The 487,587-nt window shown below is 42.3% G+C and overlaps 3 protein-coding genes and 1 long non-coding RNA gene across 10 annotated transcripts in view; 3 read left to right on the forward strand and 1 right to left on the reverse strand.

Moving 5' to 3' along the window:
- Positions 1–138,416, forward strand: part of srfa (serum response factor a) — a 161,922-nt gene extending 23,506 nt beyond the window's left edge. Inside the window, exons 2-8 of one of the 4 annotated variants that reach the window (XM_034184333.1) lie at positions 18,250–18,516; positions 99,285–99,525; positions 112,267–112,431; positions 121,702–121,809; positions 125,383–125,580; positions 133,675–133,776; positions 137,988–138,416. In XM_034184333.1, the coding sequence (XP_034040224.1) occupies positions 18,250–18,516; positions 99,285–99,525; positions 112,267–112,431; positions 121,702–121,809; positions 125,383–125,580; positions 133,675–133,776; positions 137,988–138,025 (1,119 nt within the window). In that variant the 3' untranslated portion in view covers positions 138,026–138,416. The remainder of the gene's footprint in view (positions 1–18,249; positions 18,517–99,284; positions 99,526–112,266; positions 112,432–121,701; positions 121,810–125,382; positions 125,581–133,674; positions 133,777–137,987) is intronic. The other 3 variants (XM_034184332.1, XM_034184331.1, XM_034184334.1) reach the window with 3 other exon arrangements.
- Positions 117,091–117,451, forward strand: LOC117522910. The gene is made up of 2 exons (XR_004564367.1): positions 117,091–117,194; positions 117,401–117,451. It is a non-coding gene; the product is annotated as an uncharacterized LOC117522910 (long non-coding RNA).
- Positions 138,417–143,790: 5,374 nt separating the features above from the next.
- fam160b1 (family with sequence similarity 160 member B1) lies at positions 143,791–173,281 on the reverse strand. Of its 2 annotated transcripts, none has more exons than XM_034184329.1 (17): positions 172,985–173,281; positions 170,744–170,822; positions 163,782–163,951; positions 163,572–163,676; positions 163,360–163,482; positions 155,155–155,364; positions 154,856–155,052; positions 153,449–153,563; positions 153,278–153,354; positions 152,998–153,205; positions 148,740–148,903; positions 147,711–147,857; positions 147,543–147,633; positions 147,316–147,459; positions 145,273–145,413; positions 145,082–145,185; positions 143,791–145,009 (listed from the first exon to the last, which is right to left on the reverse strand). In XM_034184329.1, the coding sequence occupies exons 1-17, from the start codon at positions 173,027–173,029 to the stop codon at positions 144,898–144,900; spliced, it is 2,232 nt and encodes a 743-aa protein (XP_034040220.1). In that variant the 5' UTR covers positions 173,030–173,281; the 3' UTR covers positions 143,791–144,897. The 2 variants fall into 2 exon arrangements, with proteins under 2 accessions (XP_034040220.1, XP_034040221.1); XM_034184330.1 differs by having other exon boundaries at positions 143,792–145,009; positions 152,998–153,190; positions 172,985–173,280.
- A 35,805-nt stretch (positions 173,282–209,086) lies between these two features.
- On the forward strand, positions 209,087–479,982 carry ablim1a (actin binding LIM protein 1a). Of its 3 annotated transcripts, XM_034184185.1 has the most exons (25): positions 209,087–209,282; positions 300,414–300,551; positions 333,700–333,883; positions 342,832–342,941; positions 356,497–356,623; positions 356,726–356,819; positions 373,131–373,218; positions 404,894–404,958; positions 411,350–411,427; positions 413,222–413,380; positions 416,675–416,719; positions 418,436–418,471; positions 419,653–419,782; positions 420,302–420,421; positions 423,420–423,524; positions 433,438–433,485; positions 434,048–434,224; positions 440,774–440,853; positions 441,015–441,138; positions 442,384–442,445; positions 446,461–446,521; positions 446,725–446,732; positions 447,226–447,300; positions 474,164–474,244; positions 479,057–479,982. In XM_034184185.1, the coding sequence occupies exons 1-25, from the start codon at positions 209,192–209,194 to the stop codon at positions 479,168–479,170; spliced, it is 2,400 nt and encodes a 799-aa protein (XP_034040076.1). In that variant the 5' UTR covers positions 209,087–209,191; the 3' UTR covers positions 479,171–479,982. The 3 variants fall into 3 exon arrangements, with proteins under 3 accessions (XP_034040076.1, XP_034040074.1, XP_034040075.1); XM_034184183.1 differs by lacking the exons at positions 209,087–209,282; positions 300,414–300,551; positions 333,700–333,883; ... (3 more) ...; positions 373,131–373,218; positions 434,048–434,224 and adding exons at positions 386,516–386,541; positions 402,844–402,931 and having other exon boundaries at positions 440,768–440,853; XM_034184184.1 differs by lacking the exons at positions 209,087–209,282; positions 300,414–300,551; positions 333,700–333,883; ... (5 more) ...; positions 423,420–423,524; positions 434,048–434,224 and adding exons at positions 386,516–386,541; positions 402,844–402,931 and having other exon boundaries at positions 440,768–440,853.
- Positions 479,983–487,587: the final 7,605 nt, after the last annotated feature.

Here is a 487,587-nt window from a genome sequence, read left to right on the forward strand (position 1 = left end):
TTGAGTTTCACAACCCATTGAGAATGATTCCCCACGTCCTCCAATAAGCTTCACACCCCCATCCGACCCAAATCGGTCCTGTGCTGCAATCGGTCTGTCAGCTCTATCACCCTCTCTATTCTGGGAGCCTTATCTCATGCTGTTTGGCTTCTTCTGTGCTGTGCATCATTGTTCACTATAGGGATATTTTTAGCTTTCTCCTTCTTGGCTTCATTTCTCCAGAGGTTCATTTTTTGGAAGTACTAATATTTCTCTCCTGGTCAACATTGGTGTAACGTGGTTGGGATGTGTGCAGTTCTGTCCCAGTTTGATTAATAGTGTCTGCCTGTTTTAAAGGTAAGTTAAGCTGGGCAGACACTGTACGATATTTTAAATCATTGTAATTGGCTCCAGCTCAAACTATACGACAAAACCACACGGTGGAAAAGTTCAGCGCACACGATTTATGTTCTCACACTGTACGGCCCGATGCTCTGATGCGATCTGACTACTCACATTGTACGTTCAAAAACCACACGTTGGACTCATGTTTCCAGAAGCTTTATTTATTTTTTTTTTCAAACTTTATTTACACTTCTTATTTTTACAAAAACTTACGGAGTCTGCCTGGGGACATTGTGGTTAATTTATTTATTTATTTTGGCTCAGATTCTGCGTTCCCTCGCAATAGTTTCTGCGTTCCCTCGCAATAACCTAATATCATATTAAAGCTCATGCCTATCAGAGCACACAGTGAGTGGAATCAGGTGGAGGGAGACTGAACGCATATGCACACACACACACACGCATAGTATTGCGAGAGAATGCAATAATCTGGGCCCAAAAAAAATTAACCACCATGTCCCCAGGCGGGCTCCGTAAAAACTCGATGGGAGACATCAAAGTTGAAAAAAAAAAAAAAAGACAGTAAAAAATGAAATGAAAATGAAATGAAAAATAAGGTGGAAAAAAAGAAAGAAAAGCTGCTCTCCCAAAGAGATGATCACTGTTTATGCTCTCTCCGGTGTTTGCACATGCGCAGTGCGAGAGACACTTGTAGTGCTGCTTCAGCAGCGGGATACCCTCATGACGGCCGACCAGAATATCAAACAGGTTTGATTTTCATTTGACCATACGATTGCCGATCGGGAGGTGGTCGTGAGATGTTAAACGCAGCTCGTTACTCCATGTATACTACACGATGCAGGATGCACAATTAAGCTGAAACTTGGCACGATCCAAAAAATTCTCGCACAATGAAAAATCGTCTGAAAAAGGGCCAAAACTCGCACAGTGTAAGCCCAGCTTTAGAAAGGGAACCTGAAGCTTGTAAAATGAGCTTCAAACTAAGGTACTGAAGGCATGGACTTTAACACATAGTCAAAGTTGCAATGAGATGACACTCTTTGATCCAATCATTCATTAGAACTTAAGGTCCGCTAATATCCTCAGTCACACTCGGTCAAGTTTTGACATCTGCAAAAAACTGAGAGGACGCACATGGAACTTATTTGAAACACAGTAGACACTGTTAAGGTCATGACATTCTCCATGGACTTGTAGGATGTGGTCAAACTTTGGACATGTTAAAAAATATGCAGTGAGGAAGTGGTCCCATCAGGATGCAGTCAGAACTAAGTAAGGGTGTATTAGTTCTCTGGTGTCAAAGGGTAGTTTCTCAATTTTTTCCATACCTTCATTAATTTTCCGTTAAAGGTACTTGCAATTTGCACCTGTTTAGAAAGTGCCTCCTGAAGAGGAAATCCCTGTATGTTAAGTTGCGCCCGGTAGGGCTGCAGCTATCGATTATTTTTGTAATCGAGTATTCTATTGATTATTCTGGCAATTAATTGAGTAATCGGATAAAAAGTACTTTTGCGTTTTTAAACAACATCAATAGTCCAGGGCTCTCCCTAAGCAATGGCACAGTGTCCCTGTGCCAAAGTCGTGACATTTTGCTGAAATGGCGATGGGATGTGGCTTTCTGTTCTGTTTTTTTTTTTTCTCCAACTTGTAAAATGTAACCATTTAGAATTTTATTTTATTTTTTTAAGGTTGGTGGACTGGATCCCTATGCATTTTTTTTTTTATCCCTGTCTCTCTGTGATTCAGCAGATGCATTTCAGCAGGAGGTTGAACATGCAAGCCTCGCAGTTCCTGTTTTTTTTTTTTTAAAGTAGACTTGCATTGAAATAAATGTGGTCAGATCTCAGAAAGAAGTAGCTGATATGTATTTATAAGACCCTTATGAATGCAGTGAAGTAAATCTGCAAGCCCAAATTTGTAATTCAGCAGAGAAATCTTAATTTAAAAATGACAAAATTTGGCCCTCCACGAAAACTGTTTGTACATCTGGGACATTGCCGTGACGTGAGGGAGAAGACAGAGTGCTAGCGCCTTCAGTCCGATCCCGCGTTGAAATTGATTTTATCTGTTAGTAATGTTACTGTTATACACATCCTGGTTTCAACATCCAAAAGTAAGCTGCAATGAACGCAAGATACAGCTCTGCATGCTCAGATCAGCGGCGACATCAACAGCGGGCGACATTCTTCCCCGACCCTTACACCTTGCTCTCACTGCCTCCGATGCGCTTACCAAGTCTGCGGGCTTGGTAAACACTGCAGCGGGCCACTCACACCGCCCCCGTGTCTGCTGTGCAGAGCTGCGGCCAACTCTGGCACCACCTCCCTGTCTACTGAATGGAGGTGCGGCCAGCTTGGCAACAAGTCCAGAGACTATGCTCACTGTTTTGATGCAGAGCGCTCTGGCCGCCTGCAAGGACAGACTTCTTGCGGAAAAATCCGCAGCGCCGCACGGTCTCGGTAATTGCAGCCGCAGAGCTCCGTGGCCACTGAGAGAGGTTTATATCTTTTTAATGACTTGGATTCTCTGCGGGTCCTGTATCCGTACCCCGCAACGGTAACAACGGGGGCTAAAAACAGTAGATTTTCAATGTAACACCACTCAATCAAATGGGCGTATGAAAAAAGTCCCCAAAAATAATTTTCAAGCAAAAATAAAAGAAATGTATACTCACCAAACGTACCGCAAGACAATATGAAGTTTTAAAAAAAGTCGATTCTTCCGTATAAGACAATAAAAAGGTGCTTTTGTAAGAGATGCACACTGACGTAAATCCACAAATTACAGTTGGCGTGCGCAATGCATGCTGGGATAGGGTCTTCTGTCTTGCCCCTCGGCAACGTCCCGGATGTGCTGATGGTTTTGCGGAGGGCCAAATTTTAGCTGTGAATTTGTCATTTTTTTTAAATGAAGATTTCTCCGTTGAATGACAGATCTGGGCTTGCAGATTTACTTTACTACATTCAGAAGGATCTTATGTGTAAATATAAGTCATTTTTTTGGTCCAAAGATCTGACTGCATTTATTTCAATGCAGGTCTACTTTAAGTTACCGTGTTTGTGAAGCATTGTGTGTTGCTCAGAAAAAGCAAAACATGAGGTGTGAGTCTGAACAGCAGCCGGCCTCGACTGTGGGTACCCGGCCGTTGGGTCAATAGTCACTCACCATGTCGAGCAGACCGTGTGTTTTTTAATAAAGGACAAACACACTGCTTCGCTTTCAATGTGCAGTAAGTCTATTTCAGATGATCAGTGTTGACCCTCTTTCTCTTAAAAGGCTTTCTTTTACTCTGTCGCATTGGAAAGTGGTATCGTTAAGGGCTAAATTATTAACTGTTACACATCCTGAGTGCATGCTCTAGTCTTCTTCTGTTGTTTTTCTGGGGACATCACAGCGCCACGAACAGGCCTGGCATATGTACTACAACGTTTAAATGAAGCTTTGAGGCACAGAATTTGCCTTGATCATTTTTTGTAATCGAATTATTCGAGTAATCGTTTCAGCCCTAGCGCCCGGGTATAGGTGACACTGAAGTATGTTTTTCTATGTTATCAGCTTTTTAATTTAGGATTGTTGTGGTGTATTTTTTTTATTGCCATTTTATTCACTTATTATTAGACTTCATTTTTTAGTGCTTTGATTCCCAGTGAATGTGATTATTTTCTTTCTCACCCATGTGAGAAAAAAAATAATCACATTCACTGGGAATCAAAGCACTAAACATATTTGTCAAGAACACTATATAAACACTATATAAAAGATATCATTCAGATTTAAAGCTGAAAGTATGAAATGTATTTTCAGAAGTTCTTCAAATCTTTAGTGAATATACATTTTTATTAATGTGGATGAGCTGTTTTGTTAATATAAATGGTTTTTTTTCCCAAGGTCACAAAAGTAGTGTAATATATGAAGATTTGAAAACTATGTATAATAAATTAAAACACAAAATATGTGCCATGCAGTGCAGCAACATCACTCACTGGGACCTGGAATGTTCCAAATATATTTGTAAAATAATATTGCTTACCTGTCTGTAGTGCAGCGGATAAGTTCAATTTTTCACTAGAACACTTCAATTAATGATGCAAGCAAAAAAATTGGCACAGATATTCCCCATAGTGTACTTTCACTGGGTACCCAGTCAAAATTTCAACATGGCCGCTATTTTTCAAGATGGCCGCCAGTCGACTTTCCATATCGCAAGTCTCGCAACTTTTGTCATGTTTCTAAGCATTTGTATTGGTTTTATTTGCTTAATCTACACCCCCAAGCAAATATATGCTGTATATTTGTATACTCATTAATATAGTGTATATAGATTTACAAGTATACACAAATATGGCAGCCATATTTCCGATCAGAACACATGAATGATTTACAAGGCTCTTGGCCATGTTTTTATGTCATGCAGAAGTGTTCATTTCATTAAATATGTCACACACAATTCAGTTTGGTGTGAAGTTGCTGATTTTGTATTATAATATATTTAAAAGAGTGAAAGTCAATGCACAACCAGGGCACACTGGTGACTTCACTGCTGTTCAACTCAGCATGGGGTTCAGTGTCAGCTAATCTTGCTTTACTAATGCCATACTTAGTATTACTAACACCAAAATGGTATGCTAGCGCTAGTTGTAGTGTAGTTTAACATAGAATAGTGTCCCAAATGCTGTCTAGCAGCCCCAAATCAATTAGCTAGTAGAAAGTAGTTAGTAGATTTAGTTAGACAGCCGCACCTGAATTGACAGGGTGTGCCGAGCCAAGGGTGAGGGGGCTATACATGGGTTACCCATGTACTTACCCAGATGGTGTACAGATCACACGGGACTTAAATGACATTGGATGAATGATTGGGCTAGGTGTAGGGTAACTGAACCTAGTTGTATCCCATACATCAATGTGCATACTTGACAAAGGTGGTAAAAGGATAGCCCCTCGGCCTTCGTCAAGTGCTCAAAATGGCAAGTTCTTTCCCAAGCAGAAAGGAAACTGACTGGAGCAAATCCTTTCTTTGTCAAGACAATAAAAAGGAAGCTCTTATTTCACCCTTAGCCTCTGTGCATCATGATCCAGAGCAGGATGGATATGTGATGATTGCAAGAAATGTGTCATTGTTCCAGGAAATCGGTGAAATGCCAATCACCTTTGACCCAGCAAGGCTGGATGAAGGCAGTGGCATAGAGGCAACATTGAGAGAAAACATGGCAAAATACCACAGAAAATGTAGACTCATGTTCAGCAATTACAAACTAGATCGTAAGCGAAAACCTACAAGGCAAAAACCTACTACCGGTAGTGACCACCTGGAAAAGGAAGCAAAGTTGCCCCGTATGAGTCCTGATAAGGAAGCATGCATTTTCTGTGACAGCAAGGAACCTGTGAGGGATCTTCGACAGGTGATGACAGTGCATCTCAATAGGAGACTGCATGAGTGCACCACCACACTCAATGATGGTAAGCTTCTAGCAATACTAAGTGCAGGTGATGCGATTGCACAAGAGCTAAAATACCATCGTAGGTGCCTCACCAGTTTGTACAATAGGGAGAGGTCCTGCCTCAGCAGTCTCAAGAAAGGACAGTCTAATGATGATCCAGATGTTTCTCCACTGGTTTTGTCAGAGCTTGTCTATCACTACAGTACAGATCAACAAATATACATCTGAATGGCAATGCATTTGCCTCCAATTCACTTCCAATACTGAGTCTGAGTCTATATTTGTAGGTACATTTTTATTTCTATATATATCTAGAAACACATATGAAAGAGGAATTTGCATACACAAACACGCACACACACACACATACTAGGTCTGTTAGAAAAGTATCGTACATTTTTATTTTTTTCAAAAACTATATGGATTTGATTCATATGTTTTTACATCAGCCAAGCTTGAACCTTTGTGCACATGCGTGAGTTTTTCCACGCCTGTCGGTTGCGTCATTCGCCGGTGGGCAGGCTTTGAGTGAGCACTGGTCCACCCCTCTCGTCATTTTTTCATTGCGAGGAAATGGCGGAATGATTTGGGCTTTTTTCCATCAGAATTTTTTCAGAAACTGTTAGAGAAGCTGGACAAGTTGGGACATGCCTATCTCGGCTTTCAGTGCTTACCAGTCGAGTGAGTATAAGAGAAATTATGGAGAGCTGGGCTTGTCCTCTGGCACTCCGAAACGGAGGTGTTCCTTTGTCTCGCTTCATCAGCGAATCGGTCGTGACGCGCGAAGCCTCCGCGCGGCTTTCCATGACAAAATCTCTTGTTAAAAGTGAAATCTGCCGGAAAATGGCTGATGTCCAGCTCTTGTGATAACCAGAGAAATTGCATACGACGGTCCCGGCTCCACACAGCCATCCGTTTACAAATGTGGTGGTTTCTGCCTCTCGATGGCGGCTCGGAGCGTGGCGCGCCGTGCGCCATTGTGGGCCATCCTTAAAGCTGTAGTAACACTCCTTATTCTCTGTGAAGCCCGTAAAATTTTCACCGAAAGCCAGATAAATTTTTCGAATGGTTTCCAGCTGCCTGTCTCTAACAGTTTCTGAAAAAATTCTGATGGAAAAAAGCCCAAATCATTCCGCCATTTCCTCGCAATGAAACAGCGACGAGAGGGGTGGAGCAGTGCTCACTCAAATCCTGCCCACAGGCGAATGACGCAGCCGACAAGCGTGGAAAAACTCACGCATGCGCACGAAGGTTCAAGCTTGGCTGACGTAAAAACATATGAATCAAATCCATATAGTTTTTGAAAAAAATGAAAAGGTACGATACTTTTCTAACAGACCTCGTATATGCATGATTTAAGGTATACATATACATGTATATATGATGTGTCCATATAATTTATATTTTTTATTCTGATAAAACCTTATAATGTGAGATATGCAGATACATCAGAAATTTTCAGATTTATAGCTCGAAATCATAATTGCTAAAAAGACGATTTTGCCCCGGCAATTTGAACGATATGCTTTTCAAAAATATCTCTTATACTGTTGATGATTTTAACTATTATACAAGCCCAAAAACACACTTTAGCTAAGAAATGGTGCATTTGTTTCATCCATTGTGTGCAGAAATCATCATAAATTAGTATAGCCGGTGGCTGTCTTGAAAAATGGCAGCCATCTTGAAATTTTTTGTGGGTACCCAAACTTTTTGAAAGAGAAGGTTCTGCTGAGCTATTGTGCAAAATTTCTTGCTTGCATCATTAACTGAAGTGTTCCTTTGCTTATCTGCTGCATCACTGGTGGATGTTCAGTTAATTCCTTTTGGATGAATAAAGTCAATTTGTGATGGAAACTGACGTCAAAATCTCTATTGCTGCCTTGGAAAAAATTACTTCACTGATCCTGATATTTCGCTTCATGAATTTTCCATAACTATTTTCTATTTTTTGTAGCTACTTTTGTCTGTAAGACTAAATAAACATTTACAAAGTGTTTGGGTAGACAGCACCATAATTTTTGAGTTCCTGAGCATTTACTGGCATGTTTCAGTGAGGATCTGCCACTCTTGCATGGAGTTTTTCCAATGGATTTTGGGTAATTTAGGGGCACTGAATCCAAATCTGGTATTAGTTTTTGCCAATCACATCTTGTTTTTGAGATATGAAAACATGTTTCTCGTATCAAGCATTGAAGCAAAAGCTGCAGTCTTACAAACCTGGTTATGCTTTTGAAGCTTCTTTTGTGCATTATTAGTGGTGTTAAACTCATGAGTGAATGAGCCACTTTTGGGTAATCATCAACAAGGAACATGCAGATTGGCAGGGGGGGGGGAGGGATGTGATAGAGGAAATCTGAGCTCAGATTTGGATTCAGCACCCCAAAATGACCATAAATCCATGCAATAATTTTTTTTTTTGACCAGTGTAATTATTCCAATACCAGAGCTTTGTTTGCTTTATTATTATTATTATTATTATTATTATTATTATTATTGTTGATTTTATGAGGATATTTTGTATCCCCAGTTACAGTTTCATGATGAAGTGGTATAGAGGAGGATTCTCTTAAAAAGACCTAAAGCTAAATTTTGCCAAAATGTACATCAAAGATACAAGCTTATATTTGATGTTTTAGTGAAAGAATTAGGTACTTTTATTTATTTTTTGATGGTTTCTTTTGGCATTTTGGGAATGCACTCCATCAGAATAGTACTTGTACACAATTTTTGGGGCACCCCTGTGGAAAAACAATCATCACTTTATAAAGAAACGACCGTGCTCTTTCTCCAAGAGCTTAGCTCTTTAGAAGCTGTAACACACGCAAATGTAAAAGAAGAAATAAATATACATGATTATGTAAGCAATTAAGTCCCTTTGGCTACTCCCTTGTTTGCACTCGGGGTGCCACAGCAAATCTGAGGTGGATCATGTTGAATTGGCACAAGTTTTACACCGGATGCCCTTCCTGGCGCAACTCCAAATTACATGGAGAAATGTGGCAGGGGTGGGATTTGAACTGGAACCTTCCGCACTGAAACAAAGCACACTAACCACTTGGCTACCACATGTAAAACGGGGCCATTGTTGGGTCAGTGGCTGAAGTTTCATCTGTCGAACACCAGATGGCAGACCCGCTCCGAGTACATTAGGGTGCCTTTGAACCACTTTTTAGGATGAAGCACATTTCCACATTTCCAAAAGTACTTAATTTATTCATATTTGGAGTCAGTCTGCGTCAGTCTTGTAAATGGTCATAGCCTTCCTCCCGGCTCATTTTGTGTTTCTGGTCTTCTGGTTAAAAAACCTTGTGCTGATTAAGTTCGCTGATTGTAGGTCACTTCTGCCCCTTGGTACAACTGCTTTGCAAACATTGCACATTGCTGTCTTGCTTTGCTGTGTTTTTAGTATAAAATATTTCCAACCAGTGGACATGTCCTCAGCCAGCAAGATGTTTCGGCAGAAACACACAGACATGGTTCTGGATCAGACATCTCCGCAAGTTGTATTGGAAATTCATGGTCCGTGAATTACGTTGATATTGGAACCCTATACAGATATTGGATTGGCTCAGTGTCATCCCTAGCACTGACAGACCTGCATGCGTGCATGGAGAATATTTGAGCATGTATTTATAATGGGGAATTCACTTTTGCACAAGGGCCTTTTTTTTTTTCTAAATATGGACTTAGTGTGCCATATCATGCCACCAATTATAATACCGCTCTAAAGTATGATTTTAAAAAATGTCACATTGTGATATTAATAGATGTGTTTCTATTGCAGCTTAAGGGAGTAGCAAGGTGGATGGAGTAGGTGTGTTTGGCAAGCTGTCTGATCTTTTTCTCAGATGTTTAACTGTGCTTTTGTATGATTGTCAGTGTTTCACCTCTTTTTTTTTTTTTTTTTTTTTTTTTTTTTTAAACACCAAGCACTACGGCCTCCTTCATATTTCTGGCAGGTTTTGGTCTTATTAGATAGACAAATGATTTAATTTATTTACGTTTATCTCAGTTCCACCCAGAGATGTCCCAAGCAAATTGTTACCTTAAAGCTGTGCAGGCTTTCATATTTTTACCCGAGGCCATCAAATATGGCAATCGGTATTATTGCAAAGGCTTTTCATCCATCCATCCATCTGTCCATCTGTGCTCAGCATAAGTCCAGTCCTATTACTGCCAGGGTCTTCAAATTTTCAAATTGAAAGGGAACATTCTTGAGACACAGACCTTGTACAAGGTCTCAGTGAGTCAATAAGAAAACCTGTAAAGCTTACTTTTGATACTCAGAAAATTCACAAGAGGTATTGATAAGGGAATTGATATGGAATCGGGTCGATAAGCAGAATCAATAATGGCATTGATAACGATAAAAACATATCAATACCCATCCCTACTGATGACACATCTGGAGTCATTTACAAGACATTTTGCAGATGTTAGTGTGCATACTGACTTCCGCTAACTTTCTATGGCGTTAAATTTGTCTCATTAATACCTGCAAATGCACAGAGGGTGATCTACAAATATTCCTTGATTTGCATAACTTCCGTTCTTAAAATGTAAATATTGTTTATGATTGATTTGATTGATAGAGGGGCTTTATTGAACATGTACACATTGTATGTAAGACAGCAGGATTTTAATAATTAAACTGCACATTATAAAGAACACAACAGCCAAGGGTGTTTTAGCATTGTGTTATAGAGTAATTTTCTTTGGCACCACAATAATTTTATTTATTAGACTTTAAATAGGGGATTCATAATGTAACATTGCCAATATGATCAAAATTTGTTTTGTCTAGGAAATATGAATAAATACTTCTCCTGACTGGAAGAATTTCAAACAAAGAGATGGCCTTGAACTACTTATGTTAGTGACCCATACAGTCTGATAGTGAAATCATAGATCACGTGGGGGCTTTGCACAACTGGCACAAGAGGGATGCTGGGAAGCACACGGCGACAACCAATCAGAGTACAAAGACATGGTAACGTCTGCTGGCTGCACATTCAAACAAAATAATCCAAGATGGTGGAAAATGCTTCGAAACATCTTATTTCTCTCATTTTGGAAAAGTTATCGAGAAATAAACACTTCTAAATCTAAAAATGCTGTTTTTGTAACCAGGTGACACCTCTGAAGTGATTGACAAGACATCTTATGGGTGTTTGGGTGCACATCCCTGTGCACGTGCATCATGCGAGGTCAAAGGTAACTTCCTGTAATTTTGAAACCTCATGGATCTGCACATGCTATCCTCTCAAAGATGGCGTTAAAAGGAAAATAAAATATTCCTTATGGAATTCCCCCAGATAAATATGTTCTCTTCATTAAACGTAGCTGTAATTTTACAAGACCTTTCTAAAGCCCCAGTGATCACACGGCATACAGTGATTCCTGATTGAAGGGGAAAAAAGTGGAAAAAAAAAATCACAAATTATTGAGAAAAGGTAGACGAATTAGCTTTTGACTTTTCCCATCACCGAATAGCCTGTGAATCAAGAGCGCAAAAGGGACGAAAGAGGAACAAAACGAAACAGAAGCTAATGCTGATCTCCACGCTTTAAACGAAACGTGCCTGGAGCCACTGCTGTAGCAGTGTGTGTCTGCACCTCTGCATTCTAGGACTCTGCACTGGGATGGAGCTCAGATCAATCAATCAATCAATCAATTTTATTTATATAGCACCAAATCACAACAAACAGTTGCCCCAAGGCGCTTTATATTGTAAGGCAAGGCCATACAATAATTACGTAAAAACCCCAACGGTCAAAACGACCCCCTGTGAGCAAGCACTTGGCGACAGTGGGAAGGAAAAACTCCCTTTTAACAGGAAGAAACCTCCAGCAGAACCAGGCTCAGGGAGGGGCAGTCTTCTGCTGGGACTGGTTGAGGCTGAGGGAGAGAACCAGGAAAAAGACATGCTGTGGAGGGGAGCAGAGATCAATCACTGCTCTGGTTCCTCGTCCAGAACAAAAGAGGGATCATCTCCTTCATCATAATCCTCACTGTCGCTGATGGTACACTGTGCGCTTCATCTTGCTCCAATAAAAAAAAAAAAAACAAAAACGCTTGCTCAACGTTCATAAGACGCCTCAGTTTTACAAAAAAAAAAAAAAAACACACCACACATGCTAAAAAAAGAGAGAGTGTGAGAAAGAGAGAGAACATAAACACGCAGTCTGCCTCAGCTCTGCAGCTGTGTGTCAGTCGCATGTGCGTGGGTTTGATTACGAGTTCTGATCACGTACAGGCACTGTGTTCGTGGCTCAGACACACACAGGAATACGCTTCACCTTCTCTCCAGCTGATTCACTCTGGATGAATGCATTCAGTGTTTGGATGTGTTGCTGCCACATCACACGCAGCAGCAGAAGCCCCATACCGCACACACCGGCACCGCCACGGAGGAGCTGCAACTCCTCCACAAAAGCTCACAACCAGGCTTCTGTACTGTATAAAAAACATTCAGCTGGTCAAACGAAGTCAAACTAAACGTTACAAAAACAAAAACTAAGCAAACGATAAAAAACCATCAAGAACGACAGCAAAACGCAATAGGGATGAATTGAGGTTTTCGGTGGCATTTGTTTAAAATTTTCAACAGTTTTAACATCCTGATGAGGTGCCAGGTGCAGGAATGAAGCTGCGTGAAGGTTAAATGATGTCAATGAAAGTCCAGATTTCTTGTTTCATTTGGGCCTTTTTGCCCTTCGTTAAGTGCTGCGTGACTGAGCCATAAAGTAAACGCACATTACAATGCTTTGTTTTCAGTAGAAACTAAATTATGTCAGTTTTGTGAAATGTGGTTGGCTCTATAGCTTTAAAGATACTATATGTAGTTTTTTTGAACACGGCAGCAAATGCTACCGTTAGGGCTGAAACAATTACTTCAGTAACTCTAATAATTTGATTACAAAAAATGTTCAAGGCAAACTCTGCCTCGAAGCCCCGTTTAACGTTGTAGTACATATGCCAGGCCTGTGTGTGGCGCTGCAGTGTCCCAGAAAAAAAACCCCAGAAGACTAGAGCATGCGCATATGCCGTCTCATGCAGGGACCCAGCCCACCAGCATTTATTTATTAAAAAATAAATAAATAAATAACTTGGTTCAATTTTACAAGTTGGAGGAAAAAAAGCAAAACAGAAAGCCACATCCCATCGCTATTTCAGCAAAATGTGAAGACTTTGGCGCAGCAACATTGTGCCATTGGTTAGGGCCCCTTCACACAGTATGAATATGTACAATTCAGGGCCACTCACGGTGAAACAGCTCGTATGAGCGAACTACAAAACATTATGCTGTCGGGCAGTTGTGCACGATCCCGGGGCGACAGTTTGTGCTTGCGACAGTGTCTTTCGAGCCGCTGATGTGGATGAAAATAAAATAAAACCAGCTGTGCAGTTAGTAAATATCACTGGGCAGATATAAATAGTACATGAAATGGGACGCATTACAGAAGCCTGCGGTTAAATAAAAAGAATGAAATGCCATGGGATTCGAACCTGCACACTCTGATTACCAGACAGAAACTTTACCACTAATCACTGTCTTGTAATAGGAATGTGAAATCAACACATCAAACAGAAATGTATTTTCTAAAAAAAAAAAAAAAAAAAAGAAGAAAAAAGCGCTGTGATAACTGACCAAATGGCATTTGGTACAGTGTATTTCTGCTGATATGTGACTGAAAGTGGCGTATCTGTCATACTGTTGGTTTGTCCTAGTACTGCAACTCGCCGCTCACAGCCTGACACGCGTGTCCTGTCAGACGTGACATTCAGATCGCCTGCTGTGTGTCCGCATTGAACTGATGGTCTGTTTCTCCAGCCCATCGCAAAAGTGATATGTTTTTATGTATTTCCACACAAGCACACACACACACACACACACACACACACACACACACACACACACACACACACACACACACACACACACACACACACACACACACACACGCGCGTTGGGATGGGTATCGAGAACCAGTTCCTTTCAGGTATCGTTAAGAAATGATTCTATCCACAGACATCAATAACCTTTTTGCTTAACGATTGCCTTATTGGTCCTTCAGAGTGGCCGTTGTTTTTGGGGATGTTTGTCAGGAAAATGATAATTTCTCTACATTGATTACAGACTCTGCAACGGGTCTGTAATCAACTTTTCTGCAGTGCAGCTTTGCTTTGAACCTTGAACCAGTCGAAGCAGTGGTTCTGCTTCGATCTGCGAATCATTGATTCATTGTTTTATTTCGCTTTATCTTAATTGTTCCCCGCTAAACCCCAAAGAGCATATGTCTGTGAGAAATATTTACCTTCTTTATGTTAAACCGGCCTGTTATGTTCTTCTGAAACAGTTGATTGATGTATTTTATAACTTAAAAACGGGACCGATGCTAACGCGTTAGTATGTCTATGGCGTTTTCCATGTTAAAATTAGCATTAAGCTGGTCGTGTCTCAGTCAGCACATTTGTGTGCATTTTTTTTCTGTATAATAATTATACAGACTAATAATCATGCTCAACGTTTGTTGTCGTAAAGGAGTCAAATTATATTTTTTAAATTTATTTTTATTAATTATTAATAATAGCAACAACAATAATAGTAATAATAACTCATAATGACTAATAATGCTACAATACAATTTTAGAGAAATAGACTAAAAGAACCTGATGAAACAAAACACAACAGAAAAGATAAAACCAACTAACAATGAAAATAAATAAATACATATAGAAATAAATAATGCTGCCACCCGCTGACAATCTGGCCCTCACTGTGAGTACAGAAGAGGTCAGGAGGGTGCTCCGGGGTGTGAACCCGTCGAAGGCTGCTGGTCCCGATGGTGTCCAGGGGAGGGTACTGAGGGACTGTGCAGACCAGCTGGCAGGGATTTTTACTACCATTTTTAACCTGTCGCTGGCTGCCTGCACAGTCCCAAGCTGCCTAAAATCTGCCACTATTGTGCCCATCCCCAAGAGACAGTCGGTCAGCAGTCTGAATGATTACAGACCTGTGGCTCTCACTTCAACTGTGATGTAGTGCTTTGAGAGGCTGGTGCTGAGGCACACAAAATCCTTACTGCCTCCCAGCCTTGATCAGCACCAATTCGCATACAGAGCCAACTACAGATTTTATTTATTTTTAAGAATGCTTTGGAAAACCTTCCTGCTGACCAAAATACCAGGATTGTAATTGACCCATGGAGAGTCTGATCAATCTTTAAGAAGGTGTCCACAAAAAAATCCACCGGTCCAGACGGTATCTCTGCAATGCTCATAAAAGCATGTGCAGAAGAACTGGCCCCTGCTTGGTGTCCTGTATTCCAGCAGTCTGTAGACCTTCATACTGTACCAACTCTCTGGAAAAGATCCATTATTGTTCCAATTGCCAAAAAATCATGTTCATCTGAAAACAACTATAAGCCAATAGCTTTAACATCTGTTGTAAGCAAGTGCTTTGAAAAGATTATGCTATCTTTTCTCAAGACGGACGTCAATCCTGTACTCGACCCATTCCAGTTTGCTTATAGGCAGGGTAGAGGCACTGATGATGCCATCAACAGCTTAACCTACCTTTCACTTAAGCACTTGGAAGATCCTACTGCATATGCACAGATTTTACTGGTTGATTTCAGTTCAGCCTTTAAAACATTACAACCATACCTGTTGCTGTCTAAGCTAAAAGAAATGAATGTCAACCCATTTTTAATTAGATGGTACCATTCTTTTTTAACTAATAGACTACAACAAGTCAGAGTTAACCGAGTTCTTTCGGTACTCAAACCATCAAGCACATGCAGGTGTACCACAAGGCTGTGTTAGTTCTCCTGTCCTCTTCACTCTCTATACCAATAACTGTACAAATAACTGCTGTAATAACTTTGTTTTTAAATTTTCTGATGACACAGCCATTTTGAGCCTACTGCACAAAGATTCAAGTCCAACAAAGTATTTCTCTGAAGTGAAACACTTTGTGCAGTGGTGTGATGACAACCACTTGGTTTTAAATGCTAACAAAACCAAGGAAATGGTTCTGGACCCAAGGACTGTTGGGGACCATACTCCTGTGGTCATACATGGTACTCCTATTGACAAGGTCAGCTCATACAAGTACTTGGGGCTGCACATAGACAACACTCTCAGCTGGACTGTACATGTGGATAGTCTGTGTTCTCGACTCCATCAGAGACTCTACTTCCTCCGCAGACTTCGTTTGTATGGAGTCAATCAAAAAATAATGTTGTTTTACCAGGCAGTTCTAGAGAGCCTAGTCAGATATGGCATGGCTGCCTGGTACGGCAACCTCTCTGTGCAACTTAAAACAAAACTTAACAGACAAATTGACAATGCAATGAAGATAATTGGAACGAAACAATATCAGTCCCTCAGTTCACTCTACGAAGAGTCTGTTCTGAAAGTAGCTCGGAGGATACTGACAGATTCAGCTCATGTCCTCCATACAGAGTACACTCTCCTTCCCTCTGGGAGAAGGTATAGAGTCCCTCGGGGCAGACTGAATAGACTCAAAAACTCATTCGTCCCCATGTCTATTAAATTGCTAAACAATAATGTCTAAAACTGGAATTGTGCAACACTTATGGTGTTTCTCTTGATTTCCTGTCATGTTCATTTGTTATAGATGTGGCTGTGTTTCTATTTGTATTTGCTTGTTTTCGTTTTGTAAAGGCACTTAGCAAGTTTCCCTAAGGGGATAATAAAGTGTATCGTATCGTATCGTTTATTTATGTCCAGAGATCAAGGATCCAGTGACCAATTTAAAATGTTGTTGACATAAAATACCTGTAAAGTCTACTTTTAGTACACAGAAAATTCACAAGAGGTATCGATAAGGAATCAGATGGATAAGCGGAATCAATAATACCCATCCCTACACACACGTGTGTCCGTCAAAACATGGGACGTGTGCTGCAGCTGTGGTGGAACTGGAGATGTCTTCAACAGCTGTGGGCAGCCAGCCACGCTCCCTGTTCTGTCAGCACACAGACCAAAATGTCAATCTCTGATCAGATGAGAGATGCCTCTCCTGGGGGACCACACACACACACACACACACACGCGTTGTGGGTGGAGCTGACACTCTGGCACGTCAAGTGTACTTGGCAACTTCACAGTCGTGGGGCAATTAAACAAATTTCACATCCAGTTCGACAGTGATTGTCTGCAGACTGTTGTCATGTTAATAGTGCGAATGGCCACACATTTTCTAAGTGCCATGCGAGCGGTGTTAGATATGCGTTCATGTCACCTGGAATTTGGCCAACACCTGCCGTGAGAGGGTTCGATGGGCTCACACAGCGCACACTCTGTCTTACAGCCGCTGGTGTGTGCAACTAGTTGTAGCAACAGGTGTACAAGGCAGCTATGATTTTGCACGATTCCTGCTTCATGTGCACTTTATGCGCAAATCAACCAAATTGACCCTTAGGGAGAGCCCTGAACCATTGATGTTTCAAAACGCATTACTAGATTAATCACAAGAATACTCGATTACTAAAATAATCGTTAGCTGCAGCCCTAGCTACCATATCTATCCAATATTAATGTGTTATTAACATTTTGAATACTATTTATAACATATAAAATAAGCTGTAATTTTGCCACGTTACAAACACATATCAGTAATAATGCTTGGATTTCAGTAGAAACAAAATTTCCTGTTTTGTGAAATTTGAAAGATCATACAGCTTTAATATTTGAAGTTTTTTAAAAGCTTATTTCACTTAAATAAATTACTTTTAAAAATCTGTTTATTTTAAAACTGTTGCCAAGTTCAACTTATGTCCAGTTGTGTGTGTGTGTGTGTTTTTTTTTTTTTTTTTTTTTTTTTTTTTTTTTTTTTATGAAGTGTGAAGAATTATGTACCAAAGCTTTTAATGTCTCCTTCATATAATTGTCAGCTGATCTTAATTCTAGTCGGCCGGAGATGCCAACAAAGCCTGCACACGTAACGTAAATGTCTTAATTTTCAAATAAGTGTTTTCTATCTCGATGGCTTGTTAAATCATTTTGCAGGAAGTTTTGAAAATTTTGTGTCTGTGTTCTCATTCTCAGTGTGTACAAACAGACTTTTTATAAAGCTGAACCCGGGTACATGTCATCTTGTAACTCAGACAGGTTTGGGGGCGTCATCGACCGGAAGGTGCCTCTCAAAAATCTGAATTTTTAGGGGGACTGTTCGGTCTGCGACGGTGCTCTTCATGGGTCACGATGAAGCTTGCTGCTGTAGATTATACCTTACTGAGATCTTGCACGTGTTGGGCTCAGCAGTCCAGGTTACCGTCAATGTTGTCCTTGCTCTCTTTTGTACGGACATCTGAGACAATCAGATGTGATAAATCTGCACAAATAGACCAGGCCAGAGAGGGAACTCTATACAGTTCCACAGCTTTGAGTAAATTGTACTTACAAAGTTGTTTTTCTTTTGTTTCTTTCCCAGGCTTATGAACTTTCTACACTAACAGGAACCCAGGTTCTGCTGCTTGTGGCCAGTGAAACAGGTCACGTCTACACATTTGCCACTCGCAAACTCCAACCCATGATCACCAGCGAAACAGGAAAAGCTCTTATCCAAACGTGCCTTAACTCGCCAGACTCACCGCCACGCACTGACCCCTCCATGGACCAGCGCATGAGCGCCACAGGCTTTGAGGAAACGGACCTAACCTACCAGGTGTCTGAGTCTGAGAGCCTAGGCGACACTAAGGTGAGAAGTGAAAGGTGTTAATGCTAGCGGAGGGGCTTTAACACCTGACTGCTGGTGTCAAATGTTCTGGAATGACGAATTCTGGGACTGGGAAATGCGAGGTCGCTCATTTTGGGCTTATGGTTTGTTCTGCACACAAAGTCCTTTTGAATTCAGGAAAAGTGTCTTAAATTTTTGAAAGAGCTTTGGGTTCAGTGCGAACTCGATAAGCTGTGGAATATTATTGTGTGTTGTTTTTAACCTTTGTGACCTTGTCAAAGAAAACCTTGCAACTGTGCTCTAGATAAACCACTGCTGGTCTGGGTTGTGTTAGCGTGAGAGACATGCTGCCTGCTGTACAGCGCACTGAGCTGTTTACCTTTCATTTTAGGGGTTGAGCTGTTGTGGGTGATGTACTTGAGCCAAGATACGTAGATCCAGTGTGATTATGGGGCCATTACGGTTTGTGCAGTGCTTGTTTGATGTTGGAACAGCAAGTCCAATACCTTTGTTTTTGTTGTTCACTGAAGATGTTTAAGATCAAAAGATGAACATGAGAGGAGTTCAGAATTTCATCTTTTATTTCCTGGTATTTACATTTAGACGTGTTAAATAACATATCACCTTTGTATTAGACCACAACATGTTTAGGTGAGCAAAAGTAAAGTGAAAAAATCATGTTAAAGTCAATAACATGTATTATTATTATTATTATTATTATTATTATTATTATATAGCTATGATAGTATGTGCGCTCTGATTTCTGGTTTGATATTTTCCCATCTCAGACCATTACCTTGGCAATTGGTCCAGATCGCATATTGGATTTGTGACTTAACATTTGACATTTTCTGTCATCGAATTGGAGGAATTAACAGCAAACGACTTCAGAGTGGACATACGAAATGAAGACCAGTAAGATGGTTTCTTAATATCACACAGCGTCAAAAGCCAAGTTGATGTGCCGCTCTGCTGGCAGCGCGCATTGCTGCTTGTCAGGCCACCACGGTCAAAGATCAACCCCATATAACTTTTGCCGCTGTGCGCTGTGATGTGGCTTCGCGCTATCCAATAGAAACGAGTCATCAGGCCAAAGCATGGAAGACTGCAGTGCAGAAATGTCGCTGAACTGCTCATTTGTACACAGCAGTTTTCTGAAGAAAATCCTTACAAATGTTTTTGTTTTTTGCCTCAAGATTAATTTCTGACTACTGTAAAAACAAAACAAAAATGTTTCTTACACTTGTAATTAAAATAGTAAAAAAAAAAAAAAAAAAAAAGAAGATTCTTTAGAAATCTTTGTTCATCTGTAAATTAAAACCATAACTTACCTGTTGTTTCACGAGATGATTTCTTGATTAACATTATAAGAAATCTTGGACATTTACTCACTCAGTCATCTTCAAACACTTACTCCAATGAAGGGTTGCAGGGAACTGGAGCCTATCCCAGCAGTCATAGTGTGAGGTGGAGTACACCCTGAACAGGATGCCAGTCTGAATCCAGTTTTTGAATTGTTCAAAAATTTCATCCTGATTCTTGAAATCGTTGATCGTATGTGCTAACCTCGGGGTGTTTGTGGTCTTAACAGTTTCATTCATGTTCAAACTTATTTATTTATAGCGACTCCAGCTTGAAACTTGTTTGATTGTGCTTCATTGGTGTAAAGATTTGAAGCCTGAGCAGCGTTTGTTGCGGTTTTTGTTCAAAGTTGAACAGCTCGATCACGTTGAGGGTGCAGCTCATTTTATTCATTTTCCGGCAGTTGCCAGGTCTGTACTTTATAAGCCAGTTTGTCAGGAAACAAGCCGGATTGAGTAGTTTCCTCCCATTTTTGCACTTGCTTGCATTGTGGGTGATCGTAGTAGAACAGCACTCTAAAAAGTAATTCAGTGGCTTTGTATATGTCACAGTAACAAACAACTATACTGACTTCATAAAATCTGTGAAACACATTCCATTAATTCTTTGAGTTGGATATATCAAATGAAATGCCTAAAAAAAATTTAACAGTTAATTTTGTATTAACATTTATTAGTTGAGTTTATATCTATTGAAATGAATTGGCATTATATTTTATGAAATGGTTAAATGAATGGTAAATTTCGTTCAAAATATTTGTAAAGGACTAATATACTTAATATTTTTACCTAGATTAACCAAGATCATCAAGTATATTTAAATGATTTCACAGCTTGTTTTTTTATGAACCCTCTGGGGTCCGAGGGCATTTTTTTGGACAGTTCACTTGCCTGGCATAAATGTCTTATTGCTGTTAACAGCTCTCACTGCATCCCACAATGAAGTTTTATGTGTCTCTTTTTTCAGGACAACCTGTGCTTTCAGAATATATATGTTTTTGTTGTGTTTTGTACGTGTAATAAAGGTTTACAATCAAAAATAAGCAAGGAAAAAATAAAGCAAAAAATAATTTTCCACACACATTTATTCAAAACACAGAGTAAACTATAATAAACAACTGTTTTGACACTTTATAAAGGTAATTTGAGGTCTTGTGTGAAAGACTGTACAACAAAAAGGTTCAAACAATAAACACAAATGCACATTTTGAACAATATATACAAAATGGTCTGTGCATTATTATTATTATTTTATTATTTTTTTTTTTTTGGCTTCATCTCAAAGCAATTTCTGTCAGCTACAAAGTTTCTGTGTAGGCTCTCAATTGTCCAGGTGGTATCCATAGTAGAGAAGCTTGAATCTTCGACTGGTCTTGACTGCTCGCGTCAAGTAACCCAGTCCAGTCGAAGATTCAAGCTTCTCTACTATGGTCTGCTACAAAGGTTACAACACTAACTTCTACTTCTACTCTGTTTTGGACTGTTCTGTGCTGCTCCTAAAGCATCTTTTACGTGAGATTGTCATCAGAGGCTCTCCGTCCGCTTTCACTGATTGCTGTGCGTAATGGCGCAGGGCTCACTGAGTATGTACTAATAGTATTGTACTCATCGGAGCACCCAGGGGGCTATTCAAATGGGTCAACTAGTAACATATCACTCCTGAAAACAATCTTTGGCTTTTCACGAGAGGTAAATCTGCCCTACAATTGGGTTTTGTAAAACCATGTGACGGTGAACCAATTCTGATTGGACACTCACATTGCGCACGTCATTACACAGTTTCTATGAGGAGTACAAAGATGGCCGATGGCTGGCTCGAAAGTCTGCGGAGTTAACCTTTAAGCAAAAAAAAAAAGTAAGTTTTCATCTCATATCATTCAAAAGTTATTTACAATTTAGTATTTTATTTATTTTATTTGGTTCATTTGGCAGGGACCATGTACAAAAGCATTAATCAATAAAACATTAAAAAGATGCGTTGTACCAGACTATAGCTCTGAGGTAATTTCCATCTGCAGTCCCTGTGACATACAAAACACGTCATAAAACAATGCAGTCTATATACACATTAATACAGTCTATGTACATACACAATAGCAAAAACATTTAAAACACATTCTATATTAATCAACCATTAAAAAACACTATATCACCTGAGTCTACATAAATATATAAACTACACACCCCGCACCCCCCATCCCCTCCCCATCAGTTCATTAATGGCGACATGTCTGAGTCATCATTAAATGTTTTTTTAAATCGATGCTAAACGTTGTGTAGTCTTTACATAGTTTTAACTCTGTTGGTAATTTATTCCATTCAGTTATAGTTTTAAAGGAAAAAGCTGATTGGCCGAGTGCAGTCTTTCTTTTGGGGATGCCACACTGACCCTGGCATGTGGACCTTGTTGTTCTGGTCATCATTTCATCATAGAAAACATTTTCAGCGGTGGAGGAGCCATATTATTAATAATTTTGAACAACAGACGTAAGTTTGAAAATACAACCATGTTTTCAGAAGTCATCATTTTATGTTTGCCAAGTATTTTGCAATGATGATATAGTCGTGATTTTCTATCAGTAATTTTAAGTGCCTGTTTATGGATTGATTCCAGTGGTTTCATTGTTGTCTTATTTGCTTGTGACCAACATGAAATACCAAAAGTTAAGTAAAGCTTGGTCTTAGCCGTCGTATACGACGGCGTTGGCTAAAGAGGGTTAACAAATAGCCCTGTGACATTTATGCTATAAAAAACAGTGGCACTTTGTCATTTTAGACAAAACAAAGTTTGTGTAAAATAAAACCTCACTAACTGCATTAACAACAGTCATTCTTTTGTCTGAAACCTTCCCTTCTTTGTATAACAGCCAGATCAGAACACTCAATTTCAATTTATTTCCATGTATATAGAGCCAAATCACAACAAAGTTGCCTCAAGTTGCTTCACACAAGTAAGGTCTACAGGAGTGGAGACTCTGGAGTTGTCAAAAATTTGACTTGAGTATTTTCATAGTCTGTAGAAATTTGAAACATATCTACTGTATGTACAGTATAATCCATTGCAAGTCTTAATCCTTGACAATCGCAAACAAAGATGATCCCATGTCTCACTGATGCCATTATGATATCTATCGACTCTCCAAAGATCACTCCATTGTGTATGAAGTCAAGGTCAGTAAAACTACAGAACTGCCGTTTGTCTTGGCTGGCAACCACCTACACAAACAACCAGTTCATTCCCAGCTCTCAGAATTAACCATCTATTTCTTGCAACCAGGTGTCTCCTTGGCCTTCTTATATGGAGAAAAACATGGCCCAAATGTTGTAGCTCATGTTTCCTCAGTGTCAGGGTTGAATTTAATGCTGTCTGTCCCTCTCGCCGAAAATGCAACTAATAGAAAACTGAAGTGGATTTTTTATACATGTAACATCCTGGGAATGCAGAATGAATTTCACGTGAAGTTCCCCAGTATCTGTTCACTTACAGCAGTCTCCTCACTGCAGAGCACTCCACTGAGTTTAGCGTAATCATGGGAGTTTTGCTGCATTTTTATTTGTATTCCCCCCCCCCCCGGCTGCTTACAGGGAGAATGTTTCAGTCAGAGCGAATGTAAAGAGATGTGGAGTGCAACAGGCAGAGATTGACTGTCTTCACTTGAACAAAAGTGTTCATCAGACAAACAAAATGTTCTTGAATCTGTAAAACACAAATCAACATGGACACACAACAGCAGTTTCTTCTGTCTGACTGGTTTGTAGCAGTTAGGTATTTTTGATTTGTAGACGATATGTGCGTGTGTGTGTGTGTGTGTGTGTGTGTGTGTGAGAAAGTCTAGGTATGGCCAGCGTAAGAGTGAAATGGTAGGCGTGGTGTTGCACCTTGCTTTCTTAAACAGAACTATGGGCTCTTGTAGTTGTGGAGCTCTGAAATGAAGATGATTCAGTCACGTGCTGGACGCTGAGGTTCCCTCCGCCGTTTAGTTGGCTCAGACAGCCCTTTGAAGACTGACACTTCCACGCCTCTTTGCCCAGGTGCTGTTTCTGCTAACACATACCGCGTGCACCGTCAAGGATGAGAGGTCAACCATTTGCGTGTGAAGCCGCTCTGGTGTCGACGCTGCTCATTGATAAAATGAGGTTCTGTCTGTTGCCATATATGGTCCGGTTTCCCTGCCTGCTCTCTTGGCTGGGGCCCCTCACATTCCTTATAAGCTGCAGCTGTCTCTGCAGTCCTGTGATTTCTCTTCCCCCCCTCGCTTATTTAGTGATATGGAGGGAGCTATGGATGCAGATATGAGTGGGTGGAATGGAAACGTTTGAGTGATACTTCATGTGATGTCTATTTAGGTGGCTGGCAGTGACCCTTGACCTGAAGCAGTTATGACTGTGGGAGAGCAGAATGAAGACCACTCACAGAGGAAAATGCAAATTAACACTCACCAATTCATGTGCTGATCAGCACTGTTATGGTTACCACATTTCAGGCAGATACTCTGAGGAACTTTTTTTTTTTATGGTGCTCCTGTGTGCGTCTCTGCTGAGTCTGGATACTATACATACATACATACATACAGGACAGTCTAAACACTTCATGCTTCATGATGTCTGGTAGGGGAAGTCACAGTTTTGGAGAAGAAGCAAAGGTATTTGCTGAAGCTGAGATAAAGTCACGTGGCAGTAAAATACTATTGTTAACTTTATGTTGTCAATAAAAGAGGCAGAACCAGAAATATTCTGAAGAATGAGTCCTGTCCATTGGCCAGCATAGAAAAATAATCTGTCAGGCACAAGAAGCTTCTCTTCCATATAAAGAGTGGATGTATGTATGTTCACCTGTAATCTAATGTAATGTGTAATATATTTGATGTAATAATAATAATAATAATATGTAATAAAATTTGAAATGTCAGGTCATATGTAATTTGTGTGGACTAAGTACTTGTAGACCTCCGTGTGTCCGCAGTGTTCAGATATTTGTGGTCCTTCCTTACAACTTTACTTCCTCCTTTTCAAGCTGCAATATCCAAATACTTATCTCCTATTGTGCCTCAGGTTTCACTCAGTGCTCTTTGATGCTATTGATTGCTTTGCTCAAATACATTTAATCTTTGTTTAATCAGCGTCCATGTGACAAATGCACGCCCCGGGAGTAACGTACATTTCAGAGTGTTGCGGAAATGCAAGCAAATAACAGCTGCACGCTGGTGCGATAAGCCACAACTTACATATGATCACCTGCTGGAGTCAGTGGTTGCAAAGAAAATCTGCAGCCTCTTGACCCTTTCTGGAATGTCTTTGGACACCACTGGTCTAGAAAAAAACAAAGATTCTGTGAAGGGTAAAATATCAGAAAGGACAGCTATATCCATCCAATATTAATGTGTTTTTAACATTTTAAATGTGATTTATAGCTAATATATAACAACAAACGACATGAAATCTATCTATAAAGCAAGAAATGTCTGTGTGTGGGTATGTGGCTCGCATATCTCTATTTGTCAGATTGACCTCAGCTTTTGGATATGGCTTGGGCGTGGCACGAGGATTTGCATCCTTTATTATGAACATTTTTGGGATAAATTTTCAAAACCTTTATTTTGAGCATTTTGTGCTCTCCGTGGCGTCTCTGTCCTGCAAAACCTCCATTTGTATATGGATTTCTGTCAAAATGTGTTTCCATGTTCCATTTATTTCATCATATAAAATCTAACTAACATAGTGTGTGTGTGTGTGTGTGTGTGTGTATATATATATATATATATATATATATATGTGGCTTCATTTGACACGAAACATGCTCCTCTCAAAACGTGGCCCTGTGGATAAAATCAGGCGCACCCTTCTTCTATGGTGTTTAAAGGCAGCCAGCAAACTTATTGTTGCATTGCTGCCACCTGCTGCATCAGTCCATTATAGCAGTATTAAATCCTCTCTGAGTCGGGTGTCTTAAAAGTATTTAAAAAGCTAACACTTCCCCCTCTCACTTGACCTTATGGCTAAAATATTTCATACAGAAACTTCTTTCAGGCCTTAAAATTGATTTCCTTCAGTTTTTACTCTTTAACCCCCTACTACCTGCCTCATTTTGGCTTGTCAGTATCTCACAAATAAAATGTGAAATTTCCCATCGATGGGATATACAGGCTTAGAAGGGGTTAATAGATAAACCATTCAAAACTGACGACATGTAGTTTGTCTTGGTTTCTTTGCAAGTGTTAATGTTAATAACAGTAAGTCCCTTCGGCTGCTCCCTTGTTTGCACTCAGGGTCACCACAGCAAATCCAAGGTGGATCTGCATGTTGAATTGGCACAGGTTTTACGCCGGATGCCCTTCCTGACGCAACTCCACAGTGTTAATGTTAATAAGTGTTAATGTTAATAACACCTTTTAGAAATTGATTTACTGAGGAAAATGGTGACGTGTTCAATACAATGTTCAATTGACATTCTTTTCAAGAAAGGTCTGTCTGTATCCCATTATTGAGTTTTGCAACTGTCAAAATATGAAGTCAACTGAGTAATTGATATGTATGACAAGGAGGGCACTGTCTGTCCTTGTATCCTCAGAGACAGTGTGTTCACTACTGGTAACCTGGACAACATTAATCGTAATCTGTTATCTAGTTCAAGTCTTGATTCCTTCTGTGGTACAGCAATATCCATCACACAACATATTAAGAATGACAATCCTGGTGGTGTTAGGATCTGTCAAAAGATTCCTGAAGACAGGGAACAGCAAAAGTTGAAATCTATAAAGTCATTACCAAAGTCATACACTAATGTACCACGAATATTGCTCCTTGGCAACATCGTTCCAGCAGTAACTGAAAAACAAATGATTCCTGCCTCTGTGGATGAAGACCAAATGCAAATGCCTTGATTCAAAAAGGTGAGGACACTTTTGGCAAATGAAAACTTCAGATATTTTGTGCAAGGATAAATTATGGTCAGCCTACTTTGCCAGCTTACAGGTTTCTGTGCCAAAGCTCCCTGCAATTATCGCTCTGCTTCCATTGTTTTGAGATGTTGCACACTCACCCGCTATGGTCAAGCATGGAATAGATATCGTCCGACAGATCACAGCTCGATGCAGTCCTTACCAAATACCTGTGCTTACTGTTGAGCAACCATTATTTGCTATCACCAAAAGAATTCAGTGGAAATGGCCTGAACAATGATGGGGGGGTCATAGAAATGGTCATATTGAAATTCATTGGGAACTGGCCAGATGGACGTGACTGGACCTATGTGATGACTTCAGCCAGTGTTACAACTGAGGGGCGTGCTGCTGTTCTACAGAAAGGTTCACACATATCCAGAGGTCAATGGGCTCATCAAATAACAGCAGCAGCTCTGTTCATCCTACTTTAGAGGTCGTTATGTCTTTGTGTTTTATTGGATTCCTTGACCTCAAAAACACAGGTATAGCCATCAAGATCATTGAAATCGGGGCACTTAGAGCAATTTTATGGATGAAAACATGTTTTGTGGTGGCCATTTTAAATTCCTGCAATTTTTGAAATCTGCAAACCCCCCCAAATTTTCGTGCTTCTTTCCTGAAGCACACAACTCGACCAAAAAATGTTACATATCCGCCCCACTACTATACTAATACTGGCACACACATCTTAGATGATGTTTGGAGAATTAACCACACAAAAGCCATATTATTACAGATATTTAGGGATGAGTATTGATAAGATTTTATCAGTTCTGCTTATCGATCCAATTCTTTATTGATTCCCTTATCAATACCTCTTGCGAATTTTCTGTGTACTAAAAGTAGGATTTACAGATTTTCTATGTCAAGATTTTATTGAGTCTCAGGGTTAGAGAAATAATTTTGAGCCTACTGGTCAGGACCAGTAGCACTAATTTTGTTACTGGTCCTCCTGGTCCAATGTAGTGGCCCCGGGTAGTTGGAAACTCAGAGCCTTCGACAGCGAGCCTCAGCATAGCATTAATATCACGTCATACACATGTATTCAATCAATATTGTATTTTTAATCTATAGCATGATGGAACGTTTTAATTTTGTGTTGAATGTATGTAAAGTTAAAAACATTTTTCACATAATCCTCTGCTTTTATGTGAATGCACCTTATACTTTGCTTTTCTGTAATTCTGGCATTGTACAACCCCAGTTCCAGTTGGGACGTTGTGTAAAATGTAAATAAAAAAATTTTTAAAAAGTACAATTTGCAAATCCTCTTATATTCATATTACATTCATATTCAATTGAATACACCACAAAGACAAGATATTTAATGTTCAAACTGATAAACTTTATTGTTTTTGTACAAATATTTGCTCATTTTGAAATGGATGCCTCCAACACGTTACAAAAAAGCTGGGACAGTAGTATGTTTACCACTGTGTTACATCAACTTTCCTTCTAACAACACTCAGTAAGTGTTTGGGAACTGAGGACACTAATTGTTGAAGCTTTGTAGGTGGAATTCTTTCCCATTCTTGCTTGATGTACGACTTTAGTTGTTCAACAGTCTCCGTTATCATATTTTGCGCTTCATAATGTGCCACACGTTTTCAATGGGCGACAGGTCTGGACTGCAGGCAGGTCAGTCTACTACCTGCACTCTTTTACTACAAAGCCACACTGTTGTAACACGTGCAGAATGTGGCTTGGCATTGTCTTGCTGAAATAAGCAGGGACGTCCCTGAAAAAGACGTTGCTTGGATGGCAGCATGTGTTGCTCCAAAACGTGGATGTACCTTTCAGCATTGATGGTGCCATCACAGATGTGTAAGTTGTCCATGCCATGGGCACTAACACACCCCCATACCATCACAGATGCTGGCTTTTAAAACTTTGCACTGGTAACAACCTGGATGGTCTTTTTCCTCTTTTGTCCGGAGTACACAACGTCCATGATTTCCAAAAACAATTTGAAATGTGGACTCATCAGACCACAGCACACTTTCCACTTTGTGTCTGTCCATTTCCAATGAGCTCGGGCCCAGAGAAAGTGGCAGCGTTTCTGGATGTTGTTGATGTATGGCTTTCACTTTGCATGGTAGAATTTGTTGATGTTGGATTTAATGCAGTGCTGCCTGAGGGATTGAAGGTCACGGGCATTCAGTGTTGGTTTTCCGCCTTGCCGCTTACATGTAGAAAGTTCTACAGATTCTCTGAATTTTCTGATTATATTATGGACTGTAGATGATGGTTGTTGGACTATTTTTTTCATGCGGGTTTTCACCAAGTGGTGATCCTCGCCCCATCTTTGCTTGTGAACGGCTGAGACTTTTGGGGATGCTCCTTTTATACCCAGTCATGAGTATACTCAGTTCCCAAATGCTTATTGAGTGTTGTTAGAAGGAAAGGTGATGCAACACAGTGGTAAACATACCACTATCCCAGATTTTTTGAAATGTGTTGCAGGCATATCTTGTCTTTGTGGTGTATTCAATTGAATATAGGTTGAAGAGGATTTGAAAATCATTGTATTCTGTTTTTATTTACATTTTACACAACGCCCCAACTTCATTGGAATTGGGTTGTACATGTCTTATGCAGCCCAAACAGCCTTTACTCTTGTTACTTAATCCACTTGTCTGTTCTTGCTACGTGAGCTTTATAATATATAACATTTTTAGGCAACAGTTATATGTATTGCTTCCCAGACTGTTAGAGCCTGACCGATATATTGGCCGGCCGATATTATTGGCTAATATAAGACCTTTTCAAAGTACTCACTATCGTCCGAAATATTACGCCGATAATTTCTCATAAACAAAACAGTTACTGAAATAATGTTTGTGTTGGCAATGTAAAATGTCCTTGCACCGTTTGTCCAGTAGATGGAGCTCTGACTCCATTCAACTGAGAGCTGCTTACACCCCTGCTTAAATGTGTTCATCACCGGCCCCCGTAGTTCACCGTCACACTGCACTGATCGGCTGATAAAAGCATACAAGTAAGTTTATAAGGATCTATATCCTTATCCTGAACCTATATCTAAGTTGTAGCAACAAGAGGTACAAGATCAGATGTATTTCACAACTCTTTTTAAGGATATGTATCTGCTAATTTCACAAAGGTTTAATTCTTCATTGCATTTTTTGAACTTGAAAATTCTTCTCTGTTATAAAGTTAATCAATATGAGGACAAAGCTTCAGCTTTTAGCTCATACCTTTTTTGTTAAGGGTCCAAAAAATATTTTATTCATATATATATATAAAAAAAAAATTGTCTGATTTATCGGCTATCGGCAAATCAGCCGATTTATCGATTATCTGCATTTTTTTTATCCAAATATCGTTTTCAGCATCGGCCTCAAAAAATCCATATCGGTCGGGCTCTACAGACTATAGTATGATGAAAATTTTATGAATGGGTCAGGGGTCTTCAACCTTTCCTGTCAAAAGAGCCAGTTTTGTCCCGTCTTCCACAAATAAAATTCTTCTAGAGCCACAACACATATTTGACCTGTTAAAAGGAATGAATAAAGATAACACAGTTTGTGTTTTTCTACAACCTGGCAAAAATTATGGAATCACCGGCCTCGGAGGATGTTCATTCAGTTGTTTAATTTTGTAGAAAAAAAGCAGATCACATATATGACACAAAACTAAAGTCATTTCAAATGGCAACTTTCTGGCTTTAAGAAACACTATAAGAAATCAGGAAAAAAAATTGTGGCAGTCAGTAACGGCTACTTTTTTAGACCAAGCAGAGGGAAAAAAATATGGAATCACTCAATTCTGAGGAAAAAATTATGGAATCATGAAAAACAAAAGAACGCTCCAACACATCACTAGTATTTTGTTGCACCACCTCTGGCTTTTATAACAGCTTGCAATCTCTGAGGCATGGACTTAATGAGTGACAAACAGTACTCTTCATCAATCTGGCTCCAACTTTCTCTGATTGCTGTTGCCACATCAGCTTTGCAGGTTGGAGCCTTGTCATGGACCATTTTCTTCAACTTCCACCAAAGATTTTTAATTGGATTAAGATCCGGACTATTTGCAGGCCATGACATTGACCCTATGTGTCTTTTTGCAAGGGATGTTTTCAGTTTTTGCTCTATGGCAAGATGCATTATCATCTTGAAAAATGATTTCATCATCCCCAAACATCCTTTCAATTGATGGGATAAGAAAAGTGTCCAAAATATCAATGTAAATGTGTGCATTTATTGATGATGTAATGACAGCCATCTCCCCAGTGCCTTTACCTGACATGCAGCCCCATATCATCGACTGTGGAAATTTACATGTTCTCTTTTGGCAGTCATCTTTATAAATCTCATTGGAACGGCACCAAACAAAAGTTCCAGCATCATCACCTTGCCCAATGCAGATTCAAGATTCATCACTGAATATGACTTTCATCCAGTCATCCACAGTCCACGATTGCTTTTCCTTTGCCCATTGTAACCTTGTTTTTTTCTGTTTAGGTGTTAATGATGGCTTTCGTTTAGCTTTTCTGTATGTAATTCCCATTTCCTTTAGGCGGTTTCTTACAGTTCGGTCACAGACACGTTGACTCCAGTTTCCTCCCATTCGTTCCTCATTTGTTTTGTTGTGCATTTTCGATTTTTGACACATATTGCTTTGTTTTCTGTCTTGACGCTTTGATGTCTTCCTTGGTCTACCAGTATGTTTGCCTTTTACAACCTTCCCATGTTGTTTGTATTTGGTCCAGAGTTTAGACACAGCTGACTGTGAACAACCAACATCTTTTGCAACATTGCGTGATGATTTACCCTCTTAAGAGTTTGATAATCCTCTCCTTTGTTTCAATTGACATCTCTTGTGTTGGAGCCATGATTCATGTCAGTCCACTTGGTGCAACAGCTCTCGAAGGTGTGATGACTCCTTTTTAGATGCAGACTAACGAGCAGATCTGATTTGATGCAGGTGTTAGTTTGGGGATGAAAATTTACAGGGGGATTCCATAATTTATTTCCTCAGAATTGAGGTGATTCCATATTTTTTCCCCTCTGCTTGGTCTAAGAAAGTAACCGTTACTGGACTGCCACAATTTTTTTTTCCTGATTTCTTATAGTGTTTCTTAAAGCCAGAAAGTTGCCATTTGAAATGACTTTAGTTTTGTGTCATGTCTGTGATCTGCTTTTTTCTACAAAATTAAACAACTGATATGAACATCCTCCGATGCCGGTGATTCCATAATTATTGCCAGGGGTTGTATATTATACCGTATTTTCCGGACTATAAGTCGCACTTTTTTACATGTTTGGCCTGGGGTGCGACCTATACTCTGGTGCGACTTATAAATGAAAAATATACCGGTAGGATCTCAATTAATTTACTGTAACAAAACAATTTTTCGTGACAGTCAATCTATGTTTTAAAACGGCCACCGGAAAAGGAAATGCAATGCATCATGGGCACTGTAGTATGGTGGCTGTCCTACAGGTCACGCTGGTCGCGATAACCAATCAGAGAACAGAACGTTGGACACGTATTCCTCACCTCACCCACAGCGTGAGAAGCTGTCGAACACGGTGCTTGCTGTTATTCCAGCATGGCGAACAAAACAGCTTCAGCCCTTGGATATCAATGTGAGCAGAGTGTTTAAGTTGACGCTGAGAGCTGCGTGGGAGCACTGGGTGAGCGACGGCGGAGGATTAGCGTGTGCAGTTGGAAGGAGCTGGCGTCTGATTGTGAAAAGCGTTTGAAGCAGACGAACATGGTGTTTATTCCGGGACAGCTAACAAAACAGCTTCAGCCCTTGGATATCAGTGTGAGCAGAGTTGACGCTGAGAGCTGCATGGGAGCACTGAGCGACGGCGGAGGATTAGCGTCTGCACTTGGAAGGAGCTGGATCGACACCGCTGGGCAGTCATGAGCTGCGCAGGTAGGTGCTGCATGGTTCGGCTCGCAATGTGGTCCGCAAAATACAAACACATATCCGTAGGTAAAATGCAGCTCACGAGAGGGCACTCGAGGCTTGTGTGACTGTTCCTGCGACTTCTGACTACCATAGAAAATAAAATTTCAACGTTACTGATAACTTACAAGACAACGGATAAGGCCTGAAAAAATGCCACCAAAAAGAAAATCATACTCTGCAGATTACAAGTTACGACTGGTTAAATATGCATCCGAAAACGGTAGCGGTCACAATATTATCATCTGAACTTTTCATGTTAAGTTAACATACCTGTATGTCCATGGGACTTATAGTCCGGTGCGACTTATTTATGGTTTATTTTTCTTTATAATGGATAAAGTGGCTGGGTGCGACCTTATAGTCCTGAAAATACGGGTAGTTCACCTATATACGTTTTTAAACGTTAATTTGTTTTGTTTTTTATAAACTCCAATCAGAAAAGTTTGGATGATATGTAGAATGTGGTGGAGTGACATTTAGTTTCAATACTGCAGATTGTATGAAACCAACATATTTCATGTTTTGTGAGGTCAGCTTTATTTTATTTAATATATATCCATTCCTACATTTAAGCTGTGCAGCATTTTCCAAGAAAAAAAAAAGGTTGGGACAGGGCAGTTTAATCTAAATGTAAGAATTAATCATTTTTACAGACAGTTTTCTTGAGAAATGTCAGGGGATGAAAACATGAACATTTCCAAGTCAATGAATATTTCTTAGACTTCATTTACATCAATCATTCAGATATACAAACATTGTGGTACTTTATGGTAAATCTGTGTCAAGTAGGCTGTTCTCAAAAACTAAATGTCCATGCTGGAAGGAGACAAGTGAGGGAAGCCACCAAGACACAACTCTGGAAGAATTTTGGACGTCTGTGGTTTGTGAGTGGAGAAATTGGGATTAATGCAACATTTTATTTTAATCTTCATTTTACATATAGTACCAACTTTTTCTGATTGTGGTTGTTTCTGTTGCATTTCTGAAATTACAGGACTGCTATAAAGAAAGTGTTAACATTTTTTTTTTTTAAACTTTGTAGAACAAACGCAAACACAAAACTCTTATAAGGAAGGAAAAAAACACACGGACGTGTGCAGGAAAAACTTTAATATAAATTGAACAGAACAATGGAGGCTGATTTGACTCCCCATGTTTTTTGAAAATATGAGGTAACTTACTTTGAAATAAGTAAAAAAAAAATATAGCTGCAGCCTAATAACTTTGAAAAATAACATAAATGAGCAGATTGGATATTTATTCTGACTGGAGTACATTTTAGTGTAATGATGGAATTCATCCTGGTTTTTTATCCTCAGTCACTTTTTGTGCTTGAGCATAGCAGATTTTTAACTAGTCATCGATCTAGCAGGGGAAAAGCTCTACTAGACATAGGTCAGAACTTACTGGTCCATGTCCTTGGACCAGTGGATTTCTCTACCCAATTTTAAGTAAATAAATATGAATTGCTCACTGGATCCTATACCTCTGGACATAAATAAAAAGTAATAAAATCTGTACATGGTCACTGGATCCTTGATCTCTGCGACATAAATAGAAATAAAATCTTAGTTTTGTCAAGAGCATTTCCTTTCAGATATTAATGAGACAAATGTAACTCCATAGCCTCGAGCTGAGCTCTTGCAACCGGCTGTGCTGCAAGTCGACATCAATGTAGTTCATAAAGAACGAAGGATTGGGAGAAAAACAAAACAGTTTTGGTCAGTTGTACGAGGTCTGTGAGAAAAGTATCCGACCTTATTATTTTTTTTAAAAAACATATGGATTTGAATCACGTGTGACTACATCAGCCAAGCTTGAACCCTCGTGGACATGTAAGAGTTTTTTTCACGCCTGTCGGTGGGTGACGTCATTCGCCTGTGAGCACGCCTTGTGGAAGGAGTGGTCCAGCCCCCTCATCGGAATTCCTTTGTCTGAGAAGTTGCTGAGAGACTGGCGCTGTGCTTGATCAAACTTTTTTCAAAAACAAAAATTTTTTTTCAAAAAGAAAGTTCTCTGTTCTCTCACAACATCCTGGGTCAACAGAGGCTTAAATTTGGAAGTTTTCAGCTTGAAGCAGGATGACGACGTCGCCTCGGAGCGCTGCGCGACGTCCCACTCCGTGGGAAGTCCTTACAGCGATAGAAACAATCCAAAATCTCTCATCAGCCGTTAAGTTTCACCGAAAACCAGCTTATTTTTTCAAACCGTGTCCACTTCGATGTGTCTCACAGGTTTAGAAAAAATTTTGATCAAACAAAGCGCCAGTCTCTCAGCAACTTCTCAGACAAAGGAATTCCGACGAGGGGCTGGATGACTCCTCCCACAAGGAGTGCTCACAGGCGAATGACGTCACTGACAGGCGTGGAAAAACTCACGCATGAGCATGAGGGTTCAAGCATGTCTGACATAAAAACATATGAATGAAATCCATATAGTTTTTGAAAAAAATAAAAAGGACCTATACTTTATTGACAGACCTCGTAAGTGTGATTGCTGGCTGCAGTGTTGGAACAGTGGTGTTTAAAAAAAACAAACAAAAAAACCCACCAATTGCATATGAGTGATCAGGAAACGGGGTCAGGATCTGTTCCAGAAGAGATCAAAAGAATGACAGTGGCACAATGAATGAATGTCATCAGGTGTAATTTGAGTGTTGGATCATTCTCTTGTCCATCGCCGAAGGCTGAGTGACATCAATATATGGCACCGGTGGGGCCGGTGTATGTGGCCTGCGCCCCGCCTCCCTTCCGCCGGTGGCTTGGGGTTGGGCCACACATACACACACACGCGTGCACACACACACACCACATTCACTCATGCACTACATACCTTCTGTCTTGCAAGAATAAATTGCATATATGTATATTAATGTTCATAAATGGTTCTGCCAGTGTGGCATTTACCATTACTATATACGCAGACGGGGGAAGAAAAAAAATATGGCACCGCCATCGTGAATTCACGCCCCCCATGTGTCCACACACACACACACAAAAAAATTTAATTATACTGGATATATCATAACCTTATATTTTTGCTCACCTGAGGGATTTTCACAAAGATCAAGGCCTTGTGCTTAGTTTTCCTCTGCGTGGAGATACACACAGATGCAATGGGCCTTCTAGAGCCCTACGCGGGTACTGCAGCAGAATGTCCCAGAGGGACAACACTGTGCTGCTGGTTGCCTGCTGGATGTGATGTTGTGAAGAAGTGTGCAATTTAATATTGCACACAGGACACAAAAAAATTATCTGAGATATCTGAAAGAGGTCTCCTGCCTGGCATTCTGTGGACGTGTTGAGGACTCATCCTGATCCCCCCCAAATGGTGGAGGAGCAGCTCGGCTGAATGCTGCCCGTTGACGGCAGATGAGCAACATCATAGATGGTGGGCTGTTAATCAACCCGTTGGGGTAAATTGAATGACAAAAATAAATGGTACAGGATTTTCTAGACGACAAGTTGTTGTTGTGTGTGTGTGTGTGTGTGTTTTTTTTTTTTTTTTTTTACTAGTTTAAGGTGTCTTGTGTCTGGTATTCTAAAGCAACTTGTATGTCAAAAATAGACAAAAAAAAAAAAAAATCACAGTTCAGTACATTTTCAAACATGACATGTTACAAAATGTTTCTTGAATTTTTGTGAAAGATGTGAATTATACTCCGTTACGACTTGTATCTTATGGGGTTTTGCAGACTCTGTCATTTAAAGGAAATAATTAGCTGACTCTAACATCCCCCTGACTGGGGATGTTGTCGGGCGGTGGAAGGAATACTTCGAGGATCTCCACAATCCCATCGTCACGTCTTCCGAAGAGGAGGTGGGGACTGGGGACTCGGAGGCGGACTCGTCCATTACCCAGGCCGAAGTCACCGAGGTGGTTAGAAAGCTCCTCGGTGGCAAGGCTCCTGGGGTGGATGGAGTCCGTCCTGAGTGCCTTGGGTCTCTGGATGTTGTGGGACTGTCTTGGCTGACACGCCTCTGCAACATCGCGTGGCGATCGGGGACAGTGCCTCTGGATTGGCAGACTGGGGTGGTGGTCCCTCTGTTTAAGAAGGGGGATCGGAGGGTGTGTTCCATCTATAGGGGGATCACACTCCTCAGCCTCCCCGGTAAGGTCAATTCCAGAGTACTGGAGAGGAGAATTCGACCGATGGTCGAACCTCAGATTCAGGAGGAGCAGTGTGGTTTTCGTCCTGGTCACGGCACGCTGGACCAGCTCTACACGCTCCATCGGGTGCTCGAGGGTTCATGGGAGTTCGCCCAACCAGTCCACATGTGTTTTGTGGATCTGGAGAAGGCGTTTGATCGTGTCCCTCGGGGCACCCTGTGGGGGGTGCTCCGGGAGTATGGGGTCCGGGGTCCTTTGCTAAGGGCTATCCGGTCCCTGTACAACCACAGCAGGAGCTTGGTTCGCATTGCCGGTAGTAAGTCAAACCTGTTTCCAGTGCATGTTGGCCTCTGCCAGGGCTGCCCTTTGTCACCGGTTCTGTTCATTATTTTTATGGACAGAATTTTTAGGCGCAGCCAGGGTGTAGAGGGGGTCTGGTTTGGGAACCACAGAATCTCGTCTCTGCTGTTTGGGAGGTCTGGGAGGTCTGGGCGGCTTTGCTTGAGCTGCTGCCCCCGCAACCCAACTCTGGATAAAGCAGAAGAAAATGGATGGATGGATGATTAGCACTTCAAAAGGCATTAAATAATGTTCAGTGTTCGTTCAAAGCAACCTATGCTTATAAGTTTCTTTGTTTGTTTGTTATGGAGTAAAGTCATAGCTGCAGGACCTGAGGTTCAGTCTCAGGACCTTCATGATCCTTGGTGCAGTGATGATTCAATAAAGGAAGTAGATCTAAATCTCATCTCCCGTAACCTTCATCAACATGGTTCAGCTCAACACATTACATGTCATCGTAAACCTCATGTTTGTAATCTGCTGGTTTGGAGGGACCTGTCAGTAACAGTGTGATTATAGTTACTGTCGAAGTGTCATGTTTCACCAGATAACTTGGAGAACAGAAAGCATGTGTTCATCTTTTCCTTGCGTAGATTGTTTAAGGCATCTGTGGAGCCTCTATTATTAGGCATGCACAGAGTACAGGTGTTTTCATGATTTTCAAGCTATTTTTGTTAGGGAATGGCAAAACCCACAAATACTGTTTGTTGCCACAGCATCCCCCCCGACACACACACACACACACACACACATTCCTTCTCTCTCCTGCTGCTCTGGCAGTTGGAACTGTTGTTGGTTGTTGTAATTATGTTGACATTTATTCGCTGCTCTAATCACATTTTATTTGCCAGCAAATGACTCTTGACAGGAAAGTACTGAACACCAACCACCAGGTTTGATGACGAGGAATAACAAGTCATGTTTTTCACTGTGTCGATTGCTGTCTCGATCACTGTATATATAAACAGTTTTCTGTTGCCTTCTTGCACTCTTTTATTCTATTAAAATCCCTTTACATGCGAATGGGAACCAGACTGCCATTACCAGCTTACAAAACACAAAACTTCCTCTCAAGTACAGCTCCATTTCAGCCAATCTGAATGTGTCTAATAAAAAGCCTCCCTTGATTTCCATGAAGTCCCATTATTGAATTTGAGTTGTTTTCACCAACTATTTCTCCACGAAGATCACAATCTGTGTGGAATATGGCCAAAATAATTGAGAGAAATGATGAATGCCCCATCCGAGAGATCAATACAGGTATCATCAGCCGTGTTTAGTAGACTTGGCTCTAACGAAGCCTTGAGTAGGACAGAATGCACTCGAGTTTAGGAGAATTTTATACGTAAGGTAGTATCTCAGTGGGGCGAGATGAGTGGAGACGAACAAAATCACACCAAAACAAGCAACAACTTCTTCATGAGGAATCTTACTGAATTGGTCCTCCCAACACGTTCACACATTGTGGCGAGCTGTCAGCTGAATGCCGTTTGGAGAGGCAGCGAAAATACGTTCACAAATCTCGAGCAGTCCACACACATTGCACAAGAGACACTTGCATACTATCCAGCACAGACATGAAGGTGGAGCTGCAGGTGGAAGGATTTGTGCAGGAATACCGCCTGACACTCTGATTTGTTTTATTTCATTTCATTTATATAGCATCAAATCACAACAAAGTTTCCTCAAGGCACTTCACACAAGTAAGGTCCAACCTTACCAACCCCTAGAGCAGGGCTCTTCAACTCCAGTCCTCAAGGGCCGGTGTCCTGCAGCTTTTAGATGTGTCTCTGCTTCATCACACCTGAGTCAACTAATGAGGTCATGAGCAGCACTCTGGAGAACTGGACTGCATACTGAGGAGGTAATTCAGACATTTGATTCAGGTGTGTTGGACCAGGGACACATCTAAAGGGTGCAGAACAGCAGCCCTCGAGGACTACAGTTGAAGACCCCTGCCTTACAGCAAGCACAACGGTGACAGTGGTAAGGAAGAACTCCCTCTGATTTGAGGAAGAAACCTCAAGCAGTCCAGACCCAAAGGGATGACCCTCTGCTTGGGCCATCCTACCTTCACATTTGACAATACAAATGTACAGGAAATTTTGGGAGTCCATACTGGTGTCCAGGATGGGGGGCTTGCAGAAGAAGACACCTACTCCAACTTCTGGATGGAGTCGCACATCAGAGAGAGGGGAAAAAAAAAAACGGAATCAGCCGGCAGAAAGACGACAAATACAGTATAATTTGTCAGCATTAAGCAACAAGAAAAACAAAAGAAATACTAAGGTGATTGCCAGCCACTAGCCCTAAGCTTCACTAAAAGACCCAGACTTACTTGTTCATGTAAATGGGGAATCTTCTTCACAGACTAAAGTTAATTATGGAGTTCCACAAGGTTTTGTGCTAGGACCAATTTTATTCACTTTATACATGCTTCCCTTAGGCAATATTATTAGACGGTATTGTTTAAATTTTCATTGTTACGCAGATGATACCCAGCTTTATCTATCCATGAAGCCAGAGGACACACACCAATTAGCTAAACTGCAGGATTGTCTTACAGACATAAAGACATGGATGACCTCTAATTTCCTGCTTTTAAACTCAGATAAAACTGAAGTTATTGTACTTGGCCCCACAAATCTTAGAAACATGGTGTCTAATCAGATCCTTACTCTGGATGGCATTACCCTGACCTCTAGTAATACTGTGAGAAATCTTGGAGTCATTTTTGATCAGGATATGTCATTCAAAGCGCATATTAAACAAATATGTAGGACTGCTTTTTTGCATTTACGCAATATCTCTAAAATTAGAAAGGTCTTGTCTCAGAGTGATGCTGAAAAACTAATTCATGCATTTATTTCCTCTAGGCTGGACTATTGTAATTCATTATTATCAGGTTGTCCTAAAAGTTCCCTAAAAAGCCTTCAGTTAATTCAAAATGCTGCAGCTAGAGTACTAACGGGGACTAGAAGGAGAGAGTATATCTCACCCATATTGGCCTCTCTTCATTGGCTTCCTGTTAACTCTAGAATAGAATTTAAAATTCTTCTTCTTACTTATAAGGTTTTGAATAATCAGGTCCCATCTTATCTTAGGGACCATGTAGTACCATATCACCCCAATAGAGCGCTTCGCTCTCAGACTGCAGGCTTACTTGTAGTTCCTAGGGTTTGTAAGAGTAGAATGGGAGGCAGAGCCTTCAGCTTTCAGGCTCCTCTCCTGTGGAACCAGCTCCCAATTCAGATCAGGGAGACAGACACCCTCTCTACTTTTAAGATTAGGCTTAAAACTTTCCTTTTTGCTAAAGCTTATAGTTAGGGCTGTATCAGGTGACCCTGAACCATCCCTTAGTTATGCTGCTATAGACGTAGACTGCTGGGGGGTTCCCACGATGCACTGTTTCTTTCTCTTTTGCTCTGTATGCACCACTCTGCATTTAATCATTAGTGATCGATCTCTGCTCCCCTCCACAGCATGTATTTTTCCTGGTTCTCTCCCTCAGCCCCAACCAGTCCCAGCAGAAGACTGCCCCTCCCTGAGCCTGGTTCTGCTGGAGGTTTCTTCCTGTTAAAAGGGAGTTTTTCCTTCCCACTGTAGCCAAGTGCTTGCTCACAGGGGGTCGTTTTGACCGTTGGGGTTTTACATAATTATTGTATGGCCTTGCAGTATAAGGCGCCTTGGGGCAACTGTTTGTTGTGATTTGGCGCTATATAAAAAAAAATTGATTGATTGATTGACTTGAGATAAACTTGAGGCCACAGCCCATTCTGTTTACTAATGAAATGAATTTAAAATGATAGGAAGCATAGTACCATACTATGCCAGCATGCTAGCATACGAAAGGGGAAATAAGTGCGTCTTAAGCCTGGACTTGAAAGTCTCTACAGAATCTGTTTTACTGACGCAGAGAGATCATTCCAGAGAACAGGAGCACGATAAGAGAAAGCTCTGTGACCCGCAAACTTTTTATTCACTCTAGGGATACGAAGTAGTCCTGCACCCTGAGTATGCAGAGCCCGGGCCAGTATGTAGGGTTTAATTGGGTCAGCTAGGTAGGGAGGTGCCAGTCCGTGAACAGTTTTATAGGTTAATAGCAGAACCTTAAAATCTGATCTCACAGGGACAGGAAGCCAGTGAAGGGATGCCAAAATGAGTGTAATGTGGTCAAACTTTCTGCTTCCTGTCAAAAGTCTGGCAGCAGCATTTTAAATCAATTGGAGACCCCTAATGCTGGACTGTCGTAAAGCAGAAAATAGAACATTGCAGTAGTCCAATCAAGAAGAGACAAATGCATAGATCAGGATGGGATGAATCTTCACTATATTTCGCAGGTGGAAGAAAGCAGTACCAGAACCAGAACCGTAGTGGTGTCTGAGTCCACTGCAAGCAGAAGATCATTCACCATTTTAGTGAGCGCTGTCTCTGTGGAATGATATTTTCTAAAAGCAGACTGCAGTGGCTCAAAAAGATTATTCTCAGTAAGGTGGTCCACGAGCTGCTGTGAAACCACTTTTCCTTAAATTTTATAGCAAAATGATAGATTTGATATCTACCTATAATTTTTCAATGTACTTGGGTCAAGATTAAAATTTTTTTAAGTAATGGTTTAATCATTGCAGATGTGAAACATTTAGGAACAGATCCAGAGGTTAATGACAGATTAATATTTTCCAGCACAGTAAACATGATGAAATGTCTAAATGCTGTTTAACTCAAGGTCCAAATACAAAAGTTCCTCAGGAGTCTCATGAGCTGTGCTGCACTCCACACCTCCATTGAAGATCTGGCCCCTCGTTTCCATCCAATATGCACGGCCGGGGCCTCTGTTTACAGCTCCAGGATTGCCTCACTGTCTACGCAGTACATCACACCAGGTACTGTGAGTCTGTCACCGTGGATCTCCACCACTACAGTTATTTTTCTCCTCCTTTCCCTCCCCTTTTTTCTCCCTTCTTTAAACCCCAATTCACTTAAAACTAAAATTGCATTCCAGTCACCAATTTAGCAGAATTCCACTCCTGGTACCAATTGTGTAGCCAGTTGAGCTTCTGCGCCACAACAGAGAAGCTCCCTCACTGTCCACTTCTAAAACTCGTCTTAAAACCTATTTTTACTCCCTGGCTTTTAACCCAGCATGAGACTCTACAGTAGTGTTCAGAATAATAGTAGTGCTATGTGACTAAAAAGATTAATCCAGGTTTTGAGTATATTTCTTATTGTTACACAGGAAACAAGGTACCAGTAGATTCAGTAGATTCTTACAAATCCAGCAAGACCAAGCATTCATGATATGCACACTCTTAAGGCTATGAAATTGGGCTATTAGTAAAAAAAAAAAAGTAGAAAAGGGGGTGTTCACAATAATAGTAGTGTGGCATTCAGTCAGTAAGTTCGTCAATTTTGTGGAACAAACAGGTGTAAATCAGGTGTCCCCTATTTAAGGATGAAGCCAGCACCTGTTGAACATGCTTTTCTCTTTGAAAGCCTGAGGAAAATGGGATGTTCAAGACATTGTTCAGAAAAACAGCCTAGTTTGATTAAAAAGTTGATTGGAGAGGGGAAAACTTATACGCAGGTGCAAAAAATTATAGGCTGTTCATCTACAATGATCTCCAATGCTTTAAAATGGACAAAAACCAGAGACACGTGGAAGAAAATGGAGAACAACCATCAAAATGGATAGAGGAATAACCAGAATAGCAAAGGTTCACCCATTGATCAGCTCCAGGATGATCAAAGACAGTCTGGAGTTACCTGTAAGTGCTGTGACAGTTAGAAGACGCCTGTGTGAAGCTAATTTATTTGCAAGAATCCCCCGTAAAGTCCCTCTGTTAAATAAAAGACGTGCAGAAGAGGTTACAATTTGCCAAAGAACACATCAACTGGCCTAAAGAGAAATGGAGGAATATTTTGTGGACTGATGAGAGTAAAATTGTTCTTTTTGGGTCCAAGGGCTGCAGACAGTTTGTGAGACGACCCCCAAACTCTGAATTCAAGCCACAGTTCACAGTGAAGACAGTGAACCATGGTGGTGCAAGCACCTACTATGGTGTTGGGCCTATATATCGCATACCAGGTATCATGGATCAGTTTGGATATGTCAAAATACTTGAAGAGGTCATGTTGCCTTATGCTGAAGAGGACATAGCCTTGAAATGGGTGTTTCAACAAGAGAATGACCCCAAGCACACTAGTAAATGAGCAAAATCTTGGTTCCAAACCAACAAAATTAATGCTTCGCAGATGTGAAGAAATCATGAAAAACTGTGGTTATACAACTAAATACTAGTTTAGTGATTCACAGGACTGCTAAAAGAGCCGTTTGAACATAATAGTTTTGAGTTTGTAGCGTCAACAGCAGATGCTACTATTATTGTGAACACCCCCTTTTCTACTTTTTTTTTTTTAACTAATAGCCCAATTTCATAGCCTTAAGAGTGTGCATATCATGAATGCTTGGTCTTGTTGGATTTGTGAGAATCTACTGAATCTACTGGTACCTTGTTTCCCATGTAACAATAAGAAATACGAGGTCTGTCAATAAAGTACGTCGTGAGAGAACAGAGAAGTTTCAGAAGAAGTCGGTTTCAGCATTTTATCCGGATATTCCACTGTTAAAGGAGATTTTTTTATTGGAAGACGTGCGGACGGGTCCGCGCGTCGGGACGCAGCCGACGCGGTGCGGCGGCACAGGAAAAACACCTCCGTGTTGATAACCATTTGTAAAATCCAGGTGGCTTTTGATGGCTTTCAGTGGAGTGAGTGTATGAGAAATTGTTTAACAGCAGGACATGTTCCAACTTGTCCTTAAGGCTTCCAACAGAGGTGTTTTTCCTGTGGCGGAGCGTCGCGGCGGCTGCGAGCCGACGCGCGGACCCGTCCGCACGTCTTTCATTAAAAAAATCTCTAACAGTGGAATATCCGGATAAAATGCTGAAACCGACTTCTTCTGAAACTTCTCTGTTCTCTCACGACGTCCTGGATCAATAGAGCCTGAAATGTGGAGGTTTTCAGCTTGAACAGGCTGACGACGGCGGCTGAGAGCGCTGCACGACGTCTCGCACCGTGAAAAGTCCTTAAAGCGACAGTATCACCTCAAAATCTCTCATCAGCCGTTAAAATTTTCACTGAAAACCAGCTTAATTTTTCAAACCGTGTCCACTTCGATGTGTCTCACAGGTTTAGAAAAAATTTTGATCAAACAACGCGCCAGTCTCTCAGCAACTTCTCAGACAAAGGAATTCCTACGAGGGGCTGGACGACTCCTCCCACAAGGAGTGCTCACAGGCGAATGACGTCACCGACAGGCGTGGAAAAACTCACGCATGCGCACGAGGGTTCAAGCATGTCTGACGTAAAAACATATGAATGAAATCCATATAGTTTTTGAAAAAAATAAAAAGGACCTATACTTTGACAGCCCTCGTATACTCAAAACCTGGATTAATCTTTTTAGTCACATAGCACTACTATTATTCTGAACACTACTGTATTTTAATTCTTAATTGTATTTATTTGTTGGTTACTCTTGTTATTTTTCTGTTTTTTAACTTGTTTTTTTGTTATGTGTTATGTACAGCAGATAGTGCTACATAAATAAAGTTGAGCATGATATTTTCCACCTGGCTATATACGAGGTCTGTTAGAAAACTATCCGACCTTTTTATTTTTTTAAAAAAACTTTATGGATTTGAATCATGTGTGCTTGCATCAGCAAAGCTTGAACCTTCGTGCGCCTGTTAGTTGCGTCATTCGCCTGTGAGCACGCTTTGAGTGAGCAGTGGTCCACCCTCCTCGTCTGATTTTTATTGTGAGGAAAATGTCTGAACAATTTGGAGCTTTGCTGAATCAAATTTTTCCAGAAACTGTGAGAGACAGCCAGGTGGAAACCATTCGGAAGATTCAGACGGCTTCAGGACGATTCTATGGGGATCACACGATTAGGAGTTGTTACACCGGTTTTAAAGACAGCACACAATGGCGGAGGGCGCGCCGCACTCACGAGCGCGGATCGACAGGCTGAAACGATAAGATAATTTCCAAAACTGAAGCCTGTGTGATCCGGGACGTCGGTCTGACACACAGAAATGGCAGAAGAGGTGGACATAACCACTTTTTCGGCACATTCCACTGTTACAGGATAGTTTTTTGTCATGAAAAGAGCGGAGGAAATTCGCGCGTCGGGACGGAGCCGCTCATGGCGTGGACAAAAAGCAATGCCATGATGAAGCCTCACAGGACATGTTGTGGCGATGTGGCATGTACAGCCGTCCACAATTTCTCGGATAGTCACACGACTGAAAAGCCACCCGGAAAGCCGTCTGAATCTTCCGAATGGTGCAAGAGCTGAGCATGTTACAACATGTCCTGTGAGACAAACACGGAGGGTGCTTTTGTCCCGCGCCTTAGTGGCTCCGTGGCGAATTCCTCCGCTCCTCTTTCCATGACAAAAACTCCTGTAACAGTGGAATGTGCCGAAAAAGTGGTATGTCCACTTCTTCTGCCATTTCTGTAGTAGCCAGACGACGTCCCGGATCAACACAGGGTTTGGAATGATCTGGTCGTTTCAGCCTGTCGATCGCCCGCTCGGAGTACGGCGCGCACTCCGCCATTGTGCGCCGTCTTTAAACCGGTTGTATGCTCCTTAATCTGTGTAATCCCCATAGATCGTCCCTGAAAGCCATCTGAATCTTCCGAATGGTTTCCACCTGGCTGTCTCTCACAGTTGCTGGAAAAATTTGATGCAGCAAAGCTCCAAATCGTTCAGACATTTTCGTCACAATAAAAATCCGACGAGGAGGGTGGACCAGTGCTCACTCAAAGGGTGCTCACAGGTGAATGACGCAACCGACAGGCGTGAAAAAACTCACGCATGCGCACGAAGGTTCAAGCTTGGCTGATGCAAGTGCACATGATTCAAATCCATATAGTTTTTGCAAAAAATAAAAAGGTCGGATAGTTTTCTAACAGACCTCGTTAGAGGTGCACCGATCAGGATTTTTTAGGCCGATCACCGATCACTGAAATTTTGATCTGCCGATACCGATCAAGGCCGATACCGATCAAGTACATATTTGGATCATGCCCAAAATAAGAATATAGGTCTAATGTATAGGACTATTTTTACCTTAAAACCTAATGATGAAAACAAAAAACAGGCATTCAAATAAAGACACTAGAATAAACTGCCAACTTTTGTTTTATTACACTTTGTTCTACCAGCAAGCTTTTTTTTCCATGTTTTATGTTGCTCAGTTTACAGCCTGCAGAACGTTGAGAATGTAAAATACAGCCCTCATTCTATGGGGTTAAAATTGTCTCATTAATATTTGTAAATGCAAACAGGGTGATCTACAAATAATCATTGATTTGCAGATGTGTTCAGATATCCACAAATGCAAATTTCATATTTGTAACTTGTAAATTGGTCTTTGCAAATAATGTATTTGCAAATATAAAACTTAATTTGCAAAAAAAAAATTACATTTGTAAAACTGGAAATTGTATATGTGAATTGAGTTTTCAGCATTTGTGGATCACCAATTACATGCATTCATCGCTTTCCTCTGTGATGTAATTTTGAGACATTCTTTTCGCGAAATCCACAGATCCACAAACAAATCAATCAATTAATTCAATCAATTTTTTTTTTCGAACTTAGTTGTCAATTCCAGTATCATGGCAGTTCACAATATAAGCAAATCAAATGAACAAAGCTTCTTTGTACTCTCTGTACCTCTACACTCATATGAAAAATAAACAAAATCAAAATGCCTGCTGATTCACACATACACACTCACGCACACTGGATATCCACTAGATGGCAGTGTGGTTCCATTCACTACACAGCAGTCTATTTAGATCTCTGAGCCATTTGACTCATTTTGACTTCTGATATGAGCTGGACGGACATGGACTACATTAATCACATCAAATCAGTTTTATTTATACAGCGCCAAATCACAACAACAGTTGCCCCAAGGCGCTTTATATTGCAAGGCAAAAGCCATACAATAATCACAGAAAAACCCCAACGGTCAAAACGACCCCCTATGAGCAAGCACTTGGCGACAGTGGGAAGGAAAACTCCCTTTTAACAGGAAGAAACCTCCAGCAGAACCAGGCTCAGGGAGGGGCAGTCTTCTGCTGGGACTGGTTGGGGCTGAGGGGAGAGAATCAGGAAAAAGACATGCTGTGGAGGGGAGCAGAGATCAATCACTAATGGTTAAAAGCAGAGTGGTGCATACAGAGCAAAAAGAGAAAGAAACACATGGGAAACCCCGCAGCAGTCTAAGTCTATAGCAGCATAACTAAGGAATGGTTCAGGGTCACCTGATCCAGCCCTAACTATAAGCTTAGCAAAAAGGAAGTTTTAAGCCTAATCTTAAAAGTAGAGAGGGTGTCTGTCTCCCTGATCCGTAGTGGAGTTGGTTCCACAGGAGAGGAGCCTGAAAGCTTGAAGGCTCTGCCTCCCATTCTACTCTTAAAAAACCCTAGGAACTACAAGTAAGCCTGCAGTCTGAGAGCGAAGCGCTCTATTGGGGTGATATGGTACTACGAGGTCCCTAAGATAAGAATGGGACCTGATTATTCAAAAACCTTACAGTAAGAAGAAGAATGATGATGGCGACTGCTCTCACTTGTCCGTCCAGCTCATATCAGAAGTCAAAATGAGTTTACGTCACAGAGGAAGGCGTGTCATGCAGGACCAAGCGCTCCCTGCGCGCTGCCTGCACTGTTGTGATCAGTCCTTTGATCGGCGCATTTTGCCGATCACCGATCAACGATCAAGGCCTGATCGGCCGATAATGATCAGTGCCCAGATCGATCGGTTGCAACCTCTAGACCTCGGTGTGTGTGGTGTGTGTGTGTGTGTGTATATATATATATATATAATATATATATATATATAATTTTTTTTTTTTTCCCCAAAATTGATGCATAATCATACACATTTCTTCACCCTGTTGACCTTCTGCTTTGGTAGCGTGATGACATTTTAATGCTGTGCTGTGTGACTAAGTGATGTATTTTTTCATTAGCCTTAATTAGTTTCCTTGAGCCCCTTGGAATAAATGATACCAACAGCATTACCAGTCAAATTCACACACCCAAGGCTTCATCAACGATACCTGACTGAATACTTACCCCAATCACCTGGTGTCTAATTTGTGTTAAGTGTGTGTGTGTGGGGGGGTGCTTCTTAGGGACTGTGGCCTTCTTAGGGACTGTGGCTAAAAGCAGAAAAACCACAGGACGGTTACAAGGTTTTATCTGCTCTGAGGTCCTCAAAGTTAGAAGTGAACGTGACCTAAAGTCATAATTCCCCACTTACTCTACATTTGATAGTAATTTAAATATGTTTTTCTTTGTATAATTCATTCATTGTCTGTACCCACTTATTCCACTTAAGGGTCATGGCAGGCTGGAACCCATCCCAGCAATCATAGGGTGAGAGGTGGGGTACACTTTGGACAGTCTGCCAGTCTCTCGCAGGGTTGACAGTCTTATTCACTCTCTCACTCACTGCTACCTTCAAAGTGGATCTCCATGGAGGGAAGTCACGCAAACATGAGGAGAGTATGCAAACTGCACACGGAAAGGACCAGGTCTGAACTGACCCCTGACCTGGGACCTTCTTCCTTTGAGGCCTCGTTTGCGGTCACATTCTAATAATGGTAAAATTGCTGGAGCCGTGGAAAACTGTATTGGCTCCTTGGATTTATTTGGATTTGTTGACGTTCATGCATATGATGTACGTAACATGTTAAGTGTTGTCAGGTGTTGTCAGACTGCACTCTACTGGCGGTTGGCTCTCACTGCGGTATTGTATCACTTCCTGTTCAGGAGCACAGCGGTGTTTTGCTGTATCTGTTAGCTGTTTAATCTGCTTAGTTAGATTGATCTAGATAACTAGATAACGATTTATTTCACAGTGTAATCTTCACGTGCCTTAACTAAAGCACCCTCTCTGCTGAATCACCTCTAAATTATTTTCACATTCTTCACTTCGTGTGTTTTTAGGAATCCACTAGCTTAGCGCAGCTACTAGCTCTTAGCCGATTTAGCATGGCGGCTTCTCCTGTCTCTCCCGCACTTTTCTGCGCTGGGTGTGAAATGTTTAGTTATTCCTCTGCCTCCTTTAGCAGTAACGTACTTGTAATAAGTGTAGCTTGTTCGTAGCTTTGGAGGCCAGGCTGGGCGAATTGGAGACTCGGCTCCGCACCTTGGAAAATCCTACAGCTATCCAGGCCCCTGTCGTTGGTGCAGACCAAGGTAGCTTAGCCACCGTTAGCTGTCCCCCAGCAGATCCCGAGCAGCCGGGAAAGCAGGCCTGCTGGGTGACTGTGAGGAAGAAGCATAGTTCTAAACTGAAGCCCCCTGTACACCACCAACCCGTTCACATCTCTAACCATTTTTCCCCACTTCGTGACACACCCGCCAAGGATCAAACTCTGGTTATTGGCGACTCTGTTTTGAGAAATGTGAAGTTAGCACCACCAGCAGCCATAGTCAAATGTCTTCCGGGGGCCAGAGCAGGCGACATTGAAGGAAATTTGAAACTGCTGGCTAAGGCTAAGCGTAAATTTGGTAAGATTGTAATTCACGTCGGCAGTAATGACACCTGGTTACGCCAATCGGAGGTCACTAAAATTAATATTGAATTGGTATGTAACTTTGCAAAAACAATGTCGGACTCTGTAGTTTTCTCTGGGCTCCTCCCCAATCGGACCGGGAGTGACATGTTTAGCCGCATGTTCTCCTTGAATTGCTGGCTGTCTGAGTGGTGTCCAAAAAATGAGGTGGGCTTCATAGATAATTGGCAAAACTTCTGGGGAAAACCTGGTCGTGTTAGGAGAGACGGCATCCATCCCACTTTGGATGGAGCAGCTCTCATCTCTAGAAATCTGGCCAATTTCATTAAACCCTCCAAATCGTGACTATCCAGGGTTGGGACCAGGAAGCAGAGTTGTAGTCTTACACACATCTCTGCAGCTTCTCTCCCCCCTGCCATCCCCCCAATACCCCATCCCCGTAGAGACAGTGCCTGCTCCCAGACCACCAATAACCAGCAAAAATCTATTTAAGCATAAAAATTCAAAAAGAAAAAATAATATAGCACCTTCAACTGCACCACAGACTAAAACAGTTAAATATGGTCTATTAAACATTAGGTCTCTCTCTTCTAAGTCCCTGTTAGTAAATAATATAATAATTGATCAACATATTGATTCATTCTGCCTTACAGAAACCTGGTTACAGCAGGATGAATATGTTAGTTTAAATGAGTCAACACCCCCGAGTCACACTAGCTGTCAAAATACTCGAGGAGGAGGAGTAGCAGCAATCTTCCACTCCAGCTTATTAATTAATCAAAGACCCAGACAGAGCTTTAATTCATTTGAAAGCTTGACTCTTAGTCTTGTCCATCCAAATTGGAAGTCTCAAAAACCAGTTTTACTTGTTATCTATCGTCCACCTGGTCGTTACTGTGAGTTTCTTTGTGATTTTTCAGACCTTTTGTCTGACTTAGTGCTTAACTCAGATAAGATAATTATAGTGGGTGATTTTAACTTCCACATAGATGCTGTGAATGACAGTCACTGCATTTAATCTATTATTACACTCAGTAGGCTTCGCTCAAAATGTAAATGAACCCTCCCACCACCTTAGCCACACTTCAGATCTTGTTCTGACATATGGCATAGAAATTGAAGACTTAACAGTATTCCCTGAAAACCCCTTTTTGTCTGATCATTTCTTAATAACATTTACATTTACTTTAATGGACTACCCAGCAGTGGGGAATAAGTTTCATTACAGTAGAAGTCTTTCTGAAAGCACTGTCACTAGGATTAAGGATATGATTCCTTCTTTGTTATGTTCTTCAATGCCATATACCAACACAGTGCAGAGTAGCTACCTAAACTCTGTGAGTGAGATAGATTATCCCGTCAATAGCTTTACATCCTCATTGAGCATAACTTTGGATGCTGTAGCTCCTCTGAAAAAGAGAGCCTTAAATCAGAAGTGCCTGACTCCGTGGTATAACCCACAAACTCGCACCGTAAAGCAGATAACCCGTAAGCTAGAGAGGAAATGGCGTCTCACTAATTTAGATGATCTTCATTTAGCCTGGAAAAAGAGTCTGTTGCTCTATAAAAAAGCCCTCCGTAAAGCTAGGACATCTTACTATTCATCACTAATTGAAGAAAATAAGAACAACCCCAGGTTTCTGTTCAGCACTGTAGCCAGGCTGACAAAGAGTCAGAGCTCTATTGAGCTGAGTATTCCTTTAACTTTAACTAGTAATGACTTCATGACTTTCTTTGCAAATAAAATTTTAACTATTAGAGAAAAAATTATGTCATACTGCTTTCAGTAATGCTGGTATTTGGTTAGACTCTTTCTCTCCGATTGTTCTGTCTGAGTTACTTTCTTTAGTCACTTCCTCCAAACCATCAACATGTCTGTTAGACCCCATTCCTACCAGGCTGCTCAAGGAAGCCCTACCGTTAATTAATGCTTCGATCTTAAATATGATCAATCTATCTTTATTAGTTGGCTATGTACCACATGCTTTTAAGGTGGCAGTAATTAAACCATTACTTAAAAAGCCATCACTTGACCCAGCTATCTTAGCTAATTATAGGCCAATCTCCAACCTTCCTTTTCTCTCAGAAATTCTTGAAAGGGTAGTTGTAAAACAGCTAACTGATCATCTGCAGAGGAATGGTCTATTTGAAGAGTTTCAGTCAGGTTTCAGAATTCCTCATAGTACAGAAACAGCATTAGTGAAGATTGCAAATGATCTTCTTATGGCCTCAGACAGTGGACTCATCTCTGTGCTCATCCTGTTAGACCTCAGTGCAGCTTTTGATACTGTTGACCATAAAATTTTATTACAGAGATTAGAGCATGCCATAGGTATTAAAGGCACTGCGCTGCAGTGGTTTGAATCATATTTATCTAATACAACCCCTGGCAAAAATTATGGAATCACCGGCCTCGGAGGATGTTCATTCAGTTGTTTAATTTTGTAGAAAAAAAGCAGATCACAGACATAACACAAAACTAAAGTCATTTCAAATGGCAACTTTCTGGCTTTAAGAAACACTATAAGAAATCAGGAAAATTGTGGCAGTCAGTAACGGTTACTTTTTTAGACCAAGCAGAGGGAAAAAAATATGAAATCACTCAATTCTGAGGAAAAAAATTATGGAATCATGAAAAACAAAAGAACGCTCCAACACATCACTAGTATTTTGTTGCACCTCCTCTGGCTTTTATAACAGCTTGCAGTCTCTGAGGCATGGACTTAATGAGTGACAAACAGTACTCTTCCTCAATCTGGCTCCAACTTTCTCTGATTTTTGTTACAAGATCAGCTTTGCAGGTTGGAGCCTTGTCATGGACCATTTTCTTCAACTTCCACCAAAGATTTTCAATTGGATTATGATCCGGACTATTTGCAGGCCATGACATTGACCCTATGTGTCTTTTTGCAAGGAATGTTTTTACAGTTTTTGCTCTATGGCAAGATGCATTATCATCTTGAAAAATGATTTCATCATCCCCAAACATCCTTTCAATTGATGGGATAAGAAAAGTGTCCAAAATATCAACGTAAACTTGTGCATTTATTGATGATGTAATGACAGCCATCTCCCCAGTGCCTTTACCTGACATGCAGCCCCATATCATCAATGACTGTGGAAATTTACATGTTCTCTTTTGGCAGTCATCTTTATAAATCTCATTGGAACGGCACCAAACAAAAGTTCCAGCATCATCACCTTGCCCAATGCAGATTCGAGATTCATCACTGAATATGACTTTCATCCAGTCATCCACAGTCCATGATTGCTTTTCCTTTGCCCATTGTAACCTTGTTTTTTTTCTGTTTAGGTGTTAATGATGGCTTTTGTTTAGCTTTTCTGTATGTAAATCCCATTTCCTTTAGGTGGTTTCTTACAGTTCGGTCACAGACGTTGACTCCAGTTTCCTCCTATTCGTTCCTCATTTGTTTTGTTGTGCATTTTCGATTTTTGAGACATTGCTTTAAGTTTTCTGTATTGACGCTTTGATGTCTTCCTTGGTCTACCAGTATGTTTGCCTTTAACCACCTTCCCATGTTTGTATTTGGTCCAGAGTTTATACACAACTGACTGTGAACAACCAACATCTTTTGCAACATTGCGTGATGATTTACCCTCTTTTAGGAGTTTGATAATCCTCTCCTTTGTTTCAATTGACATCTCTCGTGTTGGAGCCATGATTCATGTCAGTCCACTTGGTGCAACAGCTCTCCAAGGTGTGATCACTCCTTTTTAGATGCAGACTAATGAGCAGATCTGATTTGATGCAGGTGTTAGTTTTGGGGATGAAAATTTACAGGGTGATTCCATAATTTATTCCTCAGAATTGAGGAATTTTTTCCCCTCTGCTTGGACTAAAAAAGTAACCGTTACTGACTGCCACAATTTTTTTTCCTGATTTCTTATAATGTTTCTTAAAGCCAGATAGTTGCCATTTGAAATGACTTTAGTTTTGTGTCATGTCTGTGATCTGCTTTTTTTTCTACAAAATTAAACAACTGAATGAACATCCTCCGAGGCCGGTGATTCCATAATTTTTGCCAGGGGTTGTAGATTACAATTTGTTCATGTACCGGTAAATGGGGAGTCTTCTTCACAGACTAAGGTTAATAATGGAGTTCCACAAGGTTCTGTGCTAGGACCGATTTTATTCACTTTGTACATGCTTCCCTTAGGCAGTATTATTAGAAAGCACTGCTTAAATTTTCATTGTTACGCAGATGATACCCAGCTTTATCTATCCATGAAGCCAGAGGACACACACCAATTAGTTAAACTGCAGGAATGTCTTTCAGACATAAAGACATGGATGACCTCTAATTTCCTGCTTTTAAATTCAGATAAAACTGAAGTTATTGTACTTGGCCCCACAAATCTTAGAAACATGGTGTCTAACCAGATCCTTATTCTGGATGGCATTACCCTGACCTCCAGTAATACTGTGAGAAATCTTGGAGTCATTTTTGATCAGGATATGTCCTTCAATGCGCATATTAAGCAAATATGTAGGACTGCTTTTTTTGCATTTGTGCAGTATCTCTAAAATTAGAAAGGTCTTGTCTCAGAGTGATGCTGAAAAACTAATTCATGCATTTATTTCTTAAGCTTAAAACTTTCCTTTTTGAAAAAGCTTATAGGGCTGGATCAGGTGACCCTGAACCATCCCTTAGTTATGCTGCTATAGACTTAGACTGCTGGGGGGTTTCCCATGATGCACCCAGTGTTTCTTTTTATTCACCTCTTTTTGCTCTGTAAACACCACTCTGCTTTTAATCATTAGTGATTGATCTTTGCTCCCCTCCACAGCATGTCTTTTTCCTGATTCTCTCCCCTCAGCCCCAGCCATTCCCAGCAGAAGACTGCCCCTCCCTGAGCCTGGTTCTGCTGGAGGTTTCTTCCTGTTAAAAGGGAGTTTTCCTTCCCACTTTCGCCAAGTGCTTGCTCATAGGGGGTCGTTTTGACCGTTGGGGTTTTTCTGTAATTATTGTATGGCTTTTGCCTTACAATATAAAGCACCTTGGTGCGACTGTTTGTTGTGATTTGGCGTTATATAAATAAAATTTATTTGATTTGATTTAAGTGGACAGGGAATGGGAGGAGCTACAGGTATAGCTACATTAGAGACTTTTATATTGCGAGAATTATAAATTATTTTTGATTTGTTGTGGCGCTATGGAGTTACAAATGGGACAGGCAGGCCTTCACTGTTTAAGTACAAAGTGAATAAAACCTTGCGTAACTGTGCCACTATCTCCCTGCAGCATGGGTGGCGTCAGTAGGGTCCAGGATGGTGCAGGTTTTCCTTGCAACCAGTTACCTCAGCAGGTGGTTTTACTGATGAGCTCCTGTCCTCAACTTAAAGTCCTAATCAACTGTGAAATCGCCCTTTGAGGTGATCAGTAACAAGGAAATCCTGCTTGGATTTGGGCCTTCGTGGCACACTGTTGCTCACCTCTGCCCTACAGTGACATCTACAGGGAATGAAGGAAATTGATACATTATAGAAAAAAAAATCACCTGTATTGATTTTCTATATTTTATTTTCTCTAGTGTCTGGAATGAAGCAGGATGGGTCTCCAGCTCTGTGCAGGCCTTTCTTGACACGTTGGGAGCTGTGTGTGAACAGCTGTCATATATTTTTGTGCAGCATTTGTCTGTTGTTACACAGCCACAGGGAGGTGTCAAAATCAAATCATTGAGATAACTGAGTTAATTCACTGTTATCACAAGGCTCCCCTCAGACCGGGTGTGTGGAGAGGGGGCGCAGGTTGGAGACGTGGAGCAGACCTGATTCTAATGGTGCCTGAAAGGAGAGCAGTGTGATATCTGCTTTGGTGCAGGGGGAGGAAAGTAACTTTATGACACACACACACACACACACACACACACACACACACACACACACACACACACACACACACACACACACACACACACACACACACACACACCCAACCTCCAATTTTACAGCAACCAACTGGACAGGTCAGCCGTCATTGGCTACACCTCCTCCACTTGGACTGCCTTGCCTTTTTTAGCAGTCCCAAATGGAGAAGCAAATTCCATGTTGCTGGCAGGGTGACAGACTGAGAGATGGGAGCCAGCAAATGGGAGATTAGGAAAGGGCCAGCCACCAGTGAGCTTTACAGTGGGCTCCCCAGCCAACACTGGAGTTGTCACCTTCACTCTGGAAAGATTCATCTATAAAAAAAAAAACAAAAACCACACAATTTCTCATATTAGCTATGAAGTAAGTATGTTAGTTTATAGAATAGTCTTTATTGTCATTGGGGGGGGGGGGGTGTACAATGAAATTGGGGGTGCTCCTGTAGAGGTACTGTACACTACAAAAGAAGCATGACATCTTTCTTATACACCACAGAAATTGTTTAAATATGAAATATGTACTCTCTCTGTGTGTGTGTGTGTGTGTGTGTGTGTGTGTGTGTGTGTGTGTGTGTGTGTGTGTGTGTGTGTGTGTGTGTGTGTGTGAATGTAAACATTTAGGGCAGTGGTTGTGAACACTGGAGAGGGCAGTGGAGGTAGATTGGTGTGGTTGCTGTCTGGGTAGGGTGGGGTGGGGGGGTGCTTATGGGAGTCCGTCTGTGGGTGTGTGTGTGTATGTATCCATGGGTGCTTACAGTATGTATGGCCCAGGGGAAGAAGCTGTTTATGAGCCTGCTGGTGTGGGACTTTGTTGAACTGTAGCATCTCCTGGAGGGCAACAGGTCAAACAGGGTAGGCACGGTATGAGGCCTGTGATGGCTTTGGTTTTCCTAAGGCTGCAGGATGTGGTGATGTTTTCCAGGCTTGGCAGAGTGCAGCTGATGATCTTTAGTGTAGTGTTTATGACCCTCTGCACCACCTTTCTGTCCTTGGCTGTGGATCCTCCATACCACACACCCAGGCAGTATGAATGTACTCTCCACCAAGGAGTGATAGGCCAGCAGCAGCTTCATGTCCAGGTTGTTCTTCCTGAGGACACGCAGGAAGTGTAGCCGCTGCTAAACCTTCTTAATCAGAGCTCTGTAGATCTCCACATTTCATCAAATTTTATTTGAAACCACAATGCAGTCTTGTAGAATTACTGTATGTAACAATAAAAGGCTATAATTTAAACAAGTAATAATCTAATATAATCTGACCACAACATGCGTATTTTCACAACTGTTGCATGCTGTTTAAGGGGCAGCAGGCTTCACAGTGCTTCCATAAAACCTGTTGGAGCTCTGGTATTGTGTTGTGTGATTAATCTGCACATTTTAGAATGGACTTTGATTGTGTCCAGTTTAAGGCACATCTGTGGAATAATCATGCTGTTTAATCTGCATATTGACGCGCCACACCAGCAGGTGGATCAGTTGGCAAATGTGAAGTGCTCAGTAACGAGGATTGTAACACATATGTCAACAATATCTGACAAGAATAAGCCTTTTGTGGGCATAAAAGAAATATGGAGAAACGGGTGTGAAATCTAAAGTGTTCATATCTTTAAAGATACTAAGGGTAGTACGTATACTTTAATAATAATACTTTAATGTTGTAGAATTCTGTAGTTCGTCACACAGACCTCTTTGAGGAGCTGTACACGCTTATCAAGAGTATTTATTGCTTATGCCAACATCACCCTCTCATTTGCAAGAAACTCATTCATTAACTGTTGCGTTTTGATACTTTGTTATACAGTAAACCTGTGCATTTGCCGCAGCAAGTTTTCTTTTGTAAAGATGTTAAAAAAAAAAAATTTAGTTGGCAATTTTATTAAAAAAAATTTTTATTTTTGTGGCATAAGTGTTGTGACCAGTGAGTTGACTAGTGAAATGACTGGTAAATGTGGAGTTTCTTAGGAAACTTTAACAAATATAAACTACAATTCTTTATCAACAAAATACATATGATTCAAACAATAAAGTGAGAGGACCTGTATATACAGTTGTTTTTTATATTCAGGCTTCACCGATATCACTGACATTTACTGATTTTTTATTTATTTATTTTTTTTATTTTTATTTTTTTTATTGTGCATGTATGGCCGTTAAAGAAGTATTTTTGTGTGTGAAGTCTGAGTTACGTTCACTCAATTCTCAGTCATCCTGGTTGCTGTTTTCTAGACATTTAATTTAAAGCAGCTGGAGTTCTTGTTTGGTTTAAAAGATGTTTTGTTCCCCTTCCAAGTACCTTTTTCATTTATGCTTTATGTTCATCTAATTGTCTATTTGTCAACAACCCCAAATCACAAAAAAGGTGACATGGAAACTGAAGAACTTGCACTGATCCTTACATTTACTTTGACCTCAGTTTCAGCTCATTTGTTAATATACATCCATCCCTGCATTTCAAGCATGCAACACCTTCCAAAAAAGTTTGGATGAATCAATTTCATGCTCATTATGAAGTTAAATAAACTTAAATAATGATATTAGCGATTTGCATAATTCTCCCTCTAATGTTTATAACCTTAAAAGATTCAAGGACTCTGGAGGAATTTTAATGCGTAAAGGAAAAGGGTACAAGGTAAAGCTGAACACCCATGATGTCCCATCTCTGCGTCAAGACCAGCTATTCATCCATAGCCGATATAACCACATGGACAAGGGATTATATGAAAGTAAATATTTGTCTAAATGGGAACGCATGTACACTTGTTGTGAGAACTTGTTGAACAAAAATCTGAAGTTGTTTGTTCAGACTTTCACTTGCATTAGATATTCACACTTGTGTAAAATTAATTTGAAGTCAGGGAGGAAAAAAAACAACTTGTGGGGAGGTGATGGTCTTGTGCTTAAGCATTGGGCTTCAGACCAGAGGATGTGTGTTTAAAACCCAGCCAGACCGGAACATCACTAAGGGCCCTTGGGAAAGGTCCTTAATCCCCAGTTGCTCCTGGTGTGTAATGAGTGCTTTGCATGGCAGCACCCTGACATCAGTGTGTGAGTGTGACTGTGTGAATGGGTGAATGCGAGGCATCATTGTAAAGTGCATTGAGCTTCTGATGCAGATGGAAAAAGTGCTATATATTTAACATTTATTTGTAGAAGAAAATATGAACTTTATATTTTTAATTAATTTATATCAAGTTGTAGAGATTTACTTTCAGTTTGAGTCTAAGGAAGATCATTTTCAAAATTTTTATAGTGAGAAGGCTGATTTACTTTTTGTATTTGAAATGCCATAAACAAATTAAAATGCGTGAAATACCAAGGGGCTGAATACTTTTACAACCCACTGTATTTCCACTGATGAACTTATCCTATCTGCTCAAAGTGATGTTAATCAATGAAATCACCTGCTGGAGTCAGTGGCTGCAAAGAAAACCTGCATCCTCTTGGCCCTTTCTGGAATACAAATGCTCTCCTCAAGACCACATCTTTTCCGGGACGCCCATGTGTTTTTGATAGAGTGCAGGACTGCACTCTGAACATGTTAGAAAGGCATGGCATGAAGTTTTTCACAGTGAAATCGGGTATGTTCTGGTGTTGGGTCGGGTTGTGGAAACCAGTGACTTGGGTGGTTTTCTTGGCAAGGAAAGGTTTACTGACCTTGACTTTGACGACGATGCTGTCATCTTTGTGGAATCAATGGATACGCTGATCGCAGCACTTGAGAATCTGGGTTTGAGATTGTCTGAGATCAAGGCAAAAATTCAGGCTTTTAACATCTTCCTGGACTCAGCTATTAGAAGTGTATTTGTATTTGGTGAAAGAGTTGAACTTGTAGAGGCATTTACCGATATCTGCAGTGACATATATGTCTCTGGGTCCTTGGCCTTTGAGATTGAGAGGCAACTAGGAAGAGCTCTCGTATTCATGAGGTTGCTGGACAGAGGTGTTTGACAATGCAGATATCTTTAGAGGCAAACAAAGGTCCAAGTCTTAAAGGGTTGTGGTGCTGCCTGTCTTACTGTATGGATGTGAGACTTGTGACGACTGGATGTTTATCGTATTGAGGCTTTTCGAAGGATCCTTGGGTACCACTGGAATGACTTTGTATCACATGAGCGGTTACTAAGAAAGACCAGTATGAGGAGTATCACTTGCATTCTGAGGGAGTGTTGGCTTTGACATTTTGTCCATGTGGCCCTTTTTCTCTGTGCAGGATCCAGGACACGTGCTTGAGTGGTGAATAGGAGTGTCGGAAAAAATCGATTCATGTCCGAATCGCGATTCTTATTTATTATGATTCTGAATCGATCCAAAATGTCCAAGAATCGATTTTTTAAAAGCATTTTTTAAACATAATCTTGCTTACTCGCTGCGTGTACTGTTTGTCAGGCAACGGCTTCCGTACTACAGCGTCCCCGCGAGGGGGGGGGGGGGGGGTCCGGTGTGCTTCAAACATTCGTGCGCTGCCGAGTTCAGTGGCTGTAGCTTAGCATGGCGGACGAAGAGCTAATTCAGCCAGCACCGTCTTTGCTGAAGGCAAATGTTTGGGCGCATTTTGGATTTTATTATTTGCTGCGTAAGAAGGAGCTTGACATGACTTATGTAGTGTGCAGAATCTGCAAAATGAAAGTCAAGTACTTCGGAAGCACTTCAGATCCGCAAGCCCACATGCTACGCTATCACCCGGAGCTAAAAGAGCGGAGCAGCGGTCTCTGCCGACTACTGACCAGCGCTTCGCTAAACTGCCAGCCAACTCCGAATGAGCAAAGCAGATAAGTAAATTTACATCTAGAATCACTTGATTAACCTTGTAAAGGTGCATTTTCTTAAACATAAACATTTTTTAAGTAATATAAGTATTTCTCAGGGCTCTTTGAATCGAAAATCGATTCTGAATCGAATCGTCACCCCAAGAATCGGAATCGAATTGAATCGTGAGTTGTTGTACGATTCACATCCCTAGTGGTGAAGTCCCCAGTAGCTGGAGAACACTAAGGGGACACCCATGTTTTACCTGGCTAATAGATTATTATTTTACAGATGTGGGAATGGACTAGTTGTTTGCCTGGGTATCTGGGTGTTTGCCATCCAGGACCCAGGGTGGTTCCGTGGTGTCGTGGATGCGGCAAAGCTCTGCACCAGAGCATACTTCCAGACTTGACTTGCTGCAGAAGAATAGGCTATGGGTACTGGACTGGCTTCCTCCCATGTCCAAAGATTTGCAGGCTTGATGAACAAGAAACTGTCAGTTGAACATAGGTGTGTGCGAGTGTGGGTGAATTTGTCTGTGTGTGGCGCTGTGAAAACTGATGACCTGTTCAGGTTGAATGCTGCTTCTCGCCCTATGACTGCTGGGATGCTCTAGCACTACTGTGACCCTTGATTGGAGAAAGCAGGTGTAAAATCTGAATGAATAAGTTAATTCCGATGTAGTCGTGGGAAAATCACACTCTGAGTGGAACTTAAAGCAGCTGCGTGTGCACGTCACCCAACAGTGAATGCAGGTGGTTAAAAATGGCCTCATTCTGCACTTGTTGCCCACTCAGCACACTTCTGGATCCAGTGAACTGAGCATTCCGCCTCAAATCTGTACGCAGCTGAGCTGATTGAGTGTCCAGCGCTCGTGGAAAATGTCGAATTTCTGACTTTTTTTCCAAGCGTCTGCTCATCCCAACCACTGCCCTGAATGGATTTAGATCAGAGGGAACGACTGTGTATCCTGAAAAGGTTCTAAAAAATATATATTGTTACCTTCTCACCAGACAATGTAGACATCCTTAACCTTTGTATAAAAGAATTTAAAGTTCTGAACTTAGAAAAGCTTTGCTCCATTTCTTATTTTTATACTTTTCATGATTTTGACACAAGTTATTTTTACTCAATGATGCTTGAAGGGGGGGTGGGCCAATGCATGGGTCCTATATTGCGTCTATGGATAATATTGTGATTGGCAGAATGCACATTTCAATAAAATGTCTGATTTCATCACACACACACACACACACACACACAAATCTCAAATAACTCACCTGTTTGTGTCAGTGTATTTGTCCTGTGCAAATTCTTTTTTCATTAATTCGATGTGTTCCCTGTCAGCTGATGTCTGGCGAGTCCATTGGAAAGTTGTGTACATGCTCCAAAATTTGGGCAGACATCAGACAGAACTTTCCAGATGATTGGCCATTTGTTTTGTTTTGCAGAAGTTTCCCAGTTCAAACCCCACCCCTGCCACATTTTTCCATGTGATGTGAAGTTGCGTCAGGAAAGGCATCCTGCATAAAACTTGTGCCAATTCAACATGCAGATCCACCTTGGTCTGCTGTGGCGACTCAAGTGCAAACAAGGGAACAGCCGAGGGGACTTACTTTTGTTCGTAGCTTGCCAGTAGACATGTAATCAATGTTATGCTGCTTTCTCATGTCGGCAGCAGAAAAACTGTCAGAGCAGAATTGTCTTTAAAATTCACAAAGCTAGCCATTGTCCCAGAACTCTTCCTGTTTTCTTGCACAAGAATTTTTCAAAATAAGAGCACAGTTGAGCATAAACTTCAATTCCACTATCAGTGCACACTGACGTTGTCACGGGTAAGCAGTGGCGGACACAGTTCCGCTAACTGCTAATTATCGAAGCTAATGTTTTCATTATTGGATTAGCTTTTCAGGTAACTTTGAAAACCATCATTGGACCAATTATAAGTTTTGGTCTGATAATTTTTAGACCGCTAACATATTTTTGCAGGGGTAGTGAACAAAGCTTAACAGTTACAAACATTTATTAAGTGTAAAATCAGTTGAGTGCCTACCTGTTAAATGTTTTGTAGTAGATGTGCAGTTCTATTCTCTGCAAACAGAGAAGAGCTGGTTCTAGAAAAAAATGCCCTATCCTCTGCCAACAGAGGAGAACTAGTCACAGAAAAGAAAAAAAGCTCATTTCTTTTGACCCCATACTGATACGCTGGCAATAGGTTTTTTTTTTTTTTAATCTTTGCTACAGCCTTACTTTAAAGCCAAAAGAAACAAGGCATCAGGCCAAAACACAGAACAGTATATATGTGTCAGGAACATCAGAACTGCTAATTTATATACAGCAGTTTATTCAAGAAAATTCATGTTTTTTTCTTACATTAAATAACTTGTAATTAAAATTGTTTTAAGTTAAAAAAGAAAGAAGATTCTTTAGAAATATTTGATGTTTGTCTGTAAATTAAAACCACGATGATTGATTCCTTCATTTAATGTTAAAATAAGGCAAAGGTTTTTTTGAAATAATAAAATAGTTGCTGTTTGAAGAGCCTTTGTTTTATTTAGAAGCGTAGCAGCAGGTGTGAGTTTGCAGAGATGACAGGTGAGCTGGACTCGCAGCACATTTAACCAGATGAATGTCTCCCCTGCAGCTTCAACCTGAAATTGGTGGCATTTTTGGAAACACTTTCCTCACATTTTGAAACAGAGATGTTCTCTTCTTCTGTCTAGACATCAAATTTTGGTATATTTATTTAGACTAACAAAGAAGGTCTTTTATAAGCCCATAATGCAAAAGCTTTGGGGGGAGCGAAGCCTTAACATCCTCTGAACCCCTGGCTTTTTAAGGTGATTTTTTTCATCCCATTACGCTGAGAAAAAAATCCTGTTGAGAACCCTGGTCTCTGTTTATTCCTTTATTTTCTCGTCCCAGTGTTAATTCTCGACCTGTTGTTAATTAATTGAATTGTATTTAAGCTGCACTTGTATGTTTAGTCCCTGCCAGTCGATTACATTTCCCAGTATCATCACGTTACTTTCAACTAATCGTCTCGTGCCTGGCGCTCTGTCTGTCTGCACCTGGTTATCGCTGTCAGTAAGTTTATACCTCACTCTGTTTTGGATAGTTGTTTTTTGGTAACACCACCTCTTGATTCACACCTAGACTGTGTGGTTTTTGATTCTTTGTCACATGGGATTCTCCTGTCACTATTGTATTATCACTGTCACCTTGGAACATTAACACCATGTTTTTTTGCACTTAACCCTTTGTGTCCTGGCTGCCGTGCACTGTGGGGTCTGATCTGTGCTCCGAGTGGTTCAAACCATAACATTGCATCATAAAAAGTGTTGTACAGAAGATGACCTCTTCAGGTAAGTTTCTTTAAAGTCCTGGCAGCCTGTTGGTAATTCACATACCTCTCATAAACAAGATGTTTGTAAGAGGAGTAGGAAGGGACACGACACTGCTGGAAGGTTTTTGGCAGCATCCCAGATGTTTGTCAGCTCTCACCTCTGATCTGAAGTAAAGCTGTACACTGCGATGGTGGAAGTTTACGATACACACCGCCTAGACTGCGAGCACTGTTTATAGAATTGCCTGCAGAGCAGGAGACACATGGACAGACAAACAAAGTGGTAGGTTAGTGTAAGTTTGCTATTTAGGTCACAGGGATAGTGGAACACTCAGACTACTGCAAAGTCAAAACCTTGAAGAAATGAATTTATGCTCTTTAAAACTTAAAAATTGAGGGTGTTTTGGACCTGAACACGGGAACACGATGACCTTTTATTTTAATGTCTCACAGAAACGTTTCAGATCTTTAAAGTAATTTTCGAACACCATGGGTGAGGTGCTCAGAGTCTGATAGTGTCCTGCTGTCTCAGCTGACATAAAAAGGGTTAATTCTTCCTCAGCAGTGCTCAGGTTTCCCACCAGCTGTCTGTAGCTTCAGCTGTTTGTCCTCTCACCCCATAGTGTCTCCTGTCCCAAACTCGTGGAACCGTCTGCCTTTCATTGTGGCTAATCAATGCTACTTGGGTCTCAACCATGACTGTAACACTGCCACTGGTATTTCTGTCAGCCTTCTTCTGTCAGCCTTCTCACACATCTTCACTCTGTTACAGTACGTTTACAGATGGGGACAAAATTATGAAATGTCATGTTTTCTTCAAACTTTTCCCAAGTGCTTTATTAACAGGGCTAGGAATTTTCAACACAGCATTTCTAATCATCCTAATTTTATTTTGGATGCTTACATTGTTCTTTATCTTTGTAATGCTCAAAGCTCATAGAACCCTGTTGAAACTGAGGGTTATTGTCCAATGTGCACACACTTCAGTAAGGATTTGAGCCGTCACTGAGAAAGCATTAAAAGAAATCAGTTTAAACTTTGCAAAAAGAATTGTTGATGCTCACAAAGCAGGACATTTCTGCATTTCCGACTCTCAGGAACTGGAGTGGGAAGTATCAAGAAATTCAAAGAGAGCCACTCGGTACAGAACAAGGCTGGCAGAAGAGGTAAGAAATGAGAGATTTCAAAGACTCTGGAAAGAAAACTAGTGACCCCCAGAACAACTGCCAGGACACAAGTAAATGACTTAGCCAAGTTGGGAATTATAGCCTCAAAGAAGACTATCACTTTTTTACCCTTTTTTTTTTTTTTTTTTACTCTTTTAAACATGAAAATAAGGTGTTTTAAACTTAAACAAATATCTGCATGTAGAAGAAGTAAAAATGCACTAAAGATTTCTTGAAATAATGTCTTGAAATTAGCTGAGAAAAGTCATTTTGATCTATACTTTACCACGATTAGGGCCCCTTCACATATAGTGCGAATTTGGTTGATTTGAAGTGCGCATGAAGCAGGAATCATGTGCAAAACGTGTAAAATCATAGTTGCCTTGTACACCTGCTGCTACAACTATTTGTGCACACCAGTGGCTGAAAGACAGAGTGTGCGCTGTGCGAGCCCATCGATCCCTCTTGTGGCAGGTGTCAAGCAAAGTCCAGGTGACACACACGAACATCTAACACTGCTCGTTTGGCACTTAGAAAATGTGTGGCCATTCGCACACGACAACAGTCAGCAGACAGTCACTGTCGAGCTGGATGTGAAATTGGTCTAAGTGCCCCACGAGTGTGAAGTTACACATGTTCCTGTGTTTTGACAGACGCGCATGTTTGCTTCTGTGGAAATACATAAAAATGGACCATCAGTCCGTTCAGACACGCAGCAGGGGATCTGAATGTAATGTCTGACAAGACACACGTGTCGGGCTGTGAGCGGCGCGCCGCAGGACCAGGACAACCCATCAGTATGACAAATACGCCACTTTCAGTCACGTATCATATGGCATACCAAATGCCGTTTGGTTTGGTTATCACAGAGCTTTTTTTCCCTTTAGAAAATACGTTTATCCGCTTGCTGATTTTAGCCATTTCATGCTCCTGTTACAAGATAGTGATTGTAGCACCGTGGTAAAGTTTCTGTCTGGTAACCAGAGCGTAGAGGTTCAAATCCCAAGAGTGGCATTTTTTCTTTTTATTTAACCAGGGTTATTTAACCACAGAGTTCTGTATTGCTTCCCCTTTTATGTATTATTTATATCAACCCAGTGATATTCACTAATTATACAGCTGTTTATTTTCCTCCACATCAGCAGCGTGATGTGGTGCACCTCGTCCCATGGAACACACTGTGAGCTGCTACAGCTGTTCGCACTGTTTTCCTGCTTGAAAGACACTGTCGCGTGCATGTACGTCGCACTGGCATTATACATGCCTGCCTGCTGGCGCGATGTTTCGTGGGGCTCATACAAGTTCTACCACTGTGAGTCCCCTGAGTTGTACGTATTCACACTGTGTGAAGGGACCCTTAGGAAATGTTACTTATTTACAAAACAACACAGTGTCTCTAAAAAGTTATTTCATCTCAGATATAACTCAAAACAAGATATTTAAAGGAAGGTAACGCATCTTAGGTCCAACTAAAAAAGGAGGAAAAAAAGCCCATTTTTATCCCTCCAGTATGAAATACGGTGGGATATAGCGATCAGCGTGTCCGTCTGCCCACCCGTCCATTTTTGTTTGTTAGTGCGATATCTCAAGAACCAGGGGCCTGTACTACGAAGCGGGGTTACTGGCTTATCAGGGTAACTTCGGGAGTAAGTTGATGACGTGTGGAGTAACTTCCTGGTTAACCCGTACTATGAAAGGTGGATAGGTTTTGATCGAGGTATGCTGCCATGGCAATTTATGCTGTGTGCCAAACCTGCTCCGAGCAGGTTATGTTCTCGGTTAGCTTGAGGTTTTCGCTTAACCACTCCATTTATAAGTACCATCCAGCCACCTTCAATCAATCAATCAATCAATTTTTTTATATAGCGCCAAATCACAACAAACAGTTGCCCCAAGGCGCTTTATATTGTAAGGCAAGGCCATACAATAATTATGTAAAACCCCAACGGTCAAAACGACCCCCTGTGAGCAAGCACTTGGCTACAGTGGGAAGGAAAAACTCCCTTTTAACAGGAAGAAACCTCCAGCAGAACCAGGCTCAGGGAGGGGCAGTCTTCTGCTGGGACTGGTTGGGGCTGAGGGAGAGAACCAGGAAAAAGACATGCTGTGGAGGGGAGCAGAGATCGATCACTAATGATTAAATGCAGAGTGGTGCACTTCAATCACTCTGAAGACAATGCCGGCCTACCTGGATGATCCGTTTGATATTGGGGCACAAATTGTGAGGGGCTCTCTTCGCAGAGCGAGGGTTTTTAAGGACCGCCAGAATTCGCTGACATACCCGGACGATATTCTCTATGAAAGATATAGATTCTCAGCCGAGGGAATTCGTTATCTTTGTCAGCTGATCGGTCCAGAAGTCTGTAACATCACCCATCGTACACTGTAAAAAAGACTGTTGTTTTTACAGGAAAACACTGGCAGCTGTGGTTACCAGGGAATTCCTGTAAAAAATACAGCAGTTAAATGTACAAAAAAAGAGAGCTCTTGTTTGTAGATTTAACAGTTCCTTTAATGTGAGTCAGCCGTGGTTCATTCACTGTAAATCCATATACATATTATGTCTGTAATGTTATCTACTGTGCTGCTGTATGTTTCACAGGAATTCCCTGGTAACCACAGCTGCCAGCGTTTTCCTGTAAAAACAAGTTATTTTTTACAGTGTAGCAATGCCCCGACAATCGAGCAGATAATGTGCCTTAATTGTGCCTATTTTGCCAGTGGACAATTTATGTATTCCATCGGTGATGCTGAACATCTGAGCAAGAATACTGTATGTCGTATGATTCGCAAGGTAGTACTTGCTCTATCTAAACTGTTGGATGCATTTGTCGTTTTCCCTGGCCATTTATCCGCAGTGCAAATCAAAGAAGGGTTTTATGCAATCATGGGTAATCACTAATATCAAAATAGGTCTAATGCATGTCCATTAATTAGGCGAAGTGGGGCTTATCAAGCTATGAATATAAACCTACCGTTTTGAAGGATGTTTTTATATTTCATCTTCACCTGCTGCCAGGTGCGTTTGGCACTGCTATTGCTGAAATATTGACAGGATTAGGAATAGCAATCATACAGTCAAGGTAGCCTATTTAGGAAACATTAAATTAACCTAACATTTATTAGTAGGCCTATGCCCACTTCTGAATCATGTTGCATCTGGGTGTAATTAATGAAAGGTCATTTTTTTTTTTTTTTTTTTTTACACATATTAGACATTCCACAGGTTAATCATCTGTAAGAGATTTGGAGAACAATTGAATTGTACGTACGCATTTACCCGATCAGCAATACGTTGCGAACAAGCCTGTCTTGCTTTATTGGCAGACGATGTGTTCGATTTCCCCTTAACATTGATTTAAATTCCTCGTAGCTCCGCATAATAATCATGCATTCTTCTTCGGTAAAGTAAGGTGACAGCGCCATCATTGAAAAATGGTGACGTACGCTGCAACCCGCCCCTTTTATGTGAATGCGCACAAACTCCAGTTAGGTTAACACAGGTTCAACAAATCAACATCTTATTCAGCGTCGTAGTACTGATTAACACCACTTGAGAAAACCAGGTTTTGTCAACCCCGGTTTAAGAGGTTGACCCTGGGTTACATCTGAGTAAGTTAACCCCTCTTCGTAGTACAGGCCCCAGTTGACCAATTTCATTCATATTTAGTGTAAGGGTGTACTTAGGTGATCTCCTTCACCAGTCAATTACAGTGACCTTGGGGTCGATTTCAAGGTCACAGTGAGATATTCAAGATATTGACGTTGCCACCCTTGGTAGTGCAATATTTCAAGAACCAGTTGACCAAATTCATTCATATTTCACATAAATGTATACTTTGGTGATCCCCCGATACTTTGTACTACTGATTTGTGGGAACTGGGGGAATATGTCGTCTCCTGATGACTCTTAAGTACAACAAAGCTGTTGAATGTGCAGAATGTGGTGCAGGTGTGGCAGAACGGACTGTGGATATTGCTGAGGTTCAATGAGATGTGATATGGGAGCATACAGAGAAGATGCTGGTGTGTAATTGTGCTACACCGTTGCAGTTTAAAATCTTACATTGTCTGTAAATCTCACCCAGTAAAAGACATGAAATGAATCCCCAGCTTTCACCTTTGTGCTGAATGTGTAAAATCTCAGATGGGACTTGTACTTGGTCCTGTCCTAAAATTCAGCTGCACAAGATGGATATTTTGCAAGATATGAGAATACTGTAATATTGGATGTGGCCTTCCACATGAATCCACTGTCTCTGCTTCTGGGTCGTCCAAGTCGAGATATGATCATTTATGCTAGCTCTGGTCCACTGTATGATGTACTCTCATTTGGTGAAAGGAAGAATACTTTTATATTATGGATAAATGATAAACATCCCACTAAAGCAAACTGGCATAATCATGGAGTGTTTTAACTTTTCGATATTTGACCCATTTCACTCTTCAAAGGGACAGTTTACGAGTCTTTCCCAATATTTCCAGTTTTTGATCTCTACAGTGGCATCAGTACTTCGGAGGATTACATTGAACCACTGTTTCCATGTATGTCTGCCATCTTCTTTGAATTTTCCTGGGACAAGGTTTACAAGGTTAATCAAGTGATTCTAGATGTAAATTTACTTATCTGCTTTGCTCGTTCAGATCTGGCTGGCAGTTTAGCGAAGCGCTGGTCAGTAGTTGGCAGATAACGCTGCTCCCCTCTTTTAGCTACGGGTGATAGCGTAGCATGTGGGCTTGTGGATTTGAAATGTTTCCGAAGTACTTGACTTTCATTTTGCAGATTCTGCACACTATAAGTCATGTCAAGCTCCTTCTTATGCAGCAAATAATAAAATCCAAAATGCGCCCAAACATTTGCCTTCAGCAAAGATGGTGCTGGCTGAATTAGCTCTTTGTCCACCATGCTAAGCTACAGCCACTGAACTCTGCAGCGCATGAGTGTTTGAAGCACGCTGGACCACCCCCCCCTCGCGGGGACGCTGTAGTACGGAAGCCGTTGCCTGACAAACAGTACACGCAGTGAGTAAGCAAGATTATGTTTAAAAAATGCTTTTAAAAAATCAATTCTTGGACATTTTGGATCGATTCAGAATCATAATAAATAAGAATCGCGATTCGGACGTGAATCGATTTTTTTCCGACACCCCTAGTGTTTATGTATCATTTTAGCAATGATCAAGTTTTGCAAGATTATGGTTGGGCAACAAGCAAATAACTCATCAGTTTAATTGGAAATATGCTGTATTTTCCTTGGAATAATTGACTTAAATGAAAGCTGTTGAGACAACCGAATGTCTTCAAGTGGCTGAAGGCTGAAGGCCGGGTTAGACCCCAGATCCCCAGCCATGTTTGTAATGGGCAGACACAGCGTGACCGTTATCTTTCACTGTGTGCCCCAGACACAAGTGTACAGGTGCAGCATATGGTGTGGGTTTATCTGTGTGCAGTGACAGTGCAAAAAAATAAATCTTAAAAGTGTGGGCATATTTTGGAGTTTCAAGCATGCTGGTGAAAAGTTAGTTGAAAATGGAAACTGTATTCAGAACGCACAGGAAAAAAACAAAAACAAACCCTGCAGCTCAGCACAGTTTGAGAACGGTGCCATCCCACTAATAATATGATCATTTTGGTCATGGCAAACAGGATATCACATTTTCATCAATTGGCTCTCTAATCACAGCCAGATGTAACAAAACCAAATGTGCCTCTAGCAGTGTGGCACGATTCCCAGTGGGGCAGCGCAGTCTCGTTTGAACTCCTGTGTGATATTGCTTGATTTGTCCACTTCCGTGGACAGTCTGCCAGTGTGCAACACAAACACAGCATCACTTCACATGGAAACATATATATATATATATAGATATAGATATATATAGATATATATAGATATAGATATCGGTTTAGGTGTGTAGGAATCTATGTGTATATGTGGCAAAGGGTATTACTGGTTGTGGGGAAGAAGGGGTAGGGATAAATAAGCTGATGCTTCACCCTACCCCTTTTCGGACATGTTGGCTACACAGTAGGAACTTTTTTGTTGTTGTCTTTACTGATCTATCTTGTAATTGTTGTTGTATCAAATGTTCGAAATAAACAGTTTTCATTCAGTCATTCATTCAAACATGGTGTACCGTTTTGTTTTCAGCTGCAACCACCGAAGCAGTTGCGAAAAGTGCATTTTTTTTTGGTTCGGATGACGGAGTGACTTAACAGTTATCGTTACCAACACAGGAAAAGCCTTTCAAATGGTGCACCATATAACCATGCACCCCCAGTGCCATCACTGACTAGGTCTCTCAGTATATACAGTTGTGCTCAAAAGTTTACATACCCTGGCAGAATTTATTTATTGGCCATTTTTCAGAGGCTATGAATAACGCAGACTTTTTTTCCCACTCACGGTTAGTGGTTGGGTGAAGCCATTTATTGTGAAACAAACAGTGTTTCCTCTTTTTAAATCATAATGACAACAGAAACTACCCAATTGACCCTGAGTAAAAGTTTACACCCCCCTGTTCTTAATACCGTGTGTTGCCCCCTTTAACATCAGTGACAGCTTGGGGTCTTTTGTGGTTGTTGTGGACGAGGCTCTCTGATGGTGAAGCTGCCACTGAATATGTCTTGAACTTTATTTACATCACTTATGAAGAAATACAAACATTATGACACTCTGTGGTAAATCTAGATGGAGTAGACAGTTCTCAAAAACTGAGTGACTGTGCAAGAAGAAGAGTGAGGAAAGCCACCAAGACACTCAGACAACCCAGAAGAAGTTACAGGCTTATGTGGCTGTGATTGGAGAAACTGTGTGCAGTGCATATTTTGCATTTTGTATCACCCATTCTAATCCAGTTACATTTTTTCCACAAATCTGATTAATTAATCGTGAGATTTCAAACCATAAAATATTGAGTAGACGCTGGTAATATATTCAACCGTTTCACATTTCATGTATAACTCTGCGCCCTGACCGCATTCCTGCGCAGGTGTCAATAATTGCGCTGTCAGCTGAGAGCGACTGAAACTAGTGCAGCGACAACTATACCGAAATGCGTGGATTTAATGGATTTAACTGGATTGACTGATGGAGTTAACTCAATGCAGCTGATGAGATGGAGAAATCTGTGGGTCTGCTCACAGAATTTCCAGTTTGCCATGAAGACATTGTTGCTACAGTAAGCTTTGACGAGCCAACCACTCTCTTTCACAACAATTCGCCGACCGAATTTCTTACAGAGAAATAAACCATGCAAACGATGGAATTGGATTAGAATGGGAATAAGCCTGTTGTGTCTGATTTGTGGACATTCATACTGGATTACGGCTGCAAATATCCTTTTTACTGGCGACGCATTAGCGGAACAGGTAAAACTCAATTCGCAACTGTAAAATCCAGCATTAACAGCCACAAATCATCAGACACATCAGGGTTATTCCCCAAGTATACAGCTTCATGGTGAAGTGGTATAGAGGAGGATTTTCTTATAGGACATATCACACCAAAATCATATCATTTAAGAATTAGGGTGTTGGTGGCCACCTGATGATCCACTGGGATTACTTTGTGCACTTCTTTGACCAGCATTCGCAGCAAACAGCTACGAAGATGTCCAAAAACAAAGTACTCATGAGTACTCGGTGTTTCCGACCGGTGACGTAGCTATTAGAAGCGTCCCAGCGTGCGCTTCAATAGATTGTAGCTGCTAACGTTAAGAACTGAGGCTCAGATTAATTACAAAGTTAACATAAGTGTGATGTTGCGTTATGACTCGTTTTTAAGTGAAAACTGTTCATTTTGATGCAGTCATGGTAAAAGCAGCAGCCCTGAGAAGATTCAATGCAGCCGGCAGCCATGAGTCATAAATGCAGCCTGTCAATAACCATCTCTGCTCCAGGTTTAGCTTTGGGCACGATTAATTATGAGTGCTGTTGTCAATAAAATCTAAAAAATAAAAAAATACATCTGCCAGGGAAAACCATTGTGGAGACGTTCACAGAGGCAGGAGCCTCTCATCAGCTCCACACACACACACACACACACACACACACACACACACACACACACACACACACACACACACACACACACACACACACACACACACACACACACACACACACTCCAGCTTCAAATTCACAAAGTAAAAAAAGAAAAAAAAAAAAAGAAGCTTGCCACAAAACACAAAAGGGGTAAAATCCTGAACATGCCAGTGTCATTTCTCCCAGTTCTTTACGTAATTTACTGCGCCTTACAAAGAACCAAATCGATATATTCCTCATTTTGAATTTATTGAAAATCACATTAAAAATCAGGCCTGGGTCTTCACAGACGGAGTCCATCTTGTGAAAAGACAACAAAGATGGCTCGCACAACACTTTAATACAGCGTGGGCGTTACAGTGGGTGTGGTTTACTCTATATGTTACTGGCTCTCACAGATAGGGGGAGCCATCCCTGTATCTGAAACTTGCACATTCGTGAAACTTAACTCTTATGTTTAAATTTTAAATCGGATCTCAGAGACTTCCAAACAGAGAACAAAGCCCAATACTTGATCACTAACATAAAATGTTGGCTCTCACTGCGGTATTGTATCACTTCCTGTTCCGGAGCACAGCGGTGTTTTGCTGTATCTGTTAGCTGTTTAATCTGCGCAGTTAGATTGATCTAGATAACGATTTGTTTCACAGTGTAATCTTCACATGCCTTAACTAAAGCACTCCCTCTGCTGAATCACCTCTAAATTATTTACACATTATTCACTTCGTGTGTTTTTAGGAATCCGCTAGCTTAGCGCAGCTACTAGCTCTTAGCCGATTTAGCATGGCGGCTTCTCCTGTCTCTCCCGCACTTTTCTGCTCTGGGTGTGAAATGTTTAGTTATTCCTCGGCCTCCTTTAGCAGTAATGGTACTTGTAATAAGTGTAGCTTATTCATAGCTTTGGAGGCCAGGCTGGGCGAATTGGAGACTCGGCTCCGCACCTTGGAAAATCCTACAGCTAGCCAGGCCCCTGTAGTCGGTGCGGACCAAGGTAGCTTAGCCGCCGTTAGTTCCCCTCCGGCAGATCCCGAGCAGCCGGGAAAGCAGGCCGACTGGGTGACTGTGAGGAGGAAGCGTAGTCCTAAACAGAAGCCCTGTGTACACCGCCAACCCATTCACATTTCTAACCGTTTTTCCCCACTCGGCGACACACCCGCCGAGGATCAAACTCTGGTTATTGGCGACTCTGTTTTGAGAAATGTGAAGATAGCGACACCAGCAACCATAGTCAATTGTCTTCCGGGGGCCAGAGCAGGCGACATTGAAGGAAATTTGAAACTGCTGGCTAAGGCTAAGCGTAAATTTGGTAAGATTGTAATTCACGTCGGCAGTAATGACACCCGGTTATGCCAATCGGAGGTCACTAAAATTAACATTGAATCGGTGTGTAACTTTGCAAAAACAATGTCGGACTCTGTAGTTTTCTCTGGGCCCCTCCCCAATCGGACCAGGAGTGACATGTTTAGCCGCATGTTCTCCTTGAATTGCTGGCTGTCTGAGTGGTGTCCAAAAAATGAGGTGGGCTTCATAGATAATTGGCAAAGCTTCTGGGGAAAACCTGGTCTTGTTAGGAGAGACGGCATCCATCCCACTTTGGATGGAGCAGCTCTCATTTCTAGAAATCTGGCCAATTTTCTTACGCTTGTAGCACGGGCCGAGGCGGAGGATTAGCAGCAATCTTCCATTCCAGCTTATTAATTAATCAAAAACACAGACAGAGCTTATATTTTTAATTTGTTAATTTCTTCACTGATTTCCTCGAACTATCTGCCAAGCTAGAAAATTGCTGCATCCTAGTAAGAGCAGAATACTACTGGAATGAATTTAAATAAGAAAAGTTATTTTTTTTTCTCACCAAAATGGATGCTACACTTTTCGTAAGGGTGGTGTTGGGGGGCAATTTTGGGTTACAGCTTTTTATTTTTTTTGTTTTTCACCACTTTCATTCCTGAATATGTCAATCGAGAGTCACTTTTGTGCAGATTAGACTCCTGTCTTGTTGCAAGAAAGAAACAATAATCAGTCGTCCTCCATTCTGTTCACACAGCTCTAAACACTGCGTGGCTCTCTGCTGAGTCATGTTAGAATGATCGAGTCCAGTCAGAATCTGACGTGCAGCAGCCTGCACGTCAGAGGTATGGAGCTCAGAGGTATGGAAAGATATTCATGCCAAAATGTCTGAAAGGAAATGCTTTTGACAAAAACTACAGATTTTATTTTATTTATGTCCAGAGATGAAGGATCCAGTGACCAATTTCATATTTATTTACTTTAATGCCACGTTCACACCGGACGCCACGCGGGCGACAGCGGGGAGAGGTTGCTATGAAAGGACGCGTTGTGGCGCCACAAAAGTTAAAGCCACGCAATGCGACGCGTGCATGCAAATAAAGTGATTTTGAGCGATTGCCGCGTTTGTGGCACGATATCGCGTTGCATCGCGGAGATGTTTGGAGTTTATACTTGATGTGGACATGTCCTGTCTCTGGCAATCAGCCTGTGAGCAGGACTTATGTCCCTTTGTCCTTTATTTAACACAATTATGACTGAGTTGGAGAGGAGAGCGATGAACTGCAGCAGCAGCCAGGTTTTTTTTCACATGTTCGCTCGCGCAAACGAATCGTCCGTGAAGATCATTTTATTAACTGCACAGATGTATAATAAAACAAATGGTGACTGGTTTATAACACAGTTATGACAAAGTTGGAGGGGAGAGCGAGCAGCAGCACCGCAGCCGCAGCCAGTTTTTTTTTTTTCACGTGCGCATGTGAACGAATCGTCCGTGAAGATAATTTTATTAACTACACAGATGTATAATAAAACAAATGGTGACTGGTTTATAACAGTTATGACAGAGTTAGAGAGGAGAGTGAGGAACTGCAGCAGCAGCCAGTTTTTTTCTTTGTTCACATGTGCACGCGTGAACGGGACAGGAGGTCCTCAAACTGGGTCCTGGAGAGGCGGAAGTACCGCTGAAAGCGGCCGTCATCCAGACGCATCTCCTGCAGCAAATGATGAATTTGTGGCATCCGGTGTGAACGCAGTTCAAGCAGAGCGACACACCGGGTGATGGTGGCACATCCATCGCCAGGCGAGGGATGCGAATTTGTGGCGTCCCTTGGCGTCCGGTGTGAGCGCGGCGTAAGACTCGATAAAATGTTGTTGACATAGAAAACCTGTAAAGCCTACTTTTAGTACACAGAAAATTCACAAGAGGTATTGATAAGGAATTGGATCGATAAGCAGAATCGACAGTATCAATGTTGATAAAATCTTATCGATACCCATCCCTAAGCAGCACTCAACACATTAACATAATTCAGAAAAAAGCCTGGTGAAAATCATTAATCATTATACAGGTTTTGCTGGGTCTGTCAACAAAATTTAAAAACTGGTATGTAGGCTGAATTTTACACTTTCAGCAAACATTCAAACTGAAACTGAAAGTGTGAGGAATTTGATAGGAAGACCGATTAATTCGTATCCGCGTCAAATAATTCCAGGTGAATGATCTGACATGGAAGCAACCCGGAATTGACGTTCCACGACCAAATCTTGTTTATTTTATTTTATTTTTTTGCCGCAACCAAATCAAGTGTTCCCCAGTGGGTCACTTCATGAAAAGGGGTCACCATTACACAAGCCAACATTATTGTAGAAACAGAACAGCCCTATGTGCAAGGAAAAATATAAAATGATTGTCTCTCTCTCTATATATATATTGAGTAAATAACTGTGATAACATAGAGCACATAATTATCTTGGAATTTTTCTTTTTTTTAGTTTTTATCTGAAAAGGGGGACACCAAACCCCACCAAATTTGTGACATACAGCACCTTAGTATTATTTTGGTAAAAATAAACAGAAATCACTTAAACTAATTTATCTGATCTGAATTTACTTCTGATTTGATGGGCGCACGGTAAAATTAATTTCCCCTAGAGACCAGTGTCTTAATCACTCGGTATGGCTGCAGAGAGCATGTCAAAAATGTGGTGTCGAATGTAACCGGAGTGCCCTGGTCTGTTACATTTAAAAACCATGTTGCTAAACTACTACTTTATTCAGTAAATAAAACTCCAGCACCACTTTTGAGAACCTTAAACCCATGGGGAGAACAAATTTAGCTGAACAATAAAGTAGCAGTCATTATTCGTTTTGTTTGTTTCACGCTTGAGTCTTAATATAGCCTCCAAAAATAGCACTCTGGGGCTTTCCCGCAAGCCCATCAAAAAAAAAAAAAAGAAAAAAGTATAACATGGCTTATCTCAATAGTTGGATTTTATGTATTCCCCATGGACCATCTATTCATATCCTACAGTCTGTAACACCTTGCTAGGAAATTAAAAATTGACCCTCATGTCACATATTGGTGAGCCCTTTTCATGAAATGAGCCCAGTGCTATTTTAGATGACATCCTTCCGTTCTAGGGGTCCTTCGGCCTCACTGTTTGGTATAAATACAAGTGCAAAAAACCAATGTGGAACTCAAAGGTGAGAGAAAGCACCAAAGGCAAAACTAACATGAACGACACAAATAAAAACATAACCAATAATACTGAAGCTCACAGAAAAGCAAAATTGCACAATAAACCAAATCAATGTGACAGTGTAAACTAGGGAAGAAAGAGACACAGGCAAGGGACAGTTCACAAAGATAGACACAGACAACACTAGGAACAGCCACCAGGGGGAGGCAGAAAGACCCTAAATTTGATATCGACCAAGGACAGAAACAAGGAGGAGGCAGAGGGTAAGACTGGCAGACAGGGATCAACACAAAGACACCAATAAAGAGGCAAGATAATGACACCATAAACAAGGACTCTGTGCAAAGCATGCCCACAACAATTATTATTATTATTATTATTATTTTTCCTTTACATGAGGGACTGTAACTTCAGTTTACGAACCAGTGAAGCGGGAGATATTAATGGCCCAGTCCACGCCAGAGAACTGTTGGCTGCCCCACAAAAAAGGCGCGTCAATGAGGAACAAATAAAAACTGTCCAGTGTGAAATGGTGTGCTGTTCTCATGTCTTGACCTAGAACAATAGACAAGAGTCCTACTTCACAACTTTAATCAGTCACGATTGATATCTTTAAATGGCTTTGACGAACGTCGACAAATAAATCCTCAAAAAAAATAAAAAATAAATAAATAAAATTGTGAAATGACGCCGCAGTATAGTGGCGCTGTGTAGCAGTATAACGGCGCGGTACTGTTATTCCATTGTCTGGGGAGAACTCTGGTCATGTCAGAATTGATTTGTCTAGTAATCACCATGTCATACAGAGCTGTCAGTATGGGAAAAGCTGTAATTCAGCATAGACGCGCAAGTCATAGTGAACCACCGTTTGTGTTGGAATCTGTTCACTTTTCCTGTTTGATTTTAGTCAACAGAACAGCTGCCAGTTCCTCTCTGTGCTCCGCCTCTTTCAGCCTCCCAGCTGCTGTTTAACTAAAAAGGTGAAGGACCTTGGACTGTGGCAGTGAGGCTGATCTGTACTGGAACGCAATTCAGAGCAGCAAATAACAGAAGGACCAGAAGATTCATAATTAATGGCAACAGCTTTGACTAATAATCCTACTGAGGCTGATTAAAATCATTACAAGAAGCTCCTAATCTGTTTAGGTAATTCAGTTAATCCATTTGTGTAAAATCTGAAGATATGATCAGCGATGTGACTTGGCTGAAGACCAGCAGCTGTTGGTTGTTGCGTCAGGTCTGCTTTCATCTTTGCATGGTAAGAAGGGTCTTACCATGCAAAGCATTGTAAATCCTCTACCTCTCACCCATGTAATGAGTCACTTATTAAAACTAACATGGGTGATACACAGGTATGCCAAAAGGGGTTGGTTTAAACATGAGGTGAACTAGTTGTAAGATGGTGCATCACAGAGGAGTGCAGAGTCCTACCATATGAGATGAACCAGTTGTTGTCGTAGCACGGACCTACAACAGGGGGCGCTAAAGAACGGACAATGAATAAGCCAAAAAGTAACAATTTAATGTTGTGACAACACACAACTAAACACACAAAATTTGTAAAGTCAATTAACACCAGGTGACGTGTGGGCAGGCTCGAAGATAGAAGACCCCCGACGAGAGAGAAGCCGCGTCCCACACGGCTTCCACCACCAACGGTCTGAAGAACACCGGAGCCGCCAAGTCCCGCGTCCCCAGGTGGCCTCTGTCTTCGGCTGCCGACCCTGGTACTGCTGGCAGAAAGCAGAGACAAGATGAATGAGTGTGAGTCCGCACACTCAGTAGTCCACAGTCTGTACACAGTTAGGAGGGAGCACCTCCACCTCCAATCACACACTCGTGCAGCTCCTGATTAACCACTTATCTGGTTTGGGGTGTGAGGCGAAGCCGTCACTGTCACACCAAACGCCAATTCCACAGACAAGGCAAAACACCAGGAAAACGGCTGCAACAGAAGTTCAGATTAGGACACAACGTATTAGTCAGCAGAGAAATTACCTCTTGGTAGTCGATTTCTCGGCGGGGAGGTGGAGTTGCAGTCCGGCTTATGTATTGGTGTAGATGAGTGACAGCTGGTGCGATGAGTGACAGCTGTCACTTCCTCTGGGTCTGGCGCCCTCTCGTGCTTGGAGCCCGCACTCCAAGCAGGGCGCCCTCTGGTGGTGGTGGGCCAGCAGTACCTCCTCTTCAGCGGCCCACATAACACCAGTGGAGGAACGTGGGCAGAGTTCTGGGTTTGTTACCAGTCTAGCCTGGGTAAACTTATGTGGAGACTTGAATGTAGAATTATCCAGACAAAGTGAGGATTCCAGCCCTTTGTGTTTGGAATGATTAATAAGATTATTGGCCATGCATATGAAATCAAAAAGATGTTCCCAGTTCAGGGATTCAAATTAAGTTTATGAGGTCTATTAGAAAAGTATCTGACCTTATTTTTTTCAAAAACCATATGGATTTGAATCATGTGTGATTGCGTCAGACAAGCTTGAACCCTCGTGCGCATGTGAGTTTTTCCACGCCTGTCAGTTGCGTCATTCGCCTGTGAGCAGGGTTTGAGTGAGGAGTGGTCCACCCCTCTCGTCGTTGTTTCATTGCCAGGAAATGGCGGAATGATTTGGGCTTTTTTTCCATCAGAATCTTTTCAGAAACTGTTAGACTGCCAGCTGGAAACCATTAGAAAAATTTATCTGGCTTTCGGTGAAAATGTTACGGGCTTGGTAGAGAATAAGGCGTGTTACTGTTGCTTTAAGGACGGCCCCCAGCGGCTGTGGGGCGCGCCGCGCTCCGAAGCCGCCATTGACAGGCTGAACGACCATTTCATTTCTAAACGGATGGCTGTCTGGATCCGTGACCATCGTGTGCCATTTCTCTGGTTATCACAAGAGCTGGACATCAACCATTTTCCGGCAGATTTCACTTTTAACGAGCTTTTGTCATGGAAAGCCGAGCGGAGGCTTCGCGCTTCACGATGGATTCGCTACTGGAGCGAGACAAAACCACCTCCATTTTGGTCTCACAGGACGGCTTTGAGATGGCGTTCAGACAGCTGTCGGTGGTTTTTCCATCGAGTGATTATCCGAGAAATTGTGGATGTGCCTGGACAGGCCAGAACATGTCCCGTGAGGCTTCATCACGGCATTGCTTTGCGCCATGCGGCACCGCCCGTCTGTCTCAATGTGCCGAAAAAGTGCTGATGTCCACGTCTCTTCACAATTCTTGTGCTAGTCAGACGATGTCCCGGATAAAACACAGCGTCCAGTTTGGAAATGAAGGGCACATTCCACTGTTACAGGAGTTTTTGTCATGGAAAGAGGAGCGGAGGCTTCACGCGTCGCGGCGGTGCCGCATGGCGCAAAGCAACGCCGTGATGAAGCCTCACGGGACATGTTCTGGCATGTCCAGGCACATCCACAATTTCTCGGATAATCACTCAATGGAAAAACCACCGACAGCTGGGGGCCGTCCTTAAAGCGACACTAACACTCCTTATCCTCTACCAAGCCCGTAACATTTTCACCGAAAGCCAGATAAATTTTTCTAATGGTTTCCAGCTGCCTGTCTCTAACAGTTTCTGAAAAAATTCTGATGGAAAAAAAGCCCAAATCATTCCGCCATTTCCTGGCAATGAAACGACGACGAGAGGGGTGGACCAGTCCTCACTGAAAGCCTGCTCACAGGCGAATGACGCAACCGACAGCCGTGGAAAAACTCACGCATGCGCACAAGGGTTCAAGCTTGTCTGACGCAATCACACGTGATTCAAATGCATATGGTTTTTGAAAAAAAATAATAAGGTCGGATACTTTTCTAATAGACCTCGTATTTTCAGGTATTTAGTAGATTATGGGCCCAATATGAGAAATTCAAAATATTGGCTTCATTCTCCAAATAGTTTTCCTTCCAGATGTATTGGGAAAGGAGGGCATGGCACTTGCCTATTTTATTTATTTTTTTGTCAACTTTAAATAGCCATATGTGTTATACAAATAATGAATGTTTGAGTGCAGTGGTAGGAATATTTTATTGAGCTGAAACATGGAACACTCTGACTCCATGTTGTAAAGTTGGTCATATTTTTGGACTTTTCTGCCACACGTATTTGATCCATGATCAAATTGTGATCAGCGTGTGGACTGCAATGATCCTGCAATAAAATATGACTGGAGAGGAAGGAGTGAAAATGTAAAAATGACCAATCACACAGCCCTTGTGGCCTCTGTTGTTTTGACTGGGCTACGGAGAGTTTGCAGCCACACAGAGGGCTCTGATCTAAAGCAGTTGTCTTTTTTTTGCCACACCCAGGGATATGTGTGAAACTTAACACCGTATTACAGTGCAAGACAGCAAGCAGCATTTTGTTAATTACCGGCCTTGAATAAAGGCCTGCCTTGTTTAGATGCTGGTTCTGAGCATGCTTGCGTGCATTTGTGTGTTTGGCTTAGATTACGCAAAAACCGGGGAGGGCCGACATATGCCGTTTGGTATACTTATGTGTTTTGATTCAAGGACGAATGCTGCAAAAACAGAAAGTTGATGGGACAAATATTTTTGGAGAAATTGGCAATTTTAGCTAACCAGTAAACAGTGGATGTTGTGCTGCAATGCACCATGAGAGTTCGGGAGTTCAGAACTTTGAGGTTTTAAATGTTATTGTGGTTCATGTTAGTTTAACAGTGTTGTTAATGTTTCTGTGTAGGCTCTCAGTTGTCCATGTGGTTTCATAGTAGAGAAGCTTGAATCTTCGACTGGACTGGGTTGCTTGACTAGACAATTATTGCTTTTGTTGCTATTGTTGCTTGACAATAGGTGCTAATTAGAGCTATTGTTTAGTCACTAGCCTATAGCAGTCTGCCTCTCGGTAGGAGGGGTCTGGTTAGGTTTAAAACTCCAGCTTTTGTGTCTTCTGATTATTCTTCTCTACAACAGTCAAGACAGAAGTCAGACCACCAGAGCAAGAATTTTAGCTGAGGAAGCTTCTGCGATTTGAAGCGAAACTTCCTCGCGTCAAGCAACCCAGTCCAGTCGAAGATTCAAGCTTCTCTACTAAGTGTTGTTAATGTTATTGATTTATTACATTTTTATAGCTGAACTGCTTTAGTCAGTTTTAGTTAAGTCATGTTACTGTTACCATGAGTGAGTTAAGTTTTATGTTGCCGGTTTCATGAGTGAAAGCTGAAGTAGTGTGTTTGATACTTTCTGCCACTGTCTCTGTTTCCGCCTGTCTAAAATTAGAAGAACCAGAGAGCTGACATTTGTTGTTTGGTATGCTTGTGTATTTTGGGTCAAGGATGGACACTGCCAAAATTGAACATAGGACTAATATTTTTGGAGAAGCTATGGATATTAATAAATACTGATCAATGGATGTTGCTACCTTCAAAATGGTAAACTTTATTGTTTTTGTGCAATATTTACTCATTTTGAAATGGACGCCTGCAACACGTTTCAAAAAAGCTGGGACAGTTGTATGTTTACCACTGTGTTACATCACCTTTCCTTCTAACAACACTCAATAAGCGTTTGGGAACTGAGGACACTAATTGTGAGTGTCAAGGTTGGGTATAAAATCTGTCCGCCCTGCCTTCACTGTGCATGCGTCACGAGCGTTTCACCGATTATCACCTCCTTTCTGCTTAAAACTGCACTCCAGTCATCATCTGTCTCAGCGATGGATATCTGAAGCTTTTGTACAACAATCATTTCCACATAAATTCAGCATTATTTCATAATTAAAGATGGAGGAAGTGATCAGAGCACAACATGAGCTGCTAGCTGCTGTGTTCACTGCACCACCGACATTTCAAAGTGTCAGTAGTGACTAACTGATTATCACCTCATTTCTGCTTCAAATTGACTTTGGAATGATTTAAGGGGAGGTGATGGTCTAGTGGTTAAGGTGTTGGGCTTGAGACCAGAAGATTCTTGGTTTAAATCCCAGCCTGACTGGAAAATCACTAAGGGCCCTTGGGCAAGGTCTTTAATCCCCTATTGCTCCCGGTGTGTAGTGAGTGCCTTGTATGGCAGCACCCTCACATCGGGGTGAATGTGAGGCACTATTTGTAAAACACTTTGAGCATCTGATGCAGATGGAAAAGCGCTATATAAATGCAGTCTATTTACCATTTCAGAGGTTTTATTATTGGCTAATAATAACATTATTCTCTTTGATCGCACTGGGTGAAAATAGTCTGTCTCAGATGAGCTGCTGTGGTCCCAAATGATGCATGCGCTGTGGAGGCAGGGCGGACCAGTTTTTAAGGGGGGGGGACCGTTAGGTCTACGACATCGGGTTAGGTGGGGGGTGATAGCTTTGTTGGTGAAGATGAAGTTTTCATTTCAGTCTCCGAATCAAGCCAATTACCCTGGGGTGGATAGTTGGCTAGTAAAGCTCTAAGTAAAGTGTTCAAGTTAGCAGCTGTCTTGATTTTTGGTCATTCATTTGACTTGGTGGAATTTCATACAGGAATATTTTGTCTCATGTGGAGAAACCATGTACGTTTAAGTTTTTGCCCTTAGTTTTAGTATTGCTGTGGTCACTCATTCAGTTGTCTGGGAATATTTTGTCACTAGTGGTTTGTCTTGATCCCTGCACTGTAGGGCTGGGTGATATGACTTAATGACATGATATAAATTGAATCCCTTCACAGTCACATTATATATCGCAGTATAAACTAAGTGTAAAATTATAATGGAAGTGTTTCTGAATGGGTCATATAGTCCCTTAGCAAAGCTAAATTGATTAAAATAAACAAACAAATGATTAAAAACAACAACAAAAAACAAAAAGATATAATTCATTTTGAGCACCTGATTCTCTGACTTATTAGACATTTATTTTTGTGCATTGGAATGATCTCATTTTGCCATTCCTGCCTCTGTCAAACAGGAGGCAGTGTTAGTTTGTCTCCTTTTGGTGGCATTTTGTCCAGAAAGTCCTCAGAGACCCCACCACGTGGGTTGATGATCCTGATTGGCTTATGTCATGGGGTTCCACCAATGATAAAGTGGAAGGCATGTTGGTTTTTTTTTTGGTTTTTTTCTGTGCTCTCCTTCCCTGAGACACTCTCAGCTCAGCTGAATGAGGAAATGTGAAACTGTTTACTGCGGCTTTCTGCAAATACGTGCACCAAATAGGACCATAAAATTCACAAAAAAAAAATTGCAGAAATTATGACTCATAATTCAGGTTATCGTAGGCCTATTAACATAATTTAAAACTGGTATAGAGCTTGAAGCACGCACTTTTAAAATGCATTGAAATGGAGCGTGAGTCTGTTGAATTTAATCGGAGAACCGCTTAATTCGGTCATGTGAATTTTATTTGACCGAATTCAGTCCAGAGGGTTACAGTAGCTTATAATTTTACACTCTTACAAGGAGAAGTTTTAATCTATCGAGGTGGAGATGGAGCCTGTGACCAAAGCACTGACTGCAGCCTTTTACAGTTGTTCAGAGTCACTGAAGAAGATACGGTGACGCCATCAACAAGCATTACCACGATTGGTCGGTGTCGGCATTCAGTACCTCCATGAATACTGGATGCACATTGAAACACAAAATTATCAGCAACACATGTGCCGTTTAATGTGTTATGGTGAACCCCCTGATCAGTCTTAATTGTGCAGAAAGTGTCCTGCTGGTTTTGGATGTGTTTTACTGTCCTGCCCATTGGTTCTGGTTCAGCCCACTCACTGCACATCCTGCTTGGCTGGTCACATTATGGGCTGTGTGATGCTGCGACATTCCTCTTCTGTCAGTATCTACTGAAATCTAAGCCATCTTTAATAGAGATGTCATGTTACATAGCCAGTTGTCATAGTAACACAACAAAATATGAGAGCAGAAATAGTTTGTTATTCTTCAGCAGAGTCAGAACAAGCGCTGAGTAATCAGAGGAGGGTAGACAACATGTTCTTGCATGTCATGTGACTTGCATGCCGTTTTCTTTTTGGTGGTTCTCAAAACATTTCTACAAACTGCCATTTTTGCGATGCTACAGAATGAAAAATTAGCTCTGTATTCCATTTTTGAAATTTACTACTGCATCTGGGGTGCCCAAATAGGGTGTATTCCAAATTTGAGCTTTATATCTGCATTTTTAGCTGATATAATGCCTTTTAAAAATTAAAGAAAGTTCAAAATGCTTTTGTGAGTGAAAAATAGGATTGTGGGTACCCTGATTAAAAAAATTATATCTAAAAAAAAACACTTGAAATTAAGCAGAAATGTTTTGCATGTGTTCATCAGACATATGTGGGTACTTGAAAAAAAATCATGAGAATCCGAGTCGGTGACCCGGGAGGCACCTGATGATTTCACACGGAATGACCCTAGATTTGATATTGACCTATAGTTTTTCAATACATTATGGTCAAGATCAGATTTCTTAAGTAATGGTTTAATCACTGCAGATTTGAAACATTATGACCAGATCCAGAAGTTAATGAGAGATTAATAATTTCCAGCAGTCGGCCCAAGAGTGGGCCACAGGTCCTTAAACAGTTTTGTTGGTGTCGGATCAAATAAGCAGCTTGTACTTTTTGTCGACGTTGCGAGTTTTGTCGGCACACCCTGTGAGATACTATCAAATTCTGTAAATCTAGGTAATACCTCAGTGACGGCACCCACCTCAATAGCAGAGTGTAGTGGCTGGGTTAAGGCATGCTGGGATATATTTAACCTAATGATGGTAAAATGGAAAGCCGTTTTACTTCAACCACCATTTGTGCCAAAAAACAGAGGTGTTCTGACTAATGTCAGAAAGCAGACTCAAAGCAAACAGACACACTGAGGTGACGGCAAAGTGCAGCACTGCTGAGGATCAGCTGCTGGTTCCATGCCATCACTTTCTGCAATACCACAGAAGATGCCTGCACAGTCTGGCTCAAAACAACAGATCGCCCTCAGATCACACAGTCTAAATCAGGGGTTGGCAACGAGGGCTGAGACACTGCAGGTTTTCCTTGCAACCAATCACCTCAGCAGGTGGGTTGGTAATGAGCTTCTCCCCTGAACATTTTAACACCTGATTGTCAATTAAATCACCTGTTGAGGTGATTCGTAGCAAGTAAAACCTTCAGTGTCCCGGCCCTTCATGGCACACAATGACCCACCCTGGTCTAAATGCTAATACAGCAAATCACACATTTCAGCTCCTGGCACCATTCTAGCTGTTATTACATTTTACTAGTGCAGTGCCTGTAGGAAGTTTTTTTACTTTTATTGGGGGAGGGCAAAATCACTTGCACTGCAAATTAATACAGACCAGGATTCAGTTTTGTGGTGGCATATAAAATTAAAATGACATTGAACAAAGAAAGATTTCAGTTAATACATTTGGTTGCATTTGATGATTAATTTCACACAGTTCAAGGTTATTATCATAAACTATCTAAAGTGGTAGGAGTTGGCAAAAGAGTGTAACATTCCCTAGTGTGTTTTTTAAAGATAAACACAAACTAATTCCATGCTTCCATAAATTCAAATGAAACACAATATTTGTTATTGAATTAAGTGTTGAAGCTTAAAGAATAGTGCAAGAATACAGACGTTATTAGTGTGTGTGTGTGTGTGTGTGTGTGTGTGTGTGTGTGTGTGTGTGTGTGTGTGTGTGTGTGTGTGTGTGTGTGTGTGTGTGTGTGTGTGTGTGTGTGTGTTGGCGGTGGTTAAAAACAAACTTCTTCAAAACAAAGGTTTTGAAAATTAATTGCAAAAAACTCAGAATAAATGATTGATTTGATAATAACCACTTTTTAATATCATTTGGGTCTATGTTTTGATTGATATACTCGTATTATTACTTGAATATAGTATTTCATTTTGTTTTAAAAATATCAGTTTTCTTATCAATCATATGAAAATAAAAGGGTTCCTATTAAACAGGTTATTGGAGACTCAGACAAATTTAAACAGAACATTTAGAATATTTGAAGCACGGTACCTCACCTCCTGAACACAGTTTATTTAAACTTGAGCTCACAGCAAATATAAGATTTTATTCAGCTTGTGTACTTACTGAAATGTTGTACAAATTGTGGGAAATTTGTTGGTGTTAGCAAAAAATGATTTTAGCTAACGTCTCCTCAGTGTTGTCAAGTTAAACACTGATCAAAATAAATGTTTCAAAATAAAAGTTTGAAAATGAATTCCCCCAATTGTAATAGTAAAGGAAGGCCCATCATTGTACTATGTGCATGCCATATCTGAAAGCTGAGGCCGATCTGACAAATAATCAGAGATATGCGAGCCACATACTCGCACTCACACAGATGCGTCTTGCTTTATAGATAGATGCCGCCATCAGTGCAGGGTTCTCGGCAAGATTTTTCTCAGCATAATGGGATGGAAAAATCACCTTAAGAAGCCGGGGGTTCGGGGATTGCTTAGGCTTCGACCCCGCTGAATCTTTTGCTTTATCGACTTATAAAGGGCCTTCTCTGGTGTTTTTTTTGTTTGTTTTTTTTTACTTCAAAATGTAATCAGAAATTAATCTTGAAGTAAAAAAAAAATTTGTAAGGATTTTCTATAGTAAACTGCTGTGCTGCTAAATTAGCTCCTGTTCGGTGAAACATATTTCTATACTCTTCCATGTTTTGGTCTGATGCCTTGTTTCTTTTGGCTTTAAAGTAAGGCAGTAACAAAGACTAAAATTTATAAAAAAAAATTTAAATTGATAAAAATTTGGCCCTCAAAATGCCCTTTGAAATCCCTTTGAAACAGTGTTTCAAAGGGATATAAATGTAAAATGTTCAATAGTCGCACCTGGTGCGCTGCTGCACGGCTGTGCTCACCCTGGAGCGCTGAGACTGTGACACCGGGAAACGTTCTCCCTGACTGAACGGAGGATGTCTCATTTTGCGGTCGGGGTCATGCTGATCCAGGCTTTAATCCTTATTTTTTTGCCTCTTTATTTAGTTCACCACCATCGGCCCCAGCTCTGTTTTATTAGTTATTTACCATGTGTTTATTCTGTTTTATTTTGCTTTGTCTCTTTGTTTCATTGTTTCATTTCTACTTGAGCCAAATGTTGTCTAGTTCCGTTCTTGTTTTGTTCAGCCAGTTTGTGTTTTCATTGTTGATCACTTGTTCATTTTGTTCTCATTTTGTTTTCTGTTGTGCTTTAATATCGGGTTTTGTTTATCACTTAGTCTCTGTCTTATTTTTTTGGTCTGCTTTGTCATATTTGTTTTCTTTGTCAGATACTGTTCAGTTCGTCTCAGTATTTATTTTCTTATTTTCTTATCAGTTTTCATGTCGGTTCTTCTCATCCTTTTGCTCATGTCTGGTTGTAGTTCATAGTAATATTGTATTCTGCCCTCGGTTTCTGTTTGCTCCTAGTTTCCCGTTTCCCTCACACCCCTCTGATTATATTCTCACTCCACTGCACCTGCCATTATGCCTTTGTCCCTCACTTTGATTCAGTCTGTTTAGTATTTCCATCTACTCACACTCTTAGCACCTGTTCACGCATCTTTGTATCTTACCTCACTCCACCTTGTGTTGTCCCTCCTCACCTTCTTGCACCATGCATTATCTTTGTTCACTAGCCACGCCCCCTTTCTAGATCTTTTCTCACGTGCTCCTCGTTAACGCCACCTGTTCCTCATCTCACAGTCACCTTTCAGTCACAATTTTGCCAAGCCGTGTTCCAATTTTTGCTCTGTTCTCCTTGACTATGCCTCTTGCCTCTCCCCAGATGTCTGTTTGCTCGTGCCACAGAACCCTGCTTGTCCATGACTGCATCTCAGCCTAACCCTGCTTGTACCTCTGCCTTGCTGACCGATCACATGTGTACTGTACCAGCCTCTGGTACAGTACACACCTAATGGCCCAGTCACACGGCACTTAACGAAGGGCAATGAAGCCCTAATGAAACAAGAAATTTGGACTTTCGTTGACTTTTGTTGGCATCATTTAACCTTCGTTCAGCTTCGCTGCTGCAGCTGGCGCTTTGTCAGGATTTTTAAACTGTCGAATAATTTGAACAAAGGGCAACGAAAACCTCAATTCGTCCATGTTTCGTTTTGCTGTTGTTCTCGATGTTTTTTAAACGTTTGTGAGTGCTGCTGCTGACACTGCATTCTTGTACTCTTGGAAATTACAGGGCAAACTCAGCCTGCTTGCTTGGATTTTTTTTTTTTTATCTGGGTGGGGGGTCAGCTTCAGTGGGCTCAGGCACCTTATATAGGGAAGAATTAATCTTTTGTGTGGATACAATTAATTATTTTGCCACATGCAACTGCTGAATTTGAAACAACAGTAATTTCTGACGATACATGAACGCAGCGTCGGCAACAGCAGCGGCTCCGGAGTGCGCTTAGTTTTTATTAAATATAACAATATGAGTGTAGGACTGACAATCCAGCCCTTATGTACATGTGGCAACAGGAAGAGAATTCAAATGATTATATAAAGAGCTGTTCTGGAAGGCAGAATTCACATTGTGGATCAGCTGCAGCTGGTTGAAATAACCACACATGGTGAGTCAGTGCGCACATGGACTGATTAATTGACTGCTCCGATATATTTAGTCATCTTTAAACTTATATTGATTCCCCATTTTGATAGTTTTCTGTTATATATATATATATATATATATATATATATATATATATATATATATATATATATATATAACAGATCAGGGGATTACAGTCTGAGGGGGAAATTTAATTTAAAGCATCAGTGGGCACGAACAACATTAAAAGGTTTATGTATTTCTGTCTGTGGGGTGAGGATGTGGAACAGATTGGGAGTGGGGCTCAAGCAATGTCCAAGCATGAACCAGTTCAAACAGCGGTACAAAAATATGTTTTTTTCTAGGTATAGGGAGGAGGAAGGGTAATGAGGGTTAGGGTGTTTTTGTTTTTTGCTTCGGCTTGTAAATATGTAGTATTTTGTATGTAAGTAGGTATGTGTAGGTGTATATTTATGTTTGTGTATATATATGTATATGTGTGTATATGTGTATATATGTGTATGTATGTTGATGTGTATATATATATATATATATATATATATATATATATATATATATATATATTGATATCGGTTTAGGTGTGTAGGAATCTATGTGTATATGTGGCAAAGGGTATTACTGGTTGTGGGGAAGAAGGGGTAGGGATAAATAAGCTGATGCTTCACCCTACCCCTTTTCGGATATGTTGGGTACACAGTAGGAACTTTTTTGTTGTTGTCTTTACTGATCTATCTTGTAATTGTTGTTGTATCAAATGTTCGAAATAAACAGTTTTCATTCATTCATTCATTCATTCATATATATATATATATATATATATATATATATATATATGGCTTAGTAACGCAATACAGTGATACAGCAGTGACCACGGCACACCAGTTTTTTTTTTTTTTTTTTTTTTTTTTTAATTGGAGCAAGAGGGAGCGCGCAGCGTGTCGTCAGACAGTGAGGATTCTGATGATGGAGATGATCCCTCTTTTGTTCTGGACGAGGAACCAGAGCAGGTGGTCCACTGACGTGCACACAGATCTCCACAGCTTCTGTTTGCAGTTTCTCCAGGACTCAGTTGCTATGAGCTCCGTCCCAGCTCCGAGTCCTGGAACTCAGAGATGCAGACACACACTGCTCCAGCTGTGGCTCCAGGCGTGTTTTGTTAAAGCGTCATGATCGTTAGCTTCAGTTTTGTTTAGTTCTGCTTTCGTCCCTTTTGCACTCTTGATTCACAGACTATTCAGTGATAAATGCTCTTTTCGTCAACGAATTGTGCCTTTTTTTAACTTTTTTCCCTTCGTTCAAGAATCATCGTATGCTGTGTTACTGGGCCATAAGCCTAGTCTGGTAGTCTGTATTGTGGGTCCAGCCACTCCTGGTGCCGGGCTGCTGTCCTACCTGACAGTTTGTCTGTTTCGTTACAGTTGGAAAGAGGTATCATTTGATTTAAAACGGTGATTTGCTTTGAAGTTATTGATTGCAGAATTATCCGTCTTTCCACCTTTTACTTGCTAGAGAGCCGCAGCAAATCCCACAACACACACGGACACAGAGCGGAGGATATTATCATCATTATTTTCATGAGGGACATTAACTTTAGTTTAGGAACCAGAGAAGCAGGAGATATTAATGTTCCAGTCCACGGCAGAAATCTATGTCATTGGCTGCCCCACAAAAAAGGCACGTTAATGACGAACACATAAAAGCAGTCTAAGTGGACTATTCTTGCAGAAAAAGAGTCCCGTTTAGAGACTTTAATCAGCAGAAAAGGCAGAAATGGCTTTGATACAGGCTGATGAATAAATTGTGGATGCGCTGCTTCTACATCAGAACCAGTGGCGCCACAATCAACATAGAGAAATGATTATTTTCCCATTACACACCCTCAATAACAATGTAACGGCCCAACTGCAGTGTGATCTTTATTAGAACAGCGTAACGGACCGTGATGCAGTGATGTTGGTGGGTATGTTTTCACCCCGTCTGCATCTCTGTAAACATTTGGTTTCTGCACAATAACTACAGAACACCTTGTCTGATTGAAACCGTTTCTTGGTGACATACTGGGGAGCACTAGATGAAGGTTCCTTTTGAAAACAGACATCATATGTGATCCCATATGAAATCCTTTTGAAAATGGTCAGTGCACCGCTTATCACCTCTACTATAAAACCATACCCCAGCTTAACATACAAGCCATGCTTTGTGTTGCTCTTGTTTTATCTTTAAGTTGTCTACAAACAAAGTGGTCAGGTCTGGGGCCATATGCTGGTACCACAGATCACTACATTCTACGGGAACTGCCCTGGGTCCTGGATCGCAGCTGCCAAGCCAAACATAGGGTCCATCCCCGCCTCCCAAAAGTGGCCATCTGTCACAGTCTGGTGATACATGGGCATCCCCTGGGCCTTTTTCCAGTTGCTGTGGTCCTCAACAGTCAGGCACCTAGAGTGTGCCTACAGAATAAGGGTGCAAAGGTACACCTCACTCACAGTTCACAGCTAAGGTACATTCCTTTCAATTTTCTGCATGCAGGTATGGAATAAAAAACTTGAAATGCTCCACAGTTGACTGGAGGATCATTGCTTTCCACATTCTAGTCAAATGTTTTTGCATTACTTTTTGCAAAATGTCATTAAACCAAAGAGATGATCATGACAATGTTTTTATTATTATTATTATTATTGTATATAGCCCACTGTTTAGTACATGTAAGATATTGTGGGGGTTTTTTTTCACAGTTTGTTGTTACACCCCTACTACATAATCATGCTGCATGGGCAAAATGTCACCTGTCTTTTACTTGCAATGCAAGTGATAATACTCATCCAAGAAGCCAGTAATTCCAGTGGTACCAAGGATCAGCCTTAGGTTAAAAGTAGCTCTTAGTGGCATCATTCTGAGAAAAATCTTAAGGCTTGACACTTGCACGAATTTGATCCCCGCTTTGTCCCGCTTGGTGCTCTACTTTCTTGCTTGACGCCACTAATTGATATAAAATAATAATTTTGTAGCCGATGACGCATTTGCTCTTAGAACTTGGCTGATGAAACCATCTCTCATCGCTCCCAGAATCAGAGAAATTATCTACAGCTAGAGTTGCCTCATGCTTGTCGTGTGATGGAGAATGCATTTGGATTCTTATCTCGAAGGTAATTATTTATAATATATATTATAATCGATCTGTAAAATGGTTGCATTTTCATTCCTTCTTATGCATCAGATAATGTATGTGTAAAGCTATGTTTATTGTAGATGTAGCATCTCATCATAAACTCATTCAGATGCCATGCACGCAATGACACAGTATTTTTGAATAGGTTATACAGTATTCATGACTAGTTCACATGAAACGGCATGAAATTAATACATGCCAGAAATTTTGAACATCTAAAAATTTTCTTTGCACACTTGCGGGCAGCCACGCACAGTTTACTAACTAGGAGCGCATTTGTATTTTTTCTCTTTCTCTTTTTGTGTCAACCAATCAAAGCTCTTAGAAGACTGCGTCATACCTAGCAATGGGGTCAACCCTACGTCCTCACAAATCCCTTGCTTGAAGTTGCTCTCAGACACTTCCTGGATCACTCTTAGGCTAAGATTCTTTGCTAGGGATCTTCAGGTTCAGGTAACTTTATTTGTACCCGTACGTAGATTTGACTTGCAGCAAACAGAAAAGGGCGTCCATGTTAATCAGGCACAACAATAACAATGAAAACACTGAAGATATGCAAAACAAAAGTATAACACAGACACAACCAGGCACTTACAAGCTTACTAAACCACTAAAACAAGCACCAAGAAAAACTACTAAAAGATGGCCAGCACAAAAATTGATGTGCAAAAGGCAAATAAATAAATCAATAGATGAATATATAAATATAAATATGTGCAAACCCTGCTAAGATTTATTCAAATGCACAATTGCCGCTGGAACAAAACTACTCCTGTAGCGTTTTGTCCTACACCTTGGGACTTTGAACCTACAGCCAGAAGGTAGGAGCTGGAATTCATTAGCCAGAGGGTGGGAGTCATCAGTTGTGATGCAGCTGGATATCCGCTGTAATTGTTTGGTGTACAGGGACTCTAAACTCAGCTGCGACTCACCAATCAGCCGACTGGACCATTTAATAATCTGACCCAGTCTGTTCCTGTCCTTCAGTGTCAGACTGCCAAACCATGCCACCAAAGAAAAAGATAAAACAGATTCAATAAAAACACGATAAAATAGCGTTAACATGGTTTGGCTGATGTGGACGTAGGACAGTTTCCTGAGGCAGAACAAGCGCTGGTGAACCTTCCTGCCCACCGCCTCAGTTTACCTCAAACTTCAGCGACAAATCCCACCCCTGCCACATTTCTCCATGTAACGTGGAGTTGTGTCAGGAAGGGCATCCGGCATAAAACTTGTGCCAATTCAACATGCAGATCCACCTTGGATTTGCTGTGGCAACCCCGAGTGCAAACAAGGGAGCAGCCAAAGGGTCTTACTAGTCCCAAGGTATTTATAAGTTTGCACAATTTCAACTGGGTGACCATTGATTATTGTGTTGTCAGTTGTGCTAGCATGCTTCCTAAAATCAATGACCATATCTTTGGTTTTTAATGTATTGAGCTGAAGATATGCAGCTCTGCCCCTTCTTATACTGTTCAGACCAATTCAGTTTATTGTCCACAACTACACCCAAATATCTGTTGTTCTGGACAACCTCAGTAATCTCCACCTGCAAACAGGCTGACAGGGCGACTTTGATCTCCTAAAATCAACCACCATCTCCTTAGTCTTGGTGGTGTTCAGGAGGAAGCTGTTCTAAACTCTCCAATCACTGAAGGTTTCACCAAGGTCCCTGTATTCCGCCTCCTGTCCACTTTGCACACATGCCAGCACAGCTGTATCATCTGAATACTTCTGGATGTGGCAAGACTCGTGAAGTCAGATGTGTATAATGTGAAAAGGAACGATCCAAAACAGTCCCCCGTGGGGCCCCCGTGCTACTCTCCATTGACTCTGAAACACCAGCCCTCAACCTAACAAACTGTGGTCTTGATGTGAGATGGTCCATAATCCAAGAAGTTAAGGAGGGGGCCACACCCATACTTTCAAGATTCTCTCGCAGTGTGGGGGGGGCTGTATTGTATTAAACAAATGGAAAAGTCAAAAAAACGTAATCCTCACATAGGAACCAGATTTCTTCAAATAGGCATGTACCTGGTGCAACAGATAGAGTACAGCATCCTCCACTCCCATGTGTTCCTGGTATGCAAACTGAAGGGCACTGTGGCATTGGCGGAGGTGGTTTATCCAGGCCCGCGGCATCAGTGGAGGCGGTTCATCCAGGCCCGCGGCATCGGTGAGGGCGATATATTCAGGCCCGCGGCATTGGCTACATCCAAGGCTAGCAGCGGCTACATCCGCGGCTAGCGTCGGCTACATCCGGGGCTGGCGGCGGCGGCGACATCTGAGGCTGGAGGCGATTACATCTGAGGCTGCCTACGGCTACATCCGTGGCTAGCGGTAGCTACGACCGTGGCTGGGGACGGCTGTGAACAAGGTTGGCAACGGGGAGGGTTGGTGTGCGGCTACCGGACCTGTGGTGGTGGAGGCTACTGGTGAGAATTGTTTTTGTAATCAATAGTGGCCATACTGAGCCACGATAGTCGGCATGACACCACCCAGGAAAACAGATAAACTCGAGGAAGATATAGAGGCGATAAAGACCTCATTAAACCGTATATCAAAAGACATGTCTAATTTAGACAAACTGATGGTGGAGATTAAAGAACTCCAAAATCTGGTTAAAGAGAAGGACAAGATCATTAAGAAACTTGAGCAACGTGTAGATGAACTTGAACAATTCACTAGAAAAGATGATGTTATAATATCTGGACGAGAAACAAAACATCGGACATATGCAAGGGTGGTGGATTCTGGTGGAGCTAGTGGGGAGGATGCACCACCTGAAGAACGACAATCATTGGAACAACAAGTTACAAACTTTTTATATCAAAAAGGTGTTGTCATCCATCAAGACACAATATCAGACTGTTATACTATTCCAACTAAAGATAGAAAAAATAAACTATCTAACATTGTTATACGATTTACAAGCAGAAAATTAAGACAGGAAAAGAATTTGAAAGGAACGAGTGTCTATATAAATGAGCATCTAACAAAAAAAAATGCAGATATTGCTAGGGAAGCAAGACTACTAAGAAAACAGAAACATATTCTTGCTACATGGGTCTGGAATTGTAGGGTGTGGATTAGAGTAAAAGAAGGAACAAACGGTATACAAATCAAAAACATGGAGGACCTTACGAAATACAGACCTGAATAGACAATCAAATATGACGTCTGTTGGTAATTGGACCAACAAAAAATCAGATCAAACATGGAAACAGATGATAAAATATATGACATAGACACTAATATTGATGAAAGTATATTTGACTTAAAAACGATTGGTTGTGAGTATTATACAGTAGAACAGCTGAATAGTGAAAAAATTGCAGAAGATACCCTGTCACTCATACATATAAACAGCTGAAGCTTGTATTGTAAAATGTCACAAATAAAAGATTATTTAAATCAGTTTAAAAATAGATTTAGTATTGTTGCAATCACTGACTCTTGGCTTAAAGATGATCTCATGGATGAAGTTCAGATGGAGAGATATGAGCTGTATTTTGTAAACAGAAGATATAAAAAAGGCAGTGGTATTGCTCTGTATACAAAAACAGATCTGATGTGTACAATTGTTGAAGAAATGACAATTATGAATGAAGGGGTAAAAGAAAGGGTAAAAGAAACAAAATTTTTAGGAGTCATGATTGATGAAGATCTTACATGGAAGTCACACATAAATTACATAAAAGGAAAAATAGCGAAAGCCATTGCTGTTTTGCATAAAGTTAAATATTCATTAAATAGTTATGGTTTATTAACATTGTACAATTCATTAATTGTCCCATATTTAACTTATTGTGTAGAAATCTGGGGATCAACATATACAACCTATATACAATCTTTATTTTGCAGAAAAGAGCTTTAAAAGTGATTAGTAACAGTGGTTTTAGAGATCCATCTAATCCATTGTTAAGTATAGGGTACTTAAATTTCATGATTTAGTCGATTTGAAAATATTACAAACAATGTACCAAGTTAATAAAAATACTTTACCAACAAACATTCAAAATATGTTTGAAAAAAGACTAAGTAGTTATAAATTGAAAGGAATAGAAGTCTTTAAAAAACCAAGATTTAGAACCAAAGTAAAGGAAAGGAGTATTGCAGTAAATGGTGTCAAATCTTAATAACAAGAACAATCTTAAGAACAATCTTAATAAAGAAATTAAAGAATTAAGGTCACTTAAATTATTTAAAAAATGTATTAAATTAGATGTATTAAGTAAGTATGAAACTATGAAATAAGTCAGTGGGCTGCAAGAAAGTAAAAAAAGAAAGGTAAACTTAATAATGTTTGGAGTGTCTTAAGTTTAAATGTAACCTGTCAGAGATGTAATTTATTAATTAATGGTCATAATTATGAAATGGATCAGTGGTATGTGACAAGTTAAAGAAATGCAATCTGTTAAATAATGTTGACTATGATGCTGGATATTGAAAGATTGTATTGTTAAAAGGGGCAGAAATCATAAGACTTGTTCTTCTTTCTGCTCCTTTTCATTCTGGTATTGTGGTGCTTTGTTTTTGCTTTTCTGTTTTTCTTTTAAATGAATGAAATAAATATTAAAGAAAGGGGATCTAATTCCTGTGTTACCTGTGGCATTATGTAACGGAGGAGAAGTCTTTCCAGTGATTTCATAACGTGTGACGTTAATGCCACTGGCCTGTAGTCTTTTATCTCCGCTGGATGCCCCATTTTGGGCACTGCTACAAGATGACATGTTTTCCACATCACTGGGACTCTGCCCGTGAAAATCGTCGACTAACGTTAGATGGCTAATCTTAGTCGGCAAAGTAAGTTTAGTAGACTAAAAGATTAGACTACTTTCTGAAATCGGGTCTGTTTCCAGTGACAGTAATCTGTTCATCGGTCGCATCCACCATCACTGTTTTAGAATGCTGCGCAACGCAACAATGTTTAAAGGAAAGCTTGTTGTGTGCTCGTGGCCACAGCAAAACGATTTTCATTATATGTCAACATCGGTTATTGTTGAAAATTAATTTAGTGTATTCAGTGTCAGGAGTTAGTGCGGAAAAAAAGTCCAAAGTGAAATCAGCATCAACAACCAGTCTGTTCAGTGGGTTGAGCAGGTAACCGAATAATGTTGTAGTTATGGTGGTTGAGTGGTTGATGTCTGGAATGTGGTGACGTAGGTGAGGTGGAACACAAATTACAACATTTGAACATGTCAAGAAAACATAACCTTCATGCAGTGTGTCCTCGGATCAAATGGTCTACGTGCTCAGTCAGGTGTTAAGTGCACTTCTTGGTGTTTTAGCTCTGAATGCTGCAGCTGGAGAAGAGCCACAGTCTGATTTGTGTGTGCGTGCATGCACGCGCATGCACAGAGTCTGTTAAGACATTCTGGTTTCTATTAGCCATCCATCCCTGAAAATACTGCAGGTACGTGGCACAAGTGTTTGCTCTGGCCTCAGTTTATCATCATCATCTGCTCAGAGTAAAACTACATTATTGCTGCTGGCTTTTTTTATCCCCCAGTATGAAATACAGGCTGATACAGCAATCGCCCTTATCTGTCCATCCGCCTGTCCGTCCGTCCGTCTGTCTGTCTGTCCGCCCGTCTTTGCTTTTTAGCACAATATCTCAAGAGCCAGTTGACCAATTTCATTCATATTTAGCATAAGGGTGTACTTGTGTAATCTCCTGACACCAGTCAATTACAGTGACCTTTGGTTCCATTTCAAGGTCACAGCGAAATATTCAAGATATTGTCATTTACACCCTTGTTAGCATGACATCTGAAGAACCAGGTGAATGATTTCATTCATATTTAACATAAAGGTGTACTTGGGTGATTCCCCAACACAAGTCGATTACGGTGACCTTGGTCTTAATTTCAAGGTCACAGCAAGCTTTTCATGATATTGTCCTTGCCACCCTTGTAGCATGATATCTCAAGAATCACTTGAGCAATTTCATTCATATGTAGCATAAAGGTGTTCTTGGGTGACACTTTCTGTTACTGATTTGTGGGCACCGGGGGGATACGTCATCACCTGATGACTTTTGTTTCTTGTGTCTCTCTTTTGATGGATTTTGTGTTTTGGTTTTGGTATGGTGCTGTGGAGCCCGTTTGAAATACCAGAATTCAGTCCTAATTCTTTCACTGTTTGGTGCTCCTCCTTTAGGACACGGTGAAGCCGGCATTCACAGTGGCGAGCCTGCCCGGCTCGACCAGCAGCACACAGTCCACAGTGCCCACGACCTCCACTGCCATGCAGGTGAGCGGCGGGGCCTCGTTTCCCATCACCAACTACCTGACGCCTGTCTCAGCCAGCAGCAACATCAGTGCAAATGGTACCGTTCTCAAATCCGCTGGTGCCTCCACAGGGGTCATGCAGTTGCCAGGCGGCTTTACTTTTATGCCAGGTATGTGGGTCATAAGACCCGGCGTGTTTCTGTTACACTTCTCTTTACTTTGTGCTCTGATCATTTGTGACACTGGCACAGGTAAGCAAATAGAAACACACACATCCAAAACAGGAGCAGCCTAAATGTTGAAACCCCCAAATAAGAGTAGCCAGAAGATTTTGTTTTTCCTCCCTGAGCATGTGGACAATAGAAAATCAAGGTGTTGACTCGCATGCAGGCTTTTCTCAGAGCTAACAAAATCTATTGTGTGCTCAGTTTTATTTTCCACACAAACACCCAGTAATGATGTCTATCATGCAGGGTGTTACTTTCTATTTCAAGTCTCTCTTTTTCCTAGGCAGTTGTGCACAATGTAGACATTTTGCATATGCACACAAACTAGTCAAACATGGGAAACATATGTTTGTGCAACCAGTAGCGTTTTGATTGGTGAATAAAAGCGGTACCGTTGCATTCCATATTTTCCGGACGATATGTTGTAATGGAGTATTTATTGAATTTGTCCAATAATATGTCATGAAGAGGGGGAAAAAGCATACAATTTGCATTGAGCTATACATTGCATTTATTTTTGAAATGTGGTGCTTCTGCTTCTTGAAATTTCAAGCAAAATGAATTTAATTGGTACCTCATTTATTTGTAATGTAGACACTGCTTTAGGCACAAGCTAATGGGTGAATGTAATTGTATGAGGCACAGAGCACTTGAGAGTAAAATGCTTTTTGTCATGACTGAATAGAAGAAAATGTCAATGCAGAGCTAAATATGTTCACATTTACCTTACAAAAATGTCTATACACTTTTTTTTAAACTATACTTGTTTAGAACAATTATACGGATATCCTTACCTTACCTTAGCCTAGCTGTTCTTCAGTGTTGCAGTTCTGGCTATCCCACAATGTGCAAACAAGTTGAGTGCTGTGTAGTATGAACGTTATGTCCTATCTTTATTTAAGAGTGTCGTTTTTCTGTTTGAGAGCATGATTTATTAATTTTGACCAGACCAGAATGTCCTCCTCTTTCAGATCTTCATTTTACAGAGGTTGACATCCACCATTGATAACTGATCAGAAGATTGAAGAAGAAGAAGAAAAAAAGATATCCAGTGAACACAGTTTCACACTAGACATTTTGTTTACCGATGACAAAAACACCAGAAAGTCATGAAGATTCACCTAAAGCCTCCGGCCATTATGTTTTCTATCAGTCTGTACAACCTCTCATGGAAACTTTGTGTTTTATCCAGAAAAAAGTATTGGCACCCACTCTGGGTTGTACTATATTGTGCCATCAGCGATACTCCCGGGGTAAAAATGAATACTGCGATATTCTGAATTGGTGGCGTCACACTGTAGATGTAAGTTGGATGAGATGTTCTGCTTTTAAAAGCACAGATTTGGATCAAACCACAGTTATATGTTGTAACAGTTGCTACCCAACTGCTGAAATGAAGAAGTCAGTGGCATCTGGGCAAAAACCCTTGGCTGAATTCTGGCATTTGTGTTGAATAACAACGAAGTGGTGACATCTTGTTCTTCCGGCACTGGGAGTTCACTTTCCTGGGCTTTCTGAAAGGAGGGCTGTCAATCAAATCTTGCTCTTCAGAAACAACCAATTACAGCAGAGCCAATACCAATCCTGGTTCCCTACCTCATTGTGCCAAAGGTTTTGAATGAGAGAACAGAAATCCACCTCGCATGAGCAGAAATAAACCTTGATTTTTGAGTGGTTATTTGGCGCGCTGGTCACATATTCCTCCTCGCTTGCAGCACTTTTTTCCTTGCTTGGGGAGCATTTTCCTCTGAGTGCACCGCACATGCAGCGATAATTTGCACACTTGCGGTTCATATCTACATGTGTGAAATAACAGAGTACGCCTGAATACATGTTTTATCGCACAAGTGTTTTTTTGGCACTAATGTGTTGCCATACACTTGAAGAATTCGGGGTTTTCACGTATCCCATAAACCCTTGCATGCCAGAGAGTCGCTGCAGTCAAAACAACATAGAGAATCCACACGATGACAATTGTAAATGAATATTATACTACAAAAATGTCATTTTTTTATGCTTTTCATCACATTAATAAGAGACTGCTGCATGATACCCTGAAAACTTGCTAAAACAATTAGAACAAAAAAATCTGTGTCTGCTACGTTTAATCTGCGTGGAATTTAATAAGCGCAAACCGAATTTCAGACATATTATATATATTAGTCTGGAACAAAGAAGACAAACAGTGTTTTGAACAATAATCAAAATGTTAAAGCGCAAACTTCACTTTCCCTCAGAACGACATGATCAGGAAGCGAGCGAAGCTCACAGCAGCTCCCATTGAAAATAACGGAGAGACAGACTGTGATTCTCGCATGTTTACATAAAACAAACGCAATAACGTCTATGAACCCAGAGAATATATTCATGAGAGTTTTAGGAACAATATAAAAATAGTTTTATGTTGCAATGTTAATTGTGTTGTCTGTGTGCAGCGGTTAAAGCGAAGCGTGATCAGAGGGTATCAATGCAGTTCTCAATGTTACTGAGATCTCGCAGTGCGGCAACCTCTCCGAGGTTTTGCGGGATTTGAAACCTGAAAAGCCTCAATAAGCACATTAGTCAATATGAACAGATCTGAAATATCTGACAGGAGAGCTTACAGTGGTAACTTTTTTGACCCAATTTTTCTGACTGACCAACCTATCCCCCCCAACTAAAATGCAGTACTGGAGCCTAGACCATAGAAAGTGCCCAAGTGTTAAGAACCAAAGCTTCCAAAACTAGACTTTTTTTGCCACAATGTTAACGTGTTATACTGAATTGATAATGATAAAAGATAAAGTACATCAAAATACCACTGTCCCAGGGATGCTAGCTGGAAGGCCACTTAGGAACACCAGGAGCTGGGCACGTTTCTCAACATAGAACTAGAGTTGCATCAGGAAGGGCATCTGGCATAAAACTTGTGGTAAGTACTAATGCGGCTCTCTACCAGATCTTCTGTGGCGACCGAAAGCAAAAAATAAGATGAAAGGGAAATGCATTATCAGTGTAAAAAGGATTATGAAGTACTGTATTAGTCTGTATTAGTTTAATTAGGTAAAATTTGGTACTTTGATTCTTATAACCCCCCTTGGTCTTTTGCTGTTCCCAGAATGCACTGTGGCGCCAGCAGAGTTCCGGCGTCTCAGCACATGCAAATAATGGCTAGCGAGGATGTGGATGGCATTGATTTAGCAAGTTCCCGGGCGATTATGATGATGGCACATTCTCCCAAGTTGAAAGTTATCTAGAGAAGGTGCAGCACCTGGGATGGACTTCTGCTGTGCCCCAGTGTTTGTCTTAATGTTTGTCATACTTCACAAGATTTTACATTGTGCAGTGAACCGGAACTCTGCTGAAACTGACCTCTCACGTGAGTCACAGACCATGAGATGGCGCGAGATTCACAACTGCGAAACAGCGAATAGCATTTTAGCAAATAACATGTTCAATTTAGATGGGAGAAGTCCTGATCAAATCAAATCAATTTTATTTATCTAGCGCCAAATCACAACAAACAGTTGCCCCAAGGCGCTTTATATTGTAAGGCAAAGCCATACAATAATTACAGAAAAACCCCAACAGTCAAAATGACCCCCTGTGAGCAAGCACTTGGCGACAGTGGGAAGGAAAAACTCCCTTTTAACAGGAAGAAACCTCCAGCAGAACCAGGCTCAGGGAGGGGCAGTCTTCTGCTGGGACTGGTTGGGGCTGAGGGAGAGAATCAGGAAAAAGACAATACCAATACTGTAAGGGTTTATACTGATACTTCAGTGACAATACTGATAAGGGTTTATTGTATTATCTGTACAAGTCAGTCAGTTATTGTTTCTCTGCTAAGCAGGCTTTGAGAATGTCTTTTGGTCAGTTTCTAAAAATGTAATTTATCATTACTGATTCTTCAAAATGTAAACGAGTTGAAGGGTGTTGGTGTGTCTGCTGACCTGACCAACATGGAAACGGGGCATCATCATCGAGGGAGGATCCATCTCTCACCAAGCTGTTCATTTCACACATCCTTCACAGCCAGTCAGCAGCACGCTACGCTGCTGAGTTTCACCAAAAAAAGCACCAGGTACCAGGCCTGTCCAGCAGGCTCTGATTTAGGATCAGCCATTCTGTCACTTTGCACACGGACCTGACATAGATCAGTCTTTAACTAGGATTTGGGTCTGTCCTGAGGTCATGACCTTGTGAGGAGATTAATTAAAATGAATGAATGATCCCAATCAGAAGTTGTATATGTGTTGCTGTTGCAAATATGTTTGATAAAACTACATGTGCTCCAATTTACCCCCCCCCCCCCAATAACATTAAATCAATGTCGTTGTCATCCATCATTCCCTTTAAAGCCCCTTTCACACCGGGGCTGCTCCTATTTGCTTCCTGTTGCGTCAGGTGTGTGCAGCAGGGGGCAGAGAGGAGGTGAGAACGCAGCCTGCAGGTTCTCTGCACAGAGAAGTCAGAGTGCACAGTTTGGCTGCAGACAGACTGTGCACTCTGACTTCTCTTCTACTTGTTGTTGTGCTGAGCTGCAGGTCTGCGCTCTGAGTTCTGTTATAGTTTATCTTTCCTCCTTTGACAGCGAGATGCCCATGCGTGCGTGTACGAACTGTCCGTGAGCAACTGTGGAGATGTCTGGAGTTATACTTGATGTGAACATGTCCTGTCTCTGGCAATCAGTCTGTGAGCAGGACTTATGTCCTTTTTTGTCCTTTTTTTTTTTTAACTGTGATGAGAGAGTTTGAGGAGAGAAAGGAACTAACTGTCTGCAGACTTTTTTTTTCTTTTAATTGTTCACATGTGCGTGCGTGAACAAACCATCTGTGAGTGGCCTGGAGATTGTCCGGACTTTTTACTGGATGTCTCTGGCAATCAGTCTGTGAGCAGGACTTTTAAGGATTTTATTTAAACACATTTGTGAGAGAAGAAGCTGCAGCTGGTTCACAGTGCCTCTCTTCACCAGACAGCTCCACACAGAGAGGAGCAGCAGCTGCAATCAGCATTTTTTTTTCCTGTGGTCTTTTTTTAAGCGTGTAGTTTTTACTGCATTGAGTACACGGTATAAAAACGATCCTGCGTGATTTACACTTCAGGAACAATGGAACACGGCAGGAATCATAAATTGGTGTCGGGTAACGTTGTCTTGTGAGTGTGGGGCTTCATCATGCTGAGTACTGTCAGGTTGCTCTGACTTGCGCTGAAACCACTTAATTCTGCGTTGAGCAGAGGACGAAAAAAAAATTAAACATGTTTATTTTTTGTTTGCGCCCCTTGCGCTGTTGTGGCACTGAGCTGCATCGTCTCAGCACTAGGTTGCTTCCATGTGGCATCGTCATAACGACGCACGACGCAACCAGGAAAGGGGCTTAAGATACAAAATGTGCTGGAATCTGGTGCTCTTCTCTTTAGAAAGGGGGCAGGAGTGAGAAGTGTTCTGGCAGAAGAAAGGATAAAAGCATTAAAGTGCAGTTTTGAAACTTGTTAGAGCAGCCAACAAAGCTCCCTGAGGTGATGCAGTGAAGCTGCAAGGTGAAGCTTTATATTTTCCATTAAGGTTTAATTTTACTTGTTTAATTCTTAGTTTACCTTCATTGTGTGTAAAAGGTATATGGTGGTGTTATGAATCCACTTGAGGTGTATCTGAATACAAATACAAATTCTAGAAATACCCTGCACTAGGTCTTTAGACGAGGTGATTAGTGGTACAATTTGATGCTGGCTCAATATAACGATGCAGCAACACTGCACCTGACCACATCTCATTGTAAGACCTACATGCCCATGGACGCTCAAGTGAGTGCAACTGCAATTCTTATGCGGGTGCTGAGTGTTGGGAAGGTGTCGTAGCACGGACCCACAACAGGGGGCGCAAATGAACGGACAATGAGTAAGCCAAAAGGTAACAATTTAATGTTGTGATATTACACAACGAAACGTGTCTTAATGTTCACAGTCAATAAACACCAGGTGACGTGTGGGCAGGCTCGAAGATAGAAGACGCCCGACGAGAGAGAAGCCGCGTCCCACACGGCCTCCACCACCAACGGCCTGAAGAACACCGGAGCCGCCAAGTCCCGAGTCCCCAGGTGGCCTCTGTCTTCGGCTGTCGACCCTGGTACTGCTGGCAGAAAACAGAAAGATAATGTGTGAGTGTGAGTCCGCACACTCAGTAATTAACAGTCCAGACACCGTTAGGAGGGAGCACCTCCACCTCCAAATCACACACACTCGTGCAGCTCCTGATCAACCACTTGTCTGGGACGGGGTGCGAGGTGAAGCCGTCACTGTCACACCAAAACGCCAATCCTCCAGACAAGGAAACACTTCAGGAAAACGGCTGCAACAGAAGTTCAGTTGGTTACACAATGTGTCAGTCAGCAGAGAAATTACCTTAGTACTGGTAGTCGATTTCTCGGCGGGAGGTGGAGTTGCAGTCCGGCTTATATGGTGGTGTAGATGAGTGACAGCTGGAGTAATGAGTGACAGCTGTCACCTCCTCTGGGTCTGGCGCCCTCTTGTGCTTGGAACCCGCACTCCAAGCAGGGCGCCCTCTGGTGGTAGTGGGCCAGCAGTACCTCCTCTTCAGCAGCCCACACAACAGCTGAGCATGGAAATGGCAACTGCATCAGTTGGAAAGTAGCATTGATACTCTTGTTGCATTACACTGGGTATAAAATAGTACCTGTAAATTCTGACTCTCCTTACTGGAGCACATTTCATATAGAAAACCCTGTGTTGTCTCAGGTCCCCAGGTTCTTCTTGTGTTCCTTGTTGGATTTGTCATGTCTGAGTTGAAGATGATGCTCACTTACAGGTCCTGTGTGCAGTTTGACTGACAGCTGGAGGGCAGACAGACAGTAACCTCTCTGCTTTTTCTCCTACTCCCACCTGCTGTCCAACTCTTCCTGTGACCTTCAGTCACTCCTCCTCACTGTCTTTCCATCCCCCCCCCCCCCCCCCCCCCCCCCCCCACTCACCACCTGTCTGGCACATGGCGTCAGTGCCAGGTGGAACATCACACCCTCCCCAGCTGACAGATTGAACAGGCCGCCCTCCCTCATGCAGCAAATGTCTGCAGAGCTGAGCACCACATGTGAGCGAGGAACCCAAAATAAAACGTGGGCCATTTGTTTGAAACACACTTTGGCAAATTGACTGTTGACAGTGCAGCATTTAAGTCAAATTTAGAGCCAATTTGCATTGCATATTTACAGTCTACTGTCACACAGCAGGAGCACCGGGGGGGGTTGCTCCCAGCCATGTGTCTGTCTGTCTGTCTTTGTGTGAATAGATAACTCAGTTTTCCAGTGATTTGGCCCAAACCTGGTGAAATGACAAGGACAAAGTGATCTGAGTTTGTGAAAAATCTGTTGGAAGTTGAGGTCACAGGTCAAAGTCAACATCTGTGCTCGGTGCTGATGAATAGGGGACATTTCAAAAAACTGTTGTAAGGAATTTCTGAAAAATATGCCAGTGATTGGTACTAAACACAAATAACAAGTCATGCCACTTTTCTGTTGGTGACATCATCTTTGTCCTTGGATGTCATTGAAAGGTCACACTTGAGGTCATAACCATGGCTCAGCCAGTTGCTGGTTGTAGTGGTTTGAAAGTTTCTCCTCTAGGTTTGTTCTTTTTGTGCAAAGCTTTTATCTGCCTATGGTTAGACCATTACAGATGGTGAAAAGCAGCTTGACTGGCAGTATTTATAAATGCAAAATGTCAGGTGAGGTTAGAAGTTCACCGGTCTGTCCTCGTAGAATATTCGCTTTTTGGCTTTGATAGCTTTCAACACCATTGTCTTGTCCATGTTGCTCAGAAATTTCACAATCATTGTTCTGGGGGGAGCATTTGGGTAGCTTCTCGGACCAACACGGTGGGTTCTCTCCAAGGTTAGCTTAGAGCCTGATAAAGCAACTCCCAGAGCCTCCGGGATCCAAGTTTCAAGGAAAGCGCAGGCGTCTTCACTCTCCGCTTTCTCTGGCAGATTAACCAAACTTGAATTAGATCTTCTAGATCTGGCCTCCAGGTCCACGACTTTGTCCTCCATCTTCTTGTTTTTGTTTTTGTTGTGTTTGTTCTTTGTCTGCAGTTCAGCAATAATGTCATCAGTACTACAGATGCGAATCTCTGCATTCTTAACTCGTTCCATACACTCGCCGACCTCTTCCCTCATTCCTTCAATTGTAGCCAGCACTCCATCAAATCTGCTAGAAAAGTCAGTTTTTAAGTCTCTCATTACTTCAAGAATCAGCGCATTTTGGGTATCTTCATCTTCTGCGTTTTCAGCATTTTTCTCTGCCATTGCAGTAGCTTTAGCTTCTCCCGTTTGTTTAGCTGAGCCAAAATCAGTTTTAGGCTGGGAGGATTTACCACATCCTTTGCCCTGTTTACCTAATGTAGACGACATTGTGGTGTTCTCAGCAATGTTGTTGTTCACCTTTTAGTAACAGAAAAAGTGTTTTGTAGAGGGATTTTTGTGAGGTTTTGCGGAGGAGAGAAACACACGTCCACCCTAGCATGCCGCCATACCGGAAGTTCAACAATATTTTATTTATGTTTTAACACCGTCTGCAGGAGGGCATGCGTGCGTGCATACCTGAGCTTTTAACAAGAGCGGAAGTTGGCTTTGAGTTAGCGGAAGTTAGGGTGCATGCTGACATCCGCGCGAGATGTCTTGTAAATCACTTCAGATGCGTTATCAGATTACAAAAAGTGTTTTCAGTTTTAGAAATGTTTATTTCTCACTAGCTTTTACATAATATATGACAGAGGTTATATTTACACACAAACAAGGCATGATTAGCAGCTAGCTAGACCAGCCAGTGACATCACCACGCTAACGTCCATAAAAGTTCTTGTAAATCACTCAGGTGTTATCAGGCTCAAAAAAACATTTTCAGTTTTAGAAGTGTTTATTTCTCGCTACATTTTACATAATATATGTTATGTTATATGTTATAATTTACACATAAATGAACCAGTTATGGAGCGCCAGAGAGACCAGCCAGTGACATCACAGTGCTGCTCTACTCCGATTGGCTGTCACCCCACCCCCCCCACCCCCAAAAAAAGGGGCTTTTTGAACTTGCCCAAGGTCTGTGTCCTAATAATGCTCCCTGTGAATTTGAAGACTCTGGCAGTAATAGGACTGGATACAGACAGACAGACAAAGCCTTCGCAATACCCAATGGGCATATTTGATGGTCTCTGGTAATAAGTTAATTGTCTTGTTGTGGCACAAATGCCAATGTTTTCTGTTTCAGGCTGAGAAGCAAAACACAGGCGGACTTCTTTTAAAGTGCTAAATTTCTTCAGCCACTACAAGGAACTAATGTATTTTCAGATGTCGTTTTCTAAAATCAGGACACTTTATGTGGATAAATTTTCATCAAGCTGTGATGATGAATCCCACTGAAATGAACAAGTATACATACTTGGAGTGTGAGTAAATATTTTAATATTTGTAACAGTCTGAACTGTTCACATGAGGACTGCAGCTTTCTGTTGTTGAGCCAATCAATGGACGTATTTTGATTTATGAGTAACTAACAAGAAACATGTGTCAACAATCGCATAACTTACCTACAACTTATGGAGTATAAGACATAAGCTGACATATGTCTAAAATATTGTGCATGCCCAAATTTTTTTGACATACTCGCCACATTACGATGTATACCAGCTTATACAAAACTTACCCATAACTTTTTAGATATATGTCAGCGTATTTAATCTGGTCAGCATATGCTGACTAAGTCGTCGAGATGCGACAGGAGTGTCAGACTCAGACCTATGCTACCACGGCCCTGTTAGCAATGGCTGCTAATTGTTGTGAAGGACTGAACATTTTATTACAAATATGTAGAATAATATGGTTTGCTGTACGGTTTTTTTCTCTGTGACTTTTTATTCTGAAGTGACTTGTATATGAAGAAATACTACATTAATCATCTTTGGCCACAAGATGGCAGCATCTGCATGCATGACAGGCTGCTCCTGTATGCTGATGAGGTACAGTGGTCCCTCGCTATAATGCGGTTCACCTTTCGCGGCCTCGCAGTGTTGCTGATTTTTTTGGTCGAATTTTGCATGGTTTTTTTATACAGCGCATTGTGTTCTGCGTCCTCATCAAGCAGGCCGGTCGCGGCACCGGTCAGCATAACCGCGAAGGGAGAGCACACGCATTGTGTTCTGTGTGTCTGTTTATAATCTTCTTGCCCAAAAGAAAAAAGAGCGCCAACAACTACCCATAACTGTTCTTCACTCGGAAAAAGACACTTGCACCGAGGTGTCACTCAGTGGAAAAAGACGCGACAGCGGAGCGGCGCCACGACAAAGAGACACGGTCAGAGGAACTGTGAAATACTGGTGAGTCACTATTAATAATTTCTTATGTGTCCAACCTCGTAGGTTGATCGTTAAAATTAAATTTGTTAGTTCTAAAAGCCATCATAATTATTTATAGGAAAACGTTCTATTTTTATTTCTCAAACAAATGTTTGGGCCTGAAAACTGGTTTTGATCTTTGGTTTCATTCTATAATACTGGACTTATTTTTCTACTAAGTGTGTCTGTTTATAATCTTCTCGCACAGAAGAAAAAGAGTGTTTACACAGGAGAGAAAAGTGAGAAAATGTTAATGCCTGTTTGAGAAAAGTGTATAGTGAGGGGGTGAGGGGTTTTACAGCCTTAAAACATCTATAATAATTGTAAAAAATAACGCTGACTACTTCACGGATTTCGCCTATTGCGGGTTATTTTTAGAACGTAACTCACGCGATAAACGAGGAACCACTGTATTGTGATTTCAAACTGAGGAGCAGAAAGTGGCAATAATGCACCTTTCAGCTGGATTCTGACTGCTGTAAAACAAGAAGAAGTAGGAGCACCTCTGATTGAGAGGAAAATACATTCTTTGTTTTAGAGTACTAGTGAATTTAATGCTCTCAAACTGAAAGACCACACTGTGGAATAAAATGGAAATATAACATTTATTCTACCTGGCACAACCTTTGTTTGGACAGTCGGTGACAACAAGAACAGCCAGCTAGGCTAAGCTGAGTCTGTTATCTTTTAAAAGTGTTTTGCAAAGTAATTTCCAAACATTTTACATTGCATGTTTACCTCACCTATGATCTGTCAGTTCAGTCGTGACGAGAAGTAGCTTGCTCAGGTTTTGTGCCTCATACATTAACATTAACTTGCTTGTTTGCTTCTGATCACTAATGAAGTGTTGGTCTTCTAAATAATAATTTTCAGAATAAATTAATTTTGTTTCTTGTTACCTGAAGCTGTAGCACCACATTTCAAAAGTAAATGCGACTTATAGACTGGTGCATGTGACTTTTTTCAAACCTCTTTATCACAATTTTTTGGGCAGGTGCAAGTAATTCACCAGTGTGACTTATAGTCCCAAAAATATGACAAGCAACTAAGCGGTATGTTTCTGTAGTGAAAAGTAATGTTTTGGTTTTAAAATGTTTAATATTTCAGGCTCATTTCAGTCTCTTGTTCACGGGTACTGGCGAGAAAAATGTTCTGTGACTGAGCATGTTCACTGGTATCCCAGTTGTGACACACAAATGTCATAAATAAATAAGTTAGTGTGCTTGTCCAACGACATGTCGGTAAGTTTGGGGTGTTGCTGTACTCCAACCCGAGTCATCTCCTCAGCTCTTGTATTCAGTGGTATGTTTGGGGGAAAAGCTCCATAAACAAGGACTCCCAACTTTTAGCTCTACCTGAAACAAAAACACATCCGTCACAGAGGAACTGCTAAAGTCTGCCTGGTTTCTACTTGTTGTTGCCATCATCCTACATCACACATTTGTTTATGTTCCATGAATTTGTCATTTTCCCAGCAGCCACCATGGTTGCAGAAGTGTAGAGGTGTTGGTTACAACCTCAAAATAAATCAGTACCTTTCTCAAATGCATTCAATAAAAAGTCAACATTTTGTTCCCCCAATAAAGAGGGTTTGTTGCACCAGTGTTATAAAATCACCTTTATCTTTGTGTACCTAATATATTGGCAAGTGAATGCCCGTGTAAACAGACTTTTACTCAGTTCAAAATCATTTTCAGCTCATCCTGTTTGTGTGGATCATTTTCACCGTTTGGAACTTCCAAAGAGCAGAAACATGTTGATTGCCGTCTGCTCTGTGTCAATTGTATATTTAAGGAACAATTTAAACTAAATGTTTAAATAAAGTTTTGTCACCTCCGGCTGCGTGTTTGATTCATTTGATGATTCTGGTTTTGTATTTCTGCTCTAGACTGGTGGTACTTGACAGCAGGAAGGTTCAGGGTTTGGGTTTTAGGGCCACCCACACCTGTTGTCCTTGTAGACCTGACATCCTGTTATAAAAACGTGCCATGTCAGGGTGTGCTGACCCTGCCCATCTTCTCACAGTTCATCTGTCGCCTGTATTGCATTCAGCCACCAGGTGTCAGCAGAGACACTTACAGTGAACCTGCATTAGTTCCAGGAGCTTTTGCATGCACAGGGGTGAGCTGCATGCCGGGAGCGATTTGGGATTCACTGCTTTGCTCAAGAGTACTTTTACACACAGACAGATGAAGCCAGGGTTCAAACCTGCTGCACTGAGCTGTTTGCACACGCTTTGTGTTTTTTCTTTTACACATATGTAAGTGCTTTCACATGCATGTGTTTTCCTCCTCTGTGCCCCTCCAGCAGGCACACCTCTGCCCCCCGGCACCCCCGCCATTCCTCTGAGCCAGCTGCCGCAGCACTCCCTGGCCCTCCAGGGGCAGCACGGTCCGGCCCTGGCCACCAGCCCGCAGCCACAGCAGGGACAGCAGGCTGTGTTCCGCTTCCCTGCTGCTGTCTCCCTCACAGGTGACCTGCTCTGCTTCAGTCTGTGCACGCTGTGTCTGCTAACACTAACGCTGCTCCTGCTGAAACACTAAAAGTACTCCATGTGCTCTCACGTACCTCTGCTGCTGTGCTTTGCTGCCTTTTGTGTTTCACACGCCAGAAAAGTGCACAATGGCTGCAGCTTTTCAGCATCAATCTGTCAAAGATTTTTCCATCTGGTATTGAAAATGTTTGGAAATTGAGAAAAAAATCTCACATTTAAACAGTGCCAACGATGTCGTCTACAACATGTTATCGGTATGGTTGTCAAAATAATGCACTCATTTCGATTAATTAATTAACTGCAGCACCTATAATGCTTCAAAATTGTTAAATGTAAATTAGTCCTACTTTGATCCACTCATTATTCTGTCCAGGATAGTTTTGTAAATATCAGCAACAAGCCAGAATTTTATTTACAACCCCAATTCCAATGAAGTTGGGACGTTGTAGGTATGTACAGTAGTGTTCAGAATAATAGTATAGTGGTCCCTCGCTATAACGCGGTTCACCTTTTGCGGCCTCGCAGTTTCGCGAATTTTTTTAGAGCAATTTTGCATCCTTTTTTTTTAATGGCGCATTGTGTTCTGCGTCCTTATCAGGCGGGCCGGTCGCGGCACCGCGATGGCTCTCACTGCCTTGCTCACAGGGGGTCGTTTTGACCGTTGGGGTTTTTCTGTAATTATTGTATGGCTTTTGCCTTGCAATATAAAGCGCCTTGGGGCAACTGTTGTGATTTGGCGCTATATAAATAAAATTGATTTGATTTGATTTAAAACATCTATAATAATTGCAAAAAATAGCGCTGACTACTTCGCGGATTTCGCTTATCGCGGGTTATTTTTAGAACGTAACTCCCGCGATAAACGAGGGACCACTGTAGTGCTATGTGACTAAAAACATTAATCCAGGTTTTGAGTATATTTCTTATTGTTACATGGGAAACAAGGTACCAGTAGATTCAGTAGATTCTCACAAATCCAACAAGACCAAGCATTCATGATATGCGCACTGTTGAGGCTATGAAATTGGGCTATTAGTAAAAAAAAAAAGTAGAAAAGGGGGTGTTCACAATAATAGTAGTGTGGCATTCAGTCAGTGAGTTCGTCAATTTTGTGGAACAATCAGGTGTGAATCAGGTGTCCCCTATTTAAGGATGAAGCCAGCACATGGGAAAATGGGACATTCAAGACATTGTTCAGAAGAACAGCGTAGTTTGATTAAAAAGTTCATTGGAGAGGGGAAAACTTATACGCAGGTGCAAAAAATTATAGGCTGTTCATCTACAATGATCTCCAAAGCTTTAAAATGGACAAAAAAACCAGAGACGTGTGGAAGAAAATGGAAAACAACCATCAAAATGGATAGAAAAATAACCAGAATGACAAAGGCTCACCCATTGATCAGCTCCAGGTTGATCAAAGACAGTCTGGAGTTACCTGTAAGTGCTGTGACAGTTAGAAGACGCCTGTGTGAAGCTAATTTATTTGCAAGAATCCCCCGCAAAGTCCCTCTGTTAAATAAAAGACGTGCAGAAGAGGTTACAATTTGCCAAAGAACACATCAACTGGCCTAAAGAGAAATGGAGGAATATTTTGTGGACTGATGAGAGTAAAATTGTTCTTTTTGGGTCCAAGGCCGCAGACAGTTTGTGAGACGACCCCCAAACTCTGAATTCAAGCCACAGTTCACAGTGAAGACAGTGAAGCATGGTGGTACAAGCATCATGATATGGGCATGTTTCTCCTACTATGGTGTTGGGCCTATATATCACATACCAGGTATCATGGATCAGTTTAGATATGTCAAAATACTTGAAGAGGTCATGTTGCCTTATGCTGAAGAGGACATGCCCTTGAAATGGGTGTTTCAACAAGACAATGACCCCAAGCACACTAGTAAACAAGCAAAATCTTGGTTCCAAACCAACAAAATTAATGCCTCACAGATGTGAAGAAATCATGAAAAACTGTGGTTATACAACTAAATACTCGTTTAGTGATTCACAGGATTGCTAAAAAAGCAGTTTGAACATAATAGTTTTGAGTTTGTAGCGTCAACAGCAGATGCTACTATTATTGTGAACACCCCCTTTCCTAGTTTTTTTTTTAACTAATAGCCCAATTTCATAGCCTGAAGAGTGTGCATATCATGAATGCTTGTTCTTGTTGGATTTGTGAGAATCTACTGAATCTACTGGTACCTTGTTTCCCATGTAACAATAAGAAATATACTCAAAACCTGGATTAATCTTTTTAGTCACATAGCACTACTATTATTCTGAACACTACTGTATGTACGTATGTGGCACCGTTTGCATTCGGATTGAACTGCCACAGTAATTAAGCAATCAACGCCAAACTTTGTATGGGGATTGGTGATGTGTTGCAGGCATCCATTTCAAAATGAGGAAATATTTGCACAAAAACAAAGTTTATCAGTTTGAACATTAAATATCTTGTCTTTGTGGTGTATTCAATTGAATATATCAATCAATCAATTCAATCAATTTTATTTATATAGTGCCAAATCACAACAAACAGTTGCCCCAAGGCGCTTTAAATATAGGTTGAAGAGGATTTGCAAATCATTGTATTCTGTTTTTATTTCCATTTTACACAACATCGCAACTTCATTGGAATTGGGGTTGTATTTATTTTAATAGTGCCAATGAAAAATTATGCTGAATATCATCAATTTGTTAATCAAGTGATTCCAGCACAGCTGAAGAGCTTGTTGATGTTTCCTGCTATTCACCTCAACATGTAATTCAAATTCCTGTTAATTTTTTTTTTTTCTTAGAAAAGTAAGTTTCCTTAATAACAGTTATGCATAAGCTACCAGACGTTTTGTGCTGAAACACTCATATGTTTGAACAAGTGTTAATTAGATGCAGCCACACAGAGCTCTAAAAGGTGTAAAACTGTTTGATTTATAATGGTTTTCATTCAGGATTTAATGTTCAGTGAGCAGATTTGAAAATAAAATTATTTCAGACCCAATAACATAACAAAAGGAGTCAAATTGTGCCAAATCACGTGATCTACTGTGCATCTGGAAAGTATTCACAGCGCTTCACTTGTTCCACATTTTATGTTACAGCCGTATTCCAAAATGGATGAAATTCTTTTTTTCCCTCAAAAAAATTCTACACATAAAACCCCAGAATGACAATGTGAAAAAAGTGTTTTTGAGACTTTTGCAAATTTATTCAAAGTTATAAAAGGCAGGAATGGTGGCCAAGTGGTTAGTGTCCTTGGTTTCAGAGAAGGTTCCTGCTTCAAACACCACCCCTGCCACATTTCTCCAGGTAATGTGGAGTTGTGTCAGTGGAAACAGTGATCAGGGGAGGCCTTAGTCAGGGAAGTGACCAAGAACCCGATGGTCACTGTGAGAGCTCCAGCATTCCTCTGTGGAGAGGAGAACCTTCCAGATGGACAACCAGCTCTGCAGCAATCCATCAGTCATGCCTGTATGGTAGAGTGGCCAGACAGAAGACACTCCTTAATAAAAGGCACATAGCAGTCCGCCTGGCGTTTGGGGAAAGGCACCTGAAGGACTCTGACCATGAGAAACAAAATTCTCTGGTCCGATAAGACAACGATTGAACTCTTTGGGGTGAATGCCAGGCATCATGTTTGGAGGAAACCAGGCACCATCCCTACAGTGAAGCATGGTGGTGGCAGCATCATGATGTGGGGATGTTTTTCAGGGACAGGAACTGGGAGATTAGTGAGGATTGAGGGAAAGATGAATGTAGCAATGTACAGTAACATCCTGGATGAAAACCTGCTCCAGAGCGCTCTTGATCTCAGACTGGGGTGACGGTTCATCTTTCAGCAGGACAGTGACCCTAAACACACAGCCAAGATATCAAAGGAGTGGCTTCAGGACAACTCTGTGAATGTCCTTGCGTGGCCCAGCCAGAGCCCAGCCATGAATCTGATTGAACATCTCTGGACAGATCTGAAAATGGCTGTGCACTGACGCGCCCCATCCAACCTGATGGCGCATGAGAGGTGCTGCAAAGAGGAATGGACAAAACTGCCCAAAGATAGGTGCACCAAGCTTGTGACATCATATTCAAGAAGACTTGAGGTTGTAATTGTTGCCAAACGTGTATCAACAAAGTATTGAGCAAAGGATGTGAATACTTCTGTACATGTTATTTCTTAGTTTTTAATTTTTTATAAATTTGCAAAAAATAATAAAAACAAAGTCTTGTTGTTATGATGGGTATTGTGCATAGAATTTTGAGGGGAAAAATTAATTTACTCGATATTGGAATAAGGCTGTAACATAACAAAATGTAGAAAAAGTGAAGTCCTGTGAATACTTCCAGATGCACAGTACATTTGACATTTTCACATTTGATATTTACTGTTCAACATCTCCAGAATCCCAAAATTGTGTTTCAGACACTTTCCTGATTTAAGCAGAAGTTCTGACTGACCAAGTGACCTATGTAATAGACATACCCTGTTGGCCTCAAAACATGAACCTGCTGCAAATCGTGAATTATCCGCAAACTGTGAATTGCAAAACGTGGATACTGAAAAGCTATCTTGCAAAACGTGAATTTCTACACGATTTGTCTTAGGTTTTGGACGAATTCATGATTCATGATCTTACATTTTGCGTTCCTCCAGGAACACCTTAGGGGAAAATCCACACTTGGTGTCCGGTCAAAGTGTGCTATCATCGACTAACCTTAGCCTGCTTCTTGCACCCCTCCAGACATCCAGGTTTCTCTCTCACAGCCCCACCGACCCATCAGGCACACAGAGACTCGGCCCAGCTGTGTGAATGTCAGTCTGGGGGCTGACATGCATGCACGGAATTTCATTCATCCAGGAACACTTTCGGGGAAAATCCACACTTTGTGTCCGATCACAGTGCACTGTTGTCACTTACAAATCAGGCGATTTGCATCCCCCCTCCAGACTCCCAGCTTTCCCTCCCACAGCACCGCTGACCACCAGGGTCGGATGATAATGATGATGATAATAACATAAATAATAACAATGTGGATCCTTGTCATTGGATTGGCGCTTTGTATATCACGTGACATGGATTATTTGTCCCATGTGCTGCGTTGCATTTAGTGTGCAAATTTGGTTCCATACGTTTTGTACCATTGCACACTGCGAACCCCACCCATGCACACACTAGTGGGGCGGTGTTTAGCTAAACAAGGTGGAGTTTGTTTGGCTGATGGATGACAATTTGAAAAAGCTAATTTCTCTCTCTCTCTCACACTCTCTCACTAATCTATTATGGTATAAGCCATCTGGAGGCATGAAGATGGACAAACAGGATGAACACTTGCACAAATTTCTGACATGATTTTTTGCTGGACTGAGGAAATACATGGTCTTTTTTTTGTTTGTTTGTTTGTCTTTTTGGAAGTACACAAAGTCAGTACACAGCATCACGGACTACATTGTTAGCATTATTTTTGAACTATCTGACTGTTTTTCCAAGAACAATTTTGGACTCCTATTTAAAGTTCGTGTTGTCAGTCAAAGCACCAGTGATGCACACCAAAATGTAAGTCCATTTTCTGTTGTTTATAAATTAATAGAATATCAAATAAGGAACTATCTTAGCCATTATATAAAACAAATAATAAATGTTTTCACATTCTTTCAATGGTGAAAGACAAAACGTTCCATTCAACGAGGCAAAGCAGAGTTGAATAGAATGTTCCGTCTTTCATCTCATGAAATATTCATACCATTGAACTCAAACATTCATTATTTGTATATTACTCGTATATAGGTGTACAGTGTGACTTTTTTTTCTAAAACATATACATATATTAGCTGTACGTGTAACAATCCATAGGTCTTTTGGCTGTACCTAATGATAATGAATGTTGAATTAAAAATGGATAGTTGTATTATTTAAATACATACTCATATCATTGGTTTGAGGCATTATATTTATTAATTATATTGAGCGTGTCACTCAGTTATTTTGAGTGAAATGCTTTACATAAAGTGCATTTTATCCATCCATACATCCATCCATTTTCTTCCGCTTTATCCGGAGTCGGGTCGCGGGGGCAGCAGCTCAAGCAAAGCCGCTGATAATGTTCTGTCAATAACACTGGTTCAAAAAAATGTTGCATGGACTTTAAGAACTGATTTAGAGTAATTTTGGGGTGGTGAATCTGAATCTAAGCTCAGATTTCTACCAGTTAATATGTCTTTTTAAATAAAGTTTTGAAAACAAAAACGTGGGAGGCAAAAAAAAGTGAGTAAAACCACCTTAAAATGTTTAGAACCACAAATAAACTTTATTCTTGGTTTGTTTTATTTATTTTTCCATTACAATTGGCCATCACTTATTAAAATAAAATAACTTCTCAGTGCCAGGGCTTCTCAAAGTCTGGGGACTATTTAATCACAGCACAGCAAACGAGGTCAGTAGACTGAGCGAGTCAGAGTGAGGAAGATTGTAGATATCCCTCCGCTCAGTGCTTTCAGGCTGCTGCAGGCAGCGCTGCAGAGGAGGGGGAGACCCTCTGCCGCTGACAACAGAGACTTTCACTTTCAGTCGCCAAACATCAGAAAAGTCTCCAGTAACGCCAGGAAAAGTAGCTAGATTTTTTTGCTAGTCGCTTTTGAGAAAATAAGTCGTCAAGAGGGTTTGGAAAGTCGCCAGATTTAGCGAGAAAGTCGCTAAGTTGGCAACACTGAATGTAAACACATGCAACGTGAACTCACCCATGAACAGCCCTGTACCGAACCGAACGTCTGATACTGAAACGGTTCAATACAAATACATGTACGGTTACACCCTTACTGAGTACAGTTTGAGTGATCGCAGGAAATCAACAGAGTTGTTTTGACATCTTAGAAGTTGTATTGATTTGAGATGTCTTGAATTATTATACAAATAATGAATGTTTATGAGTTCAATGGTACAAATATTTTATGAGGTGAAAGCGTAGCATTCAACAAGGCGAAGCAGAGTTGGTTTGTTCCGGCTTTCATCGAATTAAAAAATTTGTTTCATTGAAAGAATGTAAAAACATTCATTATTTGTTTTATATAATGGCTAAAATAGATCCTTGTCATTTGATACTTTATTAATTTGTAAAAAACAGAAAAGGGACTTACATTTTGGCGTTCCACTGCTGCTGAAGTCCAAATTGTGATGTGTAGTCCAGTGATGCTGTGCGCTGACTTCAGACTTCCATTAAAAAGAAAAAAAACAGATTTTGTGTAGTTACTCAGTCCAGCCAAAAATCACATCAGCTTTTCATCTGAACAGCTCTTAAAGCATCCAGATGGCTTACAGCGGAGTCTATTTATCAGGGCTGTGAAAATTTCATCATGGGCGGGGTGGGGGTGGGGTGGGGGTGTTAGTGTTGTACTCTTTAATCGTGATCGTTACTTTTTTTAAATGCTCATCACAAAGCATTCTTTTTGTACGACATCATGCAATTTTTATAAGTCCGCGGACACTGATCTGTGTGTTACAGATACATATTAGTTTCCTCGGATCCACAGAGTTTCGAGGAGAATAAATGCCACTCAAAGCCTGGCTGTTACGACAGTTGTCGTAAAGCGGGGCTGGTTGGTTGCTGGAGTGACGCTGTGTGGCTCCTGTGCGAAGCTTAGGTAAACGTAGCATGTGGACATCGCACACTTTTACAACTTTCAAGTTTTTAAAAGAATTTTGCAGCATGTCTGTGTCACGGAGCGACATCAGACAGAGCGAAGATGGCGAGAAAGAGGGTTTGAAAAAGTCTGATAAGGACAAGAATCCGTGGAATTGTCACTGGCTTCATTAACACACCTGAAAGATAAACAGGAAAAGTGAACTGGTAAGAATTTTTTTCCTCTCTCTGGAAAATAAACATTGTGCTGTTCAAACAGGATTTCAGAAAAGATTATGTGCCTTTTTTTTCTTTCATTAATCTAGACTTTCTTTCATTGAACAAAAAGACATTGTGGCTTTGAATGAATTTAGGTTCCATAAATTTACACAACAATGTAAATTAGTTTTTATTAATGTAGATTTTTTTCATGGGAAAAAAGACACTGGCTTACAGGAATTTACACAAGAATGTGTGGCTTTTTTACTATAAGGTATGTTATTGATATTTTACCCTAATTTTAAAAATATTCTACAAGCTTTAGCTGTGGTTTTTGACATGGTTTAACAGTCTTTTCAGGCTTCATGAATTTCATGTAGTTTAATTGTTCTGAGTTAATGCATAATTTGGTTTACAGTTAAAAGGAAAATCATTCCAGGTCCTACTTCCACGACATATTGTGTTATTTCAACATGATCATTGATGGTTCAAATGAAAGGCTGAATCTAGGATCATTTAAATATGCACTAATTTTGAGATTTGTTCTTCCAGGAGATGTTGAAAATGTATCAGTAGATGAAAATTTAATTTATTTCTGGGCCCCCACAAGGCCCTAGACCACGGCTCCTGGGGAGCTGCGCCCCCCAGACCCCCTGCGAATTTTCCTCAGATTTTACAATTTTCATTTCACAGCCCTGTTTGTATGTGTGTGTGTGTTACAAGAATTAGCAGCGTCAGTGAGCTCAATCAAATCATGTCGTTGTCCCCCAAGCGCACGTGCACACATGCAACCGGTTTTTAGTTCATTTTATTTAGCTCAGTCATCCACTAATTCTTGAGATGAAGCCACTGTTTGATGTGTTATGGTGCTTTCACGTCAGCAGATAGTAAACCGGATGTTTTCAATGAGAGGTTGACTGAAAATTCCACCACCTCTGGCTGTGACAACTGCAACCGCACGCCACGACAGCACGTCACCAGAAGTAAAACATTTTCTACTTTTGCCAGTTACTGCAGCAACAATGACAAACCGGATGTTTTTATTTTTATCAATGGAAAAACAGAGCAACAAATGGATTATTTAAATGCAGAGACTTGCCTGGTTTTAAACAGGTAAACCTGAATAATTTGCGTGATATTACAGAGGAATAAATCTATAATCCCACACAAAGTTAAGTTTTTAAGATGTCATCAGAGCCAGGGCTTCTCATTTTAATTATGACGTAAATTGTTGTAAAAAGTACGGTGCCTCATATCAGTTAGCTTGCCACTGTAGAGGACAAGAATTCTGCTATAACAACCTGCTGTGATGGTTTTTCTCCCACCAATAGGTGAACGCAGCATTAGTCCCGCCTACTGTTCAGCAGTGCGTAGGTGGTGTGAGCACTTATTGTAGCATCTGTTTGACTTGTGTGTGTCTCCAGGAGCCGGAGTTCCCCAGCAGCTCCAGGCCATCCAAGTCCACCCCAACACCCAGTCCACCTCCACCAGTGATGGCCCAGACATCTCCCATAGTGCCGCCAACTCCAGTGGTAGGTCACCTGGCCCCTGCAGTCTGCTGTCATCTCTCGTAGAGAGAACCAGACCTGAAGATGTTTATACACACTGTTCCTCCAATGAGCAACCAGAACTGTGATGAGTTTTAAAAAGTCTGTATTAAATAAAGCTGATTTTGTATGCCCCACATCTGTGTACATTAAATGCAAGACATTATGACTATATAACTCTTTAGAACTTTTAAACAAGTGAATCATTTGCTTCAGAAAATTATTCTCTGTATTGGAATTCTTAAAATGTTGCAAAGGCACCATCAAATAGACAAATGTGTGTAATTACAACTCAGTTTGTGTAGAAATTATATATGGTTGCATTCTCAATAATGTATTTAATGAACAGTCATGATGTTTCATTTATGAGTGGACCTTTTCATGCTTAAATATTGATTCATGCATTCATTCATTCATTCATTCATTTTCTACTGTATGTCCGGGTCATGGTGGCAGCAGATGAAGTAGCTCAGCCCATACCTATTCTTGGCTAAGTCCTCTAACTCTTCCCAGAGGATCCCAAGGGCTTTTTATGTTTTGTGACACCTGCATAACAGATGAAATAGGGGATTGCATGTTGGGGTGTAATTCGGTAAGGACCTTGTGTGCCTCCTGGTCACTTACAGTAACCATGAAGGCCCAACAGGAACCCTGAACATGACGGCTAACGGCGCTCTGGTGAAACAAGAAGTCATCAACGGTGGGTCAGGCGGAGGAGGACTTGTTACCCAACAGCTGTGAAGGCGGATGAAGGCTGCCACACGTCTTCAGACCCCAGTCGTCTAGGACAGTGGTTTTCAAACTATGATGTGCGCCCCCTTGGGAGGCAGAGTTCTTCAGGGGGTGCAAGGGATGGGTATCGAGAACCAGTTCTTTCCGAGAATTGTTAAGCAATGATTCAGTCCACTGACATCAGCATGTTGTGGTATGGTTTTTGATATTATTTTTACTGTGAAGCACTTTGGGCAGCTGCTGTTGTTGTAAATGTGCTATATAAATAAAATTGACATTGACATCAATAGACTTTTTGTTTAACAATTCCCTTATCAGCCCTTCGGAGTAGCCGTTATTTTTGTGGGTGCTTCATCAGGAAAATGATCATTTCTTTACGTTGATTGCAGACTGCAGCAGCTGTTCTTGAAGCTTGAATCAACAAAGCAGTGCTCCGACCCCACTCTCTGTTGATCTGTTTTGCTCTATACGCAAACTGGTGGGGGTCAAAACTGTGGAGCAGGAGTGATGTAATGTGACTCCTAACCAGTTTCTCAAAGCATTTCATCACCCCACTGGGGTGAGTGCAACTGGCCGGTAGTCATTAAGGCTGGAGATGTGAGGTTTCTTGGGCAGGGGGTCAGACGTGACGGGACAATGGACTGGGTCAGGGACTTGTTAAAAAACCTGGTGAAGACTCCAGCCAGCTGGTCTACGCAGTCCTTTAACACCCGCCCTGAGACGCCATCAGGTCCAGCAGCCTTTCTCGGGTTGACGGTCCACAGTGTGCGCCTGACCTCATGCTCCTGACCTCATGCTCCTGATCTCATGCTCCTCCACTATGAGGATAGAGCAGCTGTGGACTGTGGGGTGTAGTGTAGCTGCCTCTGGTGGCTCCACCTCAAAGCGGGCAAAGAAGAGGTTCAGCTTTTCTCCTAGTGAGATGCTGGACTCCCTGCCACACCTGCCTGTTGTTATTGCTGTCCAGGTGGTACTCAATTTTCCTCCTGTAGTTCGACTTGGCCTCTTTGATGCCTCTCTTCAGGTCAGCTTGGGCCGAGCTGTAGAGACCCCTGTTGCCAGACCTGAAAGCGGTGTTCCTCTCCGTCAGCAGCTGCTGGACCTCTCGGGTCATCCAGGGCTTCTGGTTGGGATAGACCCAGATGCATTTATCCACTGTGACATTGTCTGTGCAGTTTTTATTGTAGAACAGAACACTGTCTGCAAACACCCCCAGATCTGTATATTCGAAAACATCCCAGTTGGTCCTGTCAAAGCAGTCCTGGAGCTGCTGAGAGGCACCCTCCGGCCAGGTCTTTACAGTCTTTGTGGTGGTAAGAGCAGTTTTTCAGAGGGGGGCATATGCAGGGATTAAAAGCACAGACATGTGGTCAGACGGGCCCAGGTGTGGTAGTGGTCTAGCCCTGTAGCCCAGCGTAGACCTTGTCCAGTGTGTTAGCTCCTCTCGTAGCACACTTAACATGCTGATGGCACTTGAGGAGCACTGCCTTCAAGTCCGCATGGTTAAGTCCCCTGCTATGATGTGCACAGCATCAGGATATGTGCTCTGCTGACTGCTAATGCTGCCATGTAAATACCCGGTAGCCGAGTTAGCATTAGCATCCGGTGGTATGTAGGCAGCAGTAATCATGACCACTGTGAACACTCTCGGGAGATAAATGGGCCTGCATTTAACAGTCACATACTCCAGGTCTGGGCAGCAGTGACTGTCTTCAGTTACTGTATTTGTACACCAGTTGTTATTGACATACACACAGAGCCCCCCCCCCCCCCCCCCCCCCTTTGCTCTTACCAGAGTCCGTTGTCCTGTCAAGACGCTGTGTGGTGTGGCCTGCTAGCTCGATAGCAGAGTCCGGGATGGATGAATGAAGCCAGGTCTCTGTGATCAGCAGAATGCACGCATCCTTCACAATGTTGCTGGTCGCCATCTGTAGCCTCAGTTCATCCATCTTATTAGTGAGGGATCTGACGTTCATGAGAAAGAGGCTGGGGAGTGGTGGTCTGTGTGGCTGCCTCCATAGCCTAGCTAGCACACCGGCCAGGCAACCTTGCTTCTGCCTTCTCTCACAGCGCCGCCTTCGCCTCCTCCCAGCCGGAATGGTAATCCACAGAGAGCCGGGGCTCCTTGCTATAGCCACTGGGGTGTTGTATGAGCAGCGATACTTGGCTGTAACACTCTGCCCGTAACAAACTCCTATCTTAAGGAGATCGTGCCGGCTGTAGATGTTGTTCGCCCAACAGGATGTACACAGGACAAAAAAACAACACGTACGCAAAAAGCCAAACAAAGCACTGAGCTGCTGCAACTGTGTGCGTCGCTGTCTTTGCCATCTGTTACAAACCAAATGGATTATCTCTGCAAAGGAGAAGGGGGAACATGGATTTTTCAAGACGAATTTTTGTCCTCTGCTCTTGTTGATGTGTAGAAGTGTAGTCCACAGTTGAAAGAAGACCCTGGGAGAGGAGAAACAAAAACTTATATTTGGGTAAACATGATATTAAGGAAAATAACTTTCTAATTTAATCAATATTGAAGTATTTATTGTCAAACACACAAGGCACGGGGGATACATGTGTTTGACACAGAGTGCCATGGGGACATGTAGTCTGATGTTTCTGTGCGTGTTGCAGGTCCATGTTCTTGATCAGAGGTTTGCATGAAATGCGTTGGTAGCAGCTTTAATGTGGCGCAATGTTTGGAATTAACCGCAACTGCCCTGAAACCTTGAAATAGTGGGTGCTTCTCTCTGTAGGTGTTTAGCGCCACCTGTTGGACAGCAGCTCCAGACGTCTCTCATCCTCAGTGTTTCTCTGCTTTCCTTCTAGCAACAGTGAGTCTCCCAGCAACCATCGTCACCTCATCAGTGCCGACGTCTGTGGCGGGTCACATGATGTACCCCAGCCCCCACACAGTGATGTACGCGTCCACACCGGCACTAACTGATGGGGGGCTCGCTGTGCTCAACGCCTTCTCACAGGGCACGTCAGCCATGCAGGTGTCACATGCTCAGGCTCATGACGCAGGTACGACTCCCATCAGCACAGGGTGGACAAACGGGCATTTATTTTTCTTATATTTAAATGGCCATAAGGAGCCACGTGGGTGGATTTAATCTCTATTATTAAAACCACAGAATCTGTGTCCACATGTAGGAGTGTCTGTGCAGGTCTGTTTACGTACGTAAATCTGTTGTGTTTAACACAGTGTAACTGTCACTGCCCACTTACTTCCACACCTCCTGTATGTTGGTAGAGATGTTAAGCAAAGCTTCCACCAGAGGGAGCTGCAGACAGACACGGTGACGAACAATGAAGTCAAGAAACCTCCAGCCATGTTTAATATTGAACATCTTTGAACAGTGGGTCTTTGGGTCTTGCATTTCTCACAAGAACAGAATGACTGTGCATGAAAGAGACAAGTGAGGGAAGCCACCAAAACCATAATGAAAACTGAAAGTGTCAGTTTTTCGTATCTGGGTTTCCATTACACATATGTACAAAAGTATAGTGATATTTTCAGTTCAAGTCAATTTATTTACATATTGCCAAATCACAACACAAGACTCCCCAAAGCGCTTCACAAGAGTGAGGTTGAACCTAACAGATAAAGCAATTTGACGAGCATGATACGAGTAAAACCCGTCAATATCTGTGCTCGTGCTGAAGGAAAATCCTGACTGGCTAACTGACTGTCTTCACGCTCTGTGATTGGCCAGTCACTCACACCACCCGCCCCTCCCTACACAGCATTAGCCCCACCTACTGTTCAGCGGTGTGTAGGTGGTGTGAGCACTCATTGTAGCATCTGTTTGACCTGTGTGTGTGTGTGCACCCAGACCTCACTCTGGTACACACACAGACAGAAACTGATCTCTCTCTGTGTGCTTGGCGTGATTCTTCCTCACGTTGCTCTCTCAGTAGTCCTTAAGTTTTCTTCAATTCGCCTCTATTTTGGTTTGTATGGTATTTAAAGTTACTTGGTGAACTTTTTTCGTAACATACGCGGTGCATTTGACAAGACAGAGCTGAAAACAGCTCGTGTTGTGTCGGTCACCACCTCCACTCTGGTTGTTTTTTTGTTTTGTTTTTTAACCGTTTGCTTGCTCTTCATTTGGTTGGGTGATCTAAAGTCAGTTGGAAAACTTTGCTCGTACAGAATGTGGTGCTTTTGAGAAGAATACAGTGAACAAGGCTGACATATTATTTCCCTGTTTACCATCACTGGATGTTTGCATGAATCACCAAGTTCACTCAGATCATTAAAAAATAAAGTCTTAGAACAATCTCTCTCTCTCTCTCTCTCTCTCTCTCTCTCTCTCTCTCTCTCTCTCTCTCTCTCTCTCAGTCACACACACATGCACACAGACACGTGCACAGACACATTAATCAACATTAACTTTGTGTGAGGAAAAATGGCAAGAATCTTAGGTAGTAAAAATTAATAAATAATTGAAAAAAATCAGTTTGATCATAAAATTAAAAATGATAATAATAATAATGTGTTGAGTATGACAACTCTTGTTCATGTATACTTAGTTCATAATTTCCTACTACATTGAATGTCGTTTCTGAGGCTGTTCTGTAAATATTCATTCATACACTTAAGAATATTTAGGTTCTGAGTTCATAAAAAACTTGTTCTGTAAATAGTTCATTTACTATTGTGATCAAAATCATTGATTTGAATCTCAATTTTGAGGCTGTTATGTAAATAGTTCTCAAATAAACAATAAATATGGCAACTTCTGATCAGTCCATATCAATTTCAGGCTTAAAATAATGTACTGATTTAAGCCCATTTCCAGTTAAACCACGTCCACTCCCAGTACAGCTACAGATAGATAATTTTGATGGTTGAACACATACAGATGGTGGTGTACTCGTTCATCCCTAGTAAACACCCTCAGGCATTTGTTTGTGTGTTTATTTATTTTTTGAATGGAGGAAGATCGTCTCAGTTTTCAGAATGTCAATTAAAAATAGTTGCGATATGACTACGTTTTCATTGACTTGCATTTCTACACAAAGTATGGAATTTATCAACTTGGACTAGGAAATGTGTGTAAATGTAGGAACAGGTCTGACCGTGCATACATGGGGCAGCTAGTGGTAAAACAGGGAAACTGCAAGAGAATACAACCTTATCCACAAACATTCTCTATTTCCTCAGATTGAGTACAACATTAGTCTACTTAGAGACTTGTTTTTATGAATCTGGTGCTCTTTTTCAATATTTTCTAATATACACATGAAGCCTGAAATGTGTCCTTATCGCTGCTGGAAGAGCAGGAAAAATGACATTCCTGAAAAAAACAAAATCAAGAAGTTTGCGTCCGTTCACAGCAAGAGATGACAAAAAATAAACACTAAAGTGAGACACGACACTAAGTGGTGACAGCACCTCTACATGTACACTTGAACCAAACACTCACATGTTCCTTCTGAGTTTAGACATCACAGTCACTTATGGATGTAACTTTAACAACATCACTGCAAGAACCACACTGAAACTTTCCAAATAACATGTAACAATGGCCATTAAAAAAAAAAAAGGTTTGACACACTACGTGTGTATCTGACGTGTTATTAACTGGAATTGAATGTGTGAGTTCCGACTCACTCCCACATGGCATCATTTTACATGTAAACGCTGCCACTCACATTTACTGCAGCTGTTGCTATGGGTCAGTCTGGAAACCAACATCTCACCATCTGGTTTATTTGTATAAATCACAATGTATGCATTAAACTTGTTATTTAGATCAGATTCAGAATCAAATTTATTTCCAAGTAAGTTTGCACATACAAGGAATTTGATGTGTTGTTATTGGTGCATAAACAATAAGAAAAAAAGAAAAAAAAAACTTCTAGAAGAAGTAAGAGTCAAATAGACAAACTATAGTCACTGTTAAATAAAGAAAACGTAATGGAATGGGACAGTGCAGAAACAGGTGATTTTCCTTAAGTCTTCCTCACAGCTCCTCCAATTTGTACTTCATGGTAGTGGTGTGTGTGTGTGTGTGTGGTAGGGGGAGGAGTGTTGGGCTTGAGACCAGAGGATCCTCGGTTCAAATCCCAGCCTGACAGGCAAATCATTAAGGGCCCTTGGGCAAGATCCTTAATCCGCTAGTTGCTCCCGGTGTGCAGTTGTGTAGTGTGTAGTTGGCGCCTTGCATGGCAGCAGCCTGACATCGCAGTGAATGTGGGGCATTGATGTGTAAAGCGCTTTGGGCATCTGATGCAGATAGAAAAGAGCCATATAAATGCAGTCCATTTAAGTGTTGGGGGGGGGGGGGGGGGCTGGCATTATTTATGAGTCTAGCTGCGGCTGAAAAGAAGCTGTTTTTGTGTCTTTGGATTTTAGTCCTAATGGACCTCAGCCGTCTGCCAGAGACGAGGGTGACAAAACGTTTGTGTCCTGGGTGGGAGGGGTCGGTTGCTATCTTTCTCGCTTGCCTCAGGACCCTTGAGGTGCACAGGTCCTGTAGGGATGGCAGACTGCAGTCGATCACCTTCTCTGCTGCGTGAATGATACTTTGCAGTCTGCTCCTGTCTTTAGCAGTGACAGCAACGTACCATACGGTGATGGAGGAGGAGTTGATGGAGTCAATGATGGCAGTGTAGAAGTTCACCATTATTGTTTTTGGCAGGTGGAACTTCCTCAGATGCCGCAGAAAGTACATCCTCTGTTGTGCTCTCTTGATGAGAGAGCTGACGTTCAGCTCCCACTTGAGGTCCTGAGTGATGGTGATCCCCACGTAGCGAATGGATTCCATAATGGCAACTGGGGAGTCACACAGGGTGATGGGGCGGCCAGGACTGGGTTCTTTCGGAAGTCAACAACCATCTCCACCGTCTTGAGGGCGCTGAGCTCCAGATTGTTCAGGACACCAGGTGGTCGATCTCCCATCTGTAGGCAGACTCGTCCCCATCAGAAATGAGAACGATAAGGGTCGTATCATCTGCAAACGTCAGGAGCTTCACAGACTGGTGACTGGAGGTGCAGCTGTTAGTGTACAGGGAGTAGAGTAGAGGAGAAAGAACGCAGACTTGGAGGGATTGGGTACTGATTGACCCTGTGCTGGAGACGTGCCCTCCCAGCTTCTTATGCTGCCTCCTGTTGGACAGGAAGTCAGTGATCCACCTGCAGGTGGAGTCGGGCACACCAAGCTGAGAGAGCTTGTCCTGCAGCAGGGCTGGGATGGTCGTACTGAAAACAGAGCTTAAGTCCACAAACAGAATCCTGGTGTAGGTTCCTGGGGAGTCCAGATGCTGGAGGTTGAAGTGGAGGGCCGAGTTGACAGCGTTGTCTACCAACCTGTTGGCTCTGTAGGTGAACTGCAGGAGAACCAGGTGAGGGTCAGAGACACGATACGATACACTTTATTGTCCCTTCTGGGAAATTTGTCTTGGACTCCAAGAGCTGCACAAGTAAAAAGTAAAACTGCCATGACATAATTACATGACTCATGCATATTACATAACTTAATACACACACCAGTCATACATATTGCACATCCCTAAAACACATATCCAAATTGCACATACCCCTATTACACAGCAGTCTCACATAAATAATTCATGCATATTGCACATATCCCTAAAAACACATACCCCTATTGCACAGCCATCTCCCACATATGGTTAAGGAAAATACTGACAGTGAATAAATAACACTAAAATACAATGCCACCATGTCATTAACACACAATCCTACTACCTGTCCCAGGAACCACTATTTAAGACTCTAATTGCCTACCAGATGGTAGGAGTTCATACTCAGGATAGAGGATGTGGGAAGGATCTGACAAAGCTCGCTGTGCTTGTTTGAGAACAGACCGTTCATAAATGGACTGCAGGGAAGAGTTTCCCGTCCTCCCTACAACTTTCATAGCAGTCTTCACCAGACAAGCAAGCCTAGATTTTAACTGGACAGAGATTACCGTACCAAGATGACATCCCATACCGGATAATGCTTTCCAAAACAGCCTGATAAAACAGAAACAAGATGTTCTGATCAACCCCAAACACCTTGAGTCTGCGCAGAAAATATAACCTCTGCTGTAAACGAGAGCATAAGTTATTGACGTGTTTCCCAGCGGAACTGGTTATCTAAGTAAACGCCTAGATACCTGTAAAAGCTGACCTGATTGATTTCTTCATCATGGATTACCAGAGGGGTATGATCACCAATAGAACGAGGGTCAATTATCATCTCCTTAGTTTTCTTTACATTTATAGTAAGAAAATTAGCATCACACCAGTGGACAAAACACTGCACTTCCTTAAAGTACAGTGATGGATCTGAGTCTTTATGAAGCAGACTGAGGATGGCAGTATCATCAGAAAACTTAAAAACATGATTTCCATGAAAGTGGCTAATGCAATCATTAGTATAGAGAGTAAAAAGGTCAGATAAACTGACACAACCCTGAGGTACGCCAGTACTGATGTTTTTAGGGTCAGAGATAGTGTTATTAACTCTGACATTTTGAATTCTATCTAATCAATCTGATCAATAAATAAATCGTGCGTAAGCTCTTGGGTCTTCAAGGTGTTTTAGTGACAGGTGGGTGATACCATTAATGGCATCATCTGTACCCCGCCCTCTCCTATATATAAGTTAAAGCTACCGGTCTAAAATCATTGTTAATCGTTGGGCAGGGTTTTTTGGGGACTGGAACAATAATTGACTTTTTCCAGAGTAAAGGAACTGTGTGCTGATCTACAGACTGCTGGCAGACCGGGCACCAGGTTGGTGTGAGCTCCTCTGCAAAAGTCTTTAAAAGAAAAGCTGAGATGCCATCTGGGCCAGCAGACGTATTTTTCTGAACCCTACTAAAAAGTAACTTAATTTTGCCTGGATCAGCTACTAACCTGGGGCGCAAATCAGTAGGTGAAATGGAATTTAAAATGTTAGCACGATCCAAAGAAAAATCTTGAGTCTCAAATCTCAAATAAGTCATTGAGCTCATTCGCTTTTTCCTGATCATCTGTTACAAAGCTTTTCCTTTTTGTTACCATATTAGCTGCCACTTTCATTGAATCCCAAAGTTTTTTAGAGTCCATTGAGGCAAAATTCTTCTCAATATTGTCCTTGTGCCTCTTCCTTGCGCCTCTTCCTTGCATGCCTTAGCATCTGGTTCAGTTCTTTTTGCAGTTTTTAACCCCATCTGGTCTTGATTATTAAAAGCCATTTTTTTTTTACAGTTAATACAGTCTTTAACTTCTTTGGTTATGTAAGGCTTGTTGTTTGGATACATAATAATATCCTTTCTGGTAGCCACACAATCAGTACAAAACTGTATGTAGTCTTTTATAGTATCCGTGGCCTCATCAATGTCCAGAGTATGAAAAATGTCAAAATCTGTGCAGAGGAAAGATCCCTTTAAAGCCTCTGTGTTATCACTTGACCAAACAGACACTGTCCTGATCTGTGGCTTGCTGCTCTTCAAGACAGTCTTGTAAGTTGGGATCAGATGTATTATGTTATGATCTGAATTAGACAGAGGAGGCTTTGCTCTGGCCCTGTAGACATTCTTAATATTGCCATAACATTTATCTAAAATCTTATCATCCCGAGTGGCACAATCAACATATTGATCAAATCCAGGGAGGGACAGTTCTAATTTACAACTATTAAAATCACCAAGTATAAAAACAGGAGCACCAGGCGTACGTTGCAATTGAAGGTGAACAAAGTCTGCAATTTGAGCTGCAGCTCGGGCCGCGTTTCCACTTGGGGGAACATAAACAGCAAAAATTAAAATATTACCATGGCCTTGAGGTGTGTGAGGACAAGGCACTTGAAGGTCTTTTTGTATGTGCACATTTATAAATGAGGCCTGAGGACCCTCAAGACTTGAACATTTGTCCATCTGCAAAGACATTTGTATCAAACGACATTCTGAGAGCAGCAGCTCCAAAAGCTGTCAGGGTTCGGTTGTGGAAGAACTTCAAAATTCCGTGAAGGTTGTTGATGTTTACTGTTGTAAATCCTTTAATTCACTTTTTTTTTTTTTTTACTTTATTGTCATTTCAAAGACAATAACAATAACATTGTCCTGAGACTGGGCATCACATAAAAATACATACAATTAAAAATCAAAAACAAAGGTGTAGGCTTATGCTCTATTTAAGAAAGTCAATAATAGGCCCCCATCTTCTGTCGAAGACCGAAGCCTTTAAATGAAGTTGAGCTGTCAACCGCTCCATCATATACATATGTTTGATTTTTTTGAGTCCATTGTTCAACTGTGGGAGATTCTGGTTTCAACCAATAAATTGTGATCATTTTTCTTGCGGTCATCAAAACAAGGTGAAGCAGAAATTTTTGATCCTGAGAAAAGTTGTCTGGAAAAACATCCAATAAGAAAATAATAGGGTCCAGAGAGATGATCACTTTCATTAAATTCTCCACATTGCTTTTAATATTTTTCCAGCAGTTCTGTATATTGGGACAGTCCCAGAAGATGTGAGTTTGGTCACCCACAAATCCACAATTTCTCCAGCACTTATCATTGATATTTACTTTGACGTGGAAGGACTTCAGTGGTGTTCTGAAAAATCTAATTTTCATCTTCCAATCAAACTCCTTCCAACTTTGACTGCCCACTCCCCTATGGCAACCAGAGCAAATATCCCTCCAAACAGCATCCTCTAAAATGACATTTAGCTCCATTTCCCATTGCTGTTTTATGTGTTGCCCTTTAATTCACTTTGTGTGAGAGCTCGTAGAAAGAGTCTGGACTTAAAGTTCAATCAGATAAAACCTGGTACGGCAGTTATTTTCCCCAGATTGAGCGTCAGTCTTTTTAACAGTAATGTCCTCTTTTCCATTCAACCTTAAAACTGACTGGTGACATAGACTGTTATTCCTGTTTTCTCCAGTCACACTCACAGGTGGCTTCCCTCACTCAACTGTCACTCAATTTGTTAATGAGCCAGTTTAGGTGAACTCCAAGGCATCTTCAGCCCGTTGATGTTCTTGTCTGTGTTCTGTGACGTGTGTGAAACCATCAAACTGATGATTTAGTCATTTTATTGCGTATTTTTCTCTATGATCATGTAACTTCCTGCTGTGTAATTTCGCGGCTGTTCTCCTGCTTTGGTTTGCAGGTGCTGTTCCTCAAGTGTTCCTCACAGCTCCTCCAGGCACCGTTCAGATCCCCGTCTCAGCGGTCCAGCTGCACCCAGTACGGCAAGATCTGCATTTTACAAGTGAAACTCTCAAATTGCTTTTGCACCCAGCATGCCACGTGAGCACTCTAACCGCACTGGCATGCTGAGGCTCTGGGTCTGAACCCACCCTTCTGGATCAGTGTGGATGATGGTCTTCTTTCACTTGTGATTAGTAGCAGTACACACAGCCAACTAAACACACTGACGTAGCTGTGCATGAACATCCTGTGTGATGTGGTTTATGTTCTGTGGTGGTGTTTTTGGATGTGGTCCAGCTGTTCAGAGTCTGATTTATGGTAAGAAGGTCCACAGTTCAAGCCCACCCTTGCCCATCCAGACCGGACCTGCTGTGGTGACCGTGTGGACGGTAACAGCCCAAAGGTGGTCTATGAAACCATGAAGCCTGTTCCACACCTGGAGCTGGCAGGGAAAAGGATGCTGAGGATGGAGCCACCAGGCAGGAGGAGAAGAGGAGGTTTATGGATGTCCTCAGGGAGGACATGCAGGAGGTTGGTGTGACAGAGGAAGATACGAAGGGCAGGGTGAAATGGAAGCGATTGACCTGCTGTGGCGCCAACTAACGGGAGCAGCCGAAAGTAGAGGAAGAATCAGCCTGCCAACAGCGGGGATTCGACATTCACACTTCAGTTACTGTCACGTAGGATTTGTTCAAACACATTAAGAATTCTGTCTGTGGAATCGTCGTGGAGTTCGTATCCACGTTTCTCCTCTGTGGCACGCAACAGTTTACTCAGAAAATTGGGCCTAAAAATCGGTTGGGGGTCTTGGGGCTGCCCCAGTGGGGCCCCATTAAGATCATGGAATCTGAGTGTATTTGAGAGCAGTTATTTTTATGAATCTAGTGGGGTTTTTTTAGTATTTATTTTTCATTAATCACTGCTGGATGGAAACGTTTTCTCTAAAGAAGAGGGGAAAAACTGCAGTATCTTCTGAAACAGAGCCCCAAAGAGATACAAGTATTATCCCAGATATTTTGCACATTAAAGTAGTACCAACATACAGTACCGGTCAAAAGTCTGGACGGATTTTCCCATTCAAATGGTGGAATCATCAGCCAGAGTACTGTACGTTCCAGAATTTTTACTAGTTTGAGAGGTTCTGTGATTTATATACTGAAAATCACACATTTGTTATTAATAATAATAATAATGATTATATAACAGCTGAGTGGATTCTTGTCATTTGATTGGTGCTTTGTATGTCACATGACATGGATTAATTCATCCCATTTGTGTTGCATTGCATTCAGAGTGCGGCTTGGTTCCATTTAGAGTGCAAATCTGGTTCCATACGTTTGGTACCATTGCACTCTCACGTGCACACGCAAGCACGCACGTCCTCATGCACACGCGCACGTCCTCACGCGCACATACACGTGCACCAGGTTGCGTGTATGCACGCGACTCTCCTGAGACATAATTTGAGCTAACTGACACTGCTAATTCTTGTAAGATATATACATGCACACACAACAAATCCACTGTGCTGTCTGTTAGCAGGAAGAGAAAGAAAACCTGGATTCATTTCTAGTGGGGGTTTTTTCCACTGCACATGTACACAGCTTGACTGAGCCGGTTGCGTGTGCGGGACAGCAACAGGACTTGATTGAGTTAACTGTCACTACCACACACACACACACACACACACACACACAAAAATTCACTCCGCTGTAAGCCTCTGGATGCATGAAGAGCTGCTCACATAAAACGCTGATGTGATTTTTGGCTGGACTGAGGAACTACACAGTCTTTTTTTTTGTTTTTTTTTTTTTATGGAAGTCTGAAGTCAGTGCACAGCATCACTGGACTACACGTCACAGTGGAACACCATAAATGTAAGTCCCTTTTCTGTTTACAAATTAATAAAATATCAAATGACATTGATCTATTTTAGCCGTTATATAAAACAAATAATGAATGTTTTTACATTCTTTCAATGGAACGAATATCTCGTTGAATGGTATGTTCCAGCTTCCACCTCATGAAATATTCGTACCATTGAACTCATAAACATTCATTATTTGTATACTATAAAAGCCAGAGGTGGTGCAACAAAGTACTAGTGATGTGTTGGAGCGTTCTTTTGTTTTTCATGATTCCATATTTTTTTTCTCAGAATTGAGTGATTCCATATTTTTTTCCTCTGCTTGGTCTAAAAAAGTAACCGTCATGTCTGTGATCTGCTTTTTTTCTACAAAATTAAACAACTGAATGAACATCCTCCGAGGCCGGTGATTCCATAATTTTTGCCAGGGGTTGTATTTACATAGGACCTGTGAATCAAAGCACTAAACAAAATAAACTCTAAAATAATAATAAAAGAATAAATGTCAGTAATAAGACGTGCACAACAACAATACACAAAGATCCCAGCATAATACAGAAACACTGTGCGACTTAGTGAGACAAATATTTGATCCGCTGTCGATTTTGCAAGTTTTCCCACCTACAAAGAAGGCAGAGGTCTGTAATTTTTATTGTAGGTACACATATAGATGTGTAGATGTAGATCACTAATTTCTCCAAAAAGATCTATCATCTGTCTGTTTTTGCAGCATTTATCCTTGACCCAAAATACATAAACATGCCAAATGGCAAATGTCAGCTTTTCCCAGTTTCTCTGTGATTGAAGCCGCACGCACGCACAGAAGCTACTTGGCTATTCTAATACAGAACAGGGGGGAGGAGTCGGACACCGTTATGTTTTACTGTGTGAGAGTTGTGATTTTTGTTCTAATAAGGAGAACGTTTAGACTTGGTCTGTTGGTGGCCTCATGGGTATTGACCTAAACTGAGGCCACCAACATCTGCAGTTCCTGACATGTGCTTCAGGATTCTTCTCTGAGCTTTCTGCTGTTTGTGGAATGTAGTCATCCAGCCAATCCAGGGAGGAATTAGCACTGTTCCCCGTTTTCTCCAGATAGATAGGGTAGTTAGTTTTAAAACCTTTGTTTGCACTGGTAGCTGATGGGAGCTGACCAGTACAACCAGTCTGATCTCTTGGTCCACTGACATTGTCATGGATTCAGGGTTTTGCTCAAAGGTGGTGAACATAAGGATGGTGCTGTTCTTGAACCTTCCCCATCAGATTGATCCATGTGGATGGAGAATCAAACCAGTGAGCCTCTGTTTTCCTGAGTCTTTGATCGATTTTTTAGCAAACCGATGAAGACCCTGAGTCTTCGAGTGCCCCTTCCAGTAGAAAAGCACCAAGTGGCCACAGGGTCTGTTTCTATGACAACAATATACAGGTAGTAATTAGCTATCTAGATACCCTATCTGCGTGTTTGAATGCCCAGGGCGTTCTGCTTGAACGCCCTGTGTTGTGGTAGATGCGTGGGGGCTGTTGCGATGTGCAGATACAGTGCAACATAAAAGCATGTCGAATGACCATAACAAGCGGCCTTCTCTGAAAAAATACGCTGAGTGTAGTTTGTTTTTTTTTTTGGGGGGGGGGGGGGGGGGGGGGGCTGCATGTGGCTGCATACCCCCCCATTTGCATGTAGATTGGCGGATTCATCTGATCTGTGTGGTGTGACTGCAAACAAATATGCCCTATCACTGCTCATGCGTCGTTTGGGACCACAGCAGCACATCTGAGTCTGACTCTCTACACCCAAAGCGATCAAAGGGAATAATGTGATTATTAACCATCAGATGACAAAGTAAAACTTCTTAAATCATTCTAAAGTCAGTTTTAAGCAGAAACAAGGCTGTCTGAAGCAGAAAACAAAGCGATAATTGGCGAGTCGTTACTGGCGGTCTGAAACGATGCAGGCGCCGCAGCAGCTGCTGTTTTCTGTCGCTGATATTGATGATGGAAGGCAAAGGCAGGCCTGACCGATTCTTAGGGGGGACCGTTCGGTTGGTGACACCGGCCTTTACAACAGGACCCACCTGAGACACGGAAACAATCAGGTGGTTTTGTTTTTGGTGTTCCGTTGTTTTTGGAGGTGATTCTCGCAGGGAGCACGTGGTGAGTTTAGACGACCTTCAGTTCCCAGATACATAAGTCCAGTTCGGGAGGATCCCTCACCTTCATGTGCTCCTACACAGAACGCCGGCCTGCTGAGTTCTGCTTGTAGTTATTGTTGTACAGCTGAGAACATTTGTTTCTGGATTCATATGAAGCAGCATCTTTATTTTTTTTTTTTCCCTGCATGCAGTGTTGTATGATGTGATGGCTTGTGATTGGTTGGCGCTGTATAATTTTGCGTTACTGTGTTGTAGATGGTGATTGGTCAGCAGTCGAGCGGCAGCAGCAGTAACCTGACGGAGCTGCAGGTGGTGAACCTGGACCCAGCACAGAACTCCAAGAGTGACTGACAGACGGCTGGACCTGTTCAGGACCCACAGACAGATGGACGGACTATTTATTGATGCCTTCTTAGGGTTTCACAGCTGAATGTGACTTGATGTATAAACACACACAAATGCATCACTACATCAGAACTAGTTTTCTACGCTGTTAACTTGTGTGTGTGGTTTAGAGTGGGGACAGAAACACACACACACGCACGCTGCCTGAGCTTCACACCAGCCAGAGACGCTTGTCTGAATGTTCCTGTGTGAGCGGGACGTGCACACGCTCGTGCATTAGTGAACATATCTGAGCTTTGTAAATGGGCGGCCAGATGACGCAGAAACACATTTGTAAATGGTAAATGGACTGCATTTATATAGCGCTTTTCCATCTGAATCAGACGCTCAAAGCGCTTTACAATAATGCCTCACATTCACCCCGATGTCAGGGTGCTGCCATACACGGTGCTCACTGCACACCGGGAGCAATAGGGGATTAAAGGCCTTGCCCAAGGGCCCTTAGTGATTTTCCAGTCAGGTGGGGATTTGAACCCATGATCTTCTGGACTCAAGCCCAACACTTTAGCCACCAGACCATCACCTCCCCTGAAAATGTACAGAATTATTTTGATAAGTTGTATTTTTAGCCTGGTTTAGTTTCTGTGATGGCATGCTTTTTTTTGTTTTGTTTTTTAAGTAATCTTTTTTTTTTTTAATACAGGGAATTGAATCACGTTAAAAAGATTGACATGGATACGTGAACATGCTGTACGTTGAAGTGCTGTTTCTGCAGAATGCTGGATATTTTTCTACACGTTTGTCAGCTCGTCCCTGAGAAAATATTTATTTACGCTTTTACTGTTGGTGTTCCAGGTGCAGTGCCTGACGGTACGTTGTGTGTTTATTGCAGCAGTCACATTTTAGTTTGTGGTCAGTAATCACACAAAGAATGGGCTGAGAACTAAACTGCAGGGTGGCTGGTGGCGTTTGTTGCCAATGAGCCAGTCATCGGTCCGAGCCGCTTTAAACGCAAACTCTCAGGTCAACAGTGCAGCACTTTTTTTCCTCTGCTGTTTATTTAGATGGATAAATTGTCTGCAGTTACTCTGGAGGTGATGACACAGCGGACAGGCAAGCGGAAACAAAAGATCAGGTCGTCAAACTGATTATGAAAGAAACTGTTCAGAAGATGAATTTGATCCAGGATCCAGAACATGGACTTCGACACATGGAGTGCTGTCCACGTGGATCTGCTCCCAAAAGCAGCAGCTTCAGGGTTCCGGTGGACTCTAGCTGACCTGCTGGTTTGAATCCTTAAGTCTGATTAGGATAAAACAATTCACCGGTCAACACCTCATAGGAATAAAAACGCTGTCAGAGCAGATGTTGTCATTCTGGGTTTATTCCTGGTATCTCAAGTGCCAAATACCTTTTCCTGAATCGTGAACAAATTTTAGGTGTAATTTGTTCTTCAGGTGCGGCTCCGCCTGGACTTCATATTCCTGTGCTGATGCAGTACAGCTGCTGTAGTGCTCCAGTAGTACTGAGCAGCATCATGGGTTTTTATTTGTGAGAGTGGTAAAAGTTAACAGTGTTTGCAAAAAAAAAAGTTGTATACTGAGACGTAAAATAAGTTAATATTAAAACAAATTATTTTACCAAGAAAAATGTATCCAGACAGGTTTTAATTTACCTCATTTATGTGGTAACTAAGACTCTAAATATCAGATTTTATTTTTTGTGGGGGTTTTTTCCGTTCTGACAGTAACGGCTTTTTGTGCCCTGCAGTTTGTCTGACAGGCTGCTACAGCTGAAGAATGTTTGAAGGGAGGTTGTTCTTTCTCTACCGCAGTGCCTCTTTAACGCAGCAGCCCTGATCCCTGCGTGTTCCCCCCCCGGCACATCATGACTCTGGCGGCACAGACTTCAGAGGTTTGTCTGTATCATTTACTGGTCCTGTGCAGTGAGGCCGTTTGCATCGACGTAATCAGGGGGGAGGTGTTTGCTCAAAATGCCGCGTTTAGTGGAAAACATTGTGGTTTGTCATGAAATGAAAAATGGTTATTTTGTTGTACAGACAATTTTATAATAAAAACATGAAGTGGTTGTGAGGAGTTTTGTTTTTTTTTTTTATTAGGATGGAAAACCACGTTCTTGTCAAAAACGCAGGACGTTTGCATTTGAACAGCAGCGATGGAAACCATGAAGCACAGGCTGTGCACGGATGAGTCTGCTTGCTACAGACAGAAGGTGCACAGACTGTGTGCGCGCTTCTGTATGAAGCCGAAGTCGTCCGTGTGCCTTTTGTACACGGCGTGCACCTATGACAGTCTGTGCACCTTATGTATGAAATGGTTCAGAGTCCCAAAGTAGCACAAAAAGACATTCATGAGCAGGCGCTCAGGTCCCCCACCTGAGCTCAGTGTCCCGCACGCTTTGAGAGCGTCTGGACGAACCGCGTGGAACGAGGAGCAGCAGCCAGACTGAGAAACAAACCACTTAATCACTGCTTTTTGTTAGCTTAGCCTTTTTTTCCTGTTCAAGGCTGCCGAGTACAAATACCAAATAAATAGTTAGTTGGTTGTTGCCACGGTAACCCAGCTTGCCTACAGTGAAGCAAATAAGTATTTCATCCACTGACGATTTTGCAAGTTTTCCCACGAATGCAGAGGTCTGTCATTTTTACCGTAGGTACGCTTCACCTGTGGGAAACAATAAAAAAAAAAAATATATATATATATAATAAAAAAAAATCAGAATAATTTACGTTTTTTAAGTAATTTGCATTTTATTGCATGAAATAAGTATTTGAGCCCCTACCAACCAGCAAGAATTCTGGCTCTCACAGACCTGTTAATTTTTCTTTAAGAAGTCCTCTTATTCTGCACTCTTTACCTGTATTAACTGCACCTGTTTGAACTTGTTACCTGTATAAATCCAGATACATACTCTGGATGGCATTACCCTGACCTCTAGTAATACTGTGAGAAATCTTGGAGTCATTTTTGATCAGGATATGTCATTCAAAACGCATATTAAATATGTAGGACTGCTTTTTTGCATTTACGCAATATCTCTAAAATCAGAAAGGTCTTGTCTCAGAGTGATGCTGAAAAACTAATTCATGCATTTATTTCCTCTAGGCTGGACTATTGTAATTCATTATTATCAGGTTGTCCTAAAAGTTCCCTGAAAAGCCTTCAGTTAATTCAAAATGCTGCAGCTAGAGTACTGACGGGGACTAGAAGGAGAGAGCATATCTCACCCATATTGGCCTCTCTTCATTGGCTTCCTGTTAATTCTAGAATAGAATTTAAAATTCTTCTTCTTACTTATAAGGTTTTGAATAATCAGGTCCCATCTTATCTTAGGGACCTCATAGTACCATATCACCCCAATAGAGCGCTTCGCTCTCAGACTGTAGGCTTACTTGTAGTTCCTAGGGTTTGTAAGAGTAGAATGGGAGGCAGAGCCTTCAGCTTTCAGGCTCCTCTCCTGTGGAACCAGCTCCCAATTCAGATCAGGGAGACAGACACCCTCTCTACTTTAAGATTAGGCTTAAAACTTTCCTTTTTGCTAAAGCTTATAGTTAGGGCTGGATCAGGTGACCCTGAACCATCCCTTAGTTATGCTGCTATAGACGTAGACTGCTGGGGGGTTGCCATGATGCACTGTTTCTTTCTCTTTTTGCTCTGTATGCACCACTCTGCATTTAATCATTAGTGATCGATCTCTGCTCCCCTCCACAGCATGTCTTTTTCCTGGTTCTCTCCCTCAGCCCCAACCAGTCCCAGCAGAAGACTGCCCCTCCCTGAGCCTGGTTCTGCTGGAGGTTTCTTCCTGTTAAAAGGGAGTTTTTCCTTCCCACTGTAGCCAAGTGCTTGCTCACAGGGGGTCGTTTTGACCGTTGGGGTTTTACATAATTATTGTATGGCCTTGCCTTACAATATAAAGCGCCTTGGGGCAACTGTTTGTTGTGGTTTGGCGCTATATAAAAAAAATTGATTGATCTTATCTTAGGGACCTCATAGTACCATATCACCCCAATAGAGCGCTTCGCTCTCAGACTGCAGGCTTACTTGTAGTTCCTAGGGTTTGTAAGAGTAGAATGGGAGGCAGACACCCTCTCTATTTTTAAGATTAGGCTTAAAACTTTCCTTTTTGCTAAAGCTTATAGCTAGGACTGGATCAGGTGACCCTGAACCATCCCTTAGTTATGCTGCTATAGACTTAGACTACTGGGGGGGTTCCCATGATGCACTGAGTGTTTCTTTCTCTTTTTGCTCTGTATGCAATCATTAGTGATTGATCTCTGCTCCCCTCCACAGCATGTCTTTTTCCTGGTTCTCTCCCTCAACCCCAACCAGTCCCAGCAGAAGACTGCCCCTCCCTGAGCCTGGTTCTGCTGGAGGTTTCTTCCTGTTAAAAGGGAGTTTTTCCTTCCCACTGTCGCCAAGTGCTTGCTCACAGGGGGTCATTTTGACCGTTGGGGTTTTTACGTAATTATTGTATGGCTTTGCCTTACAATATAAAGCGCCTTGGGGCAACTGTTTGTTGTGATTTGGTGCTATATAAATAAAATTGATTGATTGATAAATGACACCTGTCCACACACCCCAACCTCATGGTCAAGACCAAAGAGCTAGCTAAGGACACCAGGGACAAAATTGTAGACCTGCACAAGGCTGGGATGGACTACAGGAAAACAGGCAAGCAGCTTGGTGAGAAGACAACTGTTGGTGTAATTATTAGAAAATGGAAGAAACACAAGATGACTGTCAATCTTCCTCAGTCTGGGGCTCCCTGTAAGATCTCACTTTGTGGGGTAAGGATGATTCTGAGAAAGCCCAGAACTACACAGGAGGACCTGGTCAATGACCTGAAGAGAGCTGGGACCACAGTCACAAAGGTTACATTAGTAACACATGATGCTGTCATGGTTTAAAATCCAGCAGGGCAGCAAGGTCCCCCTGCTCAAGCCAGCACATGTCCAGGCCCGTTTGAAGTTCACCAGTGACCATCTGGATGATCCAGAGGAGGTATGGGAGGTCATGTGGCCAAATGAAACCAGAATAGAGCTTTTTGGAATCAACTCTACTTACCATGTTTAGAGGATGAGAACAACCCCAAGAAAACCATCCCAACCGTGAAGCATGGGGGTGGAAATATACTCTGGGGGTGGGCTTCTGCAAAGGGGACAAGATGACTCCACCGTATTGAAGGGAGGATGGATTTTGGCAAACAACCTCCTTCCCTCAGTAAGAGCATTGAAGATGGGTCATGGCTTGGTCTTCCAGCATGACAATGACCCCAAACACACAGCCAGCGCAACTAAGGAGGGGCTACATAAGAAGCATTTCAAGGTCCTGGAGTGGCCTGGCCAGTCTCCAGACCTGAACTCAATAGAAAATCTTTGGAGGGAGCTGAAACTGTAAACCTGAAAGATTTGGAGAAGAGCTGTACGGAGGAGTGGACCAAAATGTGTGCAAACTTGGTCAAGAACTACAGGAAACTTCTGACCTCTGTAACTGCAAACAAATGTTTCTCTACCAAATATTAAGGTCTGTTTTTCCAATTGGATCAAATACTTATTTCATGCAATAAAATGCAAATTAATTATTTAAAAATCAGTGGAAGTGTACCTACAATAAAAATTACAGACCTCTCCATTATTTGTAGGTGGGAAAACCTGCAAAACTGACAGTGGATCAAATACTTATTTGCTTCACTGTAAGGTTTTGTTTGTGTTAAAGGGATTGTTCAGGGCTTTAAGTCTGCTGAAAAAGAGACGCAGAGAACAGGAGCACAGGCATGTTGATTACATGCAACAAAGTCAAAATGTGATGGGAAGAACCAACAGCTTTAAACCCCCAAAACCCAACGTGGCCACAGCAGGTAGTATACGTGTCACTGTACAACAAACATCAGAGACAGAATTTTAAAATGTACATTTAAAAAAAGTTGTCAACGTTAAAATATTTTTGGTTTATTAAACATTTGCAGGGGTCAGGGCCAGAGCCCCCCACCTTTTCTTTTTTTTAAATATGTTCTCATTAAAGAGGACAAAGACTATGTGCAAATCTGACTCCAGATGTGCAGAGCAGGTGTATATGAAAAACATAAATAAAAATACATGATGCAGTTTTAACACTCCAGCTTGTTTCCATCGCGGATCCCGACGTTACATCAGAGCTGCGATTTACAACTTCGGAATCAGCAGTGTGGTTTATTCGTCATGGTAACGAGCTCTTGGCAGACAGTCTGGTACAGTTTGGATGATGGTGTGCACAAGCAGAGGGGGGGGGGGACCATATCCTGGATCAGTGACCACTGGTGTGTGTGCGCAACAGTGCGCTTAGAAAGAAGCACAAATGAGTCGCCGGTCTTTCCACAGGCATTTGTAGAAAATGTAACAAGTGCAGCTGCGTGAGGTGTGTCTGCAAATCCAACACAAAGTGATGACGGTCGAAATCTTTGGGTGGAAAGTCAACAGAGCTAAAAGGTGGGTCAATAAATAAGGGGGTGTGGCTTTAAAAGTGTGCAGAAATAGCTCCATGTTTATGTAACCACACACAGCGAGCGAGCGCGTCCTCAGATGCACAACATGACAGGATGAACTGAAAGGTGGGATTCCACACTAAGGCATTAACAAATAAATAAAGGTGCGCCCGCCGTCACTGGGCTGTGGTCGAGCAGGAGGTGCTCCCCTCTCCGGACTGACTGCTCTGACCTGCCTGTCAGGCTGGTTCTGGTGTATGGGACCCTGTGGCACCACCTTTCCGAGCCCAGTTCTGGTGGGACCGGTGTGGCCGAGGCAGCGGGATCCACAGCAGGGCGATCATGGCGAGGCAGCGGCAGCTGAGTGGTATTTGACGAAGGCGATGGCGGCCAACTCCTTACAGAACTCCTCCAGCACGATCACCCCCTCCAGCAGGGTCACATGGTCAATGCTAGGAGGAGAACACACTGTGAGAACAGTGCCCCCTAAAGGCCACATGGGAACTGCACCCTGAGACACCTACTTGACGCACTCTGGTTCCAGACGCAGTAACCTCTTCCTGACCAGCAGCAGTTTGGCCGTGAAGTCTGTGATGCACTGAATCCTCAACATCAGATCCCCGACCACCTGAGACACAGGAACAGGACAAACAGGAACAATTACAACAGGGTACTGACAGTTTGAGCGTGTTGGTCACTGGTCTGTAAGCCTCACCCTGACGACCACAGAGAACAAAGACCTGCAGCCAGGAGCCAGGCTGATATATGGATCCAACAGGTACTCGTGCACGTGGGGGTGCGGCAACAATGACAGCTTGGACAACACCGCCGTCACCTGCAGGTTGACATCGTACGGCTGGAAGACGGACACCATCAAAGACAAAAGGATCATAAACCGTGAGTGATGCTGCTGCACTTAGACAACTTTTTAAAAACACTCTATGCTTCATTTAACAACGAATCAATGCAAAACAAACCTGAACAAAGATCCAGGGATTAAATAATTAAAAAAACAAAAAAAAAATCTGAATTTTTTTTTCACGGCTAAATCGTAAGCCGTTCACCATCTACATTTTTATAGAAACCCTGTTGCGCTCGCGTCCTACAGTTCAAGGTAAAACAAGGTGGAGATGGTGAAGAAAACGGCAAACTGTTCTCCAACAGAACAAGATTATATTTCACTCTCTAACCATTGCTGCTCATTTGTAACGCAGCATCATATTATAGAAAACACATTATTTAAATACTTCAAGATAAACACATTTTAAGGGAACAGAGTTGGACCTAGGTAAAAAAGAAAGAAAAAAAAGTTGTATATAAAAGTTTGGGTATCCCTGATGATTTCCATGATTTTCTTTTATAAATCATTGGTTGTTTGGATCAGCAATTTCAGTTAAATATATAACAGACAAACAGTGATATTTGAGAAGTGAAACGAGGTTTATAGGATTTACAGAAAGTGCAATAATTCTTTAAACAAAATTAGGCAGGTGCATAAATCTGGGCACCCCAACAGAAAAAAAATACATCAATATTTAGCAGATCCTCCTTATGCAGAAATAACAGCCTCTAAATGCTTCCTATAGCTTCCAATGAGGGTCTGGATTCTGATTGAAGGTATTTTTGACCATTCTTCTTTACAAAACATCTCAGGTTTGTTGGTTTCCGAACATGGACAGCCCGCTTAAAATTACACCACAGATTTTCAATAATATTCAGGTCTGGGGACTGAGATGGCCATTCCAGAACATTGTACTTGTTCCTCTGCATGAATGCCTTAGTAGATTTTGAGCAGTGTTTAGAGTCACTGTCTTGTTGGAAAAATCCAGCCCCAGCGCAACTTCAACTTTGTCAATGATTCATGAACATTTTTCTCAAGAATCTGCTGAAACTGACTGGAATCCATGTGACCCTCAACTTTAACAAGATTCCCAAGTACCTGCACTGGCCACACAGCATGATGGAACCACCTCCAAATTTTACTGTAGGTAGCAAGTGTTTTTCTTAGAATGCTGTGTTCTTTTTCAGTCATGCATACTGCCCCTTGTTGTGTCCAAATAACTCAATTTTAGTTTCATCAATCCACAGCACCTTATTCCAAAATTAAGCTGGCTTGTCCAAATGTGCTTTAGCAAACCTCAAGTGACTGTTTGTGGCGTGTACGCAGAAAAGGCTTCCTCTGCATTACAGCATCTCCATGTGCAAAGTGCACTGTATAGTTGGACAATGCACAGTGACACTATCTGCAGCAAGATCATGTTGTAGGTCTTTGGAGAGAGGTCTGTGGGTTGACTGACTGTTCTCACCATCCTTCGCTTCAGCTTATGAGATTTTTCTTGGCCTGCCACTTTGGGCTTTAACTAGTACTGTGCCTGTGGTCTTCCATTTCCTCACTATGTTCCTCAAAATGGAAACTGACAGCTGAAATCTGTGAGATAGCTTTTTGTATCCTTCCCCTAAACCATGATGATGAACAATCTTTGTTTTCAGGTCATTTGAGAGTTGTTTAGAGGCTCCTATGTTGCCACTCATTAGAAGATATGCAAAGAGAGGAAACATTTGCAAATGGCCACCTTAAATACTCTCTCATGATTGGATTCACCTGTGTAAGGAGGTCAAGAATCAATGAGCTTACCAAAACAATTTTGTGTTCCAATAATTAGTGCTAAATCTATTCAAATAAATAAAATGACAATAACTTGCGAAAACCATGCCTTAAACTGCCAACACCATCAGGCCTGTGTGGGGTTAAACTAACCTGATCTAGGATGCGGCCCATCCTGTCAAAGAGTACTTTGAGAAAGTGGCCCTCGTAGAATGGGAAGTCCAGGTTGCACCTGTCCAAAGGCTTTGGGTTCCCCCTCCAGTCCCAGCGCTGGCACACTCCACAGTAGTCCCTGAACTGAAATCAAGTCATCACCACTCACCATCTGTTTTCTCAAACCTGCATTCAGAAAGCAAAATGCTGATGTTCTCAGAGCTTACTTGTCTGTGAGCATCTCTGAGGTAGGTGTCGTAGCCCATGCCTTCAACGTGGTACGACGACTTCGCCTCGTCTGGCACCAAACACAGGAAACTACGGACAACACCACAACCATGCTTAGACATAAAGGCTGAAGGCCACAGAAACCGTACCGGCAGTAGGCTGCACACCTGTTGACAATCTTATGGACCTCAGTCTTCCCGTCAGCCTTCGAGTGGTCTGGACTCGGTTGGGGGGAGGAGCTAACCCAATTAGAACCAGACAGCCTGCTGTCTGGAGAAAGGTCATCACCAAAGAGTGGATCCTCCTCAAGATCTCTGCAGGGAAACAAAGCTTCTGTTTTGTAGAACCACCACCAGAGTCCTTCCTGACCAACAAACACTGACTTTAACAACCAACCAAGAACCAAAGTCTGGAATCACCAAATCAGGACTAAATTGAAGCCCATTTTTACTTTTTGATGAGCTGACTCATGCCTTTAATCCTGTGGATTAAAGTCATGATGTTTTAGGTCTGTGAGCTTCTAAAAGTTGGCATCACATCTGGTGATGGAGAAGCTTCTCTCTCACTGCTTGTTCTAAATTCAGCTTCTCCTCACACACAAAAAGCTGCACCGTTAATATATGTGTGTTTGAGACGTCAGCACAGCTGTCTGTTTTTGAGGGAATGTCGAGATGTCCTTGTTAAAATGTAACACATCAGTCTCCCCCTTTTCCTGTCATATCAATGTCAGAAAGTGGTGTTGCACCGGAAAATTAGTTGTTTGTTTATGACAAATTAAAGCAGTGTTGGATGTTTTTTTGAATGCATATATTATATGGTGTAAGAGAGATGATGTCTGATGATGATGATGTAGTGTTTCTTAAAGCCAGAAAGTTGCCATTTGAAATGACTTTAGTTTTGTGTCATGTCTGTGATCTGCTTTTTTTCTACAAAATTAAACAACTGAATGAACATCCTCTGAGGCCGGTGATTCCATAATTATTGTCAGGGGTTGTAATCAAACAAGCGCCGTTCCAGTCTGACAGTCCGCTGTCATTAGCAGCTGACAACCATCACTTTGCTTCAATCAAACACACAAAGTGTCGCACATCTGAAACACACGTACACTTGATGCATTCGCTTTATTTTGACTGCCCTGAGCACCACCAACGTAGAGCTGTGGGCTCAGGAGGTCAAAGGGCACAAGCACGCCTTACATAGCATCGTGAGGCTGGCCGTTCTCCAGTGGCTCCCGCTCCTCCTGCGGCTTGTTCTCCAGGTAGTTCCTCTCCTCCAGGCCGCGCAGCACCAGGCTGTGCAGGATGTGTGGGTCAGGCTTCTGGATCAGCTGCTCGAACAGACGCAGGGTCATGATGCTGATCTGTGCACGAGATGGACAAAGGAATGTTTTAAAAGACCAGTGTTTCGTTTGACCACATGCAACTAACTTGTCATCACTTATAAGCTTCGAGTCAACAGTGCAAACGGTCACTTCAGAAACAAAAAATAAGAAAATGGCAGCGTGCACAGACTGTCTATGTTTTAGTGTCACGTCTTTTACTCGTCTCTGCTCCAGATCCATTTGTCCGCTTACTTTCTTAACAGTCCATCAGTGTGGCACGACAAAAATAACTCCACAAATGATGAAACCATGTCCTCGGAGGAGCTGCACACACACGAGTCTTCAGCCAGAGGGTGAATGGTGCCCATCAGCTCACAGCACCAATTATTTCCCACATCTGTCAGTGTGTGCACTTTTACTTGGGAAACGAAGACCAATTTGTGCAACTCAGAACTGATATCACTTTTCCTGAAGCACTGTCTGAGGTACCGTCCTGCAAATCCTGCAAACTTTCTATTTCAAAACTTGTTCCATCTTTAGACCGCGAGACGTCACTTTGACAGTTGCCAAATCTGTGCTACAACCCGCAAAACCAAGAACACAAACCACATTTAGCCGCACTGCAGACAGTTCTCAGAGCTCATTTTACTGTGTGTGTGATCTAGTTCATTTAACACTGTGATAAGACAGCTTTAATTACAAAAACCTGCACAGAGCACCACAACACCACCTGCCAGAACCAGGGATCAGTGAGCAAGTTCACAAATAACCACCCCCGCCTATTATGTTGAAAGATATAGCATGTTATTTGTCTGATCATCATTTGGATGATAATTATAGCTTGGAGTTATGGGGTAAAAACAGCAAAAATGGTGAGAAAGGTCAATTTTAATTTAAATAGGGGTCAAAATTAAAGTTGCTCCAATTTTGTTAAAAAAAAAAAAAGTGATGCAAATTATTGGTTGTGCTGATGTGGTTCCAAAAAGTAATACTTTGCATACTTGTCACATTAGGGGGCAACATACACCAACCGGCCACTTTATTAGATACACCTGTTTCATATGTTTGTCATCACATAACTAATCAGCGAGTCACATGGCTGCAACTCGATGCATTTAAGCACCTACATGTGACGAAGACGAATTGCTGAAGTTCAAACCAAGAGTCAGAGGGGGGAAAGGGGGATTTAAGAGACTTTGATCACGGCATGGTTGTTTGTGTCAGATGGGCTGGTCCAAGTATTTCAGAAACTGCTGATCTACTGCGACTTCCACACACAACCATCTCTAAGGTTTACAGTAGGGATGGGACAACTAGTCATAATCGTCGACTATGACTAGCCAACTATTTTTTATTAGTCAACGAGTCAAAAGCATTTATTAAATTCATTTAACCCTGACAAGAACAGACCTGCTGGAGCTGCCACCACTCCCTTCATTCAGTGACGAAAGTGTGTGAACCTTGGCAGGTGAATTAGCTCAAACGCGTCTTCTACACCTAGTAAATGAATGCAAGTATCGTCTTCATGCTAATGCTGTTTTTTGTATTTGTGATTCTGTGCTTATATTTATTCAAATAAACATCACATTTGAGTTTCACCATGAGGATTTGAAACTGGCTTAATTCATTCAATGTCAAATTTAGCTGTTGACTAGTAAATGACTAATGGTAACAGACTAGTCGACTAATGATTTTCATTAGTCATCCCAACCCTAGTTTACAGAGAATGGTCCAAAAAAGAGAAGGTATTCAGTGAGTGGCAGTTGTGCGGAGGAAAATGCCTTGTTGGCGTCAGAGGAGGAGGGGCAGACTGGTTGAATGGGTGACTGCATAATGGTATCATGTCAATCTGGACCAACATCTCTGAGGACTGTTTCCAACACCTTGCTGAATCTATGCCACCAAGGCAGTTCTGAAGGCAAAAAGGGGGTCCAACTAGATACTAGCAAGGTGTACATAATAAAGTGTCCGGTGAGTGTATGTCATAGAAGCCAGTGGACACTGATCTTGTCTGACCTTTACTTTGGAGACCAAACATTCAACACTGTCAAAACAATCACATTTATTAACCCTAATTCTTCAAAAAAGGCAATTTTTTTTTTTTAAACAGATTACTGTTTTGGGTAAGAAGGTCTCTTCTTGAGGAACCTTAACAGTTTTCTGGAATACAGGGTAGGTGGGAGGTGATAACTTTGTTGGTTAAGAGGAAGTTTTTATTTCACTCTCTGAATCAACCCCGCCCTGGGGTGGGTAACTGGCTAATATTTCACAATTTATAAGGTATAAGTTATGGGACTTAGAGAATTTATCATGCAGCGCAGAGTGCACAGTTTGTGTAAAAATGCTGTACAGTAGTGTTCAGAATAATAGTAGTGCTATGTGACTAAAAAGATTAATCCAGGTTTTGAGTATATTTCTTACTGTTACATGGGAAACAAGGTACCAGTAGATTCTCACAAATCCAACAAGACCAAGCATTCATGATATGGACACTCTTAAGGCTATGAAATTGGGCTATTAGTAAAAAAAAGTAGAAAAGGGGGTGTTCACAATAATAGTAGTGTGGCATTCAGTCAGTGAGTTTGTCAATTTTGTGGAACAAACAGGTGTGAATCAGGTATCCCCTATTTAAGGATGAAGCCAGCACCTGTTGAACATGCTTTTCTCTTTAAAAGCCTGAGGAAAATGGGATGTTCAAGACATTGTTCAGAAGAACAGCATACCTTGATTAAAACATTGATTGGAGTGGGGAAAACCTATACGCAGGTGCAAAAAATTATAGGCTGTTCATCTACAATGATCTCCAATGCTTTAAAATGGACAAAAACACCAGAGACACGTGGAAGAAAACAGAAAACAAGTATCAAAATGGATAGAAGAATAACCAGAATGGCAAAGGCTCACCCATTGATCAGCTGCAGGATGATCAAAGAGTCTGGAGTTACCTGTAAGTGCTGTGACAGTTGGAAGACGCCTGTGTGAAGCTAATTTATTTGCAAGAATCCCCCGCAAAGTCCCTCTGTTAAATAAAAGACGTGCAGAAGAGGTTACAATTTGCGAAAGAACACATCAACTGGCCTAAAGTGAAATGGAGGAATATTTTGTGGACTAATGAGCGTAAAACTGTTCTTTTTTGGGTCCAAGGGCCACAGACAGTTTGTGAGACAACCCCCAAACTCTGAATTCAAGCCACAGTTCACAGTGAAGACAGTGAAGCATGGTGGTGCAAGCATCATGATATGGGCATGTTTCTCCTACTATGGTGTTGGGCCTATATATCGCATACCAGGTATCATGGATCAGTTTGGATATGTCAAAATACTTGAAGAGGTCATGTTGCCTTATGCTGAAGAGGACATAGCCTTGAAATGGGTGTTTCAACAAGACAATGACCCCAAGCACACTAGTAAACCAGAAAAATCTTGGTTCCAAACCAGCAAAATTAATGCCTCGCAGATGTGAAGAAATCATGGAAAACTGTGGTTATACAACTGAATACTAGTTTAAAAAAGAAGTTTGAACATAATAGTTTTGAGTTTGTAGCGTCAACAGCAGATGCTACTATTATTATTACACCCCCTTTTCTACGTTTTTTTTTTTGTTTTGTTTTGTTTTTTTACTAATAGCCCAATTTCATAGCCTTAAGAGTGTGTATATCATGAATGCTTGGTCTTGTTGGATTTGTGTACCTTGTTGTGTGTGTATCTTGTTTCCCATGTAACAATAAGAAATATACTCAAAACCTGGATTAATCTTTTTAGTCACATAGCACTACTATTATTCTGAACATTACTGTATGTTCCAATAATAAAAAATTATCCATGTCTTCAGAAAAAATGAGCAGGCTGGACTTCCACATAGGGTTTTCTTCTGTCCCATGCACGTTTGTTGCAACAGGTGAGTGCAATCAATAGGGAGAGGAAAAAAAAAAAGAGAAGAATTAAATTTATGACTGACACTGAATGCGTCACAGGAACTCTCTATAACACATTCAGTGTCTCTCACCCCCACATACTCCTGGAGTGTGGACATGCAAATTTTCTCACTAAGCTTACCCACACCTGCCAAACCCGCACATCACTACTATGCACCCTCTGGTGGAGGTTACACTAAAAGCACTACAGGATAAGAACCTCGTCTGATAGGTGATCACAGTGTCCAATCAGTCTGTGCCTGAGAGGATTCTGAGTGATGGTCGCTGGACTCTCAGGCGCCTTCTCTTCCCCCAGCAGAAAGTAAACCACCTCCTGCAGCAAAGCCTCTGACGTCACCTGCCGGATGATCCTGTTCAGCAGGGCTGTGGACGTCAGGATGCCGACCTCTGACCTGCCCATACATACACCAGTTCTCAAACATAACGCTGACAAGTCAAAACTGGATGTTCATCAGAGGGTGATATGAGATTCTTCTTACGTCTGCATGAGCTGTGGTTCCATAACGGACTCGAAGAATCTGTGTCTCACCGCTTTGGCCATCACTGCAGCCGCAGACTGCAATCCAGGAAAGGAAGAAAACACAGACCTGCATCAGTTCAAGAGCAGAAGACGAAACCTGCAAGCTGCAGGTGAGAGTTTTACTAAGAACCTTCTGAGCCTCCTTGATGAGCTGGTCACAATAATCCAGCCAGGATAGGAAGGAGATGAGAGCCCTCTTTCCTTTAAAGACAGCAGCATCCTCCTTCAGGTTATACACATCCAACCTGAAAAACAGAGAAAGAGGGCAACAAAGTAAGAAAAAAATTCATCCAGGAAAATATGGCAAAGAAGGCTTCACGGTGTACTTTTGATCAAGTTGGCTATGTTCTACAGTGGTCCCTCACTATAACGCAGTTCACCTTTCGCGGCCTTGCAGTTTCGCGGATTTTTTTAGTCCAATTTTGCATGCTTTTTTTTTTTTTTTTTTCCGCGCATTGTGAGAAAGTCACTCGGGAGGAGCTCGGAGTCGAGCCGCTGCTCCTCCACGTTGAAAGGAGTCAGTTGTGGTGGCTCGGGCATCTTTTCCGGATGCCCCCTGGACGCCTCGCTGGAGAGGTGTTCCGCGCACGTCCCATTGGGGGGAGGCTCCGGGAAAGACCCAGGACACGCTGGAGGGACTATATCTCTCGGCTGGCTTGGGAACGCCTTGGGGTTCCCCCGGAGGAGCTGGGGGAGGTGTGTGTGGATCGGGAGGTCTGGGCGGCTTTGCTTGAGCTGCTGCCCCCGCGACCTGACTCTGGATAAAGCGGAAGAAGATGGATGGATGGATGGATGGATGGATGAGAAAAGTGTATAAAGTGTGTAGTGAGGGGTTTTACAGCCTTAAAACGTCTATAATAATTGCGAAAATAATTGCAGGTTATTTTTTGTACGTAACTCCCGCGATACACGTGGGACCACTGTACATACAAACCTGCCTATACTCAACTCATTCCGTCTGTCACACTGCGATGAGCACAACTTTGTGAACATAAAGGTGCCTTGACAACTGCACAAATTTGATCCATGCACTGCAGCGCAATTCTTCGTACCATTGCATCCCGCTGGACGCCACACTATATCAAATAATCATTTCGTCGCCAATGAGGCATTTGCCCTCAGAATGTGACTGATGAAACCAGTCTCTCATTGCTTCCAGAATCACAGAGAAATTATCTATAGCTGCAGGTTGTCTTGTGCACATCATTTGATGGAGAACACATTTGGAATCTTGTCTCAAAGGTAATTATTTATAATATATGTATTGTAATGGATGGGTAAAACAGTTACATTTTCCTTCCTTCTTATGAGTTAATGTTTAGTTCTGTTCTAAACATCTGAATATACGTTCTGAATATTTCAAAATTTTCTTTGCGCCCTGGCCACGCACAGTTTACGACGAGTTTACTCAATGGCAAGCAAGATTTTGTGCCAGTGTGAGGATCAAATTCATGCAAGTGCCCAGGTGCCTTAACCGCCAGACGGGACAATAGTACCAATGTACTAAGGTGGTAATGTAGTAAAGATGAGCATTTACCCCCAGTTGACTGACTCAACCGTCTCGATGTCCAGTGGGTCCATGGACTGTGGCAGGGCCTTGTAGAAGGCCACCAGTCTGTCAGTCAGAAGCTCACAGAGTTCAGTGTTCTCAGTCAGACACTTGGCAGCTGCAGGCTCTGGTAAACTGACCAGCAGCATCAAACCTTCACACGCCTTCACCACGATCCTGCCATCCTGGATACAAACAAGGTCATTAATACCAGGATTCTGCTCAAACACAACCACAGCTTTGACTTCAAATGAACCAGAGTTAAAGTGCATAAAGATGACTCTCACGGGGCTCTTGGTGAGGTTGAGTAAAGAGGTGACCAGGTTGTAGTTGCTGCTGCTGTTGCCAGTTGGACCTGGGCTGGAGGTGGCGGCTGCAGCCCGGGGCTCCTCTGGATGCTCCTCTTCATGTGGCTGGCCTGTGTCTGGGGCCGACACAGTCTCCTTCAACACCTCAGTCCGTCCAGGGCTCTTTGACTCTGACCTCTTTGTCTTATTCTACAATTGAAAACAAGAAATATTACTTCTCTATAAACTAAAAATAAAAAGGGTCACATCACGCACAATCATGTTTGAAATCTTCCTGTTTTTATATATATATATATATATATATATATATATATATATATATATATATATATATATATATATATATATATATATATATATATATATATAAAATATATAGTTTAGGTTTCTTGTTAAAAATCACAGATTGTGGGAAGCAAACACAGATGAAACCTACAACCAACAAATAAACATTAAAGGTGCAATAAATAACTGTTCTGCCAATACTAGATGTCACTCAAGCTTAAATTTTCATGGTCAAAAGAAAGCTTCCCTCCTCGGCCACTCCTCTCTGTATCGATTTTCTATTGCGATAATTGGGTTTTGCGCAAAACCAGAGGTAATAGCATTATAATATTTTGGTTGGTGGGGTGCCGCAGGATTTTGTAAATATAAAAAGGGTGCCGCAGCTCAAAAAAGGTTGAAAATCACTGCTATAACAGTCTGCCGCGTGGATTAGTATGCGGCATCATTGCTATTTCATAAAAACACATCTGTTTGGGATTGTTCCTGTTTTTTAAAATAACACAACTGATTGTGTCTTAGCATGAATAAAAATAACATTTGACACCTACCATTCATTCATAGTCACAAATATCACTTTCAGTTCTCAACAACACTGATTTGGGTTTAAATTTGATTCTATAAACAGGAAAAGGGAATAACAGATTTTCCGCCCAGTGCTGAGGTCAGCATTTCTGGGCTACTTACTAAATTGACTTCTACGAGCATGTTAAATGTTCATCTTTGTTTTTATTCAACAGGAATATTTCACATCCATGTAACATAATAAGCCATAAAATGTATATTTTGCATCCTTCATCAAGTTTGCATGTAGACCCGCTTGAAGTAAATTCATCCCAAAGACAGATTTTGATTTGTATGAAATAACTTATCACATCAACTGACAACAAATTCATGGAGAATATTGCTACCTGTGCTATCAACATTGTAGTGGAAAGCTGACCAACATTCAATGTCCTAAGTTTGCATCAAGCAGAGGGTATGAAATTTCCTCAAAAGAAGAAATTCAACACAGCAAGGCCTGGTATAACTCCAGGTGTCAAAGGGAGACCCACCGAGCCAACACAGGATGGCTTGGTGTCATAAACCCCCACCCTTTCCAGGATTTAAGATTCTCTAAAGTGCATTCCTCACAAGAGTCTGAATCCCTTATCAAGATCCCAAACCAGATGTGCCAGCTCCTCTCTCATAAAAAAAAAAAACAGACCACAGAAAGACATATCTGCCCCCCAAAAGTCCTAGAAATATGTCTTTACAACCAGATTCAAGTAAAATCATCTCACTGAAGAATTGCCATCAACTTGTTGATCACAGTCCAGTTTTTCTGGTCAAAATAGACCCCGCTTTGACAGAGTTCACATTTTGTGATGAAATCCAAAACCCAGTCGATTCCAGTCCATGGAACCAGAGTGACCCCTGTTGGACGAACTGGGGAAGGGCATGTGACCAACTCGTGCAGTGTTAAAGTGTAACCACATTTTAAAAAGTACATTTTATTAACAGAAAAAAGAAAAGAAAAGAAACAACACGTGACCATTTTGTACTTTGATTATAGACTGTAGGAAGTTTATCAAGTGTGTTTTTCATATAATTGTGTTGTGTGGTATCTCAACGGAAAACCTTGTTTACGAGAGTTTGCAATACAGGACTTGCTTGGTTTGTAAGCGGGGATTTAGGAATAACAGATTTATTAGAAAACTAGACAACGGAACGAAGAAGAAAACTACAGTACCCAGAATTCTTGGGGGTGGAGCTTTTAACCTTTAAAAGCAGGCTCCCCTGGGGGGATCGCGCCTTCTCTTCTCTTTGCTTGCGCTTCGCTCTTACTTTCTCTTACGTGCCGACCTCTTCTTGGGTCCAGACACCGCCTCAGCCGTTAACATTTATGACTCTTTGTCTACAACCACGTGCTGTTTAAAACTTATTTCTTGTTTGTGCGCGCCAACAAGAAATTACTTTTTCCTTTTTCTACAAATAACTTTTTCAACTTTCGTAAAGTTAAATGCGCAGGCGCATTTAACTTCCTTTGACGATTTTTCAAATTAAAACCTTTTTCTTCTTAAACTCCAAATTCTTCTTGTGAACATTTTTCTCATAAAGTCGACTATTTTTGTATTGAGTTTTTGATATGACCCGGCTTTCACAGACGACGACAAGAGATGAATTTTTGATTTATTTGATAGAGAATAAAGACGCTCAAACATTTATTCTGACGAGCCCAGACTACAAGCGCTGCAGAGATAAAAACACCCGGGTCAGACGTCAACAGCGATTTGAACCGCAGCCACAAGTCACAGCATAACAACGGAAAGCATCCCCGGTAACCAACGAAACCAGGCAGATTGAGCATCAGAGTCTCTTTGTCAAGGTCCCTGAACCAGCTGTGTGACGGACGGATCATCGACTGAAAAAGAGACGATTCCAGCACCTGACCTACGGAGACCAATCTGCACAGCGCCTCCAAAGTAAGACCGGGCTAGTGTCAGAAAAAACAAACAAACAAAAAAAAACAGAGTGGCTTTATTTAACCTCTTGCAGCCTACCATATACCGCCGGCGGGATATACGCATTTTTATTTAGTTTACGAGTTATAAGTTGGTCTAAATCTTTCCCAATACCTGCTCACCATACATCATTCTTTTCATCTCTTTCTCAAGAAAACGATCATATCACTCAAAATATGACACAAACATCCCACAAAATACAACAGACAAGTTTGTGTGAGGAGTACCGCATAGAAAAAAACATTCTACTTACATCTAACGACGTGTAGAATCTCCGTAATGCGTCCTTTCCGCTCATATTTGGCGTCAAAACACTCGTTAGATCCGGTAGAATCACAATGTATAATCCTTTCTTCCATAAAAATGCTCCCTGTGCAGATATAATCCTTCAAAACATGTTTTTCTTCCGTTAAAAAAAATCGAAAAAAAGTTTTTATGTACTTTCTGGAATGAAAAAGAGGCTCTTGTCCGTACATGGCCGGCATGTGTTTGGTATGCCCGTGTGCGTTAGATTCTTGTGTACAAACCACCGCAATCATCTTAAGTCTACGTGAAAACAGTAGACTTCTCCACCCCTTTGAGTAAAACAAGCGCTCCTGTTGCTGAACGGCATTGCGCATGCTTCGTCTTTCTTTTGTCATATGACATGACTTCATATTACGGTCTACGTCAAAATGATTGACACCATCCTATAGCCAATAAGCAGAGGTTTCCATCGATAGGCAGGTCTTGGGGGTCCGTCACTCTGTAGACCTTTAAACAGCGTGCGTAAAGTGGATCACACCAACTGTTATCGGCGCGCGCACAGCGATCGGACTTTACGCACAGTTATATTTCCATTGCTTTGGGAAATTTTGTTTCTAATCATGCCTAAAGCCAAGCAAAAAACCAAGCATGCTTTGCCTGAGGCAGTAGCAGTGTTGTCTGAGTCCTCAGCATCTGAGGACAGCTATTTTGACTCTGAAGAGGAGGAATTATTCTGGGAAGGAAAAGATCCTCTTTTGGACCGGTGAGTAATATAACCATTACAATTATTTATGTATTTAGGAATTATTATTACAATGATTTAGATGTTGATTGATATACTAAATATAAATTAAATATTTTAAAATATTTATTACCATGGTAATAATAATATTATGTATGTAATGTTATGTTTATGATGTTATATATGGAATGTTATGTATGTATGTATGTACAAAAAATTATATTTTGCTAATAACTAATAAGATTGTTTTGTCTTCTATCCTTATAGTACAGCCACAATGGAGGACACCTTGGATCCAGACTGGAACCCTCAATCCACATCTTCCCCCGCTGCTTCAAAAGAAGTCAAACCTCCAGCAAAAATACAAAAGGGCATTGTGCATGGCAGAGGCAAGAAGAAAAGGAGTCGTCAGACGAGTAGGCGAGTCAGCCTTGCCACAATAGCCACTTGGAATGATGTTGACGACCCAGACATCACACCCACTCAGATACCTTTTTGTCCTTCTAGAGTGCCTGGTGCTTGTGGTACAATTCGTACAAATCGTGTGGGATTTCCCAAGACTGCCCAGAACAATTTGTCAAAGAATGACCCTCGTGGGAGCATCAGGTGGGTGCGTGATCAAGATTTACTCTTTGTAAAGTGGAAGGACACCCGGGAGGTAGTGATGTGTTCCACCATACACCCTGCATTCATTGGAGACACCATCCCACGCCGGATGAAACATGAGGGCCAGTGGAGACTGCACAACGTGAACATCCCGGTTCCAGTCAAGGAGTACAATAAGTACATGGGTGGTGTTGACCTCTCAGATGCCCTCATTGGATATTATTCAGTACTCCATAAAACAAAAAGTGGTACAAGACATTGTTTTTATCACTTTCTGGACATTGCTATTGTTAATGCCTTCATTTTGTATAAAGAATCACACCCAGATATCACCCAAAGAGCATTCAGGGAAGAACCTATGGTTCAACTGGCAGCGTGCGGCAGCCCATCTACTTCAAGTAGCCGCACACCTGCTCCAGCACGAGAGGGGATGCACTTGCCAGTGTTCATCACAGAGGGGCAGGATGTTCCCAAATCTGCAGCAGCCACTGCTGGCAGACTGTGGTGCAAGAACTGCAACAAAAAGACTCCTATGATGTGTAAAACCTGCAAGATCCCTCTGTGTATACAACCAACAAGAAACTGTTTCCACGATTGGCATATCAAACATTGAGTCTAAATGTTCACCAATTCCATTTTGTAAATAGTTAGATTTTTTTTGTTGTTTTTTTGACATGTGCCTTTTTATACAATTCTCTTCACAATTTTATGTTTCCATTTTTTATATTGTTTTTTTTTTATACTGCACTACTGTTTTTATATCGAAAGGTTGTTATATTTCATTTATGTAAGATGGATACGTTTTATCTGACTTATGGTTGATCTTTTGTGACTTACTTGCATTTGATCTTTGTCTATTTCATTTGCCATTTCAAATATACAAAATAAAGATTTCATTATCATTCTAATTTTGTATTATTTGGTTGTAATTCATGAAATTCCAGTTGCACCACTAAAATATGAAAGTCTGAAAAAACATTGTCTAGATTATTTTTATAGCTATCTGAATGATAAAAAAAACATTTTTTATGATGAAATGAGTGGTAAAATGCATGTACCAAAGTTGGCACATTTCGCTAAGATTTGGCACACTTGTGCCGAATGGAGCCATTTCATATAAAAACACCTACAGTATCAACATACTTTGTCCCAAAGACATAAAACCTGTCACACTTGTTGTTAACATCATGAATAACAAGTGTTGTGAATTTCAAATGCATAGTATAATGTAAACTCAACCAATGACATGAATAAAGTAGTTTTTTATTTTCGAGAGAAAAAAAAGCAAAACTTTGTCAAATTTAAGCTGCTATTGTTTGATTTGTGTAATAGGTAAAGTGTTATGCTGGATATCACAAGAAACTACAAGAACTGTACTTTAAAATGAGGCATATTGCAATACTGTGAGGTGTAAGATGTTATTTTTATGAGCTTTGGCACTTGGGTAGGTCCAACTTTTGTGCACAAGCTGAAAATAGGTGGGTGTTAAAAGGTTAACTCTATCCAACAGTACTAACCTTCTCTCACATTAATAAATACCAAAGTAAATTCCTTGCTGATTAGGACAAACTTCATTCCTAAACTCCCACTACTAAACCAAATTATCTGAAAGTCATATAATCATTGCTCATTGAATTTCGTCATCATCAAATTGCTTACTGTGATATGGTCCTATTATTTGACTCCTGCCTGAGTTAAATAAATATCTTAAACGTGTGAAGTTGTCTGTGATTTAGTATAGTTTTACAGAGGGTGTCCGATCTGACCTGCAGAACGCACGACTGAAAGATTGAGACTGAGTAATTAAATTGAGACTAATTAATGAATGAATGTTTAAATTAAAGTACCTACGCTTCAAATAGGTGGTGCCCTTCTTCGAGGTAAAATTATCCACAAGTGATAATTTCAAATATCCTAAAACACATATTATATTCTTCCTGATCCTGCTACAGCATGATGAAAGAATTACTGGGATGTTAGTCTTTTGGTATAAATGAAGATTAAAAAAGTCTGCGTTTTAGTCCTCCTCTAACCACGACCATGAATGAATGAATGAATGTATTGCTGATGGAACTGTCACACTTTAAAATCATCTCCTCACTGCAGAACAGCATTTCCATTGATGACTTACTTTGTTGTTTCAGCACGACGCAGTCGTTTTAACAACAGCACAAACTTCTGGGTGAAATCTGTAATGACTTCTTTCATTGCTGCCACCTGTCCAATCGCCGGCTCACCATAAATGGGAATGTGTTTCATTTATTTTTCAGTCTCAGATGTTTGGGGTGAAAATGTGAAAACATGAGACTTCATATTCTCTATAGTGTCTCATCAGCAGGGATAGGTATTGACAAGATTTTATCAATATCAATATCGATTCTGCTTACAGATTCCCTTATCAATACCGCTTGTGAATTTTCTGTGTACTAAAAGTAGGTTTTACAGGTTTTCTATGTCAACAATATTTTATTGAGTCTTAAAGTAAATAAATATGAAATTGGTCACTGGATCCTTAAACTCTGGACATAAATAGAAATAAACAAAATCTGTAGTTTTTGTCAAAAGCATTTTCTTTCAGACATTATTGGCACGAATGTCTTTCCATATGTCTGAGCTGAACTCTTGCAGTACTAGGGGAGCTACAACCACTACCTTTGCACCCTCCCACCCAGGACTAAACCAAACCAAGTTTTTTAGGTTCCTTAGATGACCCCAAAACACAATCAGGATGTTCCTAAAAATAAAAACTGGCCTCAAGCCAGTTATCCAAGATGGCTGCCAAAATAGGTTTTTTCCTCAATAAAACACCTTTAAACAACTTCCTACTATGTATTTTAATAAGGGTGTATTAGCGGCCATTTAGAATCTTAAACCCATGAATGAATTTATTTTAGGCACAAATGAGTTTGCTGTGACCTGCAATGGTCTTCTCACTGAATCTCTGTCCGTTGAATCTTCACAGACGATTTGTTCGCGCGTGCACACACGTGAACAACATGTGAACAACATGTGCACTTCCTCATTTTCTCCCCTCAAACTCTGTCATAATTGTGTTAAATAAAAGACAAAAAGAACACAAGTCCTGCTCACAGGCTGATTGCCAGAGACAGGACATGTCCACATCAAGTATAAAACTCCAGACAGACATCTCCACATCACTACATATTCACAACGCGTCCTTCCATAGGGATTACATGGCAACCTGTCGCCTCCGCTGCATTATATCCAGATCCAAAAGCCGGAAATCCGGCTCAGGCCAGAAAAATACCAGGCCTGTTTAAAGGTGTTTTACTGAAAAACCCTATTTTGGCAGACATCTTGGATAACTGGCTTGAGGCCAGTTTTTATTTTTGGGAATATCCTGATTGTGTTTTGGGGGCATCTAAGGAGCCTAAAAAAGTTGATTTGGTTTAGTCCAAGGTAGTGGTCGTAGCTCAACCTTTACAGACCCACTGCAGGGTCTGTAATCAATGTAGAGAAATGATCACTTTCCCGACAAAACAATGGTCGCTCTGAAGGACTGATAAGGGAATCGTTAAGCAAAAAGGCTATTGATGTCGGTAGATTTAATAAATTCTTAACAATACCTGAAAAGAACCGGTTCTCGATACGTGACCCTACTCATCAGGGATGTTCCCAATCAATTTTACAAACAATACATTATTCCGTGCATGAAATCCAACTTGGACTGCTGTAGAAAACTAAAAGATCCTGGAAAATGTCACCACGGATAGAAAAACATAAAGAAAACTACGGGAATTCCGGCAAGACTTGCATCACTGCTACATGGTTATAGCTACCTACCTCAAGGAAGAAGTTGACAAGGTACGGGTCCTGCTTCAGTTTGGCACATACAATACAAAGGAACTGGATCTCTTCATTCTCTGTCGGGGCAGCCAGCACCTCTCCACACAGACGGATCAGTTTCTGACAGGGACAAGTGGGCGTGGGGAAGATAACCTGTCACTTAGACACTGTGACAGAGACAACTGAGCCCAGAAGGTGACGTTTCCCACCTGTACGGGTCTGTGGACATTGATGTGTGGCAGAAGAGGCTGACGAATGTGAGCAAGCAGCTTCGTATAGAAGGTCAGCACCTGCTGCTTCATCCCTGGAGGACACTGACAGAAAAACAAACATGGTCAAATCCCAAATCACAATGTCACATATGACACTTTGTATATACACAAGTTATTTTTGGAGGTACAAAAGCATGATTTTCTTACATCTGCCTTCCCTAAGGTGTAGAGAGTTTCCAGGATCTTGTGATGTAGCAGGTACTCCATGCACGGTCCAGTTTCTCCAGACTCCCTCTCCTCTTCCTCCTGAGTCAGGATGTCCAGCATCTGTTCCAGGTGGGAAGGAATGTTGGTGTCTGTAACAGGAGCTTTGTCGTCTAAATGGGGGGAGATGAAAACTTCAGACACTGATGTGTAGTTTGCACTAAAATGTGCTTTAAGGATAACAGCAGAAAACAATATGGCACTGAGAGCAATTAATGACAGAATGAATGACTGTGGCTGACACAGTGAATGACTACTTGAAGGTGAAAATAGGGTTAAAAAAAAAAAAGAGGATGCGCCATCTATCACACATCAATCACCAGGTGAGGTGCACACATTCTGTTATTGCAGAGGTTACAGCAGTAAGAAGAAAATGGCAAAACTGGACCATTAATAAATACAAAAAACAAGCTACTTAAACTGTGCATCCCTCGGTTTGTCACTTAACATATTGCAGAACCCGGCTGAGATGGATTTTTTGTGGGTAAATACATAGCAGGTAGTAAAAATGACAGCTATGTAAATAAAAAAGGCAATGATTCAAAACATTTCATTGCCAACCCTTATCAAAAAGAAATGTAACTGAGTCTTGACATTTTACACTTTAAACATTAACTTTATTACAAATAACTATAAAGATAACCAAAAACCAACCAATGTACCTCACGCTGCCTTCACTTGGACGGACAGTGGCCAAGCTGAACTAGGCAGCATTTGCACAAGATAGATTTCTTGTCTAATTGGCCCTGCATAGCAACCACTGGTCACTGTAAAACACCACTGTCAGTAGACCATGCAGCTCATCTCACACTTCCCTATCCTCAGCCACGTCCTTTAATTCTTCCTGGAGAATCCTGAGGCATTCCTGAGCCAGGTGGGAAATATAATTCCTCAAACACGTCCTGGGTCAACCTCGGGTCTCCTCCCAGCTGGACGTGCCTGGAAGACATCCCAGGGAGACGACCAGTGGACATCCTCACCAGATGCCTAAACAGGCTCCTTTTGATGCGAAGAAGCAATGACTCTACTCTGAGTACTACCCAGATATTCTAGCTTCTCACACCAGACAGTTACCCGCAGGCAATGCAAATAAATATTTATGCTTATATCAGCATATATTTTCTGATATAATCTTGCACCTCTGGACAAAACTGAGTAAGTGCTTTCAGCTGAACCGCAATACACACACACACACACACACACATAATTAAATAAAAAGTCTAAGTCAAACAAAGCAATGTTAGCCAAAAAAGCAGCTCCATGAATTGATCATTTATCATTATTGACAGGCGGTATGTTGTCTTGACCAGTGAAAAGGTTCCAAATTGTATTTTCTCTTCACAATTTGTTAATGCCACCATACATGTTCCTGGTTTGTTAAATGCTAATTTGTACATCTCCGCTGCTTTTGATTGTTGCAAAGAAAAGAATTATGGGTACTCAAACAACGAGGGGGCTTCTCGTGCATGTCGTGGTTCAAGCCTGCTGTGATGCTACAGAGCTGAATCATGACAACATAAAAAAAGAAAACTTGAAGGTCCAATCTCAACAGGTAGACTCATTCACAGTCTGTGAGACCTCCTCCGCCATGGGAGCCAGAAACAACAGTCTGGTGACAAACATGCCTTCTGACCATAAAGCCTGGGTCCCAGTGAATAAGCCATAAATAATGAGCCATGCATGGTGTGTCAGGGATTATTCAAACAATGACCCACGTTTTCATCTATCACATATAGGGATGGGTATCGAGAACCGGTTCCTTTTGGGTATCATTAAGAAATGATTCGATCCAGCGACATCAATAAGCTTTGTACTTAACAATTCTGTTAGCGGTCCTTCAGAGTGGCCGTTGTTTTGGGGGATGTTTGTCAGGAAAATTATACTTTCTCTACATTGATTACATTCCCTGCAGCGGGTCTGTAATCAACTTTTCTGCAGCGTGGCTTTGCTTTGAACCTTGAACCAATCAAACCAGTGGTTCGCAGATTGAAGCAATGCTTCGATCTATTGCTTCGTTTATTCTTTCTTTCTTTCACTTAATTTTCCCCCGCTAAAACCCTAAAGAGCATACATCTGTGAGTATTATTTACCTTTTCTATGTTAAACCGACCTGTTATGGTCTTCTGAAACAGTTGATAGATGTATTTTATAACTTAAAAACGGTGCTAACGCGTTAGTATGTCTATGGCATTTTTAATGTTAAAAGTTAGCATTAAGCAGTTGCAGCTGTCATCACGTTCGGGTGCATTTGTTTTCAAATTGTAATATTTCTTAAATTAATTTTGTTTATATATTAATAATCTAATGATTATTATATACAATATATACTTATTATACACAATTTTAGAGAAAGACACAGAGAACCTGAATAGAAACACAACAGAAAATATAAAAGCAACTAACAATGAACATAAATAAATACATACATACAGAAATAAATAAGTGTTTCCTGTGAACACCTAGTGACTCTTACACTTCCATTTCATCCCTGTCTTATTTAAGTTTAATGAGTTTGTTTCGGTCAAACATATTTTCAATGTGTTAATTTCTTCAGTGATATCCTCCAGAACTATCTGCCAAGCTAGAAACTGCTGCATCCTAGTAAGAGCAGAATACTAATGGAATGAATCTGAATAAGTTTTTTTTTTTTCCTCGCGTAAATGGATGCACTCACTGCAGTTTATTGTCTGGAATAGCCCCAGATTGCATTTCAGAGCTTCTAGAATTCAAACATTTTCGTGCAGGTGGTGTTGGGGGGTATTTTGGGTTTCAGCTTTTTTGTTTTTCACCACTTTCATCCCTGAATATGTCAATCGTGAGTCACTTTTATGCAGATTAAGTTACTAACTGGGACTCCTGTCTTGCTGTGAGAAAGAAACGAGAATCATCCTCCGTTCTGTTCACACAGCTCCAAACGTTGCGTGGCTCTCTGCCGAGTCAAGTTAGAATGATAGAATCCAGTCTGAATTAATAACTTCAAAGTGAAACACCGTTTTGTTTATTTTTATTTATGTCCAGAGATCAAGGATACAGTGACCAATTTCATATTTATTTACTTTAAGACTCAATGAAATACATAGAAAACCTGTAAAGCCTACTTTTAGTACAAAATTCACGACATATCGATAAGGGAATTGATAAGGAATCGGATCAATAAGCAGAATCGATAATTCAAGATTCAAGAGTTTTATTGTCATATGTACAGCAGAAACAGGCAGTTACACTATACAATGAAATTCTTACTTTGCTATTCCTCCATTCACCAATATAATCTTAAAAAGGAAGAGAGGAAAAGGCGAAGTGTTTAAAATAAAAAAAAAAAAAAAACACTTAAGTTATTGTGCAAATATGTAATAGTAATGATAATGGCATCGATATCAATAAAATCTTATCAATACCCATCCCTAATCACATATCTATGAAGGTGCCTCTCTGTACCCCGCATGTGCCATGTAGCAGCCTCTAGTGAGCCACAACCGACCTGTCATTAAGCCTCGAATGGCTCGCATCAGCCACGCTAAGCCACATAGTGCCATGATAGCGCCATGATAATGCAATGTTGGCGCATGTTTAGGCATGAGTTTGGTCCAAACCTCCAGCCCTCCCACACCTGGTCCATTTAAAGTGTGGGTTTTCAATTCACAGATTCACAGCAGCATTTAAAGATGTCACGTTTTTTTTAAATGCAGTCCAAAAATAGATGCTCCAGTAAAGACCCGCGGCTGGCTTTATTTCTTCTGCGGCTTTAAACACAAACATCGTGATCCCACTTTTAACTTTGTGTTTATCCATTTATTTTGCGCGCACTGCTGTTCTCCATTCCTGGACAGTCACCTCTGTGCTCTTTCTTATTGGCTTAAATTCCATCTGTGGCTTGCTGGCTTTATTTTTTTCCCTGGCTTTAAACACAGTAATTTTCACACCATGATCCCACTTTTAACTTTGCGTTCGTCCATTTATTTCTGCAAAATCGCTCTTTTGCGCGCGGTGCCGTTCTACATACAGAATGAGGTGGCCTCTTTAATTATATACACCTGTGGATCACTCTCAAAAAAAAAAGTTTATTTCTTCCGCAGCTTACAAGTCACCGTGATACAACTTTTAACTTTGTGTTATGTCTTCAAAATCAGTCTTTTGCGCTCTCTCCTACTGTGTTGCTGCACAGCTCTGCACTGATTTTAGCAGCTTCACTGGAGTTATTTCTTCCGCAGCTTTAAACACACATCCACTTTCACACAGTCATCCAAATTTTAACTTTGTGTTCGTCCAATATTGATTGAAAAATCACTCTTTTGTGAGCTGACGTTCTGCCTAAATGCTCCTTTGGGGCATGATGAGTCACTGCGTCAGCGCGCACACACAGCGGAGCTCATGTAATCCATTAACAAGATATTAAATCAACTACAGACATACCGTAACAGCTAGGAACTGTTATATCAAGCTATAAAAACATTAAAATAGTTACCTTAAGCTGTTCAAAATACATTCCACATGGAGCAGGAAAGAGAGAAAAAAAGCGTCCAGATGAAACAGTCCTCTGTGATTCCAGAAGTGATTAGAGGTGTTTTCAGCATCCAAGGTTTGGCAGAAAATGATTAATCCGCCACAAAATAATTATTTTATATACAGCATCCAGCACACAGAGCAGGTGGAATTGTGTGCGCAAGAGGGCAGCCGCTCCAAAACAGCCTCTCAGGTCCTGCGTAGCTGCCAGGCGCACGGATAATGGGCTTTTAGCAGCCTCGTAAGCACCACGCACATGCCTCTAAGTTGTCGTAGTAACTCATACACAAACTGCGCCACGCTGTTGTTGCTAAATTTTGAACATCTTGAAATTGATAATGCCTTTAAGAGCCACTATTCTCCCACGATAGTTGAAGAAACCCTCTTGTAGCAAAAAAACATGCTGCGTGGCTCATTATTCATCTTTCATTATTCGGTGGGACCCAGGCTTAATAACCAAAGTGCACCACAGTCTACAGCAAACAGCGATACAGTTACGCAATAGTTATGACCCTTCTTCAACAATAACTGTAGGTACGAGGTTTGTGAGAAAAGTATCCGACCTTAGTATTTTTTTAAAAAACCATATGGCTTTGAATCACGTGTGATTACATCAGCCAAGCTTGAACCCTCGTGCGCATGCGTGAGTTTTTTTCACGCCTGTCGGTGACGTCATTCGCCTGTGAGCACGCCTTGTGGAAGGAGTGGTCCAGCCCCCTCGTCAGAATTCCTTTGTCTGAGAAGTTGCTAAGAGACTGGCGCTGTGCTTGATCAAAATTTTTTCAAAAACTGTGAGGCACATCCAAGTGGACACCATTCGAGAAATTCAGTTGGTTTTCGGTGAAAATTTTAACGGCTGATGAGAGATTTTGGATTGTTTCTATCGCTGTAAGGACTTCCCACGGAGCGGGACGTCGCGCAGCGCTCCGAGGCGACGTCGTCATCCTGTGTCAAGCTGAAAACCTCCAAATTTAAGCCTCTGTTGACCCAGGACGTCGTGAGAGAACAGAGAACTTTCAGAAGAGGTCGGAATCAGCAGTTTATCCGGACATTCCACTGTTCAAGGAGATTTTTTTAATGAAAGACGTGCGGACGGATTGGCGCGTCGGCTCGCAGCCGCCACAGGAAAAACACCTCCGTTGGAAGCCTTAAGGACAAGCTGGAACATGCCCTGCTGTTAAACAATTTCTCAGATACTCACTCAACTGAAAGCCACCAAAAGCCGCCTGGATTTTACAAATGGTTATCAACACGGAGGTGTTTTTCCAATGGCGAGCGCGTCGCGCCGGCTGCGAGCCGATGCGCCAATCCATCCGCACGTCTTTCATTAAAAAAAATCTCCTTTAACAGTGGAATGTCTGAATAAACTGCTGATTCCGACCTCTTCTGAAAGTTCTCTGTTTCCACACGACGTCCTGGGTCAACAGAGGCTTAAATTTGGAGGTTTTCAGCTTGAAACAGGATAACGACGTCGCCTCGGAGCGCTGCGCGATGTCCCGCTCCGTGGGAAGTCCTTACAGCGATAGAAACAATCCAAAATCTCTCATTAGCCGTTAAAATTTACACTGAAAACCAGCTGAATTTCTCGAATGGTGTCCACTCAGATGTGCCTCACAGTTTTTGAAAAAATTCTGATCAAGCACAGCCCCAGTCTCTCAGCAACTTCTCAGACAATGAAAATCCGACGAGGGGGCTGGACCACTCCTTCCACAAGGCGTGCTCACAGGCGAATGACGTCACCGACAGGCGTGAAAAAACTCACGCATGCGCACGAGGGTTCAAGCTTGGCTGATGTAATCACACGTGATTCAAATCCATATAGTTTTTAAAAAAATAAAACTGTCGGTTTCTTTTCTAATAGACCTCGTATTCTGAGTTGTTTTCATTTAAAGTTATATGGTATCTGATGAATTCCTGCTTTTTCTACAGCCAAATTTACTTTCTCATTCAAGTCCTGTGTTTCTGTGAGAATGTCTTACTGGCTACTTGATCAAGACTAGCTAACTAGCTCCTGGCTTGTTCTACGGTGCACTTTTTGGTCCAGTATGTGGCACTGTCCCACTGGAAAACAAAAGGTGAGCAGAGACAGGACCAACATGCTGCAGCACAGCAATAAAAACACTAAAGAAGCCCCAGTTTCAATGTAAACAAAAATTAATCAATAAAAATACTAGTATGTCACCAACAATATTACCATTTACTCTCGGTATGTTCCTCAAAAAAATAAATGTCAAATATCCAGTCCAGTGGACACTTGATAGTTAAGACAGAGAAGAGTCATGCAGTCATCACCAAACATCACTCATGCACTTCCATGATCAGCAGAAAAAAGTAACACTCAACAGTCCATCTCTTTTCATGACCAAAACAATGTAGCAGCTTACATTTCAGCCATTCCTTACCAGATGTTTCAATGTAATAATGTGTAATGGCCTTCCAGTGATAAACAAAGTCTTCCTGCAAGGGCAGTGAAGGGGCCAGCTGAAAAGATAAAAACAGCAAACAACCAATGTCTCATTTATTTACAAAGCACATAAAACACACACACAACCAACCAACGTCTGTGCTGTATGAGATGTTCAAACTTTAATGCACTTTTTTCATGAATAACTCATGAATACTTATCATTGGTTATTTTGGAAAAAAGATGTTTATTGACCTGTATTTAAATAAGTTTCTCCAAAAAGTATAAAAAGTACCATTTACAATTTTGTTCTCATTTCAAGAATATCTGAAATTTGTGTGTGTGGATTTCTGAGTTGGTTCTCTTAAGATGCATGGATTTTATTACTGGATGTAAATTTATTATTAAAATTATTGTAATCAAGAGTAATTTTCATGCTGAGATTTTATCAGACCTTCCACATTAGCTTTAATATATCTGAGGTGGAACACAACATCAATATATAGAAAGTTAAGGGCAGAAATATTTTTCATCATGTTAAAATGTAATTTTTTTTGTATATTCCCCATTTTCGCAGTGGCAGGTGGACTCACCGTGTGCACCTCATAAAGCCGCCATTACATTGAATGTCTAATATAAATAATTAAAAAAAAATCTCTGTGATTTTGTTGTGTGAGTGATAGAGAGACTGCACTCCAGCGTATGAATTTCATGGCTGCCATGGCCCCACTCTGACTGGAACACCTTGAAAATGTTTCATACACCCGTGTTCCGAGTCCAATTTCCAGCTACTTTGTGTCTGTGTACTTATGTGAACGTCACACGACATCACATAATTTGAAGCATAGGTTGCAGTGTGATGCTTTGAATCAAAGTTTTACAGACCCGTCCAACATCCTCGTGTTCCAAATATGTTGTGAAGCTGACCTATTCCCAAATGGGACCAGGACCACACTGGAATTGCGCTACTGTACAAGACACCTCAGAGTGCTCAAAGCTGTGGTCCAAGTTTTGTTCAAATTTCCAAATGTTTTATGCATTTTACAACAATTATACCCAAACCTAGACCCTTATTGTAATCCTAACACAAAACAATCTGCAAAGTTGCTAGACAGCTTAGACACGTTTAAACCCTTGTTCCAGCTCCAAACGTGCTTTCAGAAATGGCAATCATATTTGTGTGTGCATTCCACTTTTACCCAGTTCACACTAGGCTGTTGAACTTGATTTGCTTCAACTGCGTGGTGGAGAGCAACCAGTGGATTAACACACAGCGCCGTGACTATTTTTAAGAATACACAAACACACTGCTTCACTTTAAATATGCAGTCAGATTTCAGATGATCAGTGTGAACCATCTTTCTTTTAAAAGGCTTCATTTTCCATGTGAACCAAAAGGCTGGACCAAATTTTTATCAATACAAATGCATGTAGTGTTACACCCGTATAACCTGGTGAGTTATACGATGATAGCAGCGATTGTTCTTCAACTGTCATGTTAATAACCTGGCAGAGATGAACTAACTTATCTATTCCTTCACTGCATTTTAGAGGGTATATATGTCTAGGTTGTTTAAAAAAAATGTGTGTGTGGCTGCAACACGGACAATGATGCATTTTGGGATTGTGCTGCTGTCCTTAGAACCATCTCTGGTTGTGAACTGAAACCTTCCGGTTTTCATCAAGCCCTCACATCGCTAGTGTGAAACCATCAATAGAGTGTTCCAATAAATATAAAGGACCTGTTTCCTTCAAAAGGTCTGACATTACGCTACACGTAAAGACAGTGACGACGACGACAACAACAACAACGAGCAGTGGATGAAATAGCAAAACCTGCTGCTTTTGTTGTCGATTTGTTCGCTGTGACATTAATATTAACGTTTGCGCAACATGACAGAAGTCTGTCCTAACATTTCAACACACCTCCTGATACAGACTGGAAGGAAGAAAAAAACAGACTGTTAGCGTTAGCCTAGCATACACTAAGGCTAACGCTAGCGGCTAACGAGTTTACCTTGCTGAGCAGGTGAGCTGGTTCAGGTAACAAATGTTAAGCACTGACACAGACACGTCTCTAATTATGGAAAACCAAATGTGACAAAATGCCATCATCAACCAAGGCTAATATGCTAATGTTAGCATGCTAGTTAGCGTCCTGTCTCTAATACTGACGGCAGGTAACAAACAAAAGCAGCACACAAGACCAACACATGATCATCTGGCATTACAAACTCACTGCTTCCACTGCGTGCTGGAGAATGGAGGTGAATTTTGAGAACATTTTGTTCTTCGACTGGACAAGTTTTTCCCGAGAAGACCGAGAGAATTCCTCTATCTTCTTCTTCCTGTTGCTGCCGCCGCGATCCAGAGTGGAGGTTTCATATAACGACCCTTGTAACAAAAGAACAGATACAGGTAATAAAATCGTAAATGGTTCCGGACGGGAGGAATCCTCGGGCCTGTGTTAAAGCGCTGTAAACAACAAGAACGTCTACTGAGCCAACGTAACGTGGCACTTCACCGGCCGCTAAAACCCGCCTACGACACACCAGAGCCGCTACAATACATGAGACACGATAGCACCGCCACAAAACACTACCGCTTACAACCGCCAGGTGCCGCTGGATCACAAGAGAAAGGCGTTTGTTGCGGTCAGTGCAAATGAAAGACAAAAGCGTTTTAGGTTCATTTGAACAATGACCTGCATAATTTTAGGTTTCAAATCAGAAGTGCGAGTTGTAAAATGCAACGCATACATTTTCCTTAAAGTGGCCACACATTAAAAAAGGTAATTGTTCTGGAGTTTCCGCCAACTTTATGAGGTTTTAGCTCAGGTTCAGATCAGCAGTCATCCCAGACCGGACAAAACACATATCGGGCGACGTGCACGGAATTCCACCGGTGGCTTCAAGTGATGATATGAACAGACATGACCATGGAGTAGTTGTGAAATAAGTAGGTTGCCGTGTTCCAAGGCACGCCCTGTTTCTGGAAGTCACGCAGGCTGTCCATCGCGCAGTCCAGCCAAAACGCACACCGAATGTGCCCCTGCGTTTAATCCGGATCGATGTGAGCCTAAAACACATCACATCTGGACGGAGAAGCACAGAATCTACTTACCGGGCATGTCTGCTGGAGGTGAGTGTCTGCCGCAGAATTCTTCACACCAGTACGTGCAGAGAGGGGGAGAAAAGTGAGTTTTTGAAGGAGGGGATCTGTGCTGGAGGATGGATGCAGCGGAGAAGAAGAGCCTGGTGTTTATGGACATTCAGGCTGTGTGTTTCTGAAAGTGGGTTCCACAACTTTGTGTTCAACACCTTTAGAAATACAACCAATCACGGTTGCAAGATTACACTGCTGCAAAATCAAAACAGCTGGAGAAGTGGCTGCATTATATGGTATGTTTTCAGAATTATCATCTGAGAACCTGCCTTTCATTCCTTAAAGAAGTCGCAGTTTTCTTTAATTATTTATTGAAATAGTACTTCTGAGCACTGAAAAAGATCCTGTGCAAAATAAAACGCTTCCCTGAAGCTAGAGGTGGGCGATACCGTGAATTTTGGTATTGATCCGATACCAAGTAAGTACAGGCCCAGTATCGCCGATACTGATACTTTTTCACATTTAAGCTTCATAGATCCAAAGGATCCATAAGACCTATGATAGAATTTCGCCAAACATTGTACGTGACAACAAAATACTTTATCACAAACAACATTTTTGTTTAAAAAATATCACTCAACATAACTTAAAACAAAATCTCCTCAGGTAGAGGGCTGACAAACCACAATACAAGGGTGCGCTGCTCTGTGTTGTGTGACACAGCGCAGCTCTTACAGAGAGTAGACTTTGATGAATCTGCATGTGCAGCAGTCAGTGCATGCAGAAGAGAAAAAAAGCTTGAGTATTGATCTTTTACATGAGGATCATTCAATATCAATACCAGCGTTGGTATCGATATTATCGATATTAGGATCGATCCGCCCACCTCTACCTGAAGCAGTTAAGGTAGAGATTTAATAGGAACAGTGGCTCCAATCAATCAATCAATCAATTTTATTTATATAGCGCCAAATCACAACAAACAGTTGCCCCAAGGCGCTTTATATTGTAAGGCAAGGCCATACAATAATTACGTAAAAACCCCAACGGTCAAATGCCTTGAGCACCTTCCATGGTACTCCATCCGGGCCTGAAGCCTTCCTGGGGTTCACAGCCCGGAGCACTCGTCTCACGTCCTCAGCCGCTAGAGTAAGTGGGGGGGAACTGGAGGCTGGAATGGGTTGTAGTGGGGGTTGGGGTGTTGTGGTTGACTGCTGTGCCTGAGACTCAAACCGGGCATAGAAGCTGTTCAGCTCCTCTGCTAGTGCCTGATCTGAGTTCCCTGGTGTCGCAGCACAGCCTCTGTAATTGGTGATCGACTTGTATGCCCTGCCACACCTATCGGGGGTTATTAAGCTGGTCCTCTATCCTGCTCTTATGCTCCGCTTTGGCGGTCTTGATGCCTCTCCTCAGGTCAGCACGGGTGGTGTTGTATAGTGCTCTGTCTCCCGATCTGAAGGCTGTGTCCCAGTCCCGGAGGAGTGTGCAGACCTGGCTAGTCATCCATGGTATTTGGTTTGGAAACACCAGAATGTTCTTTTCCACAGTAACCATTTCAATGCAGTACTTTATGTAGGACATTACTGTGTCTGTGAATGTAGCCAGGTCTTCATGGTAAAAGGCTTCCCACTGTGTCTGGTCAAAGCAGTCCTGCAGTCGGGCGAGGGCAGCATCAGGCCAGGTGTTAATGGTCAGCCGTAAGCGGGTGTAAGCGGGGGTGAGAAACAGGGAGAGGTGATCTGACTGGCCCAGGTGGGGGAGGGGTATGGCTCTGTATGCTCTCTTGATGTTGGTATAAACATGGTCCAGAGTGTTTTCCACTCTTGTAGGGCATTCCATGTGTTGGTGAAATTTTGGTAAAACAGTTTTAAGATTTGCCTTATTAAAGTCACCCGCAATGATGTGAACGCCATTTGGATAGGCATTCTGTTGTTTGTTTATGGCGTTTAACAGCAGGGAAAGAGCTATGTTTACATTAGCATCCGGTGGAATGTAGACTGCCGTGATGACCACAGCAGCTAGCTCTCTAGGCAGGTAGAATGGTCTGCATCTCACTGACATAAACTCTACGTCAGGAGAACAGTGTCTGACCAGAACAGTACTATTTTTGCACCAACCTTCATGTATATAGATGCAGTGGCCCCCACCTCTGTTTTTCCCTGAGTCGCTGTTCTTGTCCCATCTGTGTAGCGTGCGGCCTGCTAGCTGCGCTGAAGCATCGGGGTTTGTGCATGTAGCCATGTCTCTGTGATTATAAGTGCGCAGCACTCCTGAATGTAGCGATTCCCAGCCAGCTGTAGTTCCAAATTGTCCGTTTTGTGTACTAAGGATCTGGCATTTGAGAGAAAAGGCTTGGCAGCGGTGGTTTGAGTGGCTGTTTCCTTAGTTTATGCAGCAGTCCAGCCCTGCAGCCCCGTTTTTGCTTTCTCTCGTGACACCGCCTGCGTCGCTTGCCGGCCCCGATAACAATCCATGGAGATCCCGCTGGTCTCGCTATCTCGTCTGGGATGTTGTGAGTTTGCTGAAAGTTGCTGCAGATGGTAGTTTTCTGTTGAAAACCGATGTTTATTAAGTCCACCCGGTCGTACTGTTTGTAAAAGTCCATAAGTGACGTACAAGATTCCAAAACAACACACAAAAGACACAAAAAGGTGCACAAATAGGGAGAGCTGTAAGCCACTGTGTCTGCGCGCTGCGCCATCTTGGAAGAAATGCATGTAAAGGCATGTAAAATAACATCCATGAACTCCTGGAAATAATGTATTCTTACTTTTTCCAATGTAACAAATCCATCTCTGTGTCCAGGCAGGCTGTTAAAAACAGTGTCAGATGTCCTCATGTTCATGTCCACAGCTTCAGTAAACCAGCATCCACACAAACAGCGTGTCACCACACTTTAGGTCCCAAAATCCGACACACTGAAAAAGTTAAGAATTTCGGGGTGAAGCGGGTCATTTCCTCTCCGTAAATCCAAGCCATCACTTTTGAACAACAGCTCAGAAGCTTCGTTTTCGGATGGAGCGGGTTCACAGTAAAATCACCAGTGTTAATTTAACACTGTCAGTGTTAGTTTTACATTGATGATTTTACTGTGTTTGTTTTCCTCTGTCTGTCAATGCCTGGGGTGTTTCTGTTTTGCTAATAAGGACATCACACACTGAAAAATGCTGAGAATTGCTTAGTGAGACATTTTCCAGAAATGCACCTGCCATCGCTCAGAGTGAGAGGAATAAAATACATCGGCGATCACTAATTTATAGCACATATGGAGAGACACTTACAGTCATGAGTACTTTTATGTTGTTTTATTAACTGGGACATTAAAAAATGTGAGACATGTCCTTTAAACATCTTCATTTTGTTGAAAATGTTTAAATTGGCTTGAGGAAAAAAAAATGTGGTTTCTATGGTGCAAAGCATTTAAAAGTCAGATGGCGTCTGTTTAAGGGAATAATCCAGTTTAAACTTGGTTTACAACAGTTCGAAAATAGTTCAAAACCAGGTAAGTCAGATTAGAGAGATTTTTCATCTCATCTTGATAAATGAGTAAGGGAGCTGGTAATCAAAATAGCTCACACTTTTTTAATTGATTGCCCGATCAGTTAATTAAGTCAGACCTTGATTTAATGAGACATCTCTGGCTGTTTGATAACAGGAGCTTAACAGCACTGGAGTCACGAAGATATGAAACAGCAAATATGTGGATCTGCAAACGAAGCTAGGAATCGATTGGCACTGTTGCTTGATAAATGATAAATGTTTCTCGCTGAGCTACAGAGTGATGCATCAACTAACTGTTTCCGCGTCGGAGCACATGTGTTGTTATTTTTTATTGCTGAGCATAAGCAGATACCTGCAAAATGGTGCAGGGGGGAACGTGTTTCTGCTGTCCTGGTTTTGAGCTCTGGGGCAGAAGAGATAAACGGCCTCCAGCTGTTCCTGCTATATGATCACATAGTGCAATATTAACGTGACCTCAAGGCTGGAATATTACGGCTGCAGTGTGATTCAGCATTACAGGTCTGATCCTGTTACAGGGGAAAACAAAACTCTGTTTTCTGTGTAGGATCAAAGGTGTCATGTCCTTTGAAATGAGCCACTGCACCATAGCTTCCAACGAACATGCTGCTGTTTGATATCAGCGGAGGCCACATCTGACAGTTTGACAGCACCCCGTGTTGCACGGACCTGATTAAAACCTGTGTAAGCAGCCAGGCGCAGTCATCTCTGTGTTAGTGAGGCATTACTGGTTTCTATCAGTGTTGATGGGCTGGACACAAATGTAGGACGCAGATACACAGCTCAGTGAGATAAGATGTTTACTCTGTAAACGAGGCTGGGGTCGGTAAACAGATAGGCAGTCCAAAAAGAGCAACAGTAACAAATACATCAGGCTACGGCGTGTTCGAAGGTACACAGGCAGGTAGTCAAAAAACACGATGAGGCAAACGAAGCAAGGCAAGGAATACACGAACAGAGCTGGAAAAGAGGCACAAGGCGCTACAGTCTGGCGAGGGACTAAGGCACAATGGAGAGCTTAAATACACCCAGGTGATGAGGTGCAGATAGAGAACAGGTGTGCGTGGAACACACCAGAAGGAGGGCGTGGCCAGACAGAGGGAAACACCCACCACCAAGAGTCCGCAGAGACAGACAGGAAAGACAGACCCAAACAGAACAAAAACCCCACAACAGAATAAACAAAAGTAACTGAAGAACACAGAGCCAAGAAATAAAAGCTGACAAGACCCAAATCCTGACAGTACCCCCCCTCAAAGGCCGGCCCCCGACGGCCCAGGCGCGGCAGGATGAGAGGCATGAAAATCCCTAATGAGAGAGGGGTCCAGGACAAAGCGGGAGGGAATCCATGACTGCTCCTTGGGGCCATACCCCTCCCAGTCCACCAAATACTGAAACCTGCGGCCCCTCCGACGCGAAGCCAGAAGCCGACGCACAGAGAAGACCGCCCCCCCCCCCCCCCCCACAAACCGGGCGGGAGGCGGGGGAACGGCCGGAGAGACAAAGGGCTGGACCTAAAGGGTTTGACATGATTGACATGAAAGGTGGGGTGAACATGCATAGAACCAGGTAAACAAAGACGGACAGAAACAGGTTAATGACCTTGGACACGGGGAAGGGACCAACGTACCTGGGAGCCAGTTTCCGAGGAACACCCTGTAGCAGCAAATGCCGGGTGGAGAGCCAGAACCTTCTGACCAGGTGTGTAGACGGGAGCCGAGGACCGTTTACAAGTCCACTGCAGCTTTGGTATTGTGCCGAGGAATGGCATAGGGCATGACGTGCCCACTCCAAGTTCGTTAGCACCTACAATCAGACTTAGGGCAGACAGGACCGGGGACCGAAGGGTGGAGGGAGAAAACAAAGAGGGAGGATGACAAAACACCACATGAAAAGGGGAAAACCAGAAGAAGCAGAGTGCAGACTGTTGTGATCTAACTCGATCCAAGGCAGTTGGGATGACCAGGTAGAGGGATGCTGAGAACACAATTTTCAAAGACCCTTTTCCAATTCCTGATTAAATCTTTCGGTCTGACCGTTGCTTGGGATGATAGCCGGATGTGAGACTGGAGGTGGCCCCGAGTAAGCAATAGAACTCCCTCCAGAACCTGGACACAAATTGCGGGCCACCGGTCAGAGACGATAGTCCTGGGGAAAACCGTGGAGATGAAATACATGAGTTAACATAATTTCAGCAGTTCCTTTGGCAGTAGGCAACTGGGCAATTGGCACAAAATGACACATCTTGGATAATCTGTCTACAACAGTCAAAATCACAGTGGTTGCCACGTGAGGGGGGAAGACCAGATACAAAGTCCATTGTGATGTGAGTCCAAGGCTGTTTGGGAAACGGGCAGAGGTAGTAACGAGCCCGCAGGTGGGCGTGATGAAGGACTTATGCATAGCACATGTTTGACAGGCATTTACATATTCCGTAACATCTGCAACCATATGCCGCCACCAAAAACGTTGTTGCACGACATGAACCGTCTTTTTGATTCCAGGGTGACACGAAAACAGGCTATTGTGAGCCCACTTGATAACCCCCGCCCCCCCCCCCCCCCCCCCCCGTCAGGTACAAATAACTTGTCCGGAGGACAATTAGAAGGCACGCAAACATTGCAGAGGGCTTCCTTTACCCGTGATTCCACCTCCCACGTAATGGCTGAGATAAAACATGATGCTGGGAGAATATTGCCGGGGTCAGAAGGTGTATCGGCTTTATCGTTTTGCCTGGACAAGGCATCAGGCTTCCCGTTTTTTGAACCGGGTTGGTACGAGATAACAAAGTTGAATCGACTGAAAAAGATTGCCCACCGGGGCCTGATGAGCATTTAAGCGCTTCGCAGTGCGAAGATAAGCGAGGTTTTTATGACCCGTGTACACTAGAAATGGCAATTGTGTCCCCTCGAGCCAGTGACGCCATTCCTCCAAGGCCACTTTTACCGCCAGCAGTTCGCGGCCGACAATGGAGTAATTTCGGTCTGCCGCTGACAACTTACGGGACAGATAGGCACATGGATGCAACTTCTTATCTTTAGGACTATTTGCGACAGAATTGCTCCCACACCGATATCGGAAGCATCGACCTCGACCCACGAACTGCCGTGCAGGGTCAGGAAGGTGTAGCACCGGGGCAGCGGTGAAGCGTTGCTTTAAGACCCGGAATGCCCTCGTCACATTCAGGCGTCCACTTGAACGCCTGTAGGGACGAGGTTGTCATTATGGAGAGGTGCTGCGGATGGTACTGAAGTTCCTGATAAATTTTCGATAAAAGTTAGCAATCCCAAGAATCTTTGTACATCCTTTCGATTGCTTGGAACTGCCACACTCACGCACTGCCGCCACCTTGTTTGGGTCCATTCGAATCTCTCCCCTCAGAGACGACGATTCCCAAAAACGATACAGTAGTCCTGTGGAATTCGCACTTTTCCACCTTGACAAAGAGGTTGCTCTGTAATAGGGTCTGCAGGACCGAACGGACATGCTGAGTATGCATGTGGAGATTGGGAGAGAATATCAGGATGTCATCCAGGTAAACAAAAACAATTTGTTTAAGTATTCTCGTAAAACGTCATTTACCAAATTTTGGAAGACTGCTGGGGCATTTGTGAGCCCAAAAGGGCATCACCAGGTAGTCCGTGCCCAGTTGGGGTGTAAAAAGCAGTCTTCCATTCATCTCCCTGCTTAATCCTGACCAAATGGTAGGCATTACGAAGATCTAATTTTGTGAACACTTTAGGCGCCCTCTAACAGCTCAAAAGCAGATGAAATCGGTGGCAGAGGATAGCGATTTTTAACGGTGATATCATTTAACCTCCGATAGTCAATGCAAGGGACGAAGTGACTTATCCTTCTTTTCAACGAAGAAGAACCCGGCTTCCAGAGGGGATGACGATGGACGAATCAATCCAGCATCCAGTGACTCCTGGATGTATGAATTCATCGCTGCTCGTATCGGGACCTGAAAGAGAAAACACTTTTCTCCGGGGAGGAGTCACCCCAGGGAGAAGATCGATGGCACAGTCGTACTCCCGATGCGGAGGTAGAGACAAGCCTTAGCTTTGCTAAAGACGAGCGCATAAATCATGGTAAAAACCTGGTACGCCCTCTAGATCAGAGTTACAAATATTGGTTGGAACCTCGGGTGCAGACAGGCAAGACTTTCGCAAGAAGATCCCCATGCTTCAGCTTTACCCTGAGTCCAGTCTAGACTAGTTTATGGCTTGCATCCAAGGGTGCCCCAGAATCACAGAGTGAGTCAGTTATCATACATGAAAACTAATTTGTTCAGAATGATTGCCAGAAATGATCATGCAAAACAGTTGGGTGCGGTACTCAATTTGACCTAATTCATGGCCATTCCACCGCATGGACCACCAATGGGCGTGAAAGCTGATAAAATTTCAGTTGGGAGGGACCTGGTCAACAGAGGTGACATGAGATTAGAATCAGTCCCAGAATCATGAATACAGGACATTTCTATGGTGGTATGGTCGGATGAGAAAGGTGGCAATTAAATCATTCTGAGAGGACGTATGAATTGTAACTCATGACTCACCTGCACAACCTTCTCGGTCTATCGCCGCACGGGAGCACCCTTTACTGGGACAGAGGGTTGCAACATGACCTGACTGACCACAATAAAAACCAAAGTCCTTCCGCTCGACGCCCGCTCGTGCTGCCGCCCCAGGGAGAGGCGTGTCTGTCCTACTCGCATGGGCTTCTCTGCAGAGCTGGGGCAGAGTGGTTGCTACCAGAGTGGCCGGCAGAGGATGATCGATCCGACATGAGAAGACTTGCTGGGCGTAATGAAGGCTGTCTCGGTGGGGAAGGTCAGACAGACGGCGATCAGTCCGGATAGCCAGTGCTATCAAGAATCAAGGTCGTCGGCAGGTTTATCACCACCAGCTGGTCTTGAATGATGTCACTCAAACCCCGGAAGAAGACATCTTGGAGCGCCGCCTGTTTCCATTCGTTTTTTTCGAGGCGGACGATGCGAAAATCGATGGCGTAATCTGCCACCCACGCGACTGCCTTGCTTTAAACCTCATCAACGAACGCCCCGCCTCACGCCCCGGCGAGGTGTGCTGGAAGACCTTCTCTAGAGCGTGAGTGAAGGCCACCAGGGAGAGCAAGATAGCGAACCGCGGCTTCCACTCTGTCGTGGCCTACGCTGCAGCCCTGCCGGTCAGGTGAGTAATGACGAATGCTATCTGCTCCCTATCGGACGGAAACATTGACGCCATTAATTCAAAATAAAGTTCACATTGTGTAATGAAAGGCTTGACATCCCCGGACTCTCCAGAAAAACGCTCAGGCCGGGAGAATTGATTACAAAAACACGGGTACAGGAGCCGGCGGGGCTAACGACGGTCCCGGAAGTGGGTGCATCGGCGAGAGCCGTACTAGTCATAGCCTGATGCTTAATGGTAGAGAGTAGTTGCTTCCATCTGAGAGCTCACTGAGGCCATGAAGAAGCCTGCTGCTTAGCTAACTCACTAATCCCAGAGTTCAGAACGCTAGCTGGTCCTCTTGCAGAGCGAGCTGCCGACTGTGGTGGCGTACCGCCAGCTGGAAGACGTCTGGGGCTGCTGTGTCTATTGTTGGCCAGATTGTACTATCAGGTTTGACGGGACACAAATGCAGGACGCAGGTACACAGCTCAGTGGAGATAAGATGTTTACTCTGTAAACAGGCTGGGGTCGGTAACACAGATAGGCAGTCCAAAAAGAGCACAGTAACAAATACATCAGGCTAGGCATGGTCGAGGTACACAGGCAGGTAGTCAAAAAACATGATGAGGCAAACGAAGCAAGGCAAGGAAATACACGAACAGAGCTGGAAAGAGGCACAAGGCGCTACAGTCTGGCGAGGGAGTAAGGCACAATGGAGAGCTTAAATACACCCAGGGTGATGAGGTGCAGATAGAGAACAGGTGTGCGTGGAACACACCAGAAGGAGGGCGTGGGCCAGAACAGAGGGAAACACCCACGACCAAGAGCCAGCAGAGACAGACAGGAAAGACAGATCCAAACAGAACAAAAACCCCACAACAGAATAAACAAAAGTAACTGAAGAACACAGAGCCAAGAAATAAAAGCTGGCAAGACCCAAATCCTAACAGTTTCACAGTGTTACACACATACATGTGTTATTATTGCAGTGTTACACACATACGTGTTATTATCTCAGTGTTACACACATGTGTTATTATTGCAGTGTTACATACATGTGTTATTGTCTCAGTGTTACACACATACGTGTTATTATTCCAGTGTTACACACATACATGTGTTATTATCTCAGTGTTACACACATTCATGCATTATTATTGCAGTGTTACACACATACATGTTATTATCTCAGTGTTACACATATACACGTGTAATTATTACAATGTTATTATCTCATTGTTTCACACATACGTGCATTATTATTGCAGTGTTACACATATGTGTTATTATCTCAGTGTTAACACATACACATATAATTATTACAGTGTTACACACCATAAATGTGTTATTATCTTAGTGTTACACCATACATGTTATTATTACAGTGTTACACGCATGCATGTGTTATTATCTCAGTGTTACGCACATACATCTGTTATTGTTACAATGTTACACACATACATGTTATTATCACAGTGTTACACACATACATGTGTTATTGTTACAGTGTTACACACTTACATGTGTTATATCAGTGTTACACACATAATGTGTTATTGTTACAGTGTTACACACATACATTTGTCATTATTACAGAGTTACACACCATAACATGTGTTATTATTTCAGTGTTACATACATACATGTGTTTTTATCACAGTGTTACACATCATACATGTAACTAAGCCACATGGGGTTTGCAGCCTGTACATTCTGAGTGTTGGTCCCAAGCCCGGAAAAATGAGGAGGGTTACGTCAGAACCCTTCCTGACGTAACCAGTGTAAATTCATTCAGTGTAAAATTTGCCAAAAAATTAAAGATGGAGAGTACAAATCGAATTTCCATACTGGATCAGTCGAGGCCCTGGTTAACAACAACCGCCACAGGTGCCGTTGCCCAACACGGTGCTGGCAGAAATTGGGCTACTGCAAGGTGAAGAAGAAGAGGGGGAGAACTTGTCCACAGACAGCTGGAGAAAAGGAAAACTAGAAGGGTGGAAGTGACAGGTGGGACTTTGAATGTTGGTAGTATGATTGGTAAAGGGAGAAAGCTGGCTGACATGATGGAGAGGAGAAAGGTCGACATATTGTTTGAGCAAGAGATCAAGTGGAAGGGAAGTAAGAGCAGGAGCATCGGCGATGGGTTCAAGTTGTATCATGGTGAGGATAGGAAGAGAAATTGTGTTGGGGTCATTTTAAATAAAGAGTATGTTAAGAGTGGGCAGCACGGTGGTTTAGTGGTTAGCACTGTTGCCTCACAATGAGAAGGTCATAGGTTCGATACCCAACTGTAGCCTTTCTGTGTGGAGTTTGTGTGTTCTCCCTGTGTTTGCGTGGGTTCTCTCCGGGTGCTCCGGCTTCCTCCTACAACCAAAGACACGCGGATTGGAAACTTTAAATTGTCTGTAGGTGTGCATGTGGGTGTGAATGTGTTTGTTTGTCTATATGTAGCCACCCTATGACTTCTGGGATTGGCTCCAGCCCCCCCCCCCAAACCCTTAATTGGACTAAGCAGTTGAAGATGAGTGGAAGATGAGAGGGTGTCTGACAGGATGATGAGTGTGAAGTTGGAAATCAAAGGGGTGATGATGAATATCATCAGTACATATGCCCCAAAGATAGGTTGCAAGAAGGAGAAAAAAGATTTCTGGAGTGAGTTAGATGAGGTGTTAGAGAGTGTGCACAAGCATGAAAGTGTGGTGATTGGAGCAGACTTCAATGGGCATGTTGGTGAAGGGAACAGAGGTGATGAGGAAGTAATGGGTAGATAATGGTATCAAGGACAGGAATGTGGACGGGCAGATGGTAGTTGATTTTGCAAAAACGATGGAAATGGCTGTGGTGACTACCCAAAAGAAAAGGGAGGTACACAGGGTGACATATAAGAGTGGAAGAAGGTGCACACAGGTGGACTACATTCTGTGTATTAGATGCAAGCTAACAGAAATTAGAGGCTGTAAGGTGGTGGCAGGAGAGAGTGTAGCTAGACACCACAGGATGGTGGTTTGTAGGATGACTTTAGAGGTGACAAAGAAGAAGAGAGTCAGAGCTCAACAAAGGATCAGCTGGTGGAAGCTGAAAGAGGAAGACTGTTGTGTGAATTTCAGTGAGCAGGGGAGAGAGGCATCTGGACAACTGGAAGAGTACTGCAGATGTGGTGAGGGAGACAGCTGGGAAAGTCCTGGGTGTGACTTCTGAACAGCGGAAGGAAGACAAGGAGACTTGGTGGTGGAACAAAGATGTCCAACAAAGATGTCCATAAGGAGAAAGAGGTTTGCAAAAAAGAATTGGGATAGACAGAGCGATGAAAAAAGTAGACAGCAGTACAAGGAGATGCAGTGTAAGATGAAAAGAGAAGTGACAAAGCTAAGGAAAATATAGCAGTTTAAAAGAGTTACAGCACTTTATATGATCACACCTGATCACAGTTGACTAGTGCTTTAAAAGTTTAAATCATTGCAGCGCTTCTGTGTGATCAGAGCATGACACCGGCATCCTCTGAGAAATGCACCTTCAGCAGAAAAACCACAGAGTGACTTGCTTTAAAATGTTACATTTCCAGCCACGACAAAGAATTCATTATTTTCAGATGTCATTTTCCAAAATCAGGAGCTTTGTGTGCATACATGTCCGTCAGACTGTGATGTGACTTGGACTAAAGGTAATATTTACTCTGTGTGTGAATGAAACAGTCTTTCCGCATGAGGACTACGGGTTTATCATGGTGTTACACACATACATCTGCTGTTATCACAGTGTTATACACCATACATTTTATTACTTGTGTGAAGCGCTTTGAGGCAACTTTGTTGTGATTTGGAGCTATATAAATGAAATGAAAAATGAAATGAAATTGCCACAGTGTTACACACCATCCCTGTGTTATTACCATATTAGATCTACTCTATGACAGAATCGGTTGTCAGTTAACCCAGGAATTGTAGAAACAATCCCTAACAACTTTGGTTTGTATGTCATTCCTAATTTCCAGTCACAGTTATTACTTTCACATCCACCTCTCTTCTTCTTTGTCTTTTGGCTGTTCCCGTTAAGGGTCGCCACAGCAGATCAATTGCTTCCATCTCACCCTGTCATCTGTACCTTGCTCTGTCACACCAACCACCTGCATGTCCTCCCTCAGCACATCCATAAACCTCCTCTTTGGCCTCCCTCTTTTCCTCCTGCCTGGTGGCTCCATCCTCAGCATCCTTCTAGCTATATACCCTGGGTCCCTCCTCTGCACATGTCCAAACCATCTCAATCTCACCTCTCTGACTTTGTCTCCAAACCGTCCCACCTGAGCTGTCCCTTTGATATGTTCATTCCTAATCTTGTCCATTCTCGTCACTTCCAAAGAGAATCTCAACATCTTCAGCTCTGCCACCTCCAGCTCTGCCTCCTTTCTTTTTGTTAGTGCCACCGTCTCCAAGCCGTACAACATAGCTGGTCTCACAACTGTCTTGTAAACTTTCCCCTTCACTCTTGCTGATATTCTTCGGTCACAGATCACTCCTGCCACCTTTCTCCATCCACTCCACCCTGCCTGCACTCTCTTCTTCACCTCTCTACCACACTCTCCATTACTTTGAACAGTTGACCCCAAATATTTAAACTCATCTACTTTCACCACTTCTACTCCTTGTAACTGCACTATTCCACTGGGCTCCCTCTCATTCACACACGTGTACTCAGTCTTGCTTCTACTGACTTTCATTCCCCTTCTCTCCAAAGCATATCTCCACCTCTCCAGACTAGACTCAACTTGCTCTCTACTCTCACTACAGATCACAATGTCATCTGCAAACATCATAGTCCATGGGAACTCCTGTCTGATCTAATCCGTCAACCTGTCCATCACCACTGCAAACAAGAAAGGACTCAGAGCTGATCCTTGGTGTAATCCCACCTCCACCTTGAATTAGTCTGTCATTCCAACTGCGCATCTCACCGCTGTCACACCATTCTTGTAAATGTCCTCTGCCACTCCAGACCTCCTCATACAATACCACAGCTCTTCTCTTGGCACCCTATCATAAGCTTTTTCTAAGTCCACAAACACACAATGTAACTCTTTCTAGCCTTCTCTGTACTTCTCTAACAGTATTCTCAGAGCAAACATTGCATCTGTAGTGCTTTTTCTCGGCATGAAACCATATTGCTGCTCACAGATCTTCACCTGTTTTCTAAGCCTAGCTTCTACTACTCTTTCCCATAACTTTATGCTGTGGCTGATCAACTTTATGCCTCTGTAGTTACTGCAGCTCTGCACATCACCCTTGTTCTTGAAAATAGGAACCAGCACACTTCGTCTCCACTCCTCAGGCATCATCTCACTTTCCAAGATTTGATTAAACAAGCTGGTTAGAAACTCCACTGCCATCTCTCCTAGACATTTCCATGCCTCCACTGGAATGTCATCTGGACCAACTGTCTTTCCACTCTTCATCCTCTTCATAGCAGCCCTCACTTCTTCCTTACTAATTTCTTGTACTTCCTGATTTACTCTCACCACATCATCCAGCCTTTCCTTCGCTCATTTTCTTCATTCATAAGCTCTTCAAAATATTTCCTCCACCTTCTCAGCACACACTCCTCACTTGTCAGCACATTACCATGTGCATCTTTTACCACCTTAACCTGCTGCACATCCTTTCCAGCTCTGTCCCTTTGTCTGGCCAATCGTTACAAGTCCTTTTCTCCTTCCTTACTTTTCAACTTCTTGTATAGCTCGCAATATGCCTTTTCCTTCACTTTTGCCACTTCTCTTTTCGCCTTACGCCGCATCTCCTTGTACTCCTGTCTACTTTCTTCATCTCTCCGACTATCCCAAAACTTTTTCGCCAACCTCTTTATCCTTATGCTTTCCTGGACCTCTTCATTCCACCACCAAGTCTCCTTGTCTTCCTTCCACTGTCCAGATATCATACCCAGTACTGTCCTAGCTGTCTTCCTCACCACATCTGCAGTACTTTTCCAGTTGTCCAAAATTGCTTCCCCTCCAACCAGTGCTTCTCTCACCTGCTCACTAAATTTCACACAACAGTCTTCCTCCTTCAGCTTCAACCATCTGATCCTTTGTTGAGCTCTCACTCTCTTCTTCTTCTTTACCTCTAAAGTCATCCTACAAACAACCATCCTATGCTGTCTAACAACACTCTCTCCTGCCACCACCTTACAGTCTCTGATTTCTTTTAGCTTGCATCTCCTATAAAGAATGTAGTCCACCTGTGTGCACCTTCCTCCACTCTTATATGTTACCCTGTGCTCCTCCCTTTTCTTAAAGTAGGTATTCACCACAGCCATTTCCATCCTTTTTGCAAAATCAACTACCATCTGTCCTTCCCCATTCCTATCCTTGATACCATATCTTCCCATTACTTCCTCATCACCTCTGTTCCCTTCACCAACATGCCCATTGAATTCCGCTCCTATCACCACTCTTTCATGTTTGGGCATGCTCTCCACCACCTCATCTAATACACTCCAGAAATTGTCTTTCTCCTTCATCTCACAACCTACCTGTGGGGCATATGCACTGATGATATTCATCATCACCCCTTCAATTTCCAACTTCACACTCATCACCCTGTCAGACACTCGCTTAACCTCCAACACCTTACTGTGGATGGCATTACCCTGACCTCTAGTAATACTGTGAGAAATCTTGGAGTCATTTTTGATCAGGATATGTCATTCAAAGCGCATATAAACAAATATGTAGGACTGCTTTTTTGCATTTACGCAATATCTCTAAAATCAGAAAGGTCTTGTCTCAGAGTGATGCTGAAAAACTAATTCATGCATTTATTTCCTCTAGGCTGGACTATTGTAATTCATTATTATCAGGTTGTCCTAAAAGTTCCCTAAAAAGCCTTCAGTTAATTCAAAATGCTGCAGCTAGAGTACTGACGGGGACTAGAAGGAGAGAGCATATCTCACCCATATTGGCTTCTCTTCATTGGCTTCCTGTTAATTCTAGAATAGAATTTAAAATTCTTCTTCTTACTTATAAGGTTTTGAATAATCAGGTCCCATCTTATCTTAGGGACCTCGTAGTACCATATCACCCCAATAGAGCGCTTCGCTCTCAGACTGCAGGCTTACTTGTAGTTCCTAGGGTTTGTAAGAGTAGAATGGGAGGCAGAGCCTTCAGCTTTCAGGCTCCTCTCCTGTGGAACCAGCTCCCAATTCAGATCAGGGAGACAGACACCCTCTCTACTTTAAGATTAGGCTTAAAACTTTCCTTTTTGCTAAAGCTTATAGTTAGGGCTGGATCAGGTGACCCTGAACCATCCCTTAGTTATGCTGCTATAGACGTAGACTGCTGGGGGGTTCCCATGATGCACTGTTTCTTTCTCTTTTTGCTCTGTGTGCACCACTCTGCATTTAATCATTAGTGATCGATCTCTGCTCCCCTCCACAGCATGTCTTTTTCCTGGTTCTCTCCCTCAGCCCCAACCAGTCCCAGCAGAAGACTGCCCCTCCCTGAGCCTGGTTCTGCTGGAGGTTTCTTCCTGTTAAAAGGGAGTTTTTTCCTTCCCACTGTAGCCAAGTGCTTGCTCACAGGGGGTCGTTTTGACCGTTGGGGTTTTACATAATTATTGTATGGCCTTGCCTTACAATATAAAGCGCCTTGGAGCAACTGTTTGTTGTGATTTGGCGCTATATAAAAAAATTGATTGAATTGAATTGAATTGAACACACTTTTAACATACTCTTCCTTTAAAATGACCCCAACACCATTTCTCTTCCTGTCCTCACCATGGTACAACAACTTGTACCCACCGCCGATGCTCCTGCTCTTACTTCCCTTCCACTTGGTCTCTAGCACACACAATATGTCTACCTTTCTCCTCTCCATCATATCAGCCAGCTCTCTCCCTTTACCAGTCATACTATCAACATCCAGAGTCCCCACTCTCATTTCCACCCGTCGAGTTTTCTTCTTCTCCTGCTGTTTGTGGAAACATTCTCCTCCTCTTCTTCGTCATCTTCACCCAGCAGTAGCCCAATTTCCACCGACACCCTGTTGGGCAACAGCACCGGTGGCGGACGTTGTTAACCCGGGCCTCGACTGATCCGGTATGGGAATTCGATTCTTAGTCTGCATAGTTGAGTTTGCTTGCTTTACGCTGGATGCCCTTCCTGACGCAACCCTCCTCATTTATCCGGGCTTGGGACTGGCACTCAGAATGTACTGGCTGCACACCCCATGTGGCTGAGTTACTTTCACTTCCACCTCTCAAGTTCTTTAAATCACGAGGGTGTCTATGCTTGTTTGTGTGCCCATGGGGGGTGTTGGTCTTAAAATAAAATGGGGTCATAAAGGAGTGGTGGTGCATCAGTACCAATAGGCAAGAGAAAGTGATTGTGTGCATTTCTGGTATTTGCACTGGACAATATTCCGGTACACCTTACATGGGGCAGGTCATGACGCACACACACTCTGCTTGTACACACAACAAAACTGATTTGAAAATGAATATTAAATGAAATTAAAGACTAATGGGGGTATATATATAAAAAAAAAATTGCCTTATCGCTTTAGTGCATCACCTCAGGGAGCTTTGGTGGCTGCTCTCCTCTCACTTCTATGTGTTGCGCGCAGATCTGCTAACTTGCCAGAAACCCTTTCAAATGTGTTTGCTGTTTGAATAGTAGTGGGCCAGCAGCTGGTGCACCCTGGCTATTAAAGGGAATAATAAATGACAATCTGATGGGTTAGTTTCATTTTATGCACAAAACTTACCCATGCCTAGTTAAGTAGTTAAGTAAATAAATATATCCACTTTGTGTCCTGTGAATTACTTTCTCTTCAGATTACATCCTGTGTAAATAACAAAGTGGCATTGGACACGCCTAGATGCATTTGTGCTATGCACTTCAGACTGTGCATTATAGATTGACAAGATAGGGCCCTAAGTTTTTTTTAGACAAGACACTGAATAAAAGCTCAGCATATCAGTGTGTGTGTGTGTGTGTGTGAGAGAGAGAGAGAGAGAGAGAGAGAGAGAGAGAGAGAGAGAGAGAGAGTGTGTGTGTGTGTGTTTCATTGTAAGTCTTTCTGGATAAAAAATGTTTTCATAAATATTTATTTTCAAGTTTTAAACTAAATAGTTTGCAAAAACTGTTGAGAATTATTTAGAAAATATTTAAGCTTATCTGGAGAAGTAAGGCTTGGAGCCATGCATAGTTTACAGGAATACAACCCCTGGCAATAATTATGGAATCACCGGCCTCGGAGGATGTTAATTCAGTTGTTTAATTTTGTAGAAAAAAAGCAGATCACAGACATGACACAAAAATAAAGTCATTTCAAATGGCAACTTTCTGGCTTTAAGAAACACTATAAGAAATCAAGAAAAAAAAATTGTGGCAGTCAGTAACGGTTACTTTTTTAGACCAAGCAGAGGGAAAAAAATATGGACTCACTCAATTCTGAGGAATAATTTATGGAATCACCCTGTAAATTTTCATCCCCAAACTAACACCTGCATCAAATCAGATCTGCTCGTTAGTCTGCATCTAAAAAGGAGTGATCACACCTTGGAGAGCTGTTGCACCAAGTGGACTGACATGAATCATGCCTCCAACACGAGAGATGTCAATTGAAACAAAGGAGAGGATTATCAAACTCTTAAAAGAGGGTAAATCATCACGCAGTGTTGCAAAAGATGTTGGTTGTTCACAGTCAGCTGTGTCTAAACTCTGGGAAGGCAAACATACTGGTAGATCAAGGAAGACATCAAAGCGTCAAGACAGAAAACTTAAAGCAATATTTCTCAAAAATCAAAAATGCACAACAAAACAAATGAGGAAGGAATGGGAGGAAACTGGAGTCAACGTCTGTGACCGAACTGTAAGAAACCGCCTAAAGGAAATGGGAATTACATACAGAAAAGCTAAACGAAAGCCATCATTAACACCTAAACAGAAAAAAACAAGGTTACAATGGGCTAAGGAAAAGCAATCGTGGACTGTGGATGACTGGATGAAAGTCATATTCAGTGATGAATCTCGAATCTGCATTGGGCAAGGTGATGATGCTGGAACTTTTGTTTGGTGCCGTTCCGATGAGATTTATAAAGATGACTGCCTGAAGAGAACATGTAAATTTCCACAGTCATTGATGATATGGTGCTGCATGTCAGGTAAAGGCACTGGGGAGATGGCTGTCATTACATCATCAATAAATGCACAAGTTTACGTTGATATTTTGGACACTTTTCTTATCCCATCAGTTGGAAGGATGTTTGAGGATGATGAAATCATTTTTCAAGATGATAATGCATCTTGCCATAGAGCAAAAACTGTGAAAACATTCCTTGCAAAAAGACACATAGGGTCAATGTCATGGCCTGCAAATAGTCCGGATCTTAATCCAATTGAAAATCTTTGGTGGAAGTTGAAGTTGAAGAAAATGGTCCATGACAAGGCTCCAACCTGCAAAGCTGATCTGGCAACAGCAATCAGAGAAAGTTGGAGCCAGATTGATGAAGAGTACTGTTTGTCACTCATTAAGTCCATGACTCAGAGACTGCAAGCTGTTATAAAAGCCAGAGGTGGTGCAACAAAATATTAGTGATGTGTTGGAGCGTTCTTTTGTTTTTCATGATTCCATAATTTTTTCCTCAGAATTGAGTGATTCCATATTTTTTTCCCTCTGCTTGGTCTAAAAAAGTAACCGTTACTGACTGCCACAATTTTTTTTTCCTGATTTCTTTTACGAGGGCTGTCCGTAAAGTATAGGTCCTTTTTATTTTTTTCTAAAACTATATGGATTTCATTCATATGTTTTTACGTCAGACATGCTTGAACCCTCGTGCACATGCGTGAGTTTTTCCATGCCTGTCGGTGACGTCATTCGCCTGTGAGCACTCCTTGTGGGAGGAGTCGTCCAGCCCCTCGTCGGAATTCCTTTGTCTGAGAAGTTGCTGAGAGACTGGCGCGTTGTTTGATCAAAATTTTTTCTAAACCTGTGAGACACATCGAAGTGGACACGGTTCGAAAAATTAAGCTGGTTTTCAGTGCAGCTTCGGCTCGCAGCCGCCGCGACGCTCCGCCACAGGAAAAACACCTCTGTTGGAAGCCTTGAGGACAAGTTGGAACATCTCCAGCTGATAAACAATTTCTCATATACTCACTCCACTGAAAGCCATCAAAAGCCTGGATTTTACAAATGGTTATCAACACAGAGGTGTTTTTCCTGTGCCGCCGCGCCGCGTCGGCTGTGTCCCGACGCGCGGACCCGTCCGCACGTCTTTCATTAAAAAAATCTCCTTTAACAGTGGAATATCCGGATAAAATGCTGAAACCGACTTCTTCTGAAACTTCTCTGTTCTCTCACGACGTCCTGGATCAATAGAGCCTGAAATGTGGAGGTTTTAAGCTTGAAACAGGCTGACGACGGCGCCTGAGAGCGCTGCGCGACGTCTCGCACCGTGAAAAGTCCTTAAAGCGACAGAATCACCTCAAAATCTCTCATCAGCTGTTAAAATTTTCACCGAAAACCAGCTTAATTTTTCGAACCATGTCCACTTCGATGTGTCTCACAGGTTTAGAAAAAATTTTGATCAAACAAAGCACCAGTCTCTCAGCAACTTCTCAGACAAAGGAATTCCGACGAGGGGCTGGACGACTCCTCCCACAAGGAGTGCTCACAGGCGAATGACGTCACCGACAGGCGTGGAAAAACTCACGCATGCGCACGAGGGTTCAAGCATGTCTGACGTAAAAACATATGAATGAAATCCATATAGTTTTTGAAAAAAGCCAGAAAGTTGTCATTTGAAATGACTTTAGTTTTGTGTCATGTCTGTGATCTGCTTTTTTTCTACAAAATTAAACAACTGAATGAACATCCTCCAAGGCCGGTGATTCCATAATTTTTGCCAGGGGTTTATATACACTCACCGGCACTTTATTAGGTACACCTGTTCAATTGCTTGTTAACGGAACTATTTCATCAGCCAGTGACATTGCAGCAACTCAATGCATTTCGGCATCTTGACGTGGTGAAGACAGGTTGCTAAAGTTCAAACCAAGCATCAGAGTGGGGAAGAAAGGGGATTTATGCACACCCATCTACAGAAGTTTACAGAGAATGGTCTGAAAAAAACAAGATATCCATTGAGCTGCAGTTGTGTGGACTAAAATACCTTGTTGATGTCAGAGGAGAATGGGCAGACTGGTTGAAGGGGCGAATGTGTGATGCCATCATGTCTCTGAGGCCTGTTTCCAACACCTTGTTGAATCTATGCCACGAAGAATTAAGGCAGTTCTGAAGTCAAAAGTGGTCCAAGCCTGTACCAGCAAGTTCTGCCTCATAAAGTTGCTGGTGAGTGTAGTTCCATTAGTTCACAGGTGTATTTTCACCCTCCCAATATGGCGATGGTGGTGTTGTTACTGTCTGACATAGAATTATGTGTATGCCAAAGTGTTTTCTATTGTTAGAAATTCATTAATACCAGTTGTGTGCTGATATTACAAAGTAAACCAAAAATTGTTGAGGATGCCTGAAAGCTTATTTCCAGCTAAAAACACTGAAATGACCTATATCCAAAAGATGTAACTATTTGTCACATAATTACCTCCGCCAAGGTGGTTATGTTTTCGGTTGAGTTTGTTTGTTTGTTTGTCTGTCTGTCTGTCTGTTTGTCAGCAGGATAACTCAAAAAGTTTTGAACGGGTTTTGATGAAATTTTGTGGAGTGGTTGGAAATGACAAGAGGAACAAGTGATTAAATTTGAGTCCAGGAATTTTTTAAAGGATTCTTTACCATTGCGGGATTGGGGGGATTTTGACATTCTAGTTTCTAACTCCACAAAAACAAGGCAGAAAGGCTTGAAAAAAAATTAGGGTGCAACATAGTTAAATGTTGTATCAAACAACAAAGTTTGGTGATGATCGGATCCGGATTCCGGATCTGGTGATCCAGAATATGCAAAAATATAGGGAAAATAGAAAATGTGTCAGTGTGAGGTGACAAATGAAACTAGAGATGCACAACTAACACCAAATTGTAGCTGAATCTGTACTGATTCAGTAAGGTGTCATCAGATTTGATGGAGCTTCAAATGTTATGGAGCTAGATCCAGAAGAAAACCGCCATTACCGAAAAATTGTTTTTATACAATAACTTTTGAACTAATAAAGACATAAAAGTGATTCCAAGTTCTAGTGGTATGTTTTCATGGTCAAGGATGTCAAATATAAAGGAAAGAAAAGTGTATGTATCATAGTTTTGGTTGTAACACTGAATTGTTGAATAGACCCTGAACCATCCCTTAGTTATGCTGCTATAGACGTAGACTGCTGGGGGGTTCCCATGATGCACTGTTTCTTTCTCTTTTTGCTCTGTATGCACCACTCTGCATTTAATCATTAGTGATTGATCTCTGCTCCCCTCCACAGCATGTCTTTTTCCTGGTTCTCTCCCTCAGCCCCAACCAGTCCCAGCAGAAGACTGCCCCTCCCTGAGCCTGGTTCTGCTGGAGGTTTCTTCCTGTTAAAAGGGAGTTTTTCCTTCCCACTGTAGCCAAGTGCTTGCTCACAGGGGGTCGTTTTGACCGTTGGGGTTTTACATAATTATTGTATGGCCTTGCCTTACAATATAAAGCGCCTTGGGGCAACTGTTTGTTGTGATTTGGCGCTATATAAATAAAATTGATTTGATTTGATATATTTGCAGTTTAGTTGAATAATAAATTGAATTTTGTCTCTTATTTGTTTTTGTCTATAAGCACATGCAATATCAATATCAGTGCTCAGATGACAGTAGCTTCTGGGAAAGGTGCAAGTTGCAATAAACTGTGATGCCAAGCGCTAAGGATACATGCTATCCAGTCACAGCAGATGAAACTTTTTTACTCGCAATCATCATTCTTAGACTTTTTTTAGGTTCAATGATTCCATGGCGTGTAGATGTTATGGCGTCAGTGACCCCATGGCCTTGGCGGAGGTTAGCACTCTCCGAGTGCTTCTAGTTCCTCTCTGCGACCAGAACCAAATTCTACTGTATTTGCAGACCATAAATTATGTAATTTTGCTCTTTAGTATTTATAAAGATATTAATCTTGAGTGTGAAATTAAACATTATAACTGAAAAAGAATAGTGGACTCGTCCACTATTTGATGATGCTCTGTTGTGCATCCGTGTGTGCAGAGTGTTATCAGGCTGGATGGTCAGGAATTGCAGGACACAAACGCACCGCTCAAACAAACAGCTCTTGTTTTTAGAAGGCTTTACTGTTGTGGATAGCAGAGGTCAGTACACAAGTAAGCAGTCCAGAAAAAACAGCAATACAAAAATCATCAGGCAATCAGACATGGCCGAAGCAACAGGCTGGAGGTCAGGTACACACAAAGAGGCAGGCAGGACTATGGAACGCAGTACAGAGCTGGGATGAAGGCACGTGGCACAACAAACTGGAGAGGGACAAACACACCCAGAGAGCTTATATAACCCCAGGTGGTAATCAGCAAATCAGGAATAGGTGTGCATGGAAAACACCAGAACCAGGGTGTGGACAGAGAGAGAGAGAAAGACCCATCACCAAGATCCAACAGAGAGACAAGAGAGACACAGCTGACCCCGGACAGCCCAGGCACAGCAGGATCGGAGGCATGAAACTCATGGATAAGGGCAGGATCAAGGATGGAGCAGGAGGGAATCCATGGCCGCTCTTCAGCGCCATAACCCTCCCAGTTGACCAAATACTGAACCCCACGACCACAGCGGCGAGAGTCCAGGAGCTGCCACACGGTGAAAACGGGGCCCCCATCCACACACCGGGAGGAACGTGGGGGAATGGCCGGAAAACACGAGCTGGAACAAACAGGCTTGACATGGCTAACATAAAAGCTAGGATGGATGCGCATATACCTTGGGAGACGGAGGCTCACCCGTAAGTCGTGTTTTGGCTGTATGGTGGCACCTCTGACTTGACAATTGGCTTATCATGTGACCAGAATGTCCACAGTAAAAACAAAGTCTGCTTTCTCTGCGTCGCGGCCTCTAGGCGGAAGAAAGAGTAGTGGGACCCAATTGCATTGGCTTCTCAGTGCTGCGGTGTGGAGAATCCATGCTGACATGGTTGGAGAAGGACGAGTGGATAGGAGGTATTTCGGAGTGTTGGCCAGGAAGCCGGGCATCACGGTAAGGAAGGTCCTGTAGATGTCAGTCGGTTTGTATGGCGAGAGGGATGAGCTAGTCAAGGTCTTCGGGCAAATCAACGGCCACCAGCTGGTCCTGGATGTTTTCGGAGAGACCCTGGAAAAAGATGTCGTGGAGCACCATGGGATTCTAATCGCTCTTGGCTGCCACAATGCGGAAATCCACAGCATTTTTTCATTTCATTTTTTTATATACTTCTGTTAGTTAGTTAACTGTTGCTTATAGCTGTTGTGAATTTTAGCTTAGTACTTTACTCTTGTGTTAATCTTAGGAGTGGTTTATTCTTTTATTTATTTTTTTTTTTTACTGTTCCTACATGCCTAATACTCCTGCTACTCTTTCAGTGTAACTGCTGTGAATCTTAATTCATTTATTTGCATCTGTGTGAGCCTTAGGAGTGGTTAGCTTATCCATTATTGGTTGGCCCGTGCTTGCTTGGCTACATTCTTGAATTTCTTAGTGCACAAAGTACACTACCTACTTTACACACTCCATAAATCCTGCGTGATGTTGGAAGATAGGGTGGCTCTCTTAGAGAGCCATGTCCGTAAGTTAGAGCAGCTTCTTAGCCTAGTGGAGTTAGATGTTACAGGCACTCCAGATGAGGTTAGTGCTGGGTCGGCTCGCGAGCCCATTAGCATCAGCTTAGAAATGCCAGCTGTGGAGGACGGCTTTCGTACTGTGGCTAGGCGGAGGAAGCCCCGTAGAGCTTGGTGCCCGGCTCTGGCACCCTGATCACACTCGCCACTGCGAACTGTGAATCAGTTCTCCCCCTTGGATTTGCCTGATGTGAATTCTGTGAGCCCACAAGTGACTTCCACTCCTGTCTCCAGGCCGAAACACCGGACTTTAGTGATAGGGGATTCTATCACCCGCAAAGTCAGGTTTCAGGTTAAATTTATTCCTGGGGCCAGAGCTCCCGACATTGCATCCCATCTTAGGGTGCTGACGCTGCAGAAGGGAAGACAGACGAAGGAACATGACATGAGATATAGTCACATAGTTATTCACGTCGGCACCAATGATATCAGGATGAAGCACTGAGAGGTCACAAAAATGAACATAGAGAGGACTTGTGACCTTGCCAGAAAGACGTGTCGGCATCGATTAATAGTATATGGTCCCCCTCCCCTCCCTGGGTACTGATGAGGCGTTTAGCAGGCTGACATCGTTAAATAGGTGGCTGACGCAGTTTTGTAGACAGCAAGACTTTAGCTTTATTGATAACTGGCCTTCATTGTGGGGCTTCATTCTGGCTTGCTGATGCTGGACGGCCTCCACCCTACTGGGGAAGGCGCCGCCATCTTGTCTGCGAACACAGATAGAGCTCTACAGTGAGGGTAACATTAGGAATCTACAGCAGGCCACGGAGCAGGTGATTAGAGACCCTGCAAGGCTTATGACAAATGTGGGTGTGGAATCCATTAGCTTAGCGGGGAAATTAGTGCAGAAAATCCACTATGGTGATAGTGCAGTTTATCTGCCAGGGAGGGAAATTCAACAAGTTGAGACTGTGGCCTGCTTCCGTAGAAGTGTCCATAAAAATCCTAGAAGGATATGCTTTCCAAACTTAATACCCATTACTGTATTGGATGATGCTGAAATTGAGGATGGCCCAGTGGTTGTTCCAGCAATAGCAAAGATTTCGTGTCTCCTACCTATAACGCACGTGGAATGTCTCCAACCTAAACCTACTTCTATGCATCTTATATATGCTACTCTGGAACCACCCCTAAACCCAAACAGTTCAACTGTCAACCCCACTGAGGTCCTTAGACTGGGTCTCATTAACATAAGATCACTGTCCTCAAAATCATTGTTGATCAATGATCTAATTATCGATCATCACTTAAATATGATTGGGTTATGTGAAACCTGGCCTAAACCTACAGCTGTCCTCCCCTTGAATGAGGCCTGCCCACTAGCATATACATTTAGTCACGTCCCTTGTGATGTGAAGCAAGGCGGGGGTGTTGCTCTTATTTATAAATCTAGGTTTAGCTTATTAGCTGTTGGGGGTCACAAATATAACTCATTTGAGCATCTGATTCTCCGCTCTGCTCAGGATATTACGCATTGCCAAGGTCAGAAGAATAAAAATCAGCCGTATTACTTTGTCACTGTATATATAGGCCTCCTGGCCCATATTCTGAATTCTTAGATGAATTTGGTGCGTTCATCTCTAACTTGTCAACTTGTGCAGATAACATTCTGATTACTGTCGGCTTTAACATTCATATAAATAAGCCTTCTGATCCCCTCTACAAATCACTTATGGAAATTGTGGATGCATTAGGATTTCAGTAATGCATTCGGGATTCGACGCACATAAGTGGAAATACCCCGGATTTGGTTCTCGCACGTGGTATTGCTGTCACGAATATTGACATCATGCCTCTTACATCAGTGGTCTCTGATCACTCACTTATTAAGTTTACAGTTTCGCTGTTGTATCGAGTGGAACAACAACCTTATATATAATTACAGTGATGCATCAACTCCTCAACTAAGACTGAACTCGAAGCTAGACTGCCTGATGTCTTAGCTTCACATTTGACAAATACCCAGTCAGTAGACAGACTTGTGGATAGTTTAAACTCAGTGCTCAAAACTACACTCGACATGATTGCACCACCTGTGTTAAAACCGCGCTCCCCCAAATCACAGTCACCTTGGTTCAGTGATTACCTGCGTGATCTCAAGCATAAAGCAAGAGGTCCAGAACGGAAATGGCATTGCTCAGAATTAGAAGTATTCCACTTTGTGTCATGATGCTATCTTAGACTATAAGTATGCATTATTGGCTACAAAGCGAACCTACTACTCTGATTTGATCAACACAAACAAGCATAACTCAAAGTTATTGTTCGACACGGTGGCAACACTTATTCATGGACAACCACCTGTAGTTCGCTGTCCTTTTACAGCACAAGACTTCCTGGATTACTTTGAGAAGAAAATAGAAGACATTAGGTTAAACATATCCCGGCATGCCTTAACCCAGCCACTACACCATACTATTGAGGTGGGCGCCACTACTGAGGCATTACCTAGATTTACAGAATTTGATAGTATGTCACTAGGCATGCTGACGAAACTCATAATGTCAACAAAAAGCACAACCTGTTTATTTGATCCTATACCAACAAAACTGTTTAAGGACCTGTGGCCCACTCTTGGGCCAACTGTGCTGGAAATGATTAATCTTTCTTTAACTTCTGGATCTGTTCCTAAATGTTTCAAACTTGCAGTGATTAAACCATTACTTAATAAACCTAATCTTGACCCTAGTGTATTGAAAAACTATCGGCCGATATCAAATCTGTCATTTTGCTCTAAAATTCTGGAAAAAGTGGTGTCACAGCAGTTCGTAGACTATCTTACTGAGAATAATCTCTTTGAGCAACTGCAGTCTGCTTTTAGAAAATATCATTCCACAGAGACGACTCTCACTAAAGTGGTGAATGATCTTCTGCTTACAATGGACTCGGACACCACTACGGTTCTGGTGCTGTTTGATCTCAGTGCTGCATTTGATACCGTGGATCATCATATTCTACTTGATAGGCTGGAAAATCATTTTGGGATTACTGGGAGTGCCCTTGCATGGCTGATGTCATACTTGACCAGTCGTTCTCACTGTGTTTTGTACAGTAACACTCCCTCTAACCTTAGTGACATGAAATTTGGGGTTCCACGGGGGTCTGTCTTAGGTCCCCTGCTTTTCTCCCTTTATATAGCACTCCTTGGGCACATATTGCGGCGTTTTGGGATTACCTTTCACTGCTATGCAGATGATACTCAGTTATACATGCCAATAACTGCTGGTAAATTCATTCACATAAAATCCTTAGAAGATTGCCTTGCAGCAGTGAGAAGTTGGATGTCTAGAAACTTCCTATTTTTAAACTGTGATAAGACTGAAATGATGGTTCTTGGTCCAGTGAGACATAGGCATCAATTTGACCACTTAACGCTCAGCCTCGGCTTGTGTGTCATACATCACACTGACAAAGTGAGGAACCTTGGGGTAATTTTTGATCCTTCGTTGTCCTTTGGCCTCCACATTAGAAATATTACTAGGACTGCTTTCTTCCATCTGCGAAATATAGCGAAGATTCGTCCCATCCTGTCTATGGCTGATGCTGAGACCCTGATCCATGCGTTTATCTCTTCTAGATTGGACTACTGCAATGTTCTATTTTCTGGTTTACCGCAGTCTAGCATTAGGGCTCTCCAGTTGGTTCAAAATGCTGCAGCCAGACTTTTGACACGAAACAGAAAGTACAACCGCATTACACCCATTTTGACATCCCTTCACTGGCTTCCTGTCCCAGTGAGATCAGATTTTAAGGTTCTACTACTAACCTATAAAATTATTCATGGACTGGCACCTCCCTACCTAGCTGACCTAATTAAACCTTATGTACTGGCTGGGCTTTACGTTCTCAGGGTGCAGGACTACTTTGTGTCCCTAGGGTCAATAAGAAGTCTGCGGGTCACACAGCTTTCTCTTATCATGTCCCTGTTCAGTGGAATGATCTCCCTGCGTCAATAAAACAGTCAGATTCTGTGGAGACTTTCAAATCCAGACTTAAGATGCACTTCTTTTCCCTTTCATATGGCTAGCATACTGGTACAGTTTTGTTTTATGCTTTTTACTCTTTTAATTAGTTTTATTAGTAAACGGAGCATGTCGCAGCCTCAGCTTTACCTAAATTCTGTGTCTTTTAGTGAAGCTTAGGGCTAGTGGCCGACGATCACCTTAGTATTTCTTCTGTTTTTCTTGTTGATTAATGCTGGCAAATTATACAGTATTTTTTTGTCTTTCTGATGCCTGATTCTGTTTTTTCTCTGTTTAAGGTGCAGCTCCATCCAGAGATGGGAGTTGTATTTGTGTTGGCGACCCTTCTGTCCTGTGCACCAACAGCATTTCTTGTATATTTGTCCGTGAATTGTTCTGTGAATTCTTCTTAATTTTTGTTTGTAGCATGGCCCAAGCAGAGGGTCACCCCTTTGATGTTGTGAAAGTGTAGTGACACGGACCCACAACAGGGGGTGCAAATGAACGGTCAATAGATGAGCCAAAAAGTAACAATTTAATGTTGTGAAGGTGCACAACGAACATACAGACAATCTCAGAATATGATTACAGTCAATCCACAAAGGTGACGTGTGGGCAGGCTCGAGGATAGAAGACGTCTGTCCCGAGAAGAGCCGGAACCACACGATTTCTGCCGCCACCGAACCTGGTGAATACTGGAGCCGCCAAGTCCCGAATTCCCAGGTGATCACCGTCCCCGACTGTCGGATCTGGTACTGCTGGCGAAGAACAAAGACAGTCAAGTGTGGGTGTGTGTACACCCCGTAACAACAACGGTGGGAATGCCACCTCCACCTCTCACTCAATATTCTGCAGAGTACCGCAGTGATTCCTCAGGGGAAAAGAGTGCCGTCCAGCACTCACTCAGCTTCCACAGACAGAGGGACCGGTACTCCTGCAAACACTCACAATATACAGATTATATTGTAAAACACAAACGGCTGAGTCTATTACCTCCAAAGAAGTACGATATCTCAGCAATGAGGTGGAGATGATGTCTGGGTTTTATGGAGTGCGATGATGAAGAATGAGTGACAGCTGTCAGGAATTAATGAGTGACAGCTGTCACTCCCGGCTGTGTCCGTGGCGGCAGCGCCCTCTCGTGCCTGAAGCCCGCACTTCAGGCAGGGCGCCCTCTGGTGGTGGGCCAGCAGTACCTCCTCTTCTGGCGGCCCACACAACATTTGAGTCTTGTCTGCTTGAGGTTTCTTCCTCAGAGGGAGTTTTTCCTTCCCACTGTTGCTCTGGGAGTTGGTAAGGTTAGACCTTACCGGTGTGAAGTGCCTTGAGGCAACTCTGTTGTGATTTGGCGCTATATAAATGAAAATAAATTGAAAAATCGAAAATCATAGTCAGTGACTCGGTGTCCACCCTTACTTAGCCTCATCAGGGTACTGGCTGCTTCTGGCCCCGGAGTGGTTTGTTGGAAAACTGATTGCAGTGCCGCTGTGAATGCCGGAAGACAGGCACAGGTGGCAGATCGGCAACCCCACTGAGCTGTTCCCCAAAGCACGACCAGTCAGGTGAGTTATTGCGTAAGCTGTCTTCGCCTTGTCAGATGGGAACTTACATGACATGAGCTCAAAGTTTAACTCACACTGAGTAATAAAAGGTCTGATGTCACCAGACTCACCTGAGAAGCATTCAGTCAGAGACAGCAGATTGCAGTAGTCCAGTTCAGGTACGGAAGCTGGTGCGGCTGTTGACGGCCCCAGTGGAGGCACACTGGTTCTGCTGGTGGCTGGAACAGTAGAAGCCTCATGATCTAGCCAAGACAGTAATTGTCCCATCTGGGCGCTCACCAACTCCATGAATGAGTCCTGGCATTTAGCGAGGTTACTAAACCTGGAAGAGAGAGCGGTGAGGTGGTCTTGTTGCTGTGTGAGCTGCTTACTGTGGTGTTGTACCGCCAGCTGGAATGGGTTAGAGCCGGTTGTGTCCATCATTGCCAGTATGTCCTATCAGGCTGGAAGGCCAGGAATTGAAGGACACAAATGCACAGCTCAAACAAACAGTTCTGGTTTTAGTAAGGCTTTACTGTTGTGGATAGCAGAGATCGGTACACGAGTAAGCAAATCACAGTAATACTGCTTCTTACACAATCGCATAATGTTTGTTGATTTATTTTTATATGTCTTATATTTTCTATCGGCTTCATTAGTTCTAAATTTTAAAAACTGTTTATACAATAAATTTTTCTTTTTACATGCATTCAGGAGTCCCTTTGTTACCCAAGGTTTATCAGTCCTTTGTGTATCTTTGTGTATATTTGTGCACCAAACAGTTTCTGTTTCGTGCACGCTGTCCACTGATGATTAAAAAGCTACAAAAACTGGCAAGTGATCACTGACATCGGAAATAAGTATTCCACCTGTTATATTCCCTACAATGGCATTTATTAATATGTTGTCAATGAGTGTTGATGTATTCATAGTTATGGTTGGATGTGTGATCACAGGATATAGACCCATACAAAACACAGAGTTTATTAATTCAGTTATTTGTAATTGACCATAAGGGTTTAAAAAATCTATATTAAGCTGCTGACGGGCCTCGAAGGCGGGCTGACGAGCGCTAACGGCGGTGTTCAGCAGCAGCAGGCGCGCAGCTGATGGGCCTTGAAGGCAGGCTGACGAGTGCTGGTGGTCAGGGTGATTCACAAATATAAGCACGGTGGTAAAATCAGAAGTATGCATGTATCATGAATGTGGTGATTTCTTTTTTTTATGCATGCAAATCCTTGGACCTACAAAGGCCACACTAGTGCAGATCGACTTTCATGTGTATGCCGAGTAGCTGGCTCTTGCGCGATATGTGTGTCAAAAATGAAAATCACACATCATATAAGCTTATAGTTTATAGTTAGGGCTGGATCAGGTGACCCTGAACCATCCCTTAGTTATGCTGCTATAGACGTAGACTGCTGGGGGGTTCCCATGATGCACTGTTTTTCTCTTTTTGCTCTGTATGCACCACTCTGCATTTAATCATTAGTGATCGATCTCTGCTCCCCTCCACAGCATGTCTTTTTCCTGGTTCTCTCCCTCAGCCCCAACCAGTCCCAGCAGAAGACTGCCCCTCCCTGAGCCTGGTTCTGCTGGAGGTTTCGTCCTGTTAAAAGGGAGTTTTTCCTTCCCACTGTAGCCAAGTGCTTGCTCACAGGGGGTCGTTTTGACCGTTGGGGTTTTACATAATTATTGTATGGCCTTGCCTTGCAGTATAAGGCGCCTTGGGGCAATTGTTTGTTGTGATTTGGCGCTATATAAAAAAATTGATTGATTGATTGATTGATTGATAAAAACACCGCATTTATAAAGCGAGCAATACAAATATGATCCAACTGTTCCTCTGTAGATGACCCATGGTCACAGACATAAGTCATGAAATGGCATGAATGAGAAGCAGTTCGCTCGTCTCATTCATGTCCACATCTGCTGACGCGTCTCCAACTGGCCGCACACACGTGTCTTGTGGACCATGTGCCGCAGGACACCGCGTCATGTGGAACAGAGCTCACATGGGTGACGTGACAGTGAGATCGCCTGCTGTGTGTTCTGATCTGACGGTCCGTTTCAACCTGGGAGCAGCCTGTTCATGTGTGAGCCGTGCCTGCACTCGCTTGCTGCAGCGCATCGCCACAGTGATATATGTTATTTATGTCCACTTGATAACAGCAAACAGACACACGCGCGTCACAGTGGGCAGTTGTTTGTCCATGTCTGTCCAAACACAGTACGTGGTGTCCAGCTGGAATGTCCAGATCCACAGATGGGAGGACACACCTCCTGTCATCTCAGCGCACACACCAAAGCCACACCCGTGTGGGACTTTGACAAATTTCTCTGTGAGTATGAAGGTGATTGTCTGCAGTCTGTTATCGTGCCAAGAGTGCGACTGGCCACACATTTTCTAAGTGCCATGCAAGCGGTGTTAGTTGTTCGTGCGTGTCACCTGGAATTTGGCTGGCACCTGCTGCGAGAGGGTGCGATGGGTTCGCACAGGTACCGGCTGGTTTTTATTTTTTATTTATACTTTGTCTTTCAGGCACTTGTGTGCGCAAATAGCTGTATCAACAGGTGCACGAGGCCTTGGAGGGAGGGACGACATTACACGGTTTGCACACGATTCCTGCATCATGCGCACTAAGTGTGCACTTCGTTCAAACTTCGCACTATGTGCGAAGGGGCCCTAACGAAAGTAATATTTAAATGTGAACATTGAAAACAAAACACTCCCGTCCTATGCAAAAAAATCACACATTCATCACAAACAACCTACAAGTTGCGTAGTAATTTTAAAATCCAACATAAAGTACTCACATACACACATAAGATTAACCTTTAAGGCCATCATGCGTAAAATATCTACAACTGCTGTTTGCGAGCCTTGGCTTCAGCAAAGGCAACCACAATATCCTCCATGTCCAAAGACCAGCAAATATCACGCTCAGTCGACGCAAGTGCCAGTCCTGTGAGAATGTCAAATGGCCAGGTGGCTACATAGTCTGGAAAAATGTGGAGAGATGAATTTGTCTCATTGATCTCAAGTGCCAAGTCATCTGCATCAATCACTTACCACTGTCTTGTTTGTTCTTTTCTTCTTCTACCTTTCTCTTCTTTCTTTTCTGGCTTCCCGACAGATAACTTCGCTTCATGATTGCTGAAGATTTATATTTTGCCGGTATCCCGAGTCCCATTGAAATGAACTAGTACCCATCGAGATGATTCCCGTAACAGTGTCGTTGCACTTTCCTGCATTGACTGTCACAGAATTTAAAGAGGTGCTCACACAGTTTGTTGTTGCATAAAATTCATAACCAGTCATCGTCTGGGGGCCCCAAGACAGGTTGGGTCCCAGGCAATTGATTAGTTTGCTTGCCTTGTTGCAACAGGCCTGGATGTATGCTCCTATCCTCACCTATGGTCATGAGCTTTGGGTAATGGCTGAAAGAATAAGATCGCGGATACAAGCGGCAGAAATGAGATTCCTCTGTCGGGTATTTGGGTTTACACTCCTGGACAAGGTGAGAAGCTCAACTATTCGGGAGAGTAGAGCCACTGCATCTTCACATCGAAAGGAGGAGGAGGTGGTCCGGGCACCTGGTGAGGATGCCCCTTGGTCACCTCTCTAAGAAGGTCTTCCAGGCATGTCCAACCATGAAGATGCCCCAGGGAAGACCTAGGACACGCTGAAGAGATTATATTTCCCAGCTGGCTTGGGAAAATCTTGGGATCCCCCGGGAAGAGTTACAGGACTTGGCCAAGGATAGGGAAACATTGAGGAGCTGCTTGCTTTGCTGCCACCTTGACCCAGACCTGGATAAGTAGTCAAAAATGAATGAATGAAAGTCACCCATTATTAGGGATGGGTATTGATAAGATTTTATCGATATCGATGCCATTATCGATTCTGCTTATCGATCCGATTCCTTATCGATTCCCTTATCGATACCTCTTGTGAATTTTGTACTAAAAGTAGGCTTTATGGGTTTTCTATGTATTTCATTGAGTCTTAAAGTAAATAAATATGAAATTGGTCACTGTATCCTTGATCTCTGGACATAAATAAAAATAAGCAAAACGGTGTTTTGCTTTGAAGTTATTAATTCCGACTGGACTCTATCATTCTAACTTGACTCGGCAGAGAGCCGCGCAGCGTTTGGAGCTGTGTGAACAGAATGGAGGACGATTCTTGTTTCTTTCTCACAACAAGACAGGAGTCCCAGTTATACAGTCCCAGTATATACATTGATAAAACACCCGATCAAAGCTTCGCCTGTTAGCTTTAACTTGTCTTAGTAACTCTGAGATAGGGGTGTGTTTGGGTTTCCTTCATCCCACCAACGCCAGGCATGGACTTCCCCACATTCCACATTTTTACCCATTTGTATTTGGGTAGGAACTCAGAGTAAGCACTGTCATCATATCAACACCCAGAGCCTCACAATTTGAGCTTGAAATCCATTGCTCAAACATTCTGTGGGTGACGCCATGGAGGGTTTGTCCAGTATTTACTATAATGTGTTTGGAGATTCTACACAGGCATTTGCAGCTCTTTTAACAGTAAGATAAAAACTGATTTAAACTGGAAATGCTTGTGCTGTGCACTGTGCTCTGACGTGGACATGGACTGAGTGAGTTTTCCTTGTGGAATGTGTTTTTATGTCTAAGAACAGGGTGTTATGTATCTTAAGCAGTCGGCTCAAGACCAGATTCCCCACCCAGCTAGAATATCACAAAGGTCCTTTGGGCAAGGACCTTAATCCTTAAATTGCTCCCAGCGTGCATCCGTGTATGGCAGCGCAATAACAACGATGAATGTGAGGCACATTGCAAAAAGCTTTGGATAAAAGCAGTTTCTAAATGCAGAATTGTTATCTTAATGACGTATTATGAACCAGTGTAACAGTTTTATCTTTATTATTTTTAAGCCATTGGCTGTGGGTTTGTGGTTTCCTCTTGTGTTTCACAAACCCTAAACCTGCAGCCTGTTTTCATTTTCCTGGCATACAGACAGAGGAAGTCATTCCCTGCTCTGATTTGTTTTCTGCGGTGCCCTGCCCTTTGCTCGTGTGCGGTTGGCACACTGTGCATGCCGTACCTGTTACACTGCAGTGTGAGTTGGAGGTATGGCTTCATTCTGTAGTAACCCAATCTGATGCATCTTCCTGATCTGACCGCTGGAGAGGTCTGCTCATGCTCCAACAGCACAGCTCTCCTGCATCAGCACTCTTCTCTGTCTGTGTGTGTGCTGGCATATGAGTGTGTGCGCATGCATACGTCCTGCCATAAAGCCTGAATAATTGATGTGGAGGGGAAGGAGTGAAAGCAGTGTCTGACGGGACAGAGCGTGTGGGAGTGTGTCGAGATGGGGGAGAGGAACACGGTGAGGCAGCAGCCTGGCTATGATGGAATCTGCAACTACGCCCAAAAAATCACCTCCTGCTTTGGACTCGATGGTAAGACACGCGATGAACAGGGGGGGAGGTGCAGCCTACAGTGTCTGTGGTGTTGATTTTATTTTTTAATGTCCTGAGCCAGCTGTCCTTTTCTGGCTTTTTGTGCCTCTGTTGTTGTGTAAAAACGCCGTACGACAATAGAGCGGCGGAACAGCACATCCTCATGTTTACGCTCAGGACCATGTGTTTTCACGTGTGGGTGGGAGAGTACTATCTAGACCCAGTCTCACTGTCATTTCTCTTGGACTAAATCCCAGATTAATGAATCATGTGTTTGTGCAGAGTCCTAAAAGTTACTCGGATTAGTAAAAATCTGATATGAAAACTGTTTAAACTCAGTCAGCATCCTGTCTCTCTGCAAAGAGGAAGTCAGTGACCCCCTCCAAAGAAACCATGTTTGTCTGCACCTGTGTATGGTTTTATTAGCAGGATTGCTCAAAAACAGCTTTTCTCCGTTTTGGAAAAGTCTTGGCATGTACCCTGTAAAATGTAGTGAACGAGTTTGTCCTTACCAGATAATCAGGATAATTAAATATCAGTAAATGCTATCATCTTGTAACACGCCACATTAAAAGGACATATATTGCAGACTAACTCATTCAATTTTCGTGAGATTTGAAGCTCCAGATCTATTCAAAAAGCAGCTTTGATTGGTGTATGTAATATCCCTGAGACGTGTCTTCCACCTGCTGGATGGTGAGTGAATGCTCGTGTTGTCAGTGAGAGATACGGACAGAAGACTGACCTGTCACAGGTCACGTGCGTGCTGATGCACAGTGTCACTTTTTTGTTTGTGGTCTGTTTTGTTCTCCCTCTGTGTTATGTTGTCCCAAGCCATGAACTGGTTTCCCTGTTTCGTATTTGTGGCACTGGGTTCTTCTCAGGGTTTAGTGTTCTCTCATTCCTTCTGCATCCTCCCTTGCGTTATTGTATTTTCATCCATTTCTTCTATGTTCTATCTCTCTTGTCTTTCAACAGCATCTCTGGTTATGAAGTTTTCACTGGAACACCCAGAGCAATGTACGGGTGTCTCTTTATGTTACTTTCGGTTTGATGTGCTTGTTTTCTTCCGCGTGCCTGCTACGTTTTCCTCTGCACTTTTTTGTCCACCCCCCCCCATTTTCTCTTTGTGGTCATAGTTTAATATTTACTTTTTTCGTGTTTCTGGCTTTTGTTATTATTTATGGTTTCCTTGTGCCACTCTTTCTGTTTTTTGATTTATCAAGCTCCTGTGACTGCAGTCTTCCACCTTTAGATGAGCGTCTTTAGAATGCGTCTCTTTTCATGTCTCCTATGCAAGATCATTGTAGTTCCATCCTGCTTTTTTGCGTTCTCCTCACATTCACAGTGTTTCTAGTGGGTATTATTTTCAGTGTTACAAGTCAGTATCTGTAGCACTCCTTTGGTGATTCTTCAGTTTGACCTCTGCTGCATACCTCGACATCAGTTTAACATCTCAATGACACAGTTGCTATTTTTGGACTGCTGTTGTGATACTACCATTTTAACTGTATGTTAACAACACCTCATGCCGTGCCCTTGAAAGGTTTTCCTCTGATATCTTTTTCCTGAGTACTAAACTCATTGTTGGGTAACACTTTTGTGATCAGACATTCAGCCTTTTTTGTTGACTGCATTCCTGTGTTTTATACTTAAAGGGGAACAGAAACACTTTTTGAGAATTTGCTGTTCCTGTTATTCATACACTTGCAGAATGTTTGAGTGCAGTGTCGATAATATTACTTGAATCAAATTTGTCACTAAAATGACATGTAAATGTCCATTGGCTGACGTCAGTGGAGGACACTTCCGGTTGATGTCACTGGTTGGGGTCGTCCTCTGTTGGGGGCGAGTGCAGTTTACTGAGCTCGCTCACTGAAGTTCTGTTAGTCTCTTCAAGAAACAGGTGGAATATGCCGGAAAACTGCACATTTTGGCAAAGCCACAAATGGAGGAACAAGGGAGACAATATTTCCTTCCATAAGTAAGTGGTTTTGTTTATTCTTGTCACTTTGTCCCTGACATTTGGTTGATAAACAGGTGTATGTTTCCTGCCTGTGACGTCTGAGGACACGGACGACATTTACACACACCACTCACACACAGAGTTGTGCGCACACACCACTGACTTCATGGATGAAACTTGGTCAATAAAGGATATATATAATATTTTCCACAATTATCCTTTATTGACCAAGTTTCATCCATGAAGTCAGTGGTGTGTGCGCACAACTCTGTGTGTGAGTGGTGTGTGTAAATGTCGTCCGTGTCCTCAGACGTCACAGGCAGGAAACATACACCTGTTTATCAACCAAATGTCAGGGACAAAGTGACAAGAATATATATATATATATATATATATATATATATATATATATATATATATATATATATATATATATATATATATATATATATATATATATATATATATATATATATATATATATATATATATATATATATATATCAATGTTTGGTAATGGTTTTAGGAGCCGCGCTATGCTGAAAACAGCAGCAGCAGCAGCTCAGTTCAGCAGCGCAGCTTAACAGCGCAGATCCGTGTAACTTTCAGCACTAATATTTGGGAATGTGTAGGTGTCAGAGTAAGTTTAAAACTTTCCTGACACGAATTAATGTTAATTAATTTTACTGGCTCGATATCCAGGTCAGAATGACATTTTAACACGTATTTTGCGAGTGTTTTTCTGAGTGTGTTGTCACAAATCCGAATTGAAAATGCATTAACATCCGGGAACTTTGTCAATATTTTGCGCGGTTAGGAGGCGTCATGTCCATGAAGGGATGTTCACGTTTAGTGGGCAGCATTGGGAGTGCAGACTTTAATAGTCATATATAACCTCTTTGTTGGTGCCTCTGGCAGGGAATCTCAGAACGAGGCTCATCTTCCCCCCAACCAGTGACGTCACCCACCTGACCTGCATAAATGGCAGCAGCTGGTCGATGTCAAAGCCTCTCAGACCACGACTAAAACAAGATTCTCTGTAGATGTTTTATGGTCTTTAGTGTTTCTTGAACTATCAAAAGAATGCATTTTTTTGTGTTTATTCATGCTATAAATAATCAGTGGGTGTTTCTGTTCCCCTTTAAACCTCTTCTGGTCTTAAATAAATCTTGCTTGCTATCTCATTATTTACTATTTGTAATTTTCTAAAACTCAAACAACCTTATGCAGATTATACAAACCCCAATTCCAATGAAGTTGGGACGTTGTGTAAAATGTAAATAAAAACAGAAGACGATTTGCAAATCATCTTCACCCTGTATTCAATTCAATACACCACAAAGCTGGGACAGTTGTATGGTTACCACTGTGTTACATCACCTTTCCTTCTAACAACACTCAATAACTGTTTGGGAACTGAGGACACTAATTGTGAGTGTCGTGATTGGGGATAAAAGGAGCATCCCCAAAAAGCTCAACCATTCACAAGCAAAGATGGGGTGAGGATCACCACTTTGTGAATGACTGTGTGAAAAAATAGTCCAACAGTTTCAGAACAATGTTTCTCAATGTTCAATTGCAAGGAATTTAGGGATTCCTTTATCTACAGTCCATAATATAATCAGAAGATTCAGAGAATCTGGAGAACTTTCTACACGTAAGCGGCCAACATTGAATGCCCATGACCTTTGATCCCTCAGGTGGAACTGCATTAAAAACTGACATCATTGTGTAAAGGATCTTACCGCGTGGGCACAGTAACACAATGCAACACACAGTGCAAGTTAAAACTGTACCATGCAAAGCAAAAGCCATACATCAACAACATCCAGAAATGCCGTCGCCTTCTCTGGGCCCAAGCTCATTTGAAATGGACAGACGCAAAGCGGAAAACTGTGCTGTGGTCTGATGAGTCCACATTTCAAATTGTTTTAGGAAATCATGGACGTCGTGTCCTCTGGACAAAAGAAGAAAAAGACCATCCAGATTGTTAACAGTGCAAACACACCCCCATACCATCACCGATGGTATGGGGGTGTGTTAGTGCCCACGGCATGGGCAACTTACACATCTGTGATGGCACCAACAATTCTGAAAAGTATATCCAGGTTTTGGAGTAACTCACGCTGCCATTCAAGCAACGTCTTTTCCAGGGACGTCCCTGCTTATTTCAGCAAGACAATGCCAAGCCACATTCTGCACGTGTTACAACAGCGTGGCTTCATAGTAAAAGAGTGCAGGTACTAGACTGGCCTGCCTGCAGTCCAGACCTGTCATCCATTGAAAATGTGTGGCGCATTATGAAGCGCAAAATACGACAACGGAGACCCCGGACTGTTGAAGAACTGAAGTCATACATCAAGCAAGAATGGGAAAGAATTCCACCTACAAAGCTTCAACAGTTTGTGACCTCAGTTCCCAAACACTTATTGAGTGTTGTTAGAAGGAAAGGTGATGTAACACAGTGGTAAACATACTACTGTCTCAGCTTTTTTGAAACGTGTTGCAGGCATCCATTTTAAAATGAGCAAATATTTGCACAAAAACAATAAATTTTATCAGTTTGAACATTAAATATCTTGTCCTTTGTGGTTTATTCAATCAATGTAAGTTGAATAGGATTTGCAAATCATTTTTATTTACATTTTACACAATGTCCCAACTTCATTGGAATTGGGGTTGTATGATACAAAAATAAATGCCTTATTGTCACGCATTTCCCATCTGAGGCACATGCTGAAAACACTTAACATTTTCCCACAGAAATTGTAGTTTACAGCTTGTTTTCATGACAGTTTAATTAATCGTGCCGAATGCCAGATGTCATGGGAGTTTTTATGACTTCTGATTTCTGTGTGTACAGACAGCGTTATCTTCATGCTTTCACAAAGATGGAGTGGTTTTTTTTTGTTGTTCTGTATCAGAGTTAAGCTGTTTTTTTTTTAGTTCCTTGGATTCCCTCTTTGCTCCAGGAACCATTTCACCTCCCATCACCAACATGTTAATGACTCAGTTTTCCAAAACTGAAATCATATTTCCAAAGAGTATAAAGACTCATAACACTCTTGTTAACTTGGGTTTAGGTTTCATTAAATCCGTTTGGAATCTTTGCAGAATCAAAGTTTAGGGTCCTGGTGGGTCCCGTCTTAGTTTGTGCTTGTGAATCTTGAACTCAGTGACCTCCAGTGAAGACTGGATGTCTGTGGTCTCTTCAGAGGATCTTTGGGTGCTGCTGTATTGACTTTGTGTAAAATGAGTGGTTACTTAGGGAGAGTTCAGATGATGTGCACTACTTGCATTGTGAGGGAAGTCAGTGTAGCATTTTATTTATATCTTTATAGATATTCAGGCCTCGCAACGGGGAACCAATATATGTAATGTTTTTGTTTAAATCTTTATACCTCCACACGGGAGCATCACCAACCAAGCAGTGTCAGCGAGTGATCCCAAGACTTGTGTCAGCTGGCTTTACCGACAGGTTAGCTGCTGGTTTGAAATCAGCTCCGTTGTCAGCTTGCAGGAACCCAGAGGTAGAAGGTGTTTGTTGAAAATGGTGTCTGGTAGCTTAAAAAATTTGTTGGAGCCAAATTAAAAGTCTTTGTGAATTTAGAAAAAAGTAAAACTTTAAGAGCTTTGAAAAATGATAATGAAAAGGAAAAGTCACTTTTCTGTAAATTTGCTCTTAATTTGAAAAACTCAGCTCGGAAGTTCTCTTAAAAATTCAGAAGACTTGACGCACCTTAAAGCATCAGGTTAAAAGTTTAAGTTTGTCAAAAGTAAAGAACGAATGAATGAATGCCACGTGGTAGCTTATCTTAGCTTAGCTTAGCAATGGGCCTTGGCCCAAAAATAACAATTAAGCGTTTACAAAGAAGAAAGCAAAGAAAGAGAAGGAGCATTGCCGGCGGAAAAGAGAAGAAGATGAGCTGAGCGAGGCTCTGTCCTAACTTAAAGGGGGACTTACGTCACCAAACTCCGCCCATTTAGGGTGTGTAATCTCACAGAAAACTTCATGTCCTCAGAGGGCAGACACATATGATTCAATATTTAAGACATTAATTAATTTGAAATACTATTTGTTCTCAGACACTCAAATGGATGCACATTATTCATCGTCACTTAAACACATTCTCTGGGTTAAAACAGAATACTTCAATATTCAGTATCATTTTAGATAATGCAGAAAGGTCACACTACACACATATCAGTGGCAAGAACACATATCAATAAACTGGAATATGCAAAACATTTTGTTTGAATAATCACTACAAACAGACATTATAATGAAAGAAATCCTGATCTAATTTTTATTTCAAACCAAAGGTCTTTTCCTTTGCTTTAAACTAAATATAAGAGCTGCTTGTCAAGACAAAGTTTGTGACCACATGTTGTCATGGGGTAAGGCCCCCCCCCCCGGATGAGGAGAGGTTCTGTCTTCGTGTGGGATCATAAAATTTGGGTTCTCCTGGCCTGGAGAAGCTCAGATTCTGACGTGAAGACATTATAATGTCATGTAATTCATAATGACCGGAGTTTAACTGATAAAAGGCAAGGGCTCCCCTTTGAAGAACTTTGAATTACAGTTTTGTTTTTCCTCTCTGAAGCAGTGTTGGACCATCGGGGATGTATCCAAACTTATCTGAAGATCTCCAGATGACTTAGGAATTTCTCAACTGGGGGTGGAAACACAGTCTCTGTCTCCAGTTGAAAACTCAGGTTTTTTTGTTGAGACAGCATTAATGTATTTTATTTAATTAGGGCGAATCGAGGTCATGGCGCTACATCAGCTACGACATTGTGGTGGTTTCTTTGTGCATCATCCAGCACGCAGGTGCCTCGGATTTTGAGGATAACAGCAACTGAAAAACATGAACATTGTTCTCAAGAATCTGCTGATATTGACTGGAATCCATGTGACCCTCAACTTTAGCAAGATTCCCAGGACCTGCACTGGCCACACAGCCCCACAGCATGATGGAACCACCTCCAAATTTTACTGTAGGTAGCAAGTGTTTTTCTTTCTTGGAATGCTGTGTTCTTTTTCAGCCATGCATACCGCCCCTTGTTATGTCCAAATAACTCAATTTTAGTTTAATCAGTCCACAGCACCTTATTCCAAAATGAAGCTGGCTTGTCCAAATGTGCTTTGGCATACTTCTAGCAACTATTTGTGGCATGTATGCAGAAAAGGCTTCCTCTGCATGACAGCATCATACATCCCTTCGTACATCTCTTTGTGCAAAGTGTGCTGTATAGTTGAACGATGCACAGAGTCACTATCTTCGGCAAGATCATGTTGTAGGTCTTTGGAGCAGGTCTGTGGGTTGACTGTGACTGTTCTCACCATCCTTCTCTTCAGCATCCTTCTCTTCAGCTTTTCTGAGATTTTTCTTGGCTTGCCACTTCGGGCCTAAACTAGGACTGTGCCTGAGGTCTTCCATTTCCTCACTATGTTCCTCACAATGGAAACTGACAGCTGAAATCTCTGAGATAGCTTTTTTTATCCTTCCCCCAAATAAAGATTGTTCAACATCATGGTTTACATGATGTTGAGCAGTCTTTGTTTCAGGTAATTTGAGAGTTCTTAGAGGCTCCCATATGCCACTCATTAGAAGAGATGCAAAGAGGAGAAACATTTGCAAATGGCAACCTTAAATACCCTTTCTCGCTACTAGCCCTAAGCTTCACTAAAGACCCAGAATTTACGTAAAGTTGAGGTCGTGGCATGCTCTGTTTACTAATAAAATAATTAAAAGAGTAAAAAGCATAAAACAAAACTATACCAGTATGCTAGCCATATGAAAGGGAAAATAAGTGCATCTCAAGTCTGGACTTGAAAGTCTCCCAACAGAATCTGACTGTTTTATTGATGCAGGGAGATTCATTCCACAGAACAGGGGCACGATAATAGAAAGCTCTATGACCTGCAGACTTCTTATTCACCTTAGGGACACAAAGTAGTCCTTCACCCTGAGAACGCAAAGCCCGGGCCCGTCCGTAAGGTTTAATTAGGTCAGCTAGGTAGGGAGGTGCCAGTCCATGAATAATTTTATAGGTTAGTAGCAGAACCTTAAAATCTAATCTCACTGGGATAGGAAGCCAGTGAAGAGACGCCAAAATGGGTGTAATGTGGTTGAACTTTCTGCTTCGCGTCAAAACTCTGGTTGCAGCATTTTGAACCAATTGGAGAGCCCTAATGCTAGACTGCGGTGAACCAGAAAATAGAACATTGCAGTAGTCCAATGTAGAAGACGTAAATGCATGGATCAGGGTCTCAGCATCAGCCATAGACAGGATGGGACGAATCTTCGCTATATTTCGCAGGTGAAAGAAAGCAGTCCTCATAATATTTCTAATGTGGAGGTCAAAGGACAATGTAGGATCCAAAATTACCCCAAGGTTCCTCACTTTGTCAGTGTGATGTATGACACACGAGCCTTGGCTGAGCGTTAACTGGTCAAATTGATGCCAATGTCTCACTGGACCAAGAATCATCATTTCAGTCTTATCAAAGTTTAAGAGTAGGACATTTCTAGACATCCAACTTCTCACTGATGCAAGGCAATCTTCTAAGGATTTTATGTGGTATTCTGGTGTTGAAAGATGGCGCCGGCATGCTTGGCACGCCGTCTTGTACTGGCGATAGTTGTATGTTTTTTAATCATACTGTGTTTGATGACAAGGTCCATATGCTGAGCTATAACCGCTATGAGCTTTTGAAAATAAAATCTGCGGTGGATTCGGTGGAGGCATATCGTAATAGTGGAACTTATTTTTCCCCTATGCTGGCTAATGTTCCTGTGTACCTGTCGCGCACCGGCATCTTACCTGTCAAACAAAAGAAGAGACGTCGAGGGAAGCGTGGGGGTACTCTTGTCAAGCTGAAGCTTTGGCTGACACATTCTGCAGATTTGTACAATATCCCCATTGAATATATGGACTGGTTTCGTCGTTTCACGTCGCGCCGCACCTTGAACTTTTCTGGCGCCTGGCTGGTTCCTGTGGTTCCTCCGCTTGATGTGGAGCCCTGGACGCTACGTACCACCAAGCCACGTCGAGCTGAAGTCTCTCCAGGCATAAACCACGCCAACCTCCAAGGCCTTAGCCAGGTAGCTTCGGAGGCTAATACACAGATTATCAACTGTGCGTTAGTTCCGTGATGAACAAGACTTTCATTTTGCAGGATTTCTTCTCCACACACTTTTTGGATGTATTGTTTGTGACTGAGACTTGGATCTCTGCGGGTGAGTCCTCAGCTTTTGTTGACCTGGTTCCTTCGAACTGCTCATTCATTAATGTTCCAAGAAGCAGTGGTCGGGGTGGTGGCATTGCTGCTATTTTCAGACAGTTTGGCATATAAAAGTATTGTGCCTGGATGTTTTTCATCATTTGAATTATGCTGCTTTGAACTGGGACACCGCAATCCTGTGTTGTGCGCACTTATCTATCGCCCACCCAAGCACAACAAAGATTTTTTTAAAGGATTTCTCTGACTTGCTTGCAGCTGTTATTCCACAGTATGATCGAATCTTACTTCTGGGTGATTTTAATGTTCATGTTTGCTGTCCGTCCAAGCCTTTGGCTACTGAGTTTTTAGAATTGATTGATACCTTTAATTTTATGCAACATGTTACTGAAGCAACGCACATATTTGGTCATAGGTTGGACTTGCTTTTAACTAATGGTTTTGATGTCAGTAATGTTCAGCTTTTGGATGCAGTGTTCTCTGATCACCGTCCGGTGTTATTTAATTTAATTTTGGACAGCAGTAATAAACCCAGTGTTTCTGCATGCTATCGGCGGCAGCTGAGGCCAGGAGCGGGAGATCATTTCTCCTCCCTTTTTGTGGCCTCAAAAAACAATGTAGCTGTCACATGCCAAGACACAGAACAAATTGCATCTACTTTTCTTTTGGCATGCAATACCATTATGAACACTACTGCTCCACTCAAAGCTATGCGCCCTAAACCCAGGCAGGAGCCCTGGTTGAATGAAACTGTGCGACAGGCCAGACGTGAGTGTAGGAGGGCCGAGCGCAAATGGAAGAAAGATGGACTGACCGTCTCCTATCACATTCTTAAAAAAAGTTGGAGAAAATTCCAAAATATGGTCAGGTCTGAAAAGGCAAAATACTTTTCCAATCTAATTTCTGATAACTGGGACAAACCTCGTGTGCTTTTTAAAACTATTGGATCTTTGTTAAACCCTGGCCAATCCACCACTTTGGAAGCAACTCAAGTTGTTTGTAATCGCTTTTTAAATTTCTTTTGTGATAAGGTCACCAGTATTAGGGCTGGGATGACTGTCACTTCGGCCAGTTCAATCATGGCTCACAGCTGTTCTGCTGTGTTAGACCGGTTTGAACCTGTGTTATTTTCAGATTTATCAAATATTGTTAAAAATCTCAAACCTTCATTTTGTCCCTCAGACTGTATCCCCCCACGACTCTTTAAAGAGGTCTGGGGAACTATCGGCCCTGATGTTGTTGTTTTGGTCAACAGCTTATGTCAGGAAAAGTTCCTGCATTTTGTAAGCAGGCTGTAGTTGAGCCTGTTTTAAAGAAAGCGAGTCTTGATAACTCTGTTATCTCTAGTTATAGGCCCATATCTAAGCTTCCTTTTATTTCAAAGATTTTGGAAAAAGCTGTTCTTGTACAACTACAAGAGTTTTTAGAAACGAACAACATTTTAGACAGTTTTCAGTCAGGTTATAAATTATTTCACGGCACGGAGTCTGCACTTTTAAAGGTTTTTAATGACCTGTTTTTAATCACTGATTCTGGTGATTCCGCCATTCTGGTGCTTTTAGACTTGACTGCTGCCTTCGACACAGTTGACCATGCAACTCTTTTATCTCTTCTTGAGAACTGTGTGGGTGTCAGGGGGACAGCCTTGGACTGGTTCCATTCTTACCTTACAGGCCGTTCATTTACTGTCAGGCTGGGGGAGTCCACCTTGTCTTCTGTTCCTTTGAACTGTGGAGTACCCCAGGGTTCTATTCTTGGGCCTATTCTCTTCACCCTACACCTTCTCCCGTTAGGTCAGGTGTTTAGAAAACATGGCATATCTTATCATCTTTATGCAGATGATACTCAAATTTATTTGCCTATTAAGAAGAACTCTAGCAGCCCCCTGACACCCTTGCTTGTGTGCCTGGAAGACGTCAAGGCTTGGTTGGCTCAAAATTTTCTTAGCTTAAATGAGAACAAAACCGAGGTGATGGTGTTTGGGCCCAGCGTTGGTTCCACAGTTCGATTAGACCTGGGCCCTCTCAGTCAACACATGAAGCCCACAGCCACCAACCTTGGCGTCATTATGGACTCTGATCTTAAACTGGACAGGCAGGTCAAGGCGGTTGTTTAACCCAGCTTTTATCAGCTTCGTCTTTTAACCAAAATTAAATCAATTTTATCCTTTTCTGACTTGGAGCGCGTCATGCATGCTTTTATTTCTTCACGCCTGGACTACTGCAATTCACGTTTTTATGGAATTAATCAAAATACACTTCACAGATTGCAGTTAGTCCAGAACGCTGCTGCACGCCTCTTAACTGGGACTAAAAAACATGAACATATTACACCCATTCTTGCTTCTTTGCACTGGCTCCCTGTTAATTTTAGAATTGATTTTAAAATTTTATTATTTGTTTTTAAAGCTTTAAATGGACTGGCCCCACAATATATTGTAGATCTCCTCCAAATTTACTCCCCAGCATGTGCTCTGAGGTCTGAGGGCCAGCTCCAGCTTGTGGTGCCTAGGACGAGACTTAAGACCAGGGGGGACAGGGCCTTCTCTGTGGCTGGGCCCAGACTCTGGAACGCTCTGCCTCTCCACGTTCGAACAGCCCCCACAATGGAGTGTTTTAAGTCTCGTCTGAAGACCCACTTTTATTCTCTGGCTTTTAGCTCTGCATGAGTTGTATGGTCCTCTGTTGTTTTTGGCCTAGTGTTTTATTTATTTATTGTTTTATTGTTTTTATGTTTATTTATTTATTAGTATCTGAGTGGGTTTATTGTTTTGTATAGTTGTATAATCATTTTTATGTGCAGCACTTTGGAAACTGTTCTGTTGTTTAAATGTGCTATATAAATAAAGTGGATTGGATTGGATTGGATGTGAATAAGATTACCAGCAGTTATTGCCATGTATAACTGAGTATCTTCTGCATAGCAGTGAAAGGTCCCAAAACGCCGCAACATGTGCCCAAGGTGTGCTATATAAAGGGAGAACAGCAGGGGGCCTAAGACAGACCCCTGTGGAACCCCGGATTTCATGTCACTAAGGTTAGAGGTAGTGTTACTGTACAAAACACTGTGAGAATGACTGGTCAAGTATGACGTCAGCCATGCAAGGGCACTCCCAGTAATCCCAAAATGATTTTCCAGCCTATCAAGTAGAATATTATGATCCATGGTATCAAATGCGGCACTGAGATCTAACAGCACCAGAACATTAGTGGTGTCCAAATCCATTGTGAGCAGAAGATCATTCACCACTTTATTGAGAGTCGTCTCTGTGGAATGATATCTTCTAAAAGCAGACTGCAGTGGCTCAAGGAGATGAATGTATTCAAATCAATAAAATGACAAGGGTGCCCATATTTATGCACCTGCCTAAATTTGTTTAAATAATTATTGCACACTTTCTATAAATACTAGAAACTACATTTCACTTCTCAAATATCAGTGTGTTCATCTGCTGTATGATATAGTTAACTGAAATTTCTGATCCAGACAACCATTGATTTATAAAGGAAAATCATGAAAATTATAAGGTGTGCCCAAACTTTTGCATACAACTGTATATGGATGGATATAAAAGCACGCGCAAAGTCAATCAATCAATTTCAATCAATTTTTTTTATATAGCGCCAAATCACAACAAACAGTTGCCCCAAGGCACTTTATATTGTAAGGCAAGGCCATACAATAATTATGTAAAACCCCAACGGTCAAAACGACCCCCTGTGAGCAAGCACTTGGCTACAGTGGGAAGGAAAAACTCCCTTTTAACAGGAAGAAACCTCCAGCAGAACCAGGCTCAGGGAGGGGCAGTCTTCTGCTGGGACTGGTTGGGGCTGAGGGAGAGAACCAGGAAAAAGACATGCTGTGGAGGGGAGCAGAGATCGATCACTAATGATTAAATGCAGAGTGGTGCATACAGAGCAAAAAGAGAAAGAAACAGTGCATCATGGGAACCCCCCAGCAGTCTACGTCTATAGCAGCATAACTAAGGGATGGTTCAGGGTCACCTGATCCAGCCCTAACTATAAGCTTTAGCAAAAAGGAAAGTTTTAAGCCTAATCTTAAAAGTAGAGAGGGTGTCTGTCTCCCTGATCTGAATTGGGAGCTGGTTCCACAGGAGAGGAGCCTGAAAGCTGAAGGCTCTGCCTCCCATTCTACTCTTACAAACCCTAGGAACTACAAGTAAGCCTGCAGTCTGAGAGCGAAGCGCTCTATTAGGGTGATATGGTACTACGAGGTCCCTAAGATAAGATGGGACCTGATTATTCAAAACCTTATAAGTAAGAAGAAGAATTTTAAATTCTATTCTAGAATTAACAGGAAGCCAATGAAGAGAGGCCAATATGGATGAGATATGCTCTCTCCTTCTAGTCCCTGTCAGTACTCTAGCTGCAGCATTTGAATTAACTGAAGGCTTTTTAGGGAACTTTTAGGACAACCTGATAATAATGAATTACAATAGTCCAGCCTAGAGGAAATAAATGCATGAATTAGTTTTTCAGCATCACTCTGAGACAAGACCTTTCTGATTTTAGAGATATTGCGTAAATGCAAAAAAGCAGTCCTACATATTTGTTTAATATGCGCTTTGAATGACATATCCTGATCAAAAATGACTCCAAGATTTCTCACAGTATTACTAGAGGTCAGGGTAATGCCATCCAGAGTAAGGATCTGGTTAGACACCATGTTTCTAAGATTTGTGGGGCCAAGTACAATAACTTCAGTTTTACCTGAGTTTAAAAGCAGGAAATTAGAGGTCATCCATGTCTTTATGTCTGTAAGACAATCCTGCAGTTTAGCTAATTGGTGTGTGTCCTCTGGCTTCATGGATAGATAAAGCTGGGTATCATCTGCGTAACAATGAAAATTTAAGCAATACCGTCTAATAATACTACCTAAGGGAAGCATGTATAAAGTGAATAAAATTGGTCCTAGCACAGAACCTTGTGGAACTCCATAATTAACTTTAGTCTGTGAAGAAGATTCCCCATTTACATGAACAAATTGTAATCTATTAGACAAATATGATTCAAACCACCGCAGCGCAGTGCCTTTAATACCTATGGCATGCTCTAATCTCTGTAATAAAATTTTATGGTCAACAGTATCAAAAGCAGCACTGAGGTCTAACAGAACAAGCACAGAGATGAGTCCACTGTCCGAGGCCATAAGAAGATCATTTGTAACCTTCACTAATGCTGTTTCTGTACTATGATGAATTCTAAAACCTGACTGAAACTCTTCAAATAGACCATTCCTCTGCAGATGATCAGTTAGCTGTTTTACAACTACCCTTTCAAGAATTTTTGAGAGAAAAGGAAGGTTGGAGATTGGCCTATAATTAGCTAAGATAGCTGGGTCAAGTGATGGCTTTTTAAGTAATGGTTTAATTACTGCCACCTTTAAAGCCTGTGGTACATAGCCAACTAACAAAGATAGATTGATCATATTTAAGATCGAAGCATTAAATAATGGTAGGGCTTCCTTGAGCAGCCTGGTAGGAATGGGGTCTAATAAACATGTTGATGGTTTGGATGAAGTAACTAATGAAAATAACTCAGACAGAACAATCAGAGAGAAAGAGTCTAACCAAATACCGGCATCACTGAAAGCAGCCAAAGATAACGATACGTCTTTGGGATGGTTATGAGTAATTTTTTCTCTAATAGTTAAAATTTTGTTAGCAAAGAAAGTCATGAAGTCATTACTAGTTAAAGTTAATGGAATACTCAGCTCAATAGAGCTCTTACTCTTTGTCAGCCTGGCTACAGTGCTGAAAAGAAACCTGGGGTTGTTCTTATTTTCTTCAATTAGTGATGAGTAGAAAGATGTCCTAGCTTTACGGAGGGCTTTTTTTATAGAGCAACAGACTCTTTTTCCAGGCTAAGTGAAGATCTTCTAAATTAGTGAGACGCCATTTCCTCCCCAATTTACGGGTTATCTGCTTTAAGCTACGAGTTTGTGAGTTATACCACGGAGTCAGGCACTTCTGATTTAAAGCTCTCTTTTTCAGAGGAGCTACAGCATCCAAAGTTGTCTTCAATGAGGATGTAAAACTATTGACGAGATACTCTATCTCACTTACAGAGTTTAGGTAGCTACTCTGCACTGTGTTGGTATATGGCATTAGAGAACATAAAGAAGGAATCATATCCTTAAACCTAGTTACAGCGTTTTCTGAAAGACTTCTAGTGTAATGAAACTTATTCCCCACTGCTGGGTAGTCCATCAGAGTAAATGTAAATGTTATTAAGAAATGATCAGACAGAAGGGAGTTTTCAGGGAATACTGTTAAGTCTTCTATTTCCATACCATAAGTCAGAACAAGATCTAAGATATGATTAAAGTGGTGGATGGACTCATTTACTTTTTGAGCAAAGCCAATAGAGTCTAATAATAGATTAAATGCAGTGCTGAGGCTGTCATTCTCAGCATCTGTGTGGATGTTAAAATCGCCCACTATAATTATCTTATCTGAGCTAAGCACTAAGTCAGACAAAAGGTCTGAAAATTCACAGAGAAACTCACAGTAACGACCAGGTGGACGATAGATAATAACAAATAAAACTGGTTTTTGGGACTTCCAATTTGGATGGACAAGACTAAGAGTCAAGCTTTCAAATGAATTAAAGCTCTGTCTGGGTTTTTGATTAATTAATAAGCTGGAATGGAAGATTGCTGCTAATCCTCCGCCCCGGCCCGTGCTACGAGCATTCTGACAGTTAGTGTGACTCAGAGGTGTTGACTCATTTAAACTAACATATTCATCCTGCTGTAACCAGGTTTCTGTAAGGCAGAATAAATCAATATGTTGATCAATTATTATATCATTTACCAACAGGGACTTAGAAGAGAGAGACCTAATGTTTAATAGACCACATTTAACTGTTTTAGTCTGTGGTGGAGTTGAAGGTGCTATATTATTTTTTCTTTTTGAATTTTTATGCTTAAATAGATTTTTGCTGGTTATTGGTGGTCTGGGAGCAGACACCGTCTCTACGGGGATGGGGTAATGAGGGGATGGCAGGGGGAGAGAAGCTGCAGAGAGGTGTGTAAGACTACAACTCTGCTTCCTGGTCCCAACCCTGGATAGTCACGGTTTGGAGGATTTAACAAAATTGGCCAGATTTCTAGAAATGAGAGCTGCTCCATCCAAAGTGGGATGGATGCCGTCTCTCCTAACAAGACCAGGTTTTCCCCAGAAGCTTTGCCAATTATCTATGAATTATCTATTTTTGGACACCACTCAGACAGCCAGCAATTCAAGGAGAACATGTGGCTAAACATGTCACTCCCGGTCCGATTGGGGAGGGGCCCAGAGAAAACTACAGAGTCCAACATTGTTTTTGCAAAGTTACACACCGATTTAATGTTAATTTTAGTGACCTCCGATTGGCGTAACCGGGTGTCATTACTGCCGACGTGAATTACAATCTTACCAAATTTACTCTTAGCCTTAGCCAGCAGTTTCAAATTTCCTTCAATGTCGCCTGCTCTGGTCCCCGGAAGACAATTGACTATGGTTGCTGGTGTCGCTAACTTCACATTTCTCAAAACAGAGTCGCCAATAACCAGAGTTTGATCCTCGGCGGGAGTGTCGTCGAGTGGGGAAAAACGGTTAGAAATGTGAACGGGTTGGCGGTGTACACGGGGCTTCTGTTTAGGACTACGCTTCCTCCTCACAGTCACCCAGTCGGCCTGCTTTCCCGGCTGCTCGGGATCTGCCAGGGGGTAACTAACGGCGGCTAAGCTACCTTGGTCCGCACCGACTACAGGGGCCTGGCTAGCTGTAGAATTTTCCACGGTGCGGAGCCGAGTCTCCAATTCGCCCAGCCTGGCCTCCAAAGCTATGAATAAGCTACACTTATTACAAGTACCGTTACTGCTAAAGGAGTCCGAGGAATAACTGAACATTTCACACCCAGAGCAGAAAAGTGCGGGAGAGACAGGAGAAGCCGCCATGCTAAATCGGCTAAGAGCTAGTAGCTACGCTAAGCTAGCGGATTTCTAAAAACACACAAAGTGAATAATGTGTAAATAATTTAGAGGTGATTCAACAGAAGGAGTGCTTTAGTTAAGGCACATAAAGATTACACTGGGAAACAAATTGTAATCTAGATAACTAGATCAGTCTAACTGCGCAGATTAAACAGCTAACAGATACAGAAAAACACCGCTGTGCTCCGGAACAGGAAGTGATACAATACCGCAGTGAGAGCCAACCACCAGTAGAGGCCATATGACAATACGATCATATGGTTATTATGTAGTGAGTGCATAAAATGTGATGCATAAAATGTCATTAACAATGGCTGCATTAGTGTTGTTAGAGGACCTTGCAAATGGTGCAATCCGACATGCGCGTGTATTCAGGGAACACAAGCATTTACTTGCAAATGACAATAAGTTGGTCATAAGCAGATTTTGATTACCAAGGCCACTGCTACTGGAGTTGTGCACAGAATTGCAGCTGGCCCACAGTGCAATACAGCGAGGAGCCAGGCAGTTGTTTGTGCCCACACAGGTGCTGACCACGCTGGGCTTCCTGGCATCAGGGTCATTCCAGCGGGGATTGGTGTGTGGAACACAGTCATCCATATGTCAACAGGTCCATTACATTCCAACATTAAAGGACATGTCGCACCAAAATCCCAACAATTTAGATTTATGACGCATTCACACCGCACGTCACGCGATGCCACAAATTCGTATCCCTCGCCTGGCGATGGATGCGCCACCATCACCTGGTGTGTCACTCTGCTTGAGCCGCGTTCACACCGGACACCACGCAATGCCACAAATTCATCATTTGCTGCAGGAGCTGCGTCTGGATGACGGCCGCTTTCAGCGGTACTTCCACCTCTCAAGGACCCAGTTTGAGGACCTCCTGTCCCAGTGCTGCTGCTCGCTTTCCCCTCCAACTCTGTCATAATTGTGTTATAAACCAGTCACCATTTGTTTTTTTATACATCTGTTTAGTTAATAAATAAAATAATATTCACGGATGATTTGTTCTACGCGTGCACGTGAAAAAAAAAAACTGGCCGCTGCTGCGGTGCTGCTGCTCTCTCTCACCTCAACCTCTGTCATAATTGTGTTACAAACCAGTCCCCATTTGTTTTATTATACATCTGTGTAGTTAATAAATAAAATAATCTTCATGGACGATTCAAGGACAAAAGGTACATAAGTCCTGCTCACAGGCTGGCTGCCAGAGACAGAACACGTCCACATCAAATATAAACTCCAGACATCTCCACGTCACTACATATCCAGTCCCTGATTGGTCATTGTGACGCAACAAGACGAAACAGTTCAGATTTTTCATCTTGGGGAAGAAGGCGACGCGACATCGCGCCACAAATGCGGCAATTGCTCAAAATCACTTCATTCGCGTCCATCGTGTCGCATTGCCTGGCTTGAACTTTTGTGGCGCCACAACGCGTCCTTACCTAGGGATTACATGACAAGCTGTCGCTCACGTGTCGTCCGGTGTGAACGCGGCATTAGACTGTTAGTGGCCATCCGATGATGGTCCTGGGTTACCTTGTGCACTTCCATGACCGGTTTCAAATTATACGGCATTCACAGCAAACAGCTACAGAGACGTCCGAAGACAAAGTACTCGTGAGTACTCGGGTGTTTCCGACAAGTGACTTAGCTACGAGAAGCATCCCAGCATGTGCTTCAATGGAATGTAGCTGATAACGCTAAGAACTGAGGTGCAGATTAATTACAAAGTTAACATAAGTGTGATGTCATGTTATGATGACTTGTTTTTAAGTGAAATCTGTTCATTTTGATGCAGTCACAGTAAAAGCTGCAGCTCTGAGAAGGTTTCTGTGCACCTGCCACCATGAGTCATAAACGCAGCCTGTCAATGACAATATCTGCTCCAGGATCAGCTTTGTGCATGATTAATTATGAGTGCTGTTATCATTAAAATCTAAAAAAAAAATAAAATCATATGCTGCCGGGAGTTCCTTTATGCATCAAGCTGAGAGGATTAACGAGCAGCAGTACACACACACACACACACACACACACACACACACACACACACACACACACACACACACACACACACACACACACACACACACACACACAAAATCCACTCAAAGCAAAAATAAATAAATAAATAAATAAAAAACCTTGGCACAAAACACAAAAGTGGTAAAATCCTGAACATGCCAGACTCACCATCATGTTATAGATTTAATTCCAAATGTGAAGTCCACATGATCAAAGAAGCGTGCACACGTGTGCATGTGCAATCGCCACCTGCAGCTATGTCTCTCTCATGATCGTGGCACGTTAAATAATGTCCGGTAATTCCTGGAAATAATATATTCTGACTTTTTCCAATGCAACAAATCCATCTCTGTATCATGAAGTCTGTTAAAAACAGTGTCTTCATGGAGATGTCCCCACGTCCATGTCCACAGCTTCAGTAAACCAACATCCACACAAACAGTGCATCACCACACTTTAGTTTCCAAAATCCGATGCTCTGCAAAATTTTCGACTTTCAGGGTGGAGTGTGTCGTCTCCTGTCTGTAAATCCAAACCATCACTTTCAAATGGCAGCTCAGAAGCTTCATTTTCGGGCTGAGCGGGTTAGTTTCCCTCTGTCTGTCAGTCATTGGGATGTTTCTGTTTTGCCTGTAAGGATGTCAAACACTGAAAAATGCAGAGAATTGCTGAGTGAAACATTTTCCGGAAATGCACCTGCTAACGCTCAGAGTGAGAGGAATAAAATACATCAGAGATCACTAATTATTAGCACATGTGTGCGGAGAGACTTACAGTCATGAGTACTTTTATGTTGTCTTGCTAACTGGGATGTAAACCATCTGGGGCCGACACCGTCATATACAATGGCTAAGACCAAGCTTTACTAAATTATAAATAACTTTTGAATCATATGAGATAGAAACTTTTTATTTATTTATTTTTTTTGCTGAAAAGTTAACTCCACGGACTTTCGAGCCAGCCATCGGCCATCTTTGTACTCCTCATAGAAGCTGTGTGATGACGTGCGCAATGTGAGTGTCCAGTCGGAATTGGTTCACCGTCACATGGTTTTCCAAAATCCAATCGTAGGGCAGATTTACCTCACGTGAAAAGCCAAAGATCGAAGGAGTGATATGTTACTAGTTGGCCCGTTTGAATAGCCCCCTGGGTGCTCCAATGAGTACATACTATTAGTACATACTCAGTGTGCCCTGCGCCATTATGCACAGCGATCAGTGAAAGCAGGAGCAGACTCTGGAGCCTCAGTAGCCTCTGATGACAATCTCACATGCTCAAACAAAGAGTCTGTAACTATCAGGATTGCTCCACTAGTTTGCATGTGAATGTTACTGGATAGCTCTGTTGCTTTCTCTGCGTAAAGCACTGTTTACCATATCAATGGACAAAACACATAGACCATTTTGTATATATTGTTCAAAATGTGCATTTGTGTTTATTGTTTGAACCTTTTTGTTGTACAGCCTTTCAAACAAGACCTCAAATTACCTTTATAAAGTGTTAAAACAGTTGTTTATTATAGTTTGCTGTGTGTTTTGAATAAATGTGCGTCGAAAATTATTTTTCGCTTTATTTTTTCTTTGCTTATTTTTGATTGTAAACATTTATTGCAATTATAAAACACAACAAAAACATATATATATTCTGAAAGCACAGGTTGTCCTGAAAAAAAGAGACATAAAACTTGATTGTGGAATGCAGGGAGAGAGAGTTGCTAACAGCAATAATAAAACATTTATGCCAGGCGAGTGAACTGTCCAAAAAATGCCCTCGGACCCCAGAGGGTTAAAAAACGTGAGACATGCCCTTTAAAGTGTAATTTGCAGCAAGAGCTAGTTTCCCTCTTGTAATCTGAGCCATTAACAGCACACATATTGCTATGAAGGCACCATCACATATTGAATTTGTTTTTGTTAATAGGAAACATTTTCATTCCATCAATGTTCAAATCATATGTGATCCCCAAATGCATTGGGTTGAGTTGGAAACAGGCTAGAGGCTGGCACGGTGCGCAATGGATGGCTGCTTAGTGAGTACATAGTTTATTTGTGTAATTGTTCCTAACGATAACCAGCACTGGCACCTTTCAGCATGTTCGCATTCAAATATTGTAGATGTTATTATTATTATTAATAATAATAATGTATTTTCTTTTTCTTGATGGTGTAACTAGAACTGGAGAGTTTTTGAACAGGCACCTGACTGTCTCCCTGTGTTGAGTGTCAAAAAACGTGTGTGTAACGTTGTGAATGTCACACACTCTCAGCTGCCATGCACCTAATATTATTTTACTTCAGTGTGTGTGTGCTGCTCAGGCCTCAGCATCCTCAGCATTTAAACACACGGGCACATTCATTTAATTTTCATTTTACATTGCAGTGAGCTGTGTGGGAGAACAGTGACTGAGCCACAGCCTTCATTGTTTTTGCATGCTGCCTCGACAAGTGCTTTAATTTTTACACACAACAGCTCAGAGACAATGGCGGAAGTCATCAAACACACTATGGTACCGGCCAGTGCTTAATTTGTAAAGTGGAAGGTCCCAGAGCGCAGAGGATGGGTGGCTCCGGTGCAGAAAAAAAAAGAAGGGCGGGGGGGGGAGGCTTGTGAACAACGCTGTGTGCCACACCGAAAATAAACTGGGCATGTATTGTAGGCCTAATAACACTAGTCACACCAAATCCGGATAGAGTACAAATTCCTGTTTAATGATGTACAGTGGTCCCTTGTTTATTGTTACGTTACAAGAGTTACGTTCTCCGCATTCACACTGGGCACGACGCGAGCGACTGCAGCCACAGGTTGCCAAGTAATCCCTATGTAAGGACGCGTTTTGGCGCCAAACCGCGCAACGCGACGCGAGTGAAGCGACGCGAGTGAAGTGATTTTGAGCGTTTTGCGCGTTTGTGGCGCGATATTGCGTCACGTCACGTCGTGTTGCCGCGCCGCGATGTCGCGCCACGATGACCAATCAGGGACTGAATATGTAGTGACGTGGAGATGTCTGGAGTTTGACTGAGGATGTGAACATGTCCTGTCTCTGGTAGCAGCCTGTGAGCAGGACTTATGTCTCCTTTGTCCTTTATTTCACAATCATGACAGAGTTTTTGGAGCGAGCAGCAGCCCCACAGCAGCGGGGAGCAGAGTTTCTTTTTCTTTCTTTTTTTTTTTACGTGCGCGCGCGAGGGAATCATCCATGGAGATTATTTTACTTATTAACTACACAGATGTACAGTATAATAAAGCAAATGGTGCCTGGTTTCTAAAGACAATTATGACAGGTTTTTGGGAAAGAGCGAGGAGCAGCCTCACAGCAAGCCGCGGAGTTTCGTTCTTTCTTTTTTTCTTTTTTTTTACTTGCGCACGCGAGTGAATCGTCTGTGTGGAGAATATTTTATTAAATTAATTACACAGATGTATAATAAAGCAAATGGTGACTGGTTTCTAAACACAATTATGACAGAGTTTTTTGGGGGAGGAGCAAGCTGCCGCAAGCAGTGGAGTTTCTTTTTTTTTTATTGTTTACATGTGCGCGCGTGAACGGGACAGTTGGTCCTCAAACTGGGTCCTGCAGAGGCGGAAGGACCGCTGAAAGCGGCCGTCATCCAGATGCAGCTCCTGCAGCAAATAATGATACTCTCTGTATTGGGAGCTTTTCACAACAACTTGCCCCGTGTGAAAGGTCCGTCATGATGACTTGACGCCGAGCGGAATGGAAGCTCCTCCTATTTGATGACGCACCGGGGCGAATTTTCGTAGCGAAAGTCCACCCAAGCAAAGGAGGAGCGTCTGTCGCCACGCGACCCCCGCGAATTTGTAACGTCTGATCGCGCCCAGTGTGAACGCGGCATAACCCGCGATAAACGAAATCCGCGAAGTAGCGCTATTTTTTACACTTATTATAGATGTTTTAAGGCTGTAAAACCCCTCACTACACACTTTTCTCAAACAGGCATTAACATTTTCTCACTTTTCTCTGTTGTGTAAACACTCTCTTTTTTCTTCTGTGCGAGAAGATTATAAACAGACACACGCAGAACACAATGCGCGGCTCTCCCTTCACTCACTGCCTGCGGGGGTACAGATGCGGGACCCGCAAAGAATCCAAGTCCTCTCTCAGTGGCCACGGAGCTCTGCGGCTACCGTCAACATCCGGATCAAAACAGCAAGCGTAGCCTCTGGACCTTTTGCCAGATTTGGCGCAATTCCGCACAGCAGACAGGACGGCGGCGGTGTGATTGGCAGTGAGAGCAATCGCGATTTTTTATTTTATATTTTGTTAGTCGAGAGAGGTGGCGGATCACGGATCCAGTATAAATAGCTGGCGGAGACAACGTCAGAGGTTCCGGAGCGCGCGTCCGAGGTTCCGGAGCGCGCTTCGGCTTGCTCCCCCTCAAATTAAGCCCTGGTACCGGCAAATTACACAACCAAACTATTTAAATAAATTTGCATATTCAGATGGAGTCGTGGACAGGGAGGTGTTTGGTACCTCTGCATGTGTGCTCAATTTCACGTTGATTGGGATATACAAACTGAATGTGCGTGGATCTATGTGTATATATTCAGATATATCAAAGTGTGCGTAGGCATGAATCCAAAAACGTTCGGTGTACATCCCACTGAACGTGGAATTTTGCATCATAAGTGTAGAGTGTTGTATGTTTGATGACGTCCGCCATTGTCTTTGTGTTGTTATGTGTAAAAATTAAACTTTTAGAGACAACGTGCAAAAACAACAAAAGCTGTGGTTAGATTGCAGTTCTCTCAGCTCGCTGTAATGTAAAATGGAAATTAAGTACGTTTGTGTATAAATGCTGAACTGAGCTGCGTGCACATACTGAAGTAAAAAGATATTAGGTGCATGGCGGCTGACAGTGTGTGACATTAACATTACACACGCTTTTACTGACAAATACTGAACACAGTTGGGGGCTTGTTAAGAGGCTCTTTAGTTCCACCATCAAGAAAAAAAAACAGATTAATAATAGTAATAAAAAAAACATATTTGAATGCGCACATGCCCAAATGTGCCCCCACTGGTTTTCGTTAGGAACGATTATACGGATAAATTATTTAACCACCAAGCAGCCTCCTCCATTGCGCACTGTGCAGCCTCCAGCCTGATGCATATTTGTGCACCACACATGATTTGAATATTGATGAAATGAAAATGTTTCCTGTTAACAAAAAACAAACTCATCATGTGATGGCGCCTTCATAGCAATATGTGTGCAGTTAATAGCTCCGGTTACATTCGGGAAACCGGCTCTCGCTGCAAAATGCCCTGTAATGTGGGTTGAGATTCGGATGATTGCGTTCTACACAGCTGGCATGGCTCGGCGCAAGGTTGACTGGCACACTCCTGACTGATCAGCCAGCTCACGCTGGAATGCCCACTATGCCAGGATGCCCACTGTGGTCAGCACCTGTGGGCACAGACAACCCCTGGCTCCTCGCCGTATTGCGCTCTGGGCTGGCCACAGTTCTGTGCGCAACTCTAGTAACAGTGGCGTTGGTAATCGAAATTGGTTTATGAGCCAATTATCGTAATTGGCAAGTAAATCCTCACATTCCCTGAGTACATGCTCACGTTGGATTGCACCATTTGCAAGGTCCCCTAACAACGCTAATGCAGCCATTATTAGTGCTATTTTACGCTGCACTTTACGCATACTTTTATATCCACCTATATAACGGTAAACACGTGGGTGCGTTAATTGCTCATCACTCTGTCGGTGATGTGCACATCACTCTGATGACTTCTTGTTTTCACACTATTAATGGTTCCCAGCATCACTTTTACATGTCCACAGTGGAACAATAGCTGTAAAAACATACGTACGCCAGCCAGCATTTTTGCGTGATGCACCACACATTTCCACAGTCATTTCACTTTTGATACATCTGAACGTTGGCGTGGAGACGGACGTACGCTAGGTTTTTGTGCGTAATCATGTTTTGTACATGAGGCCCCAGTTCTGCCTTCATTTGAAGACATGTACATTTTCAAAATAGATCACCGGTCAACAACTTCAGTTTTCCTTGTGGAAATTGAGGCAATTGATCCGAATTGAGGCAATGTGAGTGTGGGGTGGCTGCAGCAGTATCCCATGCATCCGCGAGCTCAGGGGGAAATGTAAAGCTGCAGCAGCTCGCGCTGCCTCCCGGATGGGGGAAAGGAGTGGCGGTGCGGAGGTAGTGGGGGGGCGTGCGTCCATGTGTGCAGATGGCTCATATCAGTCTCTGTCCCTGTGTGCATGAAAGTCTGTAGGGGAGGGCAGATAGATAAGAGGCCAAATGCTTCACCAATGCATTGTGATCCTTCTGGAGGAAAAACAGTGTGTGTTTTGAGTTCTTCAGTAACTGCAGGATGCTTTGAAAGTCAGTGAGCAATTATTTTATGTCCTTAATTAATAAACCTTTGCCCAAAGGTTCTAAATAAAATTATACGAATTACAAAGTATGAATTGTTTGAGCATACAATTTAAATGTACTAAAAGCAGGCCATCTATATATTAACTATTCATTCATTAAATAGCTGAAAGTTTATAAATGGAGGCCTGTCTGTCACAGTTCCACCCACAACTTTCCATTGATTCAGATTTCAATGCGGCCTCAGTTATTTTTAAAACAGACTTGTTGACACATTTAAAATGCAAAATAGCTTCCTGCTGCCCCATGACAGCAATGTGCACAGTTGAGCTCAAGTATACACAGCAGAGGAGTTGGACAGGAAACACATTTCTATAGCTGCCGTCACCATTATCAGTCTACTTTATAAAAATTACTTTCAGCGGTGTCACAGATCATCATGATCCATACCGCCCCTACCCACATTTTGGCGCACATATGAACCATGGTTTAATTGTAACACCCCATCGCACTAGAGACTGAATGACCTCGAATAACGTCCGCATGAAAATTCGACCCACATTCAGGGAGTGTCAAAGTGCATTCGAAAACGTCGGACTGCATTTTCAGAGCAGTCAAACAGTTGGGCACCGTCACAGGCAAGTCTATGAGTGGTTGTTCAGGCTGTTATCTCTCTTTTTTATTTAATTTATTATTATTTACAGTCCTTTTCCTGCCTAAAGACGGGGAATTTTCACATAATAACAACGTATTACTCCACAGCCATTTTAAGCACTGTGTGCGCAAATATGTGTGGTCATTTTAGCCACACTCATTTCGCTCAACATCCGTGAGAGTGCTGCGTGGTATTCACGTGCAACCGCGCCAATGCCGCTTAACTTTTGCGTGTCAGCTGCACGCCATGTTAGTGCGTGGCATGTGTGCAGACTGCTCGAGATTTGTGGCCATAATTTTCACCTCCACTCTGGATGCCATTCAGCAGACAGTCAGCTGACATGTGTGCACATGTCTAGAGTACCAGTTCAGTGAGATTCCACATGAGAAAGTTATAGCCTTTTCACCTTTTGCATGATTTTGTGTCTCCGCCTCCTCTGTACTAGTCGCGCGTCATTGAGATCCTAACCTAAGACTGGAGAAGCACCAGAACCGTAAAGACCTGGATCCTTGTTTTCCACAAAGATATCAGCATTGTCAAACACCTCTGTCCAAGGACCTCATGAAACAATATGGTTATTGGACGGTATTGCAGGAAAGCTCTTCCCAGGTGTCTCTGAGTCTCAACGCTTATGCTGCATTTACACATAGACAGGATGCGTTACAAATGTCATATTTGTGTCATTCTTGGCACATTCCTGACATTCTTAACGTGACTTAATGCATCTGAATAGGTTTCTTAATAGGGCATGTTGGTGTGTGATATTCGTGATTTTCATGGAACATGTTTTTGGCTGCCAAAAAATCTTTCACGAATGTCACGCACCACCCCCACGACATGAGGCGAAATGCGGTCGCAACTGAGCGTGCTAATCCATCTTGATTAGTGGTGATCCTTAATAGAGCATGACAGCGTTCTTCTCTGATGTGCACACAATTAAACCCTGCTGCACCTCATTCAGTTTCATTGCTGCAGTATGCTAAAGAAGGACAGTGACGCCAAGTCAGCTAAAAGTTTTGTTCCAGTGCTCATCAGTGTGTTCCTGCAGGTGTTCCACCTGCTGCTGCTGCACCTGATGTTTGGGAAAACGTGCGAGATGAGACCCACGTGGAACCCACATCTCTTGCTCTCTCCATCTCCTCCTCATCTCTGTGCCACTCCATGGCACAGAGCCCAACTAAGCATGCAATCACAAAGTTCTTCTGCTGTGGATTTTGAGGAGCAAACTGGAGCGATCTGAATTGTTCAGCAGCTGATGGATGAATATGGGTGTGTGTGGAGACAATTCGCCTCATTCACAACATGACAGAATGTAACGATGTGTTGTTATGCGCAACAGTGCAGAACATTATTCTTGATCGTGCGTAATGGTTCCTGATAATTCGCCAGCAACACGTACCATTAATCGTAATGCGTGGTAACAGGTTGCAGCATTTCCTGAGGACACCTGATGCCTCTGCCTCAAATCATCACATTCGTGATCAGTGGCCAAGAATGTATACTTCATGGCATTCGTGACTTGTCGTCATGTGTAAATGTAGCATTACATTCCAGAGTCCTGAATGTCACTGCTGGGACATACTAATCTCTCATCAAGCTTGACACTATCACCACTACCACTTATACTCGTCATGGATGATGAGTCCAGGAAGCCTGGAAGTCTTGATTCAGAACAATCATGATCTCAGACATTCCAGCACCTCTCTCATCTTCTCGTGTTGTGAAAGTGTAGGAACATGGACCCACAACAGGGGGCGTAAAAGAACGGGCAATGGATAAGCCAAACAGTAACAATTTAATGTTGTAAATTGTGCACAACGGAATACAGACAACAGTCAGTTTGGGACTATAGTCAATTACACGTTGGGTGACGTGTGTGCAGGCTTGAGGATAGGAGACGCCCGTCCAGAACCGAGCCGGATCCCACACGGCCCTCACCGCCAACGGATCTGAAGAACACCGGAGCCGCCAAGTCCTGGGTCCCCAGGTGGTCACCGTCTCCAGCTGTCAGACCTGGTACTGCTGGCAGAGAACAGAAACAGCACAGGTGAGTGTGAGTACGCACACTCAGTAATCCCACAGTCTGTGTTCTGTAAGGAGGGAGAACCTCCACCTCCAATAACACACTCGGACAGCTCCTGTGAAAACCACTTATCTGGTTGGGTGTGAGGCGAAGCCGTCGCAGTCCACACCAAACGCCAATACAGCAGATAAGGCACACGTCACAGGGAAACGGCTGCAAATGAGATCAGACGACATGGTGGACCAGGAGGTCTGCAGTCTCCTGGGCCGTCGGGAGCTTCGGGAGGGCCATGAAGTGGGCCACCTTGGAGAACCGGTCCACTATCGTGAGGATGGTAGTCATGCCCTGGGACGGCGGGAGGCCCCTGAAAGTCCAGGCCGATGTGAGACCAGGGGCGATGAGGCACGGGCAGAGGCTGGAGGAGGCCTTGGGCCTTGTGGTGGTTGGCTTTGCCCCTGGCACAGGTGGTGCAGGCCTGGACATACTCCCGGACGTCGGCTTCCAGAAGCGCTGCCAGACCACTGCCACGGTCCTTCGCACCCCTGGATGACAGGAGAGCTTGGAACCGTGACAGAAGTCTAGGACCGCAGCCCTGGCCTCTGGTGGGACGTACAATTTGTCCTTCGGACCTGTCCCCGGGTCCGGGCTCCATGTCAGGGCCTCCCGGATGGTCTTCTCCATGTCCCAGGTGAGGGTGGCCACGACAGTGGACTCGGGGATGATGGTTTCCGTCGGGTCTGACAGCTCGGTCTTGACCTCCTCTTCATGCACCTGGGACAGGGCGTCAGATCGTTGGTTTTTCGTCCAGGGGTGGTAGGTGATCCGAAAGTCAAAACGCCCGAAGAACAGTGACCAGCGGGCTTGCCTGGGGTTCAGACACCTGGCGGTCCGAATGTACTCCAGGTTCCGATGGTCCGTGAAAACCGTAAATGGTACCGATGCTCCCTCCAACAGGTGTCTCCACTCCTCAAGAGCCTCCTTCACCGCAAGAAGTTCCCTGTTGTTGACGTCATAGTTCCTTTCAGCCGGGGTCAACCTGCAGGAAAAGTAGGCACATGGATGGAGAACCTTGTCGGACTCCCCGCTCTGGGATAGCACGGCTCCTATCCCTGAGTCAGAGGTGTCCACTTCAACTACAAACTGGCGATTGGGATCGGGCTGCACCAGAACCGGTGCAGTCGAGAACCGGCATTTCAACTCCCTAAACGCGGCTTCGCACCGATCCGACCAGGTGAAGGGGACTTTTGTGGAGGTCAGGGCTGTCAGGGGGCTAACTACCTGACTGTAGCCCTTAATGAACCTCCGGTAGAAATTTGCAAAACCGAGGAACTGTTGCAGTTTCCTACAGTTTGTTGGTTGGGGCCAATCTCTCACCGCCGCAACCTTGGCCAGATCAGGGGCGACGGAGTTGGAGGAGATTATGAACCCCAGGAAGGACAAAGAAGTGCGGTGGAACTCGTGCTTTTCGCCCTTCACAAACAGCCGGTTCTCCAACAACCGCTGTAGGACCTGACGTACATGCTTGACATGGGTATCAGGATCCGGAGAAAAGATGAGTATATCGTCTAGATATACGAAGACAAACCGATGCAGGAAGTCCCGCAAGACGTCATTAACCAACGCTTGGAACGTCGCGGGCACATTGGTGAGGCCGAACGGCATGACCAGGTACTCACAGTGACCTAACGGGGTGTTAAATGCCGTCTTCCACTCGTCTCCCTCCCGGATCCGAACCAGGTGATAAGCATTCCTAAGATCCAATTTTGTGAAAATTTGGGCTCCATGCAAGGGCGTAAACACTGAATCCAACAGAGGTAACGGGTATCGGTTGCGAACCGTGATCTCGTTCAGCCCTCTGTAATCAATGCATGGACGGAGTCTGCCGTCCTTCTTGCCCACAAAAAAGAAACCAGCACCCATCGGGCAGGTGGAGTTCCGGATCAACCCGGCAGCTAACGAGTCCCGGATGTAGGTCTCCATTGATTCGCGTTCCGGACGTGAGAGGTTGTACAGCCTGCTGGACGGGTACCCAGCACCCGGTATCAAATCAATGGCACAATCGTACGGACGGTGTGGGGGCAGCGTGAGTGCCAGATCCTTGCTGAAGACGTCAGCAAGGTCATGGTACTCGGCTGGCACCGCCGCCAGATTGGGGGGGACTAAAACCTCCTCCTTAGCTGTCACACCGGGTGGAACCGAGGATCCTAAACACTCCCGGTGGCAGGTTTTGTTCCACTGAACCACAACCCCAGATGGCCAATCAATCCGGGGATTGTGTTTTAACACCCATGGAAAACCCAAAATCACTCGGGAGGTAGAAGGTGTTACATAAAACACAATCTCCTCCCTGTGATTCCCAGATACAACCAAAGTCACGAGCTGTGTCTGGTGTGTGATTAGTGGAAGAAGGGTGCCATCTAGTGCCCGCACCGACAATGGTGACGGTAAGGCCACTAGAGAGAGCCCAACCTCCTTTAACCATCTGCTGTTCAGCAGATTCCCCTCCGACCCCGTGTCCACCAGTGCTGGGGCGTGAAGGGTTAGATCCCCACTCAGGATCGTGACTGGGATACGTGCAGATTTTCGGGATTTCCCGCGTGGGTATTGTGACCCACCCTTAGCCCAGTCTCTAAGGACGAGTGCTGCTGTTTTGACCGTTTGGGGCATTCTCTCTGTGTGTGCTCGGTTGAGCTGCAGAGAAAACACTCTCCACGGATCAGCCTCCTTTGTCTCTGATCTGATCGCTTTTTGGCCCTGCTCGTTTCCATAGCAACGTCAGCAGGGGGAGCTGTCGTCACGTGGAGAGCCCTGGCTGTGGAGCGTGGGGAAGTCGGCTCCCTTTCGGACCCGGGAGGAAGAGGGACGGCTTGTGCCTGACCACGCCCTTCGTCTCGCTCCCGTCGGTGTTCTGTTAATCGGTTGTCTAACCGTATAACCAGGTCGATAAGCCCGTCTAAATCCCGCGGCTCGTCCTTCGCCACCAGGTGCTCCTTAAGGACCAGAGACAGTCCGTTTACAAAGGCGGCGCGGAGCGCAACAGCATTCCAGCCGGCTTGCGCTGCCGCGATGTGGAAGTGGACTGCATACTTCGCTGCGCTTCGACACCACTGTCTTATCGACAGCAGCACGCTTGAAGCGGTCTCGCCTCTATGAGGGTGGTCGAACACTTGTCGGAACTCCCTCACAAACTCAGTGTAAATCGTTAGGAGCCGTGAATTCTGCTCCCAGAGCGCCGTAGCCCAGGCGCGCGCCTCTCCTCGAAGCAAATTTATAACGTAAGCCACCCGGCTAGCGTCTGACGCGTACATGACGGGACGCTGTGAAAAGACGAGCGAGCACTGCATCAAGAAGTCCGCGCACGTCTCCACACAGCCTCCGTATGGCTCCGGAGGGCTTATGTATGCTTCAGGGGAAGGTGGGGGGGTTCGTTGAACGACCAGTGGAATGTCTGTCTCTGGCATTCGGTCAGCAGGAGGAGGTGCTGCAGCAGCGCCCTGAGCATGCGCTTCCACCTGGGCGGTGAGAGCCTCCATCCTTCGATTGAGAACAATGCTCTGCTCGGTAACTAAGTCCAACCGAGCAGTAAAAGCGGTTAAGATGTGCTGCAGCTCACCTAACACGCCTCCTGCTGGCGCCTGTGCACCTCGCTCTTCCATTGGCTGTTCAAGCGATGGTTGACGCCCCCCGGGATCCATGACGCTGGCCGAGAAATCCTGTTGTGAAAGTGTAGGAACACGGACCCACAACAGGGGGCGTAAAAGAACGGGCAATGGATAAGCCAAACAGTAACAATTTAATGTTGTAAATTGTGCACAACGGAATACAGACAACAATCAGTTTGGGACTATAGTCAATTACACGTTGGGTGACGTGTGGGCAGGCTTGAGGATAGGAGACGCCCCTCCAGAACCGAGCCGGATCCCACACGGCCCTCACCGCCAACGGATCTGAAGAACACCGGAGCCGCCAAGTCCTGGGTCCCCAGGTGGTCACCGTCTCCAGCTGTCAGACCTGGTACTGCTGGCAGAGAACAGAAATAGCACAGGTGAGTGTGAGTACACACACTCAGTAATCCCACAGTCTGTGTTCTGTAAGGAGGGAGAACCTCCACCTCCAATAACACACTCGGACAGCTCCTGTGAAAACCACTTATCTGGTTGGGGTGTGAGGCGAAGCCTTCGCAGTCCACACCAAACGCCAATACAGCAGATAAGGCACACGTCACAGGGAAACGGCTGCAAATGAGATTAGACTATTATTCAGTTTAAATTCAGCAGAGAAATTACCTCCAAGGTAGCTGATTTCTCGGCGGGGAGGTGGAGTTGCAGTCCGGCCTTTATGGTGGTGGTGATGTGGATGAGTGACAGCTGGTGCTGATGACGAGTGACAGCTGTCACTCCCGGTTGCTATGACGCCCTCTCGTGCTTGAAGCCCGCACTTCAAGCAGGGCGCCATCTGGTGGTGGTGGGCCAGCAGTACCTCCTCTTCAGCGGCCCACACAACATCTCGAGTGCTGCAGTCAGAGTATCCATTGATTACACAGATTAGACTTCAGAGAAGCACGGTTAATATTCATGCTGGTGTTAAATGAATGCACGCAGATCAAGGATGCATTCAATGGCTAACATCTTGGCATGAAGCCGAACTTCTGTGGTCCCTGATTATCTAGTGACTGGAACATATGTATTGCTGTTAAGAATGACCCTGGCCCTCTAATAGCAACAACTATCGGGGTTTTACACTGCACAGAGAGCACTGTAGTTGCTGCAATCCAGGTGATCACACTTTCCTTTCCAAAGTCAGTGTGGATGATACCTTTCTCCCAAATGGAAAAAAATATTTGACTATGTATACCTTTTGGTACATATAGTAGAAAAATAACCTTAGCCATTTGAATTTTCAATAGGGGGCCAAGTAGGGGTCAATTGAAGAATTGCACAGGGGTCAAAATTAAAAAATGTTCCAATCATATTGAAAGTGATACCACATTATGTGTCTGATGATAATGATTCCAAAAAGGTATAGTTTGGACTATCTGTGACTGAATGTCCTGGAGTTATGGTGTAAAAACAGTGACCTTTGTCAACATGCTTGCTGTTTTTACCCCATAACTCCCTAACAATCAGTCACAGATAGTCCAAACTATACCTTTTTGGAATCTTTGTGTCTGATCAGACTCATAATGTGACCTCGTAAATCCCATTTCCTTTAGGCGGTTTCTTACAGTTCGGTCACAGACGTTGACTCCAGTTTCCTCCCATTCGTTCCTCATTTGTTTTGTTGTGCATTTTCGATTTTTGAGACATATTGCTTTAAGTTTTCTGTCTTGACGCTTTGATGTCTTCCTTGGTCTACCAGTTTGTTTGCCTTTAACAACTTTCCCATGTTGTTTGTATTTGGTCCAGAGTTTAGACACAGCTGACTGTGAACAACCAACATCTTTTGCAAGATTGCGTGATGATTTACCCTCTTTTAAGAGTTTGATAATCCTCTCCTTTGTTTCAGTTGACATCTCTCGTGTTGGAGCCATGATTCATGTCAGTCCACTTGGTGCAACAGCTCTCCAAGGTGTGATCACTCCTTTTTAGATGCAGACTAACGAGCAGATCTGATTTGATGCAGGTGTTAGTTTTGGGGATGAAAATTTACAGGGTGATTCCATAATTTATTCCTCAGAATTGAGTGAGTCCATATTTTTTTCCCTGTGCTTGGTCTAAAAAAGTAACCATTACTGACTGCCACAATTATTTTTCCTGATTTCTTATAGTGTTTCTTAAAGCCAGAACGTTGCCATTTGAAATGACTTTAGTTTTGTGTCATGTCTGTGATTTGCTTTTTTTCTACAAAATTAAACAACTGAATGAACATCCTCTGAGGCCGGTGATTCCATAATTATTGCCAGGGGTTGTAGTAATCCTGTGAATCACTAAACTAGTATTTAGTTGTATAACCACAGTTTTTCATGATTTCTTCACATCTGCGAGGCATTAATTTTGTTGGTTTGGAACCAAGATTTTGCTCAGTTACTAGTGTGCTTGGGGTCATTGTCTTGTTGAAACACCCATTTCAAGGGCATGTCCTCTTCAGCATAAGGCAACATGAACTCTTCAAGTATTTTGACATATCCAAACTGATCCATGATACCTGGTATGTGATATATAGGCCCAACACCATAGTAGGAGAAACATGCCCATTTCATGATGCTTGCACCACCATGCTTCACTGTCTTCACTGTGAACTGTGACTTGAATTCAGAGTTTGGGGGTCGTCTCACAAACTCTCTGCGGCCCTTGGACCCAAAAAGTACAATTTTACTCTCATCAGTCCACAAAATATTCATCCATTTCTCTTTAGGCCAGTTGATGTGTTCTTTGGCAAATTGTAACCTCTTCTGCACATCTCTTTTATTTAACAGAGGGACTTTGTGTGGGATTCTTGCAAATAAATTAGCTTCACACAGGCGTCTTCCAACTGTCACAGTACTTACAGGTAAGTCCAGACTGTCTTTGATCATCCTGGAGCTGATCAATATGTGAGCCTTTGCCATTCTGGTTATTTTTCTATCCGTTTTGATGGTTGTTTTCCATTTTCTTCCACGCGTCTCTGTTTTTTTTGTCCATTTTAAAGCATTGGAGATCATTGTAGATGAACAGCCTATAATTTTTTGCACCTGTGTATAAGTTTTCCCCTCTCCAATCAACTTTTTAATCAGACTACGCTGTTCTTCTGAACAATGTCTTGAACGTCCCATTTTCCTCAGGCTTTCAAAGAGAAAATCATGTTCAACAGGTGCTGGCTTCACCCTTAAATAGGGGACACCTGATTCACACCTGTTTGTTCCACAAAATTGACGAACTCACTGACTGAATGCCACACTACTATTATTGTGAACACCCCCTTTTCTACTTTTTTTTTTACTAATAGCCCAATTTCATAGCCTTAAGAGTGTGCATATCATGAATGCTTGGTCTTGTTGAATTTGTGAGAATCTACTGAATCTACTGGTACCTTGTTTCCCATGTAACAATAAGAAATATACTCAAAACCTGGATTAATCTTTTTAGTCACATAGCACTACTATTATTACTACTATTATTCTGAGCACTACTGTAAGTTCTTTCCGCTTTTCACTAAAGGTCACCGCAGCAGATGAAATGGATCCACATATTGATTTGGCACAAGTTGTACAACTCCACATTGTTGAACCAGGAACCTTCAGTTTTGGAAGCAAATGCAATGACCACTTTTCCACCATGGTGTCAACAATAAGCAATTCCTCAAAATAGCCATTCTAAATCAGTTTTACCTTTCAAGGTCACCGGAGGTCAAAGGTCACTTGACAAATAGAAAGTCAGTGTCGGACTTGATTCCTCCAAGTTTGACCCAAATTGGATCACACTGTTTGATTTATGTTGTTCACACACAAATGGATGGGCACAGGCCCAAAAACAGGACCCTGTGCACGTGGTAGCACGTGCACGGGGATAAATCTCAGAATTCATCACTGACACGAGCTGACCTGTGTTTGCTTTTTCAAAGGTTCATGAAGTGCTGGCAGATAGACAGATTCTTCAGATAGTGAAAATCCCAGCATGCATTGGGAAAACCTGATTGAGCGTATTCTCACCCCACCCAGAAGATAATCGTCGGCTCCACGTCAGCCCTAAGCAGCTTAAGGCTCTAGTCTGGTTGTGCTGAAGACATGTAGTAAGCTTCTTTCCCCATGGGACGAGGACTTTGTTATCCTCTCTGTTTGGATCCTTCATGGTGGAGGACAGAACTCCTCTTCTTAAAACCACTGCACGGCTGACATGATTGGAGGACGCTAGATGCTACGGCAGTTTTATGAACAGCTGTAATGAATTTGCTCAGAAAAACCCAGGTCTTTTCTGTCTATTTTATGCCTCCTTCTCCAAGAATGCTCTCCACTGTTGATGTCCAAAGGAGACTGGATTTTTGAGTGTATCTGGGCCAGAATTTCTGTGGACCCTGGCTGAAGTCTATTTGCAGTGCTTTACCTTTCTGTGTGGGACAGTTGAAGAGCCGATCACCATGCCCACTTTGCCTGAGCGTGGTCTCAACAGCTTGGGAAAGCTGTGCAGCTCCAACCGCAGCAACAGTGTAAGCCGAGTCCGGGTGAAGCGCAAGAGCTCAGTCAAACGCATGTCTATCATCGAGGACGGGCATGTGGCCGAGGTCCTGTACCTCATTCCTAAAGAGTACATGGATCAACTGCCGTACATCAACCCAAATGACTATTACCTGAGCGAGAGACTGAACGATGTTGCTACAGGTAGGATGGGAACTGTCTGTTAATGGAACACAGCTTTGTGCAAAACCCTTCTCGTTCATTTTTGTCCCCAGTTCATTCATGCCTTTCTAAAACTCACCAACTGTAGCTCATGTTGTCCATTAACTGAGAAGTTGTGGAGTCGATGTACCAGCTAATCGTTGCTATATGGGGAAGTGTCTTTCCTCAAGATGTTGATCAACAGTCAATCAATCAATCAATCAATTTTTTTATATATGTTATGTGTCGGACGCAGCTCGGAGAACCGACCAGCATTTGAAGGACCCAGTATGAAATAAGCAGAGCACGGTACAAAGGCTAACTGAATTTAATACATAACAGTGATACAAAAATAACAGAAAGTGCGGTCTGGCGTGGTGCACTCCTAGCAGCGCTAACGGTCCGGAGCCAGAAGCTGTTCGGACCCAAGGACCCCGCCGACACCCCCCAGGTGGCCGCAACAAACCGAGTCTGTGAAAGAAGGAACCATTATGTGAGTCCACACTCTACACACAGAGAGAACACTTAAAGGTGTACATAAACAGCAAACACCTCCTGGCTTGATTACTAATCAGCTTCCCAACCTGCAGGCATGGAACATCCAGTTCACAAAACTCCACTGCAGTGGAAGCCGATACATGACTAACGTACAGCTCAATATAATAAGGTGTGAGGGACACCACATTTACTGACTGTATAAACGTTAGTCACAAAATCTAACGTACCTCAGGAAGTGTGCTGACGAGCGTGAGACCTCACCCCCTCCTCTTTCACAGACCGTGCATCAAACCCTGGACGTTCTCTGCATCCACTGATGATGAGATGGCTCCCGAGACGACGATCTCACCCGTCTGGTCACAAGGTCGAGTCTCTGGCAAATACACACTGTATACTCCAGTCTTAAATGCCACCATGTTCCAATCCATATAGATGCACCTCAGCTGTGAGTCCTGACGAGCCGCAGGTGATCAGGGTGAGGTCCTGATAACCTCAGCAACACAGCCACTCAGTCCCAAATGCAAGCCACCTGGAAGGAAAAACAAAAGACAGAAACAAAAAGGCAGCCAGGCCCCCCAGCCATACAACAATATAGCGCCAAATCACAACAAACAGTTGCCCCAAGGCACTTTATATTGTAAGGCAAGGCCATACAATAATTATGTAAAACCCCAACGGTCAAAACGACCCCCTGTGAGCAAGCACTTGGCTACAGTGGGAAGGAAAAACTCCCTTTTAACAGGAAGAAACCTCCAGCAGAACCAGGCTCAGGGAGGGGCAGTCGGTCCCAGTGTGCAGTTGAGCACCATGTGTGACATCTCCTGTGTGTATGAATGGGTGAATGTCTTTGAGTGTCTGGTCAGGTGGAAAACCTGCAGAATATCAGTCCATATAACTCTAATCCTGACTTAGATCAACCTAGACCTAATAACTACTACAGGCGGACATTACATTTTGTGCATTTCCTTGTTGGTCAACATATTATAATTTTATTTTTTCATCTCCACACTCTTCCAAGGTTGTTTATCAAGACATTTTTGTCACCTTAGCTTCTGCCTTCAGCATCTGTAAAGAAACAGAAGGGCCAGTTGCACTTTTCGTGTCAGCACAAATGCATCAAATACTGTGACTGTCACAAAGCAATCTGTTTAATTCAAGTTATTTCTATACTGCCAAATCACACCCGCAATCAAGAGGAAGGTTAATTGTAGTCCGAGTCTGGACCTTACCCACCCCATGAACAAGCATATTTGTGACAATGGCAAGGAAAAAAAAAACTTCCTTTTAACATGTAAAAACCTCAAAACAGACCAGACTCAGTGGGTGTGGTCATCTGCTTTAACCACTGTATCAAGACAATGTGGAAAAGACACAAAATGTTGTTGTCCATTCGACTGCTCCCGGTTGTTCAGGGTCACCACAGTGGATACAGCTAGATCCGCATACGTATTTGGCACAGGTTTTACACCGGACGCCCTTCCAGATGCAACTTCAGTTTTATCTGGAGAAACACAAACAGCCACTGGTGTTCTGAAGAGGTCTCCCATCCAAGTACTAATCAGACCCCACACGGTTTAGCTTCGGAGATCTGACGGGATCAGGCTGACACAGAGCAGACTGGCTCCATGGAAAATACACACACAATAGCATGTGTTTATTGTGGAAAAGCATGTATCAGTATGAATATGCAGTCATGGTGATGGGGTTATTTCTTCACTTTTTGTCACATGACAGTAGTTTAATTTATCTGCATAATTATCTGCATAAGTGGCGCCACTTGCCTGTTCTACTAAAGTATGACTCAGAACAAAGCTATACTACTGTAGATATCAGGTGGGACAAAGTCACTTTCAAGTTCTGAATCAGCAAGTCCCAAGTCAAGTCTCAAGTCATAATCACCACCAACTGTTTGCAAGCTGACTTGAGACTTGACTTGGGACTTGCTGATTCAGAACTTGAAAGTGACTTGATGGTGACTTTGTCGCACCTCTGCTAGATATATATAGGGATAAAACAAAGGTTATTTTTCATTACCTTAGCTAATTATAGGCCAATCTCCAACCTTCCTTTTCTCTCAAAAATTCTTGAGAGGGTAGTTGTAAAACAGCTAACTGATCATCTGCAGAGGAATGGTCTATTTGAAGAGTTTCAGTCAGGTTTTAGAATTCATCATAGTACAGAAACAGCATTAGTGAAGGTTACAAATGATCTTCTTATGGCCTCAGACAGTGGACTCATCTCTGTGCTTGTTCTGTTAGACCTCAGTGCTGCTTTTGATACTGTTGACCATAAAATTTTATTACAGAGATTAGAGCATGCCATAGGTATTAAAGGCACTGCGTTGCGGTGGTTTGAATCATATTTGTCTAATAGATTACAATTTGTTCATGTAAATGGGGAATCTTCTTCACAGACTAAAGTTAATTATGGAGTTCCACAAGGTTCTGTGCTAGGACCAATTTTATTCACTTTATACATGCTTCCCTTAGGCAGTATTATTAGACGGTATTGCTTAAATTTTCATTGTTACGCAGATGATACCCAGCTTTATCTATCCATGAAGCCAGAGGACACACACCAATTAGCTAAACTGCAGGATTGTCTTACAGACATAAAGACATGGATGACCTCTAATTTCCTGCTTTTAAACTCAGATAAAACTGAAGTTATTGTACTTGGCCCCACAAGTCTTAGAAACATGGTGTCTAACCAGATCCTTACTCTGGATGGCATTACCCTGAGCTCTAGTAATACTCTGAGAAATCTTGGAGTCATTTTTGATCAGGATATGTCATGCAAAGTGCATATTAAACAAATATGTAGGACTGCTTTTTTGCATTTACGCAATATCTCTAAAATCAGAAAGGTCTTGTCTCAGAGTGATGCTGAAAAACTAATTCATGCATTTATTTCCTCTAGGCTGGACTATTGTAATTCATTATTATCAGGTTGTCCTAAAAGTTCCCTAAAAAGCCTTCAGTTAATTCAAAATGCTGCAGCTAGAGTACTGACGGGGACTAGAAGGAGAGAGCATATCTCACCCATATTGGCCTCTCTTCATTGGCTTCCTGTTAATTCTAGAATAGAATTTAAAATTCTTCTTCTTACTTATAAGGTTTTGAATAATCAGGTCCCATCTTATCTTAGGGACCTCGTAGTACCATATCACCCCAATAGAGCACTTCGCTCTCAGACTGCAGGCTTACTTGTAGTTCCTAGGGTTTGTAAGAGTAGAATGGGAGGCAGAGCCTTCAGCTTTCAGGCTCCTCTCCTGTGGAACCAGCTCCCAATTCAGATCAGGGAGACAGACACCCTCTCTACTTTTAAGATTAGGCTTAAAACTTTCCTTTTTGCTAAAGCTTATAGTTAGGGCTGGATCAGGTGACCCTGAACCATCCCTTAGTTATGCTGCTATAGACGTAGACTGCTGGGGGGTTCCCATGATGCATTGTTTCTTTCTCTTTTTGCTCTGTATGCACCACTCTGCATTTAATCATTAGTGATCGATCTCTGCTCCCCTCCACAGCATGTCTTTTTCCTGGTTCTCTCCCTCAGCCCCAACCAGTCCCAGCAGAAGACTGCCCCTCCCTGAGCCTGGTTCTGCTGGAGGTTTCTTCCTGTTAAAAGGGAGTTTTTCCTTCCCACTGTAGCCAAGTGCTTGCTCACAGGGGGTCGTTTTGACCGTTGGGGTTTTACATAATTATTGTATGGCCTTACCTTACAATATAAAGCGCCTTGGGGCAACTGTTTGTTGTGATTTGGCGCTATATAAAAAAATTGATTGATTGATTGATTACCATGGTAAATTACAAATTACCCCCCCCCCCCCCCCCATCCACAAACAACAAAACAAAACAAAGCAAAGCAAAAAACACAAAAAATTTTCTAAATATTTCTCTCTGGCATATTTGGTACCAACGTCTTCAACAACGCTGGTGGAGATGGACGGGATTCAAACAAACAGTGGAAGCTCACTGTCAATACACGACACCAACTGAATAGAATAATACCATGTGCTGCACAAATAAAAATACAATAAAAAAGCCACATGAATCATATTACTAAAAAAAAAATCAATACAAGAGTAAAGAAATAAAATGCCTTACTGATTATAGGAACCTGATCTCACTCCAAGTTCGTGATGGTGTCACAAAAAGTGACTATTAGTTTATTATTCTGTCATGAAATGGGATAAATTTTCATGATGGTGTTTTGTTACCGCATTACGAAATTGTTGGTGACACGGGGGAGGAGCGCGTTGGGGTTAAGGTTAGAGTTAGGGTTCAAATTAATGATCAAAGGGTGACTGCATCATGAAAATGTAACACATTTCATGATGGTATCACAAAAAAGCAAAAAAAAACAAAACAAAACAAAAAAAAAAACAATGAGACTGGGCTGATTATAGGCAATCGAGCACAGAAGAGACATTAAGCCTGGTTTTAAAAACCTCAGTGGAACTCGAGTACTGAATTTAATTTTGTACAGAATTCCACAATGCGGGTGCACAAAGTGACAGTGCTGGTTTTTTGTTTTTGTTTTTTCCTTAATACGAGGTCTGTGAGAAAAGTATCCGACCTTTTTATTTTTTTCAAAAACTATATGGATTTTAATCACATGCGATTACATCAGCCAACCTTGAACCCTCAGCGCATGCGTGAGTTTTTTCACGCCTGTCGGTTACGTCATCCGCCTGTGGGCAGGCTTTGAGTGAGGAGTGGTCCACCCCTCCCGTCGGAATTCCTTTGTCTAACAACTTGCTGAGAGACTGGCGCTTTGCTTTATCAAATTTTCAGAACTGTGAGGCAGATCGAAGTGGACACCATTCGAGAAATATCAGCTGGTTTTTCGGTGAAATTTTAAACGCTGATGAGAGATTATGGAGTGTTACTGTCGCTTTAAGGACTTCCCACGGAGCGGGACATCGCGCCAACACTCTGAGGGCCGTCGTCAGCCTGTTTCGAGCTGAAAACCTCCAATTTAAGCCTCTGTTGACCCAGGACCTCGTGAGAGAGACAGAGAACTTTCGAAGAGGTCGGATCAGCAGTTTATCCGGACATTCCACTGTTTAAAGGAGATTTTGTAATGAAAACGTGCGGACAGATTGGCGTGCCGACGCGGCGCGCCGCCACAGAAAAAACAGCCTCCTGTTGATAACCATTTGTAAAACCAGGCGGCTTTTGATGGCTTTCAGTAGAGTGAGTATCTGAGAAATTGTTTAACAGCTGGACACGTTCCAACTTGTCCTTAAGGCTTCCAACGGAGGTGTTTTTCCTGTGGCGGCGTGCCGTGCCGGCTGCCTGCCGATGCTGCCCAATCCGTCCGCATGTCTTTCATTACAAAAATCTCCTTTAAACAGTGGAATGTCTGGATAACCTGCTGATCCCGACCTCTCTGAAAGTTCTCTGTTCTCCTCACGACGTCCTAGGTCAACAGAGGCTTAAATTTGGAGGTTTTTCAGCTTGAAACAGGCTGACGACGGCGCCTCAGAGCGCGGCGCGACGTCCCGCTCCATGGGAAGTCCTTAAAGCGAAAGTAACACTCCATAATCTCTCATCAGCCGTTAAAATTTTCACCGAAAACCAGCTGAATTTCTCGAATGGTTGTCCACTTCGATCTGCCTCACAGTTAGAAATCACCTTTGGCTCTGAGGACAACCATGCAGGCAGAGGAAGAAGAATAGCGTTTACTGTTCATTGTGTATACATAAATAATACAATGAAATTTGCCTTCTGCATTTATAACCCATCCTGATTACAGTTTGATACAGTCCAACCACTAGAAGCAGTGGGCAGCTCACAGTCCGGCACCTACAGACCCACCGCGTAAGGAAGTTGGTCCGAGAAGTTGGCAGAGCATTGCAAAACTCCACTCAGAAAGGACTGGACATGATGTGAAATTGAACTCTAGACCTTCTCACTGTGAGCTAAAGAGTGCTAACCACTGAGTCACCCATGCTCAGCAATCTCAGTCCATCTCCCTCGCTCAAAAGTAGCCAACTTCCTACAACTGCCAAGCCCAGGTGAAAGTTTGGGTGTCCCTTTGTGCTTTCCTCGGCACTGAGGTGCTGCTAATGAGAGTCATTCCTACAAAGAAACTGATGTTCAGCGAAAAAGACTGTCTGGAAATAGATAGATTATTGTTCAATTGTTGTGCAGATTGGTATATATGGGTTGCAGGCCACACAATTGTAAAATAACATGAATTTTGTGTTGTGGTGGTGCTGTGCATTCTGACGAGTGCTCTCCTTATGTGAACATAAAAGTGCAGAGCTGCTGCCAGTCTGCCAAACAGCAGGTGCATCAGGAAGCGAAACACGATGGTTTACATTAGATTACAACATGGCAGCAAGACAAATGGAGATTTGTAGGCCTGATGTGATCTCAAGAGTGTGCCAGACACAAGAGTAAAACATTCATTGCTCAGTGCAAAAGTCACCTCTAAATATTGTGGACACCAGCAACTCATTTGGTCGTTTATTTTATTATGCAGTAAATTTAGATTTAAATATTAATCAAATCAAATCAATTTTATTTATATAGCGCCAAAATCACAACAAACAGTTGCCCCAAGGCACTTTATGTTGTAAGGCAAAAGCCATACATAATTACGTAAAAACCCCAACGGTCAAAACGACCCCCTGTGAGCAAGTACTTGGTGACAGTGGGAAGGAAAAACTCCTTTTAACAGGAAGAAACCTCCAACAGAACCAGGCTCAGGGAGGGGCAGTCTTCTGCTGGACTGGTTGGGGCTGAGGGAGAGAACCAGGAAAAGACATGCTGTGGAGGGGAGCAGAGATCAATCACTAATGATTAAATGCAGAGTGGTGTCATACAGAGCAAAAAGGAGAAAGAAACAGTGCATCATGGGAACCCCCCAGCAGTCTACGTCTATAGCAGCATAACTATAAGCTTTAGCAAAAAGGAAAGTTTTAAGGCCTAATCTTAAAAGTAGAGAGGGTGTCTGTCTCCCTGATCTGAATTGGGAGCTGGTTCCACAGGAGAGGAGCCTGAAAGCTGAAGGCTCTGCCTCCCATTCTACTCTTACAAACCCTAGGAACTACAAGTAAGCCTGCAGTCTGAGAGCGAAGCGCTCTATTGGGTGATATGGTACTACGAGGTCCCTAAGATAAGATGGGACCTATTATTCCAAAACCTTATAAGTAAGAAGAGAATTTTAAATTCTATTCTGGAATTAACAGGAAGCCATGAAGAGAGGCCAATATGGGTGAAATTGCTCTCTCCTTCTAGCCCCCGTCAGTACTCTAGCTGCATATACAGATATACTTGTGACAGCCAGTGCAGGAATTCAGTGAAAGTCTGGATCTTTGTCTTTATCCAGGACAACCTCTGATTCCTCACTCAGCTTCTAGTCCCCGTTAGTACTCTAGCTGCAGCATTTTGAATTAACTGAAGGCTTTTCAGGGAACTTTTAGAACAACCTGATAATAATGAATTACAATAGTCCAACCTAGAAGAAATAAATGCATGAATTAGTTTTTCAGCATCACTCTGAGACAAGACCTTCTAATTTTAGAGATATTGTATGACATAAGTATGACAAGTAATGTACAACTAAATGTACTCACGTATTGAAAGTAAAAGTACAAGTACATGTTAATAATCAAAAACTGACTGATTTTATTTTTTTATATTACCATATTTATCTAGGCTTGTAAATGACTTGTAGTATTAGTCAAAATAGTGAACATTGTGCACATCACACAAAACACTCAGAAACAAGGTTTCAAACACTAGACGAGAGTAGGCTACAAACATAAAGGTGTTCACAGGAAACAGTTATTTATTTCTATATGTATTTATTAATTTTCATTGTTAAATGGGTTTTAACTTTTCTGTTGTGTTTTGTTCATTAGGTTCTTTGTGTGTCTTTCTGTAAAATTGTATTGTAACATTATTAGTCTATTATTATTGACTATTATTGTCTATTATGTAGACTATTATTGTAGTTGCTATTATTATATATGAATAAAAATAAATTTAAAAAATTACAATTTGACATTTTTACGACACGAACGCGAGCCATTAAGTATAGAGAAAAATAAACGTGCTGATGCGAACAGCTTAACGCTAACTTAACATTGAAAACGCCATAGGCATGCTAACGGTTAGCATTGGTCCCGTTTTTAAGTTATAAAATACATCTATCACTGTTTCAGAAGACCATAACAGGCAGTTTACATAAAATATTAAATATTACTCACAGGACATGCCTTCGGGTTTTTAGCAGGTTAAAATCAGGATAAAGCGAAATTAAACAATCAATCCATGAATCGTAAGATCGAAGCACTGCTTCGGTCTGTGAATCAGGAGATATGAGGAGATATACAGTCTGATGGGCCTGATGCAAGAAGGAGAAGAGTGAGGAAAGCCACCAGACACTCAGACAACCCAGGAGAAGTTATGGGCTTATGTGGCTGTGATTGGAGAAATTGTGCACAGTGCAGCTTTGCAGTTTGTGTCACTACTCTTAGCTTCTTGGTGAGTAGAGCAGAGAAGGGATTTTCTTTCACCAAAACAGATCAAATCCAGGCTTGCATCTCAGATGTACCTTCTGGCAATTTATAGCTAAACTTCAGGTCTGCTTTTTAGAAAATCCTCCTCTATACCACTTCATCATGAAGATAGATAAATGGTGATACAAAATGCAAAGCTTGCACTGTGCATACATTTCTCAAATCACAGCCACGTAAGCCTATAACTTCTCCTGGGTTGTCTGGGTGTCTTGGTGGCTTTCCTCACTCTTCTACTTCTTGCACAGTACACTCAGTTTTTGAGAACTGTCTACTCCATACAGATTTACCATAAAGTGCCATACTGTTTGTATTTCTTTGAATTGATGTAAATAAAGTCTGAAACGTATTCAGTGGCAGCTTCATCATCAGAGAGCCTCGTCACAACAACCCACAAAAGACTCCAAGCGTCGTTGATGTTAAAGGGGGCAATGCATTTTATTAAGAAAGAGGTATGTAAACTTTTGATCAGGTCATTGGGTAGTTTGTGTTGTTATTATGATTTAAAAAGAGTAAACCGGTTGTTTGACAATAAATGGCTTCACCCCAACACTAACCATGTGAAAAACGTTTTGTGTTATCATTCATATTCTCTGAAAAATTGCCAAACAACAAAAATTCCGCCAGGGTATGTAAACTTCTTGAGCTCAACTGTATGTCAATGCACCACATGAACTGACAGTGGCTTCTGGAATTTGTTACCCTTCCATTCTCTGACTGTGGCTGTGGAAGGTAATTGGCTAATTTCAAGAAGCAAGGGTTGGACTGGTTGTCAGCTCAAAGTGCTTCTAATGGATGGATGCTGCAACAAGTGACATTGCAACATGCTCCCAGACCTGACCTGACATTTCTCTGACACAGGAATTTGTTTAACATTGTGAACTAGGCATAATGTATTCAAGACTATAGATAGTCATCCACCTTAAAGATAAGTTATTTTTAGGGTGCTGGTGGTGGCACTTTGGCATATCGAGAAAAGAAGAAATCACAGAGGTTAATGTCTCTGGAGGATTCTGACTGGTGAAGTGCTCCTGCATGGTGCTGGTCAGGTCCAAACCTGAGGTGGCACACATAGGTCCGTTAGTTAGTATGACTAGCTTTCACAGCTGTCAGCTGCACTTGGAAAGTTGAGTATTGCAGACAGTGCACTCTCTTAGGTCCACTGACCTCTAAGATACTCAGTCCTGGTGGAAGGTTACGCCTACTTTTGATCTGATCACTACAGTAGTCTGCATACAGTTTGTGTGGCTGATTGACTCCTTGTGATGGTGTCACCCCTGACAACAAGTGTATTAGGATCCTCAGATTTAGGTGACTTCTCTGTAATCTTACAGTACACCCCAGCTGCTTTGAGTCATATCTCACTGAAGGAGATATTTTACTCACAGCTTCACTTGGTGATAGATGACTGCCCTGAGATGTGATGCTAATCAGGTCATGGGTGATGTCAGTGTGACCACTGATGCTGACAGGACTAATTACAATTTAATATCTCACAACGGAGAAAATCATGATAAAGGATAAGCACGTTAATTTGTATGTTCATAAATCTTTGGATAATATCAATCCCTGCTGTTGGATTTCAAGGTGTGTAACGTGTGTGTATTTTGTAAACAAACAGGGAGCCCTGAACACACTCGGGTCCTAATAAGCTTTTGGGCAGAAAATGAAAGTTTCATCAATGGGAATAACTTGGAAAATATATACACACACATGTATATGTGTAACACATAACCTGACATCCTAACAGACTGATATTATTTGTCAAGGAAATTTCTAAAGGAAATAGGGCTGGATGCAAAAAATGGGAGAATTTGAAAAAGAAATATAAGGTTAACAGAACTAGATGCAGCCCAAAACATACATACAGGTGCTGGACATATAATTAGAATACCATGAAAAAGTTGATTTATTTCAGTCATTCCATTCAAAAAGTGAAACTTGTATACATTCATTGCACACAGACTGATATAGTTCAAGTGTTTATTTATTTTAATTACTAAATAATTATTTACTAATCAATCAATTAATGATTAATCACAAATATTAATTATTACTAATATTGACTAATTATTATTTGTGTTGTTAACATTAATCAATTACTAATTAATGAATTATTAATACTGTTAATTATTATTATTATAAATTACAAATTAACATGACGTGTTGTGTGTTGGGGGGTTTGGCTGGATGTTTTTATGTTGTTTTCTTTTCTTTGCTCTCCAGGTGGTATGCAAACTGGTTTTGTCTGTGGAGAAGGTGCTGGCAGAAGAGTCCTTCACCCTCATCAGCATTATTGGCTGCACTTGTGGAGGATGTTCACGTGCAGGCCTAATGACTTGCAGCACCTGTGGATGATGCTCACGTGCAAACTTAAAGACTTTCAGCTGAAGCAGATAATGAGATGGCGTTCTGCATTTAAGCCATGAGTGATTCGAGCAGAATTGCCGGGAACTCGACCTAGTGACGTTCATTTGTGAGACGCTGAGGACCGCGCCAGGGTTTGACACATCGTGCCTGTGAAGGAGGACGGGTGAGGGACACATGCTGTCAGCACACATCAGAGGTGATTATCGTCTGAATAATTGTTAATAGTAATTTGGCGTTTTGTTACGCAGTATATTGAACAGTGATGAGAAATTGTGCAGTTTGCTTCTCACTGCCGTGGCGTACGGAATGATGATCCTCCACCTGTTGTGAGAAGCTACTCATTTACATAAAGCTTAAATTCAGACCTGATGTGTTGCTGATAGTGTGTGCCTCTGAAGGATATTTGTTGTAGCTCTGTTGACTTACCTCACCTTTTCCATCCTTCACAGAGTCAGTTTGTCGTAACCACCTGGGGGGTGTTTCGGCGGTGAGTCTGGGTCCAGAAGCGTCGGGCTTCGATCCATTTGGGCGCTGGAGAGCACGCCGTCCTTCACCTCGCCAGACAACCGCACATTTATGTTGTACACAAAGTATTGGGAAGAGGGAAATAAATTTGTTTTGTTTTTGGAACCGCTTTCTGGTTATTTAGCGCTGGGTTCAGTCAGACGCTGGTCCGCTCCTCAACCCGCGTCTGCACATAACAACATGATTGCGATGCATCGAAGAAATTTGCGACTTCTTCTATTTCTTTGCATTTACGCAGAAAGGCGAGAAAATAAAAAGAGCAAACAGGCTACTGCAACAAGTTGCATTTCGGTTGCCACGTTAACAAACGGTGAAGACGACAATTTGACACGGGCAGGTTTTTTTTCTCCTAAAGCGGAGGGGTGTCTCAATTCATAGGGCTAGAGGCATACCCCTTCACCTTACCCCTTGTTTTAAAGGGGTAGGCGTAGGGGTAGGGGTAGGGCCAAGGGGAAGGGGTACAAAAGAGAAGAGAGTTCACAAGAGTTCAGTCTGGATTTTTTTCTGACACTTTTTCTTGTCTAGAAATCTGCAAATTATCATCTCTTGTATAGGCTGTATTTGTGTGTGTGTGCATGCATACTAACTGTAATCCTCTGTTAATTTTACTCCAGGGGATTAAGTGCATTTCCACATTCATGAATCTTGTTTAAATTTGTGATCTTTCATTGTACAATCAGACAGATTCCCCAAATATGTCAGCATTAAAATCAAACTATGGTGATTATTAGACATTATTTGATTGTTATTAGACCATGATTATATTTGGACTGTAGTGCAAATAGACCACTGGAATAAGGATTTTGTGGGCTACTGTAGACCTGAGTTTGAGTACTGTCTGTGTCCTTTGATAAGACCATTGATGTGCATTTTCTCAGTCCACACAGCTACAAATGGATACTGGCCTTTGCTGGAGAAGTAAGAGAAGTAAGAGACTCCGCAAGAGTACCTTTGGTCCCACTTCAAATAGTGCCAAATAAACTGTCGTGTTAAATCAACTCTGTCAGGGTACAAATGAATGTATTAGAGTTGATCAACTTCATTTAACACTCTGATGGAACTGATTTAATTCATGAACTGATTTTACTCAAGTAAGTGATCTATATATTAATAGCCAAATGGCCTCTATGTGTGTGTGTGTGTGTGTGTGTGTGTGTGTGTGTGTGTGTGTGTGTGTGTGTGTGTGTGTGTGTGTGTGTGTGTGTGTGTGTGTGTGTGTGTGTGTGTGCGTGCATGCAAGGGTTTTGGGCAAATATCATTTTATTAATGTATTTCCACTAGTGAGACACAGTTCTTGTTTCTGTAAAAAATAACTAAATTTGACACATTCAGTTCTATAAAATTCAGCTTGATGCATGAATACTAGATCTCTATTGTTTGAAATTCAACTGTGGAGGAAATACTAATGATCTTGACTTTAATGTCATTGTGGCATATGTGGACAAAAACCCAGTTATGTGATACTGCTATGCGGTTGTGTGTACTGTAATAAAACTGATTTTGGTGCGATTTGGAGGTTATAAGGATTTTGTGTTGATTTTATGGATTTTCTTACTTGGTTATACAGGTCGACCCTCAAAGGGGTTGACATGTATGGAAACTCATGGCGTTGGTGATTTTGTTGGTGAAGAACGGTTTGCTGAGGTTGATGTTGCAGCTGATGCTGTGATCTTTGTAGAATCACAGCCAGTCTGATTGCAGCACTTGAGAAGCTGAGTGAGGAATCAGAGGGTTGTCCTGGATAAAGACAAAGATCCAGACTTTCACTGAATTCCTGCACTTGGCTATCACAAGTATATCTGTATATGCAGCTAGAGTACTGACGGGGACTAGAAGGAGAGAGCATATCTCACCCATATTGGCCTCTCTTCATTGGCTTCCTGTTAATTCTAGAATAGAATTTAAAATTCTTCTTCTTACTTATAAGGTTTTGAATAATCAGGTCCCATCTTATCTTAGGGACCTCGTAGTACCATATCACCCCAATAGAGTGCTTCGCTCTCAGACTGCAGGCTTACTTGTAGTTCCTAGGGTTTGTAAGAGTAGAATGGGAGGCAGAGCCTTCAGCTTTCAGGCTCCTCTCCTGTGGAACCAGCTCCCAATTCAGATCAGGGAGACAGACACCCTCTCTACTTTTAAGATTAGGCTTAAAACTTTCCTTTTGCTAAAGCTTATAGTTAGGGCTGGATCAGGTGACCCTGAACCATCCCTTAGTTATGCTGCTATAGACGTAGACTGCTGGGGGGTTCCCATGATGCACTGTTTCTTTCTCTTTTTGCTCTGTATGCACCACTCTGCATTTAATCATTAGTGATCGATCTCTGCTCCCCTCCACAGCATGTCTTTTTCCTGGTTCTCTCCCTCAGCCCCAACCAGTCCCAGCAGAAGACTGCCCCTCCCTGAGCCTGGTTCTGCTGGAGGTTTCTTCCTGTTAAAAGGGAGTTTTTCCTTCCCACTGTAGCCAAGTGCTTGCTCACAGGGGGTCGTTTTGACCGTTGGGGTTTTACATAATTATTGTATGGCCTTGCCTTACAATATAAAGCGCCTTGGGGCAACTGTTTGTTGTGATTTGGCGCTATATAAAAAAATTGATTGATTGATTGATTGATTGACTAGATTATACCTGCAATTTATAGTTGCTGTCCAAGTGAGAACCTGCTGTCTCACTCAAGGAGAATAGGCTGGAAATATCTGTGTCCTATGACCATTTCAGTAGCATTTGTTTACTCGTCAGACCAGGCTCAGCAGGAACATGCTCTGCCATGCTCTCTGTAATTGGATTCCAGAGGATCTAAATACAATAATACCAGGCTCTCAGGAGAGATCATGATAAGTCTAACCTTCAGTCTTAAAGGCCCCCTGCCTCCCACCACCACCACGACCACCCACGAGGCTATATTGCATAGCCCTCACATAGTACATGACCTATTGGTTACTGTGGGCTTTCAGTGGGATGTGAGTAACATTGTGATTGTAAGTAAATTTCCCCATGTAGGACTGACGAAGGAGCATCTTATCCTGTCTGGTTTTGTCTAACCAGTGTAGGCTGTCACTCAAACTGAGCCTAGCTTCGTCACACTGGTTCACAGTTCCTATAATTTCTGAGAAAGAAGCAAATACTATTAATAACACACCCCCCCCCCAAAAGTGCCACATTTTTGTTTCATACATCAAGGTATATGTGAGGAATTTCTTCAGATGAAGTTTGAGACAGATCCAATGCTGCTTACAGTCAAGCAAAAAGGGAAACTGGTGGAATTCTACATTGAGAACACATCGATCGTGCAAATCCAACAACAATATCAATGTCATTTTGCAGTTAGAAAAGCTCCAGACAGAAAGACAATATGGAGGACTGTGGCATTTTTTGGTACACCCTGTATTTCACACAATTATTATTACTATGAACTTTATATACATATATTTTAATCACAGAAAGTCTTTCTTATCGACAATTAAAAATAAAAGCATCAACTATAAAACAGATAAATTAATTTGATGTATAATAACAGTAATAATAATAAATAATGATGATGACTTATGCTATATATATATATATATACGAGGTCTCTTAGATAATAAACCAACCCTTTTTTTTTTTTAACTATATGGATTTGAATGACATGCGATTACACCAATCATGCTTGAACCCTCGTGCGCATGCGTGAGTTTTTTCACGCGTGTCGGTGACGTCATTTCCCTGTGGGCAGGCCTTGAGTGAGATGTGGTCCCGCCCTCTCCTCTTCCTGCTCGAGACGGCGCGCGTTGCTTTATCAAAATTTTTTCTGTACCTGTGAGGAATATCTGAGTGGACACTATTCCAGAAATTAAGTTGGTTTTCGGTGAAAAGATTAACGGCTGATGAGAGATTATGGGGTGTTTCTGTCAGTGTAAGGACTTCCCACGGAGCAGGACGTCGCGCAGCGCTTCCAGGCACTGTCGTCAGCCTGTTTCGACCTGAAAACATCCTAATTTAAGGCTTAATTCACCCAGGACATCGTGAGAGAACAGAGAAGATTCAGAAGAGGCCGGCATGAGGACTTCATGCGGACATTCCACTGTTTAAGGACATTTTTTAATGAAAGACGTGCGCGCAAATTCGCTGAGTCGTTTCCGTGACGACTCGGCGAATCTGTGTGCGCCGCGACAGGAAAAACACCTCTATGTTGAAAACCATTTGTAAAATTCAGGCGGCTTTTGATGGCTTTCAACAAGTGAGTAACTGAGAAATTGTTTAACAGCTTGGGCATGTTCCAACTTGCCCCTTAAGGTTTCCAACGGAGGTGTTTTTCCTGTTGCGACCCCCCGCGGTTGGGTCCGGCCCGACATGTGACTCTGCCCGCACGTTCTTTCATTACAAAATGTCCATTAACAATGGAATGTCCGAATAAACTCCTCATGCCGACTTCTTCTGAAAGTTCTCTGTTCTCTTGACGACTTCCTGGGTCAACGGAGCCTGAAATGTGGAAGTTTTCAACTTGAAACGGCGAGACGCCGCCGCCTCGAAGCGCAGATCGCCGTCAGGCGCTGTGGGCCGTCCTTACGGCGACACTACCAGACCAAAATCTCTCATCAGCCGTTAAAATTTTTACCGAAAACCAGCTGAATTTATCGAATGGTGTCCACTCAGTTGTGCCTTACAGTTTTGTAAAAATTTTGATCAAACAAAGCAGCAGTCTCTGAGCCATTCCTAAACAATGAAAAAAAAACGACGAGAGGGTGGGCGACTCCTCACTCAAAGACTGCCCACAGGCGAATGACGTAACCGACAGGCGTGAAAAAACTTTCGCATGCCCACGAGGGTTCAAGCATGTCTGATATAATCACACGTGATTCAAATCCATATGGTTTTTGAAAAAAATAATGTTGGATACTTTTCTAATAGACCTCGTATATGTGTGTATATATATATATATATATATATATATATATATATATATATATATATATATATATATTGCCCTCTCCATTGTACTATTTTAATATTATACTGTACTCTCCATAATATGGAGAGTACACCAAGGACACTAGGAGACCACCGAGCCATCTGCAAGTACTGCAGTACTCCAATCATTGGCGCCACCAAGACAACTTCAGATATCAAATGACATCTACAAGTAAGTTAAGAGATTTGTTATTTGACTTTTAGTTTGATAGCCATGACATTGGCATTGATATCAGTGCTGGGATCATAATTCAAAAACGTATGTATTAAAATTTACTCTCCTTTTGAAATGTGTACTGTCACTTGTATTTCCTTATGCATTAGGACCTTCTCTCTCTCCAGATAATCACCACATGACTAAAACCCACAGGAGCTTCTCTCTTTCCTAAGTCCGAACCTTCTTTAGTCTTCCCAGTTGTTTAATTATGCCTGATGTCACCTGATGGTGATTTGAATGTGGGAGGGTTTTGAGTAAATTCAGTTAAATTTGATGTATATAGCACTTTTAACAGAGTCTGTCACAAAGAAGCTTTACATAATCAAGAAAAGGTCGAATTCAACCACAAAGCTATGCTCAGACTCCAGTCTACAGGAGTGCTTTGCTTTCAAGAGATATCCCACAGTTGTGTAAGAATCCAGTAGTTTTCACATCTAGTGCTAAGGATTGTAATGTAATTAATGCATTTCGAACAGTGAGGTGTTACTGAACTTTGTTGCAGCCAAATGTAGTTAAAGTAATTCTAAAGTAAGTCATTGCATCCTACAGTATTAATATTAAATGTACACTATAGGTATGTACTGGTAAATGACATTTTAGTATTATGACTTGTGCTGCAGCCCATATTTATCTAGAAACCAAATCATTTGCAGGATTTGTAGGACACTATACTCTGTTTAGAACATTTTAGGTGGAGATAAATATTGTGGCTTTTTTGCTTACAGCGGAAACATCCTGAAATCTTGGTTGAGTTTGCAGCCGGCAGTCACACAACCCAGTCAAACCAAGATGCAGATGATGATCATCCTCCAGCAACAACTTCAAGCTCTAAGTGGTCAACAACCGATACACGAAAACTGTGAAGTTGCTCTCACCGATAGCACTATGACATACATTGCAAATGGTCTGCTTCCCTCTCTACTGTTGAAAATAAGCATTTCATGAATATGTTTCAACTGGCCCAACCCATCCTGAAGTGCTCTCAGCTAGACCCTTATCCCAAAATGCTCAGATTGTGTAAAAACACAACTGGCTAGAACTCACCACATTTGCCTGAGAATAGACCTATGGTCAAATCAGTCATTGTGTGGGATGGTGGGCCATTTTATTGTTGATTTTGATTTGCATAGCATTGTGCTGACCTGTCAGCATTTTAAAGGCAGGCAGAAATATTTGCCAATAGAGAATGTTTGCCAAGTTTATGAGGATGTTCTTGAGAATTTCAAAAGTCAGAACAAGGTCTTTCTCATTGTAACTGACAATGCTTCAAATATGATAAAAGAGCAGAACTGTACTTGTTCAGAATATACCGAGTATAAAAGAGGCCAGCGCACTTTCCCCCAAGTTTTTTGGAAGTTGGCTGATTTAATTTTGGCTCACCTGGACTGACCCACAAGGTCACCTATCCCTTGTCGTCGTGACTGTGGTCACGCCCACTTTACCAGTTGTCATTTTAAACATCACCTTCTCAGAAAAACTGAACCAGTGAGTCTTAAACGTGGTGTGCATGCAGCAACTGAGCTGAAATTTCCTACTTGGCTAGCTATCATCAAACCAAAAAATATTTGGGGAGGTGGTGGTCTAGTAGTGGTTAAGCACCAGGTTTGAGACCAGAGGATCCTCGGTTCAAATCCCTGTCTGGCCAGAAAATCACTAACAGCCCTTGGACAAGGTTCTTAATCCCCAAGTTGCTCCCAGTGTGTAGTGAGTACCATGACATCAGAGTGTGAGTGTGTGTGTGCGTGTGGGTGAATGCGCGGCATTAGTGTAAAGTGCTTTGAGCTTCTGATATGAATGGAAAAGTGTGATATAAATGCAGTCCATTTACCATAAGCAGTCCATATCTGTCGGGTTTTGCGAAATTTTCAATTTTGACCTTGATATGACCCCTGTACTGTGACCACGCCCACTTTTTCTAGTGGTCACTTTAAACATTTTCTTCTAAAAAAAACCCCCACAGAATCAGTGGAGCTGAAATCTGGTTTGCTTGTCCCTACCCAAAGGACACCAAAGTTTATTTGAGGTGTTCCAATCTGATTTCAAACATGGCCACCATGGTGACCATCTTGAAAACTGCATATATGGCCAATTGTCAGCCATTTATGTAGCATTTAAGTGGAAATTTGCTACACGGATAGCAATTAGCAAGCCCAGAAATGAAATTTGATGTTTTTTGCACATTTTTACCTCACCTGGACCAAAGGTCTGGTGGGTTTATGTCGTGGGTTGCCTATATGTCGGCATCAGCGACAGCAGCAGCGTATGTAAACATCTTCTTCTCCAAAACTGCTGAGCCAGTGAAGCTGAATCTTGGCATAAATGTTCCATCTTATATGGACACTAAAGTTTGTGGCATTCAAATCTCATGTCAAACATGGCTGCCATGGTGGCCATATTGAAAATGCCACCAAGAGCTATTGGTCGGCAGTTTTTAAAGCTATTGATCTCACGTTTTGTGCAAGGGTAGCTTGTAGGTAGCTCCAAAAATATCAGACAGGTTTTGAAGATTTTTTTTTTTTTTTTAAATTTTGGTCTTGATACGGCCATTAGAGTTTGGCCTTGCCCACTTTGCTAGCTGAAACTGTGACATCTTGTATCATCCAGGTGAGCTACAATGCCTGTGGCACTATTTATTTTTTTGAGTAATTCAATTGGGCACCGTTTTCTCGTTTGAGGGTGGGCGATAAAGGGGTTAAGTGAAAGAGCATATGCCGCAAAAATTGCACTTTCAGGGACAGCCCCATTATCATTAATCACATTAAATGTTGCTAAAATGTACCGACACAACATCTCCCATTTGCCTTGTCTTCCCTTCTCCACTAGGAACCGAAAAAAGCTGCACTTCTCACGACTGATTGCTGTGTTTGTGTTGCACACTGGCAGGCTGTGCCCAGAAGTGGTCAAATCCCGAGATATCATGCAGGGGTTCAAATGAGACTGCGCCGCCCCATAATCTAACCAGCAGGATTGAAAATATAATCTCATTGGTGTTTTATTCACCCAAGGATGAAAACATTCTGTTCAGCAGTTGCATTCACTCAGTTTAATGATATTTGTTCTTTGCCAGTATTTCAGGGAAATTCTTAGTTTAGCAAACGCACTAACAAACATCCTGTGCAGGCATAAAAATGGGGATGGATGCGATATGAAAACTATTTCAGTTATTTGAACAGACCCTGAAAACGTCCCTTCAGCACTAGGGATGGGTATCGAGAACCGGTTCTTTTTGAGAATCGTTATGAAATTATTCCATCCACCGACATCAATAGCCTTTTTACTTAACGATTCTCTTATCGGCCCTTCAGAGCGGCTGTTGTTTTTGAGGGTGTTTGTCGGGAAAATGATTATTTCTCTATGTTGATTGCAGACCCTGCAGTGGGTCTGTAATCAGCCGCTTCTGTAACAGCTCCACTTTGAAGCTTGAACCAATGAAGCAGTGCTCCAACCCGCTGCTTCGTTGGTTCTCTGATTCGCTGCTTTTCAGAAGTGGCAGGTCTGCTTATTAAACCCTCTCAAAGCCATTTAAAGATGTCAATCATGAGTCACTTTTGTGTAGATTAAAGTCACTAACTGGGACTCTTGTCTTGTTGCAGGCAAGAAATTAAAATCTTCCTCCGTTCCATTGGCACAGCTCCAAACGCTGCATTGCTGTCTGCCGAGTCAAGTTAGAGTCCGGCTGGAATTAATAACTTCAAAGCGAATCACCATTTTAAATCAAATGACACCTCTTTCCAAATGTTGTAATACAAACAATAAACTTCAATCAACTAAAACGTGTTTGTCTTCCCAAAATGAAACGTCCTGAGGTCATTATAAATTACACTGAAGCTGACGTGCAGCCGGCTGAGGTAAGCTCAGAGGTATGGAGTGACATTTATACCATTATTGTCTGAAACAGCGCAACAGCATTCCAGCCGGCTCGCACTGCCGTGATGCGGAAGTCGACTGCATACTTCGCTGTGCACCGACGCCCCTGCCGTATCGACAGCAGCACACTTGAAGCGGTCTCGCCTCTATGAGGGTGGTCGAACACCTGTCAGAACTCCCGCACAAACTCAGTATAAACCGTTAGGAGCCGTGAATTCTGCTCCCAGAGCGCCGTAGCCCAGGCGCGTGCCTCTCCTCGAAGCAGATTTATAACGTAAGCCACCCGGCTAGCGTCTGACGCGTACATGACGGGACGCTGTGAAAACACGAGCGAGCACTGCATCAAGAAGTCCGCGCACGTCTCCACACAGCCACCGTACGGCTCCGGAGGGCTTATGTATGCTTCAGGGGAAGGTGGGGGGGTTCGTTGAACGACCAGCGGAATGTCTGTTTCTGGCACACGGTCAGCAGGAGGAGGTGCTGCAGCAGCCCCCTGAGCACACGCTTCCACCTGGGCGGTGAGAGCCTCCATCCTACGATTGAGAACACTGCTCTGCTCGGTAATTAAGTCCAACCGAGCGGTAAAGGCGGTTAAGATGTGCTGCAGCTCACCCAACACGCCTCCTGCTGGCGCCTGTGCACCTCGCTTTTCCATTGGCTGTTCAAGCGATGGTTGACACCCCTCGGGATCCATGACGCTGGCCGAGAAATCCTGTTGTGAAAGTGTCGTGACACGGACCCACAACAGGGGGCGTTAATGAACGGACAATGGATAAGCCAAAAGTAACAATTTAATGTTGTGAATCGCACAACGACGTACAGACAATAACAATATGGTGGACTGTCAATCATACACCAGGTGACGTGTGGGCAGGCTCGACGATAGAAGACGCCTGGCGAGAGAAGAGCCGGATCCCCACACAGCTTCCACCACCAACGGAGCTGAAGAACACCGGAGCCGCCAAGCCCTGCGCCCCAGGTGGCCGCTGTCTTCAGCAGTCAGACCCGGTACTGCTGGCAGAGAACAGAGACAGTCCTGATGAGTGTGAGTTTGCACACTCAGTAATCCCACAGTCAGTGTTTAGTTAGGAGGGAGCACCTCCACCTCCAATCACACACTCGTGCAGCTCCTGTTTAACCACTTATCTGGTTTGGGGTGTGAGGCGAAGCCGTCGCTGATCACACCAAACGCCAATCCCACAGATAAGGACACACCACAGGAAAACGGCTGCAAAGAAGTTCAGATTATTACTCAATGTTTTGAGTCAGCAGAGAAAATTACCTGAATGGTAGCTGATTTCTCGGCGGGGAGGTGGAGTTGCAGTCCGGCCTTTATGGTGGTGGTGATGAGTAGTGGATGAGTGACAGCTGGTACGGATGATGTGTGACAGCTGTCACTCTTGGTCGCTCCGACGCCCTCTCGTGCTTGAAGCCCGCACTTCAAGCAGGGCGCCATCTTGTGGTGGTGGGCCAGCAGTACCTCCTCTTCGGCGGCCCACACAACACAGACAGTGTTGTACAGGACAATAAGCAGGATGTTAAAGAGCAAACTTCACTTTCCCCCAGAATGACTTGAACAGGAAGCGATCGCAGCTCACACAACCTGAGTTTCTGACATAAAACAAACATAATAACAACGTCTATAAACCCAGGGAATATATTCACAAGAGTTTTAGGCACAATATACAAAGAGTTTAATGCTGCTGTCCATCTGCAGCGGTTAAACTGCAGCCTCATCAGAGCGTTTCAGTGCAATTGTCTTGTCATGAAACATTACCCATAATTCACTGCAGCATGTGTGGTCCAAACACAAAAACCTTCAAAATTAGTGCATTATTTTAAAACTGAAACATATAGCTGATATTTTCACTTTCTAAAACCCAGACATGAAGTTAATTTAATTAATTTGTCTGGAATGAGTTTGGTTAAAATTTTAACCATAAGTTAAAACTGTATGCCTGTTGATGACTTGCATGATATACTGACAAGTCATTATGGTGTTAAGAGAAATGATCTTTGTTCTCTAGCTTCCTTTCTCTCCTGTAACCAGCTTTCCTCTGCCTGCAGAGGATAGAGCTATCTGTCTGTCTGCTAGGAAACATTTAGCAGGTAGGTGCTAAAATCTTTGACTTCAGACTTCACAAATGTTTTTAACTGTTAAGCTTTGTTCGTTATGCTTGCAAAAATATGTTAGCCATCTAAAAATTATTGGACCTAAATGTATCGGAAGCTAATTGGTCCACTGATGGTTTTCAGAAAAAGTTATATGAAAAGCTAATCCGATAATAAAAACATTAGCTTTGATAATTGGCGGATTAGCGGAACTGTGCCCACCATTGTGCATGCGTGTGTTCACATGATGCGGTGTCTGTCCTACGGCACGCCGCGCACAGGACACACGGGGCTGGCCGGACATGCGCGCTGTTATGTGTCACGCTGTGACGTGACATTCAGATCACCAGCTGAGTGTACACATGATCTGACGGTCCCTGTCACCTGGCACAGCCTGTCGATGTGCGCTCACTGCAGCCTGTCCCAAAAGGGTGATTCTTTAACTACAGGCACTATTGGCCTTGTAAATGCAATTTCCACCACACCATTGCCTTACAATATAAAGCGCCTTGGGGCAACTGTTTGTTGTGATTTGGCGCTATATACATGTGCTCTGATGTCACTGTTTATCTCCATAGAAACTACCCAAACAATCTTTCATACAAACTGTTTAAAGGGACATTACTGTTGTGTGTTGGGGGGTTTGGCTGGATGTTTTTATGTTGTTTTCTTTGCTCTCCAGGTGGTATGCAAACTGTTTTTTTTGTCTGTGGAGAAGGTGCTGGCAGAAGAGTCCTTCACCCTCATCAGCATAATTAGCTGCACCTGTGGAGGATGTTTACGTGCAGGCCTACTGACTCGCAGTACCTGTGGATGATGCTCACGTGTAAACTTAAAGACTTTCAGCTGAAGCAGATAATGAGATGGCGTTCTGCATTTAAGCCATGAGTGGTTCAAGCAGAATTGCCGGGAACTCGACCTTGTGACGTTCGTTTGTGAGATGCTGAGGACTGCGCCTGGGTTTGACACATCGTGCCTGTGAAGGAGGACGGGTGAGGGACACATGCTTTCAGCACACATCAGAGGTGATTGATTGTCTGAATAAGTGTTAATTGTAATTTGGTATTTTGTTACGCAGTATATTTGAAAATTGATGAGAATTGTGCAGCTCGCTTCTCACGGCCGTGGCGTGCAGACTGATGATCCTCCACTTGTTGTGAGAGGCTGCTCATTTACATAAAGCTTAAATTCAGACCTGAATGTGTTGCTGATAGTGTGTGCCTTTGAAGGATATTAGTTGTAGCTGTTGACTTACCTCACCTCTTCTATCCTTCACAGAGTCAGTTTGTCGTGTCCACCTGGGGGGTGTTTGGTGGTGAAGTTGAGCCCAGAAGCGCCGGGCTTCGATCCCTTTGGGCGCTGGAGAGCACGCTGTCCTTCACTCCGCCAGACAAACGCACTTTATGTTGTACACTAAGTATTGCACAAAAGGGGAAATAAAACTGTTTTGTTTTTGGAACCGCTTTCTGGTTATTTAGCGCTGGGTTCAGTCAGACGCAGGTGCGCTCCTCAACCCGCGTCAGCACATAACAATTACAGTGTTGTGGTGGAAATTACGGCAATAGTGTGGGACAACTACATTTTGTAAAATCACAACAGTTGTATGACATTGAATACCCCAATTATGTTTTGATTATTTTACTGATATTCAGAGATATTTTAAAACATTAGAAAAAACGTTTCTTTACCATTCATTTTTATCATTGAAAATCAAAAGTCTGGGTGTGGGACAAGCACAAAACGGCAATATTTGCATATAATGATGCTGAAAAAAGGTGAAAAAGTCATCATAGACTACTAGAACAAATTTCTTAACACACTTTCATTGTAAAGATAACTATAAAAGTGTGAAATTTCCCCTTTTTTCTGTTTTTCATACAATATGATCAAAGGACATAATAAGTGCCCGTAGTCTAAGAATCACACAAAAGTGATATGTTTTTATGTATTTCCACGTGAGGACAGCAAGCACACGCATGTGCCACACGGCGTGAAGTTGTCATGTCCTTCAAAACACAATACATGTTCTCCAGGTGTGACTCGCAGGTCCCAATATCTCAACAGCTGCTGCTGATCTGGAATCCACTGCAGTTTGAGGTGGAGAGTAATAAAGAGGCGGAGTCAGGACAAATCTGCCTTTTACATGACAGAATGGGACATGTTGGCCTGTGGCAGGTGTTTCACACTGACTGTGAGGTTCCAGTCCCTCTGTCTTTATGTGCCACTATGTTCATGTATGCGTTTAATTGCATGTGAGGTGTGTGCACGTGTCTATGGCCCTGCATCAGTTGTGGGTGTGCTGGGGTGTTTGGGGTAACTGTGCTTGGTGACACAGAGGCAGCAGCAGCAGCCACCTGGTTGCTGCAATGAGGAGGCGGCTGACACCACAGAGGGGCAGGGAAAGGGAACAGGAAGGGGAGGAGGAGGAGGAGGAGCAGGAGAGAGATGGGAGGAAAACAGCCAGTCTGGAGGTCTACCCCACACCGTAGCTGTGATTTGGGGAGGAGATCTTAGCGACTATGCCTCTGTGTGACATCTCAGCTCTTTGTGCTCTTTAGTTTTCACATTAAAAGGAAACGGCGGCTCAGCCAGCGGCAGTGTGTTTGGTACCCGGAGGCTTCTGTGGACAGACTTAGCCAGATTCCAATGGTCATGGTCAAAGAAAAAGGTAAGTGTGGGTCTGTTTTGTCTGAGTGTCTGCAGTGTTTGCAGCTGTATCTGCTCTGCTTTGGCTGCTGGACTGAGGAATGAGTTGTTTGTAAAGTGAATGGAAAAGCACCGGGCGTTCATGTCACGGTCTAAATGTGCATTTTTCACCATCTAGTGGTGCCGTTAAAGCTGCTACGCCCTTCTCAGCACTCTGTGGCTGATGCTCGGCCAGGACTCTGCCTCATTTGGCAGCATCAGGCAGGGAATGGGTATTGCCACAAAGTATGTGGTTTCTTTTGTGTGTGTGTGTGTGTGTGTGTGTGTGTGTGTGTGTGTGTGTGTGTGTGTGTGTGTGTGTGTGTGTGTGTGTGTGTGTGTGTGTGTGAGAGAGAGAGACAGCATGATGCCAGACGTGCATGCAGCTGAAAACAGTGTGTCTTTATATGTGGACTGAAAGGTAAAACATAGAGAGCTAAAGTGGAGCAATAGTGTACGGATACTGCGCAGAGCCGTGGACCTGCACCACGTCTGTCTCTCCCTCGCTGTCTGCAGCCATTGTCATGGCAACCATCTAAAAGGTACACTCCATTGTTGTCAGCTGTGGCCTCATTCATCACGTCCTCTTAAAGACAGGATGATGGTGTCAACCTGTAAGTCAGCCAGCTGTGTGGTTAAATTTTTGTGGAGTGCGAGGCCGCGTGTCATGGACGTCCCACGGTGATTTACTGCAGCACGCTGCCGTTACGCTGACCGCCGTTTGACAGTGTGACTCACCATCACACTGTAATGTTTTCCAGCAAAATCAAACAAACCCACCAAGTTAACACATGGTCTGGTTTGGAACCCGTACCAGCAACCACTGAGGCAGCGTCCACCCTGGACAGGTCTAATGCAGAACCACCACATATTGATAGACAAACTCACTCACACCTACGTCAGGTTAGAGTCACCAAACGGGGGCTTGAACCCATGCCTGCATATTGATAGTCCAACTCCTTATCCCTCTGCAGTTTGACTTCATGGTGTGTGTTCCTTACAGAATCCATAAGTGTTACTGTCCAAATGGTCTTTCTATATTTGCATGTCGATTTTATTAGTGTGGCCTGGAAGTGTCCAGGCAGCATGTGAACACACACACACACACACACACACACACACACACACACACACACACACACACACACACACACACACACACACACACACACACACACACACACACACACACACACACACACACACACAGTGTGTCTTGTGGTTGTGTTTTGTCTGCAGTTAAACCGGTTGTTGGCAGGTTGCTCCAATCATCTGAGATTACAGGATTACTACAGGTGCCAATTATTTATACAATCCTCTGTACCTGTCATTATTTTCATATTCATGCCTGGAAGAAACTTGTAATTTGACTTCAGACACCCCTAAAGTGGACGATACCATTTCTTGACATTAGTAGAGCGTGTGGTGGTGGGAGTGAGGCAGACAGGTGAGATCCCATCATCGCCAAGGGCGCAATTTAGAACTAGAAATTGGGAGGGGGGACAAAGTGTGAGGCCCGCAGGGCCGAAGTGAATAGGCCGGGGGTCTGGGGCCCGCTTTAGGCCCCCAGAAGCCAACGGTTTCTAGATAAGCTCAGATGCATTCTGAGCATCCAGAACAGTAATTTTAATGTTTTGAGAAAACCATAAAGTGGACACCATTTGACTTATGCAATTTGAAACTGTGGACTGTGTACTTTATTCTGAGAATAGCCAGCATTGATTTTATTAACATCCTGGTGTAAATAAGGTATCACCACATGTGTAGAACTCAAAAAGAATGATAGGTTGAGTTTTCATTAAAAAACAACTGCAATGTGGTAAAATGTATTCATAAATATGAAAGAACAGGCTCTTAATAATTATTAACTATCGCATACTGTATTTTTTTTTCTCAAAATTTGTTTTTGCATAAGTTTGAAAAAACAACAGATCATAAGTTTTTTGCGCACCTCCATGATGACAAACATGGAGATACAAATTCAAGCACTTTAGCCAGGCACTGCCAAATGAAAATCATCACTGCTAATATTGCTGCTACTATATAAAAAAGGATGCTGATGATGCAATGCATTCTGGGTCGAATTTTCCAATATGTGGTTGGAAGAATTACATTGTGTCTATAGATGAATGCTAATATTAACTTGTTTCCAACTTTCCCTGAAGTTACAGTTTAATAAAGTAATGTGGGCTAGCTAATGCTAACATTTGCTAACTAACAAAACATTTAAAACAAACATACAACAACAGTAATCTGCAGTGTTTTGAGTGTTTGAGTCATGGTAAGATTTACTTAATTTGCTGTTTTGATGGAAATAAGAATCAGCCATGTCCATGTATCTCTTCTGATACCATTCTGTTTCATTTTCTCCTACTCGCTTTTGGAAATGGCGCTTGTTATTTTCTGTTGTTTTCTTATGGATGAGTTTGACCAGTCGGTGTTGAGCCCCAGCCACAACAGTTTGGGCCTGTGACAAAAAAGGGTTGAAAAAATAACAGTGTAAACAAGTGTAACGGTCTTGGACTCCCTAAAATGGCGCATTATGACCAGTATACTGCCTCAGTGTCATCATTAGTGGAGTTAACATCATCAAGTTATCAGTATCTGCTAATTAGTGCTAACAAACAAATTAAATAATGGTAAATTTGACTCAGTGAAAATACTGAAGCACTGACAGATGTTCCTTTGTACAGCAAGTGGTATTATCTTAGATATTTGGAATAAAATGCTCAGAAAGGACAAACACAACCAAGTCTTCTGTAGAAATTGGGTGACCGCCTTGATCCGGTGCACACCAGCTCTCACAGCAACCACACACCTAATTATTCATAATGATATGAGTTGTATAAAAATTCCCCTCCCCAATGCAGTTATTATGAATGGGGAAAGGAACAAGAGAGATCAAAACCGCTTTTTCTTCCAGCCTGTAGTCCTGTTAATTTAGCTTCTAAATTTGGACATTTAACATGGGGTTCAACGAGGATGGATTTACTTATGGAACCAGCCTCCAGTAGTCATTCATGGAACTGCTGGTTTTCGCGCTCTGTTGTAAATGATATCAATCCACCAATACTAATACTGACACGGCCATTAAAAAAATGTCTTCTTCATCTTCCCTTTATTGATTTTAATGTAGTTTGACTCCAAATACTAAATCAAATCATGGTGGTAATGTTGGGACAGTTTGGATTCAGACAGCATGTGACCTCCGAAATCACGTCCACGTGAATGTCATAACAAGATAAATTACAAAGATATTCAGGTTTACTGCAGATTTAGATCCACAGCAAAATTTAATCAGCTCTTAACTGATCCGCAAACAGTCCTTTTACAGTACTTTCTTTAAAGTGTCTACAACCTGATAGTACGACAAAAACGTGATGATGTCACAAAAACTCATTTAAAATTGTTGTTTGTGATACCTTCATGAAATATCTTACATTTTTGTGATGGCATCATGGAATTACTTCATGTTGGTTAGAAAATTTGGTGTGACACGGGGGGGGGGGGGGGGGGGGGGGGGGGGTGATCTTGGGGTTAGGGTAGAAAAAATAGTGACTGAAACTTGATCGCATCATGAAAACGTAACGCAAATCGTGTCGATATCAAGAAAAAGCAAGTCGCGAGACTGGGCTGGGTGATCACCTCACAATTATCTTCACTGGTCTGTGGACAAAATTTTTGACAGATACTTAATTAAGCTGCTTTGTTGTGGACATATTCCTTGTTTACAGTCAAGTTTTTATGTAACAGGAATAAATAACATCACATAGACTTTTTATGAATTACAGTCTCTTTTAAACGTAGTCTGTCCATTTGCAGAGCCCATAAGTAATTGGACAAACTAAATGTAAGAATTATTGTTTTTTTCAAATCACTTTTACATCCCGTTTTCTTTATACAAGTCAGGAGATATGTAAGTACATGATCATTTACAAGTGACTAACCATATCTTGGACTTCAGCCTGATGCTGTTTATTATATATTCATGAACTTGGTGATTTTTGTTGAGGGCTTTTACATATGAAGACACAACATGTTTTTTTTCCAGACATTTCCAACCTGCCGTCCTCAGCTGTGGTGAGAAGAAACGTTCATGACGTGCTTTCCTGCTTGACCACCGTACTGTGGGCAGTAACTGTGGCCTCTGCAGTTTATCTGATGGAGACTCAATTCATGTTCGTTTGCTTTCACAACCTCAATTTCATGGATCAGTTGATCCAACCAAATAAAAACAATCACAGTTTTATTACCAGGCTACACTATTGGTGCTCTGTTGCCGCCCTGCCAGTTTGCGTCGATATTAGGAGCAGTGATGTTCAGCGACCTCAGCACTGTACTTTAGTTAAATTGAAGATATCATATAGCACCAAGGGGAACGTGACAACGAAATGTCAAAATGCGGCATGGTTATATACATAAATCATCAGTAATGGCATAACGATAGCTGGTTAGCTACTAGGATATTGGCATATTAGTGACTTTTTAAAGGTTATTCTGAAGAAAATGACAATGACACATTGAAATAACATTAAACATAATACAAAGTTTATTGTGATTTTTAAATATTTATATTTGTGGGCAGGCTTTTGTTGCATTTTGCAGCCATCTTGTTGGTGAGCTGCAAAGCATTCTTGGAAAATTTCACACAGCACTCTGGAATGTGCCCACGGAGATGAAGGCTTGAGGGGACATCGTCATTCACTTTATTTATTTAGTTTATATAGCATCAAATCACAACAAAGTTGCCTCAAGGCGCTTCACAAAAGTAAGGTCAAACCGTACCAGCCCCTAGAGCAAGCACACAGGCGACAGTGGTAACGAAAAACTCCCTCAGATGATATTGAGGAATAAACCTCACACAGACCAGACTCAAAGTAGCTGCTGTAAAGGGGTATCGGGTGTCGTAGTATCGGAGAAGATTTAGTACATGAATACGGGATCGGGCCGATACCTAATTTAAAAAATGTGCTGTCATTAGCAAAGTTGACTGTATTTACAATATTTCCACCTTCACATTGGTATGTTTCAAAGGGAGTACACAGAAGTAAAAACTTTTATTATGTGGCTGCAATGCTACGCGTGTTCTGATTGGCTAATTACCAGTCCGTATTTTCCCACATCGGACCAGTTACCATGACAATCGGTCCGCAACACGTATTTTCTTTACAAACCAGGAAGCAAAAAACAGGATTAGAAAAACCAAGTCAGACATGAACAAAGTCTGTAAATATTTAAACAGCATCGGGGAAAAAAAAAAACACAGATTGACAGCTTACCAGCTAACGACTTTGACTATCTGTTTAGCTAGTGGAGGTGAAGACAGCGAACGTGTCTGACTTTGAGCCCAAAACTGTCAGCAGCTTTCATATTCTGGCGATACTGTAGGTTTGCATGTTTATGTATATAATAGCCGTATAATAAATGAATTATTAACTTTGCTTGCTCACTCAGTCTGTACAGGGATATCAGACCTCTGTGTTTTTTACACGGACCTCGCTAATGCCAAACACCTTGGTCTGATATTTCTCCATACATACCTTGTGCTTTAATATTTCCCTACCCCACTTCTACAGTACATTATAACACATTTTTACCCCCCCCCCCACCTCCATGCACACACACACAAGAAAACAAAATCAAACAAATATGACAAATAAGTATGACAACTAAGTAAAAAGAAAGTCCCAAAAATTTGAAAGGTAACCACAATATTTCTGTCTTTTACACTCCATCACATCATCATTACCGTCTTGGATTGACCTGTTGTTCCTTAAAGGGGAACATTACACAGTGAGAAATGCAATACTTTCCTGTAAGAAACATACCAAAGATCTGATATTCCACACTTTTTATACTAGTCTTGCAAGTACATACCTTTATCGGACATTTGAACTTCACTCTCTCCCGAGCGCCTGCAGGCCGCCATCTTTGTAGAATATCCAGGTAGTTCCTGCTGCGCGCTGACGTCATTGACGAAAGACTATACATACGAATTACAGTTTTGTACATGGCCCATGTCAAACAGGCATTACTTCTATATGTTAATTGAAGTCTCTGTTGCTGTGCTGCAAAACACAGGGCATGACGTGGGGTGTTTGTGGCCAATTAACGAGTGAAGCTTGAATTCAAGGTCCGATTTCGCATTTCTGTCTCAACATCTTTGCAATCCCAGACTTGAATCCAGTCATCCATGCTCCTGGCTGGAATATATTCCGGATCTACTGGAGGAGTAGCAGTAGCGCCCCCTCCCCACTTTCTTCGATCTGCTCATTCCTGATTCTGGCATCCCACCCACTGCACTCTGTTCTTTGTTCCACCGGCTGCCACGCTCTCTGCGCTGGACACTGCGTATATAAAATAATTATTTTGTGGCAGATTAATAATTTTTTCTGCTAACTGGCCATTGAAAATGGCGCTAATCACTTCCTGAATCAAAGAGGAGGCTGCAGCCGGAGGCTGCAGATGCGCTCGCATGCATGCACACACGTGTGCGCCTAACAAGCTGCAGAAAGAATTTTGAGCCGTCTGAAAAAGTAATTATTTGTCTTGTTTATATCGTCATGGCTTGATAAAACAGTTGCGTGTTCTTTCCTTCTGGTCTGCAGCTGTTAAACAATTTATTTTCATGTTTATAAGAGATTTAACTTGTTATAATCCTTCAGACGAGCTGCGCTCTGATGCGATCCGCTGACGTCACCACTCGCTTTGTTTACTGCTTGTTTACTCCACTTGACAAGCTGCACGTTGTGTGCCTCAAACAAGAGAGACGAACCTCTGCCCCGTGACGTTTCCCACTTCCTTATTTGGTCACGCCGGCTCATGTACAGTCTTTCGTCAATGACGTCAGCGTCGAGCGGGAACCACCTGGATATTCTACAAAGATGGCAGCCCGCGGGCGCTCAGAAGAGCGCGAAGTTCAAATGTCCAATAAAGGTATGTACTTGTGGTACTATTGTAAAAAGTGTAGAATATCAGCTCTTTGGTTTGTTTCTTATAGGAAAGTATTGCATTTCTCACTGTGTAATGTTCCCCTTTAAGCTTATATTCATTTAATATTTGCATTTTATAACTTTTTTAAACTGGTTGATGTTTTTTACTTTCCTTTAAGTGATATATTAAGCTATTCCATAATTTTACCCCTGATATTGAAATCCACATACTTTTTAAAGTTGTTCTGACATGCTGCATTTTTAGGCTGAGTTTCCCTCTTAAATCATACCACCATTCTCTTTCTGAAAACAAATCCTTGATGCTCTGAATATTATTTGTGCTGTTTAAAAGTGTAGGTGGCACCAAAAAATGTGCATAAATAATCACTAAAAATGATGAAATGCTGATATTTTAAAAAATCCTGAACAATAAAAGTCGATGATAAGTGTACAGGTGAAGGATAAACTACAGCTGTCTGAAGCCTGCGCTCTATTTCAGCCCTCAGCCACGGCCATATTGTTGCTACGTCATCACTGGAACGGCACCTGCTGATTCAAGACCAAATCAATTGTAAACACGGTGGAGGTCGAGCTGTTTTTGGATAATTTTTTTTCTAGGATGAAGCGTTTTTTAAAGTCCAGTCTGAACGTGTGTCTGAAGCTGTGGGGACACAGCCTGATGGTTTTGAGCCTTATTTAAATGACAATGAGGGAGAAGAAACCTTGGAGGAAAACCTTCAGTCTGACAACAGTGACGATATTGGCCGAGTTCAGAACACAGAATGTTGACTATAAAATAAATAAATAATAACGCAGGCGATTTTGGCATGATAAGGTGCTTTGTTTTTGCCAGTTCTGTTATAACCAACTGATTAAAAAATAGTTTTACTATCTGTGACATCAGAAAAAGTAATGAGAAAGTGTCGATTTTTGTATTCATGTTTTTTTCATACATTTTTTCATACATTTCAAATACATACATTTACATACATTTACATACATTTCAAATCTGAAAAGTGACACGAGGGACTGAAAATATCAGCTATTTTTCCTTCTGGAATATGGTTGATGCACTGTACGTTACTAGCATAGCACATTATTAAATATTAAAACTATTCACATAAGGAGTAAATAATATAGTCTTACCTGTTTGTTTAAGTGAGATCATCTGAAAACTTATCCACCTTTACAAAACTGAAAATAATTTAATTCCATCTGTCTTGGTTGAAGGAAAGTCCCATTTGTCTCACGGGAGTTTGGTGCCAGGTTACAGTGCTGGCTGTAATTGGTTATTGCAGCTGATGGATCTCTGTTGTTAACGAGCTGCTGAAATTATCCCATGACACAATAAAATAAAATAATCTGAAAATACTCAGTTTTGCCTCCATGTGGAGTGGAGAATCCGCACGACACCATGCGAGCACGCTTATCAATATAAAAGTGTTCTACCTGCCAATCAAAAGGATTCTGTTAGTGAAAATTAACCATTCTGACACCGAAAACACGGTGCAGCTCTGACCCGAACCACTCGGTGGAAACAAGGCTGTCAGTTGCCTGTAAAAATCCATAAATTAATCCATAACTTAATGGGGCTATGAAGATAATGGTTCTGGCAGTGACTAAAATTAAACTGTTGTTTAATTTTAGTCTTAAAAACTAAAAACAAATACATATCATATCATCTACACTTTAAACTGAATCAAATCAAGTTCTGTGTTCATTTGTGATCTCAGTCTAATGGCCCTTTTCTGCATTGTATATATAATTTGTATATGATTTTTGTATGTATTTCCCCACACCTCTACACAATAACATACTGTAAGTATGGTAAAATGAATGTACAGTACAAAGTATACAGAGTTTTCACAATTAGTATGTGCCTTGTTTTCCCAGGACAGCAATGTTCTGTGCCAACGTCCCCTGCACATACTTAATGTGTGGTTTCCAACAAGATCACACAGAGGAATTTTATTTCATTTACTCTTTCTATATTTACATTATCAATAATTAATTTTCAACATTACTCCTATGACTCTGAAACAATAAAAAAGTAGTTTTGTTCAAATTTAGAGACCATTTATTTTTATCAAACTACTTTAACCATTAAACCATAATAACTATTATCATTATTATTATTACTCATTTTCTGAACCTGCTTACTCCAATTAAGGATCATGGGGGGTCATAAGGTGAAAGACAGGGTTCACCCTGGACTGGACGTCAGTCTGTCATATGATCACATATGATAGACTGGCAAACACATTCACACACCCAACTGCAGCCAATTTAGATTCACCAATTCACATGTTTTTGGAAGTGGGAGCACTCACACAAACATGGGGAAAATATGTGAACCACACACAGAATGGACCAGGTGGGAAGTGATCCAACAACCTTCTTGGTGTGAGGTAACAGTGCTCACCACTAAGCCACCATGCTGCCTATCATTATTATTATTATTATTATTGTTATTATGCAATATAAGTTGTCTGAGCTGACGTTCCCTAACAATGCAAGTGATATTCCTTGTCTGAGCATTCCTAAGCCTTCCTTTGTGTTCATTTGACACAGTCATTCCAGCGGTATGCAGCAGTATGTCTGTTAAATAATGTTTCAGATGAGGTTGGCTGGTCTGTGATTTCTTGGTTTTTAGTGACTGTTGACGGGTTATTCAAAGCTGGTGTCGACACACGGCGGTGCTCCGTGTCGGCACGTGAAATGTCAGTGTTCTAGCTGAAGATATTTGTCTCAGATTTATTTTGACATGTACGTGTGTGCGGGTTGGTTTGTGTACTGCACAGCGCACCGTGTGGCTGGAGGCATTGTCCAGCTCTGAAACTGGTCTCTTGATGTGGGCTGGATTGGCCACAACAAAGGCCTTTGCCATTCAGTTCCCATCCTGGTAGAGCACCCATAACCTCTAGCTGCCACGTTTTCTCTTTCCACAATTCATGCACAATGCTCACAACCTCAACCTGCTACTTCTGTGGATTCTTGGGACTGGTCAGAGTTTACTGTCCACATTTAGAGTCCTCGCGTTTTCACTCAGGCTATAGAAATATGCCTGCACACGTAAGAGGAAGAATGCAACCTATGGTTTCATTCGTGTCATCTGTCTGGGCCCGGGTGGGCTTTTGCAGTTTGTGGCTGAAATATAGAGCACAGCTGACCAAAAGCAGAATTATACTCCCAGAATCATGAATCATCATCACAGCGTTGCAGCATCAGTAGTTTGCCAGCTTGCAGGCTGATGTCCTACTTTCAACAGCAACAATGACCTTGAAATGTTGTAATGTATCAGGGCCATGTGTAGCCAAGACTTTTTTACACAGACGTACAGGGATTACATGGAACACCCTGCCAGATCTGTGCACGCTGCCAGAGTTGTGTACTGCTGATCGCCTAGATCTCTGTGGAACTATGCTTGTATGGAAGTCAGCAAAATATCTTAAGAAAGTAGATGCTGATCAACCTTGGAGTGGGAAGAAATGATTTTAGTTAGGATCATCATCAAGTAAGGTCAGAGGTCAAGTAGGCAGCCCCATCATAATACAGAGGAATATGCCTCATTTTATGAAAATGAGTTCTGATATTTTATTATTGATGAGCCTGACTGTGAACCTAATCCTAATCCCGCCACTTACAGCCCAATAACATCAAAACAACAAGACAAATGCACACAGAGTGCGGAATAGAAGTCACATCAAAGACAAATGATGTGGACTGCACTCATACAGGGCAGCGCGGTGGTTAAGTGGTTTGCACTGTTGCATCCCAGCAAGAAGGCTGTGGGATCGCTTCCCACCTAGTCCTTTGTGTATAGGGTTTGCATGTTTTCCTTGTGTTCTTTTGGGTGCCTGAGCTTCCTCCCACTTCCAAACACATGCAGGTTAGGTGAATTGGACACTTTAAATTCATTGTAGGTATGAGTGCTGTCTCTTACCCTATGACTGTTGGGATGGGCTCCACCCCCCCAATGATCCTTGATTGGAGTAAGTGGGTATAGAAAATAAGTGCACTCAGCGAACATACCCAGTGAACGCACACGCACAGCTGCATGTGTGTATCCTGGCCAGCTTTTCAGAGTTGCACCCAGTGCTCAATCTTTCAACATCATTATCACCTTTTATTCCACACTCTGTGTCTACCGTGACTGTGTTTTGGGTGTTAATAAGGGCACAATCACATGTTTGTGTGTTTGACTGTCACCCAACAGCAGCACAGATATATAAATACATATAAACTCACCTTCAGCTGTGATGTTCTAATCCAAATACTGTTTTGTGAGTTTGGTAAACGTGAACTGCAGAGTGACACCGGGCAGCAGTCATGCGACTGTTTCCATGTGTGTGACTGCATTACTATAGCAACCAATGTGGATGAGAGGCAAACAAGGATTGCCCCACAAACACACAGATCAGATCTGGTCACTTGCTATACTTGTGTGTATATATAATGTGGACAGCCAGTGAGATCAGATTTCAATCAAATACTCAATAAATCAGGTTTGAACTGGCAGTGTGAACAAAGCCTAAAAGCACATCTAACATTTAATTTATATTCCTGATGCTTTAAAATGTGTGTGTGGCCTCATCTTGCTCTCTGAGCACTTTGATGTAGTTTTTAATGTGAGAGAAAGGTTAATTTTGCTTTGGGCATTGGACAATGCATCTAATCGGAGTGCTCTTCTAACGTGATTGTGCTTTTTTTATTTGTCATTTCACTCTTCCACAGCGTGACCACATGTCCAATAGCTCCCAGAGTTCCTTGCAGTCAGAATTGAAATACAAATGTGTAATGTCACAATCCTTTAATGTTGCAGCGACGCCTCATGTTTGTACTTCCTGAAAGAATAGCTAAAGTTTTAGCCAGACCTGAGTGCATGGCACAGACACACAGTGTTTGCACAGCTGGAACCCAGGACCAGATACACACCAGATAAGCTTGGGGCTGAAGATAGGCACTCATTGACCCAACACGTCCAGACTAAAACAACAAGAAAGAAACAGAGCCACTGTGGCAGTCCACAAGCGTCCTCGTCGGTTTGATCACAGGAAGTGACACGGCATGTGGAGCTGTCACTCACAGGCAGAGAACCAAGGCCTTCATGAGCTGCACTTCTACAAACACAATGGCTCCTGCAGCTCATTGTCTCCACCCGGATAAGTGGCTGGACTGGAAGTGTGTGTTTACCAGGATTATGTTATTGTTGTTTACCTGCTCAACCACAAACGCCCCAAGAGCTGGAACAAACGCCCATGCAGAGCTGTTTATTATTCCCAGTTGGGTCCCTGAGGATTAGTTATCTAAGGCTGAGGGGCCTGGTGGAGGATGATAGGGCCCCCCCAACCCTTTGTGCACGCGTTTGAAGTGCTTTGTCTGGGATGCTGGTTGTGGGGCAGAGGGGCGGGGCCAAGGTGAATGCAGTCATACATATTTATAGGGGGGAGGGTTAAAGGCTTCTTGTTATGTGTGTGTAATGAAGTGATCTGCACAGCGTCCCCCAAACCCTCACAGGAATTTCTTAATGGCCATGTTTTTTGCCGTTTGATATTCAATGTGGGCCACCAGACTCCCATGTGGGCTGGGTGTGTGTGTAATGTGTATATGAAGCAGACACATATGGAGGTTCAACTCCACTTTTCTCTTTATTGTTGCTTCATTTTAATAAAAAACATTTCTGTTTCTCTAACAGCTTCTGCTGGGAAACAAACCCTTTCTACCAGTTTTGTCATGCAGTCATTGTGTCACCACCACAATATTCACAAGTTTCCAGCATCTATTTTCAATTACTCTTAATTCTTGCTGTCAGTTATTTGTGTCAAATTGTTTTCTTCTGTAGTCTGTTGTCCTCGCACTCTGTGTAGTTCTGTCAACATTTCCCGTGTTAAACTGGGACCTGTTTTATATTGAGTGTGTGTTGTGTTGCTGCACCATGGTCCTGGAGGAACATTGTCTTGTTTCACTATGTACTGTGTAGATGGTTGAAATGATAAATAAACGTTTACTTGCTTAATTACTTACTGACTTAAAAATTGATTGACCGAATTCACAGCTTCATCGGATTTCGGCTCAGGTTTCCCTTGTGCCTTCTGGCAAACTGCAGCTGAATTTTGGAAAATCTTTTAAAGACAATCCCCCACAATTTCACATCATCACAAAGCTGCATGCTATGGTGGCAATCCCTCGGGGGCAAGGAAGACCATCATCTGATTAACTTCCCAGGTGAGACGGTGGCTGCAGACACAACCTAACCTCTGCCTAGAGATGCCTGTGTGTGGGTTTGTTTAAAGTGGGAATGTTGTTGCCCTCCGACAAACACACGGTCCTTGACAGATATTTAGTCTGAGCTGATGGCTGGGAAATCCCAGACGATTGGGATCTGAGGACCTGCCGCAGCCTTCATCTGCCTTCACAGCCGTTGGGTTACAAGCCATCACCTCCTCCACCTGATCCACTGTTGACCATTAGTCAACAGTGTCACCATTAGCCGTCTCATGTTCAGGGTTCCTGTTGGCCCTTCATGGTTACTGTAGCGGCCACAGAGCACACAAGATTCCCACCGTATCTCACCCCAACAGACGATCTCCGACTTGATTCGTTACCCAGGTCTCACTGTGCGGATGAGGGGTTGGATTTTGACACCCTGAAGCTGTATGCAAAAGACAAAAGTGCACTATGCACTCATGTTGTTGTACTTGAGACCGGCATCATCTCCGAATTGTGCTTGATCTTGAATCGGACCAGAATAAGTATACACATTCATTAAAATTATAATAAGAAAATGAATGAATGAATTCATATTGTGTTGACTGTTGCTATATGTTGACTGTTACATGTTTTCTCACAGAGAAAAAAAAAGTCATTGTGCTGACTGATGCTGAGAGCTGCATAATGTCATTAAGTGTCTCACACTTGGTGAATATAACATCTCATCTCATGTGAACCATCAAAAGAGTTCAGTGTCTATCGCAGATGTTCACTTTCGACCTTGTACAATGTTCACAGCTGGGGTCACTGAGACTAATTAAATTTATAACATAGTCTTGAAATCTAACGTGTGTTTTTTTTTAGTCTTGCCTCCTCCAAAGACTTTATCTCCACCACTCCAAAATCCCAAAGTCTTGGTCTTGACTCACACTCGATCTTTTAAAGTCTTTGTCTTGACTCTGACTCAATACAGGTGATCTTGTACCCATTTCTACTACACACAGTTGCTCCAGCTACAATCACAGAAGCCTGTAATGACTTCAGAGCTGTAATGGGTGTTTTGGTGGCTTCCCTCACTCCTCTCCTGGTCTCTCAGTTTATGAAACCTGCCTTCTATTTACTGTACCGTACCACACTGTTTGTATTTCTTAATGATTGGTGTAAATGAAGTCCAAGACATATTCAGCGACTTATTCATGTGTTCACCCCCTGACTTGTCTAAAGACAACTGGCTGTAAAAGTGATGATTTAATCCTTATATTAAGAATAAATGTGTTCTTCCCACCATGATTTTTTAATGTTTCAGGCCTGAAATGGAGGAATGGAAGTATATTAACAAATGAAAGGAAATTAAATTAATTCTCTGCAATCAAATAGAAGCCAAAAGTAAATGCAAGAAATGCTGCAGTTTTTTATTCTGCTTTGTGTATTATTCATCTCGTCCCATGTGTTTCTGATTTGGGGTTGTAACTCTGTGCACATGTCCTCACTGCAGAGTCCATTCAACTCTGCAGAGTTCTGTGTCTGTACTGGAACCTTCGATCTGCAAACCTTTACGGAAACAAAGGCAATTAACGAGTAAATATTTTATTAGAGCCTTTCATCTCTCATCTATTGTTTAATTGAATTTACCTCTTCCCAATGCATTGTGGGCAATTCTTAGCTGAACTCATCAATACTTGCAACTTCTTCCATCTCGGTGTCTGCTCTGTTATCAGCGAGCTCATGTGTCCTTCGGGGATGGGAGATGTTCGTCTGTATTCCTGTCCTGCCTTTCTAACTGTTAGGGCAGCCGGGCTGTGATGGGATGGGTGGGGGGTGGAGAGCATTCCGGTCCCTCTGCTCCAGGCTTTGGGATGCTCTGCTGCTTATTGTTCCCTGGGCATGGTGATTGTGTACGTGTTCATTGTGTGTTGAGGCTGATATCAGTCACTTTATCCCCTGGTGATGAGGCGGGACAGATCAGTAGGTCAGCACAGTTTGTGACCAGCTGCAAATCTTTCAGCAGTGAACTGTGTGCAGAACGTGACTGAATTATCCGTCACCTTACACAATAAATGCTGTGGAAAATCAAACGGTGTTTCTTTGTGATCACTAATGGACTTATTTCGCATCACTCTTGCTGGCGTTATAGTGTTGAAGTCACGTTTTTGTGGACCCCTAGTCATAACTGTACACAGGAAATTTTGCTGAGTAAAATTTACTCTGCTGGGATAGCATTTGATCCCAGTCCAAATAGAGTAAATTACACTCTATCATAGGGTGAATCAGCTAGACAGTTGTCCGCCCCTAAACATTGGTTCGCCCTGCCTCCACTGTGCATGTGTCATTCTGGAGCCCAGCTGCCCATGTGACACAGAATCTCTCCACCCAAAGCGATCAAATGGATAAATGGGATTATTAACCATCAGATGACAAGGTAAAACCTCTTGAATCATTCTGAAGTCAGTTTTAAGCAGAAACAAGGCCGTTTTAAGCAGAAATGAGGCTTTAAACGGTGACGCATTGAAATGTCCAACGCGCAGTGAACACAACAGCTAGCAGCCCCATGTGATCGCTTCCTCTGTCTGTTATTATGGAATAATGCTGAATTTATGCTGACAGGATTGTTGTACAAAAGCTTCAGATATCTGTCGCTGAGATAGATGATGACTGGAGTGCAGTTTTAAGCAGAAACAAGGTGATTATCAGTGAACCGTGGCTGATGATGTTAGCACAGTGAAGGCGGGGCAGACAGAGGACCGTTCGGTCTGCGACACCATCTGCTCAATGCAAGTGGTTTTACTCCAATAGGTGTTGATTTTACACTGTTTTGTGTTGATTTAGCTCTGTGATAGAGTATAATTTACTGTATTTGGACTGGGATCAAATGCTATCCCAGCAGAGTAAATTTACTCAGCAAAATTTCCTGTGTAGAAACCCACTAAACATTTGAAAAAAGATTTCTAATGTATCTTTATGACCAACCAGTTTCTCCAAATGTCTTGCTGTGAGGCCTCTTGTGGCTTCTTTTTTAAAATTTTGACATCCAGTTTTTATGAAACAATGTCTTGACACTGTCCCCTGTGCAGCCGTCGGGAGCACTTCACAGTAAAGGAATGCTGGAAAATCACAGCGTGCATAGAATCCAAACCTCAGCTTCTCCATCCTGAAATTTAAACATCTGTCTTCAACGTGTCTTGACGTGAGCAGTGTTGACTTTTCCATGCTGGGCTGCCTTAACTGTCGATGCACACGTTTATAAAATGTTAAATATAGACACTGAAGAACTCAAGGGAATTTCTGGCCCCAGTACAATGCAAAAAAAAAAATCTATTTTTAAAGCAACAGTTCAACAAAAATAGCTAGTTCAAGTTTTTATATTATGTCTGTGTTTATTCTTCACTGAGGGTCACATAAGGAACAAACTGCTTTTCCATTTCTGCACACGTTGGAGAAAAAATGGAAACGTTTGTACAGTCTCATCCATCAGTATCTGGACACTGACACAGTTTATGAAATGTTATCTCTGTCCACCACCACAATGGAGCTGAAATGAAATAATCAAGATGTGTTTGTAGTTTAGACCAGTGTTTCTCAACCATTGGGCTATGGCCCATTAGTGCACCACATATTGCCACCCAGTGAACTGCAAATTTTAACATTGTACAACATTGATAATATTATAATATAATATTACAACATTACTCTAATCCATGATGGAAATTAGATGTTTTGAGCACCATATAGAAATATACAAAGACCAACAACTATTAAATAAAATGAGTCATTCAACTTTAAACATCATCAATTTGAGACTCTCTTTATCAGGCTAAATTCTATGCTGTGGTGGATGGATAGATGGATAGATGGAGTAAAAGTTCCTAAAGTGAAAATAAAACCCCTAAATATAAAAAAATGCAATCCAGATTTGAGTTTTTACTGTATTTATTTAATTCCTGGGCTCCCATCTGTGAGAAGGAGTGATGTTGCATTTCATTACAATTGATTATTAGAAGAGAAAAGACCACAGGGATGTTCCTGGGTAAAAATTCCAATAGGCCAAAGGTCCTCGCATCATAACAACAATGGGTCTTTTCCAACAATGTGTGGGACAAGCATTATATACTAACACTGTGCGAACAACCAGTCTCAAGGCCTGTTGATAAATAATGAGTAATTACAATACTTCTGTGTATTATTGTTTTAACAAGGTCACATTTTATGTTTCCAAATGCATGCATGTGCTGTACAGGATGTCCTCAGTTATCTCAGCTGTTACACACTAAAGGCAGCTTAAAATCACTCACATTGACAGCCAACATAGTTAAAGGGCATCTCTCACTCCAATCAGTACTGTCTTTTTAAAAAATATATACCAGATTATGAATCATTACTTCCAACTCTGTAATTTGTGCGGGCGCTGAGGTAGCTGATAAGATCTGTTGTCTAAGACTAGATGTTGCTGTCTCTCAAAAAAGGGAACCGATGAGACTGTGGGGTGGTTAATGGAGCGATGGCATCCTTTGGGTTATCAAGTGGGCACCCTCCTTCTTAGGTGTTTCACTGATAGACCCACGACACCTCCAGAGGGTTCAGCAGTGAATGTCAGCGTTCCAGGTTCACTCCCTAGATGCCATCAACTCACTTGAAGGCCCAGGCAGAGTCCTTTCTTTTCATCCATAGCCACTGGCTCCCCTTCTCAGCAGCCCTGGAACTGGAAAAGCCTTTGACTGCCTGCTGGTGGGACTTCCCTCGCACTCCCATCTCCCTGAGTATCCTGGATGTTGACATGACTACGAACCCTCTGCAGCCTACTTCCACTGGGCATACCTTTGCTTCCCAGCCTGGTTGTTGCATCTTTTCTTTTGAACAGCTGAACCTTTTGGGGATGCACGTTTTATACCCAATCATGACACCTGTTTCCAATTCGGTGTTTTTTGAGCATTCATCAATTTTCCCAGTCTTTTGTTGCCCCGTCCCAGCTTTTTTGAAATGTGTTGCAGGCATCCATTTCAAAATGAGCAAATAATTACACAAAAACAAACAAGTCTATCAGTTTGAACTTTAAATATCTTGTCTTTGTGGTGTATTCATTTAAATATAGATTGAAGAGGAATTTCACATCATTGCTTTCTGTTTTATTTACATTTTACTCAATGTCCCAACTTCATTGGAATTGGGGTTGTAATTTCTCAGAGCATATGGCACCAAAAATAAAATGCAATACATCAATATTTTCATAATTCTTTCTTTATTAATAATAGTCAGCTCCTTTGACATTTTATTTGCTAGTGATATGAACTTTAAGGGTGATTCTTAGACTACGGGCACTTATTATGTCCTTTGATCATATTGTATGAAAAACAGAAAAAAGGGGAAATTTCACACTTTTATAGTTATCTTTACAATGAAAGTGTGTTAAGAAATTTGTTCTAGTAGTCTATGATGACTTTTTCACCTTATTTCAGCATCATTATATGCAAATATTGCCGTTTTGTGCTTGTCCCACACCCAGACTTTTGATCTTCAATGATAAAAATTAATGGTAAAGAAACGTTTTTTCTAATGTTTTAAAATATCTCTGAATAAAATATCAGTAAAATAATCAAAACATAATTGGGGTATTCAATGTCATACAACTGTTTTTTTAAACAAAATGTAGTTGTCCCACACTATTGCCGTAATTTCCACCACAACACTGTAATGTCCCTTTAAACAGTTTGTATGAAAGATTGTTTGGGTAGTTTCTATGGAGATAAACAGTGACATCAGAGCACATGTATATAGCGCCAAATCACAACAAACAGTTGCCCGAAGGCGCTTTATATTGTAAGGCAATGGTGTGGTGGAAATTACATTTACAAGGCCAATAGTGCCCGTAGTTAAAGAATCACCCTTAAATTGCAAAATGTCTGACACTTCAAGCCTCTCAGAATTTCATTATTTTGTTTGTTTGTTTGAAGTGTTTATTTCGAATATCAAGGCACAAAAATAAATAACAACAATAATAATATAATATATAAAGAAAACCATAATCAATGGATATTCGAAAAGGAGTGAGAAGAAGTAAAACTTATTTACTCCCACCCCTTGTCTTTAAGTAAATAACATAATTAACTTATACACATGATATGTGCATTTATACATATAAACATACACACATAATCAAATACATTCATCCATCAGCACATGTATAGTCCCACATATAAATCCACATGTACTAGTTTTTGATTTTGAGCCCGGTGACAATCACGTCATTCACCCTGGTGTGCTGTTCCAGGTCCGCAACTCTGCTTTCCAGATATTAAATACGCTTATCCTTCTCAACATTCTGTATTCGCAGTTACATTACTTCCCTGATCAGAACCTTGATGCCCTTCTGCTGTTGCCTAACAGCAGAAAGTTCCTCTGTGATGAAGTTGAGAGACTGCTTTATCTCCTCAACTTCCTCCAGTGATGGGGCTCTCTTCGGGGGCATGCTGCTGTCTTTACCACTGACCTCCAGATCTAGGCTAAAAACGAGCCACACCGGGTTGTCAGAGTTCCCACCACAGTCAAACCAAGGTTAGCTGGTTACCTGCTGCCAGAGGCCTGTCTCGACCAGATATTGGCTTACAGATGACGTTTGTTTGTCAAATTTGTTGACAAACAACATATAATATGTGCAGTATCATTCACCAAAGTTATAGCAAATAATTCCATGTACTTTTGGCAGAATTAGAATTTTTTTTGCGCAGATTTTGTTATGTGTCGGACGCAGCTCGGAGAACCGACCAGCGTTTGAAGGACCCAGTATGAAATAAGCAGAGCACGGTACAAAGGCTAACTGAATTTAATACATAACAGTGATGTGATACAAAACAACAAAAGAGTGTGCGGTCTGGCGTGGTGGTGATACGGTGCGCTCCCAGCAGCGCTAACGGTCTGGAGCCAGAAGCCGTTCGGACCCAAGGACCCCGCCGACACCCCCCAGGTGGCCGCAACAAACCGAGTCTGTGAAAGAAGGAACCATTATGTGAGTCCACACTCTACACACAGAGAGACCACTCAAAGGTGTACATAAACAGCAAACACTTCCTGGCTTAATTACTAATCAGCTTCCCAACCTGCAGGCATGGAACATCCAGTTCACAAAACTCCACTGCAGTGGAAGCCGATACATGACTAACGTACAGCTCAATATAATAAGGTGTGAGGGACACCACATTTACTGACTGTATAAACGTTAGTCACAAAATCTAACGTACCTCAGGAAGTGTGCTGACGAGCGTGAGACCTCACCCCCTCCTCTTTCACAGACCGTGCATCAAACCCTGGACGTTCTCTGCATCCACTGATGATGAGATGGCTCCCGAGACGACGATCTCACCCGTCTGGTCACAAGGTCGAGTCTCTGGCAAATACACACTGTACACTCCAGTCTTAAATGCCACCATGTTCCAATCCATATAGATGCACCACAGCTGTGAGTCCTGACGAGCCGCAGGTTATCAGGGTGAGGTCCTGATAACCTCAGCAACACAGCCACTCAGTCCCAAATGCAAGCCACCTGGAAGGAAAAACAAAAGACAGAAACAAAAAGGCAGCCAGGCCCCCCAGCCATACAACAGATTTAAGCCCAAACTGTTCAGAATTCTGGCATCCAATATGGGAAAAGTCCTCATTGTTATGATGTGACAGCGAGGCTGGGGTCACATGGTTTTGTTTACATTCCGTTGCCAAAGGGAATTCCCCAGAAACCACGTAGATCTGACACACAACAACAACAAAGCAGACACCATTTTCACCAGTAGCACAGCATATTTTCGACTAATCATCCATTCACTCAGCATTTTCAAATTATGCAGTATTTTACGTTGCACACAATACTCTCCCCAACTTTTGCACTGTACTTTCCACTTACATAACCAGAATACACTCTTTGCCGTCTGTTTTTTAAATCCCATTTTAATTTTATAGGCTGTTTGTTGATGATCAGTGATTGTTTGTTAATTTGATGTTGTGATTGATGAAGTCCTACGATTATTTCCTTTAAAGAGTGTTCCAGTATAAAAATGTTTGTCCAGTTTTTACATATTGCATCCCAAAATAAACAAAATTACTTTTCAATTCTAAATGCTCCCTCCATCTTTTTATGTATTTTGTAACCAATGCATTACATGTTACATTACAATTTTTTTAACTTCATTTCAGACCTTCACAATGACAATGAAACATACATTCATAGGAAAATCAAAAGAAGGTTTTCCAGAGTGCTAAAAAGAGGACAATGTTATCAGCTGAAGAAAAGGAAGAAGAAGAAAGGGCATCCAAGCTGAGGAAAGAAAAGATTAACCCAAGAAATGCCAGACAAAGACCCGCTGTCATCCTTTATGTGAAAGACAATGTAACAAAAATATATTACATATAAGGGAGGCGTTAACATGATGATATTAGTTCTCGTTCTCTTTTTAATAGTTATGATCAAGAGTAGCATTTAGCCTTCCCATAATTATGAGTAGTCAGTCAACACTAGCTCTGAAATATCGTAGATAGTAAGTCAAAGACTCATAATATCCACTATTACCACCATTATACTAATTAAAACAAAAGCAAATATCTCTCTCGTTCTCTGTCTCTCTCTCTACATATATATCTGCTGTTTTATATATATATATATATATATATATATATATATATATATACAAGGTCTGTCCAAAAGTATCAGACCTTTTTATTTTTTTCAAAAACCTTATGGATTTGAATCACGTGTGCTTGCATGAGCCAACCTTGAACCTTCGTGCGCATGCGTGATTTTTTTCACGCCTGTCGGTTGCGTCATTCCCCTGTGAGTAGGCTTTGAGTGAGCACTGGTCCACCCCCCTCGTTGGATTTTCATTGCGAGGAAAATGTCCGAACGATTGGAGCAGTGCTGAATCAAATTTTTCCAGAAACTGAGAGACAGCCAGGTGGAAACCATTCGGAAGATTCAGACGGCTTTCGGTGGCTTTTCAGTCGAGTGAGTATCCGAGGAATTGTGTCAGAGCTGGACATGTCACAACATGTCCTGTGAGACTTCCAACGTCCGCACGTCTTTCATTACAAAATCTCCTGTAACAGTGGAATGTGCCGAAAAAATGCTGATGTCCACCTCTTCTGCAATTTCTCTGGTAGTCAGACGACATCCCGGATCAACACAGCGTTCACTTTGGAAATGATCTGGTCGTTTCAGCCTGTCGATCGCCGCTCAGAGCGCGGCGCACCCTCCGCCATTGTGTGCCGTCTTTAAACCGGTTGTAACACTCCTTAATCTGTGTGATGCCCATAGGATCGTCACCGAAAGCCGTCTGAATCTTCCGAATGGTTTCCACCTGGCTGTCTCTCATAGTTTCTGGAAAAATTTGATGCAGCAAAGCTCCGAAACGTTCAGACATTTTCCTCGCAATGAAAATCCAACGAGGGGGGAGGACCAGTGCTCACACAAAGCCTGCTCACAGGCGAATGATGCAACCGACGGGCGTGAAAAAAATCAGGCATGCGCATGAAGGTTCAAGGTTGACTCATGCAATCAATTCAATTCAATCAATCAATTTTTTTTTTATATAGCGCCAAATCACAACAAACAGTTGCCCCAAGGCGCTTTATATTGTAAGGCAAGGCCATACAATAATGATGTAAAACCCCAACGGTCAAAACGACCCCCTGTGAGCAAGCACTTGGCTACAGTGGGAAGGAAAAACTCCCTTTTAACAGGAAGAAACCTCCAGCAGAACCAGGCTCAGGGAGGGGCAGTCTTCTGCTGGGACTGGTTGGGGCTGAGGGAGAGAACCAGGAAAAAGACATGCTGTGGAGGGGAGCAGAGATCGATCACTAATGATTAAATGCAGAGTGGTGCATACAGAGCAAAAAGAGAAAGAAACAGTGCATCATGGGAACCCCCCAGCAGTCTACGTCTATAGCAGCATAACTAAGGGATGGTTCAGGGTCACCTGATCCAGCCCTAACTATAAGCTTTAGCGAAAAGGAAAGTTTTAAGCCTAATCTTAAAAGTAGAGAGGGTGTCTGTCTCCCTGATCTGAATTGGGAGCTGGTTCCACAGGAGAGGAGCCTGAAAGCTGAAGGCTCTGCCTCCCATTCTACTCTTACAAACCCTAGGAACTACAAGTAAGCCTGCAGTCTGAGAGCGAAGCGCTCTATTGGGGTGATATGGTACTACGAGGTCCCTAAGATAAGATGGGACCTGATTATTCAAAACCTTATAAGTAAGAAGAAGAATTTTAAATTCTATTCTAGAATTAACAGGAAGCCAATGAAGAGAGGCCAATATGGGTGAGATATGCTCTCTCCTTCTAGTCCCCGTCAGCACTCTAGCTGCAGCATTTTGAATTAACTGAAGGCTTTTTAGGGAACTTTTAGGACAACCTGATAATAATGAATTACAATAGTCCAGCCTAGAGGAAATAAATGCATGAATTAGTTTTTCAGCATCACTCTGAGACAAGACCTTTCTGATTTTAGAGATATTGCGTAAATGCAAAAAAGCAGTCCTACATATTTGTTTAATATGCGCTTTGAATGACATATCCTGATCAAAAATGACTCCAAGATTTCTCACAGTATTACTAGAGGTCAGGGTAATGCCATCCAGAGTAAGGATCTGGTTAGACACCATGTTTCTAAGATTTGTGGGGCCAAGTACAATAACTTCAGTTTTATCTGAGTTTAAAAGCAGGAAATTAGAGGTCATCCATGTCTTTATGTCTGTAAGACAATCCTGCAGTTTAGCTAATTGGTGTGTGTCCTCTGGCTTCATGGATAGATAAAGCTGGGTATCACATGATTCAAATAAAAGGTCTGATACTTTTTGGACAGACCTCATATATATATATATATATATATATATATATATATATATATATATATATATATATATATATATATATATATATATATATATATATATATATATATATATATATATATATATATATATATATAAAACACCCCCTTTTCTACTTTTGTTTACTAATAGCCCAATTTCATAGCCTTAAGAGTGTGCATATCATGAATGCTTGGTCTTGTTGGATTTGTGAGAATCTACTGAATCTACTGGTACCTTGTTTCCCATCAAACAATAAGAAATATACTCAAAACCTGGATTCATCTTTTTAGTTACATAGCACTGCTATTATTCTGAACACTACTGTATGTACATATATATTCTATTTCTACCTCATTTTATGTCCTGTACTGTTACAAATATTATTATTATTGCTTATCCTTGCACACACTGTTCAATGAACATTTTCCTCTACTTACACCCATCTTGTGTTTTTTTTTAAGAGCTGACGTCAGATCAATAAAGTTTATCTTATCTTATCTTACTGTATTTGGTTTGTTGTGTGTGTAAAACTGAACATCAAATATGATATTTAGTATCAGATTAGAATGATATTTATCATTCTATTTTGCATTTTTATGTGTTTAAAGGCAAAAGAAAAAACAATAAGAAATATACTCAAAACCCGGATTAATCTTTTTAGTCACATAGCACTACTATTATTCTGAACACTACTGTATATATATATATATATATATATATATATATATATATATATATATATATATATATATATATATATATATATATATATATATATACGAGGTCTGTTAGAAAAGTATCGGACCTTTTTATTTTTTTCAAAAACCATATGGATTTGAATCACGTGTGATTGCATCAGCCACGCTTTAAGGACGGCCCACAACTGCTGAGAGCACGGCACGCTCCCAGCGCTGATCGACATGCTCAGACCCCGCTGAAACAACCAGATCATTTCCAACATGAAGACTTTGTTGATCCGGGACCTCGTCTGACTTTCACAAAAAGGCAGAAGGTGTGGACATCAGCACTTTTTTGGCACATTCCACTGTTACAGGAGTTTTTTTCATGGAAAGAAAAGCGGAGGGACGCGCCACGGAGCCGTTCATTACGTGGGACAAAACCACCTCGGTGTTGGTCTCACAGGACGGCTTTGAGATGGATTCCGGTTGCTTTTCAGTCGTGTGATTATCCGATTGTGATTGTGCATGAGCTGGACATGCCCCAACATGTCCCGGAAGGCTTCATCACGGTGTTGCTTTGCGCCATGCGGCTCCACCGCGACGTGTCATCAGCCAAGATCTTAGAGTAAATGCCTCATTGGCTACGAAATGATTATTTTATATAGTGTGGCATCAAGCCGGACAAAGCGTGGCGTCAAGTGGGACAAAGCAGGATGCATTGGCATGACGAATTGCACGGGGATCAAATTTGTGTGTCATGTTGCCTTTACTCAGGTCCCTAGTTCACACAGTGCTGGTTGTTTAGATACATTTACTCCAACTTCTCTGGCTTACAGATGTCAAAAAATTTGACAAAATGGTCCCTTAATCAAGATCCCGTAGAGCATTTAGCTCAGTGGATAAAGAGAGCTGACCTGCCAAACTGGAGACTTGTGTTCGAATCTTGCTTATGGTGCTTGTCTCTCTCCTTGGACAAGACACTTGACCTGCATTGTCCCATTCCATCCAGCTGTAACTTGGTACTGGCTTTGCTTGGTGAAGTAATCTGTGCTGGACTGGTGTCTGATGTTGTGTCTCGGTGTCATCTACTTTATTCTATGGAATCTGGAGATTCGCACCAGCAGGCCTTAAGGCCTGAATAGAACTTCTTCTTCGTCACACTTAAATCTGTTCTTAATATCTGCCTTTAAGACTACTTAGAGAACAGTTCCCCACTGACATCATGCTACAGAATACAGAGATAAGCACTATCAGTGGGCTTCAGGATCCATTTTGGACTTACTTGCCCCCAGCGTACAGCATGTGTTATTGCCAGTTTCAGTTGGTGCAGCTGTTTTTTTTACACGCAACATCCACATGGTATAAGTGTAGTCATATGGGCACCCACGGCAGTGTTGGTCTGAAAATGAGGTGTGGTCAGGCACAGTGTTTGTGCATTGCTGTCATGAGATAGCAGAACGTGATTCCACCATAGAATAAGAAAAGCCTGGTCTACAATCCATCAGAGGTTTTCTGTCATTCATATACACCTTACATAAGCTGGTTCTCACTGGTTGGGACACTCTACTTGTACACACATCAGTGCTCATCAAACTAAAGTAAAGCTGAAAACCAAAGATAAACATGAAATAAAAGTACATTCTAATTCTAATTCACAACTTTTTTTTTTACAACTGTAAGTTGGTTTGATTCCTCTCTGGGCCTGCAGGCCTGTAGTGCTTGTAGTACCAAGGTGGGCCTGATGGTGATGCTGTTCCTAGTTAGGCAGTCAGCTGGATGAGGTTCTTCACAGTGGGTGTTGGTGTTTCTTAACTTGTTTGTTCTTTGATCTGATTGGTTATCTTCATGTCGGACACCCTGTGCTGTTTGAAGGGTGTTCATTTAAGTTTTATTTCAACAACTAAGAAGTTGTTTTGTTTGGACAAAATGCATCATAGAGGGGAAAAAGCAAGCAACCCCTTCACATTTCTCTACAGTGTGTCCCAAAATCACATATTTACTGTTGTGACATGACAGTTCTACCTGCATGTATAATAAATCAGTCTAACACTGGTTATGATCAGGATGCTGATCCATGAGTCAGTTATCATTATGGCAGTAAATATGATTAAAAGTTGGTGTGGGCCAGAGAAGATTTCACATTTTAAACTTTGGACTCTCCTAGTCATGAACCCACCTTAGTAGTTTCTAAGGTGAGTTCATATCAAAAACTAACACAGTTTTTGATATGTGTTTTTATACATGTAACAAAATGGAAAGTACACCATCAGTGTCATTCAGATGCTAAGGCACCTACGTGCCTCATCATGCACAGAGGAAAAGGCCACATGTCCCTGACAATGCAAGTGATACCCCTCACCTGAGTCTCACTACTCACTGACACAAAGAAATTCCAGAGGTACCCCCATATCCACTGAAGGGAACTAGTGCCTAAGACATCCAGTCATCCACCATACAATAAGACAGGTTGCACCAATGCCCTAAAGACCTGCCAAAGGTCCCGTGTAAGCTGGTGTACCACCCTAATACATACTGCCTGCTCACAATACCTGGGGTTAAGGTGGGCCAGCCCATTCTATACCTCCTGTTATGTGTCGACGCGGGTTGAGGAGCGGACCTGCGTCAGACAGAACCCAGCGCTACAAATAACCAGAAAAGCGGTTCCAAAAACAATATATTTATTACACCCGCTGTGCATAAAAAGTGTAAAAACAAAAATAGCGTCCTTCTGGTGGAGTGACTGTTGGTACACTCTCCAGCGCCCGCAAGGATCAAAGCCCGGCGCTCCTGGACCCACTACCACCGCCAAACACCCCCCAGGTGGACACAACAAACTGACTCTCTGTGAAGCAAAGAAGATGTGAGGTAAGTCAGCAGTTACAACAATATCTTTCAAAAGACACACGCTATCAGCAACACATTCAGGTCTGTATCTTTTTTAACTTTATGCAAATGAGCAGCTTCTCATAACAGGTGGAGGATCATTTATCCGCATGCCACAGCAGTGAGAAGCAAGCTGCACAATTCTCATCACAATTCAAGTATACTGTGTAACAAAACACCAAGTTACTATAAACAATTAGTCAAACACTTAATTACCTTTAATGTGTGCTGACAGCATGTGTCCTCACCCTTCCTTGCTTCACGGGCTCGATGTGTCAAACCCAGGCGCGGTCCTCAGCGTCTCACAAACGAACATCACAAGGTCGAGTTCCCGGCAGTTCTGCTTGAATCACACATGACTTAAATGCAGAACGCCATCCAATTATCTGCTTCAGCTGAAAGTCTTTAAGGTTGCATGTGAGCACCCGTCACAGGTGCTACACATGATGTTGATGAGGGTGAAGGACTCTTCAGCCAGCACCTTCTCCACAGACAAATCAGTTTCCATGCCACCTGAAGAGCAAAGAAAAGAAAAGAACACCAAAATATCCAGCCACACCCCCCAACACACAACACCTCCAGGTATAACTGGGACAATAGCTTGAGGTATTATTTATTCGAGGCTGTACCCTGTGGTTTCTTTGTATTGTGATTTCACCCAATTCAATAAAGGTCTCACAATCAGAAAACTCATTGAGTTCTTTTCTTATGAAGTGACTAATTCAAGGGGTGATGTTCTGTAATCTGTGACTGCTCATTTCAGGATGGGTTTCACACCACAAAAAGACAACATCACAACACTCACCATGCATCATAAACCTACAGGAAATCATACCTTTCTCATCAGGATGACAATACCTTCAAGTGGATACTGAAAGAGAATTGTGCTTCAGTTTGACATTTACTGAGATTTATTCTGTTGAGTGTTTTCAGTCCTTCATTCCTCAGTGATTCACTCAGTCTATATTTAGGTTGTTGTTGTGCTGTGACCACAACGTCAGCTGTCCTGCTCAGCTATGTGTTTTGTATCCTGACAGACGTCTTGCTGTTGGTCTTTATCTTCGGTGTTTGAGTGATGTTGCAGACTCAGCTCCTCATACAGAGCATGTCCTCAGATAAGAACGGCTAAAAACAACCGCTCTGCAGTCTAACACACAGCGGCGCCCTCACTGCCACATTGTGTAACCACACTGAGTCACTGACATTACTGTTTGGTAGTAATACTAACATCTCCTCTCTTGCAGTGGCACATGCGCAGGACCCACACCACCACTCCTCAGAGAAGCCCCTGATTCAGTGCTATAAGTGTGGGGAGCCATGTAAGGGTGAGGTGCTTCGTGTGCAGAACAGGCACTTCCACCTCAAGTGCTTCACCTGCAAAGGTACAGTACCACGCCGCTGCACTCACCTTGGCACAGTGCTGACTAGGTTTGTTCATGCTGATGATCATGGGGGCTGGAACCAGTTCTACCGCCATCTGTGCTGTGCACCTGGACTAATACACCCCCGCCCAAACCCGTTTGAGTTTGGACTGTGTGGTTACATGAGGAGAAACTCCACATGCAGACACCACATGACCTGAAGTACAATATTCATACAAGTCTTTGTATGACTATTCTATTCTATTTTGTTTTTTGTTTTTTGTTTTTTTACAGGTTCTTCTCAAAGTGCTTCGTAAAAACAAGTGAACGTGCACCTGGTTACACTTTGGTCAAATCAGCTACAAATGACGGTTATAAGCAGTTGGCATTTGTCGCTTTGTGGGTGTTCCCGGGGTGTGGCCAGCTCATGGTTACTTGGCCTTACTGTGCACAGTGTTTAATGATAGATTATACAGGACGTGCAAACCTGACACTGTTAATGTGAGTTTTTCTTCCATGCTTGGCTTCTTAACTGTTTCAGTTCCTGTATCACTACTTAGCATGCTTACATCTCCTTAAGATGTTTCGCTTCAAATGTGTTATTTGGTTACAAAAAACAACATTTTTATATTTAAGGAGTGTTTATTTATTGCTAATTTTTCAAAATATATCAGAAAAAAATGGCAAACATATTACATTTACACAGAAACACAGCCATTTCAGAGCGTATGTCGCCATCTTGGATTATTTTGCTCAAGCGAGCGACTAGCTAACGTCATTCTGCCTTGTCACTCATATTGGCAGTTGCCATATTGCGTTGCTCAACATTTGCATAAAATTTACTTGTCGTCTATTTTGGCCCGCCTAGCTGGCAGCATACCGACTATTCTATCTTGTCACTGAAAAATACCCACTCTGGTTGAAAATGAATCTCACTTTGATTCCGTCGCTTGTAGCTATTGTGACCATAGAGTAAAGCACTACCACACTGCTGGTGCTGCAGTGAAGCAGTGTCACAGTACAACACCACAAGCACAGCTCGACCTGCCAAAATATAGCAAGAATCACAACATCAATGCGCAACATCATCAATATGTGTTGTCACATGCCAGAGCATGCAGCGACATCAACAAGACGTCACATGATGTTTCGTGTCATCGTGGAGAGTGGCACACCTAAGTCTCTTATTCATCTAGGGCACTACATATTTTCATCATTATGACATGCAGATAACGGTCGTTAATGATGCGTGCTTGTCTTTCAACAACTGATTTACATGTCTCTTTATACACATTCCATTCACAGACACCATGTACGTAACAGGACCCAGAACTTTGGTAAATTCTCCATTCACCCATTTCTCTCCTCCCCTGTAGTACAGTCGACCAATATAGAATTCTCTGAGTCTCCCTTTTGCATGAGCATTCCCGGACCTTTTCAAAGTATTTTGATTTCACCAAAGACAACCTGGTGCAAACCTGCCTTTTCAGGAGCAGTTCTGCTGATGTTTTCCCTGTTGTTACATGTGGCATATTACGATACCCAAACAAGAATTTTGCAAAACATTCTTGCAGCGTCATAGCACCAAGTGCTCGACCTTTGGCTAAAGCCCCTTTCACACCAGCGCAAACCTAGAGTTACACATTGTGACGTACCTACTACATTGAGTTATGAAGCTCAGCGCTGAGTTTTTGCTCCCCAACGAAGCAACAAGCAGAAGAAATTAAACGTGTTTCATTTTCTTTTTGCCTAGAGCACTGGATGATTAAAGCACCCCGTTTTAAGCAAATCTGCTCTTTTGCATGTAAGTCTGTGCTACACTGAGCTACAGCATGCAAATCTACACAACTGTACACTGTAGAAACTGAGTCGGTGGCGCTGAACATTACGTGCTAGAAACAGAAGCCGGTTTGTGAGCGCTACTGTGTAAAGAGAGGCTTTGAAGGAGCACGATCACCATCATTGCCGTGGCGCTGCTGATGAGTGCCAACACGATCCTTGATGGCTGTGTATTTGTTCACAGCAGGGAGGCTTTGCAGGAGCGCGATCACCCTCGTTGTCTTGGTGGTGCTGAGGGCTGACACAGTGATTTCTCAGAGCAAACTGTGCCTCGGTTTGTGCAAACCAGGCAGCAGTTTACAGAAATGTAACTTCAAGTGTGAAAAGGTTTCAGTTTCACATGTGAACAGGCAGCACGTGAGCCAACGTACGTGAGTCTGTGATAAATAATCCACACAGCCCGGCGTGTGTGCATGTGCCGGCAGGGATCCATCCATTAAAATGCACATCAGAAAACATGATTACATTCTTTCAAGTCATAAAAAAGATTTCTTTCGAAATCCAGAGAATACAAACAGCAAGTCTCGAAAAAAAAAGATCAGACAGAGAGACAGCGCGCTCTCTCTCTCTCTCTCTCTCTCTCTCTCTCTCTCTCTCTCTCTCTCTCTCTCTCTCTCTCTCTCTCTCTCTCTCTCTCTCTCTCTCTCTCTCTCTATATATATATATATATATACATACACACACGCAGGAAAATGCAGAGTACGTGTGCATTTCAGGCGTACTCTAAATGCAACAAAATGCTACTCTATGTTTGCGCCGATGTGAAAGGGGCTTAAGGACCTCTTAAAATTTTGCACCAGCCTTTCAGTCAATCCATTTGAAGCCCGCAGGAGTGTCCCACGTGGCATATGGATGATTTCTAACCATCTGGCAAACGCATCCATCACTACTAAGAACATTTGACCTTTGGATTCTGCAAAATCAAGGTGAATTCTGTCCCATGGACCTGAAACCCATTTCCATGTATGTACTGGAGCTGTAGCTGATACACTACGCTGTTGTTAACAGATTTCATGCGGTTTAACCTCAGTTTCAACATCTTCATCCAATGTTGGCCACCATAATAAGCTTCGAAGGCAAGGACTTCATTCTTACATGCTCCAGTGACTGTCATGTAGGTCAGCAAGTAACCTGTTTTGCAAACTTTCTGAAACGATTACTCGGAATCCCCAAAGTAAACAGTCATCTTCCAGTGTCAGATCAGATTTTCATCTCAAATATGGCTGAATGTTTTCATCAGTTACATGTTTTGGCCATCCTGACAAAACATACTGTTTCACTTTCGCCAGTGCTGGATCTTTTTCAGTTTTGCATGCAGTCTGCTTCGCGGTGATAGGAAAAGGTATGAAATTCAAAATACTGGATTTGATCTTGGAAAATCATCATCTGCAATTGGCAGTCTGCATAATGCATCTGCATTTCTATGTTGTTCTGATGGTTTGTACCCGTTCTCATAAGAATAAGCAGCTAAAATGAATGACCATCTTTACATTCTAGCTGCTGCTAATGGAGGAACTCCTGTTTTTGGACCTACGATTTTCAGTAACAGTTTGTGATCAGTAATCAAACTAAACTTGCATCCAAACAAGTACTCATTAAATTTCATTACCCCCAAAACTAGGCCTGGTGTTTTCTTTTTCAATCTGTGAGTAATTCTCTCTGGTTTTGTGAGCATTCTTGAAGCAAAAGCAATTTCTCGCATCTGTCTGGCATTTGGTGAGAAATTACGGCACCCACCCCTATGAATGACGCATCGCACGCCAGTATGAGTGGTAACTCTGAGTTCAAGTGTACTAAGACTTTGTTTGAAATTACCTGTTTCTTAGCTTCTTCAAAAGCCTTGTTACATGAATCTGACCACTCCCATTTGACAAGTTTACATAGCAACTCTGTCATGGGGCCTATCATGATAGATAAGTTGGGCATGAACTTCCCATAATAATGTAACACATAATAATGTAACAATGAGAGGACGGACCTCAACACAGTCAGTCACATTACTTGGGGTTGGAAATAGCCTCACACTTGTCTCTCAGGGGATGAATTCCCTCTGCATCAATCATGTGTCCCAAATATAACACACTATATTGGAAGAAAGTGCATTTGTTCATGTTCACTCGAAAGTTGTGACTTTGTAGCCTTTTTAACACTTCCTCTAGAGTTCTCATGTGCTGCTCGTGGTTCTGGCCTGTGGTCAATATGTCATTAAGTTACCATGACTTTGTCTAAACCTTGCAACACTTGATCCATTAGTTTTTGGAAAATGGCAGGCGCACTATCCACTCCATAAGTGAGTCTATTCAGTTTGTACAAGCTCTTATGTGTATTAATATTCAAATGCTGTTTTGACTCTTCATCGATTTCCACCTACTGAAACGCTTATGACAAATCAAGTTTGGTGAATTTGTCACCTCCTGCCAGCTTTGTGAACAACTCTTGTGACACTCATTGTAACTCACTGGTATTAGAATCCCTTCTGAATCCAATTTGTTCAACTGCTTTTCCACTGCATCTTTAACTGCATAGGGTACAGGTCATGGCTTACAGAACTCTAGAGTAGCCCCTTTTGTCACATGCAGTTTTGCTTGTATAAACATTATAAAACATACAACACAAACCACACACCAATAAAACAGTACAACTGCAGATATAAAAGAAGTACTAACCGAGCAGCCATAGTAATAAATAAATAATACATAATAGTCATATACCCAAAATGGACCAGAGCTACGCATCCTGTTATTAGAGTTTAAGACTTGAACAGAGAGGGGAATAAAAAAATTCCTGTATCTTTGTCGTGCTGCACATAAATTTCCCTTTGAGGGACAAAGAATAAATTGAACTTGAACTTGAACTCTGTTGCTCCATGGTGGTCAGCAGCCTCCTCAGAGGAAGCTGTGAGGGTGATGACGTCATCATACGGCATCTCCAGTGCCTCTGCTGCTCCATTGGAGAGTTGACCGTTGTTTACAGCTTCTCACGTCACTGTTCCCGGCGGCGGTCACTCTGCTGCTACGTAGACGTCAGATGATTTGTCCACCGCTGGTTGGTTATGTCCTTCTTCTCCAACTTAGTGTGTCCTGCCTCCTCTGGTCGATCTCTGCATGTCCTGGTGATGTGCCCTTTACTCAAGTACCTGCGGCATCATGCATCTTTAAAGTGGCAATCATTTGGCACATGGCCTGTCCTTCCACATCTGTGACACGGCTTCCTTTTTCCTCCTTCTTGCAAAAACCTTCTGTGTACACAGCGTTCGCTTTTAAGGACCTTTTGACCACTGTTCAGCGTTCTGCTCTGCCATTTCATGCATGGGGCTCACATCAAAAGCTTCAGCGAGCATTAACTCTTTACTTTTCACCATGGTTAATAGCGGAGTTTCTCGCTGCTAATACCACAAACGTGCCTGTCTCTTAAAGCATCATTCAAAAATGTCCCAAACTGGCATGTCGAAGCTAGCTTTCTTAAACTTGCCATAAAATCACTGATGGACTCATCTTGTCTCTGCTTCCTTGTATTAAACTTATATCCTTCAGCGATAATGTTCATTTTTGGCACATAATGTATTCTCAAATAACTGATTAAATCAGCCAACTTACAGTCTGCAGGTTTCTTTGTTGCACATAAGTCTCTCAACAGTGCATGGTGTCTTTTTCCAATGAGCGTCAAAAACACTGCCTTGGACTTGTCTTCTCCGAACTTTATTCTATTTGCCAAGAAGACTTGTTTGAGTTGCTCCACGTATGTTTCAAATTCCTCTTCAGCCTCGTTAAAGCGGAGGTCTTCTGCTGCTCCAAATGCAAGTGCAGCCACCATTACCATGGGATACTTTTTCATCTCGTGTGCTACTTTTTCAGCCGGCCTCTTCTCCTCCAGGATAATGTCTGTTCCTCGTCGGCAGTTCTGTCGTGTGGTGACAGAGATATTTTGGGTTGGTGAAGAAACGAAAGAGGTTTCACTGGAACAATGGCACCTTTATTACACTCAGTATAAGAACAACTTAATGGTGTTTCCCACTTGCTCGGTTTCTCTGTGCAGTCTCATTCACGTCTCTCTCACGTGTGCTTGCTCTGGCATGCAGCCTCTATTGCCTGCCTGAGTGTGACCACCAGGGGACAGTCACACCACAGACATTACCAGTACTCACCAAGTCTGAGAGGAGCTTGCAGTTTGCTGTATGTCCTGTTAAAATATTAGGAAAGTGGAACCCCACCCCTTTAAAAAGGTGACCACATTCTTAATAATGCTAGTTACCCCAACAATCTGCTATAGCCCTTTAACACATTTATGCCCATTTTTGCAGAGCAGAAGTTAAAATGTGCCAATGATGCTGATAAACTGAATAAAACAGGCTGCCAATAAATAAATAAATAAATAATCATTTAAAAGTTTGAGAATATCCGACTTCTTAATATTATATTATATTATAGTTATATTATATTATATTATATTATTATTATTTTGCAGAAATCGTACACAATCAGGTATCAAACATTGGAAATGGGAGATGTGATTGTTTACCATTGTGGCTAAAAAACAATTGGATACCCAAATGGGGCAAGCTATCCTGAGTAATCTGTGGTAATACTGGAGTTGCAGACTGTTGTAACTCATTATGAAAGTTTTGAACATGTTCCAAATTATCGTGACATTGTGACCCGTGGTTTTCCAAAGAGTGAATAGTATTGTAATTTGTGGAGCTAAGGGCTGATGTGCATATTTTACATAAATTTAACAAAGGGCTTTCATTTTTATTTAATGCTAAGTTAAAATTTCAGGCTGATTTTAAAATATAATGCAGGCAGTCTGCTTTGGGGTAGAGAGATTTTATTGGCCTACGTTGGATTCAACAGAGAATGTACACTCTCTCTGGAACAAGATGGATGAAATGCTGCTACTTAACAAAAAAAGAAAAGAAAAAAAAAAACAGACTTTGGGAGATTTGCTGCGTTATGTTTCACTGAAACCTGGCTGAGTGAACATATATAACCCTGACAGCACTCTGCACCTTCCTGGCTTCCAGCTGCTGTGCACAGACCATGTAACAGAGCTCTCTGGGAAGATGAGAGGAGGCAGAACATGCTTTATGTAAATGAAGGTTGGTGTGCAGATATCACGGTGTTGAAGAGGACGTGCAGCCCTCAGCTGGAAATTTTTTTCATAAACTGTCACCTGTTCTATTCACCGCGGGAGTCCTCCTTGTTTGTGCTGGTCAGCGTGTATATTCCACCCCAGGCATGCATAACGGAGGCCACTTCTGTGACCAGATCACAGATGTGGAGATAAAGTATCCAGACTCCCTGTTCATCATTTTTGTCAGGGATTTGGCCGGGTCAGGGTGCTGAGCCCTTGTTTTTTCCCCTTTTTCTGGTTTCCCATCTGCTTCAGCTTTGATTTATTAGTAATTATTTTCGTCATGGTTTATTTTGTTGTGTCACTTTTCATTATTTTCATGATGTGGTTATTCTATGTTGTATTTTTGCATTGACACTTTGTTTCTTTGTTACTTTTATACCTCAGCCATGTTTCAATTCCATTTTAGTTTTGTTCTGCCAGATTGTGTTTGCATTATTGATCATTGTTTATTTTGCTTTTCTCATTTGTGTTATCAGTTATGCTTTATGTCAGGGTTTGCTTTCTATTTTCATGTAGTTTGTTTTTCTTACCTCTTTTACCATTGTTTTCCTAGTTTTTTTGTGCTTAAGTATTTGTTCCAGTTCTCATGTTTATCCCTAGTTTTTTGGTTATGTTTTTCTGTCCTCATGCCCCTCCGAGCACGTTCCCACTCCACAGCCCTGCACCTGCCATTATGTTTTCCCCTTACTTTGATTCAGTCTGTTTTGTTTCCATTACCTCACGCTCTTGCACCTGCTCCCGTGTCTTTGTCTATTACCTCACGCCACTTTGCTCACTCCCTTCCTCACACTCTTGTCTTACTCTTTAGCCAGAAGCCACACCCCCTTCTAGATTGTTCCTCAAGTGCAGTTCATTTACACCACCTGTCCCTAGCTTCTCACTAATTAGTTCACATGTATTTAAACCGCACAGTCCTTCACATCCTCGCCAGATTGTTGTCTTTGTACACTTTCCAGCACCCACTCACAGTTCTGTTCTTTGTCTTTCTGTTCTGAACCTTGCTCTGTTTACCTCGACCATGCCTCTTGCCTCATCCCGGATGTCTGTGTTTGCTGGTGCCTCTGAACCTTGCTCGTTTGTGACTGCGTCTACGCCTAACCCTGTTTGTACCTCTGCCTCGCTAACTGATTTCATGTGTACCAAACCTGAGCCTGGAATAGAGACCATGATATCCTCCACACCTAAGTCTAGTCTGGGAGTCTGTATTGCGGGTCCAGCTGCTCCTGGTGACAGGCTCCCGTCCGTCCTGACAATTCTGGGGAATTTTAACAGAGCAAATCTCAGCCATGAACTCTGTAAATACAGATAGCACATCAGGTGTCCCACCAGTGATGCAAACATTCTTGACCACTACTACACCACAATAAAGGACGCCTATCGTTCTGTTTCCCATGCAGCTTTGGGACTCTGATCACTGTCTGATCCACCTCATTCCTACCTACAGGTTAAAATCTGCAAAACCTGTAGTGAAGACAGTAAAGAAGTGGACAGATGAGTCAAGGCAGGACTGTTTTGTGAGGACCTGTGTTTGCAGACCAAAACCTTCTGCACATACAGCAACAACAAACCTTGGTTTACTGGGAAACTGAGCAGCTCCACCAAGTGAAGGAGGAGGCCTACAGAAGTGGAGGCAGGCTCCTATACAAGGCCAGGAACATGCTGAGAAAGGAGATCAGAGTAGCAAAGAGGAGCAATTCTCAGCCATCGATCCTGTGACAAGGTTTTCAGCATGCCACCAACTACAGAAGACCATCCCCCAACCCGTGGAGAACACCTGACTGGCTGAGGAACTGAACGTGTTTTACGCAGGATTTGAAAGCCCTCACACACCCCTTGCCCACCCCAACAACAATGGATTACCTGCTCCCTGGTCACCTCGTTTCCCCTCCCCCCGCAAATCCACACACATTAATGATCTGCGAAGTGAAAGTATAGGCGCCCTGACACTTGCATGACTTTGATCTGTGGACTTGCACTTACTCTGCTGTGCACGAGAGTAAACCTGTCTCAAACTCATTGTAAATCATTGTAAACTGTGTGCAGCTTCGTGCAAGTGCGCAAAGAAAATTTTGAAATGTTCAAAATCTCTATCACGCATTAATTACATGAACTTAATGTGAACATTATACAAACAATTCAAAAACACTTCATGTGAGTGCGAGTGATTGCGTCAGCGCACCACATCAAGCGCAGCTCATCTGATCAATTATAACGAGATGTTAAATCTATCGTAAATGTACTTTTACAGTGCTCATAAGAAGGGATGAACATGCAACTGTTTTACCAATCCATTACAATATAAACATGATAAATAATTACCTTTTTGGACGGTTCCAAATACTTTCTCCACTCGTTAAGCATGCACGAGAGAGAGAGAGAGGAAACACAGCAGCTACAACGGCCCTCTGTGATTTCGGAAGTGATTAGAGCCATTTTCACAGCCAGCTAGGAGAGAAAATGATTAATCCACTACAAAATAATTATTTTATATATGCAGCGTCTAGCGCATGGCAGCCAGTGGAACAAAGCTCGGTGTCCAGCTGGGAACATAGCGGGTGGGATCATCATGATGATGTGCATGCAAGTGTGTGGATCAAAGTTGTGGAGGTGTCAGGGGGCCTTAACTCAGCAGTTTCACAGACAAAAGATCAAAAAGGCTCCAGGACCTGATCATGTCTCTCCCTCATGTGTGAGAGCCTGCACTCTTCAGCTGTCTCCTATCTTCACCCAGATTTTCAACAAATCTCTGAAGCTGTGCGAGGTCCCCTCTGCCTCAAATGCTCCACTATTATCCCAGTCCCAAAGAAACCATCCATAACAGGACTAAATGACTGCAGGCCTGTGGCTCTGACATCTGTAGTCATGAGGTCTTTTAAACAGCTGGTGTTGAGCAACCAGAAGGTCATCACAGGACCCTTGCTGGACCCCCTGCAGTTTGCCTACCAGGAAGACAGGTCAGTTGAGGATGCATTCAACATGGGCCTGCATTACATCCTGCAGCACCTGGATTCTGCAGGGACGTACTGGAGGACCCTGTTGTAGACAACACCACCATCATTGGTCTCATCCAGGATGGTGATGAGGCTGCATACAGACAGGAGGTGGAACAGTTGGTCCTCTGATGTGGTCAGAACAAACTGGAGTACCTGCTCAAGATTATGGAAATGATAGTGAACTTTACGGAGAAACTCCCCCATCACTCCCTCCACCCCTCTCCATCCTCAACAACACTGTGTCTATTGTGGGCATGGTCTTGTTCCTGGGATCCACCATCTCCCAAGATCTGAAGTGGACCTCCCACATAGACTCCATCAGGAAAAAGGCACAGCAGAGGATCTACTTCCTCAGACAGCTCAGGAAGTTCAACCTGCCCCAGGAACTGCTCATTATCTTCTACACATCCATTATCCAGTCTGTCCTGTGCATCTCCATCTCTGTTTGGTTTCCCTCTGCCTCCAAACATGACAGGCACAGACTTCAATGAACTGTCAGGTCTGCAGAAAAAACTCACTAATTCATATATCTCATGTACAACTTCAATCTGTCTGTTTCTTCTTTGCACACATTTTTATTGCACATTTTATGTGCACATTTTTACTGTGAATTATTTAGTGTTTAGTGTATATTTATACATGCTCATACAGACAGAGTACAGTTCAAACCGAAGTCAGGTTCCTTGTATTCTTGTAGATACTTGGTGAATAAAGGCGATTGTGATTCTAATTCTGGTGATAAATGTGTCAGTTCTGTTTCATGAGCTCAGTGCCAATGCAGTGATAACATGGACACTGTGTCAATCTTACAACGGTGTAAATTTTAAAAACATATTTCACTTTCCTTCGCTTCAAATATCCACCAAGCCTGAGGTCACGTGATGCGCTTGGCAAATATGGCTGCTTGAGAACGATCGGCGTCCCCTCCGCACCTTATTTTATATTTCAGCTCAACAAGGAGCGATCATAACTACGCAGTAATACTCTCATTTTGTCGCTAACATGCCAAACAATACGAGAAGTGCAACTAAACCGACTATGACTGCGGGAATCGGGAGCGGTAAAAGCTCCGAGTTTGCCGGTGCAAGTCAAGCTAATGCTAAGGCTAATCAAAGGCCTCTCCTTTCTCCACCAAGCTCGGTGGTGGAGGAGGTACACGCGCTGGAGTCTCCCGGCGTCCCTGGTGAGGTAGCACGGGAGCTCGCTAAACTCGCTGCACTCATACTGGAGAAGTCAGACAGTCATGATAAGAAACTTGAGGAGATTCGTGTTACAACAAGTGCTACAGAGAGTAAGCTCGCTGACATTGGTAACCGTATTAGCAACGTGGAGAGTCGCCTGGGATTTCTGGAGGACGCACAGGAGAGGCTGGAGACTAATCCCCCGGCTACCAGCAGGGAGGTCGAGGTGCTCAGGGAGAAGCTGGATGAGGTCGAAAATCACGAAAGCAGATGTAATTTACGTTTCGTTGGCTTCCCGGAATCCTGTGAGAACAATGACGCGGTCTCTTTCCTGGAGGGGATTATTCCGTCGCTATTTGATATCAGCTTTGTCAAGGGTTTGGAAGTGGAAAGAGCATACAGACTTGAAGCTATGCCTAGAAGCCAGAATGGTGAGCAGCCCACTTGCTCCAGAGCGATAATAGCCAGATTTCTGAGACTTCAGGATCGGGAGCGCGTCGTTGAAGCTGCACGAAAGAAGGGGAGTGTAACTTGGGGAGGACAACGCATTATGGTCTTCCCGGATTATTCCAAGATGCTGAATGAAAAACGGGCGAAGTTCAAGGACTGCAAGAAGCTCCTGCATGACAAGAACATTCGTTTTGCATTGATCTACCCAGCTATGCTCGTTGTGAAGACAGCGCAGGGACCCAGGCGTTTCGAAGACCATAAGAAGGCCATGTCGTTTATCCATTCACTCGACTGAGGTATTCCCAGCTCGCGGTGACACACGGACTCTGTGAAGACACACTACTGTGTAGACTCTGACTTTTTGATGGGCACTTCTGCCATTAAGGTTTGTTATTATGACGGGATGAGGGCTTCTAGAGATGAGAGAAAATGTTTTTTTGGGAGGGTTGTTTGTCAATTGTTATTCTGATAAATACAATGCTCTTTGTTGTAGCCAAAGTTACTATAGGTTGGGATGTATAATATTATTTTGTTAGATAATAACCTGTTACCAACTCACACATATGTGGGGGGAGGGGCTGGGATGCCTTGGGCAGCGTTAGTTAAGTGTATGTTCGCGGACTTTGATAAGGGAAGTTCTGGAGGGAGAGGGGGGGTTGTTTTTTGTTGTGGTGGGTTTTTCTCTTTTAAGTTTTGTTTTATTTTTGTCTTTATTTTTTATTTGATACCAATACAGTTTTATTCACAGCACCACTTATTGCTTGTCCATCTGATCAATGACACCTAATAATTTAAGTTTAATGAGCTGGAACGTTAGGGGTCTCAATAATGTCATAAAGAAAAGGAAAATTTTATCTTTTATTAAATCTAAAAAGTGTGATATCGTCTTTATCCAGGAGACACATCTATCTCGACAAGAATCTCAGAGGCTCCGTTTTGGCTGGGTGGGTTTTGTTGGCTCAAGTAGCGGAACCAGCAAAAGTAGAGGTGTAGCAACGTTAATTAATAGGAATTTACAATTTAAATGCCTGAAACAGAGTGTAGATGAGGCGGGTAGGATGTTGATTATGTTGTGTGAAATTCAAGGCACAAATATTATCTTAGCTAATATTTATGCTCCCAACACTGATGACCTGTCTTTTTTTGGCCAGCTGGAAAAAAAGATTTCAGATCTGGGGGACTATCCTGTTTTGTTGGCAGGGATTATAACGAGGTGATGGATGGAACATTAGACCGAAGCAAAAGTCTTACTCGCACAACAAGAAGAAATCAATCACTCAAAGCAATGTCTGATGCCTGCGCCCTAGTAGATGTGTGGCGGTTACAAAATCCAATGGGCAGGGACTATACTTTTTATTCCTCCCCTCATGTTTCCTTTTCACGAATAGATTTCTTTTTAATATCCCAATCTTTAATGCCAACTGTTGTTAATAGCAGCATTGGTAATATAATATTATCAGATCATAGTCCAGTTTATCTCTCCTTGATCGCGTTTAATGCTATTACTAGAACCCCCAGGTGGAGATTAAATTCTAGTTTGTTAATGGAGGACGCTTTTATAAATTTTCTTAAATCACAAATTAATTTGTACAAGGAGACAAATATTCCTTCTGCCCTTCAGCAGGAGTGGCTTGGGAGGCACTGAAGGCCTTTTTGAGGGGCTATATTATTCAACAGGCTTCTTTCAGAAAAAGAAAATATGAAACAGCTTGCCAATTTGGAGAAAAAAATCGAGATTACTGAGCAAATTTTTAAAAATGACTCCTCGTCAATCAACCTGGTCAAACTAACTAAACTAAAATATGAATATAATACAATAATGTCACAGAAGGCTGAATTTAGTCTTTTTCGGGCAAGACAGAAATACTTTGAGGAGGGAGACAAGGCAGGAAGGTTACTGGCAAGATATATCAAACAAAGAGAGGCCATGAGTGCTATCTCTGCTATTAAGGACACAAACGGACTACTCCATACAGAACCCCAAAAAATTAATGCTACTTTTACAGACTTTTATACTCAGCTCTATAGTTCGGAGTCACAGGCCTCAGAGGAAGATATTAGCAGGTTTTTGCAGAGCTTAAACCTTCCTCAAGTAACCCAGGACCAAACTGAGGGTCTAGACGCACCAATTACGGTAGCAGAAATAATTGCAGTAATTAAACACCTCCCTTCCAGTAAAACGCCGGGCCGAGATGGGTTACGGCCGAACTTTATAAATCTTTCCCGGAAGAATTGGCCCCAATGCTCCTAGAGGTTTACAACGAATCATTCCAAAAACAAATGCTCCCACCATCGCTATCTGAAGCTATTATAACTCTCATTTTAAAGAAAGACAAAGACCCCTCAGATTGCCGTAATTATCGACCTATTAGTTTGACCTCTTACGACAGCAAAATACTATCTAAAATCTTGGCCAATCGATTAGATCATGTCATGACTCACCTGATCCATCCTGATCAGGTGGGTTTTATACACTCCCGATGCTCAGTTGATAATGTTAGAAGGCTGCTGAACATTATGTGGGCAGTTCAAGATCATCAGGACCCTATTGCAGCCATTTCATTGGATGCTGAAAAAGCATTCGATAGAGTCAAATGGCAGTACTTGTTTTTAACGCTCAAATATTTTGGTTTTAGTAGCAAGTTTATTAATTGGATACTGCTTATATATATACGTCCAAAAGCATCGGTCCTCACAAATGGCATACTTGGTCCATCGTTCAAATTAGGAAGGGGCACAAGACAGGGGGACCCCCTGTCTCCCCTTCTTTTTGCAATAGCCCTTGAACCGCTGGCGATAGCTATTCGAGGAGAAGCTAAAATTCCGGGTATTTCTATTGGCCAAAGCTGTCATAAGCTAATGCTATATGCAGACGATATCCTTTTATTTGTATCTGATCCTCAAAATTCCCTTCCTGTGCTGCTCTCTCTAATCAATACATTTTCAGATATCTCAGGGTATAAGATCAACTGGACAAAGTCAGAGGCCCTTCCACTCACTGTTTACTGCCCCAAAACTTTTTTTCTCCTGGTACGTTTTCTTGGCCCAAAAAAGGTTTAAAATATCTAGGTATTACATTTCCCCCACAATTATCTAACCTTATAAAAATTTATTTTGATCCGCTACTTGATAGTATGAAGGTGGACATAGAACGGTGGAACCAATTGTATCTTTCAATGTGGGGTAAAGTGAACATTATTAAAATGGTTTGTACTCCCAAATTTAACTATCTGTTACAGGCTTTACCGGTATATATTCAATCATCATATTTTAAAAAGTTTGACAGGTTGTGTAAAGAATTTATATGGAATTATAAAAAACCCAGGCTTAACTTGAAAAAACTACAGAGCCCGGTGGATAGTGGAGGACTGGGAATCCCGAACTTACTGTATTATTATTATGCTTTCTCTCTCAGGCATTTATCTCATTGGTTTATGCCTCCAGAGAAAGCACCTCCTTGGCTTGTTCTTGAAAAGGAGGTCTCTGCTCCATTCACTTCATTTTATTGCTTGTCTACTAATCTTGCCCCTCAAAACAGGCTGCACCCTGTCATGTCGCACCTTCAAAGAGTGTGGAAAAGTATATCTCAGATTTTTAAATTTAATGTACACCTCAATCAAACCTCAGGTCTGTGGTACAATCCAAAACTTTGTATTAACAAAACTCCTTTTTTTTTGGAAGTCTTGGTTTTTGAAAGGTGTGTCAGTGTTGGGAGATCTATATGACAATGGCATATTGAAGTCATTTGAAACCCTGGCTGGGGAATTCAATTTGCCTAGACAGGATTTCTGGAAATATTTGCAGATGCGACACCTATTAGTAAAAACTTTTGGGTCTGCTGGGTCAGCCTTTTCAATTTGTAGCTTCTTAGAAGACCTCAGGAAAATAATTAGGCAAGGTCATGCAGCTTCCAATTTTTACAAGATGTTGCTAATGGAATCGGATACCTCTTTGACATCCACTAAGCAGGCATGGGAGAAGGACTTAAATTGTACTTTCTTACAAGCTGAATGGGAGGGGATACTTAGAAATGGGAAGAAAATATCAAGAGAGCTGAGGACTCGTTTAGTCCAATTCAAAATATTACATAGGATGTACTGGACCCCTCTTAGGTTATACAAAGTGGGCTTAGCAGATAATCATAAATGTTGGAAGTGCCAGGGGGATAACGGTACACTGCTACATATGCTGTGGGAGTGCCCACAAGTTCAGATCTTTTGGACAGCAGTTCATAGGGCAGTGGAGAAGATCCTGGGCAAGGATATTCCCTTTAATAATAGACTTTACGTTCTAGGGGACCTCTCAATTATAAGTGCTTTGCCTTCATTTCCCTCACAGTGGGCCCAAACAGCGATTATGCTAGGGAGAAAATTACTAGTAAAGGAGTGGAAGTCTCCTTTAGCCCCATCCTTTTCATACTGGCAGACTTCTCTCGGCCATCTAGCTTCTCTAGAGAGGTTATCTTTCAGACTACTGAACAGACCAGATGATTATGATTGCAAATGGGGCCCCTATTTGGCCTATATTCAATTAACGACATTTTCCAGCTCAAATACTTTAGGCATTTGAATAGGTTTACACAGCTAACATTGTACGCTCAGATTGGCTTGGCATAGTTGAAACTGTATGTTTAGATTTGTTTGGTACCCCCCCCCCTTTTTTTTTTCTTTTTTTGTTGTTTACCACTGTATTTATACAGATATGCATATTGGTATATTGTATCCATAGACCATTTTAGTTATGTATTATTTTTATCTAAATTTTGTTTCTGTGCTAAACGTTTTTGGAGTCAAATTATAACTATATATATATTATATATATAAGGAGGGCCGGGTCCAGGATGAAGCTCCTCTTCACCCAGGAGCGTTCTTTGGGTCCATACCCCTCCCAGTCCACCAAATACCCCGGCCCATTCGACGGACGTCCAAGAGCCGGCGAACTGTCCAAGCCGGCTCCCCGTCGATAATACGGGCAGGAGGCGGCGCTGGACCGGGTGCACAGAGGGGCGAGGTGTGATGCGGTTTTATCCTGGAGACATGAAAGACCGGATGGATCCGCAGTGAGGCCGGGAGTTGGAGCCTCACTGCGGTAGGACTGAGGACCTTGAGGATGGGGAAGGGTCCAATGAATCGGTCTTTCAACTTGGGGGACTCGACCTGGAGTGGAATGTCCTTGGTGGAAAGCCACACCTCCTGCCCAGGCTGGTATGTGGGGGCCGGGGACCGTCGACGGTCTGCATGGGCTTTAGCCCTCGTCCGGGCCCTCAACAAGGCCGAACGGGCGGTGCGCCACACCCGATGGCATCTCCGCAGGTGGGCCTGGACCGAGGGCACACCGACCTCTCCCTCCACCAAAGGAAACAAAGGGGGTTGGTACCCCAGACACACCTCGAACGGGGAGAGGCCGGTGGCAGAGGACACCTGGCTGTTATGAGCGTACTCGATCCAGGCCAGATGTTTACTCCAAGCCATCGGGTGTGCGGAGGTCGTGCACCTGAGGGCCTCCTCCAACTCCTGGTTGGCCCGTTCGACCTGTCCGTTAGTCTGCGGGTGATACCCAGACGAGAGGCTTACAGTGGCCCCCAGTTCCCGGCAGAAACTTCTCCACACCTGCGAGGAGAACTGGGGACCGCGATCCGAAACGATGTCTGTTGGTATCCCATGCAGCCGGACAACATGGTGGACGAGGAGATCCTCCGTCTCCTGGGCCGACGGGAGCTTCGGGAGGGCCACGAAGTGGGCCGCCTTGGAGAAACGGTCCACTATCGTGAGTATGGTGGTGTGTCCCCGGGACGGCGGGAGGCCCATGACAAAATCCAGACCGATGTGGGACCAGGGGCGGTGAGGCACAGGAAGTGGCTGTAGAAGTCCCTGTGCCTTCTGGTGGTCAGCCTTGCGCCTGGCGCAGGTGGTGCAGGCCTGGATGTAAGCCCGGACATCAGTCTCCAGGGACGCCCACCAGAAGCGCTGCCGGACTACTGCCACGGTCCTACGCACCCCTGGGTGGCAGGAGAGCTTGGACCCGTGACAGAAGTCCAGAACGGCAGCTCTGGCTTCTGGTGGGACGTATAGTCTGTTCTTCGGCCCTGTTCCGGGATCTGGGCTCCGTGCCAGGGCCTCCTGGACGGTCTTCTCCACGTCCCAGGTCAGAGCAGCCACGATAGTGGACTCCGGGAGAATGGGTTCCGGTGGATCCGACAGCTCGGTCTTGACTTCCTGTTCATGCACCCGGGACAGGGCATCCGATCTTTGGTTTTTGGTCCCGGGGCGGTAGGTGATCCGGAAGTCAAAACGGCCGAAAAACAGTGACCAGCGGGCTTGCCTGGGGTTCAGTCGCTTGGCGGTTCTGATATACTCCGGTGGTCAGTGAAAACCGTGAAAGGCACTGACGCTCCCTCCAACAGGTGTCTCCACTCCTCAAGAGCCTCTTTCACCGCAAGGAGCTCTCGATTGCCCACGTCATAGTTCCGCTCTGCTAGGATCAACCTGCGGGAAAAATAGGCACACGGGTGAAGAACCTTATCGGTTTCTCCGCTCTGGGATAGCACGGCTCCTATCCCTGAGTCAGAGGCGTCCACTTCAACCACAAACTGGCGACCAGGATCGGGCTGCACCAAGACCGGTGCAGTCGAGAACCGGCGTTTCAACTCCCTAAACGCGGCTTTGCACCGATCCGACCAGGTGAAGGGAACTTTTGGTGAGGTCAGGGCCGTCAGGGGGCTAACTACCTGACTATACCCCTTAATGAACCTCCTGTAGAAATTTGCGAAGCCGAGGAACTGTTGCAGCTTCCTACGGCTTGTAGGTTGGGGCCAGTCTCTCACCGCTGCGACCTTGGCCGGATCCGGGGCGACGGAGTTGGAGGAGATGATAAACCCCAGGAAGGACAAAGAAGTGCGGTGAAACTCACACTTCTCGCCCTTCACAAACAACCGGTTCCCCAACAACCGCTGCAAGACCTGACGTACATGCCGTACATGGGTCTCAGGGTCCGGAGAAAAGATGAGTATATCATCCAGATATACGAAGACGAATCGGTGCAAGAAGTCCCGCAAGACGTCATTAACCAAAGCTTGGAACGTCGCGGGGGCGTTAGTGAGGCCGAACGGCATGACCAGGTACTCAAAGTGACCTAACGGGGTGTTAAATGCCGTCTTCCATTCGTCTCCCTTCCGGATCCGAACTAGGTGGTATGTGTTCCTAAGATCCAACTTTGTGAAGATTTTGGCTCCATGCAGGGGGGTGAACACTGAATCCAACAAAGGCAACGGGTATCGGTTGCGAACCGTGATCTCGTTCAGCCCCCGATAATCAATGCATGGACGAAGACCGCCATCTTTTTTTCCCACAAAAAAGAAACCTGCTCCCATCGGAGAGGTGGAGTTACGGATCAGCCCGGCAGCTAAGGAGTCCCGGATGTAGGTCTCCATTGATTCGCGCTCAGGTTGGGAGAGGTTGTACAGCCTGCTGGACGGGAACTCCACGCCTGGCAATAAATCGATGGCACAATCATATGGACGGTGCGGGGGAAGAGTGAGTGCCCGATCCTTGCTAAAAACGTCAGCAAGATCGTGGTACTCAACCGGCACCGCTGACAGAATGGGGGGAACTTGGACCTGCTCCTTAGCCTGGGAACCGGGAGGAACCGAGGATCCCAAACACATCCGATGGCAGGTTTCGCTCCACTGTACCACCACCCCGGACGGCCAATCAATCCGGGGATTGTGTTTCATCATCCAGGGGAACCCCAGAATCACACGGGAGGTAGAAGGAGTCACAAAAAACTCAATCTCCTCCCTATGATTCCCTGACACTACCAGAGTTACTGGTGGTGTCTTGTGTGTGATTAAAGGGAGTAGGGTGCCATCTAGTGCTTGCACCTGCAATGGTGTAGATAGCGCCACCAGAGGGAGCCCTACCTCCCTGGCCCATCTGCTGTCTAACAGATTCCCTTCTGACCCTGTGTCTACCAGTGCTGGGGCCTGAAGGGTTAAATCCCCACTAAGGATTGTAGCTGGGAGTCGTGCGGCAATATGTGTGTGTCCCACGTGAATTTTTTGGCCCACCCTAAGCCCAGTCTCTAGGGGCGGGCGTTGGTGTTTAACCGTTCGGGGCAATCGCTCAACTGATGCTCCATTGAGCCACAAACAAAACACGCCCCGCGTGGAAACCTCCTCTGTCTATTAGGTGGTCTAAATGTGGCCCTGCTCGTGTCCATAGCTTCGTCAGCAGGGGGAGCTGTCGCCCCACGGGACGTAGAGGCCAGGGAGCGTGGGAAGGGCGGACCTTTCTCGGACCCGGAAGGAAGAGGGACGGCGCGCGCCCGGCCACGTCCTTCGTCTCGTTCCCGACGGCGTTCCTCCAACCGATTGTCTAACCGTATAACGAGATCAATAAGCCCATCTAATTCCCGCGGTTCATCCTTGGCCACTAGGTGCTCCTTTAGGACTGATGACGGTCCGTTTACAAAGGCGGCGCAGAGCGCAGCGTTATTCCAGCCGGACCTCGCAGCCGCGATGCGGAAGTCGACTGCATAAGCGGCTGCTCTCCGGCGTCCCTGTCTCATCGACAGCAGCACGGTTGAAGCGGTCTCTCCTCTGTTAGGGTGATCAAACACAGTTCTGAACTCCCTCACAAACCCAGTGTATGTGTGAAGGAGCCGTGAATTTTGCTCCCAAAGCGCCGTAGCCCAAGCGCGTGCCTCTCCCCGAAGCAGAGTGATCACATAAGCTATTTTGCTTGCGTCTGACGCGTACATGACGGGACGTTGTGCGAAGACGAGCGAACACTGCATAAGAAAGTCCGCGCACGTCTCCACACAACCTCCGTACAGCTCAGGAGGGCTTATGTATGCTTCAGGGGATGGTGGGAGGGGTTGTTGAACCACCACTGGAACATTAATATCTAGCACAGGATCGACAGGAGGAGGAGCTGCAGCAGCTCCCTGAGCACTCGCCGCCACTTGTGCGGAGAGAGCCTCCACCCTGCGGTTCAGGAGGATGTTTTGCTCGGCTATTTAATCCATTCGAGCCGTAAAGGCGGTGAGAATATGCTGTAGCTCACCAATCACGCCTCCTGCAGATGCCTGCGCTCCCTGCTCTCCCATTGGTTGTTCAACAGCCTGGTGACGCCCCTCGGAGTCCATGACGCTGGCCGAGATATCCTGTTGGGAAAGTGTAGTGACACAGACCCACAACAGGGGGCGTAAATGAATGGACAATGGAAGGAGTCAAATTATAACACTTTACTGTTGTGAATGTCACAACCAAACACAGCAGATTCAGAATGTGCAACAGTCAATTAATAAAGGTGTCGTGTGGGCAGGCTTGACGATAGGAGACGCCCGTCTGGAAATGAACCGGAACCACATGATTTCCACCGCCACCTGAACCCGAGGAATACTGGAGCCGCCAAGTCCCGGAGTCCCCAGGTGGCCACCTTCCCGGCGTGTCGGATCTGGTACTGCTGGCAGAAAGCAAAAGACAGTCAAAGGGTGAGTGTGTGAACACCCAGTAACAATGGTGGGAATGCCACCTCCACCTCTCACTCAACACGTTGCAGCGGTCTCAGATGAAAAGGAGCGCCGTCTTGCACAGCCTCCGCAAAAACGACCGGTTCTCCTGCAAACACTCACAATAACAGATTTATAAATCACAAAAGGCTGAGAGTATTACCTCCAGATGAAGATGATATCTCGGCAGTTTGGTGGAGGTGTCTTCCTGCTTTTATACCAGATGTGATGATTAGTGACAGCTGTCATGGATGATGGGTGACAGCTGTCACCACGGCTTGTTCCTGAGGCGGCAGCGCCCTCTCATGCCTGAAGCCCGCACTTCAGGCAGGGCGCCTTCTGGTGGTGGGCCAGCAGTACCTCCTCTTCAGCGGCCCACACAACAAGATCTGCTCATTGACACTGACCCTATGCCATGACATTGACCATATGTGTCTTTTTGCAAGGAATGTTTTTGCAGTTTTTGCTCTATGGCAAGATGCATTATCATCTTGAAAATGATTTCATCATCCCCAAAACATCCTTTCAATTGTCCAAAATATCAACATAAACTTGTGCATTTATTGATGATGTAATGACAGCCATCCCCCAGTGCCTTTACCTGACATGCAGCCCCATATCATCAATGACTGTGGAAATTTACATGTTCTCTTCAGGCAGTCATCTTTATAAATCTCATTGGAAAGGCACCAAACAAAAGTTCCAGCATCATCACCTTGCCCAATGCAGTTTCGAGATTCATCACTGAATATGACTTTCATCCTGTCATCCACAGTCCACAATTGCTTTTCCTTAGCCCATTGTAACCTTGTTTTTTTCTGTTTAGGTGTTAATGATGCCTTTCGTTTAGCTTTTCTGTATGTAAATCCCATTTCCTTTAGGCGGTTTCTTACAGTTCGGTCACAGAAGTTGACTCCAGTTTCCTCCCATTCGTTCCTCAATTGTTTTGTTGTACATTTTTCGATTTTTGAGACATATTGCTTTAAGTTTTCTGTCTTGACGCTTTGATGTCTTCCTTGGTCTACCAGTATGTTTGCCTTTAACAACCTTCCCATATTGTTTGTATTTGGTCCAGAGTTTAGACACAGCTGACTGTGAACAACCAACATCTTTTGCAACATTGCGTGATGATTTACTCTCTTTTAAGAGTTTGATAATCCTCTCCTTTGTTTCAATTGACATCTCTCTTGTTGAAGCCATGATTCATGTCAGTCCACTTGGTGCAACAGCTCTCCAAGGTGTGTTCACTCCTTTTTAGATGCAGACTAACGAGCAGATCTGATTTGATGCAGGTGTTAGTTTTGGGGATGAAAATTTACAGGGTGATTCCATAATTTTTTCCTCATAATTGAGTGATTCCATATTTTTTTCCTCTGCTTGGTCTAAAAAAGTAACCGTTACTGACTGCCACAATCTTTTTTTCTTGATTTCTTATAGTGTTTCTTAAAGCCAGAAAAGTTGCCATTTGAAATGACTTTAGTTTTGTGTCATGTCTGTGATTTGCTTTTTTTCTACAAAATTAAACAACTGAATGAACATCCTCCGAGGCCGGTGATTCCATAATTTTTGCCAGGGGTTGTATATATCACATACATCACATGGATCAGTTTGGATATGTCAAAATACTTGAAGAGGTCATGTTGCCTTATGCTGAAGAGGACATTCCTTTGAAATGGGTGTTTCAACAAGACAATGACCCCAAGCACACTAGTAAACAAGCAAAAGCTTGGTTCCAAACCAACAAAATTAATGCCTCGCAGATGTGAAGAAATCATGAAAAACTGTGGTTATACAACTAAATACTCATTTAGTGATTCAAAGGATTGCTAAAAAAGCAGTTTGAACATAATAGTTTTGAGTTTGTAGCGTCAACAGCAGATGCTACTATTATTGTGAACACCCACTTTTCTACTTTTTTTTTACTAATAGCCCAATTTCATAGCCTTAACAGTGCGCATATCATGAATGCTTGGTCTTGTTGGATTTGTGAGAATCTACTGAATCTACTGGTACCTTGTTTCCCATGTAACAATAAGAAATATACTCAAAACCTGGATTAATCTTTTTAGTCACATAGCACTACTTGTTGGGGAAAGTGAAATGCACGGACCCACACCAGGGGGCGTAAATGAAAGGCCAATAGAGAATCCAATAAATACAATTTATTGCTGTAAATGTGCACAACAGGTCAAAATATGCTTTTAGTTTTTCAATATCAATATAACCAAAGATGACGCGTGGGCAGGCCCAAGGGTAGGAGACGCCTAACCAGAGAAGAGCCGGGACCCACGATGTTCCACCGCCAACGGAGACCTGCAACACACCGGAGCCGCCAAGTCCTGAGTCCCCAGGTGGCCACCACTTCCAGCTGCCAGATCCAGTACTGCTGGCAGGAAAAGAGACAGGTTACGGGGTGGGTGTGTGAACACCCAGGAAACAAGTCAGCTGAAAATACACTTCCTTTCTGGGGGAAACCCTCCACCTCCAAACACAGGAACACAGAGTACGTGCAGTGCCTTATGTATCACTTAATCAAGTCAGAAGTGAGGAGTGGAGATGCTAACTCCTCCAACTTCCACAAACTCGGCTACAAGCTGCAAGTGTACAAAAGGTTAATGACTGCAAAAAGCTCAGATGCAAAAAACGTGTGCGTATGGCACAGAACGGCTGAGTAAGTTTACCTGTGTGGTAAGCTGATAACTCGGCAGAGTTGTGATGTCTCTCCCAGGCTTTATGGGTGGTGGTGATGATGTGATGACTGACAGCTGTCAGCTCCGGGCTCCTGGTGGACTTCCTGCAGCAACTGCGCCCTCTAGTGCCTGAAACCTGACAACAGGCAGGACACCCTCTGGTGGTGAGCCAGCAGTACCTCCTCTTCGGGCGGCCCACACAACACTACTATTATTCTGAACACTACTGTAAGTGTATCTGCGGACAGAAAGAAGCTGTTTTTGTGTCTTGGGGTTTTAGTCTTGATGGACCTCAGCTGTCTGCCAGAGGGGAGGGTAACAAAAAGTTTGTGTCCTGGGTGAGAGGGGTCGGCCACTATCTTCCTTGCTCGCCTCAGAGCCCTGGAGGTGTACAGGTCTTGTAGGGATGGCAGATTGCAGTCGATCACTTTCTTTGTTGCATGGATGATACTACGCAGATACGTACAACCCCTGGCAATAATTATGGAATCACTGGCCTCGGAGGATGTTCATTCAGTTGTTTAATTTTGTAGAAAAAAAGCAGATCACAGACATGACACAAAACTAAAGTCATTTCAAATGGCAACTTTCTGGCTTTAAGAAACACTATAAGAAATCAGGAAGAATAATTGTGGCAGTCAGTAACAGTTACTTTTTTAGACCAAGCAGAGGGAAAAAAATATGGACTCACTCAATTCTGAGGAAAAAATTATGGAATCACCCAGTAAATTTTCATCCCCAAAACTAACACCTGCATCAAATCAGATCTGCTCGTTAGTCTGCATCTAAAAAGGAGTGATCACACCTTGGAGAGCTGTTGCACCAAGTGGACTGACATGAATCATGGCTCCAACACGAGAGATGTCAATTGAAACAAAGGAGAGGATTATCAAACTCTTAAAAGAGGGTAAATCATCACGCAATCTTGCAAAAGATGTTGGTTGTTCACAGTCAGCTGTGTCTAAACTCTGGACCAAATACAATACAGGTTGTTAAAGGCAAACATACTGGTAGACCAAGGAAGACATCAAAGCGTCAAGACAGAAAACTTAAAGCAATATGTCTCAAAAATCAAAAATGCACAACAAAACAAATGAGGAACGAATGGGAGGAAACTGGAGGCAACGTCTGTGACCGAACTGTAAGAAACCGCCTAAAGGAAATGGGATTTACATACAGAAAAGCTAAACGAAAACCATCATTAACACCTAAACAGAAAAAAACAAGGTTACAATGGGCAAAGGAAAAGCAATCGTGGACTGTGGATGACTGGATGAAAGTCATATTCAGTGCTGAATCTCGAATCTGCATTGGGCAAGGTGACGATGCTGGAACTTTTGTTTGGTGCCGTTCCAATGAGATTTATAAAGATGACTGCCTGAAGAGAACATGTAAATTTCCACAGTCATTGATGATATGGGGCTGCATGTCAGGTAAAGGCACTGGGGAGATGGCTGTCATTACATCATCAATAAATGCACAAGTTTACGTTGATATTTTGGACACTTTTCTTATCCCATCAATTGAAAGGATGTGTGGGGATGATGAAATCATTTTTCAAGATGATAACTGTGAAAACATTCCTTGCAAAAAGACACATAAGGTCAATGTCATGGCCTGCAAATAGTCCGGATCTTAATCCAATTGAAAATCTTTGGTGGAAGTTGAAGAAAATGGTCCATGACAAGGCTCCAACCTGCAAAGCTGATCTGGCAACAGCAATCAGAGAAAGTTGGAGCCAGATTGATGAAGAGTACTGTTTGTCACTCATTAAGTCCATGACTCAGAGACTGCAAGCTGTTATAAAAGCCAGAGGTGGTGCAACAAAATACTAGTGATGTGTTGGAGCGTTCTTTTGTTTTTCATGATTCCATAATTTTTTCCTCAGAATTGAGTGATTCCATATTTTTTTCCCTCTGCTTGGTCTAAAAAAGTAACCGTTACTGACTGCCACAATTTTTTTTCTTGATTTCTTATAGTGTTTCTTAAAGCCAGAAAGTTGCCATTTGAAATGACTTTAGTTTTGTGTCATGTCTGTGATCTGCTTTTTTTCTACAAAATTAAACAACTGAATGAACATCCTCCGAGGCCGGTGATTCCATAATTTTTGCTACCAGACAGTGATGGAGGAGGAGACAATGGACTCAATGATGGCAGTGTAGAAGTTCACCATCATTGTTTTTGGCAGATTGAACTTCCTGAGCTGCTGCAGAAAGTACATCATCACAGGCACTGGACATGAACAACTGTCCACACAGTAACTTTAAATGTCAGACACAAAGGGAGACATTTAGCGGTTTTTTCAGCTATATTGGTGGACTTTCAGCTGAAATTGTAATTGATGGTATTTGTAACATTCATTCATTCATTTTCTATACCTGCTTACTCCAACCAAGGGCCATGGGGGGCTGGAGCCTATCTCAGCAGTCAAAGGGTGAGAGGTGGGGTACATCCTAGACAGGATGCCAGTCTATTTCAGGGCCACATATAGACAGATACACTCAATCAAACTCACAACTACAGTCAATTTAGTGTCACTAATTCACCAAACATTTATGTGTTTGGATGTGGGAGGAAGCCGAAGCACCTGAAGGAAACCCACACAAACATGGGGAGAACATGCAAACTCCACACAGGCAGGAAGAGATTCCACAACCTTCTTGCAGTGAAGCAACGGTGATTACCACTAAGCTACCTTTCCACCCTATTTGTAACATAAAAGTTTAAATATTTCTCAGCCGATAAGCCTAATCTGTTTTGTAAGAAGGAAAGAAAGAAAGAACTATTGTTAAAATTTTTTCACGTTTATTACTTTGAGAATTATGGCTGTATTTTAAAGTAGTATTATGGCAGTTTGATTTCAGGATGACCTGTAATGACTTGTCAGCAAGATCATTATGAGCTCTGCACAGCTCTTGGAACATGATGCTGTAATCCTCCTCTTCGTCCTGACTCAGACCTGCTTTATTGTTTTTCACCTGTTTTGCAAATTTCACAGGTGTCTGATTAGATGTTCGTGCTGCAGCAAGAATTCCCTCCGGAATTTTTTAATTTGAAAACCATCCCCATCAAGAAATCAACACCTGCGACAGTGGTGCATTGTCGCTAGTTGGGGTCATCACAGTAAAACACAATGACAAGGAAAATTTAAGCAATGGCTGCACCAAACTAAGAACAAATTAAAGTCACGTTCTGTACTCGAGCTGCTGCTGCTGAAGCTTGGAAGTGACAAGACCAGGTACAATCGTAGTGACCTGCAATGCACTGTAGAACTCAAGTTAAAATACTAACTGATAAGTAGTACCACCGTAATGACAAGATTACGTAACGTTAATACGAGGTCTGTGAGAAAAGAATCCGACCTTTTTATTTTATGCAAAAACTATTGTTGTGTGGGCCGCCAGAAGAGGAGGTACTGCTGGCCCACCACCAGAGGGCGCCCTGCCTGAAGTGCGGGCTTCAGGCACGAGAGGGCGCTGCCGCCACGGACACAGCCAGGGGTGACAGCTGTCACTCATTATCTCTTGACAGCTGTCACCCATCTACTCTACAGCATCTCACTCCATAAAGACCAGACGTCATCTCCACCTCGTTGCCGAGATATCGTACTTCTATGGAGGTAACTTTCCCTGCCTGTATTAATTGATTCCAAGAGCTATTGTTTTGCAGCTGTCAACCAGAGGACCGGCGTGGGTCGCGACTGTTTCGTCCTACGTCCGTCAGATAAGTGGTTAAACAGACGCTGCACGAGTGTGTGTTAGAGGTGGAGGTGGCATTCCCACCGTTGTTGTTACGGGGTGTACACACACCCACACTTGACTGTCTTTGTTCTTCGCCAGCAGTACCAGATCCGACAGTCGGGGACGGTGATCACCTGGGAATTCGGGACTTGGCGGCTCCAGTATTCACCAGGTTTGGTGGCGGCGGAAATCGTGTGGTTCCGGCTCTTCTCAGGACAGACGTTTTCTATCCTCGAGCCTGCCCACACGTCACCTTTGTGGATTGACTGTTATCAGATTCTGAGATTGTCTGTGTATTCATTGTGCACCTTCACAACATTAAATTGTTACTTTTTGGCTCATCTATTGACCGTTCATTTGCGCCCCCTGTTGTGGGTCCGTGTCACTACACTTTCACAAAAACTATATGGATTTGATTCATATGTTTTTACGTCAGCCAAGCTTGAACCTTCGTGCGGATGCGTGAGTTTTTCCACGCCTGTCGGTTGCGTCATTTGCCTGTGGGCAGGCTTTAAGTGAGCACTGGTCCACCCCTCTCCTCGTTGTTTCATTGCGAGGAAATGGCGGAATGATTTGGGCTTTTTTTCCATCAGAATTTTTTCAGAAACTGCTAGAGACAGGCAGCTGGAAACCATTCGAAAAATTTATCTGGCTTTCGGTGAAAATTTTACGGGCTTCACAGAGAATAAGGAGTGTTACTACAGCTTTAAGGACTGCCCACAATGGCGCACGGCGTGCCGCGCTCCGAGCCACCATCGAGAGGCAGAAACCACCACATCATTTCTAAACGGATGGCTGTGTGGAGCTGGGACCGTCGTGTGCAATTTCTCTGGTTATCACAAGAGCTGGACATCAGCCATTTTCCGGCAGATTTTCACTGATTTTCACTTTTAACAAGAGATTTTGTCATGGAAAGCCGCGCGGAGGCTTTGCGCGTCACGACTGATTCGTTGATGAAGCGAGACAAAGGAACACCTCTGTTTCGGAGTGCTAAAGAACAAGTTGGGACATGCCTATCTCGGCTTTCAATGTTTACCAGTCGAGTGAGTATAAGAGAAATTGTGGAGAGCTGGGCTTGTCCCAACTTGTCCTTGGGACAAATATATTTGTCCCAAATATATTTTTTGCATAAAATGAAAATGTCGGATTCTTTTCTCACAGACCTCGTATACGTATGGTGTTATTTCATGCAGTGCTTGGTTGTATCAAACACCAGAAAATGAGTAAATAAGATAGCAGCTAATGCTACAAACACAGCTTACCCGTTTGTCTCACTAGCATCCGCCTTGGCTTCTTCAACGGAGTGTTATAATCCAATCATTTCTCTGGGTAAGGATCCAGTGGTGTGGGTTTTTTCTCCATAAAATAAAATGAACAGACATTGGGACATTTGGGTGGATTTTTCAAATTCAGCGCCTTTAGCCAGCACTGGAGATCCTCGTCTTTCAAGCACAGCCGCCGTGTCCATAACTCTCATTTGGCTATTCGCACAGCAAGACTCTGGTGGTAAAACTTGGAACTACTTGTATAAACAAATGTAGCGGGATGAATGTCCCGGGTCCTGATTGAAAAGACGTTCCCGCTAGCTTGGCTAACAGGGAATTCCCGTTTGACTGACCTGGTAGAGGAATGGTCTTTAGTGCGAGCCGTCCAGGTTCGATCCCACCGCCGTCGTGGCCACACAAACATACTGCATTAAATGAGAGTTATGGACACGGCCGCCATTCGAATAGGGTTGGCCTTTTGCCACCAGAGTCTTGCCGTGCGAATAGTGAAATGAATAGTTATGGACATGGCCGAATAAAAAAATAATAATCAAAATCGAAAAATATTAAATTAGTTAAGACATCTTGAATGCAGTATGTTTGTGTATACAAGTAGTTCCAAGTTTTGCCACCAGTCTTGCCATGCGAATATACGTACCAGAGTCTTGCTGTGCGATTAGCCAAATGAGAGTTATGGACACGGCCGCCATGCGAATAGCCACGGTCAAAAATTAAATGCTCGTCAACAGCACTCAGATCTCTACTTTTCATATTCAAAACATCGTTCTGAAAGCGATAGTTTCCTCTTTCCTCATTTCTAAGTGTACTGTGTTCCCACGTCGCTAATCATAGATGCAGTGGCAAACTGGAAGTTGCTTGACAACATGGAGCCGCCCACCCTGACTTCCTGAATAAGGTGAATAAGCTGCTGTTGCTGTTTGAAATAATTCAGGTAAAGCTCTCGAGGTTTCCACCCCTCTGGACCATGAGGTCGCAGTTTCCTAGTTTCAGACCAGTATTTATTTATTCATTTTTTCTGGGTAAGCAGCAGCATTTGTGCAATGGAAACGTGTGGAATGGTTCACAGTTACGTGTATGTAACTGAGTAAGGCCGTTTTGCGCTGCATTACAATACTGCCTCTTGTGGGCAAAATCAGTATTCACTAAATTAAGTAAGTGCCTCTGTAATTTACATATTGTGATATATTGGAAGTTGTTTTCTCGTGATTAAATCCCACTCCACTTTCAATTCAATTTATTTAATGACCCTCCTAAATGGCCAAAAAGGCATTTTATGTAAGACTCTGCATCTGTTCCACCACTGATGTGTTTGAGCAGCACAGAGAAAAGCTACCAACTCTCCGCTGACGCGTTTCCCTCAGCTCACTTATCTTACAAACTAATCTTATCATCCCTGAGCCTTAATTCAATTAAATCTGATTGTCTCCGTCACTCGCCCTCATTCAGATCCATAAGAAAGATTAGGTGCAATTATTTCCAACATCAAAATATTTTCCCTCTTAGCCGTGGCTTTTCTAAAATGCTATTATGTTAACGGGGTCACGCTGTGGTGCTGCGCGCAGACCGCTTTGAGCTCGCACTGTCATGGTGCCATCTTAATGGAGTCCAGCTCAGAGGTTAACACCTGCCCCCTCACATTTGCTCAACTTTGAAATAACCTGAAAATCAGTACAGCACTTTTATATTTCAAAAAATAGACTGAAGTTGGAGGTCATCTGATACTTTTTTTTTTCATTTGCAAGCAAGGCAGTCAATTTAACAGCTGTTTCATTCAGGAAAAATGATTTAAGCCAGTGTGTCATAATTTGGCACACTGTAAAAAATGTTCACACAGAAACTACATGAGAGTGGAGACTGGTGTTGTAACATGTGCATTTCAGCCCAGTTTCACATATTTTTTATGTCCATCCATCCGTCTGTCCGGCCGCAATTCGTTCGCCGCAACATAGCTCGGCACCTGTTGCTCACAGAAACTTCATATTTGGTGGGTACATGCCTTGGAGGAATACTTCGCATGGGTTCGAAGGCCGGTGACCTTGACCTACTTTTCGAGGTCACCAGTGGTCACAACTGTCAAATCCTTTGCCACAGCATAGCTCAGCACCTTTTGCTCATAGAAACTTCATACATGGTGGGTACATGCCTTGGAGGAGTACTTTACATGGGTTCGAAGGCCGGTGACCTTGACCTCCGTTTCAAGGTCACCAGTGGTTGCATTTGTTTTGATGGCTGGCGACCATGACCGACTTTGTATGGTCACTGTTTGTCACATCCTCTAAATAAATATTATGCCAATCTCCAATTTTTTTCATTGTATATCCCATTTACATCGAACACACAAGGCTTCAACCAAATACCCACCCCATACAAGTACATATTACTGCACTTTGCATGGAAAATAATACTGTGCGCGGGGCATTTCATGATGAATATCTCTAGTTTTCTTTGTGATACTGTCATGAAATGCATTACATTTTCATGCTGCAGTTCAGTTTTGGTCACTATTTCTAACCCTAATCAACCCCCCCCCCCGCCCCCCCCTTCTCACCCCAACTTTAATACCATCATAAAATAATTTTGTGATACCTTCATAAAATGCGTTACATTTTTGTGACAGGATCAAGTTTTGATCACTATTTCTAACCCTAACCCAAACCCTAACCTCCACGTGCCCCATGTCACCCCAGATTTCATGATACCATCATGAAACATTTTTCGATACCATCCCGAAATGTGTTACATTTTTGTGCCACAGTTAAGTTTTGGTCACTATTTCTAACCCTAACCATGACACCCCCACCCCCGTGTCGCCCCAAGTTTAATACCATCACAAAATAATTTTGTGATACCTTCATAAAATGCGTTACATTTTTTGTGACAGGATCAAGTTTCGATCACTATTTCCAACCCTAACCCAAACCCTAACCTCCACTCGCCCCATGTCACCCCAAATTTTGTGATACCGTCATTATGTTTTGTGAAAGTACTATATTAAATCACTTCTCATGATATCGTCCCGTTTTTACTGTGTGATGGGGTTGTGTATTTCCATGCAGCAGTGCACAACAGGAAGCACTTTGTCCTCAGTCAGTCTGTCCAATGTAATGCTTCCACAAATTACAGCTGTTTAAAATTTTACTGAAATTAAATATCTTATCAATGAAATTGGTGGTGCAGGAGGAAAATGTGGGTTTGTTTACAAAAACAAATAAATGCTATTCTTAAAAGACATTTCAAAAAAATAACAACAGACAGAGGAACAAAAATTTTATTTTCATAACGAATATTTTATTTTCCTTTTAACAACATCTGCAGGAGGACGTGTGTGTGCACATGCATAATGTTTTGAAATTAGCCCCGTGAGACGCATATACGGGGCATACACGCTAACATGTCTCGTGAATCACTTTAGAGGTGTTTTTTGGTTGCAAAAACAGCATTTTAATATTTAGAAGTGTTTATTTCTCACTAACCTTTACAAAATATATGAGAAACATGTTAGAGTTATAGAGAAATAAACTGTTTCAAAAACATTTTCCGCCATCTTGGATTATTTTGTTTGAGTGAGCAGTCAGGTGATGTCACCATGCCTCTCTACTCTGATTGGTTGTTGCCCTGTGCTTCCCAGCATCCCACACACAAGTCTGGCTCAATTCTGCAGCACAAACGTGTCTCTACTACTTCTACTACTACTAGTACTACTTCAACTAATATGACTACTTGTACTACCACTACTACTACTATAACTCATATTACTACTACTACTATAACTACTACTACTACTACTACTGCTGCTGCTGCTGCTGCTGCCGCCACTGCTGCTAAAGTGCTCAACAGCCTATGTCACCCCTCCATATGTCAAAGTATATGTGTGCGATTTTTGGCTCAATTCCGATGTATTGTTTGGACAGGAGAGGGAGACACACACGCACACACACACACACACACAGACACACACACACACACACACACACACGCACACACAGTTGTGTCTTTGTATGTAGACAGTATCTTGTGGTTGTGTAGGCGACAGGGTTGTATTTGAAAAGAAGGAAGCTTGTTGTTGGTTGAGAGTGTACTTTGGAGTACTTCAATCCACTTATCTTCAGGAACAGATCGAGGTCACTTCCTGTGACATTGAAAGCTCTCCTCAGCTCTGGAATCAAGTTTTGTTTTTGTGCCTGTGACCTGATGACGTTCTGCCTCACAGAGCCAGAGTTCTTCACAGACGTTTCTGTGAGTCGTGAAAGTCTCGGGACAGTGGACGTGATGTGTGGATGATTCATATGTTCATTGTGTGTAGCCCTGAGTTGTCTGATTTGCAGTGTGTCCGTGTGTGTTGCACAGTGTGCGGCTGTGACCTGGCCCAGGGGGGCTTCTTCATGAAGAATGGAGAGTATCTGTGCACACTGGACTACCAGCGCATGCACGGCACACGCTGTAACGGCTGTGGAGACTTTGTGGAGGGGGAGGTGGTCACCGCCCTGGGGAAGACCTACCACCCGTCATGCTTCGTCTGCACAATCTGCAAGTAAGACACGCAACCTGCACTAAACACCACACAACTTACAGAAAAGCACTCAGAGTGCACACGTCCACCAAGGAAGTGCTGCTACGGTACTGTACGGCACTGTACGGCACTGTACGGTACTGTATGGCACTGTACGGCACTGTATGGCACTGTACGGTACTGTATGGCACTGTACGGTACTGTATGGCACTGTACGGCACTGTACGGCACTGTACGGTACTGTACGGCACTGTACGGCACTGTACGGTACTGTACGGCACTGTACGGCACTGTACGGCACTGTAAAATCCTCCTCTTCCTCCCCAATCCAAATGTTGAATTGACACCAAGTCATTCCAGCTGACATCAGAGTAGAATATTCAGTTGTCCTTTATGACATCAAATGCTGATAAATAATAAAAAAGACCTTCATTTTTAAGTTTTCAAAAAAGAAGCCTAATTTTATTTTGATGTATGTGATATCACATAATATTTCCAGGGGTGTACAGACATTTGCATCAAACTGTATCTTCTCATTGTTTTCCACATATTGGTTCTGACAAAGCTCTCTCTGAAGAGCACCCTGTCCTGGTATTTTGTAGCTGTATCTGTGTTTATGTACAGCTGTCCGGTACATTTTCCTCAGAATGATGGGAGGCCACAGTCCAGATGATAAGGCCACATGTTTAGTCCAACTGGAGCTATTTTAAAGAAAGCACTCAGTCTGGGATCAGTTTGGACAGCTGCCCTCTGGGAGGCAGCTTTGATGCTTCTGGCAAAAACTGTATTTAGGAAAAAAAATGGTTTATTTCTTTTGTAATTTTTATTTTATACATTTAGAAGCAGGCAGTGCTTTATGTCCACACACTTATTTGGATCTGGGTTGCAGTGGCAGCAGGCTAAATAAGGTGGCCCAGATGTTCTCAACCACATCCTCCAATTCCTCTGAGGGGAACCCAAAGCATTCCCAGGCCAGATGGGATATCTTCTGTGTTCTGGGTCAACCCCAAGGTGGTCTCCCAGTTGGATGGGCATCCAGTTCTTTCAGGTGGAGGTATCAAGCAAATATCCAAACCACTTCAACTCAGCACACAAGGGCAAGGACGTACACCTGGAATTTTGGTCCCCTACTACAGAAACCATGTTTGCCAGCTGATCAAGGAGGGTGGAGGTTATTTAATTACCCCATTTTATATTGGTTTTATCAATATTTAAAGCTGACTGATAGGGCTGAATAAAAATATAAATTTGAGTTTGGCTGAACTTGTGTGACTTTGATGTCTTTCATTAACACTGTATGTGGCACCGTTGATGATTGGTTGTCATTACATTAACAGCCACATCATCATTGCATGCACTGATTCAGCTGAGACTGCGGCCCACATCAGTAACGTAATAAACATATGAAGTAGTGCATTGTTCTTACCTCTGACACATCCAAAAGCTATATTGACATGTTAACTTTTCAATTTTAAATGTTTAATGTCCCAGGGACATGGAAAGGCCAATGTATTGAGATGATCGCCTCGCTTGTTTTGACGGCGACCACAATACTTTTACGACATTGCAGACCATAGGATATTTTCACAACCAAGATGTGAAGAAGTTATGAAGTGCCACTACAGTTGTGATTATTTTATTACAAATGCAAGTACAAAGTAATGAAATGACATTTAACAAGTATTTAACAAGTTTAATGATATATTAAACACAAAAAAGCCTGTGAATCGTGTGAAAAATGGCCCATTGAAATTGCAATTAAGGCCCATTGTGCACAGCACCTAGGAGCCAATGACTTCATAGCTGCTGCCACAGCAAGCTGGATTGTGCGCTGCCGTCATGTGTTCAAGCTCCAACTTACCCATCTTCAGACTTGCTGCTTCCTTTGTGTCTTTGGGGGGTTACTGGAGGGTGAAGTTGCAGCTCCTGCTTTTCTGCTGCGTTTTTCCAGATGTGTGTCATCTCCAGTACTGAGGTTCCTGCTCGTTTGCCTAACTCATGGACCCAGCCTATCCAGTCTTGTCAACCCTGTCCAGTATCCAGTCTTCACTCGCTTATGCGCTGGAGTTCCTGCCCTATGGTCAGTCCAGCTCCCTCTCCTAGGTCATTTTTCCTGGTGGTGGTTGATTTGTCTGTTACTTTCCACATACCCACCTCCACCATGGTGTTGACTCCTGTGAAACTGAATGATGATTTCACCTGGCTGAACATGGACGGTGTCTTATTCCGTGGGGAAATCATGGGGGTAGAATAGGACCAGCTGGTCCTATTGTGCCCTCCTAGGCTGCATTCTCTCCCAGACTCTGGCCCCGTCTTGTAGTGTGTAAGGCCGCTGGCCTGGTTCATAGCACACTGTGTTCACTGCCCTGTGTTGACTGTTTTGTTGCTTGTGAAGTTGCCTGGAACAGGCTCTTATTCTTTGAGTCATCAAAGAAGTAGTGACCCTTTAGTTGCCTAATTTTGCTCACATGCAACCCCTTCCATTTGTTTTGTGGGGTTTTCTTCTGATAATTAGAGGTTACTGGTTTATGGCCATAGAATTGTCATCCTTGCCAGCTGTTGCTTCTTCTTCTGCTCTTATGGAAATCTTGAATCTTAAGGTGCATTTACACATAAGCAAGACGCATTACAAATGCCATTTTTCTGTCATTCGTGACACATTCCTGACATTCTTAACATGACTTAATGCATCTGAATAGGTTTCTTAATAGTGCGTGTTGCTACTTGATATTCTTGATATTCGTGAAGCATGTTTTTGCCTGTCAAAAAACTTCCACAAATGTCACACACCACCCTCATTTCGTCTCACGCCGTGGAGGTCGCAACTGAGCATGTTGATCCATCTTGATGACTAGTGATCCTTAATAGAATGTGACAACGTTCGTAGTGGTTCCTGTGATGGTTCTTGGAGCCCAAACTGTCATGCGTTATTACGAAGTGACACGGAAACTGTCAACTTTTGACACGACTTGTAACGCGGCGTCACATTTCACTGCGCGCCACGACAGGTCAGTTTTCTGTCACGTGCACACAATTAAACTCGGCTCCACAGCATTCAGTTTGATGCAGTATGCCAAAGAGGAACAGTGACACGAAGTCAGCCAAGTGTCGTTCCACAGCTCCTGCTGAAGCTCCTCAGGACGCTTCTGCTGTTGTAACCGATGAGCGGGAGAACGAGTCTGAGCAACCAGAGGAGCGAGAGGAGACTCACGTGCTGCCAGACATCTCTGCACCTCCTCCAGTCCGGCGGAGGAAGAAGCACGCGTACAATTAAACCCTGCTGCACCGCATTCAGTTTGATTGCTGACACCAAGTCGGCTAAAAGTCTCATTTCAGTGCTCTTCAGCGCGCTCCTGCAGGTGTTCCACCTGCTGCATGTGCCTAATGTTTGGGAAAACACACGAGACAAGAGCCGCATGAAGCCACACATCTGGCTCTGTCCATCTCCTCTTCCTCCTCTCTGCACCACTTCATGGCACAGAGCCCAACTATGCATGCAGTCACAAAGTTCTTCTGAAAAACTGGAGCGATTTGAATTCGGTTGAATGAATATGGGTGCGTGTGTGGAGACAATTCACCTCGTTCACAACGTGACAGGACTTAATGATGTGCTGTTACGTGTAATAGCGCGCAACAACGTGGAACATTATTATTGACCGTGCATAGTGGTTCCTGATAATTCTCCAGCAACACGTGCCATTAATCGTAACATGTGGTAACAGGGTGCAATAGTTCCTGAGGACACCTGACACCTCTGCCCCGAATAATCACATTTGTGATCAGCGGCCAAGAATGTGTACTTCGTGGCATTTGTGACTTGTCGTCGTTATGTGTAAACGCAGCATTAGAGGTCATCTTCTTTGGGACAAACAGTGACCAAGGAAACAAATGTAGTTTTTCTTGTGACAATGGGGCAACCCTGAATTAACAAACAGGACTCCCCATTTCCTTTCATCTTATTCTGCTTCACTTATGTTATGGATTTTTTAGTTTTCAGGAACTGTGCCCGATGTTCACCATTCTGTGGTCATCATCAGCTAAAATCTGCAGTCTTGAGCCTACTGAAATAACAGAGATGCATTTGGTTCCTGAACACACTGACAAAATTACAAAAACCGTTGTTTAGTACTGTCCTCTTCTGTATACCCACTGGAATGCTGTAGTATGTGTCATGTCAAAACTGATAGGGTGAACCGTCCCATTACATTTTACTCTGTTGGTGTGAAATGACTCAACCAAGACAAACACTGAGTGATGTTTTCTGACCTGACTGCAGCAAAGTAACTAAGCATTAGTGACGGATTTCATCATGCTTTCTGTAAAATAACTGATTATGACACTCAAATGTGGCACTGGCATGTAATTTATGTCCTGTCCAACCTGAAATTATTTCCTTGTTTTTCATGAGCTCATGTATACGTTTGAAAAATTATATGTTTGTGGGAATATCAACTGTTGTTTGTCTTGATCATGTTTGTGTCTAAAACAAGTTTGTCGTCACAGTGAGAGGAATGGTTGAAGTTCAGTGCTGGAAAGACTTGGTGTACTTGTCTTCAATGATATTGTACCAACAACATACATGCTCATGCGTGTACAGCACCTGTGCTGATTGTAGCCTTAATAGAGTTGGGGCCGAACATTTATATCATGGAAATTTTGGGCTTTTAATGATGTCTTTGATCTTTTCTTATGTTGGGTGGAATGATTGTTCAGCATCATTAAGGTTTTAAAATATAATGTAATGCAAAAATACCCTGGACCATAGGGGCATTGTGTTCTTTATAATTTGCAGTTGTTTAATAATTTATTACGATCCTATTGTCTTAGCTACATTTTGTATATATTCAATAAAACCCCTCTATCAATCAAACAATCAAAACAATATTTACATTTTAACGGCATCTGCAAGAGGCTTACCGCCATAGGAAGTTAACTTTAAGTTAGCAGAAGTTAGCATGCATGGTAATGCCACAAAATGTCTTGTAAATGGCTGCAGAGGCATTATCAGGTTACAAAAGAGCATTTTCAGTTTTAGAAGTGCTTATTTCTTGCTAGCTTTTGCATAATATATGAAGAAGAGGATATATTTACACACAAATGAAACAGAGTTTTGCAGCTAGCTACCAACCCGCGATGTCACCATGCTAACGTTTGTGAAATGTCTTGTAAATAAGTTCAGAGGTGTTATTAGGTTCCAAAAATGGCATTTTCAGTTTTAGAAGTGTTTATTTCTTGCCAGCTTTTGCATAATATATGAAGAAGAGGATATATTTACACACAAATGAAACAGAGTTTTGCAGCTAGTTACCAACCCGCGACGTCACCATGCTAACGTTTGTGAAATGTCTTGTAAATAAGTTCAGAGGTGTTATTAGGTTCCAAAAATGGCATTTTCAGTTTTAGAAGTGTTTATTTCTTGTTAGACATGTATATAAACACACAGAGCAAAGTGGTTTTGGAGAGGCCAGCCACTGACATCACTGTGCAGCTCTACTCTGATTGGCTGTCACCCCCGCTACTCCAAAACAAAACAACAGATTGAAATAGAATGTGACATTTTAACCTCTTAAATTACCTCTTAAAATATGTCAAGGTCAGCCATCTTTGAACTTGTCCAAGGTGTGAGTCGCAAGAATGTTCTCTGTGAATTTTCAAGACTGTGGCAGTAATAAGACTGGACTTATGCTGAGCACGGATGGATGGACGGACGGACGGACACAAAGCCTTTGCAATACATGAAGGCCATATTTGATGGCATCGGCTAAAAACAAGAACTAGGTGCACAGGTTTTAAGTTATTTTGGATGTTCTCTAGTCCACACTTGGTCAAAATTATACATACAGGCTTAAATCTTTTAATAAGTGGTGGTCAAGGTTCTAAAATGTCTTTTAATGTGACAAAGCCTTTTAACTGCTTGTTAGTGATCATGATTGACTATAACTTTTCTTTGCCAGCATAAAGAGGACATGCCTGACAGCACTCATTTGACTGACCAGTACTCAGAGCAATGGGAACTTAGTGAAGATCTAAGATCAATTTAGGTGTCATATGAAACAAATAATGAAGATACATAATGTCGAGATGCAGAACAAAAAGGTTTAGGAACTCTGTTATCCCAGCTGTAATATACCTTTTAAACAAGAGTAATGAATGAATTATGATGTGTTTTTGAACTGTATGTTTTTTAATTACTAGATTTAATGTAAGTTTTATTTGTTTTCAAGATTTTTTTAAGATGGACAGATGTAAGTGTGTGTGTGTGTGTGTGTGTGTGTGTTTTAACTGTTGGCTGCTGTATTTTAACAGTATTTGCCCTTTGGGGACATAATAAAGCATTCAATTGAACTGAAGTGGAATGAAACGTGACAATATTCTTACCATTATACTCATAAATAAATATTAATTATTCGTCTAATATACAGTGGGGAAAATAAATATTTGATCCACTGTCGATTTTGCAAGTTTTCCTACCTACAAAGAATGCAGAGGTCTGTAATTTCTATCATAGGTACACTTCAACTGTGAGAGACAGAATCTAAAAAGAAAATCCAGAAAATCACATTGTATGATTTTTAAAAAAAATAATTTGCATTTTATTGGATGAAATAAGTATTTGGTAACCTACCAATCAGCAACTATTCTGGCTCTCACAGACCTGTTAGTTTTTCTTTAAGAAGCCCTCCTATTCTGTACTCTTTACCTGTATTAATTGCACCTGTTTGAACTTGTTACCTGTATAAAAGACACCTGTTCACACACTCAGTCAATCACATATAATCACACAATCAATCAGTAAACAACTCATCCACCATGGCCAAGACCAAAGAGCTGTCTAAGGACACCAGGGACAAAACTGTAGACCTGCACAAGGCTGGGATGGACTACAGGACAACAGGCAAGCAGCTAGAAGACAACAACTGTTATGATTATTTATTAGAAAGTGGAAGAAACACAAGATGACTGTCAATCTCCCTCGGTCTGGGATTCCATGCAAGATCTCACTTTGTGGGTAAGGATGATTCTGAGAAAGTTCAGAACTACACAGGAGGACCTGGTCAATGACCTGAAGAGAGCTGGGACCACAGTCACAAAGATTACATTAGTAACACATGATGCTGTCATGGTTTAAAATCCTGCAGGGCAGCAAGGTCCCCCTGCTCAAGCCAGCACATGTCCAGGCCCGTTTGAAGTTCACCAGTGACCATCTGGATGATCCAGAGGAGGCATGGGAGAAGGTCATGTGGTCAGATGAGACCAAAATAAAGCTTTTTGGCATCAACTCCACTCGCCGTGTTTGGAGGATGAAAACAACCCCAAGAAAACCATCCCAACCGTGAAGCGTGGGGGTGGAAACTGTTGTGTGTTGGGGGGTTTGGCTGGACATTTTGGTGTTGTTTTCTTTTCTTTGCTCTCCAGGTGGTATGCAAACTATTTTTTTTTCTATGGAGAAGGTGCTGGCGGAAGAGTCCTTCACCTTCATCAGAACTATTGGCTGCACCTGCGGAGGATGTTCACGTGCAGGCCTAACGACTTGCAGCACCTGTGGATGATGCTCACGTGCAAACTTAAAAACTTTCAGCTGAAGCAGATAATGAGATGGCATTCTGCATTTAAGCCATGAGTGATTCGAGCAGAATTGCCGGGAACTCGACCTTGTGACGTTCGTTTGTGAGACGCTGAGGACCGCGCCAGGGTTTGACACATCGTGCCTGTGAAGGAGGACGGGTGAGGGACACATGCTGTCAGCACACATCAGAGGTGATGATTGTCTGAATAAGTGTTAACAGTAATTTGGTATTTTGTTACGCAGTATATTTGAACATTGATGAGAATTGTGCAGTTTGCTCCTCACTGTCGTGGCATACGGACTGATGATCCTCCACCTGTTGTGAGAAGCTGCTCATTTACATAAAGTTGTGAGTTCAGAAGCGCCGGGCTTTGATCCATTTGGGCGCTGGAGAGCGTGCCGTCCTTCACCTCGCCAGACAACCGAATATTTATGTTGTACACAAATTATTGCACAGGAGGGAAATAAATTTGTTTTGTTTTTGGAACCGCTTTCTGGTTATTTAGCGCTGGGCCCTTGTCAGATGCTGGGTCGGTTCTCTGACCCGCGTCAGCACATAACAGGAAACATCATATTCTCGGGGTGATCTTCTGCAAAGAGGACAGGACAATGTATCAGGGCAGGGGTCATGTATCGCGAGATTTTGGCAAACAACCTCCTTCCCTCAGTAAGAGCATTGAAGATGGGTTGTGGCTTGGTCTTCCAGCATGACAGTGACCCCAAACACACAGCCAGGGCAGCTAAGGAGGGGCTACGTACAAAGCATTCCAAGGTCCTGGAGTGGCCAAGCCAATCTCCAGACCTGAACTCAATAGAAAATCTTTGGAGGGAGCTGAAACTTGAAACCTGAAAGATCTGGAAAAGATCTGTATGGAGGAGTGGACCATAATCCCTGCTGCAGTGTGTTAAAACTACAGGACTACAGGAAACATCTGACCTCTGTAATGGCAGACAAATGTTTCTGTACCAGTTGTTAAGGTCTGTTTATCTATTGTATCAAATATTATTTCATGCAATAAACTGCAAATTAATTATTTAAAAATCATACAACGTGATTTTGTTGATTTTGGTTTTAGATTCTGTCTCTCACAGTGGAAGTGTACCTACGATACAAATTACAGACCTCTCCATTCTTTGTAGGTGGGAAAACCTGCAAAATTGACAGTGGATGAAATACTTATTTTCCCCACTGTATTATTTGACTGTCACTCACTCACTCACTCCTGTGAATGTTTATTGTCCAGTGTAAGTTGTAGACAAAATGCAGTATTAGTACTGCAGTGAGTACATGTCCTCTGGAGATGCATCAGCATAAACCACCAGAGAACCTACAAGGCTCAGCTGATGAGCTGACGTTTGTCTTTTGACCATGTGACCAGTTGTTGATGTCATCCCGCTGCAGACGGCCGTTTCCTGCTGGGGACAGGGTGACCTTTAACGGGAAGGACTGCCTGTGTCAGTACTGTGTGGAGCCCATGTCGCCAGGACCCAAAGACATCCTGGGCTTCAGCAGTAAGTACACACACACACACACACACACACACACACACACACACACACACACACACACACACACACACACACACACACACACGCACACACACACAGAGCATCAAATGCCGCCGTCCCGTTTAAAGCCCAAGAACCCACAAGAACAGAATCTATTATGTCTAATTATGCAGCACATTAGAAGCTGTTGAGCCACAGTCATACGAGGTGTGAAAACTGTGAATCATTTCACAATTTGATCACATATCCTCCACTCGTTATTAATATTACTGATCAAAATGTTCTCGTCTGTTTCAGAAAATGAAAAGGTATAAAACTGTGGGACACACGTCCTCCTCTGTTAATTCAGCTGCGTGTCTCACCAGCCGTTTTTCTTTGTGAATAACAGTGAGACAAACCTCATTAAATTATGGTGTTTCCTGTCCTCTCATTCCGGGAACGTGCAGCATCCTGCTCTTTTTTTTCACTCTCACCCTGGTGGTCTGAAGAGCTTTTAGACAAGGTCACCTATAAATAAGACATGCTGATTCTCCGCGCGTCATCCTTTTAGCCTCATTACGGCTGTGTGACTGCTGTTTGTTTAGTCAAGAAAATATGGCAGGAGGATTGTTCATTTGAAAACCAGTGTGTGGATTTGACCTGGGAATAGATCGGGCTTTTAGTGCCGTGCGGATGGATGTCATGAGGCAGCTGTCACATGGTTGCCCTCCATCCCCATCTAGTGTTGTGGGATCGAAACAACAAAGGGTTTGAAGTCTGACTGAATTTGGTTTTCTGTGAAGTCCATGAACTAGTTTGAGACTCACACAAAACATAACTCCTCCTGGAGGGCTCCCGCCCAGCATGTTTTACAACTCCACCCACCCATAGCTAATTAACTCATTCAGGTGTGCTCAGCCAATCAAGAGCTGGGAAACACCAACGCTAATTGATGAGGTGCGATTAGAGCAGGTAGACATGGGAAATATGCAGGACAGGTGGCGTCCAGGAGCAGGGTTGGAGAGGTCTGTGCTAACTCATGCACACACTCCTTGGCCCTGTCATTAGACACACCTGCTTATTAAAGCAAATATCTAATTGGCCAATCATGTGGACGACAACCAATGCAATCAGACATGTAGACACGGTTAATAGGACTTGCTGACTTTCAGAGCAACTGGACCAGGAGTGCTCATAACTACCATTTTTGGTGGTGGTGGTGTTGTCAACTGTGTTTTTGTGACAGCTACATATATGAGGGCCGACTGAGAAGTTTTGAGCCTGACCCAGGAAAAGTCGGGCGTGGTTCTCCATCTCTTGCATTCTGAGAATTCATCATTTCTCAGCATTGCACCCTGTGAGTTAAAACTTCACACATTCTCAAGAAATATTACGTTCTCAGAATGTAAAAGATGGAGAACCACGCCCAACTTTTCCTGGGTCCAGCTCAAAACTTCTCAATCGCCCCTTGAGTCTTGAGTTTATTTTATAGCAGCACCGTGGCTTAGTGGTTGGCATTGTTGGGTTCCGGGAGCGCTTCACAACGGGTGCTCCGACTACCTCCCACTTCCAAAAACATGCAGGTTCTGTGAAATGGTGACTCTAAATTAGCTGTAGGTGTGAATGTGCTTGTCTGTATGTGGCCCTACGTAGACTGGCTTCCTGCCCTGGGTGCAGACCGCCTCTTGCCCTATGACCGCTGATAGAGGCTCCTGCTCCCCTGCAGCCCTTCAGTGGATAAGTGGGTATAGAAAAAGAATGAATGAGTTCATTTAGGCGTGATACCAATCAGTTGTGTAGCTTCTTGATTTTACAACCTTTCAAACTGACCCCATGTTGACCAAAATGTCAAATTTCATTTTGTTGTGTTTGTGTAAACACATATAAATGCCAAATCCAAAATAAAATGGTATTCTAATCATACTGAATATTGTGATTGATGTTCAAACATATAGACAAGATTGTCCAGTTATCTTGATAAGTGATAATTGAATGACCCCCCCGCCCCTCCCAAAAAACTTTTGAATTTAATTAAACAATTGAAAACATCAAAATAAATGTTTTTTGTCATTTCCTCAATTGTGAATTGCATTTTTTAAACAAAAATGACAAGTATTCAGCAGACTTGGTATTTAGGATCAAGATTGGAATCTTCTTGGAAAAACATTAGAAGGATGCGATTGGTGTATTTTTAGCCACTGTATTGAATATTGACGGCCATAGTGTATTTACATGTATATGTTGTGTGGGCCGCCAGAAGAGGAGGTACTGCTGGCCCACCACCAGAGGGCGCCCTGTCTGGAGTGCGGGCTCCAGGCACCAGAGGGCGCAGCCGCCTCACAGGAGCAGCCAGGGTGACAGCTGTCACGCATCACCTGCAACAGCTGTTACCAATCATCTGATCGGCAGGAGTATATCAGCAGGACGACGTCTCCACCTCTTCGCCGAGATATCGTTTCTACCTAGAAGGTAACGTAGCTCAGCTGACGAATTGTATCCTTTTTGGATTTTGTGCGTTGTTCTGAGGAGTATTTTTCCAACGAGAGGTGGAGGTAGTTTTCCTACCGTTCGGATTCCTGGGTGCAAACGTGCCCTCCTTTAATTGTTCTTTGTTCCTCGCCAGCAGTACCAGGTCCGACACGCGGAGGCAGTGGCCACCTGGGAGTTCGGGACTTGGCGGCTCCAGTATTCCCGGGGTCTGGTGGCGGAGGAAATCGTGTGGTTCCGGTTCTGCTTTGGAGAGGCGTCTCCTATCTTCGAGCCTGCCCACACGACACCTTTGTGAATTGACTTTTTTCCATTATTGTAATCTGTAGTGTTTGTTGTGCACATTCACAACAGTAAAGTGTTGTTATTTGACCTATTCCATTGTCCGTTCATTTGCGCCCCCTGTTGTGGGTCCGTGTACTTACACTTTCCCAACAGTATATGTGTATGTGTATAGGTATGTGTGTGCATATGTGTATGCATGTATGTGTGTATATGTATGTGTATGTAGGATTACTTTCAAAAGTAAGTTCCAAAAGTAATCAGATTACAAGTAATCCAAATGTATGTACATACATACATGTAATCCACATATATTCTTTCAAAGTAATCCTACCCAGCCTTATATATGCAAGCCTATCTTGACATGCCTATCTTTGCTTTCAATGCTTACCAGTCGAGTGAGTTATAAGAGAAATTGTGGAGAGCTGGGCATATCCGAACTTGTCCTCTGGCACGCTGAAACGGAGGCATTCTTTGTCTCGCTCGAACAGCGAATCGGTCGTGATGCACAAAGCCTCCGTGCGGCTTTCCACAACAAAATCTCTTGTTAAAAGTGAAATCTGCCAGAAAATGGTTGATGTCCAGCTCTTGTGATAACCAGAGTAAGTGCACACGACGGTCCCAGCTCCACACAGCGATCCATTTAGAAATTATCTGGTGGTTCGTGCCTGTCGTCATGGCTCGGAGCGCGGCGTGCCGAGCGCCATTGTGGGCCATCCTTAAAGCTGTAGTAATAGTCCTTATTCTCTGTGAAGCCCATAAAATTTTCACCGAAAGCCAGATAAATTTTTCGAATTTTTTCCAGGTGCCAGTCTCTAACAGCTTCTGAAAAAAGTCTGATGGAAAAAAACCCCAAATCATTCCGCCATTTCCAGACAATGAAAATCCGACGACGGGGCGGGACCACTCACAGGCGAATGACGTCACCGACAGCCGTGGAAAAACTCACGCATGCGCACGAGGGTTCAAGCATGTCTGACATGAAAACATATGAATCAAATCCATATAGTTAAAAAAAATAAATAAATAGGTGCGATACTTTATGGACAGACCTCGTATTTTAACAAGACAATGACCCCAACCACACCAGTAAACGAGCAAAATCTTGGTTCCAAACCAACAAAATTAATGCCTCGCAGATGTGAAGACATCATGGAAAACTGTGGTTATACAACTAAATACTAGTTTAGTGATTCACAGGATTGCTAAAAAAGCAGTTTGAACATAATAGTTTTGAGTTTGTAGCATCAACAGCAGATGCTACTATTATTGTGAACACCCCCTTTTCTACTTTTTTTTACTAATAGCCCAATTTCATAGCCTTAAGAGTGTTCTATTTTGCATTTTTATGTGTTTAAAGGCAAAAGTGTTGTTTTGTAAAGATAAAGTTTTGGTTGATAGGGGTTCACTTTGAGGGGCTATAAAATCCAGAAGCTTCACGATCTTGGTTGCTTGATAGCTTTGGTGCTGATCATTGCTTTCAGAAAAATATATTCATTGGGTCTGGTTGTCCACACATCACAATGAAGTAGAAAAGTGATCTATTGTGAGTGACTCTGGACCTGGCATGGTTGGTGGTTCAGCAGTTTCACAAACTGGTGATTTACTGGGATTTTAATGCACAGCCATCTCTAGGGTCAGAGACATGACAGAAAAACAAAGAAACATCCAGAGTTTGAAAATATCTTGTTGATGGCAGAGTTCAGAGAAAAGTGATGGGTTCAAGCTGATGGACAGGCACCAGTAAATGGTGCTGGAGTTGGATGCAGCTTGGCACAGCAGACAGCGGGGCGGTGTGAGCGGCCCGCTGTGGCGCTTACCGAGCCCACAGACTCAGTTTATTTACTGATTACTTGGGTGATATGAAAAATACTACCTGTCTGCGAAAAGGGTGTATTGCTATTTATTCTTTATTGTTTTATCCAATCATATTGGCGGATCATTTATAGGTATATGATAAATGTTGATATTCTGCGTGTTAGAGGTCAGAATTAGAAGTCTGACACTTTCTTTTGAAAGTTTCTTTCTCCTCTTTGCTCTGGAGCAGACAACACAACATTCAGTTACACACACAGACAGACACACACACGCACACAGACACACGCACACACACACACGCACACAGACACACGCACACACAGACGCACACACACAGACACATGCACACACACACACAGACACACACAGGCACACACACACAGACACACGCACACACACAGACACACACAGACATACACACGCACTCACAGACACACACAGACACACACAGACACACACAGGCGCACGCACACAGACACACAGACATGCACACACACACACACAGACACACGCACACACACAGACACACACACACACAGACACACAGACATGCACAGACACACGCACACACACAGACACACAGACACGCACAGACACACACAGACACACGCACACACACAGCCACACAGACACGCACAGACACACACAGACACGCACAGACACACACAGACACACGCACGCACACAGACACACACACACAGACACACACAGACACGCACAGACACACACAGACACACGCACACACACACACAGACATGCACACACACACAGGCACACACACACACAGACACACACGCACATACACAGACACACACACACACGCACACACACAGACACATGCACACAGACACACGCTCTCACACACAAGCCACGCACACATACAGACACACACACGCACACACACAGACACACACACAACCACACACACACAGACACACACACGCACACACACACACACGCACGCACACAGACACACGCTCTCACACACAGACACGCACACACACAGACACACACACATGCACACACAGACACAAACACACAACCACACACACACAGACACACACACACACGCACACACACAGACACGCACACAGACACACGCTCTCACACACAGACATGCACACAGACACACGCTCTCACACACAGACATGCACACACACAGACACACACACACGCACACACACAGACACACACACACACAACCACACACACACAGACACACACACGCACACACACACAGACACATGCACACACACACAGACACACACGCACACACACACACAGACACAGACACATGCACACACAAACACACACGCACAGGCACACACACAGACACATGCACACACACTCACACACAGACACATGCACACGCACAGACACACACAGACACACGCACACACACAGACACATGCACACGCACAGACACGCACACACACACACACACAGACACACGCACACACACAGACACATGCACACACACACACACACACATACATGCAGGCGCACACACAGTCACATGCACACACACACACGCGCACATGCGCATACATGGACGCACGGGCGTGCGCACACACAAACACACACACACACGAAGTGGAGCACTCAAATGAAGGTGAAACTGTCTCAGCTTCTCAGCACTGAATCACACAGCAGGCGCTCAAATACATTCACAGCTTTTCTTTTGGAACTGCTGATCTTGGGAAGATCAGTCATTCAGTGAATCAGTAATGTCAGTCAGTCAATAACTTGGAGGATTTTTGTAAAATACATGTGACATGCATGAAAAAAACGTCCCTCGGATAATACGTCGGCCAGCACAGATGGCCTGATGGCCCTGACGGTCCACCGCTGTCATCTGCTTCTCATCACAGAATAAGTGAAGCACCAGCGGTACAGGACTTTCTTTATCTTCTTCCTGACCTGAACCATCCATGGCTGTGTTCTGCAGACTTTCTTGTTGTGTGCCAGGTGCACTACCAGCCCAACATTGTGGTGTTCACTTCAGTTCAGTTTCTTCATATAGTGACAAATTACAACATAAATCACCCCAAGAACCTCACAAGTGGAAGATCAAACCTGAGCCACCCCCTGAGCCGGTGTCCCTGACTGAACTGTCCCCCCTAAAAATCGGTCCACCTTGACTTCACTGTGCATGCGTCATTAGCCGCGGTTCACAGATTATCACATCATTTCTGCTTCAACCTGCACTCCAGTCATCATCTATCTCAGCGACAGATATCTGAAGCTTTTGTACAATAATAATTTCCACATAAATTCAGCATTATTTCATCATAAAAGATGAGGAAGCGCTCAGAGGAAGCGATCAGCCATGGCGACGCGAGCTGCTAGCTGATGCGTTCACTGCGCGTCAGTCATTTCAAAGCGTCACGGAGGTTCGCCGAGTTTCTGCTTAAAACTGACTTTAGAATGATTTAAGAGGTTATACCTTTATAGCATCTGATGGTTAATAATCACATTAATCAATTTGATCGCTTTGGGTGAAGAAACTCCATCTCAGATGTTCTGCTGTGATCCAAAATGACGCATGCGCAGTGAAGGCAGGCGGACCGTTCAGTCTGCAACACTGGCACGTTGGCAACAGCGGTCAGGAAAACGTCCATCAGTGTAACATGGGTAAATTTAAAAATCTACATTCATTTTCTATACCCACTTAGCCCAATCAAGGTTCCCTATGGCTGCCTATCCCAGCAGTCATAGGGTTCACCCTGGACAGGATGCTGGTCTATCACAGGGTCACATACAGACAGACAGACAAACACACAGTCAGTTTAGAGTCATCAGTAAGCCTAACCTGCGTGTCTCTGGATGTGGGAGGAAACCAGAGGGAACCCATGTAAACATGGGGAGAACATGCAAACTCCACCCAGAAAGGGTGGGAAGCGATGCCACGACCTTCTTGCTGTGAGGCACCAGTGCTAACCACTAAACAACCGTGCCACCCACAAAAATACATACGTCACAGCCGCCTCATCATCATTTCATGTGCCTGTCACAAAACGTGCCCCATTTTCATGACACATCTTTTTAAATTTTACAATTTATAATCCTCCCCCTTCTCCTAACTCCAACTGTAACCTAAGTGTCTCCCTTCCTCTAACCCTCACCATAACCCCCCAGCACCCCGCCACCCCACATTCCGTCCCCGTCACAAAATGAATTTGTGCCCCTGTCACGAAAAGCGCCCCATTTTCGTGACAATATCACAAACCCAGAGATTAATTGACTTTTCACAATGCCATCTCGAACTGCCTGCAGACAGCACTCTAAAAAATGAACCGCTGTCTCAACGAGAAAACAATTTGCATAGATTTTTAAAGCTATTTCAACTTAACGACAGTTATTTCAACTTATCTAGAGAAGTCTTGTGGCGTTAATTCCTTTAAAAGTTGAAATAACTTTAAAAAAATCAATGCAAATTGTTACATCAGTTTTTCTCGTTGAGACAGCGGTTCATTTTTTAGAGTGTAGGTTGTTCTAATTGTGGGTTGTTGTAATTAATATTGGTTGTTTGTAATCTTTGTTGTCCTGTGCACCTGTTTGCTTGTTTGTTCCTTCTTTTAAGTGTGATGAAGCACTTTTTTCTGGAATATCCGTCACTCAACATGAATGTGTAGATCAATCATGTCGTGGCTGTGACACAAAAAGACATGATACTGTGTTGGTTCAGTGGTTACTAAAGTTACCCCAACATATCTTTTCAAATTCATTGAACATAAAAATTTAAAGCTCAGACACTAACTTTTTAAAAAAAAAAAGTGAAATCAAAAATATGTTTGGTTTTTTTGTATGGATTTTCTCTCACATATTTACATATTCTGATGCTCAGGTCCATGCAGATTTGCATTTTGCCTTCCAGTGTCTCCTTCATAACCCTCTCACACATACGCCGATTGAGGCCAAAAAGCATCAGAATGACACATTCAGCCTCATTCAGGAAGTATTGAGGTGCAGTCTGAAGGCTGATGGACGGCAGTCTCTGAGCAGTCTACATAGTTGGTCTCATTCGCTTATGCTTATTCAGCCATTATGAACACACACACACACACACACACACACACACACACACACACACACACACACACACACACACACACACACACACACACACACACACACACACACACACACACACACACACACACACAGCTGAGTGATCATTTGATCATTTCAGCATCTTTTCGACGCACGTTTACGCATGTGAGGTCAGTGAGCGCTGGGAAGGGGAGGACAAACACAGATTTGACTGCATGAGTGAGTGAGTGAGTGAGTGATGACTGACTGACTGCAGTGATGCTGGTGTTGTGACGAGATGTCATTCCTGTTGAGAAGCCAGCCCTCTGTGCAACAGTTCTCTCTACCCAGACTTTCACGCCTCCACCCGTTGGGTTGACATGCCTCTCTTTACCGCGTTGAACTCCCCAACTGAGTGACAGACGATTGAAAATACAACAGCAATAAGTGTCTTTTCAATTTCAAAAAGTACAAATTTGCATGTGCACACTGTATTTACAGCACAATATTGTTGGGATGCTCAACTCGACAGAACATTCACACGTGGAGTTGAGCTTCCCCACTGAAGGAAACACACATAAGTTTTGTCTTTACATGAAAATACAACAGCAATAAGTGTCTTTTCAATTTCAAAAAGTACAAATTTGCATGTGCACACTGTATTTACAGCACAATATTGTCGGACGCGGAACTGTCGATTTATGCGAGGAGATGCACAATTCAACAAGACCAAGATCTCGACAGAACACCAGCTTTGACACATATGGCGTGAGTCCGGTCGATACGTTGGTTGTACTGCGGTGTCCAGTACCGTCAGGTCTTGTGCAAAGGAAGGACACGGTGCTCCCTCCCACTCCGTCCCTGTTTGCCATACAGACGTTTGGACATCGGGCAGTCTTCAGCACCTTTTATGGCCATCTGACAGCAGTCTCTGTCATCTAGCTGTTCTCTAAATACGCTTTGGATGCGACTGGCCAGGTGTGGATGTGATAGCCTGGATGAGATCTGCCCACAGTCTACACGCCTCTTTCCCTCCTGACTGCGTCCAGATTGTGGCCATATTTGCAGTGTCAGGCTCATTCCTGAGGGCAGCACGGTGGCTTAGTGGTTAGCACTGTTGCCTCACAGCGAGAAGGTCGTGGGTTCAATTCCCGTGGCCTTTCTTTGTGGAGTTTGCATGTTCTCCCCGTGTTTGCATGGATTTCCTCCGGGTGCTCAGGTTTCCTCCCACATCCAAAGATATGCGAGTTAATCTTTGAAATTGTCCTTAGGTGTGTGTGTGGGTGTGTCTGTGTTTGTTCGTGCCCTATCACTGCTGGGATAGGCTCCAGTCCCTCGTGACCCTTAATTGGACTAAGCGGTAGAAGATGAATGAATGAATGGCTAGTTCCTGCATATTCTTGCTATGTGTGACGGGGGCTTTAAGGACACTTTGCCAGTCACCAGTGCAAAAAGCTGTTAAAATACAAACTGATTTTCTTATAAGACCTCTAAAAGAATTTAATTCAATTCATTTTATTTATATAACACCAAATCACATTATATAAATGTGATTTGGCGTTATATAAACTAAATGAATTGAATTAAATTCTTTTAGAGGTCTTATAAGAAAATAACACCAAATCAACTCAGCCACATGGGGTGTGCAGCCAGTACATTCTGAGTGCCAGCACCAAGCCCGGATAAATGAGGAGGGTTGCGTCAGGAAGGGCATCCGGCGTAAAACAAGCCAACCCAACTATGCACACTAAGAATCAAATTTCCATACTGAATCGGTCGCGGCCCGGGTTAACAACATCCGCCACCGGTGCTGTTGCCCAACAGGGTGCCGGTGGAAATTGGGCTGCTGCTGGGCGAAGACGACGAAGAAGAGGAGGAGAACGTTTCCACAAACAGCAGGAGAAGAAGAAAACTAGAAGGGTGGAAATGAGAGTAGGGACTTTGAATGTTGGTAGTATGACTGGTAAAGGGAGAGAGCTGGCTGATTTGATGGAGAGGAGAAAGGTAGACATATTGTGTGTGCGAGAGACAAAGTGGAAGGGAAGTAAGAGCAGGAGCATCGGTGGTGGGTTCAAGTTGTTGTACCATGGTGAGGACAGGAAGAGAAATGGTGTTGGGATCATTTTAAAGGAAGAGTATGTTAAAAGTGTGTTGGAGGTTAAGCGAGTGTCTGACAGGGTGATGAGTGTGAAGTTGGAAATTGAAGGGGTGATGAATATCATCAGTGCATATGCCCCACAGGTAGGTTGTGAGATGAAGGAGAAAGAAGATTTCTGGAGTGTGTTAGATGAGGTGGTGGAGAGTGTGCCCAAGCATGAAAGAATGGTGATAGGAGCGGACTTCAATGGGCATGTTGGTGAAGGGAACAGAGGTGATGACGAAGTAATGGGTAGATATGGTATCAAGGATAGGAATGGGGAAGGACAGATGGTAGTTGATTTTGAAAAAGGTATGGAAATGGCTGTGATAAATACCTACTTTAAGAAAAGGGAGGAACACAGGATAAGAGTGGAGGAAGGTGCACACAGGTGGACTACATTCTTTATAGGAGGTGCAACCTAAAAGAAATCAGAGACTGTAAGGTGGTGGCAGGAGAGTCGTTAGACAGCATAGGATGGTTGTTTGTAGGATTAATTTAGAGGTAAAGAAGAAGAAGAGAGTGAGAGCTCAACAAAGGATCAGATGGTGGAAGCTGAAGGAGGAAGACTGTTGTGTGAAATTTAGCGAGCAGGTGAGAGAAGCACTGGTTGGAGGGGAAGCAATTTTGGACAACTGGAAAAGTACTGCAGATGTGGTGAGGGAGACAGCTAGGACAGTGGAAGGAAGACAAGGATACTTGGTGGTGGAATGAAGAGGTCCAGGAAAGCATAAGGAGAAAGAGGTTGGCGAAAAAGTTTTGGGATAGTCGTAGAGATGAAGAAAGTAGATGGGAGTACAAGGAGATGTGGTGTAAGGCGAGAAGAGAAGTGGCAAAAGCAAAGGAAAAGGCATATTGCGAGCTGTACAAGAAGTTGAAAAGTAAGGAAGGAGAAAAGGACTTGTACCGATTGGCCAGACAAAGGGACAGAGCTGGAAATGATGTGCAGCAGGTTTGAGTGGTAAAAGATGCACATGGTAATGTGCTGACAAGTGAGGAGTGTGTGCTGAGAAGGTGGAGGGAATATTTTGAAGAGCTGATGAATAAAGAAAATGAGCGAGAGAAAAGGCTGGATGATGTGGTGAGAGTAAATCAGGAAGTACAAGAGATTAGTAAGGAAGAAGTGAGGGCTGCTATGATAAGGATGAAGAGTTGAAAGGCAGTTGGTCCAGATGACATTCCAGTGGAGGCATGGAAATGTTTAGGAGAGATGGTAGTAGAGTTTCTAACCAGATTGTTTAATAAAATCTTGGAAAGTGAGACAGAAAAAGCTTATGACAGGGTGCCAAGAGAATAACTGTGGTATTGTATGAGGAAGTCTGGAGTGGCAGAGAAGTATGTTAGGGTAGTGCAGGACATGTACAAGAATAGTGTAACAGCGGTGAGATGCGCAGAAGGAATGACAGACTCATTCAAGGTGGAGGTGGGATTACACCAAGGATCAGCTCTGAGTCCTTTCTTGTTTGCAGTGGTGATGGACAGGTTGACGGATGAGATCAGACAGGAGTCCCCATGGACTATGATGTTTGCAGATGACATTGTGATCTGTAGTGAGAGTAGAGAGCAAGTTGAGTCTAGTCTGGAGAAGTGGAGATATGCTTTGGAGAGAAGGGGAATGAAAGTCAGTAGAAGCAAGACTGAGTACATGTGTGTAAATGAGAGGGAGCCCAGTGGAATAGTGCAGTTACAAGGAGTAGAAGTGGTGAAAGTAGATGAGTTTAAATATTTGGGGTCAACTGTTCAAAGTAATGGAGAGTGTGGTAGAGAGGTGAAGAAGAGAGTGCAGGCAGGGTGGAGTGGATGGTAGAAAGGTGGCAGGAGTGATCTGTGACCGAAGAATATCAGCAAGAGTGAAGGGGAAAGTTTACAAGACAGTTGTGAGACCAGCTATGTTGTATGGCTTAGAGACGGTGGCACTAACAAAAAGGCAGGAGGCAGAGCTGGAGGTGGCAGAGCTGAAGATGTTGAGATTCTCTTTGGGAGTAACAAGAATGGACAAGATTAGGAATGAACATATCAGAGGGACAGCTCAGGTGGGACGGTTTGGAGACAAAGTCAGAGAGGCGCGATTGAGATGGTTTGGACATGTGCAGAGGAGGGACCCAGGGTATATAGGGAGAAGGATGCTGAGGATGGAGCCACCAGGCAGGAGGAGAAGAGGGAGACCAAAGAGGAGGTTCATGGATGTGCTGAGAGAGGACATGCAGGTGGTTGGTGTGACAGAGGAAGATACAGAGGACAGGGTGAGATGGAAATCTGCTGTGGCGACCCCTAACGGGAACAGCCGAAAGACAAAGAAGAAGAAGAAGAATGCCAAATCACAACAATGCGCTTCACACGGGTCAGGTCTGACCTTACCAACCCTCTGAGAAAGGTGTACTGTAGTTTTAGCACTTAAAAGTAAGTTTTGTTTCATATGTTCATGTTTAAACAAACTGAAATAATTTGAGAAAGATGGAAAAACACCAACAAAGTTTATTTCCATAAGATTCTGATTGTAAAATGTGATTTTCAGGGTTTGTACCTGGCAGTTCTCAGTGTTAATATTTAATTGCATCCTGAGGTGTAGTTGGACGTGAGTCAGCAATTAAATGAATGTTTTTAATGTTTGTGCCTGTTACATGAAAAAAATTAAAAGTGACAACCTGCAGCGCTTATGAAGCCAAAATAAAAAACTTAACAAAAGCTCTCATCCATGCAGACAAATCTGTTGAAGGTGAAAATGTTTTTAATCACATTTAGGTAAAAGTGTGATGAGTGTTGCAGCATTTAGATGCAGCCATGCGTTTGTTTGCAGTATATTGAGTGTTTCTGCTTTTCTAGACTGTGCAGGATGTGGTCGAGACATTAAGAACGGACAGGCTCTCCTGGCTCTGGACCGGCAGTGGCACCTGGGCTGCTTTAAGTGTAAGGCCTGCAGCAAAGTGCTGACCGGAGAGTACATCAGCAAGTAAGCACCTCATATTCCCCATAGCCACGGCAGAGCCGGTCAGATTCAGGCCTGCATCAGGTGCAGGTGCCTATTTCACTGTCCAGCCTCTACTCCTCTCAGGGATGGCGCCCCCTACTGTGAGAGGGACTACCAGGTCCATTTTGGCGTCCAGTGTGAGGCGTGCCATCAGTTCATCACAGGGAAGGTGCTGGAGGTAAGAAACAGATGCACCAATCGCATGTGTCAGCTACAGTGTCTGAGTGGGTCAGAGTGGAGGCAGATGTCTCAGATTTATAACGTGCAGCAGACTCAAATCCAATCCAATCCAATCCACTTTATTTATATAGCACATTTAAACAACAGAACAGTTTCCAAAGTGCTGCACATGAAAATGATTATACAACTATACAAAACAATAAACCCACTCCGATACTAATAAATAAAATAACATAAAAACAATAAAACAATAAATAAATAAAACACTAGGCCAAAGACAACAGAGGACCATACAACTCATGCAGAGCTAAAAGCCAGAGAATAAAAGTGGGTCTTCAGACGAGACTTAAAACACTCCATTGTGGTGGCTGTTCGAACATGGAGAGGCAGAGTGTTCCGGAGTCTGGGCCCAGCCACAGAGAAGGCCCTGTCCCCCCTGGTCTTAAGTCTCGTCCTAGGCACCACAAGCTGGAGCTGGCCCTCAGACCTCAGAGCACGCGCTGGGGAGTAAATTTGGAGGAGATCTACAATATATTGTGGGGCCAGTCCATTTAAAACTTTAAAAACAAATAATAAAATTTTAAAATCAATTCTAAAATGAACAGGGAGCCAGTGCAAAGACGCAAGAATGGGTGTAATATGTTCATGTTTCCCAGTTAAGAGGCGTGCAGCAGCGTTCTGGACTAACTGCAATCTGTGAAGTGTATTTTGATTAATTCCATAAAAAAGTGAATTGCAGTAGTCCAGGCGTGAAGAAATAAAAGCATGCATGACGCGCTCCAAGTCAGAAAAGGATAAAATTTATTTCATTTTGGTTAAAAGACGAAGCTGATAAAAGCTGACCTGCCTGTCCAGTTTAAGATCAGAGTCCATAATGACGCCAAGGTTGGTCAAACTAAACAGACAGTTTAGATTACACCTGGAAAACCTGCCCAGGTACAGTAGTGTTCAGAATAATAGTAGTGCTATGTGACTAAAACAATTAATACAGGTTTTGAGTATATTTCTTATTGTTACATGGGAAACAAGGTACCAGTAGATTCGGTAGATTCTTGCAAATCCAAAAACTTATACGCAGGTGCAAAAAATTATAGGCTGTTCATCTACAATGATCTCCAATGCTTTAAAATGGACAAAAAAAAAAAAACAGACATGTGGAAGAAAACGGAAAACAACCATCAAAATGGATAGAAGAATAACCAGAATGGCAAAGGCTCATCCATTGATCAGATCCAGGATGATCAAAGACAGTCTGGAGTTACCCGTAAGTGCCTTTTCCGTAAGTTACCTGTAAGTGCTGTTTGTTAACGGTGTTTCCATTTTCTTCCACGCGTCTCTGGTTTTTTTGTCCATTTTAAAGCATTGGAGATCATTGTAGATGAACAGCCTATAATATTTAAATATAAAGTTTTCCCCTCTCCAATCAACTTTTTAATCAAACTACGCTGTTCTTCTGAACAATGTCTTGAACGTCCCATTTTCCTCAGGCTTTCAAAGAGAAAAGAATGTTGAACAGGTGCCGGCTTCATCCTGAAATAGGGGACACCTGATCACACCTGTTTGTTCCACAAAATTGATGACCTCACTGACTGAATGCCACACTACTATTATTGTGAACACCCCCTTTTCTACTGTTTTTTGCTAATAGCCCAATTTCATAGCCTTAAGAGTATGAATATCATGAATGCTTGGTGTTGTTGGATTTGTGAGAATCTACTGAATCTACTGGTACCTTGTTTCCCATGTAACAATAAGAAATATACTCAAAACCTGGATTAATCTTTTTAGTCACATAGCACTACTATTATTCTGAACACTACTGTATGTCTGCACTCTCAGTGCTCAGGAAACACTCTTATCTGACTGACAGCAAAATTGTGCATGTTGATTTAAGAAATCTATCTAAAGTATATTAATTGGAAATAAAGGCTGGAATGTGCGTTAATAAGCTCGTAGTAAGATCACAGCTCGCTGCACGATGTGTGAGTTCTGCAGGATGTTCCACGGAGCATAATTGTAAAATGTAGTTTGATAATCTCTGCTGTAATCTGTTCCACCAAATACATGCTTGACATGAATGTTCATCTGACAAATTACTTCTTTGCAGATTTTTTTTTTAGGTATTTCCAGATAACCAGACACATCTTACTGCTCCACAAATGAGATAAATGTGTTACATGACACACCAAGTGTGATCTAACGTATAGAATCATCATCCATTTATCACCCAGCTGTTGTGAAGCTCTTGCTTCGGCGCTGTTTGCGTTGCTAACACGCCTGGACCGGTTTTCCACTGTGGTCCACAGCAGGTGCGACGTGGCATTCCTGTTGTGCTGACAGAGGTCCAATCAGATGCTGAATTATCATTTAATGGTATGAAAATATCAGTGTGAGCCAGTCAGGTTTACAGTAATCCAGCACCGTATTGCAGTCAGAAAAGGTTTTGGCGCTTCGTTCCTGAGCTGCTGCCAGTGGATCAGTGAAGTTCAGAGCCAGTCTGTGTGATCACTGAGCCAAGACAAGGGCAAATACCATGGATCCATTTGTGGCTTTGCATATTAACTCTGAGGGTGTGATGCGAACGGCTTATTAAAGCGGGAGTAGTTAATGCAGCTATTAGAGAGGGAGACAGACAGGCACTGCATTAAATGTTACACCACACATACACCATGAGTTATTTTTATCGCCCCTGAGAGGGAAACTCATCTTCTGTGGATGTGAGGGAGTGACGACAGGAGGTGCTGTGATGTGCCTGTTGTGCATATCGTTCTACTTTTACCGGGTTCAGGTTACTTTATATATTTAAATGTAAAATATAAATATTATTCCGGGGTTCCAGAGCTCCGTTTGGAGGATTATTGGACAGCAAGACAGATTAACATCCATATTTATTTTTGACAAGATTCCAGTTGGAGTAGGTCTTCATAGTGCAGCAGATACAGTAACTGAAACAAATCCTTCAAATGGTGATACAAGCACCAGATTTGGCACAAATTCTCCTTAGACATCTTTTGAAAAAAATGACTGGCCGCTTGAATTTTCAATAGGTAGGGGTTACTTGAAGAATTACACAGGGTTCAAAATTTAAAAATACTCCAATCAAATTGAAAAGTATATCACATTATTTGTCTGATCATAAAGATTCCAAAAAGGTGTAGTTTGGATTGTCTATGACTGAATGTTCTGGGGTTATGGAGTAAAAATCTCAAGAATGGTGAGAAAGGCCAATTTCAGTTTGTGCAGGGGCTAAAAGTTAAAGTTGCTCCAATTTTGGGAAAAAGCAGTGCAAATTACTGGTTGAGCTAAGACGATTAATAAATGGAACATTTTTGACTGTTGAATGGTTGGTCTTCAAAGGAAAGGTCAAACAAGGTCAACAAGGTTTTCTGCTGCATCAGCACCACAGTTCTGGTTGTGGATGTGTTGACCTTTGGTACATGCTTTATGCGATGATGTTGTGTTTGCAAGGAAGGATGTAGAAGGTAAAATCAAGAGCAGAGAGAAGCAGAGGATGGAAGATTAATGGATTAATATTGAATGAATATTGAGGTTTATGATTTAGGGTCAGTTGAGGTCACGTCTGGGGAGCATGTCCTGGGTGATGTGCATTGCTGCATTCACCAGACTGTAAAACCGTCTTGGGCCCTGGATGGCCACCACTGAAGTAGACCACCAGTTCACCCCCACCTCTAAAACTACCTATCTATAACTATTTGCCACAGCCAGTTTAAAGATGGGTGTCCCCTTGACTTTCTCCAGTCACTGTGGTCCTGCACCCTGCACATCCATGCCAGATTGTGCCTTACAAAATGCATGGCAGGGTATAGATGTTGTAGTAAATGTTCCGTCACAATGCATGTGATCTTTGCGTCCATTAGGAACCATTCCTTCGATGCAAAGTTATTCAAGCGGTACCCAAGAAGTGACCGAAGAGAGCTAACACCAAATATACCTACGCTTTGTTCAGACTGCCAGTTCAGTATGGAGTTATTGCATATCTGATACAAATCTGATCTTTCTTGTCTGACTGCCTTGTTTTGCTGAATATCAACTGTCAGTCGACAGCATGTCTTTAAAAGCCAACATTTTGTTTTCTTTTTTGGAGCAAGCGGTGAGCAGTTTTATTGGACCGGGGTGAGATGACTGAGCGTGGAGTGATTATCAACGAAGCAGTCTGTAGTGGCTATGAGGGGCAGAGTGAGGGGAGCATTCCAAGCGATGCAACAAAAACAGTGGTTAGCATACATGTAAACCCCTTTGAGGGTCCACCTGTATAACCAAGTGAGAAAATCCATAAAATCAACACAAAATCCTTATAGCCTCCAAATCGCACCAAAATCAGTTTTATTACAGTACACACAACCGCATAGCGGTGTCACATAACTGGGTTTTTGTCCACAAATTATGAGTTGCCACAATGACATTAAAGTCAGGATCATCCACAGATGAATTTCAAACAATAGCGATCTAGTATTCATGCGTCAAGCTGAATTTTATTGAACTGAATGTGTCAAATTTAGTTATTTTTTTTACAGAAACAAGAACTGCCTGTCACTAATGGAAATACATTAATAAAATCATGAAAAATAAATTGAATAAAGTAAATAAATATGAAATTGGTCACTGGATCCTTAAACTTTGGACATAATAAACTACATGGTGGATCCTTGATCTGTGAACATAAATAGGAATAAACAAAATCTGTAGTTTTTCTCAAAAGCGTTTCCTTTCAGACATTATTTGTTGTGTGGGCGGCTGAAGAGGAGGTACTGCTGGCCCACCACCACCAGATGGCGCCCTGCTTGGAGTGCGGGCTTCAAGCACGAGAGGGCGCCAGAGCCACTGAGAGTGACAGCTATCACTCATCCTCAGGACCAGCTGTCACTCATTCATCATCATCACCATCACCATAAAGGCCGGACTGCAACTCCACCTCCTCGCCGAGAAATCAGCTACCATTCAGGTAACTTTCTCTGCTGACTCAAACGTTGAGTAATAATCTGAACTTCTTTTGCAGCCGTTATCCTGTGGTGTTTGCCTTATCTGTGGGATTGGCGTTTGGTGTGATCAGCGACGGCTTCGCTTCACACTCCAATCAGATAAGTGGTTAGACAGGAGCTGCACGAGTGTGTGATTGGAGGTGGAGGTTCTCCCTCCTTTACTGAACACAGACTGTGGGATTACTGAGTGTGCGAACTCGCACTCATCAGGACTGTCTCTGTTTTCTGCCAGCAGTACCAGGTCTGACTGCTGAAGACAGCGGCCACCTGGGGCACAGGGCTTGGCGGCTCCGGTGTTCTTCAGCTCCGTTGGTGGTGGAAGCCGTGTGGGGATCCAGCTCTTCTCTCGCCAGGCGTCTTCTGTCGTCGAGCCTGCCCACACGTCACCTGGTGTATGATTGACAGTCCACCATATTGTTATTGTCTGTACGTCGTTGTGCAATTCACAACATTAAATTGTTACTTTTGGCTTATCCTTTGTCCGTTCACTACCGCCCCCTGTTGTGGGTCCGTGTCACGACACTGTCACAACATTATTGGCATGAATGTCTTTCCATATGTCTGAGCTGAGCTCTTGCAGCTCGCTGTGCTTCACGTCAGCATCAGTTTAATTCATAAAGAATGCAGGACGTCTCATTTTGGGAAGAAAAAATGTTTTAGTTAATTGTAGTTTCTTGTCTGTAATATAACATTTTTAAAGAGGTGTCATTTTATTTAAAGCGGCAATTCGTTTTGAAGTTATTAATTACGACCGGACTCTGTCTCGGCAGAGAGCCGCACAGCGTTTGAAGCTGTGTCAATGGAACAGAGGACGATTCCAGTTAGTGACTTTAATCCACACAAAAGTGACTCACGATATTTTAATGGCTTTGAGAGGAGTTAAGTAGCGGACTTGCCGTTTCTGAAGAGCAGCGAATCAAAGAACCAACGAGCTAGTGGATCGAAGCATTGCTTCATTTGGTTCATGCATCAAAGTGGAGTCGCGCTGCAGAAATGGTTGATTACAGAACAGCTGCAGACCAAACCCTGAATATCTGTAAGACTTTATTTGTACGTCCGTATGACACTGAAACTTGGAAAAATCCGTATAATTTATGGACAATCCATATAGGTTGACATATATGGGTTAGACCAGGGGTGGCCAAGTTCGGTCCTTGAGAGCCACATTCCTGACACTCTTAGTTGTCTCCCTGCTCCAACACACCTGAATCCAGTGAAAGACTCGTTAGCAGACTTTTGATGAGCCTTTCATTGGATTCAGGTGTGTTGGAGCAGGGAGACAACTAAGAGTGTCAGGAATGTGGCTCTCGAGGACCGAACTTGGCCACCCCTGGGTTAGACCATTCAGAGTGAGACACATCTGTAGAAATCTGATAGCAATCGGGATTGCAACCACCTCTGTAAGTGTTTTGAATCAGATTGCATTTCAAAAAAATTGCATTTCATGTTCTTGATTTGCTGTTTTTGATAAGCTGTTTTGGAGGGGTTTCCACCATCTTGGTTTATTTTGTTCGGGTGAGCTGACTTTCTTTAGTACGATTGGCAGTTGGCATGTCCTTCCCATCATCCCTCATGCAGATCAGGGGAAGCCCCTACATGATCTATGACGCTGCTTCCATATGTATGTCAGGGCATCTGATCTCATGAATTTCTCCCCTTCAGGGGTCCAAATTCATGTTTTTTTTCCAGACAGCAGAAATTTTGATCACATTGACAATATCATATTATGAATCCCTTATTCAAATGCTACCAAATAAAATTATAGTGGTGCCAATGACAATTCTTTTCGTGACTTAAATCTGAAAAAGAAAAAAAAAAAAACAGAGGCTGTGCAGCTTTAAAATCAGATTTGGACTGGCATTCTGAAAGTGGCCCTGGTCATCCCACTGGTCACTAGTCAGTTATCAGAATTCAGCATGAGAGAGATATGAGGAGATTGAAAATTGAATATGTTTGAGACCCTCAACTCAAAGGCTGTTGAAGAAAGAATTTGCTTTGGTAATTTCAAGGGTAAATGGTCAAATAATGAATATGCCGGAAAAAGAGTGATGAGACTGGAAGCGCAGACACACTGAGCCAACATCCAAGTGGAAAAAATGAAGAGAACGAAGAATAATTCCTGTCGGTCAGAGTTCAGCCTCTGTGATGGAAAAACTTTCAAAGTGTCACATTAGCATAGATGGAAACGCAGATACCCCATCATTTTCTAAGTGTTCCATTATCACAAAGGCAGTGATTTTTGAAAGTTGGTTGGCTGCCAAAGGTGCAGCTGTATCAGTAAGTCATGCACTGTCTTTTTGTTTTTGTCCATGTAAAGCACGAGGTCGTCCACTGACACATGTCACACGTGTCAGGGAAGTAAGTTCTTTCCACTTCTCCCTTTTTCAGTCAGAGTCTCCGCAGCAGACCAGACATGGACCTGAATGTTGATATGGCACAAGTTTTATGCCCATATGCTCTTCATGATGCAACTCCACATTACATGGAGAATGGACAGGGGCGGTCTTGAACCGGGAACCTTCTGCTCTGGAAACAAACGTGCTCAGAATTATTGACACCCCTGAATTTAAATGTCAGAATTTACAATAAATTCACAAATATGTGAAAATTAATCAATTTTGTATAATCGCTGTATTTATTACAACAACCAGCGACAATATAAATCCTTCCATCGAGTGGAATTTAAAATACTGACACCAGTGATACAACTGAGACCGCGGCTCATGTCAATAATGCAGTAAACACTGGTTTTACCCAAAACAGGTCCAAAAGCCACATCGACGCATTAACATTTAAATTCTAAACATTTAACATCCCGGGGACATAGAAAGGCCAATGTATTGAGATGGTCGTCTCACTCATTTGAACAGCAGCTATAACACTTTTACGACATTGCCGACCATACGATAGTTTATAACAATGTGACTGACGTCATTCATTCATTGGTCAATTTGGAACCACTGGACCATTAAATTGAAAGCAGATGTAAAGAAGGTATGAAGTGCCACTACAGTGATAACGATTTCATTATAAAAGCAAGTGCAAAGTAATGAAAATATTAATCATGCAAACCATTTACACAACACCAATCACATTTAACATGCACAGACATGGGTGTAATCATACATCATTAAACATTAAAAACAGAAAAAGCCTGTGAATCGTGTGGCAAATGGCCCATTGAAATTGCAAAAAGGCCCTTTTTGCTCAGCACAAAGGGGCCAATCGCCCATTCACATTTTTTACCGGCTGCATCTCTGAGAGAAAAAATGTGCAAGCGAGACAGTTATTGCCACTTTTTGATACATTTACAGTAAATGATCACTTTTACCGCCAGTATTTTTTTTTTTTGACAAGTTAACGGTATCTATATCAATATTTCCAATTCACTGAATGTCTTCAGTTTCATTTACACAATTATTAACGGACACAAAGTAGTCCTGCACCCTGAGAACAGAGATCCTGGGCCGGTACATAGGGTTTAAGCAGGTCAGCTAAGTAGGGAGGTGCCAGTCTGTGAATAATTTTATAGGTTAGGAACAGAACCTTAAATCGAGATCAAGAGACTGAAAGGCTGAAAGATGTCTTCATGATTTATGGAGTAACAGTGTCGCTCGACAAAAATGAAGCTGATGCCGATGTCTTTGCTGGAGAATAAAGGTCCAAGTCTTTAATGTCATGATGCTTCCTGTCTTACTGTGTTTTTGTAAGACCTGGACATTAACCAGGGACCTAAAGATAACAGGAGGTTTTCAGAGGATCCTTGGGTACCTGGGAGACAACCTCATGTTAAACAAATGGTTACTTTGCGATACTCAGATAAGGAGTATCACTTGCATTGTGAGGGAACACTGATTACGGCATTTTGGCCATGTGGTGTGTTTCTACGGGTGTGATGCAGCACATACATACAGTTTTCAGCGTCCAAACTTTTGCTTACAGTTGTATGCAATGACTATGACTATGACTGTTCTCACCATCCTTTACTTCAGCTTATTTGAGATTTTTCTTGGCCTGCCACTTCGGGCCTTAACTAGTTCTGTGCCTGCGGTCTTCCATTTCCTCACTATGTTCCTCAAGCCTGGGTCCCATCGAATAATGAAGGATGAATAATGAGCTACGCATGGGTGTCTCAGCGATTGTTCGAAGAATGACCGATGTTTGCATCTATCACGTATCTGCTATGAAGGTGCCTCTATGTGCTTCTCTGTACCCCGCATGTGCCATGTAGCAGCCTCTAGTGAGCCATGACTGACCTGTCATTAGAGCCTCGAATGGCTTGTAGCAGCCACGCTAAGCCACGTAGTGCCATGATAGCTGCCATGATAACACAATGTTGGCGCACGTTTAGGCATGGGTTTGGTCCAAACCTCCAGCCCTCCCACACCTTGTCCCTTTAAAGTATGGGTTTTCAATTCACAGATTCATAGCAGCATTTAAAGATGTCACATTTTTTAAATGCAGTCCAAAATTAGACGCTCCAGTCCAGTCCCGCAGTTGTGCGCTGTGCGCCAGGCTGCTGTCCACCTGTAATGCACCAAACCAGCTAGAACTGAACCAAGGGTTCCTAGAGAGCCGCCTCTGTGCTCCTCACTGGCTCCGCGGCTCGCTGGCTTTATTTCTTCCTGCGGCTTTAAAGACACACACCATAATCCCACTATAAACTTTATGTTTGTCCGTTTATTTCATTTTTACACTGATCGCTTTTAACTTTGTGTTCTTCCATTTATTTCTGCAAAATCGCTCTTTTGCGCGTGTGCCACTGTTGTCCATTCCTGGACAGCCGCTTCTGTGCTCCGTCTCACTGGCTTCCTTTCCATCCGTGGCTTGCTGGCTTTATTTTTTCTTGGCTTTAAACAGTCATTTTTACACTGTGATCACTTTTAACTTTGTGTTCTTCCTTTTATTTCTGCAAAATCGCTCTTTTGCACGCGGTGCCGTTCTGTATACAGAATGAGGTGGCCGCTTTAATTATATACACCTGTGGATCACTTTCAAAAAAAAAAAAAAATCCACTTCACGCAGTCATCCAAATTTTAACTTTCTGATCATCCAATATTGACTGAAAAATCACTCTTTTGTGAGCTGGCATTCTGCCTAAATTCTCCTTTGGATCAGTGCGCACACACAGCGGAGCTCATGTGATCCATTAACAAGATATTAAATCAACTATAGATATACTTCTACAGCTAGGAACTGTTTATAAGCTATAAAAACATTAAAATAATTACCTTAAGCTGTTCAGAATACATTCCACATGGAGCAGGAAAGAGAGGAAAAAAAGCGTCCAGACGAAACAGTCCTCTGTGATTCCAGAAGTGGTTAGAGGTGTTTTCAGCATTCAAGGTTTGGCAGAAAATGATTAATCCTACAGAATAATTATTTTATATATAGCATCCAGCTCACAGAGCAGGTGGAATTATGTGTGCGAGAGGGCAGCCGCTCCAAAAATAGCCTCTCAGGTCCTGCGTAGGTGCCAGGCGCACAGATAATGGGCTTTTAGTAGTCTCGCAAGCACCACGCAAATGCCTCTAAGCCGTCGCAGTAACTCGCACACAAACTGCGCCATGCTGTTGTTGCTAAATTTTGAACTTCTTGAAATTATCAGCATTCTCAGAGAGGAGCCTCGTTAACTGAAGATAATGCCTCTAAGAGCCACTCAGAGCCACTGTTCTCCCACAATAGTTGAAGAAACCCTCTTGTAGCAAAGAAAACATGCTGTGTGGCTCATTATTTATCCTTTATTATTCGGTGGGACCCAGGCTTCACAGTGGAAACTGACAGCTGAAATCTCTGAGACAGCTTTTTGTGTCCTTCCCCTAAACCATGATGTTGAACAATCTTTGACTTCAGGTCATTTGAGAGTTGTTTAGAGGCTTCCATGTTACCACTCATTAGAAGAGATGCAAAGAGGGGAAACATTTACAAATGGCCACCTTAAATACTCTTTCTCATGGTTGGATTCACCTGTGTAAGGAGGTCAAGGGTCAATGATCTTAACAAACCAATTTTAACAACCAAGGGTGCTCAAATTTATGCACCTGCCCCATTTTATTTAAATATTTATTGCACACTTTCTGTAAATACTTGAAACTTCATTTCACTTCTCAAATATCTGTGTGTTCTTCTGCTATATGGTATACTTGTATTTAACTGAAATTTCTGATCCATACAACCAATGATTTATAAAGGAAAATCATGAAAATTATCAGGGGTGTCCAAACTTTTGCATACAACTGTAGGCAGTTACTTTTGAGCTGCTTTTGTTTATCCGGATGTCAGCCTGGTTGCCATACAGGATTCAAGGCAGTCCTGTGGTGTGTTGGAGGCTGTGACATGCTGCAGATCTGACTTGATCATTTATTCTTTTCTTTTTTTAAGCATAGAAATTCAGTTTATGTTTCGTTATGGAATATTTTTATTTTCTGTAGTTAAATAAATGCATGAAAATATTTACTATAATTACAAGTTCTGAATTTTATGTGAATAATCGTGATTATTTACTGAGAAATCTGTTAACTTTAAGTGAAAATTTTAAACGTCAATTCATAGTCCTCGTATAAATCTGACTTTGGAGATAATAAATATGTAGTTGTGTTGCAATTTTTCCCCACTAATGGTTGTTTAACCTTGTAGATCAGAGACAGTACTCCTTACATAAGTAGTGTGTTTCCTTGCACTTTAGTTTACAGCATAAATAAATAAATCACCTGAAGGTGAACGTCTGCACTGCTGGTTTGTCTTACAGAGTAAAGATGTTGAAACAGTCTAGATGATAAGCTGGCGGTAGGTATCAGGTGAATCATGCATTTTGTGATACAAACATGCCCTTTGGCATGGTAATAGAGCATGACCTAATGAATATTTTCAGACATAGTGACAGACTGACAGCGCCTCCTGGTGGCAGGTAGCACCATCTACATTTAAACACCCCTGTATATGCTGTACTGTTTTACAAATAATGACTATAGTTCATTTTAAGGTGCACATTTTGCTGTGTTTATTATGTGCTTGTGAATATTATTTTAGCATTTCTATATGTTTATCTCTTTTTCTGTCTGTCTGTCTGTCCATCCATCCATCCATCCATCCATCCATCCATCTGCTCATCTGTTAATAGCCGGGTGTTAGGAAGGATAATTTCTCTGAACCTCTGCTGATTGTAGGTACATAATATACTTCTCCATTCATCTCCCTCTGGATGTCCCTCTGGAGTTTTTTTTTAGGTATGACCTTTGACCTTTGTCATGTGACCATGTGACCTCTATGAACAAAATGTCATAGTCAACTGTGGACCAAGTGTTAGTGCAAACTAAAGCAGTGCATGCTAAATTCTATTTTTCAAAATATACAGTAAGTCAAGTGATAAATTTCTTTTGAACTGCAGATGGCAGCACACGGTGCATTTTAATGATATCACATTACATAAGTAAATATATCTCAATCCAGTACACCAAATTCCTAGATCCATTTTAGAAAATATCGGAAAATATGTAAAATAGTATGAGTAGATTTTTTTCAGGGTTATTTTCTCCTAGAATGACTCAATTTAGCATCCTTTCATGATATAAAGTCTGCAGATTTCAGCATAAGTTGTCTTCAAGTCAAACTGAAATACAAAACTGCAGGTTACACTGGTAGTGTTTGACTAGTTTTGCTTTGTATCTCCAGGTCTGGAACTCTCTTGGTGTCAGATTTATTAGTTCATTCTGTGGTGACAGGTATCATTCTGGGTCCTGAAAATCACTGGAGGTGATTAGTTGGATCTCATTGTAGGCTATTCTTTCCTGATAAATTTTCTTGTGTTTGTGTGAACAGTATTTTCCCAGATTGATTGTACATGATTTCAATTTCAGTTTCAATTTATTTTCATTTATGTTGCGCCAAATCACAACAAAGTTGCCTCAAGGCACTTCACACAAGTAAGGTCTAACCTTACTAACCCCCAGACCAAGCACATACGCAACAGTGGTAAGGAAAAACTCCCTCTGATGATTTGAGGAAGAAACCTCAATCAGACCAGACTCAGAGGGGTGACCCACTGCTTGGGCCATGCTACACAATTTACAAAAAAATTCACAAAACAAAAAGGAGGGAATGTTGCCAGTGCACAGGAGAGGAGGGTACAGAAACAGAAAACAGACACCACACCCATCTCTGGATGGAGCCGCACCTTAAACAGAGAGAAAAAAACAGAATCAGGTATCAAATACAGTATAATTTTTCAGTGTTAAGCAACAAGAAAAACAAAAGAAATACTAAGGTGACCGCCGGCCACTAGCCCTAAGCCTCACTAAAAGACCCAGAATTTAGGTAAACATAACGATACATGATGTGTACTGTATCAGGAAAAGAGGACAGACACGTTGCAATGTCCTGCAAGATCAGATAGATGTGATAAGGGAGCAGGTTATAAATATCTTGCAGATGTTATAAATGGATACAAAGGTCTTGATTGTGATATGCACATTACACTGAAAGCTGACCAGCTCAGTAGTGATGAAGCCATGGCAGATATGCTGCTTGAGCATGAAGCTTGTTGGCATAAACTCCTGAGCTGTGGGTGCAAGAAAGGGTGCAGAAAGTCCCATTGTGGGTGTAAAAAGAACTCCCTCAAGTGCACTGAATTCTGTTCCTGTGGTGGTCTGTGTCCAAACTGACTTCTAAATGTTTGATAAATAAAAGACTCTATTTGATTTGATGAAGCTTTGGCTCATTTTGTGATGTTTCTACTCAGTCAGATGGAGGCCCAGCCTTTAGTATGTAGCTAAGTTCCAGTTTTTTTTCTCACATGTATCTCTTAACCTATTGGCCCTGAGTGTGACCTTAAGCCTCATTAAACAAAAGCAACCAATAGGATACAAGAGATATGTCAATTTCATTGAGAAGAAAATAGTATTGATCTTCATTTTCTTCCAAATGCCCATTTTCTCTTTATATCTGAGCTCGATTAAGGATGTCTGTGTATGATTTTCTTTGCAATTTATTGTTTCATTTTTTTTGAGACAATACAGTAATTATAGTAACTGATATGAGTTTACGAGGTCTGTCCATAAAGTATAGGACTTCCCACGGTGCAAGACGTCGCGCCACGGCCTCAGGCGCCGTCGTCAGCCTGTTTCAAGCTGAAAACCTCCGTTGAAAGCCTTAAGGACAAGTTGGAACATGTCCAGCTGTTAAACAATTTGTCATATACTCACTCCACTGAAAGCCATCAAAAGCCGCCTGGATTTTACAAATGGTTATCAACACGGAGGTGTTTTTCCTGTGCCGCCGCACCGCGCCGGCTGCGTCCCAACGCGTGGACCCGTCCGCACGTCTTTCATTAAAAAATCTCCTTTAACAGTGGAATATACGGATAAATGCTGAAACCGACTTCTTCTGAAACTTCTCTGTTCTCTCACGACGTCCTGGATCAATAGAGCCTGAAATGTGGAGGTTTTCAGCTTGAAACAGGCTGACGACGGCGCCTGAGAGCGCTGCGCGACGTCTCGCACCGTGGGAAGTCCTTAAAGCGACAGTGTCACCATCCAAAATCTCTCATCAGCTGTTAAATTTTTACCGAAAACCAGCTTAATTTTTCGAACCATGTCCACTTCGATGTGTCTCACAGGTTTAGAAAAAATTTTGATCAAACAAAGCGCCAGTCTCTCAGCAACTTCTCAGACAAGGAATTCCGACGAGGGCTGGACGACTCCTCCCACAAGGAGTGCTCACAGGCGAATGACGTCACTGACAGGCGTGGAAAAACTCTTGCATGCGCACGAGGGTTCAAGCATGTCTGACGTAAAAACATATGAATGAAATCCATATAGTTTTTGAAAAAAATAAAAAGGACCTATACTTTATGGACAGCCCTCGTACATATAATGGCAAGATCTACACTTTTCTTTAATTGTCTAAGTTCTATATCATATATCAATGTAGGTGGCACTACTGCCACAGTATTTGGAATCTGTATTATCTTTTCTGAAAGACATATATATTTATCTTTCTCAGTATGTCACTGTGTCCTAAAATAACAAGTAGGTCAAGATGTATCAACATGCCAAAGAGCATGTTTGTATCACAAAGTGCATCATTTTCCAGCGTAGCAGGTAAAAGTCATTAAACTCTTGCTGATCTTCAGCGGTTATTGTGTTTGTTACTTTTGTTCAAAACTGCATCCTTCCATCCAAACTGATGGTAAACTACTGCCTCCTTGTGGGTAAAATATGAACTGTTGGAAAAAATGAGTTAAACACCTTAATGACAGTAAACTGCACCCTGCTCAGAGTGCCGCTCTCATTGGAGCGACAACACACAGAATGTGTCTCTTTGTCCCAGATTGATCTCTTTAAGTGCAGCTTCTTGTTGTGACTTTAACACAAAGTTAACACCCAGGTCTTTCATCGCCAACTGTAAATGGTCATCAAAACATTCCAATTGTATCTTTCTGAACTCTTCCGCATCAAACTCTATCGTGTCAATGTTTAAAATGTGCTTCAGCAATAAATGGTGAAGGTGCTCATAAACTTTACGTTTCTTAAATATTTATTACAGCCACTCTTAAAACTTCAGTTATCTTTATAATTTTATTACTAGTAAGTTTTAGAATTAATTTAGATGAGATATGCTCATTATTTCACAGGAATATATCACAATTATCTGGGAACTACTTTTTGCGCATGAATTCATCAAGCATGCCGGCCGCGGGCGCGTACTAACACAGAATCCCCAGAAACTGTGGAAATTTGTTCGGCCAAACGAGAGCGTCCACTTGTAGCTTGTCATAAGCTAAGCTAGTGGTGCTCGTGAGAGTGTGGAGTAAACTACTGGTCACTTGTCTTTTTTTCTTTTGTAATTAAGTGTGGTTAGGCGATGCACTTGGCAGCTGATCAAATTTGATTGGAAGAGGTGCTTTTTGAGTCAATCAATATTTGAACATGTTGCTTAATGTCTATATTGTCAAGGTTAATCACATCATGTGTTACACCCCACCATACATTCACAGACTCACTCCCTCAGATTACTGATTAGATGCACGTAATATGGAGGCTGTACCTTTTTATTGCAAATGTTATATTTTGTTTGCTGTCTTTGACACATGTTTCACTGCCCACAGTTACATCAGCAGTTCTTCCTGTGCAAAGAGAGAAGTTAGCAGGTCACAGGATTGATGAAAGCTTGCACTGACACGGTTCACGTGCTGGAGGACAGAGTGTTCAGAATTAGGTTTATTTGTGCACTGCATCAGCGCTGCTGCAGGCTGGTGTTGCTGTTCGTGGCCCTCTGATGCCAAGTGTGTTCTGTGTGTTGTGTGTTTCCAGGCAGGAGATAAACACTACCATCCCAGCTGTGCCAGATGCAGCAGGTGCAATCAGATGTTCACAGAAGGGGAAGAGATGTATCTGCAAGGTGATGCTCTTCTTAATTTTTTTTTTTTTTTTTTTTTTAGTTAAACATATTTTTATGTGTACTTAAATATTCAGACTAGATGGGCACTCATTTGTGTGCATGCCTCTGCCACAGGCCTGCTGTCACAGCATTCCAGCAGGTCCCATCTGGATCTGCCCTGATATATGGTGGCAAGTACTGCAGTCCTGATATATGGTGGCAAGTACTGCAGTCCAGGCAAACGCTTTTCAGGATATTTACAAGGTCTATTAGAAAAGTATCCTACCTTTTTATTTTTTTCAAAAACTATATGGATTTGATTTACATCAGCCAACCTTGAACCCTCGTGGGCATGCGTGAGTTTTTAAGCCTCTGTTGACCCAGGACGTCGTGAGAGAACAGAGAACTTTCAGAAGAGGTCGGCACACCTCGCCAGCTGCCTGCCACAGGAAAAACACCTGCCGACGCGCCAATCCGTCCGCACGTCTTTCATTACAAAATCTCTTTTAACAGTGGAATGTCCGGATAAACTGCTGATTCACGACCTCTTCTGAAAGTTCTCTGTTCTCTCACGACGTCCCTGGGTCAACAGAGGCTTTAAATTTGGAGGTTTTCAGCTCGAAACAGGCTGACGACGGCGCCTCGGAGCGCTGCGCGACGTCCCGCTCCGTGGGAAGTCCTTAAAGCGACAGTAACACTCCATAATCTCTCATCAGCTGTTAAATTTTCACCGAAAACCAGCTGAATTTCTCGAATGGTGTCCACTTCGATGTGCCTCACAGGTTCTGAAAAAATTTTGATCAAGCAAAGCACCAGTCTCTCAGCAAGTTGTTAGACAAAGGAATTCTGACGGGAGGGGTGGACCACTCTCACTCAAAGCCTGCCCACAGGCGAATGACGTAACCAACAGGCGTGAAAAAACTCACGCATGCCCACGAGGGTTCAAGGTTGGCTGATGTAATCACACGTGATTCAAATCCATATAGTTTTTGAAAAAAATAAAAAGGTCGGATACTTTTTCTAATAGACCTCGTATGTATATTTGTTCAGTTTTAGCTCCTCAAAATCAGAGCGGCCCAGGAGTAATGGCTGTTTGTACCATAAAGACTCTAGAGCAGGGGTGGGCAACTTGTTCCAGAAAGGGCCAAGAGGGTGCAGGTTTTCTTTGCAGCCACTGACTCACCAGGTGATTTCACTGATTAACTGATTCCATCTGCTCAAATTGATATTAATCAGTGAAATCACCTGGTGGAGTCAGTGGCTGCAAAGAAAACCTGCACCCTCTTGGCCCTTTCTGGAACAAGTTGCCCACCCCTGCTCTAGAGACATGAAAAAGTTGATGATTTTAATCCATATGATCCAGTACAGAATGTTAGAACATCTTTGGCAGAGGTCCCAATCACCATGGTGTAGGGGTCCACAGAACTTGAGTCCTGCCATCGGGAAAAAGGCGAAGGAAGGTGAAGGAACCAACTGGTTGCAGTGGGGTGGAGGAGGTAGGACACTCTGGAAGGATTTGTTTTTCCCAGTTGTCTTGGAAAACCTCAGGATCTCCAGGAGGAGTTAAAGGACTTGGCCAAGGATAGGGAAGTGTGGGATGAGCCGTTTGGTCTGCTGCCTCCATGACCTGGACCCAGGTCAGCATTTGAATTCAAATCTAGTCTCGTTGTGCTGACGTGGGTGTTTTTTGGCCCATGCCCCGCCCCTCGTCAAACTTAAAGAAAATCAGGTTCACAGTTTTTGCTCCTGCTAACAAATAAACAAACAAACAAACAAACATGACTTCCTCGGTTGAGGTGAGTTGACAGCTCGGCAACAGCAGGAGAAAATGTCTGTAGCAAGAAGAGCAAAAAAAGGAAGGAAGAAAGAAAAATTATGTCACAACACTGTTAGCTGCTAGTGAGTGTAGAAACGTGCACGATTTGCACCAAGAAACAACAATAGTGAATGAGCTGACGGTTGCTCTTTGTGTTCATCTTCCTGGTCAGGATCGACGGTGTGGCATCCCGGCTGTAAGAACACCACGCGGACAGAGGAGAGGACACAGGGATCGGGTAGGATTCTGTCTCTGTCTTACTGGACAACAAACGTGGTACATGTCGTCTCACCACAGCTGTCTAACTTGAAACTGTCCTGTTGGGACAATGCTTTTATGTCAGTTTCCTGTTTCCACTCTGGACATACTGTTCTGGTTGTGTGTGTGTGTGGTCGTGGTAATGCCCCTGTGTGATGGTCTGTGAAATCCTCTGCCTTCCTCCACAGCTGTTACCTCTGTCCCTCTTATTCCTCCAAAAAACAGAAAGGCAGGTACTGTATTCACTATTGGCTATGAGATGGCATCATCCTGTTCCCACCATGCACATCGGACATGTACCACTGTATGCTGCCATCTGCTGGAGACAGCTGCAGTGCCTTCTCTCCGTATCACACTGCTCCATTCAGTCTTGTCTTTTATCACACTTACAGGCATCCGTATACTTCAAAGGAAGTAGAAACTCTCAGGGCATCTTCCTGGGGACTGACAGGGCTCACAGGGACGGGTCTTGAAAAGTTTGACTTCCACCCATCAGGATTCATCTCCAAATTAAAATCCTCCACTGTTCTGGTGCACACGAGCAGGTCCAGTTGAAGAGCATTTTCAGATCATAGCACCCATCTTTCAAACCATACTCAGTGGGAAAGGGTTTGGATAACAGAGATGTAGACTGGGTGGGTCAATACCTGCTACAAGTACCTGTCAGGGGACAGTATGTCCCAGTCCACCCAGCTTTGGCTGGGAAAGTAACTCCTGATGGACTGGCAGTGCCATAGAGGGGAATAGACACTTTTTTAACTGCCAAGTCAGTTTCCGTCTGTGTTCACGTGATTGCTTTTTAAGGTAACTGGAGTACGAAAGAGGGAGCACGTTACACGTTCCTGGCCTCCCTCCACTGGCTGCCTGTGCACTTTAGAGTTCATTTTAAGATTCTTTATTTGTTTTTAAATCTTTAAATGGCATTGCCCCGCCCTCCCTCCTACGCAATGCCCGCTGCCTCGGTCAGCTGATTGGTACTGAGGTACCAAGGTCCAAGTGAATGCTCAGAGAGGATGGATCATTTTCTGTTGCAGCTCCAAAAATTTAAAATGATCTACCTTTGCACATTAGGCAGGACTCTTTACTGTTTGTATTTAAAACCAATCTTAAAATCCACTTTTATTCACTGGCTTTTAACACAATATGAGACTTTGCTCTGTTTTAGTTGTTTTGCATTTATTGCTGTTTTTATTGTTGTTGGGTTGCTTTGTTGCTTTTATGACCTTCATATGTACAGCACTTTGTTTCAGTTTTGGTTTTTCAAAAGTGCTCTGAGTTTTCTTTTTTCTCCATGCACTGTGCCAATTAGTGCATATTTTTAATGTCTAAGAACTGTTGATGGCGCTGTACATTCTTTTCCTTTGCACCCACTGCTAAAAGTTTGTACAGGTGTAATGTTGTGCAAACATCAGTGTTGGGGAAAGTAACTGTTGTGTGGGCCGCTGAAGAGGAGGTACTGCTGGCCTACCACCACCAGAGGGCGCCCTGTCTGGAGTGCGGGCTCCAGGCACCAGAGGGCGCTGCCGCCTCACAGGAGCAGCCAGGGTGACAGCTGTCACCCATCACCTGAGACGAGACAGCTGATATCAATCAACAGGGAGGTATATCAGCAGGACGGCATCTCCACCTCATTGCCGAGATATCGCTCTACCAAGGAGGTAACGTATCCAGCCTAACGGATTATCTTTTGACCATTAAATACATTTTGCCTTTACACAGAAGAGAAAAGACAGCAGGAGAGTGTATTTTGGGTAAGTACTCACATTCCTGCACTCACCTGTATTTTCCTGACAAGAGGTGGAGGTGGTGTTTCCACCCTGTGTGTTGCTGGGTGCAGCCGCACCCACCTGACTGTTTCTGTTCCTTGCCAGCAGTACCGGATCCGACGAGCGGAGGCAGTGGCCACCTGGGGTTCGGGACTTGGCGGCTCCAGTATCCCCGGGGTTCGGTGGCAGAGGAAATCGGGTGGTTCCGGTTCGACTCGGACAGACGTCTCCTATCGTCAAGCCTGCCCACGACACCTTTGGAATTTGGTTACTGCTGTATTTGTAATCTGTTGTGTTTGTTGTGTGAATTCACAACAGTAAAACTTTGTGATTTGACTTTCTCCATTGTCCGTTCATTTGCGCCCCCTGTTGTGGGTCCGTGTTCCTACACTTTCCCAACAGTAACTTTGGAAAGTTACTTCATTAGTTAATTTATACAGTTATATTTTACAGTTACTTCATACATTTACTTCATTAGCAGCTGCGGACACCTTGTCGGCAGCTGCTGAATGTAATTAATAAAGTTACTCATAATCTAATTTGGTTATTTTTAAGATTTAGTACTGAGAAAAGTAACTATTAGTTACTTTGCTGATGAGTTACTTTCCTGATTGCTCAATCTTACGAGTAACCAAGTTAGATTACTCGTTACCTTATTAGTTACATTACTTATTAGTTGCAAGTTTTCGGCAGATTCTAATAAAGTAATTGCATAATGCTGCTAATGAAGGAACTGCATAAAGCAACTGTATAAATCAACTAAAAAAGTAACTTGTCAAAGTTACTTTTCACAACACTGGCAAACATCACAGTTTGGTATGTACTGTGGTTTTGCGGTCATGATTTGGTGTGTTATGGTTCAGCGGAAACAAGAAACAAAGCATGAAATTGGTACTTACTTTTTTATTTAGACAGGAGACAGCGGGAACTTTGTAACTGGGCTCAATAGACTGATGTTACAAACAATGTGCATGCTCAGTGGTGCACAAATCTCACACAGTTAAGCCTGAAGTACCACTTCCGCTATCGACTTGTAGTGGCAAAGTGTTATTCCAAGACTGTGACAGTATAGTGTCAAACGTGTGTGTTACCAGCTCCACAGATTAAGCCTTGCGCGTGAAGCTGACACGGATGAGCGACTTAGTTCTTACTGCGCACATGCCAAACAGTGCAACAACGATCTGTTACTTTCAGCATGCATTTAAAACCTGTGTTCTCATCAGCAGAGCACAGTTGCATTTCCACTGTTTGTTTTGCGTTGGCTCGGTCCAGTGTTAATTTTGTCAACTGCTTTGTTAATTTACTCTTAGTCTTGTGTCAAATGTCTTTCTTAGTTTTGCTCATATTTAGTCATTCACATGCCATTTTTATTAGTCAGGTTTTAGTCAACCAAGGTCTGTTAATTTTAGTCTGGTTTAGTCCAAAGAGAAGTCAATGTATTTTAGTCTTGTTTCAGTCGAGACGTTTTGAATGTGTGGAACGTCCCGCACATTCTCAAATGGCACATTTTATTATTGTGTCCAAACTTGATGTTTGCATCAGGACGGCGTCAGCACAAACTCTGCTGAATGTGACACATTCTGGAATCATTTTCAAGCTAAAAAGCATACATCTACAGGTGTGGAAGCTTGTAGATGAAAATGAAGACAGATTTTTTCAATTTTGATTATATGCAAAACATTTTAATCTTGTCTTTTTTGTCAGTAATAATGCATGTTATGTAAAGGCTTGAGTGGATTCTTGTCATTTGATTGGTGCTTTGTATGTCACGTGACATGGATTATTCGTCCCATTTGTGTTACATTGCATTTAGCGTACAATTTGCTTCCATTTACCGTGCAAATTTGGTTCCATACAACCACTGCTCACTAGTGGGGGTGGCATTTAGCTAAACATAGCGGAGTTTGTTTTGCTGACAGACGGACACACACAAAAATTCTCTATGCTGTAAGCCCAAGTAAAGCCCCGGCCACAACCCACCGTGCGTTTTTTTTCGCCGTACGTTTTCTGCGGATGCCACGGCCACTACGTTTTTGTGAAAACGTACGGAGGCAGTAGCAAGAGGAGGGAGGGAGTACGTTCAACGCACGTCTCTAGGATTGTAATGATAAAGAGTGTTGACAATAAAGCAGTGTGTGTGTGTGTGTGGGGTCGCTTTTCTTTTTTATGAGCGGGACCGGAGCGGCTGGTGTTTTTCGGCGTCGGCGATGCATGAGCATGTCCAGCCTACAGCGGTCAGTTGTACGAGTGTTTACTTGCCTTGAAAAGTTACAACTAGTTAACAGACTGAAGCTGTGGAGTGTGTGTTGCTGACGTTTGGAAATAAAGTCCAAGTTCAAGTGAGAAGCTGCGTTGTGCATGCAAGTCTGTCGGCCTCCATAGTATGTGGTGAGTGCCGTATCCGTACTGCCTACGTACGGATTTGGTTAATTCAATAGTAATTGAATGAAAATGTGCTGCTTTGAATCCGTACTGAGGCAGTACTCACAACCTGCGTCATCTGTACTGCTGGTGAATCCGCAGCCTGACCGCAGCGAAAGTTCCTACATGCACTAAAACCTCTACGGCGTGTCTGCGTGCTCCTAAATTCGTACTGAGGCAGTACTTACGACATATGGATGTCCAAATCTAGCCCACGTTTTTGCAAGTAGACTGCACGCACGTGCAAGTATGGTAGGTTGTGACCACAGCTTAAGGGATGGCATTAAACATGTATTTCGTGTCCAGATCTGCTGCAATCCAAAACTTGATTCCAAACTTGACAGGCTTGGAGTCAGTGTACTGCAGAAAGGGACAACGAACCTTTGCCGGAAATAATTGCTCATCCATGGTAACATGCTGCCCTGGACTGTAGGACACACACTTCTGAACAAACCGCTGCCCGATGTCAGAAATTGCTGTCCTTGTTGTTGAAGAGAAGGTACTGCTTTATTTCAAGAAAGCGGTTAGGTGGCATTATGGCTTTGATATCTGGGTTGCCAAATCTGTTGGCCCACATGAATTGCATGGCACCAATGTAGCCCTTGGCAGCCCTTTGGAAAAGGATTGAAAGGAACGACACCAGCTCATAGACGCTCATCTGCCAGCTGGGTTTTGTTCTACAGCCCTCCTGGACTGTGCAGTCTCTGATGGTCAACAACATGCTGATATCCACCAAACACAGGAAGCTTTGAAGACGAGTCGTGATTTTGCATTTTGCAAACTTGTTGCCTCCAGATCCACTGAATGCTGTCTGTGGAGTTTCATGAACGGAATAGTCTCCAACGTTGCGGTGGAACCAAACAGTGCCATCTTTCGCCTTCTCTGTGGATCCAGGTGTTATGCTCAAATCAGCAACTTTTTGGTTTTTGCTATGAGGGGGGTTGCCATGCTTTGTGTCTTCCTTCTCATCCGATGTAGCCTCTGTGTTTGAACGTCTTGCTCAATCACATACTTGACCACCTCTCCTGGTGCGTCTTTGGAGGGGAGATTTACTGGTGCAAGAGCATGGCGTTTTCATTCTGAAATGCAAAGTCGTCTACATTTCCACCATCGGATTCGCAGTCTGACATGGTCTGTAGCATTGCTAAGGCTTCCTGAGCGCTAATCCTTCCTTGATTCCATTGGTTGTGACATTGTAAAATCTAGGGTCTGTGTGAAAGTCATCACTATTTGGCTGAGCTCTCAGCTCAGTTATAACAATGGGAGGAGGTTGGTGCCGAAGCGAAACTGCCTTCAAGTTAATTGGCACATTTTAAAGAAACAATAGGCTGCTTTTTTCTGGTGAAACCTGTGCCAGCCTCCATATGTTGTTACATATGGAGGCTATACAAAGCACGCAGGGACTCAGCTCATTTACTTTGGGGTGATTTTTTGGGGTGGGCCTATTAGTGTTAATGGGGTGGCAGGGGTGCACATTTTTGTGCTGCCGCATACACAAACTTACATTTCCAACATTCACTACCTTTGGCAATGATCCCTTCTTTGTTTTGTTGGTCACGTATGTGCAGCTTTCCATCTGTTTGGTGCTTTTTGACGTGAAAACCTCTACCGCCCCCTACCAGTATGGGGTGGCATTAGCAGACAATACTAAATCCTGTGCTCTCACCAGACCTGTTCTTTTATCTTTTGTAGTATACTAATGCCTGAACATGTATCTGAGATGCATGAGACAAAGATGCACACAGATTTGGACAAGAAATCACAGATGACTAATTTGTATTTGGAAATCTCCAGTTATTCATTCAGTTAAAGTTTCATTCAGGACTGCTGCTGCCATCCAAACTGTTCATTTGCCATGAAGAGGCATGAGGTTCAAACAGACATGGAATCAAGGTCTCATTCATTTTGCTAATTTGCAAATGAATGACCTAATCATGAGATGACACGCTAGTATTTAACTGTATGTCATGTAAGTCATGAAACATGAACAGGGGCTGTAATTTCCTCTCATCAGTCACGTCCAGGACAAACGACATCATGCTGGAAGATTTCGGGGTAATAGTTGTAGGCAGTAGGGTGCCGTGGATCACGGGAGACTGACTGAGACACATTTTGTAACTAATATTCTCCGTTTGTTTCTTCTTCTCTTATAGCCGACGAGGTCGTCATCTGAGAGTATTTGTTCCAGACCTGGTTCAAGCATTCCTGGCTCACCGGGTCACCACCATCTATGTAAGATTAATGAGGGAACTAACTAGTCTTGGGTCATATGGAGTGTTTTTCATTGTGCCTCCCAGCATTTCTTGCTCGTTAGTCAAATCCATGGAAGATTTCTCAAGCAAAAATGAACACAGACAGTGAAATACATTTCATTTCATATATATATATATATATATATATATTATATATATTATATATAATATATATATATAATATAGAAAGTTATGTTGGATACAAAAGGATCCAAAAAGGCTAGGATTAAAAAGTCATATTGGATCGGTTCCCACTGACCAATAGCATTAGAGCTTACGGCCAACAGCTAACCAATCAGAGCACAGCATACGAAGGTCAGGAACTTGCTGACAGACGCTGGATGAAAAAATGGCAAAAACATGTCAACAACAGCAGAAAATCATCTGCCAGCGAGGTTTGCTGAGTTCACAGAGGAGGAACTGGTGGAAATATTGAACTCCAAGGATGCCAAAAACACTAAGAAGGTAGACAAGCACGCTACTGATGTTTTAGAAGCATTCATCACATCAGAATCAAGCATATGCTGTTCACAACAAAATAAATTGATCTAATTTACTTGACTCTTTCTTGGTTGCTTAATTTGGGAGGGGAGTGGAGAACATAACAATCCAATATTTCTCTATGTTGGACTCCTTACCATCCATTATTTGTATTATATATATATATAATATATTATATATCTATAATAATTATTATATATATCTATAATAGATATATAATTTGCGCCTTTCTTTGTGGAGTTTGCATGTTCTCCCCGTGTTTGCATGGATTTCCTCCGGGTGCTCAGGTTTCCTCCCACATCCAAAGATATGCGAGTTAATCTTTGAAATTGTCCTTAGGTGTGTGTGTGGGTGTGTCTGTGTTTGTTCGTGCCCTATCACTGCTGGGATAGGCTCCAGTCCCTCGTGACCCTTAATTGGACTAAGCGGTAGAAGATGAATGAATGAATGGCTAGTTCCTGCATATTCTTGCTATGTGTGACGGGGCTTTAAGGACACTTTGCCAGTCACCAGTGCAAAAAGCTGTTAAAATACAAACTGATTTTCTTATAAGACCTCTAAAAGAATTTAATTCAATTCATTTTATTTATATAACACCAAATCACATTATAAATGTGATTTGGCGTTATATAAACTAAATGAATTGAATTAAATTCTTTTAGAGGTCTTATAAGAAAATAACACCAAATCAACTCAGCCACATGGGTGTGCAGCCAGTACATTCTGAGTGCCAGCACCAAGCCCGGATAAATGAGGAGGGTTGCGTCAGGAAGGGCATCCGGCGTAAAACAAGCCAACCCAACTATGCACACTAAGAATCAAATTTCCATACTGAATCGGTCGCGGCCCGGGTTAACAACCCGCCACCGGTGCTGTTGCCCAACAGGGTGCCGGTGGAAATTGGGCTGCTGCTGGGCGAAGACGACGAAGAAGAGGAGGAGAACGTTTCCACAAACAGCAGGAGAAGAAAAAACTAGAAGGGTGGAAATGAGAGTAGGGACTTTGAATGTTGGTAGTATGACTGGTAAAGGGAGAGAGCTGGCTGATTTGATGGAGAGGAGAAAGGTAGACATATTGTGTGTGCGAGAGACAAAGTGGAAGGGAAGTAAGAGCAGGAGCATCGGTGGTGGGTTCAAGTTGTTGTACCATGGTGAGGACAGGAAGAGAAATGGTGTTGGGATCATTTTAAAGGAAGAGTATGTTAAAAGTGTGTTGGAGGTTAAGCGAGTGTCTGACAGGGTGATGAGTGTGAAGTTGGAAATTGAAGGGGTGATGAATATCATCAGTGCATATGCCCCACAGGTAGGTTGTGAGATGAAGGAGAAAGAAGATTTCTGGAGTGTGTTAGATGAGGTGGTGGAGAGTGTGCCCAAGCATGAAAGAATGGTGATAGGAGCGGACTTCAATGGGCATGTTGGTGAAGGGAACAGAGGTGATGACGAAGTAATGGGTAGATATGGTATCAAGGATAGGAATGGGGAAGGACAGATGGTAGTTGATTTTGAAAAAGGTATGGAAATGGCTGTGATAATACCTACTTTAAGAAAAGGGAGGAACACAGGATAAGATGGAGGAAGGTGCACACAGGTGGACTACATTCTTTATAGGAGGTGCAACCTAAAGAAATCAGAGACTGTAAGGTGGTGGCAGGAGAGTCGTTAGACAGCATAGGATGGTTGTTTGTAGGATTAATTTAGAGGTAAAGAAGAAGAAGAGAGTGAGAGCTCAACAAAGGATCAGATGGTGGAAGCTGAAGGAGGAAGACTGTTGTGTGAAATTTAGCGAGCAGGTGAGAGAAGCACTGGTTGGAGGGGAAGCAATTTTGGACAACTGGAAAAGTACTGCAGATGTGGTGAGGGAGACAGCTAGGACAGTGGAAGGAAGACAAGGATACTTGGTGGTGGAATGAAGAGGTCCAGGAAAGCATAAGGAGAAAGAGGTTGGCGAAAAAGTTTTGGGATAGTCGTGAGATGAAGAAAGTAGATGGGAGTACAAGGAGATGTGGTGTAAGGCGAGAAGAGAGTGGCAAAAGCAAAGGAAAAGGCATATTGCGAGCTGTACAAGAAGTTGAAAAGTAAGGAAGGAGAAAAGGACTTGTACCGATTGGCCAGACAAAGGGACAGAGCTGGAAATGATGTGCAGCAGGTTTGAGTGGTAAAAGATGCACATGGTAATGTGCTGACAAGTGAGGAGTGTGTGCTGAGAAGGTGGAGGGAATATTTTGAAGAGCTGATGAATAAAGAAAATGAGCGAGAGAAAAGGCTGGATGATGTGGTGAGAGTAAATCAGGAAGTACAAGAGATTAGTAAGGAAGTGAGGGCTGCTATGATAAGGATGAAGAGTTGAAAGGCAGTTGGTCCAGATGACATTCCAGTGGAGGCATGGAAATGTTTAGGAGAGATGGTAGTAGAGTTTCTAACCAGATTGTTTAATAAAATCTTGGAAAGTGAGACAGAAAAAGCTTATGACAGGGTGCCAAGAGAATAACTGTGGTATTGTATGAGGAAGTCTGGAGTGGCAGAGAAGTATGTTAGGGTAGTGCAGGACATGTACAAGAATAGTGTAACAGCGGTGAGATGCGCAGAAGGAATGACAGACTCATTCAAGGTGGAGGTGGGATTACACCAAGGATCAGCTCTGAGTCCTTTCTTGTTTGCAGTGGTGATGGACAGGTTGACGGATGAGATCAGACAGGAGTCCCCATGGACTATGATGTTTGCAGATGACATTGTGATCTGTAGTGAGAGTAGAGAGCAAGTTGAGTCTAGTCTGGAGAAGTGGAGATATGCTTTGGAGAGAAGGGGAATGAAAGTCAGTAGAAGCAAGACTGAGTACATGTGTGTAAATGAGAGGGAGCCCAGTGGATAGTGCAGTTACAAGGAGTAGAAGTGGTGAAAGTAGATGAGTTTAAATATTTGGGGTCAACTGTTCAAGTAATGGAGAGTGTGGTAGAGAGGTGAAGAAGAGAGTGCAGGCAGGGTGGAGTGGATGGTAGAAAGGTGGCAGGAGTGATCTGTGACCGAAGAATATCAGCAAGAGTGAAGGGGAAAGTTTACAAGACAGTTGTGAGACCAGCTATGTTGTATGGCTTAGAGACGGTGGCACTAACAAAAGGCAGGAGGCAGAGCTGGAGGGTGGCAGAGCTGAAGATGTTGAGATTCTCTTTGGAGAGTAACAAGAATGGACAAGATTAGGAATGAACATATCAGAGGGACAGCTCAGGTGGGACGGTTTGGAGACAAAAGTCAGAGAGGCGCGATTGAGATGGTTTGGACATGTGCAGAGGAGGGACCCAGGGTATATAGGGAGAAGGATGCTGAGGATGGAGCCACCAGGCAGGAGAGAAGAGGGAGACCAAAGAGGAGGTTCATGGATGTGCTGAGAGAGGACATGCAGGTGGTTGGTGTGACAGAGGAAGATACAGAGGACAGGGTGAGATGGAAATCTGCTGTGGCGACCCCTAACGGGAACAGCCGAAAGACAAAGAAGAAGAAGAAGAATGCCAAATCACAACAATGCGCTTCACACGGGTCAGGTCTGACCTTACCAACCCTCTGAGGAAGGTGTGTACTGTAGTTTTAGCACTTAAAAGTAAGTTTGTTTCATATGTTCATGTTTAAACAAACTGAAATAATTTGAGAAGATGGAAAAACCCCAACAAAGTTTATTTCCATAAGATTTGATTGTAAAATGTGATTTCAGGGTTTGTACCTGGCAGTTCTCAGTGTTAATATTTAATTGCATCCTGAGGTGTAGTTGGACGTGAGTCAGCAATTAAATGAATGTTTTTTAATGTTTGTGCCTGTTACATGAAAAAATTAAAAGTGACAACCTGCAGCGCTTATGAAGCCAAAATAAAAAACTTAACAAAAGCTCTCATCCATGCAGACAATCTGTTGAAGGTGAAAATGTTTTTAATCACATTTAGGTAAAAGTGTGATGAGTGTTGCAGCATTTAGATGCAGCCATGCGTTTGTTTGCAGTATATTGAGTGTTCTGCTTTTCTAGACTGTGCAGGATGTGGTCGAGACATTAAGAACGGACAGGCTCTCCTGGCTCTGGACCGGCAGTGGCACCTGGGCTGCTTTAAGTGTAAGGCCTGCAGCAAAGTGCTGACCGGAGAGTACATCAGCAAGTAAGCACCTCATATTCCCCATAGCCACGGCAGAGCCGGTCAGATTCAGGCCTGCATCAGGTGCAGGTGCCTATTTCACTGTCCAGCCTCTACTCCTCTCAGGGATGGCGCCCCCTACTGTGAGAGGGACTACCAGGTCCATTTTGGCGTCCAGTGTGAGGCGTGCATCAGTTCATCACAGGGAAGGTGCTGGAGGTAAGAAACAGATGCACCAATCGCATGTGTCAGCTACAGGTCTGAGTGGGTCAGAGTGGAGGCAGATGTCTCAGATTTATAACGTGCAGCAGACTCAAATCCAATCCAATCCAATCCACTTATTTTATATAGCACATTTAAACAACAGAACAGTTTCCAAAGTGCTGCACATGAAAATGATTATACAACTATACAAAACAATAAACCCACTCCGATACTAATAAATAAAATAACATAAAAACAATAAAACAATAAATAAATAAAACACTAGGCCAAAGACAACAGAGGACCATACAACTCATGCAGAGCTAAAAGCCAGAGAATAAAAGTGGGTCTTCCGACGAGACTTTAAAACACTCCATTGTGGTGGCTGTTCGAACATGGAGAGGCAGAGTGTTCCGGAGTCTGGGCCCAGCCACAGAGAAGGCCCTGTCCCCCCTGGTCTTAAGTCTCGTCCTAGGCACCACAAGCTGGAGCTGGCCCTCAGACCTCAGAGCACGCGCTGGGGAGTAAATTTGGAGGAGATCTACAATATATTGTGGGGCCAGTCCATTTAAAACTTTAAAAACAAATAATAAATTTTAAAATCAATTCTAAAATGAACAGGGAGCCAGTGCAAAGACGCAAGAATGGGTGTAATATGTTCATGTTTCCCAGTTAAGAGGCGTGCAGCAGCGTTCTGGACTAACTGCAATCTGTGAAGTGTATTTTGATTATTCCATAAAAAAGTGAATTGCAGTAGTCCAGGTCGTTGAAGAAATAAAAGCATGCATGACGCGCTCCAAGTCAGAAAGGATAAAATTTATTTCATTTTGGTTAAAAGACGAAGCTGATAAAAGCTGACCTGCCTGTCCAGTTTAAGATCAGAGTCCATAATGACGCCAAGGTTGGTCAAACTAAACAGACAGTTTAGATTACACCTGGAAAACCTGCCCAGGTACAGTAGTGTTCAGAATAATAGTAGTGCTATGTGACTAAACAATTAATACAGGTTTTGAGTATATTTCTTATTGTTACATGGGAAACAAGGTACCAGTAGATTCGGTAGATTCTTGCAAATCCAAAAACTTATACGCAGGTGCAAAAAAATTATAGGCTGTTCATCTACAATGATCTCCAATGCTTTAAAATGGACAAAAAAAAAAAAACAGACATGTGGAAGAAAACGGGAAAACAACCATCAAAATGGATAGAAGAATAACCAGAATGGCAAAGGCTCATCATTGATCAGATCCAGGATGATCAAAGACAGTCTGGAGTTACCCGTAAGTGCCTTTTCCGTAAGTTACCTGTAAGTGCTGTTTGTTAACGGTGTTTCCATTTTCTTCCACGCGTCTCTGGTTTTTTTTGTCCATTTTAAAGCATTGGAGATCATTGTAGATGAACAGCCTATAATATTTAAATATAAGTTTTCCCCTCTCCAATCAACTTTTTAATCAAACTACGCTGTCTTCTGAACAATGTCTTGAACGTTCCCATTTTCCTCAGGCTTTTCAAAGAGAAAAGAATGTGAACAGGTGCCGGCTTCATCCTGAAATAGGGGACACCTGATCACACCTGTTTGTTCCACAAAATTGATGACCTCACTGACTGAATGCCACAATACTATTATTGTGAACACCCCCTTTTCTACTGTTTTTTGCTAATAGCCCAATTTCATAGCCTTAAGAGTATGAATATCATGAATGCTTGGTGTTGTTGGATTTGTGAGAATCTACTGAATCTACTGGTACCTTGTTTCCCATGTAACAATAAGAAATATACTCAAAACCTGGATTAATCTTTTTAGTCACATAGCACTACTATTATTCTGAACACTACTGTATGTCTGCACTCTCAGTGCTCAGGAAACACTCTTATCTGACTGACAGCAAAATTGTGCATGTTGATTTAAGAAATCTATCTAAAGTATATTAATTGGAAATAAAGGCTGGAATGTGCGTTAATAAGCTCGTAGTAAGATCACAGCTCGCTGCACGATGTGTGAGTTCTGCAGGATGTTCCACGGAGCATAATTGTAAAATGTAGTTTGATAATCTCTGCTGTAATCTGTTCCACCAAATACATGCTTGACATGAATGTTCATCTGACAAATTACTTCTTTGCAGATTTTTTTTTTAGGTATTTCCAGATAACCAGACACATCTTACTGCTCCACAAATGAGATAAATGTGTTACATGACACACCAAGTGTGATCTAACGTATAGATCATCATCCATTTATCAGCCAGCTGTTGTGAAGCTCTTGCTTCGGCGCTGTTTGCGTTGCTAACACGCCTGGACCGGTTTTCCACTGTGGTCCACAGCAGGTGCGACGTGGCATTCCTGTTGTGCTGACAGAGGTCCAATCAGATGCTGAATTATCATTTAATGGTATGAAAATATCAGTGTGAGCCAGTCAGGTTTACAGTAATCCAGCACCGTATTGCAGTCAGAAAAGGTTTTGGCGCTTCGTTCCTGAGCTGCTGCCAGTGGATCAGTGAAGTTCAGAGCCAGTCTGTGTGATCACTGAGCCAAGACAAGGGCAAATACCATGGATCATTTGTGGCTTTGCATATTAACTCTGAGGGTGTGATGCGAACGGCTTATTAAAGCGGGAGTAGTTAATGCAGCTATTAGAGAGGGAGACAGACAGGCACTGCATTAAATGTTACACCACACATACACCATGAGTTATTTTTATCGCCCCTGAGAGGGAAACTCATCTTCTGTGGATGTGAGGGAGTGACGACAGGAGGTGCTGTGATGTGCCTGTTGTGCATATCGTTCTACTTTTACCGGGTTCAGGTTACTTTATATATTTAAATGTAAAATATAAATATTATTCCGGGGTTCCAGAGCTCCGTTTGGAGGATTATTGGACAGCAAGACAGATTAACATCCATATTTATTTTTGACAAGATTCCAGTTGGAGTAGGTCTTCATAGTGCAGCAGATACAGTAACTGAAACAAATCCTTCAAATGGTGATACAAGCACCAGATTTGGCACAAATTCTCCTTAGACTCTTTTGAACAAAATGACTGGACCGCTTGAATTTTCAATAGGTAGGGTTACTGAAGAATTACACAGGGTTCAAAATTTAAAAATACTCCAATCAAATTGAAAGTATATCACATTATTTGTCTGATCATAAGATTCCAAAAAGGTGTAGTTTGGATTGTCTATGAATGAATGTTCTGGGGTTATGGAGTAAAAATCTCAAGAATGGTGAGAAAGGCCAATTTCAGTTTGTGCAGGGGGCTAAAAGTTAAGTTGCTCCAATTTTGGGAAAAAGCAGTGCAAATTACTGGTTGAGCTAAGACGATTAATAAATGGAACATTTTTGACTGTTGAATGGTTGGTCTTCAAAGGAAAGGTCAAACAAGGTCAACAAGGTTTTCTGCTGCATCAGCACCACAGTTCTGGTTGTGGATGTGTTGACCTTTGGTACATGCTTTATGCAGATGATGTTGTGTTTGCAAGGAAGGATGTAGAAGGTAAAATCAAAGAGCAGAGAGAAGCAGAGGATGGAAGATTAATGGATTAATATTGAATGAATATTGAGGTTTATGATTTAGGGTCAGTTGAGGTCACGTCTGGGAGCATGTCCTGGTGATGTGCATTGCTGCATTCACCAGACTGTAAAACCGTCTTGGGCCCTGGATGGCCACCACTGAAGTAGACCACCAGTTCACCCCCACCTCTAAAACTACCTATCTATAACTATTTGCCACAGCCAGTTTAAAGATGGGTGTCCCCTTGACTTTCTCCAGTCACTGTGGTCCTGCACCTGCACATCCATGCCAGATTGTGCCTTACAAAATGCATGGCAGGGTATAGATGTTGTAGTAAATGTTCCGTCACAATGCATGTGATCTTTGCGTCCATTAGGAACCATTCCTTCGATGCAAAGTTATTCAAGCGGTACCCAAGAAGTGACCGAAGAGAGCTAACACCAAATATACCTACGCTTTGTTCAGACTGCCAGTTCAGTATGGAGTTATTGCATATCTGATACAAATCTGATCTTTCTTGTCTGACTGCCTTGTTTTGCTGAATATCAACTGTCAGTCGACAGCATGTCTTTAAAAGCCAACATTTTGTTTTCTTTTTTGGAGCAAGCGGTGAGCAGTTTTATTGGACCGGGGTGAGATGACTGAGCGTGGAGTGATTATCAACGAAGCAGTCTGTAGTGGCTATGAGGGGCAGAGTGAGGGGAGCATTCCAAGCGATGCACAAAACAGGTGGTTAGCATACATGTAAACCCCTTTGAGGGTCCACCTGTATAACCAAGTGAGAAAATCCATAAAATCAACACAAAATCCTTATAGCCTCCAAATCGCACCAAAATCAGTTTTATTACAGTACACACAACCGCATAGCGGTGTCACATAACTGGGTTTTTGTCCACAAATTATGAGTTGCCACAATGACATTAAAGTCAGGATCATCCACAGATGAATTTCAAACAATAGCGATCTAGTATTCATGCGTTCAGCTGAATTTTATTGAACTGAATGTGTCAAATTTAGTTATTTTTTTACAGAAACAAGAACTGCCTGTCACTAATGGAAATACATTATAAATCATGAAAAATAAATTGAATAAAGTAAATAATATGAAATTGGTCACTGGATCCTTAAACTTTGGACATAATAAACTACATGGTGGATCCTTGATCTGTGAACATAAATCGGAATAAACAAAATCTGTAGTTTTCTCAAAAGCGTTTCCTTTCAGACATTATTTGTTGTGTGGCGGCTGAAGAGGAGGTACTGCTGGCCCACCACCACCAGATGGGCGCCCTGCTTGGAGTGCGGGCTTCAAGCACGAGAGGGCGCCAGAGCCACTGAGAGTGACAGCTATCACTCATCCTCAGGACCAGCTGTCACTCATTCATCATCATCACCATCACCATAAAGGCCGGACTGCAACTCCACCTCCTCGCCGAGAAATCAGCTACCAGTTCAGGTAACTTTCTCTGCTGACTCAAAACGTTGAGTAATAATCTGAACTCTTTTGCAGCAGTTATCCTGTGGTGTTTGCCTTATCTGTGGGATTGGCGTTTGGTGTGATCAGCGAACGGCTTCGCTTCACACTCCAATCAGATAAGTGGTTAGACAGAGCTGCCGAGTGTGTGATTGGAGGTGGAGGTTCTCCCTCCTTTACTGAACACAGACTGTGGATTACTGAGTGTGCGAACTCGCACTCATCAGGACTGTCTCTGTTTTCTGCCAGCAGTACCAGGTCTGACTGCTGAGACAGCGGCCACCTGGGGCACAGGGCTTGGCGGCTCCGGTGTTCTTCAGCTCCGTTGGTGGTGGAAGCCGTGTGGGGATCCAGCTCTTCTCTCGCCAGGCGTCTTCTGTCGTCGAGCCTGCCCACAGTCACCTGGTGTATGATTGACAGTCCACCATATTGTTATTGTCTGTACGTCGTTGTGCAATTCACAACATTAAATTGTTACTTTTGGCTTATCCTTTGTCCGTTCACTACCGCCCCCTGTTGTGGGTCCGTGTCACGACACTGTCACAACATTATTGGCATGAATGTCTTTCCATATGTCTGAGCTGAGCTCTTGCAGCTCGCTGTGCTTCACGTCAGCATCAGTTTAATTCATAAAGAATGCAGGACGTCTCATTTTGGGAAGAAAAAATGTTTTAGTTAATTGTAGTTTCTTGTCTGTAATATAACATTTTTAAAGAGGTGTCATTTTATTTAAAGCGGCAATTCGTTTTGAAGTTATTAATTACGACCGGACTCTGTCTCGGCAGAGAGCCGCACAGCGTTTGAAGCTGTGTCAATGGAACAGAGGACGATTCCAGTTAGTGACTTTAATCCACACAAAAGTGACTCACGATATTTTAATGGCTTTGAGAGGAGTTAAGTAGCGGACTTGCCGTTTCTGAAGAGCAGCGAATCAAGAACCACGAGCTAGTGGATCGAAGCATTGCTTCATTTGGTTCATGCATCAAAGTGGAGTCGCGCTGCAGAAATGGTTGATTACAGAACAGGCTGCAGACCAAACCCTGAATATCTGTAGACTTTATTGTACGTCCGTATGACACTGAAACTTGGAAAAAATCCGTATAATTTATGGACAATCCATATAGGTTGACATATATGGGTTAGACCAGGGGTGGCCAAGGTTCGGTCCTTGAGAGCCACATTCCTGACACCTCTTAGTTGTCTCCCCTGCTCCAACACACCTGAATCCAGTGAAAGACTCGTTAGCAGACTTTTGATGAGCCTTTCATTGGATTCAGGTGTGTTGGAGCAGGGAGACAACTAAGAGTGTCAGGAATGTGGCTCTCGAGGACCGAACTTGGCCACCCCTGGGTTAGACCATTCAGAGTGAGACACATCTGTAGAAATCTGATAGCAATCGGGATTGCAACCACCTCTGTAAGTGTTTTGAATCAGATTGCATTTCAAAAAAATTGCATTTCATGTTCTTGATTTGCTGTTTTTGATAAGCTGTTTTGGAGGGGTTTCCACCATCTTGGTTTATTTTGTTCGGGTGAGCTGACTTTCTTTAGTACGATTGGCAGTTGGCATGTCCCTTCCCATCATCCCTCATGCAGATCAGGGGAAGCCCTACATGATCTATGACGCTGCTTCCATATGTATGTCAGGGCATCTGATCTCATGAATTTCTCCCTTCAGGGGTCCAAATTCATGTTTTTTTCCAGACAGCAGAAATTTTGATCACATTGACAATATCATATTATGAATCCCTTATTCAAATGCTACCAAATAAAATTATAGTGGTGCCAATGACAATTCTTTTCGTGACTTAAATCTGAAAAAGAAAAAAAAAAAAAACAGAGGCTGTGCAGCTTTAAAATCAGATTTGGACTGGCATTCTGAAAGTGGCCCTGGTCATCCCACTGGTCACTAGTCAGTTATCAGAATTCAGCATGAGAGAGATATGAGGAGATTGAAAATTGAATATGTTTGAGACCCTCAACTCAAAGGCTGTTGAAGAAAGAATTTGCTTTGGTAATTTCAAGGGTAAATGGTCAAATAATGAATATGCCGGAAAAAGAGTGATGAGACTGGAAGCGCAGACACACTGAGCCAACATCCAAGTGGAAAAAATGAAGAGAACGAAGAATAATTCCTGTCGGTCAGAGTTCAGCCTCTGTGATGGAAAAACTTTCAAAGTGTCACATTAGCATAGATGGAAACGCAGATACCCCATCATTTTCTAAGTGTTCCATTATCACAAAGGCAGTGATTTTTGAAAGTTGGTTGGCTGCCAAAGGTGCAGCTGTATCAGTAAGTCATGCACTGTCTTTTTGTTTTTGTCCATGTAAAGCACGAGGTCGTCCACTGACACATGTCACACGTGTCAGGGAAGTAAGTTCTTTCCACTTCTCCCTTTTTCAGTCAGAGTCTCCGCAGCAGACCAGACATGGACCTGAATGTTGATATGGCACAAGTTTTATGCCCATATGCTCTTCATGATGCAACTCCACATTACATGGAGAATGGACAGGGGCGGTCTTGAACCGGGAACCTTCTGCTCTGGAAACAAACGTGCTCAGAATTATTGACACCCCTGAATTTAAATGTCAGAATTTACAATAAATTCACAAATATGTGAAAATTAATCAATTTTGTATAATCGCTGTATTTATTACAACAACCAGCGACAATATAAATCCTTCCATCGAGTGGAATTTAAAATACTGACACCAGTGATACAACTGAGACCGCGGCTCATGTCAATAATGCAGTAAACACTGGTTTTACCCCAAAACAGGTCCAAAAGCCACATCGACGCATTAACATTTAAATTCTAAACATTTAACATCCCGGGGACATAGAAAGGCCAATGTATTGAGATGGTCGTCTCACTCATTTGAACAGCAGCTATAACACTTTTACGACATTGCCGACCATACGATAGTTTATAACAATGTGACTGACGTCATTCATTCATTGGTCAATTTGGAACCACTGGACCATTAAATTGAAAGCAGATGTAAAGAAGGTATGAAGTGCCACTACAGTGATAACGATTTCATTATAAAAGCAAGTGCAAAGTAATGAAAATATTAATCATGCAAACCATTTACACAACACCAATCACATTTAACATGCACAGACATGGGTGTAATCATACATCATTAGACATTAAAAACAGAAAAAGCCTGTGAATCGTGTGGCAAATGGCCCATTGAAATTGCAAAAAGGCCCTTTTTGCTCAGCACAAAGGGGCCAATCGCCCATTCACATTTTTTACCGGCTGCATCTCTGAGAGAAAAAATGTGCAAGCGAGACAGTTATTGCCACTTTTTGATACATTTACAGTAAATGATCACTTTTACCGCCAGTATTTTTTTTTTTTTGACAAGTTAACGGTATCTATATCAATATTTCCAATTCACTGAATGTCTTCAGTTTCATTTACACAATTATTAACGGACACAAAGTAGTCCTGCACCCTGAGAACAGAGATCCTGGGCCGGTACATAGGGTTTAAGCAGGTCAGCTAAGTAGGAGGTGCCAGTCTGTGAATAATTTTATAGGTTAGGAACAGAACCTTAAATCGAGATCAAGAGACTGAAAGGCTGAAAGATGTCTTCATGATTTATGGAGTAACAGTGTCGCTCGACAAAAATGAAGCTGATGCCGATGTCTTTGCTGGAGAATAAAGGTCCAAGTCTTTAATGTCATGATGCTTCCTGTCTTACTGTGTTTTTGTAAGACCTGGACATTAACCAGGGACCTAAAGATAACAGGAGGTTTTCAGAGGATCCTTGGGTACCTGGGAGACAACCTCATGTTAAACAAATGGTTACTTTGCGATACTCAGATAAGGAGTATCACTTGCATTGTGAGGGAACACTGATTACGGCATTTTGGCCATGTGGTGTGTTTCTACGGGTGTGATGCAGCACATACATACAGTTTTCAGCGTCCAAACTTTTGCTTACAGTTGTATGCAATGACTATGACTATGACTGTTCTCAACCATCCTTTACTTCAGCTTATTTGAGATTTTTCTTGGCCTGCCACTTCGGGCCTTAACTAGTTCTGTGCCTGCGGTCTTCCATTTCCTCACTATGTTCCTCAAGCCTGGGTCCCATCGAATAATGAAGGATGAATAATGAGCTACGCATGGGTGTCTCAGCGATTGTTCGAAGAATGACCGATGTTTGCATCTATCACGTATCTGCTATGAAGGTGCCTCTATGTGCTTCTCTGTACCCCGCATGTGCCATGTAGCAGCCTCTAGTGAGCCATGACTGACCTGTCATTAGAGCCTCGAATGGCTTGTAGCAGCCACGCTAAGCCACGTAGTGCCATGATAGCTGCCATGATAACACAATGTTGGCGCACGTTTAGGCATGGGTTTGGTCCAAACCTCCAGCCCTCCCACACCTTGTCCCTTTAAAGTATGGGTTTTCAATTCACAGATTCATAGCAGCATTTAAAGATGTCACATTTTTTAAATGCAGTCCAAAATTAGACGCTCCAGTCCAGTCCCGCAGTTGTGCGCTGTGCGCCAGGCTGCTGTCCACCTGTAATGCACCAAACCAGCTAGAACTGAACCAAGGGTTCCTAGAGAGCCGCCTCTGTGCTCCTCACTGGCTCCGCGGCTCGCTGGCTTTATTTCTTCCTGCGGCTTTAAAGACACACACCATAATCCCACTATAAACTTTATGTTTGTCCGTTTATTTCATTTTTACACTGATCGCTTTTAACTTTGTGTTCTTCCATTTATTTCTGCAAAATCGCTCTTTTGCGCGTGTGCCACTGTTGTCCATTCCTGGACAGCCGCTTCTGTGCTCCGTCTCACTGGCTTCCTTTCCATCCGTGGCTTGCTGGCTTTATTTTTTCTTGGCTTTAAACAGTCATTTTTACACTGTGATCACTTTTAACTTTGTGTTCTTCCTTTTATTTCTGCAAAATCGCTCTTTTGCACGCGGTGCCGTTCTGTATACAGAATGAGGTGGCCGCTTGAATTATATACACCTGTGGATCACTTTCAAAAAAAAAAAAAAATCCACTTCACGCAGTCATCCAAATTTTAACTTTCTGATCATCCAATATTGACTGAAAAATCACTCTTTTGTGAGCTGGCATTCTGCCTAAATTCTCCTTTGGATCAGTGCGCACACACAGCGGAGCTCATGTGATCCATTAACAAGATATTAAATCAACTATAGATATACTTCTACAGCTAGGAACTGTTTATAAGCTATAAAAACATTAAAATAATTACCTTAAGCTGTTCAGAATACATTCCACATGGAGCAGGAAAGAGAGGAAAAAAAGCGTCCAGACGAAACAGTCCTCTGTGATTCCAGAAGTGGTTAGAGGTGTTTTCAGCATTCAAGGTTTGGCAGAAAATGATTAATCCTACAGAATAATTATTTATATATAGCATCCAGCTCACAGAGCAGGTGGAATTATGTGTGCGAGAGGGCAGCCGCTCCAAAAATAGCCTCTCAGGTCCTGCGTAGGTGCCAGGCGCACAGATAATGGGCTTTTAGTAGTCTCGCAAGCACCACGCAAATGCCTCTAAGCCGTCGCAGTAACTCGCACACAAACTGCGCCATGCTGTTGTTGCTAAATTTTGAACTTCTTGAATTATCAGCATTCTCAGAGAGGAGCCTCGTTAACTGAAGATAATGCCTCTAAGAGCCACTCAGAGCCACTGTTCTCCCACAATAGTTGAAGAAACCCTCTTGTAGCAAAGAAAACATGCTGTGTGGCTCATTATTTATCCTTTATTATTCGGTGGGACCCAGGCTTCACAGTGGAAACTGACAGCTGAAATCTCTGAGACAGCTTTTTGTGTCCTTCCCCTAAACCATGATGTTGAACAATCTTTGACTTCAGGTCATTTGAGAGTTGTTTAGAGGCTTCCATGTTACCACTCATTAGAAGAGATGCAAAGAGGGGAAACATTTACAAATGGCCACCTTAAATACTCTTTCTCATGGTTGGATTCACCTGTGTAAGGAGGTCAAGGGTCAATGATCTTAACAAACCAATTTTAACAAACCAAGGGTGCTCAAATTTATGCACCTGCCCCATTTTATTTAAATATTTATTGCACACTTTCTGTAAATACTTGAAACTTCATTTCACTTCTCAAATATCTGTGTGTTCTTCTGCTATATGGTATACTTGTATTTAACTGAAATTTCTGATCCATACAACCAATGATTTATAAAGGAAAATCATGAAAATTATCAGGGGTGTCCAAACTTTTGCATACAACTGTAGGCAGTTACTTTTGAGCTGCTTTTGTTTATCCGGATGTCAGCCTGGTTGCCATACAGGATTCAAGGCAGTCCTGTGGTGTGTTGGAGGCTGTGACATGCTGCAGATCTGACTTGATCATTTATTCTTTTCTTTTTTTAAGCATAGAAATTCAGTTTATGTTTCGTTATGGAATATTTTTATTTTCTGTAGTTAAATAAATGCATGAAAATATTTACTATAATTACAAGTTCTGAATTTTATGTGAATAATCGTGATTATTTACTGAGAAATCTGTTAACTTTAAGTGAAAATTTTAAACGTCAATTCATAGTCCTCGTATAAATCTGACTTTGGAGATAATAAATATGTAGTTGTGTTGCAATTTTTCCCCACTAATGGTTGTTTAACCTTGTAGATCAGAGACAGTACTCCTTACATAAGTAGTGTGTTTCCTTGCACTTTAGTTTACAGCATAAATAAATAAATCACCTGAAGGTGAACGTCTGCACTGCTGGTTTGTCTTACAGAGTAAAGATGTTGAAACAGTCTAGATGATAAGCTGGCGGTAGGTATCAGGTGAATCATGCATTTTGTGATACAAACATGCCCTTTGGCATGGTAATAGAGCATGACCTAATGAATATTTTCAGACATAGTGACAGACTGACAGCGCCTCCTGGTGGCAGGTAGCACCATCTACATTTAAACACCCCTGTATATGCTGTACTGTTTTACAAATAATGACTATAGTTCATTTTAAGGTGCACATTTTGCTGTGTTTATTATGTGCTTGTGAATATTATTTTAGCATTTCTATATGTTTATCTCTTTTTCTGTCTGTCTGTCTGTCCATCCATCCATCCATCCATCCATCCATCCATCTGCTCATCTGTTAATAGCCGGGTGTTAGGAAGGATAATTTCTCTGAACCTCTGCTGATTGTAGGTACATAATATACTTCTCCATTCATCTCCCTCTGGATGTCCCTCTGGAGTTTTTTTTTAGGTATGACCTTTGACCTTTGTCATGTGACCATGTGACCTCTATGAACAAAATGTCATAGTCAACTGTGGACCAAGTGTTAGTGCAAACTAAAGCAGTGCATGCTAAATTCTATTTTTCAAAATATACAGTAAGTCAAGTGATAAATTTCTTTTGAACTGCAGATGGCAGCACACGGTGCATTTTAATGATATCACATTACATAAAGTAAATATATCTCAATCCAGTACACCAAATTCCTAGATCCATTTTAGAAAATATCGGAAAATATGTAAAATAGTATGAGTAGATTTTTTTCAGGGTTATTTTCTCCTAGAATGACTCAATTTAGCATCCTTTCATGATATAAAGTCTGCAGATTTCAGCATAAGTTGTCTTCAAGTCAAACTGAAATACAAAACTGCAGGTTACACTGGTAGTGTTTGACTAGTTTTGCTTTGTATCTCCAGGTCTGGAACTCTCTTGGTGTCAGATTTATTAGTTCATTCTGTGGTGACAGGTATCATTCTGGGTCCTGAAAATCACTGGAGGTGATTAGTTGGATCTCATTGTAGGCTATTCTTTCCTGATAAATTTTCTTGTGTTTGTGTGAACAGTATTTTCCCAGATTGATTGTACATGATTTCAATTTCAGTTTCAATTTATTTTCATTTATGTTGCGCCAAATCACAACAAAGTTGCCTCAAGGCACTTCACACAAGTAAGGTCTAACCTTACTAACCCCCAGACCAAGCACATACGCAACAGTGGTAAGGAAAAACTCCCTCTGATGATTTGAGGAAGAAACCTCAATCAGACCAGACTCAGAGGGGTGACCCACTGCTTGGGCCATGCTACACAATTTACAAAAAAATTCACAAAACAAAAAGGAGGGAATGTTGCCAGTGCACAGGAGAGGAGGGTACAGAAACAGAAAACAGACACCACACCCATCTCTGGATGGAGCCGCACCTTAAACAGAGAGAAAAAAACAGAATCAGGTATCAAATACAGTATAATTTTTCAGTGTTAAGCAACAAGAAAAACAAAAGAAATACTAAGGTGACCGCCGGCCACTAGCCCTAAGCCTCACTAAAAGACCCAGAATTTAGGTAAACATAACGATACATGATGTGTACTGTATCAGGAAAAGAGGACAGACACGTTGCAATGTCCTGCAAGATCAGATAGATGTGATAAGGGAGCAGGTTATAAATATCTTGCAGATGTTATAAATGGATACAAAGGTCTTGATTGTGATATGCACATTACACTGAAAGCTGACCAGCTCAGTAGTGATGAAGCCATGGCAGATATGCTGCTTGAGCATGAAGCTTGTTGGCATAAACTCCTGAGCTGTGGGTGCAAGAAAGGGTGCAGAAAGTCCCATTGTGGGTGTAAAAAGAACTCCCTCAAGTGCACTGAATTCTGTTCCTGTGGTGGTCTGTGTCCAAACTGACTTCTAAATGTTTGATAAATAAAAGACTCTATTTGATTTGATGAAGCTTTGGCTCATTTTGTGATGTTTCTACTCAGTCAGATGGAGGCCCAGCCTTTAGTATGTAGCTAAGTTCCAGTTTTTTTTCTCACATGTATCTCTTAACCTATTGGCCCTGAGTGTGACCTTAAGCCTCATTAAACAAAAGCAACCAATAGGATACAAGAGATATGTCAATTTCATTGAGAAGAAAATAGTATTGATCTTCATTTTCTTCCAAATGCCCATTTTCTCTTTATATCTGAGCTCGATTAAGGATGTCTGTGTATGATTTTCTTTGCAATTTATTGTTTCATTTTTTTTGAGACAATACAGTAATTATAGTAACTGATATGAGTTTACGAGGTCTGTCCATAAAGTATAGGACTTCCCACGGTGCAAGACGTCGCGCCACGGCCTCAGGCGCCGTCGTCAGCCTGTTTCAAGCTGAAAACCTCCGTTGAAAGCCTTAAGGACAAGTTGGAACATGTCCAGCTGTTAAACAATTTGTCATATACTCACTCCACTGAAAGCCATCAAAAGCCGCCTGGATTTTACAAATGGTTATCAACACGGAGGTGTTTTTCCTGTGCCGCCGCACCGCGCCGGCTGCGTCCCAACGCGTGGACCCGTCCGCACGTCTTTCATTAAAAAAATCTCCTTTAACAGTGGAATATACGGATAAAATGCTGAAACCGACTTCTTCTGAAACTTCTCTGTTCTCTCACGACGTCCTGGATCAATAGAGCCTGAAATGTGGAGGTTTTCAGCTTGAAACAGGCTGACGACGGCGCCTGAGAGCGCTGCGCGACGTCTCGCACCGTGGGAAGTCCTTAAAGCGACAGTGTCACCTCAAAATCTCTCATCAGCTGTTAAAATTTTTACCGAAAACCAGCTTAATTTTTCGAACCATGTCCACTTCGATGTGTCTCACAGGTTTAGAAAAAATTTTGATCAAACAAAGCGCCAGTCTCTCAGCAACTTCTCAGACAAAGGAATTCCGACGAGGGCTGGACGACTCCTCCCACAAGGAGTGCTCACAGGCGAATGACGTCACTGACAGGCGTGGAAAAACTCTTGCATGCGCACGAGGGTTCAAGCATGTCTGACGTAAAAACATATGAATGAAATCCATATAGTTTTTGAAAAAAATAAAAAGGACCTATACTTTATGGACAGCCCTCGTACATATAATGGCAAGATCTACACTTTTCTTTAATTGTCTAAGTTCTATATCATATATCAATGTAGGTGGCACTACTGCCACCAGTATTTGGAATCTGTATTATCTTTTCTGAAAGACATATATATTTATCTTTCTCAGTATGTCACTGTGTCCTAAAATAACAAGTAGGTCAAGATGTATCAACATGCCAAAGAGCATGTTTGTATCACAAAGTGCATCATTTTCCAGCGTAGCAGGTAAAAGTCATTAAACTCTTGCTGATCTTCAGCGGTTATTGTGTTTGTTACTTTTGTTCAAAACTGCATCCTTCCATCCAAACTGATGGTAAACTACTGCCTCCTTGTGGGTAAAAATATGAACTGTTGGAAAAAATGAGTTAAACACCTTAATGACAGTAAACTGCACCCTGCTCAGAGTGCCGCTCTCATTGGAGCGACAACACACAGAATGTGTCTCTTTGTCCCAGATTGATCTCTTTAAGTGCAGCTTCTTGTTGTGACTTTAACACAAAGTTAACACCCAGGTCTTTCATCGCCAACTGTAAATGGTCATCAAAACATTCCAATTGTATCTTTCTGAACTCTTCCGCATCAAACTCTATCGTGTCAATGTTTAAAATGTGCTTCAGCAATAAATGGTGAAGGTGCTCATAAACTTTACGTTTCTTAAATATTTATTACAGCCACTCTTAAAACTTCAGTTATCTTTATAATTTTATTACTAGTAAGTTTTAGAATTAATTTAGATGAGATATGCTCATTATTTCACAGGAATATATCACAATTATCTGGGAACTACTTTTTGCGCATGAATTCATCAAGCATGCCGGCCGCGGGCGCGTACTAACACAGAATCCCCAGAAACTGTGGAAATTTGTTCGGCCAAAACGAGAGCGTCCACTTGTAGCTTGTCATAAGCTAAGCTAGTGGTGCTCGTGAGAGTGTGAGTAAACTACTGGTCACTTGTCTTTTTTTCTTTTTGTAATTAAGTGTGGTTAGGCGATGCACTTGGCAGCTGATCAAATTTGATTGGAAGAGGTGCTTTTTGAGTCAATCAATATTTGAACATGTTGCTTAATGTCTATATTGTCAAGGTTAATCACATCATGTGTTACACCCCACCATACATTCACAGACTCACTCCCTCAGATTACTGATTAGATGCACGTAATATGGAGGCTGTACCTTTTTATTGCAAATGTTATATTTTGTTTGCTGTCTTTGACACAGTGTTTCACTGCCCACAGTTACATCAGCAGTTCTTCCTGTGCAAAGAGAGAAGTTAGCAGGTCACAGGATCTGATGAAAGCTTGCACTGACACGGTTCACGTGCTGGAGGACAGAGTGTTCAGAATTAGGTTTATTTGTGCACTGCATCAGCGCTGCTGCAGGCTGGTGTTGCTGTTCGTGGCCCTCTGATGCCAAGTGTGTTCTGTGTGTTGTGTGTTCCAGGCAGGAGATAAACACTACCATCCCAGCTGTGCCAGATGCAGCAGGTGCAATCAGATGTTCACAGAAGGGGAAGAGATGTATCTGCAAGGTGATGCTCTTCTTAATTTTTTTTTTTTTTTTTTTTTAGTTAAACATATTTTTATGTGTACTTAAATATTTCAGACTAGATGGGCACTCATTTGTGTGCATGCCTCTGCCACAGGCCTGCTGTCACAGCATTCCAGCAGGTCCCATCTGGATCTGCCCTGATATATGGTGGCAAGTACTGCAGTCCTGATATATGGTGGCAAGTACTGCAGTCCAGGCAAACGCTTTTCAGGATATTTACAAGGTCTATTAGAAAAGTATCCTACCTTTTTATTTTTTTCAAAAACTATATGGATTTGATTTACATCAGCCAACCTTGAACCCTCGTGGGCATGCGTGAGTTTTTAAGCCTCTGTTGACCCAGGACGTCGTGAGAGAACAGAGAACTTTCAGAAGAGGTCGGCACACCTCGCCAGCTGCCTGCCACAGGAAAAACACCTGCCGACGCGCCAATCCGTCCGCACGTCTTTCATTACAAAATCTCTTTTAACAGTGGAATGTCCGGATAAACTGCTGATCACGACCTCTTCTGAAAGTTCTCTGTTCTCTCACGACGTCCTGGGTCAACAGAGGCTTAAATTTGGAGGTTTTCAGCTCGAAACAGGCTGACGACGGCGCCTCGGAGCGCTGCGCGACGTCCCGCTCCGTGGGAAGTCCTTAAAGCGACAGTAACACTCCATAATCTCTCATCAGCTGTTAAAATTTTCACCGAAAACCAGCTGAATTTCTCGAATGGTGTCCACTTCGATGTGCCTCACAGGTTCTGAAAAAATTTTGATCAAGCAAAGCACCAGTCTCTCAGCAAGTTGTTAGACAAAGGAATTCTGACGGGAGGGGTGGACCACTCCTCACTCAAAGCCTGCCCACAGGCGAATGACGTAACCAACAGGCGTGAAAAAACTCACGCATGCCCACGAGGGTTCAAGGTTGGCTGATGTAATCACACGTGATTCAAATCCATATAGTTTTTGAAAAAAATAAAAAGGTCGGATACTTTTCTAATAGACCTCGTATGTATATTTGTTCAGTTTTAGCTCCTCAAAATCAGAGCGGCCCAGGAGTAATGGCTGTTTGTACCATAAAGACTCTAGAGCAGGGGTGGGCAACTTGTTCCAGAAAGGGCCAAGAGGGTGCAGGTTTTCTTTGCAGCCACTGACTCACCAGGTGATTTCACTGATTAACTGATTCCATCTGCTCAAATTGATATTAATCAGTGAAATCACCTGGTGGAGTCAGTGGCTGCAAAGAAAACCTGCACCCTCTTGGCCCTTTCTGGAACAAGTTGCCCACCCCTGCTCTAGAGACATGAAAAAGTTGATGATTTTAATCCATATTGATACAGTACAGAATGTTAGAACATTCTTTGGCAGAGGTCCCAATCACCATGGTGTAGGGGTCCACAGAACTTGAGTCCTGCCATCGGAAAAAGGCGAAGGAAGGTGAAGGAACCAACTGGTTGCAGTGGGGTGGAGGAGGTAGACACTCTGGAAGGATTTGTTTTTCCCAGTTGTCTTGGGAAAACCTCAGGATCTCCAGGAGGAGTTAAAGGACTTGGCCAAGGATAGGGAAGTGTGGGATGAGCCGTTTGGTCTGCTGCCTCCATGACCTGGACCCAGGTCAGCATTTGAATTCAAATCTAGTCTCGTTGTGCTGACGTGGGTGTTTTTGGCCCATGCCCCGCCCCCTCGTCAAACTTAAAGAAAATCAGGTTCACAGTTTTTGCTCCTGCTAACAAATAAACAAACAAACAAACAAACATGACTTCCTCGGTTGAGGTGAGTTGACAGCTCGGCAAACAGCAGGAGAAAATGTCTGTAGCAAGAAGAGCAAAAAAAGGAAGGAAGAAAGAAAAATTATGTCACAACACTGTTAGCTGCAGTGAGTGTAGAAACGTGCACGATTTGCACCAGAAACAAACAAGTGAATGAGCTGACGGTGCTCTTGTGTTCATCTTCCTGGTCAGGATCGACGGTGTGGCATCCCGGCTGTAAGAACACCACGCGGACAGAGGAGAGACACAGGGATCGGGTAGGATTCTGTCTCTGTCTTACTGGACAACAAACGTGGTACATGTCGTCTCACCACAGCTGTCTAACTTGAAACTGTCCTGTTGGGACAATGCTTTTATGTCAGTTTCCTGTTTCCATCTGGACATACTGTTCTTGGTGTGTGTGTGTGTGGTCGTGGTAATGCCCCTGTGTGATGGTCTGTGAAATCCTCTGCCTTCCTCCACAGCTGTTACCTCTGTCCCTCTTATTCCTCCAAAAAACAGAAAGGCAGGTACTGTATTCACTATTGGCTATGAGATGGCATCATCCTGTCCCACCATGCACATCGGACATGTACCACTGTATGCTGCCATCTGCTGGAGACAGCCTGCAGTGCCTTCTCCGTATCACACTGCTCCATTCAGTCTTGTCTTTTATCACCTTACAGGCATCAGTATACTTCAAAGGAAGTAGAACTCTCAGGGCATCTTCCTGGGGACTGACAGGGCTCACAGGGACGGGTTGAAAAGTTTGACTTCCACCCATCAGGATTCATCTACAAATAAAATCCTCCACTGTTCTGGGTGCACCACGAGCAGGTCCAGTTGAAGAGCATTTTCAGATCATAGCACCATCCTTTCAAACCATAACTCAGTGGGAAAGGGTTTGGATAACAGAGATGTAGACCTGGGTGGGTTCAATACCTGCTCACAGTACCTGTCAGGGACAGTATTGTCCCAGTCCACCCAGCTTTGGCTGGGAAAGTAACTCCTGATGGACTGGCAGTGCCATAGAGGGGAATAGACACTTTTTTAACTGCCAAGTCAGTTTCCGTCTGTGTTCACGTGATTGTTTTTTAAGGTTAACTGGAGTACGAAAGAGGGAGCACGTTACACCGTTCCTGGCCTCCCTCCACTGGCTGCCTGTGCACTTTAGAGTTCATTTTAAGATTCTTTTATTTGTTTTTAAATCTTTAAATGGCATTGCCCCGCCCTACCTCCCTACGCAATGCACGCTGCCTCCGGTCAGCTGATTGGTACTGAGGTACCAAGGTCCAAGTGAATGCTCAGAGAGGATGGATCATTTTCTGTTGCAGCTCCAAAAATTTAAAATGATCTACCTTTGCACATTAGGCAGGACTCTTTACTGTTTGTATTTAAAACCAATCTTAAAATCCACTTTTATTCACTGGCTTTTAACACAATATGAGACTTTGCTCTGTTTTAGTTGTTTTGCATTTATTGCTGTTTTTATTGTTGTTGGGTTGCTTTGTTGCTTTTATGACCTTCATATGTACAGCACTTTGTTTCAGTTTTGGTTTTTCAAAAGTGCTCTGAGTTTTCTTTTTTCTCCATGCACTGTGCCAATTAGTGCATATTTTTAATGTCTAAGAACTGTTGATGGCGCTGTACATTCTTTTCCTTTGCACCCACTGCTAAAAGTTTGTACAGGTGTAATGTTGTGCAAACATCAGTGTTGGGGAAAGTAACTGTTGTGTGGGCCGCTGAAGAGGAGGTACTGCTGGCCTACCACCACCAGAGGGCGCCCTGTCTGGAGTGCGGGCTCCAGGCACCAGAGGGCGCTGCCGCCTCACAGGAGCAGCCAGGGTGACAGCTGTCACCCATCACCTGAGACGAGACAGCTGATATCAATCAACAGGGAGGTATATCAGCAGGACGGCATCTCCACCTCATTGCCGAGATATCGCTCTACCAAGGAGGTAACGTATCCAGCCTAACGGATTATCTTTTGACCATTAAATACATTTTGCCTTTACACAGAAAGAGAAAAGACAGCAGGAGACTGTATTTTGGGTAAGTACTCACATTCCTGCACTCACCTGTATTTTCCTGACAAGAGGTGGAGGTGGTGTTTCCACCCTGTGTGTTGCTGGGTGCAGCCGCACCCACACCTGACTGTTTCTGTTCCTTGCCAGCAGTACCGGATCCGACGAGCGGAGGCAGTGGCCACCTGGGGTTCGGGACTTGGCGGCTCCAGTATCCCCGGGGTTCGGTGGCAGAGGAAATCGGGTGGTTCCGGTTCGACTCGGACAGACGTCTCCTATCGTCAAGCCTGCCCACACGACACCTTTGGAATTTGGTTACTGCTGTATTTGTAATCTGTTGTGTTTGTTGTGTGAATTCACAACAGTAAAACTTTGTGATTTGACTTTCTCCATTGTCCGTTCATTTGCGCCCCCTGTTGTGGGTCCGTGTTCCTACACTTTCCCAACAGTAACTTTGGAAAGTTACTTCATTAGTTAATTTATACAGTTATATTTTACAGTTACTTCATACATTTACTTCATTAGCAGCTGCGGACACCTTGTCGGCAGCTGCTGAATGTAATTAATAAAGTTACTCATAATCTAATTTGGTTATTTTTAAGATTTAGTACTGAGAAAAGTAACTATTAGTTACTTTGCTGATGAGTTACTTTCCTGATTGCTCAATCTTACGAGTAACCAAGTTAGATTACTCGTTACCTTATTAGTTACATTACTTATTAGTTGCAAGTTTTCGGCAGATTCTAATAAAGTAATTGCATAATGCTGCTAATGAAGGAACTGCATAAAGCAACTGTATAAATCAACTAAAAAAGTAACTTGTCAAAGTTACTTTTCACAACACTGGCAAACATCACAGTTTGGTATGTACTGTGGTTTTGCGGTCATGATTTGGTGTGTTATGGTTCAGCGGAAACAAGAAACAAAGCATGAAATTGGTACTTACTTTTTTATTTAGACAGGAGACAGCGGGAACTTTGTAACTGGGCTCAATAGACTGATGTTACAAACAATGTGCATGCTCAGTGGTGCACAAATCTCACACAGTTAAGCCTGAAGTACCACTTCCGCTATCGACTTGTAGTGGCAAAGTGTTATTCCAAGACTGTGACAGTATAGTGTCAAACGTGTGTGTTACCAGCTCCACAGATTAAGCCTTGCGCGTGAAGCTGACACGGATGAGCGACTTAGTTCTTACTGCGCACATGCCAAACAGTGCAACAACGATCTGTTACTTTCAGCATGCATTTAAAACCTGTGTTCTCATCAGCAGAGCACAGTTGCATTTCCACTGTTTGTTTTTGCGTTGGCTCGGTCCAGTGTTAATTTTGTCAACTGCTTTGTTAATTTACTCTTAGTCTTGTGTCAAATGTCTTTCTTAGTTTTGCTCATATTTAGTCATTCACATGCCATTTTTATTAGTCAGGTTTTAGTCAACCAAGGTCTGTTAATTTTAGTCTGGTTTAGTCCAAAGAGAAGTCAATGTATTTTAGTCTTGTTTCAGTCGAGACGTTTTGAATGTGTGGAACGTCCCGCACATTCTCAAATGGCACATTTTATATATTGTGTCCAAACTTGATGTTTGCATCAGGACGGCGTCAGCACAAACTCTGCTGAATGTGACACATTCTGGAATCATTTTCAAGCTAAAAAGCATACATCTACAGGTGTGGAAGCTTGTAGATGAAAATGAAGACAGATTTTATTTCAATTTTGATTATATGCAAAACATTTTAATCTTGTCTTTTTTGTCAGTAATAATGCATGTTATGTAAAGGCTTGAGTGGATTCTTGTCATTTGATTGGTGCTTTGTATGTCACGTGACATGGATTATTCGTCCCATTTGTGTTACATTGCATTTAGCGTACAATTTGCTTCCATTTACCGTGCAAATTTGGTTCCATACAACCACTGCTCACTAGTGGGGGTGGCATTTAGCTAAACATAGCGGAGTTTGTTTTGCTGACAGACGGACACACACACAAAAATTCTCTATGCTGTAAGCCCAAGTAAAGCCCCGGCCACAACCCACCGTGCGTTTTTTTTCGCCGTACGTTTTCTGCGGATGCCACGGCCACTACGTTTTTGTGAAAACGTACGGAGGCAGTAGCAAGAGGAGGGAGGGAGTACGTTCAACGCACGTCTCTAGGATTGTAATGATAAAGAGTGTTGACAATAAAGCAGTGTGTGTGTGTGTGTGTGGGGTCGCTTTTCTTTTTTATGAGCGGGACCGGAGCGGCTGGTGTTTTTCGGCGTCGGCGATGCATGAGCATGTCCAGCCTACAGCGGTCAGTTGTACGAGTGTTTACTTGCCTTGAAAAGTTACAACTAGTTAACAGACTGAAGCTGTGGAGTGTGTGTTGCTGACGTTTGGAAATAAAGTCCAAGTTCAAGTGAGAAGCTGCGTTGTGCATGCAAGTCTGTCGGCCTCCATAGTATGTGGTGAGTGCCGTAATCCGTACTGCCTACGTACGGATTTGGTTAATTCAATAGTAATTGAATGAAAATGTGCTGCTTTGAATCCGTACTGAGGCAGTACTCACAACCTGCGTCATCTGTACTGCTGGTGAATCCGCAGCCTGACCGCAGCGAAAGTTCCTACATGCACTAAAACCTCTACGGCGTGTCTGCGTGCTCCTAAATTCGTACTGAGGCAGTACTTACGACATATGGATGTCCAAATCTAGCCCACGTTTTTGCAAGTAGACTGCACGCACGTGCAAGTATGGTAGGTTGTGACCACAGCTTAAGGGATGGCATTAAACATGTATTTCGTGTCCAGATCTGCTGCAATCCAAAACTTGATTCCAAACTTGACAGGCTTGGAGTCAGTGTACTGCAGAAAGGGACAACGAACCTTTGCCGGAAATAATTGCTCATCCATGGTAACATGCTGCCCTGGACTGTAGGACAACACACACTTCTGAACAAACCGCTGCCCGATGTCAGAAATTGCTGTCCTTGTTGTTGAAGAGAAGGTACTGCTTTATTTCAAGAAAGCGGTTAGGTGGCATTATGGCTTTGATATCTGGGTTGCCAAATCTGTTGGCCCACATGAATTGCATGGCACCAATGTAGCCCTTGGCAGCCCTTTGGAAAAGGATTGAAAGGAACGACACCAGCTCATAGACGCTCATCTGCCAGCTGGGTTTTGTTCTACAGCCCTCCTGGACTGTGCAGTCTCTGATGGTCAACAACATGCTGATATCCACCAAACACAGGAAGCTTTGAAGACGAGTCGTGATTTTGCATTTTGCAAACTATGTTTGCTCTCCAGATCCACTGAATGCTGTCTGTGGAGTTTCATGAACGGAATAGTCTCCAACGTTGCGGTGGAACCAAACAGTGCCATCTTTCGCCTTCTCTGTGGATCCAGGTGTTATGCTCAAATCAGCAACTTTTTGGTTTTTGCTATGAGGGGGGTTGCCATGCTTTGTGTCTTCCTTCTCATCCGATGTAGCCTCTGTGTTTGAACTGTCTTGCTCAATCACATACTTGACCACCTCTCCTGGTGCGTCTTTGGAGGGGAGGATTTACTGGTGCAAGAGCATGGCGTTTTCATTCTGAAATGCAAAGTCGTCTACATTTCCACCATCGGATTCGCAGTCTGACATGGTCTGTAGCATTGCTAAGGCTTCCTGAGCGCTAATCCTTCCTTGATTCCATTGGTTGTGACATTGTAAAATCTAGGGTCTGTGTGAAAGTCATCACTATTTATGGCTGAGCTCTCAGCTCAGTTATATAACAATGGGAGGAGGTTGGTGCCGAAGCGAAACTGCCTTCAAGTTAATTGGCACATTTTAAAGAAACAATAGGCTGCTTTTTTCTGGTGAAACCTGTGCCAGCCTCCATATGTTGTTACATATGGAGGCTATACAAAGCACGCAGGGACTCAGCTCATTTACTTTGGGGTGATTTTTTTGGGGTGGGCCTATTAGTGTTAATGGGGTGGCAGGGGTGCACATTTTTGTGCTGCCGCATACACAAACTTACATTTCCAACATTCACTACCTTTGGCAATGATCCCTTCTTTGTTTTGTTGGTCACGTATGTGCAGCTTTCCATCTGTTTGGTGCTTTTTGACGTGAAAACCTCTACCGCCCCCTACCAGTATGGGGTGGCATTAGCAGACAATACTAAATCCTGTGCTCTCACCAGACCTGTTCTTTTATCTTTTGTAGTATACTAATGCCTGAACATGTATCTGAGATGCATGAGACAAAGATGCACACAGATTTGGACAAGAAATCACAGATGACTAATTTGTATTTTGGAAATCTCCAGTTATTCATTCAGTTAAAGTTTCATTCAGGACTGCTGCTGCCATCCAAACTGTTCATTTGCCATGAAGAGGCATGAGGTTCAAACAGACATGGAATCAAGGTCTCATTCATTTTGCTAATTTGCAAATGAATGACCTAATCATGAGATGACACGCTAGTATTTAACTGTATGTCATGTAAGTCATGAAACATGAACACAGGGGCTGTAATTTCCTCTCATCAGTCACGTCCAGGACAAACGACATCATGCTGGAAGATTTCGGGGTAATAGTTGTAGGCAGTAGGGTGCCGTGGATCACGGGAGACTGACTGAGACACATTTTAGTAACTAATATTCTCCGTTTGTTTCTTCCTCTTATAGCCGACGAGGTCGTCATCTGAGAGTATTTGTTCCAGACCTGGTTCAAGCATTCCTGGCTCACCGGGTCACACCATCTATGTAAGATTAATGAGGGGAACTAACTAGTCTTGGGTCATATGGAGTGTTTTTCATTGTGCCTCCCAGCATTTCTTGCTCGTTAGTCAAATCCATGGAAGATTTCTCAAGCAAAAATGAACACAGACAGTGAAATACATTTCATTTCATATATATATATATATATATATATATATATATATATATATATATATATATATATATATATAGAAAGTTATGTTGGATACAAAAGGATCCAAAAAGGCTAGGATTAAAAAGTCATATTGGATCGGTTCCCACTGACCAATAGCATTAGAGCTTACGGCCAACAGCTAACCAATCAGAGCACAGCATACGAAGGTCAGGAACTTGCTGACAGACGCTGGATGAAAAAATGGCAACAAACATGTCAACAACAGCAGAAAATCATCTGCCAGCGAGGTTTGCTGAGTTCACAGAGGAGGAACTGGTGGAAATATTGAACTCCAAGGATGCCAAAAACACTAAGAAGGTAGACAAGCACGCTACTGATGTTTTAGAAGCATTCATCACATCAGAATCAAGCATATGCTGTTCACAACAAAATAAATTGATCTAATTTACTTGACTCTTTCTTGGTTGCTTAATTTGGGAGGGGAGTGGAGAACATAACAATCCAATATTTCTCTATGTTGGACTCCTTACCATCCATTATTTGTATTATATATATATATATATATATATATATATATATATATATATATATATATATATATATATAATTTGCTGTATTTTTTGCACCTGTTAAAAAGATGTCTTGAAGAGGAAGAACCCATATATACGTTTTTTTCTGTGTTATCATCTCATTAATTTGGGATATTTGTGCATTGTTGGAGTGTACTTCTTATTATTGGCATTTATTCTTTTATTATTGAAGTTTATTTTGTTTAGTTCTTTGATTTGTGTGAAAGTCTGATGTAAATAGTTACTGTAATTATTATCAATAACATATTCAGGATTTTTCCGTATTACTATGAGTTGCACCTGAGTAAGTCACAAGACCTCTCAAACTACAAAAAAAAAAAAAAGCAACTTACACTCTGGAAAATACAGTACGGTATGTATTTCCAAGAAGTACTATAAAATACAAATATTGTAGATATTCCTATTTTGACACTGAATTAATTGTTGTTCTCTTGACATGAAAGTTTCAAGCAGCATCGGTAATCAAATACATTTATATTTCTTTAGACATGAAAATGCACATTGTCTAATTATTTGTATTCAGTTATCAGATTTGATTTAAAATGAAGCCAATACAGAAATGTTAAATCTGTCAGTTCCTTGCATGGCTGCCCTCAAAAGCGAGTCCATTGAGTGAAATGTTAGTATCATTTAATTTGTATGTTAGCACCGTTAGCAAAACAGGTATTGGTGACTTGCTGACTTTAGCTCCACTGATGGTGCCGTGGTTACTGAGGCCATATGGTGGTCATAGATTTTAATACCCACACCCGAACCACCTGCTATGAGAACCATCGCACAGTCCACAAAAAAATATGCATTTGTTTATGCATATATAAAATCTGTATTTATTATTTATTTTTCATGAGTGACTCTATGATATATGACATAGACACTATGTCAAGCCCTGGTTTAGACCTCCCCACATTCTCATGCAGATAGCTGTTCTGGGATATAATCATTGCATTGCAGTGAAAGTCCACACAGAATGAACATTTCTCTGTTCTAACAACATCATTTGCTTGAACCGTTTCAGGTGTTTGACACAAGTGTGGCTCCCCTCACACCTGTCTGTGTGTGTTTTTGTCTTCTTAGGCAAAAGTAGACAATGAGATCCTTGATTACAGAGACCTAGCTGCCATTCCAAAAGTAAAAGCCATTTATGACATTGAGCGCCCCGATCTTATTACCTATGAACCCATGTACTCCACTTCCCTGGATGAGAGAGAGGAGAGACGAGAGAGTGTGGGAGAGGTAAACACACACACAAACGCACGCACGCATGCACACACTAGAGCCCAACCGATATGGATATTTTTGAGGGCGATGCCGATAACGATATTTGGATGAAAAAAAATGCAGATAATCTATAAATCGGCTGATTTGTCGATAGCCGATAAATCAGCTGATATTTTTTTAAATGAATAAAATGTTCTTTTTTGTACCCTTAACAAAAAAGGTATGAGCTAAAAGCTGAAGCTTTGTCTTCATATTGATTAACTTTATAACAAAGAAGAATTTTCAAGTTAAAAAAATGCAAAAATGCAATTGGAGCAGTTAGGGGGCTATTCAAACGGGCCAACTAGTAAGATATCACTCCTGAAAATGATCTTTGCTATATCACGTGAGGTAAATCTGCCCTAAGATTGGGTTTTGGAAAAATATGTGACGGAGAACCAATTCCGATTGGACACTCACATTGCGCACGTCATCACACATCTTCTATGAGGAGTACCAAGATGGCCGAGGGTGGATCAAAAGTCCGCAGAGCTAACTTTTCAGCAAAAAAGAGTAAGTTTCTATCTCATATCATTATAATTTAGTAAAGCTTGGTCCCAGCCGTCGTATACGATGGCGTCGGCCCCAGAGAGTTAATGGCGAACGCCAGTAATTCCCAGAACCCTTCCGCATGACCAGTAGATCTGAATGTTTCAACCTCTTAGCAGTAAATGAAAGTTTTTCATGCTAGAAATAAGGTCTACACAACGTGGGATTAATAAAAAGCGTGACCGATGCAATGAAGCACATTTGACACATTACTACATAAACTGAGTTAATCAAACTGAGATGAAAAACGGGAGAAATGTGGGGTGAATGTAATCGCAAAGTTATTACAAACAACATTCTTATAAACTTGTATGCTTTTGTCAGCCGATCAGTGCAGTGTGACAGCGAATTACGGGGGCTGGTGATGAACACATTTAAGCAGGGGTGTAAGCAGCTCTCAGTTGAATGGAGTCAGAGCTCCATCTACTGGACAAACGGTGCAAGGACATTTTACATTGCCGACACAAACATTATTTCAGTAACTGTTCTGTTTATGAGAAATTATCTGCGTTCTGTCGGCAAAATTTCGGCCGATAGTGAGTACTTTGAAAAGGGCTTATATCAGCCGATATTAATATCGGCCGGCCGATATATCGGTCTGGCTCTAACACACACACACACACACACACACACACACACACACACACACACACACACACACACACACACACACACACACACACACACACATATACACACTCACACACAATACATTTTTGTGTACAGTATGTTGCACAGAAAGACAAATTTGCACAGAAAACTCCTCAAAAAAAGAGGATAAACTGAAACAAATATATGATGCCAGACAAACTCTGAGCACACCTGCTATACCGCCACATATCATGGCCAGTCACCTTCAACGGTTGTTGTTTTCCATTCGACTGCTCCCGTTTTGTTTGGGGTCACCACAGCGGATACAGCCAGATTCACATTGGTATTTGGCACAAGTTTTACACCGGATGCCCTTCCTGATGCAACTCCAGTTTTAGCTGGAGAAACACACATAGCCGTTGGTGTTCCGAAGAGGTCTCCCATCCAAGTACTAACCAGGTCCCACACTGCTTAGCTTCTGAGATCTGACAGGATCAGGACACACAGAACAGATCAGCAACAGTCACCTGCAACGGTACAATATTAATATAATGGTGCATTATGGCCAGTGCAGAAGAACAGTAAAAAGAAGAAACAGAGCCAGAGGAGTGAGAAAAGAAACGTTATCTCTCCCTCCCTCTTGCTGTCTCAGAGACAGTGCAAAATATGCAAATAAAAACAACTACTAAATAAAATAAGAGTAAACATAAAAAGAACAACAAAAGTTCTCCTCACATTACTGCAGGCTTCATTTCAAGGAGCTTTGGTGGCCGCTGTCTGCTGTGTGTTCAGACACGCTGGAGTTAGTTCAGCAGTGGTTTATACCGTGTGCTCTATTTTGTAACCCTATTTTGATATGGTTCTTATAGTTTGTGTACCTTGCAGTACGCTTATACTGGCCGTATATGAGGTCTGTTAGAAAAGTATCCGACCTTTTTATTTTTTTTTAAAAACTATATGGATTTGAATCATGTGTGCTTGCATCAGCCAAGCTTGAACCTTCGTGCGCATGCGTGAGTTTTTTCACGCCTGTCGGTTGCGTCATTCGCCTGTGGGCAGGCTTTGAGTGAGCACTGGTCCACCCCCCTCGTCGGCTTTTCATTGTCAGGGAAATGGCTGAGCGATTGGAGCAGCGCTGAATCAAATTTTTCCAGAAACTGTGAGAGACAGCCAGGTGGAAACCATTCAGAAGATTCAGACGACTTTCAGTGAGGATACTCTGGGCGTCACAGAGATTAAGGAGCATTAAGGAATTCGCGTGTCGGGACGGAGCCGCAATGGCGCACAACAAAAAGCACGTCCGTGTTGGAAACCATTCGGAAGATTCAGACGGCTTTCGGTGGCTTTTCAGTCGAGTGAGTATCCGAGAAATTGTGTAACAGTTGGGCATGTCACAACTTGTCCTGTGAGACTTCCAACACGGACGTGCTTTTTGTTGTGCGCCATTGCGGCTTTGTCCCGACGCACATCTTCCTCTGCACATCTTTCATTACAAAATCTCCTGTAACAGTGGAATGTACCACAAAAGTGCTGATGTCCACCTCTTCTTTATTTCTCTGGTAGTCAGACGACGGTCCCACATCACCAGAGCGTTCACTTTGGAAATGATCTGGTCATTTCAGCCTGTCGATGGCCGCTCGGAGCGCGGCACACCCTCCGCCGCTGTGGGCCATCTTTAATCCAGTTATAATGCTCCTTAATCTCTATGACGCCCAGAGTATCCTCACTGAAAGCCGTCTGAATCTTCCGAATGGTTTCCACCTGCCTGTCTCTCACAGTTTCTGGAAAAATTTGATTCAGCGCTGCTCCAATCGCTCAGCCATTTCCCTGACAATGAAAATCCGACGAGGGGGGTGGACCAGTGCTCACTCAAAGCCTGCCCACAGGCGAATGACGCAACCGACAGGCGTGAAAAAACTCACGCATGCACACGAAGGTTCAAGCTTAGCTGATACAAGCGCACATGATTCAAATCCATATAGTTTTTTTAAAAAATAAAAAGGTCAGATAGTTTTCTAACAGACCTCATATAACATGGAAAATGTTGAAATGTTTTCAGAAACCACAACTGAATAAAATGTGTATTATGTGTAATAAGTTCTGCAGTAGTGAATCTGTGTGTTGTCACAGCTCCACACTGCCAGGCAGGAGCGCTCCCCTTTCCCTGATGACAAGGTACGATTCAGTATGTTCAAGGTAATCCTGCACTAATGTCGAAGAACAGCAGACTGTTGACAGGCTGATGTTTGTGAAATGTTGATGACTGTGATGTTTAGCAGATGCAATTTTATATCAGATAACATACAGTGAGGAAAATAAGTATTTGAACACCCTGCGATTTTGCAAGTTCTCCCACTTAGAAATCATGGAGGCGTCTGAAATTTTCATCTTAGGTGCATGTCCACTGTGAGAGACATAATCTAAAAATCCAGAAATCACAATGTATGATTTTTTTAAATAATTTATTTATATGTTACTGCTGCAAATAAGTATTTGAACACCTGTGAAAATCAGTGTTAATATTTGGTACAGTAGCTTTTGTCTGCCATTACAGAGGTCAAACATTTCCTGCAGCAGGGATTTTGGTCCACTCCTCCACACAGATCTTCTCCAAATCTTTCAGGTTTGGAGTTTCAGCTCCCTCCAAAGATTTTCTATTGAGTTCAGGTCTGGAGACTGGCCAGGCCACTCCAGGACCTTGAAATGCTTCTTATGGAGCCCCTCCTTAGTTGTCCTGGCTGTGTGTTTGGGGTCATTGTCATGCTGGAAGACCCAGCCATGACCCATCTTCAACGCGCTTACTGAGGGAAGGAGGTTGTTTGCCATAATCTCGCAATACATGACCCCATCCATCCTCCCTTAAATACGGTTCAGTTGTCCTGTCCCCTTTGCAGAAGAGCACCCCCAGAGTATGATGTTTCCACCCCCATGCTTCATGGTTGGGATGGTTTTCTTGGGGTTGTTCTCATCCTCTAAACATGGTAAGTGGAGTTGATTCCAAAAAGCTCTATTCTGGTCTCATCTGACCACATGACCTTCTCCCATGCCTCCACTGGATCATCCAGATGGTTACTGGTGAACTTCAAACGGGCCTGGACATGTGCTGACTTGAGCAGGGGGACCTTGCTGCCCTGCAGGATTTTAAACCATGACAGCATCATGTGTTACTAATGTAATCTTTGTGAGTGTGGTCCCAGCTCTCTTCAGGTCATTGACCAGGTCCTCCTGTGTAGTTCTGAACTTTCTCAGAATCATCCTTACCCCATAAAGTGAGATCTTGCATGGAATCCCAGACAGAGGGAGAATGACAGTCATCTTGTGTTTCTTCCACTTTCTAATAAATAATCATAACAGTTGTTTTCTTCTACTAAGCTGCTTGCCTGTTGTCCTGTAGTCCATCCCAGCCTTGTGCAGGTCTACAGTTTTGTCTCTGGTGTCCTTAGACAGCTCTTTGGTCTTGGCTGTGGTGGACAGGTTGGAGTGTGATTGATTGAGTGTGTGAACAGGTGTCTTTTATACAGGTAACAACTTTAAACAGGTGCAATTAATACAGGTAAAGAGTTCAGAATAAGAGGACTTCTTAAAGAAAAATTAACAGGTCTGTGTGAGCCAGAATTCTTGCTGGTTGGTAGGTGTTCAAATACTTATTTGCAGCAGTAACATACAAATAAATTATTAAAAAATTCATACATTGTGATTTCCGGATTTTTGTTTTTAGATTATGTCTCTCACAGTGGACATGCACCTAAGATCAAAATTTCAGACCCCTCCATGATTTCTAAGTGGGAGAACTTGCAAAACTGCAGGATGCTCAAATACTTATTTTCCTCTTTGTATATTGTTTGGTAGATTAAAAACATGGTTAAGTCACACATGTTTGATTCTTTCTAGTCCTCAAGAAACATGTCACCAACCCCACCTATTGAAGTAAGTGTAATACTTCTGTTGGTCTGACGTTTTCAACTACTTCATTCAAAACCAGTCAAGAATTTTACATTGAAATTTTGTACGAAAAATGTTAATAGAACACAAAACAATGTATTTTCTGCATAGAGAGGCAGTGTGGCCACATTGCACATCATACACAACATTCTTTGTGCTGATTGTAGCGATGATCCCATTATAATAGAGATTTTATCGGAATATGGTTTTGAATCATCAAAGGCCATCCTCTATTGTACTTTGTGCTCTCAGTATTAAATCCTCTAAGCTAATGTGTTCAACAATCCTCTTTTTCGCCATTGTTTGTATGAAGTATATTACATCAGTATGAGTCACAGCTGACTCAGACCAATAAGAATCTTACTATCATTGAGTGGATTTGGTCATCAAAATTGTGTTGTGTACATTTTTGCTGAGTCATACTTTGGTTTAATGAAGTTAGAGCCATACTGTTACTGGTCTAGTAGATTAAATGAAAAATACTGGGTGCATTGTCCACTTGTAGAACAAACTAATTTTGGGTGGTCTTTTCAATAAGATGATGAGGCTGTTGAAGATGTCTGCACCAGATCTGAAGATACGAGGTGCATTCAAAAAGTATCTGACCTTGTTTTATTCCATGGAAACAAGAAAAACGCACAAGTTGCTGTTTGATGGGGAGGTGGAGGGAACCTTCTTAAGATAAGATAAGATAAGACTTTATTGATCTCACAGTGGAGAAATTCATGTTACGTCAGCTCTTAAAAAAAAAGTGTAAATTTTTTTCCCACCCAGAGTGCATCAGTTGCTAGCAGTCAGATGTCTGTCACACTTTTAATTGTGCATCTTACTTATTTTTGGAATTTAAAAGTCCTTAGCATAGACTGTGATGTGCACGTGTGCTATACTGAGTTCCTGTGCATTGTTAAAGTTGCCCCCCTGAAAATGCTAGGTTAAAAAGTAAGTTCCACATACAAAATGTAGTGCAGTTTATATTCCGGTGCAATTTATACTCTGGAAAATAATGTAAATTACCCATTTGTGACAATGTAAGGGCTTTTTGTGTCCGTAAGAGCGTTTGGCTTCTGTAGGTGTCAGTATGTTTTGTGTAAATACAAAGACGCTCACTCACAGAGTACTGAACTTTAATGTTTATGTGTGTGCATGTGTGCTTGTCTGTCTAGCAGACTTCTTATGAGAGGAGGGATCGCATCCTCCAAAGATCCACCAGTCAGGGCTCCATAGCATCGCCAGTTTATAGTCGCCATGGTTACACCCCCACTTTGTTACGGTCGCCGCAGCACTTCCACAGGCCAGGTGAGGAGATGAGCAGACTGATATATATGAGGTCACAATTTTGAAGATCACACCAATGATTTTATTGATTTCAGTGTTTCTAATAAGTTGCCAGATGTCGTCTTTTTTGGTCTGCTTGATGATCACTACCCAAGATGTCACCGAAATTGACTTTTGTGGTTGTTGCATAGACATTTTATGAAGCGTATATTTGTCTTAATACATGTTTGTGCATTAACAGAAGGTACCTGTGTCACAAGAATATCAACCTCAGAGTCAGTGTTTCACTTTCAGTAACAGTTTTTTCTTGACTTTGCTCTTCATTCCTTTGAATGTATTTCTTGCTTCCTTCTTTTGACTGTTGTTCTCAATTGCTCCCTTACTTCTCACTTTGGGTGTCTTTTGTTTCTCTTTTGAACTTTTGCTTCCCGTGTATCTTCCTCCCTTATGTCTGTCCCTCGTCTCCTCACCTCCTGTCTCCTCCCCCACACTGCCCATCTCCCGATGCCTGCTCCCGGGGATTCGTCCCCTGTCCTGCAGAGGCTCTGACGGGCATGCAGAAGCTCTGCTCTTCCCTGTGCAGTAACAGTGTGGGCTCCAGAAATAGTGACTCCCGCCCCACCTCCCCTTTCAGACACCACTTCCTCCCCCATAGCCAAGGTAAGGGGCCCGTTCCATTTTTCTCCACTGCCCCCCCTCCCAAAACGGAAAAGAAAACACATGTCCTCCATCATCACCTCGGATTCCACCAGCATACAATCTGTCCTTCTGAGTTCATCCAGATTTCATTTTTAGTACACCATGCACCCATCATCTTAATACGTAATGGGATGTGGCCACGTCCTCCTGTGACATCAGCATACTGCTCATTACCTGCTTTAATAAATTCACACTTTAATAACAGCAACTAGCGAGCTCTTTATGTTTGGCTTTTGAAATTATGTTTTGCATGCTTGAGAAACTTCAGTTATACATGTCCAAAGTGACACTGACCCATTGTTGGAAGATGGGTGACTTTCTTTTAAAGAGTTTTCTGACTTTAGTAAGGTGTAAGGTTTAAGATAAAACAATGAGCTCATTGCACAATCCCTTCCCTGTTCTAGTTACAACTGCTTGATTGTTTATTAGTATACCCGCCGCCTGCCAGTGCTACGAAAATTGAACATCACCCATGTTCATAGGATTTGCAGTAGGACGAAAGCCCCAGTCAGCAAATTAGACAAAGAGTTTAAATTATATGTTACACCTTAAAAAGGGGGACCAGAGAGTGTGTGCCAACAACAGGGGCATCACACTACTCAGCCTCCCTGGTAAAGTGTACTCCAGGGTGCTGGAAAGGAGGGTCGGCCGATAGTCAAAGAGGAACAATGCGGGTTCCGTCCTGGTCATGGAACAACAGACCAGCTCTTCACTCTCACAAGGATCCTGGAGGGTGGCTGAGAGTAAGCCCATCCAATCTACATGTGTTTTGTGGACTTGGAGAAGGCGTATGATTGGGTACCCTGGGAGATACTATGGGAGGTGCTGCGGGAGTATGGAGTGAGGGGTTCCCTTCTCAGGGCCATCCAATCTCTGTACTCACAAAGCGAGAGCTGTGTTTGGGTGCTCGGCAGTAAGTTGGACTCGTCTCCGGTGGGGGTTGGCCTCCGCCAGGGCTGTGCCTTGTTAGCAATTCTGTTTGTGATATTCATGGACAAGATATGGAGACGTAGTTGGGGGAGGGGGGTTTCCAGCTTGGAGGGCTCAGGGTCTCATCACTGCTTTAAGCAGATGATGTGGTCCTGTTGGCTTCATTGTCCGGTGATCTCCAACACTCATTGGATCAGTTCCCAGCCATGTGTGAAGTGGCTGGGTTGAGGATCAGCACTTCTAAATCTGAGGCCATGGTTCTCAGCAGCAAACTGAAGGATTGCCTACTCTGGGTAGGGAATATGGTCTTGCCCCAAGTGAAGGAGTTTAAGTACCTTGGGGTCTTGTTCATGAGTGAGGGGACAATGGAGTGCAAGATTGATCGGAGAATCTGCGCAGCAGGGGTGGTGTTGCATTTTCTGTACCATACTGTTGTGACGAAAATGGACCTGAGCCAAAAGGCGGAGCTCTCGATCTACTGGTAAATCTTCATTCCTGCTGTCACCTATGGTCATGAGGGTTGGGTCATAACCAAAAGAACTAGATCATGGGTACAAGCGGCTGAAATGTGGCTGCTGTCTTTCTTTGAGATAGGGTGAGAAGTTCGGTCATCCACGGGGAGCTCAGAGTAGAGCCGCTGCTCCTTCGCATTGAAAGGAGCCAGCTGAGGTGGTTCGGGCATCTGGTAAGGATGCCCCCTGGGCGCTTCCCTAGGGAGATGTTCCAGGCACATCAATCTGGTAGGAGACCAGGACTCCGTGGAGAGATTTTATCTCCACACTGGCCAGTCAGAGGTGGTCAATGTGGCACATAAAAAGGAAGTCTGGGGTCCCCTGCTGGAGCTGTTGCCCACGCCACCCGATCCTGGATAAGCGGTTGAAGATGAGTGAGTAAGAGAGAATGAGAGTAAGTTGCACCTTATTTACGCAAATGCAATGGTAAGAAAACAACAATCACTTAATTGTTGTTTGCTTACGTCTGTAGTGTCAAATGCTCGCGTTTCATCACCATTCTGTCTTTGTGCTTTATCTGGTGAAATACTCCAACATTATAACTAAACTACAACAAATGTGCTGTGTACCAGGCTGCTTTAGCGGGGACAAAATGTCTCCGCTGCCACTTACAGAAGCTGTTTTGTAGTGTTATCAGGATCAGTCAGAAAGCCATGAAACCTTAGTGTGCCATTAAATTTGAGTGGAGCCAAACAAGGTGTAGGCTCTACCAATATTTGTGATGCAGGATTTCAACAATGAATTCAAGAAATATCTCTTTCTATATAGATACGAGATCTCTTGGTGAAACACTATTGTACCTGCAGCAATGCTAAATGTTTGCAATGCTAATAAATGTTTGCAGTAATGCTAATATTGGAACCTTGAGTATAGGCTGCTATTGAACACCGCAAACAATGACCAACCTGTTGCTTATATTTGTAGATATAGAGCTATATGTCCATCTATCTCTCTTTATACATGTATATTGGTTGAACTCTTTTTTTTTAATTATTAATCTCTGAAAATCTGGCATCACAAATTTCTGGATGGTTTGAAAGTGGGACATAGTAATGCTCTGAGTATTTCTTATCCTTTTTTTGAACATGTTCAGTTTTAAATATTTTCCTGCTTATACTCATGCTGAAACAGCATCAAACACCATTAGCAAGAGTGAGAGTGGAAACGACCAAGCAGCATTATTTGAAACTGAAAGTATGTCACAAACCCTTGTGTATGTAGTCCATTGCTATGTGATAAGAATTTTGCTTCTGTCTTCATTGTTGGCCGAGTGCATGCTGGGACTTGTCACCGAGCCATATACTATTAGAGCAAACTAACTGACATTATCATGACGACTCCACTCTGGCATTTATCTTTTCATTCAGCTCCATTAAGTACATTTATCAAGATTTGATCTGGTTCTGTCACAATGATTTTGGCTGGTCCCGTCGGTCCCTGTGTGTTCCACTGTTCACGCCTGTGGTTCCCCTCTAGTGTCCCTGCTTACATTCTGCTCTTGGTTCTTCTCACTGGAGGCACTGACCCGCCAAGTGGCCGCAGCTCGCCCCTCCCACTCAGGCCCGACAGCCGGCCGGTCACCCCGCCTCTTTCTCTGACCCCTAAACATTTCCACCTTCCAGGTAGGAGAACTGGAGCGCACCCTGTCACTGCTCACCCCCACTAAGTCTCTCTCTCTCTCTCCATACATTCAGGTAGGCACATATATATTTTGGTATGGACAAAGTCTTGGTTATTTTTGCTTTCTATCACAGCATACCGGGGTTCAATAGCGGGAAAGGTTCATTTATTGAACAACTACTGAGCTGTTGTCTAAGTTATTCTATCTTGATTGTTCAAGACTAGTACATCCGAGTTCATCATTATGAAATACCAGAGTATGACACAGTGCCTCACTACAGCAGGATGTCCTCAAAAACTGAGTGGCCATGCATGTAGACGAGTGAAGGAACCAAACAGGGCTACAAGTCAAAAATCTCAATGTTACAAGTCTCTCTTGTACTGCAGAGCGAATCCCAACCTACATTTTACAAACTTTGTTGTCACAATTGACCATCTCAATTTCAGTTTATTGTGAGAGCTGTGTCTAGGGGGGTAGAGCTCTGACTTCTTCCAAATAAGTACTGGCATTTGCCAGGGATGTGTTGGGGCTCCTGCAGTACTCAGTACTTACCTGGACTGGATCTTGGGTAGGATTGCTGCAATTACCAGCTTAGGTGCCTTTGTCGGGGAGGAAATGTTTACTGACCTTGACTTTACGGATGATGCTGTGATCATTGGGGAATAAATGGTTGTAGCAGTTGAAAAGCTGAGTGAGTGTCTGGGTGTGTGAGCTCTTAGTCTTGGATCAAGACTAAGAGCTATGCTTTCACTTACATTTTGGACTCATGCATCAGAACTGCTTCTGTTAGAGAGATTCACTTATATCTTGACAGTGATATTCATGTCACTGGGTCCTCTGCCTTTGATATTGACATATGTCTGGAATTGCGTATGGAGCCATGTGATCACTGGATAGAGGTGTTTGGTGATGCTGTTAATTTTCTAGGAGACTGAAAGTCCAAGTCTGAACTTTGACTGTTGGGATTTTGACATTTTGGCCATGCGCCCCATTTCTATGTGCATGATCTACCACGCAGGTGCCTGAGTGCCGATGGACCCCAGTACCTGGAGAAAGCCAAGGGGTAGTCCACATTTCACCTGGCTGTGGCAGATAAATGGTTATTTTTGAGATGTGAGAATGGACTGGTTGTCTGCCTGGGTGGTTGCCTTCTAGGCCCTGGGCAGTTCCATGGTAAATGGTAAGTGGACTGTATTTATATGGCGCTTTTCCATCTGCATCAGATGCTCAAAGTGCTTTACAATAATGCCTCACATTCACCCCAATATCAGGGTGCTGCCATACAAGGTGCATACTACATACAGGGATTAAGGGATTAAGAACCTTGCCCAAGGGCCCTTAGTGATTTTCCGGTCAGGCTGGGATTTGAACCAGTGATCCGCTTGTCCCAAGCCCAATGCTTAACCACTAGACCATCACCTCCCATGGTGTGATGGATGTGGGAAAGCGTGGCTCCAGCGCATGCTCCCAGACTCGACTTGACCTTGGTGCTTTACAGGATGTATCAGTCTCCTGTCTTACTGAACAGTTGTGAGATGGGGACGCTAACCAGTGACCTAAGGTGGCAATTGGATGTCTTTGGTATTAGGTCTCTTTGAAAATCACTGGAATGACTTTTTGTCAAACCAGGGGTTACTTAGGGAGACTCAGATGAGGAATATCACTTGCATTGTGGGGGAATGTGAGTTAGACACTTTGGTCATGTGGCATGTTCCTGCACTCAGGTGCCTCAGTGTTGAGGACTCCAGCCACTGAAAGAGGCCAAGGGGGGACTCCCACATGTCACGTAGCAGCATCATAGATTGTTACTTTCGAGAGGTGGGGATGACCCAGTTGTCTTTCTCAGTGATTGCCGTCCAGGACCAAAGACAGTCCTGGAGTGTGGTGAATGTGACAATGTCGTGACGCGCAGCACCTATGCATGCTTGCAGACCTGACCTGATCTGACCAAAGGTAGCGCAACACTTGAAATCAACTCTCAACCTTTTATTTGTTGATTTGTCAGAGAAATGTGAGGTTCAAACACACACTTGGATGTGAAACAACTCCACAGCCTATCATTCTGTTACTTTTAGCCCATTAAAACCAGAGGCCCGCACACAAATGTTGCTGTAATTCCGCAGTTGCTCATCTCATCCAAATGGAGCAATTTCAACTCATATTCATGAATAACTTTCAACTCTAATATGCTGTGAAAACAAGACTTTGCTAATGTCCAAATATATATGGACCTGACTGTATCTATAATATCTTTGTATTTATGTGTGTCAGACATAGTAAGATAATAATTTTGATATCAGATGTTTTCAAGTATGAAAAAAATTCATGAACAAATAAATTCATAACAATATTTGATCAAATCTTACAAATGGAAAAACGTGCCTATACGGTGTATCATCATATAACATTTTCATATTTGTTATTGTGAAGAATGTGTATACTTTTGTAATTAGCCTTTTTATACCAAAGGTAGCAGTATGGGACAGCTCAAACTTGGTCTTTGAAGATGTCATTTTATCTTGTAACATGATCTTTATTTGTTTGTATCTATAAAACAAATTGTTACTGCAATGGTTTGACTTATTATTCAATTCTAATTATAGCACAAGGGAATATTCTCTCTCTCTTAAAAAAAGGAACATGGACACGACCAGAAACAGTCACTTCCAATTCATTCCAAATCATTTTTATTGCTCTTGCCCCTTTCCCAAGGTTCTGTGGGCAGAACTCAAATGTATTTGGCAAAACATTTATAATGTTTTGTCACATTATCTCCATGAATCTGCCATTGATTTTACATTCATTTAGCTGATGATTTTGTCCAAAGTGACTTACAAGTGAGGAATCAGAATCAAGCTACAGTTCCAAGACCAGCACAACAATAACTATTAGCTGTACAATTTAATGAAGACAGCATTATGCCTCGTGTCCATATGTTCCAGTTACTGTGGATTCTGTTAGGTTCACTCAAAAAATAACTTGCTCAGTGAACATAATACAATTATGTATGGTATTTCCACCCAAGTAAAAGACGTTAACTTAGCCAGAAACAATTTTGCTGAGTGGCCTAAGTGTAAATTTGCTGGGCCAACATGATAAATTTGCGTTACTATTACTTAAATACCATAGTTCAGGCCAACTTCATTTGTAAAGGTAAATGTAGACCTAAATGTAAATTTGTTGGGTCAACATGATAAATTTGCATTACTGTTACTCAATTACCATGGTCTAGGCCAACTTGATTTGTAATGGTAAATGTAGACCTAAATGTAAATTTGCTGGGCCAACATGATAAATTTGCGTTACTATTACCTAATTACCATAGTTAAGGCCAACGTGATTTGTAAAGGTAAATGTAGACCTAAATGTAATTTTGTTGGGTCAACATGATAAATTTGCATTACTGTTACTCAATTACCATGGTCTAGGCCAACTTGATTTATAATGGTAAATGTAGACCTAAATGTAAATTTGTAGGGTCAACATGATAAATTTCCCCATGACCCGAACCTGGAAAAGCGGTTGAAGATGAGTGAGTGAAACATAATAAATTTGTGTTACTGTTACTCAATTACCATGGTTCAGGCCAGTTAGATTTATAAGGATAATTGTAACAAAAATAAATAGTAGGTCCCTTTGGCTGCTCCCTTGTTTACGCTCAGGGTTGCCACAGCAAATATGAGATAGATCTGATTTGAGATCTGTTGAACTGGCACAATACTGTCCGTACTGTAACCACTGGGTCACCACCCCTGCCCTGTAAGGGTAAATGTAACGCACTGATGCAATTTTCTTGGGCCATTCAAACTTGTTTGATATGATTATGAGTTACTTAATTTATTAGGGTAGTTACAACTACATTTAAAATGGTATAGTTACATGTCAACTTAACTTTGCTGTGTTGAATCAGCACAATTTATGCAGCTCAACCTTGGATTTGCTGTGGCAACCCCAAGCACAAACAAGCGTGCAGCTAAAGGAACTTAATGGTTTTATTTGTTACATTTACCCATACAAATCTAGTTGCCCTGAACCATGGTAATTAAGTAACAGTAACATAAATGCATCATGTTGAGCCAGCAAATGTATATTTAGGTCACTCAGCAAAATTGTTTCTGGCTGCATTAACACATTTTATTTGGGTGGAAATACTTTCCATAATTTTATTATGTTCACTGAGCATGTATGTTAAAATTACATAATTTGAATGTGTTCACCCATAAAACTTGATTTTATATCATAGAAACTACATGTTAGACTTACGTTCATGTAACATATAAACCAACAACACCCATGTTGGTTTTTTGAGTGTTCCAGTCACAAATTGTTGAGAAAAGGTGGAGGAATGAGCCTGTACTTCTTCCATCACCAAAAAAAAAACCTGCGAGTCAAGCGCGCATAAAGGAACGTAACAAAACCAAAACTAACAAAAAGAAAAATGAAGTGAATGGCAACTTTGATGCTTTAAACAAAATCAAAACAAAACATGTGAATGTGCCCACAGCCGTCCGTTCCAGCCGTCTGTGACTGGAATGTGTGTAAATAGTTAAAGTAGTTGATAAAACGTTCTTGCCGCTATTGTTTCTGTATGACAATGTTGCTTTTCGTCTCACACATGGACGAGTCACATTCTGCTCGCCAGATCTTTAGTTATTGATCCATTCAGATATCAACATTCGTACAAGACGTCGGACTTGGGAGGTTGGATGAAGTTGGACGACAGTCAAATGGAACGCTGAGGGTACGGGAACTACGCAAACAATGAGGAACCGTCAAGACAGAAAGCAAACCGGCATACGGACAAATCGAGGTTGTCGTCAGGATTCATTCACATTTTTCAACAGTTTGAAAATTCTGACGAAGTGCCAGCTACAGGAATGAAGCTAGACAATGGTTAAACCATGTCTCCAAAGTCAATGTAAGTCCAGATTTCTTGTTTCGTTTTGGCTTTGGTGTCCTCCGTTAGTGCCGTGTGACCGGGGCTTTCAGCTCATCATTTTTATCCAAACCCAGGGGGAGGCAGAGGCCATCTATATATTAATAGCCAAGTGGCCTCTGTGTGTGTGTATGCATGCGTGTGTGTGTATGGGTTTGATCACAGAGAGACTGGGGAGAGCTGACATTTGCTGTTTGGTATGCTTATGTATTTTGGGTCAAGGATAAACGCTGCACAAATGTAAAGTTGTAGGACTAAAATTTTTGGAGAAATTAGGCATATTACCTAGCAACAGTAAACAATGGAACATTCATCATTAAATTCTGGACTCACACACCATTCCAGCAGGGGCAGCAAATCATCTATATATTAAAAGCCAAGTGTACATGTATGCATGTGTATATATCTTTGATTATGGACAAACTGGGGAGAGCTGACACTTGCCGTTTGGTATGCTTATATATTTTGGGTCAAGGACGAACGCCGCCAAAGTGGAACATTGATAGGATTAATATTTTTGGAGAAACTATGGATGTTAGCTAACAACACTGAACAATGGACGTTGATAATTACATTCTGGATTCACACACCATTCTAGCAGGGAGCAGTAAATCATCTATATATTAAAAGCAAAGTCGTGTCTGTGTAAGTGTATGTGTGCGTGTGTGCATGATTTTATTTAGTAAGTTCAATGTAAGTAAGTTCAATGTAAGTACATAATATAATTGTAAATACATTAAAAAACACATGGATAATACAAGAAAGTGAAAACATTTATATGCATTGTGGTCCATTTCAAAATCAAATGACAAAATAGAAGTAATAATAAAATAATAATAGTGTTTGTATGATAACAAGAATGTAAATAATTTTTAAATGCATTAAGACAGTAAATTAACATTTAAAAATGCATAATTAACAGGAAATAATATGACTGAGTTCATCCTCTAAAAAATGTTGAGGTCTAAGGTTCTAAAAACATTATGGACACACACCACTCCAACTCATTATAGAAAATTTGCAAAATTTATTACCACCCTTGGAAAATGTTAGCTACCTATTTTATAAACACTACCCAATCTAGAGCCCCTGGATCCCCATGGGTAACGTGCTGCTGATAGCCCTTAATCTGGCCTTAAGAATTGTTAGATGAAGACACAGGCACAGATGGTGGTTGAAGCCATGACTGCAGGCAGAGAGGAAGATTCAGTTTGGCCAATACCACACCCTGATAAATGAACTCCATCATGAAGATCCGGTGAAATTTAAGAATGTCCTACACATCTTCCCTGAAATGTTGGATGAAATTCTCGACCGTGTCAACCACAGGATCCACAGTATCTGGATGACATGTACTGTATATTTGCAAATGGGTTGCGGCAAGGTTGGCGATTATCCCGTGAGTTTGCCGTTTTGCATTTTTTCTATCGGGAACCCACCTGCAACCTAAGCGAAAACATGTGGACAGGAGGTATAATGTTGAACAGCATATTTACATGCACATACAAAAAGTGACAGTATAAAAAGTTGCAAGTTGATACCAGAGTGAAATTTGAGAAGGTAGAGAAAGTTAGAGAGAGATAAATGTGCATGGTAAGTGCAAGTTTGGGCAGTTCTCCCTTTGCCGATATTTGATACCTGATTGTGTATATTTTTGGAGCAAAAATAAAACAAAATGGATACCCAAAATTAGTGTTGTAGAACACTGTGTGCAATCAGTGAAATTTAAACATGTTTTCAAAAATTCATTTTATTGGGTTAAATTGTGATCCCAAAATGTGAATAATTGGACTTAACCGTACTCACGCATTGGAATACTCTTGGGCATTCTGTGCAAAACTCTGCCTGATGGTGGATTGATGCATAAGCACCACCAATATTATGTTTGTCGGAACACAGATTTCAATAAAATGTCTGATTTGATCACAAATAGAAATAAATCATAAATAACTCACCTGTTTGTGCCTGTTTATTTCCTGTACAAATCCTTTTCTCATTCACTATGTATTCCTTGTCAGCTGATGTCAGATGATGTCTGACAAGTCGGTCAGAAAGTTGTGTTTGTGCTCAAAAATTGAGATTGTTGCAAGATTGCTTTGTCCTGTCCTGTACTTGATAGTAGCTTGCCAGTGGACATCCAGTCAGTGTTAACCTGCTTTCACATGTCAGCAGCAGACAAACCATCACAGTGGAAATCTGTCTGCACTGGCAGACTGTTGGAGATGACATGATGCGTGGCAATTTTTCAGTGATAATGGAGGACAGTATTTACTTGATTGATTATATTAAACCAGAAAACCCTGTGTCTGATGGCAGTTATAAAGTAAATTTTTCATGAGGTTATAAATTAATTCCTTTCTGTAATATCACACAAATTATTCATATATACCTATTTAAAACCAGGCGACTCTCTGCACTTAAATAATCTGTCTTTTTTCCTGTCTGTTATTCCTCCTCTTTAAAGATAAAACAGCACCCAGGTTGTCATTGTCGCAGCAGTAAGCAGCAAAGTTGAAAACTTAAATAATCCATCGCTCACTGTCCGTTTTCCCGCTTTGTTAAAGAAAAACATCATCCAGTGTGTCCTTGCCGGTGACTACTGACCACAGCTGCCAACATGTGAACATATGAACACACTGACAATCCATGTCTTATTTGTCTTCTGTTCATGTCCAGAAGCACCACACACTCGCATTTGGTGATTGTCCACTCATTCCATTAGAGCCCAAAATTCACCGGATCAGCAGATTAGGCATTTTTGCTACTGGGCAAATTATTAATCAGTTTACTTAATCTGTCACAGTGTGTGACTGTTGCCTCAGTACCAAATCCAGTCCTCCTTGGCCACAACTTTTATACTCTCTCAAACTGACATTATTGTCATGATGCTACTACCAGGGCACGCTGATGACATCGTCACAGGTAAGACATGGAAGTGACGAAAAAAACATGATGAAAATGAATTATTTTTTGCATTTTATGTGTTAGGGTCATGAAATGATTATTTATTTTAGTGTGGGCATTTAATCAACTTTAATAAAATAATTTAACTTAAGGTGGGAGTTTAGCCAGCTTTCATTAAAAATGGATGGAGTGATGCTTGGCCATGGGCATTCCAGCGCATGAATATGGTAACTTTTGCAGACCAGGGGTACTCTTGTATAAAAGTAGGTGAAAGTGAACAAGTGGGACCTACCTTTCTCTGAGCAGAATACTCCATCTGGTCCTCCTCCGCAACATGAAACCCATGAAAAGCATGTTGCACTCTTCAGCAGAAGACAATTTTGAGATGTTAACAGAGACATTTTAGTTCTTTGGTGTAAGTAACGATTTGCCCATGTGTCAGTGCATGTGCAAATGCAGAGAATCGTAATACTGTTGTGCATTTGCTAAAATTCGGTTACATTCGTATGTAATTAGATATAAAATAGTAGGTAAGATGAATTTTGACTGCTATTTAAAAAAAATGGGCCCAATTTCCTCAATTTCAAAATCACGACAGAAACTGGGGACAAAAATCACAATGGGAGACTGCAATTATGCATGTTCGGTTTGTTAGAGATGTTTGGAGAAGAGGTACTCTTGGAACAACTGTGTTTTGAAGAGCTTCTTGTCATACAGTATCAATCTATTAGATATAGTTTGGCCTCTGGCTCCAAGACATTAAATCATGATACTTTTTGAGTGCAGTGTCTTCACGTAGCTACAGTGATGGCAACCTACCACGTGGGTATGTGACATATGAGGTGGAGGTGAAGTAGGTGCTTCAGTTTGTACATGAGACAGTTTATCTCCGGCTGATTTTGTAGTCTCATGCGCAATTTCACAAAATACTTTAATATAATATATGTTGTATGTATGAATGCATTTACTGTATATGTATTGTATGCGTATTGCGTACAACACTGCCAGTGTGTAGCTATCCAGAGGTGCATACACTTCTGGCCAACAGGTGTCTGTAATTTGCAGCTGCCTCACACCACCCAATCATGTGTGTCATTTTACAGCCTGGTCTCACATTTTTTTTTTTTTGTGATGCCGTTACAAAATGTATTACATTTTTGTGACTCGGTCACGCTTCGCTCACTAATTTTAACCTTATCCCTAACCATAACCCCAACACCCCCCCATCCCACATAAAATTTCATGATACCATTACAAAATTTTTTTTCGTGACAGCATCACAAAAATCTACTCCATTTCGTAACAGTATCACAAACTAATGGATTAAATCACTGTACATGATGCCATCATGATCAGGTTGCATTGTACCAAGGCACATGGTTTAGGGGGAAGTACTGATTCGTGATTGTAAGCGTGACACAAATACTGATGTGGACTAAGGCTAACTGCAACATTCACATCCATGCTAACCTTTGCTTTCATTTTCAGCCTAATCTAACCTTAATTTATTTCCCAAACACATGGCCGTACCTACCTGCCAGGACATGTTATACTCACACACAGTCACTGTACTCACTCCAAGGGCTCTGTCACAGCAGCAGTATTTGACACCTAACAAATAAGAACGTGTTGTTAACACCAGCGACATCCTTCACTAAGTCTGCATGAAATAATCAATAGATTTCCTTAATATTTGATCACTGGAACTATTGAAATTATTTTCTGTTGTATATTTCATAAATATTTTATACTGTATTATGTTATGATTCTCAGTCTATCTATCTATCTATCTATCTATCTATCTATCTATCTATCTATCTATCTATCTATCTATCTATCTATCTATCTATCTATTTAATTTAGCTAGCTAGCTTACCACAGAGCTAGCTGATCCCAAATGGAGTAAGGTAGCTAATGGTTGTTTTTCCCCCATATCAATATAACAATTGACCGTGATAAAGCTGGATTTGTTTTTGGAACACATATTCACTTTTTTCAGATGTTGTGTTGCTTTACTTGATTTTTGTGTGTTGAATATTCGCTAAATGTCTCATCTGTGTTTGAATCGTTTCAGATCAGGGGAGCAACATCTACAGAAAGCCACCCATCTACAAACAACATGGTACTTGTGCTCTTATTTCTACTTTAAAAACCAGATGACACAAATGTTTTGAGTAGAAAATCAGACTGCTGTAGGAATGCAGTTGTTACTGTTGATGCATTTGTTAAAGAAATGAACGTGTTCTGCCTAACATGTAGTCACCCTCAGTGTCAGTGTACTGTTTGAAGTCTGTCTCTGATCCTCTTCTGTCTAACCTGCAGCTTGTACTTTGTCCATCCTAACAAGTTATTTACAGTAATGCTGAAGTTTCTTAAAATGTAACTGAAAATGGATTCCACTGAAGTGAGCAGATGTCCCATGCTGCTCAGGCGCACCATTTTGTCAAAACAGGTGGTGCAGTCATTGTCTTGCAAGAAGTGACAAATTTTGCCACCGATGCATCTGAACAATGATGCTGACTCCTCCTTCAGCGGAGTTTTTGTTTCAGGTTGCACCTGACATTCAGTGACTTGTTAGGAAAGACACTTTTTTTAAAGTCAACATATTTCAGACGGAGATGACTCTCTGGATTGATTGATCTTGGAGCTTGTCGAAGAGATGTTTCCCTGTATCTGACATCCAGACATTGATAGATCAGTTGCCATGGTTGTAAACCTAGATACAGCTGCCATAGCACGTCAAAGCAAGTCTGCTGATGACATCATCAGATCGGCCACCTTCCCCGCTGCCCATGCTCCCTCTCCGGATGACAGCTCACGCAGTGAGGGCGACCGTTGGCCCTCGTCTCTTGCTGTATTAGGTACAGTAGGCTTCTGACGAGCATGCTCGCTAGCACTAGAGACGCTAAACCACGACCTAACTCTTCTTCTTCTTTCTCCCCTAAGAGCTTACCTGCATCCCTGCTCTCACTACGCTTCACTCCGAGCACGTGCGACACTTAGTGTTTGCTTGCACCGTGCAGACGTTGTGTACGTGTTTGATTTCTGTTGCTGCCATGTTATTATTTTGCTTGTGATAGTGTCACTTTTACGTTGAGTTACGATTGCACATGATGGTTACGAATGTAACAGAGCCACAAATGACTTTGACAGAGATAACTGAGACTGACTTCAAACTGACTTTTGTCTGTCTGTCTGTCTTACATTGTGCTGTTTTTGTGTATTTGAGATTCAGTAAAATTTTGACATGAACGTAGTCAAATATTCCAACAAGTCCTGCTGTTTGTCTGTCTAGTCAACTCTGTCTTACATTTGTGTTGTACTCATTTACGGTGTCTTTCTTACTGCTGTCCAGCTAAATAATCCAAATCCAAATACCTTTTTGTCCTTCTTCAAAAGTGACTGTGAAGCATTTCTTCAGGTTTGATGCACAAACACATTTGCTGCCAGTGGTGGAAGAAGTACGGTTACTCCTTTCAGAAAGTATAAATAATCAGCCACAATAGAAAAATACTCCATTACAAGTACACATCCTGTGTGTGCAGTATTGTCAACACAATATTCACAAATATTGAAAGTACAGTATTTGAAAGTAAAGTGCATGAAAGTTATTTATTCATTCATCAAGCCTTGTGTTCCTCATCATCAAATAAACCATCAGGTCTTAAGTTATAAATGAATTGTTGGTTTTTGAATTTACAGAAGGTCAGAAGTCAACTTACACACTAGAGAATTTGTCCTATTGAATTAAAGAACTAAAGCACTAATGACCCCATCTTGGTGATCTATGGCACATATCACAAGTGCCTTTAAGCTGTGTGCAGCTCCACTTTACTATTTAGAAAGCGTGTAAACAGATCCCAAATTAGGCCATAAAATAGCTCATGAGCAACTTTTCGCGTTTCGAGCATCTGTCAACCCCTTTAAGAGTGGGAGTGCACCCCGGTGTGCTGCTATTTCTTAAGTGGACTCAGGTGAGAGTTTCTCTGGCAAGCTGACGTATCAGTGTTGATGTAACAGGGGGTCGGAGCCACCAAAGTTCCCAGAGGTGAAGCAGAGAGGTGAAGTTTTGTATTTTTTGTTTCAAAAATTAATTCAGTATTGTTCAATTCATTGTTCATTCATTGATTCATTGTTCAAATCAGTATTGTGTAAACAAGCACAGAGTACATGCACTGTGAACCTGCTTATGTAACGTGTATCTGAATAGTTAACTGTTTAAGTACCATGCAACCTCTGTGCTTGACTTTAGATCAGGTTTTTGGTGGTCTGTGGCTCATCTGCTTTTTTTTTTTTTTTACGACAGTATTACTTCATTATTGCGTCTGATCGCACTTCATTTTAACACCAACACATCCATGGGTGTGCACTTGAGCAGTGCTACTCACTAGTTACATGTCTAGTTACACATGCATGAACATTACAATGGTATATGTTATATACTAGGAATGACACCGCTGCTTTGCCACGGGTGGAAATTAGGGCAAGATTATACAACCCCAATTCCAATGAAGTTGGGACTTTGTGTAGAATGTAAATAAAAAACAATACAATGATTTACAAATCCTCTTCAACCTATATTCAATTGAATACACAACATAGACAAGATATTTAATGTTCAAACTGATAAACTTTATTGTTTTTGTGCAAATATTTGCTCATTTTGAAATGAATGCCTGCAACACATTTCAAAAAAGCTGGGACAGTGGTATGTTCACCACTGTTACATCACCTTTCCTTCTAACAACACTCAATAAGCATTTGGGAACTGAGGACACTAATTGCTGAAGCTTTGTAGGTGGAATTCTTTCCCATACTTGCTTGATGTATGACTTCAGTTGTTCAACAGTCCGGGGTCTCCATTGTTGTATTTTGCACTTCATAATACGCCACACATTTTCAATCGGCGACAGGTCTGGACTGCAGGCAGGCCAGTCTAGTACCCGCACTCTTTTACTATGAAGCCACACGTGTAACACGTGCAGAATGTGGCTTGGCATTGTCTTGCTGAAATAAGCAGGTATGTCTCTGAAAAAGACGTTGCTTGGATGGCAGCACATGTTGCTCCAAAACCTGGATGTACCTTTCAGCATTGATGGTGCCATCACAGATGTGTAAGTTGCCCATGCCATGGGCACTAACACACCCCCATACCATCACAGATGCTGGCTTTGAACTTTGTGCTGCTAAAAATCTGGATGGTCTTTTTCCTCTTTTTGTCCTTAGGATACGACGTCCATGATTTCCAAAAACAATTTGAAATGTGGACTCATCAGACCACAGCACACTTTTCCACTTTGCATCTGTCTATTTCAAATGAGCTCGGGCCCAGAGAAGGCGGCGGCATTTCTGGATGTTGTTGATGTATGGCTTTCACTTTGCATGGTAGAGTTTTAACTTGCATTGTAGATGTAGTGACGAACTGTGTTAACTGACAGTCATTTCCTGAAGTGTTCCTAGGCCCACGCAGTAAGATCCTTTACACAATGATGTCGGTTTTTAATGTAGTACCACCTGAGGGATCGAAGGTCAAGGGCATTCATTGTTGGTTTTCGGTCTTGCCACTTACGTGTAGAAAATTCTCCAGATTCTCTGAACCTTCTGATTATATTATGGACTGTAGATGATGGAATCCCTAAATTCCTTGCAATTGAACATTGAGAAACATTGTTCTTAAACTGTTGGACTATTTTTTTCATGCAGTTGTTCACAAAGTCGTGATCCTCACCCCATCTTTGCTTGTGAACGGCTGAGCCAGAAATGCACTGCATTCTCTGCGCCCAAGCTCAGTTGCTTTGTAGTAAAAGAGTGCGGGTACTGGACTCGCCTGCCTGCAGTCCAGACCTGTCGCCCATTGAAAATGTGTGGTGCATTATGAAGTGCAAAATACAACAACAGAGGAGTAAAAAGACCATCCAGATTGTTACCAGCGCAAAGTTCAAAAGCCAGCATGTGATGGTATGGGGGTGTGTTAGTGCCCATGGCATGGGCAGCTTACACCTAGAAAACTTCAGTTAGTGTCCTCAGTTCCCAAACACTTATTGAGTGTTGTTAGAAGGAAAGGTGATGTAACACAGTGGTAAACATACCACTGTCCCAGCTTTTTTGAAATGCGTTGCAGGCATCCATTTCAAAATGAACAAATATTTACACAAAAACAAAGTTTATCAGTTTGAACATTAAATATCTTGTCCATCCATCCATACATTTTCTTCCGCTTTATCCGGAGTTGGGTCGCGGGGGCAGCAGCTCAAGCAAAGCCGCCCAGACCTCCTGATCCACACACACCTCCCCCAGCTCCTCCGGGGGAACCCCAAGGCGTTCCCAAGCCAGCCGAGAGATGTAGTCCCTCCAGCGTGTCCTGGGTCTTCCCCGGGGCCTCCTCCCAATGGGACGTGCCCGGAACACCTCTCCAGCAAGGCGTCCAGGGGGCATCCAGAAAAGATACCCGAGCCACCTCAACTGACTCCTTTCGACGTGGAGGAGCAGCGGCTCGACTCCGAGCTCCTCCCGAGTGACCGAGCTCCTCACCCTATCTCTAAGGGAGCGCCCAGCCACCCTGCGGAGGAAACTCATCTCGGCCGCTTGTACTCGCGATCTCGTTCTTTCGGTCATGAGCCAAATCTCATGACCATAGGTGAGGATCGGAACGTAGATTGATCGGTAAATCGAGAGCTTTGCCCCCCTGCTCAGCTCTCTCTTAACCACGACGGTCCGATACAGCGACCGCATCACTGCAGATGCTGCACCGATCCGTCTGTCGATCTCACACTCCATCCGTCCCTCACTCGTGAACAAGACCCCGAGATACTTAAACTCTTCCACTTGAGGCAAGGACACTCCACCGACCTGAAGAGGGCAAAGCACCTTTTTCCGGTCGAGAACCATGGCCTCGGATTTGGAGGTGCTGATTTTCATCCCAGATGCTTCACACTCAGCTGCAAACCGCCCCAGTGCATGCTGAAGGTCCTGATTTGACGAAGCCAACAGAACCACATCGTCCGCAAACAGCAGAGATGAGATTCTCTGGTTCCCAAACCAGACCCCCTCTACACCCTGGCTGTGCCTAGAAATTCTGTCCATAAAAATAATGAACAGAACCGGTGACAAAGGGCAGCCCTGGCGGAGGCCAACATGCACTGGAAACAGGTTTGACTTACTACCGGCAATGCGAACCAAGCTCCTGCTGCGGTTGTACAGGGACCGGATAGCCCTTAGCAAAGGACCCCGGACCCCGTACTCCCAGAGCACTCCCCACAGGGTGCCCCGAGGGACACGGTCGAACGTCTTCTCCAGATCCACAAAACACATGTGGACTGGTTGGGCGAACTCCCATGAGCCCTCGAGCACCCGATGGAGCGTGTAAAGCTGGTCCAGTGTGCCGCGACCAGGACGAAAACCACAGTGCTCCTCCTGAATCCAAGGTTCGACCATCGGTCGAATTCTCCTCTCCAGTACTCTGGAATAGACCTTACCGGGGAGGCTGAGGAGTGTGATCCCCCTATAATTGGAACACACCCTCCGGTCCCCCTTCTTAAACAGAGGGACCACCACCCCGGTCTGCCAATCCAGAGGCACTGTCCCCGATCGCCACGCGATGTTGCAGAGGCGTGTCACAAAGACAGTCCCACAACATCCAGAGACTTAAGGTACTCAGGATGGATTTCATCCACCCCAGGAGCCTTGCCACTGAGGAGCTTTCTAACCACCTCGGTGACTTCGGCCTGGGTAATGGATGAGTCCGCCTCTGAGTCCCCAGTCTCTGCTTCCTCTTCGGAAGACGTGATGATGGGATTGAGGAGATCCTCGAAGTACTCCTTCCACCGCCCGACAACATCCCCAGTCAGGGTCAACAGCTCCCCACCCGCACCGTAGACAGTGCCGGTGGAGAGCTGCTTCCGCCTCCTGAGGCGTCGGACGGTTTGCCAGAATCTCTTCGAGGCCGACTGATAGTCCTTCTCCATGGCCTCCCCGAACTCCTTCCAGACCCGAGTTTTTGCCTCTGCGACCGCACAGGCTGCGGCACGCTTGGCCTGCCGGTACCTGTCAGCTGCCTCTGGGGTCCCACCTACCAACAAAGATAAGTAGGACTCCTTCAGCTTGACGGCATCCCTTACTTCCGGTGTCCACCACCGGGTTCAGGGATTGCTGCCGAGACAGGCACCAGAGACCTTGTGACCACAGCTACGAACGGCCGCATCGACAGTGGAGGTGGAGAACATGGTCCACTCGGACTCCATGTCTCCAACCTCCCCCAGGGATCTGGGAGAAGCTCTCCTGGAGGTGGGAGTTGAAGACCTTGCTGACATAGGGTTCCGCCAGTCATTCCCAGCAGACCCTCACGATACGTTTGTGCCTGCCAGGTCTGACCGACTTCCTCCCCTCCCAGCGGATCCAACTCACCACCAGGTGGTGATCGGTTGACAGCTCTGCCCCTCTCTTCACTCGAGTGTCCGAGACATGTGGCCGAAGGTCAGATGATACGACTACAAAGTCAATCATCGACCTCCGGCTCAGGGTCTCCTGGTGCCACATGCACTTATGGACACCCTTGTGCTCGAACATGGTGTTCGTGATGGACAAACTGTGACTAGCAAAGAAGTCCAACAACTGAACACCACTCGGGTTCAGATTGGGGAGGCCGTGCTTCCCGATCACCCCCTTCCAGGTCTCACTGTCGCCGCCCTCGTGGGCTTTGAAATCCCCCAGGAGAACAATGGAGTCCCCAGTCGGAGCGCTATCTAGTACCCCTCCCAGGGACTCCAGGAAGGTCAGGTACTCTGCACTGCTGCTCGGCCCGTAGGCTGAGACAACGGTAAGAGACCTGTCCCCGACCCGAAGGCGTAGGGACGTGACCCTCTCGTTCGCCGGAGTGAACTCCAACACATGGCGACTGAGCTGGGGAGCAATAAGCAATGCGATCTCAGCTCTCCGCCTCTCCACGTGTGCAACGCCAGAAAAATGAAGAAAAATTGTATTCTGTTTTTATTTACATTTTACACAATATCCCAATTTAATTGGAATTGGGGTTGTATAACGTTGTTGTTGATTCTATAACGTAATAACAAAATATTTCATACCTTACCTTTCTTACCTTTCATACCTTAATAAACTCATTTAAAAAAGTTACGTCATCTTTTTGTGCTGTAATGGATTAGAGACGGTCTGAAGTCCCTTTTGTGTGTTTTTCTAGTGTAATCTATGAGAAAAGGTCAGACTTTACTAATCCATCATATGCTTTCTCTGAATTCAAGTTTGCAGTAAAAGTGTACTAAATGTAATGGAGTACAAACAGCATTGTGTTTAAGTAACTGTACTGTACTTTTGCTGTACTGTACAGTGTGCAGCATGTTGTCTTCCATTAAAAAAAAGTCTCCTTCTGTGACCATGTGCGCCACCTGCAGGCTCAGAAGGGAGGAGACGATCCAAAGAAGAAGAGGAGGAAGACGCCTTGAAAAAAAAGCAGCTCCAGGAGGAGCACCTCAGTAAGGTCAGCCACTTCAAACTGAACCGCTTTTGTAATTTATTTTTTAATGTACACACACGAGGACACTTGAGTGAGATTTTGCCCTGGGAAAGTGTCTTTGCATTCATGTTTGTGTCTTGACGGGCATGAGCATGGCTATAGGTGATTGGTCCGTGTGTGTGCAGATGCAGTCTGGTTTGGGAAAACTCATTCTGAAGGAGGAAATGGAGAAGGAGCAGATGAGAGAGCGACACGTGCGCAGCCTGTCAGCTCAGCGCTATGACCCCAAACAGACCAACTGTGACGCAGGTAGGGAGTGACATCATCAGAGTGACATCGTTGGAGTGATGTGAGATTTCATTGACATTTATGATTGCTTCGTCCTCTGACAAATCAAGTTTGTAGATGATGGGTCCCTGACTTCCATGGTGTAATGGTTTGAGAAAAATTTAATAACAACCCTGAATTGATGTGCTTATTGATGATGATCTGTGCCTTTGTATGATAATAATGTCCCCTGGTGGTGACTGTGTGAATTAATATACATAATGAAGGATGACATTATAATTATAGGGGGGTGTTGGTCTAAATATTGCCTGAATGTACCAAACCAAAGGCATCACCTCCTAGTCTGAATGCACCACGCACCTGGACCCTGTGCACCAGACCAAATGTGTCACCTCCTCGTCTGTAAGAAAAAAATGTGTTGGATTATTTTAACCTCTTTGGCAACCATCAGCAACCAGAGGACCCTCTTCAGCCACAGACTGCTCCTTCCCAAGTGCAGGAACAACAGACTGAAAAACTCCTTTGACCCTCAGGCCATCAGACTGTACAACTCCTCACTTGGGGGGAGGAGGAGTAACAGGAAGACAGAGGACGGGAATGAGAGGAACAGTAGTAGCCAGTAGCAAGCTTCCTTTGACAGAAGTCACATGAGAAACTCAAGCCTAGGCTTGGTCTATTTTGTTGTGTGAAAATCTTTCTCTGTTCCACGTCACCATGAAACTGAGTAGTGGTGCAGCAGACAAAAATTTTTGTCCAATCACAGCCACAGACACATATAATCCCTTCAGGTTTGTCTGGATGTCATGGTGGCTTCGCTTACTCATCTCCTTCTTGCACAGTTACTCGGTTTTTGAGAACTGCCTCCTCCCCACAGATTTTCTACACAGTACCACACTGCTTGTGTTTCTTAATGATTGATATAAATGAAGACCAAGACGTCTTCAGTGACTTGGAAATGTTAACATATCCATCCGCTGACTTCTCTCTGGAAAACTGACTGTAAAAGTGATGATTAGCATAAAAAATACACCATGTATTTTTTTTATGTCCAACTACTTATGAGCACGGGCATTGTGTATAAAATATCTATAAAATGGTTAATGCAGTATTTTTGTGAAACAAAACAAAAGAGATGAATTTTACTCATCGGATGTTTGTCTCTGTGTCTGTCTGTCATCAGAGATCTGTTTTGATGTTTCCTTTCATAAATGTCATCAGACCAGAAAAGAAGAACTCTTTGTTTTTAAATCTCTGCATCTGTTTCAGATCCTCCTTCTCCAACCAAAACAAACTCTCTGCCAAGTTACGGCCGGAATGGACTCCACCGGGTGAGAGGTCACACGTCCTCGCATAGCTGATGCCTACTGTCCAAATATTGGTTTATCTTTAAGATTCATCACATTTTAATAAGTGCAATAAATATCATGTATTTCCAATAAACAAACATAAAAGTTCAAAACCATGACAGCAGTGAATAAATATATAATTATGATGACAATCTCAGTGCCAAGGTGGAGAAACAGCTTGGATAGAGGTATTTAGCAATGCCAATACCTTTGCAGGAGAATGAAGATCAAAATGTGGGTAGAAAATGTTGTAATCGTTGAACATCAGTGTTGCCACAGTTACTTTGAAAAAGTCATCCAATTACTGATTACTCCTTGAAAAAGTAACTTAGTTACTTTACTGATTACTCAATTGTAAAAGTAACTAAGTTAGATTACTAGTTACTTTTTTAGTTACTTTTCCCAGCTGCTGACAACAACCCTCTGCCACCTCAACATGACAATGATACTTGTTTTGCCAAAACTCACTTTATAGTCACCCTTTCTTGGCTTCAATGAAAATAAATACTTGTTTTATAAAAAGTAAAATAAAGACCTCTTTCTTGACCTCATATTTAACTGTTGACAGCACTGTAACAGTAAAACTTGCAATTTCTAACCTACATTGTTCATAAATGTAACTATTAAATTCTTTCTAACATTTTTCTAACATTTAAATTCTCTCTAAACATTTTACTTGTCGAAATTATTATTATTATAAGTAGTATTAGTAGTTGCAAGAAAAAGGCTTCAAAACTGGACCTTTAATCTAGGGGTGTTGTGGGGGGGCACATCCTTGCCCCACGCCCCCATTCCATTTGGATTCGCCCCTGCTTTGGCGTTTGAGCACAAAGAATGGATAACATTCATTTATGCAGAAAACATGACCAGATGTACAGGTAAGAAAGTTTTATTGTGTTTTCACATCATGTGGTCCTCAGAAAGAGAGTTTAGGTGCATTTGAGTGGAAAATAATGTTAGTTGTTGATGCATCGCAGAGGATCAGCTGATTTTAATGAGCTCAGAATTCTAAATAAAGGGGAAAAAAGCATAAAATGTCTTTGTAAAGCTCAGTGCAGGTGTGCTGTTGTCACCGCGCTTTAAGAGGTGAGGACGAGTCGTATTTGCTGCAGAAAACCGCAGATGAAAAGCTCACAGCTCGCTTAAAGTGGGCAGTTCAGTCGAACCCTGACCCCCTGCCCACGGACCAAGTTTAATGCTGCTATCAACCCACAATGCAAAAATAATAGTAACGCACAGTGACTTGGAGAAGTAACTTTAATCTGATTACTGATTTGTAAAGATTAACGCGTTAGATTACTCGTTACTAAAAAAAGTGGTTAGATTAGAGTAATGCGTTACCGGCATCACTGTTGACCATATAGGGTTTAAAAAACGTGTTTTTTGCTTGTGTTCTTTACCGGAGTAATGGTGCAAGAGAGCAAGAAAATCAGCTTTTGTGAACTGGAGATCAAAGTGCTTATGTGTGGACACAGTGGACATAAGATGTTCACCTCAACAACTAGTATACAACTTTCCAATTAGTAGAATAAGTAGACAATTGATTGTTATTAAAGTTGTCCCAGAATTCTTTGTGCTCCTGTGACATCACCACTGTCTTTAAGATAAAATCTCTCCTCATGAAATTTAAATTTGAGTAGCGAAAGTCATGTAGGTCCATTTTTATATAACATTGCAGGAGGGAAACTGTGTGATTCATGTAGTAACGGGCAGAGTGATGTCCTTTGGCATTTTGTACAAGTCTCACATCAGATGCCCTCCCTGACACAACTGCTGTTCCACGTGGACAAACACACACAGCCCCTGGTGTTCCTAAGTGGTTTCCCACACAGGTATTATTCAAGACTTATCCTGCTTCACGTCTGAGATCTGATGGGACCAGATGAGCACAAAGCAGCATGGCTGCACCACAAACCAACAAAACCCAGTTTAAAGTTAAGTGCAGAGTTTTTCTGCGATTTATGCAGCACAGTATTCAGATACTCCTTATCTACACTTGTCGTGAGAGGCAGAGATGGAGAAGAGGAGTAGGAGATCTTGTAGGTACATTATGCTTGCCTTTTTCACCTCAGGGAGCTGTGTTGGCTGCTCCCATAAATTAGGTGATGGTCCTACAATGCTTCAAAATGTGCCCTGATTTTCTATTCGGGATTAAACGGGAAGGGACGGCGCTCTGTGGAATAGCCCTGTAAGATATTCAGCCAGTATCCACAAAATGTGTGAATAGAGTGATTCCAGATATTTTATGTAACAGAAACTAAAGTGTGCTTGTTTGTCTTCTATAAAGACAAACAAGCTGGTCCTGGCACAAAAAGGAACTGTTGGCAAAGACATTTCTATTGATGTGCAAAGCCCATTTCCCAGCATTCTGGTACACAAACACCCAGTGTAGTGCCACCAAGGGTCCTTACTACATTGGGGCTTTTCTGAAGCCTTGCTGTCTGACATATTAATTTTTGGTCACATTAGCAACAAGAGACAGAGGAGGAGGAGGAGGAGGAGGCACAACAACCAGCTGCCATTAATTTTCAATTGCCATTATCAGTTGGCAAATGGGTGTTTTACAGTGACAAGTGTTCACTATGCCAGTGGTTGCCTTCTAGGCAGGACCAAAATAGTCGAGAAGTCTATTTATTGCAATGCAACATTGTGATTGCCAGTCCCAGTGAAGGCAGCGTGATGTACGGTGATTGGTTGCTCAATTAATATAAATGAATTATATATAAAATGAGTTTACTCCAATTTGGAATAAGGCTGTATCACAAAATGAAGAAAAAGTAAAGTGCCATGAATAAATGGACTGCATTTATATAGTGATTTTCCATCTGCATCAGATGCTCAAAGTGCTTTACAATTATGCTTCACATTCACCCATTCACACAAACACATTCACACTTCATGCAGACAATGAAGCACTAGCAAGGAGTCCAATTACTCATTTGTTTGGTTCATTCAATGAAATTGTGAAAAGGAAACAACAAGAAAAAGCGTCCAAGCTTCACTTATAAAAAGTAGAAAATTAAAACAAACAAACAAAAACACAAACAAACAAAAAAACCACAACAAAGTGTCTGAGCTTCACTGATGAAAAGTGGAAAATTAAAAATTTTATATATATATATATATATATATATATAATATTGGGGAAAATAAGTATTTGACCCCCTGTCAGTTTTGCAGGTTTTCCAACCTACAAAGAATGGAGAGGTCTGTAATTTGTATCGTAGGTACACTTCAACTGTGAGAGACAGAATCTAAAAAAGAAATCAGGTAAATCACATTGTATGATTTTTAAATAATTAATTTGCATTTTATTGCATAAAATATGTATTTGACCCCCTAGAAAAACAGAGCTTAACAATTGGTACAGAAACATTTGTCTGCCATTACAGAGGTCAGACGTTTCCTGTAGTTCTTGACCAAGTTTTCACTCACTGCAGCAGGGATTATGGTCCACTTCTCCATCCAGATCTTCTCCAAATCTTTCAGGTTTAGAGTTTCAGCTCAGATTTTCTATTGAGTTCAGGTCTGGAGACTGGCCAGGCCACTTCAGGACCTTGAAATGCTTCTTACGGAGCCCCTCCTTAGTTGCCCTGGCTGTGTGTTTGGGGTCATTGTCATGCTGGAAGACCAAGCCATGATCCATCTTCAGTGTTCTTACTGAGGGAAGGAGGTTGTTTACCAAAATCTTGCAATACATGACCCCATCCATCCTGCCTTCAGTGCGGTGCAGTCGTCCTGTCCCCTTTGCAGAAGAGCACCCCCAGAGTATGATGTTTCCACCCCCATGCTTCACAGTTGGGATGGTTTTCTTGGGGTTGTTCTCATCCTCTAAACATGGTAAGTGGAGTTGATTCCAAAAAGCTCTATTTTGGTCTCATCTGACCACATGACCTTCTCCCATGCCTACATTACGCAAAGTAACACCAAGTAACCATGAGCTGGCCACGAGGTTAGGACTGAGACTAAATGGATGTTGTGTTGTGTGTCTCCACAGCCTCAGTCAACAGATTTCACCCAGTACAACAGTTATGGGGACATGTATGGAGGAGCACGAGGTGAGTCTAAAACTCTGAGTCTCCACAGCTGTTTGGCATCAGTTCTCTCAAATGGCTTGCTATGTGCACATGGCCAGACATGCACTTTGAAGTATTTGTAGAAGGTGTCTTCAGGGACAGCAGTGTCTTTCAGTGGTAGCAGGGACATCGACAGCAAAGCCATTAACTGTCTGTCTCATTTTCTGTCCCATTTTGTCCTGCAGAGTTTCAGGTATGTCTCCCATCTGCTTCTTCACATGGCATGCTCCTCATCTTGCACCATGAAGTTTACTTACTGGCTTCACCACAAGACAAAATAATGCACATAGCCCACGCCTGCTAAATGCTTGCATCGTTGATGGATTGCTGTCTACCACATGGCATGCAGTGTCATCATTTCAATTGCTTCTCTGAGGAGAAACATCCTGCAGTGTCTTCAGTGTGTGCACACTGAACCACTGCAGTCCACAGTCACTGCTTCAGCCTTGGTTTTCTTACCGGTGTCACCTCAGATGTCATGTTTATATGATTTACCATAAAAAACTGCAGAAAACAAAAGCCCATGTTGAATATTTAAATCCAGTATGGACTCAGTATGGACACGATCCAAGCTACTAACCCCATCCAGTGAAGCCTGTCCCCAGTGTCATCAGTGGACGTATTCATACCATTAACCCTGCAGTCCCCTTCCACTCTATTACATTTGTGTATGTTCTATTCTTTAGCACATTAAGGATGGCCGGGCAGCACTTGCAAGGATGGACAGGGGAGTGTCTATGCCTAATATGTTGGAACCAAAAGCAAGTATCTTCTTCTTTTTGTACTGCTGACAGCAATGTAGCTTGTACTGAAATATATTGCAAAATTTGTACATGTTCACTTGTGTGAGAGTATTTTAACCAATGACTTTTGCAACTAAATTAAACCATGAAGCAGACCAGTGCGCCCCCCCCCCCCCCCGCCCAAAAATAAAGACCAAAAGACTGTAGTAAAAACAGCTTTAGACATGAGAGGCAAGAACCATATTATTAAAAGACTCGATGTGCAGTTATAGAGAGATTCAATCAATTCAATCAGTTTTTTTATATAGCGCCAAATCACAACAAACAGTTGCCCCAAGGCGCTTTATATTGTAAGGCAAGGCCATACAATAATTATGTAAAACCCCAACGGTCAAAACGACCCCCTGTGAGCAAGCACTTGGCGACAGTGGGAAGGAAAAACTCCCTTTTAACAGGAAGAAACCTCCAGCAGAACCAGGCTCAGGGAGGGGCAGTCTTCTGCTGGGACTGGTTGGGGCTGAGGGAGAGAACCAGGAAAAAGACATGCTGTGGAGGGGAGCAGAGATCGATCACTAAAGATTAAATGCAGAGTGGTGCATACAGAGCAAAAAGAGAAAGAAACAGTGCATCATGGGAACCCCCCAGCAGTCTACGGCTATAGCAGCATAACTAAGGGATGGTTCAGGGTCACCTGATCCAGCCCTAACTATAAGCTTTAGCAAAAAGGAAAGTTTTAAGCCTAATCTTAAAAGTAGAGAGGGTGTCTGTCTCCCTGATCTGAATTGGGAGCTGGTTCCACAGGAGAGGAGCCTGAAAGCTGAAGGCTCTGCCTCCCATTCTACTCTTACAAACCCTAGGAACTACAAGTAAGCCTGCAGTCTGAGAGCGAAGCGCTCTATTGGGGTGATAGGTCCCTAAGATAAGATGGGACCTGATTATTCAAAACCTTATAAGTAAGAAGAAGAATTTTAAATTCTATTCTAGAATTAACAGGAAGCCAATGAAGAGAGGCCAATATGGGTGAGATATGCTCTCTCCTTCTAGTCCCCGTCAGTACTCTAGCTGCAGCATTTTGAATTAACTGAAGGCTTTTTAGGGAACTTTTAGGACAACCTGATAATAATGAATTACAATAGTCCAGCCTAGAGGAAATAAATGCATGAATTAGTTTTTCAGCATCACTCTGAGACAAGACCTTTCTGATTTTAGAGATATTGCGTAAATGCAAAAAAGCAGTCCTACATATTTGTTTAATATGCACTTTGAATGACATATCCTGATCAAAAATGACTCCAAGATTTCTCACAGTATTACTAGAGGTCAGGGTAATGCCATCCAGAGTAAGGATCTGGTTAGACACCATGTTTCTAAGATTTGTGGGGCCAAGTACAATAACTTCAGTTTTATCTGAGTTTATCTGCAGTTTAGCTAATTGGTGTGTGTCCTCTGGCTTCATGGATAGATAAAGCTGGGTATCATCTGCGTAACAATGAAAATTTAAGCAATACCGTCTAATAATACTGCCTAAGGGAAGCATGTATAAAGTGAATAAAATTGGTCCTAGCACAGAACCTTGTGGAACTCCATAATTAACTTTAGTCTGTGAAGAAGATTCCCCATTTACATGAACAAATTGTAATCTATTAGACAAATATGATTCAAACCACCGCAGCGCAGTGCCTTTAATACCTATGGCATGCTCTAATCTCTGTAATAAAATTTTATGGTCAACAGTATCAAAAGCAGCACTGAGGTCTAACAGAACAAGCACAGAGATGAGTCCACTGTCCGAGGCCATAAGAAGATAATTTGTAACCTTCACTAATGCTGTTTCTGTACTATGATGAATTCTAAAACCTGACTGAAACTCTTCAAATAGACCATTCCTCTGCAGATGATCAGTTAGCTGTTTTACAACTACCCTTTCAAGAATTTTTGAGAGAAAAGGAAGGTTTGAGATTGGCCTATAATTAGCTAAGATAGCTGGGTCAAGTGATGGCTTTTTAAGTAATGGTTTAATTACTGCCACCTTAAAAGCCTGTGGTACATAGCCAACTAACAAAGATAGATTGATCATATTTAAGATCGAAGCATTAAATAATGGTAGGGCTTCCTTGAGCAGCCTGGTAGGAATGGGGTCTAATAAACATGTTGATGGTTTGGATGAAGTAACTAATGAAAATAACTCAGACAGAACAATCGGAGAGAAAGAGTCTAACCAAATACCGGCATCACTGAAAGCAGCCAAAGATAACGATACGTCTTTGGGATGGTTATGAGTAATTTTTTCTCTAATAGTTAAAATTTTGTTAGCAAAGAAAGTCATGAAGTCATTACTAGTTAAAGTTAATGGAATACTCAGCTCAATAGAGCTCTGACTCTTTGTCAGCCTGGCTACAGTGCTGAAAAGAAACCTCGGGTTGTTCTTATTTTCTTCAATTAGTGATGAGTAGAAAGATGTCCTAGCTTTACGGAGGGCTTTTTTATAGAGCAACAGACTCTTTTTCCAGGCTAAGTGAAGATCTTCTAAATTAGTGAGACGCCATTTCCTCTCCAACGTACGGGTTATCTGCTTTAAGCTACGAGTTTGTGAGTTATACCACGGAGTCAGGCACTTCTGATTTAAAGCTCTCTTTTTTAGAGGAGCTACAGCATCCAAAGTTGTCTTCAATGAGGATGTAAAACTATTGACGAGATACTCTATCTCACTTACAGAGTTTAGGTAGCTACTCTGCACTGTGTTGGTATATGGCATTAGAGAACATAAAGAAGGAATCATATCCTTAAACCTAGTTACAGCGCTTTCTGAAAGACTTCTAGTGTAATGAAACTTATTCCCCACTGCTGGGTAGTCCATCAGAGTAAATGTAAATGTTATTAAGAAATGATCAGACAGAAGGGAGTTTTCAGGGAATACTGTTAAGTCTTCTATTTCCATACCATAAGTCAGAACAAGATCTAAGATATGATTAAAGTGGTGGGTGGACTCATTTACTTTTTGAGCAAAGCCAATAGAGTCTAATAATAGATTAAATGCAGTGTTGAGGCTGTCATTCTCAGCATCTGTGTGGATGTTAAAATTGCCCACTATAATGATCTTATCTGAGCTAAGCACTAAGTCAGACAAAAGGTCTGAAAATTCACAGACAAACTCACAGCAATGACCAGGTGGACGATAGATAATAACAAATAAAACTGGTTTTTGGGACTTCCAATTTGGATGGACAAGACTAAGAGACAAGCTTTCAAATGAATTAAAGCTCTGTCTGGGTTTTTGATTAATTAATAAGCTGGAATGGAAGATTGCTGCTAATCCTCCGCCCCGGCCCGTGCTACGAGCATTCTGACAGTTAGTGTGACTCGGGGGTGTTGACTCATTTAAACTAACATATTCATCCTGCTGTAACCAGGTTTCTGTAAGGCAGAATAAATCAATATGTTGATCAATTATTATATCATTTACCAACAGAGACTTAGAAGAGAGAGAAGCATGTCTCCATCTGAACCTGCCATATTTATGTCTCTGAATAATTTGTTCAGTTAAAAAGCCAATTCAGCATCTCAGTCCACTTGGTGCATGCTGGGCCAGGTCAAAGTTCACAACTACCCAAAACAGATGATAAGCGCTGACAGCAATGTAAATATTGACGTTTTTGAGCACTGGAAAGTCAACATTTTGAAAAATGTAGTAAAAAACAGCTACAAGATAGGTGGGAAGTAGAAGAAAGAGCTTGTGGCCCGAGTTTATCCACTCTACAAAACGGCCTGTAATACTAACTAAAGAAGACCAACAGGAGGCCGTTAAGAAAAGAATATAAGTCTTTACTGACAGTTGAAGTTATACGTTGACAATTCCTGGTCCCTTATAACTGTCAGGTGATTGGAAAAGCAAGACACTGGCAACAAGCAAATGTCCTCCTGGATGTATGTACACACTAATGAATATCTCGTACAGAAAAATCAGCAAAACTTGCAACACACAGGGTATGCACACTGATACCTGTCCATTTCTAGTTTTTTAATTTTTGTATTTTTATGTAGAGTCTTCATTATGTATACTGGTCTTTTCTCACATTTTGTTATGTTATAGCCTTATTTTTTCTTAAAATTCGACACGCAATACCCCATAATGACAATGTGAAAAAAATTTGTTTTTTTGTTTTTTTTAGATTTTTGCAAATTTATTAAAAACTAAGACATCATGTGTACATAAGTATTCACAGTCTTTACTATGAAGCTAAACACTGAGCTCAGATATGTCCTGTTTCCACTGATCATCCTTGAGATGTTTCTACAGCTTAGTTGGAGTCCCCTGGGGTGAAGTCAGTTGATTGGACGTGATTTGGAAAGACACACACCTGTCTACATATAAGATCCCACAGTTGTCAGTGAATGTCAGAGCACAAACAAAGCATGAAGTCAAAGGAATTGTCTGTAGACTTCTGATACAGGATTGTCCCGAGGCACTAATCTTGGGAAGGGTACAGAAACATTTCTGCTGCTTTGAAAGTCCCAATGAGTGCAGTGGCCTCCATCATCTGTAAATGGAAGAGGTTCAGATCCACCAGGACTCTTCCTAGAGCTGGTCGTCTGTCCAAACTGAGCAACTGGGGGAGAAGGGCCTTAGTCACGGAGGTGACCAAGAAATCGATGGTCACTCTGTCACAGCACCAGCATTCCTCTGTGGAGAGAGGAGACCATTACAGATGGGCAGTCATCTCTGCAGCAATCCATCAATCAGGCCTGCATGGTAGAGTGGCCAGATGGAAGCCACTCCTTACTAAAAGGCACATAGCAGCCCACCTGGGGTTTGTCAAAAGGCACCTGAAGGACTCTCAGACCATGAGAAATAAAATTTTCTGGTCTGATGAGACAAAGATTGAACTCTTTGGCATGAATGTCAGGCGTCATGTTTGGAGGAAACCAGGCACTACAGTCAGTGGTGGGCACAGATAACCAAAAAATTAACTTTGATAACAGATAATCAGATAACTGAAAAGTTATCTTCGATAAAGCTAAAATGATAAACCACCAAAAATGTATCGGAAGTTACAGATAACCGATAAATTCCAGTATTGTCTCCGGTACACTTGCAACTACTTTAACTACTTTAATACCACAATCGCTTTTGGAAGCATCAAAAGTGAGAACAGACCCAAACAGTGAGTCAGCACTTCTGTCTTTGAGCGCCCCCCTGTTGGAAGCTCCAGTTTACTACATGGCTTCCAGCACAGAAGCAAGCTGAGAGCCACAAAGCTCCACTCTCTACTCAATCACAACGCTGCCGGCAGGCCGAGGTCTTGGAAAAATAAAGTCTTGCTGAGTTATGGTTTGGTGTATAAATAAAATGAAAACTGATAAAATAACTCCATTAATGTCAATTCTGTCATTTGTGCAAAGCTAAGATATAACATACGAGGTCTGTTAGAAAACTATCCGACCTTTTTAATTTTTGCAAAAACCATATGGATTTGAATCACGTGTGATTGCATCAGCCAAGCTTGAACCTTCGTGCGCATGCATGAGTTTTTTCACGCCTGTCGGTTGCGTCATTTGCCTGTGAGCAGGCTTTGTGTGAGCAGTGGTCCACCCCTCTCGTCGGATTTTTATTGCAAATAAAATGTCTGAACGATTTGGAGCTTTACTGCATCAAATTTTTCCAGAAACTGTGAGAGACCTCCAGGTGGACACCATTCGGAAAATTCAGAAGGCTTTCAGGGACGATTTTATGGGGATTACACAGATTAAGGAGTGTTACAGCCAGTTTAAAGACCACCCACAGCGGCTGAGAGCGCGGCGCACTCCGAGCGCCGATTGCCAGGCTGAAACCCCGCTGAAACAACCAGATCATTTCTAAAGTTAAGGCTTTGTTGATCCGGGACGTTGTCTGAATTCCACAGAAATGGCAGAAGACGTGGACATCAGCACTTTTTCGGCACATTCCACTGTTACAGGAGTTTTTGTCATGGAAAGAGAAGCAGAGGAATGCGCCACAAAGCTGCGAATGGCGCGGACAAAAGCACCTCCGTGTTGGTCTCACAGGACCGCTTTCAGACAGCTTTCGGTGGCTTTTCAGTCGTATGACTATCCGAGAAATTGTGGATGAGCTGGACATGCCAGAACATGTCCTGTGAGGCTTCATCACCGCGTTGCTTTGCACCATGCGGCTCCGTCCTGACGCACGAATTCCTACACTCCTCTTTCCATGACAAAAACTCCTGTAACAGTGGAATGTGCCGTTCATTTCCAAACTGAACGCTGTGTTGATCCGGGATGTCGTCTGACTACCACAGAAATTGCAGAAGACGTGGACATCAGCACTTTTCCGGCACATTGAGACAGACGTGCGTAGGAATTTGCGCGTCAGGACGGAGCCGCATGGCGCAAAGCAACGCTGTGTTGAAGCCTCACAGGACATGTTCTGGCATGTCCAGCTCATCCACAATTTCTCGGATAGTCACATGACTGAAGAGCCACCGAAAGCCGTCTGAAAGCCATCTGAAAGCCATCCTGTGAGACCAACATGGAGGTGCTTTTGTCCGCGCCATGAGCGGCTCCGTGGTGCATCCCTCCACTTCTCTTTCCATGACAAAAACTCCTGTAGCAGTGGAATGTGCTGAAAAAGTGCTGATGTCCACGTCTTCTGCCATTTCTGTGGAAGTCATACAACGTCCCAGATCAACAAAGCCTTCACTTTGGAAATGATCTGGTTGTTTCAGCGGGGTTTCAGCCTGTCGATTGGCGCTCGGAGCGCTCTCAGCCGCTGTGGGCGGTCTTTAAACCGGCTGGAGCACTCCTTAATCTGTGTAATCCCCATAAAATCGTCCCTGAAAGCCATCTGAATTTTCTGAATGGTGTCCACCTGGAGGTCTCTCACAGTTTCTGGAAAAATTTGATGCAGTAAAGCTCCAAATTGTTCAGACATTTTATTCGCAATAAAAATCCGACGAGAGGGGTGGACCACTGCTCACACAAAGCCTGCTCAAAGGTGAATGACGCAACCGACAGGCGTGAAAAAAGTCACGCATGCGCACAAAGGTTCAAGCTTGGCTGATGCAATCACACGTGATTCAAATCCATATGGTTTTTGCAAAAAATAAAAAGGTCGGATAGTTTTCTAACAAACCTCGTATATCTTTTAATGTTGAATAATGCACTAATTCTGAAGTTTTGTAACAAACACAGACAGATGGCATTCTGGGTAAAATGTGCCTCCGCTAACACTGATTGGTTGATTAATTCTATGTATACCAACACGTTAACGTGTGTTAATGTGTGTCGTGTGTTGGTGTTTACAGATAAATGTGCTTTTGTAAAATATGCCATTTTTTATTAGTAAAAAAAGGCATTTTCAAAAAAAAAAAAGAAAAGCCAAGTTGTCATTAGATAACCGTCTGATATAACCAGTGTCAAAATAAATAGAACACTGCCATGATTTACTGGTGCCAGTGCGAGTTTTGGCCCTTTTTCAGCTGATTTTTTATTCGTGCGAGAATTTTTTGGATTGCACCGAGTTTCAGGTTAATCGTGCATCCTGCATCGTTTAGTATACATGGAGTAACGAGCTGCGTTTAACATCTCACGACCACCTCCTGATCGGCGATCATATGGTCAGATGAAAATGAAACCTGTGTGATATTCTAGTCGGCTGTCGTGAGGGTATCCCGCTGCTGAAGCGCTACAAGCGTCCAACCTCTCGCAGTGTGCCTGTGCAAACACCGCAGACCTGTCTTGTAATGTTTTGTTTTGTTTTAAACTTTGATGTCTCCCATAGAGAGTTTTTGCAAATTAAGTTTGAAAAAAAAGCTTCTCTTTATATTTTGCTTCTGGAAACACGAGTCTGACGTGTGGTTTTTGAACGTACAATGTGTGTGAGAACATAAATCGTGCGCTCTGAACTTTTACACCATGCGGTTCTGTGGTACAGTTTGAGCTGGAACTGAGTACAGTGATTGAAAATATCATAGTGTCTGCCTAGCTTCAGTTTGAATACTGCCATGAACACTACTGGTCAGTAGATGGCAGTAGAGACCTTGAAAACTTGCCAAAGCAAAATTCCAGATAATCTGTGTTGCTACTTGCTACTTTTAAGATGCATGGAATTTAATAAACGCAAACACAATAACAACATCTATAAACCCAGAGAATATATTCACGAGAGTTTTATGCAAGAGTTTAATGCTGTTGTCCGTGGAGGCTGATCATAGTGTCTCAAAAGCATTTCTCCTGTTGTGAACGTACTGAGATTACCCTATCGCCCATAATGCACCTGGACACAGCATGTCCACACTAAAACCTTAAAAATTAGCGCATTACTTTAAAACTAAAACATATATCTGATATTTTCACTTTAGAAAACTTCAGACGTGACATTAATTTAAATAACTTGACCAGTTCTCCTTTGCCTGCAGAGGATAGAGCGGTTTCTTCTATAAACAGTTCTCCTCTGTTTGCAGAGGGTAAGAACTACACATCTGTTCACTTTTGTTTACCACGTTAACGGTCTAAACATTAGCGGACAAAAATTTATCCGAAGACAATTAGTACAATAATGGTTTTCAAATTTATCTGAAAAGATAATCTGATAATGAAAACTTTATCTTCGATAATTAGCGGTTATCGGATTATTGGAACTGTGCCCACCACTGACTACAGTGAAGCATGGTGGTGGCAGCATCATGCTGTGGGGATGTTTTTCAGCAGCAGGAACTGGGAGACTAGTCAGGATTGAGGGAAAGATGAATGCAGCAATGTACAGAGATATCCTGAATGAACAACTCTGTGAATGTCCTTGAATGGCCCAGGCAGAGCCCAGACCTGAATCCAATTGAACATCTGGAGAGATCTGAAAATGGCTGTGTACTGACGCTCCCCATCCAACCTGATGGAGCTTGAAAGGTGCTGCAAAGATGAATGGACAAAACTGTCCAGAGATAGGTGCACCAAGCTTGTGACATCATATTCCAAACTTGCAACTTGAGGCTGTAATGCTGCCAAAGGTGCATCAACGCACTATTGCGCAAAGACTGTGAATACTTATGTACATGTGATTTCTTACTTTTTATTTTTAATAAATTTGCAAAAAAAAAAACCCCAAAAAATCAAAAAACATTTTCATGTTGTCATGGGGTGTTGTGCGTAGAATTTTAGAGAAAAATACGTTTTCTCCATTTTGGAATAAGGCTATAACATAAAATGTTGAAAAAGTGAAGTGCTGTGAATCCTTTCTGGAGGCACTGTGTGTTTGTGTGTATATATATATATATATATATATATATATATATATAGAGAGAGAGAGAGAGAGAGAGAGAGAGAGAGAGAGAGAGAGAGGTGGTGGGCACAGCTAACTAAAAAGTTAGCTTCGATAACAGCTAATCAGCTAACTGAAAAGCAGTGGTGGGCACAGCTAACCAAAAAATTTGCTGCGATAACAGATAATCAACTAACTGAAAAGTTATCTTTTATAAAGCTAAACCGATAAACCACCCAAAAATTTATCGGACGCTACAGATAACCGATCACTTCCAGTATTGTCTCCGGTACACTTGCAACTACTAACAAGCTGATTTTGAGTTTTAACACCACAATCGCTTCTGGTAGCATCAAAGATGACTACAGACCCAAACAGTGAGTCAGCACTTATGTCTTTGTGCGCCCTGCCCACTGCTGGAGGCGCCTGTTTATTACATGGCTTCCAGCAGCGAAGCTCAACTCTCTACTCAATAACAGTGTTGCTATCAGGCGGAGGTCTTGGAAAATAAAGCAGTGCTGACTTATGGTTTGGTTTATAAATAAAATTAATACTGATAGAATAACTCCATTAATGTCAGTTCTGTCATTTGTACAAAGTTAAAATATAACATATATCTTTTAATGTTGAATAATGCACTAATTCTGAAGTTTTGTAACAAACAGACAGATTCCAAAGGGATTATGGGTAAAATGTGCCTCCACTAATACTGATTGGTTGACTCATTCATTCTATGTAAACCAACACGTTAATGTGAGGTGTGTTGGTGTTTACAGATAAATGTGCTTTTGTAAAATATGCCATTTTTTTATTTGTAAAAAAAGGCATTTAAAAAAAGACAAGTTGTAATTAGATAACCGTCTGATATAACCGGTGTCAAAATAAATAGAACACTGCCAACTACTGATGCCCAGACGCTCAGTACTTAAGCTGGGCTTACACTGTGCGTGATTTGGCCATTTCAGATGATTTTTCACTCGTGCGAGAATTTTTTGGATCGCACCGAGTTTCAGCTTAATCGTGCATCCTGCATCGTGTAGTATACATGGAGTAACAAGCTGTGTTTAACCTCTCATGACCACCTCCTGATCGGCAACGTATGGTTGGATGAAAATCAAACCTGTTTGATATTCTGGTCGGCCATCGTGAGGGTATCCCGCTGCTGAAGCGCTACAAGCGTCCAGTCTTTTGCACTGTGCATATGCAAACACCGATGCGGAATTGGAGAGAGTGTAAACAGTGATCATCTCTTTGGGAGTGCAGCTTCTGTTTCTTTTTGAAAAAAAGCTTCTGTTTCTGGAAAGACGAGTCGGGCGTGTGGTTTTTGAACCTACAATGTGAGCAGCCAGATTGCATCAGAGCATCGGGCTGTATAGTGCGCTCTGAACTTTTACACCGTGCGGTTTTGTCATACAGTTTGAGCTGGAGCCAAGTACGATTGAAAATATTGTACAGTGTCTGCCCAGCTTGAGGGTGAATACTGCCATGAACCCTACTGGCCAGTAGATGGCAGTAGAGATTGTGAAAACTTGCCAAAACAAAATTCCAGATAATCCGTGTCTGCTACATTTAAGATGTGTGGAATTTAATAAACGCAAACTGAATTTCAGACATCTTATATATTACTCTGGAGCAAAGATGACAGACAGTGTTTGACATAAGCAGGACTCTAAATAGCAAACAGGAATTGATTACAGTTAATCCAATTTATAATAATACAGAAGCAACCTGAGCTTCTTCTGGAATTTTTACATAAAACAAACACAATAACAACATCTATAAACCCAGAGAATATATTCACGAGAGTTTTAGGCACAATATACAAATAGTTTAATGCTGTTGTCCGTGTGGAACCTGATCAGAGCATCTCAAATACATTTCTTATGTTGTGTATGTACTGAGATACCCATAATGCACCTGGACACAGCATGTCCACACTAAAACCTTCAAAATTAGTGCTTTACTTTAAAACTGAAACATATATCTGATATTTTCACTTTATAAAACTTCAGACGTGAAGTTAATTTAAATAACTTGTCCGAAATTAGTTTGGTTAAAAGTTTAACCATAAGTTAAAACTGTATTCCTCTGGATGACTTGGTTGATATTGCCAGCGTATCAGTATGGGGTCAAAAGAAATTAGTTTTTTTTTCTTTTCTGTGACCAGTTCTCCTTTGCCTCCTTTATAAATCAATGGTTGCCTGGATCAGAAATTTCAGTTAAATATATCATATGGCAGACAAACACACTGATATTTGAGAAGTGAAATGAAGTTTATACGTAGGATTTACAGAAAGTGTGCAATAATTCTTTGAACAAAATTAGGCAGGTGCATAAATTTGGGCACCTCAACAGAAAAAATACATCAGTATTTCGTAGATCCTCCTTTTGCAGAAATAACAGCCTCTAAACACTTCTTCTAGCTTCCAATGAGAGTCAATGAGAGTTCTAGTTGAAGGTGTTTTGGACCATTCTTCTTTACAAAACATCTCAGGTTTGTTGGTTTCTGAGCATGAATAGCCCACTTAAAATCACAGCACAGATTTTCAATAATATTCAGGTCTGGGGACTGAGATGGCCATTCCAGAATGTTCTACATGTTCCTATGCATGAATGCCTTAGTAGATTTTGAGCAGTGTTTAGGGTCATTGTCTTGCTGAAAGATCCAGTCCCATCGCAACTCCAACTTCGTCACTGATTCATGAACATTGTTCTCAAGAATCTGCTGATATTGACTGGAATCCATGTGACCCTCAACTTTAACAAGATTCCCCGGACCTGCAGTGGTCTCACAGCCCCGCAGTATGATGGAACCACCTCCACATTTTACTCTAGGTAGCAAGTATTTTTCTTGAAATGCTGTGTTCTTTTTCAGCCATCCATACCACCCCTTGTTATGTCCAAATAACTCAATTTAATTTCATCAGTCCACAGCACCTTATTCCAAAATTAAGCTGGCTTGTCCAAATGTGCTTTAGCATACCTCAAGCAACTCTGTTTGTGGCATGCACGCAGAAAAGGCTTCCTCTGCATTACAACATCATACAGCATCTCTTTGTGCAAAGTGTGCTGTATAATTGAACGATGCACAGAGACACTATCTGCAGCAAGATCATGTTGTAGGTCTTTGGAGGAGGTCTGTGGGTTGACTATGACTGTTCTCACCATCCTTCGCTTCAGCTTATCTGAGATTTTTCTTGGCCTGCCACTTCGGGCCTTAACTAGTAATGTGCCTGCAGTCTTCCATTTCCTCACTATGTTTCTCACAGTGGAAACTGACAGCTGAAATCTCTGAGATAGCTTTTTGTATCCTTCGCCTAAACCATGATGTTGAACAATCTTTGTTTTCAGGTCATTTGAGAGTTGTTTGGAGGTTTCCATGTTGCCACTCATTAGAAGAGATGCAAAGAGGGGAAACATTTGCAAATGGCCACCTTACTCTTTCTCATGATTGGATACAGCTGTGTAAGGAGGTCAAGGGTCAATGAGCTTACCAAACCAATTTCGTGTTCCAGTAATTAGTGCTAAATGTATTCAAATCAATAAAATGACAAGGGTGCCCAAATTTATGCACCTGCTCAATTTTGTTTAAATAATTATTGCACACTTTCTGTAAATCCTAGAAACTTCATTTCACTTCTCAAATATCAGTGTGTTCTTCTGTCATATGATATATTTAACTAAAATTTCTGATCCAGACAACCAATGATTTATAAAGGAAAATCATGAAAATGATCAGGGGTGCCCAAACCTTTCCTGGCAGATAAAAAAGATAACAATAAATCAACAATAAATACATAAAAGCTATACAAGGAGCTATGCTAAAAGAGTGAATTCCATAAAACACTTGCTCAGTTCCACTGATCACTCTGTCTGATCACTCTATCGCCTGGTTTTACAGACTGGCAGTATATACAGTTGTACTCAAAAGTTTACAACTTACCCTGGCAGAATTATTGGTTTTTTGGCCATTTTTCAGAGAATATGAATGATAACACAAAACCTTTTTTTTTTTACTCTTGGTTAGTGGTTGGGTGAAGCCATTGATTGTGAAACAACTGTGTTTACTCTTTTTAATTCATAATGACAACAAAAACCAGCCAAATGACCCTGATCATAAGTTTACATCCCCCTGTTCTTAATACCGCGTGTTGCCTACTTGAAGTCTTTTGTGGTCGTTGTGGACGAGGCTCTCTGATGGTGAAGCCGCCACTGAATATCTCTTGGACTTTATTTACATCAGTTATGAAGAAATACAAACAGTATCGCACTCTATGGTAAATCTGTATGAAGTGAACAGTTCTCAAAAACTGAGTGATTGTGCAAGAAAGAGAAGAGTGAGGAAAGCCACCAAGACACTCAGACAACCCAAACGAAGTTACAGGCTTATGAGGCTGTGATTGGAGAAATTGTGCACAGTGCAAGCTTTGCATTTTGTATCACTGCTTCAGTGTGGAGTAGAACGGAGAAGGATTTTGTTTCACCAAAACAGATAAAATCCAGGCTTGCATCTCAGATGTAACTTCTGACAATTTGTAGCTAAACTTTCAGGTCTTCTTTTTAAGAAAATCCTCCTCTATATCACTTCATCATGAAGCCGTGTAACTGGTGCTACAAAATGCAAAGCTTACCTCTGTTGGAAACTGAAGTACGCCACGTTGCTGTGCGTATGCAACCTTTGTGCATGAGGCCCCAGATCTCTGCAGTAGTTTACTGTAATAGACATTACATTATGAGCTATTTGTCTGGGTTTATTTGGATACGTAATAGATTAAAGTAAACCTAGTAATTTAGTCCATGCAGCACATCCTTCGGGTTCTTTGGAAAAATGTGTAGGACATATGGCAGATAACAAATGCGATGTGCTGTGCCTTGTCTGCACTTGTGCACTGGACAAATTTGCTGTTTCCACTTTTGTATCCCACGTTTATCCTCCATGGAACAATGTTGACCTGGTAATCTGCTTTAACACTGCTTAAAGCTGCTATTTTAACTTTAAAGCAAGATATGAGTAGATCAGACACTCTGGTAATGTGGCTTCTATGCTTTGTTTACTAAAGTAGTAAAGTTTGACCGGAATATTTGACACAGTTACAGAGCATGCATGTTGATAATGCTGAATTGGCTTATTGCATTATCAGAAAGGTTAGGACACTTTTCATACTGCTGTTGCAAAAAGGTTTGAACTGGGAAAACAGTCCCATGTTGGTATTTTTGTGAAGAGTTGCACAAGCAACAAAACAGATCTCCTGAAGGTCATTCGATTTAATGTGTAATGATACATTTATCCTCCTGGGGTGAGTTGGGTGGCATTTGGTATTTGTCTGAGTCTTAATCAAATACTACTTTTTATTAAACTTTGGCTCTTTGCCAGAACAGACGACATTAAATAGCATTATTGGGATGATCTGGACAAAATGATGGAGGTGTTGAATTTTTAAATGGCTTTTTTAATCGTTGCCAGATTCTGCTGTTTGAAGCCTTGGTTGAAGTACATTTTTGATGTAATGTTTTAACAGTAACCACATGCAGGTGGCCACCTCAAAGGCTGCCACAAAATCTATATAACCGTTGTTTCCTTTTCAATTTGGGAGCTCAAAATGAGTTTTAGTGTCACCAGTCGGGCCTCGTAAAGAAACTGGCATTTTGCTCTATTTATTGAATCATGGTCAGAACTGTGGAGTGTTTCTGATGAAGCCTCCAACTGATTGTTTTAATCCAGAATAACCTTTCAGTTGTTTTAATGATCACTCAACCCATCATTTAGAGTATATATTGTTAGCAAACAGTGAGTATCCACAAGGTCCCAAAGCCCAAAGCTAGATCTTCAAATGACTAGTTTTGTCATTTCTTGAAAATATCATATGATTCAATCTGCGGTGAAATAAAACAGAACAATTAAATCACTGTTTTAAAAAGCTGGACTCAGTTAAAGTTTAGCAGAATTCCTTTAAAAAGTTTCTGTCGATTAAGTTGCTTCTTCAAGTTAGATTTTTCATTTTATTATTACCACAGTGTTACTGTGCAAAGCGACATGTACAAGACCATCAGGTTCATTTCACTCTAATCAAATCTATGTCTGCTGATCAGGGCAGAATTTAAAGCACCGTGTGTGTGCATCCTCCTCCACCCATTTTTTTTTAAACCTGCCATATCCATGAGTTTGAACACCCCATCGAACCCCTTTTCTATAAAAGTTGGAATGAATAAATGAAAAATATATTTAGTAACCCCTACACATCGTAAAAAGCCAAAAATTCTGAGTTTTCATAGGATATTTCACTTCATTTTCACATCCTGCTTGTGTATGATGTCATCAATTTGCAGAGGTCTTTCCTCAGATTCAGAGCGCTAATCGCACAGAAGCCGCTACCTGTAGCTACTAGTTGTTGTAGAGAACAGTGTCTATCCTTCCTGAGCATTTTATTACAAATATCTGTGATAATGTGGCTTGCTGTGTGGTTAATTGTCCAACTGTATCATCAAAGAGGTCTGTGCTCCAGTATTTCTGTTGAATGAAATTTTTGTGTTATTTAATTTGATATGTTAACAAGGTATGTGGCACATGGCGAAGTGGTTAGCACTGTTGCCTCACAGCAAGAAAGTGCTGAGATCGCTTCCCGTCTGGTCCTTTCTGTGCGGAGTGTGCATGTTGTTCATGTGGGTTCTGTTCGGGTCCTCCTGTGTGTCTATATTTGGCCCTGCGATAGACTGGCGTCCTGACCACTGTGTACCTTGTGTCTCACCCTACGCCTGCTGGTATAGGGTCCAGCCTCCCCAGTGATCCTTGATTGGAGTAAGGGCCTATAGAACATGAACAAATGAATGTTAGCGCAGTTAGCACTTTTAACAGTCAACACTAGCTTGATAACTGTAGGTCCAGTTAATCTGGGATTACTGAATAAATAAGATGGCCATAATTTTTTAATACTACACCCAAGCAAGCCATTATGAAAACCACCACCCAGTCCCCCAAAACATGCTTTAATAAAATACCTGAACAAAGACGTTAGTCTGCTAGCCTTAAGTTTAGTAACACTAATATGGGGCATGTTCAAGCTTATCCGCCCAGGTCACACAAGGTATCGCCAGCACCCACCTCTTTACCTATTTGTAGGTACATTGTGTAATAATTGAATTAGGCACAGGTATCATTGAGTTTGGTGACTGTCCACCATTTATTCACACTGACAGCACTGATAACCACAGCAGAGTAAGAAAGTCCATCTTGGCATAGAGAAAGTTTGAAGCAGTCTGGACTCCCTGACCTAGACATCGCTAACATTTGTTCAAGTCAATGACCTGCACTGCCTCCCTCACCGGGCTTGAACACAGTCACGGCACAGGAGACAGGGATTTTAACAATGAAGCTAAAACCCAATCAACTGTTGTTACAACCTCTTATGGCATCGAGAAGTGAGGACACTAATGCATTACTCTCAAAACACTTCATTGGAAAAACTCTTGGATTATAGTAAGACTGAGAACAGCAACAAGACACCATAAGCAGCTCTATCTTACACCAAGCGCACAGCACAGTGCGAGTTTCCATTCGATGCACTTGTCGTTTTCAAGCCCAGCACCTAGTATATTGTTTAAATAGCAAGTGTATTTGTGCTCATCTTTGCACTGATTCAATTCAGTTCAATTTGTTTTATTTATATAGAACCAAATCAAAAACATCATTAAAGTGCTTCACACGGATAATGTCCAACCTTACCAACCTCCTTGAGCAAGCACACAGGTGACAGTGGCAAGGAAAAACTCTTGTGATAATGAGGAAGAAACCTTAAGCAGACCAGACTCAGAGGGGTGACATACTGCTTGGGCCAATCTAACAGTTCCAGGTTTTCATTACAAAAAATGAAAACAAACAAACAAAAAAAACACCAAAAAAAAAAACAAAACAAACAAACAAAAAACAACAAAACAAAACAGGGAGTCAGTTATTAAGGTCCATCTTGGTGCAGTGTCTCTAGTTTCAGCTCTTGAATACTTCTGATAGCAGATGTCAAATGCCAATGCCACCTTAATCTGGTCCTCTGGAAGCGGTGCCAGCTTCTGGAAACCCAGTGACAGCAACTCAGAGAAAGAGGAAAAAGAGCTGAATCAGTCAGCTGGAGATAACTGCACCTAAGTCGTTAGTTCACCAGCATTGAATCAAAAGGGAATCAAAGAGATTACTAAAGTGGTTGCTGGCAACTAGCCCTGTGCTTCACTAACAGACCCAGAATTTAGATGTAGTGAGGCAGGGACCTGTTCCGTTGCTAATAATGTGATTTAAAAGGAGAGGAAACATAATTCCATACTACACTGGTATGCTAGCCATACGACAGGGAGAATAGCTGTGTGTTTAGTCTGGACTTGAATGGATCCACAGATTCTGACTGTTTTATCGATGCATGGAGATCATTCCACAAGACAACCGCACAAGAAGAGAAAGCCCTGTGACCTGCTGACTTTTATAACCTTACCCCTTGCTCACACTGCCTCTGGTGTTACCGTTGCAGGGTACAGATGCGGGACCCGCAGAGAATCCAAGTCCTTAAAAAAGATACAAACCTCTCTCAGTGGCCACAGAACTCTGCGGCTGCGATTACCGAGACCCTGCGGTGCTGCGGATTTTTCCACAAAAAGTCTAACCTTGCAGACTGCCTGAGTGCTCCCCATCAAAACAGCGAGCGTAGTCTCTAGACCTGTTGCTGGAGTTGTCCGCAGCTCCGCACAGCAGACAGGGGGGTGGTGTGAGTGGCTCACTGTGGTGCTTACCGAGCCTGCAGACTCGGTAAGCGCATCGGAGACAGTGAGAGAGAGGGGTTAGGGACACAAAGTAGTCCTGTGTTCTGAGAACACGGAGCACAGGCTGGTATGTAAGTTGTAGAATGTGTAGGTCTTAAGGGCTCCTTCACACATAACACGATTGAAACCGACGAACGACACGAAAGAGGAATTGCATGCCATTCATGAAAAATCGTATCTACCTCCAACACCTCATACACCTGTCACTACAATTATTCATGCACACCAGCGGCGAAAGACAAGAGTGCCCTGTGAGAGCCCATTCTATCTCTCTCGTGGCAGGTGTTGGCCAAATTCCAGGTGACACACACAAACATCCAACACAGCTCACTTGGCACTTAGGAAATGTGTGGCCATTCATACTATCAGCACAAGAACAGTGAGCAGACGACAACTTTCGAGCTGGATGTGAAATTTGTCTAAGTGCCCCCACGAGTGTGGCGTTACAAAAAAGCAACGCACGTGGCGTGCCAGAGTGTCGGCTCCCCCCGCAACACATGTGGCATGTGTGTGTATCATGTGTGTGTTGTGCCTCCACTCCCCCATCTGCAACACATGTGGCATGCCGGGGTTGGGGGGAGGGCGTACTTGCATGAACTGCTGATATGGATGTTCAGATGGGGACTGGACAGCCACGTCTAAGCGCACACAGCACAGCGAGCTGCCTCCCAGCTGCTGACCAGAGACTCACTGACTGCTGCAAATGATGGCTCACTGCACATCATGTGTCACATTAAAAACACAGACACCACAGCCAGGACAGGTATAAGTACAACACTACCTACATACAGCATTGCAAAACAGGTAACTAAAAAATAATGATCACATAACACAGACACAGAGTGACACATTGGTGTGTGCGCTGAACTGACAGGGGGTGTGTCTGCTGACAGCTGCAGCTGTTGAGATCTGTGGTTCTGGGCATCCCAGCTGTGGAACACGTACTGTGTTTTAACAGATATGGCCTTACAACTGTCCACTGTAACGCCCGTGTGTCTGCTTGCTGTCCTCACGTGGACATACATAAAAACATATATCGCTGTTGCGACTGGCTGCAGCGAGCAAGCGCACGGCGTGCACATTGACAGGCTGTCCCATGTGAAACCGTCAGATCATAACATGCAGCAGGCGATCTGAATGTCATGTCACCCACGTGAGCTCTGTTCTACATGATGTGGTGTCTGTCCTGAGGCGTGCCGCCACAGGACACGCATATTGAGCCAGACACACCAGGCCAGCAGATGTGGAGATCATTGCACAGCTTCATTCATGTCATGTCATCTATGACCATGGGTCATCTACAGAGGAACAGACGGTTCATACTTGTATTGTTTGCTTGATAAGAGGAATTCAATAAAAAAAGCAGTGTTTTTTTTCTCTTTTTTAAATACGTTTATCTCCTTGTTGAATTTAGGCATTTTACGTTCCTGTTATAGGACAGCGATGGTAGCGCACTGGTAAAGTTTCCATTTGTTAATCAAAGCTGTTGTAATTTCCAGGTTTGAATCCCGTGAGTGGCATGTATTTTTTTCCACAGCAGCTGCGCGATGTGGTTCCACATGCTCCAGCTGGTCACACTGTGCACTGTGCACATCGCAGTGGGATCGTTCACACCTCCCCGACCGTGTGTCCCTCCCTATAGTGGCTCCATTGTTTTGTAGTTCGCTCACTCAGGCTGTTTCGACATTATTCGCCCTGATTCCTACTTATTCATGCTATGTGTGAAGGGGCCTGAAAATGAAGTGTGTTCAGGTGCAAGGATAGTGCATAGCTATCATGAGGGAGTAGAAAGTGATTGCTCCACAGACCACCAAAAATCCAAAGTTGAATGCAGACTTGTTTGCTGCCCAAAGCACGTAGTTCAGTGGGATCGGAGTTGGGCTACCAATATGTAGACCTGGGTCCATTTCCCTGTCATACTACCTGTTTATGTCCTTAGACAAAACTTTTCATCTGTATTGATCCAGTCCACCCAGTTATGAAAGGGTTGTAGACTTGGCTGAGATAGTAACCTGTAACCCATTCAGAGGGACTCATAGACTCTCATCTGAGCATTAGGCCCTATAGGGATCTTCTATATGGTGCAATTTTCAGACCGGGAGACAGGTTCTATGATGCACATGTATTCTGCATATGAATGTGCATTATTGCTTATTTTCTCTCCTTCACTCAACAAGTTAATATGAAACAGAGTCAAAAACCGAAATTAAAACAATTTAATTTAATTGGAAGTGTTCTTTATTGAAGATCTGCAGGCAAAATATGATGTGGAAACAAGGACGCGTGGCATGAAAACACCAGAACTGGAATACAGAGAAACACCAGGAGGTGCTCTGGACCATCTGAATCTGCTATCGAACCGTAATAATGATATTAAACAGGGTGGAAGTGCCACCTAGTGGAAGTATTTTTTTAAACTTCTATTTCAACCCAGCAAGGGATCTTAGAAGAGCTGACTGGAAAGGAAACAAGAAGAGAGTCATCACTTCATCTGATTTAACAGGATTACAGAACATTCCCTTGAAAATACAGAAGGACAACAAAACAACTGAAAAACAACAAGACAGCTACAGGGGTCTCTGTGGCAGAACTGTAAAAAAAAAAAAAAAAAAAAATCCAGCTGACTGAAATGGAATGGAATCACTGGAATGGAATTTTGTACAGCCAAACATAAACCAGTACTAAGACTTAAACAGATGGGGGCAAAAGAGGAGCAATACTCGTACACTCAGTGACATGATCAAAAATATGACTGAAAATTATTGGGCAAAGCAGCAGTGAAAAACAAGACTGGTCCATCATAGTTTCCATCCTGCATAATTCATTGCTCAGCCTCTATTCCAATGAGTTGGAACCTGGTGGAAACAGAATTTTTTTCATTTGTGAAATCCTCAAGTCCTCATGCTGTCATAAAAGCCTGAAGAGCAGAAACAAATTATTTATTGTGATTTTTGTTGTTGTTGATTCTGTCATTTTTTTTCCCCCTCTGTGTGATCAGTAAAGAGAAATGTTTCCATTAAATTAAATTTGGTTTGTTTGAGATATGTTTCACAAAGGCAGTTTTGTGTCACATCTGTGCTCCAGAGTGACAAAGCTGCTGTGCAGCTGCAGGTACAAGTTGTATAATCAGACACATACAGTACCTGTTGTACAATACGACCTACATTCTGAGGGTTTATTGTTTATTGTGTATGGATCCCCATTAGTCATCATCATAGTGAAGACTATTCTTCCTGGGGTCCATTCAAAGACAAGTTTTTACAGCAACATAATCCAACAATCAAATAAAATATCCGATCAAACAAAAATATACAATAACAAAGATTACATTACATTACAGTCAAAACAAAACAGAAAATAAGATAAAAACCTTAGAATAGCTGAGAAATAACAAATAGTAAAAGTAGGTCTAAATATAATTTCTCTTTGCTTTACAGCTTTATTAAGTTTCTTTTTGAATCCTGATGTATTTTCAGTAACAGTTACATGAAGGGGAAGTCTATTCCAATTTGACATGGCTCTATATAGGACTGTATTCTTAAGTACATTAGTTTTAGGCAGAGGTAAAGTCAACTGACAGCTTGAGGCCTGTCTGGTATTGTGGCAGTGTCTGTCAATGGTGAGTAGTAACTGTTAATACTGACTTTTCTTAATACACACTTCTGACACAACCAAGCAGGAGCATATACAGGTTAAAAAGGACTGGTCCCAAAATCGAACCCTGGGGCACACCACATGTGACTTCATGAACCTGAGAAGAGCAGGTATCGAGACTTACCATAAAAGTCCTGTCTGTAAGATACGAAGTAAACCATTTGTAGACAGCACCAGAGAGGCTGATGCTTTAAATGGATGAGAATCTACAATTTCCCCTGGATGGGATATCAGGCTGTGTCCACAGTCAAAGCTGGGATTTATTTACAGCTAGATGGACTGGGACAATGCAGATGTGATGTCTTGTCCATATAGGTAGTATGAATCAGAATCAAAACCAGATCTATATTTTGGTTGCCTTGGGGCAACTGTTTGTTGTGATTTGGTGCTATATAAATAAATTTGATTTGATTTGATTTGGTCACCCAACTCCTATCCCACTGAGCTACCTGCTCTGTTTTTACTTCTGATTAATGTATTTGGAATTGAGTTATCAGGTAGTATCAGGTAAAAAGATCAGTATTCCTTAGCAGAAAACCGTCCACACAAGACCTAAGCTTGGCGTATGACAAGTGCTCAAACCTCACTATACCCTTGTAATGCTCAACCCTCACAATTCTCATCAAATTTAAATATGAGATGTTGAAGACAAAAAGGAAAATATACAGATTTTTTTCAAGAATTTAGTGGAGAATATTTATGCCAATATTGTACTTCTCTTCTTTTGACTAATTGTTGTACTTTAAATGCTGACAGCAGCAGTCTGCAGTGTTTCACAAATTCCCTGCTTTACGTCCAATCCACCAGCTCCCAAAGGTAGATTCCAGTGACTGCAGTCATCCCCATGAATGCATGGGTACTAAATCAAAATTCAGATTCCGTTATTTGCTTATAATAATAAATTGTTGCTATACTGTTATACAGAGTGGCGTCATTTCGCGATGTTTTATTGTGAGACTTGGTTGGAATCTGACCGTGTGCAAACCCATTTTTGCAGGGAAATTTCACATAAACAACTTCAGATCTTTATTTTATGCTGTTTACATCAGACGACACAAACCATGACATAACACAAGCGTTACGTGAAGCCCAATGTTCAAAGGATGATCTCAGCATTTTCTGTTTCATCTTTGGCGTGACCAGAGCCCATGTAGCCGAGGAGGAGCAGCCACAAAAACATCCCAATGTGCGGGACGCTGCGATTGATGGTCTGTTCGGGGAGGTCGGCACGCCACCGCTGAGCATCACGGAGGCCGACACTGGTGCACATCCGACTTGATCAAGGCTGTCTGCCGCGGGATCAACCAGATCGGAGACTAACAACAATGCTGTGACAGGGAATAGGGAGGGTTTTATGAAGAAAACAGCAGAACGGACATTTAAATTCTTGGGGTACCAAGACACACTTTCGTTCTTTGAGATTTTGGTGCTGGATAGTGCCATGCATTATTTCCATTCTTCTATGTTTTAAAAAGGACATGTCACACCGAAATCATAACATTAGGAGTGTTTACGGCAGCGTTTACGTAGCTTTGAGGAAACATCCCAGTGTGTGCATGAATGGATTGTAGCTGCTAACATTAAGAATGGTTCTGCAGATTAATTACAAAGTTTCCATAAGTGTGATGTTGTGTTATGATGACTCATTTTTAAGTGATAACTGTTAATTTTGATGCAGTCATGGTATGCAAACAGGATGCAATCTGGATGCAAACAGGATAAAATAAAGAGTTGAAGTTGTTTATGTGAAATTTCCCCCCAAAAATCGGCTTGCATGCAGTCAGATTCCCACCAAGTGTCGCCATGAAACATCACGAGATGACACACAGTATAGCGGCGCTGGATGGCAGTATAATGGCACAGCACTATTATTCCATGGTCTGGTTAGAACCCTGGGTTCCATAAAAAAAATGGTAAGTATCAATCAATCAATCAATGTTTTTATATAGCGCCAAATCACAACAAACAGTTGCCCCAAGGCTCTTTATATTGTAAGGTAAGGCCATACAATAATTATGTAAAACCCCAACGGTCAAAACGACCCCCTGTGAGCAAGCACTTGGCTACAGTGGGAAGGAAAAACTCCCTTTTAACAGGAAGAAACCTCCAGCAGAACCAGGCTCAGGGAGGGGCAGTCTTCTGCTGGGACTGGTTGGGGCTGAGGGAGAGAACCAGGAAAAAGACATGCTGTGGAGGGGAGCAGAGATCGATCACTAATGATTAAATGCGGAGTGGTGCATACAGAGCAAAAAGAGAAAGAAACAATGCATCATGGGAACCCCCCAGCAGTCTACGTCTATAGCAGCATAACTAAGGGATGGTTCAGGGTCACCTGATCCAGCCCTAACTATAAGCTTTAGCAAAAAGGAAAGTTTTAAGCCTAATCTTAAAAGTAGAGAGGGTGTCTGTCTCCCTGATCTGAATTGGGAGCTGGTTCCACAGGAGAGGAGCCTGAAAGCTGAAGGCTCTGCCTCCCATTCTACTCTTACAAACCCTAGGAACTACAAGTAAGCCTGCAGTCTGAGAGCGAAGCGCTCTATTGGGGTGATATGGTACTACGAGATCCCTAAGATAAGATGGGACCTGATTATTCAAAACCTTATAAGTAAGAAGAAGAATTTTAAATTCTATTCTAGAATTAACAGGAAGCCAATGAAGAGAGGCCAATATGGGTGAGATATGCTCTCTCCTTCTAGTCCCCGTCAATACTCTAGCTGCAGCATTTTGAATTAACTGAAGGCTTTTTAGGGAACTTTTAGGACAACCTGATAATAATGAATTACAATAGTCCAGCCTAGAGGAAATAAATGCATGAATTAGTTTTTCAGCATCACTCTGAGACAAGACCTTTCTGATTTTAGAGATATTGCGTAAATGCAAAAAAGCAGTCCTACATATTTGTTTAATATGCGCTTTGAATGACATATCCTGATCAAAAATGACTCCAAGATTTCTCACAATATTACTAGAGGTCAGGGTAATGCCATCCAGAGTAAGGATCTGGTTAGACACCATGTTTCTAAGATTTGTGGGGCCAAGTACAATAACTTCAGTTTTATCTGAGTTTAAAAGCAGGAAATTAGAGGTCATCCATGTCTTTATGTCTGTAAGACAATCCTGCAGTTTAGCTAATTGGTGTGTGTCCTCTGGCTTCATGGATAGATAAAGCTGGGTATCATCTGCGTAACAATGAAAATTTAAGCAATGCCGTCTAATAATACTGCCTAAGGGAAGCATGTATAAAGTGAATAAAATTGGTCCTAGCACAGAACCTTGTGGAACTCCATAATTAACTTTAGTCTGTGAAGAAGATTCCCCATTTACATGAACAAATTGTAATCTATTAGACAAATATGATTCAAACCACCGCAACGCAGTGCCTTTAATACCTATGGCATGCTCTAATCTCTGTAATAAAATTTTATGGTCAACAGTATCAAAAGCAGCACTGAGGTCTAACAGAACAAGCACAGAGATGAGTCCACTGTCTGAGGCCATAAGAAGATCATTTGTAACCTTCACTAATGCTGTTTCTGTACTATGATGAATTCTAAAACCTGACTGAAACTCTTCAAATAGACCATTCCTCTGCAGATGATCAGTTAGCTGTTTTACAACTACCCTTTCAAGAATTTTTGAGAGAAAAGGAAGGTTGGAGATTGGCCTATAATTAGCTAAGATAGCTGGGTCAAGTGATGGCTTTTTAAGTAATGGTTTAATTACTGCCACCTTAAAAGCCTGTGGTACATAGCCAACTAACAAAGATAGATTGATCATATTTAAGATCGAAGCATTAAATAATGGTAGGGCTTCCTTGAGCAGCCTGGTAGGAATGGGGTCTAATAAACATGTTGATGGTTTGGATGAAGTAACTAATGAAAATAACTCAGACAGAACAATCGGAGAGAAAGAGTCTAACCAAATACCGGCATCACTGAAAGCAGCCAAAGATAACGATACATCTTTGGGATGGTTATGAGTAATTTTTTCTCTAATAGTTAAAATTTTGTTAGCAAAGAAAGTCATGAAGTCAGTATACAGTTATATACTGTATACAACTTTTATTACAGTCAAAGATACACTTTTTATTTAGAAAAAAATCACTTTCTAGGGTTATATCTTGTTCAGATATAACTGAGAGTAAGAATTCTGTCAAGAACCTACCAAAATGCACCATTAAAAAAATGGATCCCCCTAGAAGACTTCGCACCTTCAGCACTCGTGCTGTGTGGCTTTGCCTCACAATCTGTTCAGCTCCCAAAAATTTTCAGCCAAAACATTTTTCTCACCAACACTCATGCGAATGTGAAAACTTTATCTGGATACATACTCTGTGGTCTCGTATCAGAATTTAGGTATTGTGCCTGTACAACATTCTTTATTGACCCTGTCAATGTGGGAACTTTGGTGCATCGACTCAGGAGCTGAAACGGATTTTTGCTGTTGGACTCACATCAGCGGCTTCATAATTTAGCATGCTGCTTCAGGTCACTTTAGTGCTCAGCATGCTGGCTTCTCCATGCTCATCTGCACATAGCTTTCACTATAGCGGCTGGATTGTGTATGGACCATACAGCAAACAATCCAAAGCCCAGATTGCCATCCAAAGAACTCATATATGAGTTGTTTGGATATACTGCTCTGCTCAGTATATAAGGAGATGCATAGATGTGTGGATATGAGTTGATTAGAGACACCAACTAACATAATGCTGCTTAGTAATGAGCGTTTCAGTTCAATTCACAGTTATGATTTAGGTTTGTTTTTTTTCCTTTTTTATATACAGATGGCATTTTGCAAAAAAAAACAAAAAAAACAAACAAAAAATGTCTCATCAGGTTTCCAGGACCATCAATCACCCCCATGTGGATTTATTTGAACTATATTTGTTCTTATATTTTGGTTTCCATTGAATTAACCCACAGATACTTAAATAAGACTTTTCACATTACTTTATCTGTTGCACATTTTCTGTACAAAGTTACGTACACACCATAGCACCTTGCATTTGCCCAACAATGCAGGACTCTCACCTTTTCTCCCACCCACTGCTGACTCGGTTACTATTTAAAAAACTAAAACTAAATTTCTGATTTGTTGTATGAAAATTGTTGATACATTTCTGAAGATCGACTGCAGCTTTTAGGTCTGTTAATTGACGAGTGTCTCCTTCTGAAGGTGTATCCCTATGAAATGCTCATGATAACCAGTAGGGGGAGAGCTAAACTGCCCAGGGACGTGGACAGAACCAGATTGGAGGTACCAGATCTCCACACCATTCACTACAATTCTCCCTATCGCATATAGTCACCAATGAGCCACTGCAGAGGGCGCACTGTTATTATTGCCTTATTTTGCTGAGATTTGCAGTTTATGTTGTAACTGGCACAGTGTTCATAAAGCAAGCATTAAAAAAGACATCCAGCAAGTGTAAACAGAGTAGACACACCGTTTGCAACATAACCACATCCTGCTGATTTTACTTCTTCTGCAACGGTACAAAGTTTCTCCAGGCTTCACACGGCTTTGTATGCTTTGATATTTCCAAGTTGCACAAGTTCCAGCTAACAGGGAGCCGTACTAATTGTTTAAAGGGAAAAGGAAACACTTTTTGAGAATTTGTTTGTGCATTCCTTGGTAAAAATTAAGTGTTATTCATACGGTCGACGTCACTGGTTGGGGTCGTCCTCTGTTGGGGACGAGTGCAGTTTACTGAGCTCGCTCACTGAAGTTCTATTAGTCTCGTCAAGAAACAGGTGGAATATGCCGGAAAACTGCACATGTTGGTAAAGCCACAAACGGAGGAACAAGGGAGACAATATTTCCTTCCATAAGTAAGTGGTTTTGGTTATTCTTGTCACTTTGTCTGTGACATTTGGTTGATAAAAAGGTATATGTTTCCTGCCTGTGACGTCCGAGGACACGGACGACACTTACTGTTGGGGAAAGTGTAGTGACACGGACCCACAACAGGGGGCGCAAATGAACGGTCAATAGATGAGCCAAAAGGTAACAATTTAATGTTGTGAATATGCACAACGATTATACAGACAATCACAGAATCTGATAGCAGTCAATACACAAAGGTGACGTGTGGGCAGGCTCGAGGATAGAAGACGTCTGTCCTGAGAAGAGCCGGAACCACACGATTTCCACCTGCCACAGAACCCGGTGAATACTGGAGCCGCCAAGTCCCGAATTCCCAGGTGATCACCGTCCCCGACTGTCGGATCTGGTACTGCTGGCGAGGAGCACAAACAGTGAGATGTGGATGTGTGCACACCCAGTAACAAAACAGTCAGAAGATGGAAAGTCACCTCCACCTCTAATCACACACTCGTGCAGCTCCTGTTAAACCACTTATCTGGATTGGGTGTGAAGCGTAGCCGTCGCTGTTCACACCAAACGCCAATCCAGCTGATAAGGCACACCACAGGAAAACGGCTGCAAAAGAGTTCAGACTATTATTTAAGTTTAAGTCAGCAGAGAAATTACCTTCACAGGTAGATGATATCTCGGCAGCGAGGTGGAGATGACGTCCGGCTTTTATGGAGTGGATTGATGAAGTGGAGATGGGTGACAGCTGTCATGAGTTGATGAGTGACAGCTGTCAACCCCGGCTGTGTCCATGGCGGCAGCGCCCTCTCGTGCCTGAAGCCCGCACTTCAGGCAGGGTGCCCTCTGGTGGTGGGCCAGCAGTACCTCCTCTTCTGGCGGCCCACACAACACTTACACACACCACTCACACACAGAGATGTGCACACACCACTGACTTCATGAATGAAACTTGGTCAATAAAGGATAGTTGTGTAAAAATATAATATAATATAATTATATATATATATATACATATATAAATGTTTGGTAATGGTTTTAGGAGCCGCGCTATGCTGAAAACAGCAGCAGCAGCTCAGTTCAGCAGCGCATCTTAACAGCGCAGATCCGTGTAACTTTCAACACTAATATTTGGGAATGTGTAGGTGTCAGAGTAAGTTTAATACTTTCCTGACATGAGTTAATGTTAATTAATTTTACTGGCTCAATATCCAGGCCAGAATGGCACTGGAACTCCCAAGGACCTGCCAAATGGCAGTTATACCTTTAAATCCCAAGGACCTGCCAAATGGCAGTTATACCTTTAAATCCCAAGGACCTGCCAAATGGCACTCCCTGGATTTACATCTCAACGACCCCCTTTCATGAGCTAATACACAGTAGCACCTTATTCAGCTTGCGCATTTGTCCTCTTTGTGTCAGCAAAATAAAAAATAGTTTCAGTTGCATTTGTAAGAAGTAACTCTAAAGACAGAACCCAAGTACATAAGAAAAAACAGATGTTTAGTTATAAAGAATAAAATAAACGTTTCAACTTTATCAGATTCTTTGACCATAAAGACATACCCATAGCTTTAGGAATGATATTTGTACCACTATTACTTCAATAGTTATTATGCTAATGTTTTGTTATTTCTATATTCTTATTATTTCTATTGTTACCAGGTGACATTTGACCTAGTTTGTCTGAACGCACCTGGCACTGCCACATCTCCTTTCTGTGAACTTGTTACAAAAAACACAACACTTAGTAGAAGAAATTTAGATTCAAGATTCAAAGCTTTATTGTCATATGCACAGTACTTTGCTGCCCACACTGGATGTCCAAAATATCTTATATGCTCTGTGCTATAAAGCTTAGCCATCTCTGCGTCTCTCAGTCAACAGAGTGAGTATGTGTTGTGAGCTGGCTTTCCAGCACTTGCACATTCTGATCTAATGGCCCCCATGTACATAACAAAATGTGGCCTAATGAGATGTCAAGTACCCCAGTGCTGCCATTTGGCAGCGCTTGGTAGATAGAGGAGTAGTGTAAAAATGCTGGTAATCCCAGTGTTAACACGTATTTTGCGAGTGTTTTTCTGAGTGTGTTGTCACAAATCCCCATTGAAAATGCATTAACATCCAGGAACTTTGTCAATATTTTGCGCGGTTAGGAGGCGTCATGTCCATGAAGGGATGTTCACGTTTAGTGGGCAGCATTGGGAGTGCAGACTTTAATAGTCATATATAACCTCTTTGTTGGTGCCTCTGGCAGGGAATCTCAGAACGAGGCTCATCTTCCCCCCAACCAGTGACGTCACCCACCTGACCTGCATAAATGGCAGCAGCTGGTCGATGTCAAAGCCTCTCAGACCACGACTAAAACAAGATTCTCTGTAGATGTTTTATGGTCTTTAGTGTTTCTTGAACTATCAAAAGAATGCATTTTTTTGTGTTTATTCATGCTATAAATAATCCGTGGGTGTTTCTGTTCCCCTTTAAAAGTCTCTTTTCTATAACACAGCCATCTTATTGAGATCACTAACTAGTCTGACGTTGCTTCCACTGCAAGTCTTAGTGATCATACGAGGTCTGCGAGAAAAATAACGTACCTTTTTATTTTTTTCAAAAACTATATGGATTTGAATCACGTGCGATTACATCAGCCGACCTTGAACCCTCATGCGCATGCGTGAGTTTTTTCACGCCTGTCGGTTACGTCATTCGCCTGTGGGCAGGCTTTGAGTGAGGAGTGGTCCACCCCCCTTGTCGGAATTCCTTTGTCTGACTTCTTCCTGAGAGATTGGCGCTTTGCTTTATCAAAATTTTTTCAGAACCTGTGAGGCAGATCGAAGTGGACACCATTCGAGAAATTCATCTGGTTTTCGGTGAAAATTTTAACGGCTGATGAGAGATTATGGAGTCTTATTGTCGCTTTTAGGACTTCCCACGGAGCGGGGCGTCGCGCCAAGCTCTGAGGCGCCGTCGTCAGCCTGTTTCAAGCTGAAAACCTCCAAATTTAAGCCTCTGTTGACCTAGGACGTCGTGAGAGAACAGAGAAGTTTCAGAAGAGCTCGGGATCAGCAGTTTATCCAGACATTCCACTGTTAAAGGAGATTTTGTAATGAAAGACGTCCGGACGGATTGGCGTGTCAGCAGGCAGCCGCTCATGGCCCGGTGCCACAGGAAAAACACCTCCGTGTTGATCACCATTTGTAAAAACCAGGCGGCTTATGATGGCTTTCAGTAGAGTGAGTATCTGAGAAACTGTTTAACAGCTGGACATGTTCCAACTTGTCCTTAAGGCTTCCAACGGAGGTGTTTTTCCTGTGGCGCCGGGCCATGAGCGGCTGCCTGCCGACGCGCCAATCCGTCCGCACGTCTTTCATTACAAAATCTCCTTTAACAGTGGAATGTCCGGATAAACTGCTGATCCCAAGCTCTTCTGAAACTTCTCTGTTCTCTCACGACATCCTGGGTCAACAGAGGCTTAAATTTGGAGGTTTTCAGCTCGAAATAGGCTGACGACGGCGCCTCAAAGCGCTGCGCGACGTCCCGCTCCGTGGGAAGTCCTAAAAGCGACAGTAACACTCCATAATCTCTCATCAGCCGTTAAAATTTTCACCGAAAACCAGATGAATTTCTCGAATGGTGTCCAATTCGATCTGCCTCACACGTTCTGAAAAAATTTTGATAAAGCAAAGCGCCAATCTCTCAGGAAGAAGTCAGACAAAGGAATTCCGACGAGGGGGGTGGACCACTCCTCACTCAAAGCCTGCCCACAGCCGAATGACGTAACCAACAGGCGTGAAAAAACTCTCGCATGCCCACGAGGGTTCAAGCTTGTCTGATGTAATCGCACGTGATTCAAATCCATATAGTTTTTGAAAAAAATAAAAAGGTTCGATACTTTTCTCACAGACCTCGTATTCTTGCAAAATTGGATGAACTTGCGTGGGTTTCTCATAGACCCATGTAGAAATAAAATACAGTTGCCAGGTGGTGTGTGAATGGCTCTGGAAGTTGAGCTGGCAAAAAAACAAAAGAACACATTGCCTTCTGGGTCGATTTTGCTTGTATATGATAGGGAGAATTGATACTGAATTTGAATGTGAATTAAAATTTTACACAAATGCAACTCAAGCAAACAATGTGCAATATCCATTGTTTCTTCTGTTCCCTTTGATGCTAACCACCCCGCCTTTCCCTTCCCTTCCCTCACCTTCCTTCCTTTGTTTCCCCCCTCCGTTCTAGCGCCATTTAGCACCTGAAATGTTCTTTGACATCTTTGGAATGGAGATCCAGGAGTTTGACAGGCTTCCCCTGTGGAAACGCAACGACATGAAAAAGAAGGCGAAGCTCTTCTAGCACTCAGAGCAGCATGCATGTCGTGTACATTCATTCTGACAGCGCACAAAAAGTGTAACCTAGACGTAGGGTTTTCTTTTCCTCTATGGCGTAATCAAAGAAGCCATGAAGTGGACTTGTTTGCTCTGATGCTGACTGAGACTGTGAGCTGAAGTCTAGTCCATGTTCAAACATGACAAAGAATGAACGATGAGCAGGATCTTGTTATTTGGTTTGACTGCACCTGTTTTACCTCTTGCTTTGCTTTGAGTGGAACTGCTTTTTTGTGTTTTCTTTGTTTTTCTGTTTATTTCCTCCTTGTCTCTTCCTGCTATTTGTTGCTGTTGATTCCTGTGGAACTTTCTAACTACAGTACAACCTCATGAACTGCCCATGCCCGTAGCTTGAACATGTGTGAGTTTTTGGTCCAAAAGTGTGCAAGAATCGACTCAGTGAGTCTTTGAATAAAAAGCCACTAAGAAAGCAGTCAGCTGACCAACCAGTTGATTTACTGGAGCTCCACAAAAATGAGTCATCCACATCATGTGTTTTCCTGGCCTGCATATACACCAAAAGTCCCTGTCTGACCCAAACACGTGTCTCTTCTCAGGCTCCATGACATGTGGCCACACACTTTGCCCTGACATGTGTCACAATACACATCTTATGACGATTTTAATGCCATATGCATACATACACGAACAAATAGATCAAACACCTGACGGAAGAAGAAACTGTATTTGAAAGTTCTGTTTTTTTAAATGAAAACCCACACTGCCATTTATTGTATTGAGATCTAAGCCAATAAAGCTTTAAATCACCATCAATCATATAAGCCTCGGCTATACCAAAGCTAAACAATGCCTCTGTACGCTTCTTCTTTGCATTTTAACACCGAATACTATGAAACTGTAGGAAATTTAAATGCCATTAGTGAGAAGGTGCCGCATTTTCCATGCAAGAAGGAAAACCAATCAGCAGCCCTTTCACAATGTGGGGGTGGAGCTTCACTGGAGTTCTTTGTGAGGTTTCAAATAATGCAATTGGAATTTTCATCACCAGTACCAAAGTTGTTTAAACTGCAGGAGCACTTCCACTCATCTGTGTACCCAGGGGCGTGTTGGTCTTAAATTAAGGTGGAGTCAAGTGCAGTGGTGGTGCATTGACATCATGAGGAGGCAGATAGCAACTGTGCCATAGATCAATAAAAAACTGGGCTAAAATCGAGCACAGGGTGGTTCTGTCATTTAATCAATCAATCAGTTTTATTTATATAGCACCAAATCACAACAAACAGTTGCCCCAAGGCGCTTTATATTGTAAGGTAAGGCCATACAATAATTACATAAAAACCCCAACAGTCAAAACAACCCCCTGTGAGCAAGCACTTTGCGACAGTGGGAAGGAAAAACTCCCTTTTAACAGGAAGGAACCTCCAGCAGAACCAGGCTCAGGGAGGGGCAGTCTTCTGCTGGGACTGGTTGGGGCTGAGGGAGAGAACCAGGAAAAAGACATGCTGTGGAGGGGAGCAGAGATCGATCACTAATGATTAAATGCAGAGTGGTGCATACAGAGCAAAAAGAGAAAGAAACACTCAGTGCATCATGGGAACCCCCCAGCAGTCTACGTCTATAGCAGCATAACTAAGGGATGGTTCAGGGTCACCTGATCCAGCCCTAACTATAAGCTTTAGCAAAAAGGGAAGTTTTAAGCCTAATCTTAAAAGTAGAGAGGGTGTCTGTCTCCCTGATTTGAATTGGGAGCTGGTTCCACAGGAGAGGAGCCTGAAAGCTGAAGGCTCTGCCTCCCATTCTACTCTTACAAACCCTAGGAACTACAAGTAAGCCTGCAGTCTGAGAGCGAAGCGCTCTATTGGGGTGATATGGTACTATGAGGTCCCTAAGATAAGATGGGACCTGATTATTCAAAACCTTATAAGAAGAAGAATTTTAAATTCTATTCTAGAATTAACAGGAAGCCAATGAAGAGAAGCCAATATGGGTGAGATATGCTCTCTCCTTCTAGCCCCGTCAGTACTCTAGCTGCAGCATTTTGAATTAACTGAAGGCTTTTCAGGGAACTTTTAAGACAACCTGATAATAATGAATTACAATAGTCCAGCCTAGAGGAAATAAATGCATGAATTAGTTTTTCAGCATCACTCTGAGACAAGACCTTTCTGATTTTAGAGATATTGCGTAAATGCAAAAAAGCAGTCCTACATATTTGTTTAATATGCGCATTGAATGACATATCCTGATCAAAAATGACTCCAAAATTTCTCACAGTATTACTAGAGGTCAGGGTAATGCCATCCAGAGTAAGGATCTGGTTAGACACCATGTTTCTAAGATTTGTGGGGCCAAGTACAATAACTTCAGTTTTATCTGAGTTTAAAAGCAGGAAATTAGAGGTCATCCATGTCTTTATGTCTGTAAGACAATCCTGCAGTTTAGCTAATTGGTGTGTGTCCTCTGGCTTCATGGATAGATAAAGCTGGGTATCATCTGCGTAACAATGAAAATTTAAGCAATGCCGTCTAATAATACTGCCTAAGGGAAGCATGTATAAAGTGAATAAAATTGGTCCTAGCACAGAACCTTGTGGAACTCCATAATTAACCTTAGTCTGTGAAGAAGATTCCCCATTTACATGAACAAATTGTAATCTATTAGATAAATATGATTCAAACCACCGCAGCGCAGTGCCTTTAATACCTATGGCATGCTCTAATCTCTGTAATAAAATTTTATGGTCAACAGTATCAAAAGCAGCACTGAGGTCTAACAGGACAAGCACAGAGATGAGTCCACTGTCCGAGGCCATAAGAAGATCATTTGTAACCTTCACTAATGCTGTTTCTGTACTATGATGAATTCTAAAACCTGACTGAAACTCTTCAAATAGACCATTCCTCTGCAGATGATCAGTTAGCTGTTTTACAACTACCCTTTCAAGAATTTTTGAGAGAAAAGGAAGGTTGGAGATTGGCCTATAATTAGCTAAGATAGCTGGGTCAAGTGATGGCTTTTTAAGTAATGGTTTAATTACTGCCACCTTAAAAGCCTGTGGTACATAGCCAACTAATAAAGATAGATTGATCATATTTAAGATCGAAGTATTAAATAATGGTAGGGCTTCCTTGAGCAGCCTGTTAGGAATGAGGTCTAATAGACATGTTGATGGTTTGGATGAAGTAACTAATGAAAATAACTCAGACAGAACAATCGGAGCGAAAGAGTCTAACCAAATACCGGCATCACTGAAAGCAGCCAAAGATAACGATACTTCTTTTAGACGGCACAATATTCAGATACTGTGATTAGAGATGGCATTAAATTGAGAAAGCGTTCAGTTGACCAGGCTGCTGCTCTCTGGGACATCCTGAGAATACATGGGAGAGAGTGAATTTTCAGCGTGAAAACTTTCATTCAACTGTACAAAATTACAATATTTTCACTATCACCTCACACACAGGCACCAATAAATGTAATGAATTTAAATCATTAATAATTATTCATCTTTAAGGTCGAATGTGCTTCACACACTGGCACCAAAATAATATGTAAGAAATTATAATATTTATATTTAATAATATTTAAGATCAAATGTGCCTCACACAGAAGCGCCAGAATATATGAAAACTGAAGTATTAATAATGATTAATTATTTAATATCGAATGGCCTCCTTAGGGTGGACCATTATAAGCCATGAATAGTTATTATTATCATTAATATTATTAATTTTGGGAAGCACTTACGTGCTCACAATAAATTTATGCATTAAAATACAACTTAAGGCAACAATTAATTAAATTTTAAATTTTATTAAACCTCAACAGGAGCACCACCTACATATTTGGATGCATAGGGCATCCTTAATATTAATCAGTCTGTGATCTGAAAGTCAGGACCTCCTGATATGATTGATCAAACTTCTGTTTCAACTGAACCCAGTAAAGCCGCTGGCGTAATTGTTGTGTGGGCCGCCAGAAGAGGAGGTACTGCTGGCCCACCACCAGAGGGCGCCCTGCCTGAAGTGCGGGCTTCAGGCAGGAGAGGGCGCTGCCGCCACGGACACAGCCGGGGGTGACAGCTGTCACTCATTATCTCCTGACAGCTGTCACTCATTCATGCTTCATCACCTCACTCCATAAAACCCGGACGTCATCTCCACCTCATTGCCGAGATATCGTCGAACCGTTCAGGTAGTATTCTCAGCCTTAAAAGTAAACTGTGTGTCAGTCTGAACTCTTTTTTGCAGCCGTTTTCCTGTGGTGTTCCTTGTCTGTGAGATCGGCGTTCGGTGTGACCAGCGACGGAGTCGCTTCACACCTCTACCAGATAAGTGGGTAGACAGGAGCTGCACGAGTGGAGGTGGAATTCCCACCGTTGTTGCTACTGGGTGTGCACACACCCATATCTTATTGTCTCTGCTCCCTGCCAGCAGTACCAGATCCGACCTTCGAAGACGGTGGCCACCTGGGGACTCGGGACTTGGCGGCTCCAGTATTCTCCGGGTTCGGTGGCGGAGGAAATCGTGTGGTTCCGGCTCATCTCAGGACAGACGTCTTCTATCCTCGAGCCTGCCCACACGTCACCCTTGTGATTGACTGTCTGTAAATTTCACATTCCTCTGTGTTGTGCTCATTCACAACAGTAAAGTGTTCATATTTGACTCTTTCATTGTCCGTTCATTTACGCCCCCTGTTGTGGGTCCGTGTCACTACACCTTCACAACAGTAATATTTACACATGTATTTACACATATAGGAATAAACAGGTGACTGACATTTTGAGAATATGAATAATGATTCATAGTTTTATTTTGGAGACAATCTGTTAATCATAAGATGTTAAAAGATAAAGCAGTGAAAGAACAAAGTTTAGGAATTTAAAGAGAATAAATCTGACTGGAATTTAACCCTCTGGGGTCCGAGGGCATTCTTTGGACAGTTCACTCGCCTGGCATAAATGTTTTATTATAGCTCTCCCTGCATCCCACAATCAAGTTTTATGTCTGTTTTTTTCAGGACAACCTGTGCTTTCAGAATATATATGTTTTTGTTGTGTTTTATGTGTAATAAAGGTTTACAATCAAAAATAGGCAAGGAAAAAATAAAGCTAAAAATAATTTTCCACACACGTATTCAAAACACTGCAAACTATAATAAACAACTGTTTTGACACTTTATAAAGGTAATTTGAGGTCTTGTGTGAAAGATTGTACAACAAAAAGGTTCAAACAATAAACACAAATGCACATTTTGAACAATATATACAAAATGGTCTATGCGTTTTGTTGTCCATTGATATGGTAAACACTGCTTTATGCAGAGAAAGCAACAGAGTTATCCAGTAACATTCACATGCAAACTAGTGGAGCAATCCTGATAGTTATACACTCTTTGTTTGAGCATGTGAGATTATCATCAGAGGCTCTCCGTGTGCTCCTGCTTTCACTGATCGCTGTGCGTAATGGCGCAGGGCACACTGAGTATGTACTAATAGTATGTACTCAGTGGAGCACCCAGGGGGCTATTAAATCGGGCCAACTAGTAACACATCACTCCTGAAACCGATCTTTGGCTTTTCACGTGAGGTAAATCTGCCCTACAATTGGATTTTGGAAAACCATGTGACGGTGAACCAATTCTGATTGGACACTCACATTGCGCACGTCATCACACAGCTTCTGTGAGGAGTACAAAGATGGCCGAAGGGTGGCTCGAAAGTCTGCAGAGTTAACTTTTCAGAAAAAAAAAGTAAGTTTCTATCTCATATCATTCAAAAGTTATTTATATTTTAGTAAAGCTTGGTCTTAGCCGTCGTATACGACGGCGCTGGCCCCAGAGGGTTGAATTTTGGTTCAACAATTATTATTACTGTTAAGAAAACTGCCAAGTGAATATGTGTAGCCACTTCGCATCATTTGACAACAAAGCCTTTAGAAACACTTGGTTGGTTCACTTTCCTGGAGTTCGCGGGATCGGTTGTGGTTCCGGTCCGGTCCGATTTCTTGATGGGCCTGTGTGGCTTTCACTTGTCTGCATCGGGGTTGAACCCAAGTGGACCTCCTAGGTGACTACAAAGTGTAGGGCCAGCTCATTTTGCCAGCAGGACCGCATGTGATAGTTCAGCGGTTCTGTTGAGGTCAGTTCCAGTCAACCCAAGGATGAAGGTTTAGGTGTTTGTTTTCAACTTGATCTGGTGGGTTCCAGAAACTTGTGGAAGACTGAATTAAAGTCTTTGTAAAAAAAATTCAGAAAAAGTTCAAGACTTGATAACTAGATTATTAATGTTAAAGAAAAAAGAAGAAAAACTCTTGGCATGAGCAAAAGTGATAGGAATTTGGACACTTCTCAAATTTGCTCCTAATCTTAAAAACTCCATTAGGAATTTGTTTTTAAACTAAAGAAAAGTTGACTGAAATCTTAGAAATGATCAAGACTGGTATGTCGGACAACAAAAGTTACGAAACGAACAAAAGGACAACTAAAAGAACGTGGTAGATGGTCCGACAAAAGAGAAGGCTACATGAGGCCTGCAGGAGCTCATAAAAAACATACAACAGAAGAAGAGAGAAAATGCAGAGTGAGAAGAGCAGAGAGAGAGAATGGCTTTGTTCTAGGCCTTTTAAAGGCTGCTGCATCTACTCCATACGCTCTGCCCAATTGGGGCATTTGGTTTCTGCTCGCAGAAAGTCAGGAAAAACCTCAGATATACAGAAAAAACATTCAGTTCTTTTTTTTCTACAACATGTATATTTATTAAGTTTAAATTTGACATATGTCACAGTTATAAAAGACTTCACCTGCAAAAAACGTGAACAGATTAGATTGGAATATACCATTTGTCTTTTGATTAATTATACAAACAGGAAAAGGCATTATAAACTTCTTTGGATAAGAAAAAGTTATTTGTACACGAAAGTGTCTGTGTTCTTTCCACCCTGGGCCACCAGGGAGAGCTCTGGTTCTGCCACAATGTCACTTTTATGACACTTAATCCAGTACATTTACGGTGTAAATGGTCTAGTGGTTAAAGTGTTGGTCTTCAGACCAGAGGATCCTTGGTTCAAATCCCAGCCTGACCGGAAAATCACTAAGGACCCTTGGGCAAGGTCCTTAATCCCCTAGTTGCTCCCAGTGTGCGCCTTGTATAGAGCACCCTGACATTGGGGTTAATGTGAGGCATTATTGTAAAGCTCTATATAAATGCAGTTCATTTACCATCTAGCATCTAGATGCTGACAACTCTGGATTTATTGATCTGTTATCTTGTTGGAAGAGCTCAGCTGATTTATAATATCTCTGGCTTTGATGGGAGGATGTTAAAATGTCCAATAATTCACTCTGAACTGAGTTTAACCTATTCTGGTCTCTGAAGTATAACCATATTGTTGAAGACTGATGAGTCTTGTGAGATGGTGGGGGGCTCCAACAGGAGTTCCACGGGAGACCTCCCTGTGGAGTGGTAAGTTCAGGTCAAGTGATACCAGTCCTTTAGTTTAAATATTATGCCTTTGGAAGGTTTGGAAAGAGAGTTCTTTGGAAAAGGAGAACATTAATGTATTTTTGATTCTGTGAAGATTAGTTTGAAGTCCGCTTAATTGCACATCATGGATGTGTTCTTGGTTCCTACACTATTCAGTGTTACATTGGCAGGGTTTTGGGTAGGTGCTTTTGTTGACTGTCCTTGATTTTTAGAACAATGCTGTGATTTTTTTGCAGAATCAGTGGATACCGTAATTGCAGCACTAGAAAAGCTGAGCAAGGAGTTGGAATGTCAGTCTTGATAATGGACAATTGCAAACCCAGATCTAGGCTTTCAGTGACTTCTTGGACTCGCCCATTAGAAGGTAATCTGTATGTGTTGAAAGTGTCAATCAATCAATGTCCTTTCTTTAACCAGGTGAAAAACTCATTGAGATTTAAAACTTCTTTGTCAAGAGTGACCTGGCAAAGAGGGCAGCACAAAACTGATTACAGCAAACACAAAACACAAATAAAATACAGTCTCAGCTTCACACACTGCAGAAAAAACACGAGTGGGACAACAATGCAGTCACAAGATCCAATTGTTCTTATTCCTCTGTCTTTTATAACTGTGTTAAATTTCTCCAGAGATACAAGATGTGTCAATTTCAAGTCCTTCTGCACATTATTCCAGGTAGACAGGGCAGAAAATTAAATTTAAAAGCCTTTTTGTCCAGTTCAGTTCTGACTCTCAGGACCTGCAACTGTATGATGTCCTGAGAGAGAAGGCCATATCGGCTGAGGTGTCTACACAATATGTGGGCAGAAGTCCAAGAATGGATTTGTAAATAAATAAATAACCATGTAGAGACATTCACTTAATCTTGGCAGTGACATACATGTGTCTGGGTCATCAGCCTTTGAGACTGAAAGATGCCTGGGAAGAGTTTACAGTGCAAC

Source organism: Thalassophryne amazonica, chromosome 13 (genome assembly GCF_902500255.1).
Source record: "Thalassophryne amazonica chromosome 13, fThaAma1.1, whole genome shotgun sequence".
Lineage (NCBI taxonomy): Eukaryota > Metazoa > Chordata > Actinopteri > Batrachoidiformes > Batrachoididae > Thalassophryne > Thalassophryne amazonica.

Bases quoted from the DNA above. Each gene is read 5' to 3' on its own strand.
- ablim1a (XM_034184185.1), top strand. From the start codon at position 209,192: ATGGGGGAGAGGAACACGGTGAGGCAGCAGCCTGGCTATGATGGAATC. The intron at 356,624-356,725 runs GTAAGCACCTCA...TACTCCTCTCAG, and splicing joins ACCGGAGAGTACATCAGCAA to GGATGGCGCCCCCTACTGTG. The intron at 419,783-420,301 runs GTGAGGAGATGA...CCTGTCCTGCAG, and splicing joins GCAGCACTTCCACAGGCCAG to AGGCTCTGACGGGCATGCAG.
- fam160b1 (XM_034184329.1), bottom strand. From the start codon at position 173,029: ATGTTCTCAAAATTCACCTCCATTCTCCAGCACGCAGTGGAAGCA. The intron at 163,483-163,571 runs GTGGGAAACGTC...TGTCCCTGTCAG, and splicing joins ATGTCCACAGACCCGTACAG to AAACTGATCCGTCTGTGTGG. The intron at 153,564-154,855 runs GTAAATGCTCAT...TCTGTTTTTCAG, and splicing joins GTTGAGTCAGTCAACTGGGG to GTTGGATGTGTATAACCTGA.